This window comes from Manis pentadactyla, chromosome 4, assembly GCF_030020395.1.
Source record: "Manis pentadactyla isolate mManPen7 chromosome 4, mManPen7.hap1, whole genome shotgun sequence".
NCBI classification, from domain to species: domain Eukaryota; kingdom Metazoa; phylum Chordata; class Mammalia; order Pholidota; family Manidae; genus Manis; species Manis pentadactyla.
In genome coordinates this window covers 92,788,732-93,294,138 of record NC_080022.1, presented here as the reverse complement: position 1 = coordinate 93,294,138, position 505,407 = coordinate 92,788,732, and the positions used below count along the sequence as shown (strand labels likewise).

Genomic DNA, 505,407 nt, shown 5'->3' with positions numbered 1-505,407 from the left:
AATACATATAAAACTATCTGCCACCTGTGAATTCTAGTTATAGTTATTTATTCTAAAATTCCAGTATTTAGCATGATCAGTATTTACATTATACTATTCATAAGAGTTCGTTTTAGCAGAATGTCTTGGGTTGAAAGGTGAGGGTGATATCTTTTATTTCATAGAGATGTAATAAATATACTTGCACTTCCACAGTTTAACATTTCTATGAGTTTGGCTCATTTATTGTATGTATTGCCCCTACATAGGCTGACATACAGGAACTTGTCCTGCCAATATGAAATAAATTACCGTGCTTTTAGGCCAAAACTTACTGAGAGGTGGTGAAGATTTCTTTCCTTTGGTCCTTTGCAATGACTTGTTGACTTCCACTTGGTGCCCTGAGTAATTGGCTGACACCAGCGGCTGCAAGGGCAGGAGGCAAGACCTGGGAAGATGGGTCTCAACAGGAAAAGGTGAGAGAGAGGAAGTCATTTTATAATTTATCAAAATAGGAATACTCTGACTACAGGTTTTATGAAGAACTAAACATTGAATTTCAAAAAACTGAAAAGCTGAAAATCGCGTCTTATTTAGGTTGAAATAATCTAAACAATTCTTTTTGTTTTTTTTACCAAAAAAAGAAGAGTTATAGCTTATCAATTGCCTATTAATAAACTGCATTTTTTTTTTTTTGCACTCCCTTGGCTACCTATGACAAAAGATAGCACAAACACAGACAGAAGAGTGTTTGTGTCCAGGGACCTTGTTTTTGATTCCATGATGACTATAAAGCAAGTATCAAATATATACCTTCTAAAAACCTTGTAAAGCAGCTTGTATGTAAGCTCAACAAAGGACTGGATGAAGCAGCAGCATTCCGATTTGGATTCACCTTGTCTGGGCACTTGGTAAATGCTCAATAAATATTGGAAAGGTGAGAGAGAGGAAGTCACCTTTCTTCTTCATAAAACCTGTAGTCAGAGTATTCCTATTTTGATAAATTATAAAATGACTTCCTCTCTCTCACCTTTCCAATGACTTAAGTGGCCTCAAAATGGAGGTCATCTCTCTTTCTTGATGCTTGATCATAGATATTTTCAGCCTTTCAAGCTAAAACACATTTACTGGTCTTTGTCCCCTCAAACTTCATCCCCACAAGTTTCTGTTGTGAGAAAGCTAAGAACTGCCTTATTTCAAGGTTTTTTGATCAAATAATTCAAATTACTCTTTATTTAAGGAAAAAGCAGAAGCACTGCTCCAGGTATTTTTTGGTTGTATTCTATTCATCAAAAAGTAGAATCAGGTTGCAGAAGGCAGGCTATCTTGTTTTCTTGCTTTCAGTTTTCCTTTGGAAAAGGGATGGTGGTCAAACCTTGTTATTACATAAACTTTTCTGTATTCTTTTCTCCACCTCTCTTTGCCTCATCGTGCATGGATGTATACAGTACTGTGAGTCTTTGGATCTGCATTACTGTTTGGGGTGCTAAGACTAGGTTTCAGAGGCAGGTCCAAAGTTATCTTTTATGGGGGTGCTAGTGCCAACTGGTGTGCCACAAATACTCTGGGGGTAGGAGGGAGGGAATAGAGAAAGGGAGCTTATGCAAGATCATAAAAACAGTTTCAAGGACTTTTTCCTGGAGTTTTTGCAGGCCACTTTTGATAAATAAAGTACTGAAAATTCAACACTATACATTGAGCATATTTTAGGAATAACACCTAATTCATTTGTTATGGTTAAACACCCATCCAGGGAGTCTTGTTAGCAAGCACATTAATTAGGATCCTGTTTACTTTTCTACTGCCAACAATTGTTTGTGTGAGCTAACTTACTCTACCTTCATTAAAATAAAGCAACACCAGGCAGCACATGAAAATATATTTCAATTTTGTAAGAAATTTAGGACTCATACAGAGTTTCTATTTCTCTACACATCTGATTGTTCAATATTTTAAATATAAGAACAAGGCATGAGGTTTAATTTACCAAGAACTGTAAATGGAACCACAGATGATATAGTATTCCTTCTGTGGCTATTCACTTATTCATTCATCCATCCATTCATTCATGCAAGTCTGGGTATTAAGGATACCCAGAACCATAAAATGTGGCTCGTTTTTTTCATGTGACTTGCAATCTAGTAGAAATCAGGAATGTTAACACATAAAATACATATGGCTTCACTATCTTGTGGGCACAAATGAGGGCAGGATTATGTGAACACCTTAAATCACAATGTTATAAGCCAGTAGTCAGCAAACTACTACTCAGAAATCAGACCCAGCCTGCTAACTGTTTTTGCAAAGTTTTATCAGAATAGAGCCTCGCACATTTGTTTGCTTGTCTGGGGCTGTTTTTGCACTGCAATGACAGCATTGAATAGTTATAACAGAGAACATAGCTCATAAAGCCTGAAATACTTGCCACTTGGCTCTTCACAGAAAACGTTTGCTGGGCCTTTCTCCCAGGCTTCCAGGATGTTTGAGGCTCCCTTGGGTGCTTACATGGCAGCCCTGGTCATTGCTTGAGGATGTCTTTCTTTCAGGCTTGGGAGTTTGCACGTGCCCTTTGAGGTCGGACTTGGAAACTGCTGGCCTCCAAACATCCTGCAGAGGGGCCACTGCAGCTGGACATCCACTCTTGCTGGCCTTGGAGGCCCTGATGCCATACTTTCACTGCATTGGCTACTATGTTGCAAAATGTCCTAGTTGCTACCTTTGAACTGGGTACATGTCAGCATTATGGGGAGCTGCCACCAAGACAGAACAGGCTCCGGATGTGTCTCCAGGATATGCCTGATCAAGTCACTTCCCTGACTGCCCCAGTGGGTGACGATCTTGGAGAAGGAGAAGGACAATGTTCTCCATTTGCCCCTGCAGACACACCCTCCCCTCATCTGCACCTGCTCCATGTGTTGGGTAATGCTTCACGGTTCCTTCCTGGATGACATGCATAGGACCCTTTGCCTCTTAATTCCTACTAGGCTTGGCCAATGGAGGCATGGAGAGACCCAAGGGCGGAGAAAATGGAGCTGTTTCCCCAGGTCCGCTCTGGCGGAAGCAGGCTGGCAAAGGTCGGTTCCTCTGCAGAAGCTCACACCTCTCTGGGAGCTGCCAGTCTCTGCAGGTTCTGAGTTCGCTCCCTTTACCCTTCAGGCCGGGGGTGGTAGCTGCTCCCCTAAACCCAGACACTTCACCATTCCTTCTTCTCTAAGTCTTCCCACATTTTGAACACAGTCCTTTCAGTAAAATCTCAACTGCCCCCTTTGAGTGTACCATCCTTTTCCTGCTGGAACCCTCACTATACCCTGAGCCATTTCCCCAAGGTGCCCATGCAGAAGACGACTGGGCTGGAATCCAAATCTCTACTGTGTCTCAGGCTATAACACTGCATCCAAGTCATTTTCCTCTTTGGCTCTTTATGTTTTTTCTTGAAATTCGATCTTGAATGTGATCCATCCCAAGTCAGCATTATAATAAATTAGATACTCAAATAGCCATGTGGAGGTGGGGAGAGACAAAGATGGAGGACATTGCCTTCCTCCACTCCTGGCAGCATCTGAGCCCTCAGTATTCCTGGCTGAGTGAGAGAAGGTGCCTCTTAACACCATTTGTGAAGAGCGTGTGGCTCAGATCTGCTCAACCCACTGCCTTGTTTCAAAAGTGCACTTGAGTATCATGATGCTATGAGCCTGTTTTGTTTCTAATCGTAACATTCAGGAATAGCTGGGAATTACCTTCTGGGTATGGTTTCAGAGAACAGAAACATGTGGTGATCTCATTAAGGTATTTGCACGGCCATGGTATGGAAGTAGAAACATAAAACAGAAGTGGCATACTCAATAGAAAAGCCACAGTCTGTCAGCAAGAGAAGATTTGGCAAACTTATAAACACCTACCCATTCTGCTCCTAACTGTTTTCTCAGGGGAACTTCAATTCTGCCAGATTTCCCAGCCTGGCCTCTGCCCCACGGCTGGAGGTCTCAGTTAGGAGGCGCTTCTCCATTGCCATTCTGACTGATTTAATTAAAAAAATTTCTCACTCTTCACATGGCAGCAGAGGTCATGTGGCTTAGTGATTATGTTGTTCAAGAAACAGTTTATTTAATGCTGTAATTTGGTAACATTGGCTACAATTTTCCTTTTCATGTTTTTTTTTTCTCTTAGCCCTTGAGATTATAAGGTCTACCAAATAGTTTTATGGCCACATCTTAGAAAACACATTTTTTTCTCCCTCAAGGCTTTATTGGCAAAGGGGATGAGAATGTGTATAATGTACTCACATAACTGCATTTCTGTCTTCAGAGAACAATTTCCTGTCTCATAGGGACAAGAGTGGGTCAGCGAGGAATCATCTAGACACTGTGAGTTGATGTTATCTGTCAGCAGCTGTATCATGGAGAAAGAGGTCTTGATAAAAAGAGGGAAAGGCTTGGAAAGTGAAGGACCCCAGGTGCCATAGCTTATGACTTCATTGCATTTAGTATGTGGAACTCTGCCCCTAATTGGGAAAGGAAGGCAGTGTCAGAAACCCTTTGATGGTCATTTCTTTGGTTCTGTTTTCCTGATTTAATAGTACTTCCCTAATGGAAAGTGAATTCCATATTTGTAAATCTCACAGGACTCTATGGGATAGGAATTGCTATATCAGTTACCAGAGCAGAAGACTGAAGCTCAAAGAATTTGTCACTTGAGCAAAGACACACGGTTCCTTAGAGGTGCTGGCATGCCATCCTGGATGTGAAGGCTCTGGATCTTAGCTTTTCTCACTCCAGTGGGGCAGCTTATAAAGGACTTCCAGGGGGCTGATCATGCCCCTGCTCAGGCATTTGGTTTGCTACAGAATTCTGAAAGAAAATTGAAAGAGAATGTGTTTAGACATGACATGTAGTCCCATCATTCCTCCCTGATTATGCCAGTTATGTCCTACCTTAGCACCATTCTTTTTATCTTCCTACATCTGACCGAGGTGTTTCCATTCTTCTTTTTCATTAAATAGAAGTGATTGAGCAACTAATGAAATAACCCAACCCTGAGGAGCCTCCTCTAGGTGAGCACTGCTGATCCGATGTGTTGACTCTGGTCTGTCCCTTCCTGACAGTCTCCTGTTGGTCCCTGACAACCTCCCTTGCTATCTGAGACCCCTGGGGGCTCAAGGACCAAATATTCATTTTTGTGACCCTAGTGCCTGAAATGGTACTGAAACAGAGAGTGTGCTCCATAAATACCTGTTTAATGAAAGCACAGGATTTATATTTTCTAGGGACATTGAGCAGTCAGCCTTGCTAGTGGGTAGTAGAAAAAGATAAGGGATATGGAAATCTATTAAATAATAAAATGGTCATCTGTTAGGGTATAGTTTTAAAGGCAGAATTGGAATTCTGACTATATTTTATATGGACCTCCCAGGGGCAAGCAGTAGGACGCACTGGCTGGGGAAACTCGACGGTGGGCTATTGCAGTGGTCTGAGCACCAGGTAAAGAATGTCTGAAATGAAACTGGGGTGGGGGTGAGAATGCAAGACAGAGACCAATACGAAAACACCTGGTGCCATAGAATCGAGAGGACATGTCGGTTGAATTGAACAGGAAAGAGAGGGAGTCCGCAAACATGACTCCAAGTTTTGGAACCTGGGGGACTGAGAGAAACAGAAAGTTGCTTTTTGGTTACTCCCCCTGCCCAACCTCGCTTTCCCACTCCCCACATCCCCTGCCATGTCACTTCACTGTTTACTTACCTCTTGAACCTCCTGCTTTTTCTGGCTATTTAAACTTGAAAAAGAAAATGTTCTCTCCAAGTTTTGGTTCTTCAGAGGCCCCGTATGACAAACTCAGTGAATATTTTCTTGGCCACTTGAGCTCATGATTAAGTTAGGATCACCCTGCCTGACCCACTTCCACAGGGTCCAGTCAGCCAGCACTGGCTGCCAGCTCCCTTTTCGATCAGACCTGTCCTGGCAACTCTAAGGAGGGGATTAAGGAGAGAGAGAGACTGAGGCATGCCCACATAAAAGCAGGGGTTAAAATAATGCGAGTAGACACCACCACCAAGGACTTTCAATGGTGATTATCTTAGTCACCTTGGGCTGCTGTAACAAAAGAGCATAGCCAGGGCAGTTTAAACAACCCAAGGTTATTTCTCACTGCTCAGGGGACTGAAAGTCCAGGATCAAGTTGCTGGCTGATTTGGCTTCTGGTGAGAACTCTCTTCCTAGTACCTAGACGGCTGCCTTCCTGCTGTATCCTCATGTGGTGGAGAGAAATCATCTCCTTCATGTCTCTTATTATGAGGGTCTAGATCCCGTCCCTGAAGGCTCCGCCCTCATGACCTAATTATCTTGCAAGGACCCTGCCTGCTAATATGATCACAATGGAATCAGGACTTCAACATATGAATTTGGGAGGACACAAGTATTTCCCAGTAATAAAAAAGTACCAAATATCTATTACATGCCAATTATATTCTGAGCTTGATATGTGTTGGGACTCTTTCAATTCCTGTATCAACAATGTGAGGGATGATATTATTATTAAACCCATTTAGCAGAGAAGAAACTGAGGCATGCTGAGGTTAAGTCAGTGCCCAAGATCATACAGCTTATGAAGGGAGAAACTGGCTTCAAACTCAGGCATTGGGACCTCAGAGCTTCCACACCCATCACCTCTGGTAGGCAGGTGTTTGGAATCCGGGTTGCTATGGAAGGACTGTTGGCAGTGAGGAGGCTCCTATCATGCCTAACGCCCAGCATGCTCCTTCTCTGAGCTTAGCGCTCCCATGACTCAGGCATGCCCCCTGCAGTCCTGGAGGGCTGTGTTCTGCCTGCTGGGGAGGCTGGAGAAGGGAGGAGCTTGAGCTGCTGAGAGAGTGGTGAGGCTGGCTCTGGCCTGGGCATCGCAGCTGAGGGGGATGGAAAGGACACAAAATACAGAGTCCAAGACGAGCTCCTGCTGCTGGTTTGAGCCACGGTTCCTTCACTGTATGATGAACTGTGATAGGGACTGAAGGAGATGGATTATGTGCATAGCTGGGCCAGGTGCCTAGTTGGTGCTTGGTGGAAGTTTATTCATTCATTATGTCGCTCAGAGAATGAATGAATGCTTGAGGGGCAGGGGCTGACCTTCTCCTGCTCCCAGGGGATTCTCCATGTGTGTTCAAATGATAATTTTAGGGCATTTTTTACCATGACCTCAAAAGATAGGTCAGCTTTCCTCATAATGACAATGCTCATATTTTACCCCCTGTCAGAGCAGAGTCAGGATCTAGAGGAAACTCCTCGTATTTGATACATTCTAGGGGGCATGGTTTCCTTTCATTTCTCATGTAATGTGCTGATACTTTCATTGCCCAAGCTGGCATTTCTAACCAATGTAATTATATTTGTAAGCTGTTACAAGAGGCTATTACTAAAGAAGTCAAATGTTTCTCCTCTTTATGTAAAATGGGGATAATAATTTCTCTAATGTTTCTGCCATGCTTGGGGAGCCTTGACAGAAAGAAGGTTTGCGCACACAAAGTAGCATTCCCTGTCTTATTTTGTCCTTATTTAGCACCTATCATGAGAGGGCCTTTCTGGTACCAAATAGCGCAGAAAGCACAGTCTCTTGGGACCTATCAAATGATCATGCCATCTTAGTCACTGGGAGTCATCGTTAGAAGACAGGAAATGTCAAATGTAAACTAAGGCTCTTGTCATAAACTTGAACAATAATTTCCTTTACAGTTACATCAGATAAACAGGATAAAGACAGCACCATTTCTTATCTCTTGGCAATTCAGAGAGCATGGAGTGACCAGCCCCATCACTCTGGCCTGTGCCAGGTGGGGAGGCTGTGCAGAACAAGACAATCCACAGGCACTTTTCTTGGGAGCCAGCTGGGTGGTGGTCAGGAGCACCTTCTTCCTCCCGGGCCCTCAGGGGAGCCACGGGGGAGATGGGAAGGAGCATGGGTCATGGGCCACAGTGCTTGACACTTACTTGCTGTCAATGAGGTATTTTCAGAATTAAATGGGGCTAAATCATCACTGGTTAATTTTCCCATATGATGAGTCATGAAACCATCTTGTGTACTTCTGCCTCTGTATGGAGCCTGAGTTCAATGAACACCTATCAACACCTCCTAGCTAGCCTCTGGCACAGTTAGATCCTGGGAATAAAGAGTCCTTGTAAAAAACATAAAACAAAAACAAAAGCATCCCATAATTTAGTGCAGGGATGGCATATTATTATTATTTCTTGAACCAAAATATTCTTAGATTGTTAGTGGTCACTTGGGGCACTAATCAGAGGGGTCCTAAGGCCTCACCTGGGTTCTGCAGCAAAAGCATTGTGATCAGTATCTTCCAGATCATTCCATCATTTGCTCATTACTTCCACATGTTTATTTTGTGCCTTCTGTAATGCCTGGTGCTGTTCTGGGTGCATGGAAGAAAAACAAATCAGGATAAAGGAATAGAAGGTGTCAGATGTGGAAAATGGGCCTCTCTGATGAGGTGACGTTTGAGTCAAGTCCTGAATGAATGAGAAAGGAAAGGCAGGGAAGATTCTAGGCACAGGAAACAGCAAATAGAGAGGCTTGAGGCAGAGGGTGGTGGAGGGAAAGCAGACTGTGCGTGGAGTGGGGCCACTGAGGGGTGGTGTGGTAGGAAATTAGGGTGGAAGTGTAGCTGAGGGCTATTCATTCAGGCTCTGTGAGCCTCAGCAATCTCTTCGGACTTTTATCTGCAAGTGAGGACATGCCACAGGTGGTTTTGAGCAGAGAAGGGACAAGACCACATTTCCGTAAGTAAAGGGACTCTACCTGCTGGGGGAGGTGTGAAGAAGGGGTGAGGATGGATGAACGGCAACTAGCAAGGACCCCGGTTCAGGAGGCCAGCTGGGGAGGGTCATGACATCTGGGATTGACTTGAAGGTGGAGCCTGACAGGTCTGCCAACTGGATGCCTGAAGGAAAGAGAAGATCCCTGCAGCATCCCAGGATCCAGATGAAAGGTGGTGCTGTGCCCAAGATGGGGAGGCTGTGGAGGAACTGGCAAGGGTTGGAGGAGGTGAGCACAGGAAAGTCTGGTATTTTGGACATACCGTTTGAACACTCCTAATAGACATCCAAGTACCCAAGGCTGCTGGATATGTGAAGCTGGATTCCTGGAAAAGTCTAGACAGCAATGGCAGGAGAGGGACAGTGAGGTTGTCTGTGCTTTGGCAGCCCTGCTGGGCGCTTGTGGTTCTAGTTTATAAATCATAGAATGCTGTCACTTTCAAGGGACAGAGTGGACAAGGACGTGGGGGTCTCCTAAGAGGAAAGCTAATTCTCTGTGTTCTCAGAACACCTCCACCACATTTTTTTTAAACTTACATTTCTTTTCACTTTTCATGGGAACAAAAGCCATCTCTCTCCCTGGAAAGGAGATTCCCCATTCTATATTCTTGTTGAGGCAATTTTAGAAGTACCTCACTCTGTGCTGCAGGATATTGTAGTGCGTTTCCATAACACATTTAAAGCCTCACTCCTTAAAATTGTCACGTCTGGAGAGCCCTAGATAAGTCAGCAAGGACACAGACGTGATCACTCTCTCCTGTCCCTAGTATTACAGGCAGCTATCAATTCCAGCTCATTTAGACTGATCCAATCGCAGCTCCAAAAGCTATTTCCATATTATTACATCCAACTTGAAATTAGAGAGGCTGTGTATTCCTCTGCAAAGTCTCCAATTTAGGCTTATAACTTAGCACTAGGTTATTAGTGACATGCATCATTATTCTCAAGACATATTCTATCTGCAAAATTCTGTTCTCTAATCCTTTGGAAGATCTCAGCTGTGCTGCTCAGACTTTCTGCTAGGCAAGCTGCAATGTTCATGCTAATGCGCTCTGACCATGGGTTTTAAAATTAATTTTTGATCATTGATTCCTTGCATTAACAGTCCCCTCATCCCTACTTATAGGTAAAAAACATCACAGAGCAAGGCCCCAGCGTGAGTTAGTGGGCAAGCTGGAGTTAGAAGGAACTGGGCTTTAATTAAGTGGGATCTCACAGGGTCTCAGAGCACCAGTGTGAAAGCTATGACCATGAGCTGGCAAGAAAAATGAGAATCTCTCTTCTATTTTTCTTTTAGTTTGGATGTAGCTTGCTTCAGTCAAGTGGTTCAATTTAGGAAAAACCAGATATTCAAGTTGAGGAATGATACATGCAACCAGTTCAATTGTTTTGATTGCTTTATTGAATCAAGAAAGTAAACAAAGAAGATTTGACAATAACCTGGTCCAAAACATTTAACTGCTCACTCCAGAAAAATCTCTAAGGTATTTACCAACTGCAGGAGTCCACTACTTTACCATCCATCATGTTGGTGAAATTAGTTGAATTTAGAAATCACAATTTCAAATAGCTAGCTAGCATTGCTTGAGTGGGAGAATCTAGTGAAATAAATGTTTTTGCCTTATTTTATGGCTAAACTGACAATGTGTGATTTCAACTCACATTTCTTGAATGTGAACCACAGATAAAACAGTTTCATGTACATTGTCTCATTTAATTCTCACCATAACCCTGTGGGATAAGGATCACAATGCCCACTTTAATGCTAGGTAACTGAGCCTCCGGGTGGAGGAGTTGGGTTAAGTTCTGGGATCTTTTTAGTAAATTGCAGGGCAGTTTTTAATTAGCTTAAACCAATGGTTCTCAAAGGCTGATGTCTTGACCAGCAGGATGAATCTCACTTGGGAACTTTTTACAAATCAAACCCTTGGCTCCATTCCAGACCTACTGAGTCAGAAACTCTGGGGACTGACTCCAGAAAACTGCTTTACTAAAGCCCAGCAGGGGATCCTGACACATGTGCAAGTCTGAGAATTATTGGCTCTAGGGCAAAATAGGACAAATATGGAGAGATACAGATGTTTCTGTTTTAAGACAAGGAGATATATATCAAACTGTGAAATTAGAAAAAGTACATCAGGATACATTGATCACATTGTAAAGAACTGTCTACTTCGTAACAAGTATACATCACCAGCTGTAATTCAGAATACTCTCCCTAAAGTATTTAAAATGAGATCCAATCTGGAAATCATTAATGTATACAAATTTTCTCTTCAGGAATTCAGTTTATTTGGATTGTTATATACATAATTTAATACAGCAATTTACTTAAATTGCATTATTTAAATATAATAGAGGTACATATGCTCAAATTTATATTAGACTGTTGTTTCAATCATCTAGGTCAGTGCCTGGCATATAATAAGTGTTCAATAGATATTTGTGAATGAAGGGAGAGAAATTTGTTATATGCAAGGCCTTGTGTGTGTGTGTGTGTGTGTGTGTGTGTGTGCGTGCATGTATCTGTATATGTGATGTTAGTAGTATTAACACTGATAATCTACTAGGAGAGATAAGGAAATCATAGCACAAATCACATACAGCAAAAACTAAGTGATGAGCAGACCATTAAGCATGGTGTAGAAGTAGGGATGATTCGGCAAGTCTTCTTGGAGATGTGGAACTTGACCTGGGGTAGGATTTTTATGAGTGAAGAAAGTTGAAAGGCATTTCAGGTTTTTTAAAAGGCCCAACTAAAGTCAAGAAGATGGCAATATGCTGGCCATTTTCAGGCCTTGTGGGCTGTAGATGTATTCCAGAGGCAACATGAAGGTGCGTTTAGAGTCCAACGTTGTGGAGTAAGCAGTATATCTTAAAGACTGTTGAATGGAGTGATGAGATAACACAAGTGCTATCTCATGAAAATCATCCTGTAAGCAGATAAAATTAAAATTAATGAGAGGTTCAACACTTGAACTCAACTATAGAAATCTCAACACCTTTCACGTCATAATGCTACAGATCTATTACGCACATACTGTGGATTCGAATTTTGCACTTTTTTGCTGAACTGCTGCTGCTAAGCCACACTTCACCATCATCCATTCATTGTACATATACATAACTTACCAGAAGTAATTAAGTATGCAGAAAGAAAAATGTGTGTTAACAATATGCTCATAAGCTGCATTGATAGAAATGCAGTGTATTATGTAGAACAAAGATGGTTTCTGGCTCAAGACTTTCAGTAAAGATTAGCTGTATTGCTACTATTACTATTATTTTTTATCACTATTAATTTTATCCTTGTTGGCATTGTTGCTAATGTAAACTCCATGTTCAGGTCATGTGTCACATTCAAAACTTTAAAAGCCTTGCTTTCCCTGCCATGGAGCACTTTTAGAGGAAGATTTGCTTAAGACCTTCAGTTGAAAATTTCCAGAAATATCTGGAAATGTGAAACTAGAGCTTGAAAATATCATGATTTTCAACATCATGGTCGGAAGTGCTTACAGATTCTTCCTACATCTTATAATTTACCAAGTAAATTCATGTTCACTAGCTCATTTTGACTTCACGTTAACTATGAGGAATGAATACTATTTAGTTCCATTTTATAGATGGGAAAACTAGGTGTCTACTGTCCAATAGAAATATAATGTGAGCCACATATGTAATTCAAAAGTCTCTGGTAGCCACATTAGAAAAGCAAAAAAAAAGGAAAAGTTAAAATCAGTTCTAATAATGTATTTTATTTAACCCAATATATCCACAATATAATCATTCCCACGTAATAAATTTGAAAATTATTAAAGAGATAATTCACATTCTTTTCTCATTACTTTTGCACTACGAGTTTGAAATCCAGTGAATATCTTTCAGTCACAGGACATGTCAATTTGGACTGACCACAGTCAAGTGCTCAATAGCCATGGGTAGCTAGTGGCTGTTGTCTTGGATGAGCTGGTCTAAAGGATGGAGTAGGAATGTGAGTAAGTGCCCTGAACAGTCAGAATAGTGCCCACACCAAAAAGAAAACTAGAAAGCCCTTTGCTTCTGCTGTAATACATGTAGCCTACAACAACCATAAAAATGAAACAAATTAGCTAAAAAGAAAATGACTCTGTGCCATTCAATCCAAGTGTGTTAATGTGTCACACATACTTTAAATTTTAAAACGTTAGGACGTGTGGGAAGGAAACAGTTTGAATCCTTTCTAGCAAAATGTCTGCAACTGAGAAGTCAGAGTCGGCTGTGCTCACAACCCTGAGAACAGAATCAAAACCCATATTATTTCAGACTCTTTCAGAGTGTGATTATATTTCAGGTGACAGATTCTGACTAATGGGAAGGGGTTTAAATCTCTGTGGTCACATCCTCCGGTAGGCGAGTCTCAAATCCACTTAATGCTGTCTGCCTTTAATAGAGGCAGTTCTCATTCACCATCAATAATACAGGCATGTGATTGTAAGTGCAGGCATATTGTGTGCATTACAGTGGGAGTTTACATGGAAATATGTACATATTTAGACTGAATGAAAAATAATATATATCCGATTACCAGGATTTAGTTGTCATTGATTAGAATTGATTATGAGGGAGGATGAGGTTTCTATTATCAAAATATTAATGCAAATATTTAAGTTATTCAAAAGCAGAGATTCTCCCAGGAGCTTTATTTGGGACCCTTCAGTGGGACCAGTGTCCTTCAAACCCTAAAGGGAGGTTGACTCAGGGACACAGAGGAGGTGAATCTCCATTAGTCCTACATGCTGCCATGAAAAATATGGTGAAGTTGTCAAGACATTTTGATTATTGGGCACTCACACAATATCCCTGATCTGGGCTATTCTCCCTTATCTCATGTCTGACTTCCAGAACAACCAGGAACATATCAAAACATATATATCTCTGAAAGGGAATATAGATGCCCTTAGCAGCTTTGGAGAGAGAAGGTCAGTACGAAATGAGTAAAGTGCTGATTTCTGGAAAACATGTGCTTTCAAATATCTACATGTGATTTTCATCCATCCCCTGTCAGCAATTTATTACTTAAAGAGAACTTCCACAATTAGGGTCAGTCTTGCCCTTAGGTGTTAGAGCAGTCATTGTTACACTTTTAGGCCTTTTACATATTAATAGGAAATAAAGAGTATAATAGATCCTTTGCCCAAAAAGAAAAATCACATAGACACAAAAATCTTACCCATAATTTAAAAGCACTTCCCTGCTAAAACCCTCTATTTCTCTCCCCAAATCTGGCGCAAACTCTAGGTGTAGAGGTCCTGTTTTTAAGAGTCACTTGTTATAATGTGTTGTGCTGGTTCTATTTGGCAGAATGAGAACCACTGATCAGAATGCGTTTAGATTTGACTGTTTTCCCAATTATGAATTGTAATTACACAGGATGTAAACACGAGTTTAAGTGGTTGTAAAGCTGCTCCAATACTTGTCACACTATTAATTTAATAAACTAAATATTCAGCTAGGGTCTACATAATTAGGCATCAACTGACTGAAGGGTTCTTGCAAATATCATCATCCTCTATTTGGACCTATTTAATTGTTTTGTTTTGTTTTTTCTAAAGGGAGAGAAAAAGAGACGGAGAGTGATGACACTAATCTCTTTGCCTTTAGGTGTTTATCACACCATGAGAACCCAAACAATTACTCAGGGCTTCATGGGGTAGGCATGACTGGTAAATAGCGAACTGCTACTTCCTTGGAGAATGTTTTCTTGTCATGCTTCACGCTGGCAGAGGGAAAACCATTCCCCTGCAGGACTGGGCCTCCTTCAGAGTGCAAATACAAACCAACAACAATGACATTATGCTCTTGCCTGCCTGGGGCAAAAAGAATCACCTATTCTTAAAAGAACTTCAGGTATGTAATTTTCTGCCATTTTCCTGCTTTTGTTAGTTTGGAATGATGGCCCATGTGCGAGCAAAGCTGTGATGTGTTGCTGTCAGAGCTGGGCGACTGGAGGGTACACACCTTGGCACATTATGGCTTTAACGTAACTTGTCACATTCTTGCCATGCAGGAATTTCAGTCTATTCAGACAGATGTAGGAGGGGTAGTAATTATTTTTCCTCTCTTCCAGTCAGGTTTTTTTCTCATAGAATTCATAGTTCACTAATTCAATAATAGTTAAAAGTGATGCCTCTGAAGAAAAGGAGACTAGGTTAAGTAAATGGTTATTATTTTTACTTCCAATTTCTCTGCAGTTTGCTTCAGCCAGCCCAGCTAAATCTTTAGTGTTAACATAATTAGGTCTTGCAGAATAATGGCCCATTTTATCAGCTATCATTTCAGGTTAATAAAAACATCACATAATTTTAAATGTTACTATCCCATTTTAATTCGTCCATCAATTAAAAAGAGCTCTCAGGCGATGGGAGAAGGTAGACAGGGGATTCCAGTGTTTCTTAAGGGGTCAACCAGGTACATCTAAATAGCACCTCTAAAATCATTCAAGCCTTCTTGGTAGACTTGTTTCAAGACCTACTCTAAAAATGTATTAAGGGCAGGACTTTTTTTTTGTCACAGAGATTTCAAGTAACTGCATTTTCAATATTAATATAAAATTTCCACAGATGTTTTTTTCTGACTTTTGGTTAAATGCAACAATATGATTTATACAAGGGATTTGCCTGTTTTTTAGTTATTTGACTCTCAAGATGCAAACTGAGGATGGTAATATGTGAGTCACACCTTCCAGGTGTGTGAAGAGGAAAAGATCTCTATGTTCCCCAGATTGTTGGTGAAAATTAAAAATATGATAGTTGGCATTCTTTAATCTCTTTAACATCATATTACGTTTTTGTGTGGTTTATGCTGGGAGTTAGCATCAGAAACTATTTTAATGTAAAAAAGTGAAAGTAGATTTAAAAGTGAAAAATTCTCCAATGGGGAAGTGGTCAGAACTGTCAGAATATTTGTGCCAGATCAACATTTGATATTTTTGAGAAAGGAAATTGATTCGAATCTAGCCCTCATTTCCTGAGGCAAAGAAGGAACTGTTCACAAATAGACATTTGGATCAAAACCCTGGGGATGCTTCTTATCTATATGTTTTATTTCTGTGAATCATCAAGTCTGTCCAACTGGATTTTCTGAAAAAAAATCCTAGAGTTTTACCTGTTTATTCATATTGTCCTGAGACACAGCTTAGTCTCTGCTGCCATTGCCATCTTTATTGGTAAAGAATGAGAATAAAAATGACCGGTAAGAAATTCAAGGTCAGGTTTCTGAGGCTGAAGCTTTAAATCGCACCAGATCATAATTACAGAATCCCACATGTAACAAATATATGGAACATATAGTTCAAAGTGCCCACATATTCTGTGCAATCCTATGAGAGAAGGAAACTGTGAAAAAGGTATTTTATTCAGTATTTAACAACAGGTGACATATGACAACCCACTTCCCATTTGGCACAGAGCGTCCCATTTCAAAATATGGGGTCTTTACATCCCAATAATCCTGCAGTATGGATGGTGCAGAGGGAGGGTTTTGCAACAAAAGATACGATTTCAGGGTTTTGTCACAGCTTCTGCCAGTCCATCCAAAACTTCATTAATCCCAGTAATGCCACAGGTCCAAAGAAGAGGTGAGGTGGGCATTAACTACAGGAACCATTGAACTGTAGCCCATTTCCTTCCCCAGCCTGTACCTTTCTTAATGTTACCCAGGTGAGTGATTTGTGCCAACTTAGCGATTTGACTTGAGGACCTCTCGTGCAGTGCTCACCTCCAGGCAGATCCATCAGGCAGGGGCAAGGACAAAAGCACCAGTGTGAGCTCAGATTCCATTTGTCTAAATATTTAAAAGTTATACAACAGGCTAACATAGTGTCAGTATGTTTCCTCCTGCTATTTTGACACAAATACTTTCCTAACAACTGGAAACCCAGGTACAGGTTTACAATCCTTAGATGCTCAGAGTTCTATACTGGCCCCTGGTCCTGAGGCAGCCCCAGTCTATCTTCCTGTCTGTCATTCCTTAGCCCCTTCTTATCCATCCCTAAGCTATGGTTTTCACTGCACGTGGCCCCTTCCCCCTTACATGTGTACACCCCCAGGCCCAAGTCACTTATCTATCCACACATATTCACTCTTTGCCATACTTACACCCAGGGATGTGCACTATTTACTGCCTGCCTTCGGGAGTTTGGACTCCCAGAAGAGGTGCACACATACCCTTGAAGTGGGTGGAGAACAGTTAGGTAGGGAATTCTAGGCTCCTGGCTACTGAGAAAAAGTGGGAAGAGGGTCAGAATGGGTCCCCCTGAGCAAGGGCCTTTCTTTGCTGGAACTAAAGCTCTCCCTCTAGGCTGTGTACAAGGTCAGAAAGGATTCACTCCCACAGTATGCAGGCAAGTCTGGTTAGTTTCCTATAAGTAACATTTTCTATATAGATGACCCTTTAGACAAAGAGTTCATTGAAATGTTATGCTTGTCAGTGGTATTGATGGAAGGAATCTATTTTTATTCTATGGGAAAGTTGAGAGGTTAACTCATATGCAAGACTATATTAACCTACTTAAGGGTTAATCTAAGTAGAGACAGAGCAACAATTAGGACTTTAAGTATGTGAACAACTTAGTATTCATTTCACCCCAATCCTGTTCTTAAGACATAATATTGTAGATGGTACCAGCTTTGCAAGAATGCTGGAAAGCAGCAAACAAAATCCAGTGAGTTGGGGTTTCTTTGAAAGAATAGACCCTTTAGAAAAACTTGAGAATCCAGATTAAAAAGAACATTTCATTTCCATTTTTTATATACCTAAAAGTGACTTTTTATTAAAAGCAGATCACATCACTTTAGGAAATTCAGAAAACTATATCTAAATACACTGAATGCAAGATATTCCTAATCAATTTAGATTCTTATAGCCTCATAAAGATAAAATGCAGATGAATTGATTTAGATCAGGCCTTCATTAAATTTCAGAATTAGCTTTTGGAATCCCGCTTATTGAAATGTGCAGAGTCTGATTCCTGAGCATTGTGACAAAGCCATGAATGGATAATGATAAAGTGCATCATTGCTAGAAATAACAGTCTGCCTTTGGTTTGTGCTAATAAGCTATAAGACAACTTAAATTCCAATTTTAATATTGGAATTTACCTCATTATAAGTTATCTCAAGCTCTGGGTGTTACTGGCATTTTCATGGGTATTCTTTGGTAAGTCTGAAATATAATCTGCTGTTTATGCTTCTCATGTAAATCTCCAATTTCTGGTTGGCCACTCTGGTACTAAGCCAGAGCTCTAATTTATTTCCGTCTTTCCTTATTTCTTAACATCAAAAGAGACTGTTGGTTTGAATAACAAACATTCAATTGACTTAGACGTGGGGTGGCAGACAGTACAGGCATTACCCGTTTATCTTTGATTGCCTTCTTTGAATTGGTTTTTCTGGGAACAAAACCAATAAGACACACTGTTTCTTCATCTAGTTTTTTAACCAGGTTATTTATCAGAAGATATCCCTCCCCGCAATACCCCCCCAACCCTCCCCCCCGCCCCTAGCCCCTCATTTCAGCAGAGAGGCAGCAGGGTGATGAATTCAGACTGCAAGTAGGCTTCCAGCCTTACACTGTCATAGCTTATTGCTCTACCAAGTCATGTAGGACTCCATTGTCCTTAAAACTCTGGCTTGAGCTGATAATTGATTTTGATTGCAGGAAACGCTGCTGCTAACACACTTGTAACCTGTAGGACCACAGTGTGCCGGGAATGGAATACACACTGTTTCAGCCACTTTGAAACTTTGCCGGGGTTCTCCTCCCCCCTCCTCCCCTTGCTGTCTTGCACAGTAATTGGCCTAATAAAAGGCAGAAACAATTTATTACACCTTGGGCGGTACTTAAAACAAACTTTATTCTCAAGAACAGCAGTTATGTCTACTTGCTGCTGGATATTTTGATATTTACTCTAAACACTTAGTTTGAATATATTCAAGTCAAATTGCTCATCACTCAATTTCCCTGCAACTTCCCTGGTTCCCCAGGTTGCCTCTTATGATACTCCATGTAAACACTGTATTTGGAAAGATACATAGATCAGCATCCCTAGAGTCACATGATCACATCAATCTGTGAAAATAGCATGACTTAAAAATAAAAGTCTCTTAGTACTCTGCCAACAGGCTTTGGCATAATCTTGGCAATCACTTAGATTTTTTTTTTCTGTTATAATTTTTCCCAAGTGGAAATAGTCTCATATTTTGCAGAAGTTGTCCAAACTAGTGAACATCAATCCATCTTCCTGGGTACTAAATTCGTCAGCTGAACATATTCAGTCCACACAGAAATCAGTAAAGTGAGTGTGCAACTGCTGGGTGGCTGCTCCTCTCATCTTAAGAAATTGCAATACAAATTCCTGAAATCGTTTACGCAGGAATTTTTATTCTTTAAATCTTCCAGTGTTAAAGCAACAAGAAAACACTTAGGATGTCCTTTGGTGGAATCTTATTACACTTGTTATATATGTAAACTGATATTCTTTGATGCCAGCACGTTCGTTGCCCTTACAGAGAAATCTCTGCACAATGAAACAAAACAGAACGAAAGAGGATAAAACAAAGTGTCAGTCTCTGCTGATTCGAGTTAGGTACATTAACGGATTGTCTGCTAACACAAATTGGCAAGAATACAAAAAATCTACATATTACAGTATTTCAAGAAAAATAACTTCATTTGAATACAAAAGGATAGATACACTTTCTGTTTCCCCTAGAGCCACTCGTGGCCAGTGGATGTGTGCTCGCACCGGTTGACTCGGTGCGGCTAGGATATATGGGGTATGACTGGCTTGAGCTTCTGGAGGGGCTGTTACACATGTGCATTACTAACATCAGACAAAGAAACCTTTCAACCAACGGGGGTTACAGAGCAACGTTCACTAAAGCACAGGTCGGGAGGGGCTCGGGGGCTGAAGCAGGCCAATGTGGCAGCTCGGAACAGATCTCCTTATACCCACAGCGCACTGCCAGCAATGAAGATCGATGCCTCCGGGCGGCGGTCCGCGCGGCCGGGAGGCGCTGGCCTCCCCACGGAGGGCAGCGAATGTCTGTAGGTTGGCTGATTTCGTTTTCGTCGGTCTAGTCCGGGAGCTGTCCCAGCCTTTCCAATCGGCAGTCAGCTCTGCAGCTGGCAAGGTGATTTGCAGTGATAATATCAACAGCTGCCAACTCCTCGGGAGTCAGAAATTAACAGTCTTGACTCGGACGTGCCGTCCACGGCTGATAGATATGGCTTAGGTCAGTTAGGCCTTCTTAGCTTGTACACTGTGTCTGCGTGGGGTGTCTGAGTGTGTTCCTGTGTCGGGCGCGAGTGCCCGGGGCGCGCCGGCTTCCCCGCGGTACAGGCTCGGCGGGCGGCGGGCCGCGGCGCCTAGAGCGCCAGGGGCCCGGCGGTCCCCAGCAGGGCGGCCAGGAGCAGCAGCGCGGGGGCGCCGCGCGGGGGCGCCCGCTGGCCCGAGTCGGCGCCGCAGCTGCCCACCTCCTCGCACCGCAGCTTCTCGCACAGGATGCCAGTGTACGCGGCCGGGCACAGGCAGCGCACGTTGTTGTGGCACGTCCCTCCGTTCTGGCAGTGCAGGAGCTCGTTGTCGCAGACATTCGCTGCAGAACGAGGGGAGGGTGGGGGGTGGCGCGGGGAGGAGAAGCAGAATCAATTTAAGTTCATCTGGTACATCATGTTTTCAGCTTTAAAAAGAATCTCAATCAATCTTGTGCTCCCCCCGCCCCCTCCACAAACTAAGCATGTGACTCCAATTTCCAAACAAATGTAGTTTGCTGCCTTTGTTTTCACCGTATTAGTCCTTTTCATATAGATTTTTGCTGCAATCTTGGATGTTATCATTGCTTGTTTCAGGCTATCCAATACAAAGTAATGTTATACTCCTGGTTTGGCAGTATCTTCCCTTCATGGAACTGGGACCTGTTGTGACCTCCAGGGTTTTTAAAGGACAAGTGCCTGATACAAGAATGCAGAGCTTTTAAGCCAGATGAATAGTAATTAAAATGCAAAACAGTATTGCTGATGTGACCAAGAACCTCTAAGGGATGGGCCATTCCCTCTGCAGGTGATTCCAGCCTTTGAGCAGGAAGACTGGAGTATGAGGAGGGAGGGGAGGGGGCAGGGGACAGGCAGCATGCTGCAGGCAGGTGGCAGCCAGATACGGAGAGAGAAAGCTTTTACATGGGAGGAGTGCGAGGAAGAGCAGTCACATTTTCCCCTGAGGGCCAATAAATATGAGGATATTTATTGCATTGTAAGTATGAGAAGTAGAGTCCAAAGAAATCAAGTCCTTTGATTTATGAGAATAATAATAATAAATGCAATCGTGAAACCCTGATTACCAAAATTTCATTATGTCAATTAATAGAATCAGTTTGAATAAGTCAAGCAAGCAATTCCAGATACTAAAATTCATTCTGTCATGTATGTAACTTTCACCTCTAATAATTTATTTCTTCAAAATTCTGGTTGTCCTCATTAACTCCATGTCTCCTATTCTTTTAGATAATCAAGGTTTCACTGATTTAGCAGAATGTTAAATAGAACCCAGGGAAATTAAAACAACAACAAAGAGCAAAAGAGCCAAGAACACTTCTTAGCAACACACGCTGCTTAAGCACTTAATATATAGAACCACTCTGGAACTGGGGTTGGGGGCAGAGCAGAAAAAGTAGCTTTTCATAATTTAGAACATTTTTCATTTTTTAAAAATGTCATAGACTTCCCCAGGGGGTACCACATGAATTAAACATACACACACACACGCATGCACACACACACACAATATTACTATCAAGGGCAAAGTATTTTTAAAGAAAATAACCCCAGCTCCCAAGTAATAATTCAATGGAGAAGGTTGCCTTGTCCATTAATCATGTTCAATAATCATGTCTTCTCCAAAAGAAACTTCTTACACACAAAGATGCTAATGCTTTGCGTGCAAATGAACTGAGAAAAGATGGTGGTGGATGCTCACAGAGTTAATGACAAAGTGCCCTAAACAGGGCCCTGTTTTACCACCTTCCACAACAGTTCTTTGGCAAGCTCTAAAACAGTTGCACAATGTGTTGGTATAATTTTCAAATGTACCCACACTTGCTATCTGTAAATGCCAGAAGTGGCTATTAAGGCCTACAAAATCCTTCAGGTTCAAAATACTGGTCTATATAAGGTAGTGTTCCAGGGGTTCTAATGATTATATAAGCTACCTCACACTGGGTGGCTTAGAAATCATGAATATGAGACCCAAATTATAGTATTTTATGAGTTATCATTAAAAATGTCAAGATCTGTAGCTGTGAGGCAAAGTCCACAAGTGGAGAGTGGTTAAACTCACGATCAAAACTGATAAAAGTCCTCTTTCCTTTTGGTTGTTGTTAGTTTGGAAAGCATTCAGGATTTTGTTTTGCTTACACTTCAGGAAATATCTGTTTAATTGGGGCAACATGGAATAAGCAGATCCAAACAATGGTTTCCATTTAAAGTTAAAGATTCTCAGCATTTTGTTCCAGGCAGCAGATTGCTGAATGGGAGATTTCCCTTCATTTGCGCACTAGAAGTAGGGAAATATCTGTTCCGTCAATATCGATAATTGCTTGCCTTGAATAATTGAGAACAAATCAATAGTTAATTAAATATCACTCCCCTTAAAAAAAAGCACTATTTTTTCTTCTTCTTGGACCTGCATGTAAATCAGTTGTTGAAAAGAGGTTTCTTTTTTTCACGAAGCTGATGATTAAGTTAAAGTTCAATACCCTGCTGACATTTAATGAATCGACTAGGTGATGTGATGATGGTGAGCAATTTAACAAATATACAAGGAATAGATGTAACCCAGGATTAATAATCTCATTGACTGGGGGAATATGTTTTGTGTAAGAGATGAACAGGAAAAATGAAACCTAGGATATATTTCATTACCCCAGAATTCACTAGAAGACATTATGTTTGGTCTCTTGATTATGCTATTCAACAAATACAGAACTTTATCATATGCACTCTCTGTTGGAATTATGTGCTAGAAGCACATCTAAACCTCATTACACATCTTACCTGCTATTCATAAACTTATGCTCCATCTTCATGTCATTTTGAATCAAATTTGTGGTGTTTAATGAATAAACTAGGAGGTTAACAAATATCATTGCACTCTTCTTCAGCATTTGAAACCTTGTACTAAACACCATGAAGAAATGAAAGAAACATAAAGTGTGATCTCTGCTCTTACGGAGTTCAAGGCTGGTTGGGAAGATAAAATACATACAAGAAATCATCTAATATTAATTTCATTAAAATGTCTTTATCAATTCCACCTAGCTCAACCAACATCTGTTGTGTGCCAGGCGCCCTGCTGTGCTGTGTGGTTGTAAATCTACCTGCCCATAAGGAGCTCACAATTTAGTGGAAAACAAATAAACGAACATATACAGAAATAACTATGATGCTACATAAAAAGACTGTAAAGGAAGTATTTGCAAACTACTGGCTGAGCTCAGATGCTGGTGTAATTAATTCTTTTGGGGAAGATTGGAGAAAGTTACAGAAAAGAGACTGTATTTGAACAATGGTGTGTGGCAGGCAGATATTGGTGGGAAGAACATTATGTACGGGCAAACTATGAGTAAAGACAAGGGGACATGACTGTGCATTATTAAGCAATTGTCTCTCAACTTTAAATCCTCCCTTTCTTCTGATGTTGAGGCGGCAACTCTGCAAGTTGTCTCCTGGCTTCCACTAACTGGGAGCACTAGAGGGAGCAGGGGACGTAGAAGGAAGGAAGAAGCAATTTCCTTTTTCGTGCTTGATGGCTCTTCCTAACAGCACTGCCCCAGCAAAGGCTCTTCATCCCAACAGCAGCATTTGGCTCCAGTGCACAGCTTACTAGAACAGCTTCATCTGATCCTTGGAGGTTCCTTCACCAACCTACTGGCTTCCCTTCCCTAGATGTTTCAGCCAAGCCCCAAGGGGCCCCTGCCACCAAAAGCCAGGCATTACGCCTCCTCAGAGGAGCAGATTCTACCTCTGTGGGGTCTCTCCTTCAAACTTTAAGTTTCTAATAAACCCTTCCTCTTTCTTGTAATCCCTCAGCTCAAGAGTCAGAGATGCTCCCTGCTTACAGTTACTATCTGCCTTACTTTGGTGTCGTCTTCTCATCTTAACATTCTAAAACACCTGCTTAACCATTTCCTTTAATAAATTTTCTGTGTTGGAATACCTAGTGTGATTTCTGTTTTCTGACTGGAGCCTGAGTGAGTGATGTGGGGAACACGCTGGTGAGTGGTGACTGTACTGGTGTGGCTGGTACATTGCTGTTTGCAGGGAAATGGAGAAGAGAAAAGCAGGCTGTGGCTTGGTGGTGTAGGGGCTATGTAACATGCTACACAGTTTAGATAACAGGCAACTAGGAGCTGTCAAAGACCTATGAGCAGGGTAGTGTAATAAAGCGGTGAGAAAAGGTGGGCTAACCCACAGAAAGGACAGCGTGGATGCACAGAGACCAGATGCTGCGATAGAATGGGCGTGGTCTGTGTTAGAGCCCTGGGGACAGAGAAAGGACAGCTTTGAAGACAGGTTACTTGAAGTGAGTTGGACAGATTTGGAGGTCCCTGCATTTGGGTGCCTCATAATGTAGTTTATTAACAAGAGAAGATTGGAGGATGACTTCAGTCAGGAACAAAATGAACATTTTTTGGACCTATTGATTTTGAGGGTTCTGCAGGCTCTTCTGCAGGGCTCTTGCTATTAGTTGGAAAAACTGGTTAAAAGCTCAGGAGATAGGTCACCCTGGGGATACAGATTTGGAGCAAGGGTGGTAGTGATCATTGTTACAAAGAATGAAGCACAAGGAATGGAAGACCTTATCCTGGTAGAATTTAGATCGAGTAGAAATGAAGACTACAGACAGAACACAGAGGAATATCAGGAAGAGAAAGAACACAAAGGATGCTGAGAAGAAAGATATCAACAAAGTGCAGTGATTCTATGAGGGTATAAATTAATCACGGAAGTGTTCCTACGTGGTTGACTGGAACCTAGGAATAAACAGGCAGACTGGAAGAATATGAGAGGAAGGGCACTTGAGCTGGGTAAAGGAAATATGCAAAATAAGCATTACATGTTCTTGATTGAATCTGACTAAAGGGATTTTGGAATAATTAGAAAAAGGTTTGGAGAAATTTGAGGAATTAACATTTAATAGAGGTCTTCAGTTGTCAGTCTAAAGTAGTGGTTTTCAACAATGGATGATTTTGTCTCCAGGAGACATTTGACAATGTCTGGAGATGCATTCAATTGTCACATGTTGGGGAGCACATGCTACTAGCCTCCAGTGGATAGAGGCCAGAGATGCTGCTAAATACCCTATAGTGCACAGGACAGCCACCCCCCAACAAAACAACTATTCCTCAACTGCTGCTGGTGGTGAAGTGAGGGCGACCTGGATCAGAGTATCAGCATAGCAGTGAAGATGAGCAGCTTGTCCTTATGTGTACTGGGAAAAGGGGAATGAAAACTTCTCGGGGATTCTAGACCAGAGAGAGGCAGTGAGTTTTCAGGTGCCGAGCCATGGGAATTAGGGGTGACTATAAGTACTCGAAGTTGAAATATAACACTGGATTATCTTCCCAGGGGAGTAAATACAGAAGTCTGGGATCTACGACAAACCATTTAGTACTGTTCACAGGTGGAGAATGAGAGAGGAACCAAACCCACCCTTGTCATGTGCTTTGTTCTGCCTCACTCTGACAGAAACAGTAAAATCTCAGAAACTGTGTAGACAGACAAGCTCTAGATGAGGAAACCGAGAGCAGTTTAGGGGAGAACTAGAACCCAGGCCTCTCATTTTACAGACTCCTGCCCTTCACACAGAAAAGGTCAGGAGAAATGCAGCAAATGCCCGCAGGGCTGCAGAAAGGCAGTGTTACCCAGTGCCCGTTCTATGCTCCTCCAAACAATGTAAATTACGCCTTCACACCACACTGTGACTAGGCAGAGGTCTTTGTTGATAGCCTAAATACCACATCTTCCAGAGTTATACCACATCCTTGTCAATCTCTAAATACAAATCAGATCATACATCAAATATAACCAAAAGCATCAGAGGTCTAGGTGGGAATGGCAATAATGTTGTATAGGTTTTCATTTTCTTTCCTCCTACAGGGAATGTGTGGCTATTCAGCCATGGCACTCTCTTGCACTGAACTTCAGATTTCCTCTCCACAAAAGGTTTCAGGCATCCACCACCTGTGGACAGAATTGGCAAGAGGATAAACAACTTTTATAATCCTAGCGTTATCTCTATTTGATCTTGCATTTCATTGCCTATTAAAAATGTAGGTAGGAATTTCTACCCGAAATGCACTTTGCAGTTATCACTCTTTTTACTTGATGCCCTCCTCTGTGGATTTGCCTCATACTGAAAACTCTGACCTTTTTTGTCAAGTATTTATGTTAAGCATTTCCCGATTCTTTCTTCATTGCTATTGACAACCTAAGAGTGTGTTATCTCAGTAAATAGGGGAGGTTCATTTTTAAATCCCTTATACAACACTTGATCCAGTATTGGATGAAAACTGTTATTTGCTAGACATAATTCTTTTTTATTATGATACAGGAAAAAGCTAAGACTACTTTGGTAATAGTTTGACTATGTTCTAAAGGATCATTTTACTATCGATAAAAATAATTCACTTAAGTTATGTCTATTATCACACCATGCAACCTATAACCCCTTGGCTTTTCAATAGTAGGAATGCTTGCAAATGGAGTGACCAGGTAACCTGTGGCCTGTTATAGAGAAGCTTATAGTATTAATGTTAGACCCAAACAGTTATGTGGCTAAAAGATGAACTGTGGAATCCTGGTGGAAAGGCTGAAGTCTGCAAGGCGTTATAATAACTTTGATCACAGCTTCTGTAGACAAGCCACAATACTAGATAAATAAGCTCCCCCACTTGCTACAAGGATATAGAAACACTCAGAATTTTCATAGCGAAATAGTAGGAACAAGTGCACTTCTTCCTCCCTCTTTCACTTGTTATTTTTCCTTTTGCTTAGATAATGAAAGGCACAGGGATGTAGTTACAGTATTCAATTCTTGAACTTGTTTTTTGTAGGTTTCTTTATTGTCATGCACATTTCCTCTTCCCAAACTGCAATCTATTGTCAAAATGTGACCCATGAGGCCTTGATTCCTTTTCCTTCTATTAGTACTTTCTGGAAGGTATGGAAAAGCAGAACTAGACCGGGATCCCATTCACTCAAAGAGAGCACCAGCCAGGAGTTAGTGCTGTGGCTTGTTCTCGTCTTCTTTTCTCTTGTGACCTAAAGGGTCATTGATTCCCATTATGGTCATATGACCCATTACATTACCAAAGGGAAGTTTTCTTTTCTCCGTTTGGTTCTTGTTCAAAGCTATACCTTCGAGTTCACCCTGTCGGTAAGCCGCTATGCTTGAGCAATGCTGGGTCTGTATTTATAGACTTGAAAGTTTCTCTTTTTGGCTTTGTCTCCTGCACTTCAAGGAATTGATGCAATGCGTTACCATGACAGCCTTCCTTGATGGTTGTATTAATAAAGTGACCTCTACCTTCACCACCTGAAACAAGCCGAGGATTGCCGAGGGAGAGATGTTCCAAATTGTTCCCGTCCTTTTCAAAGAAACATCGAACAGTGAATAACCTCCACCAAACGGGCTAATAACAAAGGCATATGTGCAACATTTAGTTCTAATTTAGGCATTTGAGAGTTTGTATCAGGGAGATAAAGAGGTGTGATTATGACCCATTTGTTCAGAATTGGCAGCTGTTGTACTTTTAAGAGAAGTGAGATGTAAAACTGAACCTACAGGCTAGCCCCTGGGGTATGGAAGGAACTTTAGGGACTGTTGTTCAGTGGCCTTCTTGGGGAATTCCATGTACAGTAACTGCATTGCCCCATTCTTTCTCACTCATGTCTCCATGCTTGGTGTCACGGTGCTGTGGAAAAGCCACTGACTGCAAGCCATGCAACCTGAGTCCTAGTTCTACTAGCCATCACTTTGCCATAAAGCCTTGGCCATACGAGACTGCTAGGTGACATCATCCATCATCCCGCCAGGCCCTGCTCTAGACGCGGGCACACAGTGCGAGCCGCGGGGGAGTGCGGCTGCTTCCAGGGCGCTTACATTCTAGTGACAGCTATCTAGCTAAGGGCAGAGTTTGCAGTAGGCATTTCTTAAGTTCTCTTGAGCTTTATGATTGGCACACACATTTTTCATGGAAAGCCTATCATCTTAAATGATGAAGAGTGAGGTATTTTCTCCTCTTTTTGATCAAATACACAGTGATGGTTGGACTTTTCCAATATTATGAATCCTGGTGATGATTCAAGTGGCTGGTTTTGCTTGATCAGTTTTGCCTGTCAGTTTTATCTGGTGCCTCATCGAACTGGGATAGTTTTCTTCCCATTTGTACTAAAAGCATAAGGTGGTATGAAGAGGATTAGGTGAAGAGCTTGTGATTCAAGCCTGGTCTCTGTGATGAATGGGCTGTTGGACTTGGGGCAACTGTGTAACCTCTTTGTGTCTCTCTTGCCTCCCTTCAAAGCAAGGATATCAGCACTTGTCCTATTCACCCACCTCACAGTTGTTGGGAGCCTTGAGATGGGTTACATGGAGGCACTTTACAAGATATAAAACACGGCATAAGAATACTTTGTTCATGGTCCATATCTTTCCATTCCCCTGCAGTGCTAGAAGCCTGGGGTGGAAGAGTGAGATGCTTATTCCTGGGTCTGCCAGAAAAATGAATTCATCACTACCTGTCCAATTCAAGGGACTTGCAGTGAAAAAGGAAGCAAGCGTCCTTCCTCAAAGACAGCATCTGTGTATGTCCTTGGTGGGTAAGAATCCTGTGGTAACATGGGGTCAGACAGGCGGATCTTGAACATTTGTATGCCACAGCTGTGTACTCCACAAAGCTTTGCAAGTTCAGCCTGCACCGGCAGTGCCCGTTTGCTCAAAGGTGACGTGTATACTCTCAGGGTGCATTCTCTTTTACCAATCAGAGTGCACGAGTGTGTTTTCAGAGGGGCAGGGAGGTGACTGCCTCATAGCCTGCCTCTAGACTCTGCAATGAGGAGACAGGGGAGAGGCCCAGATGCAAACAGTATCCAGACTGAAACCTGGGGACAATCAAGTGGAGACATCCTTGCTTTCGGCTCTCTGCCTACACTTCTGTCTGTGTCTGTATTCATCTGCGGACAGTCATGCTAGGGCATGATCCCTGTGGGACAGCAGCCAGCCTACTTGGCTTCAGTGTAATGGGGCTGAGGAGCAGAGCTGAAGAGGCTGTAAGGAGCAATGTGGAAGCTGTCAGCTGGGTAATCACACATGTCTGGGTGATCAAGTACAGCAGGTTCTGACATTAGGGGGCAGCCATTCTATTCTTATTTATCTAACATCAAAGCACCAATTAAGAGAGTGACACTTGCTCTTGTCCAATCAAAGGGAGCACTGCTCAAAACATCATAAAAAAAGCAAGCCATGTTCATTATGAAAGAGCCTACATCTGCAGTATACTGTAACCCAGCTAGTGTGAAAGAGGTGACAGGTGACTTTAATGGAGAAGCGAGAGGCTTGGCCCAAAAACCCCTAAAATTTTCAGCATTTGCAACCTGAAAAAAGCCTCTGATGATGTTGAGAAAGAATTAATTCACTGAGAATCCCACAAGCGGAAGGCTGGGCACCTTTTCCCAAAGTGATCATTAGTGATGTATTGAAATCCTATTTAGGTCAACACCTTCAGACACAGATGCAGGCAAGGTGCTCATAAAAACACTGCTGAGAAATCACAGAGTTTCTCATCTGGTATCAGAAAATGCACTTGTCTAGTTTAATAAACAGTTGCAACCTCTACTCTTTGGCTGAAGGTGAAAGATGGGGCTCATTGTGAGGCACAGCCACACACAGCAGCAAGACCCAGAGGGCACACACCATCGCCTCAAAGGGTGTTCACGACAGTTCACTGTGTCGGGAGGACAAGCAGTATGGATGTTTATTCAGTGTGATTCCCATCAGTATGACATATGCCTCTTCATATACTTTACCTAATATACACTTTAGGGAAAATACTGGAACGACTTGCACCAAAATGGGACCAGTGTTTACCTCTGGTTGGTGAGAATGCACATGACCTTAGTGATTTTAATGTTCATCCTTATACTTCTCACTCTTTCCAAATTGCCTAAAATAAACATACAGTCAGTCCTCTGAAGATACTAAAAATGTTAATAAAAAGAATTGTTATTAAAATTTTTTATAAAAAAGAGAACATAAAAATTATCTACATGATACAGGTGATCCACTTAAGAAATGACTAATGTGACTAAATTCTGTCATATTTCAGTATTTGTGTTACTAATATGTGTTTCTAGTTCAACTACCAATTATCTTAGGTCTACACAAATTGTCTCAGAAAAGTCATATGAGATTGTGTGAGTCCCTACACAATCTCATAATCCTAAGAGGGGCCTAGACACTGGGATTCCTTCCCTGGCCAAAGACTGCACAGCATCAGTTATGGGTGGAACCACCTGAGCTAAGGAGGCCTGCAGCCTGCGGGCTGTCTCACTGAAGACTGGTGCAAAATGGGTGGACATTTTTACATTTGAAGATCACAGTAATGCCTGTGATTGAACTTCACACCACTGTTCTAGTACAGGGGCTCACAGCCAGATTTAATTTAAAAAAAACATATGTCATGCAACTTGTGTTTGTGGGAGACTCATACAGGCTACCCTTGTACATTTGTGCCATAGCTGTGACCTGTTCATTGTGGCTGTGTCATTAGTATTTAGCACTATCCCTGACGTCAAACAGAAGCCCAATAAATATTCATAAACATGTCAATAAAATTTGTCTCTTGTTCTGTGCCTCCTTCTGAATGGTGGATATATATCTATTATTAGTAGATAGGTTGATATTGATACAGGTGGAGATAAAGCTTACAGGTTGGAGAGCAGGAGTGGAAGGAAATAGTCCTTGCTGGCCTCACTTTAGCTTCTGGGAATTTAGAGATGAGATTATCTCCTGTGCTTGAGGAGGCAGACACAAGGTACGGTCTCAAAGGGAGGGTGCAGTATTGGGCAGGGAACAGGAGAGCATGCTAACTAGGGACACATGGAAAAAATGCCGTCAGCTTCAACTCTCCAGCTCAGCTTGTATTCCATAATTTCTCAGGGCTTCCCATATATGATTTCATGATGGCGAACAGCCACAGGAGGAGAATGGCAACTCGTGTTGGGTTTCTTCTGTCAACAATCACTGTTCGCCTGGGAGGGCGGGGAGGAAGGGGAGGAACAGAGGCAGCCCGGTGAGCTCAGAGATCAGAAGCACTCCCTTCATTTTTCACCAGGCAATATGCCTGAGCTCTTATTATAATCTTGGCATTGAGAGTAATATGAAGGTAAAAAAGACATAGCCCTGCAGGAACTTGGTGGCTTTTATTATGAAACTTTTTTAAAACTGGAAGGTGACGAGTTAAGTCAGGAAAGCCCAGATGGAGCTGTTGTATGTGGAGCTGGGATGGAAGTGACAGACCATGATGGACACACAGAAGCATGCAGGCGAGGGGATTCGGTGTCCTTTGATGTGCGCATTGTAGAAGGCAACCATACAGCCTCATTCAGTGCTAAAGACAAATCTGCACAGCATTCCACACTCCGAGTAGGAGGCAGAGCAGTACTACGGGCCTTTGATATGCGGCATTAAGAAATCCAAGTATCTGTGACTGAAAGGAGATAATTGTGTCATTAATTCACATGTGTGGGCTTTTTTTTTTTTTGAGACAGAATTTCAATGCCTTTGAGCACTTTGTAAAGCTAAAATATAATTTGAGGTTCCTGTTTGTCAAACTATAGCTAAATGTCTCCTTAGAGACTTAATTTTTCCTATATATACTTGGCAGGATTGTTCTAAATATGGTCTAAGCCCTCTTAGGATTTTTAAACAGCAGGAATATTTAAGTATGAAAAATAGCTACTGAAATCACACAGCAGTAACTTTTCTGAATGATTTTTTTTTTCCTGGGATTCACTCTAATTCACCCTTGTCTGCTATGGCCTTGCTCTCACCAGAAACACCCCCTGACAGTGTCGAACCAAGACTTGGGAGGTGATTTTATAATGTCAGGATGAAACAAAGCCATTTTCCTGTTCATGCCAATGTCAAGGCAAAATGAATTGGTGTCAATAAATTCAAGGTGAGGAAAACAACATTACAGAATCAAGAGAATGTGCAAATGATGACATGAATCATTTAGGGATGCAGAGCCCAAGTGAAAATGATGGGTAATTTTCAAACCTGTTATTTGTTACTGCACCTGGGACCAAACGCTTAAGTGTCCTAAAATACATTAGTGAGGTTAAGAAAGGACAAAGTTATAATTATAGACAAGTCTGAAGCTCACCTTTTCAAGGAAGTCAGCGCTGACCACTTCAATTCACATCGTCCTTCCCATTGGTAAATTCCTGAGACGCTCAAAACTTGAATTGTGAAGTTTAGTATTTAATTGTTTACTCTGGTGTTCCACAGGTCTGGCTTTGAATACTGACAGCACTGCTCTTGGCTCTCTGATCTGGATTTCTGAGACTCTATTTTTTTCATCTGTAACAGGGACCATTTTGCATTTTTGCAGGACTGTTCTGAGTGCGAGAAATCACTCAATTCAATGATTATTATTAAGTGCTTTGTAAGTGCCAGGCACTGCTCTCAGTCCAGCAATACTAAGAAGACAGACCTGAAGAGTCACAGAATAGTGTTTATATTTATAGGTGCATGTATTTACATCTCATTAGATAATGTAACTTCACATAAGATATGCTCTGGTGTCTTCTTGTTCACTTTCATCATTAATAATTTCTAGCTTCTTTGATGCTTAATAATACTTGTCAATTTGAAAAAATAATCTTTCACTCTTACAATTCCCCACATGAAAAAAAAAACTCCTCACCTGCTGAAATATCTACTTGTACCTTTTTCTTCAGTGAAGAGAGAAAAAGACAAAAGCCTTTATTGAAGGGAGCATCTAGGGAAAGATGGGGATGCTAGGCTAGCTCATGAGTAATGTTAATTTTATGTAACATAACTTTTACTAAAACTGTTCAAACATGAGGCAGCCGGAAGAGGTACTCAGTCCTTTCTTAAAATCCAAAGGAACCCTTCCTCAACTGGTTCAGAAATAGCATGGCAAGGAGAACAAATCCATAGAGTGGATGACCTGAAGAGGGGAACATGGTCACTGCAGATAGAGAGAAGGTTGTTTCAAAGCTTCTCCTAATAAGAGCAAAAGGCTATTGTGTTTCAGCAGAGAGGTGAGCTAGTTAGACCAAAATCAAGAGGCTGGCAAGCTGTGCTTTCTGGGGCTTTCAGAACCAATGGGAGAAAGAAGAAAAAATTATGAACTGGTTTGGATACAACTGGGAGGCTGTGAACATTATTGAAAGCACAGTGAAAAGATGTGAGCACTTCTCTTTGAAGCAGACTAAGGCACACCAAGGTTAGATTAAGCAGGGATGAATACGATTTGGGTGGGCTTGTGAAAGAAATCACACGTGCTTTGAAAATATCTTGTTCTAATTCATTTCATCTTCTTGGACATTCCTCTTATTTTTGAATATGTGTACTTTTATATTAATAAGGAGTTATTCTAGGATATGAACTCTGTGAAGATAAAGACTTTGACTATCTTGTTCCCTGCTGTAGGTGCAATGCCTAGAACAGCACCTGGTACCAGATTGCCTTCAGTGAGTGTCTGAATAATTTTGAGTGAATGAGTAACTGAATTTTATATTAAAAAAATCACACAGTCCATATCCATTACTTTCTTTCTATTTCTAAAATACCTTCCCAACTGTACCTAGTCTCTCTCCTCCAAATCAAATTGTGAAGAAATGTTATAGCCAGATTGAGTTTTTTCACAAAGCATTTTCACAATACCTCTCACTACCCACTGCTAAGTGGATAGTCCTGTAGTCAGGATCCTCCACAATGTGGCTTATTTCCACTAACCTGGCAGGAAAGGCTTCTTCTTATTACTATCATTTCCATTTTATGGGAGGCCTGTGGATCCTGCCCAGCCACACCAGTGACTGGGCAGCAGAAGCAGGGCTACGACTCAGGCCTCCCTGACCCCAGCAACCATCAGCCCAGGTTGTCCTCCTGTCCCTTGACTGCTGCACGCTAGCCCCTGAGTCGGTGCCTCTGCTCCTGGTGTGTCCTTTCCTAAATTCCCTGCCCATCCTTGAAAGTCCAGCTCATGACAACTCCCACCATGAAGATTTCTCTGTTCCAGGCTTCAGTTAGAAGTCTTACAGCAGATGATATAGATCTAAGCAGAGATATAAATGTAAATATAATTTGAATAGCCTGGATTGAAATTTTGGTCCCACCAAACATTAACTAGGTGATTTCATGCAAATTTTTCACTCTACCTTTATTTCATTCATAAGTGGAGATAATTTTATATCTGTTATCCATTTCATAGGACAGCTACATAGATTAAATGAATTAATGCATGTAAGGTAATGACACCAATGCCTGACTACAGGAAGTACTTCAGTAAATGTCAAGGTTTATTTGACTTTTCAAAACCTAACAAACTCTCCTTTTCCATCTGCATTTCCTGTCTCCTCCCCTAAGACATAGCAAGTTAAGGGTAGGGCATTGTCTTGTACCTCTTTTCGTTGTCCACACTGAGCAGCATGGTGCTCTGCACAGAGTGGACCATCTGTAAACTTCACTTCTCGAGGGTAGTGGACATCTCTTAGCTTTGTCTCCTCAGGCACTACTTTTATCTGTATAAAAAATACCCATTCTATAGCCTGGCACATTACAAGAGACTCTTCATAACATGTTCTCCAAGCATGTTCTGCACTCCTAAAATCATATTAAGAGTTAAGTAATTTCTGAGAATATAAATGAAAATAATTTGAATTTCATTACTGACTCTAAGTAATAGTTTCAGCCAAGTCCCTTAATTTAGTAATTTTTAATATCTTTTGTTTCTGTGCCTTTCATTCCTTTGGAGAAAAGGAGAACAGTAGGGAGAGGGTCACAGAGGACAGGGGAGAGGGGAAATGCAGGACTGGGGTGACTGGGAGAGAAATATCCACACGGACCCACCCACAGATGCAGTATCTTCCCTCCTCAGGGTGTCTCCCACTCTGCAGGCTTGCAGGTAGGGGTCACATGCAAAGGTTAGAGCCTTCAAGTTCTTAAATTAAAACTACATCTTGGATTTAGCTTCTGTATAGGCTATTTTATCCCAAGGACCAGGAGGATGAAGGAACCTCATGCACTCCCCAAACCAAGTACGGAAGGGTGCACAGGCTTTTGCATTCTACACATTCCCATTCAGACTCTGACCCCCGAGGTTAAAGCTAAGACCCTGACTCAAACAAACACGCTTCATGTCCTTGGATGTGCTGCTGGTGCACTGTGATCCCATGAAGACCACCTATCTGGTTGCTTCCAGAGTACTTACTGTTTGTAGCAGTCCCATATAGGTCTCTTGGTTAATCTAAAGTTCTGTGTTCCTATTTATCTCCCTTTCCTGGGTTCCAGCTACTTGTCAGATACTTCATTCATCTGTGTCCAAGTCACTCATTTCCATGTGGTGCTGGCTTTCTACACCAGGGGCTGCTAACTAGTGAAATCTTTTGACCGGCACTCCAGCCTGTTAGGACGTTTCAGGCAGGTCTCTAACCTGTTCAACTAGGCAATTCCTTTGTGCTGATGATGTTGCTGGTTATAAATCTTTATGCTCATCAAATCTACTTATGATGTTTAAACACTAGTCTAAAGGTTAGCCTATGGCTGGCCTGGCTTTAACAAGACATCACAGGTCGGTTTACTCACAGATTACATAGAAAGAAAGGATTCATAAGGGTAGAGGGGAAACAGGTTTTTTTTTACAATTTGAGAATTTTTTGATAAAAATTCTTAGACTTTCTTTCGATCTAATGCTAAAATACCTAAAAGTGTTTTGATTAACATTGCCAATTATTCGTTTGCTATTTTAAATTCACCAATTCTGTTTTTTGAGAACAGGTGTAAAAAGCAAAGAAGCAAAAGTATCATGAACTAAAATTGTGTATTATTTTTCTGCTATTATATAACTAATAAGAGGAAAGTTTATGACAAAAATTCAGTCAGTAAAGAAGAATTGTGCCCAAATTTCAAGATAAATGAATGTGTATGATCAAGCTATAAACTACTTGGTATGGATTTATTTTACAATGCTAACATCAATAGACATTAAACTATATTGCCAAGAACAACAATATGAGAATAGTAGCAAAAGATTGAATGACCACATGAAAAAATAAAGGATTTTCAATGATTTCCAACCTTCATCAATTTATTTCCTAAGAAGCACATGATAAATTAATGCTGATGATGAATATTTGCCTAATGACATCAAAATGCATGATCAATATATGTTAAGTGGGTGATGAATCTACCTCAAAAAGCATTCGTGTTTGGAAACTTCTCAAGGCACAAATGAAGACCTGAGGGGCACAGGAGGAAGGAAGGGGAGGAATCTAATTTCTTGCTTTGTTTCATGATGGATCTGAGAGACAACTGGAAGTAGCCTGGTATAGTTTGTCTCTAACCCATTCTTTAGAAGAAAGAACAAAGGGCTGTGAAATTACAAAGCTGCATAAAATCTTGACTCTCAAATCATAAATTGTGGTTTTTTAGTAGGGCAAGTGATTTCCCTCAACCTCTGGAACCTTCCACATCTGTAAAATAGGCATAACATGTTCTCCTAGAATGGTACCTTGAAGATGAATATAGATACTGAATATAAAAAGCTTACCAATAAATGGTAACTATTTCCATTACAGAGAGGCCTAAATGAGATGCAATGGTCTATGAAACACCTGTCAAGTAACAAGAGCTTCTTAACAGTTAGTTCCTCTTCTTTTAAGAGATATAATTCTCTACATAGTTCCTATTCCTATTGATATGTCATTATATGTACCGCTTGGCAGCACGTTGGGGGTTCACTAAGTCCACAGTAATAACAACAAAAGCTAATATTTATTTTTTGAGTCCTTGGTCTGTCCCAGGCATTATTCTAAGTGCTTTTCCTGTGTTAACTTATTTAATCCTCTTAACACTCTTATAAGGTAGGTATTCTCATCCTAACAGTTTTATTACAAATTAAGAAACAGAGACTCAGGGAAGGTAAATAACATGTCTAAGGTCATGGGTAGGGGGTGGCAGACCCCAGGATCCTACCCAGTTCTGTGGGCTTGATCACCTTGTTATTCTGTCCAATCGCTGTCCTCTCCATCCGTATGCTGGGACGCTGGGACTGCTGCAACTTTTTCCCTTTGTTTCCTTCTCTACCAAACAGAAACCATTATGAACCAGTAACAGAGCATGTGGTGAGGGCAAGAGAAAACAGAAAAAGCCTCTCTCTGTTGCAGACCACCTCAAAATTTAGATCTAATACTAAGTTTCTCAGCAAAAGCAGGCACGGGGTACAACAGGTCCCGACTCCATCCATTTTCCTTACTTGCTTTGCTCCCAACCCAGTTTGACCCACTAACACCTCTTCCTGGACTGCTGTAGTCTTGATGGCTCCACTCTGGCCTTTCCCTCTTTGCCCCTCTACCTTCCAGGGTCCACACAGCTGCCAGAATTATTGGTTTTTAATTGAAACCCTTACATCATGCAACTCTACTGCTTAACATCCACTGGGCACTTAGAATAAAACCCACACCTCTTGTTCTGGCCTTCAGGGCCAAAGGATCTGGTACTTTCTGTCCTACCTCCCCTCAGACCACCTCTACCTCACCCGCCATGCTCTGGCTACACTTGTTTCTTTCCATTTTCTGAACTGGCCAAGCTCCGTCCTGCTTTCCGGCTTTTGCAGGAAGTGTTTCCTCTGCCCGGGTACTCTTCCTACAGAACGTGCCACCACGGACACTTCCTCGACACTGAGGTCTCAGCCTTGGCCGACCACCAGTCTAAAACACGGCCCCACCCACTGTTACTTCCTTGACTTGTTTCCTATCTGCTGCCCAGTAGCCTGGGGGCTCCTGAGAGCAGGATCTATGTTTGCCTTTTTATCCTCAGTACCCAGAACAGCACCTGGCACCGAATTCATGCTCAATACACATTTATTGAATAAACTAAAGGCTTTTATGGCTTGCTGCACCCAGCACCCCTTCTTTCAGGGCCTAAAAATAGGGCACGGATAATGGATTTTGTTGGAAGGCCTCCTGGCTGGGATGGATGTTAATTGCTCTCTTACCCCAGGATTAGATAAACTCTTCTGACCTCTGAGCCGTAAGACCGATGATAACTGTAGAACACAATTAGCACCCCAGTGCACGGAGCTGCCAGATCCTTTAGAGTTAAATATCATGGGAAGTGTCACAGCAGTGTTGTTTTATGTAGCCTCGCTCCAGGGGAATATTATGCACTTGGCAATCCAGCAGAAAAGTCCCCTCAGAGAAAAGTTCCTCATGATGGATGAACAGTTTGCAGCAACAGTTGCCATGGCTAGGCTACTTCCTAATTTCTTGTTTGGTATAAAAGTGAAAGTTGAAGGATGTACTGCTGTCAAAAAAAGAACCTACCAAATAATTATAGCTATTATTTCAACAGGACTGCCTTTTTTTCCCAGCGGGGCAGCTAAGATCTAGGAATATAAATATTCGTAAGAAGTCAATATCAAACCACTGGCCATAGAGGAAATAATTTCATAACCCAAATAGAAACTATTGGATTTCTTCATGAGATTTAATTGCCAAAGTTATTCCAAATTGTAAAACCTGTCCTGCCCTGTAACATACGATCAGTTCCCCTGTGTCTGAGAAAAAGAGGAGTGGTGTCATGGGGGAAGAGGCAGCTAGTGACCCGAGTGTGCTCCTGGTGAGCTGTTAGCCTGGCACTGTGCAGGGGCCCGGCTCAGTCGGGTGGCACTTGGGTATGAAATGGGTGTCATGACAAGACCTGGGAGCAGCCATCTGTGACTCGGAAATGAGTCACAGTCCACACAGTCACTGTGCTGAGAACTGGGTTTTGAGGTTTTTCTCTCCTGGCAGAGCAAGTTGTTTTCCACTCTCAATGTTCTGAAGAAATGGAAAGGAACAAAGAGCGAAATCAGAAGAGACGAGCCACGATTGTACTTTAACTCATCAGTTCATTTGCACTCCCTGGGTGGCATCTGGCTCGCTGGGGAGGAGGGATACTGATTTATGATTTAAAGTCTCTCATTGGTAAATCCACAAGCAAATAATTCGCTTGGGAGGGACTTGGTTGGCTATGTCCGAAAATGCTGCTGTGAACAATTTTCTTCAACAGCCCAAAACCATGTACTGGAACAGTTCCTTTGTGCCAGGTTCTAGGTTAAAGCGCTCTATTCCAAAGGTGTTTTAACAAACTCTCCTCTGCTGGCTTCCTGCTAGAGTCACTGCATAATGGATTTTGTCAGGAGAAACTAGTGGGGACGCTAAACTCTCCCCCCATCTGTAAGGAATCATTAATCTTTACTGTGAATAATTTTGAAAGACTTGACTGAATATAAATAACCTCAAATTGAAAATATAGTTTTTCTCTCTTGGCGACTTCTTATTTTCTACTCCTGCCTTGCTCCCACCCCCACCTTCCCTTTCATTTTTCCAGGCTGACATCTATGTATACTGGCAAGGGTATTTGCAAAGACTCTAGCAGCAATGAATGCAGAGAATGAGTTCTTCAGAAAGTATGTGTTCTATTTTGAGGCTGACTGAATAGCATAACCTGAAGCTAGTGGCCTCTGTGTTAGGAAAACAAGACACAAAACAACAGAGCTTGAGTTTTACAAAGGATATAGGAAATAAAGTTATCCTAGGTGTAAAACTCAAACTAAATTAATGCAATTTCTACCGCCCTCTTCTTGAACAATATTTTACAAGTCTTTGCAAAGTTGCTAAAGAGCAAAGCAATGAACTGCTCTGTTTTCTCTTTGATACACTTCAGGTAACAATAGTGTAAAAAAAAATCTAATAATGACATTTTTCAGAGGTAAAAGAGATTAATAAAAATAAATAAAACATACACTTGCATTAAAACAGCATCCATCCACCACTTCCTACACTGTTTTGATGCCTTCTGAGATTGTAGGAAGCAGAACAAAATTAGGTAAAAATTAAATTATATTCCTTCCTAGGGAATAACACTCCCAACTTGAAAATGAGGTTTATATCCTATCAATAGGATTGCATATAGAGGAAAAATGATAGCAATTGGAATGATAATGTGGCTTTCCCATTTCTGGCATGCAAAAATGTTATGCAAGGACCAATTAGAAAGGAAAACGGCAACTGTAGTAATGGTCCCGGTTAGACATGCCATGTTTTTTTTTTTGACCCCTCAGTTGTTCAGTTTCAAAAAGGCTTTTGGGCTATTTTTCTCTGTAATTGTTTCATGAAGGTTGCTCACACATGAATTAACTGAATTTGAAATATTTAGAAAGGAAAGATACAGAGAAGATTAGCATGGCCCCCTTGCAAGGATGACATGCAAATTCGTGAAGTGTTCCATATTTTTTACTGCACCAGAGAGGGTGAGGATTTAATCATGGGGGAACTGTTGAATCGCTGTGTTGTACATTTGAAACCAATATAAGATTGTACATCAATGATACTTTAATTAAAAATAAAAAAAGGAAGCTGTGGACACTTCGCTCATTTCTGTCCATACATCAAATGATACCTATTTTTTAGTTTTAAGCCAGATGGTCAATGAAGGCAGTGGCCTAAGTAATGGTCAATGTAATTACCTATTTTATTTTCACTGAAACTGAAACTTCATTGAAAATAATTTTGTCTCTATTTATGGTGAAAAGTGCTTTTTACCTTTTGAACTTTAAGACTATTGGGCTGAATATAATGGCTAGAGATCTCCTTTAATTTTCTCTAATGACTTAAGAGTAGGCTGAGGTTAAATTTAAAATGATCTAGAATTCTTTTGCTTTCCCCAGATTGGCAGTTCCTAATTTTAGAAGATTGTCACTGGAGTAGTATAACAGTGGAACTAATGTGTCATCCCCATTAATCTGACTAATAAATTGAAAGTTAGGGGATTTTGAACTAGCTTTTTATTATATTGTGTTTTCTAATATTGACATTAGGTATATGGTGAATAACACTCCCAACATTTCAGATGAGAACGTGTCAGAATTGAATATATATGTGCACAGGCTATTAGAGCAAATGAGATCAACTTTTAAGGGGAAACTGAACTTTTTCCTTACATACTCTGGATAAAGACATACCATCCTGAGGATGGGCTCATTTTATAATATCTCTAACCAAGGAGTCTGGCACACATAAATGAATAAAAATAGTCTTCAGAAAAATTTCCTTACACTATTCATAACACAAAATGCCAATAAATTAATATTCTGCTTCTTAGGTATTATGGCAAAGTATTAGATTCATAATTTTCTAATACTTTAGGAGGCAAATACATCCTCATGCTATGAACTCATAAGTCTACTGATATAAATAATTTATTCTGGCAGCTTATGTATGATTCAAACTGTAATATTTATAAAAGAATGTTGTAATTTTCTTGTTACAAAAATCTTCATAAAAATAAATTATTGTTAGATAAACCGCAAAACAAAATATCTTTTGCCACTTAGAAGCCAACATGAATATCTGATAACCACATATATGACATAATTAAGCACAAGGTTGAACACTATTTCCCAATTCTCCATTAATTGAGTATAACACACTCCATGTAATCATGTTGGATACATGCTCCTATCTATGTGTATCTACAACACTGAGTGGAATGCTATGCACATGGGTAAACATGAAGGGTACAAACGGCATTCAAATGTATTACTTCAAGATTTTTCCATATATGTGCTGATCTTTGTAGTTAAAGCATTGGATAGGGAATTTTATACCAAAAGATTCATGAGATCACACTGAAAAGTCAGCTGAGTGATAGGTGTATGGTGCTTCCTGCCAATTTGGATACTTTTGATGGCCTTTATTTCTCTCCATGAATGCTTTTCTAATGAAGGAGAACAGACTGAACAATTCTAAGTGTTTATATCTAAAACAGCATGAAAAAGGATTGTGTTAGCCACCCAAATCTGAAGCTTGAGATTGGTGTTTTCTTCAAATAATAAGGTTTAGATGTGCTAGCAACTAGATTTATGATGGAACAAAGAGGCTATTTCTTAAATGTGTGTATGGTGCTGTATATAGAATTTCTGCAGAATAATGATTTATTCATCTGCACATTGGGTTACATGACATGCAATATTCCAACATGCAATTCCGTGGACATGAGGCCTAGCATTCTGGTGTGGTCTCACGGAGAATGGTTTCGTGGCAGGTTCTCTGATGGGTAATAGTTTACATCACAGCACAGCTGTCATCCAGCGGGGTGATAAAGCTCTTGCATTATAGCAGAGCAACAGCGTTGCAATGTATAGGCAGGCAAAGATATTTGTAGACCAGTATGAAACCAAATGGAACCTCTAACCCTGGGTGGGTTACAGAGTATCCTGGTTGGTACCAGATACTTCAATCTACTCTGGAGGTGGGGATTAGGTGAAGTGCGGTATGGCACCAGCAAACACATCAAAGACTATTCTAAAGTCCTGCTGGGAGTCCCAGTAAGCAAGCAGGCCGAGCCTCCTGATGGTCCACTTGCTCCCAGTGGGAGCTCTCAGACGCTTGGTAGATTCACTTGACTGAGAGTGATCCTATTATTCTGGGTGCCCAGGATTGAGCATGGGCTTATCACAGATCCAAAGCCAGTCTGGCTGAGAGAGAACTTGTTTGTGCCCACTAGGTCCAAATCCTGCTTTCTCTCCATTTGAAAGCGGGGATATAGACATCTGCTTGGTGACATTTTGTTAAACCCACATAGCTTCCAGCCAAGGGATCCTAAGAGTCCCTATGAGTCCATGGTGGGCATGCTTCCTGTGGCCACTCTACACTCTCCTTACTGTGTGCAGATCCATGTGCTCCACTGGAGGCCTCAGAGGACTCCAGGATGCTTTCCACTGCCTTATTTCATTTCCTTTGTCCTTCATTGCCCTCTTCACAAGATGGTTTTCAGTTTTAAAGATGGAATGACCTGTCTGCTGTCGGGATGTATCACTGTGTTATAGCCTGGGGAATAGTCACATCCCTTCTACAAATGGGTGCATTTTTCCAAGCCTCATAGGAGACTATTCCATGACTCCAAGCCATGTTTTCAAAGATCCTGTTCATAGCATTTACTTCCATTATATCAAGCCATCTTCACTCCTTCTCTTACACCCTTCCAAACAGATGACAGGCACAGGACATGAGGGCTGAGACAGTGTGTCTGCCACCAGCAGCTAATGATTTGATGATGAAGAGAATTCTTGCTATTCCTTGTCTCCAGGGCAACAGGGGGAGCCTTGCCATGTAGTTCCTGACGTGACATCATGCAAGTTGCTGCCATGATCAAGGCTTGTCCCTGTATTTCTGGGCTATGCAGGACTGTCACTCGTTTCACAGGGGTGGCTGCTGTGTGACAGCCGTTCCGTTCCGTTTCACCACGAACTGCACAGCAGAGTCACTTTGTAGTTGCCCCACCCGTCTGAGAATACTGGGCCCTCAGATGAATCAGGCACTTGTCACTTTCGCAAGCACTAACACAGCTGGCGAAGAACAAGAGAAGATGGGCACCGTCCTGCTTCCAGCACCCGACATTGTTTCTTCGATCCTGAGGAGTGCCACACTAGGCTAGTGGATGACATTGTGATTAATGACTTTTTATTGCTTCAAAACCATCATGCAGGTGTCTGATGTGCAACAGCCCTCCTTATGACACCTCACTTCTCGCCCTCCTCCCCTGCAAGGCTCACCCCCCAGTTGCTGTAGCTCAGGGCTCAGCACACAGCACCTGAACAGTGAATACATGTTGGGGTGGGTTGCAGAGGCAGAGAGTTGGCCTTGACCTCATTCTTATTTCTTCTAATTTCGTGACTTTAGACAGTTTGTTTCATCTCCCCAAGTCTTAGTTTCCTCATCTCTAAAATGCAGAAGGTGATACCTTCTCTCATAAAGAGGTGAAGATTAACGATGGTGAGGCACAGTGCTTGCCGTGATGACAATGTTGGAATGAGATGATCTCTTTTGTCATATATGACCCAGTGACTAAATATCTGACAGCTGTGTAAGTGGGCAATTTCCTTCTTTGGGGTATTAACTTGTGAGGTGACATGGCATCTGCTGATGTCCATTTATTTGAATTTTTGACTGGCTTGAGGAACTGGTCAGGAAGTATTTTCATGACCAGTTTGGGTGATTCTTTGTGTGTGAAAAGACAGAAGTTTTGGCTTGACTTGCATGATTTGCCTCTTTAGGATGGCAGCCCACTCTCCCTGCTAACACCCCAGGCCTGCGTGAAGTGCTACGCCCCAACAGTGCCTCTGCATTGCAACAGAGCCTCTCCTTGGTGCACATCTGAGCACTGACCTTGAGAGCTGGGAATCTAAAACTATAACTTGCCTGTTCTAAGTGAGCATGGGCGAACTAGCTGTTGATTCTGAGAATTCGCTGCGCATAGAGGACAGTGAATAAACATTCGCTCCTGTTAGCAGATGCTAAAGTGACAGTGAGAGAGAGCTGGTAACCTTTGTCCGTTGTGGCTTGTTTTTGTTTGGAGGTCTCTTTCCCTGTTGTGTGGCACTGTGTGTGTTCATGAACACCCCTAATAATGAGTACTGAGGCTTGTTTCCATCTCACTGAAAAAAACTGATCCTGTCGCTGGGCTGTAGTCCACGACTAGAACACGGCAAGCTCCTGTTACCCTCCTGCCTCTAAAGGAGGACTGAGAACAAAGTGAGTCTATTTTGGACTTGCAGCAATGAGTCGGTGAGGCATGGGGGACAGGGAGTAAGATCTCTAGCTTGGTTTTGTAACAGCTCTATTGCTTATTGATTGTTTGCTTTGAACACATTAAACTCTCCGAGGCTGTTTTCTCATTTATGAAATGGGTATGCTAGCACTTCCTGGTAGGGTTTGGGAAGAAGAAATGAAATAATATGTGTAAAATGTTCAAGTATTTAATGAAATATTTTTAGCACAATTTAATTCATGAAGTGTTTGTGATATGTGTACATTCATTTGTAAGACTCCAAGCATATTTCCCTACATGGTATTTGTCTTTCCTGTTTCTTAAAGGCATGGCAGCTTAAAAAGAAAGAGCAGGAAAAGCTCAAGTACATTGGACAAAAAGAACTGGACTTAGGCTGGACTGAAGAGATCTCCTCAGGGGTTTTAGTCATGATCTCTAGTTGCTTTTTCAAACACATTTTTTTTAGTGAGTGATGCATACAATTGTAGCTGGAAACCAAGTACCTGCTGAGGGAAAGAAAAGATCCCCAGTGAACTCCTGTTTTCTCTTGAAAAAGAATGTGTTCCAAGCATTCTTTTTGACTGTCAGCTTCTGGCTGACGTTTTAGACAGAGATCCGTTCTCTACAGGAGCATTATTTTCTGTACTAACATTAAATTTGGAGCTAGGAATAGGTAATGCTTTCTTGATTAAAGAGAAATAAAAGACCACCTTATCTTCAGGTTTATTAACAAACTTGAGGCTGACTGTATGGTTTCACAAAATGATAAAATTCTCATTTGAAATTGGACACAGGAGAGAACTCTTTTTTTCTACTATATGGCTAATGCTGACCATTGTTTTGAGACACTAAACTTGTATCAGGAAAGTAAATGGACACACCATTCTCTCATTCAGTGACCCAGAGGGATGTGTTCAAGAGTCCTGAGCAAGGCTGTGGGGCTCAGGCACTGCCCTGGGACCAGGGGAGCCGGCTGGTGATGTTAGGTACATTCTGAATACAGGATGGACTTTCAGCTCCTTATCTTTCCTGCAATTCCATCCTCTGCTGAGTTTCAGAACTTCAGGGAATCCATACTAAGGTCTCAGTCTACCCCCAAAGACTTCCCACTTTCTTCTGATGGTATCTTGGCACACACAATTGTCTTGTCAAATATTTCTTGAGAACCAGTATTTATGATTGGGATTTCCATTTACAGATTAGTGACTCATTCACAGTTGCAAACCCTCCTGAGTTCTTCATCAAGGCTCTCTGTTACCCACTGGAGTTTGCTTATAGTAGAGCAATACCAGTAACAGCGATCATTTATGGATCCATTTATTGTGCTCCAAGAACTGTACTCAGCAGTTTACGAGCATTTCATTTAATTCTCTAACAACCCTATGAGGTATTATCACCTCTTTTTTAGAGAAGCAATCTTAGGTCAGAGAGGTTAAACAATTTGCTCAACCAGACACACAGTAAGAGGCAGAGGCAGGATTCCAACCACTATACAAACACAGCTACTCAGTGAGAGCAGACCTAGAATAGATTCTAGTTTCCTTCTACAACCAGAGCCATTAGGAGGGCCCTCAGTTCTCTCTGGACAGAAAACTCTGTTTCACTCTATGACGTTATGTGCTTTACACCAATCTCAAGTTTGGTAACCTCCTTGACAGCCCAGACTGTATGAAACTTGCATACCTCTTACACAGAATCTATCACGGCACAGGCTTCATGGAAAAAGATCAGTATATGTTTGACTCTTTATTGATGAATTCCTCAACCTTGGGTCTGTCTTCTCACCATGCTCCTTCAGAGTGGTGCTTCTTACACTATTCCTCTCTGCCTTGATGATTCTTCATTCAACATGTAGTTGTAACGACTAGTATATTCCTATGCAAATGTAAAACAACATGCTAATATAGAGTGTAGAGGGACAGCGCATTTAAAATAAACCAAGATTGGCTGACCCTTGACAATGAGGCCCCTGGACAGCTGCTGCTAGGACGGTCACACTTCTCTCATTCTCCTTATTCTTTGGAAATTAGGGTTCCTTTTTATTTTCACATTTTGTGGTGGCATTGTTAGGGCTGCAGAATTATTAACTTAATGTCTGTTCCTCAATGCCTTTTGGTTTACTATAAAAATTCAGCCTTACTTCCTCAAGGGCAATATGACATGTGGTTTTTTAAAATTTGCAGGAATTAACACCTTATTCCCTTCAAAGTAAGAGTCCTCAATTTGAGTATCTTTTTAGTATAAGAAATCTTAACTTTGCTGAAAAATAGCATGTAACATGAACTTGCTAAGAATAGCCAAATAACCCTGTGAAAAGTCTCCTGAGAAGTTCTTTAAAAAAAAAAAATAGATGGAGCTGAATGTTCCCTGATATGTAAATCCCTAAGGGCATCAACAGTCACCAAGCTGAAAATAGTCAAGTATCCAATATGTCTGATGGTGACCGAATGGATTGTAACTGTCCAGTCATCACTCCTGAGAAGCTGGCTTATGTCCAAGCACAGGACCCAGTCTGCTTTTGGTTTGTTTAGGGGTCACCATTATTCAAGACCTGGCTAGCAGACAGGCATTTTACCATTACAGGGTAATTTCCAGGGTTTAGGATGATCCTAAAATTGATGAAGGAGTGCTGCTAAGGTCAGGGTAAATTTAATGGATAAAAGTTTATCACAAGGGCTTTATTTCCCTATTTGGAAGCAGCAAAGGCATTGATTTTAGACAAAATCTTAACTAAATTTTTGCAATTACATATGGCAATTAAAACTTAAAATAACCCTAAAAATGACACAATATTAAAGCCCATTCATTTTTCAGCCTTTTTTTCCCCCCAAAAGCAGCCATCACTATTTTATCATGTTATTTGTTTGTGGCTTGATTGATTTCTTAAATTTTTTGATCCAATTCCTATCATTTTCAATGATACTTTGAAAGTAGTTACCATCACTCAGTTTATTAACTCACTGCATGTCAGAAATCAGGTTAAGTGTCATTATAGTATTTGATTCTCACAGTGAGGTGGATCCAATTTTTATTTTCATGAGAAAATTGAGGTTAAGTAAGGGTCATGAATGCTATAGGACTGTCACTGCTGCACACAAAATTTTTGGTTGGGTCTAGAAAGATTTATGCATATTAGTCAAGGTTGCAAATTCATTTTGTCTCATTATCTTTAAATTTCTGTCATTGCCATTAATGTTCTTACTCTTTACTCCAACATTAAAAAAATTAGCAGGTATTAATGTATTTTAAAAATCCTAATTATATTAAAAAGTTTAACTGATTATAAATAGAATTTTTTGAAGAAAGAGGATCAAGCTATCAAACAGGAATGAAGCAGCCATATTTTTATCTTTATATTCTTGCTTTCTCTCTGTCTTAGAAATATTTTATCAAGAGAAGTATGTAATGAAGAATCTGATTTTAAAAAACAGTAATTGGGAACCAAGTAAAATATACTTCAGAGTAATGCTAATCATGTGTGTCAAGATAAAGGAAATTAAGGTGGCTTAAGTTTTCAGTTCTCTTCAGGAAAAATCAATTATAAAGCAGTTAAGCTGCTGACACTAAACAATAAATCCCTGGATTTAGTTAATAAAAAAAAAGCTTCCATTTTTTGAAGGTTTGTCTTTTCAGCCGACAGAAGAAATTCATAACATTGATTTCTGAGAAAGAAGGGGCTATTTACATCAAGTATCTTTAAATCCAGAGGTACTCTTGCTCTTTGCCTGTTTGGATCAGAAATCACTTGCCATCTAGAAAATACATCTTTATCTAGCTGCACATGGTTTACAATGCTCGTGGCATTAGGGGTGCATGTCCCCGTACTTCAGCTCTAACTAGGGGTAGCAAACGCAGCCCAACTTACATCTCACTTGAGGTTCAGAATATTCTGAGTCAAATTCATGACTGGACTAAATCTCTCTGATAATGTGTAATTACTGAAAAGGCAGTCCTCAATCCTGGCTGCATGTTATTACTGCCTAGGGAATTTTGTAAAATACAGATGCCTTGGCCCACCCCCAGAGAATCACACTTCAGAATGCTGGAGTGGGGCCAGCGATAACCATTTCATTTAAATCTCAATTAACCTTTGTGTAGTTACTGAGATGTTTGACAGTCTTGCGGTTTCTAGTTTTGGATGATTAGAATCTTGCTGTCATTCTTTCCTTTTTGTTCTCATAAAACCAATGACACAAAGGTTAAAGCCACTGTGAAAGAAAGTTTTTCAACAAACGCAGTTCTGCTCTTCGCTTTTCAAATGAGCAATTAATAATTCATAACAATTAACTGAGTTATGAGTTTCTCTTTCAATACGTTTCCAAACATGAATAGATTAAATGGTAATTGCCATCAGATTTTATGTTCTATTTCATGTACTCAATAAAAGTTTATCTTTTGGAACTCACTTTGTATTTCCTCTTGATATATTCATAACCAAATGCAATATACTATATTAAAATATTTATTATTAACCTATCAAATATTAACCACTTTTAAATTATATGGATGAAAGAAAACAAATAGGCTACTTGTTTAAGTTTTCATGATTCTCCTTATTTTAATATGATTTGGATTTGTAGAATATATGCTTGTAAAAACCGATGACATAAAGTATTATATGAGTTCCTACCCCATATATATATGAATTTTTCTAAGGCATATGTATGCCCTTGATTTCCCAGCATTATTTTATGAACACTAAATGATAAAAATAAACACACACACATAAAAGTTGGACTTGGAGTCAGCCTATCCTAGGTTAAAAGCCAGACTATCTCATCCTCTGAAACTGAAACTTAATGCACATGTTAATTACCTGGAGACCTTGTTAAAATGCAGATCTTTAGTCAGTCCAAGGTGGACTTACTAATATTCTGCATTTCTAACAATTCCCAAGTGATGCTGACGCTATTAGTTGGAGGATCACACTTCTAAATGGCAAGAATCTAGAGGACCATGTACAGGTTACTTAGTCTCTCTGTCCCTCAGTTCCTTTATCTGTAAAGTGGGGATAACTGCTAAAGGGATTTTATGCAGATGAAACAAGGCAGTATAAATGGCATAGTTCCTGGCATGTGGGAAACAATAGTGGCCATTATCGTCATGAAATGCAGTAAACAGACCTTATAAACTGTAAACAATTTTAAAGATTAAGCCATTTAAATCTATGACCTAAATGCGATACTAGAATATCTTTAAGACTCCAATTCAGATGTAATATTCTAAGTTTACAGGTCAGAGCAGAGATGTCTATGACCAGAGAAGTGGTACTGGAAGTCAGTGTTCTCAGATTCCAGCAGAAGTGAGACAGATTTGAGACCCCTTTCAAATTGTCAGCACTTAGAAGTCATAGATCATACTTTATTTGTATTTCGGTGCTAAAATTTAGCACAATTCCTGGCACACAGCAGGACTTTAAAGTTTAAAAATGAGTAAGAGTATGAATAAGTGAATGAGTAAATGAGTGAATGAATGATTGCATGAACAAGTGAATGATTAGGCAACCCTAAGTGAGCCCAGTTTGCCAGGGAGGAGAATTCAAACAGTTTAGCAAGGCTCTGTTAAGAAGCCCTTCTATCACCTTGGTTAAATTGAATTTAGTAACTAAAGATGAAATGAAGGGCAGAGATTTCCTATAGAGTGTGATATGATCTGACCTCATTTCTTGTATATGAAGGAACATATTGAGCACGATTGATTTAATCATGTTTTATTAGGTGGGCTTTCAATAGGTGAAGCAAAAATTCTTCCATCACAAGACTCTGCACAGTCTTTAGTAAAACTGACTTTAGAAATTTCAAGGCCTGACATAATCAGATAGAATTCATACATTGTGTCTATAGGTCTATATGTGGTTTAGCATCCTTCATACAGAATCAGCAACCTTAATTTTTATTTGATTTAGAAAGAACTGGGGTAAAATATCTCAGTAAAGACCTCATAATACATCCAAATATCTTTCATTTGGGCACTAATAAAAGCTGAGTCAGCTAACTCATCGAAAGCACTGAGATTGTCACCTCAGACATTACATCACTAATAAATTGCCATATTACCCTGGTAATAAGCCCTCCTGTAAACTCACCCAAACTTTGTCTTTTTGTACTCAAAATCCATGTGAACAATGTAGTTGTCCATATTATTGATTTTGTGATAAAGAATACAGATCAACATAAGACTAAGTCCATAGGGTCAAAATGCTAATTAAGAAGAGGTCTAAATGTGATTCTTAAAAATAATTACATCAATATTTCATTATTCTTGTAGAGTTTTGTCTCTGAAACATATGTTGATTTCCCCAAAAGAATTATAGCTTAGAAGAATAATTGCAACACATAATATGAATTTGCAGAAAATGAGAAGGAATATTGTTAAAAATATAATTTAGCAAATGTTTCTGTTTTAAAATATCCAGCAATGTTTGTATGAGTTGTGGATTGAGGTTGGCCACAGAGAAAATGAACTTTGCTTAGGCTGGACTTTGTGTGTGTGCCTGTTCTAGATGACATCCAACTTTATTGGCATTGATATCAAGATCATCAATTGCTCTGAGCTAATGCATGCTCTTCTTGCTCTTCTTCCCACCTTGCAGCAATGGAAAAGCAAAGGTTGATCACAATTTTTAAAAACAGAAAATTTGACAAAGATGGGACAAGCATATTAAATATACTTAATATGCATATAAAGCATATTGAAGCATACTTAAACAGAGCTAGGTCATGACATAATTCTATTCCTGTAGGTACAGCCACTTGATCTAGAATGTCCTGGGTTGAATAGACTGTCACACTCAAAAGAGCACTGGACAGAAAAGGCAAGGGTTCACAGCACAAACATGCACTATATTCAGAATAATTACCTCAGATATCAAAGTCAGTGGTAACACATACATTCACTACAGGTTCTGTGTGAGATTTTTTTTCTCCTGTGCCCTTGGTACGGTAGCTGACATTATTACTGTAATTCTCTCTAAGGAGAGCTTTTTACTGATATTCAAGGTGATGGGTTGTTCCTGCAGAACACAACAGAATGATTGCCCACACCAACATGAGCAGTCCTGATTGCATTAGGGCCACCCCGACTTCTCTTTCATTAGTTGCTGATTGTACTAAATTGATGCTAAATTGACTTGGCTGGTTTGTAAGTCTTTAAACAGTTGGCCCTGACTAAGCCTGTGATCATGTCTTGGAAATTATATGGTCAAAGCCTTCATGTTTCTGGAATCCTCACATTTTTCTTAAGGTTGGTTAGGGCCTGGTAAATACGAACCAGTTAGATCAACTTGTGATACCCACATCAAGATAGAGGACTCACCTTAGTGAAATGTATGGTTTTTATTTTTCAGTATTCTCTCCTGCCTCCCACTTTATACACTTTTCACTTTATTGGACAGGTCCTCTCTTTCTTCATTTCTAACTGCTCTGTGAGTTTGAAATAAATCAAACTGTGGTCTGTAGGCCAAATCAAGCTCACTTCCTGCTTACTGTAGACTATGGACTAAGAATGGTATACACACTTTAAGTGACTGAAACAAAAACAAAAAAGAATAGTATTTCATGGTAGGTGAAAATTTTATGAAATTAAATTTTAGTGTCCATAAACAAAATTTTATTGGGACACAGACACATTCACTTCAGTATGGTCTGTGGCTGACATGGGGCTACAACACTGGAGTTGAGTAGTTGCCACACAGACTGTCTAGCCCGGGAAACCCAAATAATCACTATCTGACCCTTTACAGAAAAAATTTGCTGATCCCTGGAATAAATCACAAAGCTTCCATCTCCATCTGCAAAGTAAAAATGACAAAAGCCTGTAAAATGCCACAGCAAAGTCAATCAATAAATATGCACTAATAAATGGTTTGTTACTTTGCGGTGTTTGGGTTGGGGAATTAACCCTCTTTAAGTCTCAGTTTTGCTGTCTACCAAATGAGGAAAATAATCTTACTCCCCTTGTAGAAATGAGATAATACATGCATGCTCTTGACACATGGAACATGCACAATAAATAACTTTTTGTTATTTTAAAATAATTATTATTCTTCAGAAATTGGTCCATGTGTAAACACGTCAGACCATTTGTGAGATTTCAGGGTCACAGAATTTCATACCAAGAAGTAGTCTTAGAACGTCTAAGCCCTCTCTAGAATTTCACAAGAGGACGTACACAGAGAAGGCGAAAGTGGGTGAGCAAACATTTCCAGGAGAGGTGGTAGAGCTCACACCCAGAGCCAAGGCCCTGGACTTCACACTGTGTTGCCTCCCTGAATTTAGTTATCAGGAACCCTTTCACACCGGTTTATTGGTGGTATTCTGCCACAGAATTCTGCTCTGGTGGTGGCCCTTCACTTAAATGAACGTTTTTCTCCTATGAGTTGCAAATGGAATGGACCTTTTTCTATTGGGTTGATTTTCACACTCAGAGATTATCTTTACGTATGGAATGTCTGCATATTTTGAGATTCTTCCTCTTTCTCTTTCTCTTTCACACATACATACACACACAAACTCACTCACTGGTGTGTAAAGAGTGGATGAAGGTGAAACTCCACTTATGTACTGTCTAAAGTGAGGAAAGAAGTTCATGTGTCATATTTCTGCCTGCTCTACTGAACATGTTACTATCACATAGGACCAGGCTGTTGCTTTGATTCTGGGCTACTAGTAGGTAAAATTGTGCCTGCATTTCTCCATAAGTTTTGACATTTTATATACCTTTCACTGTTAAGCTCGGATGACTCTGTGGTGTGAACTGGTAGAGTTTGGGCATGCCTGTCATTCTCAATAGTCTCTTCAAATAAAGGGGGGAAGTTAGCATGGATTGCCAAGTAAATATGGAAAGTTGCTCATACAGGTCAGAGCTGCGGGCCCCTCTCTGAGCTAAGCACAGGAGAGCTGAGGAGTGGTCTAACCTCAGACTATCAGGACTTAGTCTAGAACTGCCATTACTATGTACATGATTTGTCCTATGCTGAGCTTGAGCAATTCAAGAGCCTCAGGATCTGAATGCATTTAGGACATGATCCTGCTGTGAAGGGCATTCCAGACAATTCACTGCTTTCAAGCTGCTCCATCAGCCTTTACTCACGGTTGCTCCAAATGGAGTCATTGGTGTTGTGAAGAATTAAAGCACTTTCCATGGCATAAGCATAGGCTGACACCCCACCCCCCACTGCCCCGCTTGCAGATGGCATCAGGTCCCCGATGTGTTAGAGGTCAGTGGGCTTTTTCTATCAACTGCAAATTAAAGTTATGTGATGAATGGAGGGAAAACAGGCCTAGAACTGGAAAGCAATGGCTATTAATATTACTGAGTGGTGTGGCATCCTCCTGCTGAAATGAGAGAACTTTCACAACTGGGAGCAGCGCTGGGGTTCACTTGTCTAGCTGACAAAATGAGTCTTTCCTCCCCGGAGGACTACCCAGCATATTTTTAATGCCTACAAATTGCCACTTTCCATCTTCTGTCTTCCTAATATTTTCCTTTTTAAATTACCTCTGGGAGGTGCCTTTGGTTCTGTTTAACGAGCACTTCCTTCCCACCCTTAGGAGTTGAACAAGAGCAACATCAAGTGCCGTTCCAAGTGTTCAGTTTTCATCACTCATAAGTACATGGTGCTCAGTAAGGGAAATGAGACTGCTGTTTAAGTTGCTAGCAAGGAAATGAAAAACTTGGATTCAGTGATGCCATTCATTTTTAGCAATAGAAATATAAGAGCCAAATGAGTGAAATCTATGTGTAGGACTGCAAATGCTCAGAAGCATCTCAGACCTCCTTGTCTAAGTGACATGCCACTGTCAATGGATTCAAAATGTGAGGTCAACTGGTGAAATGTGAACTGGACGTTTTAATGTAACACAGCAAATAACAGGAGGTTGCAACTCAAGGCAATTGAAAAATTACAAGTTAGGCTCAAGGTATTTGTCCAGGGAGGTATAATCTTCATTTCAAAGAAGTAATTGGAAGCATCATCTTAATGATCACCAGTTGTCAGGCCTGTAGAAGTTAATCTCATACCACAAAAAAAAAAAGAAAAAGAAAAAGAAAGAAAATAAAAAGAAGCCTCCTCAACTGTGGTAGCAGAAAAGCTATGATGAGAACTGATTAATATCTAGAAATTCTCATCAGTGCAGGTCAACATCAACAAAGATGTGTTAGCAAAACACATCTTTTGAATTTGAATTCCCCCATTTTGGACCCCATTTGAATTTGAATTCTCCATTTGGAAGATTAGAGAGAAGTTATATAAGTCTGAAGTCTGATTCTTGGAAATCAGGAGATGATTAGTGAGATTATGAGAATCTACCTGTTGATAAAGAGAGATTAGGGTATAGAATACAGCTGAGTGGCCAAACTGTGGTTCTTGGTACAAACTGAGCCGAGTGTCTCACTATACCTTCCCTTTGCCCCACGGACTTGGTCTGAAAGAGCCAGAAAGCTGGAGAGGCCCTGGAGGTCTTTCCACTTGATTTCTCACTTAAGCAGAAACTCTCCATAAAGCATCACACATTGGAGTCCATTCAGCTTCTGCTTGAACTTTTCTAGAGTCTGGGGATTTATCATTACTGAAGGCATCCTACTGGACAGCTGGAGAGAATAATTCTTATATACTGAGCTGAAACCCTCCTCTCTTTTTACCCCCTGGTCCTCATTCTATCCTCCTGAACCAGCAAGTCCACTTGTCCCATCCTAGCCCTTCAGACACTGGTTGACATGTGTAACATGTTTCAACTCTCTTTATGAAAATCCCTTCATCAAGGATGGGATTCTCCTGTATCACTCTCTTGTGCGTTAAAGTATTGTTGCCAGCAATTAGACTGGCAATGTGAGCTCAGTGTGCATTTCAGATTTCAGGGAGGACTAAAACCTGCTCTGGCCTTTGTTCAGCCTGAAATTGTATTAGTTTCTTTGCCACTTAGGACATACTGCTGTCTAAATGGAGCTCCAATGTAAGCTAACATCTCCATATCTTTGTCACTTGAGCAACTGTTAACATAACTCCACACCATTATGCATTTTTGTTATTTTGCTTTTTTAGCCTTAATTTGCAGCAGTGTCTTGCATAAAATAGGGATTAAATAAATATTCACCAAAGCCTCATTAGAAGCCCTTGTATAGCTATGCTGATTATTTTAGAAGTCTCCCATTTTCTCTAGGTAGTCTATTGGGAACAATTTGTGTTTTTAAAATAATCAGGGTGTGTGTATGTGTATTTTAAAGAGGGTCTAAGATTTATGTTTTTTCCCCAAGAACATCCTGAATTTTTCTTAAGGTTCAGCACAATACCCTTTAACAGTTTTTAATAGTATTTGCTTTTTTATTTAATACTGTCATTTCCATACTACCAGTAAATAGTAGTTCCCAACTGCTTCTTCCGCTCTTTTGGGTGACGAAATTCTCATCAATGCAGGTCGACATCAACAAAGATGTGTTAGCAGAACACATCTTTTGAATTTGGAGTCCCCTGTTTTGGAATTCCTCATTTGAATTTGAATTCTCCATTTGGAAGATTAGAGAGAATTTATATTTTCTAATTTGGTTTTGGACAATTTCTGTGTGCTTTAAATGATTGTGTGGTCTACGATACACACTCATAACACCTTTTCTATAGGATCTTTGGTCTTGAATGAAAAATATTCCACTGTTCCTACCTTTTTCACATATATCACTCTTTTCTAATCCTATTATATACTTCTTTTAAGTAAGTTTTACCTTTGCATGTCTTTATTCCAAGTGTGAGTTATATTTTGTCTCCATGACAGCTGCATATTTATCCCTGGCATTAAAAATTGACATTCTTGATGATTATCATGATAGGCAGTATAAAATTCTGCCCAAATGTCTACCTCCTAATCCCTAGAACCTGATCCCTTACATGGCAAACAGAACTTGTCAAAGGAGATTAGGTTAAGGAAGGACCTTAAACTGGAGAGATCATCCTGGATTATCCAGGGTGTCCAATCTGATTGAATGGGTCTTTAAAAGTGGAGACCCTTTCCCAGCTGTCCTCAGAGAAAGATGTGGTAATGGAAGAAAAGCACAGAGAATGGGAGAATTCCTGGCTTTGAAGGTAGAGAAAGCAGGCCATGAGCAAAGGAATGCAAGAAAAAGGAAGGAAAAAGATTCTCCCCTGGAGCTCCAGAGGGAATGCAACCCTGCAGATACCTTGATCTTAGCCCAGTGAGACACATGTTGGACTTCTAACTACGAAACCCCCCAAAAATAAGTATATGTTGTTTTGAGCCACTAAGTTTATGGAAATTTATGCTAATTGTCTATAGAAGCAGTAGAAAATGAATACAGTTATTGTGCATTCTCTGGGAAGGGATACATCTAAGCCATGAAGTTTTTTTCCCAAACTTTCTCTCATTTTTCTGCTGAGAACACTGTAGTTTGCCATAGTGTCTGGTTTTACAGTTTTACAATGGGCTTTCCTCCTTATTTTGCTCAAATTTACTAGAAATCTTCTTGATCAAGCCACTGAGCCTCCCAGTAACACATTCTCCTCTTCTTGGTACTATCTGTATTCTGATATTATAGGCCATGGGCCAGCTGCTGAAATCTCAGCCTTCCCCCGGCCGACTGCTTAATTCTTGGTTTCCTACGTGCTCTGAATCATAACACTGAATTATGTCACCAGGTCTTTTGACTTTAACCCAAATATTCAGACTAATTCTTCTGTAAGCACCATTAGTATTCATAAAAATAAGGCAAAAATGGAGGATAACTGGTGGCTTTAGTAAACCCTGCATGCTGTTCCACTATCTCTTGTATATCATCTCATCAGCCTCACTGGGTCTCTGTGTGGCTTTTTCCATTCCATTTTCCAAACCAAAAAAAAAAAAAAAATCGCCGATCTCCCTTATGTTTAGTTTTCTTCTAGTGGGGAACAAATCTTCATTACTTACCACTACCTGCTAACCCTCCATATTCTATGGGGTGGGTGGAATGTGACTTCCTCTATCGAGGGTTCAGCTTTATCCTCTGGGATGCGGCTCATGCCTACCCTCTGATTGCAAAGGGGCGTATTAAAAAAAATCTCTCTTTAATGTCTCATTCCTCTACTGACAGCCTCAACATGAATTTTGATTCTGCCTGGCCTCCTGGAAATCTTTTTCTTTCTTTGATTCCCGGATCTTGTGTTCCATGCTGTCTAAGACCATTGTGACGGTTTTCAAGTGTTTGACCTTTTATGTCAGAGAGACTCGCTTACATGTTCAGAACACTCCCTCGGTGGCCCCCTTAAGCAGAAAGTTCACTCATGAGCGTGATGTTCTTCATTACTTGAGCTGAAGCAATGATACTGCTTTTGGGGCCAGCCTTGCTTCAATCTCTTAAATCAGCCTCTTTCTCAGATTGCAGGCTTTTTGGAAGTTCCTAGGCCAACAGTTTGATACTCCAAGGGTGGCCATCTTGCTGCATGTTCAGCACTATCATTGTCCAGTAAGTTTTAAGCACCAGTTCTTGCCTCATATTTTGACACATACCATGTGCTTGGAACTAAATAATAATGATTGAGTGCTTCTGTGTAGCATAGTGTCCACATGTACTAGTTTCCTTGAATCTCCATGATTGTCATATGTGTTAGGTCCTAATATTACTCCCCTTTTTAGAAAAATAGGCTTAGAGACTCTGAATAATTTCTTCTGAGTCTTGCAGGCAGTGACCAGTGGAGAGGAAGTTCAAACCCACGTCTGTGTGACCCTGGAGCCTGAGTGCATACTCACTCTGTTCTGCTCATTGGATGAGAGCAATAGTGTTGGAAACTGGATCCCTTTCTTTTGTTTTCTCAAGACCAAGTCCTTTTGATCTGCAGGCCTACACTTCTCCTCCTCCTACCAGGCCATTTTGGGGTCTGGATCCCTCGGACTCTGTCTTGATAGCAACTAGAGCCCATTGCTGGCAGTGTCTGCCTAAACACCTGCTTGCTCCCCACTCGCCGCTGCCAGCGTCGCTACCAGCCCTGCTCTACCACTGTTCTTCTGGGCACTGGTTTCTTGCTGCCAGGTTAACAGCACTGCCGCTGGTAATGTGAACCCACGGATGGGTTCAACTCAGAGCAAGCAGAAGCATTCATGGGGGTGGAGGAAGAGAGAAAAAGAGAGAGATTAACTTGAGGGACATTTCTGAGTGCATTCGTGTGTATATGGACACAGGAGTATTATGAAAAATATTTGCCAACCTACAGTCACCAATTATAATGGACACCTGTTGTAATACTGGTGTGGGAGGCATCCTACCATGACAGAGTTACCTCCTTAGCTGCTAGACCTTAGGGGTGGTCTAACGGATCCGAGGGGAAGGCATTTAGAGGTCTTTATGAAGTAGCCATTTGCCAACTGACCGAAGAATTTCTGTATTTTAATAGAGAATATCTGCTCTGTGTGGGTGGGTCTGAGGGAGGGGAGGATTTCATAGTTAGATAAAGCTATTGTATGCTCAAAGGTATACTGAAGTATGTTAAGTTTATATAGCAAATTCAGTCTCACCCTGTTCTGGTCCTCCTTTCACAGAACAGCTAGAATAATTTTTCTAAAACAAAATCTGATCCTTTCATTCCTCTGCTTAAAACTGTATGAGGGCTCCCGTGTCTCCTCAGGATGAGGGCTCCTGTATTTCCTCCCTGATGAGGTGAAACTCCTCAGCTTTGTGTTCAAGAAACCACATGTTCTGCTCCCTGGTTGCTTTTGAACATCTTTCCTCCCTCCTAGCATGTGGCATGCATGCACACACAGGCATGTGCACATACACGCACGCATTCCTATCCCCCAATCACATCAAAACTATTTGATATGCATGGAACATACTGTGTTAGCTCACATACTTCTGCCCAAGGTCCTTCCTAGAAAGCTCTGAGTAATGCTTCAGAACTCAAACCAGTCCCCATGGGGGCTTCACTAAGAGCATGTTCCTAGCTCTTCCTGACTTCTCATTACCTAGTGTCAAAATTGTTGGGGTGCATGATAGCCTGTTGCTCCAGACTCCATGCGCACATGTCCACAGCAGCTATCTCTTCATGGTTGCAGCATCTAGTGCCAGCTCAAAGCCTAATTTACAGTAAGTACTCAAGAGAGATACTGTGGGATAAAGCACACACTTCCATCATGTCACTGATCCCTGCCAAGGACGTGCCATGCTGGAGGCCCCAGAGGGCCTTGGACACAGCACAGTCCTTCCAGTGGGGGGCCGCCCTTCAGCTCAGTCTTCAAATTCCAGAAGGGAAGATTTGGTGACATTCAATCTTTATATAACACTCCAGAAATTAATACAGATAAATCAAGTTAGACCCTACATTTCCCCCTGAGACTAGATCAGTTTATTTTCCTCTCCAACGTCTTTCCCTGGTGACACTCCAGGAACCCCTTCCTTAGGTCCTGTTGTGTCAGGAAGTTCATATGAGACTGTCCTTTTGACAAGTGTGTCTCACTTTTAAGTCTCCTCACACCTCATGCCTTGAGTCTTGGGGCTGGTCTTGGCTCTTCCTTTGTCTATCCCTTCTTTCTCCTCCTGACCGCCTGCCTTCCCTGGGCCTCCAAATCCCTGTGTTCCAGGATTGATGCCTGTCTTCTGAGTTCTGGCTCTACAATGTCCCTGGAATCTGTCAACTCCTCAGACCCTAAGGTGCTTTCTGGGAACTGACAACATGTAGGACTTTTAAACCACAGCCTTCCCCACAGCTTGCCTGAGGGTGTGCTGCCTGACTTCTGGCTATTCACTGTCTTTTAATGTTCTTCCTCACTATCCCTGCAGATGCTCACCCTCCAGCTCCTAGATCCCATACTACCCTTGGTCCACTCAGTGCTAAAGCTCTTATCCTATCACCATAGTTCACGGCTGTGCATGGCATTAGTATGGCAACAGATTTCACCATGGCTTTATAAAATGTAGAAATGTAGCTTCCAGATAACTCTAACTTCCACAGGTAGCAGATAAAATAGTCTATACAGCTCTGGTAGAAATTAGCTTCTGCCAGTTCCTGCATGTTGACATTTTTTTCAAGTGGAAAGTAAGCAAAAAACCTCTAGCTCTGTGTTGTCCAATGTGGTAGACACATGTGGCTATTAAGCCCTGTAATGTGGGGATGTTCTGTAAGTATAATACATATCTGATTTCAAAGACAGTTTGAAAATGGTAAAATAGAACCTTAAAAATTTTGATGTTAATTATATGTTGAATAATATTTTAGATATTTGAGGGTAAATAAGTTTTTAAATACAATTTCTTTGATTCATTTTTACTTTTTTTAATGTGGATAACTAAACATGTAAAATACCATGTGCAGCTTTCATGATTTGCTATAGGAATGCGCTGCTCTAGAAGATTTGCCTGGTGGCTTTTTAATATCAGTAAGGGGACTGAGTATAGATAGAATGGCAGTTAGTGCAGAATTATAAAGCAGAAAAGGTTATGAACGACAGGAGGAAGCTTCTGCTCAGGTTTTAAAATTTCTGTTCCCTGAATATATCGACATGCCACCTGCCTGACAAGCTTTTAAGAAGGTCTGATAATCCTCAGAGAAATGAGGCTGAACCAAATGGCATCTGTCTAAGGCTCACTGCGTGGTGCCTAACCTCAGAGGCTTAAAATCAATATTGATTTTCATCATTTATTTTACTCTGGCATTTAAACATCCTTTAGATTTATTACCTTTAGGTTTTTGGTTAAGAGTCAGTGATGGGTATGATAGCAAGAGTGGTAATAAGTTATGTAGATATCATTTAATTTATGAACTCTGGAGCACCAGGGTAGGTTTCAATTCAAGAAATATATTAACCACGTACACATCACCCTTCATTCTGCGGTAAGGGTTTCCAGGCTTGGTCCCTATTGTGCCACTTAATTTATGGTCTTGCCAGGTACATGGATCTGCGTACAATATTTCAGTAAGTTGCCGCAGCCATCAGAGGGGATGAAGATGGACTTCAAAGAAGCCAACTGGACAGCTGATGGATCACTCTCTCTCCTCTACATAGGCTGGGGCTTTTAAAGCTTGCCAGCGGTTTGGGTCTTTTTCTGCTCTGTGAAGCTGCACGCGCTGGCCCGGCAAGCGGAATCAGTCATGCTGCAGCAGGCGGAGGGCAGCCCCCAGAGTTACTTACGTTGGCAGCCGTAGCGCCAGGAATTTCCTGGCAGACACTCATCACACTTAGGCCCTGTCGTTCCAGTCTTACACTCACAAAATCCTGAGCCATTACAACGATCATGGACTGAGCCCAAAGGGTTACAATAACACTCTGTAGAAACGAGACAACACACAGGCTGGAGACAAGTCTGCATGGCTTATGGGTTATCAACACAGGAGCATCACTTACTTAAAGGAAGATGCCCACTAATGAAATGCTTTGGCAAATACAGCTATTTCAGGTCCATTTATTTATTTGCTCAGTCTTCCATGATATCATTTTTATGATACGGGAGGAAATCAACTGAAAACTTTCAAGGAAATAAGACATCATGCTCTTCATTGCTAACAGATCATAATGGAGATTCCATTTGTTAGGGCATTTTTAGATGGTTTAATGAACATCATGAGAAGTTTTATATCAAGGATAAATCAATATGCCATCATTGTAAACTCTGTTCTAAATTATTCAAATGGGCTTATCTGTTACACTCAATATTTGAGAACTGCTGAACATTTTAAAAGTGCCATAAGAATGCACTTTGTTCATTCAAAAGCAGTTTTACTTTATGATTTGGTACAGCACTGTAACTTATTTATATATATATATATACTGCTTTGTGATGAGCCTTTAGATACTGTATCTGTTAGGCATGTTTTAGTATAGCTTTTATGCAGCCGAGACTAACAATCATAAAAGAAAAATAAATTTTGTAATCCCCTGTAAATTTCAACATAGGCATAATTTGACACATATTTTTCATTATAATGTCTACTGGCAGGACAATATAACTTTGTCTAACAAAAGGTACATAGAATATTGTCTTGATTCCTCACACATTCTTATACAGGATATGTGTACCTCTCAAGTTTTATTTTGCTTAAAGGCTGAACCAGAAATGGGAATTCCTCAGGCTTCTAGTAGCTTGAAAGGGAACAACAGCAGTTGGCAGTTTTTGGAATTTGTGGGCCAAAGTTTGTTTCTTTGTTACCTCACTGCATGCTCCTGGGCAAGTGATTATGCCTCTCTGTCTCTCAGTTTCCTTTACTTTAAAATGGTACAATTAAAAGGTCTTGATAAAAATCAAATCAAATACTAAACAACCAAGAGAAGCCCTGAGAACCTCCATTTAATAGCATCAAGTTTAGCATTTTACATTAGCCGTGGAGATTAAAGGTTGAATGTTACAGAGAGCTCCAGAAGTTTGGCTCGGTTTTTGTTATAGGGACTCATTAGATAATTTCTTCAGAGTGTGGAGTACCTCAGAATTGTGATTTAGTTAATGTTGATGAAGTCAGTTTTTAAGTTCAGCATTCTTCTGATACAAACATTTGTAAGACTAATAGCGATATATGTAGGTAAAGATAAAACTATATAAACTCTAAAATGCTCCCTCCTTGCCTGGTTTGGTTTGTACTTCATAACTAGAATTTTATTTTTAATTGACATTTTCTATTTTAGTGTGTGTGTGATGGGAGTTGTAAAAAATTTTTTTAATAGTAATTTTGTGTGCTTTGAAAATGTTTGTCTGTACATATGTATACTCCAGGAATCTACCTATACCCAAACTGTAATATGTTTTTTCTATTAAAAAGGTGCAAGTTGCTGATGATTCATAAACATTTTGTAAGACAGGGAATAGAGTTATATCTGGCCAACATGAATTCACATACTACTTTAGTCAGCCCATAGCAGTTAATTACTATAACGTTTTTGATGTAAAAATTAATATAATGTTTTGCAAAAAATGTAAGCAAAATTAAAAAAAATATGGACATCTCAACCACAGTACATCCCCGTGATTGTTGTAGGTAAAGGGGGTACATGTGATGTGACTCAAACAGTCATGAAAATAAGTGACAAGGAGAGGTATCGTCTACAAATAATTTAGTTAAAAAAATACATATCGTTTTGGGGACTATGGTCAATGTTGGGGTGATAAGGATGGCCCTGGCGCATTATATTTTATTCTATGAAATTAGCAAGAATATGCAGAACTGGTAGACTAAAACCCATGAAAGGCTTTTGGAGGTTTGATTAAAAATTTATACTACAATTGATTTATAGGTATTAGAAGTGTTCTGTGTTTGCTTTGCTCTATAGAAAGTACCTCTGATTACCTGACCTTGGGTTTCAAGGGGAGAAAAAATAATACATCATAACCAGATGTATTTAGTAACAACTGCTGAGTCCTGTGTTTCATTCGGATGTCCAGGTATCTGAGATTATTAGCAGTCATTACCCAAGGTCACGAACCATGCATCCTGTAGCTTCCTGCTTAATGCTCAAGCTTATATGAAACAGAAGCATGCAAGGATGTCATCTTCATGTAATTGCTACATCATACAGTGTAATTACATGCATCTTTGGAGACATCCTGTGCTTGGAATTTGTATGAAAATGTATAAATTCACCAGTAATCACAATGCAGCAAGCACTGTGGCCACATGGGCTGGCCTGCATTTTTTGTTTGCTGTAATATAAAATGATACAAATAGTTTATGACATCTATTTCAGCACAGTCTACATTTTGTTAAAGATAAAGGCTGTTCTTGCACAGCCAGGGTGGTGGATTTCATTACCAAATGTTAAAAAAATGGCAGAGTGCCTTTTTTCTCTTGAATTTAGAGAAGACTTAGATGAAATTCAAATTTTCCAAGATTACTGCCTAATGCTATGCAAGTGAATTGGGCAAAGTTCCATCCATTTTCATTATTGCTTTCTATACAAATATTAAAATTAACTCTCAATTAGTTGTGAGGGTACTTGTGCTATACCTTTTCAAATTTAATTCTCAGTCCTGCCTTAAGCCCTTTGAGGGTAATTTAAATGTGGAAAACAGTGGCTAGGTTCATGCTGCCCTGTAAGGCAAACCTTGGCAATGGAGCCACAGTTTCCAATGGCCCTCAGAGAGCGAACTCCAGCCTCAGCCTCGTGCATGGGCAGCCCTGATATTTCTCCCTTGGCCTCTCAGGTGGGAAGAGTGGAATCTATATATCTCTTTTAGGAAGTTGTTACCCATTCATTGTATGCATGCATAAGCTAAAGATGAAGAAAGATGGTAGCATATATCATCTAGCCAAATTTTGCAGTTCATTCTTTAAAACACAATTTTACCCCTTAGGAAAAGGACAGCAATTTAAGGAATTTTGGTATGTGGGGGAGATATTGTAGCTCATTTTAATGGTACCTACAAATCCTCATCTTTGTGCTTACCAATTATTTTACTTGGTTAGAAGATTATAAAAGACTGAAGAGGAACATGTTTGTCTCAATGAAAAAATTCCCCAAAGACTTATAATTTTAATTAACAAAATTCCTAGAAATGGAGAAAGCAACTTGTTTTCTTAAGTAGAAAAACATGCATATTAAACTAAGAAATGCATATTAAATTAAATATGAAATTCGTATTTCATCTGTAGTTTCCGTGATTTGAAAGACAAAACTGAACGGGCTGTCTTCTTGTCTGTTGCTAATCAAACATGGATTTACAACAGAACTATATTCTTAGAACTGGATAGGAAGTGCAGATTGTGTAGTTCGCAGAGTACTTTAGCCACACTATAATAGAATACACTGAGTAAAACATAGTGGGATATTGTCAAGTTACCTGCTATGAGAAATTTTATGGACTAAAATCTTTTTTAAGACCTTTTTATTTGGTTTATTTAAACAATGTGAAATTAGCATTTTAATCTTCTGTATTTCATAAAAATGATTAGGTTTTATTACTGTGTTCCTATTTATTTTACCGTCTCTCTTACTCCATATGTGTACTATGACATTTATGTATTTTTATGGATGACATTCACTGAAATGCAATTCTGCATTCAAATCAGACAGCTACATGTCTCTTGGTTTTTATTAATGTCTTCAAATCTTGGTAACTCAAATATTATGAAGGCAATTGAACTTTGGCTCACAAGCTCATAGTGGGATTGTTGCTGTTATCCGAAAAGTATACCTTAAGTAGAAGTCTGAGAAGTTTAGCTTTGCTAATTATGTCAGGGTAGTTGGGGGAAAGTGTTCAAGCTTTGAAGTCAGAACACTTAACACTTTGCTGAACTGTATGATTTGGGTCAGTTTGCCTTATTTTTCTCAACTAGAAAATAGAGGAAATTATCAGTGTAATACTTACCCCATGGTTTTATTAATGAGGATTAAGTAAAAAACAAATTTGTAAGTCATTTCACAGTCCTCTGCATCCCATATGACACCAAATTGACCAGGAGTTCTCAAATGACTTACCTAAGGCACACAGCTATTAAATGTCAATCTGGGACTTGAACCGAGATCTCCGGCCTCTAAGTCCAGTGATTTCTCCACTAATCCACAAATAATAAATAAGGAAGAACTTTGAAATAGAACATGCTGTAGACATAAAAAGTATTATGTAAACTTGGCTCAGTTGAATTCAAAACAACTTGTACGGCTATTTTATGTGACACTTGGTGAGTATCTGTATGGCCTTGACAATCCAGTGAGAAAACAATGATCTCAGAACAGCAGATTGACTGGGTTCCTTTTTTGACGAAAAGATCACCTGTCATTTTTCAGCATGTGTATTCTATTTAGATTAATCTCTATGTGAAAAGTTCTGCCTTTAAAACTGGTTGCCTGTATAGTCACCTACTATGCGCTAACACACGTATCCTCCATCATTTCGCATATACGTATTTCTTCAAATTGTGATGTGAAATTCCATTTACTGTTTCTTATTTTTCCATCAGCTCCCCTTCTTAAAGACAGGCTCCTCTAGTCGAAAGATGGAAGCCCCTTTTTGGTGGGAAGAACACCTGGTTCTCTCCAATTGACATGAACAGTAGCCACAGGGGTGGAAGAAGTGTTCCAGGGAACACTGTGGACCCAGTTTTCCAGGAATCATGCACCTTGGAAGCTAAGGGTATGAATCACTTAAAATAGTTTTGTGAAATTACTTCTCCTCTTGGTGGCTACAGGAAAATTCAATAAATGGAATTTCACTATTATAGGTGGAAAATTCAGGCAAACATCTACATTACCGATTGATAGTGGCTTTCAATTCCAAATGGCAGTATTTTAAATGAATCAATATTTGTTGATTAAAAAATTATGTGCAAGAGTTTATATCCTAATTTATCATACCTATAATTAAATCCCATATAATGAGTTTCCATTTTGAAGTCTGAATGTTCGACTTAGGACTCTAAGGTCAGGTTGAAATTACTAGGTTTTAAGACTTCATGCAAAAGGAAAAAAAAAAGGAAGAAAGAAAAACAGAAAATTCTTCATATTCAAAACATAAGTTTTCAGCTCATCTTTAAAGCAACAATAATATAAGGACTCAAAATGTCTCCCCCAACTATGATTTCAACCAGCACAAGTGAATTTTAAATCTATCACAAGGATGTTTTCTCCATTGAGAAAGTTCACTCTGGCTCAGACGTGGTGCAAATCAATGGCCTCTCCACCTTAAATAGCTCCCCATAGCTTGAAAGGCACAGAACAATAGCTGAAAGTATAATGGAACTGACCTATGCACACATTCTCATCGTCCAGCTGTGCAGAAGCATTTCTGAAGTAGCCCAGCCTGCATAACTCACAGTGCTGCCCTCTAGTGTTGTGTTTACAGCTCACGCAAATGACTGTATTTAGCAGATCGATATAACTGCATCGATTGGAGTGGCCGAAGCATTCACAATCTTGCAAGGAAGAACAGAGATGTATACAGAATGTATACAATAGCAGAGTAATAGCACACTACATGCGTGGATAAAATGAGAAGTGGAGAAAAGATGGCGGAATGGCATTACATACACGTGACTGATCATGATACATGGCGAACACAGTGGCTGTGACTGGCATGGAAGTTGCATCTGTTTCAAGCAGGATAGAAAGGTTGGACATTCAGAACATGACTGGAGATTGGTAATTCTTGGCGAACACTGTGAACAGAAGCATTTGCAGGTGTACACCTTTTAAAATTTGGGAAGGCTTGGTGTCCATTGATGCAAAAGTCTAATTTTTACACTGAAAAACTTTACTGTCTTTGCATCATTTCCCCCATTTTCTCTTCATATTTGCAGTCTTAAAAAAAAAGAGGGAGAGAAGTATATGAGCATCTCTGTTCTGAGTCTGCCACGCTGCATGGCTTCTTTGTTTAGAATCTCTCATTTACCTCAAGACAGTAATTCAGTCAGGGTTTCACAGAAATTATGGCAAATTTAACAGGGATGTAGACAACTACATAATGCTTTATTTTTGTTTTCTCCAAATGCTAAGAGGAAAGATGGTTTTTGTGAGCCTTTCATCAGGCCAAACCTGCATATCTGTTTTTGTGTGAGAGAAAATATAAAAAGCAGGGAGATTATTGGTATGAAAATACCATTGTTATTGCTGTGAATTTCCTTTTCTTACAAATTTCAAGTTAAGTTGGCTACAAAAGCAGGGTTAGGCAGCTACTATAACCCAGATTTCTCTTCATTTGTCTCTTCAAGATGTTGGGGAGTGGCTTGTCTGAAGCTTAGGGTTGATGGTGATAAGAACTAGACAAGGAGATGGAGAAAAGAGGATGACAGCAGGTGGGGAGGGGTGGAGAGTGACTAGATTTTCTCTGTGTTGCATCTCAAGCAAAGCAAAAAGTTGTTCATTTAATTCTATCTTTTCAAAAGAAGTGGTCAAGACAAAGCCTCTATTGGTAGCACTAATTATCAAATCAAACAGAAAAAACAAGGCATAACTAGATGGGGTATGTCATTTGTCTTCTCAAAATGTGGTGGTAGACCTAGATGAACATCTCTGAGGAAGGTCAGCCATGATACTGCAAACTTTACCTAAAAACACTCCTCTCATTAATGTCTGTTTTTTATTTTATTCTACAAAGCAGCCCAAAACAGTCACTATTTGAGCTCATTCATTCAATAAATAATTTTTTTTGGTTGGTCTGCTATGTGCCAGGCACTGTGCAAGGTGCTGAGTTAGTCCTTTGGCCTAAAATTTTGGAAGTACTGCATTTGGTGACCAGACTGAAAATAAATGAGGAAGAACAGAGTAGAGTTACTAGTCTTAAAATTTTTTTACATTATTAACATGCTAGATGTTAATGTTATTATGATCATTATCATCATCATCATCAGAAAGGTGTGGATTTATTTACTGGGGAGCCAGTTACTACAGCAGAGAGCTGAGGCCAAGGTGCTGACATCAAATCAAATTTGGATAGAAACAGAGGAGGACACTAAATGGTAAAGAGTAGAAGACATTCTGGAGCAGGGTCGGCACCTTGGGGACCCCAGATACTTAAGAGAGAGGCAAGGAGAAGGGACATTTCTGAAGGCAAGCCACTCCCTTTATTGGAAGCATCTTTACCACTAGGTTAAGTGCACTGGGGGTGGGGATCAGGAATAAGCAGAAAGAGAAGGCAAGTGCTGGGATGGGGAAGCCTTGGGAGTTTGATACAGGAAATGGTGTAAGAAGATGCCTGCATAAATTTATCGGTTAAGGCATGCCAAATTAATAATAATAATGATAACTACCAAAGTAATACAATTACAAGTCACCAAATAATTAAGTCTATTAGAAAACAAGCATTTCACCTCAATATGCTGTATCTTCCTGAGTTACACCTTTTTAAGTTAGAATTTCTGACTCCTTAGGAAATCTGAAAGTCCTCTAGAACCTTCCTTGGTTGAAAGCTTGAAACAGAGAGACTTTTTTCTGGCCTGGAGCCACCCCAGAGTAGTGGTAGCATGGAGGAGACCCAAGCCCCAAATCAGCAGCTTCCCAAAGACCTCTTCAGAGTGACCGGGAATTCCCGAGGAGTGGACTTTAAGGGCCCTGTCCTGGGGCTCTCCATCTCTGGAAGAGGCCTTTTAGTGGATGGCATTCTTCATGTTCCTCAGCTCAGGTTGGTCCTAGGTGTACCTAATGTAATTAATCAGGCTTTTTTCTAAAGCATTCTTTTATGTGCATAAATTCATCCTAGGAATTTTCCAGAACTACACAGAAGTCCTGTTGTCAAGAAGCTTGTTTAGTGGATAAGACAAACACATGCTCAGATAACTAAGGAGTAGGTGCTAAGAAAACCAAATAGTGACAAAATGTGATCTAGAGAGAAATAACTTCAGGGGGATTAGGCAAATGAACTACACTGCACTTAACGTTGAATCTTCTGTGAGGGCAGATAGGGTTTTTTTGTTTTTTTTTTAAAGGAGGAATGAACATTTCAGGTGAAAGGAATAAAATGTGTAAAGACATGAAGTTGGAAAAATGTAGAGAATGAGTAAGTGCTGGAGAAATTTCGGAACATAGTTCCTTTGTGGGTATTTGAAGGATTCTGTAGGATCTGCCCAGCAGCCAGAACTACATCTAACAAAGCTCCATCTGACAAAGCTTTATCCAAGAGAGAAAACATACCTCCAGGTTCAACACTTCCAAGAAACAGTTCATGAATCTTCACAGACATGTCAAATGTGACACTGTCATCTACTATTCTTTGAATTCTGTGAGCAGTATCATGTTGCTGGATCATGTTTCAAAATGAATTTATTAATTTTGATAGGAAAAAGTAATATAAATTATATAACTAATTACATACAAAACTATACTCAGCTAAACACTCAGTATTTAAACTTATTTTAGAAGATAGGTGGATATTTAAAATGTCTTATAATCTAGGGAATGGACTAAGAGTTACTTCATTCTTTATGAGAAAAAGATCTTTTATTAGAAAAACATGAGCACACCATATAAAAGCAAGGCATTTCAAATATTATTATAAGACTGCTGTATTATTTTGCGATATTCTGTTAATTTACCGCTCTTTAGGAACCAGTCTTTCCACATACACACAGAATACATGAGAGATCATTAATGATACAGATTGAGCTGCATTATTATAGTAAGACCCTGAAGGGATAACAGCAATAGTTCAATAATTCTTTGATCTTCCAATGCATTGACCTATCATGTCCTCCCATCCCTTCTCTCAAAGTAGGGCCCCGTGGTCCATCCTTGCAATGACTTCCTTACTTCCTTTGATTTGATGCACTCTCATTTCCCCTTGCCCCTTCGTCCCCCTGCCCCAATGATAGTTTCCTGAAAAAACCTGATCCTGGTTCAATCCAACTCTCCATCTCTCCATGCCTATCCCCAGCAGCTGAATGTGGCTGCAGTTTTCCTCCAACCATTCTGAAACAAGTCTCACTTTAGTTTACGACCATAAACTTCAACAGGACCCTCAAGGCTGCCTGGTGATCCTTCCTGAAACAGGAGGCTCCTGGTTGCCACTTTAGCTTGGTTGTCCTCCTTCCCCACCCACCATTGCCTTGTCCTCCCTTCTGCTTTTTGTCCTATCTTCTCAAATGCCTCGGTGCTTAGGCCTTGGACCTCTTTTCTCTTTAGGCTTACCATGGAGCCAGGGTTCTTTACCCAGCCTCATGACTTTATAAAACATCTATATGCTGACCTTTCTAAAATAGTTATATCCATCCTGGACCAAACCCCCCTGTTCATGATCTACTCAACAGCATTCTTAATGGCTCCACTTGGACATTTAATACATATCTCAACTTTAACATGTTCAAAACTGAGCCCTTAGGTTCCCTTCCCAAACCTGCACCTTACCCAGGCAGTCCACCTCATCCCAGTGAATAAATGACAATTCCATTCCTCCAGTTGCTTAGCTCAAAATTCCTGGAGTCGTTCTTGACACCTCTTTTTTGCATCTCTGACAACCAGTCAGCAGATCCTCTTGGCTACGCTTTTAAAATACATTCTAAATCTCACCACCTCTCACCATCTCATCCTTAGCTAAAGGCACCTGGATATTGTTGTTGTCCCCAAACTGCTCTCCTGTCCATCCTTGTGAAAGTCTCTTCTCCACACAGCAGAGCAACTCTCTCAAAACTTAAATTAGGTCATGACACCCCTTTGCTCATGATCCAAATGGCGTCTTGTCTCATTCAGAAAAAAGGCAGAGTTTGGTTCATTTCATCCCCAACTGATCTGGCCCCTGGCTGGGCTGGGGGCTCATTGCTATCACTCTTCTTCTTACAATGCCTCCATCTTGCTCTGCAGAAGTCAAACCCCTTTCCCAGGGCCTTTGCACTTGCTGTTACCTCTGTCTGGAATACTCTTCCCCCAGAAATAGCTATGACCTGCTTCCTCACTTTGTTTTTAGGTCTCTGCTCAAAGAAAATTCTATGACCAGTCTATCAGAAATAACAATTCCAATCCAAACACACTAATCCCCCAATCTTGTTTAATTAATTTTTTTGTAGAATTTACAGCATCTGGAGAACATATTTTTTAAAAAGTTTTTCCCCTTACTCTAAGTATAAATACATGAGCACAGACTATGTCTGTTTTGTTCACAGATGTAACCACACCATTCAAACATTGCCTGGCACATACTAAGCATTCAAAAAATGTCAAATGAATGAATCAATGAATCAGTGAATCAAAGATGATCCTGAGGCACGTTCTTTGGGAAACAGAGGAAGACAGAGGAAAGTTTTGTTTCAGTTAATTCCTCTACCACTAGAATTCTATAAGAGAGTATGGCTATACCTTATACATTAAAGAGGTTAGAGAAACAACAGCCACACAACAGGATATAAAAAAGTTAGTGATTATTTTAGCTGAGAGTTGACTAGATGTCTATGCAGATCAGCTGAGGCAGGAAAAAAGGTGATTTCCAAAAATTGCTGTGGTTTTATAATTTTTCAACTTCAAATCATATTATAGATTTATATGTTCTTTTTTTAGACAAGTTTTAATGACTATTGTGTAAGCAAGTTAACAGAGTCCTTTAGAACACATTTGCATGGTGTGACACAGCAGGCATTAGAAATACATATTTATTGAGAACCACGTTGTATCAGGGGACAAAGGGAACGAGGCCCCGTCCTGCAAAGTCTAGCGCAGAGTTTCTCAGCCTTGGCACTATCGACATTACTGGCCGAAGAATTCTTTGTTTTCCTGTATGTTGTAGGATATTCAGAAGATCCCTGGCCTCTACCCACTAGATATAGTAACAACCCACCAAACTGTGATAACTAAAAGTCCCCTGAGGGGAAAACTCCCCCTCATGACACATATTTCATCATGTAAGGCACTGAGCATAATATGGTGCTTAGTAACAGGCAATTCAGAGCAGTAAAAGTAGAGATGTTTTAGGAGAGCTCAAAGTCAGCTTTCTAGATCAGCAAAGACCCAAACCTCTTCTGAGGCTTAAAGACTGTTTCTGACTAAGACTGGCTGGGGAAGGTGGGGCAGGTAGGAGGTATAGAAAAGCAAAAGCTTGGAGAGAAAGAGAATGGAAGGAAAGTAAAGTCAAGAACAGAAGGGGTTAAATTGCCCCCTGGTGTCTTCCTTCTTACTGTTCCCTGTGTTGCCTCTAATTACATTATCACATTGTCTATGTAAATAGAAAGGATTCTGAGTGTGGCCTCCAAGGGGTCTCTTCCAGGGATGGAAATGAAGAAGCTGGAGCCTTTTCCTGGTCCTTACCCCTCCACCACCCCTGTCTTGAAACCTTACATAGCTTTTGAAGCTCCTCTGTACACATCATTTGATGACAATGTGGATTTTCCTGTAAGTCTACCTCATTAGGTGGTTTCTTCCTGCTTTTGGAGCTGCGTTCGGACCTCATTGGACACCAAGGAACTAACCACTCAGTGATGCAGGGTCAAATGCCAGGTCAAGTGGCCTCTTGTATATCGGTATGGTTGATAGGACATAAAGGAGATGGACTCTGTGAAAGTCCCTATTGTTTCCTTTGTCCCTCACCTCCTTGGCCTCTTCGTGCAGATTAGCATATTGTACATAAGGAAGGACATTCAAGCCTCAGTGACTGCCTCATGATATGTACACATGCCAGATAGGCTTCATGACTTGGGAAACTGTGGCTTCTCTGCTCCTGGAGAACTGAATTCTCCAAATTTCAAATCCATATGGAGTCCCCTCAAAAGGGGACCATCAATGTTAGAGATGTAAAAGCACATTGTGCTTTAAGCTATGGTTTAAATACTATTGGTTTCATTCTCCCATCTTCTGACCACTTTATTTCTTTTCCCTTATGCCACAGAAGAACCAATTCACTGTTGATTAAAGTCTGGGAAATGATTAGACTATACTCAATACAGAATAGGGGAAGCTATTATGGTTATTCTCACCAAGTGGGTCAAACTAAATTCAGATTTTGTTAATAAATAGATTTCTTTGTAAGAGGTATTTCATAAAACAACAACAGGAACAATGTGACATATACCCAACACTCAAGGGTGAAAAACAAGACACACCTGTCACAGGGGACATTTAAAGGAAGCTGGTGACATAAAAACAGGAATCCTTCATGTTTCCTGAATAATCTTAATTCTGTGAATGACAGATGTCAGCTGGAATGGGGCATTCATGAGTCAGAGATGAGATACTGCTTGCTTTCATTTAATGAAAGTAATATAACCATTATTTTTGGGTCATAACCAACATCTAGCCCCGTGCAGATCTTCACTGGTATGTATTCAAATGTATTCCAAATGTTTGGAAGTAGAAATTCCAAGATATTTCATTTGTCACAGTAAAATGGGCACCGTACATGGAACTTGTCACTCTTTTCTCGTGAAAAGCAACCTTGAAACTCACTGTAAGTGGGTTTCCTTATTTTCAATGCAAATGAGTTATAATGTTAGTACTCTAACATTCATGTTCTAAACAGAAATCTAAACTGTTATAATTCTTATTTACACATTACTCTCTTAGAAAACAAATGTTGCAGCATTTCAAATTTCCAACAGTCAAATATCTGAGTGAAGCCTTTTCTTATTCTCTTACAGATTACATTCTCACTACTATTTGATGCATTAATCAGTATCGGTCAACATGCCTCACCAATAAGCTGATGGGTACACTTCACAGATATTCCAGATTCATACAGTGCAATGTTTCACAACACATAACACCATGAAATCACTGTATGAATCCAAGAATTCCTACCTCTCTTGTGGTTTGCAACTTGAACAGAAGAAACTGTTGACAAAGCTAATTTGGGAGCAACTGGATAGGTTTAAAAGAATGAACAGCACATTAGAAACAACAGTGAAAAGTTCAAACTGTAATAACTTATCATCAACCCACTTGAAAAGTAGCCCTAAATGAAAAGATTATTTGTATTTGTTGTTCTTGGGAGTTTGTTTCAATCACAAAGGAAGTCTTGTGTTTGGCTGAAAGTGGTTTAACGTGGTCAGTAATAAGGTTCAGAAGCTTTATTTTCTGAGGCAAAAAGAATTACCATTTAAATCAAGAATCCAGTTGTGTGAAGATTATTCTAGTAATAATATGTATTTTAGGATCCCCTACTGTCCCTCTCTTAAAATAACAGTTGTGTTGTTGAATTAATTCGCTATATCATTGCTTCAATTTACCATGTCATTCTATGTAACCATAAACTCACCTACTTATAAGCCAGTTAAATGATTTTTTTGTTGCATTGATTAGACATCACAGAGCAATGATCAACCATTCATTGATATCTGGATCTTGCTTTCAGAGTCACCTTGAACTGTGTCTACCTTTCAAAAATGTAGTCTCCTCAACATGTATTACCTTTGTGATGATATCAGTTTGTTAATGGCAGGGATTTCTCTCTGTTTGCATGCCATTTCTTTTCCAATTATTCATGAAGAGTTTGTGAAAATAGCAAAACAGGATAGAGCCTGCTGTTCTTTGCAGATGTTGACAAGATAAATTATAGCTGCACAGAGTTTGCCTCTACTAGGAAGTGCACCTTTAGCTAAAATTTCAAGTTCAAGCACTTTATTCAACTGTGCTGCTTCTCAAATAAGTTCATTTGAACTCATTATCCACATTCTAAAAAATTGCAACTGGTGTTAACTAAAGATATTTCTGAAAGCTTTTAGTCCTTGTGACACTCACAGAAAACACAGCAAAATAATTAAATGTGTCTGTTTCAGGTTTTGAACAATGCATAATCTCATTCATCTCAAAACTCACTGTGGAGAAGTGGTAATTCTTAGATCCTGTCTTGTATAATTTGTTGAGCTACGAAATGCAATGGGAAATACTGAGTGACATTTCATTGAAGATGCTCTCATTGAACTTGCCAAGAAATAAAGCCACTAAACCTCCCCCGAATCCTCACAGAATTATACTAATAGGGGTGAGTTTGATCTGTATTTCTTTTTCCACAATGTATGCAGAAACTTGAAAAAATTCATTTGGAGCAGATGATTAAGATAATTCTATTTGCTAGTAATATATGTATCTAGGACAGTCTCGATTTCATCACTCTCATCAAGGACTGAAAATGCAGCCCTTCCAATTTGACTCCTCAAAAAATTGCTAATATATTTTGTTTTGCTTAGCAGCTATTTCCTGGTTCCTCCTTTTGCTCATTTCCTCCTCCATCTGTATTCATTAGAGTTTAAAAGGAACATCCTGTATATAACGAAAGAAGGAAGGTGGACGCCAAAGATGTGCCTTTTTTTAAAAAAAAAAAGAAAGGAGGCAAAATAACAGTTTTCTAGTAAAATAACTTCCTAGTTATACATATCTCTGTATATCTATAGACTTGATGTTAATGTGAATTTAACATAAATTACACTGCACCTTATGAATTTTATTGCCCAGTTTTTCAAAGTTCTATTTCTTCTTGTGCAATCACATTGCACAGTTTCTCTCTTGTATTTGTTTATTTTTTTTGATGTGGGAAGTCAGATAATAATTACTATTCTAAGGACAGGTAACAGGTTGCTTTTAATGTTGGTAGAAAGGATTGCTATTTCATAAAGAATTAAAAGAGGGAATGCCTCAACAGAGAAAATACATTGTGACATGGAAGAGAGAGAGGGAAGAGAGACTGAGATTCAAATTTCTGCAAGTCAACGTGAGCCCCAGTAAAAGAAAATAGGTCTCTGAGGCACTGCAGCATCGCTGTTAGGTATTTTTCCTGCCCAAACTGATCAGTTTCACTTAAGATAAGTGAAATAGAGACAGTGGAGGACGCCTGTGCCACTCACATGTTTTAAAGACTTACTATTTGTGCCCCATACTCTGATGGGAATAGAACTCTGGGCTCTCTTGGGACAGACTGACAGTCAGTGTAAATTTGACCAAGTGCTACGCCATCTCATTTTCCTCTACATCTTTCACCATAATATTTCTGGGGATGCTCTTCATGTTAGAAAAAAATATTCTAATTATGATTCTTTCAAAGACATGGCATTCATGATAATGTTCTTCTTTAGTGCTAAAAAATAGTGTATGGGATTTTTCTCCTCAACATGTGGGGCTTAATATCACTAGGAATTTTACATGCTCCTACCTTGTTTTGGGTTAGAAACCTCAAGGGAAGAAATATTCGGCCATATCCTATTAAACTTTGGAGGATCTGCATGCATCAGGAAAAATCAGGGTATGTTATTTTCAGCTATAATGTCATTTAGTCTAAACAGAAAATTATATGGACAAAGACACAAACCACACATCTGCTCTTTAACTTGGCTGTGATGCAGTTAACAGACCATGACTTCCGCACCAAACAAGAGCAAGCAATTGATGACTCCCAAAACATTGAATGGACATTAAATATATAGCCCCTTCCCTAACAAAGCTATATACATTTACTTTGGCAATAAAGTGGAGTGTTCTTACAAATAACCAAATAGGGACTTCAGCAATTCAAACTGTTATATAAAGCTGGTGCCTGAAACTAGAAGATAACGCGTAAGAAATAATTTCTCACTTGAGGATTTCATTCTCTGCAATTTATATATACAGATATGAACTGGTTGCATTAGTCTTTCGTGAGAGATTCTTTGGGGTAGGTTTTAAGTGTGAGCCATTATCTCTGCAAAGAAGTGATTTATTTCCTATTTTTATTTGTGCAATTTCTCAGAGAAAGAGAGGGATTGTGGGTGTTTCTAGCTTAAGGAGAATAGTCCAAAGTGCTTTTGATCATATCTGAGGTTTGCATGTATAGGTGTTTTCATGATATTTTACCACCAAATATGTTTCTAGAGTTATTGGTTCCAATACAGAAATAATTATAAGCAGTGTTAACTTAAGAATTGGTGTTATTTCTTCCTCAGATTCACCAGTGTAAAAAACAAATCAATGTGGAAAAGTAGGTGAACAGCTAGGTTAGGATTGGATAATTTAAAACTATTTTTGCTAAGGTGCAAAGGCTGTAACTATTAAAGCAGTCATTTCATGACTCAGATCCACGGTCTGCTGAGATCAGCTCAAAACCACATCTCTTGAGTGGTCCTTTGGGACCACCCAAGTCCACAAGGAGAGCTCTTGCCTGAAAACCCCTATAGCATGTTACTGTCTGCGCTCCTGATTTCTCATTAATACATGGATTGGCATGAGTTTTAATATTGCTAGTTTAAATTTTCTAAGTCTATTTCTTGTTTCCATAATTAGATTAGATCTCTTTGAGGAAGGGCAAAGCCTTGCAGAAGGCCTCAGTAAATACTAGTAATTGCATAATTGATATCAAGTGGTGAAGCTACTATAAACAGGTATTATCAGATTGTTTCCTCCATAATTACATTATGGCAAGTAACATTCTTGCAAGACATGGAATTTGTACTGTAACTGGTTTTTTAATATTTGTTAGAGGTTTTTTCTGTTGTGCTCCTTTCTCCCTCTCCCTCTCTCTCTTTCTCTGTATACACACAAAACCAAAGGAAACCTTAATATTGATACTGCTGTATTTGTGAAGATTTATGAAAAAAGAATGTAATGATTTTCCACATCTGTATCCAAGGATTACTAAATATGTAGATATTTGATAACATGTAGGCAAATGTGAAGCTTATTGACAGAATGTTGCTTTTCACTTGAGCATTTTGGTGATGGGTAGATAATGAATTAACAGAACAAGCTGACTTGAACCACGATGATCACTTCTGAAAAACCATACATTTGCATTTTGAGTGAATTAATATGATTTCTAGAAATTTTTCATTTAGGAAAAATTTCAAACCATTGTTATGGTTTTACATAGAAAATATATTTATATAATTTGCATCAAATCAAGAAAATTTTAGTTTGTTAAAATGTTTTTCTCCATCTTTTTTTCTGTAGGAGTGGCAAACATAGGTCGTAAGTGGCGTGATATTTGTTAATTTAAATTTAAGTATTCAGTGACTTGCTTGTCTTGATGAAATGAAAGCAATTTCAAAAATTTAATGTAAAGGCAAAAATTTATATGAAATCAATTTAGAAGTGAGTTTTGAAAATTAACTTTATAAATCAAGTTTTATTTCCTACTCCAATATGTTAACTATTTGTTTATGCTATACTATAGTATACTCTTGGTGGTCTTAGTAATGTAGGTCACTTTACTTCTGAATTGTTAATTCTACTTGACCTTTGTGAAATTATCAAGATAAACACCTCAGTTACAAGCTGATCCCTACCGAGAAAATAATTTTCTTCCATATTGTGTACCTAAAATAGTTTCCTGGGGAGGGGGAAAGGTAGACCTTGTATTTGGTGGGAGTACTGAACAATTTTTCCAAAGAATTTTCATTATGTAGGATGCCTAAACTTCCTGAACAATTAAAACAGAACCATCAGTAGTCACCATGTGGAAATCCTAATCTAATCTAAACATATCTCCAGTGGGACAAAATTTATGTGTTTTTTCTTGGGAGGAAAAATGTTCTGAAAATGAGATACTGAAATTTGTGGCCCCTCAACTCCTATAGCATATTACTGTCTGTGCATACATGTTTTAATACTTGACCATCATGGCATTTTAAAATTTAATATCTCATCTTACTTTTAAAAACTTAATTTTGTTTATATATAATTGTAAGGCCAAATAAGAAGAGAACTTAAAATTAGCCAGTTACTGTCTGGTTATTCTTGCTACTCTAAGATCCTGGCATATGAAAATATTCAATCAATATTACTAACAAATATCTAACTTTCAGAAGTAGATTAGGTACATCAGAGTCTCTATGAATAGTATAAATGAAACAATTTCTATGTTATCTTCTCCAGTTCTAATGAGAGTCTTGGATAACATGTGGCCCCTGAGAATTTTAACCAGTTAGCCACTTGTTTCAAGTAGTTAGAAACTGCAAATAGAAAAAAATGTATAATAGATCAGAAGTATTTGTGTTATCTCTTTGGGTGAACTGTTGCAGAATTAATAATTTAATTATTCATGAATTAACTAGGGAATATCTTCGGCTCAGTATGAAGGTCTCAGAGGGGTAGTTTGTTACAAGGCAAAGAGTACTGGGAATCAAAAGGTAAGGGGTCTGGTCCCAGATCTGCTACTGGGGAGCTGTCTGGCTATTCATTTTCTCTGGACTTCAGTTTCCCTATCTATGAAACAAAGGTGTTGGGCTAAAAGAGCTAAGGTTTCTCTCACCTGATAAGTTCCATCACTCCAGTAGTTCTTTTCTGGTCTAGGAGGGTTATACTAAAGTTCATGGAAAGATGAAACACTGGGATGAAGAATATGCTCTTTGGAGAATCTATGGGATTAATGGTTCCCTATGTGGAGGGAAAAGTATTGCTGCATGTTTTGACTGTGGACCTTCTGACTGTTGTAGTGCTGGATTTGAAAAATTATTATTGGAGAGAGCAGAGGGATACCACATGTGTGTGCAGATGGACAAGCATTCAAGAATAGCTTTTTTTCTGGAAATCCCTTCTTAAAGATCCTGGCCCCATACAGCTGGGAAAATGGACTGAACTTGTCTTGGTGATCTCCTCGACTGTATTCCAAAGACTCTCGCCCTGGGAGTATAGACAGCAAAATCCCACTTCACAACTGTCCCCTTTAAAAAGAAATAAAATATCTGAAATGCCCATTAGATGCTATTACTCCATTGTCATTGTTGCATTTTCAAATGACATCTATGGGAGGCCTAGAAAATATCTGTTTAAAGGAAATTTATTTAAGATATGGTGAATGTCAATAGCACTCAGGCTGGATTTGAATCTCAATTCTATCACTTGGACAAGTTTCATAACTTCTGGGTCTAAGCTTCTCATCTGTAAAGTAGGGATGAATGATGACACCACCTGCTGCTTGTCATCAAGACTTGAATGAGTTAATATTTGCTTGTCACTGTAGTGAGCGTTAAATAAATGTTAGTTTTATTATGCTATTTATGGTTGCTGTTTTAATAAAAATCAGACTTATACTGTAGTGTAAATAGTTCTTACTGAATTGAAGGAGAGAAAGTAATGTACTCCCTTATTTTTTGAAATTTTAATTGTCCCAGAGTATGTGACCTAATATGTAAAAAAAGCTCACTTAAGATACAGCTTACTTTAGGGAATAATCTGGTTCTAGCACCTACATTGATTAATACTATTGTTCAGAAAGCAATAGAAATCATTTTGGAATATTGTGGAAAAATTTGATTTTTAACATTTGAAATAAAGTGTTAATTTCCAAATTAATTTCAGTTTAGAAGCACATCAGTTTAGACTATGGATCAAATATTTGTTTCATCTGAATTTTTTTTCAATAGGGAGAGAATCAGAAAATTATTATGTGACAATTTGGTTGTGGCACTTGAAATTCATTTTCATGAATTAGAAAAATTGAGATTCTAGTTATGAAAATGAGGTTTTGGAAAAAGTTCTTCTCCTCTGTGCCTCGAGGAAAGTTCTTTGCAACGTAAGTTGGAGAGAACTATGTTAAAATTGCTAAACTTGACCGACTATTGTTGACACCATAGTTTGTCAAGCTGAAAAGCAAGCTTGAAGCATAAGGCTAAAATGTTTTATTTATACCAAGAAAGCTTTAGAGGTAGGGTTGTTTTACAATATTAAGTTGTCTTCTGTCATATACAGCATTCGCTTAGCATGAATCATAGGCAGTTTTCAACTCACTATATGGATGCCTTTTAAAAACAGAATAAATTATAACCATGCTTTCTGATTTTTTTCTAGAATAACTGACAATGTAGGCTTTCATAGTTTAGTTATTTAAGTGAATGAGAAGGTGAATCCTAATGTCATGACAGAATGTAGAGAGTCCTAGTTTGGAAATTGGACACTGAGCTGGAATCCCACTTTAACCACTATTTAGATGACTTAGACAATTCACTCAAGCTTTAGTTACCTTATCTGTAAGATGATGATGTTGAATGAATGCTCTTTAAGATTGGTTCTAAAATGTGGTGGGAAATGGTGCCATAGGTAAGAAAAGCACTGCTGAGAGGATGTTAGTGAGCCTTCTTTGAACATCCTTCTTCCAGGGGTGTATGAGGAAAGTATCAGGTGGAGACAAAGTCACAGGGTCCCTTTGGGTTTATACAGTTACTGCTGCTGTTCCCTAGGGAATCTGGAGACAACATTACTGATGCCTAGAAAGGAATCAACAGACGACCCTCAAGCTCTCCAGGAGAAATCCGTAGGCCCTTGGAGGGAATCTTACCATCCTCACAGCAAGCTGCCTACTCTCAGAAATGCAGCATCATTTAACTAGTGGGGAAGATACAGTTTAATGTGACAGTGGGTCTGTCCCTGAGATGGCACACAGAATTTCATTTTGCTGTAAGTGACTATCTTGATAAAGAAAAAAATTTGGATTTTTACTGTCATAGAATATGTACAAACATGTTCACAGTGTGCATAGCTAATTTGATGAACTATCTCATGTTCTAGAATATATTTGACATCTATACATTTCTCCTCTTTCTCAGCATATTGAGGATGCTTGGTAGTAGAGAAAGGACCTATTTTAATGTGGGGGAGGGTCACAGTCTCCTATCCCCTCTCCTCAGACATTATGCTTGTTAACTTCTGTTCACAACACAATGACATACCAGAAAGGGAACATCTGTTTTTCTCCAGGATGCTAAAGTTCCCTGCAGAGAAATGGGTCAATTCAGGAATCAACAGGTCTAAGATACAGTGGAGTGGATTGGAAAGAGTGTGGGGGTAGGAGTCAGAAACTGGAATTTTTCTTTCTAAACTCTTCCACTTGGTATGATGTTATGAGTGTAGCTTTTGGAGTCAGACAGGCTTTCCCAGCTGTATTACATTTGGCAAGTTGCATGGCCTCTCTGAAACTCAGATTCACCATCTGTAAAATGGAATTCTGTAGAGATGTGGGATCATTTCTCTCCAGTTCCAAGCAGAACCTCTAATTCTTCCCAGGAAGTGAAACAGTTGGTTGGCCCACTTCTTACTGATACTCCAAGAAGACATCTATGATACCCACACTTAGTGTAGGCATTCACAGCTACATGTTTGAAGGTTCATCATAGGATCTTATAAGAGATCTTGGTAAATCTTTGTTTATGCTAGGAATTTCCAGATGCCCCCACACAGAGAAAACAGCAAAGGTACAGATATCAGCTCACACTTAAAAAGTGGCTTGACATTCTAAATTCACTTGCGTAAAGGTTAATGCATGAAACAAAGTCAATTTGCTCAAGGTAGGCAATTATTGTCAATAAAGATTTCTAAACCTCTTGGATTTTTTCTTTCTTTTTTTAGGTAGGGAATACTTCCCCCACCTTAGTTGGAATATTTTATTAATTCTTCAGGATTAAAGAAACCGCTACGTCCTAATGTTCATTCAACTTTAGGATAATCACAAAAGTTTCATGAATGTGAAATGCTAGTTACACAAATATGAAATGGATCTGTGATGAGGATACTTGGTACATGATATAACAAAGTCCCAGAAGTATATCACCTGGGACCTTAGCTTTCCTTCTAGAACATCAGCAAACAGTTCAGAATTAATGTAGCACACCATGCAATTTGCCATATAGCTACACTAGCCTGATAATTCTTTTCCTCATTATATAAAACCCAATTAGTTAAAGGGCAATTCAAATGAAACTTTTATTTGGGGGATTTAGAAGTATTAAACCAAAAGGAAACAAACAAACACTGCAGCTCTCTGGATAGCATGAACACGATTACTAATAACCCTTGGGTGGGGAATGACTGACCTTGTTATTTTCCTCAGGATGCAGGCTCCTACAGTAAATCAGTACTGAACAAAAATATTTGGATGCTGTATGGAAAACAACTTTTACAAGGTCTCCAACTGACATCAAATGTTTTCAAGTATGAAAACATCTCTGGGCTTTCTCAACAGGCTGAGGGTTCCCTGCAGGTAATAGTTCCCTTGTTTAATAGTCCTGCCAATTAAATCAAATTAGTGATGATTTTTAACTCTGTGATGAAGGCAATGCTCATTATAAGAGAAAACAGGAAAGTGTAATATATCCCTTATGTGAACTATTGTTTCAAAGTGAATAAATTGGAGGGGAGGGAATAGCCATGCCTCCATCAATATTTCTATGCTTTATATACTATGATGTCAATCATTTGGAAGTAATTTAAGGAAATAACGTATATTTGGGTTCACAAAATGTTTACATCTTTCTTTTCTATTGCTGCTTTTCTAAGAAATATTTTTATTCTTAAAAACTTCCAAGTTTTTCCTGATGTGATCTTTGATTTTCAGTGGATGGCCTACTTTTAATCTCTGACTTATCTGTCTGCTTTTTTTTAAGTGATAAGCACCCACACAAAGCTATGTGCACATGAAGCCAATTCTTGTTCTATGTATGTTCTTTAAAGTATACTATTTAACATAATTAGTGAAATCACTTTCTTTTCCGGACTAAGATATTATGTTAGAAGCTAATGATTAGTTTATTACTTAAAAAAAAATCATCCACCTCAAACCTACTATTAATTTGGATCATCTGCATCAATCAGTGTTCACTTGTGTAAGACTGTGAATATTTACTTATAAATGCATGATACCTTTTATTTAAAAATACCTGAATGAATTACTACTACATCAGGTAAAACAAAAAAACAGATCATAAGCTTCATAGGGCTAAAATTTATTTGGGGATTCATTAATTGCTGACAATATCACCAATACTTTTTTCAGCCACAGCCAAAGCACAGCACAATGACTGAGTTTAAACCAAGTACCTCTGGGATGACTGGGAAACCTATTTCCTAATAGATAGACAGCAGCAGGTACAAATGACCTTCATGGGAAATTTGTTTTAAAAACATTTTTAGGAGATGATCGGAAAGGATGACTCTCCTGTCCATGCATTTGAGCCTTAATACAGGCATTGATAGTTTGAGATCTATACTAAAACCTATTAGGCCTCCAAAATCTTTAGTCATTGAGTATAGGTATGTGAACTTATGGTTACACACATCAATAATTTACGATGATAACATACATGATTCATTTTCCTTGAGGTACGCTTCGGTGATGGGAGTCTCATGGGTGTTACATCTGTTATAATGGCATCTCTCTATATACTTAGTGGAATCACGCTCATTGATTCCTTCTTTGGGATAAAGGGAAAAGCTCTGGCAAACACCCAAACTTAGTTAAAAATCAAAGCAGCTTCCTCGTCTCTGGCTTGTACCTTGGCAACCCCATTCCTATGCCCTCCAGAGCAGGCTGTGTCATCTATCGTCATCTATCTGTGTGTGAATTTTTGCATTTTTGGAGAGGAAAAGAACCCACCAGTGCATACAACAGGCACTTTATGAGCTCACAAATGGGGAACGTGCGAATGCCAGTGGAGCAGCCCAGAAGATACACCCATGTTTCCTGATTTTTATCATAAATCTCTTGAGCTTACAGCCAGCAAGAGGCAAGCCAGTCATGTGTGCTGTAGGGTGACCCCTGGAAGAGCTTACGTCCTGGTTGCTGGAGAAATCTGAGGAAATACCTCTTGTACTCCAAGCAGAACAGTCAGAGGCACCCCAAAGGCAGGGTACAAACTATCACTTTATCTGTTAGAGGGTTTTGGTTACGTTTTAAGGAGTTAAATTTTCCTAGGTTCCTGTAATAACAGTTAATATATTTTCCAAAAGCACAACAATGCATCCTTTCAGGTCACCACACTGAGTTCAAAATAAAACAAAGCAGAACAAAACTGGAATTTCCCGATTCAGTGTGTAAAAGGTCAACATCTGCTGATGCTCAGATATGGGGCATGTGGTGGAGGTGGCCGAATGAGATGGTGAGTGAGCTGTACAGTCAAAGATTCCATGCAACACACGACTGACACTCTGAACAGAAACACACCCCAGCACCAAAGAACTACTTTCCACCCATCCATTTCTGAAACTTTTGACAGGCCAGACCACGGCAGCAGTACTCAGTAACCTGTGTCAGCGTGCTTGCACTTGACTCCCTTTTGTTCTAAAATCCATGTGCAAATGCAATTGCCAAGGCCTGAAAGGAGCACATTGTGGGCTATAGCTACAGTGAAGGCAAATGCCCAGGAAGATCTGAAAGCAGAACACAGACCATTAGAGCTGAAGGTTTTCATTTACGTGTTTGTAGCACTCATGCTGTTTCAACAAAATTCCAAAGAGGATGTTGCAACATTAGGCTGGAATCTAAATGGATGTGACCCGACTTTTATTTACAAAGCAGCTGGTTTTCATGGCAGTTAACATGTCTGGTGCTTAACAAATCTGTGTCCCAGCCTATTCACAAGATTAAGTAAACTGGGTTGATTTGTAAGTTGGAAGATCCGACTGTGAATTTATAAGAAGTGGGAAGTTGTGCTCCCAAAATTATCAGATGGATATTGGGTGTTACAATGCTTCACCCACTGCTGTCTATGCTGCTGCAGTCATCCTGTTGGGCACAACTCCTGTAACGGAGCCTGTGAGGTGTGAGGCCACAGTGAAAATTCTTCACTTACAGTGCATAATCTCAGTTTCCTCAGTACTTTATTTTGAATCAGTTATTCAGCAGCTGCTCAAAGGCTGCAGCCATCAGAGAGAAAGGGTGCAATATATAAAAACATGAGAATCTGCTCTGAAGATATATGGGGCATTTCCTTACTGAGCATGTCAGGCGTGGTGTTGGGGGTGTCATTGTTTTATATGGAAGACAGGGTTACAATCTGGTTCTCCCATTATAGCTGGGAGAATGCTCTTTGCAACAGTATTGAAGTGTTTCCACAGACAGGTGAAGAGGGATTTCTCCTTCCATTGCTTGTATTTCTACTACAAGATTTCTTGCAGGAATTCCTAGTAGCCTGGCTCCTAAATAGTGCATGCATTTTTATACCTCTTCTCTATCAAACTTAACCTAAGTAGACAGGAAAGCATGGGTCACTCTATTTTAGGAGGGAAAAATGGACATTCTGATTATTTTCTTCCTTCCTTTCTCCAGAAAGACTAATGATCACAAACCTGCCCCTTTCAGGCCTTCACAAAGACTAAACCTTGATGAATTAATAAAATTCCCTCCTCCTGGTTTCATGCATTTTCCTTGGGTTCTAATGAATATGCCTAAAGCATCCATTGACATCATTTTCTGCTTTTCCAAATTGTGAAAGAACTCCATACCCAGTCCTAGGAAGAGAGTTCAGTGTTTGTTGGTTACTGAGCGTATAAACAGGACTTTATAATTTCGCTAAATGAGCTGCCTAAGTTAATTGCACCTTGTAAGGTAATCTTCATTGATCAAAAGTGGTCAGGGAAGCTGGGGCACTGCCATGTCTGCAAAGGAGTTGTACACAGATGACCACTGTATTTGTACTCTCACCGTATCTGTGCAGAGAGCGAACTGATTCAATTCACAAAGAAAATACTCCCTTACATCAGAAATGGACACTGGGAAAATAGGTCTGAGGAGCTAAACAACAAAGCAGAGCTAGCTTAGACTTGGTTTGGTTATTTTTTTACTTACTACCAATACTGGAAATACTGGGGATACCTGGAGAGAAAGAAAACAATAAAGAAAAGCTGTTAGACATACATGAGTACATGACAATCTTTAACTTAATGTAAAATCTCAGAAACTTCACACTTGATAACATTCAGATCATTAGGAAATCAGCATAAAAAAAGCAAAATTCATCCTTTGAAACCATTTTGCTTTCATTATCAAACTTCTGAACTCATCAGAGTTGGGAAATTAATGTGCAGCTTTAATAGTTGGTTCAAGACAGCTTCATGACATCAAACATTTTGTGCTTGCCTATAAGGTTAATGAACATTTATTTGTATGTAGGTCAAACAGATACTAAGCTAAGCTTAAATTCTGAGTGCAGAGTAACAAATATACACTACGGGGGCCCAGCAAATATATCCACATATGCAATAGATCACTTTAAATGTGTTGTGAAATGCATGTGCTAGCTTTAGAAATTCACTTGGTGCTTTGATTAATTCCACATAAGCATCATTTTTATTCCTCTTCTACTTGTCAGATACATGGATTAAACTCTTTATAGAAGCTTAATTGAGCAGAATAATTCAAGAATACATTAGGTTGTTCATATTGATCATGGAATTCATTGATTTTCCAGCTTCCACTTTAATTTACAAGTTAGTGCTGAGATGGTGGAACTATTTCAGAATGTGCCTGGACTTGGTATAAATATGGACATGAATTCAGTCAGTATCCTAAACACTCCTAGCCAAGAGCAGGGGCATGGAAGCCTAGCCTTTTGGCTTTGAAGCTTTGTTCTTACACCTACTGGCTGTGTGACCTTTGGGCAAGTTGCTTATGTTCTTAGTGGCTTGTTTTTCTACCTCTTCAGGTTGTTGCAAGGATTACATAAATTGATATGTATAAAGTACTCAAAGCATTGCTTGGTAGGTACTCTGTGCTATATCCAGTTCTGCTATGATTACTATTATTGATATTGTTGGTTCATGAAACAAGCCACACCATCACAGACATTGCTAATTAAAAGTCAGAGATATGTATCTTCTCCATTAAATTCAGGTAGTGGTGCATGTAAGCATGAGATGAGAATCAGACAAAACTAAGTAAGAGTTCTGCTTTGCAACTGACTAGCTGGGTGATTTCAGGCAAGTTCCCAGCCTCTCTATGTATGTTTCCTCATCTGAAAGGGGCTAATAATATCTACTGCATGGAGCTGCTGTGAGGATTGAATGAGATAATCCATAACAATGTCTGACACATGGTATAGTCAATAAATGATAGCTGTTAATGAGCTGTTCAGACTTGTTCTCCACAGTTCTGAAGTGTACTAACAGGTGGTAATCATAGGAATCATTAAGCTTCTATTTTAGTATTCATCTTTGAACAACTGCCCTCTGCTTATTTTAACTAATCATTGTGCCTTATGCAGAGATTTCTAGCTTTGTGTTCTGTAAAACTAAGAGTTATATTCCTCTTTCTTGGGAAAGGAGAAGGAGGAATTAAAGCTTACCATGATTTTTTAAAAACCCTAGAAGCATTAAAATCTTATTTTCAGCTGTTACATACATCAAAATATTTGATGTTAAATGCACAGAGTTTTATGGAGCATCTGCTTAATTACTGATTAACGATAAACCCAAACTGGAAACCTAAATTTCCATGTCCATGTTTTAACTCTGCCCCGTGAACTGAATTTCAAGCCAAGTGTGATTTCTGCAAAGGACTGTTGAGTTCCTGACCTGACACTTTAGTAGCCTATCTTTGCTGCAGGGTGACAGTGACTTGGCTCCGAAACTTTTCTTTTTTTTTATTCCTTTGCAAATCCACTGAGTGAAGTATGATGGCAGCATCATAATTTTACTATCAACTGCAGAAACTCCAAATTTCCCCATGATTGAAATCCTGCTCTGTTGCAAGGACCTGCTTGCCTTTGGTAATTCGTCAAAGAGAATGGAAGGTAGAATGGCAGAAAGAGACTTTTCATGTGTTTTCTAACTTACATGGAGCTCGAGGGCCATGCATAATGCAAGGCGAAGTTCTCGGGGTGTTTGTCCAGACACAATGGAGAACAAATCCACAAGACTGTTTGATGCAGTATTTGCTGTAGTTGAATACTTTAGAAAGATGCAGAAATGTTTCCATTCCTTTGGGGAGGCCAGGGCAGGGAAAAATGTTCACTGCAGCTATACAAACCTCGCTAAGCAAGGCCGTTACATGATCCTATTTTCTTCATGAAGATGTTTTCTATTACCTAACATTTGGATGTTTAAAATTCAGGCTCTTCCTCACTGGGTGGCTCATAATTTTTTGAGGGGCTGCCAGATGAGTCACTTTCTATTCCACTGCTGTAAAATGGGAATTGCTTAGAAAATATTTTTAAACTGCTCATTGGAATAAAGATTTTTGAAGTTGAAAATATATGAACACCAAAGGATTTCCATTAGTGTATTTTCAAATGTTGTTTTTTCCCTAATGTTTCTTATCATAACATCCAAACGGGTCACTCTTGTTTCTCTACAGACACCTAAAGCATTTAATAAACCCATTACATCCATTACAAAAACTACAAGCAAGCCATGAGAAATCTTTCACCTATTTAAGGACATAGGCAGGAAGGCTACTATTCATTTCATGAAAGGTGGGTTTCTTGGGGTCTGGAAGGAACAAATCAATGAATGGGATTCTATCTTACCACTGTGACAGTGCTCATAAACAGTGGGAATAAGAGTCAGATTATGTTCAGGAAAACCGTCTAGACATGTGTTGGCAGTTTTTCTAACATTACTTGTGAAGTGACAACTCTTATGTAAGGAATATTTTTACTTTTAAAATTGAGCTTAGAAATTCTTCCTTTCCTGACTTCTCCATCTCCCTGATGTGAATTAGCCGCTCTCCTTTGTGTTCACATACCTCTTTGTCCAGGTCTCCATGAGCAACCTAGCAACTTATTTTTATGATTGTCTGCATGTTTGCCTGAGAGCTTTGAGGGGACAAGTGCCATGTCTTGTTCCTGCTTAGATCTCTAATATCTGTCTGGGACAATGCCTGGTACAGAAGAGCTCAATGGTATTTGAGAAAAACTCTATTGCTTCTTTCGAAGAAGGTTTCTACTATAGTAAGAATACAACTTTTGGTCCTAGTATGATCTTCTCTTCTACAAAATCTTCCACTGAGACATTTCTCAGTACTGACAACTGTTTTTGTTCTCTGAGCATTTCCTCCATTCTAATAGTGACAGTCCCATTGGGTACAGATGCCTCCTTACCACTTGCCCTCCGAGAACTGCAGAGGCTCAGAGCTCAACTTGATGCTCAACTGGGTAAACTCATTTAATATCTGGCTTGTTTTCTTTCTATTTTTTTCTCACATTTTCCTTTTGAATTCCTATTTGGGTATTCTTCTCTGTATTTGTCTTTTTTCCTAAGTCATCCTGGGGCAAATACAGATTTCGTGGGGCCTGAAGCATATACAAAAATGGGAGTTCTCCTTTGAGAAAGAGATATTAACTTTAAAATACAAAATTAGATATAAAATTTTATTATTTGAATTTAGAAGGGGTGTAGGGAAGGACCCTGAAATTTAAGCTTCATCAGCTTAAATCCATCTCTAGAAAACCCTCAGAAATGCTTGGGAAAGATAAATAGATGATTAAGTATATAGAAAGGAAGGAAGAGAAGAAAGGAAGATACAAGATAAACTGATTCAGAAAGAGTGACTTAAAAAATGGAGAGCTGAAAGGGAATTAAGAAATAATCTATTTCAGCCATTTCATTTTACAGAAGAGGAAACTAAAGGCCCAAAGATAAGCAAGGGCTTTGGACAAGTCGAGCGCTTTATGTTCAGCACTGGAGCATGTAATTCCTAATTACCGAGACGTTGCTGAACTTGCATGGAGCAAATGAAGCACGGGTGCCCATGGGCTTTAAGGGAAGGTTCTGCAATACAAGGTATTGCTTCTTCCAGAACCGAGATGCTCCTTCAGTCAGAGACACACATGCATGTTGAGTAAGCCAAAGGGCACTGTGTGCTGAAAGAATGAAAAGGTGCTCAGTGTATAGGCACTTGTATTTATTCCCTCCTCCACCAGCCCTCCCACACCTATATTTATAATCATGTTTGTTTTAAAAGAATTCGGCCGAAGTCAGGTGAATAAGAACCTAGAACCTAGTTGAATTATAAAGTGCGTTTTCTTCTTCTTTTTTCTTTTCTTTTTTTATCCTTTCAATTTTACTAATCCTCCCACCAAGCAAATGACTAATGGGGGTACAGTTAGGCTTGAGGAAGTTGATATGATGAGGATCTCAAAAATAAACACCCTGATCTTCCAAAGCAGGTTAATATAGTGCTAAAAGCCATAACTCCTTTTAAGAATCAACGGAAAGTTCAGCAGCTCTTCATCAAGAGGGAAGCCAAGGGGAGAAGGATCTGCTATGCTTCGCACTGAGAGGAAGCGTTACCGCCATTGTGATGGATGGTTTGAAAGAAGCCCAAGCGGGTGGGCAGATCTTCTCGCCAGGCTGCTGTCACTGGGGCACTGACTGAGAAGCCCAGCTGAAGAAGAGGTAGGTGGTGATAGAAAACCATTCTGCGACCTCATTTGTATTCTGGAGGAATGACTTCCAGCGTCCTTCCAGCCCTGGTCCCTGGTTGGGACCACTCTTGATAGGAGGAGGTACAGTGAGTTATCTCCCGGGAACTTGAAAGTGAAGGAAATAAGATTGCCTTCATGGAATCTGATTTCTGTGAGATCATCATATAAATGATCCAAACAGAGATAGTGGAAGTCATTTTTATAACAGAAGGTTTCTGGGACCTGCGTGGGTGTGACAGACTTGACAGAGGTGACAGTAACCTGACCTAGTGTATTAACATTCCTGAAGAATGGGAAAACGGCGAATCGAGGAAGGTGGGAGCCAGCAAAGTGGAGCATCCTGAGGCGAATGGCGGCAGTGCCAGCATAGCATTTTTTCAGGAAGAGGGAGGGGTAAGCAGCGAACTTTCAGACCTTCGGTGTTCTGCTGGCTTTCGGGAGGATGACCCGATGGTCGGATGGATGTGTCAGGATATTTCAGCCTAATGCTACCAACACTGGAGTCATTTAAATTTCCTGATCCCATGCTCACCAAGCAACCTTCTGATAATCATCTGCCTCTGCAAGGAGACTTAATTACAGGGGAGAGAATACACTGGTCATAAGGACTTAAATATTCTGAACACTGTAATAGTTATTTCATATTGTGGATGAATAAACTGGCATTTGGACACAAGCTATCTCCCCACACAGCTGCTACCGCCAAAGGGAGAATTTGCTCATCAGGCTGGGAAGGATCCACGTGCTAGATCTCAGTGAAATTATACTGTCAGTAGTGGCTAACTTCACTGTGCTTACTATGTGCCTGCTACTGTTCTCAATACCTTATACGTATAATTTGATTTTTATGACAGCCCTATGAGGTCAATATTCAGGCTTATTTTACAAACGGGGCAAAATCAAACACAAAGAACTTGCCCAAGGCCATCTCAGTCAGTGGGGAAGGAAACTGAGATTTGAATCCAGGTCCCAGAGCTTTCACTTATAACAACTACTCTACATTATCTCTCAATTTATTGAAGGCCCTCTTACCTCCAACCCTCAAATAAAAAATATCCAAAAACTGAATTTTTTTCCTCCAGTACTTACCTAGAGTACAACCTAATGTGATCTGAACTAACTTGGTGGCAAACCTGACTGGAAGGGATATGAGGTCTTTCCTTATCAAACTTGGTGAGAATAATCACAGGTTTGCTGTGGAAATATCAAAATGAGTAAGGGGCACTACCCAATATTCTGCTGTGGGCATTGTCATAATATAACATATGTTCACTGTATTTCCTTTTAAAATCCTAAAAATTGTGAATTTCAAGTCATATCTTGTCCCATGAACTTCAGATAAGAGACTGGAGACTGGTGGTTGTACAAGAATAACTTGGTTTCTGATTTGATATATGGGGCCTACAGCTTGGATCATATATATAATGCTCTGAGAGGAAGGTCCTTTCTTACTGTACTAGCAGAATTATTAGGGTTCTGAGCCTGAAAAGCTGGAGGTCAGAGCCTGACAGAAGTCAAGTCACTGAGGCCATGAATGCCACATGGGGAGGCCTGTGACCACCAGCCAGCCAATGTGCCACCTCTAGATGCCTGGATGGGTCATGAGCACCCATGAAAATAAAGTGAGTCTTTCTCCTATCATATTCCTCCAAGATCTCAGATGGTATATTTTTGCAGGAGACTGAAGGTGCCTGTGCTACAGCTGCTGAGCTGTGAAGGTCAAATATTCCAGGAGACATGGGAAGACTGATGGTCAATGCACCTATATGCACATTACAGGGTTATTGAGGTTTTACTTACTCATTTACCAAATAATTTATTCCACACACATTTATAAAGGCTAAGAATAAAGCATGGCCCCATTCTTAAATTGCCAACATTTTAGTTCCTGAAGTCAGATAGACCTGAGTTTCAGTCTTGTTCTGTCATTCATTCCGTGTGGGACCATGGGGCAACTTAAACTTATTAACCTCTATGTGCCTGTATTTCCTTATCTGTAAAGTGGGAATAAATATGATACATACCCTATGGGGAGGTTATAAGGATTTAATGCAAAAAAGCACATAGAACACTTCACAAAATATAAAGGCTATCATAAGCTTAATAACTAGTAGCTACCATTATTATCATAATTTTGGCTATAGAGTCAACCAATTGTAAGTGTATGGACATCATCAAGAATGTAGAGAGAAAAGAAGCTGTTGATTTTGCATGGGAGATCTAGGTAGGCTGCACTGAGGAGTTGGCGTTGAGGAGTGATCTTGAAAAATGAGCAAAATTTCAATAGAGAGGGAAGAGAAAGGTGATTTGGGGAAGAGAAATGAATTCAATACTTAACATGTTGACTTTGAGATCTTCATAGACAGTAAAATTGTTTTGGATTCATTTAAAAAATTCAGGACATAATTGGTTGATTAATATTAAACCAATAATGTTAAGAACTAAAGCTACAGGAATAGATTGGAATGCCATGGAAGCATTATAGACAGAGAAGAGGCAACCATGAAGAGAATGAACATTTAAAGCAAGGGCAGAAAGGAGTTCTTTGAAGGCAAAGAAATAGTAAGATTTCTAGAAAGAGAGCAGGTTTAGAGAAGACTGACTTTTTCAAATAGGTATCAAAGTGGAGTCCATATCCCAGTGGAAGACAGAGCAAGTCAGTGAACTTTAACCTGAGAAACAAAAGAGTACAAAGTATAGCCCTGGTTCTTATTCTCCTTCTCATCCTGACTAGCTATGTGAATCTTAAATAAAATTCTTCCCCTCAATAGTCATCAGATTCCATATCTGTAAAATGAAAATAGTAGCATCTACCTACGAGATTATTGGTAGTTAAGACTGAACTAATGCATGTAAAGCCCTTAGGAAATTGGGTAAATGACACACACATGTATGTATAAACCTGGGAAACTATAAATTGTCAGTGCAAATTTAATACTGGAGAAAATAATAAACAATCATCAAATTACTTTCAATCACTCAAGGAACCCTGGATGTTGTATAATTCAAGTTAGATTTCTGAACAAACAAATAATGTCAATATCAGACCAATTTAATTTTCTTTCTTTGAACAATATTAGACCAAGTAGGTGAGAGGAAAGTAGAAAAATGAATACAGCTGAACTAGCTGGGCTTTCTCTATCTCCATGACATTTCTATCACTAGGCTGAAGAAATAGTTTAGAGCATCAAACCCCAAAAGAGTGTTGTATAGAAAGTTATTAAGTGTTGCATGAGCAATTAAGTTTGGGAAACACAGGGTAAAATAGGTAACTTACCTATAGGATTCTCAAATGTTTTTAATAAGGTGATGTGAATGTCTAAGAATCAGTATAGTGCACAGCATTTTCCAAACCTATTTGGCTGTGGAATCCTTTTAAGGGTCATAGAACACAGTTTGGGAAACAGAGGTGAGGTGATATTATCTTTACTGAAGTTTTAGTTCCTAGAAGTTCATTATTAAGTTTTCAGCAAGTGTATACAGAAAAATGTGTGTTATTCTACAGGGATCAGATTTTAAGGAGGTGTTATTTAATCCTTTAATTTATAAGCTGGAAAATGGGAATCAAGAGAATCATGCTTAAGCTTGAAGTTGGAAAAGTTGCTATCTACTTGGAAGACAAATGAAATTCAAAGGAGTAGAATTCTATCAAAAACAGAGTGAAGATCAATAGGGTGAAAAGAAAAATATCTTAGAGATAAAATGCTAGCTTTGTAGAGAAATAAGGAAAAGATTTTGATACATATATAATGGCTTTAAAAGACCAAAAAAAAAAAAAAAAGAAAAGAAAAAAAACCACACTGGGTCTTGAATAAAAAGCACAATGAATAAAAATATCACAAGAGTTAGTGCTTCTGTCTCTGCCAAGTCTGTATTAATGAGAAGCACGGGGCAACATGATGGGTCTCACAGACTGGGGTGGCGATGCCTTAGAGTTCTGGGGTCTTCTGCTATTCACTTCTGGCTCAAGATGTGGCTGTGGAGCTGCTCCAGCATTCAGGACTTCCAAAGTCTTATGATCCCCAGTAAGGTCCCAGTGAAGGGTACCTTTGAGCAATGGACTGAGTGTTTTCAAGGGAGATCTTACAATTTCCTGGTTTAATGAAGGCCTCTCGGTTCTTTTTGTAAGAGTGGGTAGGAACTGACTTTCATTTTCAAAAATTATCCTGGCTGCTTGAGATTCCGTTAAATCCAGAAACTATCTGGTGTGGGTGGCATTTCTAGGCCACTGAGGAGTTGATGTTGAGGGATTGCAGCCACTCCTTTTCATTTCTTAAGTTTTGAATTCTTGTATTTGGATATGGCATATCTTAAGTGTCCCTCTTAAATAACTGACTTACAGTGTACCAATGAGAGTTGTGTGTGTGTGTGCACAGGTGTGTTTGTGCATGTGTGTGTGTGCATGTATATGTGTGTGTGTAAGAAAAAGCCAGTATGAAATGAGAGTCACAAAAGTACTAGAAGTTCTGTGCTTGGTTTAAATTTCCACACTGAAAAATTAGAGGACTTCCAGGGCAAACAACCAGGTAAGAGATGTGTCCATCTTATCACATGAAAAATGGAGTTGATGTTAACTGGGAGAAGAAAAGAAACAGGGGTCAATATAGTTCTTTCACTACTTATAAAGAAAAAAATGGTTGGGAATTAGGAGACACTCAATATTGGTGTGAAGAAATAAATTTTTTAACAAAACTTCAATAATGAACAAATCCACCTTACGAAAAAAATACTAAAAATAAAATTATTTTTGAATAATTGATTATCTGAATAACTTACTTTGCAGCAGTTGTTATGCTAAACACATTACATGCATTAGCTTATTCAATTCTTTCAAAATCCCTTTGAGGTAAGAACTGTTATTATTCTCCTATTACAGATGGGAAACTGAATGCTGGAGAGATTTATTTTTTTTCAAAGTCACACAGCTAGTGAATGGATACACAGGTATTTGATACTGGAATCTGTGTATTAAACCACTAAGTTGCTTACTTTCATCCATGGACATTTTAAAGCACAGTCAGATGATTTAGTTTAAGGGGTTCTTTTCATTGAAAGAATGAACCATTATTTTAAAAAATCTCTAAAATCTTTAATTTCTGCCATATCGAGGACTGAAACATTGCATTGAATCTCCTCGGCCATTGTGTCCACCTGTCATCTTCCTATTTTAACAGAGATGGGGAAAAGTCTAAAAATCTAGAGAAGGCTGCTAAAAACTAAAGGGTATTGGACAATGACATCGACAAGGAAAACCAAAAGAGGTTACATGCCTTTAGCCAGGGAGTGAGCTGGTGATCTTCAATGATTATATACCCCTAATAAAAGACTAGGGGCATATAAGTCATTTCCATGGACATTAGAACAAGAAATCCATTTCAGTGAAAAAGCTTGGCTGGCACAAGCAGGTTTTTCCAATGAAAATGTCTGGAAACAAACAAGACTTTGAAGCATGGTTATGGGTCATGTTAGAAATGAACCAGTGCCTTCAACACCAGCCCCTCCAGCTAGCTGCCTTGCTGACAGCCTTGAAAAGTTGGCTTGTCTGGAGAAGGAACCAGAATGTTGTAAGTGTTTGTGAATGTCACTCTCTTCCTCCCAGTCCTACTAAAGAAGCAGCAGACAAAGGAAATGAAATCTAAGCCATTTTCATCTTGGGAAACCTTTAAACTAAATTTGATGACTGTAGTGATAAGGTCCCAAAGGTAGTCAGCCACAGTGCACCACAACATATAACTTCACGAGATTCCTTCTAAATTCATGAGTCCATGGCCCTCACCAACCAAGGAAAGCCCACAGAGCCTCCGTTAATGAAACTGCCTAGAAAAATCCCCATTTCTGCTCAACAGCTTCTTTAATTAATTTTAGGAGCTAAACTGTCTGTTTTTTCTTTTTGCTGACCGAATATCTTTACAAAAAGGAATTTTTTTTTCAACCTTTGGAAGGATTTCCTTTTCTTACCTCACAGAAATTTATCATCATTTCATGCCCCCACAATTCATGGCTTGTTACTTGGTCCATTACTCTTACATTCAACTTGATAAGGTCCCGGTTCCTGTCATATTAGTTTTTAAGTTTTGGTTTCTCACAGCTGTGGCTGTGAAGTGCCTGATAACATCCTGAGCATTGTGCACAGCCAGCGGATGTTCACGTTCTCATTCTCCCACTGCTCACTGTTCTATTTCTGGCCCTCACTTGAATGGATATATCATCAACTTCACCCTTTCTCTGCTTTTGAAAGAGGGCACACCTTGGGCTTTTGTAAGTGGCTAATGGGTCCATCCATAGCATTGGGTAATTTATTCGGGAAGTAATCACTTCTCTGAGCATGTCAGAGCATGGTTTCCTATGGATGTTCAGGGACTTCAGTGGGGCACACACATGAGTGGTGAACGACTGTACTATTTCATGTGCACACAAACATTCATTTTCTTAACGTGGTACCCACAGGCCTACAGTCATGTCTCTGCTAATAGGATCCATGCCAGGCATGGCTTCAACTGCTGGCATTCAGAAAAAGCCAGTTATTTCAATGGGCAAAGTTAGGCCACAGCTAAAATTGGAGAGGAAAACTGCTTCTGGACAAAACATCTCTCAGGTGACCCAGTATGGGAAGGGGGATTGTAAACATTTAGTGGATTTCTAGAAGTTGTTTATGGTTAAAATGAAGTTAGAGTTGAGAGTTTTGAATGCCTTCATTATTTTAATTGGGAGTTAAATAGGAAGTTAAATAGGGAGGAAAAACAGCACCTCCTGTTTCATCTACTTAGAATCAATTTCCATCATTTCCCAACACATTTGCTGTGACTGTTGGAAGACTGAATTTAACAGATGAACCAAGTTGTACAATGTGCGTATGAGTGGTAAAATAGAGACTGAAGCTTTAGCTGCCTTTTGAAGAGAACCAGTGGGAGGAGTAAAAGCACAAAGGCAAGTGAAATTAGGAGGAACTCTCAGTTCACCGTGCACAACATAAGGTGTGACCGAGCAAAGTTACTCACAGGTATTCGCAGTGCCTTTGGGGATGGGGAGATACGAGCCTGGACTCCAAGGTCGGCCCTGATAATTCTTCTTGCATTTCCCACAGTCTGGACCTGTAGTGTTGTGCTCACATTCACAGGTCAGTTTGCTGTTGTCAAACACACACACAGTGGCGTGGAGATTACATTTGCACCTAGGCAGAGGAGAGACAAGAGTTCATTGTAAGTCAGAGTGGTCTTAGTATCAGGGAGGCTCCAGCCAGCTGTCTCCCAGGCTGGGGGCATTCACCCTGCAGGGCTTGAGGGCTCCGTGGAGGCTCTTGGTAAGATGTAGATTTGCTGGCTTCACCCCTGGGATCTTTTCCTTCAAGCACCCTTGGGGGTGGGGGTGGGATTGTGCTGCATCCTGCCCTCACACTATCCTTAGGAATTCTAATACCAGTCAGTTAGCTTAGTGTGGACCTGAGTTCCCCTAAGGGGCCTGTGCTCCAAAATCAAGGATTTCCCTACAGGTGTCCAAACTGTTGCCACTAGTGAGAGGTTTTTGTGGGATATCAACAAATCTACGACAATGTCATCTGGGTCCAAAGAGTAATGTCATCTTCTGTTTTCCCTTAAACCAGAAGGACAGGACAGTTTTTATTTGTTTAGAAAGAAAGATAAACATTTAGACAATTTGTTCTTGAGACTTATTTTATAGGCTCTAAATGGTGGTAATCAGGTCTTTTCATTCTGGGCTCTAAAATGGCACCTCAGGTCAGAAGAGCTTTTCCACCAAGCTGAGTAGTCCTCAGATTTCCCCCTCACAGCAAATAAGCTAATTACAAAGGTCTCTCAGAAATGGATCAAATGACTCTGACAAAAGGTGCTTAGAATCTTAGAAAATAAAAACCTACTTGAGGCAGGGATTTCAAGTGATCAGCAAAGGCCCTGCCTCTGGTACCCCTGAATAAAGCCACGACACAGGAGGGCAACAATGGATACACAGTTTCCACAAAACCACATTACCACATCCAAAGTCTTTGACTGCAAAATTGCAAAGCCCAACTTGATATTGGTTGAGGTAGCAGGTTATAAATTGTAACACACTAAGCATGAGTTACATCCTCTGGAGGAGGAAAATCTGCATGGACAGAATGACCATAACCAGGTATCAGAACAATGTGTGCTGGAAGAGGTGGGCCCACACAGGGGGAACCGGATGCTCAGGGCACCTGTCCCAGGCAGAGCCTGAAAATGGTGTGTGTGTGTGTGTGTGTGTGTGTGTGTATTTTAAAACTAGTCAGGCCTTTTCCAGGAACTAGGACAAAAATATAGAAAGCCAAGTTTCATGAAGACAAAGAAATATTGTAGTGTTTTACATTTGTTTTCTTTTATGGCAGGTGTCATGAATTGGGAAAAGCAATACAAATTTTTCTTAAATAGGAACACGAAGAAAATGTTTGTTTCTACAATGTTGGTACAGCAACACTTAAGTTTCTCCCCTGTGCACTGATAATCTGTCTGGAACACTGAGCCAGACTATGGCACAGAAGCAAAGGGATGGCTGAGACTATTACGGAGAACTGCCGGGCTCTCTTCTAACTAAAGCTGCACCCCAAAATCAATGGCCTCCCACTCAAAACCCCCTGGGTAAGACTAAGCCTCAGATTCACAGGAATCTACTGCTATTTGTAATCCTTGTAGCTACACTCTGCCCTCTGTAGAATTACAAGTTACAATAAGATGAAAGGCTACTATTTGAGCAATACTTACTCAATTTAGACACAGAAAAAGAACCTTTAAAAATTAACATTTGTAGAATCTTTTTAAAAGACAAGAGAAAAAGCAATTCAGTTAAGTAAAATGATAGTGCTTAGTTATGAGCTTGGTCTTGTGACAATCTCCTACATGCAGGAACTTCCTTGTGCTAAGCTGCTTATTAAAGATCTTTCTCCTTCCACATTAGCACCTTTATTTATGGGTGTGTTTATATATATCAAAGATGTTAGAAACCTAAGTGATAGAAGCACCAGCTTATACTGATTTAGCACCCTACCTGGTGTTAAAAATTCTAACTGAAGAAATAAACAATGTGACCCCAAAGAAGATGCTGGTTTCATGTCTGAAAACCAATAATGCAAATAGTTGTAATTATATTCTTGTTAACTGTTTATACTTGTAGTCTTACAGGCGATTTCCATTTGAAAGACTTTGTATTTGCTGAGAAAATATTCCTTGAATAACAAAGGAGGTGAAAGAAGAATAGATGAATGTTGAATGTTATTTATTTTTTTTAGATTTCTTCCAATTTATGATTCCTCTTCTGCTGTCCATAAACTTATTAATTATTCAAGACTCAATTCATAATTGTTCCCTGATCCCCTTCCTGCCCACTGTAGATGTCCTTCTCTCTGCTCTCTTAATTTCCTTACATTCTTCTCTGTTTTATGTTTCACTGGTTGTTACTTAAGGATCTTCATGCTTTTAAAATGTTTACTCACTGCATACATATCTCCCACCCTACAGGAGGTAAATATTTACCTTACGCCCTGATCTTCTTTTCCAGCTACCTCCTTAACACCCTCTTCTCCCTTTTTGAGTTTCCTGCACTTACCATCTCTGTTTTCTCAGCTCCCACTCACTCTCTCTTTCTAACTAACCACAGCCTCTCTTGCCAAGATCACCCATGACCTCCTTGCTGAAAATCCAATGGATCCTCTTCCTTGCTTTATTTGATCTCTCAGGGGCATCTGATTCTATGGGCTGCTCCCTTTCCTCTGATAATCTGTCCCTGCTGATTCCCAGACTCATTTTTAGAACCTCTTCTGTGTGTTGTTCTCATGCGCTGTCCCTGGGTTTCTGGCTCAGCACAAACTCCAGTCAGCCTCAGTGACTGTCCTTGGACATTCTTATCTAGGCATCCCTTCAATTTCCTCTGTGGTCCTTAACTGCCTTTGAGTTGTAGTCATTTTAAAACAAACCCGAATCATTTTTTTCCCTGGAAATAAATAAACATCTGGGAAATAAGCTCAAACATGTTAAAAGATTTTAGGAGACCGAGAGGTTCTCTGTTACCCTTGGGAGCCATGGAACGCCATCCCTGTTTCCTCACCAGTTGAAGGTCATCTGATCAACATGTTGCTAAGTCTCGGATCTACATCCCCACCGTGGATCTCTCTCCTGGGCATGTCAAACTCAACATAACCAAAACTAAACTGTTTGGCTGCTCTTACCCACCTACTCATCCTGTGCTTTCTGCCTTATTACATTGCATCACCTTCCTGTCAGTTGCTTAAGAAAGACTCTCCCCACTTCCTGTCACATACAGTTAGTCATTACTCAGTCCCTCACCAAGTTCTGAGATTCCTCTTCCTTGCTCTCAATACACACACTTCCAGCCACTGCCACTTCTTCAGTTGAGATCATCATCATCTCTGATCTGGTTTATTACCCTGGCTTCTAAACAGATCTTCCTAACTCCAGTCATGTTCCTCCCTTGCCGGATCTCAACACAATAGTCAAAACAGTTATTTATGCAAAAATATTTGGGTCGCCCTGGCTTAGAACTATTGAAAAATTTCTCATTATTCCTGGAATAGAGTCCAAGATCTATAACACGGCCTACAAGTCCCTTTGAAATCTCTCTCTTCTCCCTTCTCCAGTCTCATCTGCACCAGTGCCAACTCTATACTTAGTTTTTTAAGCTTTGCCTTCAAGTAATTTTATAAACTGTTCCTGTTGCCTAGAACATTCTACTCTCTTACCTCTACTTATTTATCTGCATAATTCTTACCATTCACTTATCAACTGGAAATATCAGTATCTGGCTCCTAGCTGACTTTCAAAAAACATCTCTGATCAACTATCTGAATATGTCTCTGACCCACCATAACCTGCCTTTCCTGTGTGCTCCTTGGACACTGGGCAGGGCCAGTCACATGATAAGCCCATACTCTCGCTGCTATAGATGCTGGTTGCATTATAACTGGATATTCTTCCATCACTTCACTGGAGTATAAGTTCCTGGGAGCAGCAGTCATGTCTGCCTTTTTTAATGTAACATCCCTAGCATACGTCAAGGTGCTTGGCACATAATAAGTACTTGAAAAAATATTTGATGAATAAACAAACAACTAATAAACAAGCAACTCTCTGAAAGCAGGAATGTCATGTGCTTATTCTGCTCTGTCTAGCATAGCAATGGACTAAACATAGAGACTTAATAGGCATTGTACTAAAACAAACACTCCATGATGTGTGCTAAAAACTGTCACATGCCCTCATCATTGTTTTCCATAACTAACCTTAAAATGGGCAGAGGGAACTCTAGAAAATTGGTGAGGTTTTCAAAGCAACTTAATTTAATTTAAATTCTAGAGGATTTGCCAAATGCCTGAAACCAAATACAAGAGCTATCCTAAAATAATGCCTGAAAGACTTAGGAGAAGAACACAGCTTAGAGCACAGGAAAACCATGCCACTTGAGTTGTATAATTATTCTGGAATGTACATCTCTTAGCTTCCACTTCTCATGCAAGGATGAGCACCCTGGTTCAGTTGAAGTTAGGCAGAGTGTTGCTTGGCCTGGCTAACACTCTGACTTCTCCAGCAGTGAATCTGCTGACCCAGTCCAGCTTCTGGGCTTTCTTCCTCCTTCAGTCACTTTGACAATTGCTGTGCCAGGGCTGAGAATGTGAAAGTGGTTGCTGAGGCACCAGGACATTGGCTGGTGTTTGGAAATGGCTTCTTTTCCTTTTCCTTTTCATAGCTCTGTTCATTCTCATCACCCCATCCCAATCAGATGCTAAAATCCTTTATTTAGAGCCCCTGCCAGAATGGCTTTTCCTCCAATGGAAAAAAAATGGATTTCACAATGCTGGGAGATTGCCCTTAATTCCTGGTACTATGACCTCCAGCCTTGTGCTGGGGTGGAGGGCAGATTTGTGACATTCTCTTGTTTCTGGCAGATTATCCATTTCCATGGCCACCCAGCCCCCACGTCCACCATCACACCAGGCATGGGAGGAGCTGTGCAAGTGGAGGCCTAACAGGCTCTGCCAGCAGTGACGTGCCTGATGTTCTGGAAAGCTCAGCCTATTTACTGGTTCTGCTTACACATGTAGAACTCACACCAAGACACTGCATAGAACTAATTGACTGGCTTGTACCTCGAAGATCCACTTGCGTGGAAATAACAAATGGCCCACACTGCCAAATAAAGGTCCTCCAAAGACAGACTTTAAAAAAGGGCAGCCCTCTTCATGATGCACGCAATGAAGACCACTGTGTTCTTGCTTTCAGCCAGATCTGTGCTTCCTGTATTTCAGTGACCAGCTGTCACGAGTCAATTTAATCTTGCTTATAAAAAGGCTCCAGCATTTAGATCTGTGCCACCTGCCAGTAGGTATGAAAAACCCATACAGTCTGCCTGTTTTTAAAAAATATATGTAATTTAATATATTTATTCTGGGAAACATGTTACCCACCAGAATTTCCTGTGAGTTAGAGGTCTGGATATATAGTCTGTTTCTAGTGTTTCAGATAGAGGTACTGAGATAAAGAAGTTTGAAACTGGCCCTTTCTGAAGCAAAACAGGAAGGAAAGCCAGGCTTGCTGCTCTGCAGAGTAGGATTTCGGCTACTTTTGGGCTGGAGGAGGAGTCAGCATGAGGTGGATGAAGCCAGAGCATCAGGGCCCTTCCAAGACCTGGAGGACACCCCCAGCCAAACCAGGCACTCACATGCTCATATGCTTTTACATCACTTCACAAATAAGATATTATTCTACTTTGTCAATTAATGAAGGCTTTTCCTGAATGAGCTCTCCCCCAGGCTTCCCACATGGAGGGTAAATAGGTCTATGTTTCAGGCACCACAAAGGCTGGGTCAGCCTCTGGGTGCACTCTCTGCCTTGGATGGTCACTAGCTGCATCCATGCTTTAGAAAATGAGTTAGTGCAAACACTGGACTTGGTACATGTCTTCTTCAAAAAGTAGTAAGTTATAAAATGCCCCTCACATGCTTTTTCTGCCTCTGCAGTCTCCGACCTTTCTCTCCATTTTGACACATGGACTTTGGGTTTCCACCTTAGCACATTATTTGAATGGGAGGCTTGTAGCACTGTAATTTAGAGATTATGAGTTATGATGCTGAAATCAGAGAGCCTGAGTTCAATTCCATCTTTCCACATACTTGCTGCAAGGCCATGGATGAGTGACAATAAACAAATTAATGGAACTAAAGTTGACTGAATATTTCCAAGCACCTGGCATTGTGCTGAGTCTTTTTTGTATATTTCACACATTATTTCATACAAACCTCATAATAATCTCATGAGATTGGCACTATCATTCAGTTCAATGATGTACCTAATGTTGAGCGGTTAGGAAACCTGTGTGCCCCAGCTAGTATGAGATGGAGCAGGGATTCAGGCCGTGGGTAGCCAGCCTACAGGACTCCATTCATACCACTACAGAGAGCATGCTGTCTTCCTAAATATGGCTAGGCCTCAACCGCCTCATCTGTAAACAGGGATATGTTTCAAAGAAAGGTTTCGGGGATCAAATGAGATCATGCATGCTTTCAGGATAGGATCTGACACAAAGTTCTTAATAAATGTTAGTCCCAATTATTATTTTTATTGCTACTACTGGTACTATCATTACTGAAATGGGCTATCTGATTTATTCTGAAAGCTGTCATTAATAACACATTCTGTGAATAACACCTTGACAAGTCTCATGGGATTCAAAAAAAAGATAAAACAGAGTCCTAAATCTTTAGGAACATGCAATCTTTTGAATAAATAAGATGAAAAAATGGGTAAAGGATCTCAATAGCTGTTTCTCCAAAGAAGATATGTACAAATGGCCAATAAGCACATGAAAAAATGTTCAACATCATTAGCCATTAGGGAAATGCAAATTAAAACTATGATTTGATACCATTTCACATCCACCAGGATGGTTATAATTAAAAGAGATAGGCAATAGCAAATGTTGGCAATGATGTGGAGAAATTGAATCACTCATGTATTGCTGGTAGGAATGTAAAATTATGCAACCACCTTGGAAAATAGTCTGACAGTCCCTCAAAAAGATAAACATAAAGTTACCATATGATCTGGCAGTTTCACTTCAAGGTATTTTCCCAGAAGAATTGAAAATATGTCCATAGAAACTTGTATACAAATGCTCATAGCAGCATTGTTCATAATAGTGAAAAAGTGGAGACAATCCAAATGTCCATCCACTGATGAATGGATAAGCAGATGTAATATATCCATACAATGAGGTATTATTTGAAAAATAAAAGTAAGGACTTACTGGTATATGTTACAACATGAACGAAACTTGACATTATATTAGATCAAAAATCCAGACACGAAAGGCCACATAATATGTCTTTTCCTTTATATGAAATACCCAGAATGAGCACATCCATACAGGCAGAAAGAGATAAGTGATTGCCAGAAACAGGGGAGAAGAGCGAGTGGGAAGTGACTGTTCGTGGATGGGAGCTTTGTTTTAGAATGATGATAATGTTCAGGAATTCAACAGTGGTGATGACTGCCCAACTTCTTGAATCTACTAAAACCACTTAATTATACATTAAATATATAAAAAATGAACTGAAAAACATGGTATTTGTCCAAAAGAGATGACAGGAAATAGTTGGCAAGCATTTGGGCTCTGCACTTATGCAGTCTGGCTTTAGCAGAAACCTTAGGCAATTTCCTTAAACTCAATTTATTCCTTTGTAAAAGGAAGATAATAAAATACCTACTTTAGGTGTTCTTGGGAGTATTAAATAGCACAATACAAAGAGACAGAGACAAGTAATTAATGGAGACTTTCTTTTTTCCACACTAGCAGATGGTCACCTGTATGAAGACCATGCTTCCCAACACCTACAGTAGCCAGGTGTGGCCATGTGACTAATTTCTAGCCAATGGGATATTTGTGGAAGTGATGTCTGCAGCACTCCTGTTGGGTCTGCACTCTTCCTCCATTTCTTATTTACTTCCTGGAACATGACTAAGGTGGTATTGAGGTACCTTGGACCATATGGACTATGGCAGTAATGAGGATGGTGGAACTTGGTCTCTCAGACAGCCTTCCTGCAGTCAGGGAAAGGTGGGTCAAGGTGGGTGTGCAGAGCAGAGCCACCAGCCCAGCTCTGGAACATCTAACTCCCAACAGCAAAGAGAGAGAAATAAACTTCTACTTTGTTTAAGACACTGTTAATGTGAATCTCTCTTACACATAGCTGAACTTATATCTGAATATAGCATCTGGTAGATAGTAATCACTTAATAAATATAAGCTATTACTATTATCACCTTGTACTATTAAGCACAATCTTACAGCAAAAGGTCAGTCTTCCAGTATCAAATGGGCCTGTTCTAATCCTAATCCTATGAGAAAAGAGGGGACTCTCATCTTTCCAGCATTCTACTTCTTGCTCCATTAACAAAACCTGGAGTCTGATGGATGTGATCACTGGTAAGCAAACATTTTTTCAGAAGACGTATTTTTATAAACTATTCAATGGCCAAAGCTCAGTGTGAACTAGATATGTGCTTATAACAATTTTGTGAAAGCAGCCCATAACCTAAAAGACCAACAGAGAGGCTGGACATCCAGCTTGTGCTTGGATCCCTGGGTTACAGGGGAAGCGGACACTACGGCAGGCACACCAGGGCTCCAGGAAGGCCATCCTACAGGTCCACAGGGCGGGATTCCATGTGGCTCTTGTGCTCATTCTTTCACAAAATACATTGAGTTCTGAATACAGCCCTCGGTTGATGGGTGCTTTCCTTTCCTGAGCTTTGTTCTTGGAAGAATTATTTTTGAAAACTGATTGGTATAGACCTATTTTTTCTTAAAGAAGAGAAATGTATCATTGCACAATTTTTTCTATAGTATAAAATAAAACCAGATCTTAATCATTTCCTCATGGACACTGGGGGTCTGTGATCTTTTTTTTAAATGTGTAAAGCAATTGGTTTGCTCCAAAAACTGATGGAATAAAGACTAGAAAGCCTTATTGTACATTTAAGCAATAAATGAATTGGACATCCTTATGGCGTTTTACAAAACCCTCTAAAGTTCAATGTAAATCTTATTTAAAACCTAAACTTACTCATAGTGAGGCATCAGATTACATGATTCAATAAACTGCTGGTTCTTTTAGATAATATTAAAAATAGCCCTTTTCACTTTCTAAAGCTTGCCAGGGAGACTAGAGTACCAGGAGTATCATAAGTATAAAATAAGAATAGGAGGTTATAAATTTGAGATAATGTATTGCCCAAATTTGCAGCAGGTGTACGATGGGGCACCATGACCCATTTACTACACTCATGAGGAATCTGATTTGATAAGAGTGTTAAAGGACAAAAGATGAAACAAGATAATTATTGCAATCCAAACTGCCACTGTTCTCTGCACAACCTATCAATCTGAAGACTGGGAAGTAAAGAGCTTGTTAAACTAAAACTAAACTAATCCAAGGCCATTTAGCAATTAATAGATGACTCTAGCTGCTTAATATATGCATGGTGAACTTTTATATTCTAATTTCCTTTGAGAAAACAGACAATTTAGGGGGCTCCAGTCCCAGAAATACAAATGATCATTGTTCAAGGAACCATAATATATAAGACAGACAGGGCATCATGCTGTTAAGAGCTTGGACTGTGGGGACAAAGGACCTGTGGAGTTCAAGTCCTTGATCTAACATTAACCTGCTAGCTGTCTCCATCTGAGTCTCAGTTTCCTCACCTATAATATGAGCTACTATATAATATAATAAAGGCTATGAAGATTAAATGAAATAGTCCATATATGGTATATATTACAAATTCTGGTAGATAGTAGGTATTCAATGAATGTTAGCCATGCTTATAGGGAGGTATGGCAAATTCATGGTTTGTCTATCTAAAAGTTCTTCACATTCCCTTCACTCTCACTTTCCTTTATACAGGATTTTCCCAGTCTCCCTGCCTCTAGGGTTGGCCATGGTATGTAGTTCTGACCAATGAGATGTGATTAGAAGTCACTAGATGGGTGCAGTTTTCAGGAAAGCTTTTTAAAAAGGACAGCTTAAATGGGATCATTCCTTTTTTGGGATTTTGCCCTTTCCTCCTTTTTTCTTGTCTGGGATCCAACCGAAATGTGGGAGGAACATCACACTTTGTAGCCCTAAGAGAGGAAACTCAGCTTAATGATGGGTAACCAGGAGGCCAGAAGGAAGCCAAGGCCTGATGATGTCCTTACACACTGAACGCACTGAGCCCCCAGCCTGCCGACCTCCCCTTGGGCCCTCGCTTGACAACAAGTCTCATCCTGTTTAAGATAGTCAACTTTCCTATTTTCAGAAACTGAGTTATTCTTGATACAAGAAACAATGAAAAGATTGTTGATATACTCAAGTTATTTTCTCACACTCATCCATTCTGAGGTTTATGGTAACCGACTGCTAAGTTAGATTTCATTTTTTCTCTTTATTGAACCACGTAAGTGAAACATTTTTTCACCTGTTTTTTATTTCCAATTTGATGTGAATTATACTATAATTTCTTATATGTTTTCTTAGATTAAAAATATATAATTCTCCTTTTTTCTCAGAGAAACTGAACCAAAAGAGAAACAGGGCAGGAATAAATCTAAAGTTCTCTTGTGCTCTGCAAAGCCAGAGTCCAGCAAGTCTGGCTATGGGGCTGAGAGCCACTTGATGCTATGGGATGCCTTTATCTGGTTAGATTGTCAGGTAAGTTTTGTGATCTCTCAGGCAGGTATACTTGTCCACTGTAAAAAAAAGTCTTATTTCTTCAAATGGTTATATAAGAGTCTGATTAAGAATGGATCTGGCTGAATAAATAACTTTGACTAAGAATAAAAAAAAAAGTCAATTCTGTGTATAAGACTACAGCAACCTTATTCCGTACTTTCACTTTTCACTACAAAATTTGAAAAGAAATTGAATTTGATTCCCATAGGTGGTAAGGAAAATTGGGGGAAATAGCTTTCCTTTAATTCCCCTTTTACTGAGAAAAAAAATAATATCCAATAGAGAAGAGTGCAGCTAGCAAGGCCTTTGTTTTGTTTCTCCTTATTTGGTGTCCTACTTTTGTTAACAAACCCTGGAAAAGCTGAAGTTTAATGACAGAGAGAGAAAGAGGGAAGAAGGAAGGAAGGAAGGAAGGAAAGAAGGAAGGAAGGACAAACCCATCCACTAAAGGAGTTGATCTTACTTGCTGGGGCCAATGACCTGAACTGTGTCACTTAAGATTAGAAACAAAGGCTTTAATGTGAAGAAACAAAAGATCCTGAAAACAGAAATGAAGAACAGTAATGAATTCTGAGAAGATCCAATAGATAGGACATGATGAGGGTAAAAATAACTAGATAGTAGCTACCAGATTTATCGATACTGTCATAATCATTGTCAGTCTTTCCATCTGTATGGTTTAATAGTCAGAGGTGGGGTCTGAACCAAATGTGTGAAAATATTTTAATGAGAAGTAAAATCTAAAGTGATTTAACATAGATCATGGTTGTATCTTAGAGTCAAATGTACGTAAGCAGGAGACCAGGATTCAATACTAACAGATTCACCTTGGGTGGGTTACACTAGCTTTTTCGGGCTAATTTCTTTGAAATGTGAAGGGTTTTGTGTTTATTTGAGAAAATGCCTTCCTCTAGCTGCCTGACTGACCCCACCTTCTGGCAATATCTAAACCATAGTGGATATGCATGCTGTAGTTTTTGCATACCCCAAATCCCTTCTTCTTCCTTTGGTAACAACCCCTTGGGGCTACTCTTTCTCATTGTCAGGCTAAGCAGTTTAGGTGGGAGATTCGAACTTGCAGCTCCAGGGCTAATAAGGGAAACCAGGCTCAGCCTATCAATCCATTTTATCTTCTTGGACACATTGATTTGTTCAAGGATAGGAACAGGACCCACTCCCTGTGAAATGGGCTCTGGGTCTTTACTGAAGTTATAGGTAAGAAGTGCTTTTCCTTATAGTATTGCTCAGTTGGTAGGAGGTAGCCTGGGACTGCCCAGAGCCATTTTGGCCACAACATAAGAATCTTATCTTAGAATAAAGCCAAGACAATGGAGAGCAAAACCAAAAGATAGGGACAATATGCCATGACTTTGTGCACCCCGTGCTACCAGCCTGTCTGAATCTAGTTGTATCCTGAATTCCTAGTTACATGAGCCAAAATAGTCTATTGTTTTTAAACTAGCTTGATTGTTTTTCTGTCACTAGCAACCAAAGATCCTAACTTAATATACCATGTTACGTATCCAAGACTCCACCACCTGCCAAGTTGATTGAACTAGACTGGCTGTATGACCCAAAAGTAGTCATTACATAAATTGACCAATGGCGCACATTTTATGGTTTGGCTTGACAAGATGAGCTGGGCCAACAGATTTTTCTGCCAATGATTTACAATTGGAAAATGGAGAAATGCTATCTCTAGGAGGTGGGCATGCTAGATAATTTCAAAGGCTATTCCAGTTCTAATGTGACACAATTTGTATAAAAAGCTTAGTTGTTTTTGTAAGGTGAAAGGACTTTTTAAAGTTAAGGGGAAAAGTGCTGTATTTTGGAGTTAGGAAAGAACTGGATTTGAATGCCCCTTGATCACTTTTAAACTGTTTGACTTTTGCTTCTCTAACTTTAGTTCCTTATCTTTAAGACAGATGACTAAGGGGGACTTCATTTGGTTTTGTTTTGATTTTTGAATGAGATAGCATGTCAAGTGCCACTGTGAACAGCTCACAAGTAGGTGAACTTGGTAAGTTTTCTTTCCCACCTGTCATCATTGTTTTAAATTGGCATTCACGTGAGAGCATTTTCCTAATGGGTATTTTATTTCTTCTATACAGCATCTTTGTGAAAGACAGATAGGCAGGTATCACTTTCCCCATTTTTCAGACAAAGATAAAAGTCAGACCTACAGAGTTTACATGTAGTAGGATATAAAACCAAACGTGTTTTAATCTGGAGATGTAATGGTTTTGTTTTTCTCTGTACACCTCCTTTTTCCCTGAATCCCATTAGAAGTAGTTTAAGCAAAGTAAAGCCAATGCTTTTTTTCCTCAAGTGTTTAGAAACTGAACTCTTTCTACCCAGCTTTTATTGCCAAAGATTTCAGCTCTGGTTTTAAAGACTGTCAGAGGCTCTTGATAGGATGAAAATGAGAAGGGGAGAAGACTTTGAGTATGAAAAGATAAAAAGTATGCAGTGGAAGGACCATTGCCCCTGTGGAGAGTCCCCCACAGCCGGCTTCTGGGTCTTCTCCTCGGTGCATTGGTGCTTGGCCAGCAAGCTGAATAAGCCAGTGGTGACTTACTTCCCAGGAGCAGCCCCCAACCAATGAGGGATGAATGTTCAAGGATAAATACTCTCATTTCCTTGCCTCTCAGGGAGACAGCCCGACGGCTTTCCTTCCTGCTATATTTACTCCCCAACCCTTCACAGTGCTTTCTGGAATTATTTCCAGGATATACCATTTACATCCAGATCCTCAGGGGAAACTAGGAGGACAGAAGGAAGGAACCAGAGAGGTGCGCTGTGTGACAGGCCACAGACAGGGACACTTAGATTGGTAAGTCCAAGACCTCAGTCACCAATCATCACCTTCCCAGTAGGAATGTTCAAACACCCACTGTCCATGTCTGTTGGTCCTTCAGTCAGGACACGGGAATGAGTTTTGTTTTTTATGTAACAGGACTTCAGTGATTAACTGCCTTCCTCTGGGGTTCCTGGATCCCTCCTGGGATATTTGGGAAGGAACCCTATACCTCCAGAGGCTAACTGACCAAGCCTTAGAATTGTCTAGAAATAGGACAATAGTCATTATGTACACAACTTGTCTAAATGCACGAGGATCCAAATGTGTACCTGGGTTCCTATCTCTCATGTCTAAATGCCTCAATTTGGATTCTGTCTCCACTACTTGCTTCCAGTGTGGTCTTGGGCAGATTTCTTAACTGTCATATGCCTCAATTTCCTCATTTGTAACATTGGATAATAATAGTACCTAACTCATAAGTTTATTATGAAAAATAATGAATTATTATCTTCAAAGCATTAAAAAACAGTGCCTGCCACATAGTAAATGTTTGCTATCTTCATCATCTCCCTTTCGTGATCATCACCTTCAATCATCTTGTCGCCATTCTGGTTGTGGGAAGGACGGCTAGTGGGGCACCAGAGGAAGCCATGGCTGCCAAATTCCTGACTTGTAGAGCTCCATGTAACACGGGTGCTAAATCATCACACAGAAGGTTTCTGGGTGCACCTGGCTGACAGAGAGCTTAAGCTCTTACCAATAACACTAAATTTTTTTCTCCCTTACAAACTGTAGTTTGGACATGATTTTAAAATTTCAGGTGCTTGACCCAAATCTGAAGAATGTTGCAGATCCTTAAACAACACCGCTGGAGGCAGGGAGTGAGGATATGTCACCTGAAACTAGGGTGGAAATCCAAAAGGCCCACAGTCTCAGATTCCATAAAGACAGCTATAGAAAAGAAGTGACCTGTGCTTTTTCTAATAAAAGCCACATGACGGTGGCAATAATGGCCACAGTGCAGTCTTGGACTTGAGGCTTCCCTTCATTTGAGGGCCTGCCAGAAGAGCAGGGCTGCAACAAAAGCAAATCAAAATTGCCTCTCCTGCAGGACTGGAAATATCAAATGCAGAGTGTGGTGTAGCCTTTCAATCCACAGGGTGGCAAAGTAAAGGTCAATTATCTCACTTAGAGGAATGAAAGGCATGTAGTAAAAGTCAAATAGATATGCCATTAGATAATATATTTCAAGCATTAAAATGAAGATTTTCTATTGCAGGGTTATATTTAATGCACTGGTAAACACAAGAGCTTTATGACAAAGAGTAAGATACAAGGCTGACAGTGAATCTGCCCGACAGAGTGCCCTCTGTTCGATGGCGGTGTCTGTGTGGGACCGTGCGGTCACCATTGATTGGTGTCAGGACCCTGTCAGGAAGCAAGCAGGCTGGCCCCACAACCTGCCAGACAGAGGCAGGAGGAACAGGTGCTTCTGGGGGTGGCTCTAGGGATTTAAGGCTGTCAAAGCACTCTGAGCTGTGCCAGACTTGCCTCTCCATCTCCGGTCTGTCCTGAGTGGTGAACCTATATTTTGGGCTTTTCTCCTTCCCCAACTTTCTCTTTGTGGTCCCAACATTGACTGGGCAGTCAGCTCTGCTGTCCTGCATTGGTGCATTTCCTTAATATCCTGGGGCTGTGACTTTTTACTCCAAGGCTGTTCTGCTCTATGTACCTCAGATCCTAAGCTCCATTTTTAACCAAGATTAATATGCATTCACCCTGGTTTCTGCATTTGTTGTTTATTTGATTTGGAATGTCTGACCCTGATGTTTTCGTTCAGATCACTTCCAATATACTGGTTCTTTAGGAAGAGTCTTTCTCCAAAAGCAATCACTTGGTTGTGTCTCTGGATTTATCTTCTCTCCTAGCCATGCCCTTTGTTTTCCACCTCATCAGAAACATCTGTAAGGGTCACAGCTATGTGATAAGACTGGGAGGGAGATGTGCTTCCCTTGCTGAGACAGGTGCTCCCTATGAACCTGGCATTATTTCACCTAGGGAAGCACCGCCTTTACCGGCCACCACTTAAGAAGTTGTGTGACTTTAAGGCTTAATACTTACTGAGCTACAAAACCATCACTTGGGGCTCTGCCAGACACACCTGCAATGGACTATATCTGTGCGGCAAAATCTTCCTGAGTTCTGGAAAGCATACTTTGTGAGCTTTTCGTTCATGCAACATAATGCAAATACCCACGAACTCTTACTGAGAAAGCACTGATCCTGTGAAATTAACCCAAATGCAGATGCTTTAGTTTGAGATGATAAGCTTTCTGTTAGTGTTGTAAATGTGGTGACTCATTTACAGTACCAAGACTCTAGGGAGACTTCTCCCCAGATCATAATTTATGGTGCCCTATGCCAGAAAAAACTCACTTGCGCCTGGGAGACACGTGCAACTTTTTGCCCAAGCATTTGCTCATTGGAAGTTAGGGGAGTCATGTATGACACAAACAGGAATGTGATGCTCTGATCTCTTCACCTCTTTTTGGAGAAAACGCTGTGAAGAGGAACCTGACTGAGCTTGGCAGACACAACATGGACTGGATTTTGGTGGTTCAAAGATGATATTACAGAGGATTAGACAGACTTGGAGACGTGTACTGATGAATAGCACAGTTGTTTTCTTATGAACCAGAAGGTCTGGTCATATTCTGTGGTAAGGATGGGACTTTCCCTCATAGGAATAGAATGTTCCCAGACAATCTTCCTGAGGCAGGATGTTAGGTGGCTTTGAAGAGAAAGGAAGTTTTTCTCCTCTTTCTGGAGCCAGGGAGTGGGGAACCAGGATTATGAGGCATGGTGGTGACTTGAGATTTCAACTGGTGGTGACAGAGCTGCTCCTCCCTGCCCTGGCTGCCACATCCCCATGGTGTGTCACCTTGTGGGAGTTGGAAGCCACTCAAGATTGAACTTAAGACCCTAAAACTAGTTATTAACTCTCAACATAGTACTTCAATCTCCCCAAACCTTCCATAAAGGGTTGTTCAATTTCATAAACTTGTTTTAAGGAAGTAGGTGTCCACAACTGGGGAAAACAGGCATGTGGCAAGCACATGATTAGCCCCTTGTGAGCAAGTGAGAGGGGCTGGAGGCACCCCGGAGCCCCACAGCAGTTTCAGGGCACCATAAGCCCCACCAGCAGAGGGGCATCTCCTCGCTCCTCCTGCCTCACTGTTATTCTGAATGAGGCTCTGCTGTGAAACCAATGAATACGTGGGCAAAGGATGTAATAATTAAAGAAGAGGTAGTATTCAAATACTTCTGAATGAACAGAGTGGTAAATATGAAGTGTAGGAAAAGAATATCAAAAGCAGGCACTTCCATGTGCCTGGACTGGGGACGGGGGATCAACTGGAGAAGACTACAGGTGGGGAGCATGGAAGCCAAGAAATCATCCAATGATGTCCACTCCAGGTGATAAGTCAGAAACCAGATTAGAGATCATCACATCATACAAACTGGTAGTCAGAGTAAAGCACGTCAGAAACTCAGGGAAAAAATGCCCAGAATTCTGGGCAGATGTAAATTCCAAAGTTGAGAGAACCCGGGCAGAGAATAGTAATATGGCAGAGTGGGTAGGATCTTGGGTAATGGGGTGGTCTTTTCTGGTTGGAATCCTGGCCTTTGCCCTTTTAACTAGTTAAGTGACCTTGGACAATTTTTCTATCTTCTCAATGCTTCTGCTTTCCCACTTATTAAATGGGAATAATAATCAAAGTCTTATTATATGGGTGTTGTGATGATTAAATGAGTCACTAAGAGTAATTGCTTAGAAGAGTTGCTAGCAGAATATAAATAATACTTGTTAACTAGTGCTGTCACTATTATTATTTTCCAGGCAGAGATGAGCTAGAAGCAACTGAATAATGGTAAAATGTGCTGACTAGTCAGCTACTCTGTGTTGTCCCCTATTCACAAATTGGAAGAGGTGAGTAGAAAGGAAGGAGGTAGGGTACAAGAGCTTAGAGGGCAAGGGTAACAGTCAACAGAACGAAGGCATGAGTATCAAGGAGACTGTGGTTTAGAGCTAGTCTGATGTCTAACATTTACTTCCTTTTGGCATACCTAAAAATCCTACTCCTTATCAATTACCAGTCAGATGATCAATCTATAACCTGATGATTGAGGCACTAAAATGGGTTTAGTTATGGAGAATGATTCTTCTTAGGCTTAGAATTAAATATGTCAACACCTTGGACTAAAAGATAGTAAAAAAATTTTTTTTAATCTCTTATATCCACTAATGGCATTTTAGTCAATGAATCTGCCATATACAAATGCCTGGTCAACAATCCCTGTAGATCAGGCCAGAAATCAGTAGAAATCATATTAATTAAACACACGAAGTCTAGAAGGACTTCCACTTCCTACCAAGATGGAGTAATAGGGTCTGTATTTACTCTCCCACCTGAAACAACCCCTAAAAAAGACAAAATAGATAAAATATTTTTAAGACACCAGACATCAGACTAAGAAGGACAATGACCCCCAACAGAAAGGAAACAAATGAGGTGAATCCAAGGAATGCCATAGCTTGCTGCCTTGAGAGTTCTGTGGCCATGGTGTAGAAGGATCACCCAGGCTGAGCACACTGAACTCCCTGGTGAGAAGAGATGGAGGTGAGAGCGCTGGAGCCTAGGGCAGCTAGAGTCAAGGCAAAGTACTGGGGAGGAGAGACCTGCATACAGTAAGAGCACTAGACATCTGCACTCGGCTCCTCGACTCCTCAGCACAGTACTGACCAGCAAATGTGGATGAAGAAACTACAGGAGGCAGGGGGAAAACCTACAAAATTAAAGAAGGGTTGCTGGCACTCACACAGAACTAGGAATAATGTCTGCTTTCAGTAGTCAGACTAGAAAACTTTTAATTCATGGGGCACTGGATAAAACAGTCAGGAAAGTCTTGCTTCAGTAATGGGGAATAATTAATCCTAGACTAAGGACTGTTCCAGACCAGCCTAATAAATCATAAAAGACCCCAAAGGATCAACATGTTTCCAAATAACTTCATTAAATCCCAGGAAAACCTAAGGAATATTCACAAGAATAAAAAAATAATATGCAATCAAGAAGTTATAATTCACAATATCTGTGATGTAATCAATGATTAACTACCACACAAAGGAGCATAAAAATTATGCAAATAATCAGTAGAAACCAGCTTAAAACTGACACACATATTATAATTAATTGGACATTAAAATAGATATAACTATTATAATTGCATTCCATATGTCCAAAAGTTACCTAGAAGAATGAAAGACATAAAAAAGATCCAAATCAACTTCTTAAAAAATATGTATAATTTTGGTAGTGAAAAATATACTGGATTGGGAACAATAAATTAGACATCACAGAACAGATAAATGAATTTAAGACAGCCAAAGAAGCTGTCTAAAGAAACACACAGAGAAAAAAGAGTTTTAAAAAATGGAAAGAACAGGGGGCGGAGCCAAGATGGCGGCATGTGTAGAGCAGCGGAAATCTCCTCCCAAAACCACATATATCTATGAAAATATAACAAAGACAACTCTTCCTAGAATAAAGACCAGAGGACACAGGACAATATCCAGACCACATCCACACCTGCAAGAACCCAGCGCCTCGCGAAGGGGCAGCCCGAGCCAGGCCACGCCCACAGCAACAGTGGAGATAAACTCCATAGCAGCCGGGCAGGAAGCAGAAGCACTGTCTGCACACAGTTACCCAGCATAAGCCACTAGACGTCGCTGTTCTCCCAGGATAGGAGGGCCACAAACCAACAAGAAGGGAAGTTCTTCCAGCCGTCACTCGTCCCAGCTGTGCAAACTATTCCTATCACCATGAAAAGACAAAACTACAGGCAAACCAAGATCACAGAGACAGCAGAGAAGGAGACAGACCTAACCAGTCTTCCTGACAAAGAATTCAAAATAAAAATCATAAACATGCTGACAGAGATGCAGAGAAATATGCAAGACAAATGGGATGAAGTCCAGAGGGAGATCACAGATGCCAGAAAGGAGATTACATAAATGAAACAAACTCTGGAAGGATTTATAAGCAGAATGGATAAGACGCGAGAGGCCATTGATGGAATTGAAACCAGAGAACAGGAACGCATAGAAGCTGACATAGAGAGAGATAAAAGGATCTCCAGGAATGAAACAATATTAAGAGAACTGTGTGACCAATCCAAAAGGAACAATATCCGTATTATAAGGGTACAAAAAGAAGAAGAGAGAGGAAAAGGGATGGAAAATATCTTGGAAGAAATAATTGCTGAAAACTTCCCCAAACTGGGGGAGGAAATAATCAAACAGACCACGGAAATACACAGAACCCCCAACAGAAAGGATCCAAGGAGGACAACACCAAGACACATAATAATTAAAATGGCAAAGATCAAGGACAAGGAAAGAGTTTCAAAGGCAGCTAGAGAAAAAAAGGTCACTTATAAAGGAAAACCCATCAGGCTAACATCAGACTTCTCAACGGAAACCCTACAGGCCAGAAAAGAATGGCATGATATATTTCATGCAATGAAACAGAAGGGCCTTGAACCAAGGATACTGTATCCAGCATGACTATCATTCAAATATGATGGTGGGATTAAACAATTCCCAGACAAGCAAAAACTGAGGGAATTTGCTTTGAACAAACCATCTCTACAGGACATCTTACAGGGACTGCTCTAGATGGGAGCACTCCTAGAAAGAGAACAGAACAAAACACCCAACATATGAAGAACGGAGGAGGAGGAATAAGAAGGGAGAGAAGAAAAGAATCTCCACACAGTGTATATAACAGCTCAATAAGCGAGCTAAGTTAGGCAGTAAGATACTACAGAAGCTAACCTTGAACCTTTGGTAACCATGAATCTAAAGCCTGCAATGGCAATAAGTACATATCTTTCAATAGTCACCCTAAATGTAAACGGACTGAATGCACCAATCAAAAGACACAGAGTAATAGAATGGATAAAAAAGCAAGACCCATCTATATGCTGCTTACAAGAAACTCACCTCAAACCCAAAGACATGTACAGAATATAAGTCAAGGGATGGAAAAACATATTTCAGGCAAACAACAGCGAGAAGAAAGCAGGGGTTGCAGTACTAATATCAGACAAAATAGACTTCAAAACAAAGAAAGTAACAAGAGATAAAGAAGGACACTACATAATGATAAAGGGCTCAATCCAACAAGAGGATATAACTATTCTAAATATATATGCACCCAACACAGGAGCACCAGCATATGTGAAACAAATACTAACAGAACTAAAGGGGGAAATAGACTGCAATGCATTCATTCTAGGAGACTTCAACACACCACTCACCCCAAAGGATAGATCCACCAGACAGAAAATTAGTAAGGACACGGAAGCACTGAACAACACAGTAGAGCAGATGGACCTAATAGACATCTGTAGAACTCTACATCCAAAAGCAACAGGATATACATTCTTCTCAAGTGCACATGGAACATTCTCCAGAATAGACCACATACTAGCCCACAAAAAGAGCCTCAGCAAAACCCAAAATATTGAAATTCTACCAACCAATTTTTCAGACCACAAAGGTATAAAACTAGAAATAAATTCTACAAAGAAAATAAAAAGGCTCACAAACACATGGAGGCTTAACAACATGCTCCTAAATAATCAATGGATCAACGAACAAATTAAAATAGAGATCAAGGAATATATGGAAACAAATGACAACAACAACACAAAGCCCCAACTTCTGTGGGACGCAGCAAAAGCAGTCTTAAGAGGAAAGTATATAGCGATCCAGGCACTCTTGAAGAAGCAAGAACAATCCCAAATGAATAGTCTAACATCACAATTATCGAAATTGGAAAAAGAAGAACAGATGAGGCCTAAGGTGAGCAGAAGGAGGGACATAATAAAGATCAGAGAAGAAATAAACAAAATTGAGAAGAATAAAACAATAGCAAAAATCAATGAAACCAAGAGCTGGTTCTTTGAGAAAATAAACAAAATAGATAAGCCTCTAGCCAAACTTATTTAGAGAAAAAGAGAATCAACCCAAATCAACAGAATCAGAAATGAGAACGGAAAAATCACGACAGATTCCACAGAAATACAAAGAATTATTAAAGACTACTATGAAAACCTATATGCCAACAAGCTGGAAAACGTAGAAGAAATGGACAACTTCCCAGAAAAATACAACCTTCCAAGACTGAACAAGGAAGAAACACAAAAGTTAAACAAACCAATTACGAGCAAAGAAATTGAAATGGTAATCAAAAAACTACCCAAGAACCAAACACCTGGGTCGGATGGATTTACCTCGGAATTTTATCAGACACACAAAGAAAACATAATACTCATTCTCCTTAAAGTTTTCCAAAAAATAGAAGAGGAGGGAATACTCCCAAACTCATTCTATGAAGCCAACATCACCCTAATACAAAAACAAGGCAAAGACTCCTCCAAAAAAAAAAAAAAAAAAAAAGAAAATTACAGACCAATATCCCTGATGAACATAGATGCAAAAATACTTAATAAAATATTAGCAAACTGAATTCAAAAGTATATCAAAAGGATCATACACCATGACCAGTGGGATTCATCCCAGGGATGCAAGGATGGTACAACATTCGAAAATCCATCAACATCATCCACCACATCAACAAAAAGAAAGACAAAAACCACATGATCATCTCCATAGATGCTGAAAAAGCATTTGACAAAATTCAACATCCATTCATGATAAAAACTCTCAGCAAAATGGGAATAGAGGGCAAGTACCTCAACATAACAAAGGCCATATATCATAAACCCACAGCCAACATTATACTGAACAGTGAGAAGCTGAAAGCTTTTCCTCTGAGATCGGGAACTAGACAGGGATGCCCACTCTCCCCACTGTTATTTAACATAGTACTGGAGGTCCTAGCCACGGCAATCAGACAAAACAAAGAAATACAAGGAATCCAGATTGGTAAAGAAGAAGTTAAACTGTCACTATTTGCAGATGACATGATATTGTACATAGAAAACCCTAAAGACTCCACCCTAAAACTACTAGAACTGATATCGGAATACAGCAAAGTTGCAGGATACAAAATTAACACACAGAAATCTGTAGCTTTCCTATACACTAACAATGAACCAATAGAAAGAGCAATCAGGAAAACAATTCCATTCACAATTGCATCAAAAAGAATAAAATACCTAGGAATAAATCTAACCAAAGAAGTAAATGACCTGTACTCTGAAAACTACAAGTCACTCTTAAGAGAAATTAAAGGGGACACTAACAAATGGAAACTCATCCCATGTTCATGGCTAGGAAGAATTAATATCGTCAAAATAGCCATCCTGCCCAAAGCAATATACAGATTTGATGCAATCCCTATGAAACTACCAGCAACATTCTTCAAGGAACTGGAACAAATAATTCAAAAATTCATATGGAAACACCAAAGACCCCGAATAGCCAAAGCAATCCTGAGAAAGAAGAATAAAGTAGGGGGGATCTCACTCCCCAATTTCAAGCTCTACTATAAAGCCATAGTAATCAAGACAATTTGGTACTTGCACAAGAACAGAGCCACAGACCAGTGGAACAGATTAGAGTCTCCAGACATTAACCCAAACATATATGGTCAATTAATATTTGATAAAGGAGCCATGGACATACAATGGTGAAATGACAGTCTCTTCAACAGATGGTGCTGGCAAAACTGGACAGCTACATGTAAGAGAATGAAACTGGATCACTCTCTAACCCCATACACAAAAGTAAATTCGAAATGGATCAAAGACCTGAATGTAAGTCATGAAACCATAAAACTCTTAGAAAAAAACATAGGCAAAAATCTCATGGACATAAACATGAGTGACCGCTTCTTGAACATGTCTCCTCGGGCAAGGAAAACAACAGCAAAAATGAACAAGTGGGACTTTATTAAGCTGAAAAGCTTCTGTACAGCAAAAGACACCATCAATAGAACAAAAAGGAACCCTACAGTATGGGAGAATATATTTGTAAATGATAGATCCGATAAAGGCTTGATGTCCAAAATATATAAAGAGCTCACACGCCTCAACAAACAAAAATCAAATAATCCAATTAAAAAATGGGCAGAGGAACTGAACAGACAGTTCTCCAAAAAAGAAATACAAATGGCCAACAGACACATGAAAAGATGCTCCACATCGCTAATTATCAGAGAAATGCAAATTAAAACTACAATGAGGTATCACCTCACACCAGTAAGAATGGCTGCCATCCAAAAGACAAACAACAACAAATGTTGGCAAGGCTCTGGAGAAAGGGGAACCCTCCTACACTGCTGGTGGGAATGTAAACTAGTTCAACCATTGTGGAAAGCAGTATGGAGGTCCATCAAAATGCTCAAAACAGACTTACCATTTGACCCAGGAATTCCACTCCTAGGAATTTACCCTAAGAATGCAACAATCAAGTTTGAGAAAGACAGATGCACCCCTATGTTTATCACAGCACTATTTATAAGAGCCAAGAATTGGAAACAACCTAAATGTCCATTGGTAGATGAATGGATAAAGAAGTTGTGGTACATATATACAATGGAATACTACTCAGCCATAAGAAGAGGGCAAATCCTACCATTTGCAGCAACATGGATGCAGCTGGAGGGTATTATGCTCAGTGAAATAAGCCAAGTGGAGAAAGAGAAATACCAAATGATTTCACTCATCTGTGGAATATAAGAACAAAGGAAAACCTGAAGGAACAGAACAGCAGCGGAATCACAGAACCCAAGAATGGACTAACAGGTACCAAAGAGAAAGGGACTGGGGAGGATGGGTGGGTAGGGAGGGATAAGGGGGGGGAGGAAGAAGAGGTTTATTAAGATCAGCATGCATGGGGGGGGTGGGAGAAAGGGGAGGGCTGTACAACACAGAGAAGACAAGTAGTGATTCTACAACATTTAGCTATGCTGATGGACAGTGACTGTAAAGGGGTGTATAGCGGGGACCTGGTATAGGGGAGAGCCTAGTAAACATAATATTCTTCATGTAAGTGTAGATTAAAGATAACAAAAAAAAAAAAGAAAGAAAAGGGGGATTACTACATGATAAGGTAAAACTAACTGTAAATGAACGATTTCATGCATGCTTTAAATATCCTTAATTTTGATCACTTAAAGGGTGTCAGATGATCGGCTATAGAGGTACACTTTTCTGATAATATTCCTTTCTCTTAAGAAAAAAAAAAAGCAGTTCCTGTGTGGTGACCTCTAATGAGTGCTACACAATGGTATAAAGGGCAGATCAAAGTGTGGGCAAAGGGTCTGCTTGTGTTTATACAGAGGATCAAAGCCTAATTTGGCTACCGAGAAAATGAACTAAGATACGATATGAAGAAGAACTTCCAACATCAGCACTCTCTGGAAGAGTCATACCAGAAGATGATCATCAAAAAACCTCAACAAAGATCCAGGTGATGCTGCAGTTGTAGCTGCATTCATCCCACTGGTTCCTGGACTTGCCATTGGAATGAAGAAGGAGATATCTAAGCTGGCCTGTGCATACAGTAAAACAACAAATTTGACTGGATCTACACTGTTGGAACTCAACCAAGAATTAGGAGAAGTGCAAGTTCTAGCGCTCCAAAATCTTACAACTACAGACTATCTACTGTTAAAAGAACATATGGGATGTGAACAGTTCCCAGGAATGGGCTGTTTTAATTTGTCTGATTTCTCTCAGATTGTTCAAGTACAGTTGGACAATATCCATCATATCAGACAAATTTTCACAAATGCCTAGGGTGCCTAACTTGTTTTCTTGGCCTCACTGGAGATGACTGGTAATTATAGATCTGCATTGGTTCCGTAACTGTATTCCTATTATGTTAATGTGTGTGCGCAATTTAATTAGTAGTTTAAAACCTATACATGCTTAAGTTACTCTACAAGAAGATATGTCAAAGAAATAATCAATCTTCCCATGTTTTCTTCCGTCTGCTACCTCTATAGCCTTTCTTCTTCCTTCCTAATTACAACCCTTAAATAGAATTCGTGCCTCATATCGAATTTACCGAGTATCATAATTCCTCCAAGTGCTAAAGATACCTCAAGACAAATGCTGGGCATAGAAGCCACAGGGCATAAATCTGCAAAGAAGTAAAAAGCTAACCTTTTCAAACAATATGGCTTCTCTCTCACTTACCAATTTTACATTTTCCTGTATGGCCCCGGAAGATGACTGGTTAGCCAGAGACGGGTGAGATTCCTCAAGGGAGGAACAACCTAAGACAGGCACAGTCGCAGGGGGGCCATCAGGTGAGAAATTGGGGATGAACAGAGGTGAGGCTTAGAACCTCACCCCCCCTGTTTTGAGAGAAATCTTCTGTATCCATGGAGGTTTTATTGCCCTTGTCTAGCTTGGATTAACACATAGTCTACAGGCACACACCTTATCATCTACATTTTCTCTCTTACAACACCAAACTAAGTTTTCTACCTTTATCTTACATCTACCTACCACTTCAGCATTTTATTAAAAAATAATAATAATAATAATAAAGGGAGAAATGTGTGATCCACATATAAATCAAGTATAAAAACCAAACAAATATTCATATTTGACCTGATTTTCTATAGTTCATAATGCATGATCAAAACCGAAAGTTTCTGTGATGACTGCCCTTGTACTGTTCACCATGTAAGAACTTATTCACTATGTAAGAATTTGTTCACCGTGTAAGAACTTGTTCATTATGCTTCAGAAGATTGGAGACTGATGAGAATTAGGCTTGGGGTGGATTAATGATTGTGCATTGAGCATTGACTCCCCTATACAGAATTCTATTGTTGTTAACAACCATTTGATCAATAAATATGAGAGATGCCCTCTCAAAAAAAAAAAAAATGGAAAGAACATCAGTGAATTGTATGACAATGTCGAATGACCTATCTCATGTGTAATTAAAATCCTCAAAGAAGAGAAAGAGAGGTGGACAGAAAATATATGTGAGGAAATAATTACTGAAAAATTAAAAATTTTTTAACAAATCCAAGAAGCACAATGAATTATGAGCATAAGAAACAGGAAGAAACCCACCCCAAAGCATGTCATCAACAAAATGCATGAAGTCAGTGATAGAGACGATCTTAAAAGGAAAAGGAAAGGTGATAAAAGGAAAGACATGTTACATACAGATTTTGATCTGGAAACAATGCAAGTGAGAAGGCTGCAGCAAAATCTTTGAAGTAATCAAAGAAAAAAAATAACCTGTCAATCTGGAATTCTACACCCAGCAAAATATCTTTCAAAAATGGAGCAAAATAAAGACATTTCAGGCATACAAACGTTGAAAGAATTCATCACCAGCAGACATGAACTACAAGAAATGTTAAAAGAAGTTCTTCCAGCATAAGAAAAATAATAGATAGGAATCTGGATGTTCACAAAGGAATGAAGATAACTGGAAATGATAGATATAAGAATAAATATATAAGACTGTTTTTGTATTATTTAAAAGACAACTGACTGTTAAAACCAAAATGATAACAACATATTGTGGGTTTATAACATATGTAGAAGTAAAATGTATAAAAACAAAAGCATAAAGCCTGGAAGGGGATAAATGTAAGTGTGATATTATAAAGTTCTTATACTGTATCTGAGGTGGTATAATATCACCTGAACTTAGACTGTGATAACTTGTAATTACATATTACAAATTCTAAAACAATTCTAAAATAACAAGGAGGTCAACTAATATGCCAAAAAAGGAGACATAAAGAAATCATGCCAAATTACATTAATCCAAACAAAAGAAGAAAAGGGAACAAGAATAGGACAAGTGGAAAATAAAGAGCAAGATGTTAGACTTAAATCTAACCATATCAATCATTATATTAAATCTGAGTTTAAACACCCAATGAAGAGAGAAATTTTAAAAAGGCAAGAGCAACTATATGCTGCCTACAAAGGATGGAAAAAGGTATATCATGCTAACATTAATCAAAAGGAAGCCAGAATGACATGTTAGTATCAGACAAAATAATACATGCGAAGGGCTCCAAAGGCTGTTCCTTGCAGAGTGCTCATTGTTAGTAGGTTACTCCTATGGTAGCTCTAGTGGAAGAGGCAGTGCATCACAGTAGACTTAGAAGTCAATGCAAGAGAAGACCAGGAGTCTTAAATTCAACTCCTCACATTTTATTTCATTGAAACTTTAGGGACATAACTTGTCTCAGCCCCAGTTTTCCCTATCTATAAAATGGCAATCGTATTTACCACACAGCATTGTTAGGAAGGGAGGTGAAATGAGCAACTTGTACTAAAGAACTGTACCATCAACTTTTTTTTAGAAAATAAAAAATGTATTTTGCATACCTGAGAGTATGGCCCAAGATTCATCCCTGTTGTACACACTGTGTGCATGTGATGGAGAGGGAAGGGAACAGCAGCAAGAATGGAGAGACAGAATAAAGACAGCAGAAGTAGGAAGATGGAGCAAAAAGTGATGAAGAGAGAGAAAAAATCCTCCAAGAACCCTGAAAATAATGGGGAGATGAGGAGAGAAGAAAGGGTTTCCTACTATACAACTGGATGCTTCAGCCATTTTTATTTAACAATCTTTGTGCAGGTAATTCCAGTAGGCTAGGGATTGGGGAATCTAGATAGCTCATATATTGCTATATGTATTTTTAAAAATTTTGTGGCAAAATTCTCTGTTTTGCAAATGAGAAAAATTGTCATTCTAAAAGAATGCCATTGATGTTCCAGGCTTCATCATGAGTAAACAGAGATGTATATGCAAGATACCCTAGGGTTGAAGAATCACACAGGAAAATGTTTTCCTGAGTGTAAATCTGATCACAGTTGCAAAAGAAGTTTGTTAGGTCACAGTGATAATCATTCACTCAACAATTATTTACTGGGTATCTGATATGAACCTAGTGCCTTATGTTAGAAGAGAAAGTGCGTTTCTTTAAGGAGTTTCAAATCTGTGTGCTTCTACTTCCTATCTACATTTCTTAGGGTCTAGTATGAAAAGAAAATCAGTTTTTGGGAAATACTAAGGTCTACACCTCCTGTTTTTGGCAGGCACAGGTTTCGAATGCCCAAGTTTCCATTCAGAATGCAGCCTCTTTTCCAATTATATCTGTAGGACAGTAGTGATTTATCATATGGCCTAATGTCATTAAACATTTATTAAGTGCCCATAGTGTGCTAGACACACAGAAAACAGATAAAAGACATTGTTTCTGCTTAGCAGCCCTTTGTAAAAGAAGACTAATGAATGTATGCTTATTCAATAGATCAGGCAAACAATATACATTTTAAGAAATCTATAAATATTTAATCAAGATGTTGTACAGTAACTCTGACATAAAAACCTAGGCTTCTTGGATTTCTAAAAAAGGATTCTAAATGGCTAAAAATGTAAAGGTCTATAGCTTTTGTGGACAAAAATCAATCGAAAACATGTTGAATGAGTATTTCAAAGTTATTCCATATAATTTCTCCTAAATTTCCCAGAAAAATAGAACACCAGAGTACATCTTAAATCCCCAATAGACAAGATGAATTAATTCCACATCATCTCAATCTAGATATAAAATGTGGAAGATTTCATATTATCCCAGTAGCTTATATGTTAATAACTTGGAAAGGATTTGAAGTCTGACTTTACCCTTTCATTTTGAGTACCTTTATATATAAACACACGCACATGCACACAGGTTTATAGAAATAGATTTTGTTTTCAGCTCTGTAACTCCGTCATGTTGGCATTTTGTGGCCCTTTGGGACCTCATCCTTGACTCTAAACCCTTTTGTTCTAAAGTTAATTTTAGCTATGAGTTTCCAGATCTCTGGAGAGAATGTGTCACAACAAACTTAACTTTGAGACAGATTTTTTTGAGTCTATATTTAATTAAAAGTGCCCTTACATCTGCTCAGTAGCTATCCTAAAAAGTCCTGAGATATGAGTGATCCCCACAACTTCCGATCTCTATTTGTAGGTGGTATTCCACCGTGCAACTGCTGGCTGGTATCCTGCACTTTTCTCCCTTCTGTGCCATTGAAAGGGAACAATTTATTGTGTGGGAGGTCTAAAATTGTGGAGATTAAATTACCATCTGAGTGGACATGGTTACAATACCATTCAAAACTAGGACTTAACTCTCTGCTATGTGTTTTTTACCTCACACTAACAGAGCTACCCAGGTGAGTTGTTACAGATCTATGTCAACTGCTATTGTTGCAGGGAACAGACATGGGTAGTAGAGTCTTTATCTGTCATCAGCTTACTGGGGAGGCAAAGTAGAGAAGGTATTTTGACACAGTGGGGAATACAGTACATTTATGAACTGAAAGAAAATTGAGTTTCTGTTGAATTGTTTACTGCTGCTGGAGAAACAAGAAAGGTTAATTTCATACTGTTTAATATAGCTTTGAAAGAATGTAGGATAAAATAATGCTTGAGCATAACAGTGGTATGCTTACAGTTTGCCCTCCCCCAAGCAAAACAAAGTCAATGTGGTTTTAGACCTTTAAAAAACAAACATTTTAAATTCTTACGAATTCAGATCCTGAGGGATTATGTTAAGTAGTTCTTACAAATCATATCTTGTGCCAAGTGGCATATAGAAAAAATATGCAAAAATATGATTATGTTTCATTGAAGATTTGATCTATTCAGTATTATGACTGAATTTGAATTTTTTATTTATAGACATCATTACATCACATATGGTAAATGACTATAAAATATGCATATATAAAATTATATTGGTTTACCTATATGCAAATGAATAAACATATTCATTCATGTGTGTAACTTTTTGTTGTTACTTCTCAGAAATGGGGCTGGAATCCAGTTGTTTCTTATGGGCCCTGGAACGCTAAGATAGATTAATGTGTATTATCAATAAATCATTCCCTACACTTTGGCTGTCTTCTATTGGTAGGCATCATCATTTTCCCTTTTTTTTTTGACAATTGAATTATACGGGGGAGTTATGGAATTTACTGTGAATGAAGACAAGATCCTAGGGTTGACTTTGACCAATATGTATGAAGTCTTTCAGGAGAAAGATTATGCTCCATAGCCCCAGACAATATACTGGATTTCAATTAACTTTGTAGGTCAGCAAATGTAATGTGAGCCACAGACACAAACCACATATGTAATTTAAAAATCAAAAAAGTAAAAAGTAACAAGTGAAATTAATTTTTAAAATATAGTTAACCCAATATATTCAAAACATTGTTTCAATATTTTTTCTAATACTCATTGGAATGAATGTATAACTATGCTTGTGTAAAACTATTTTGTTTCCCATCAGTGCTATAGGTACCAAATTTTGGAAAATACCTTTTTTTCAAATAATGAGGGATGTGGGTACCAAGAAGTAGAGAGATAATTAGGTGAGTTTCAGACAGATCTGGATTGGGACTCCCGGTTCTGTGTTTGACTATGCAGTTGACTATGCAGATTGACTACACAGGTAATTTAGCATTCTGAAACACTCTTATTTCTAAAGGGAGAATAGTAACACCTGACTCAGATTAGGTAAGTATTCAGAGTGCTTCAAACATTGTGTGGCACAGAGCAATCACTCAATAAATGCTTTAGGAAGAGGACGATGATGGTGACTATGCCTCAAGTGTGAGTCTTTACTTTGTGGACATGTTGGAAACGGTTGTAGAAGCCCCTTGTGAAGTGGTATATGAAACAGTAAGAATACTAAATGTGTCTTTTAACCAAGTCAGTTCATTCCTAGAAAGTATCTGAATGAAATGATTCAAGTGAAACAACAGCAAAAACTTTATTATGAAGGTCTTCACTTTAGTGTTCTTTATGAAAGAAATAAATGGAAAAAGGTCAAAAGTTCAATAATGAGTGAATAGCTTAATTCACTTAATAATGAGTGAAAAGAGAATCCACATTGTAGAACGGGGAAAGTGTATAAAAGCAGGGAGTGAATGGAATAGCTTAATAAAACTATGGTTCACTCTTACAAGGGAATAATACGAAGTATATTATTATGCAGTTAACATGATGATCATGAAGATTCTGTAAAATTACTGAAATGATTATGGCAAATACAAAGGAAAATTCAGAACAGGAATGGTAAGTGTACTCTGGTAATGATTATATAAAATATATATGGGATGTGGGAAAGACTTGGAGGGTAATTTGCAAAAGTAGGAGTAATTGTGTTAGAGTAAAGTGAAAAATTATTATTTAATATCATTACATCATATTTGCAATAAAATAAGTGTGAGCAGCTTATTACAGAAGTACTTACATATTCTTATTATTCATCTAAGCACAAATACTTATTTAGCATCTGTTCTGTGTTCTTCCCTTCACTGGTTACAGTAGGGCAATTCAAAAGAAAAAGAAAAATGGGACAGTGTTCTGTCCCCAAAAAAGGCTACCTAGACCAGTGACACAAAATAATACTATCAAAGGGAAAATGAAAAATGTAATACAATAGGTATGTAATTAGGTCGTATTTAATAGTAAAAGCATTGCAATATAATATATCAGGAAATATATACATACATATGAAAGCATTAAATGCGCAAGTGAATTGAGCCCAAGTAAGAAGGAAGACAATGATCAATGTAGGGTGGTGTCTGTTGATGGAGATTAGTCTTGAGCTGAAGGTCAAAGGATAGGCATTCTCTGTATAAATGCCAAGAGAGAATCCACATTCTAGAAGGGGGAAAGTGTATAAAAGCAGGAAGTGAGTGGAATTAATCAGAAAAGAGACTGATAATATTAACAAGTTTCTTTTTTTTGAAGGGGAAAGGATACTGGGACAATTATTCATTTTACTTAACCAGCACTTATTAGGTGCAAACAATGGTTCAGATAAGTAGTGATCAAATTAGACGTGGTGTTGAAAGTAGGTCACATTAAATCACGTGTCTTGTCTATTCTGAATGATGACCAAGTTGGACTGTATGACCTTCTGGCACAAAGACTATATAACGCTACACTCCTCTCATAGGATTCTATCAGGTGCTGTTCTACTATATTTGTACTTCAAATAGGGCTTTTTCCCATTGTGTTCCAGAAAAGAATCCAAAATATAAGCCCTGCCTTCACCCTATCATACATTCATGAATTTCAGATGAGAATATGCTTTATTTTATAAAGTATAATTAGACTAATTCTAATTTTATAATATTTACAAAATAAATAAAAAAACTAACTCTAATTCTTTGGCTAATTTAAAAAAAAGAAGGAACAAAATGATGGGACCATGACAGTTAGTTTGACAAGACACATAGGGCCCCTCAGGAGTACCTGCAGCCAACCTCAGGTGGGACACAGGGAGCCTGGGAAAAGCCGAGAGACACAGGGAGGAGAGGCGGAGGCAGGAAGATGAAACTCATGGGGAGGCTCAGAACGGTCTCCTGAGGGCACCCTCAAGCAATCAGCCATGATGCAAACCGACAGCTGGGAAAGGTAGAGAAGCTTAAAAAAATCTAAAAGATCTTGAAATCTTCATCTGCCCTGATTCTATTTTTGCTTACAATGAAAATAGCATCATTTGCCTTGTGCTTTACAGTTTACAAAGTGTTTCAACACATATTCTGTGTTTAAGTGTCATAAAAATTGCTGTGGGATTTCAGGTGACGTAAGAGTCTCCGAGGCAGAGGGACCCACCGCACAGCTTTCGCCCCACAAGCAGTGGGGACGGGCCCACCCAGGCCTTCGAACTCCAGCGCTCCCCCCACCCCATCGCGTGCCTGCCGGCTTTGGTACCACGTGTACTGGGCTCAGGACACCCAGAGAGTTCAGCTTCCTACTTAGCCACACTATAATGGTGGCTAAAATGGGGGATGAATAATGAATATCTGACCTTCCAGTAATGAAATCAGTAGAAATGCTTGGCAGTCACCATATTCAGCCAGGGTTTTAGGCAGTAGCCTGTGCCCAACAACCCCGCCTGCCTGGCCTGCTCACGTCAGACATTAAACGGTGGTACTCCAAGGACAACAGGAGGCCTCTTTTCTGGGGGGCTCCCATGCTGCCTGCTAATGCTTCTAGAATTCCTACTATTCAAGTTAGTCCTTTTGGGAAGATACAAGCACCCATTTTAACAAGAATTATGTTACTGAGATGGAAATACCATGGCACACAGCCTTGGGAGGCTTTATCAGGGAGAGGGCCCTAAGGAAGGTGGATAGAGGCCAGACTAATTCTAAGGGGTGGGTTCAGGGTGGGTATTTTGTGGAGTGCCCAGAGAGTTGCTGATGATTATACAAGAGCACAGCATGAGTGAGGGATGGGCGTGAAATAATCCTGTCCCTGCCTCTGTCATATGTAAACTAGCCTGTTCTTGCTGAGTATTCCTTAGGCCTTGTTAGTAACACCCTAAAATACTGCAAAATAGGATACCAGAAGCCAGGATGCTAATTTGACATGACTCCACAATTATGAAGTGATCCTCAGAACTGAAATGGCAAACACTGGCTTTCCCTGGGCTGCTGTGGTGGCGTGCAGACTGGTTTATCATTTCTTCCATATAGAAATAATTTCCTAAGTGTCAAAAATGACATCAGCTTTCAGCAAGATGATAAGATTCTGGCAGGGATTAAAAGGTTTGTTTTCTGAAACCCATCTCAAAGATCTCTTGCCTTTTTTTCCCCTGGAGTTCTGAGCTTCCATATTATAATATGCTTTTCTTTAAAGCAATGTAATTAATAAAAGAATTGAAGGAGTGACACAAGAGTTCCCTTAGAAGATTTATTTGCTATATATATATGGATGAATAGCTGAACTAAGGTTTTTAAGGCCACTTTTTAAATAATAATACAAAGAAAGATGTAACAAGTGTATTTTGGAGGCAAAGCAGAAAACACCTAGTGACTGGTGAATGGATGTTAGAGCATATGTCTAACTTTGAGTCAGATACCATGAATTAAGTGATCTACATACTGTAAAGAGAGTTTAACGTAGGACTTTGCACATAGTAGATGCTCAGTAAATGTTTTCGAACATTTGATTAGCTGAGCAGATTAAGAACACAGATAAAATTTCAGGAGCATTATTTAATTTTGCAAATATTTTAAGAATTTAAAGTAAATTAAAATATTTATGTACTACGTATGAATTAGAAATTACCTGTTCATTACCATACAAATTAAATTAAAATTATAAAATTCATTGTTTTGCTCCTATCATACTCATTATCTAGCATATAATAAGTAGCCACCCAGTAAATATTCCCCTCAATGAACTGATGTCTCCAAATCAACCTATTGGATGGTGTAGACCAAGTGGTCACAACTCAACTGACTTGAGTTGTCAGGCAGGGAAGCAGATCCTGTATCAGACAACATGGTGTGGTAGAGAGCTTGAACTACTTGGAGGTTTAGCTCCATAAAAAATGTATTTAAATTTAAAAAATTAAAACATGGTATTGACCAAATAAAATACAACTGAGGACCAGATTGGACTTAATATAATGTATACATTCGTAGTTAGCAATAGTAGACAACAAACATATTGTTTCCAATGAATGTTTATTCCCATCTATCACGCTCTCTTTGACCTTCTCTTCCTTACCATTTTTCTTTAAGATCTGAATTAGCACAGTTTATATGTTCAATTCTTGACTGTTCAGCAACCAAATGCTATGAGCAGTGACTGTAAATGAAACCATCTCTAGGTTTTCTCATCATAGAAACTGATCATAGAAAGCTCCAAACTCAAGAACATAGAGTCAGTTATGAAAATGAGAAGGGAAGGGGCTTGTAAAAAAAACAGGCAGAATGCAGAAAATGCTACCCCTAACTTCTGGTACCTACTCGCAAGTCTGCAGGTAAGGGTAATTCACAGATTGCCATCTTACAAGTGTCTAAGGCTCAGGGGCTGCAGAGCTTTATTTGATGACTGGACCTCCCCATTCCTCCTCTGTGGTTTCCTTCTGGGAAGCTAAGATTGGTCTTAGGTGATTTTCTGATGTCTTAACTGGTCTGTGATAGGGTTCAGATTGAGTCAATCTGTTATCATCTGCTATTCATATTTCTCTGCAATCAATATCCTTGCCACATTGCTTGAGGCTGTGATTTGCAACCATAAACTGTGGTTTATATTTATAAATTTCAGTTATGAGAAGAATTGGGCAGGCAGGATGTATTGTCATGAGCTACTAGAAGATAAACACAGAATCTCACAACAGCGACCAAAGAAGTTAGGCACATTCTCCCCAGTAGCTCTGTTTGTATGTCTACATCTCTATGTCCCCACCAGCACTGAGGGAGTTACAATCTCCTGTGTTTTTAACTGCCTTGTTCCAATTGCTTCTACCAAATTGGAATAGCATTTTGTGATAGAGATGTCAGCATTTTCAATAGTACTTTATGATTTTTTTGCAAGACAATGATCAGCCTTGTAGGAGTTTGTCATCATTTAGGTTAATTTATAATGGAGCTGTCAAGCCTAGAATTAACAGAGAAAACCTAGCAAAAACTAATCTGTCAGTTGAAGACACAGACAATCCTTTAATCACAACTAAGCTCTTTTACTTCTGGGGCACCAAAGCTGTCCTCACAGCAGGGTGTTATGGCAAGTTTATAATGTCTAAAGGGTAGAAATATGCTCAAATTCCAGTTCAAATTGTGTGCTTTCAAGCAACATCAGCTTGTGAATATTGTTTAATTCTCCACCTTTTTTTTCCTGAAATGATGTTGTTATCATCTAAGGTGCTCTTTAGAATCATTGTTTTCAATATAGATATTCTAATGTTGACTTTTTTTCACAGGATATTATGTTGGGAAAAGGTAATCAAATTTTGTGTCCTAGATGTACACTAGGAATGCAGCAGATGAATGGAGATAAATAAAACTGTTACTGCAGACAGACTCATCTAGAACGAAAGAACAGAAAACTCCCATTTTGTGACCAAACCTATGTACAAGTAGCCATTTGTTGTTGATTAATTCTAGCTTCTTCAAATATGGAATCACAGATGTCAAAACCAAAAAAATTACACACTATCTCTTCACACCCACCTATTTTCCAATGCTCACCCTTAGAGTAGCATCTATATTAAGAAGGCCGGATGAACTAAACCTTAAAAATAACTCAAATTGAGGCACTGTCCTAATCAAGAGAGACATATTCTCCTCCAATTGCTTTTGTCTCTGCAAAGATAAAAAGGCCATATCTTTGGTATTTACTTTCAGATTTTGCATATTGTTGGATCAAAAATCTGTTTCATTTTTAGGACATGTAAACATTTTTTCATAGTGCTTAAAATAGATTCACAATAATAGTTCATTTTAAATTCAATGTATTTCAAAATCTTAATCATATATTTGAGCAGCATAATCCATTATTTAAGAGTTGTCAGAAATTTAAAATAAGTAATTTGACTTACATAGTCGAGTAGGATGTAATGTTATAAATTCTACTGTTAAGAGTTTCTAAATGTTCCGTAGATATATGAAACAAAGTGCAACTTCAATATTCTATCTAACTAAATGACTTCATCTATATTTCAAATGTTTCCAATCAATAATTTCCCTCATTTTGTATCAACTCACCGTTATAACCACATATAATTGAAAAGCTAAGGACCAGATAGCCTGTTATAAATAATTTACAGTGTCACTGTAAAGAAGAAATTGTTAAATACTGCTGACCAAAACATTATGTTTATATTTTTATGTTAAAAAAATACATTTTTTTCCAGTTTCTCTCCTTTTCTCTTAGTTTTTAAAACCAGCCCATCCTCTTTATTTCAGTGCTATGTGATCCAGAGTTTCAGCCATTTCTCAATGATTTCAATTAGACCAATCAAATAAATAATGAAATCAGTTCAAGTTTTTAAGGAACTATGAAATGTCTGTGAAAGAATGGAAGTAGTCAAAATTGAACCTGGATTAGTGTATAAACCTCTCTGAAGGAGATTCTGGGTACAACTTCAACAAATAGATATAAGGCTAAAGTATCCAGAAAAAAAATGTTATCTTGAATTATTTCTTTAGCCTCTTTTCCTTCTTGTATTCATTGCATGCTTGCTTACCTCACTTGACCCACTTACGCGTATATTTAGGGATTTGTTTTTACTGAGATCATAGCTTAGTGAGGTCGACCTACTATCATGGACCTGGCCAGCAGAAAAGAATGTCCTTCAAGTAGCACTCAGATACTACAGGTGATGCTCTGTACCCGGGGAAAAGGGTCCAGGCACACAGTTGTCAGGTCCAATTCTGACTGGGGTGGGGCCTGCCAGAGAACATATTTACAAATCATAATTTTTGATTTGGGAGGTGATGTTTGGTTAGAAATTGTTGATATAGGTGCAGTGGAGAAAGGCTAGGTAAAATCCTCCCCAGGATTAGTCTTTTCTGCTGGTCCAAAGGACTCAATACATTTCTTTCAATGACTTGATAACAGCACAACAACTCTTCCCTGGGGGGGTTTCTTAATTCATTAAGTCATTTAATACATATTTGTTGAGTATATACTCTCTACCGGGTATATTCTAGATCAATGTACCCCAATCCTGCCTGCTCACTTAAATTTACTAAAGGGCTTTTAAAATATGCCCATGTCAGGCCCCACGCCAAATGCATAGTCATTGGGTACAATGCTAAGTGTAACAATTTTGGGAAACATTTTCTAGGAACTAAGGTTACAAAGGTGAACAGAACACACCAGATCCCTGATCTCATGGTACTTGTATTTAGTGAAGGAAACAACCCAAAATATTTATAAGGGCCTTTGTTTCTGCTGTTAGGGCAGTCTAGAGTGCACTTAAACCTTCTTGCAACACACGATTTAAAAATACTTGATAAAATACTTTTAAGACTGAAAAAGAGTATTAAAAACTCACTGAAGTCAGAAATAAGCCATAAAACCATGGAAACTGGTGAATATGGAAGCCACTAGATTATCAGATTTCTGTGGCCTGAAGCTTGAGGGTAGTGGTGGTGGTGGAGTTACACTGGTTTTGGGACAAGACCTTGATGCCAGTGGATCAAAGCTCACCTTAAATAAAAATGGAACCCAGGAAGGACTAAAATCCTGTGGGAAAGGGTAAATTAATGTGTGTGTACACATATATACACATTCATACACACACCCACACTCCATATAAGTGCTCCAGGAAGTCAGTGAGGAAAGCTCTTTTTCTTGGCTTGGCTCTAAGTAGTGGATGAAGCTAGCAAACATATCTGATTGTCTGACGTCACTGCCCAGGCCACAGGAGACCTGGAATTTGAATATATATTATTTGCATGGTCCTTAAAAGAGCAAGCTGTGAATTATAACATTGAATAGACTTGGGTTGCCCCTAGGTGCCTGAAAGAAGAAAACGTAAATACATTTTATTATTTAAAGAATTGCTATAGATAGAGTACTATCAATTTATAAGCTAAGAATACAAAAAAAAAAAATCATAAAGCTCACAGGAAACCACCATATGTGAGAGTCAGTGAAAGAAGTAAAAAAAAACCAGACCTGAAAAGACTTCAGAAATTAGAATAATCAGAAGATATTGATGAAAGAAATTTAAGACACAAATAAATGGAAAGATATTCTGTGTTCATGGGTTGGAAGAATTAACACTGTTAAAATGCCCATACTACCCAAAGCAATCTACAGATTCAATGCAATCCCTATCAAAATTCCACTGGCACTTTTCACGGAAGTAGAGCAAAACAATCCTAAAATTTGTATGGAACACAAAAAGACCCCAAATAGCTAAAGCAATCTTGAGAGAGAAAAAAGCTGGAGGCATCACACACCCTAATTTCAAACTATATTACAAGCTATAGTGATTAAAACAGTTTAATGTTAGCATATAAACAGACATATAGATTAATGGAACAGAGTAGAAAGCCCAGAAATAAACCCTCACGTATATGCTCAGTTAATTTACAACAAAGGAGCTAAACATATACAATGGAGAAAGAACAGTCTTTAATAAATGGTAAAACTGGGTAGCCACATACAGAAGAATAAAACTGGACTACTAACTTATACCACACACAGAAATTAACCCAAAATGCCTTAAAGACTTGAATATAAGACCTGAAACATATTTCTCCTAGAAGAAAATATAGGTGGTAAGCCCCTTGATATTGGTCAATGGGTTTTTGGATCTGACTTCAAAAGCAAAAGCAACAGAACAAAAATAAATAAGTGGGACTACATCAAACTAAGAAGATTTGGCCAGCAAAGGAAATTATCAGCAACATGAAAAGGCAACCTACTGAACAGGAGAAAATATTTATAAGTCACATATCTGACAAGCAGTTAATATCCAAAGTATATAAAGAACTTATACAACTCAATAGCAAAAATGAAACAATCTGATTTAAAAATGGACAGAGTATCTAAATAGATATTTTCCCACAGAAGACATACAGGTGGCCAACAGGCACCTGAAAAGATATTCAACATAGCTAATCATGAGGAAAATGCATCAAAACCACAGAGAGATATTCCCTCATACCTGCTAAAATGGCTATGATAAAAAAGACAAGAAATAACAAGTGTTGGTGAGAATGTGGTCAAAAGAATCCTGTACATTGTTGGTGTGACTGTAGATTGGTATGTTTGCTTATAGAAAACATCATGGAGGTTTTCCAAAACATTAAAAATAGAACTACCATAAGATCCAGCAGTCTCACTTCTGAGTATTTACCCAAAGATGAAAACACTAACTCAAAAAGATATATGAACCCTGATGTTCCATGTTCATCGCATTATTTACAACAGCCAAGATATGGAAGCAACCTAAATGTCCATTGGTGGATAAATCAATAAAGAAAATGTGGTATATATACAATGCAATTGTATTCAGCCAAATGAAAGGAAATCTTGCCATTTCTAACAGAATGGATGGACCTTGAGGGCACTATAACAACTTAGACAAAGAAAGATAAAAACGTTATAACCCCACTTATGTGTGAAATGTAAAAACAAACAAACAAACTGAAAATCAAGCAGAAAACAGGTTGGTGGTTTCCAGAGGTGGAGGAAGGGAGGTTAGTGAAATGAGTAAAGGGGTTAAAAGGTACAGACTTTTAGTTATAAAATAAATATTATGAAGATGCAATGCACAGCATGACTGTAGTTAATAATACATTAACTAATATATTACTAATAGAGCACTAATACTATAGTGCATATTTGAAAGTTGCTGAGCATAGGTCTTAAAAGTTTCCGTCCCAAGAAAAAATTATTTTTGTAACTATGTATGGTGACAGACATTAACTAGATTTACTGTGGTGATCATTTTGCAATATATGCAAATAACTTACCATTATACTACATACCTGAAACTCGTAATGTTGTATGTCAATTACACCTCAACAACAACAACAAAATGTTTTAAAAGTAAAAATAAATCCATAAAAAAAGAAATTGGAAACTGATTCTGAGCCAAACTGAACAACTTTTGAAGGGAATTCTTACAAATACTGATGGGAAATGGAGTGAGTCTATTTCTAGCAAGGCTAATATGCCTGTTGTAGGGAACTCTGGTAGTTTCTGGTGTGCTGTGCCATAGTTTGTGGAACAAGTAATATTGCCTACTGATGTGAGAATAAATATATTTAATTATATTGAGAATATAGTATTTCTTTACCTAATTCACACTTTAACTTTTTTAAGAATAATGGATCATGTCAGCTTGTTTTATATTATTTCTAATTTAAAAAGGAAATTAATGTTAATAAACGTTACTTATCTATATGATACCATATTATTTATTTTATAATTTATTTCACATTATATTTCTATCATATAATTTATTAATTATAGTAATAGGTTTATTAACTTCCTACTAATGAAAGATCTGACACATCAAAAAATCAATTCTCTTAGTGTGACCAAGTCACCTTCTATCAGCCTTGAGAAGAGCAACATAATAATATGGCCTGGGAGACATTGGAATGTCCACCCTTTCCTATCACTCCAGCCCATTTTCTGCTGCTCATAAACTGCTAAGCAAGATTTTACTATACTGGGTATTTTAACATAAATTCGTTTGAGTAGATATGGTTTGATTCTCTAAATAAAACTCCTATTTCACTTGAGCACCCACATATAGAAAACATGTCCTCTTAAAAAAATAAGAAAGTTAAGTTTTAAATAACATGATATATTACAACCTACATCTAGAACATAGGACACAGCCTGACATTGAACATAACCTACTTCTTGCTTGATTTAATATTCATTTAATTGTGGCTGTCCAAATGATATTAATTATTGCAAAGGTTGCCTGGTCCATAATAATTTGTAAATAGTGTAATAGCTGAACCCCTGTGCACTGAAATGGGAACTATTTTCATGTGTTTACTACAGTGCCATAGAGGCTAATATGCACATTACAGCCAAAACATGGATGTTTAAAAGAATTTAATGTTTAAACAGTTATCACTGATGCTTTCACACTATTTATTAATAACATCATATATTGTCTAAAAAAACCTCCCATTTAAGTAGAAAAAGAAGAAAAAAGATAATGGAATAATCAGATCAAATACAAAACATATATTAAATATCTCTTGACAGCCTTAATAAATAAAGAGAAAATTGAAAACACAAGGGGAGAACAAGAGACTATCAAAAATGGTCAAGTAGGTTTGCAAAAAAACCCTACACACTTAAGAAATAAAATACTTACTGAAATAAAAAAAATTAAAGTTTTATGCAGAGAGAATATTGACAGATGTAATACTGCATATCAAAAAGAAAGTATGGATGTTAAACACTAATTCTTCCAAGAACCTGATGAGGCCAGTTATTATTCATACTTTACTGATGTAGAAAATAATAGCTCAGAGAAGCAAAGCATTTGCCCAGGTTACAGAGATAGTAAATGATGGAGCAATGGATTTGAACCATGTCTGTCATCTTAAAGATGACCATTAAGTAATGCAAAGCCCTGGGGTGACCATTCTGTTCACTCTAGAAGTTGCTCTTCCTGCTTGCTCTGTCTTGTTCTGTTTTCTTTTCCTCTCCCTTTTATCCCTAACAGATGCTGCAGCTGTTTCTGCTACACTATTTCCCACAGTCAGTGCACATCCTAAAGAAAGGAAACTTTTTTTTCCAGGACAGGAGAGGTATAATGGCAGAGATGGGAGTTGGAGGCTAAAGGAGAACTGCTGTGTTTGAATTCCTACTATGTGCAGGTTCTTGACAAATGCAAATACATGATAAGAAAGCCCTGGCTTAGTTAGGAGGGCGAGATTAAAGACATAGTTAGGCAATTTTGAAAGAATGTGTTAAATAAAGATTGCCTTGCAATAACTTCCAAATGCTATTCCAGTCCCCTAAGCCTGATCAAAGCTTCTTTTTAAACCAGGCACTGAACATTTTATCTTGGATATAAATTTTTCACTTGTTTTGACATCTCTGAAGATTTTTTTAAAACTTGCCAAAAAAAAATCTAAATATATAATGTATTTGTGAGTGCACCTTGAGAGAAATGTATTCTGGATCCTGACCAACCATCCCAGCCCATGCAGTCAAGCTGTCATCCAAGGAAGGGACCACAGGTCCTGTGTGTGCTGCCGCCTGGCACATACCTCACCTGGCATCTTGCTTGCTCTCAAAAGAGTGTTCTTTTTCTTCAGCTTGCAACCCCCCAAGGTCTGTCAAAATGGCTTACTCATGCCCCATTTTGCCCTGGCCAGGCAACTATGTACTAAATTCATACTCAGAGCTGAGGAAATGCAGTTTCCTCCTAGCTGGTGCCCAGGGAGCTGTCTTCTCCCAGAGCTGTATTACTGATGGAGAAAACCATCAGCCACTCCAGGTTGGCTGAAGTTCAGCATTTTTTACTCTCATACATTTCTCTTTTTTGAAACCTATGGAAATTGCATTGCCTGAGCAAGTCAGACTGTAACATACGAGCCACACAGGGAGGGAGATGCCAGGCCCCAGCCCCAATCTAGGCCCGTCCAGCACGCTTCTTTTGTTTGTTCTGATTGGTACAACTATACTTTCTCTGATATCTTGGGGCCTGACCATCCTCAGGAAGCCCCCCTCTCAAGAAACAGATCAGTGCATTACACAATCTATGCCAAGTGAACTAACGGACATTCTCAAATCTGAGACCCACTATATCCTCAGTCTGGAATGAGAAGAGAGTATTGCTCACTATGTCAGATACATCATCTTGGAATGAAAAGTTTTCAATTCAGAAAGTTTTTAAAAAAGCAAAAGAAAGAATTGCACCTATGTAGGGCAGCCAGCACACTTTTTATAAGGGGATTAGTTGGGGGGAAAGATACTTGAAGATACTTAAAAGGCTGCATTCAGACTGCTGGTGGGAGGCAAGGACAGTTATCAGTCGGCAGGTGGGTTTTCTAGAACAATGGCTCTGGGCTGAGGGGTTGCCATCATGAATAATATGAAATGCCGCCCTGACATTCCCATTCCAGAAAAATGCCATTTCAAAGGAGAAAACCAAAGTCACTTGCTTCCCCTTGCTGCTGTGCTGTGACTTCTGTGACACAGCAGTTCACACCTGTCTGGAGACCTGCTGAGCCCCTGCCTTCCAGCAGGATCTACAGAACTTTGAAAAAATCATCCTCTAGGCTCTTTAGGTTGACACAAAGAACAGTAAGGGTTGGTTATTCTGAACATTACAGAACAAGTAGCAGTTGCTGTTTATAACATGTTTTAAAACATTAGCTCCCCTCTGTTTTGACAACTAATTCTGGCATCCAGCTATGGGGAGATAAGATATCTGATATTACCCAAACTTTCCAGATAGCTTTTGAACACTGGGTTTTAATTCCTAGATAAATAAATGAGACAAACTGAAACATTTGGAGAGATTTTCATGATCATTTCTACAACACAATGTGATCCTTATTCTCTCCTGAAATGGTTAACTTTTATTCTTCTTATAAAGACAAAAATATTATAAGTGTCATTTTGGAACTATTCCATGAATAGTTTGTTTGAATGGTGTTTGAATGGTATGGGACTGCTTTCCCTGATAGTAAAATAAAACACATTGTTTTGATGTGTTTTAAAGAAAACTAGATGTTTTATTCACAAATGAACTTTTTCTGCAGTTTTATAGTAGATATCACATTGCAGAGGAGAAGGCAAGGTTTCAAAAATTATCCTTATCATTGAGAATAAATACATGCCTGCCTCTACCTAACTTGAGAGCTTGAACATGACCCAGGGGGTTTTTTAGAACAGAAGTGAGGTAAGGATTTTGGAACTGAGAACATGGGCAGTATAAAAAAGTATTAAGGGATGACAACAAAATTCTGCTTTGCATCTCTGATATATATTTGGGCCCAAGAAGAGGGCCAAACCTCAAGAACATGACAGAGTGGCAAGTTTGCTGACAAATACCTCATCAAGTGGATTTGAAAAAAAATTAAACCACCTCCAGATGGAATGTGTCTGAGTACCCTCCCTGATGGTGTATGTGTCACTGAATAGCAGTGGAGTGCACTGGGGAGGTCCCTTAGGATCCTGCCAAGGAGGAAGGCAGCAATGACCCAAATTCACTTCCCTATATGGAAGACTCAAGGTTGATGAATGTCACGGCTCTTCTTGGTTCTTCTTATTTCTCTGGTTGCCCTTTACTCTCCTAAAAAAAAACCCCAAAATTCAGACCATAATTTTGGATCAAAGAAACTTTCCATTTATAGTTCCACAAAAAATTTTCATAAATATCATCTATAGGCTTAAAGAATCAATCCTCCTGTTCCCTGTAATTAAGTGGGAAAAGGAATTAGTGAATGTTTCCAAACATAAGCATTAAAAACAATAAATATGCCTCTATGGTGAAGTTTTCCTTTTGGAGGGGAAGAAGTAACAAAATCTAAATTAAATTAAAGTGGTGTTCTGGGAACCAAAGTGGTATTATAGCTTGATAAACTAAAGTAATCAGACAACCGAAGAATTTTTTTTTTCCTCGCCTCCAAATCCAAAGCATGGACTTTGTAAAGGTTCAGGATCACTGTTACAATCCAGTTCAATATTCGAGCTTCTCAAATCCACAGCCAGCATGCTCGGCCTTTAAGGTATTGCCAGTCTGATTATCCTGCCAGGCTCTCCATCGCCTCATGGTTCTGTGTAACTTTCAAGTACAGCAGCCCGGTTTGGGAACTGATAAGTGTTCATTTTGAAACGGAGTCATCAAATGCGTGCCGCCTTCAGGAGGCTCCTCTTTTCATGAGAACAAACAAAGGGAAATGTTTTTAGTACAAAATCTCCTTTTAACAAATAAAAAGGCTGTATTGCTCTGCAGGGCCGCCCACCTCCACAAAGCCCTGGCTCTTTTTGGTGGCCCTCAGAAGCAAGCTTTTCATTGTGTAATTCATCCAGGGATAGAGCATCTGCTGGGCTAATGAGCTCTCCTGCAGCCTCATCTCCAGCAAGCAAATCCCCAAAAGCACAGACTTAAATCAGATACTGTAAAAGCCAAAAGGGAGAGGGGTGGGGGAAAGGAGAGAGAAAAAAAAGGAGGGTCGAGAAAGCCAAGTTAGCAGTAGGCCAATAATCATACCTTGCATCTGGCTTTAGTGAAGTTGTGTGCTTGAAGATTTTCATCCACAGAATTAATTTCTAAGCTTGTTCTTTCATGGCTGAGGTTCTATTTTGAGTATTGCATCATTTAAGGACACCTCCAATGGATATTAATGTAATAGATCATCATGGCAGCTGGCTCTTAAATATATTGATAGCAACCTTGACCAGGAACTGATTAGAAAGGGCAAGAGTAAGCAGCATTCCCTTTTTGCCAGAAAGTGGAGCATGACATTGGAAACCTGAAGGCTTTGATTCTTGCCCTATTACTAATTTTCCCATGTTTTACACTGTCACTGGTGAGTCCAGCAGACATTATTAGCAAGCCCTATGACAGCACCTAATAAAGTATGTTGGGAGAGAAATCATGGCTCTTCTTTGCACTGATGATCTTTTGGAGACATGCAATATTGAGGATTATGGGAGGTGGAGGTTACAAACACTGATAATCCCCATGGCAATTCATCATCAGCCTGCAACTTGCCAATGATCTAGAACTATAAACGAATAGCTTCCAGGAGAGACAGTGTTACTCATGTTAGCAAAGATATTCTAGAGAGCATTGTCTGGTTGTTTATTGGTTATTCTAAACCCCTGAGCACAAGTTTAGGGCACTGCAGGTGAAGTATCTGTAAGGATGTTCTGCCTTTCAAGGTGTCCAAGAGGGTTGCATTGAAACAGCACAGACTATGTTACAAGTGGTTGAGTGATGAATCTGTAGAATTCAAAAGGCCAGGGCAATATTAGTAATCTTGGAGTTAACAGAGGCAGCTCATTTTAGAAATTTGGTATTTGAGTTTTTCGACATCATCCAAAGTAGGTTCACCACATTCTTTTTAACAAACTCTCCAGCATGAAGCAGATGGTTCCTCTATTAACAACCATTTGCATTTAACATATTGCAATGCTTTATGTACCACATGCCACTGAGCAAAGCAAAAACATTCAGTAGTGACTAATTAGTTGAGTGTAAAGACACATATCTCAATGTACAGAGCCCTCCTCTAACTATGTTTCATTTTTTTATAGTTTACTGTGTTATTTGTGTAAGGCACTCAAATCTGAACTATGACCCTCATCTTACAATTATGGTAATGCTGTCATTATGGTTCTATTAATGCTTCAGTCATGTATGTTTTTAGGAGGTTATTATTTCTATGTCAGAATTTCCTGGGCACTGATAGGTCAGTCATCTTTTATTTTTAAATGTTAAAATGCTTCTAAGTTACTCCCAGGCCCACCTAAATGCTGACTATAAGGCATCTACTTTGCCTTTAAAATAGAATACTCAACATGTAATAGAGATGAAATAAGGCCACTAATCACAAAAGATGATTTACACAGGGTGACTAATTTTAATTGAGCTTTGAGCATCATTTATTAATACATAATTTCTTTTGTATTTTATCTTTATCACTAAATTGTCCAGTCTAGTGAGCTCACATATTTGTTTCTTCACCTGCTAAAATTCTGCTCCAATTACCTCACAGCTCATGGATTTGTCTCTAAACTGGATGTGATTCTTAAGTTGGTGACCCTTGAACTTCCCCAGCACACAGGGGTTTTGCTGTCTTTCAGAAGCAGATTCCCTGAAGCCAGTGGAAAAACAGAACTAAAAATTGCATTAGTTACTGAATTCTATGGAAAGCAAGTCCCAAACTCTTTTTCTTAGATGATCCTGAGACATTTTCTTCTCCTTTTTGCTGACCAACAGAACAGGGTCAATGAATATTACAATACTGTCACTGTATGTCAAGGTGACAATGTTAGGACTGTAGCGTGAGCCAATGAATCTTTTATAACTACGGTTTTCATTCTCAAGAGTCATCCATGCAAAATGTCAAAGTAGGGCATCCATCACTGGTGAGGATAAATGCATGTCTGTGACCCAGAGGAAATGGGGTAGAACATAACTGCATTTACCCAGGACTCAAGGAACTAACCTTAGAAAACCTGAACTTTTTAATTTTCATGGTGATCTCTATCTACGGAGAATGCTAGACATATGGTAACAATAAATTTAACCTACTGACATCTTTAAAGGGAAAGGAAACAATTAAGACATAACATTAAGTGCATGAATGTAGGTATAATAGAGTATGAATTATATATTAGTATAAATACAAGTTCAGCCCAGTAGTATAGGAAAGTGGAAAGAGTTAGTAGAAGAAACAACATTAATGGTTAACATTTATAGGGCTAAAATATGGCAGTGAGACTAATAAGAAATAACTGAAAACAAAGCAAAACTGCTTTCAAAGTCATAACATTCAACTGAAGCTGCTGTTCCTGGGCCTATGATGATAATAACCACCATTTATTTAACATGAACTTGTATTTTACATACACTAGTAATCTTTAAAATAACAATGCAAGTAGCATTTTGTCCATTTTATAGATGAGGGGACTGAGACTCTGATATATTTTTAAGTTTTGCAATTTTTCTGAAGTCTATCAAGTGGAGGAGGTGGAAATTGAATGCAGGTCTGCCTCGCATCAAGCCACCCTCTGCTGCCTGTCCATGCAAACCAAAGTTGGTTAACATGCATATGCCTCAACTTGGTATTTTAATTTGTGTCGAAAACTCAACTGTGGTATGTAATTTCCTCTGCATCTTCTTTTGGTAGTAAAATAATACTAGAATCTTTACATATGCTGTTGTTAGTAGCAAAATCTAATAGAACGATCAATATCAAGGAAAGGACAAATAATCAAATTGCAAAGATGCCTCTTGGTTTAAACTCATCAATGCTAAGCAAATATAAAACTTGTAACCCTGAGAGATATCCTTCTGCTTCTGCGGGACTCTTGTTTTCCATAAATAACATTTATATTTAATGAAAACGGGATTAACTTTGTATTGAAAATTGAGCCTGTCCTTCAGTCTGATTAAACAACATGCAGTCTTGCAAATCCACAATTTACTCAATATTTCTGTATGTCTGGAACCAAGTCTACTGCGAATAAATTTTCCGGATATGCCTATGTTAGGGAAAGGACTGTGTAGTGGCACTTAAAGAGGGCATTAGATATTTTCAATCATTTGATAACATCCAATCATTTTTAGCTGATTAATAACAATAATTTCATATGGCTCAACCTAACATAAGGATGTAATGGTTTAGAAATAACCTTGATGAAGAAGAGAATATCAAAAGGTCCTCCAGAAAACTTCCCTCATCCCACCCTCCTCCTCTGCCTCCCCGCTGTTGCTACAGCAACCTTATGTGCATCCCAATCACTGCACAGACCACATTGCTTTGTGATTTTCCTTGTGAAATGTCTATCAACCTGTCCAGATGGTAGGAACTTGAGGACAGGGACTGTGGCTTTTCATCTTTGCGCTTCCAGCAACTGGCCCACTGCCAGGACCTAGTTAGCACTAAACATTTAAGTGCTTGTATTTACTTGTAGTGTATTTCACATTTCCAAAATTGCTTAAAAGTTAAGGTAGGTATTATTATTTCCCATGTTATAGTCTGGGGATTAGAATTCATGTGATTTGTTCTCAGATAAATGATGGTTTACTCCTTTTTATTCTTAACAGCTTGTCACGCCCTCATCAAGTTTATAACATCATTTCTATTTAACTCTTAAAATTGCAAAATATCTGAAATTCATCAACAAGTTTATTAAAATGGTTACAGCTATTTCCAGAATGGACTTGACTTTCTTATACTATATTTCTGATATTTCCTGGCTTATTTGAAGATTCTGTAATACATTATTGGATTTTGTACATTTTATAATCTATGTAGTGCTGAGGTTAAGAAGGTGGTTGTCATGCCTCCTTTGATATTAACATTATACACTTCTCAGCATGTTTTTGCTCTTCCTGTAATGGGTCACTCTGGAAGAGAGAAAAAGCCCCAGTTCTAGATTGTGATCTGCTGACTTCCCAAACTCACAATAGCTAGAGAAGTAGGCAGAGCTGTAGGAACCAAAGAGTAGTTGAGTGGCTCTAGTGAGTTGGTGATGTACATCTCAACCAAGAAGGACACATGCTCCATCTGCCCTTATAGTCTCTCAGATCTGTGGTCAGCTGTGAGGTTGGGCAATAAAAATGCTTCTGAAGTGAATGTGGATGAGATTTCTCAATTGATTTGCTCATCCTCAGTTGGAGTGCAGAAAAATGCAATGGCTATTAAAGACTTCTCTTGCAACTTCAAGGTTTCCCGAGAAACACCATTGCCTATTCTCCCCTTAAATTTTTTCCTAAGGGAAATAAAACATTCCCAAGATACTTTTGTATTACACTTCCCATCCAAAACCCTATTCTTTATTATTCTATTACTGGTATATTTTCTGGGAAACTCAATGAAGAGTCAAACTATTGTCCTAAATATTGGTAATTAGCGGTCTGAATGCATTCAGGGTTATATATAAGGTAAGAATGTCTTATAGGTTTTGTGATGTCATTCAGAAATATCATGGCTGAAATCTGCTTATTTCTAAAGAAATATTTGTATGTAGATGGAAATTTTAAGATGTGTAGTAGCAATTTACTCTATTTATAGGTCAACAGACAAATCTACTCATACATCACTAAACAAATACTTATCACATCTAAGTATCTCTCATTCTCTTACCAGTCTCATAATTCCAATTTCCAATATACCACCATCACTTTTAAGTGAAGTTAAACTATGAGTTTATTGTAGTCTCAAATACATACCCACTCCAATTTCCTACATATTACCCAGGGTGCCATTACCCTTCTGGCTCCCTAGGGTGAAAAGTGTGGTCATACATTGTAGATCTCTCTATTTCTGTCCTCTGCTCTATTACTGCTGCCCCTAGGCCACTGCAAAGGGGTCACTATCCTGCACTCTGAATTTAGAGTGTCCCATACATCACAAATATAGAAAGAATTTTTTTCTTTTTGTTCTCTTTTGTAAGCCTGGCAACAGATTAAGCAGAAAGGAGTTATAGAGGGGGACTTGAGGGCTAAACCGAACCTCACCATTATTCTTTCAGAGAGTGGTGGCTGACAGAACTCGAGTGGTTGGGGATGGGCATGGTGAGGTGGTTAGAGATATGAGAACTGCTGCTTATATTCTTTTTTTTCATTGTTTAAAAATATTTGGCACCCCACATCATTCAAAGTGGATGTCTAGGCAGACAGGCTTCTAAGATAACTGTGTTTCCTCCCTTCCCTGATCTTGGGTGACATAGTTTTGGCTAGACTATGCATTTGATAAGATTTCCATTTCAATTTACCTACTGGCTTTAAGACACAAGTCATTGAATTGTTATTGTTATTTATGATTCCTCTAGGGATATATATATATATATATATATATATATATATATCCTTAATTTTTCACATCTACTTAGCACTAGCATGGTACTACTTTATGTTAAATGTAAGAACTTGTAAACATATAGATCCATTTATCTGCTCCTCCCATGCTTTATGCTATAGTTGTAAATTTTCACTGCATATAGAATTCTGGATTGACAAGGTTCATTTTTTTTTTCTTTCAGTAATCTAAAGGTGTTGTTCCACTGTCTTCTGGTCTCAAATTTTTCTGATGGGAATTTCTATGGTAATTTGAGTTACTGTTTGCTTATATTTGAAGTATCTTTTTTCTCCTTCTGCTTTTAAGATTTTTTCTTTATCATTGAATTTCAGTTGTTTCCATGTGATATGGCTAGGGACTGTTTTCTTGATTTTCGTTTTGCTTGAGGCTCACTATAACTTTATGTCTGAGCAAATTTCAGACATCACATCCTCAAATATTTTTGCTGTCCTATTTCCTCTCTTTTCTCTCTCTGGGGCTCCTATTAAATGTCTATTAGACCTTTAGATACTGTCCTAAAGATCCCTGAGACTTGGTTTTTGCTTCTCACTGTTCTCCATATTGGATAATTTCTACAGATCTATCATCAAGCTCACTGACTCTTCTGTCAGCTTCAATCTAAAGTACATCCAATGAAATTTTGTAGAAGTTATATTTTTCAGTATTTGAATTTCCATTTGGTTGCTTGTTATAGAGTGAATACTGCTGATATCTCATATGATCATTTATTAACATCAGTTTCTTATATTCTTCAGCAGGTTATAATAGCTGCTTTAAAATCCTTGTGTGCTAATTCCAACATCTTGTTCACATTGAGTTTAATCTCAAGTTGTCTTTTCTTTAGAATGTGGGTCATCTTTTTCTGTTTTCTTCATATATTAAGTAATTTTTATTGTATCTGGATATTATGAATGATACTTTGTAGAGGCTCTGGATTTTATCATGTTCTGAGGAGTATTGATTTTGTTTATTTTAGTGGTCAGTGAATGTGGCTAAATTCAAACTATACATTCTGCTTACTTTGTAATAGCAGCTGAAATCTCAGTTCAGTTCTTTTAGCTTTAGCTAGGCTGCCTGGATACTGTCCCACACATTAATAATTCAGGGTTAACCAGAGATTTAGGCAGTGTTTATATACAGTATTTAGGGTTTCTCCCTCTCTGTTTTTTCCTTCTCATATTTCTTTCTTGACATTTCAGTTGCCATGATTGCTTCAACCTATCCTCTGGTTGTCCAGGTCAATAAAAGAAGAGGATTTTCCACCTGAGTTTTAACTGTACCACTCCTTCCCCATCATGCATGGCATAGACTAAGGCCTGCCTCAGGGAAAAAGCAGAGAAAAAGGAAACCATCCAACTTTCCTTTCTTCCAAGTACCAACCACTCTTTGCATGCTTCTTGTCACTCTCTAGGGCTTTCAAATAATTGCTTTTATTTTTAGTCCAGAGTTTGTAGGTGATCTGTGCAGGAGAGCTAGCATGGTAGGAAATGCTGGGCCATTACCAGAAGGTGAGCCTATTCTATCATTTTGAGAGGTGATTGGAACAACCTGGCAATCCCAAAATGAAGAATGGGAGATGAGTACCTTCCTGCCTTGGTCTCTTTAGTACTTGCCGGTGAAAGTTTCCATCCAAAATTCAGGCAAATCCAGTCAGCACTTGTGAGTCTTGGGCTCAGGATACAGTGCCTACCTTCCTCCAGCAATACCATGTCACTATCAGGCTTCACACAGCAGAACTGGCTGGGGTGAGAGGATGGCTCCTTTGGCCATACATTCTGGGGTATGCTATGGGGCCCTGTCTGGAAAAATGGGCCAGTCAGAGATGTACTTCGATTTTTGACTTATAAATATTTAGGCTATAGTATGCAGGCTTTCATTTGTATTCTTTCCACAGCGTTGCAAATATTAGGGATATACTTACTCTCTGAATTATTAAAATCTGTTTTTCAGATTTATACCTTCCTATCTATATTGCTAGCCATCACTTTTCATGAAGGTTATGAAACAGCCAATAACATTCTTCTTGTAATCCATTTTATACACAGATAGTAATGTAATCTTCCAAGTCTTCTCTTTAAAAATTGTCATCTGCCCAACATACAACCCTTTATAGGGACCTATAGTGGTTCCCCATGGCTTATCTCTAGTAGGAAAACTGAAAACTCAGTCTGATATTAAAGATCCTCCACTACTAGTACAACGACTGTCCTTTAGGCCTATTTCTTTCTAATTGCTCTTCACTTCTCTGGACAGAGAACCCCTCTGCCCAAGTTGATTTCTTACTGAATTCTCTCAACAGAAGTTATTATCTGCTGTCTACTGGGCCCTCAACATGCTCTTTCCTCCAGTTAGCATCTCTCTCTCTCCTCATGAAGCTTCTTAAGAAACTCAGATGTCTTCCTAACATTTTCCTGCATCTCAAAACCAAGAATAATACTAAAAATAGGAAAGAACTAAGAACGATGTTAAAGCAGGATAGAGAGGAAAGGCACAATAGCTGCCCCTTAAAATACACTTTCTATATTTTACTTCGTTGAGGCAAGAGGTATTTTGTTTATGCTGTTACTTAACTTTATTTACTTTGTATTGTGGTAAAATACATACAACACAAAATCTACCACTTTAATCATTTTCAAGTATATAGTTTGTGACATTGTTTGCATTATTGTGCAACCATCACAACTGTCCATCTTCAAAATTTTTTCATCTTCCCCAAATGAAACCCATTAAATTTTTTTTAATACTGTTTTTGTTGTTGATGTTGAGTTGTAAAGTTCTTTACATATTCTGGATGACAGTCCCTTATCAGATATATGATTTGCAAATATTTTGTCCCATTTTGTGGTTTGTCTTTCATTCATAGTGTCCTTTGATGTACAAAATGTTTCAATTTTGATGAAGTTCAACCTATCCTTTTTTTCTTTATTTCCTGTGCTTTTGGTGTCACATTTCCAGAAATCATTGTTGAATCCAATGTCATTAAGTTTTCCCCTTACATTTTTTTCTAAAAGTTTCACAGCTTTAGCTCTTACATTTAGGTCTTTGCTCCATTTTGAGTTAATGTTTGTGTAAAGTCTGAAGCCAACTTCATTTTTACACATATGGATATCCAGCTTTCCCGACATTATTTGTTGAAAAGACTATCATTTCTCCTTTGAAACAGATTGGCATCCTTGCCAAGAATCATCTGATTCTACATGTGAGGTTTTATTTCTTGACTTTTTATTCTGTTCTTGCTCTATATGTTTATTTTTACACCAGTACCACACTGTTTTGTTTATTGCAGCTTTGTAGTAAGTTTTAAAATAAAGAAGTGTAAGATATAGACCTTTATTCTTCTTTTTTCAGGATTGTTTTGGCTATTCAGAGTCACTTGAGTTGCCATATGAATTTTAGGATGGATTTTTCTATTTCTGCACAAATTGTCTTTGGGATTTCAACAGAGGTTGTATTGACTTTATAAATCACTTTGGGTGCTACTAACATTTTAACATCTTCCAAACCATAAACATGACATTTGTTGTCATTTATATGTGGTTTTTTCATTCTTTCAGCAATGCTTTGTAGTTTTTGGTGTACAAGTCTTTTGCCATCTTGGTTAAATTTTTCCATAAGTATTTTATTCTTTTTGATGCTATTGTAAATGGAATTCTTTTCTTAATTTCCTTTTTGGATTGTTGATTACTAGTGCATAGGAACAACTGATTTTCCTGTGTTGATTTTGTTTTGTGTAACATCACTTAATTTTAAGTTTATTTTTAGAACTAATTTTATTCTGATGTGTTCAATGAATACAATGTGAACAATACAGAAAAGCACATGTAAATAAAAAATTACCCACAATTATACCACTGTGAGCCAGGCATACATTATTTTCTTTCATTTTATCTCTCCCTTTTCCTCATAATCTGCCTTATATTATTAATATTTTTAATCCTACTTTGCTACTTAGAGTATATAATAAACTTGAGTTATTTTACTAAATACATATGTTAATAAAAGGTCACTAGCCTATTTCCACATCTCCTCAGCTCAAACTCTTTGCAACCCCAACCCTGACTCTAACAGTACTTATAGGTCTCATTTACAAATTATAAAATGGCTTTTCTAGATCTTTTAACTCCTTAGTTGCTGAACCCAAGAGACTAACATCATTTGAAGACAGCTTTGGGACATATGTGATATTGAATTTTATTAAATATTTCTTGAGGGTGGAGAACAGTCCACTTCTTTTCATGGACTTGTCCTCACCCAGGAAAAAAAAATATGAGTCACAATTTCTGGTCTTAAAAGCACCAGTCAGACAAATGATAAAAGAAACAGTGTGTGCATGGGTAGGGTGATATTCATTTATCCTGAATACATGCATTACTCTGATATTTGAGTCAGATAAATTCTTTATTCTCACTTTGGACAACTGGTTGAAGCCCAAAGCTTTGCAATTCTAGTAAAGTAGACAAGGTGGCATTATCAAAAACATGGGGCTTTTCCAATTCCCTTGTGGACCTGTATAAGGAATACAAAAGGTGGCCACAGGATGCTAAACGGAAGACTGCAGATACTTAGAATGGTTGGTTTACATGATGCTCAAGAGGGTATTTCACATCCATTCTCTCGCTCCTTCAACAAATATTTATTAAACCTCTACTGTGTGCCAGGCTCAGCAGTAGGCACTGGGGACAGATCAGTGAGTAAAACATATCCCTTTTGGGTCTAGTTCCTTGTTATGCAGCAGTATTATCCTTGGCTAATTCATTTAACTATTCTGTATCACAGCTGAAAAAGGAGTTAGATTAAATTATTTCATGTTCTATTTCAATTCTAAAAAAGAATGATTTTGCAATGTTATGACTCTCTCCTTGGCATACACACTGCCTATATAATTCCAGTACAGGAGTTCATGATGCTTTCTACTCCCAACTTGCCAAATCACTGACCTCTTAGAATCCCTCCTTCCATCATCATTTGGCCCACTCTTCCCCCATCTGTTCCCTGTGCTCAGCAGCACTGGAAGGTCTATAATTACACATGGATGTCACCAATATGTTGTAACAGCTTTTCTTCCCTGATATCTGGAAGACCAAATGAGTAAAAGCAACCAGGTCAACAACACAATTGCTAGATAAGATGATATCCTTTAGCTGTGCACTATGTTTAGCTCTACTGGACTCTCATTTGTTATTCATTAATATACTCATAAGGGGTAAAAGAAAGGAAGTTTGTATTTAACTAAAATCAGCCTGTGGTTTCAAAAATTTCCAAAGCAAATGAAAAATATAAAGATATAAAACATATATGTATATATATATATATGCATATATAATATAGTTAATCTTATTTTCTTTTAAGTATATGATTTTAGTTTATTGCTATAATTAGAGTTTGGGGAGCTTACATTAGAGAGGCATAGAAATGCTCCAGCATCTCTATTTGTCTCTAAAACACACCAGATTGTACCACTTGGCATTTCATTTTTTACATCTTCACTGACTCTTCCATCACAATTTCTCTAGCTTAAAAACAAAACAAAAATATCCCTCTCTATTCCAATACAGTACTTAATTTCTTATAATTCTCAAAGATAGGCAATACTTCGCAAGTTTTAAATAATAAGAGTAACAATTAAATAAAGAAAGATACTCCCTATCAAAGCTAGCCTTCTCCTAAAATAGTCTCACTTGCAAACCAATTTTGCAACAATATAGGGAGGATGACAGCTAAAATTAGACCTTGCTGTGAAATATCAATCTGTTCTTAGCCTTTCAAATAGTTCAAACACACAAACAGACACACACAATGTTCTCATTTATTTCCTGGTATCATATGAAAAGCCCAATGATACTGGAGATGGAAGGGGCCCTGGTGCTCCACATGAGTTTTGGTAGCACTAGTTCTTTGGTGTACAAATAAATGTTTTTTGGCTAAATAAGTATGTGATACTCTCATTGAATAAAACAAAAATGTGTTTTTACTGTAGGACATCTTGTGGACTTTAATATATTAATAGGCATTGTGATTCTTCTAGAAGAAAATATTGCAAACAAGAATTCCCAAATGTGTTTGAGCACTATGGCCTTCATTAAAAGAGTAAATCTGACAAACACTAATTCAATATAACATTCTCATTTTGTGGTAAGGAGATTCTGTTTATAGACAATGAATGGAAATGATTCTCTACTGAACCACGGATCCATAGATCCACAAAAACTCTTACACTATATGTCAAGCAGTGGTCATGACCTCCTAACGTGTCAGAAGTACCTCTGATCCTAGGGACAAAAAGTGAGCAAGACCTTTCAAAAATGTCAACCAATGAGTAAGGATCAAAATCAAGGCTTCAGAAGTCAAAAGAGCTGAGTGTATCCCTATTTCCCATTGTTTGGGCATGCGGATGTATGCCCAAACATACATGCAGAGTGTAGCCTCCTATACAAATGCTAGACTGAGAGAGGAAATTATCTCTTTTTCATTATGTGGTAGTTTGTCTAAATATCCTTATGTTTTTTAAAAAGGAGACATCTTTCCTTTAATGACTCACTTGCTTAAAAAAAAATCTATGGCACTGGGGAATTTAGGATAAAGAGACAAACTCTTAAACTGGGTTGTTTTTCTGCACACTAATGAAGTTCATAATTTAATTGGAGGAATTATTAGATACATTCTCTCCTTCTAATGGTGCAAACCTCAGAGGAAAATGAGCTGTTTATGCATATGTTCTCCTTATAATTCAAGAAATCCTCAAGGATTTACAAAACATGCTCCAAATCAGAATGGCACTCAGTTGTCTACTTAAAATGGGTTCATACCATAAATCTTTATTCTAAGCATTTCCACTGGAGAGTCGAGTAGCAATGTTTTCTGTTGTTTTCTTATTTTTAATTATGTTATTAAGTTTTTCATTTGAATGCTCTTATTTATGGAATTTCATTCTCCCTTTAAAAGAAGAGGAAATACAGTTTAAAATTTGGGGATGGTGTAAAGGTTACATATAACTTGACAAAATGACTTGGGGGATAGGATCCTTGACAGCAAATTTACGAAATTTTAGTAAATGAAAGAGGTAGTACACTTAGTCACTATAGTTCCAGAAGAGAGAATATGGACTAATAAATGTAAGTTAAAAGGGAAAGCAAATTGCCCTCAATTGAGGAATAAACTTTCTTAAAGTAAGCTAAGGCAGTTGGCCATTTTCAAGCTTATCCATGAGTATTTGTGGCTTGTTTTAGCGCTTGATGATGCCCATTAAGCAGAAGTAGTTGCAAATACTAAGGGCTTATGTAAAAATATGGAAGAAAAATTAATATTGAGAAGATTCAGTTCATTTATTTTTTTCTCCCCTATAGAAAATAAAAGACTATGATTATAATTTTATTTTAGCAGTAAAACTGCTAGAACTAACACAATATGACACATTAGCCCAATCGCACATAATAAAATTGATAAAAATGAGGTAAGAAGTTAAAGCAAACTCAGATGGTTAAATAGTGAACCAAAAGTCATGGAAAAGGTGACTCCCAGAACTTTCTCAGAAAGGCAAAGCCAGCAGACCTACTGGTTCATTGTTGCCATTTAAAGATTGCTCTGTTGGAAATATTTTGGGACTCCTATCTGTACTGAGCCCACTTCAGGCTAGTATGGCTGCAGAAGCCTAATGGAAAGAAAGCATAAGGCTTGTAACTAGCAACCTGACTTTGTTACTTTTATTACGTGTGGGATGTTCAACAACAACAAAAAATCATGAAACTTTTCTTGTCCTCAATTTTCCCATCTGTAAAATTGGGTTGAACAACAGTTGGCTCATGAGTTTATGAGGATTAAAGGAAGCAAGATACCACACAGGAGCCGTGTAGCCTGGGTGCTGTGCAGATGTCAAGGGCCATTAGGTAACTACTAATGGGGCGATTAGAATTCCCTCATTCCCTGCTTTTCTGCTTTCCTCCTGTTGCTCAGATTATTTCTTAGTTTCCTTCAGAAATCACCGTTAAATGACAGTATTCCACAAAGTTCTGTAAATGTTCTATAAATGGCCATAGTTTATAATTATAAGGGAAAACACCCTATTTTATCAATGTCATTCATTCCCTAATATTCAATCATTAGATATAAGGGGATAATTTTCAAACCTTAATGTCTAACTCAAACCTCTTACTGAAACACCAGATATGTATTTTCAAATCCTTAACTTGATGCTTCACTTGGGTTCCTACTGAAGTCTTTCTTTCAGCCCTTTCTTCCTCAAAAATCTGATTGGTTACCAAAGTCCTATAGACTTGGTAAGCAAATCTCAAGCCTTTATGTTATGATGGCTTTTGTGGATTTTGGAGAGCTTTTCCACACCCTCCTTTAAGCCTCAGGGCATAGGGTTATAGCTGCTCTACAGTCAAGCAGTGTTACAGCTCTCCTTGTCTCTGCATTTCTTTGCTGAACACAGCCGCACTGGAACTTCCTCTAACAGTACTGCCTTAGAATGGTTCTCACCTGCAATTAGTCAACATAGGAGAACCCAGGTAATTTTAGGTCTACTGTAGCATGGGAGACCGAAGAGGTCAAGATGCAAGAATCATTCAGTGCTTCTTGTAGATGCCGAAGGTCCCCAAGGAGAAGATGGAAGGGCATCTCAGTTCATTTGTCCCATCCCAGCATTTGTCCACTCTACCAGTTCCCAGCTATTTGGAGTTCCTTAATATGTTGTCCTGTTTTTAAACATGATTGCCACATAGCATATCCATTCTGCCCTGGCTGCTTGGCATTCTAAAGCACATGTTTCAAGACACCATGCAGTGTCATATCCTCATTAAAGCTTTTGCTGGGCTGCCCCGGTTAAATTAGTGTCTCCTTCTCTGTTACCAGTACACTTTACACATTCACTCAGTGAATGCACTTAATGAAAGTTGTCTTAATTTTTCATTTACATGCCTGTGCCCTTCTGGATATCAGATCCTTGAGAGCACTGAATACCCTGTGCATCTCCATATACCCACTGGCTAGCCCAGCATCTGTCCCAGGGTAGAGGATATCTAATTTTTGGTGACAGAAAAAAGGAAGATGTTATAAAAGCAGAATTGGTTAAGCAGGAGTAAAACCCAGCCTCATAATTAGGACTAACTGGGAGGAATGAACAAATTTACCTCTCACAGAAGAGGCAAATAGTAAATATTTTGGTAGATTTATTTGAACTGTGGTTAGGGAAAAGACAGAGAACTTGCAGGATGACTGGCAAGCTTTTTGTAATTAGCAGGTTGCTTCAGTACTACATAATCTTCCAAATTAATTGAGAAAATTTAAAGAACACCCTACTGCTTTTATCTTTTTAAATTTTCCCGTGTGTTCTTGCTTACCTAGTATCACATGTCCTTGCAATTACCATTTGAAAGTGAATTTCAACCTCCTATTCATAGCAAATACCAAGGTGGTGACATTCAAAGAGTGTGGGTTTACAAATATATCTGATCCCTCCAGAGGGGGAGCGGGTGGGGACCTTCCTCACTCCTGACACCCCGTTAGAGTGGTGCTGTCCCTGGACCTTCCCAGGCCCTTAGATTAGGCAGGGAGGGTATGGTTCCGAGCTGGGGCAGTAATGAAGAGAGGATGGTACCAAAAGGGTGCAGAAGTGGAGCCTCTGTTAGCACTCCCCGGCTTCTTTCTTGGAGGCATGGAAGGCATGTAAACAGACTAAATTTAAAAAATATTAAATTAAATAAATAGTATAAAAAAATTCTGGCAACCAACTTCCTATAAGGAGCTTGGGTAGGCAACACAAAGGGTAAGAAATGAGTAAACACCACTGAGAAAAATTATTGATAATATGTTTAGGAATATTGTGTAACATGGCAAGTAATAGAAATTTAGTTTGGAATTTCCTAAACCACTGGGAAAAGTTCTTACAATCCTGTCCTAAAGTTTTTGAGGTTGAAAAAGAATTTTCCTTTGTTTGAAACCAATACCTTGACACATTGCTGATAGCATATCTTACAAATAGATGAGCATGTTGTCAAGTGTTCATATCTTTCAAATTTAACAATTATTACAATAAATCATACCACCTCCTTGAAATGGTTCGCTTCAAAGGAACAATAAATAATGTAGTGTTTATGTTCTATGAAAGCTATGCATCTGACAAATATGACGTTCAACTTTTTAAAATTTAATTATGGAAAACTTAGAAGGAAATAAAACATGTAAAAATCAAAATTTCCAATTGTATAGCTAGGAAAACATTTGGACATTATCTATATTTAACAGTCTGTGAATTTAACTCCCTGTCTGTATAAGAAGATATTCAGAGCAAACATCGACTCTTCATTTCTCCTCTCACCCCTCATCTGGGTAGATTTTATTTATGCATTAGACGACCTTTTTGGCCATTAGAACCATCTTGCTTCAGCAGTTAATTAACACAAGTACCATAATTTAATACAGTTAATGCTACTTGATGCCCTTTAATGTATCTTCCATTAGTGATATTATTGTAGTATTACCCCGTAAATTAAAATGAGATCAAGGCTAAGAGAGCCACTCTTTAATTAAGGTACTGGCACACTGCACTCGCCTATTATTCACTAGAGAAAATCACCCTGATTTACTGAACTAGGGCATCCATAAGTCAGAATTAGTCCATGAAGATTATTAGGTTTATTGAACAATATAAGTACTATGGAGTCACGGAGATTGCCAAGAGCTATGTTTCCTCTTTTTCCTCTGTTATCTTAATAAATACACAATGAGGTGGAGTAAAGGGAAGCAAAATAAGTATATAGCAGAAGAGGAATACAATTTTTAGGATGGGATTATAGCTTTTGTCACAGTGAGATAGGTATCAGATGTGTCACATGCCAAAAAGAACACAAATGTTACATCAGTAACTATCAAAACATCATTGTTACCAAACAATACTAGCCTTTATCAAACATAAAGGCACGTACACATGCCTACAAGAAGCAGAGAATTGAAGCTCATAGTCAATTCAAGCAAAGACTGCAAAGTTTTTGTCTCATAGCTTTAACATTTCAAGGTGAAAAATCTTGTATTGTCTGTGCACTTTCTACGGATATTGACACACTTCCTTCAAATGAGTCCTGCAAATTCCCACTTTACGGTGGATGTGGTGGTAGGGTGACAAGTGGAACAATAGCGTTATAATGAAGAGACACTGACATGTATAGGCGTGCTGACTATTGTGATCGTTTCATGGATGGTGGAAGGTGGAGGCAGAGAGGCTGTTGAGAGAAACAAATATCTCATTTATATTTTGGAAAGTTTATATTTATGATATCCTTGAACAGGAACCTTTAGAACTTTCCTTTAGAGAATCATCTAAATTCAATAAATTCAACCTGCCTATAGATGATTTGCTATATAAAAGAAAGACAACCTAGACTGTTAACCCTACGGAAGTTTTCAAGAGTAAAATATACAACGGCTTTTATGCTGAAAGGCCCTGAACCAGCAGCAGTTCCCTTCAGTAACTCCTCCTTCCTTACATAACTTAAAAAGCTGGAGACATGCCCAAGCCGTCAGGCCTTGCCTCTTTAGACCCTCCCCTAACACTAAAAATACCCTGGCCATCTGGTGCCTACCATGGCACATGCCAGCATCGGTTTTGCCCTGAGGAATTTGGACAGAGTTTAGAGGTGACAGAGAGGGACCTTATGGAAGGTGCTCACCTCTATTGGACCTTTCTCTCCTGCCCAGCTGCTTCCTCACCAGCTTACAGGGGACTGGCAAACAGGAAATGACAGTGGAGGTGAGTCCCAGAGAAGGGAGGAGCGCTCCTCCGAAGTCTGCAGAGCCATGAAATACAGCTAGAGGATACTACTAGGATGATGGGATAAGTGAAAAGTGGAAAATCTGGTGGGAGTCTACATTTCCAACTTGCTACCTTTAAGACAGAGTATGTCTGGCCCCAGTAAAAAAAAAAAATGCATAAAAATGCCTGTGGCTTTATATATATTTTCACTCTCTTTGAAATAATCAGAGGAAACAAAAATAAATATGCAATAACAGAAATAAGCCCAACAAGGGTTATTTCCCATCCAAAAGCCTCACAAGATTGCCTCCTTTGCAAGTGGAAAATCAGCATATTTGAAGAAGTTGGGCTATAAGGATTATGGCTTAGATTAAGGATTTCTTGAACTGCAAGGAAACTGATTTAGATGATTTGACCTAACAGCATAGATCACACTAGGATTCAAATTCAGCTTATTAATTTTGACATTTCTTCTTGTAGGTGAACAGAATACTTGTTACTTTGTTATGGAATGCTATTGTTCAGAATTATCAACCCCAATTTTTATATACTATGGTCCTCATGAATTAGATACTGGAACCCAATCATCTATTGCTAAAATATTCATGAGTATAATGGCTATATTTTATTATAAATAGGAAACTAATGTTTAAGGCAACAGCTCCATGTTGCCCTCTCATGGTGCCCTATGAACTGTCCTTTTATACCTTGGAGCCCACAAGCTCAATATTGTGCCAGTGCATATCTCTCTCAGAAACATTATTTTGCTTTAAAGATACGTTCATCACATATCACCAAGACCTTGGTTAAAAATTCTTAAAGAGATTCCATTGCTAAAGTTTATTGGTGCCTACAGGAGGAACATGAAGCTAGAACAAAGCTGAGTAGTGGTCCCCAGTTCCTAGCACCTTCCACAGTTAAGATTCTGAAACCTCTATCCCCAAACTGAGGTCACACTTAACACGCCATTCTGTGTGCCCACTATGGCCCTAACCTTAACAGCTGTGACCCCTTCTCCCTTCCTGTGCGCAAATATGATATTACTATTATCAAAGATAAGTTGAGCCAACTTTGAAAGGCCAGGAAGTCTCAACACTTCTCCAGTTTCTAAAGTCTAGGCTGCCCTAAGGGAGATGCTGGAAGCCAGTAAACTTAATGAATCCTACCTTACTTGTCTACATTTTATGATTACTTAATTAAAATTACATGATTTATGTTCTGACAGTGTTCCTATCCTCAAGTATTCTGATTTAAATCTATCTTGGCATTTTCAGAATGATTATTGCTATGCTTTCCTTTCCCATTTTTCTGTATACCCCCCAACCCTTTAGTTTTCCCAACTCATTCTTGCATGCTTCAACTCCCATCAGTTGGTTATGTTAATAACACACCACGCTTAAAAGCTGGTTGAAAAAAATCTCTACATTGTGGTCCTTGTTCTCACTATTTAAGTTTGCATTTACACATCTTCAAAATTCTTGGAAACTTACTTGTGGTTCTGTATATTATCAAAATAAAAGATGTGCTTAAACTGTGATAAGGCATGTGTTTAAACTCTGGTTCATCTGTAACTGACCCACAAAAGGGAGAGAGCCTGACTCAGGTCCATGTTTTAAATGGTAGTATATTTTTTTAAGACAATGACCTCCCAAAACCTGAAAAGTAGAGCTTGTCCATTTATACCAAATGTACTGTATTTCCTAAATGCTTTGGTTTGGATTTAAAGATAAGAAACACAATCTTCATTTCCAGAACTTCACGCAATATAATATACAAAACATAAACAAAGATAGTCCTATATGCTGAAACCCCTCTCTTGCATCTAAAAACAAGGGAAAGGTATATTTCTTGTTTCTCAGTCCCTCCTATAGAGCAGCCAGCTTTGTTCCTCCTGGCTTCATTGCCTGAAAGACTTAAACCGCCTCGTGACCTAGGGAGTTCTTTGGTCTCAAGTAAGATGCTTTCTTTCCCCCCTTTCGTTTAAATTTTAAGAAATCCTGGCAGGTTCAGGGTCAGTAACAGAAAGTCTGGGATTACAAATGATTGCCGAGTAAGAGGAGTCTCAGGTGCCTCAGAACCTACCTCTAAGCAGGTGTTCAGGAGACAGTGTTGCAGTGGCAAGTGACAAATGTCTCTACAGCTGCAAGACACACTCTGGCATTTTTTTTTTGTTTAACACACCCATTCTCATTCAAGTCAGACAGATGTTCTCTTACCTTCCATGCACCTTTATGTCTGAGATTGCGTAAAAGTAGCGTGCCAAATGTAGCTCATCTACAAATATTTCCCCGACTGCTGGTCTCAAGAGCCTTATCCTCAGGTCTGTGACTGTAAAGAAATCTCTGAGTTTCTTGGTTGTATCCAGCTGTCCGTAGAGGGAAGCCATGTTGCGTAGCCATGGTCCAGCAAAAAACGCAAACCTGTCTTTGATTTCAAAGTGGATTATTTTGCTATTTGTCATATACCCCGTGGAGTACTCTTCGGTGCAAATTATTTCTAAGACCGTATGCTGTGATAAATCCTTCACGGATTTAGGATCCATGTGAAAAGCATCTAAGCAGTCTGTGGCATAATACTGATAGGGCTGCCATGTTCGTCCATAATCGAGGGATTTCTCCAGGATCATTTGATCAGGACGCCCTGATTCAAAGGTAATAACTATGTTGTCTGTGAGCTCAATAGTTTTGCTCCAAGACAGAGTGATGTTAACCTGGAGAGGCTTGGGGTACTCCTTCCAAGTAGCAGACTGCCAAAATGTGGAGGGATGTCTTCCTTCAAAGTCAAACATCAGCTCAGGGGGGTGCGCCAGCTCAGGGGTGCTCGCATCGCACTCATTATTGCACATGTAGGGGTTGCCCTATGGAAGAAGAACAGAAGAGGTGCATCACAATACCGGTTTGACATAAGTCTTGCCATATTGCTGCTGCGGTAAAAGAGGCTAGAAAAGAAAGAAAAGAAACCTGTTCGTGGTAACCGTTTTTATTTGCCCTAACTGGATTCTCCTTTTTAATAGCTTTAGAAAAAAGAAGGCAATATGGTAATTTTTGTGCCTTGTTTCCTTCCATGGGCTTTAAGAAATGAAAACAGTTTATTTATCCCATATGTGTTAGACCCATAATGTGGTCCCAGAAGCACAAAGACACTGAGCAACTGTCTAATGGCTCAGTATCTCCATGTCCTCTTATAAAAGTGCCATAGAAAAGCAAGGAAATTCCTCCTGCCTCAAGGACATTCCTTAAGAGCACAGTTCTTTAAAAAGTCATTTTTCAAGCAAAGCTTTAGAACTAGCAGTGAACCATAGATACCTGTATCCTGTTTGGGAAATAATACCCCCACACAACATTCAGTTTCTTTCTGCTTTGCCTCAAATCCATCATACTTAACTAGCTCCCTGCTTCATAAAGCCTGCTTTTAAACATTTACTTTGTTCACCACAAATCATTAAAATGTGGTATACTACAGGCCCTGGGGCTTGGTCCAAACATCTGCCATTCCATTAGCTGGAGGCAAGGGGCTTGCTCAGGGAAGACTTGGGATGGGGGTGTGTTCCAATTTATCAGGGCAGGAAAATCCAGTACTTAATGAGAGGTTGTTGCAAAGCTCCACAGCCACTTGATGGGTGACCCTGTGCGGGCCCACAGCCAGCTCGCCATGGAAGTCAGCCATTACTATTAGTCTCCCTCTCACAAGGACTCCTTTCTTCACAGTCCACTCAAACGAGAAGCTGGAAAGAAGCCTCCTTGTCATAGTCCGAGTTATTAACATCACTTCATGCTGCCCTGAATGGCTGCTTCCAGCTTTCATCAGTAGATGTTATGGTAAACTGGCCCCCCAATTTTGGTTTATTTTGTGTTTAAGGAAACAAATGGTATCATTTGGAATCACTCTTCAGGCATTTCTAATTTTGTACTGGGTAATTGTAAGCATGGAAGGCTGAAAGAATCCACTTTCCAACATTGTCCTTAGGCTCTCTCTTGTAATTACAATTAGATTTTTTTTTTCCTTTTCCATGTACTGATAGCTTTTCATTGTATCTGCAGCAGGCATGAACTGGGTCTCAAATAATGCATTTACACTTTAGATACTGACAGTCAGTTCCTGGCTGACTGTGTGAAATGTAAGATGAACACTGGGGAACTGCTTTGGCTTCCCTAGAGGCAACTTCCTTCTACTTAGCTAATACTTTCACCCTCTCTTTCCCATTAATGCAATAGAATACTAAAGCTGGCAACAGGTTTGGGAGATTCAAGTATAATTGAGATGGGGCAGAAGAAAGGAGAGAAGGTACATTATTTGAGGAACAGGATGGTTTTAAAAATAGATTCAAGGCATCAGTGATAATGGAAATGTTTCTGTACTTCTCCCTTAAATTTCAATTCCCTATTCCTGATCCCAGCGTCTGTGGCACTATTTATAGTATCCCCTTCAAAACGAGCCAAGGGGGGAAAATAAGTTTCTGTTCCAGGTGGAATAAATCACCAAATTTATTATTATTTAAGCTCTCTTAGGCATACCAGAGAGCCAAATGCAAAGCTCTGCAAACTGGCAAATGCTTTTTATGGAGGGCTATAAATATTGTGGAATCTGTCAGGATTTATAAATTCTAAATATATGTAAATGCACATATTACTGAAAGGGGTCAGATTTACACAAACCACACCTCACTGAAAAAATATGGTCACTTCAAAATCTGTCTGCATGTGGCATCTGCACAATCATTAACTTGGATGCTACCACCTTCCTCCTGACAAAAGCATCTTCATCTGTGGTCAAGGGCACAGACACACAGGAAATCAGCTCTCTGGGGGATACAACGAAGTGAGTTATCAGACGTTTGTATTAAGTGGTGTTAAAAGATAGCATTTCTTTGACTTCAGCATAAATGCACAGAGCTTCTCAGGCGGGGATATTGTGCTGAGACAAGGCAGGCACAGCACACTGATGCTGGGGATGGTCCGTACCACCAAGCCTGTCTTAGAAAATGTATTTGAAGATGCTTACATAAAAAAGCATTCATTCCTACACTGGATAAAATGTGTCGACAATTGCTGCCATTTATTTAGCCCTATAGGTCAGATGCATATTCACTCTCCTGGGTGATTGTTTTCATCCCTACCTTGTGAGAGGAAACTGAGGCACAGAGAAGTGTTAGGAAGCTTGCCCAACATCATATACCAGTGTGAGTTTAGGGGCAGAGCCTGCTTCTCCTGTCCCTGTCTGACCTGTTCAACTCCCAAATCAAGAGTTGCCTCTGACTCAACCCAATCTTTGAAACAGGTTAGCTGGTAGAAAGGAAGGACTTAAGATCAAATAACTTTGGGACACACAGCCCAAGATTTTCTTATCTTAGAGAGCCCCAGTGATCATTGTCATACATCTAAGATACCTTAAGTAACAACCTTCCTTAGTTTCATGAACACCCAGTTTCAGAAACGTATTTCACCCTGGAGCCCCTTTTTGTTTTAATCACCCCTGTTTATAGCCCACGCAAGTAGTGTCCCAGAGAGCCTCCTTTGAGATTCTCTGCTTTCTATTACTTTTAAAATTGTAAATGTGATGCCAGACACCACAACCCTTAGTTGTAATCCTTTAAATGAAGACAAGTCCATATAAGGCATCCAGTCTCTGCTTTTCTGCTTTTGTTTCACAGGGACACTCTTTGACTGGGGCTCAACAGGATGGTCAGCTCAGGGTAAAGGCTGGCAGCCATCAAAATGCATGCCAGGCCAAGGAGATATTTCATTGCTCTGCATTGATCTGGTGCTTTAGGCCCCTGAAAAATGAGAGAAAAGCTTCATGCATTCAATAAGTATTAATTGAATGTCTACTCTATTACTGTATTTAAGGCATATGCTCTGGCTCCCAGATACACCAGTAAACAAATACAAGTCCTTCCTTTCAGCAGAGCTTCCATCTTAGCTGGGAGACATGCACCAAACAAGCAAATATATAATGTTTTAAAATGCTACATGGTGAAAACTGCTTTGGAGAAAAAGAAAAACAATTAAAGGGAAGAATGGTGTTGGAGGAGGAATACTGATTGTTAACAGTACATTGGGAGGTCAGAGAAAGTCTGTGCTCAATAATGTGGCATTTAAGCAGGTTAAGGACAATTCTTAATTTACACTGGAGACGATCAGAGGTTGACCAGAATATGACAGTCTCGTCCTTCATCTGACTCCACTCTTTGTGATAATTTCAAGCAGCATAACAATTTATTGAAATGGATGAGTAAACAAATCATTTCCAGTGAGAATCTATGCCAAATGACTGTAAGATAGGAAAAAAAGAAATATCAACCTAACCATTCTACATAGCACTCTTGCTCTTTTAGGAGATTAATGCTTTGATGGCCATTAAGATAACTCACTGAGAGACCAGGGACATTGAAAGAAAACATTCAGGGGGAAAAAAAAAATCATTTTGATTCCCTACAAAGAAACCCTGCACCTTAGGTGAGAGAGAAAGGAAAAGGACAAAGTAGCCGAAAATCTAGAAAGAGAAATGGAGGAGAGATTACATGTCAAAATATTTCTCGTGACTGTTTCACATGGATGTGACCTGTGATACTGTTATGGATCATTATCAATATAAAAACAATTGCTGTTAAAGGGATAAGGTTCATTAATTTTTCGACTACTTCAACCCCACCCTAATCCTCTCTAAAACCATCAACAATGAAATTTATATAAGAAAAATAACTTACCCCTACTTGTGAAAGCAAAGAATACTTCTTGCTTCTAAGTCTAACAGACTCAGGCATTAGCAAGAGTAAGTAATTATTTTGTGGCCAGCAGGCAGTCTCAAATAGATCTTAATTTAAGTCCTACAAGCAACAGATCTTTAACTGATTGTCTATGGACAAAGCAGAAAATATTTATGACTATACTGATAATATTTACACCATTAAGAGATGCCTAAATAATTAAACAGATATTGCTGCTAAGTATTTTTTTTAATAATTAGAAGAAGATTGTGATGCTTAATTTCATTTAAAAAATGTTAATATTTTGCCTCCGGGAGAACTGCAGTTAGTTATTAATTAGCACTTTGTAGCCAAAGTGGGAAGTTGTTGTTCTTCTTTAATGTGCTTTCAGAATTTACAGGGATAAATAAAATTTGAGACATGTTTTTATTGTTACTATTGACAGAAGTGCCTTCCTTCTGGCAAGCCACACTTGAAAAGAACATCCTTTCCACCTGCAATCTGCTAGAGCCTTCTGAGTTAAAAAAGAAAATCCTACATAAGCCATATTAATATAGTGTTTGTGGTTCCTACCATTTTGGATATGCCCTTCCAAGCTTTACCTATTGGCAAACTACTGGGAAGGACAGTTGGAAATGTAGGGAATTCTCTTGGGAAATTTGCTACCGAACCGGAAGTTACATGCCAGAAAGGCATGTACTTACAAGTGGTTGTGAGAAGCATTTGGGTTATCATGTAGAAACAGTGAGACAGAGCTGCCTGGCACCCATTTGCATCTGGCTGGTCCATGCTTGTTTTATTAGTAAGTGACAGTAAAAAAAAAAATGACACAAAGGCAAGGGGAGCAGGAACCATGCTCTGGGATAGCACTCCTGAATCATTCCCCTTGGAACTTTGAAACAGATGTCATTGTAGCTTTTGATGTCACGAGGCTTGAAAGGAGTGAAGACACTGTTACCACAGCCTACTGCTCCTCTCAGAGATGAGCCATGGGCACCACGTTTTAGCTGCTAGGCTGGGCTATCGTCTGGAGGAGATGGCTTCCTTTTCTCTCCTTTCACTGCAGCTCACTGGGAGTCAACAACTTATGGGAGGCTGATGACTGGCCTCTATATCAGAGGGATAGCTTTTGGTGGGGGCGATCCCTACTCGCAGTTCCTGCTTGGAACTTCTTGGTCACTTTCCCCAAGTCCGTCTGCTCTGGATTCCTGCTTGGCTATGACATGGGAAGGCCCCTCCTTTAGACTCCCCTGAAGATAATCAGACTACTCAGAGCCTGGAAGCTGATGTTCACCAACCATGCTTGTTCCTCAGTGATCACGATGTTCATCACAAAGCCGCCTTCAGGTCTTAAAGTCCTGTGAGCGGCATTAGAGAGAACAGGCAGAATCTAGAACCAGAGGTAAGTATAATCCAAGATGGCAGACATCTTTTCTGGAAATCTGAAAGATAAGGGTCATCACCACCAATACTGACAGGCCTTGAAGGCCACAGCTATGGGGATAAACTCTGTATGTCCTCAGACAGGGGCCCAGAAGACAGCATGTTTCCAGTTACCTTTTGTCCCTTCATACAGAAAAGGCAGCAATCTCTACAAACCACAGTGCAATCTCACTGACCACCTGCCCTGTTAACTAGTATGCCGGGTCACAGTGCAGGGTGGACACATGGTAACACTAGAGCCTGAATATTATGGGACTGTCCCAAGTTTAGATCCTCTGAAACTGCTGTGACAAAAGTACCTCTGTATTTGTCAGAGCATGAGTCTCACATTTTAGTTTGGCAAATATGGACACTCTAAGAATAGCAGAAGATAAAGAGTTTTGTTTTTGCAACTCTGGCATTAAAAAAATGGCTGCTCCATTTCCTAATGGAGCCTCTTGCTCATCACAAAGATTCCTCCCTGGCATAGACACAGGCTTAAGGCCTGACTGAAGCTGTTGCTTGTTTCAATCTGCTCCCTGACACTTCTTTTACTCAGGAATAAAGATGGGAGGGCTTAACCTTTCTGTAATGAGAATACTGGAAGCCACAGCACAGATCATGGACCATAAAAGGCACCTATATAAATCCCCACAGAGGATTATGGTTAGGATTTTCAAGCTAGTGACGGCTGCAGAGGTCAAGAAGACCAAGTTTCTAAGAAGGAGCCAAATACATTCACAAGCCACAAGCCACAAACATGGGTTTGTATATAGCATCCTAAATCATTATTTTGCATGTACTGGAGAAGAAACAAATATGAATGGAATCAAGTAGGTTTGAAAGTGAATATCTATAGAAAAACACTGTGGTAAGGTGACACTATTGTAATTGGTAGGGACATTGCTTTCTAGAATTTATTTTCTTAGAAAGCATCACTTAAAAATATTTCATACAGAGTGCCTTATAGAATATAGTCTCAGGATAGATCAGAACACAGACTCTTAAATGTTACTAACACAGTGCAGAAGTGGACTGTTAGTATTTTAAGTTAAAGTAACTTGGGAGTTAAAATATCATGAAAGTGGGAATGTTCAGAGCCCTGATACCATAATGTACTATGAGAGTTAGTTTGAACATTTTGAATCCTGAGAGTTCTGACTTGATTCTCAAAAACTGGTTCCTCCTTCTCTCACAAGAGAAAGCCAGTCTAAGACCTGCTTGAAGTCCATTTTCTAAAAGCCACCAGCTTTAAGAGAGTATAGGAAGACCAAAGAGTACTTCGCTAAAGTAATCACTTAATCCTAAGAGGCATGATGAGAACTTCCTAACGTGGCATTTGCCAGTGCTCGTTTCTGGTGAGTCTATTCTGATTTCTCATACTCTTTATGTCTTTCAAACTCCTTTCTTCCAGATTCATTAGCTGTTCACTAGGGATCTACTATGTTAAAAATATGGTGAGGAACACAGAAATAACACAACAAAATGTTTGCAAGCAGTGGAGATGAGACCTATACGAAAACAATGGTATGTTGAGTTGGTGACTCGTGCTCCTAGACGGACCATTGGTGGTCCTTGAGGGTAAATGAGAGGCACCAGCAAGACTGTGCAACTTCCCGGAGTGTCTATTTCACCCCTTGGTACATAATTAAACACATTTTTATATTAAAAACAGACATGTTATGAAGTAAAATGTAAAGGGAATTCATAAGCATTTTTTAGGAAAAAATATGAAGACATTTCATGCTTGGAGCAAACTTGGAGGTACGTGTCAAATCCTACTGCACAACAGTATGTACGAAGAGGAGTCTAGGGCTTCAGCTCGGTGATAATTGATTACATTCCACCACACTTCTCCTGCAGATGATCCTTCACTCAAGCGACCCCAGTGTGGCTGCAGCAACATTATGCTTACCACAAATGAGAATTAGGAGTTAAATCATCCCAGCGTCAAATTCCAGCCTGAAAATATTTGCTTCATTCTGCCCCTACAGCAATCTGAGTGGCATTTTCCATATACTAAATCTCCATATTAAAAAAAAAAAGTGAATTTGCCGTCCTTTCTCTAGCAAGTTGTAATATGTACTCTGTATTGTAGTGGTGTGTAAACTTTAAGGTGTCCAAGAAATACTTGGTCAGTCCAGTCCCCACCCATCAGGAATCTGCTTCAAAAGACTGGCTTAGATCCAGGAGCCTAAGTTAACAAGTACCTGTGATGGTTCTGATGCAGACACCCTCTAGACCACACTTTGATAGATGGTGGGGCATTGCTGACTAAGAACCAAGGCTCTGGGTTACATACGTCTAGGTTTGAATTCCAGCTCTGCCACTCAGCAGTTACATAGTTTTGAACAAGCTACTTGCCTTTTTTGAGCCTTGATCTCTTCTTTAAAATTCAGTATAACAATATGTACTTTATGGTGTGAATTTGAGATACAACTATATAATACATGTTAAGTGTTTAGCATTTCCTTGGCATACAGCCAGTTGCCAGTCAATAAAGGGTAGTTAGCATTAAAAATGGTCCTCCTCCTGTATTCCTTGACTGAAAATGACACCCAATACTCCTCAAGCAGAAAACCTGGGAATCACATACTCCTTTTTCCTTCCATAGCTTTGGTCACACTATCAGTGCTTTAATTTTTAATATTTAAAAACTTAAAAACATTTTTTTCTCCTGAATTACTGTAATTGTCTCTCATATGTTCTCCATATTATATTGTCCTCTTAAAATATTTTCTCTACAGAGCTTTTATAGTGAACTTTCTAAAATCCAAATCAAACTGCATCATGCCCCTTCTTAAAGCTCTTTAATGGAAAATCCATTACCTCCAGGAGTACAATTCAAATTCCTTAGCATAGTTTGTAAGATCCTTCAAACCTGGCCTCCATATTTTTTACTTTTTAATCACTCATGTTCATACCTCATGAGCCAAACATACCAACCCATGAATGTGTATATGTGTGTATGTCTGTGTGTGTATATATATATATATATATATATATATACTACATAGAGGAATATATACATTATCATGCAACCTATCATATTAAATTCTAATTGTTTACTTTTATGTTTCTTCCACAAAAGTTATATGGGGAGATTTAACACATAGTATGTTTTGTAACAAAAACATATGGATATAAAAAAGTAAGGAAAGCAGAAAGACAGGAAGGCAGGGAGGGAATAGGATAAATAAAGTAGGTTTGAAAGTAGGAATAAGATAGAAAGAATTTGCTCATAGGTTGGTCACTGGGGGGCCAACAGATAACCACACTTAAAGAACTACCCAGCATTCTAAGTTGTAGGTGGAATTTGTATGATGTAATGTATTTGGTAAAACAAAATAAAACCAAACAAAAAGCAAACATCTAACTCCATGTGCCTGTGTGTGTGATTGATAAGAGTTACTGGGACTTCGGTAAGGTTGGAAGACAAAGACAAATGGCATGAGTTGCAGTGATGTCCCAGTCTTTTCCTGGTGTTCATTTTATCTTCATTTTTCTCCATCAGTCTCAGCACTATTTCTCCCAGTGGCTGTAGAGCTGGAGATCTCTTTTTCTCATCCTATCTTGCCTTATTTATCCAACCCATAGCATATTTCTGAGCTTACACGAGTAGTTGAACACCAAGATTTTGATTTTTCATGGGCAATTGTGGACAAGTAAATAAAAATGGAGGGAAGAAGCAGCAAATGGGGTGGTTATAATTTTACAATGTCTAGGCAGGGGAAGTGGTGGCTTAGTGGTGCAAATCCTTAAAAATACAGATGTGTTAAGTAGAAAGGAGTGGAGAACAAGGAAGCAAGCATATTCTGTTGGAAAAGAGGGACGTTGTTTTCCATTTATTGTGCTGCAGCCTAAAGAGCTCTCCTAATTACAGAGATCCTGAAATTTTACCTGGGTCTAGAGATTGATTCATTGGGAAGCTAATGAAGCTTACACCTTAGAGCCACTCAATGACACTAGCTGCTTCTCAGGCTTTGCTCCTGATTTGTGTCTTTAGTTTTGCATTTCTCTTCTAAAAGTGGGCCCACATAACTGTATGGGTTCTAGGATCATAAGACCTGGTCTTGCCATAGTCTGGGACACAGGTTGTGTATTTCAGAGCCCAGTGAACTAAAACAACTCTTCTTTCTTCTTTTCAATTGATTTCATTCCCCTTTTTCCCCTAAGCAGCTTTATTCTCAGCAGTTCTAACTTTGAAATATATTTTCTCTAAATTTTCTTTCTCAAGTTCATACCATATATATATATGTATGTGTATGTGTAATTTATAATATTGATAATATACTGATATTTATTATATTTATAGCATACCAATATTTCATGCAAATGTGGATTTATTTTGTTCAGATAACAGATATATAATTCTCTTGGTGTATTACCAACTATAAATATAATCCTTTATTTGTAAGGCTGAAGTGGCTGTTAGTCTTTCAGAGCCACCATCATGCACCAAAGTAATTTAAAATAAAATTTAAAAAAGCTAAACAGCTATCATATACCAAGCATGTTCAGTGTTATAGATTAGTTTAAATAAGGTTCATTTTCCCTTATTGGTTATAATGTAGTAGCAAGACAAAATTGAGAAAGATGTATCAGTTTCAAATAAGACCGTGTATTATAAAGGGCCATCTTGGGTAGGTTACATAGAAATGAATTAACAATATTCTAATTTAAAGAATTAACATATTCTAATATGCAGATAATACATGCAACAAATTATGGTTAAAGAGAGGTACAGAAGTTAGAAACTCATTACAAAAGAAAGCAGACAGAGTCTTGGCTTTCAAAGATGTCTCAGGTTTGCATATGTGAGGAAGGTATTCTGTTTTTGGAATAGAGAAGGAAATCAATGGTCACTGAACACCTTTTATGGGTAGGAAGTGTGAGAGGAGCTTCATATTTGTCATCTCATTCTCTGAGGCAAGTATTGTTCAAATTCCCCATGAGGCAGATATTATTCATATTTTTACAAATGAAGAAATTCAGAAATGTCATGGAGCCTATTCAAGACAAATGGTGTTGGAACTCTGTCTGGAAAGATGAAGATGAACCTAATGTTTGGGAAGCTGGGAGGCAGTGGGAGATAAGTTGAAATATACAATGTGAAGTTCATTGAACACTGAGTAGAAGTGTTTGTGTTTACTTGGAGGGAAGAATGCTGTTAGTAGTTTTATAGCAGATGTCTTGTACACAGTTAGCTTTCTTCAATAGTTTTCCAGAATCCTTTCTAGAGAAAACAAAAGATTCAAACCGAGTCCAACATTAGGAGCCATCTTGATCAGGTCATGGAGAAGCATCAAAAAGCAAGATTCAGTCAGAATTCTAGGAATGAGCATGTAAATAAGCCTGGACATACCTTGTTCACCTTTGTATCCAGCCCAATTCCTGGCACACAATATAGAGTCAGTAAATAATGAGCATACAAGTGAATATAAAACAAGCAATTTCCATAATTGTGTTTTTTGTTTAACAAAGTATGAAAATTCTCAAAAATTGAAGAAGTAATTATATGTCTTCTGATTGAATTGCTTCTGAAACATCAGGCAAAGAAGAAGCATGGTCTTTTATTTTTCTCTTTATTTAGAGAGAAATTGCCCAAATTTCAAACATCAGCTCATACTTCTCTTAGAAATCAAGAGATTTCATTGTGTTGTCAAGAAGGGTCCAGAACTGACTTAGATCCTGGTGACTCTATTTCCACTGAAGTCTAGGACAGGGACTGAGACATCCTTAGAAACAGTGGAATGTCATGGTAACTGCAGTATGGGAATAATAAGAGAGGGATAGACTGGATGTAGGGAAGCAAGCTAGGATGAGATAGCTTTAATAATCTAGATGTGAGAACTAGGCATTAGACTAAATGAAGAGAAAGGTAAAGGAGTAGTCAGCAGGACTTAGATTCATTGTAAGTGGAGAAAAAAGGGAAAAAAAGAGTCAATGCTGACACCAAGGTTTAATGACTGGAAGACAGTGAAAATGGTGGTGTAAGATTTCTGTCTGAAACAAGTATAAAATTGAAACTCTTTCATTGCCCAACCCCAGCAGAGTTCCATTCACAAAACATGAGTTTGACATCCAGTGTAACTGAAAATCAAGAAAATGCCACAGAGGCTTAATTCTTAATGCACAACAAAACATTTCCAAGTCCTCCATCCTCATTTCTCCCTAAATATCTCACATGCATAATTACTGATCCTCCAAATTTTCCTACCTCACTTCAAGTCCCCATTAACTCAGTACCAAAAGTGGCCTGCAAAGACTTTCCTATCTCCCTTGGTTTCTCTTCCCTCCTCTGTATCATCTTTTAGCCTTTGTGCATCTCACTACAAACCCTGCTGGTGTCTTATACATTATTCTCATTTATAAAATGAAGGCCCAAGAGCCTAGAGGGCAAAAAAGAACCCTCTGGAGCCAGTGCAAGAAGCTGTGACTACTTTTAAGAAGCCAAGGGGACCCAACCATATTTTGAACAAGAGGCTTGAGCTCAGCATTGCAGCCAGAGGAATGAACAGTGTATGTCACCCTCCCCTAAGTAGGCACGAGAGTGTAGGAGGCCACGTACAGACCCAGGCAGAAAGAACCGGAGGGGAAGAGTGAAGACGGCTAACTGCCAAAGGTCACTAGAAACCAGTGAAGAAGCAGGTCAGGAATAAGTTAAAGATAAGCCTTGTTAGCTGCAAACCAGTTATGCATGGGGGGATTAGTGCCGGACAAAGATGGAATCATCATTTTTAAGCCCAATTGGAACAAATAGTTATTCTAGAAAGAAGTATCAGAATCTCCTCTAGTACACAGCACACAACTGCTTCTCTCGGGATTTGCACCCCAACTCCACAAGAGCTCCTATGCCTCAGATTTCTCATCTATGTAATAGGAATAATAATGGTATATTTTCATAGTGCTTTTGTGAGGACTAAATGAGTCTATATGCAAAAAGAGCTTAGAACAGTGCCCAGCACATAGGAAGACCTCAACAGATGAATTTTAGCAATTGCAGGTATCATCATTGTTATCATTATCACTGCAATTCTCATCTATGACCTTCCCAATTTGTCATCTCATAAAAGCCTCCTTTTCAGTGTCCAGTTTGCCACCAAATAGTTCAGTGCTCATCTCTTCAAAGTTGGCTGATGAAATGCAGGTGTGGAAGTTGGTTTCCTCACAGAATCCAAAGAATCAGTCAATCTCTTGGGGATATAAGTGCAAAAACACCATTCTTATTAACTGTATGAGGTCCCAAGGAGCCCTGTGGACAAATATAAAAACATCCCCAGACGGATCTTACTGAATAACATACTTATATCTCAGTGGCAAACCTGTTGTAGCAGCTATGGTTAATCTAGGAAAAAACCCACAATCTTCCCACCCTGCCAGCTAACTCAGAGTTCAGTGTAATTAAAATCCAGATAGGAGGAGACCAAACTTGGGACTGAATCTGAATCCTTGAATTTATGAGCAGAATCCACTTAGGGAAATTATCCAATTCTTCTGAGACTGTTTGCTCAAGTGCACAAGAGAGACTACATCTCATTCTCAGGTAAAGATTAAAGTATCTACTACATTAAACACACACACACAACATACAAACTAAAATATATTTGACAATACAGATCCATTTTCTTCCACTTCTATTCTCTTTCCTTTTTAACAGTTCGTACTTATGTTTTCCAACATGGTAGCCGTGAGCCATGTGTGGTTATTAAGCACATGAAATGCAGCTGGTCCAAAATGAGGTATAACTTAAGTATAAATGACACACTAGATTCCAAAGACTTAGTACAAAAAGAAAATAATATAAAATACCTTACCAACAACTTTATACTGATACACATAAAAATGGTAGTATTTTGGACATACTAAGTTAGATAAAACACATTTTAAAAATTATTTCTACCTGTTTCTTTTTTACCTGTGTTAAATTTAAACTCACTTATATGGATACTTATTCTCTATTGGACACACTCCCAGTTTAACAGTCAACCAGATGTGATTAAGATAACAACTGTTTGGCAAGTGAATCCTCACCGGGGTCCTTTCTACTTCTTGTAGCCTAGACTGAAATGACATTTGCCATTGACGCCAGTAGGCACTTGAGGTCCTTGATGTGTTCACTTTGAGTAGGAGTCTAGGAAAGGAGATAAGCACCCCCCACACACAAAATCATAACAACAATGATAAAAAGCAATATAAGTGTGGAAGACATGAAAAACATAGCCTGATCAGCTGGTGAAAAAAAAGCCTAAGGTGAGAAACAGTGATAAGGAGCCTTGGAAGAACTGTCTGCATCCTGTGTTGCTCATGATTGGGAAGGCCAGAGATCAGCCACAAGGACCAAAAAATTCTTCAAAAATTACACAAAAAAGGATATGAGCTGGCCAGCCAAAAATCAAACGGCAGCAAGGATGTATGTATGTGCTTCCAAAAAGGTAATTAGAAATTCCTCAAACCAATACTGGTAAGTTGTTCTAGAATGTAGGGATAGAGGTAGAATTGCTCTTTCTGGAGGAACCTCTTCTGGATCCACCATGAGGTGCATTGTTCAACTTCCCTAAAAGAAAGAAGAGTCCACGTATTTGGTCACAAATGTGAAAACCTCATTTAGTTAGAGCTGGTTTTACTGGCGGCTTACAACCCATATTTGAGTTACTATATATAATTTAGGGTTCCCTAGATATTTGAATATGTGTACAAGGAAAGCAATAAAAATTTAATCTGATCTCAGAGAAAATGAAAAGTCAGTTCATATCTTAGAAAATAAAATTATTTTTTCTTCTAAAATGCCAGAAAGGAAAAAAAGAGAGTGATCAATAGTGCCCAGATACCGGAGAGAAGATAAGGAGTAAGAAAAATCTTTTGATTTGTCCTGAAAGTGGTTGTCAGCGACCTTGGAATACTTATGAGAGTGTTGAAGCAGAAGCCATTTTCTTAGAGAATGGTGTAATGATAAAAACAAGAAGGGAGGCTGGGGTTTAAAATACTCATTGAGAAGTCTGAAAATCAAAGCAAAGAAAAAAGAACAGTAGTTTAAATGGGGAAGAGGATCAAGTGATGCATTTTAAAGTGGTCAGTGTTTGAGGGCAGAGGGCAAAGAAGTGCAGAGAAAAAGGAAAGGGCAATCATACTCATGAAAGAAGGGTGGGACCAACTTGCTGGTACTCACATTGTAATTTTGGAAACACAGGATCTTTTCCCAATGCAAAAACTCTTATTTATTAGCTGAATCTTTTTAGCTAGTAGCCAGGATGCTCTACAACTACATGATTGGGTAAATGTCTCCTTTGCTCCCTACCTTCTAATTTCATTAATCAGCTGTGGTTAACTCTCACTAACAGGACCAATATAAGGATTGATTTTAGGCAGTTTCAGATCTGCCTCAGTGTTAGTTCAGGACCATATCAGTGAAAAATCTCCTTGTCTTGAATGATTGCACTGATCCACTCAAGTGATTTCAGAACTGGGATGTCAGAAGATATTGAATTTTAAATATTAGATTATCTTATATTGGACTTTGGTCTAATATTAGATATTAAAGTGTAAAATCACATTGTCCTTATTGCTAGCCTTCTTTTTTATTCTGTTGCAGCATCGATATTATTTTAGTATAGTATTTGATGGCTCATGAGCCTACAGGGTGAGGGGAAATATCTACACTACTTACTGAATGGTGGACAGCCCAAGCTTTTAAATAAATGTTGCCAAACTTCACATGCACTAATGAATGTATGGATGTCTGATGGCCAAATAATATTTTACTATTATGGCAAAAGAAATATCAAACAAAATGGAATAAACACCAAGCTCACATAAAGAAGTGGTGAATATGGTTGTGAGTCATTTGAGGTGTTGCCTTCGAAAAAGAAACATTCACCCAGAGAGATGACCTCTGTACAGTCTGGTATGTCGACATCATTAAAAAAAAAGGTAGTAAATGAAAACAAATGGAGAGGATAATTATGAGGAACCAAATTTTAAGTCCAAAGTGGATCAACACTGCTTTTTAACTGTTCTGTTTTGATGTATATTAGGAATAATCAGTGTTGAGTGATACTTAAAACAATACTGAAACCAGAAATAAATGTGCAATTTTGCACCCTCAAATGAAAATCAAATATTTGATTTTTTTATTGAACTACAAAAAAAGCCCAAGTTTCTTCAGAAAAAATAGCTAATGCATTTGCTTAAAACAACACCAACACTAAAAGTTAATATTTCTAACAGAAATATTCTGTGCCAAGACTGTTCTAAATGCTCTATTCCAAGTACTTTACTGATATTACAGCATTGGATTCTTAAAACAAATGAAGCAATCCTACGGGAAATATACTGTTAATTATTCTAATTTTGCAAATACGGAAACTGGGACTTAAGTGACTTGCCAAGATTGTATGGCTAGTAGTGGCAGAAAGTGGATAGAACTGAATCTAAGTTTTTTTTTATGACCAAAATGTTGGTATACTACAGCAGTTTCTGAACAGAATCTAACTGATATTCTACTTTGAGTTCCTGATAAGCATGTTCTCTGTATGGTAAGAGTTTAACATATTTTTCTTGAAATGGTCAGGTGCCAGGCAAGTTAGCAATCATCTGGTTTTTCGCAATGAAGTACAAAGTGGGGACTAAGTTCTAGGAATAAGGTCATTAGAATAAGTGTTCCTATACCTGATCAAGACTAAGGAGGAAGAGCAAATCTGTGGTGAGTCCCAAATTATGGAGTAGATCTATTTTAAATGCCTTTTACCTAAGACCAGGATTCATCCTAGAAACTGGAGTGAAGTTAGGCTGGCAAGTTTTGTCTAAAGCCAAGCCAGACCAGTTACTTGAATAAGAAAAGAGCTGAGGCTGAGACCCAAACAGGGCTTATGCAAAAAACAAATTCTGTGCAAAGAGGATATGGCCCCAGGAAAGAAGGGAAGAATCAGTGAGATAAAGTGTTTGTAATACAAATTTGCTCGGCACTGGTGACCAGGATCTTTCTGGGAGTATATGGGGATCCTATGGAAAGAGCTGGCAAGCAGCAAGCAAAGATGGTCTTCGGGAAACTTGAACACAGCAGGATTTCCCAGAAGGGTTTTGGAGGAAGATGAGCCCTGTGAGTGCTCTCCTCCTATGACTCCTAGTGGGATTCTGTGACAAAAGAGAAGTCATATGATAAGGAAACCTGCCTAATTTTAACTTTGCACTTCCCAAGCTTACATGACAATTAAGCCCTTTCACATTCTTATAAAAATGACATTGAGTTGGTGCTGCATAGAATAGACTTTGGAAGACAATGGAAGGGACACAATTAAGATGAAGGCCCCAAATAGCCCATTAAAGGAGTTGAAGAAAATATTGGAACCTGTATTTCTACTTGCATTATTTCATCCTTTTAAATTTCTTATTTCAATATGTTTTATAATGTACAAAATGTGTGTTATCGCAGTAGAACATACATTCCGTTTTTACCCAAGTGAGCATACACACAGTACTGAGGATTCGTGCTCCCTACTTCTTACTGAAGAGGTGCACATCAAATAGTTGTGGAGACAACCAGGAAAGGAAGGACATGGCTTTTCAGGTGGATGTTCTCGGCCAGAGGCGACCCTAATCCCTCAGAATTGGGAGGCTGTTCCTCATTTCTCCTCTACCTTCGTTTCTTTTGGTGTTTGTCCAGAATGAGTTCCAGCCTCCCACAGTACCTCTCTCAGCCACTGAGAGCTGTAGTGCTTACGTAGCAATATCAGCTTAAAACATGGCATATGAAGACTTTCAAAGATCATACACACTTTTGTCCCTTCAGAGTAAATATGAAAATAAGCTTAAACATTATATGTATTTTTATTGTTATTTCTCTTGTTCAAAGAAATAACTACATCAATAGGTAGTTCATATATAGGTCCTTTTAGTAGAAATCAACAATATTTCTTTTCTTTCTAATATTGATATCTACTTAGGTTCTAATATAGGATTTTTGTGAGCAAAAGAAGTTAAAAAAAAAAGTACTTATCTTAAAAAAGCCCCCAGCTTTTAGGTAGAAAAAAATGAAATAGAAAAGAAAATCCATCAGTTACCACAGTTGGATTTATAAAAATCCCTTTCTCCCAAAGCCTTTAAAATGCTGTTTGTTGACACACGTTTTAAAAACCCAACCTGAATTGGCAAGAATATTATTAACTTTTAAATACCTAACTGTAATTAGTTACTAAATCTTAACATTTTAACATCTGACTGCAGGGTATTTAACAGAACAGGAAAACAGAATGTAAAGCTTGTTACTTTTTGAGACACAAATATAACTCCCAAATCTAAAAAGGGTTGGGGCACTTGCCTGATGTTGATCCCCTTTGAAAGGACTACCAATATAATTCTAAAATCACTAAACAGATCTAACTGCTGCTTCTAACTTAAAATATCTTAGGATTTTCTATAACTGTCATAGTTTATGCTTTCAAGTAATGAGTTGTCTGAATTATAACATCATTTAGATTCCAGGCCACAGACTCAAAGCCCAGAGCGGCCAGGAGGGGAATCAACCTGTGAAGTGCTCTCTGGTCGTGAAAAGATTCAAGCGTTGGGCAGGGGAAAAGTGGGGAGCCCGGGCACTGGATCAGGGCAATGGCCAGTCAGCTCCAGCTGAGTTGCCGTGTAAGAATTCAGATCCAGTCCTGCTAAATTCTCTCACGTTTCAAGAGAAGCTACCAAAACCTAGATTTGGGGTGAGCTCTGAGCATTTAAAGTTGAGGCAAATTTTAAAGAAAACATTGCACATGGCAAATGAACCATATCTGTAGGCAAAATCGAAATGCAAGCGGCTGGTGTGTGATCTCTGCGGCAGCACCAAGATGCCTTTCCACGGTGAGTGCTTGTACTTAATTAGCTTCGGAAAATTAAAGACCATGGGCTTTGTAGGCAGGTATGTCTAAATTTGCATCCTTATTTTACCATATAACAACAGTTCTGGAACATGGCACAAGTTACCTATTCTCTCCAAGACTTCATTTCTTCATCTGTTCCACAGGGGAAAATGGTAACTTGAAGTGCTGCTGCAATGATTAAAAAACGTAAACAGGCTGACTCTCCTTTAACATTTCCTGCTTTTCCTTTCCTCTCATTTTGCTGCCAGTGGTGGCAATGATGGGAAGTGTGCATGTGAGTGCATGTGCAGGGTTTGAATATGCCCAGTGGTTTTTTGTTGTTATTGAGGCATATAAGGTAGAAAGAACGTACAGTAAGATCCAGTGCTGCTGACTTACTGCATGCTTCTCGTCAAGCTCCTTCAGTCCTCTGGGCCTCAATTCCTTAACTGTACATCTGTCAAGTGAGCAGCAGCTGCTCGTCATCCTAAAGTCATTCAGATGCAGTGATACAATGCTTATGGGCTTGACCACTGGAGTCAGACTGCCTGGATTTGAGTCTTGGTTCTGCCACTTACTAGTTGTGGGGTATTGGATGACATAACTCCCCATAATTCAGTTTCCCCTTCTGCAAAGTGGGGATAATGATACTTTACTTCTAAGAATTAAATAAGATAGGTAATGCCCTTAAAACAGTGCCAGAACATAGCAAACGCTCAACGGATAATAGTTATTTCTATAGTTCATAGAGTCTAATTCACTACTGATTTTAAAGTGACATTGTACTAAGGAAGAAAAAAAATCAGTTCAAATTAAATATTGACACAATGCTTTCTTATTAGAATTTTCATTTTGTATGTTATAAAAAAGGTCTCTAGACCTAAATGTAGATTTGCATCACACACTACTCTTGTTCATATATATAAAGAAAAATATAAATTTAATTGATTAGATTGGCTTTGCTGAATCACTTTGAAACTCTGAGTTACCCATATTGGTGCTTTTTTATCCAATATCATCTTCTGAGCAATCAGAAGCATTGGAGATTCATTTTCTCTCCCCACACCCGCTTCTTGCTCCTTTTCTCCTTATTTTTAAAGACTTAATTTCAAAATTTTTGCAAGATGCATATTAGTAGAGAGAATAGTACAATGAATGCCTTGTGCCCATAACCCAAAGCAACACGCTTCAAGAAGTGCTTTTACCATCTGCAGGATTTTTCTCCCAAGTTGTTAACACCCATTTTGCAAGTTTTGATGCTTACATTAAAAAAAAAAAAATTTTACTAGAAGATGCCAACAGAAGCTTTTCAGGCAAGAACTGGGACTCATTTCTTCCTCCTATCACCCTGAAGTGGTTTGTTTTCTGAAACATCAAGGAGCTGCCCTTGTTCAGCTGTGTAAACAGGAACCCCAGCCAGGTTTGTGCGGGTGCAGCAACAGCTGCGTCACAACTGCCACCTGCCAAACAGCAATTACTGGACATTGTTGACTGGAAGATGCACCCTGACTTCAGCAGTTAAAATGAGGGGTTGGGGGGAATATTCTATTGTGACTTAGGATTGATGCAGAAGAATATTATCACAAAATATGACCCAGAGGATATAAGACCCATTTCTTGATTTTTCTTCAATGACTTTAACTACTTGTCAACACATTTGGCAAAATTGTTTCCAGAAAGACATATTCTACACTGTCTTACACATCTGAGGATGCCTCCTCATATGAACCTCATGATTTCTCCCCAGGGATACTAGGCCTATGAAATGCAGGTAAGAACTAGGAAGAAGGTAACATTAACTCCTTCTGAAGGAACCCAGCTCTGATGCTCTGAAACATATGGAATTCATCATTACCATCTTCTAAAATTCAAAAGTTGCAGCAAGAAAGAGTTGGTGTCATTACCTGGATTGCTAGGTTACCTGGACCATAATAAACTCTTTCAATTGCTATTTTTGGGTCTTTTTCTCCCTGGACTTTGAAAATACATGTTATTATATTTTTAATGATTAATTTTGATCCATTTGTTGAGTCTATAGGTTTTATCTTCATGGCTGACCTCTACGCCCATTATATTCTGTCTCATTTTTTAAACCCATGATTTCATTTTCTCAGTATTCTGGGTATGGCTGATTTGATTATCTGCAATGTCAGGTCCGCTTTTTACTACTTTCAAATAAGATTTTTATTTCAGTTATTGTCATTTTCATTATGTGGCATGCTCTTCTTACCCAGGCCTGCTTTTGCTCAATAGAGACAATGTCCTCTTTTATTTCATTAGGAATAAAAAGTAGCTAATTTCTAAAACCATGTCTTCTATTTCATGGAATAGATCAGATTTATTTCTGAACCCTTATAACCTGGTTCTGTCTGTGTGGCGGAATTGCTGCGATTGTTATTCATCTTTGAGATTGATGTGTTGATATTTTCATCCTTGAAGTTAAGATTTTGAGTGGACATCTTGAGCAGCAACAACTGTTGTTTCGGGGAGAGACAAATAGGATCCTGCCATCTTAAATATCAACCAGCAGTTCTCAATGTTTAGAGCACATAAGAACCACCTAGGTAGTTTTCTAAGAATTCAGATTCTAGGGCTCCACTTCCTGTGATCTTTATTTAGTCCAACTGGAGTGGGGTGACCGGTACCATCACTGGTTAAATGTTTAATGTAAGATTTTCAAACATACACTAAAGTAGAATAGCATTGTGAACCACTCTATATTCATCATCCAACGTCAACAATTATTAATAGTTTTCTCAGATCTGTCTCTCCCTCTGTCATCAGCACCCCTGTTTTATCATTTTAAAAAAATTTTTCATTATTTTTACTAGACTATATTAGAACATATCACAGACATTAGGTCATTTCACTCTTAAATCTGCAGGCTGCTTCCCTAATTGGTAATTTTTTTTAAAACATAACTGCAAAGACATTATCACACCTGAGAAAAATGAACAATTCCTTAATATTTCCCCTTGTGACTAAAATATGTCTTTCACAGCTAATTTGTTGCACCAGGCCCCAAACAATGTGCATAGATTGCATTTGGCTGTTACATCACTTATGTTAAATCAGCTATTCTTAAAACTTGTTCTTTAGGGCCTGGATAAGATGTTGGCACAGGATCCCTTCCAGAAGTGAAATGTTCTGATTCCCAACACAAGAAAATCAGAAAGACCATTCTTGTCTTCTAGCAGTGATGGAGATGGACATAGAGAGATCAGCTAAAGATGTGAGTCAAGAACAAAGCCCAGGGTTAGTTGGACAAGGTACCTTTAGTTCAGGGTGGGTCTGCACCATAAAGGTCTTACACTATTAAATGATAAAGTATATGAAACGTGAGTAGATGACCTGACATGTAGTAAGCTCTGCATAAATGCTAGCTGTTGTTACAATTACTCAGTGGGACACAGAGAATGCAGTTGGAGGTCTGGTAAGTGACTGAAAGCAAAAGGAAAAACTAATTAGCATTTATATGTCTTTTGTGATTTAATTCAGTGTTTCATGGCAGGTGACAGAGGGCAAATGCAGGAGAGAAAGCTAAATGGAGCAGTGGGAATCCAAATGAACAGCAAAAAACAAGGTGAAGCCAGGGGGGGACAGCATAGGCAATCAAGACAGTTCTTGGTGTCAAGCACGACAGAGATCCAACTTAATTCTCATTAATTTTACCTTTGTGCTTTGGTTAGTGCTTCATAGGTAGCTTTCATCTTACTTTGGTTAGTGCTTCATAGGTAGTTTAAGAGAAATGAGGAAGGTGGAATGCCATAATTAGTATAAAACACTGTGTTTTCCAGTCACCGTGCTAGGAATGAATGACATAAAAACAAATGAGATGAAATCCATGCTGTCAAGGAGTTCATGGTCCAGTGAACGAGATATAAGTGAGAATTTATAAAATAATGAGATTTTATGAAACAATGGAATAAATCTAATGCAGAAGGCAGTGCAGAAGGCTGTGGAAACAGAAAAGAGAGGAAGCTTAGCTTGTCCTGGGAACAAGCGGAGTTTAGGTAGGGTGACTATATAATGAATCATCCAACTGATAGTGAAAGGTTGTGCTATTAATAATTACAGCGAGACAGTTAGAAACTAAGGCTGTCCTTGACAAACCAGAATGGATGGTCATTCAGAACAGGCCAAAGAAAATCTTCATGAGTCAGGTGATATGTGAGTTTTGAAGAGAGAGAATGTAGTCACCAGGGCAGAGAGTGTCTTCTAAACACAAGAAAAGTGTAGGGAAGGACAGAGATGTGTGAGAGAACTGAGGTGTATATGGATCCAGGAAATTGCTTAGAAATAGAAGTGAAGGGTATATAAAAAAAATAGCTTAGTCTAGAGTGAAGGGCATAAGATGTACAATGCTGAAAGAAGAACCTAGAGTTAGGACCAGGCCATGAGAGAACTGGTCAGCTGAGCAGAGACTGAATTTTATCTTAAAAGTTATTGGGCATCATTAAATGGAAAGTGACATAGTCATGTTGAATAGAAATATAATAACACTAGATAACTCATATTAAGGTTCCTTTTTTCTAATTAAATGTTTCCAAAAACCTGATGATATTGATATTGTCATCATACTTTACAGCCATATTAAATGAGTTAAATAATTTGCCCAGAAGAGATGGAACTGGAACTTAGATACAGGTATATCTAACTCAAAATGTAAGCTACACTCAACTTTGACAGCAGGTTTGAGGGCAATTTGGTGAGGAGCCAGAGTAGTGAGTCAGGATGTCCACTGAAGTGATTACTGGAATTATAACAGGCACCAAATATTCAAGAGGCAGGGGGATGGTTAAGGAAGAGAGAAGCATGCCATATAAAAAGAAATAAAGTCATAAGACTTGGTTTATTGAGTGAGTGGTAGAGGCAGTAAGTAGATTTGAAGATTCTAGGTTTTTGTTTTGTGTGTCTGAAAAATCGTGATATCATTTACTAAGGTCATTAGTTGCAGGCAGATGTTTCATGAAACCCAGTGAGTGGTTTTCTTTTAGAATGTTGGTATAGAATTAGTGGGTTATACTTAGTAAGTAATTGGATATATGAATCTCGTGTTCACCACTGAATCAGTAGTCAAAGCCATGGAATATTATATAAAATGGAAATATCAGAAGGTTGAAAATGAAACCTGGGCAATACCACCACTGAGAAGATGAAATGAGGCAGGTAAGAACATAAAGGAGACAGAGATAGAAGAGCTAAGAGGTAAGAAGAAAACAAGGAGAATGGGTCAAGAGAGTAGGAAGTTCAGGAGGGTGAAAGTGGTTGACTGGCACAAATATTGCAGTAAAGTATAGCAAAACAAAGACGTTGAAATATCTTCTGAATTAGGCAACTAGTAGCCCATTTTTGGAACCTAAATTGAATACTGTATATTTATATTTATTAATTATAATACTTTCTGAAACAATTTTGAATCTTGGTTTTGCCATCTTATATTATCTAGCTTTTCCTGCTTTGTGTCATTATATACTTCATACATTTATATCTATTTTACATACACTCATAATAATAGATACAGTTTATTTAAAAAGCCTATTATAGGTCTGGTTCCTTACAAACATCATTGTTAGTTTACCAAGAAACTGCAAGATCAATATTCCCACCTCCATTTTACAGATGAAAAAACAGAGTGTTCCCTTAACTGTAATTCGAAGAAGAAGGAACTGAAACTGAGTCAGGCAGATCTCAAGGACTGTTATCTTCCCATTGCTCCCTTCAGGTTTCAATTGCATAAGCCAAATGCTATCAGATGCATTTTCATCATGGCACAGGAACAGCAGGCACAAACAGCGGGGTTATTTGATGCTTCTGATCCATGGAAGAAGCTGGATTATTTAATCCACTGTAGAAGCAACAGGATCTGCTAATATGAAGCAAAGTGAAGATGGCTGTATCTGTAACGAATGAGCAAAAAGAAAGGACCAAAGGTAGAGGTAACGAGGCTTAAAATAATCACATCTAAAGGGAACCAGAAAAAAGAAACAGGTTGAGTGAGACCTACAGGAAAATCAAAGTGACATAACTCGCTCCACTGGGCTCCATTTTAAAAAGGCAAGAGCAAAAAATTCTTGCTGCACATCCCAACCCACCCTGATGTAATTACACAACTGCTTTCTGACACTGGAAACTGAATAGTGCAAAATCCACAGGATGATTTTAATTAAAAGTTATTTTCAAAAGCAAATAGGAATGGATTTTGCAAAAGGACAAGTAAAAAGTAGATGTCTCTGTTGCAAAGATTTCACTTATTTGGTGCACTTAGGTTGATGCTATTTTGGATGAAAAAATTCCTGACTCCCCATCGGGTCAGCTCATTTTATACGCTGGAACACTCTGAACTTCAGATGAACTCAGACCCATAGCACATTATGTTTTAAGGTAATGCTACAAAATGGAGAAGAAATAAATGATACTAACCAAAACATGAGGAAAAGGCTGAGGGAATCCCAATCAACACTGAATAACTGTGAACTTTCACTAATCTCTGTGACTCTAGTGGAAAAGCAAAAGTACCCTTTCCTCTTAAACATGAACCCATTAAATTGATTTCTTTTTCAGATCACTTGCTCTCTCTGATTTTCATCTACTACCATATATAGCGGTCAAGGTCTAATTAAAATAAAACATGTCCTCTTACTCTCTGTCAATGGTGTTATCACTGGTTCACCAATAATAGAACATAAGTTTAGGTGGTTTGCTTAATAGTGTGTGGGAGAGGTGGAGTGAAGAGAGGGGAGATCATTTACTCTTTCCTTCGTGCTCTGACCTGGCCTAGCCTTGGTTAGACGTCCAGCGATGAATGGGCGTGCAGCCTGCAGGTGCACGAGCAGCTAGCCACGGCGGTCCCTTGGGGATGCCGTCGGAACTCTGGCCTCATTAGGACCATGCTCTAGCCCATAGGTTCTCAAATTTTGGTGTAAGTTAGAATCACAGGTGGGGTAGTTATAAAAAAATTCAAGCCTTTGAATCCCATCTCAGTCCTAACAACTTAAAATGCTGGTGGAGTGGCCCTGGCATCTTTGCAGTCCTCAGGACCCAGAGTTGACTCACATACACGTCACAACTGCAGAACCACTGCTCTGGCCACTGGGCTACACCTGGTTGGCCAGGGCTCCGGAAACTTCCTGCAAGGCAGATGGTGCGGGCTGACAGTGCCTCTGCCCTGTGGCCCAAGTCCTGGTTGCTACTGCTGCCTGTCTGTTCTGCTTTCTTGGCAGAACCCTTTGTCTGCTTTTTACGATTTGTAAACAACAAAACAAAAAACAAAAACAATGTACTTTAAAAATTATGGAAGTAGAAAAATATGGAAAATACACAGATAAAAAAAAATCACTTATGATCACACCATTCCAAGATAACCACTATTAATGCTGCAGTAAATTATTTTCATTGTGTATTCACACAGTTATAACCATCCCACCATGTGCCCCACAATAGTTTTTATTGAATGGTATGTGTCTTGTGCTAAATACTTTATATTCATTATTTTGTTTAATCCACACAGCATCCCTGTAAGGCATGCACAAATATTCTGGTTTACAGATTTAAAAAACTGAAGTTTAGAGAAGTCACTGTGGAAGAGTAGCTGGTTTGAACTGAGCAACACGGTCTTCTCACTTTTACATTTGATATATGCATATTTCCAAGATATTGAAAACATTTCATAAATAACATATATAATGGCCAAATACTGTCCTATTTTAGGACTACCATTTGCTTACCCAGTGCTCATAATCCAGCAGTGGATTATAAATTGCTATAATGTTGCAATGAATATCTTCATGAATTTAGCATTATCTGGGTTTTCAATTATTTCCTTAGGAGAAATTCCTAGAAAATTAATCAGTATGTCCAAGACTATAAATATTTTAAAAATATAATTCTTGATGCAAATGGCTAAATTGCTTTTAACAAAAGATTATAGAAATTTCTGTACACTGTTTTCATCTATTCTGGCCAAAATGCCCATGCCGCCATCTCTCATTTTTCCTAATTATAAATAAATCTGAGGTGACCATATTTATATATTTATCTTTGCCTCTTTAAGTTACATTTATAAAGGTAGAATTGCTGGATCAATGGGCGCATGCACTTAAAAGTTGTTAATACTTAAGACATTTCTAAATTGTCCTCCAGAAAGATCACCATACACTCCCACCAACAGGGAATGTAAATGACTATTTCTTCACACTCTTGTCAAGACAAGACATTTTGTTTCTATCTGAGTTTTTAAGAACTAATGAAGTAGAACAGCTTTTCACATGTTTATTGACCCACTGCTTGCTTGCTTGCTTTCTTATAAATTTTTGAATTTATGCCTTCGCCTTTACTTAAAAAAAATCTTTAGGTTGCAAGCCTCTTTCTTATTAATTATTTATTTGAAAGAGTTCTTTATATTAAGACTATTAGTTCTGTCAAATCCATTGTAAAATACCCTCAGTTTGTCATTTGTATGTTTTATAAAAGTTTTTGATGCAGTAGAGTTTAAATTTTAATATAGTCATATTTATACTGATACAATTTTCCTTTATGGCTTCTATTTGTGGTTTTAGATAGAGTTTAGAAAATGTATTTTCACTCCACTAAATATAAATATCTACATATATTTTCTTTTATTTATGGCATCATTTAATCTTTAAATCATTGGAATATATTTTGGTGTAGGGTATAATACAGAAATACTATTATATTTCAAGTAGTTAATAAATTAAGTCAGCAATATTTCTTGAAAAATTTGTTTTCTCCCTATGTGAGGCTACCTTTGCATTTATAAAAAAGACCTATGCACACAGAATCACACAGATATATTTTATGAGTGCACATCCACACAGACACATATATACACACATATGGAACACTTAAAAATCCCTGTAGATAAAATCTTAATATCTTGAACATTCTAGTTCATTGATTCATTCATGTCATCTTTTGTTCATTGATTCAATGTATATTCATGAGTACATTCTACATGCAAATCCATAATTAGGTGCTTTATACTCAATCTTATTATTATTGTATTGACAGGGAAGAGTTCTTAAAATTTAATGAGAGGTTCTACTTTACTCTCTATAGTAAGGATGGTCTCTTCTGTTCATTAGGCACTCATTCATCTCAAGTACAACAGTGTGTTTTCATTTAATTTTAGACTGTTTTGGTTTGGGTCACATGAAGAAGATAAGCTATTGTGGATAAGGACTGTACCTGTCTTCTAAGTACCCCTCACACTGCTTAGGAAATGTATCCTTATATGCACAATAAACTTTTGAGATCAGTTTACTCTTAATTAAAAGTTAAGCATAAATCATTTACACTAATTTTGCAAATGAAGCAGATTCAAGGAGATCAAACGACTTACCCAAGACTGTAGAGCTAATCCATGGCCATGTGAGAACCAGGCCCAGGTCTTTCAGCCCTCACTTCAGGAAACTTTCTATCACCACACTCTTTTGGTCTAACATTTTTCTTCTACTTGGGCTACTCTGCTAAAAATCTTGGCATGCATGCCAGGGTTAGTGAGGCCCTCAAGTCATAAATGAGTGTGTTATCAAATCATGAGGAAACTCCTATGGATTGTGAAATGATTCTGATCTATATTTCAATACAAGTATATATAAGCATTATTTATTGCTTAATTAATAATACACATTATTAATGGTATAGGAAAATTAAATAGATACACTGAAAAATTAAATACATATGGTAAAGAAATAATGCTTGTTGAAGGAAATATAGAAATGTTAATAATGGTTATATCATGTGTGGAGGTCAACATTCTTCCTGTGGAAACATATTTGAAACCATAATTGTGCTTAGTGGGAAATTATTTCATATGAAAATATTCCTTGCTTTATTCCTGAAGTCAATGTATAAACATCAATTGATATAAAAATCGATTAAATCTAAATCTGTTCTTTTGATAAGCTACATTATAATATGTGTACTAGGGAATCATCTATTAAGAATCTGGAATGAATATTCAACAAAAAACTTCTTAATGCTTACTCTGTGCAGGCTGTATGCAGTGTCATTGTATAAGAATGAACAGGACATTCTCTTTCCCTTGTGGAATTTACAATCTTTGAGGCAAGAATGACAAGAAGTTACTGGAAGTGGAGTAGGTATAATAAAGACAAGTTCCTAGGCTAGGGTTGAGAGAAGACTACTCCAGAGAGGTGGTATTTAAGGTGAGGCTGCAAAGACAGGTATAAAGAAGACTGGGGAAAGGTCAAGGAGTTGGGAGGCAAGAAAGAACATTCCAAGAAGAGAAACTTCAAAGGCAGAAGGCAAGGAGTGGTGTTATATGTCAAAAGTTGGCCAAACTTTATGTAGCTATGGAATTTACATCAACCTCTTTATAAAAGGAGCTGGATGGGGAGGGGTTGGGGAGGCAGGTGGGGAGGGAGGGAGAAGGGGATTGTGGGGTATCGTGATTGGTGCACATGGTATGTGTGGGGTCATGGGGAAGACAGTGTGGGTCAGAGAAGACAAACAGGGACTCTGTGGCTTCTTACTACACTGATGGATAGTAACTGCAATGGGGTATGGGGGGACTTGATAATAAGGGTGAATGTAATAACCACATTGTTTTTCTTGTGAAACCTTCATAAAAGTGTATATCAATGATACCTTGATGAAAAAACAGATTACTTCAGGCCTCTTTGGCACCTAAACTTTTCTAGTACAACTTTGTACAAGACAAATCAACAAGAATATAAATAAAAGGTCCCATACTCTGTCCCTTTAAGCATATTTAATATTTGAACTCTCATTTTCTATTTTTCCAGACCCCAGAAAACAGAAAGTTTTTAGATGACCAATATTTTGTTCCAGAAACATACAGCCTTATAACCTAATTCATAGAAGAGCTATTTTACAAAGGTACATCTGGATAATTAGAACAATGAAGTCTTTTAGGCATTTCAAAATGTGATCAGTAAAAATACATGATTATTAATAAAATTTTTTTAAAGATAAAAAAAAAACGAGCTGGATGGAGATCAAGAGAAAAAGCTAGGCTTTAAAAAGATTTGGTGAGACCTGAGCCTGTTTCATAGCTGACATGAAGAAGCCCGTGTGAAGCTGCCTATGTGGGGCTGAGGAGGTGATTCACTGCACAGCTTCTGCTCCACTGTGAAAGGAGGAAGGACAACTGGGAGATTCATAGGCACAAAAGGTTTTAGATGAGTGATGGGCCACAGAGAGAATCAGCATCTCTGATGGCTTATGTCTCTCAGTGAAGTATATACAGTCTGACAAGAATGCAGAGAAGGAAGAGGAGGCTAGAGGAATGCAAAGATTCTGAAACAATCACCGGATCAATTGTAAAGCCAATGTGAAGCGCTTGAGTGTATACTGTGTTACACAAAACTGATCTTGACTTTTGTCTATGAAGTCATCAGAGACATCAGGGAGAAAGGAAATGAAGACAAAGAAAATCACTGAGCCCTGATTCAAGAAAGACCTCAAACAATCCAGTGGGACTGAAGGTATAAGCTTCCAATAAAATAAATGAATCAAATCTCTGCTGAATATAAACATTTTTTTACTTCAGTCACTATCAAACTTCTTGAAACAATATATTATACTTGTTTCCTCCTTCACCCCCTACTCATTCCTCAGGCCCTTGCAGTAGCAGTTGAAGTTTTCAGGGATACAGTTGATTTAACTGCCAGTCTCTGGCTTCATCCTACATCACTTTTCCTTGGAATGCGACCTCCTTGAAACTCCCTTCTCTCCTGCTATTATGAAATGCCTTTATTGACATATTTTTAAAATGACATTTTATTTTTTAGAGAAGTCTTAGGTTTACAACTTAGAGAGGGAGGTACAGAGATGTTTCATAAACCCCCCCTGCCTCTGCACATTCATAGCCTCCCCCATTAGCAACATTACTTACCAGAGTGGCATGTTTTTTTATCAAGGATCACCAGTGATCCTCCTAAATTACAGGTGTAGTCATGTGACAGACCCAAAACCCTAGAGATTGAGAGATCTCTGAACTCAAAGAGTGTATTGAGCTGTTGCAGAAGCTAGCCAAATAGGACTGAGCCCTGGGACAGAAGATTCTGCTTCACCAGCAGCAAGGCCAGTTGGTTAACAGAAGCAACATGTTTGCCAGACTTAAGAAACATGGAACATTTATAAGGGGTCTCAAGGAGAGAAAGCTGTTTAAATTTATACTGGCTACAGATAGGGAAGGTGGCCTAATGAGAAGCAGGGAAAGTCTGGGGGAGAGGTGGTTAGCCCCTGAGAAGGCTGGTGGCTGGGTTGGTGGATGATGGTCAGGGATTGTTAATGTGTAAGAGGGATGCTGGGGTTCTGGGGACCTTCTAGATGATTGTTGAAATGACTTCATTCAGGAATGTGGAGTCTCCGTTTGGTTAGCTGCCTGGAGGCTGGAACAAAATACCAGCCTGCATGTAGGACTATGAAGTCTTTGGTTAGCTAAGGGCCTGGTTCAAAGCTTTTGAGTGATTAACTTATTTTTTCTCTCTCCACCATTCTCCGGCCCTGTGTCACTGAATTTTGGGACATTTCAAATTTTTTTTCCTTATCATATGTTACTCCCATGCTCAGAATCTTCCCATGGCTTCTCATTAGTGACAGTTGTCATTTATTAAGCTCTTCATAAGTTCTAGGCAATTTATGAAGCTTGTGTCTTAGTACCTTATATTATTTATCCTGTTTCTCACCATGACCCAGGAGAGGGGTGCTGCCCCATTTTCCTGCTGAGAGGAGTGCTTGTCGCAGAGCTCAACTGGTGGTGAAGCCAGAATTCAAACACAGCATCTGCGTAACTCTAAAACTCTGTGCCTAACCATTATCTTTCTACTTAGAGAACAAAGTAAAGGTTATATTCCCTGGCCTCACACTCAAGGTCTTCAAGTTGTATCTTAAATAAGTATCTTCAACCTTTTGTCCTACTGTGGATAAAGTGAAGGTTCCTGTGGCTAGGATTCTCACTGCCCCTGGTCTGCTAGCTCACTACACAGGTGTGGGTAGTGCATCGTCATTGATTCTGTATGAAGAGCTCCTCCCAATGCTCTGAGTGACACAGTGGTACTGCTGCAAGGCTGCAGGAGAGCAGAGACGGGACTGGAGTGGTGGCAGCACCAAGGACAGAGATTGAGACGGCTGCAGGGGTAGAGAGGCCCAGAGACGGAGACTCACTCTGAGTGAATGCGAGCCTAGTGATTGACCTGCCACCGTGGGAATAAAGTTGGGTATAACCCTTTCACCCCAAGAACATTCCACTCTCGTTTCTTAGGTCTCATTGAATCCATAGTGAACTTGTCTGGGGTTGAAACCCATTGGCAAGACACCTACCATCACTCCTCCCAATTTAAATGAGTTGAACTACACTTCTGGCAGCTATGCTAAGCAGGGTAAAATCTTTGAGGTGCTAATTCTCCAAGGAATATGCAGTAATTAACCAAAGGCCATGAAACATAAGTATTCTATGCTGTATCTGATTAAGGAAGTAATGATCAACTGGTTACACTTTAGACCAAAGTTTTTAATAGTATATTATTTCTATACTTCTTTATTGGGGGTGAAGATATTTTTAAAAGACGGTAAATAATTATTGTGATACTTTATGTAAAGTTATACACACACTGTGCACTTTTTGTTGGGCTTTAGCCAGTACAACTAGTAGAACTTACTCTTCCTTTTATAAATGAACACACCTACGATTTCCTTGTGTTAATGAAAACTCTACATGGGCCAAAGCAAGAAGTCTCCAAAATGCCTCAGCACAATAAATGCAGCTGTGAGTGGCTGTACATCTTTGCAGACATTTAACAAGTTTTTACAAATGCAGAAACATCATTGTACATGTGTGTGAAGGATGTAGTATTTAGTATCACTTGAATGCCCCAAATCTTTGTTGGCCTGAAGAGTGCATTAATATTTTGCATTAATTTGGATGATAAGATTTACATTTTCTTGGCAAACTCTTTGGAATTGGAAGAAGAGAGATCATAGATGTCACACTGAATCACATCAATAATCAGAAATCAATATTTATCTGTAAGTCCTTGTAGGCAAACAACCCTACTACCAGCTGACAAAAGACAGCTTATTTACAAAGGTGCTTACTCTATTAAAATCTTCACCCCAAAGAAGTGACTTAACAATTCATTTCTCTCTTCTTTCTTCCACCCATTTATTAGAAAATCCCATTTGCTTCTCAAAATGTAGCTACAGCAAATATTCATACAACACTTCTGCAGAAGCTGTAGGAAATCAGATATAAATTACAGAAAGACCACGAACTGGAAGCACACAGTCCTCCATGATCTTCATGAATGGGTGCTCATGACAAGACACTGCCTGCTGTAGTTTACTAATTTTTCCTTGGATTGTTCCTATTTCCTCAGCAGAAGGCTTAGGCATTACTAAGATGGCTCACCATTGGTGGCAGGAGAAAATGACTTTCTTCTCAGACATGCTACAAAGCACAGGCTTGTGACTGGGAAACATGAATGAGGGCCTCAGGTCTTACTCACTTAGTGGGAAGAAGAAGAAAATTGCCACAGCAGATTAGATGATGCCCCGCTCACCTTCAGCCGCTTCTGCGCCACTGAGTATTCTTTATGCTCTCACAAGCACCTGGCTTATTAAAGAATTAGGGTTGGAGGGTGGCCCCTAGATGAACCTAGATATAAAAGCTAAAACATAAATAGCTACCATGGCCTTATGTACCTGCTTAAGGGATTTGCAGCAAACACTTCCACAAATGACAAAATGACTGCAGGTCTCCTAACATCAGAGTCTCTTTGAGGTGTGTCCTTCTTTTAGGAGGATAAACTGACATTTATTCTTTATTGTTAAATCTGTTGCTAATTCTACTGGGTGGGGGTGAGGAACTCCACACATGCAGATGAAAAAGAGAACAAAGGCAAAAACAACAAATGAAGGCTCTTTTCCCCCCACTTGGGATCTTTGAAATGTCCTGCTGGGCCTGTCTGCAATTGTGAGCATTGTTCGTGGGCTATTGACTCTATACCTGTGGATTGCATGCAGAAGCCAGGTTTCTAAAATAACCACTATTTCATGGCTGATCATAAAGCTCTCATTGTTTTCAACAATTTCTGACCTGCTTCTATGCTGCCAATATGTCTGCTGCCATTTTTAATAAGCTTCGGAACTGGTGGATTAACCCTGAATGTCAAGCACCACAATTAGAATTGCTGATCATATGCAGAAACACTATTTTCATATATTAAAAAACTGCCTTATTCTTGCCATAAAACTCAACACTCACTCCACTGCATTTGATCATTCTTACATATACTTTTTAACTCTCAGTAACCCTTGTGTGAACACAAGCCTTTGAAAGGGAAAGAGAAAGATGACGTAAATAAAAGTGACAAAGTTAAATGGAACCTAATTTGATTTCAGTTTCTAAAAAAGGTGCATTGACTCTTTAGCTGTTCATTTTTCCTATGATTCATCATTAACAACCATGTTCAAAATCTATGAAAGAGCAAATTTGAAAGCTGGACCACAATAGAATAAAGTATACCTCCTCGGCATGGGTTAGAGTTAGGCTTCTAAAATTCTCAAATTATAGAGCATAATTGCCTAGAAAGGAGTGATGGTACTTTTCTGCTCAACTTCAAATTATTCTGGACAGTTATGAAAACTGTTCTGATTTCAATCCATATTTTTTTCCGCAGCATCAATAGCATAAACTCAATTTGGGGGAGATGTCAGTGTTCCCCAACTGTCCCACAAAAATTTTACATAAGGCAAAATGTTTTAAATATATGTGAGTGGCAATCAATGTGACACAAATTACTTATTGAGATGTATCCATAACTGATTTAATGAAAACTGGATTTACAGCAGAATAGAATCCTTCCCCTGGAGGGACACCCCTCTCTGTTCCCATTCCAAGTGAAGGGACTCATCAACCTGACAAGAGCTATCACTGAGTTAGCCTTCAGTCAATCAGATATTTCTCCTTCCTTTTTTAATCTGTCATTTTTTAATATTGTAAAGTCTAATCTATTCACTAAAGAAAACTAGAAATATAACAGAAAAAGAGCCCCCATACTTATGCCACCACATTTAATCACTAAGATTTTGGAAGTGTTTCTTTCCCTCAAGTTTTTCTTATGTATATTTAAAAAAGAGGTCACACTTATACAATACATACAACTTTTATTCCACTTTTTTTCAATTGCATTGTGTTAGTATTTTCCACATGTTTGCAAATTATGATTTATAATTCTTAATGGTTATAAAATTGCCCACTGAGGTGAGTAAATTATTATGCTATTATGCCAGTTGTCTTAAGCATAGATTTGATAAAGATTCACAGATAAAACAAAGGTTTCTGAAAGGTATGTATACATAAATGCTTTATTGTGAGGGGGAATGTCTAAGCCTGCAGTTCCATATCATAAGAATTAGGTTCTGTTCAAGAGTGGTACCATTTCTCCTTATCTTGGTTCAAACTTTCACAAGCCTGCTTCACTAAGTGACCATCATAATAGTTACTTTCATGGATCTTCCTTAGTACATAGCAACCAATAAATGATTCACTCACTATCTATTTATTGAGTGTCTTCCATTTGAAAGAGATTGAGTTAGCCACTATGTGTGAACACTAATGCAGGAAGGAGCAGTGCAAGCTCTCAAAGAGCTAACACCAAAAAAGAGAGCAAATAAGCATGTTCATAAATGAAAGGAAATGACAGTAAATAAAATAGGATCTCAAAAGAGGAGATCACATTTGGCTGTTGTAGTGAGGAAGATGGTCCTCAAGAGATAGCATGTCGACTGAGCTTTAGAGGATGCATAAAAACTGAATCAGTAGAAAGGGAGAAGAAAGATATAACAGTATGAACAAAATTGGATGCAATAATGAAGGGCATGTGACTAAATAAAAGACAGCCTAGAGTGTAGGATTCAGTGGCTGAGCTAATGATGTGGCTTAATCATCAGGCAGTGGTTCTTGGGCTCCATCTGCTACACCATAGGGAACCACTCTAGGTTCTTCAGCTGATATGAGGATCCAGGCAGCAAATTAAGAAAGTTAATATGGCAATAGTATATAAATTGGATTGAACAGAGAAACAGTAAAAAGGTATTTGCATCAGATCTATTGCAATGGCCTAGGCCTGACAAGGCGGACTCCTTGGAAAAGACAATACAGCAATAGATCTGACTTGTTCATTCCAAGGCAATCGTTAGACATAAAGAAAAATGTTACCACATGCATGTGGAAATGTGAAAGTGAATAAGTGACAAACAAAAGGTTATATGCACGAAAGTAACCTGTGTGTGTTTGGCCCTTGTTATCTCAGGGACTGGGCAAGGTGGGGCTTGTAGGTTGAAGGTTAGCAGGGCTGGGACAGGCTCTGTGAAGAGCTGCCTCAAGGAGTGCCTTCCAACATCAACATCCTGGCAAAGAACAGCAGGCAGGTATCAAGAGGGAACAGCTGTGGTGTCTGAGTAAGGCCACAGAGACTCCACCCAAGTCAGGCTAGGGTGTAGCCTATTCGGTCTTGTGTTCAATGGGTGGCAGAAGTCAAAGGGAAGATGGTTTCCACAGAGGACAGTGTGCTATTCTGGGAGTGGACTGCAAAGATGGCAGGAGCCCCATTTAGAAACTAGGCCATTCCAGGATGGTCTGGCATGAAACTAAAGGGCCATAACATGACCTTTGGAATCTGGAGCTAGCTAGAACCAGTGGTGGACTGGCACCAGACAGTGAGTGAGCTAGGATTTGGGCTTTCTCTTCAGGCAAGAGTGTTTAGGAAAAGAATAAAAACACTCTGAGTGCTTACAGGGGACTGACCCTGCTGGGTTATGCCACAGCACACATTCAGGTGGCAGTACCTGCCCAATAGCATGGCAGGTATGTGTTGCCATTTGCCACTGGACAGAGATGGAGATCATTTTCCAGACTCCGGGGGGACTTATGATGGAAGACAGATGTTGTTATATTATCTCACTACCCATCTCACTAGCAAAGTACACACAAAGGTTTGCAGATTCCAGGGTATTAATTAGCATCAGCTGGCATGAAACCGCAGGATGTGGGCTCTCAGGAAGAGCTAGGACAGACAGGCAGGCTGGCAACAAGCAGAGCTCTGCCACGCTTTTGGCTATTGTCTCATTGGCAACTTAAATGATTATTTTCTATTGCATAAACCAATGGGGTTTCTGAGACTTTGCCAAACTGAAGAATAATAAAACTTCCACTGTGAGAAATTAGCAAAGTTCCCTTTATTATTTTATTAAAGAGATAAACAACTAAGCATCCTTTCTGTGAACCATCATATTAATTGATCATTCATTTAGAGTGAATTACTCCAAATTTCATTCCAAGGAAAACATGTGTCAGACTCAACTAACATTTATTCAGTGCCTTCTCTGCCAGGCACTGTTCTAAGTGATTTCTACTAGTCTTCTCAAAGTGTGGTTCAAGGACTGGTGCTGATTTGCAAACTGTCACCTGTTTGTGGTAGGAGAAGAAACTTTTGCCAAAACGTTAAGCAGTGTACTACTTCTTTCATTGGCAAGCCTTGCTAGGAAAAATGCCAGCATGAGTAATTTAGTTGATTTACATTCTGGTGCAGGTTCCCATCTTGTAGTGGGCTGGAAACAAACAACTTATGGACATGAGTAGTCTGCAAACCACATTAGGTGGGCTTGACTTATATACTCTATCCCATATTTAACCAAGTAAAGGAGGCAGACCTAAATGAGAAAAATGTTGGGCAAAGCAGACATTAATTTTATGATTGGTCCATTTCTTTAGTCTTATGCCAGCAACATGAAAATTCCACAACTCCTAAAATATTTGTGAAATGGTTCAAATTCCTCAATTATTTTGAATCTCTTGAATATAACCGTCAAGTCTCACCAAGGATACACAATAGCAAACAGATACATTTTTCTTTTTGTTTAGGATGACTGGTCAATTTTTGTTTTCTAGAAAACTCCCCTGTTCCATACAAATTCCAAAAGCATGTTAAGGGCACTGTGGGACAAGGCCTGGCAGACTGAGCACAGGTATATCAGTCTCTGAATTCCACTGGGGGCCCTGAAGAAATAGCATTTTATATGTATATAATTGTACAAAAGTCCAAAAGGAGGAGACACATGACAACACAGATAAAAGATTTTAGCACATTTATCGAAGAAAACAAACGGAAATGTTGATAGATATAACCTAGATAGAAATGAAGAAAGAGACATACATGCATATTAGTTACGGAGGTAACTACTATCAAAGTAAAAACAGGAATAATGAAAAGAAGTTGTCCTAGGGTGGGTAGGGAGATTGAAGGAAGAGAAAACACTCAATCTTGGGTTTTCTTATCATAAATTCCATTTATGATGTTAAAAAGGTGTCAAAACAAGCCCCCACACAAAATGGATTTGTTGATAATCTACTGCATGCATCCAGGAACAAAAGGGAAATCCATTTTCCTGAAGACTTCCTCATCTCGTGTGAGACAAGACACAAGACAACACAGGGAGAAGGCGGCCTGTAAGGGGGGCCTGGAGTACAACTTACTCGTCTAGGAGCTGAAGGAGCACAAATGCTTGAGGAGAGTATTTCCTCTTATTTTCAGAGCTTCTGAGAGAAAAGTGAGAGAAGAGTTCTTTAGGAAAGTCACATCTTGGAAAAGGGTAGTCTTTACCAGCTCAAGGTGTTCTCAAGAGAGTAATGGATTCTTATGAGTGGGAAGGAAATGAACAGGCGTTTTTCAATAATATGAAGCCCATGAGAAAATATCCAGAAAGAAGAAAAAGTAGTAAACATGTGATTGAGTTTAGGGGATGGTAAGTAAGTGGGTATTGAACAAAGAAACCATATCATGTAGTTTTAATACCACTGCTTTCTGTAAGTTCTACCACTTGTTATCTTGACTCATTTCTTTCTGGCATGAAAAATGTTATATGAAATGATGGTTTAGTTTTATTTTTTTATTAGGCTTGAGGTTGCTTCTAAGAGAGACTAGTTTATTTATAAGAATGCAAATTTAAAAAGCCTCCTGGAATTCTGGAAAGGTTTGTCATTTAAAACCTTTATAAATTAGATATGCTCTATTCTATACAACAGACTTTTACATGTTCTTTCTCACCAGATATGCAGCACCAACAGTTTGTTAAGTGTGAGTCTTTTGATGAAGACTTGAAATTTAACTTCTAAGATCCAGAAAACTAAGACCTTAGTCAAACATCTATCTACTCAATAGTAACTGCATGTAAAAAATCTCCTTTGATTTTTCTCTGAAACATATTTGTGCTCAAAATTTCCTGTTAAATTTATTCAGTTGAATATTTCATTTTTCTCTAGAATGTCAGAATTAGCTAACAGCTAAAGATTACCTAAAACTAAGTAACTTCATGGATTTAAGATTCCCAGTGCACTCTCTATTATTCTTTTATGTAAAGCACATTTCACGTATTCAAAATATGTTTAGGTGCAAATCTGTAGAGGTGATAAAGGTCCATACCTACTGCTTCAAGTGTGGTGGTCACCATGAAAATGTGGCCCTTCATTACTTCAATTGCAGGGATCATAACTGACCAAGGGCCTCAGCTGCTGGGCTTTGAAATCTATCTTTGAGTTTGACCAGGGAGTCCACACTTTCAAAGAGCTGCTCCAGCCAACAAGAGAGGGACAATAAGACAACCAGTTCCTCAGATTGATGACTACTGGCTCAGAGACATCCCACTGAATTCGCTGAAACCGGCTTAGAATTGCACCATGGTCAAAAACTTTTCACAGCCAGTCTTCATTCCTTCTCTCTCTCTCCCCCACGGGGCATCTGCATGGTGATCTGAAAACCTTCCCAGCTTCCCCTGGCTTCCTCTCCTTTTCCCCTCATTTTCCCCCATAAATCTCCTATATCTAACCCTGTTGCAATAGCTGATTCTTAGAGGACCTGAACTAATACACCACTAAAAATCACATCTTAAGAATAACTGATCTTCTATTTTTCCCATCTCTTCAACAAGATAGCAAAGGAAATTTAAATGACCTAGGGAGAGTCAGGGAATATTAGGTAATAAGCATCATTATTAATAACTTTATTATTCATTCAATAATTGGGTGGTTTCTCACTATTTGTCAGGGACAGGTATAGATGGATGGTTGGGCTACAGTGCTGAACATGATCTAGTCTTTGCCCCCTACACTTTCACTCCATGAATAAACTCCAATGGAAGTAGATACCCAGTGGTATGGGAACTCACTAGAAGGTGACTGATTCTCCTACCAGAGAAAAGTTGAGGGTAGAGATTCAATAATGTGAGCCTGGAAATTTGAGTAGGTGTTCACCAAGTGAAGAAGGCAAGAGGAAAGTTTCCAATCAGGGGGTATAGCATAAGTCAAGGCAGGAAGCCCGTCAAATATGTGGGTTATGTGAGAAGTGGTGAATAGTAGGTGTGGTTGGAATTTAGAGTGATTTTTAGGAGGGTGGTAGAATTGAGAAATGAGAAACTGTTGGCAAGATAAGACAGTGATTGACTACTATGCTGAAGTCTAGTAAATAAACGTCTGTATATACTGTTTTCCTCCTCACACAAGGGAGGATGTAATCGAAAAGTACTCAGAGTCTCCTCAATATGGAATTAGATTTACAGCAGAAGCTGTGATCAGACACAAAGGGAATGGCCTGATCCCTATCCCTGATGTGCATGAGACTACATAGGGATGTACAAAATATATACATTCAGGATAGTTGAAGAATGACACAAAATTTGTTAATATCTCTTTATATCTTATTTTGTCCAGAGAATATTTCAGGTGGCTAACACAGTTAGCACCTTCTGCATTCCAAGCTCTGTACTGAGTGCTGGGAGATTCACAGGAAATTAAGAGAAGCCCTCCTTCTCTGTCATGATTGTTCATCCCTTGTGGGCAGAATGATGCAAGGAAATACAACAATGTGGTAGGAGCTGTGAGAAAGGACTTCTGAGTCCTCAGGGAACAGGGACACCTATCCCTTACATGGGGGTGAGGAATGGAGAGGAGGTCAGGAAGCTTCTCATTGGAAGGGTCTAAACTGAGCCTCAGTGCAGCAACTTTTATATATAATCAAATGCCAAACAATAAATGCTTAAAATACTTTTAATGGCAGTCTAATACCCACATAGAATTGAGTGCAAATTCCTCGGCCAATGTATCCAACACTCTATAATCTGTATGTACTGGGAGATAACCTGTTTCAAGTGCCTTCCTATTCATTGCTCCCCAGGAAGCCCCCTCATATGGCAGGGTATGTTTGATTCATTATAAATATTATAGATATGGCTTCATCTGGCTGGGAGACCAGGAGCAAGTTATTTAACTACCTGTGCTTCAGTTTTCTCATCTATAAAATGGGCATGTTATGTGCCTAGACTTGTTGTGAGGCAGAAATGCATAATCAAAAATGGTCTTTGGCACACTTGTAAGTGCTATGTAAGTGTCTCAAGTTCTTACTATTGCTCTTCTTAGTATTCAAACTCAAGTTCTACCTATTCCACAACATCTATCCAAATAGCATGTTCACAGGAGCATTTCATTTTCTTCAAATTTGATGGCACTTCTAAATTCCCTGAGGACACTTAGCACATAATACCTTGTAATATTATTTATTGTTTTCCCTGACGGGCCCCAGAAGACAGCCAGCCTGGGTTAGAATCCCAGCACCACCTCCTGTGGCCTTGGGAAAGTCATTGCTCAAGCCTCAATTCTCTCATTTGTAAATTGTGAATAATAATGATACCTGTTCCTTGATTTCTTGCACAAACTGAGTGGCAAAATATACATGAAGTCTAACAGGGTGACTGACATATAAGAGCTTACTGAAGGTTTGATATTAATAAATTGCAAGTTCTGAGTGCACAAAGCCGTGCCTCAATTCTCAAGTTCCCAGCACATGGTCCAGTTACTGCATGACAATGATACAAGTATTTGAATGATGAAATTCAGAAGAGAGGGAGAAAGCATTGTCAGGTAAAAAGCCATTGAAAAGTGAGAGGACAGACTTTGGTGGGTTTATTCCTCATGTGTCCAGTTCATTTAATACACATTCTGACAGCACCACGGGCTGCATGGTTATGGGTGACATACAGCTGCCAAGTGCCTCACAAACTAACAGAGATGACTTGTATAAACAGAAAACCATTATAAGGAAGGATGCAATTCATATTCCAAGGTGAAAAAAGATTAAGAATTGTGAAGAAAAAACTTCCCTCATTCCTCAAATATTCATTTAACACCCATGAGGTGTAAGTTACAGTATGAGCACTCCCATGGGAGACTGCATGGACAGAAGCAAGGGAATGAGGCCAGGAATGGCTGCTCTTTGGGTTCCCTCTTCCTTGTATTTAAAAAGACAAAAAAAAAGCAAAGCAAACCAATCCCCTCTGCCACCAATACACAAACACACAAAAAATAAACAAAAACACCAGCAACAAAAATAACTATGTTGCTTCACATTTTGCATTTTCAAAGGCATATCTCATGCAGTTCTCTTAAAAATTCTTAGAGGTGGGGGCGGAGCCAAGATGGCGACATGAGTAGGACAGTGGGAATCTCCTCCCAAAAACATATATATATATATTTGAAAATACAACAAATACAACTAACCCTAAAAGAGAGACCAGAAGACACAGGACAACAGCCAGACTACATCCACACCTGCGAGAACCCAGCGCCTGGTGAAAGGGGTAAGATACAAGCCCTGGCCCGGCGGGACCCAAGTGCCCCTCACCCCAGCTCCCGGCGGGAGGAGAGGAGTCGGAGCGGGGAGGGAGAGGGAGCCCAGGATGGCTAAACACCCAGTCCTAGCCATCCGCACCAGGACGCAGACACAGTGCATGCGTGGGGTGCTGGAAACTTGGGAAACAGGGCAGCAAGATCTTTGAGCGGGTCCCGAAGCTGATGCCCCTGGGACAAAGAAAAGCGAGTGCTTTTTGAAAGTCTTAAAGGGACAGGGACACCACAGCTGGAAGGAGGCATCCCAGGTCACAGTCGAGCAGCTGGAAATTCCAGGGAACTCCGGGTGCGCTAACCCCCTGGGCAACAGTCTGAGACCCCTCACGGAGGTAAACAGCCAAACAGCCCTCTGTCCATTACCCCTCTGGGGCCCCGCCACAGCAGAGCAGCGGCCTGAGGCTGGCCACGCACACAGCAAGGGAGCTTCCTCTATACCGGCCGGGCAAGATACAGAGACCCAGTCTACACGCAATTGCCCAACACAAGCCACTAGGGGTCGCAGTTGTCCCAGTAAAGAAAGGCCAGGAGCAAGTGGAAAGCCTTGGCTCTCCCAGCTGACAGAAAGTCAACAGCTCACCGTTGCACCTATCAATATGAAAAGGCAAAAAAATTTGATCCAGACAAGACTAACCCAGACGGCTTCGACATCTTCTACATCTTAACCTGAGAAGGAACCTGGGGAGATAGATTTAACCAGCCTTCCTGAAAAAGAATTTAAAACAAAAGTCATAACCATGCTGATGGACTTGCAGAGAAATATGCAAGAACTAAGGAAGGAGAATACAGAAATAAAACAAGCTCTGGAAGGACTTCAAAACAGAATGGATGAGATGCAAGAGACCATTAATGGACTAGAAAACAGAGAACAGGAACGCAGAGAAGCTGACGCAGAGAGAGATAAAAGGATCTCCAGGAATGAAAGAATTTTAAGAGAGCTGAGTGACCAATCGAAATGGAACAATATCCGCATTATAGGGGTACCATAAAAAGAAGAAAGAGAAAAAGGGATAGAAAGTGTCTTTGAAGAAATAATTGCTGAAAATTTCCCCAAACTAAGGGAGGAAATGGCCTCTCAGACCACAGAGATACACAGAACTCCCATGACAAGCGATCCAAGGAGGGCAACACCAAGACACATAATAATTAAAATGGCAAAGATCAAAGACAAGGACAAAGTATTAAAGGCAGCCAGAGAGAAAAAAAGGTCACCTACAAAGGAAAACCCATCACGCTATCATCATCAGACTTCTCAACAAAAACCCTACAGGCCAGAAGAGAATGACATGATATACTTAATGCAATGAAACAGAAGGGACTCGAACCAAGATGACTGTATCCAGCACGATTATCATTTAAATATGAAGGAGGGATCAAACAATTCCCAGACAAGCAAAAGTTGAGGGAATTTGCCTCCCACAAACCACCTCTACAGGGCATCTTACAGGGACTGCTCTAGATGGGAGCACTTCTAAAAAGAGCACAGAACAAAACACCCAACATATGAAGAAGGGAGGAGGAGGAATAAGAAGGGAGAGAAATAAAGAATCATCAGATCGTGTTTATAATAGCTCAATAAGTGAGTTAAGTTAGACAGTAAGATAGTAAAGAAGCTAACCATGAACCTTTGGTAAACATGAATCTAAAACCTGCAACGGCAATAAGTACATATATTTCAATGGTCACCCTAAATGTTAATGGACTGAATGCAACAATCAAAAGACACAGAGTAATAGAATGGATAAAAAAGCAAGACCCGTCTATATGCTGCTTACAAGAGACTCACCTCAAACCCAAAGACATGCACAGACTTAAAGTCAAGGGATGGAAAAAGATATTTCATGCAAACAACAGAGAGAAAAAAGCAGGTGTTGCAATACTAGTATCAGACAAAATAGACTTCAAAATAAAGAAAGTAACAAAAGATAAAGAAGGACATTCCATAATGATAAAGGGCTCAGTCCAACAAGAGGATATAACCATTATAAATATATATGCACCCAATACAGGAGCACCAACATATCTGAAACAAATACTAACAGAATTAAAGGAGGAAATAGAATGCAATGCATTCATTCTGGGAGACTTCAACACACCACTCACTCCAAAGGACAGATCCACCAGACAGAAAATAAGTAAGGACACAGAGGCACTGAACAACACACTAGAACAGATGGACCTAATAGACATCTACAGAACTCTACATCCAAAAGCAACAGGATACACATTCTTCTCAAGTGCACATGGAACATTCTCCAGAATAGACCACATACTAGGACACAAAAAGAGCCTCAGTAAATTCCAAAAGATTGAAATCCTACCAACCAACTTTTCAGACCACAAAGGCATTAAACTAGAAATAAACTGTTCAAAGAAAGCAAAAAGGCTCACAAACACATGGAGGCTAAACAACACGCTCCTAAGTAATCAATGGATCAATGACCAAATCAAAATGGAGATCCAGCAATATATGGAAATAAATGACAACAACAACACTAAGCCCCAACTTCTGTGGGACACAGCAAAAGCAGTCTTAAGAGAAAAGTATATAGCAATCCAAGCATATTTAAAAAAGGAAGAACATCCCAAATGAATGGTCCAATGTCACAATTACGAAATTGGAAAAAGAAGAACAAATGAGGCCTAAGGTCAGCAGAAGGAGGGACATAATAAAGATCAGAGAAGAAATAAATAAAATTGAGAAGAATAAAACAATAGCAAAAATCAATGAAACCAAGAGCTGGTTCTTCGAGAAAATAAACAAAATAGATAAGCCTCTAGCCAGACTTATTAAGAGGAAAAGAGAGTCAACATAAATCAACAATATCAGAAACGAGAAAGGAAAAATCATGACGGACCCCACAGAAATACAAAGAATTATTAGAGAATACTATGAAAACCTACATGCTAACAAGCTGGGAAAGGTAGGTGAAATGGACAACTTCCTAGAAAAGTACAACTTTCCAAGACTGACCCAGAAAGAAACAGAAAATCTAAACAGACCAATTACCAGCAACGAAATTGAAGCGGTAATCAAAAAACTACCGAAGAACAAAACCCCCGGGCCAGATGGATTTACCTCGGAATTTTATCAGACAAAAGGGAAGACATAATACCCATTCTCCTTAAAGTTTTCCAAAAAATAGAGGAGGAGGGGATACTCCCAAGCTCATTCTATGAAGCTAACATCACCCTAATACCAAAACCAGGCAAAGACCCCACCAAAAAAGAAAACAACAGACCAGTATCCCCGATGAACGTAGATGCAAAAATACTCAAGAAAATATTAGCAAACCGAATTCAAAAATACATCAAAAGTATCATACACCATGACCAAGTGGGATTCATCCCAGGGATGCAAGGATGGTACAACATTCGAAAATCCATCAACATCATCCACCACATCAACAAAAAGAAAGACAAAAACCACATGATCATCTCCATTGATGCTAAAAAGGCTTCGATAAAATTCGACATCCATTCATGATAAAAACTCTCAACAAAATGGGTATAGAGGGCAAGTACCTCAACATAATAAAGGCCATCTATGATAAACCCACAGCCAACATCATACTGAACAGTGAGAAGCTGAAAGCTTTTCCTCTGCGATTGGGAACAGGACAGGGATGCCCACTATACTCACTGTTATTCAACATAGTACTGGAGGTCCTAGCCATGGCAATTAGACAAAACAAAGAAATACAAGGAATCCAGACTGGTAAAGAAGAGGTCAAACTGTCACTATGTGCAGATGACATGATATTGTACATAAAAAACCCTAAAGACTCCACTCCGAAACTATTAGAGCTAATATCGGTATTCAGCAAAGTTGCAGGATACAAAATTAACACACAGAAATCTGTGGCTTTCCTATACACTAACAATAAACTAATAGAAAGAGAAATCAGAAGACAATTCCATACACAGTAGCATCAAAAAGAATAAAATACCTAGGAATAAACCTAACCAAGGAAGTGAAAGACCTATACCCTGAAAACTATAAGACACTCTTAAGACAAATGAAAGAGGTCACTAATAAATGGAAACTCATCCCATGCTCCTGGCTAGGAAGAATTAATATCGTCAAAATGGCCATCCTGCCCAAAGCAATATACAGATTCGATGCAATCCCTATCAAACTACCAACAGTATTCTTCAATGAACTGGAACAAATAGTTCAAAAATTCATATGGAAACACCAAAGACCCCGAATAGCTAAAGCAATCCTGAGAAGGAAGAATAAAGTGGGGGGGATCTCACTCCCCAACATCAAGCTCTACTACAAAGTCACAGTAATCAAGACAATTTGGTACTAGCATAAGAACAGAGCCACAGACCAGTGGAACAGAATAGAGACTCCAGACATTAACCCAAACATATATGGTCAATTAATATATGATAAAGGAGCCATGGACATACAATGGGGAAATGACAGTCTCTTCAACAGATGGTGCTGGCAAAACTGGACAGCTACATGTAAGAGAATGAAACTGGATCACTGTCTAACCCCATACACAAAAGTAAATTCGAAATGGATCAAAGACCTGAATGTAAGTCATGAAACCATAAAACTCTTAGAAAAAAACATAGGCAAAAATCTCATGGACATAAACATGAGTGACCTCTTCATGAACATATCTTCCCGGGCAAGGGAAACAAAGGCAAAAATGAACAAGTGGGACTATATCAAGCTAAAAAGCTTCTGTACAGCAAAGGACACCATCAATAGAACAAAAAGGTATCCTACAGTATGGGAGAATATATTCATAAATGACAGATCTGATAAAGGGTTTACATCCAAACTATATAAAGAGCTCACACACCTCAACAAACAAAAAGCAAATAATCCAATTAAAAAATGGGCAGAGGAGCTGAATAGACAGTTCTCTAAAGAAGAAATCCAGATGGCCAACAGACACATGAAAAGATGCACCACATCGGTAGTCATCAGAGAAATGCAAATTAAAACCACAATGAGATATCACCTCACACCAGTAAGGATGGCTACCATCCAAAATACAAACAACAACAAATGTTGGCGAGGTTGTGGAGAAAGGGGAACCCTCCTACACTGCTGGTGGGAATGTAAATTAGTTCAACTATTGTGGAAAGCAGTATGGAGGTTCCTCAAAATGCTCGAAATAGAAATACCATTTGACCCAGGAATTCCTCTTCTAGGAATTTACCCCAAGAATGCAGCACTCCAGTTTGAAAAAGACAGATACACCCCTATGTTTATCGCTGCACTATTTACAATAGCCAAAATATGGAAGCAACCTAAATGTCCAACAGTAGATGAATGGATAAAGAAGATGTGGTACATATACACAATGGACTATTACACAGCCATAAGAAAAAAACAGATCCTACCATTCACAACAACATGGATGGAGCTAGAGGGTATTATGCTCAGTGAAATAAGCCAAGTGGAGAAAGACAAGTATCAAGTGATTTCACTCATATGTGGAGTATAAGAACAAAAGAAAACTGAAGGAACAAAACAGCAGCAGAAGCACAGAACCCAAGAATGGACTAATAGTTACCAAAGGGAAAGGGACTGGGGAGGATGGGTGGGAAGGGAGGGATAAGGGTGGAAAAAAAAGAAAGGGGGCATTACGATTAGCATGTTTAGTGTAGGGGGGGCACGGGGAGGGCTGTGCAACACAGAGAAGACAAGTAGTGATTCTACAGCATCTTACTATGTTGAAGGACAGTGACTGTGTACTTGGTGACAAGTAGTGATTTACAGCATCTTACTATGTTGATGGACAGTGACTGTGAATGGGGATGTGGGGGGTCTTGGTGAAGGGGGAAGCCTAGTAAATATAATGTCCTTCATGTAATTGTAGATTAATGATACCAAAATAAAAATTAAAAAAAAAATTCTTAGAGGTGGATGTGAGTTTTTAGTAACAGTAGAGAATTTATAACTTGCCCTAATTAACAAGTTAATAAATCTTTCCACCAGTTTTCAAATATCCTAATGTCTTCATCCAAGTTCTTATTCCTAGTTCTACACATTTTCTACGTCACTCAGCGGCTCTCTTCCCCCATTTTTCTCACACCTTGCCACCCTTTTCAGGGCGTCCCTGTCTTGACACCTGTCAATTTTTGGGTGATCCATGCTATTTAGCAAGACTTCATACTGTTCAAAAACAGAGAATAAAAAGCAATAACCTTTATAGAAAGGGAAAATTAGGTACAGATTTCATTCCTTTACTATGAAATGGGAAACTATTGATTTCTGCTTCTTACCATCATGCAAAAAGTAAGCTGCTTGAAATAAAATGACAGTAAGGAGTATATGAAGCAATGTTTTAAGTATTTATGATGCTTTAGGATTACATCTGTAGTATAGACAATTTTACTAGAGCTTTTGCATGCTTCTGATTTCAGTGCTTTAAACCACTTAAGCATTTATACTTATTAGTTATATGATGAAAATGACTACTCTCTTAATACAACAGCAATGAAAGCCAAATTTATACATTACATATCATGTTTAAAGATTGGTATCCTAGCGTACACTTTCAAACCTCAACATTGCCCCTTGATTTTTCCTAAAATACATAGTAACTTTCACTTGCTTAACTGTGTCCATACGGGGGGAAAATAGTTCCTTCTGGGGGTTCATGGCTGCCTCTGAGGGTTTTCAGGTATTCCAGAGAACCAAACTGAAGCACATAAATAGCCTTCCCAGGGGTGAACTTCCTCATCATATTGTTCCAGTTACCTAGAGGAATTCACTGCAACAAAATGCCCTGGAGGGCTGATTTGAATACCATTTCCTAGTGGAATTCTTTGTAAAATGTTCATTTATTAGCCACCAAGGACTCTGATGATTAGATCAGCCCAGCAGAGAACTAAGAAGTTTGGAGCAAGTGCACAGAGTCATTAGTTCATAATATAAACTCCTCAGGGTAGAAACAATGCCTATTATTCTAGGCTCTAAAAGGAGCTACAAAAAAGGAAACAATTTGGCACGTGAAAAAAAATACTAGAAAAAGACACTGAGTAACCTCTTTTGTTTCCTTTAAGAATATTGCTATTAACAATATTATTATTCAAAAAGCTAGACAATATTATTATTGACAGTAATAACTAACTAGGTCACTTGTGAAGGCATGATATTGACTGACATGAGGGGGTGCTCAATAAATATCTGTTGGAGAGTCAATCAAAAACACCAAGGATATTTTACTGAAGCTGATTTCCATTCCACTTTTGAAAGTTATCTGTATCACTGTTGGTCAGGAGGGAATTTTAACTGGAAGAGATGGTTTTGGCTTAAAACTCTGAATCATTGTTTTTAGAACAGGTACTAAGAACAGGTACTAAACTTGACAGAACAAGGTCTCAGCTCTCCATAGTTCCTTCTTTTTTCATTAATGTGCTTTTTTTCCCAATGCATTTAGAAGACAGTACATGCCCTAGATTCTGAAGTCACTAATATATATTCATGAAGCAAACATGACTGGAGTGTTACCCTGCAAGGCTGTATACCTTATCTCATTCTTGTCTCCAAATAGTAGCACTTTTTTTTAACCCAAAGATGGGGAAAGTCTATTTAACCAGACTCAGGAGCTTCAACAACACTTCTCTGTATGTATCTTTATACATGTAACTTTATCTCTATTACCTACTTTTAATTAAATATCAACCTATACCAAAATTACAATGGAATATAAAGCTTGATACTATAATTAAGTTATTTAGGACTCATTCATCTGCAGGTTGGGTTTATTGAGGTTTTGGTGTCTGCCCAGTTACCAACATGTTTTTATTGTTTTAAATACAACCTCTGTGTAAATACTGTTATTTATTCATAAGCTTAATTTGTAATAAAATGTAAAAGCCAACTTGGAGTTTATAAACAGTAGTAATATGTATCTGAAGAGGACAGACTTGTTTAGAACAGTCTCATTGATTTCCAACTGATTGTATCTAGTAATAATTCTTACAACCTCAAATGAAATATATTTCAAATTGACTTATATTACCTGGAGACCAAATTATAATCTGTTTCTTAATAAACAAGGTTGTTATAACTATTAAAATTTTCTTCATTTTACATTTATGTCTAAATATGATTACCTACTTTTTGTAGCATGTATTTTCCTTTCAAATCCTTTGGTTGAATACGCAGAACACCTTGTGTTGCTTAATAAGTTCTTTAGTATTTGATATGAGCTCACATGATATATAGTCAATTTCCTCATTATTAGAATCACCCTGTAAGTTGTATATTATGGATAAAAGGTGCTTTAGTTATATGATGTTCTTCTCTTAAAATAAATCACATTACGCAAATAAAGAAAACACAGAATCACTCTAACTTGCCTTCTTTCCAGAACATACACTATCACCGAAAAACTTACTTTCTAACTTCAGAGAAATGGGTCAGACCTTGATACAAAGAAAGGAGTAAACACTGTATTTTAGAAAATCCAATCAATGCCTTCAGACTAGTACACTTCATTTAGGAAATGAATAAAAAGTTTTATATTTTGAGGATGAATGTAGCTCCAAACTATGAGCTTTGGGTAAAGATTCCTTCTGATAGTATAATTAATAACAACAGAAATACTAGTAAATACATGTTGAATGCTATATATGATTTATTTTAATCATCCATAACAAACTTACTGTTCCCATTTCATAAGTGAGGAAACTGAGTCTTGAAGATCTTATGTAGTTTTATGAATTTGCTGATATGACAATTCAAAGAGCTTGATTTCAAACTGAGATGTGCTTGATTACAAAACCTGAGCTTTGAAGTCCCAATAGTAAATCAGCAAATAAGCCAACCATAGCCATTTATAATGATATTTTCATATCTTGTAAAACTATTTGCAGAAATGATAAAACAATTTTGATTAAAACATGAAAAACAAATAAGAGAAAATTAAAAATAATAATACAATGATATATGGCTCTAATTGGCTTAACAGATTAAGTTTGTTTTCTGTTTTAAAAAGTTATTCACTGTTTTACATCTGTCTTTTTGCTTAAGGTGACTTGGATTTGGTTTGCACCAAATTTGGAACAGTTTGCTGTACAGCTTGAAATAAAATGGCAGTTGATGGTATTTTTCATATTGGCATACTTTGGGTAATATTCAGTGGCTTTTCAGTGGCATTTGGAAAAAGAATAGAAATTACAGAGCCAGCTATCCTAAAAGGAAAACAATCAGTTAGACCAGAATTGTGAGAGCCTCAATACAAAACTGCTTTAAAGCTGCTGATGTCTACATGTTTTGTTAAATGTATGATATTTCAAGGGAGAAATCTAACAAGGAAAGAAGAAAAATATCTGAAAAGAACTCAGAGAAACTGCTAAGTATTTTAAAGACATGAAATGTAACAAGCATAGGGGTATTACTCCATGTTAGCTCATATGTGCTGCAGAGTGACAAGGAATGACTGGTGTCCCATGGTCATCTAAGGGTCTCATTCCTTCACTTGTGCATTTCAACAACTACTTTTCTTTTTAACACATTCCATGTACCAGATATTCTAAGTGTTGGGCTTCAAGATGAATGGAGGGAGGGGGAAGCCTCTAAAGACTCCAGGGTCATGGAGTTGTCTTCATGTGGGTAAAGATAGCTAATAAGCTGATAAATATATAACATACCATGTCATCTAAGGGTCTCATTCCTTCACTTGTGCATTTCAACAACTACTTTTCTTTTTAACACATTCCATGTACCAGATATTCTAAGTGTTGGGCTTCAAGATGAATGGAGGGAGGGGGAAGCCTCTAAAGACTCCAGGGTCATGGAGTTGTCTTCATGTGGGTAAAGATGGCTAATAAGCTGATAAATATATAACATACCATAAAGCAGCAAAAGCTGTTAAGAAATGACAAAGCAGAGCAAACAGAATTGGATATGCTGAGGGTAAGGAGGGGATACTATTTTTATTTAGGTGATCAAGTGAGGTTTCACTGAAAAGGTGACAGGTGGGCAGAGAATTGAGGAAAATGAGAGTAAGCCATGCAGATTTATGGGGTAAAACATTCCAGGCAGAAAGAACAGCAGGCACAAAGTCCCTAAGATGGAGACATGCTGGAGGATGCAGCAGACATCAAAAAGAAGCCTCTGGGATCGCAAATCAAGGAAGGGAGAGGCTATCAGGAGATAAAGTCAGAAAGGTAGTAGGGCCAACGGAGACAAGAAAAAACTGTAAAATGATTTAATAAAGGAGTGGAATAATATACCTTACTTTTATTTTAAAAGAATTGCTCTGGATGCCATCTTGATTAAAATAAATAAATAATAAAGAATCTTTTATTTTAAAATAATAAAGAATCTTTTATTTTAAAAGAATTGCTCTGGATGCCATCTTGATTAAAAGAGTCTAGGGAGCATAGGTCAAAAAAGTGAGATCACCTGGGAGGTTACTATGATTGTCCATGTGAAAGATGATAGTGGCTTGGATGGCGGATTCTAGATGTATTTGTTGATAAACTGGATGCAATAAAGAGAAGATGCCAAGGCTTGGGATATAATGAACAGAGGCGATAAAAAGAGAATTCCAAAAAATTTTTGACCTGGGCAACTGGCAGAATGGAATTTCAATGAATTGGGGTTGTCTGTAAGTAGAGTGTTTTGGGAGAGGAAGTGGGAATTAGCAGCTTTGTCTAAGATAGGCTTGAAATGCTTAATAGAATCTCAGCAACATGAAGTAGGCAGTAAGTGTGGCATTCAGGGGTAAGGTCTAGTTTTGTGCTATTTGGGGCTTATCAGCATACAACTGACATTTACAGCCATGGGGCTTGTTGGCCAGGAGATACAAGAAGAGACAAAGAAGAAACAGCTTATATGTCCAGCGGTCAGGGGACGAGGCGAAGCCAGTAAAACAGAGAGAGGAACAGCAGTGAGAGAGAACCAAGACGGAGGGGTCCAAAAAGCCAAGCAAGAGGTTCAAGGGGGACTGATCCAACTGAGTCCAATGCATCAACAAGTCAAGGAGGATGAAGTCTAAGATCTCACCACGGAATCTGCCAATGTGGAGATCAGAATGATGTGGCCGAAAGCATGCTTAGAGTGGTTGGAAAGAGAATGGAATAAAAGGAAGTAGAGAAAGCCAGTCCAGACAACTTTTCAAGGAGCTTTGTTGTAAACAGGTATAGAAAAACTGCAATGGCTGGAAGGAGATGTGAAGTTGAGGTAGTTTTATTTTTTTCTTTTAAAGTTGGACCTATTTTAGCATATTTGCATACATGATGTTAGAGAGGGAAAATGATGATGTAGGAGAAAAAGGGTAAAATATCTGCAGCAACGGCCTTCCTCTGGTGAGAAGGGATGAGATCCATACATGCAGGAAAAGTTGGTCTTAGAAATGGGGGCAATTCATCCATAGTAATGGGAAGAAGGGAAAAGTCTGTGGGTAGATGCACAAATATTGTTATACAGGGAACTGGGAACTTGTGGAAATTGGGCTCTTTGATGGTTAGCAGAGTGACTTTTGTGTTTACATTCTCAGGACGGAAAGAAATAAACAGGCAGTCAATGTTATGATAAGGACTCACTGGAGGAAGAGTCCAGGCTTTATCAGTGACTGTGCCTGGTGTGTGTGTGCTCACTGTGGGGACAGAAAGGTGGTGGGGACTGAGAGCTCTGTGCTAAAAGCAGCATGGTCAAAGCCCTCAGAACAAGAGAGTGGAGAACACTCTGGGGACTGACAGTGGCTGGAAGGATCATGGCTGGAGAGAGGTCCTGGGAAAGGAAGAGGTGCAGTGAAAATTGAGAGGATTTCATAAATTTGAGAAATTGATAAAACTTAGTAGCGAATTGAATATTAGGGAATAATATGAGAAGAAGGGAAGAGCTACAGCAGACACCAAGGTTTCTAGTTCGAGCCTTGGGTTTATGTTGATGCTGGTATTAATTCAGTTACCTCTGAACTTTCATTCAATGCAAATTTGACTTCTGCTTTCCCATCTAATGCATACACATCCTATCTCCCTTATGAAATTCAGCTGTTATTCTTCCATTCTAATCTTTCTCTTCCTTGAATAATGATCAAAATTGCTACAATTAGCTGAACATCTTCTGTATATCAGGCATTGCACTTGGCATTTAATATGCATTATCTCATTAATCTCTACTACAGTCCTATGAGGTAGGTCTTGTTATCTCCCTTTTTACAGATGAAAAAAAATGGAGGCTCTGTGTGGACATTTTAGCAAAGATGTGCAAGTCTCCCAAGTCCACGCTGACTTGGTTAAGTAAAAGTAACCAAGGAGCAGTTTCTGGACCTCGTCCCTCTGTTTTTTGTACATTGTACCACAATGTGCCGTGACTATGATGAGACTGTAGTTATGACGGTGCCATCAGTGCCCTTTTAACTCATCATAGTGCTTCTAACACAGCAGGAATTCGGTGAATGTCAACATGAAGTGATGGAAATCTGTGGATGAGACCCAAAATCTTGAAACTTAAGGCAAATTGATAGTTTTCCCTGAAACATGTTTAGGGAGGATGGAGGAACCCGAAGTACATTCCCATTGGCTGAAATGCTAATATGATTACGATCTTAATGAATAACACTTAAAAGATCTGAAAGTGGTCCACACATTGTCTTTTGATTCTTCTTTGTAACTGTTCCCCTCATCTATGAATGAGGAGATGAGCTCAGAAGGTTAAAAGGCTTGGTCCTGTGATGATAGGACTAACCTTGGAAAAACTGCACATCCAGGATACTTCCTTGATTTGCCATTTTACCTCCCATTTCACTATAAACTGACTTCTCCATGGTACCAAAGTCAGATAGTACATACGGGATATTTACAGGGGGAAAAAAAATAGTTGAATGAGATGCTGAACCGCAGGTCTTAGTGAAAGGAAAAAGATAAGCAGTTAAAAAAGTCATCCTAAAATGTGGCAAATGTAATTAGAATTACGTATGAAATACTAAGGAAGCAAAGAGAATGGAAAGAGTAACGTTGCTTGGGGCAGTGGGTAGGTTTGAATTTGTCCATTAATTCCAAGATGCATTCTCAAATATATTGATCATTCCTGGGTATTGAATTAAAGAGAAGCCCCCACTGATAGCAGGTCAATCAGAACACCAAAGAGGATGCCCCATATTTTTGCTATGCTTTCATAATTCTGCTTTATTTTCTTATATATTTCTTAAACAAGTAATTCCTTATACTTCTAAAAAAAAAAAAGAAGCATGATTAAAAATCTCAAAAGAAGACACATTTGGGGCTCTTATTTCTGACTCCTAATATTGAAAGTTTAACAGAAAGCCATCTGGTTTAGAATAAGTTGTAAGCAAACTTTCAAAATAACTAAGGGTCAGTATAATCAAATCACCCAACAGGAAGAGCTCATTGCTTTTCAGAAATTTCCATGTGACATCTATTTTGCTATCTAGGCTTGCAGCCATGTAAGCTTTATGATGTTGAGACAAACAATTTTCAGTGCTATAATTATTCTATTAATCAGTTTATTCTGTTAAGAGGTGACTATCAGTCGACTCCCTTTCAGGAAGTCCTCCCACTTCCAGACTTTCACCATTCCAATCCATGACAAATTTATAAAATCAAGGAAGGAGAAGTGCTGTACTGAATTTCCATTAATGAAAACTCTCTAATTCCTGGAAAGTAATTTATAGAGCCTGGAGGGGTGAATTTATAACAGTGTACCAACGTCCAGGGGTAGGGACTTCTAGGTTCCTTCCCTTACCCCACTACTTATTTATTATACATTTTGATCAGCTTCCACTCTTCTGTAATTCTTCATGGAACCCAAGGAGGCAGCCTCCCGAGAGTGGACAGTGTAACAGAACACTGGAACAATGAGAACACAAGATACAATTACCATACTAGCATCAGTCTTTCATGCAACATTTATTCATTTGCACATTCATTCATTCAGCAAACATTTACTGATGCCTGCTGTGCATGATGGCAGAAGAGAGAGGTGAGTAAAGACACAGGCAAGGTGTCCATAATCTGGGGAAAGAGACAAATAGACAAAATCTCACCACACCCCAGACACAAAAAATGTCCTGCCTGTGTGCCTGATCAAAACATTGATTTCAGTGGAGACAAGCCACATGTTACAGGCAGAAATACTCAAGGGAATTTCACAGGTGCACAAAGAGACTGCAAGCTTCAGCTTCAGCTCTCCCATTTTACAAATGGGGTCAAACAGAGAGACCAAACAGAATAAAAAGTAAAGGAAATGGCCCAAAGATGCCTTAAACTAATATAAATTGAGAAAATGTTAAGATCAGCTGGATAGATGCAAAATGATTTTTATTTTTAAAACTGCCAATGTATAAAGAAGAACAAAGAACTGTAACCAGGCATTCTCCTCAGAGAATACAGCATGATAGGATACAAAAGTCCAAGAAGCACTTATAAAAAATGAAAGGAAAATCCATATGTAGTCTTTTAACTTCATAAGAAAAGGATGGGGGCATCGATTGTCATAGGATTGCAAAGGGTTTTACTCTGTAGCTTAATGGCGTTTCATCCACAAGAACTTTAGGGTTGCATTTTTTAATGAAGTCATCTTTATAATGAATGGGCCCTTCAACCTTCACAAAGAAAAAACTGGCAGGGAGTTAGTTAACCTCCAATAAATTGTGCGGGAGGCAAGATAATCAATAAGAAGTCTCTCACTGTCACCTAGAGGAGCAACTGGCTACAGAAATGTGCAAAAGGATGGCAAAATGGTGGTGTCAAGTGGGGTGTGGTAAAGAATTCTGAAAAACAAGTGTGTGTGAGTGAGTGTCTGTGTGTATTCTACAGGCAAAGGGGAAAGTGGCATGGATTTGTTCAATCAAGCAACAAGAAAGAGCTAGGATTCTAGATTAATCTCCTGTCATCTGCTGACATCAATCAAACAAGATAGCTTAGTATCTGTAATTCCTTGGGATATTTTGATAAATTATGATAACACTCCTAAAAGAAATAGTATAATGCATTTTAAAAAAAAGATGTGGTGTTTCAGAATATTTAATTAAAAAATCCCAACAATACTGAAATCTAAGCCCCCAAATTTTTGAATACTCAGACACTGAAATAAATGTTGAGATGGATTTTTTTAATCACAAAATTAATAAAGGCAAATGCCTTAAGCATAACTCTCAAATACATCTTTCCCACAGGGAATATCTGGGATTGCCTCAGGTTATAAGGTTTGTAAGGAGACAAGAAATGCTAAGTGGGAAGTTACACTGTACAAGATTTGGGAAGAATTTTTTTTAACTTGCCTTGTTAAGGATAATTACCATAGATGAAAAGAGCTAGATAAGAGTATTCATTAGCTCTCTCGCTCCACTAGGCAGCCATCCCCAAAGTGCTAATATCTCTGCTACTACACTCTTAAAATGTTTCATATTCACTATTCATGACTCACACGTCAAACCAACTTCCTGATTAATACCTAAATGGAAATAGTATAAAATGTGCCTCACAAACTAGTACAGGCCTCAAAGATATAAAGGCTCCTTATCTTAAGGGTTTTTGGAAAACTTGAAAGAGAAGAAAACAAGCAAGCCTAGAAGTGTTATCAGATTTCCCCACACTCCCCCCTACATCCTTACTCACTCTCATATCCATGCATCCATCCTCCTAGGAACTGTGGTGAGGCAGCCATGAACTTGGGGCACACGTACTGGTTTTTGCACAGTTCAAAGCTTCAGGTTCCATGCACTCCCATTCCCTTTTGCAATAAAGACAACGCTGATTCCATGGTCATTTCCCCAATTTGATCAGAATTGCTTGCCATAGTAATTCACACATAAGTAAATGGCCATCTTTGGATTATTTGTGCTAAGTTATGGTTTCTTGTCCTTTGTCACCAGATCTTTTAATGGGCTGATCCTCATCCAGTCGTCACTACAGTGGTTCCCCTAATTAGAATACTCAAATCTATGAATAAAGTTGTGTACCTGAGCAAAAGTGTTTCAACTGTTTACTACCAAACCAACTTACAAATAATCCTTTACTTTGTTTTTTACCTCCTCTTTTCTTGGGTGAAGGGAGAGTTTTTGTTTTTAAGCAGAAGGCTAATATGATTCTGGAAATTGTGCGTACCATATGCTCTAGTTTAACGTGTGATTTTTAAGATATTCTAATGCATGTCTTTATGTCTCAACTCAGAGTTACTACCTTCAGCATGAAAATGTACTATGTCACCCTCATTACATGTATTTCGTCCAGATTGACTTTTTCACTTTGATCATAATACTTTTCTGCCAAAAACCCTCAATGGCATAAACTATCTCATAAAATCTAAACTCCTTAGTTGGGCATTCAAAGTTCACCAGAGTCAGATCCCAATCTACCTTTATCGTCCTTTCTTTAACAGTGAAATAAATCTCATGCTAGCCACCTGGCCTCTGCTTGTCTCCAGGCACACCTTGAATTTTTATGGTAACAGACCTCCCATTGCTCCTCTTCCCTGAGCTGCCCTCATTACCTGTCCGTCATACAAATGCTCCCTCTGGCTGCCCAAATCAATCTAGTCTCCCTCCCGCCTACACTTTTGTGCCCCTAAGTTTCTGGAATCATTCAGATTTTATCTGATTTACTACTTGTAGTACTATTTGCACAATAGCTTTAACACAATACTTAAACAAACCTTTTTATGTCAATACATACATCAGGGCAAAAGTCTTTTATCAGCCCATGCATTACAGTTTTTCACCTCAAAATACATAAATAGCACTTATTTATATATTAACTCCCATGGGCCTTATCTCATAGTCTGTATGTTGTGGTCATTTCACTGTGTATCTTATTTTTCCTCCATGCGTATCTTATTTTTCCTCCATAGATTCTTAGAACATAGTTTTTCTATAGTTCATAGTAGGCTCAGCCAGAGTACCTTATACAAATCTCGTGTTTTGCTTATGTAATAAATGTTAGGCCAAAAAAGTGATGTTATAATACAGTTTATCTTCTTAAATAACACATTTGTCACTTATAACCAACAGCAGACTTGGAAATGAAATATTAAATATAATACTTACTTGAATTTTTATGAAGATGTCTTTAAAAAACCCTGCTAAATATGCAAAGAAAAAATTTTAACTGCTAGTAGTTCTTATATGATGTTAATGATTCAACTTATTATCAGATTGGCTACTGTAAGTTGTCTGGCATTTTAAGAAAATTATAGATGCTTACATGGCATTTATCACATTAGTGATTAAACAATCCTTTGTGTATTTATTTGTCTAATGTCTTTCATCTCCTACTAGGCTGTCTATTCCATGAGGGGGGACTATGTGTACTTTATTTCCATTTCTCCAGTTCTTAGAACAGTGCCTGGTGCATGCATGACAAGAGCTCAGGAAACATTTGTTGAGTCAATGAATTAAGGAACGAGTAATAGAAGGAAACGGAATGAATTAAAGAATATTAATCCCACCAGCATCTACTTCTCTGGGCTCTGACCCGTCATAACTTCAGCTCTTCAGATGTCCTTACCTGGGCTGAAGCTCTAGCCCCTCAGGGCTCTCTGGATCCCTTGCCATGTTTTCCCCCTCCCCATGAACTAAACTTGGTAAGTAGTGCCATGGGGATCTCCTCTCTGTGTAAAATACTGGCTTTGAATCAATGGTTTCCACTTTTTAGGCTTGTCAGGAAGCAGAAGCAGCAGAAATGCCAACAGAGGAAACCAGAGACGTGTATGGTTTGAAAGGAGAATATTCACTTGGTTGATTTCTGGGGCTCTCTACACATCAGCATCTTGACAGTAGTATTGCCTGGTGACATTGGCGGAGATGCTGTTATTTCAGAGCTTGGAGAAGTTAGACAGGAGGGTGTCAAAAAAGGGGTGAGTCAGTCCCGACATTCTGAGGAGTAATGTGTTCTGGAAAAAGCAACAGTGATAGTAGTGACTGCTGCAGAAGACCCTGGTCAAAAGCCAGATGGTCCTAAGGGTCTGTTTCCAGCTGTAGTAACTTTTATCTTGTTGCCGATGCTACAATTGAATTTCTTTTATGAAGGTGGTTGTTATTACAGCTGTTGGAGACAGGGTAGACTCTCACCTCACTGAAGAACATCAGAGTGAAAGGGGGATACTGTTGTGCCTAAAGCTTCTAAATTGAGTGTGAAAAGAGGTCCCAAAGCAGCCCCAGAAAGTATCCAGATAGAAAAGGATCATCTTCTCCCTATCCTGCAAAGGCTCTTTATAGTCTGTACTACCAGAAATCACTCTTCTCGGGGGCCAATTCAGATAAGATATCTGGAAAGTTGGGAAAATAAAAAACTTCCTCATTTTTATATGATGTTATCAGAAAACTACTATTGTGAGATCGTCCAATGAGTGTTTTTATTTTTCAATCATTGTTTACCATCATGGAGACATAGCCAAAATTTAAATTTTCAGTTTGTGTCTTCTTGTGAATTCCAGAGCCATTTTTAGATAAACTATAATTTGCATTCAAAAGGAGAGAAAGTACTGTTCACACAACCCTAATTCTGTGGTGTCCCTCTCACCTACCACAGTATTTACAACAAGTTGCTGACTCTGGTAACAAATTTCTGTTATTCTGGAGTTTGAATCAACAGGACTATAATTAAAATAGAATTTCAAATAGTATTTCTGACTCAAGATAATAAAAACTATAAAGATTTTAATCATCATTTAAAGAAGAAAAATGGAGACCTCATAAAAAGAAATCAATCTACAAAAAATCTCTGACAGCTATGACATACCCATCTCACACACTAGAGAATAGTTGATTGATGTCTGAATGAAGCAAATAGGAAGGCTGAAGTTTTTATCTTATCGGGATGAACAGATAATGAGGGTAAAACAGAAGTAGCAGATGTAAATTATTCATGACCATCAGAATAATATTTTAGGGAGGGTAAATAAAGAGCAGAACTTGAGGGAAAAGACCTAGAAATGAGCTCTACTAGGCTCTGGATTTATATTTACGAAAATCATCCAAAACAAGTTCAGTTAAATTGAATGACTTTAAAAGTCTTTCCTAATTTTGATGATTGTATGGGGTAGTAAATCAAAGCTATCTTACATAGTATGCCTTTTACAATATGATTCCTAATGTTTACTGACGATTCTTTTAAGGATCCTTGTTAGTTTATGCCTATTATGCATAATACTGAGTTTTTCCCAGGGAACATATTTGTAACCTTGACCTAGTGAGGATTTGAGTGTGAAAGGACCAATAATGCAGATGGAAACAACTGGAAGTCTTTAAATTGCAGACAACTTTGGACATAAAAATATATAAGGAAAACATGGTGGGGAAAGAAAAAAGAAAAAAATGGAACAAGAAGACTAGTATAAAAATTATTTGTATCCTTAGGAACTAGTGCTTACAATGTTAATGACTTTCTGGCTTTCAAAGCCCAACCATTTTTAGAGTGAAATGTTTTAGACCAGCATTTCTTAAATGGTTTTTATTTTCTGTCCCTAATTCTAATCAAAATTTGGTCACACTTATTACAGAGCTGATTAATTTTTAGGACTCCTTTGAAGTATTCCTTTACTTACTGTACTTTCCATTTTCTCTTTGGGCTTTTCAGATGAAACATTTTAACTTCTCTGAATCTTATTTTTTTTTCCTTCTTCCAGTCCAAGGATTAAAACAGATAAACAATTATAGCAACAATAATAGCAGCAGCGAGAAGCAGTAAAATGTCTTACTCTCTTTGCATAAAGATGACCACTGGGTGGAAAGTCTCTCCGCCTTCGGTGGGGCTGCCAGCGCATGCTCGCTTTGTGGGACCTGAGTGCCCCCTCTGGCCAAAGGGACTCGGTGAAGCGCAGCTGGGTCCCGGCGCCCCAGGCCCTCTCTGCCACTTGCTTGTTTATGAACTCAAGTGAGTTATTTAATTTCTGTGCCTCAGTTTCCTCATTTGAAAAATAAGCATATAAAAGTATCCATTTTAAATAGATGTTTTTTGAGGAAATGAAGGCTTGGAAGCGTGCTTGGCTCATTAAAATCGGCACGGAGTGCTCTTATTATGTACTGTATGTATTTATCCATGCCCCTGTCAAAAACCTAAGTTGATACTCTAATTGTTTTTCTTTTTTTCAGTAAATACAATACAGAGAGGCCATTATGGGGTTTTTACTTTTCAATCTTTTTAATCATTTAATCTACAAAGCGGGTGAAATAACAAGCTTTAATTCAGAAAGCCGAACCTGCATTATTTTCATATAGTGACAGTGACAATTTCTCCAGCAACATCAAGTGGATTTTTTTCCTCAGCTATTATTAAGGTGAAAAAAAACTTCTTAGAGCCATTAAGACACTTACTTTGAGTAGCCCCGGGCAAAACACTAAATAAAAGAGCATTTAATCCCAGTAAAAGCATTCAATTTAATGAAATTCATCCTATAAACCCAAATGTAGATGATCCTATCTGTGCAGGACAGAATAGACAATGCCCGACTATTCTGAGTTAGGGATTAACCTGACAATGTCTTTCAAACAATGCTTTAATCCCACTTGCCCAAAATTGGAAAGTGGGAATGGAGGTCCTATTGTCACTGACAATGTCTAAATAATAAGATGCCCTTGTGGGAAGGAAAGGTTCTTGGGGTTGCCATAGGCGTGAGGCTGCTGGAACCAAGAGGCAGGTTGGGAAGGGATGCTGGGTCATGTGTGGGGAAACGGGGGTATTTTCTCATTGCTGAGGTCATAGGGAGAATAAAATGTTTTGGTTGAGGATAATTCCAGCAAGCTGCAGCTTCTGCAGGACATTTACTCAGACCTTTGCTACTATCCCCCTTCCTCTGAGCCACCACGACTAACAGTTGGGAAGGGTTCTTTCAGCTGAGCCCACGCAAACAGGGCTCTGATCCTTCCCCACCCGAAATTCTACACCATCCTTGGAGCACATCCACGTGCAGGGATCGAATTGGCTGTGTAGAGTCAAGTTGGTGTTTTTGTATATATTCACAATCAATTCCAATTCAAGTGACTAGAACAGCTGTGTAAGCAATTCGATTTATTCATTAAGATGTCCAAAATGACTCTATTGATGGGTTTTGATCCTTTTACTGTCTTAAGTAAAATGGAGCAAATTCTCTATTTCTGAAGATCTGATTGGGACATTAGACAAAATATTAATGAGATGAGAAGCATCCCTTAAATGCAGATTCTTATTTCCCTATCTACACTTAAACCACAAAATAGATATTTGAAATACACATACTTCACCAGGCAGACTCTTCTTAAATATTTCTCTAGACCTAGGAGTTCTCTAGTCTTAGGAAATTTTTAACAAAAATGGCTTTCAGTGATATTCTCACTGTTAGCAACTAAAATATTTGTTTCTAGTTTGATGAATTATGTATGACCTAAACTGGTTTCTAAACTGGTTCATTTAATCCAAATAATTATGAAGGCAGGCAGTTAATATCAAGTAAATAGCAAAACATCTTTTTTAAAAAGAATCCTAGATGATTATATTTTGAAGCAGATTTACCTTTCTAATATAGCAGGGGAGAAGATTTCAAGCAGGTAGCTGAGGAAGGAAGACAGAAGTTGGACTTTGAGACCAGAAAGAAAATCTTGCTAATTTTCACATAAGCAAAAAACACTTGAAAGTCAAATCTGAAGGAAATGGAAGCCAGCTCTGTTTGGACAACAAAAAATGAAAAGACAAAACCAATCTGGACATTTTGACAGGTAAAGAAAAGGTATAAAAAGCATGGCTGATTGATTCAGAATATTACACTCATTGGATGGAAATCATTTTCTTGATTAACTCCTTCATTTGCTCTCCAGCTTCTGCAGAGTGAAAGCCCAGTGCCTGCCTTACAAAGACCTTCCCTACTTTCCTCCCCTGCTTCCCACCCCGGTCTCCTCCTCCTCCTCAGGTTTAAGGAACATGTTGAGCAGGGTTCTCTCTGCAGCTCCAGCAAGTGCAGCTCCCTCTACCTGGACCCCCCTTCCTCAGCTCTTCCTTTCTAAGAGCGCTTCCTAAGTCCTCCCCTGGGATGTTTTTGGTAGCTTCTTTGGGCTCTGTGAGGCCCGTTTCAAACATGCGTTATATTGATTGCTGGCTCCTTTGCAGGTCCTTTCACAAAATCCTGAGTTTTTTGAAGAAAAAGATTATGACTTTCATTCATACAGAAAATAAAAGCATGGGGTCTGGAGTCTAGTAAAGTACTCAATACATGTATTCATTAACTGACTGACCAAAAGAATGAATGAACAAATGATGCTCCAGAAAATGCTCAGTACTCCTCACTCTGTTTAATGTCACCTGAGAGATATGTTTGGTTACATGAGAAAATTGATGAAAGGCCAGTGGAAGTTCATTCTCCATAAAGGGGACAGGCAGCTAAAGTAAATTGTGGGTCAGAAGTAGCAATAGATCAATAATATCATTTTTGTTTTTAAAGGACAGCTACTTTTAGCCATCAAATAATTATAGGAACCTTTAAATGTCTGAAGTATGACCATGAAGTAATGTTTAACGACTTCAACAAACAATACATGAAAAACAGTTTCATTAACTTAAATTCACACTCTTACAGATACATTTAACTTGCTGCTTTTACAATTAAGACAACAGATATAAACAATCCGGTGAGGATCTAAATACACATTTTCAGTTTTCTCGAAGAGTTTTAAGAGTTCAAAAATATAAGCAACTTATTTATTAGAATAGGTCTTAGTTGTAAAAGATATAATAATGTGTGAAAAGGACAATAAAGAAAGGTATCAGGGATGCTGTGCAAAACAGGGCTCATTTCTCAGGATTCCAGGCTATTTCTAAATATACTAAAGTTAGACTTTTCATACCACAGAAAACTTATTTTAAAGGCAATTTTATTCCCACAGTAGTCTCAGTCCTACTTCCCAAGACAGCAGTCTGTCAGAACTGAGGGATTCTAGGGTACTGCTAAAAAATTGAATTACTAAAATTTCCTACTGGACTTAAACAGGTGCCCACAAAAAAGCAACAGGGCAGTCGATGAGAAAGGAAAATGTTTAAAGAATTAATTCCCGTCTAGTTCCAGTTTTCAAGTCACACAGGAAAAGAACAATTTAATCAAAAAGTCCTAAGTATGTTTCCAGCTGAGCTAATGCATTTCCTCTTATTTCTAGTCTTTGCACCACTGTCGAAAACCAACCAGCTCAGAACCACTGCCCATCTCTCATCATCTTCTCGTTTATCAATGTCCTTATGCCTATGCTCTAGGCTTTTTCCCCTTTGGCAATTACTGTACTTTTATGGAAGAAAACTATCTTTTCCATAAGGACATAATGGTTGTGATGTTCAGTCATCTTAAATTCACAATGATTTTAAAGGCTAAAAAACACTTCACGTTTGAAAATGGTTTACCTTCTGAAATCTCAAGCCATAATGGGAAGACTGTGACTAAAATATGAAGCAAGTTTTATTGCATTTTCATTATTTTACTTCCTTGGTTATTGTCTTCTAATTTACTGAGATATATGTTAGTTAAAATGCTTGCTTAGTTTTAATCCCTAATATTAGAAGTCCTGTGCCTATTTCTATTTGCAATTTTTAGGACTATGGTTAAGAGGCCTAAATAATAAGATCAAAAGAGGAGGAAAAATAGAAATATCCTTTATGGTCTTTCTCATCTAAGGAAAGGCATGGTATATTTGGCAAGGATATATGAAGTCTCTTTGAGTCCTAAACCTGTTTGTCTAACACAGCCATAAGCATTCAGAGTCACAGATAGGTATAATATATAATCATGTTTAAGCAATGTATTTCTTGGTCCCCAAACAGAGAGATTAGTCCAGCCTCTCACTAAGCAAAATCTATTCTATTTTTAATCCTTAATTTATTTGTTTCAGAAGACTTTTCTATTTAAATTTTTTACGATCCCCCATTGCAACAAAATCCTATTACCATAAATCCTTTCCTAGTGCTGGCAGTCACCCCTTGAACACAGCAGACAATATGTGTTCTTATGCATCACCCATGTGGTTTCCTATAGCCAGACAAGCACCTCAAAAGACTTGGGTGTGGGTTCTTCAGAAGGAACCAGAGGGCTTCCGAGCCCCTCGCGCGGGCAGACTCAGACAGCAGGGGACGCCGCAGCCCCCATGCGGCTGCTGCAGGGAAGTGAGGTGTATGACAGTTAAGAGCTAAAATGGCAACAAAGTCACAGGTTTGTTATTTTGGTTTACTGGAGACCACGAAAATCTTGGGAAGTGCTTATTCACCTCAATTTTACAATCCCAGTGGTGTGCTGGGTTTTCAGACTGTGTAGTTCGTATTAACTCAATTTTAACATTGATTGTGTCCCCTGATGTTAAACAGATCTGATGGCTACTCTAGCCACCACTGTAGGTGTTTGTTTAAAGAACACATTTTCCGCAGCTTCTTCTCCATTTCACAGCTTTACTGGAGCATCCTCATGTCAACCAAGCCCCCTGGGCTTTTTAGAAGTGATGAATCCTAAAAGATGTTTTCCCCACAGAAGCCACAAGGTAAATGTAACAAGTAATCAATCTTCTGAGCGGCAATCAGGCAACCACTTAACGAACGTACTACACAAACAAAATAATTAATCTAAGCACTGTCCCGAATAGTAATTAATCTAATCGGCTTCGAGTGATGTGTTGGTTCACTGTACACGACTTTGTTTCATAGCTGTCATAGTTGAAGGTGTCAGAGACACTACAAATGTGTTAACCCGTTTAGAAGAATACTAATTCCAGGAGGAAAATGTGACACAAATGTTTATGTAGTGTGGGCTGTTTGCTCCTTTGTTTGCAGAGAGGAACCACACATATCACTGTCAGACTAAAACAAAAAGCACAAATGCTTTAAAATGAAAGAGGAAACCAGAAAGACACTCCCAAACATCAGGCAAGCCATCAAGGACCTGAGACAATTATAATGTGATCTAGACCAGTAATTGCCTCCTGGGTAAGGGCAGGTAAATTTAATTATAAACATCCTGATGAGTGAAAATGAAATGAAATGGAATGAAAAATGCAGAGAGCCTCAAAAGTACCTTTCCCTAAGATCTATGACACACAAATTGAGAAGAGTTGGTTGATCTTCTGGGGGAAACATATTGCAAGGGAGCTAATTCTGGTAATTTAGAATAAAAGACTAAACATGAATCCCTTATCAGCTGTTTCCTTTTTTGGATGCTGAATTCAATACTTTCAAATGTTATCAGCTACCTCTTATCATTGAACTTCACTTTGCATATTGCAGGGTGGCTGCTGCAAGAGTAAAAAGGAGTCATCAGATCGTATTTATAGCTGACATTTGTCCCAGGAATATAACATACAGTAGTATTCGGCTTCACTCTAGGTCAGATCCTACTGAGTAACGGGATTTTTCTCAAAACTGTATCTTTAACCCATGGAAGCTGAGTGAAGCCATCTTTGGATTTTTAGTCTTTTTTGAGAAATCTCCATGAAATTAAGATTGTGGGTTTCAAATACTTGGTTATAAAACATTTTCCCTGGCATCATTTAGTTCCTCTTGGTAGGAAAAGGAGTGAATAAAGCAGGAATTCTAGAGCAAAACACAAAGACATATCTGCCTATAGCAGAGACGTTGACAGGATATGGACATTTTGTGGTGCTTGCACCAATGATGGACATCTCTGCTACTGGGGATGCCCCCATCACCCCTACAGGAGGGCTTTTCTAAGTCTGTACCAGATAAATAACAGCTTTGACTATAACTAACTGAAGCAGGAGTGGACACTTGAGTCAAGGACCAAACCATAGTCTGGTCCAAGCCAATGAGATGCTCTTTCCTAGGAATTTGGAATTTAGACACTGAGAGATTGAGTTTGTTAGTTGTAGGAGTCCTGATGCAAAGCCAAGTAATGTCCTGGCAGAAATCAATTCCTGGGCAAGCTGAACCCACTCACGTGCAAGAAAAAAGATGGGGAAAAGCAAAACTGAGAAACAGAGAAAATTGGTCTGCTAAGAGAACTAGGGTAAGGGCTCAGGAGCAGACCAAACCAGGGTAAAAGGCCCCAAGACTGGCAGAAGTCTCATCTCAGTCTAACCCCATTGGCCTCGCTGTTTGTAATTTCCTGTTTTTAGATGCTGATGTGATGGCCTGTTGGATCTATTCAGTAAACATTGTGTTTACATGCATTGGTTTCTGTGACTTTCAATATAACATTTCTTGATTTGGAACAGAAAAGAATCAGCAAAGAGAAAAATCGGAGACCAGGCATACAATTAGCCAGGAGCAAATAGTTACTTGGTTTAAAAAGAGCAATGTATTATGGAGCTTCAAAAAGGTTCCACACAAAAAGGGATGTCAGTGAAGATTTTACATTGGCCTGAAAAAAAGCCATAATAATAGCCAACATTCATAGAATGCTTACTGTAAGTCAGGCACTCTTCTAAGCATTTACACAGATGATCCTTTTAGGCCTCATACTAGCCTCTGACACAGATACTGTCTGTCATCCCCATTTTACAGGTAAAGAACATATGCAGAGAGAAGTTTAGAAATGTGCTCAAAATCACACAACTAGTAAGTAGGCACACAAGTGAACCATGAAGGCATATAAGCCCAAGGTACCTGTTGTTGCAAGTTGGTAATGAAAAGAAACACCACATAGAAACATATATTATGGCAAGATTTCCCAAAGTGAATCTCTTAATACACTGCAGTTATCAAGTGTGACTATTAATTCCAGTGGATGCTTATAGTGGTTATTTTATAGGAAAAGTCTTGGTAATCAGATAAATTTGGAAAGCTTTGGAGCAATGTAAAATAAATTCGTACATATAATATATATATATATATATATATATATATATATATATATATATATAGACTAATAGTATATATAAGGTAATATATACTGTAGGTTTTCAAGACAGAGATATTTTATGTAGGGTTTTCCAAACTTATTTGACCACCAAATTCTTGTAGGATGGTCTCATCAAAATAACACATTTTGGGAATTTCTATCTTAGAGAATAATTAAAGCAGTAATTTCATGGGTAAAGTCCAAATACATGCATTGCTCCCCAAACTAACTTTCTATTTTCAATCAATATAATACTTAAACTTCTGAAAAATTAAATTGGGAGTATTCTTAAAATTTTATAAGAAGGTAGATATATGCACAGCCACCCCTGTTCTCATTTATGAAAGGAAAATGTGAAACTCAGCACTTCGGATATGAAGAAACACTTTCTTCCGTTTTTAACACTCTCCTGGACTTGGGATGTGACCCGAATAAGAAAACTGAATAATAATTGACAGGTTAATAAAGTTGCTTATATTGTGATCATCATTATAGAGTCATTGAACTCTATTTGATAGCCACATGCAGTGAAAAATGCTTGTTTTAAATCACAGAAGACTTAAAGAAAGGGAATAGTGAATATACGTATATAATCTTAGTTCCTTGTTAAGAATAACTCCTTATTACCTCATATGTGGCTGTAGTACCAAATTTCTAATGGCAGGTACCAGTCCCATGTTTTCCCAAACCAAAAACTAGCTTCACTACCTGCTACTCCCCTCCTAGCAATTGAAGAACTCATCGTATTTTCCACCTGAATACCTCGGAGTATGTGATGCTGCCACTGACCACCACCAATGTGATCATGAATGAATCCTCACCATTTTTATTCTGGACCCCAAATCTCAGGCAGAAGCACCTCATTGGCCAAGTCAAAGTCACATGAGTGAGCCCCAGCCACCAAGAGGCCTTGAAAAGGTTTATTACCCTTGACTTCTGCACTCAAGAGATAGGATACTATATTCTAATAATTCTACACACTGCAGGATTTCTCCTTTAAATAAAAAGGCATTTAGCAATTGGATAGCTAAAAATTGACAAAAGTCCACTACAGTGACCAGGGACCAATTTGAGTTTCAACTCAAAGTTCAGCAGGAGTCTATACAACCGATCTAAATACAGAACTAGGTATGCCTGGTGAGATCAGGCCTCAGCCTTACCTGTGGAGCTCTGGCCTCTGACTTTCTTGGGTTGGCTGCATTGTAAAGGTAGGTGTCAGTCACATACTGACTGAGCAGAGGAAAGTAGAGCTTTTCAAGGTCTGGATGGCTGAAGGAGCCCATGGCTGAGACCCTCACTTCACTTGATATTGTTCTTCTTACTAGAGGCATCATTGGATAGGAGTAATGAAGATCCTCTTTTTTAAGTGGCAGATTATTGGCATTGCAACTTTGATGTTGAGGAAACCAAGAAATAAAAACTGACCACATGATCTGGAGGGAAGGGAAAAGATGAAGTACTAAGGCTGGAACCTAATCCTATGGCCTCCAGACAGAAAGTAGAAGAGACAGTTCATGCTTCCAAGTAAATATCTATCTACAAGTCACCAACACACACTGAAAGGCACCGTGCTTGTAACTATGTGTACCATCTCGGTCAGTCCTCCTAACAGTCAGGTGGCACAGGTAGTATTATGAACTGACTTTTAAGAAAAAGAAACTTGAGTCTTAAGTGCAAGGCATCACAAGTGCCCAGAGTCACGTGCCCCTGAGTGGTGAGGACACCTTGTCCGTCCGATGCCAAGCACTGTGCTGGCAATTGCTGACCCCTTAGCTTGTTTCTCTCCCATTCCTGGCTCTGTGACCTCATTTTTTTAAACATGACTGAAAGAGAAAGAGAGAAAGACAAAGACCAGCTGATTAAGTAATGATTGTTTCTGGTGGGACTGAGAGTGCTACTCTGGTGTGACCAATGGCTCAACACTTCCCATTGAGTGTTCAAGAACCGGGTGTGTGTGGACAGAAAGCCTCAGAGGTTTAAGATTATTCTTATGGAGAATTACCCTGTCCCTTCTTCCACCGGAGCCTCACAGTGGTCTCCTAATACCTACCTCAGTGGAAAATCAAGCAGAAAGTCAGCCTTATCTCTGAATTCACTGGGCTTCCAGGGTGACAGCCACATCAATAACGACATGGGGAGGTGGCAGAAAATGTGACATGCCTTTCTAGGAATAACCCAATGCCTGGCTGAAAGCTGTAATTCTCGCTGAGATTTTACAATTTATGTGTGGGTGTCGCGTATTTAGAAAAATTAAACTTACCACATCAATACAATTTCCCTCTATCATAAAACAGTTTTTGTTTTTTGTAAGATTTGCTGTAAAGCTCCTTGAAGTAGCCAGTTTCTCTATTATAGTTAAACGTGTTTTTTATAACTTATTATACAGGAGCCCTGAGATGACAAAATTTAAGATTTCAGCATTAACAGCTACTGCAATAACATTTTTAAAAATAATGCAGAATATTACAGGAGATAGGAGTAAATGAGAAAAATCAAATTTAAACTCAGGTTCTCAAGATTATGCCTAATATATGAATTGAGGTTTAGATGCATTTCTCTGTTGTAAAGCAGGGATTAATAAATTTATAATAGTATTCCTTTATGAATAATTTCATTTATTGAAGCTTCCATTTCCCACAAGATCCTTTTTGGCTTAAACAGAAAGAATAAAACTCTAATACAGACATTATGACATAAGCCGGATGAACAAACGTAACACGCCCTTAGGTTATTGGCCTACCCATAAATTTACATAAGTTTGCCATAAAGCCATAATTAGACAATTAACCATTAAGTAACCAGTATTCCTAAATATTTCATAGCCTACTATTAAGAATTAAATTATTATATAGAAAAGAAAGTTTTAAAATATTAATTTAGAGATTTAATATTTACTGTTAGGTGTATCAAATAAATTTTGTTTTAATAACAAAAATACAAATCATTTATTGAACACCTAGCACATGCCTAGCTCTCTAAATTAGGCTCTTTGCATTCATTATAACATTTAATGCAACTACTTGTGGATTAGGTATTAATATTCCTATTTTATAGACTAGAAAACAATAACTTAGTATTAATGGCTGCTGTACCCAAAAGCACGTGGGTAATAACATGAGACAAGCCAATCCAACCCTGATGTGTTTCCATGACTATTATTCCCTACTAATTTTCTCCCTGCCCTTGTCTACCTAAAATGAATGCAGAGAAAGTATTTTCTTAGATTAACATGTTTAAATCATTCAAATATAGTAGCATCAAACTAGAAGAAGAAAATAGTATTGATTATAAACATGGGAAAAGATCAACACAATAAATGTGAACATAAAGAAATAAATATAAATGGTGAAAAGCAAATTAAACTTGAAAGTCATTTCAATTTAAAAACAAGCAGTGGCAGCAAGAGCAGAGATTTTTTTCTCTTATAACAGCCAAATATCCTAATGGTTCATTTCATTGTGCAGCAATATTCTGATTTTTCTCTCAAAGCTGGAAATGCCTATTTACCGGAATGAGAAAAATACTTACACTTATGTAAACTGCAGTGGTAAATTATGCATGCTCAATTAATTCGCAAGTACAGCCCTGGGTTTGCTCAAGATGCAGGTGCTATGATGATAATTTATCAAACCCTGGATTTTTAGTCATCTATTCAGATTAGGCTGATTGTGTAAGAAATGTTCACTGTTTAAAACAAATTGAATAGATAAATTCCTGCCGCCACCCCTCCCCCACCACACAATTCATTATTGAGCTCCATGGATATGAAAGATGAACACTTCTGGGTCTTTTTTGATACAGTTCTGAGAAAACACTGTTAGCTAACAAATCCAGCCCATAATAAATCTTCTTTATTTACTGCCCACCTGGCTATGGCTCTATCAGAACCAGCAGGAGAAAAGATAAAATCTTATCAGTAAACTGTGCTGACACCAGATGCAGTTCCCCTTTAGTACTTGGGGTGTGTGAATTGAATACTAGCGCCAGCAGGTTCCAAAGTGACAGCTAAATTCTCCAGCACAAGGTGCACTGACCAGGATGTGCCACATTAAGGGTCCTGCTGCCCACTCACACGCTTTACCTTATTCAGAAGATATAGGAACAGCATGTGAGACAGTAAGAAAGACTGACAGAGACAGAGACAGGAGGAAGCCAGCAAGCAGGACAGGGAAGAAGAAGGGGAGAGAGAGTTACAAGAAAATAGGGGAGGAAGGAAGGGGGAGAGAGGAGAAAGGAACCTCAAAAGTTTAACAATATACAAAATTCCTGGCATAATGGATCATTTATTCCATAGAGAAGCTGAAAACAAAAATATAGAGTGGAAAATTTAAAGCTCTAATACAATCACACATAATAGCCGTGTCTGTATTAGAGAATAAAAGGGGGTCTATTATTTCTAAGACAGCAGCACTGGTTTATATGGAGCAGCAGATGTGGGGACATAATACAAGATACTTCACGTGGCACATTTCAGAACAAGTTAAAATGATGGGGATGTGGGAAGAAAACCAAATAGTCGACACTTTTTTAATTCTTCAGAATGGTGAGTTTCTAGAGTGACAGGCAACATAAAGGAAAAAGAAATAGTTCAAAATTCTCAAGTTTTATTTACTGAACTAGTACTTGTGCCTCCACAGAGTAATTAAACGTAGATAACACTAATACTTTTATTTATAGATTTTTATCTACGTAAAACATATATTTACATATAAATAATAGATGGCCTCATACATGAAGTTATTAACCTACACATTAACTGCAATAACTGGTGTATCTTTCAAGTTTATTTAATATGCCAACATGTTTTTCTTCTGGTTATTATTACCATGGAGTGAAAAAGACATTATTGCTGAATGGCTAAATTACCTCTAAGATATTTCCAAAATGGAAGTTAGTAATTTAACTTTTCATTTCAAAAATAAAATAAAACCTTCTTATTATTTATCTACACTTCCACTTTACTGGAATTTCTGATGATATTTGGAATATAAATATATTTAAAGAGTGAAGGCATAAGGAATTGGATATTTCTTTCATTCTGTCTAGTCATCCTTATAGTAAGATGACTCAAGTACAAAGGGTCATAAGATGAGAAACAAATCTCTTGATCTTTTCTACCCTAGCATCTTTCCTTTGCTCAAAAGCAGTATTACCATTTTATTATGCAATTATTTAAAATAGAGTCTAAGATAAGGAGTGAAGAAATAAATGTACTACTTAACAGTAGGGGCACTTTGTTGTTGTTTCAATTCAATATGTCTTGGAGACTATTCTGATCTTTTAAACTGGTAAGTAAAGTTCCATTTTAAGGATGCACCCTATTTATTTAAATAGTCCCAATTCATATTCATGTAGATTATTCTCAGTCTTTTTTGAGCTTAAACATTTTTAGAGTTAACTTTTGGGGTCACTTTTCCATTGCCAAAACTTACTACTTTTTCTAGAAGTGCGCAAATTCAACTCTGATGTTACAACAAACATAAAACCTGCACAAGAAAAGCTGCAAAGCTACAAAGAGAAACATACCACATGGAATAGAAATGTGAGCAAAAAAATATTTTGTATAATATTTCAAAGAAATAAAAGTCAAGTTCAAACTTATGAGGATTTTCAACAACCCCCTTGATGCTCTGATCAAGCCTTAGAAATTTAAATCAGAAACCCTCTGGCAACCTTAGTTCTAGGTAATCAAAAGCTCACTTTCCCCATATATGACATATTGACATATGCTAACCTCTTACTCCAAAGAGTTATTTCTTCTCAAACAAGGCTTTTCATTATTTCGTTCCCTGGTTGCATCTAATCCTCCAGTATAAAATTCTTTCCCTTTAATTTGGAAATCCAACAAAACAAAGGTATTTTTAAAGCACAAATGTTCACCTTAGCAGTTCAGGGAGATCCAGCTACAGCATTAAATAGACAAAGTGGTCAAGTGATGGCAGGAAGAGATCTTTAGTTTGTTGTAGCAAGGAAGTCCTACTTTTATTCATTTTCACCCCCAAAAACAGTAACTACCTTCTCAGTATAGAGCAAGGCTAAAATCAGAGTTAATCCAAAGCCTGAGGTATGTTCATACAGTAGACCATAAACAGGAAACATGCACTAGTTTGCTGTCTCAGTTAAAATACCTTACACAATGTTATTTGGCAAAGCTCAGAATCTCATTCCATTTGTTGTTACACTATTTATTACAATTGTGTTGTAGGTAGGAAGACTTTCTCTTTTTCTATATCCATAAATTTCTAAAGTCTTTGAAATAGGGGGTTTGGATATTCTTCACAGTATTTTTCTTTACACCATGTATGAACACATATGATACATCCATGGGCATTGTAATCAGGTGGTCAAAGTTTAAGTTACGTCAGACTTTTAAAACAATTATGTGAACCCCTCCCTTTTTTCCCCCTAAACATGTTTGTACAATTAAATGATCCCCCAAATTGAATCAAGCAATCTGTCATGTGTATTAAGATGTGGTATAGAAGTGATGCCCTTGAGTTAATGACCACAATTTCTTGAGGAAAGGGAGTTGTGTCCTCCAGGGAGGCTGGGGAACATGACCAACATCTTGTTGGTCCACGCACTTTATGCGGTTTAAGCTGCTCTAGTTACAGAATGCAGGGTGTAGTGTGAGGCTCTGCAGAAGACTTGCAGCAGGGCTCGAAGAACCTGGTTTACAGTTTGCTTGTTGCCTCTTTACTGAGGTCTTAACACAATGTGAGCTTCAATTACATTTGGATGTTCTTTGTGTACAACACTCACTCAGTGCAATTTTCTTGGCACAATAAACATCACTGCTTCAGCCTTTCCATTTATGAGCAGGCTTGGCTGTTCCAGGAGGTCTCCTGTCCAAGAATGCATTAATTTATCAAAAGAGCAAATGTCATTATGCTGGAAGGCAAGGACACTATTTTGCATTTGATTTCTGGTTCTGATAGCATTACTATCGATGACTATTCTCCAGTATGACATGGGTTAGCTACAACAGATAAATGTATTTTTGAACTGTTAATCACAAATGATGCAAGGCGTTCTGAAATATTTGAGCCTTAAGAGTCAAAGGTCCAGACCCCAGATTCTAGATGGTGGTATGAGAGGTGAGACAGAGTACTCCTCCCCAAATCGCATATAATACAAAAATATAGTTAATACAACTAATCTTAAAGAGCAACAGAAAAGAAGTCTGCACCAGACTGCATATGCCTGGAGAATAGAGCAGACCTCACAAAACAGGGTAACGTACCAAAGCCTTGATCCGGTAGGACCCAAGCCCTTCCCCCACCCCAGCTCACCAGCAGGAGGAAGAGAAATGGAGCGGGGAGGGGGTGGAGGCCTAGGATTGCTGAACACCCAGCCCTGGATATCTGCTTTGGGAGCACAAACCTGCATTGCATGGTTCTCTGGATAGATATTAGTGGGGTTGGAAAGCTAATACAGGCAGAATACTTAGAGAGACTGAGTTTCCAGCCATTTGTGGAGGACAGAGATCCACATCCTGCCACCCTGGGACAAAGGAAAGGTGTGTGGTCTGAGAGGCTTCCTAGGAGCAAGAGGGCTGCTGAAGGGGTGGGGTTTGCACAGAGCTTGCTGCATGGGAAAAGGAATAGGTGGACACAGTTGTCTGGGCCCGCACCATCCAGCAAGTTGGGAACTTCCAGGAGCTTCAGGGACTCTAATTCCTGGCTGGCAACTCAGCTCTGAAGCAGCCCACTGTGACATGCAGCCTACTGCACCTTCCTCCAGGCCTGCTGGCATTGGCTTGCAAACCAGCAGTCTCTGCCCTGGTGTCAGGCCAGCCAGAGGGAGGTCCAACCTAGGGAGGCCATAGATGCAAAGCACAGAGGCTTACAGCTGTGTGCTCAGCCAACTGGTCCAAACAGTGAAGAAAGGCACTGCAGCTGGGAAGCAGGAAACAGCTCTTTCCTGCCCCCAAGCACCAGTGCCACTCCCCTGCAACCTGCAACATCACTCCAGGCGCTGAGCAGCTCCAGAGACTAGACTTTTTGGGCACTAGAGGGTGCCACATGCAAATATGAAATGTCAAAGGAAACTGGTTCAAACAAAAATCTCAGAAACAGCAGAAAAAGGGCCAAATGAAATTGAACTCACCAATATTCCTGAAAGAGAATTCAAAATAAAAATCATAAACATGCTTATGGAGGTACAGAAAAATATTCAAGAACTGAGAGATGAATTTAGGACAGAGATTCGATCATTAAGAAATTCCATATATGAAATGAAACATACAATGGAGGGATTTAAAAGCAGATTAGATGTAGTAGAAGAGATGGTAAATGGAATAGAAATTAGAGAAGAGGAATACAAAGAAGCTGAGGCACAGAAAAAAGGATCTCTAAGAATGAAAGAATATTGGGAGAATTGTGTGACCAATCCAAACAGAACAATATTTGCATTACAGGGGTACCAGAAGAAAAAGAGAGAGGAAAAGGCATAGAAAGTGTCTTTGAGGAAGTAACTGCTGAAAACTTCCCCAATCTGGGTAAGGAGATAGTCTCTCAGGCCATGGAGGTGCACAGATCTCCCAACACAAAGGGACCTAAGGAGGACAACACCAAGACATATAATAATTAAAATGGCAAAGATCAAGGATAAGGACAGACTATTAAAAGCAGCCAGAGAGAGAAAAAAGATCACATACAAAGGAAAATGCATCAGGCTATCATCAGACTTCTCAACAGAAACCTTACAGGCCAGAAGGGAGTGCCATGATATATTTAATGCAATGAAACAGAAGGACCTTGAACCAAGAATACTCTACCCAGCAAGATTATCATTTAAATTTGAAGGAGGGATTAAACAATTTTCAGATAAGCAAAAGCTGACAGAATTTACCTCCTAAAAACCACCCCTACAGTGCATTTTGGAGAGACTGCTATAGATGGAAGTATTCCTAAGGCTAAACAGCTGTCACCAAGGGAAATAAAGCCACAGCAAAGATAGGAGAACAATTAATTACTAAGCAGATGCAAAATCAAATCACCTACCCCCAAAGTCAATCAAGGGATAGACAAAGAGTATAGAATATGATATTAATATATAAAGAATGGAGGGGGAAGAAGAGGAGGGAAAAAAAAGAACCTTTAGATTGTGTTTGTAATAACATACTAAGTGAGATAAGTTAGACTCTTCGATAGTAAGGAAGTTACCCTTGAACCTTTGGTAACCACAAAGCTAAAGCCTGAAATGATAAGTAGATACCTACTGATAATTACCATAAATATAAATGGTCTGAATGCACCAATGAAAAGACATAGAGTCACTTAATGGATAAAAAAACAAGACTCAACTATATACTGCCTACAAGAGACTGACTTCAAACCCAAAGACATACACAGACTAAAAGTGAAGGGATGGAAAAAGTTATTTCATGTGACTAATAGGGAGAAAAGAGCAGGTGTTGTAGTACTTATATCAGACAAAATAGACTTTATAAAAAAGAAAGTCACAAGAGACAAAGAAGGATATTACATAATGTTAAAAGGCTCAATCCAACAAGAGGATATAACCATTATAAATATTTATGCACCTAACACAGGAGCACCTACATATGTGAAACAAATACTAACAGAATTAAAGGGGAAATAGAATGCAATGCATTCATTCTAGGAAACTTCAGTACTCCACTAACTCCAAAGGACAGATCAACCAGGCAGAAAATAAGTAAGGAGACAGAGGCATTGAATAACACATTAGGACACATGGACCTAACAGACATCTACAGAACTCTCCATCCAAAAGCAACAGGATACACATCCTTCTCAAGTGCACATGGAACATTTTCAAGAATAGATCATATACTACGCCACAAAAAGGGCCTCAGTACATTCAAAAAGACTGAAATTTTACCAACCAGCTTCTCAGACCACAAGGGTATGAAACTAGAAATAAATTACATAAAGAAAATGAAAAAGCCCACAAACACATGGAGGTTTAATAACATGTTCCTAAATAATCAATGGATCAATGATGAAATAAAAACTGAGATCAAGCAATATATAGAGACAAATGACAACAGTAATTCAACACTGCAAAATCTATGGGGCACAGTGAAGGCTGTTCTAAGAGGGAAGTATATTGCAATACAGGCCTACCTCATGAAAGAAGAACAATCCCATATAAACAGTCTAAACTCACAATTAACAAAACTGGAAAAAGAAAAATAAATGAGGCCCAAAGTCAGTAGAAGGAGGGACAAATAAAGATGAGAGCAGAAATAAATAAAATCAAGCAGAATAAAACAATAGAAAGAATCAATGAAAGCAGGAGCTGGTTCTTTCAGAAAATAAACAAAATAGATAAACCCCTAGCCAGACTTATCAAGAGAAAAACAGTCTACACACATAAACAGAATCAGAAATGAGAAAGGAAAAATCACTACAGACACCACAGAAATACAAAGAAATATGACAGAATGCTATGAAAAATGATATGCTAACAAACTGGATAACTTAGAAGAAATGGACAACTTTCTAGAAAAATACAACCTTCCAAGGCTGACCCAGGAAGAAACAGAAAATCTGAATAGACCAATTAACAGCAACAAATTGAACTGGTATTCAAAAAACTACCTAAGAACAAAACGCCTGGACCAGATGGTTTCAATGCTGAATTTTATCAAACATTTAGTGAAGACCTAATGCCCATTCTCCTTAAACTTTTCCAAAAAGTAGAAGAGGAGGGAATACTCCCAAACTCATTCTATGAAGACAGCATCACTCTAACACCAAAATCAGGCAAGGACATCACAAAAAATGAAAATTACATACAAATATCCCTGCAAAAATACTCAACAAAATATTAGCAAACTGAAATAAAAAATACATCAAAAAGATCATCCATTATGATCAAACAGGATTTATTCCAGGAATGCAAGGATGGTACAACATTTGAAAATCCATCAACATCATCTACCACATCAACAAAAAGAAGGACAAAAACCACATGATCATCTCCATAGATGCTGAGAAAGCATTCGACAAAATTAAATATTTATTCATGATAAAAACTCTCAACAAAATGGGTATAGAGGACAAGTACCTCAACATAATAAAGGCCACATATGACAAGCCCACAGTCAACATTATACTTAACAGTGAGAAGCTGAAAGCTTTTCCCCTAAGATCAGGAACAAGACAAGGATGCTCACTCTCCCCGCTTTTATTCAACATAGTACCGGAGGTCCTAGCTACAGCAATCAGACAACACAAAGAAATAAAAGGCATCCAGATTCATAAGGAAGAAGTCAAACTGTCCCTCTTTGCAGATGACATGATATTGCACATAACAAACCCTAAAGAATCCACTTCAAAACTACTAAATATAATATCTGAATTCAGGAAAGTTGCAGGATACAAAATTAATACACAGAAATCTGTTGCATTCGTATACACTAATGATGAACTAGTAGAAAGAGAAATCAGGAAAACAATTCTATTCACAATTGCATCAAAAAGAATAAAATACCTAGGAATAAATCTAACCAAGGAAGTGAAAGACCTATACTCTGAAAACTACAGGATACTCTTAAGAGAAATTAAAGAGGACACTAATAAATGGAAATTCATCCCATGCTCTTGGGTAGGAAGAATTAATATTGTCAAAATGGCCATTCTGCCTAAAGCAATCTACAGATTCAATGCAATCCCTATCAAAATACCAACAGCATTCTTCAATGAACTAAAGCAAATAGTTCTAAAATTCATGTGGAACTACAAAAGACTACAAATAGTCAAAGCAATCCTGAGAAGGATGAATAAAACAGGGAATGGGGCTGGGGATTTCATTCCCCATCTTCAAGCTCTACTACAAAGCCACAGTAATCAAGACAATTTGGTACTGGCACAAGAGCAGAGCCATAGACCAATAGAACAGACTTCAGAGCCCAGATATAAACCCAAGTATATATGGTCAATTAATATATGATAAAGGAGCCATGGATATACAATGGGGAAATGACAGCCTCTTCAACAACTGGTGTTGACAAAACTGGACAGCTATATGCAAGAGAGTGAAACTGGATTACTGTCTAACCCCATACACTAAAAAGTAAACTTGAAATGGATCAAAGACCTGAATGTAAGTCATAAAACCATTAAACTCTTAGAAGAAAACAGGCAAAAATCTCTTGAATATATACATGAGCAACTTTTTCCTGAACACATCTCCTCGGGAAAGGGAAACAAAATAAAAAATGAACAAATGGGACTACATCATGCTAAAAAGAATCTGTATGGCAAAGGACACCATCAGCAGAACAAAAAGGCATCCTACAGTATTGGAGAATATATTTGTAAATGACATATCTGACAAGGGGTTAACATCCAAAATATATAAAGAACTCACACACCTCAATACCCAAAAAGCAAGTAACTCTATTAAAAAATGGGCAGAGGATATGAACAGAAACTTCTCCAAAGAAGAAATTCAGGTGGCTAACAGGCACATGAAATGGGTATTATGCCTAGTGAAATAAGCCAGGTGGAGAAAGACCAGTACCAAATGATTTCACTCATCTGTGGAGCATAAAAACAAAGCAAAAACTGAAGGAACAAAACAGTAGCAGACTCAGAAAACCCAAGAATGGACTAAAGTTACCAAAGGGAAAGAGACTGGGGAGGGTGAATGGGAAGGTGGGGAGAAGGGGAAGAAGGGACATTACAATTTGCACACATAACATAGGGGGTGGGGCATGGGGAAGACAGTATAGCACAGAGAAGACTAGTAATAATCAGGGGAACCTAGTAACCACAATGTTGCTCATGTGATTTTATATTAATGAAAGCAAAATAAAAACAAACAAACAAACAAACAAACAAAAGAAAAGAGTCAAAGCTCCATCTCACAGACTAATGCTGTCAAGTTTAACCTAAATTTTGCAGCCCCAAAGTATTTAGTAAGGAGTTGCTTTTTTCTTTTTTAAAAAAGAAATTTTGAATGAAGACATCTCAGTAGTTATTTCCAAATATCTGTGAAGTAAATGAAGAGCAAAGTAAGAAAAATTTGAAAGAAAAATAATGCAATGTAATTAGCTCTTTTTAAAAAAATCAAAACCCAACGTGATATTAATGATATTTATTTTAAACCTCTAATAACCCCAAAGAAGAAACTAAAAACACAGAGGACAGGTGAAATGAAGGCACTTCACAGAGTTCTATTTGAGAAACTGAAGCATATTTCTAGTATATGATGTGAATTTATTTTTTAAATCTTTTAATCGATCAAACATACATCAGTTTCAGTTACTGAAAAAAAAAGAGTATTTATATTGTATATAAAGAGCTTTTTCACCTTTTTTTCACTTACTGAACAATGAAAAGCAAATTGGAACCAGGAAAACCAAATTTCATGGGTATCTGAAATAACCTTGGGTTAGCTGGGTATTAATGAAAAGCATTAAATGAATATAACTTTTTGCAAAGATCAAGACAGTGTACATGAATGTACACATCTTTTGGTAAAAGTGTTATTACAAAAAAATTAACAACTGCTGCTGTCCAGGCAGAGTGGACACATTCCGTATGAAGCTCAGACACTGGCTGTAGAAAAGCCAGAGATGCCCAGTACCACGGCCCTGGTGGCCATTCAGTCTGGGGTATGGCCTTCTGGGCTGTCTGGGAGTGCAAAGGTCAAGTAACAGGCTTTGGACTTAAGCAGCCTGACTTCAGCTCCTGACTCTGCCATTTACTACTAGTATGCAGTGACTTGGCTTGGCTGAAATTAAATTTCCTAATTTCTAAATGTTTGAGATTTACTCTCCCCTACTAATGTTTGTTGGCAAAGCTGGATAATTATACTACAAGAGCTTTACTACCTTCACTGCCAAAATACAAATTTTTTAAAAGCTGCCTTGTGCTTTTTTCTGGGAGATGTTAAACTGCATTTCTCTATTGTATCATTACATCCCAGACACTTTAGAACACTACTGTCTAACAGAGCTTTCTGCATTGGCAGAAATGTTTGATTTCTGTGCTGTCCAACACAGTAGCCACTAGACACATGTGACCACTGAGCACCTGAAACGTGACTACTGCAACTGGATAAAGAGTGTTAAGTTGGTTCTGTCTCAGGTTCTATGCCCTCCTTCTAGTCCTCTCATGGGGCTTTGCTTCACAATCCTAAACATGACTGTTTGCTCCCCTACCTGTGATTTTACACCACCTTCTACACTTCTCCATTTCAGCAATTATTGCATTGCCTGGTCTAGAGTAGGTGCTCAAGAAATATGTGTTGAACAAATGGATGAACTAAGATGATAGCTAATTACTGCTTGATTGTAGCTTCCTAAATGTGTGGACCACATTTATTCATTTATTATTCCTAATGTGAAGCAGTACCTGGGACATAGTGAGCATTATAAATCACCTTTGACCTAAATGACATGCAGGGACTTTCAGAAATCTGTTCTGTTCTGACTACAATCTGAGTAGATTCATCAGGCCCCAAATGTCTGGGTTATCATATGCATGCTTTAGTTCATTTTTCTGTTCTTTCAGTCCTTCTAGAAGTTAACATTAAATAAGGCATTGCACTACATTGGGTCTAGCACACATAAAGGGCTCAATAAAAGTTAGCCTCTATTCCCAAAGTAGCTTTCATTTGAGCTTCTCCATGATCCTCTGCTGGAGGCCTTGCCCACCTCTGTGCATCCTGCCTCCTGGTCCCACACATGAGACTTAATGCTGACTGAGCAGCTCCAATGCTGATAAATTTGGAAGCTGTGGGTTCAGTAGAAAGCCTCCTCATTGTAGTCATTCACCTTTATCTAATGGAAGATAGTAATGCCTATCAGTGTTTTGTCTACGGGGACCAGTTGACTTTGGGCTTCCCTGAGAATTAGTGTTGTTTAAGAGCGGGTAGAAAAGAGATACAAAAATTGACTCTGTCATTTTTCAGCTGTGTCACATGAGGCATGTTACTTAACCTTCTGTGTACCAGTTTTCTTATCTGTACAATAGGGAGAAATAGTGCTTACTTCTTGGAATAGCAGTGCAGACCAAAAGAGGTAACACATACTCATTTAGAACAGTGCTTGGCAAAGAGTAAGAACTCAGTAAGCACAAAATATGATTTTCATTGACCATATATGTCTGAGAAGAAAAAGTGAAAAAGCCTTCTGAGCATCTCAACATCCCTAGACTATTATTTCATTATATCATCAAATGTATGTTACTCCTTCTCTATTACAAATTTTTTGTCCCACTAAAGGAAGTGATAGCCTCTCTCTCTACAGAGTGACAGAAAAGCACAGGCCAGATTAGCACAGGTAGTTCTTTGCCCTTTAATCTAATGCTCCTCTTGTCCTGAAACAAAAAATCCTGTAGTGCTTTAGAACAGATGCCAGTGAAGCCAGGAACATGAGATGGAAAGGTGGTTCTCATTACATGACTTTCAGTGAGAAGAGCTTAATATAAAAGAGAGCAGAAGAGAGGGGGAAATTTTTCAAAAAAACAGATCTCATATCCATTAACTATCCTAAACAGGGAATAGACAATTAAGTAATTAATCCATAATCAAAATCTACAAATGAGGTTTCTATTCTAAGTGTACTCTCTAATCACTGTATTTGAAAGCTGTCTGGGGAGGATTTCTTGCTTCCAGGTGTGGGGAATAGTAAAAGACCATGATTGTTGGTGAACTTACTAAAATAACTTGACTAGCATGCTGAATGGTTTCCAAGTGCCGTAAGCACATTTCCTTTCCTATAGAGGATGTAATTTTTCAATTGTTAAAATTGATTTTCTCAGTACAGCTCCTTTTTGGATGAGCTTTGAAATTGTACATATCACATTTCTTTTTTTAAAACCATAATCAAGGATGCTTGCTTAAGGACCTAAAATCCTGAATACCATTGAATGATCCAAAAGCTACTCCCAGTGGGATGCCAGAGTTTAATAGACTTCACGTAAAACAACAATCATTTTAGAAATATATAAGCTCAATGAAATTATTTTCTAAGATCCATGAAGCACAATAAATTAGAGAAGTACAAATGCTTAAAAGTAGTTGACTAAGTCTCTACCCAAAAATATTTATCTTTTATCGCCAGGGTTTTGCTGATTATTTAAACCTGAAATTCCAAATTGGTATTCTCAGCACAGGTCTATAAGCTTTAATGTTTCCATAATCCTGTATCGATAGATTTTAAGCAAATGCATCAGACATATCAGAGACCATCATGAAACAAAGGTAAAACAGTGTTTGTGGTCTCTGAAAGGAAAGGCAATTAAAATGATAAAAGTTAATAAAAATTATATTTTTATCCATAAGACAGTGAAAGCACATATTTTGATGAGATTTGTGCATAAAACACATATTTTGATGAGATTTGTGCATAAACTTTATCCTAAATAAGATGAAGTTCAATATTTGAGCTTCTAACTTTGATTTGTTCCTCTGTAATGTGAGCTATACACACTGTCATTATCAGATAATGTCTATGCAGCTGAATGCTATTAGTACCCTCCATTTTAACTGGACTATTATATTATAAAACATGAGATTGGACAATTTTACGTCTACTCCTTTTATTGATTCTGACTAGTAAGTAGGCAATCAATGGTGATTATAAGATGCAAAGCATTCCAGAGTAGAAAGAAAATTAAATTTGGCTCATCACTTCTGTTAACTATACAAATATAATATCTTCAAGATGAACAGCAGGAAGACTTTAATATAAATAAATACACCATTTAAGATCCCAAATCAGCGATGAAATTTATAAGACCACTTCAAAATGATGAGACATTTAAAAGGAGATTATATTTTCAAAGGAACGTCTCTCCTTAAACTGTTAGCAATAGAGGCACATGGTGACATTAACTAGTGGGTGAGAGAACACAAGGAGTATTTCTTAAAGAAGAAAGGAGAAACCAGGGAAGGCACGAGATCCCAAGCTTCTGGTTTCCATGGAAGTAGGGAAAGAGATGCCGAGCAGAATTGGCTTACATAGAATCATTTGAAGGTTTCTCTAAGCATAGGGTACAACCAACGTTTTGTTGAATTTTTTACCTATAAAGAACTCCATTCTTCATTAAGTGTCCTTTATATGTTGTTTTTCTGTATCTGTACTTGCCTTCACTTGAAAAGATATTATTTTAGTAAAAAATATCTGGCCTTGAAATGTTTTAGTGGCTAGGAAAAGCAGAGATTACATATGGTAGTCCTATATTCCATTCATCTTGACTTAACAAAAAAGACCAGATGAGACTAACCCTGAAATTTTATCTGTTGAATGCCCACACAATGCTAGGCTGCTATCCAGAGTTTCTGAATCAAAATCAAAATAGGAAACTGTTTCCTCTCATAAGAAAACTGTGCAAAGTAGAAATGACCCACAGATATATGAGTATATATTACCCACAGAAATTCCTGATAAGTCTCTAGACTGAGTTCATCTTAGACTTCCTAATGGAGGGGTCAGTCAAAGGATTAATGTGTTTCTTCTACAGTAACCATATATTAATTTCATTTCATCCTCTTTGGAAACAGTATGCTTCCTACAGCCTATCAGGATTCAAGACGGTGAAGGAGGAAGAGGTGACACTGAGGACCAACTAACAGGTACTGGGAATTTGCCCTCTGCAATCGGCACACCTCACTGTCGGACAGGCCAGGTGTCACCCAGGGGTTAATCTGTTTACTCATCTGCCCCTCTGTGCAAGGCACTGTAATTTAATAGGAGATGAAGTTCTCAGAATTGTAATTGATTTGGTAATATATGATAACTTAATGAACTAATATTATAAGGAGCAAATGATTAGCCATGTGAGGTGAATTAGCCCCATGATAAAATGAATAGTCCTAGAAAAAAAGTAGTTAGTCTGTTGGAAAAACACAGGAATCTATGCAATCTAATTAACTTCTCTAAATTAACCACCATTTACCAGTAGTAAATGTCAATCAGGAGTTGAAATCAGACTGCTTAACTCCAAAGCTTGTTCACTTGAACTTTTGTACTCTCACATGTCCCAGAAGGTCATAGCCAGGACCGAGAGGCCACCAGTGTGCACACCAGCATCTGGGCTTCTAACTAGAGTGAATTTTATGGCCATCTGTGATCACAGCTATCACAGGCACTGTTTTCATCTTTTATTGTACAGGTAGTTCAGGTGTGTCATCTCTTTAAAAAATCTAGAAGATAGGAATATTTACCTTTGTTCTACAGGTGAGAAAACTAAGGGTTAAAGAGTCAAGTCCATTTTCATACATTTGATAATTATTAGAATCTGACTTCAAATCTATCTTTATCTGATGCCAAAGCCTAAATCTCGTTCCCATACTAACTAACACAACACTTCTTTCATCCACTGGAAGCCAAAAGCACATTGAAAGTTACCCATTCTAGAAGCGTATGTGGTATGCTTACAAGGAAAGCAAAGCCACTCTCCTTTGAAGTTGAGAGTTGAGTAGCAGTTGTACCATGGTGCTGTATTAGTTACCAAAGCCAATTAGTGAGTCAAATGCCATCTACATTTCTAGGCTCTGAGCATTAAACTAATATGTGTTCAATTTTGGCAGACAGACCTAGAAATAATAACTCATTTTTTATATATTTTAAAAACAAACTGAGCAGGTAACCCCCCACCCTTGGAAAAGCCCCTCAGACTTCTCACGAACAAAGAGAAGCCTGGGTCCTCCAATTATGACCCAGAGTATGGGAACACAACAAGTTAGATGGAGATTAAAGTAAATGGAAGTTTGAAAACAAAGCTAAAGCAAACTAAACAGATGGGACTCTTCATTCCCCCTCAAGGCCATGGGTAAAATGGGCACATGTATCCTTGCAATGTTTTACAGGAACTCAGACCCCCACTAGAAAAGCTACCTGATGACCGCAAGCACATAGACCCCACACTGGCTGCAACCAGAAGACTACTTAAGATTCCTGAAATAACCCCTTGTTACCTTACCACTGACCTGGAGAATGTGCGCGAACTGGTCCCATTACCATTAATTTTGACTTTAAAAACCGTTGCTTGCAAGCCGACAGGCAGATTGGAACCTTGAGTATTAGCTACCCATTCTCCTTGCTTGAGGCCTTGTAATAAACACCTGTCCCTTTCACCACACCGCAGGGTCAGTGTTTGGATTGCTGCCTTGTGGGTGAATGAACCCAGGTTCAGTAACAAAACAATGATTTGAAACTCACAAAATTTGATCAAGGATATTATTATTAATATTTCCACTTTAAAAAGGAAATGTATCTAAGGTCAAATATAAAAAGGAATAAAGGTGAAACAGAATTTTACAACATTTGTTTAGCTAGTATGTACAGTCAGTACTCAAATTTTACTCTATTGACTCAGTCTTTCCAGAACCTTGAAAATGTCCAGCCTCCAGCTGCCCTATTCCCACAATCTACTTATTCTCTGCATAGGACAAATCCTGCAGGACTGCACACTTTCTAGGAGTCTGTCTGATGTATACAATCCATCAGTGCACTGACTGGAACCTGAAGTAAAGGAGACCCATAGTTATCTTTTCTTTCTGAAGTAAGACTGGCACCTTTTATCATTGTTAGGTGTAGGGATGTCCAGAAGCAAAAATGTTTGGTGATGTCATTATTTCTCAGGGATTTGACCTTTCATAATTATTTCATATGAGCTCATAAAACTAGTACAGTAAACAGGTACAATAATGCAGCAAATAATAATAAAAAAAACTATACATTTTAGGATTAGTACTAGTATTATCACATATATTTCATAGTCAGTTTCCTCAATTTGTATTCTGTATTTTGCCTTAGTGAAGAATTCCAGGGCCAGCCTTTGCCATCTTTACTAATAAACCAAATTCCTAGAGACGACAGAACAGTGCTTCTTTAGAAACGAATTCACTTTTTAGGATTATTAACATATTCCCGTGGGTCTACAGAGCAGCTCTGAGGGAAAATGCATTTCCTTCTAGTAGGAGAGAAACCACCACGTTATTTTCCAGCCCCTCTCAGAGGATCATCATCATTTCCAACAGAATTCACAGTAAATGCAGAAATACACGACAATGTGACTTAAGTGAAGGAATCACTTGGGACTCAAAAAGGAATATTTTTAAGCCAAAAAAAAAAAATCTTAGAAAGTTTCTGCAAACTGTCACGGCATTGCAAACTTTTTAGAAATGGGAATAGAAGACAAGATATTACAGGGATCAACTTCCTCACTCACCACACAGCAGACTAACACACTAGTACCTTCACCTTTAAGCTTTTTTCCAATTGTTTCTTCTTTCAGAGCAGAATCTATTTCAGAAGTCCTCATTTAAAAATAAACGAAAATCACTTTGAAATGTACTAAACACATCATAAATTCTTGCAGTATAAATTAAGTCGCTCTGGACAGATAGGATTAAGAGCTGAGAGGGCAGCAGAGGCATCCTCTCCTTCCAGCTTTTGTACTCTTTCCTGTCTTTTATTTTCAGAGAAGGCATACTTGAGAAAATGGCATCAAGCACATACAGGTGTGGTTGAAAGGCCAACACTAGATCAACCGAGGATACGCACAGAATTGAGCAGGGAATTGACTGTCCCTCTGTTAATTACTAGTGGGGCAACTAATCTAAAAGGGGGCTGCCTTCCAAAGAGCACTTCTCCGTGCGTAACACTTCCATTCTCCCAGACTTGGAGCCAGCCCAAAGGCTTAGCTCTCTAGGACCACCCCTATCTGCCCAGCACCTTGCTTGGCTGCCTGTGCAGTCTCCGTCCTTTCACCCAGCATGTAGTCAGGCCAAGGCTTTGTTTCACTGCCTCCTCAAGGCACTTTTAGCCGTTTCTTGCTTAGAAGGAGGTCCTTGCTTTGCTAAGAGCAGGTACTTGGATGATGTGAGCCGTGATCAGCCCAAGAGAGATGCGGGGGCGGGGAGCAATGCTTCCATGCCCAGTGAGCTGACCACTGCACACAACCTCACTCATTATGGTCTAGTCTGGCCACTGTGTTCACCTACCCATGACACCAGCAGAGACTCCTCACTGGCTGACAGGGCTATCTTGGTTGATCCAGGCCTTACAGTCTACTCAGAATTAGAAAACATTATAAACATGTGGACATACAGCTATGCCAGTGCCATAGTGAACTTCCCTAAGCCTCAGTTTCCTTTTTCATAAAACTGGACTAATAACAGTACCTTTCTCATTGGTTTACTGTGAAGGTTATTGTAAAGTACTTAGCCCAGGGGTGGCATGTAGTAGATACTCACTCAATAATACTTATTATTGTTGTTTCTCAGCTTCTTGGAAGATGTGCTGACTCCGAATATCTGGGAAAACCTAACATGGAAATTATAGCCATGCTTTCATAGGAGTGAGCGTCTGATCCTATAAACATGCAAGCTTACTATAACCAAGAGGGGAATGTTCAGTGAGGTGTGAGGTCAAAAGCAACTGTTTAAATGGATTTTGTAGTTCACAAAATAACAATGGAGTCTGAGCTCATAGATTTAAATTTTCCTAGCATGTAAAAAGCAAGCACTGAACAGTTTTTCAATATTAAGAAAGATTAAGAAACTGAAAAAGAGGAAAGAGAAACAGATTAAGGAATCATTGGCGAAAAGGGTCAATGTGTTTTTGTCTTGAAGGTGGTGTTTCAACTTTGTCTTTAGAAAAGAAACCATGTGATCATGTCTTTTCTAGCAATAACATTAAAGTGTTTTAAAGCTGATGCAAGAATAGCTTATGTAGTAAGAACAAAAGAAGCAGAGATGATCTGCTAACTAGAAGTCATAAAAACAGGTGTCATTTCATAAACTACTAAAGTAAATGCTTTCATTATTAGTCTTGAATCCCAGCTTCAGGGAATTCAAAAAGAACCAATCACTGAAAGACTCTTTGGGAAGTTTCATGCAGGAAACTGTCATCTCACAAGGGGGTTTTCTTGAAAATACAGTGACAAAGAATCTTTGAAAGTGAGTTAAGAAGGAGTCAAAAATACAAAGTCAGTTTTATGAGCAAATTATAATAGAAGGTTTCTGATACTGAAAAAACATAAGTCTTTGCTCATATGGGGGTAGACAGTTTATTTCCAACTTGAGCCAAAAGTAATTTTAGCCAAGAATTAAAAAATACAGACATATCTTGGTCTGTCTGGATGCCTGCTTTAAGTCCCAACAGGACTGATTTGCTCAAGGGACTGGGAAGCTAGCTAGGCAAAAGGGAATCCTAAGGAAGGAATAATAAGACACACAAATACCATTTAAAGTCAATACCACAGAGTTGGAGAGCAGGGTGTTTTTGAATAAAGCTAAGTGCTTACTACTCTCATCTTCCAGCTCATGGCTGAGTCCTAGGAAGAGGGACTACAAGTACAGACCGAAGAACAGTTTAAAATCTCTGCACTATCCTGGGAGCCTGAGCCAGTTGGAATATAATAGGAACAGTGGCCAACAGTTACTGAGCCTTGGTCTGGATTAGTGCAACCCAGTGAGGGAGTACTATTGTTAGCCCCCCGTACAGATGAAGAAACCCAGGCAAAGAGAGATGAAGTAATTGCCTATGGTCACACTGCCACCTGAACCTCATTCCTACTCTGATCTACTATAGTTTAACCTGCAGCAACATCTTCAAGTGGAGAACTGGGTTTTCCCCCATTACCTGAAACACACAGATGGAGTTTTGAGACTTCAGGAATCCCAGAGAACACAGACAACATCAGTTTCTCAGCTGCTGGGCCAAGCAGTATCTTAAGACTCCATATGGGTGCTTGGAGGCATCAAGAACAGAAGCAGCTTCAGAGACATCACAGGCTTCCATAGCACCGTCGCTTCAGAAGGTTAGACCATACAAGGAGGGAACCAGCTACAGTCTTTGGTCTCATCAAAGCAGGCTGAGCAGATCTCTTTGGAACAATTAAGGAAATCTCCACATAGAGATGGAGGACGTACAAGAATCAATGAGCAGAGAGTCAAAGAAATACTGTTTGTTGTTAGTTTCCCAACATTATTTCTCCCCCCAGGCTGACAGGGCCTGGAGAAACCACGTTAGGGGATAAGGCAAGTAAGGTTACTAGAAATATAGTTGGGGAGGAAACTTGACATTTGTGCACCTGCTGGGTGTTGAAGTTCACATCTACATGCACTTTATTCCTAAGACATAAAACTTTTGTCACATCAATAACAAAATTATTCTCTGACACAATGAGAGAGGGGGTAAAAAGGAACATGAACATGGCATTTATCTCAGATGCAGCACTTTACTTCCTGACTGTGTTAATGATTGTATTTGAATAGCAGGGGGGAAAAAGACCTAAAACAGGGAATCACATTTAACATTTAACATCTGGGAACAATTCAGGCAAATTGCGACTCCCAGAGTTCACCGGGACACCATGAGGGTTCTGTTATTGTTCTACAATATAGTCATAATATATTACATCTGTATATCCTACACAATTGACCCTGGCTAGGAAGCGGTTTTAAAGGCAACGGATTCCAGTTCAAATCCTGCCTCCGCTCATGAGCTGCATAACTTTGGGCAAGAGACTTAATGTCTCTGAGACTCATTTTATTTGTCTATGAAATGCAGATGATATTTGCCTTTCTCACAGCGTTAATGCGAGGTTTGCATCAGATATAATTTGGCAGGTGCTTAGAACAGTACTGGGCCCACAAAGTGTACTCTCCAGAGCCCTTCTGCATGTTCTTCTTTAGTCTGTGATTGTCCCTAGGGGTTATTTGAGTAATTAAACTGTTAATTATTTGGAAGGAGTGCTAAAAAAAAAAAAAACCTCTGGATTATTCAACTGTCTATAGCAATAGAGTAATGCAGAATTTAAAAACAAATGCCCTATTTTATCTTGAAAACGTGAATTTTCTTGAGATAGATTTTTGTCTACCTCAATACACACTATTCTACAATCATATTTTCATGTAGAAAAAAATATAACTAATGTGTATTGGTGGCCTACCTGATGCCATGCTTCCTGCTAATTTGCTTTTGGCATCTAAATTAATCCCCACAAAAAGAAGGAAGATCTGGTTTACTTAGGTTATATAATCTTGCTCAAGGGCTCACAGCTAGTGAAGTGACGTGGCTGGGATTCAAACCCAGATCTGTTTAATTACAAAGCCGTGCTGGAACCCTTAATCCATGTTGTCTTAACACCCCAAAAGGCATGTACAGGCATATTTACATATTTTCACACAGAAACTAACATGCAACACAGGCAATTTTTTAAAACATTTGCACTCCACTTTCCTTTGTCCTATGAACAGGGGCTTCTCACCACCTTTGACATACCGATGGATGGGGAGATCTTTGACTATGAAATCTGCTGATCCCAAAAATGCCCTGGAGAGTCCCTTTCAAAAGTCAGACTCTTATCCAGAATCTTGGACCACTAAAGGGAAATTGATAATTCTTCCAATTCCATCCCATCTCAATCTTATGTTCTGGCTAACTGGCAAATTGGTACCTTCTCCTGGGACAGTTTTCTAGTTTTTTAGACATATTCTCTGGATGTATAGACTAAGAGTTATAGTGGTAGAACAGTAATCATTCGTATTTGTGTTAGGCAGAAAGACAGAAGTGAGCAGGATGAAAAGGAATTAGAGCCCCCCAAAAATGACTCAGGGAGTGGATCAGATAGAACCAGAGAGCCAGAAATGACTCAGAAAGTTAATCGGATGAAGCCACAGGGGCCAAGAGTGACTCAGGGAATGTCCAGGGTCCCCCCCAGATAAGAAACATCAGAAGCACAGGCATGGCACAGCCCAAAAAGCCTAGAGAGTTGACAGCTGTCAATCAAGGACCTCTCTGCCCTGCCAAAATCACATAAAAGGAGCCTCAGAATGAGCACCCAGTCCTGTCTCACCTTAGGCAGGCCCGCCTTGTTCCTCTCTGCAGAGTGCATTAAAACTTACTTTGCCTTCTTGACTTTTGTCTCTCGTCTCACTATATCTGACTTCCCTGTGACACTGAGCTGAGTTCCTTCCTTCCTAACATTTGTAAAACATTTACTATATGCTAGATACTATACTAATTGCTAAGTATGCATTACCTCATTTACTACTCACTGTAACTTTATAAAGGAAGTGACTATTACATAACAAATTAGAACCTGAGCCATAGTCTCAGAGCTAATGGTTTGCAGAGATGGGTCTCAAAATGGATTCTATCAGACAGAAACATCCATATTTTTAAGTGCTAGAGAGTCTGCCTCAGTTGTAAAATGTGAACTAGGATGCTATTTAATTTCTCATTATTCCTGCATAATTAAATGAGCACAGTGAAATCCTGCAGCTTCTGTTAAATACTATCTAATACCTCAGATGAAAAAGCAGACAGTAAGCCAGTAGGGAACACTTAAAACCGAACCATTCCAGGAAGGAAAACTGAATCAAACCCCATTTAGTAAAATCTTTAGGGACCAACAAATGTCTGACCCAAAAGCTCCCCAAACAACTGCTTCTCAGGAGTCTGTGCTCCACAATCCTCTTGATGAGCTTTCTGTGCAGTGAGGGTATAGAGAGGGTGAGACAGTTTGAGTATCCGGGAAACTGAGATTCATTACATTGGAGATGATGTCCTAAATCGCCAGTCCTGGAAATCACTGACCAATGCATGAGGGTTTAGATAAACATCGATTTTCTAGAAAATGTGTTTCTTAGGTCTCCATGGGCAAACATTTGATGGCAGTCCTTTTTAGGAAGAGCAACTCCTAGAATGTGAGCCTTGCCTTAAGGTTTTATATCTTCAAACTCAGCTCATCAGACTTCAGGTAAGGTTAAGTGCTATGTCAGACTGGAGTACCTTAGTTGTGGATAGACATGAGCTTGCAAGATGTCAATAAATTTGCAATGATTCATTCATCCTCTTTTGTGTGGCATCTCTTTGTGACCTTTGCCATCATTTTACAAAACAAGTGGCTGATATTAGGGTAAAAATTTAACTTATAGGATGAGGAGAAACTAATTGGCCCATTAGGGGATCAAATCCATAACTGTTCTCTAAAAAAAGCATCTTAAAGCAACTGAAGTAACGCTTTCAAAATTCCTATGTAAATAATGCCTTTATTCTGCAAACTGTCATTATTTTCAATTCCCTGCCCATTCCTTCACAAAATGACTCGCTTCTCCAAACCAAGGCTCGAAGGCTCACTACTTAATCTGACACAATTCCAAATTGATTCTTTCAGGATTTTATCCCCACCTCACTCTGCCTTTACCTTGTCCAACAAGCAAGAAGTAATGTTCTCTAATCTTAAAAAAAATAATAATAAAAAAGCCCTTCTTTCAGTCCCATTACCCCCAGAGATACCAATCTTTCTGCCTTACTCCATTCACACTATTTAAGAACAATTTTTATTATTTTAGCTTTATTATAAAACCAGTATGTTAACTACAGACAAGTTAGCAAAAACAGTTTAGCAAAAGGATGACGTTTTCACCATAACGCAACTAGAAATAACCTACATATCATTTTAGAATATATTGCTCTATGTTTTATCTGTATGTGCACAAATGTTTTTCAATTAAAAAAATAGGGTCATGCTTATTTCTACTAATTTTACTTAAAAAAATATAATTAATACTTTTCCACGTCATTAAGTATTTTTATATTCTGGAAACAGTAAGGGACACTTGCCCTCCTCCCAAACCCCCTCACTACCTAGTATTGTAGCCACAGAAACAATATCCTGGTCCATGACTTGCACTTGTCAAACACAGCAGCCTTTTCTCATCTTTCCTTCCTTTACCAACTGGTGATGCCTACTGGGAAACCATGTGATGACCATACTTTCTTCCAAAACCTCTTTACTTCCTTAGTTTACATAACCTCGACATGTACACACACACACCCCATTTCCAGCCAAGTGACAGCCTACTTATAAACCACTCACATCACAGGCTGCTGGCCTTGCAGTTTCTCTTCTCACTTCTACCATGTAAAAGGTAGATTTTTTTCCCCCATTTAATACAGGCAGAAACTGAAACTCAGAATAGATTATTTGTCCAAAGTCCCAGTGGACTCATTTAAGCTATTTGTTCAAAATGCATATTCCTTGGCTACCCCCAGACTTACTCTGCTGATCAGAATCTGTACAGATAAGACCCAGGAGCCTGACTTTTAACACCATTCCCAGGTTACTCTGATGCATATTAACGTTAAAAAGGCACTGACTCAAAAGAGTCCCTCCTTTTAAAATGAATTGCAAGCCTATCTCCAATCTTTCATTTCTTTCTGAGTCCCAGCACTAAATTTTGAGCTTTTGACTAGACCTGTGACTTGAATGCCCCCAGATGAATTCTGACAATCATCTTTTTCACCCACCACTTCTGCTCCTATTCCAAAAAGCACTACTGGTCTTACCATTCCCCAGACTCAGGCCCTAGGTGGAGGCCGCCCCATCTCTTACCCCTCTCCTCTAAATGAGGTAAGTGACTGAGTTCTGTTGGCTCTTATTGCTACAACACTCTGCACACTCACGTCTTCTTCATTTCTGCAGGCATTGTTTCAGTCACTGGACAATAGCCAGCACACCTGTCCTGTGCCTGGGAGTATACCGTTGTGGGGGACTCTCAGGGTGACTGTGACAGCTGACAGCAAAGTTTTAGTGAGTTTATGATGTTTCCAATACATTCCAGGCCATATACTAAGGACTTTGCCTAGGCCATCCCATTTAATTCTCACACCAATCTTAGAAATTAGGCTCTGTTAGTATCCCCCTTATAGAGATGAGGTTGCTGAGAGTTAGCCAGGTGAAGTGACTCATCCAAAGTTACTCAGGCACTAAATGGCAGAATCAGGATTCAAAGCAGGTTTATATGTATCTCTCAACTCCTGTCTTTAGCCACTAAGTTACACAGTCCTTACTCTGCCAGAGCTTTCATCCTGGAGTGGCTGAGAGGCAAGTACAGAGAAAGAGTTAAAATGGAGCACTGGCATGTTAGCACATGGGAAGGGTGGGATGGTGGGAGTCTCCGGGACAGACATGATCCAGACTTGGTGGGCAGAAGAGGGCCATTTGCAAAGCGTCCTGCAAGAAGTGATGCACCAGCTAAGATGAAGCATGCCCAGCAGTGAGACAAATGATGAGGAGAAAGGGATTTCAGCCTTATGCAGCATGTATGGAGGTTTGAGATATAAGAAAAAGCTCAGCAAGGTGAAGAGACTGAAATACGTTTAGCAGAATTAGACCTTAGTGTGGGTGGAGTAGAGGGCCTTGGGGAAGAGGAGAAGGAAAGGGTAGAGATGAGGCAGGAGAGCTTAGCAGGAGCCTGACAAAGACTATGCACAAGTTCAAGTGCACCTGGGCTCAGGTGAGTGCCGGGTGCTGCGTGCTGAGACACGCACTCCACACTGTGCCTTCCGTCTCCAGTCCTCCTGCATACTATGTTCTAACCAAATGAATTACACACTCCGTACATTCCTATCACTCTTTCTTTGCTCTGAATGTTCTCTCTACCTAAAAAGTCCTTTCCTTGCATTTTGGTAGGAAGAGTCCAGGTGTACCTCAGAGCCCAGCTCAGACATCACCTTCACCACATAGCCATCCTGGGTCCTTCCAGCAGTGGTGGTCTATGTCTGCTAGAATCATCCATCACTTGGGTTCCTTTGTTAGGACATGTATCAGTTTTGTCTTATGGGTATTTTGTTTGTTGTTTCTAAACAAACATTTTCTCTTGCCTACACGACTGTAGCCTCCCTGTGTGCTGGGGCCCCAGGGTAATTGGGTGTCATTGCTGTAGCTGTAATCACAGCCCTGCACAGCCTTACCATAAAAACTAATATATATCGAGCCCTTCTAATTAGGTTGCATTGTACAACACTGTGTTTTTCATAAGTCAAAAATGGTGAATATTGGCAATTTCATATGGTTTAATCTAAATATAGGCCAAGTACCAAGCTAAGCAATTTACATGTGGTATCTCAATTAATCCTCACAATAGACCTATAAAGTAGGTGCTATAAGCATTTCCATTTTACAGACAAGGTAACCATGGTTTAGAGAAGTTAAATGATTTGCTCAAGGTTACAGTGCTAAAAAGTGGCAGAATTTAATTAAGTTTAAAACTGATTAGAACAAAACATTAAAATGGTAACATAAATTGCTTCTTAGTGGTGGGACCAAGAGAAATATATGTAATTTTTACTCATTTTCTATTTTTTCTCTTTTCTACAATAGGAATATAAGTCCTGATTGTGAATAAGAATGCTTTTAAAGTAATTAAAAACCTCAGAGTTACATTAAAATTTATTAAGCACTTACTTTGTGTCAAAGAGTGTTCTAAATCCTTTATATCATTTAATGTTCACAATAATCCTTGAGATACAGTTTGACAAATGAGGAAACCGAGGCTAAGGAGGTTAAGAACTTTGCCCAGGGTCACTCAGCAACTAAGTGGTGGAGCAGGAGTCAGCAGACAGTCTGTCTGGCTGCAAAGACCATTCTCTCTACCTTTATGCCATGCATATGCACAAAAGCTGACACCAAGTATAAAGGATATATTTTAAATGGCAAGAAATAACATATGTTAATCTAAATCAAGGTTTTAAAATGCATGCAAAAATGTGAATGAATCTGGTACCTTCACTCTGGCTTGCATAAAATCACAGGCAGGCTCTTTTTAAAACTCTGCCACTTTCAAAGGCAGAATTATTTGTTTACTAGCTTCTTCAAAGAATAATGACTAAAAAAGCTCAAAGTCATAGTCATACTGGGGCAGACATGACGGTTGAGAACCCTGAATACAGAAGTTATTTCTGACTGCCACAGGAATTTGTCAGCTAGTTCTAATCAGGCACAAAATGTCACTGAGGATCTAGTCATAGCTAATTTAATAACTGGCCTGGAAGGATAAACCAGGAGGGAGGGGTTGGGGTGGGGGAGTGAAAGGGGAGTGGGCTTCCTAGAAAAAGATTCTGTTTGGGGAAAGAGCAGTTCCCAAGTAGGGCTGGGAGAGAGCATGGCTGGAGTTTTATTGCTGATAGTTAGCCAAGTCTTAATAATATGTCCTTTAACAGGATTTCTTGTGGCAGTCTCTTTATTGTGCTTCTCATAGCTTCCAGATGTTAGGGCTGTGATGCAAAAAATTGAGACAAGTGTAATGGGCTTGATTGGGCAAAATCAAATCGATTCAAATTAATAAACTCACTAAACATTAACAGTCAATGAATTTATAAGAGATTAAAACTGAAAACAGTACTATGGTATTTTATCACAGGATAAGAATTTTAACAGATAAAATGAAAATATTTCACTTCAATTTTGTCTAGCAGCAATTTTTGAACCCTCCCAGAATATGTGCAGCTCTGAAGCTTGGCATTCGCCACCGGGTCTTTCAAAAGTAGGATCCAAGGTGAGAGAGAGCATTGCCCTAGGGTGTTCGCAGTAGGCATGGCCTCTGAGCGGTCAGCTCCATCCTCCTCATTACTCGGCCCCAAGTGAGTTAATACGTGCAAAATGCTGAGTGCAACGTGGGCAAACAGTAGTGTTTAATATGCACTAATGTCTTTCCTTTTTCCCTTATAGGAACTGGCCGTTTTATGTTGGCTATAGGGACAGCAGAACACAAACAAGTGTATTTCAGGTTAAATGGAATCATACGCAGCTGGAGTTTTCTTCTGCAAATTTTTGGGAAGGCAGATTGTTCAGGCTAAACCCAAAAGCGTCAATGAAAATTCACCACTCAAAGCTCAATAATGTCAAGATTCTTTAAAGAGAAAAAGAAATGTCTATGGACTTTTCATAAGTCCAGTGGTGCTGAATTAACAAGGAGAAAAATGGCTTGACAGTGCTGTTCATATAATAAAATTAAACGAGCACAGACTTGGGAGCCAAAAAGACGTAGGATTGAATCTCAGTTTGAACACATACTAGCTCTGTGACCTTGAGTAAATCCTTTAATCCCTTTGGGAGTCATTTTGAAAGGGATAATCGTCTCCTTGGGGTGTTGTTACAAAGATTCAAGATTAGAGATGGAAACTCCTGGTCCAAGTCTTTGGCAAATAGCACTCATTAAGCAATATTATTATAATGGATCTTCAAGCATACTTAGTACTATTAAGTGTGCAATTGATAAAACAGCGATACCATAGATTTAAAGATCTTTAACAAAAATGTGTGGGTCATACTACTGCAGTAGAAAGTAAATGGGGTTACTTGCTCTAAGGGTTTAACCAACCCCTAAGGCTTCTAGTTCTTATCTAATGCTATCCCCCAGGAAAACAATAATAACTAGTGCTGATTTTCTCCTTAGAGATTTAAGAGTATTAAATATATTTTAATATATATATAAAGAGATTTAAGCTCTTTTTTTGGAAATACAGCTGAGGGAGTCATTGATCAGAATCTGACGTGGAAATAATTTCACTGCAGGGCTGCATTTTTCCAAATACATTTTTTCCCCATCAACTGATGGGAAATTCAGTATTTCATTTTCCGAATATTGCCCAAATGAATTGTGGAAGTCCAGCAGAAGTGCCTGATTGTACTTCCATTAGTCTTCCTTTCCTTTAGGCCATACAGGTGCAATGAAAGAAGAAAGAAAATTAATTAAATTTATGGGCATGTTTATACCCTCCAGGTGTCATAAAATGTACTGGCTCAGACATTTTTCAAGTAATTAAGCAGACATCTCTGTGTTTCCTAATGAGTTGCTGCCCTTCCCTTTTTAATCTGGTGAGAGATCTCATCACCTGCCTTCTGTCAGCTCATGGGCTTATTCCCAGCATGAGGTCAACCCTCTCCTCATGCTGAATGTGCTAACGGGACTCCGTGGGTGTGAATAGGAGGTCGTCTTGTCTGCAAAACTCTTTCCAAGGGTCAAGCAAGTAGTAATGGTACTGATTGTGATAGTTTAAAGATATCAAAATGAACCTGTTTGCCTTTTAATGTATTATTGGGGGTGCTGGTTTAATTATTTGAGAAATACTATGACTGAGATACGTTCAAATATTCAAATGTATAGACATACACATGCTCGAGTACACATTATATTTTATATATATTACATGTTTTATATATTTGAAGGGAGAGTGACTACTTCAGTCTGGGGTTAGATGAGACAAAATTTGAACTGCATCTTAAAGGATGTATGAATAGAATCTGGACAAAATGGGAGTGGAACAGGATGTCAGAAGGTTGAAGACCACATGAACTGGCCTGTAAGATGCTTCTGAAATTCATCCAGCACTGTTCCAGATACCAAAGACCCTTAAGGAGTACTACGTTCAATTGACAAAGCAAACCAACATATGTAAAATAATTAGGACTCTAAAAAATAAAGAAGATAGATAGATAGATGATAGAGAGATAAAACTGCATTACACAGTAAGAGCTGAGTACCAGTGGATGTTCAGAGACCAGGGCTACAGTGCAGATAGTACGGAGAAGGAGGGCATCCCAAAGGAAGGGAGGATGAACCCGACTACACCCCTGGAGGAATAAAGAAATGGAGAGGGGTTCCAGGTTAGGGGTCGTCACGACCTCAGCATGCACAGGGGCGTGGAAGGCACGGCTCTCCCTGGAGTGGAGTGCTGCATGGCAAAACAAAACTTGCCATGAGCAAGTTTAGGAGGCAATGGAGCCAGGAGGGCCAAACTAAAGCGGTAGGCTTAACGGCCAGGAAGTGATGTCAGAATTTGAACCTTTTGGGCAGATTCCTTGGCAGTGGCACATAATCAATTCTTTTTTTAAAAAATCACTTGAAGAAATCTATCTGAAAGATCAACTAATCTAAACCTGTCCTCCTGGAGACAACTTTTCCACAGATGGAGAAATATACTGAACAGATTATTTTATTAAGAATCATCCGGCAGTGACCTAAGGACAGCGTGAGCTCCCAGGCCCTCCGAAAGAAGCCTCTTCTTTCCCCTGCCCTTCTCGCCTGTATTCTCCAGCTCAGCAGGATGGCCCTCCATCCATGGGGTGGCCCTGGGCCTCCCTTTCCCCTCCCCGCCCACCGCCACTCAGGAACCCAACCCTGGCAGTTTTATCTCCTCATTCTCTCTCAAAGCCACCCCCTTCCTTTGCCCCCAGGACCACTACCTTAATTCTGCTCTTCATCACTTCTGACTGAAGTGCTACTGGAGATGTTTAACAGCTCTCCTTGCCTTTGGTCTTGTCCCACTCCAGGTCATTCTCCAAATGACCTTGCGCAGAACAAGATTGGGGCCCTAAGCAATATTTCTTTTTTTTAAAATACATATTTTAATAAAAATTGTATATGTTTAAGGTGTATGAAATGATTTGATATACATATAGGGACATGATTACTACAGTCAAGCTAATTAACATATCCTCAGCTCACATAGTTCCCATTTTTGGGTGTGATAAGTACATTGAATCCCACTCTCAGACTGTTTCTAGTGTTGAGTACAGGACTACTAAGCATGGTCATCAAACCATCTTTCTAAAGTGCATTCTTTTATTATTGTTTCAGAGTGAAACTCCCAACTCCTGTGCTTGAGCTGCCTCCTACTGCTTCTCCACCACCTTCTCTCTCAGCAGTTTCCCCTCCCCCACCGTGGATGTCCCTACTCTGCACATTTACCTCTCAGAGCAGCCTTTGCTCTGCTTCCCCTTTCTGCAGTGCTCCTCCCCTCCTCCCTCAACACACAACTCTGGCATCATCTTCTTTAGGACACATTTAAATCACACTCTTTCAGTTGCAACTGACTTAAATACTGACCTATCCAACTTAAACAAAACCTGGATCAACTTAAAACAAAATAAGAGGGGTGTATGGACAGAGCCGACTGGGCTCAGACACTGCCTGACCTAATGACCCATCTGTTGTCTGCTCTCTCTCTGGACCCTGCTCCTGCCCCTTTCCCCAAAATAATGGCTTCATTTCTTCCTCCTTTTTTCATGTGATGGCAATATGGCTACAGGCAACTGCCTCTAGACCAGACAGGAAAGAGAATTCTTAGGAAAATTCTAGGGGCCAACTTAGGTCCTATGTCTCTTCGTGGACCTATTATTGTGAGAAGCAGGATGGGGCACACTAATTGGCTCAACCAAGTTTGTGTGTCAGAGACTGTTACCAGGAGAAGGTGATAAATGAATGAGTGAGGGCAGAGGAAAAACAGAACCAGCCAAGAAATGTTTTCTTACCTGTCCAGGCTGAGTCACCTGCGTAGAAGCTCCTTTCACATCTTTTCTGTATTGCCCTTTAAGTCACTATTACATCAGGATGGGCTTCCTTTTCCTCCTCCCTCAAGGTTTCACCCTGAGGCATGTCCATCATGACTGTAGTACTTAGCAAACAGTACTGTCTTGATAAACATTCATTGAAAAAAAAGGCAAGTGGGAGGATTTAAAATGGAACAAGAGTTTGGAATCTTAGAAATCAAGCAAAAAAGCCTGCAAACATAAAATGTAAAACTTTAGTTTTATTTGTTTAGACCCTGGGTGAGTGGGAATGCTGTTTTCCCTGAGTGTTTGCACTTACTGGCTCAGATAGGAATCTCACAGATAATGCTGTGGTCTGCGGGCAGGGGCAGCAGTGGTGGTGGGGTTGGGGGAAGAGCCTGCAGAGGCTGCGAGCATTGTTGAGAGCAGGCATATCTGCCAGATGAACAGGATGGTAAACCACCTGCCGGAAAGACTACAGCACTTTCTAGAAGGGATTCTGCCTAAGTGAAGGGACAGGAACACAGACAATCTAGGAAGAAAGCCTTGGTCACTGGGAAGGGGAGATGAATCTCAGGACAGCATGGTACTCGTCACTGCATGTCTCCTAGCCAGCCGTCTGCAGACAGAGGGCAGGGTAACAGATGGAAAATGAAGGAGGTCCCTCACTGTGTTGCTGTGGGACATACTTTATAAAGGTTAACACTGAATTGAGCAAGAAGCACTCTCACGGCTTCTCTGTAAGTCAGAGCATGACCTTAACTGTTGGAGGTCTCTGGGACACACAGCCCTTTGCCATCTCCAGGACTGAGCATCAACCCTGTCCCCACAGTTACGGCAAGGAGGTGGGGTGACAGAATGCCCTGCAAAGACTATTTTCCTGTGATGCCAGACACGGTGGCAGCAGGGTCACTGGAACCTGAATTACAGTAACTGACCATATGCATGCTGCCTCATCTTCACTAGTTTTGAGCCATCTACACAAAGTTTTGAGTCATTTTGAATATTTTTAAAAAAGCCAACATTTATACCCCAGGCACTAAACATATGTACAGTTTCTCCATGGAAGAGCCCATTTTTCTCCTTAGTTTCTGTCAGCAGAAGTTGACAATGCAGAATGTAGAAATTCTTCAAAAGAAATAAAGAGGAACACAGTGAGACCTCCTCTAAGCACCATGAAAAATTGGGCTCTGTGCCATCTCCTTCACATGGTATTCTTCCTTTGGGAAGTGTCTCTCCACAACCTGAAAAGCATTTTTTCAGCCTGTATACCTATTGCATAAAGAATGTGATACCATAGAGGAGTTTTCCCAGATATGGGAGGAAAATGGGAAAGTGTCTGAAGCAAAATGAAATCTCTAGGTAGCACAGTTACTGCTAAGAAAAGGGCCTCTTCAGCGTGGAGGCAGCAGTACTGCTATTATAGAAGATGATAAAGCTGTGTCAGAAAGAGGATTTCTGTAATAAAACCCACACTGACACTTGTGACCAGCCAGGATACCTGAGAAATTAGGAATCAAATAATTGGATGTTTTCATCTCCAAAACATGCTTCATACCACTTTTGAAAAAATGTAAAAAGTCTTTTTTTTTCCTTCCAGAAAATTACTAGGCAGAAATCTCTCAACACCAAATTTCAAAGTGGCCTCCACGTTCATATGCTGAAAGTGCTATATATCAGCTTCTGTCCATCCAGTTGCACCAGAAAGGTGGGAGAACAGAGCCAAGAACTTAAATTAAAGGAGCACTCATTGGAAACCAGCACTTACTCTAGGCTGGCACATAGTCTAAAAGCTCCCTGAGTAAAGGAATTATCTCTGATTCACTCATATACTCTCCCCCAACACAGCTTTACCCAGAACCCAGTACATACTAGGCACTGAACAAATACTCGTTAAAATCTTTAAAAAATGCTTAAAGTCTAAAACTTACATACTTGATTTTGCAGGAATATTCCTTGATGGGGTAGCAGGTACAGCTTTGGGTATAGAAGTTGAAAGCCCCATACATTAATTGAGGTAAGCAGGCAGGCATCTCTGTAACACTGCATGGAAGACACTATGTAGATTTTCAAAGATGCAAAAGTAAATGATATGATCCCTGCCTAGAAAGAACTCCCAGTCTAACTGGGAAGACAGGCTTGATTAAAATTTCATCATAATAAATGGCACCTTCAAATGGCCAGAAAACATAAAATGCTCCACTTTGTTACCTACCAGGGAAAAGAAAATTAAAGCCACAGTGAAATGTCACTATATGCTTTGGCATAGAAAAAGTGAAAAAAATATGAGATATGGAATGTTGGAGAGGATGTGGAGCTTCCAGAACTTTCACACACTGCTGGGTGGTGTCAGTGGGCAGAGGAATGAGGTGTGGCCACTTCAGAAAACTGCTTGTCAGTGTCTAGGAAAGCTGGAAGGAGAGCCAGTTATGACTTGAAAACTACACTCCAAGGCAGACACTCAAGAGAAGCACATATATGTGTTCACTATACAATGTGTATTAGAAAGTCCCAACAGCCCCGGAAACTACCTAAATCTTCATCCTCAAGGACAGACAGAGAAATTGTCACATGGTTACGCAATGAGTAATGAGAATGAACAATTTACCACTACACATAATAAGGCAGATAAATCTAAAAAACATAATGTTAAACGAAACAAGTCAGATGTGAAAGAGTGCATATTGTATGTTTTCATTTATAGGAAGTTCTAAAACAAGCCAAAATAGTTCATGCTGTGAGAAGTTAAGCCAGTGGTTATCTTTTGGGGTTCAGGAGTAATTAGTAAAGTGTAAAGGGTTGTTGACCGGGGCGTGGGAGACGTTTCTTGGTGTGGTGGTAATGATGTGTTTCTTCATCTGGGTGCTAGTCATACAGATGACTTTCAGTGTGTGAAAAGTCACTGTTCTGTATGTACACTTAGGATCTGTGAACATTTCTGTATATATATATATATATTCCAGAAGACAGTCGCATCCAGAAAGACATAGTTTAGTTCTACATGCCTGGAGCAGAAACCTCTGAAGCCTGAAGCTGATAGGCTGATAGGAACTAAAAGGGATTGTTGATGAATTGCTGGAGGTTGAGTGTGGACTAGCATGAAAGTGAGACTTCTGGGCCCAAAATCTCAGTGGGGACCCCACATTTCCATGGCCTTTATATCTGGAAACCCCACTAGGTTCTCACTCCAAAGATTCCCATATAACTCTGGTAGAGGAAAGGGAAGATAATGTTTGTGCAATGGGCCCAGAGCCTTCTCCATAAAAGACTTAATGTTCAGGAAAAAACTGTCAGGAAGTTATCCTGGCCAGAGGAAGGGCATTCTTCCCACTTCAGCGCCCTCTACACTTCCTAGTTCAACTAACAGGGGAACACACACAGTCAACAGGGGTGGGGGCTTTGAGGAAACAGACTAGGAACACAGCTGCCAGGAAATGGAGCAAGAGGCAGGGAGAAAAAAGCTATGCTAATGGGAAAAACACTGCTGAAGGTCACAGCTCCAAAAGACATGTCCACTAAAGGACAGAGATTGAATCAGTGGATGATAGAATGCTACCTTTCTCTGACACCTTTCCATCATTACCAGTATTGCTCTGCTATGAATGCAGTGAATCATAGTTAAAGAGCTCCAAGATACAGTTTCTCTCTGAGGAGATGTAGTTAAGGAAGCCAAAGACAAGAGGGGGACAAAAATTAGGATACTAAAGATATTTGAAGCCTCTGGTATCTGTTGCTACAGCAGACATTAAAGATGCCCAAGTCCTAGCCACATTAATATAAATACACTAAAGATCTAATTAGCTCAGTCCTTATTACCCAATGCATTAAATCTGGCTTTCCACAAAAATATCACAAGGCAAAACAAAACCAAAGGTGTGGCAAAACACAGTCTAAAGGGACAAAGGAAGCATCAGAATAGGATCTGACAGGGAATTTAAATAGCTACGATTAGTATGTGAAGGGCTGTGGATAAAATGAAAGTTCCTGTGGCCAGGATTCTCACCTGGCCCTGCTTGGCTAGCTCACTGCATACCTGTGGGCAATACGTTGCTATTAACTCTATAGAAAAGAGCTCTGCCCAGTGCTCTAGGCAACATGGTAGCACAGCTGCAAGGCTGCAAGAGAGCAGAGCAGAGGCTGGAGTGGTGGCAGCACCGAGGACAGAGGCCCAGAGGCAGAGATCAGTTTGCTGCATGCAGACTCACTCTGAGTGAATGGGATTTTAGTGACCTGCCACCGTGGAAATAAAGTTGGGTATAACACTTTCACCCCAAGAACATTTTACTATCATTTCTTTGGTCACATTGAATCCATAGTGAACTTGCCCAGGGCTGGAACCCATTGGAAAGACAAGGGCTATCATAGAAAAAGTAGATAACCTACAAAAGCAGATACTGTAAGCAGAGAGAGTAAAGTCTAAGAAGGTAAGAGAAATGCTAGATATTCTGAAACCATTCTACAGGTATACTGGAATTCAAAAGCTAAAAGGGTATACAGCAGACAGTGGGAGTCAGGTTTCTCACTGTCCTAGTGGGAGATTAAAAACAAGCAATGGGAGAATGCTGGACTGGTAAGTGTAGTACTAGGTTAGAATTGGAGACATTAGTGTGGACTCATGTTTAACTTAATATAGATATAGATGGTTTTCTATAGAACTAATTATAAATACGTGTGTCAACAGGGGTTAATATACACCCAATTTCATTGCCTGTCCTCTGAGAAGACCTTCAGCAGCAACAAGCATTGCTTAGCCCCAGATCTGGGTTTCTAATATTGCTCTCTGATGCTTGGAGGAAGTGGTTGGTTCTAGGCCTGGGGCAGGAAATACACAAGATGAGCCTAGAGCATCTTGTCATGGAAGAAAGTGAAGAAATTGTAAAACACACACAAGAGAATGCACATGTGCACTCTCACACACACACGAGGGTTTGCACATGTACACTCACACCACACACACACACACACACACACACACAGTGATTGGGTATATGTCAAAGGGATCCAGGAGCCAACTGAAAGAGCTCCCAAACGTCAAAGTTGGAAAATTTATGTAAACACTTCATCCTTAGGAAAGTGAAATGTAACTCCTTAAGTATGGGCCATGCATAATAACTTTCCTCCAGAGCATGGTGTAAAAGGAGGGATCAAGGCATAACACTGCAGTAGAGAAATCTAACAAACAAGACTTCAGCCAGGTGAACAAATCTAGATCAACAATGATAGTGTGAGTCATGTTGGTTATATGTACTCTTGATAGGATGTAATGAGAATGATACTTTATCTCTGTGATTTTCTTCTCAAAAACACATAACCCCAGTCTAATAATGAGAAGAACATCAACCAAATCCTAAATGCAGGGACATTCTACAAAACACACCACCAGTGTTCCTCCAACTGTCAAGGTCATTGAAAACAAGGGAAGTCTGAAAAAGTGTCACAGCCAAGAGGAGTTTACAGAGGCATAACAACTGAATAAATGTAGTGGTGTCCTAGAGATGGGATGGGATTCTGGAACTGAGAAAGGATATTAGGTAAGAGCAAAGGAAATCTGAATCAAGTATGAACTTCATTAATAATTATATCTTAATATTGCTAAATTAATTGTGAAGAATTTATCTTAGTAACTTAAGATGTTAATAGTGGAACTAGATATGAATATATGGAAACTACCATCTTCGTGATTTTTCTTAAATCTAAAAGTGTTCTAAAACAAAAAATTTACATTTAAAACATGAAAAAAAAATCATTGTAATGGAAAAAAAAGGAATGAAAGAGAGACCCGGCTAAGCTACCCAAGAAGATAAGTATCTTTATGGATCAGAAAAGGAATAAGCATCGCAGTAAACGGCGCTGAATTTGAAAGTCTCCTGGGCTTCAAGTGTGGAAACCAGCAAACGGAACTGGGTAGTGAGCTCTTCTGCAGTAGCTGGGACTAAAACTGCCCGTGTAGAATGAGAAACTACAGTCAAGCATGGCTCCCTCCAGAGCCATGGCTCCAGAACAAAAGTTTGTGCTTACATGAAGCTGGAGAGCCTAAGGAGTCAGGAGGAAGCAAGCACAGCGTGGAGGCAGGGACTTGGGCTGAGCTGCTTTGGCTGGGTGACTCTGTCTGCAATATTTCCAGTACTGCCTGCAGACTGGAGGCCTAACGCCCAGTTTTGGACTGGAGGAACAGGGAAATTCAGCGGAACATCTCAAACCCAGTAGTCAGGTGAATGTGCACAGAGATTATGAGATTGTGGGTAGGAGACAGGAAAACAAATGTAAGATAAGACTGTGTTTCCATTATCTTTTCGCTGTTTAACAAAGTACTCTAAAACTCTGGCTTAAACCAATTACTATTTTACCATATCTCATAATTTTGTAGGTCAGGAATATGAGCAGGGCTCAGCTGGGTGAGTCTTCTGCTCCACCTGGTGTCAAATATGGTCACTTGATGGTATTCAGATGGTTTTCGAAGTGGCTGGAGGGTCACAGACAGCTTTGCGCACACGCCTGCCTTGTTAGCAGGGACAGCTGAAAGGCTGGGATCAGCTAGGCTGCTCTCCCTCTCCATGCAGTCTTAGCACCTTTCCACATGGTCTTTTTATTAGTTGGACTTTTTACATGGTGGCTCAGGGATTGTTCCAAGAGAAAGGAGTACCCAGAAAATGACTGTGTCTTGGTAAAAATAGGTACAGATCCTACCAAACTACAGAAGAGACAGAGATCCACCATTCAATGGAAATAGTATCAAGTGACTGTGACCTTTTTAATCCTCCATGCACTCAAGCCGAAATAAAAACAGATGATGACAATTATTGCTAACAATTTCAATCAAAGAAATCAACAAATGGGAAATAAATGAAAACAAGAACATCTAACAACTTCAACATAAAAATATTTAGAATTATCAGAGATACATAGGAGCAAAAACACCAATGAAAAAAAAAAACTACATCACAAAATACAAACAAGTAGTTAAGAAGAGTAAGTAGATTAGAACTTTTGAAGATCAAAATAAGATATTAACCATTTTAAAAAATAAAACTTACTAGTGGAATAAGCGTTAGATAATGAAACACAAGAATTAGTGAACTGAAATGTGGTATTGAGAAATCGATCCAAAATGCAATGTAGAAAGATAAAAATATTTTAAAATACATTTAAAAAGTAGTTAAGAGGCATAGACGATCAGTTGAGACTCTCAAGTATGCTTCAAAAAATAATTCAAAGTAGAATCTCCAAAAGTGAAAAAAATATTCTTATATTGAGAGTATATAAGAAAGCACAAGAGAAAAACTAAAAACTGTATTTAGAGCATACTGAAGTTGCACAAAGAATAACAAATATATATCATACATATGTCTTCCACAGAAAAAAATCATCTACCCAAAAAACCCCAAGAATGATAAAATTTACAATAAAATTTCATTAGCAACAATAGGTGTCAGGAAAAAGAAAACAATAGAAAAGGAAGGGATTAAATATGCCGGTGTGAGAGGTGAGACAGAGAACTCTTCCTAAAACCACATATAATATGAAAATATAATTAATACAACTAATCCTGAAAGAGCAACAGGACAGAAGGCTGTGCCAGACTTCATACAACTGGAGGAAAGAACAAACCTCACAGAACAGGGTAATGAACCAAAGCCATGAACCAGTGGAACGCAACCCCTTTCCCTATCCCAGCTCACCAGCAGGAGTAAGAGAAACAGAGTGGAGAGGGAGTGGAGGGCTGGGACTGCTGAACACCTAGCCCTGGAGATCTGTTCTGGGAGCAAAAAACCTACATTGCTTGTGCTTTGGTGATTAGTGGGGTTGGAAAGCTAAGACAGGCAAAATACCTGGAGAGACTGAGATCCCAGCTGCTTGTGGAAAACAGATATCCATATCCGGCTGACCTGGGCAGTCAGTCTGAGAGACTTCCTAAAAGCAAAAGGGCTGCTAAAGGGGCAAGGATTGCACAGAGCTCAATGCTCAGGAAAAATGACAGGTAAATAAAATTGTCCAGGTGCACTCCGCCCAGCAAGTTGGGAACTTTCACAATCTTCAGGCACTCCATCTCCCTGGCTGGCTACATAGCTGCAAGGCCCCCCACCATGATGCACAGCCTGGTGCACCTTCCTCCTGACTCACAAACTGGCAAACCCTGCCTTGGTGTCAGGCCAGCAGAGGGAAGCCCTGCCTACAGCAGCTACAAACTCAAAGTATAGAGGCTTACACTTGTGTGTTCAGCCCACTGATTCTAGCAGCAGAGACAGGCATAGCAGCCAGGATCAGGAAAAAGCTCTTTCCTCCTCCGAGGCACCAGCACAACTCCCCTGAGACCTACCACATCACTCCTGGGGCTGAATAGCTCCAGAGAGTAGAGCTTCTGGGAACTATAGAGGGCCCACATACTAATATGAAAAGTCAAAGGAACCTGGCTCAAAGAAAAATCTCAACAACACCAGAAAACAGTCGAGTGAGACTGAACTAAAAAATCTTCCTGAAAGAGATTTAAAAATAAAAATCATAAGCATGCTCATAGAGGTACAGAAAAAAATATTCAAGAACTCAGGAACAAATTTAGGATGGACATCCAATCTTTGAGGAACACAATGGAGGGTATTAAGGGCAGATTAGATATGGTGGAGGAGACAATAAATGAAATAGAAGTTAGAGAAGAGGACTACAAAGAAGCTGAGGCACAGAGACAAAAAAGGATCTCTAGGAATGAAAGAATACTGAAAGAACTGTGTGACCAATCCAAAAGGAACAATATTCATATTATAGGGGTACCAGAAGAAGAAGAGAGACAAAAAGGGATAGAAAGTGTCTTTGAAAAAGTAATTGCTAGAAACTTCCCCAATCTGGGTAAGGCGACAGTCTCTCAGGCCATGGAGGTGCACAGATCTCCCAACACAAGGGATCCAAGGAGGACAAGACCAAGACATAAAATAATTAAAATGGCAAAGATCAAGGATAAGGACAGACTATTAAAAGCAGCCAGAGAGAGAGAAAAGATCACATATGAAGGAAAGCCCATCAGGCTGTCATCAGAATTCTCAGCAGAAAGCTTACAAGCCAGAAGGGAGTGGCATGATATATTCATGGCAATGAAGCAGAAGGGCCTCAAACCAAGAATACTTTATACAGCAAGATTATCATTTAAATTTGAAGGAGGGATTAAACAATTTCCAGATAAGCAAAAGCTGACAGAATTTACCTCCCAAAAACCATCTCTATAGTGTATTTTGGAGGGACTGCTATAGATGGAAGTATTCCTAAGGATAAATAGCTATCACCAGAGGTAATAAAAAGGGATAAAGTGTACAGAATATGATACCTAATATATAAAGAATGGAGGAGGAAGAAGAAGAGGGAAAAAAAAAAGAACCCTTAGATTGTGTTCATAATAGCATACTAAGTGAGTTAAGTTAGACTGTTAGCTAGTAAGGAAGTGACCCTTGAACCTTTGGTACCACAAATCTAAAACCTGCAATTGGCAGTAAGTACATACCTATCAATAATCACCATAAATTTAAATGGTCTGAATGCAACAATCAGAAGACACAGAGTCACTTAATGGATAAAAAACAAGACCCAACTATATGCTGCTTACAAGAGACTCACTTCAAACCCAAAGACATATACAGACTAAAAGTGAAAAGATGGAAAAGATATTTCATGCAACTAGTAGGAAGAAAAGAGCAGGTCTTGCAGTACTTGTATTAGACAAATTAGACATTAAAACAAAGTCACAAGAGACAAAGAAGGATATTACATAATGTTAAAAGGGTCAATCCAACAAGAGGATATAACCATTATAAATATTTATGCAACTAACACAGGAGCACCTACATATGTGAAACAAATACTAACAGAATTAAAGGGGAAATAGAATGGAATGCATTCATTCTAGGAGACTTCAACACTCCACTCACTCCAAAGGACAGATCAACCAGACAGAAAATAAGGACACAGAGGCACTGAACAACACACTAGAACACATGGACATAACAGACATCTACAGAACTCTACACCCAAAAGCAGCAGAATACACATTCTTCTCAAGTGCACATGGAACATTTTCAAGAATAGATCATATACTAGGCCACAAAAAGAGCCTCAGTAAATTCAAAAAATGGAAATTGTTATAAACAAGCTTCTCAGACCACAAAGGCATGAAACTAGAAATAAATAACACAAAGAAAACAAAAAAAAGCCCACAAACACATGGAGGCTTAACAACATGCTCCTAATTTACCAAAGGATCAATGACCAAATAAAAACAGAGGTCAAGCAATATATGTAGACAAATGACAACAATAATTCAACACTGCAAAATCTGTGGGACACATCAAAGGCCACGCTAAGAGGGAAGTATACTGCAATACAGGCCTACCTCAGGAAAGAAGAACAATCCCAAATGAATAGTTTAAACTTACAGTGAGTGAAACTAGAAAAACATGAACAAATGAGGCCCAAGGTCAGCAGAAGGAGGGACATAATAAAGATTAGAGCAGAAATAAATAATTGCGAGATGAATAAAACAATAGAAAGAATCAATGAAAGCAAGAATCAATTTTTCTTCGAGAAAATAAGCATAATAGATAAACTCTTAGCCAGACTTATCAAGAAAAAAAGAGAGATCTACACACATAAACATAATAAAAAATAAGAAAGGAAAAATCACTACAGACACCACAGAATACAAAGAATTATTAGAAAATACTATGAAAAATTAGATGCTAACAAACTGGATAACCTAGAAGAAATGGACAATTTTCTAGAAAAATACAACCTTCCAAGGCTGACCCAGAAAGAAACAGAAAACCTGAACAGACCAATTACTAGCAATGGAATTGAACTGGTAATCAAAAAACTACCTAAGAACAAAACCTCTGGACCAGATGGCTTCACCACTGAATTTTATCAAACATTTAGTGAAGAACTAATACCCATTCTCCTTAAATTTTTCCAAAAAGTAGAAGAGGAGGGAATACTTCCAAATTCATTCTATGAGGCCAGCATCACTCTAATACCAAAATCAGGTGAAAACACCACACACAAAAAAAGAAAATTACAGACCAATATCCCTGATGAACGTAGTTGCAAAAATACTCAATAAAATATTAGCAAACCGAATTCAAACATACACAAAAAAGACCATCCATCATGATCAAGTAGGATTCATTACAGGGATGCAAGGATGGTACAATATTAGAAAATATTATCCACCACATCAACAAAAAGACAAAAACCATATGATCATCTCCATAGATGCTGAAAAAGCATTCAACAAAATTAAACATTCATTCATGATAAAAAGTCTCAACAAAATGGATATAGAGGGCAAGTACATCAACATAATAAATGCCATATATGACAAACCCACAGCCAACATCAAATTAACAGCGAAAATCTGAAAGTTTTTCCTTTAAGGTAGGGAACAAGACAGGGATGCCCACTCTCCCCACTTTTATTCAACATAGTTCTGGAGGTGCTCACCATGGTAATCAGACAACACAAAGAAAAAAAAGGCATCCAGACTCATAAGGAAGAAGGTAAACTATCACTGTTTGCAGATGACATGATATTGTACATAAAAAACCCTAAAGAATCCACTCCAGAACTACTAGATCTAATATCTGAATTCAGCAAAGTTGCAGGATACAAAATAAATACACAGAAATCTGTTGCATTCCTATACACAAATGATGAACTAGCAGAAAGAGAAATCAGGAAAACAATTCCATTCACAATTTCATCAGAAAAATAAAATATGTAGGAATAAACCTAACCAAGGAACTGAAAGACCTGCACTCTGAAAACTACAAGACAGTCATGAGATAAATTAAAGAAGATACCAATAAATGGAAACACATCTCGTGCTCATGGATAGGAAGAATTAATATTGTCGAAATGGCCATACTGCTTTAAGCAATCTACAGATTCAGTGCAATCCCTATCAAAATACCAATAGCATTCTTCGAACAAAGTAGAGAAAATAGTTCTAAAATTCACATGGAACCACAAAAGACCCCAAATAGCCAAAGCAATCCTGAGAAGGAAGAATAAAGCTGGGGTGATTATGCTCCCCAACTTCAAGCTTTACTACAAAGACACAGTAATCAAGACAATTTGGTACTGGCACAAGGACAGACCCATAGACCAATGGAACAGACCAGAGAACCCAGATATAAACCCAAGCATGTATGGTCAATTAGTATACAATAAAGGAGCCAAGGACATACAATGGGGAAAAGACAGCCTCCTCAGCAACTGGTGTTGGTGAAACTGGACAGCTACAGAATGAAACTGGATTATTGTCTATCCCCATACACTAAAGTAAACTTGAAATGGATCAAAGACCTGAATGTAAGTCATGAAAGCATAAAACTCTTAGAAGACAACATAGGCAAAAATCTCCTGAATATAAACATGAGCAACTTTTTTATGAATACATCTCCTTGAGCAAGGAAAACAAAAGCAAAAATGAACACATGGGACTACATCAAACTAAAACGTTTCTGTACAGCAAAGGATACCATCAACAGAACAAAAATGCATCCTAAGGAATGGGAGAATATATTTGTAAACGACATATCCAACGAGGAGTTAACATCCAAAATATATAAAGAACTCACATGCCTCAACAGCCAAAAAACAAATAACCCAATTAAAAAATGGGTGAAGCATATGAACAGACACTTCTCCAAAGAAGAAATTCAGATGTCCAACAGGCACATGAAAAGATGTTCAACATCACTAATTATCAGGAAATGGCCAGTATTGAAAAGACTAAGAAAAACAAATACTGGTGAGGATGTGGAGAAAGTGGAACCCCTCTACACTGCTGGTGGGAAGGTAAGCTAGTTCCACGATTGTGGAAAGCAGTATGGAGGTTCCTCAAAAAACTAAAAATAGAAGTACCTTTTGACCTGGGAATTCCACTCTTAGGAATTTACCCAAAGAATATAATTTCTCATATTCAAAAGACATATGCACCCCTATGTTTATTGCAGCACTATTTACAATAGCCAAGAGATGGAAGCAACCTAAGTGTCCATCTGTAGATGAATGGATAAAGAAGAGGTGGTACATATACACAATGGAATACTATTTAGCCATAAGAAAGAAACAAATCCTACCATTTGCAACCACATGGATGGAGCTAGAGGGTGTTATGCTCAGTGAAATAAGTCAGGCAGAGAGAGACAAGTAGCAAATGATTTCTGTCATTTGTGGAGTATAACAATGATGCAAAACTGAAGGGACAAAACAGCAGCAGACTCAGAGATGCTAAGAAGGGACTAGTGGTTACCAAAGGGGAGGGTTGGGGGAGGGCGGGTGGGGAGGGAGTGTGATGGGGACTGAGGGGTATTATGATGTGGGGGGGATCATGGGGAAGACAGTGTAGCACAGAGAAGGCAAATAGTGTCTCTGTGGCATCTTACTACACTGTTGGACAGTGACTGCAATGGGGTTTGGGGGGACATGATAACATGGGTGAATGTAGTACCACATTGTTTTTCAGGTGAAACCTTCATAAGAGTGTATAGAAATAATACCTTAGTTAAAAAAAATAAATTAAAGGAAAACAATAGAAAATATCCTAGTAGCAGATGGCAAATAACTATCTATCTGGAATGTTATATCTGGGTATAGTACTCTCCTAAAGATATGGGGGAAGAAGACACATTCAGACACAGACTAAACAAAATTAGTCCTTACACACCCTTATTGAAAAAATTATTAAGGAATGCCCTTCAGTTAAAAGATATACAATAAATACAGAAGGATATAAAGATGCAAAAAAATCTATGAGCTATCAAAGGTATTGGCAAGACTGCCAAATTTAATTACCTGTAAAAACAAAGAAATATTCTGTTTTAAAATGCAGAATTAAAATTATAGTCAACAGGAGCAGAAAATGAGAGGATTAGAGGGTCAGGGTGTAGCAATCTAGAATCTTTTTCACTTAAAAATAGTGTAGACATAGTGAATGATTTTAAATTTGAATTGAAATTTTTATAATTAAAGGTATATTAGATGTATGTTCACTTGAATGGATCTCAAAAGGCATTATTCTAAGTGAAATAAGTGATCTCAAAATATTACATACTGTATGATTCTATTTATACGAATAAGGAAAAACTTTTCAGACAGAAGGCAGATCTGTCACTTTCAGAGGGTGACACGAAAGGCTCATGGCACAAAGGCAATTGAATTTTGAAATGAAAAATCAAGCCACCTCTCATACCAACAAATTATGCGAAGAAGCAGACAACTATTCGAACAAGGGGCAACCCACAGCCCTAATTTCTTTTTAAAAAAGGCTTTGAAAAATTTCATCATCAAATAGTATTAAAAAGACAATGAAACAAAAGAAGCTTCAAGTGGTTGGACAAGAAGAGAGAATGATTCTGTCAAAACTCTCCCCTGGACACATCTTTCCCTCTAGAACTGATGTGCTAGTGAAAATATACTTACTGAAAGTATCTTCAGAAAGAAACCAGAGACACAATGAGTAAGACAAGGCAGACTGTTCTAACTCAACCACACAGCATATGGTCAGCTGATAGGCTACCAAGGACACCAGACTTCAAAACATGTTACTTTGAAAATAGGGGCTGCTAAGGTTACTTTTTCAGTATTGTATTTACCTAGCACACAGTGAATTCTCAAAAAAAAAGGTTTATTGAATGAAGAATGAATGAATAAATGAATGACTTAGTAACAAAGGAGCCCATACTAATATATCAGTTAAAGACAAGAAAGAGAATGCAAGAAAGGAATGGTTACAGACAGTGTCTGAGAACCTGCCCGGTTACTAGAATACACATCTGACTAAAGAAGAGTGGATCATATCCCTTGTCATGTCAAGTACTTCTAACAGGTTGATGGAAGGCCTCATGACTCCATCAAGATCAAACAGCAAGTAGCCCAGAAAGACTCTGGAGAAAAGTACCATCATTTCACAGGTGCCAAACAAATCCTGGTCCAGAAGGATTATCACAGAGTAAGTAAAGAGGGTTTGTTTTAAAAAGTGATAATGGATTTCATAAGGATATTCCATTATGGTTTCCACGAAATAAGTCACTTCACTTTAGGAGGACCAGAGTCGGGACTCTGAATTAGTTATGGTAATTAAGTATCTGTGCAAGAGGAGGACTGTGTGTATGAGTAAATAAGTGTCTCTTACTAACATTTTCTGATGACTAAATCAGCTTAAAATTGGAAATCTGTGTCCTCTGGTAATTTGTTCTAAGCCTTCTTTACTGTGAGATGCCTTTTCAAAATTAACACACCTAGAAGACATTCATTAAATATTTGTTGAATGGATGAATTTTGATGTGATATTGAGATAATACTTTTAGCATTTCTGTAAAGTTATACCCAATGCATATTTTTCATAAGCAGATGTTTTGCAATAATTATAGGACTGCAACAAAATTGAACAGAAGTTACAAGTAGGTCTGCAGTGAGGGTTGCCCTTCATAAATTCAAAAGTCTCACCTTTGTTTGAAAAAAATGGCATGAATACAACATGAATAATGCACACCAAACTATGGAACTAGGGACGATACAAAAAAGAGACAATAAAATTGGTGAAGAGCACAAGGTCCTGTTATAAGAGAATATATGAAGGATTTCACCGAGAAGACTGGGGACATAACAGGATATAATAAAATCATAAAGTGATATAAAGAGAGTAAATACTAAGAAAATCTGCAAATCCTAAAATGAGGGTGCACTTTTTGAATCTTGAGTTTATTTAGCACCACACCAAGAACATTGTTCAACTTTTCAGTGTTAAATGATTTCTGTACATCATTGACTAGGTAATTTTGCTAAGAAATAACTAATATCAGAAGGACTTAAATAACAAATTCATGTACAGGAGACCCATAGGAAGCGTATAATATTTCAGTGTCATGTTCTTAATATCATTAAGTTAAAATCAGTTGTTCCCAGAATATAGTCCATTGCTCCATTAATAGGGACAGAATAAAGGTTAAGTACACCATGAGCCAGCTTAATGGTGGATTTGGAAAGCCTATGTGTGATATCATCAAGTCAAACAATTTTAGAGCTGAACACCCTATGTGACCACATACAACATTCTCATTTTACATAATGAGAAAACTGACACCCAAAGAGATTAAGTATCTTGCCTGAGGTCAAACAACTAACAAAAGGCCAAGGCTGCTGGAATTAGATTCTGAGTCTCCTGTTCTAAATTCTTTGTATTATATGTGACTCTCCCAAATGAGTAGAGAGGATGAAAAGAAGAGGCACACAAGTATTGGACTTTAAGGCAAATGTTGTTTCCGTTTTTTAAATATGAGCATTAAAATCTTTAATTTCCTGTAATAGAATTTTATTGAAGCTCTGGGTAATCAGACTAGCATTTGGGAATCAGGAATATAGTTTCAGCTTTTTATTATGGAAAGTTTCACACATATATAGAAGCAGACAGAATAGTATAGTGAAACCTCCATGCATCCATCCTCTACCTTCAATTATCTTTTGGCCAATCATGGTTTATATACTCCGTACTTAATCCTGCCTCCTCTCACAGCATAATTTTGAAGCAAATCCAAAAGCATATTCATAAATATATCAGCATGTATCTCTAAATGTAACTGCCATACTGTTATCACATCTAAAGAATTACTAATAATTTGGTTTAACACCACTGTAAAGCCAATGTTGAAATTTCCCGTTGTTCTATGAATGTCATTTTCAGATTGATTTTTGAACCAAGAATAATCTAAATTTTACTAAGTTATTGAAAAGAAGGAAGAACCAAATAAGCTGCAGTGATGAAAGTCAAACTAAAGTCTCCCTTTTAACAGCAGTATATCATTGCACCTTGAAGAAAGGGAAGAATGCGTATTATTATAAGGGTCTGGGAATAAGATCATTATTTTTGTATAATCACAGTAAGTGACCCAATTTAATGCATAGAAAAATATTGTAATAGAGATGAGTTTATGATGTAAAATGCAGTGGCCAAATTGATGGCAATGTTTACACACTATAGTGCACCAAATTATCAATTACATCCATATATCCAAATAGTCCTGGGTAGGATGCCACACAGAGAAAATGAAACAGATTCTATCCTGTCACTGCATACAAGTGTATTCTAATAAGTCATGCAGGGATTAGATAGGGAACACTGCAGGAGAAACTGTAGGAGAAAATCCAGCTGAAGTTGAAGTCAGGGGACCAAATTCCAGCCTGGGCTCAGCCAGAATATAGTTGTGGAGTTGATTGAACTCTTTGACAGTCGGGCTTTGTTCTAAAAAGGAGTAGCCAAGATGGCCTCTTAAGTCCCTTTCAGATCTGATAGTCGATTTTAAATATTCTGTCAGCGTATTATTAACTTGAATGTTGAAAAATTACTTCGTCTATCACGCAGTTTCTGAAAAACGAAATCCCGAATTGGTGACTATCATGATTTCTCATTAGATTGTTTAATGGTGGGACTCTGTGACTATGTAAACTGCTGAGGCCAAAGGTAGCAGTGAGCAAGCAGAGACCGACTTAGTTTCAGCTTAGCTGACCACTGTAGCTAAGGGCTGCAGGAGCACCACCTTATTTCCTGTATCACACTCATCTATGGGTATTACACGGATATATACTAGTGCCCCCTGGAGGTGTGTCAGATTTAGCAAATGAAAATAAATAAATAAATACTCGGTTAAACTGAGTTTGATAAACAATGAATAATTTATTACTAAAATCTTATATACTAAAAAAAATGTATACAAAATATATTCATTGTTTACACAGGATTCATATTTAGTTTAATGTTCTGTATTTATCTGGCAGCTGTAACCCCTTGACATGTATGGGGGAGGATTTATCTTCATCTTACAGGTGAGAAAATTGAGGCTTAAGTAAACTACCCATCAATACAGAAAAAATAAGTGGGGGCAGTGGAATTCACATTCAGGTCTGCAAAACTCTAAAACACATGCATTTTCATGACATTTTCATTGTTTCTTAGGCACATATGGAGAGCAATTAAAATTTTATTTCAATATGCAGAGGAAATACAAAAAATTCAAATAAAAGAGAACTATAGCCTGCCTAAGGGCTATGTCTCAGGTCTGTAAGGGGGTTATTTAGAATTTGGAAGGCATCTTTCCCACAGAAAGTCTAACAATTGGTTGTTAGTTTCTGGGTCAACCCAATAAAAGTCTGTGAAACCCATATTCTAACTGAATCATCATAAATATTTTTAATTAAAAATATAGTAGAAACCAAGCATGTTGCCCTATTAATTAATAAATGTGAATTAATAGGAAACATTTTATTTATTTATTTAATAGTGATCTAGGAGTAAAGCAAATCATATGGAGACAGAGAAGAAGGTAATGGAAATATTGTGGAGACTTGACCAGGTCTTCAGGAAATTAGAGATGGATGCTATTACATCACTTTTAAACATTTTAGATTTTCTTTGCTTGGATACAGGTGTTGGCTTGCATGTAAAGACTGTAACCGGGGCATTCTCTTGACTCACAGATGAAAAGATGCAAGGGAAAAGAGAGAAAGAAAGCACAGGAAAGCAGACAAGTATTTACCTATGGGCCTGAGTTGACTGGAACAAGTTTTAGGAGAAAAGGAGAGATTGATGCATATTTGTGTTTCTGTAAGGAGATTCTGGTTTAAGATGTGATTAACTAATGAATGATAAAGAAAAAGCCAGAACAGTGCTGTAAATGTCACAGGGGAAGAGATTTCAAATCACAGAATTTCTTGCACCAGTTGCCACCTGGTATACCCATCCAAGAATATGTACTACTGTCTCGAGCAGGCTTCAGAGGGTGTATGAAAGGGTGAGGGGACTACCTACCATCCTCAGGGAGTGACTGTCAGCCTGAGTTCTGAAGAATGATCGGAGTTGGTCAGGAAGAGGGGATACCCGGGCAGAGGAAGGAGTATGTGCAAGATACAAAGACCAGAATATGTGACCCACTGAGAGCTTTAAGCAGTCTGGTATCGCTGGAGTGCTGTATATGGAAATAAATGGCAAGACAAAATCCTGGGCAGGAATTCAGGGACCTGATCATTAAGGGATAAGAAGTTTAAATTTGATTGGGAAGCCAAGGTGGAGACTGAAAATTTTAAGCAGAAGAGAGCCAATCACTCTCTTCTTTTTTAATCACTCACTAAAAAAAAAAAAGGAAGGAAGGAATGTCTAGTAGCAGCAAAAAGAATGAATTTGATGGTGAAACTAAAGGCAAATTAAGAATTGGAGTATTCCAGGTGAAATTATGACAACTTGAGCTAAATAGTAGAAGGAAGACAAATTCAAGAGACAGTAAGAGGTCACAGGAATTAGTGACTCGCTGGTGAAGCACAGCATGGATGATATGAGGCCTACAGTCTCAATGCCAATCTTCACTTGGAGCTCCTAGGAAAGCTATGTAACCTTACTCAGACTGTATTTCCTCATCTGTAAACCAAAGAGATGATTAGATGCATTTCCAAGGGCTGTTTTGTATGAAAGTGCCTGATACATCATAGGTGCTCAGTAACACGAGTTACCACTTGCTATTTTCTCATTGTTCTCCTTTTTCATAATCTTCCTGACATGGTTTCAAGGTCCGCCTAGTTGCTCCCATTTCTTCGGCTTCAGTCTTCCTGTGGTTTCCAAGCTTTCACTGCTAGGACAGTGAGGAGGGGCTTCTGGCTGGAGAAAAATAGGCAATAAAAGAGAAGTGGGCAGCGAGGAAGAAGTTAAAGGTATCTAAAATTTCAATTTATTCTGAGACATGGAAATGTTCAGTTGGCAGCTGGGAACCCCAAGCTTGGAAACCACAGGAAGACTGAAGCCGAAGAAATGGGAGCAACTAGGCGGACCTTGAAACCATGTCAGGAAGATTATGAAAAAGGAGAACAATGAGAAAAACATATAATATTGAGAGGCAATAGCGATGAGGAAATAGTGAAGGAATTCTCAGAGAAGCACAAAGACTACCAGGAGGGAAGTTGTACTGCTATCCAAGGGAAGAGGCAATTGGGCCACCGATCGAGGTACTTGTAATTGTTGCTGGATCTAACAATTAAATAATTAGTATATTTTAAGGGTATTTGTTATACACTATCTCATTTTACCTACTAGTCTCTGTTTACTTGTTTATGATACCCACGGAATTTAAAAGGAAGAAAATTTAATTCTTTTAAAAAATAGTCAATGGTTCTCATTTTCCAAGAAACCACCATGGTCTAACTTCCATTATTCCCAATTAGTCAGATTTTATTGTCTAATGTGAGTCAATTGCATTAAAGCGAACATTAGAATCAAATCCCATGGCATCACTGGTAATTTCCGAGCGCATGCACAATGTGCTCACACATATGGAATAGCAACTGTTAACAAAGACCGTCTCCCCCATCCAGGACTAGCAACTGTACCTTAAATTTTAAAACTAAATACACATTTTGGAAATAAAAGAAAAACAAGATAAAGGGAAAATGTGCTAGCAAAATAGCAAATGCAAGAAAAGAGAGGGGGATTCCAGGCTAATACAAGTGTTTCTAGGGCCCCCGTGAGTTGGAAAGTGGAAGTCAGGGGTTAACCTCCAGACTGGCATTTTTTAGCTAACTGCTGGAATCTGGGGCCTAGAGGTTAGGAGAGGACTCCTGGGGAACAAAACAAAACAAAACAGAACACAGTGAATGAAACACGCTGGAATTGAAGTCTCCCTTGGGATTAGGTTTGTGAACAATGCCCGTCCACTTTCGTCTTGGAAAACACTAAGTGAGCTCACGCACCCAGGGCAGGTGCGCAGAGAGGAGGAGGCCCGGAGCACGGAGCAGGCAGCAGCCACGCAGGGAGGAAGTACAGGGAGATGCTCATGGGCTTCAGGCTTCTTCTAAGGTATCTTGTCTTTTGTTATTACTGTTGCTGTTTTTAATTGTGGCAAAATACACACAATATGAAATTTACCATTTCAACCATTTTTCAAGCATTAAGTTCAGTGGATTTAAGCTGTTAATCATATTGGTGTGCAACCATCACCACTATCCATCTCCAAAACTTTTTAATCTTCCCAAATTGAAACTCTGTCTCTACTAAACAGTAAGTTCCTGTTCCCCCTTCTCCCCTCCCCTGACAGCCACTGTTTTACTTTCTTTCTCTATGAATTCGACCATTCTAGATTCCTTACGTAAGTAAATTATATAGTATTTGTCCTTTGGTGTCTGGCTTATTTTAACCTAATATCATGTCTTCTAGGTTCATCAAAGTTATTAGCATGGATCAGAATTCATTCCTTTTTAAGGCTGAGTAATACTGCGCTGTATGTATTTACCACGTTTTGATTACCCGTCTCTCTGTCCGCGGTTGTTTGGGTTGTTTTTGGCTATTGTGAATAATGCTGTTATAAACATTGGTATATAAATACCTATTCAAGTAAGGCACTTGGGTTTTTAACTTTTGATTTGCACTTACCTGCTAGGCCACAGTTGTTTGCCCCAATTATCTTAGGCCATTAAGAACTTTCCATTCTCAGATGTGTTCAAACTAGATTTATCTGTCCAAGGTGATGTATAGGGAATTCTTACACTAGATATGATGCTGGACAACTGTGGAATTATATACCTATGAAGGCCTTTTTAAAAGTGTAGAATATTGAAATATTTCATGAATCAACATATACCATTAGAGTACTATGATCAAATGGTAAGGAAAAAACTAAGTCAAAGATTTTGGAGCAGCAGAGTAATTTAAAAGGGCTGGGAATTTTGACATTCAATTTTATCTTTAGAGACTAGTAGTTGTTATTTTCTTTAAAAAAAAAAACCTAAGAGTTATTTACAGTTTTGTCCCCGAGCTCCATTTTCACTTCTAAATTAACCCAAATTCTCAAAGACCCTAAAATATGACCAATATCAATATCAATATCAATATCAATGCCTATTCTGTCGTAGAAGTCCCTCAAATGGATGGAATTAATACTCTGAAAATTTTCATTGATTTGAATGTCTCTAACCAAAATGAGTTTACCAAGAAGGAACATTTGAAATTTAAATGAATGCTTCCTTAGATGAAATAACTTACTCTTGATCCTCACATTTGTTATCAATAGGGAACTCTTTGGCTGCATCTGATGTTTCTCATTTTTCAGCTAAGTCAGGAATCCTAATGCAAAATTCTGCTCTGTTATGTGGATTTTTGAACTGTCTAGAGAGTTCTGGGTCCATTAACCAATGAATGGATTACCATGAGACACAGATAAAATGTTTTTGTCTCTAACTGAGATAGTCTTGCTCTGATATTATTCATGTGATTTCAAGAAAAGTGGTTGCTGTTTTCTTTAGACTCACACCTGGAAACTAATAAAGAGCAAGGCATTTCTCTTGGTATTAATTCAAAATTCTAAAGCAAAATTAATTACACATGCACTTTAAGAACTCTGGATTCTGGAGCTGGCAAGGAGAGCATTTTAGAATGCATTCATTCAAAACCCCAGAGTGAGTGCGCATAATAGGAGATGTTACTTATGCAAAGCGTGAAGGGACTGCAGCATATGGGGCAAAGGTATAGACCTGTCAGTTAAATAAGAGACACATTACACCGTGGCCTTGACTAAGATAAGAAATGTAAGCATCACTCCTTGTCTTACCACTCTGGGTGCCACCACCCAATGTAGTATATCAGGACTTTCATACCCAATGGGATAAATAAAACCCCACCAAATGCTACAAATTCATTCAGATATATTGCCAGAGTCACACCAGTATGGGACTGCTGATCAAAGGAATTAAAAAATCAGTGGATATTTTTGTAATTAAGAACTGTCAATTAGATGTCAGTAATGCTGAGAGGCATATAATGATTTAAAAAATAATGCCAATGTCATTCCATATTACATATGGGGTAAATAATTGAACTAATCATAAAGCAGTCTTTTGTATGATCATTCAGCATAAAAGTCTACCAAATATTCTCAAGGAAATTTCTCTTCCTGTAAGTGAGCACTTTTATACCTAATGTGGAATATTAATGGCTTTTTCCCTTTCTCCTTTCTTTTTATTCCTTTGTGCTCCAATCCCAGACACCCTTTCCCTATAAAGGATAAAACAAAGTCATCCAGACCTTGCTTCTGAATCATGTGTGTCCTCGCCAACACCTGAGGCAGTGAAAAAACATGAAGAAGTGACAGTTTCTGGTCTCAGTGTTTCTCACTACATTGTCGTAGAGATATTTAGTATCTCAGATACAGTGTTAACTCTTCATTGTCCTTTCACAGCTTTGATAACAACTGTGCTTTCTGAACTCTCACCAATGTGCACAATCTGTTTGTAGCTAAAACCACAAGGACTTATGGAGAGAAGGAAACCCCCACCCCTAGAAAACCAGTTATTGTGAGTGAGTTACCCTGTTCTCAGCAACAGTCATTCATTCATTCATTCACACTGTTTGCCCATTGCAATCAACCCAGTGGTGACAGTATGGAAATTCAAAAAGCTACAAATCAGCTCCCACCTTGACCCAAAACTGGTGGTTAAACATTTGCCAAATACATCACTACACTTACTCATCAAGCACTTAAGTATCCATTATGTTGGATGCTAAGATACACCTATGAACAACAAAAATTCTTCAATACTAGGGAAAGATAGGCAACAAGCAAGTAAATACATACTAGAAAACACACACACACTCACACACACAGAGTGATTGGCAAGATGAAGGAAGAAATGGGTGCTATGACTGAGAATAAAATAGACGGTGAGTCTTTGTGGAGGGATGGGAGAGTGTCGGGGTTGAGAGTGCAGTCTCTGGAGTTAGACAGTCTGGGCTATAATCTGAACTTTATAGTATGAGGTATATGTTATAGATCATAGGTGGTATGATTTGGGGAACTTTATTTAAAATTTCTAAGCCTTAGTTTTCTTATTTGTAAAATACAAATGATAATAGAACCTCTTTCATACGGTGTTAAAAGGATTGAAAGAGATGCTAGGCAGAATAACCTAGTGCCAAGGCCTAGCAAATGTTTTGAGCTAACTTGAAAGAATGTTAGCTATAATTATTGTTATCATTATATGTGAAAAGGTAATATTTAATACAAAACTTAGAGTACGCAAATGCAAGCCTAATGAAGAACCAAAGAGAGTTTTTCAGACAGAAGAAAGAATAAGGGCACACCCTTTGAGGTCTAGATTCAGTTGGGGTCGGTCCAAGAACTGTTGGAAGCCTTGATGGCTGGAGATGAGTACATAAAGACTGGGCCATATGTTTTCAGTGAGGCAGCAGGAAAGACAGGTGAGGGGAATATTATGTAGGGCCTCCTAGGCCATTTGGAGACACCCGGATTTTATTGTATATGCAATTGGAAGGCGCCAAAGAGATTTAAACAGAGTGACATGGGTCAATTTATAGTTTTAATACCTCTTTTCTTGCAGCTTGGTGGTGGATGGCTTAGGAGAGGCACAAGTGTGTGCAAAAAGATCAGATGAGAGGCTAATGCAATAAGTCAGATTAGAGACTATGCAGCTTAGCATGAGTGGGGAGCAAGGGAGGAAAGTTAAAAGATTTGGGACATATTTTGGAGGTAGAATCAATAGAATTTGGTCATGGACTGGATAAGAGTGTGGCAGATTGTGTTTTCAAAGATGAACAGAAGAACACCTCACATCCCATATTCTTTCAACGTTACCCCGAAAGTCCCCTTCATTAGGTGCAGTCTAACTCATCTCCCCTTAAACCTGAGTGAGCTTGATTGCGACTGCTCTAAGCCACTGGAGAAGATACAAAAGATGCTATGTAGCTTTCAAGACTAAACTGGAGACACAGTACAACTTCCAACATGTACTGGGTTGAATAGTGCCCCACAAAAATTCATGTCCACTCAGAATGTGACCTTATTTAGAAATAGAGTCTTTGCAGGTATCATTAGTGAAGATGCAGACATAGTGGATTAATGTGGACCCAACTCCAACGTGGCTGGTTTCCTTAAAAGAAGAGGAGACACAGACATAGACGCACCGGAGGGAAGAAGGGTGTGTGAGCAGGAAGGGAGAGGTTGCAGTGATACAGCTAAGAGCCAAGCAGCGCCAAGGACTGCTGGCACCGCCGGAAGCTAGAGGAGGCAAGGGAGGATTCTTCCCTAGAGCCTTCAGGAGTATAGCCTTTACGGCACTTTGATTTCAGACCTCCAGCCTCTAGGGCAGAGAGAATAAATGTCTGTCTTAAGCCACCCTGTTTGTGGTATTCTATTACAGTAGCTTTAGGAGACTAGCTTTGTTAGGCTACAACACTCACTTTTGAAGCTCTGAGCTTCCATGTAGTAAGTTCAACAACTGTTGAGTCCACCATGCAGTGAGAAAATACTGGCCACGTGAAGAGGCCACATGAACGTGCTTCAGTGAACAGCCCAAGCTGAGGTCCCTACTGACAGTCAGGACCAGCTGCCAGACATGTGAGTGGAGACACCTCAAGATGATTCCAGGCCCAGATGTCAAATGGCCCCCAGCTGTTGAGTTCTCCCAGCTAAGATCCTAGAATTTGTGGAACAGAAATAAGCCATCTTCGTTGTACCCTGCCTAAATTTCTGATCCACATAATCTTTAAGCACAATAAAAGGATAATCTGTGCCACCAAATTGTGTGGTGGCTTCTTATGCATTAAAAATGAATGGAGCAGAAGTTTAGTACCAGGATGGAGTTTTGCCATATCAAAAGCTTAAAACATGTGACATTGGCTTTGGGATTACAAAGTGGTCAGAAACTGGAAGGACCTTAAGGAGACAGCTGATGAAAGTAAGTGAAAGCTGATCAATCTAGTGAAAGCTGGAAAGGTCTTAAGGACCGTTCACCTTTGGTGAAAGCTGGGACGACAGGGGTAAAACTCTTATTGGAGGCTATGAAAAAATTGACCTTTGCTATATAGTGGCAAAATGTTGGCAACCCCACTGGCTGCATTTGCATGGAAAATAAAGAATGTACCTAATAAACTGGCTGATTTGGCTAAGGACATTTCTCAAGCAGAATGCTGAACATGCCAGTCTGTTTCTTCTAGCCATGTGTAAGACACAGATAAAGAGATACAGGAAAAAAAGGAATTGATCATTTTCCAGCAAGCTCTAAAGGAAATATGAAAGGTCTTGCTGGATCAAAAAATATTGCTCATTCAGTGTCTCCCAGTAGAAGATTCTCAAAGTGAGGAAGGGCTGTAGCACAACGATCAAATCCAGGCCTGTTAGGATAATGCTTCAATGTTAGGAGGAGGATAAGAGTGTGATTGTAAAATTTTTCATTAAAACTTCAGATAGGATTTAAGATGGTGCCTCATAAACCTTTCAAATACATACAAAGCCTTCTGGATTTGAAACCATGCTTTTTTAAACAATGGGTGCCTAGCCTCTCAGGGGTTCTGCCTCACAGCAGCGTCCCAGGGAATCCTGATAGACAAGGGCATATGCGGAAGAGATTTCTGGGCATTCCATTCATCTAATATAGTGGATTTGTAAACTGATACACAGGAAACCCCAAAAGTTTAAAGGAACTCTATCAGCTTGGACTGAAAGGTGTACATGCACCATAAAACAAAGGGGATGCGGTCTTTGGACCATGGACTACTTTGGGCAGGAAGCAGGATGAGAAAACAACTCAGCTGCAAATATGGGCTACTTTTTATGGAAAAGGCAAAATAATGGAGGAAAAACAAATGATGGGGAAGGTGAATCCAACAGTGGGTATAAAACAACTGCTAGAGAGTAGATTTGAGCTCGTATAAAGGAACCAGCAAGATGTGCCCAACTGAATTTCAGAACTACTGTTGGACAGTGATTCTGTGTGGTTCTGGTTCCCAGTCCATTTTATTAAACAGGAATGTTTTTAGGGGTTTCCCTGTGCCTCACCCCTACTACATGCTGGGTATGTGGGAGGAAGATAATTGGAAACTTCTATTCACAGCTCTTTGGAGATGAAGAAGAACCTTGCTAGAAGTGTTTCACTGGCACCTGGATCTGACTTGGGTGACAACATCCAGGACTTCAAGTAGTAAGATGACACTTCAGGAATTTTGAGGGTGGGATCAGGAGTATTTCTCATGTGGAGAGGATGTGAATAGCTATGAACAGAGAGGGTGGATGATGGCTGATAGAATTTACCAAAGATGGCTACAATAGTATCTATCATCCCATACACTCTTCTTTACTATTGCTACTGAGTTTTGAGGTATTGTGTTTACAGCAATAGGAATCAGATTGTAAGGATGAGAGAAAGAGGGCTCAAGAATGACTGCTATGTATTTGGCTTAGGCAAATGGGGGAGTGGTGATACCCCTGCTGAGATGATCAGTCATACTTTTTGGAGAGGGGAGATGAGGTAGACAGGATGGAAAATCACAGTTTTCTTTTGGCCATGTTGCTTTTGAAATATGTATGAGATATATGAGACATTCAAATGTCATCTCTTTAGTCCATTCAGGATTCTGAAATCAAAACTAGACTTCTATAGTGGAAATAGCTCACCAGTGACATTTTTAAGGAGCTTGGCACCACAAGCCCAATATGACATTGAAAACACAAAAGATTGATGTCCTCCGAATGGCATAATCATCCAACACTAACACAACTAAGCATAAGCTGCCCCCAGTTCTTAATATTAATGTTTGTTACTTTGAAAGGTCACCATTTGGCCCTAATTAAATAAGTGAAAAGAAACTGTATTATTTGAAAACATACAAATGCTTGAATTGGAAAGATATCTTTAAACAATCACTCTTGCAAGAGAAACATAATTTGAAGTTGACCTAACTGGTCACTGGCCAAAAATCACATCTTGGACAGGATTCCAGTTTCAGTCCAATGCAATGAGGGCTATTTCAAAAATGGTGTTTCTTAAGGCAAGGCCAAAAACCTGAAACATTGCAGTGTGCCAGACATGGCCAGAAAGAACAGAAGTAGCTGCTTTACATCACAGCACTCATTAGGAGCCAGGCAAGAATCAACAGCAGTGGAGTGACGGGATGTCCCACAAACAAGCATAATATATGTTTGTGATGATCTCTTCCACCAGTGAATTAAAGGCTTTCGGAGGCATAAAAAAGTAGAGCAAAAGAATTCCATCTTTTGTTACCCATGTGGATGATGCACTGTGCAATTTTTATGAAACCTCTACTCAAAACAAACCATCCTCAGCCAGCCAGCCATCACGTCTCTGGTTACAATGGCACCTTAACACCATAGGAATTCCCCTTCACTTTTGGATGTTGGGATTGATCCATGACACTAGATTCATGGCAACCTTCAATAAAATGCTATCATTTATTGAGGGGGCAACTGAACAGCAACATATCATCAGGCAGAAGAAAGAGTCCCTGACTCCCCTTCTCTCCTGAGAAGGATAAAGAAGGCTGCCATCTACATAACATCCTGCTTCTCCTCTGTCAATGCACTGGTGGTTTCAACTGCCCACAGGATTGCAGGCCAGAGCCTCTTGTGTAGTTCATACCTCAGAATCCTGCAGAGTCACTACAACACATAAATAAAGCCCTGCAGGGCCTGTGCCAAGGAAATGTTGAGTGTTGGAAGTTTACTATGACAATGGAGAACTGAGATAGAAGCCAAGGCAAGGAGGATATTTTATTACTTTTCTTGTCCCTATCACAGGGACTGTAGAGGCTAACACAGAGCTCTACCCCTAGCCAGACATCAACAAATGTTTTTTTGGATCATGATGGGCTAAAGCTTAAAAGAAAATATAATCTTCATTGGTCATTACTTCTGAGAGAAAATGTAAGCAAAATTTCATCACTTGAGTTTGACCAACAGGAAGGGATGAATTTATTAACCAGCAGTATGTTCTATTCTTTAGGATGTTCTGTGCTAGGAAATTCCTCTAACATGAGATTCAGGGAGACTTAAATGCTACATATGCCTATACTTTTTTTTCTACCCCCTCCTCTTTCCAATTCCTAATGTTAGATATGGATCATAAATAAATGTCTTGTTTTGCATTTCAATAAAATATATTTATGTATTCAGATCTTTCATCAAATGTTAAAGCTTTAAGTATTTTAAACACAAAGAGGAAAAAGCACATTGGTTGTGGAGCTTGGGGTGTTTTGGGTGGTTTTTTTTCAAGAGAAATTGCAAATGGTGCAGGACAAGATCTAAGAGATCATTCAAGCCTAATTCACCTAATAATTATTAATATGAAAAACTGAGAAAATAAGGAGAGCTCTCCAGTATTTTTTACCTAAAGGAAGACAACCAGAATGAGATGCAAATCAGTGCTCTTATCTAATGAATAATGCAAATAAGCGTTCTGCATATAGCAAGTCAGTCTGCAGGAATTCTCTCTGCCTCACCTCACATTTCTTGTGGATTTAAGCACCGTGTGTCACAAGAAATTAGAGAAAGGAATTGCCAAATAATGACAGAGCCTTGGAGCCCCAAGTCAGTGTAGACAGCAAGGACATTAAGATGCATGGTACAGCAAGGGAGGGAGCTGACAGCTCATTAAAATGAAAATGTTGCTATTTTTCCTTCACCTACTTAATGGAGTTGTATGACACTGTAATCTGTGATTATTTGTATGGCTATTACTTAAAGGAATCCTCAACATTCTTCTTTGGAAGGGTTCTGGAAAAACTTTAAAAAGCCACCTTGCTTCCAACCCCCAGTACGGAGAATAAAACCTGTATTTTACTTCCTCTTTCACACAAGTTAACCAATACTTAACATTGTTTGGTAGCATGACAGAATCCACTGTGCACTTCATGCAACTTTCTTGCTACTTGAAAGGTATTCAATTCTCCAAATTACAATTGAAAACAAACCCTCATTTACTCAACACATACTCAGTTGACGTTAACCATGGGTGTGCTCAGTTACTTCTCAGTAGTGGGTTATTTCACCAAAATGTATTTTTTATTTAGAATTCACTGCCATTGTCTCTCATTTTCTAAGAAAGAAGTCATGAATACAAAATTATTTTCCTTATGTAACATAACTGCACATGCCTCACGGTGTTTTTGAATCCCTTCCTCTGCTAGTCCCAGATTTTAATCAATCTAAAAGTGCCTGACCAATTTCATGCAAGTTTGATATCCTTTTTTCACCAAAATCAGGGGCACTTTAGGCATGAGCAACCACTGGCCGGGGGTGCATTTGCAGCACAGGACTTGGGCTGTTTGATTCCAGCCATCCTTAGGGGGACCTCAAATTACAGAAGTGGACCAAAATCAAGCAATGATGCCTAAATCTTTTTGATAAGAATCGTTTGAAATATGTTGTAAATTCCCTGCCATAAAAAGGCAATGCTGACCACCCAAAATCATAATTCAGACAATGACCACAAACACCCATTATTATATGAGGCAATCGCTGGGCCACTTTTGCATTCTAGTTTCAAAGCTTTCCTCTAAGTTAGAATTTTAGGGAAAACAGGAAGATAGCATAGCTTGCTAAGAATTGTTACATTAAATACACATAACAAGACTCTGACATTTAAAATAATGTTAAAAAATAAAGGAAATAGCTTTAGAGTAGGGATTTTCTGACATGTATTTGAAAACCCAGAGAACATTTTTATTTACTTCTTAGAACTTCTAGAGTACTGTTTTATGTATTGTAAAATTATTTTGATCACAATTTTAAAATCCAAAATACATTAAAAAAATTCTTTGTATATAGTATGTATGGCACTTTATGAAACATCTATTTTATAGTTAGATGAGTTTTTGTGTTTTGTATGTGTTTACTGAGTGTTGATATAAAATGCATTAGCGTTAATTTTAGATTTAAAAATTTTTTAAGCTTGAGCTCTAGGACCCTTCATCAAATCATCTAACAGGCACAATGACATTGGGAAAGAGGACAGAGAAGCCAGACCAGCTTAAGTATTATGTTTACTAGATAAAAGGGTTGGCTAAGTCTTCTCCACTAGTATAAAATACAAGCCTTGTGAAGTTCACAGCTTGTGAAGTTCACAGTCTGATAGAAATGCAAATACCTTTTCATTTCTTAATGGGCTCTTCAAAGAGAAGCATACACTTTATTACAATTCCTATCTTGTTGCCAAGGGTGGCTATCAATCCATGTTCATGTCCTTAGGCAGAAAAATGTAAGGCAGTCTCTGGAGTGTAGGTGATAAGAGCTAGAAAGGGCCTGGAGTTAACTGGGCAAAGGTAAGACTCCCATGTGGATACTGGCATCTCAAAGTGGAGCTTTGGCATCATTACATGTCAGACAATCATCACCAGACATGCTACTTCCTAAAGCTAAACTAGATCCTTTCCCTCCCAGTGCTGCTAGTCAGAAACTCCTGAAAGAAGAATCAAGATAAACGAGCAGACCAGCGCACACTGGAGACAATGGAGGTAATTAGGAACCACACAAGAACATTAAATAATTTGATTCATCTACTCAGAGATTCAAGAATATTTTATATTCATAAAACAAAAACAAAGTATTTTGAGAAAAAAAATGAAGGTAATTTGTTATTGTCAGTTTAAAAAAATTGAAAATAAATGCCTTGAAAAAGGTCAAAGAGCAAAAGGACAAAAAAATGGAAACAGTAGAAAAGATAAGAAGATACATATAAAAGCAATTTAGATGGTTCAGCTTCTAAGAAGAATGAGTGAAGAACAGGAAGGAGTTATTAAAGAGATAATTTAGGAATCTTTCCACAAGAAGGATATGAGTCTTTTGGATTGGAAGGATCCATGAGGATCAATGGATGAATAAAATAACCATCTGGATACATCATTGTAAGGTTGGAGGCATTGCGGGGAGGAGTGAGCACGACGGACACTGATGACGTGCCAAAGTCCCCGGCTGCTGCCCCCTCCCAACCTGAAAAGGTGCCTTAGGCTAGCCAATCCTTGCACCACTGTAAACCTATGCTCTCCCTCCCCATACCTTCTTTAAAAGCTCACTGCCTGCCCTGCTGGGTGTGACTTCCCCGGCCTGTGATAGCCAGACAGGGGAATATCACCCGGGAATTGTGCTCAAATAAACTGCCTGGCCCTTTGTTGCCTCTCATCACCTGCTTTTTTCAGTTAGAACTTATCTTACAATCATCATAAAATTTTAGAACACCAATAACACACAGAAAGTCCTAAAATCCTTCCAGACTATGGTATATAGTATGATGATTCCTACCTATTTATTGTCCTTCTTTTAGGGTCCATCCCTCAGGGCCCTCCCCTACGGCACCTCCCTTGCAGGAGGTAGGTGGCTGAAGCCTAGGAGGAGGCTTGGAGGGTATGTTTTTTGTTCCACTGGTGTCAGGCTTGGACATATGACTGGCTTAGAATGTGAGTGGAAATAACATGACCAGAAGCTTTAAGTGTCAACATCTGGTACTAGCCTAGTCGAGAGGCAAGCATTCCGTGATAGAGACTACTCCTTCAGTCTACATCCAATACTTAAGAAGACATCAGGTCATGCTAGAGCTACACACACTAATGTGTGGCAAGCCACTGAGATTTTGGTGTTGTATGTTACCGTCGCTTAACTCAGTGATGCCAAATACAAGAAAGCAAAAATACGTAAAAAAAAAAAAGTACACCTTTCAGCAGCACTGGGTCTAAACTATAGCTTTACAATGGTGAACAAAAATGTTTTTAACTGAGAATTCTATGTCCAACCTATATATCAATCAAAGCAAGGGTAGACTAGAGAAATTTTTCATCACACAAGGAACCATGTAAAGTTTACTTACCATACACTTTTTGTTTGTAAGTTACTCAAACTTGTACCCTAGCAAAATGAAGAACAAAACAAAAAGTAGAAACACATGGGATCCAGGGTCAACCTAGAAGAATAATGAAGAGAACCCCTAAGCATGGGGTTGGGCATGTGGGGAAAGAGATCAACATGATAAATGTAAAGACAAGATGAAGAAAAATAGACAAATGTTGTGAGAAACAAAGCAAATAAAAACTCCCAAGATGTATAACGCACAGCACGGTGATGTAGTGACTGCAGTTAGTAACACTGTATTGTATATTTGAAAGTTGCCAAGAGAGTAGATCTTAAAAGTTCGTATCATAAGAAAAAATTTTAATAATGTGTGGTGATAGATGTTAACTAGACTAAAAAAAGAACCCACAAGAAAATATGACCTTACTTATGAATGATTGTAAAATATGGCATGATTTTTCATAGTGGATTAGAGTTGAAGAAAGAATTTATCTGACACTAACCCTGATCATTCTCCTTCAAGTGATGCAAGGACCCTAACCTTGGACCTATGGGGAAGAAAATAAAATCACAGCTCTGTACTTGACCTGGCATCAAAAAATGTTCACACAGTTAAGATAATGTAAATTTTGTGTACTGGCTTTCCAATGTAAAGAGCCAACCTAAGAATACAGCACAGAAGACTTGGTTGTATTTGCAAGACAGAATGAAAATGTCAACACTGTAAATGGTAATGAAAATAAAAGCATAGCTGACAGAAGGTGGAATATGGGAGAGGGGAAGAAAAGGTAAAAGCAGCAAAGATCCTGTCTTACCAAGTAGGAGGGCTGAGATATGTTATTGACTGGGTCTCTAGTCCCACCCAGCTTCAGGGGGTGCAATATTATTTTTTAAAGGTTACTATGTATGACTACCAATAATCATCTACATGTCAAAAAATGGAAAGAAGGGGTGAAAAAAGGCAAAAAAAAAAAAAAGAAGTAATATAATTGAGCAATAGCCCCATCTTTAAAACAGAGAGCCAATAGATACTGCCTAAAATTGACAAGTCAAATAAACAGAAGTAGAGTTGTATTTAGAGCTATGGAAAAAACTGCCAGAAGTAAATAAAAAACAGTGTTTTTAAAGTTGCCTCTTGGACACAAGAGGAGGGAGAATAGCGCAGGAGGCTGGCTTCTAATGGCTCTTCCATGCTCTTCTATTTGTTAATAGGCACAGGTAGTATTTCACTAATAATGAAACTTAAAAAAGATGGGGGTGACTCTGCAGATGAATGAGGAAGCCTGGCAGGAGATGTGAAATGACCCGGGCTTCCCACTTCACGGCCGCTGCCATCTTCTCAGGGAACTTGCCTGTACATTTGGAGGATTTAAAAGCTAATTAATAAAAGCTTACTAAATACAGTGCTGAACAGTAAGCAAGAAAACAAGGTGTCTTCTAGATCAACATTTAATAGCATTTCAGGGGACAACATTCAATGAGTATCTCTGCCATTCTTAGGACATAGTGGAATCATGTCCCTCCATTTTTCCTGAAGAGTAACAGTTGAGGCTAGATGGCTGGTACTGATCCCTAGTGTACGTGATCCACTGGAGGAGGAGGGAGGAAGGGAAGGAAAAGGGACGGAGGAGAACTGAGGCCTGAAACAACTTTTATGATTTAATTCCATATATTAAAACTTCTCAATGAAGAGTTCATAAAGTGCGTCATCTTTCTGAACCAATTGTTTAGATAAAAATCAATGGAAGAACAAAAAAAGATGGCATGTGGGTGATACAGGCCTGAATACTAGAGTAAAATGTTACTGAAAAGTGGCATGTTGAGAGCAAAGCTTAGAACCATTAAAATGGCAGCTATCACGAACAGAGGTGAGACTGGAAAGAATACGTAGGATATTGCCTCAGACAAAAGGTTCTCAGCTCAGGCAATTTTGCCCCCCAGAGGATACTCAGGCAATTTTGCCCCCAGAGGATATTTGGCAATGTCTGGAGATATTTTTGTCACAACTGGGTGTGTGTGCTACTGGCACCTGGTGGGTAGAGGCCAAGGGTGCAGTTTGACACCCCACAATATACAGGCCAGTCACCTTCAACAAGGGATTACCCACCCCCAAATGTCAATTGTGCCAAGGCTGAGAAACTCTGCTGTAGACTATATGCATTTGTTCAAATGAAGATAAAAAGATACCAAACTAGACAAGTGACAAGAAGGACTGAATGAAAGAACCAGTTAGGAAGAAATGGCAGCACTTCGGGCAGCCTGGTGTGGAAATCAGACACTTTTGCAAATATAGATTGTGAACAATTATATTCTGCTTATCCATTTTAGTGAATTCCCTAATGAAAAACAGCATCATACTTAACCTGCAAATTTTCAATGGACTCCAGTTCAGATAAGCACCATAGAATACTTAAGCCTTTGTGTAAGTGAAATTCATCCCTGTCAGCTAATGTGCTTAATGGTGATGTTAAGATTTGTACTTTGCTAATGAACAAATGAATATAGGCAATCCTTGAATTCCTTAGCTGAGGATCAATACAACTGAATTACCTATAAGGTTTAATTCAGTGAATTTCTTTCTCCAAAGCATCTTGACTTCAGATCCTTAGAGTAAAAGTATGCTATTCATGTCTATGGAAATGCATGTGATTTTTATGTTAATTTCAGAAACAAATAATGTGCACAGTAGATCCCCCAATCCTTGGTCTCACTTGCCTTGTTTCAGTCACCTGAGGTCAATGGCAGTCTGGAAGCAGATGATCACCTTCTGATGTATTGTCAGAAGGCCAATAGTAGCCTAACCTAGTACCATATTCCTACACTGTTCACCTCACTTCATCTCATGTAGGCATTTTATTTTCTCACATCTTCACAAGAAGAAGGGTGAGTACAGTACAATATACTTAGAGACAACACATGTCTATAACTTTCATTACAGTATATTGTTATAATTGTTCTATTTTATTGTTATTGTTGTTCTTGTTAGTCTTCTATTGTGCCTGATCTAGAATGAAACTTTATCACACATATGTATTTACAGGAAAAAACAGTATGTATAGGGTTCTATTTGCATGTTTATATATCTATAGGTATGATCTATAGTTTCAGGCATCCACTGGGATCTTGGAACATATCTCCCTCAGACAACAGGGGACTACTCTGTATCTGTTTATTTCAATATCATTCCTTGTCAAATGAGTTGCTGATTGCAGCTGAATGGGGAGAAAAGGTATCCATAGGGAATGGGCAACCACTTAACTTTGCCCATGTCAGTCTCCCCTCTCATTGCTGTACTCTATAAACCATCTGTTTCTTTGCAACACGACTATTTAATAGTCAAAAGCTGCAGTTTCCTTACCTGACAGAAAGTTCTTTGAGGGTAGGACTCTTGTCTTACTCAACTCCCTTTCCCTCTGAGTGCCCAGCCTGGACTACAGTGGGCCCCAATAAGTAGGTATTGATTTGTACTGAATTGCTGAATTTGATTTCAAACTGCTCCCAGCAAGAATCTGTACTTGTAAACACTAAAATTACCTATGATCCTATGCAGAGACATAATCAACAGACAAAGGTATGAATCTTTACAAAACTGGCCTTAGAACTACTTGCAGTTCTCACCATGCATGCTGTAAATAAGTTGGCATTTCCATGATGAGTTGAAATATGGCAGAATTTTTATGATTGATCTTATTCAAGCAAATTTAGTCACTGTCCCCCAAGATCCGACTATTATTAGAGGCTGGCCTTTTGTTTCAAATTATGTAATAGTTTTCATAGATGATATCTTGTAACTTGCTTAACTTTCTTAACAACAACAACAACAAAAAAAAAAAACCCCACAAAACAAAAGGGAAAACAATACTTCACCGACATTAATTATACCAGCATGTTTTCCAGTGCTTTGAAAGAAGGACTATGAGCATTTATAGTCATTGAAATGAGACCTGAAGGATATATTACAGTCCTGGAAACCCCACTTAATGTATTTCTGGCTCCAAGAAATCTAGTAATATGCTGATGGAGCTACCTAGGGTAACAATCAATTTCTCCTGTTAAGTTGCCTAAGGCAGTAGCCTGCTGTGTGCTGCTGCAGGATTCCTTTGCAGGTTGTTGAATTCTAAAATGCCTCTTGCTTTTTGACACAAAGTGAGCAGGACAACATACCAGCAGGTGAAAGCCCTTCCAATCCCAGGATAGAGTTGCAATGAAATCTCCCATTCTGATTGCACTATTGTTAGTTCTTCATTCACTCCAATAAACTGCTTTTTCTGGAGTTAGGAGTTCTTATGAAGCATCCTAGAAGACCCACTGTGCTAAGACCTGCTAGGGAAGTACAGCTTAGTTGTCAAAATCAGAAAGCATAGCTGAATTTGAAGCTAGTATTATAATTGCTCTTGAATACTTAATGATACTCATGCATTCATCAACCATACAGTAATCAAATAAATAAAATATTTACATTGCAAAATACATGGTAAGTCAGCATTTTAAACTTCATTCATTTACTCATTCATTTCAGCCAACCACTATTTATTTAGTATCTGCTATGTGTCAGGGATGACACTAAATTCTGGGAATATGGGTGAATTATCTTTGCCCTTGAAGAATTTATAGGCTAATATTTGGTTCTCATCTCTGAACTTGCATTAAAATTAACTTGGCATTAAAAAAATTATCTATAACTTCACCTCCAAAGGTAGGTCCCAAATACTGGCATTTTTTCAAAAAATCCTAGGAAGTTCTAATGTAGAGCAGAAAATGAGATTCTTGCTCTAATAGGTGAACTACACAAAGAGGAAATACTAGTACATTGTAGGAAATGCTATCACAGGCATAGACAGAAAGTTATGGGAGCATTTTGGAAGGTCATAAAAATCATCTTTGCAGGGATGGGGGGATAGACAAAGTTTTATCAATAAAAATAGATGTATAGCTTCTACAGAAGAATAAAAGACTATCTAAAAAGATTCAGAAAAGGAGGAGGGAGACAAGAAAGCAAAGAATTAAGAAAATAAGCAAGAAGACCTGCATATTTTAGCATAATAAACTAATGAGTAAACATCCAGCCAGAATGCTGGATTCCATAGTAGAAATTCGGGGAATTCATCTCAAACATCAGCAGTGTGTCTCTGGACAAAGTATTGGACTTTTTTAAACCTTTTTTCCATCTATAAATTGAGAATAATAATAGATCACTGGGTTGTTGTGAACAGAGGTAAAAGGTATCATGAAACACTCAATGAATGCCATCAGTAAGTAGATATAGATGATACAAACCCAGATACTGTTCAATAGTGTTATAATGATTGGATTAAAAGTATAGTTTCTGTTTGTTTAGAAGACTGAAATCTTAAGATTAAATAAAAGCAATTTTGACATATCTCTCTCTGCAGTGGGATATGGCACACATTACTTTTTATGCTACATTAATCTCGAACAAGACTCAAAGTTTCTATATTAGTATTGACTAGTGTAATGCATTGGTTAATCACAAGAGAAACTTCTGAAGGAATTAGAATGGGATTGAAATTCTATTCCTACAGAAATGGAATTCTATAACTCAAATCTCTCTTACATAACTAAGAATAAATTCTCAATGTGGCACAGAACTTTTGATGCTTCAGATTTACTCATCTCTCATAGAATGATAGGCAAGAATAAAGAGCTACATTTTTTTCATTGTATTTCACTGTTCTAAATAAGAACTTCTTAAACATCTCACACTGCTCTCACCAGATGGGGATGGTTTTCCTTAAGATCCAGAGAGCTGTAAACCTTCACTTTCAAGGTATCATGTATGTTAGGGCACTATTGAAGGATGCTGTGTTTGGAATACACTTTTTCAGGCAAGACAAGGTGTTGTGGGTCATACTTTGTTGTCAAAGAAACTTTGGCCCAATTCTTTGCTCTTTCCCTGTCCTAAGGCAAAAAAAAATAATAAATGTGCCAAGTTATTCAATTTATCTACTGATCTCTTTTCACTGGGGCTGTGAAATTGGTACTTCTAAAGAATCACAAGTCTTTTGGTATCCTAGACTGGACTGTATCCAGACCTTGGAAAAAAATAAAGAACATAAAGGGAAAAAGTAACAAAGCATAAAATGGGAAAGACTTCTTGAGTAATGAATTGTGAGGAGATTTTAAGGTGCACTGAACAACAACAAAAAAATGCATCCTGGCTGGGTATATCTCAAAAAATACTTGAAGCACTGCTACTTGAGTCTTTGACAAATGTCGCATAATGGCTTGGAAGTGAGGTATAAGCTCAATTCCTACTACAGAGCCATCTGATGCTCTTGTGGACTACTTAATTTATTATGGAGCACTCCTGCAGTAATCTCATACCAGTCTAGAAACAGAAAAGTCCCCTGTTCTGAATGAGGTGATTTCTCTAGAAACACAGCTCTTCTCAAGGGTCAAATTCGCAGCACACAGATTGCAGAAGGTCATTATGAAAACTTTGGAGTTTACCAAGAGAAATTATTTTCATACACCAAAAACATTCTATCAAATTCTTATTGATTTAAATATTGATAGTTTTATTTGCATTTTGCAAGTATAAATTAGTAAATTTATGTTTGTGAGAATCCCTAGTGAGAGAATGTTGGACACAGAGTTTATAATTTAAGATAAACTCTTAATCAGGCTGATTCCATAAAAATTCTATTTACTTTTAAGACAACTTTTAAAAGCAAAGCCAATGGTCACCACATTCCAACCAAATGACCGGTCACTTTTCTTTCCTAGTGCTAGTATAGTTAAGGTGATTTTAAGTCTTGGGTAGTAGAACTCTTGACTTCAAACATTATAGCATACAAGTCAAATATAAGAAGTTTAAGCCAGATTGCCAAGATTTTTGCTAGTTGTGTGACTTTGGGCAATTACTTACCTTTTCTATGTTCCACCCTCCACATTTGAAAAATGGGGTAAGAACACTATGTAATTATTGGAATAATTATTGAGTTAGCATATTTAAAAGTTCTTATAAAGGTTCCTGACACATAGTAGGTGTTCATTGGAAATTACCTGTTACTATGCAATTATAGGATCTCCAAAAATTCCCTTGGCAGTGTACAGATTTTGAAATTAGGGATAAATCCCACCTCAGTCCTTTATGTAGCTTTGTGATGACAGACAAAACTATTTGACCCTTCAGAATTTAGGTGATCTCACATGTAAAACAAGGACAGTAATGCCTACCTCATATAATTGATGATTAAACAAGCAATGAGCAAAATACTTGCTGTTCAGTCAAGTGGTTATCTGAATAGAATATAACAACTAAAGCAAATAAGTAGCATATATACCAGATTGTCAAGTTGGTAAAGGAAGGGAAATAAGAGACTGAAGAGTAAATTAACATTTAGTTCTAAAGACCCCTGAATCTCTCACCCACCATTGCCCCCCCTATACACCCCATCCCCCAAAAAACAGGCTGTTGGTGAAAGTATTTCTATGTCCCAGTGAGAATGTGAGACTAGAAAACCAGTGGTGGCTACTGTCGGCCTTCAGCAACCATATTGACTGGACAAGGTTAATCATTGTTCCTGCAGAGGCTTCTGAAACACTGTGGGTCTTGGGGTGGATGGGTAGTTATGTCTATGAAGGACAGAGAAATGGATTTGGAGCAATAAATGCAGCAGGTGTGGAACGACTAATGCTGGGGACTGCAGGGTTCACTGAGTCCCACAGAGACTTGGCACAGAACAGCCAGGAAGCCTCTGTGCCCACTGAAATACACAATGGCAGACTGAGCAAGCGACTGAGAGTCAAGAAGAACCCAGTGTCTTTAAGACAGCCAGACACTTACGGGTGGAAAAACCTTAATACCAAGTCTACAACTTCCTGGATTGCCTTTGCCAATGGTTTTGCAAAGGTGACAGGCCGGGGGAAGAGAAAAAACTGATGAGCTATGGAAGGAATCTAAGTCCAAAAACTCAGTGCTGGAACAGAATTGGTCAAAAAAATTAGGAAGTGGTGTAGTTAAACATATACACAATAAGAAAAAATAATATATGTATATATATTTACTGAGCATTTTTAAACAACAATAAATCAGATACTAGTATTTTCAAATATTGAAAAGGGCACACAGTGTGGTATTGATTTGAAATACAGAAAATGCCACACTGAAAATATATCTGGTTTTGAATTGACAAAATAAGACCAGTCGACCTGATTGTATCACCTAGTAAGGGCTAGATTTCAAGACGGTGAAATTTTGTTTTAGTAAAACGTGGGTTGGGACATAAATATTTGTATGGTGCTACACTTAATGATGGCCCCTTTATTAATCTGCTATTTTTATTAAAGAATTCAGAAAAAAAAGGAAATTGTGAGCCTAAATATATCTTTAATGTGAAAAATGGCTGCCAATATTTGATTTGAGGATCAGCAGTGGTAACTTGATAAATTATATGTTTTCTAAATCTGACCTATAATATTTGCTTGTAAAATAAAACCTAAATGACACCAAATGGTACATCCAATTAATTCATTTCTAACTGATTTTCTTCATCAGCATCAATAATTATGTCCAATTGTATCTGGTTATTAACCTCAGTGACACTATATCTGCCATTTAAATAATAATTTTTTAACCGTGCCATCAGTGACAATGTTTTTGCTTATAATTAGTTGATTGGTCATTCATTAAGACTGCTAATTATAATTATCTTATTAAACCATCATCCACAAAATGATCATAAAGATAAATAAAATATTGCCTGGGTACTGAAATTTGTGACCCACTTGAATTTTCAAACATGACTAGACATGACACAAGAAAAAAAGAAATTATTGATTTATCTTCCTTAGGCTCTAATACCCTTTCAGTCTCACTACCTTTAGGTCTTATATCTTTTATGTAAGAAACCTAAATAGCTAAACACTTCGAAAATGGTTTTCACTGTATTCCTAAAATGGGATGTGATGATCTTTTTAAAGTGTCAATACACTAGTCTACAGCCGCTAGTTATTCAAATGCTAGCTTAGGTGTTGCTGTGACCATATTTTGTAGATGGATTAAAGTCCATAATCAGTTATTTTGAGGTAAGGGAAATTATCCTAGATAATCTGGGTGGGCCTGAGTCAGTCCATTGAAAGGCCATAGGAGCATAGCCAATGCCTTCCTGAAAAAGAAGAAATTCTGCCTGCAGACAGCATCTTCAGAACATGCCTTAAAGTTCCAGCCTGCCTTCCTGAATGCCTGCCTTACAATTTTTAACTTGCCTAGCCAGCCTCCATAGTCCCAAACACCAATTCCATGCAATGCGTTTCTAAATACATATCTCCCACTAGTTACGCTTCTCTGGCTGAACTCTGATATGGCAGGTACTGCAAGCTAGCTTGGGTATCAGAGAAGAGAAAGTAGAAAGGACTCCTTGCCTTAAAATTGATACCTCACAACTTAAATTTCATTATTAGGTGGTCATTGACTACTTTATGAGATCCTATAAAAATACAGATATTTCTGGAGGAGGTAACAATATAAAGTATTCTTACTAAGGTTTTTGCCATTAGAGGTCCCCTTCTCCAGCCTGAGGCAGTAAGGGGGTGGAATTCACAAAGGGAAGCTGTAAAGCCCAAGGGTGAGAGTAGGCAGCAAATGGAAGTGTTGCCCCTCATAGCTTGGCCAAGGGCCAGTGCTGTCAGAACTAGTACTGCTCCAGATTTCCGTGGATTTCCACTCAACATAAGCTTTGCCTTCTGCCAGGTGGCCATGACCTTACAGGAACGTACTTCTCCCACAAGGATTTCATTATCCAAAGGGCATGCACACCTTGTGTCAAGAAGGTCTAAAATACTCTTGCAACTCTATCAAATCTACAGGTGTACTGAAGACAGAGTTTGATACCTAGACAGACTCAAATAACACCTGTGTAGATTAAACAGAAATGGCTAGTTTTTTCATCAGTATACCAATAAATGTGGTGTAGGTTTGGAAGGAAAAGAAAGCTAACCTGCATCTATGGAGGGGGACTTCATGATGCCTTTAGTAAATTTCAGTGTGTCAAAAATATGCTGCATATTTGAAATTGATAAATTTAATCAATTTTTAAGACTGTCAGAAAAGCACCAAAACCTATCCAGGAATTTCAAGTTCTTTCTATAGATTTTGTCACTGGTGGTTTCTGGGACTCAGCCTGCTAAGGTTGGGAGACTGACAGACCAGTCCTGAGTTTGGAGGACTCAGCCAAACTGTGGAGATATCAAAGATATTGCTACAGATCTGAAAAAAATAAACTATGTGCTTATTTCTTATGTTCATCCAGGACGCAATTTAAAAGAGGATTATTTTAAAATAGATTTACCACTGGGTTTATTTTGTTGACCTTGACAAATGTCACCTCAAAGGCATTCAACTTTTATTTCCTTGAGAGAGCAGAGATGCTCATGAACAGTTCAAGACAGAAGCAGACTGTCAAGTTAAAGATATTGCAAATTTCTGCTAAGAGAAATGTTTAATTTTCCAGAATATTAAAAAGAAATAAAATTTGCATATCAGAAAAATACTCTCCTGGACACTGTGCCTTATTGCATAGATTAGTCACTATTTAATTATAAACATGAGTTTAGAGCTTCCTGAAATTATATACATTAGAATCTAGTCCTGAGGTCTCTTTTTCCTTGACATTATTCTAATATGGAAATGAGAACTTTACCAATGATTTCCTAAGATAATTTGGATTTTCACTAAAGAAAGGAAAGAAAAGCCAGTAGAAGCAACATTTGAGAATTGCTTTGCTCATTTCAGACTACAACTACATGAATAATCTTCTAGTTTCACAGTAATGCTCCCATTAGTTATACTGCGAAACTGTAGGCTACTTCTCCAGAGATCTCAAAGTTCTTTTCTGGTATCAATTTGTCAATAGCCCAATGCTTCTGGTCTATGGGTACCAAAGGAATATGTTCTAGCATTATTTCTGTGGAAGCCTTTCATAAGTCTTATGACAACCCACACTCAGGAGCATCGATAATGACTGAGTGTTATTTTGCCAAGTGCTTATTTAACTAACAAAAGACATATACATGAAAAAAATATGGCTTTGAGAAAAGTTGGAAACCCAAGGGCACTATATTTACATGCTTCTTAAATCTACACAAGCTTTCTTTCAAAGATTAAATTAATACATGTTATGCACTTAGTGCCTCATACAATATACTCAATAACAGTTCATTATTATAATTTTACAAATATGTGATAATTCAACATCTACAATTTATTACTGTGACTCAGAGCATGTCATTTAACCTTTCCAAATCTCAGCTTCCTCCTTTATAAAATGGGGCTTTTCTACTTATATGCTAAGATTAGCATGACTCAAGATGCATGAAACCATTTTTAAGTTATTTTATATGAATTATTAGTATAGTAAATCTGAGACTTACTTGAATTTTAGATGTTCTAGGAATTTTAACACTACAGTGAATTATATATGATACTTTTAATAAACTGGGAAAAATGTAACACCAATGTTCTGCCATTTGCCAATAAATTCTTTCAGAGTAAAGTCCTTCTTAGTGATCATGCATAAATTCATGCCACTCTAAGGATGGCTACAGGCAGACTCATGGAGTTATGAAGACGTTTTGGAACACTGCAGAGCAAATAAAGTAAAATGGCATTTAAATAGTTTTATAAATGTTTCTTACTGGAAAACAATGGTTAAAAAAACAATAGTCCAGTGTGTCAGTGAAATTATCTTATAGTGTTGAATCAGCATTTTGGAAAAAGAGGGAAAACTGAGATTTGGGCTAGGACTGTGGAAGGCCCTCTGAATATTAGAGCTCATGGACATAGTCCAGGTAAAGTTGCCTGTGTTTGAATTCTTTATTCTCTGTAATCTTTCTGACTACTCCCATCTCTGAACAGAGACACAAACCCATGATACTTAATGACAGTACCAGTGATTTGGATATTTACTCATTTTGCTGTATATTGTTTTATATCTCAATTATGAATGCCTTATATCTCTAGTAAAGCTTTCAGTGGGCAACAGCCTTGTTCAAAACCCAAAGATTTGTTATGTATTAAGAGGGTCTTTAGTCACAGAATACAAAGTCAATAAATATACAGAAATCTGTTTCATTCCTATATGCTAATAACAAACTAGCCGGAAGAGAAATCAAGAGAACAATTCCATCTATAATTGCATCAAAAAGAATAAAATACCTAGAACTAAACCTAATGAAGGAAGTGAAAGACCTGCACTCTGAAAACTATATGACACTGATAAACTGAAAAAGACACAAATAAATGGAAATCCATTCCGTGCTCATAGATAAGAAGAATTAATATTGTCAAAATGGCCATCCTGTAGAAAACAATTCATAGATTCAATGCAATCCCTATCAAAATACCCATGTATCAAAATACATGGCAACTTTCAACGAACTAGAGCAAATAATCCTAAAATTTATATGGAACCACAAAATACTCCAAACACCCAAAGCAATCTTGTGAAAGAAAAAAGTTAGGGCTATCACCCTCCCTGATTTCAAGCTATACTACAAAGCTAAAGTGATTAAAACAGTTATGGTACTGGCAAAAGAGCAGACCCATAGATCAATGGAACAGAATAGAGAGCCCAGAAATAAACCCATACATATATAGTCAACTGATATATGACAAAGGAGGCAAGACTATACAATGGAAAAAAATAATCTCTTCAATAAATGGTGTTGGGAAAATTGGACAGCTACATGCAAGAAAATGACACTGGATTATTCCTTAAAACAAAAGTGAAATTCAAATGGATTAAAAACCTAAATATAAGACATGAAACCATAAAACTCTTTGAAGAAAACATAGGTAAAAATCTCTTGAACATATGCAAGAGTAGTTTTTTTCTGGAAAAATCTCGCTGGGCAAGGGAAACAAAAGCAAAAATAAACAAGTGGGACTACAACAAACTAAAAAGCTTCTGTATAGAAATGGACAACATCAGCAGGACAAAAAGGCAATCTAGTGTGTAGGAGAATATATTTGCAAATGATATACTGAATAAGAGGCTGACATCCAAAATACAGAAAGAACTCATATTACTCAACACCAAAAAAACATATAACCTGATTAAAAAATGGACAGAGAACCTGAATAGACAGTTTTGCAAAGAAGACATACAGATGGCCAACAAACCCATGGAAAGATGCTCCACATAACTACTCATCAGGGAACTGAAAATCAAACCACAATGAGCTATCACCTCAAGCCAATCAGAATGGCCACCATTCAAATGACAAGAAATAACAAGTGTTGGTGAGGATGTGGAGAAAGGAGAACCCCCCGTACACTGCTGATGGGGATGTAAATTGGTACAGCCATTATGGAAAGCAGTATGGATGCTCCTCAAAAAACAAAAAATAGAAATACCACATGACCCAGTAATCCCACTTCTAGGAATTTACCTGAAGAAAACAAAATCTCTGATTCAAAAAGATATATGCACCCCTATGTTTACTGACATATTATTTACAATAGCCAAGATATGGAAGCAACCGAAGTGTCTGTCAATAGATGAATGGATAAAGATGTGGTACATATACATAATGGAGTATTATTCAGCCATCAAAAAGAAAGGAATCCTGACATTTATGATGACATGGATGGACCTAGAGTGTAATATGCTAAGTGGAATAAGCCAGGCAGAGAAAGATGAATATGTGATCTCACTTATATGTGGAATCTAAAAACAAAACAAAACAAGCAAAAAAGCAACAGACTCATAGATGCTGAGAAGTGACAGGTGGTTACCATAGGGGAGGGGCTGGGATGGGAGAAACAGGTGAAGGGGATAAAAACAGAACAATTTCTTCTTGTACTGTATTTTATAAGTTTCAAAATGTCAGTTAATCTTCAGTTAATCTTCAGAAAAACTATGCAAAAGAAACTGGAACTTTGGAAATTTAAATAATTTCTCCAACATTATTTGGTTAAACTTCAAAAAATATTTCTTAAATTGAATCTCAATATCATCTGTTAAGCACCTATGATTTGTGATAACTGATTTTGTAAATAAACACATAATAAGAATTATAATTGGTATAGGACTTTCCCCTATTTTATATAATATTTGGCATTTTATAAAGTACCTTCATTTACACAATTTTGTTTGGTGTTTGATATATTAAAGAGTGAGAGAATATGCCAAATAAAAGAAATGATGTTATAGTATTATGTAGTGGGAAACATTAGGCAGCTGAGAGGGATTTAGATTAATACATGGATGGCACAGTCATAACATTTGTTACTATTGAGATAAACCCACAAAGGAAAATTATTTTAAAAGGAAAGTTAAGACAACACTTTGCTTGTCTCCTTAAGCTGTAATGTCCTTCCCTTTCTTCTTCCATCACAGAACAGCTTACTCTTCCCTCAAAGCTCAGCTCAAAGACCATCTCCTTTATGAAGCTAGAATTAATCCTTCTGAGTTGGCAATGAAATGCTTCCCTCTGTGTTCCCATAGCTCCTTATACATAGCTCTAGCATAGCATTTGTTTTCTTCTTCTTTGTAAGTAGCTGTTTACGTTATAAAGCTTCTGAGGCAGAGGCTAGTTTATAGTCGTTATCTCCCACTATGCCCAAATGCCCAGCACAAGGCTCTGCAGAGCAAATAATTCCATAAACACTCACTGTATTGAACTGAAGGGAATACCACTATGTGAAAGAACTAAATACTCCCACAAAAGAATCCCCAAGGGTCACCTTCTGCCAGCTTCTTCAGGAGTCTATTTTGATGTCATAAATGAAGGCAAAAACAGTAGAAGAATCGAAGTGGCAGAAAAGATCATCGAGGGACGATAATAATAAAAAAGTAAAAGCAGATAGAGGCGATTAAGGAAATCAGGCTACTAGAGGAACTCTTCAGTTCATGGTTGTATATTAAAGATCCACTCTATATATCAGGCACTAAACGAATTAGGGGGAACACAGCAAAGAGCAAGGCTCTGTTCCTGTCTTCAAGGAGTTTCCAGTCCCATGTGGGAAGCAGCCAAGGAGCCGGTGATCACAAAATGAAGAGTTACATGTATCGGTAAGGAAAACTACTTGCTACAACACAGGAGTTGCCAATCTATGCAACCTTATTTTTAAATCTCCTCAAAAAATAATCTCAATGAGGAAAAAGGGTTAGCAATCAGATAGTCTAGGCTGTGGTAACAAAGTTATTTTACTGCAGGAATTTCAATAGTAATTTTAATAATAGTATGTTTAATAGCTCCAAGGATATATGTGCAAAACCATAATACTATGGAGCAAATCTAACCTTTGACAACAAACATCTAGACTTTTCACAAAAAGAAATATCTTTCCTTTCTTTTTACCCCCAGACTTGTAGTTACACATGCTCATAGGGACTTCCATTTCTTCTTTGAAACATTTATCACAGTAGTCTTTATTGGTATACTTGTTTAACATGCTTTTCCCTACTTTGATCATTAGCTCCACAAAATTAGGAAAGTGTCTGTTTTGCTCATCTTTACATCTCCAGCTCTGGACCTTGCACATAGCAGGTGCCCAATAAGTATTTGCTAAATCAGTTAAACTACTAACACTTGTTACTTTTGTCATCCAATTCCATGAAAATAAACTATGGCCTGCCACAGATTTTCCCCCTGTGTGGTGCTCATTTCAATGCAGTGTGAGTCCAGCATAAGATCCAGTCATAACTGGGGTCTGAGTAATGCACAGAACCAGCAAGCACAGTCAGGCAAGTTGTGCCCATCACAAAGAAGCCAAGTCACATAGTAGATGGGGGCTGAGATCCCACCTGCTCCCTTCTTTCCAAGCCATGATGCAAAACTACGTTTTCTGGGAACAAAACCTCTCCTAAACCAGAGTCAGTAGCCTTGATAATGCAATTTGTTGGTTACCCTAACTGAACACTCTGTATCCAAACATCACTGTGAACTAAAAAGTGCAACAGAGCAAGTAAGAATTACAGATCTAAAGTTTCACCTAACAATTTCTTAACTAAGGTATAATTGATATACAACATTCTATTAGTTTTAGGTGTACAATGCAAGATGATCACAATAAGTCTACTTAACACGTGTGACCACACATTGTTACAGAATTCTTCTTGTGGTGAGAACTTTTTAGATCTATACTCCTGGCAATTATCATATGTGCAAAACGGTATTATCAATGATAGTCACCACACTATACTGTACGTCCCCATGACTTATTTTATAACTGGGAGTTTGTACTTATTAACTTCTGTCACCCATTTCACCCCCAGGATTTGATAACCATCAATCTGTTCTCTGCATCTATAAGCTTGTTTTTTCTTTATTTTACATTCCACATATAAGTGAGATCAGATGGTATCCGTCTTTCTCTGCCTGATTTATTTCACTTAGAATAATGCCCTCAAGGTCCATCTATGTTGCTACAAATAGCAAGATTTGATTCTTTTTTATGGCTGAATAATATTCCATTGCACATATATACCACCTTTTCTTTATCCATTCATCCCTCAATGAACATTAAGATTGTTTCCATATCGAGGCTGCTGTAAATGCTGCAAACAATATCTTATTTTGTTGACCAGGCATGTGGTGGAAATCCACTGGATGCTTTTGAAGAGGGGAATAATATAGATAATATAGCAGCCAGAAAAACTGATTTAGGACCCAGCATTTCCATTTCCCATATTGGAATTTGTCTTTTTCACTTCCGAGCCTCCATGAGAGAACCAACACATCGAGCCCATTCCAATATTTTATTAATAAGATGAGCTTTTGTTTAATTTATTTTCAGTTATTTATTTTGCTAACATTTTCTTTTCATTTTTATAGGAAATCATCATGCTGTTGTGTTCAGTATGCCTAGTGCAGTTGTTAAAACACTGATCCATTATAATCTCAGTGCAAATGCCATTGCATCTATGAATGATTATTTTAATACTGTGTTATTTAAAATACATTTCATTTACTTTAAAACTGCAGTTGTGAAATTATTTTCATTTTAAATACCTGGCTTGGAGCCAAAACCTCATAAGCAGTTAGTTATTAGATGCCATAAAACATCAGAAAAGGCCAGACAGAAAGGGGAACTAAAGGGAAAACATTCAGAAGATCCTTTCAAAGCAGAAAATGAGAAGCAGAACGATTTCAATTTTTTATCATCAGAAATGATAATCACGACAAACATTATTAATATTTATTGAGACTTCCTATGTGCCAAGTACTAAGCTATCTACATTGTTATCTTTCTGTTACTCAGAACAAAGAAGTTAAATAAATTAAATTGGAACTTGGACCTCGAGACCTGTTTGAATCCAAATAAAATATTCCTAAAGCCATGCACTTTTCCAAGTTAGACAACCTAACTTCTAAACACCTGTTTCTAAATGTCCAAGACCCACCTATCCTAGAAACCTCCTCTCTAGAAGGGGCAAATGGAACTTTTGTAGAAGGGCATGAAGGGGTGTAAAACACTTCTTTACTATTGCTACTCCTAAAACAATCCGAATTTACTCCAAACACACAAGGCAATGTACAAAGTATATACTGATCTACCTACACTGTCAGTCTAAATGGAAACTTCCTGGCTGTGGTTTTAATTGGAAATGGAACCCTTCCCTTGCTGTCCAGATTTATTACAATTACACATCACCCTCAGGTTTTCATCTAAGAGAAGTCATTCAGTGATGGATGAGGCAATATTTATATATCATCTTGCAAAGTAGGCAAGCAGACTTCCAGTTTAAAAGCACTTTAAGGCTATTGCTAGAGTCCCGTAATGAAGACAGTAATTTGGGGGAAAAAATTACATACAGCAAAAAATTAGAAATTATTTTTAAAACTGTGATGTTTGTCTAAGTTGTACAGGTCTGAGTATACCTTTCAATTCAGGTGGCCAGATGGAAGATGTCACTCTTAAAATCTGTTGCCCTCTATAGAGAGACCAGATTATCATTTCTTTATAGTTTAGCATGGTAGTTTTTATTTCTCCAAATTTCATGATTCTTCCTGTTGATTCACCAGTATGAATATTTATTACTGATGTTCATACAACTTCCAAGTGATTTACTATTTAACAATTAAAACAAAGAAGGGATATTAAGAGCCATGATATATATACAGTTTTATAAAAAATCCTGAGTTAATTATGATTGCTATGATAGGTCATAAAATCTGAATGCCCTGACAGCTAAGGCAATAAGAGAAACACGATTTCTTAAATATTTTTCATTACATAATAAGAGGAAGCATATCAATAAACAAGACAAAACAGGACTTAGGGTGACTGCTTATAATCTGTTGTAGGATCCCAGGCACAACTTGGCCAGAACAAACTGAAACAAAATACAAAACTCTTGCTCATATGCACCTATTTCTTGAAATAGGTACAAAGATGTTTCTTGTAGATTAGCTTGTAATTGTGAAGAGCTAAAAATTAAAAATTCTTGAATTCCTACAAATGAAGAATATATTTAATCAATGGAATATATATATTATATATAGCATTTTAATTTGAATGAAGTAGATCATATGGATCAAATGAATAATTTAATTTACAAAAACAATGTTGAATAAAAAGGCAAGTTACAGAACAGTTTTTCAGGATGGTAACATATAAAAAAACCCAAAATCAAAGCTATATATTGTTTATGAACATAAAAGCTTGGTATAAAAAATATAAAAACGTGGGCTAGAAGGAAATACACCAAAAATATGACCTCTGTTCCCTGAGAAAGAGGAGCAAGAAATGCCTCAGGGGATAGAGATAAAGATGATTTCAGATCAGTCAATGATTTTTGTCTTACTCCTAACAAAAACAATATAATAATATCACTGTTAATTCCAAGTGGTGTTTGTATATATATTTGCTATATTGTTTAATGTTCCATTTAATATTTTTAAAAAACAAGAAAAAAAAGTTTAAATCTTCAAGATTAAGGATTTCCAATGCAGCCTATGTATCTCACAAACAATGTATGTATTAGAGCTATTATCTTGGATATGAATGTATGTTCAAGTGAACATATCTCTGTTTCAGCAGTTCATTCATTCATTCATTCAACAAATATTTATTGAGCCTTACTATGGGCAGACCCAGACAAAGTTTCTGCCCTTTGGAGCTTGTACTGTACAGGAGAAAAGAAATATAAATGACTATATCTCTTGTTAGCAGTGTTATCAGTGAAGAGGGTGAAAAGTGGTATGATTTGGGATATATTTGGAAGACTTAGCTAACAGGGCTTGTTGATGTGTGTTGTGAGGGACACAAAGGAGTTAAAGCGATTCCTAGAATTTTTCGTTTCAATAACTAAATAAATGTAAGTTTATAGGTATGGGAAAGACTAGAGGCAGAATCAATTTGGGAAGAAATCAAGAGTTCTATAATAAATATGTTAAGTTTAAAATGCGTATTAGACATGCAAGTGGAGACAGCATGGAGGCAGTTGGCTATATGATAGCAGTTGTTATTGATACATTTAAAAAAATCAAAAGCATCATGTTAACTACATTTCTCAATACCTCACCCACAAGAATATGATTCTGTTAACTAGCCAACAGTAGCTGACTTATTATTCTGGTTTTAGATGGTGAATACAATATGTACTCTGCTCTCTATGATTTCTAACAGCTTATTTCCATTTATATGAATACGTTAATGAAAAAGAAAGCAGGAATGGAAACAAACACTGTTGATTGGTTCTCTTATCCCTGAATGAAGACACTCATCACATAATGTGTATTTCCAACATTCCATACACTCTGTTTACAGAATCCAATTTTCTGAGGTTATTTCAGATAAAAACTTTTTAAATAACAAAATCATAGTATTGTGGCTCATAGTCCAGATCATAAATGTACTTTTTAAAAAGGTTTCTTGCAATGGCTTTATTCTATATTATACAAACAAAATTAGGGGGGAATTTACAGGATAGTTTAACAGTGTCAGGGACATGTGTGTCAGACTGCCTGTGTTCATATCCTGTTCCTGTCACTTAGTTGGAAAGTTGCTTTAACCTCATGCCTCATTACTTCACCAATTAAATAAGGATAATGATAGGGTAGAGGACTACATGAACCAACAAAGGCCAAGCGTTTAGTATAGGGCATGGCACCATGTAAGTTCTTGATAAATATCAACTACAAACATTACATAGCACAAATTTAATTCAGCAAGTATGCATTAAGTACTACTATACATTCACACTGTGCTAGGCACCATTAAAGCACCAACCCCAGGGATGACTAAACAGAACACTATTCTGAACCAGAGAGTAGACACTGCTAATACATTGATAATGAGACAATGCTGCTAATACACAAGATCAGTTGTTCTAAACTTTGAAATCAAAGTCACATGGAGTGGTCTAGGCATCAAAACCAACCTCAGCTGGCTACCAATTCATTTCATTTATTACACACATGTCCTCTTCTGTAACTTGTGCTGACCAAATACATTGGTTTTCACTCTCCCTGGAAAGAGAGTTGCTTTGAAGTGTATTTGGTTTCTTCATTGTGTGATTTCCAAGAAGGAAAGAAAAAGTCACATGTGACGGTGAAAAATCAGTGTTTAGACATGACCTGCTGATAATGCCAGCTGCTGGACCTTCCAATAGACATCAACACTCTGGAACAAACAGGCTATTTCTTTGTGCTGAAGAATTCAACTCAATTCTTCATTTAATACTTTAGAAGTTAGTTTCAAAGTAGGCCAAAGAACAAAAACCAATTCTGGTTTCTTCCTCTGCTCACATCTTTAATTTTCATGGAACTCATACTATATGAATCTATTCCCAGAAAGATGAGAAAAAATGCACAACCTGCCAATCTCAGGAAGTTCTTTTCCAATATTATGCTTGTGAAACAACTTTCATCATTTCCCCCTTTTGTAAGAAAAGAAATTCTGAAATCCAAAAATTGCACATGAAAAACAAGTCTTCCCATTGGTCTGAGAAATTAAAAGCAAAGCAGGTTTCCCACCAGCCACTTTATACAGGGACTATGTTTCAGCATGCAGCTGTTCCCAAAAGGACTAATTCTAAGTAAAAAGGGACATTTTACTTAGGGTAAATGACAACTTCTTGAAGTTCTTACATTAGCAACAAAAGACATTAAGGGCCATTCAAATGAATCTTTCCTAGCCCTGAGATGATGACTCCCTGCCACCAAAATACAGTGCAAGAATATGTAAAATTTCCACAAAATGAAGGGTGTGGAAAAACATCTCTGAAATGAAACTTCTAGAAGAAACGATATTCAAGTTTTTTAACTTGATCAATGGACAAAAATGGTATCTGTTTAAAAGGCCCAATTTTTCAAATTGCTGACTTCAACAGAAAAGTTGAGAAAGGGGAAAAAGAAGTACAAAGGAGTAAAGCTACTACAGTTAGGAATAAAAACATTTAAGTGGTCAAGAAATAAAAGTCAATCTTTTTAATAAGTAAATCAATACATATTTAAAAGTAAAATGGCATTTTCACCTTCCAATGTCTATATATCAATCCCAAACTTAAAAAATTATTTTTTTAGCAGAAAAGGTAATGTCAATAAGGGTAATTTCATCATTATCGTTTATTTTCATATCAGCTAAGGCCCTATAGTAGAAGAAAATTTAAGAATATAATGTCCAGAATTGATGTAGATCTAGTGACTAGCAAATTTTCACAAATTGCTGGAAGGATTACAAATTAATTATATTTTTGGAGGACAACATGACACCAGTCAAGAGCCTTAAAGTATAAAAATCAAACAACCTAAATGTTTATAAATAGAAAATTGATTAAGGAGATATCCATATGCTAGAATAGTACATAGCAGTATATCTCAAAAACATAATGTTGAATTAAAAAAAGGAAGTTACATTATGATCTGTACAATTTTTCCCATTTACGTAAGTTTTAAAAACAATGCTACTTATACTTTGTTGATCACAATAATGTGTAATTTTCAGTTACTTGTTAAAGAAGAAAAAAGAATATAAAGGAAGCAACATGTCTCAGAGGGCATAGACAAAGAAAGGGTAAATTCTGTTTTGTGCAGCTTTTGTTGATTAAGTGTATAAATATGTGTTTATTGAGTTACAATATAAAATGTATTTCTCAATGTGGATCAATTTAAAGCAAGTTCTAAAGCCATAGGTATGGCTTACAAAGTGTAATTTGCTCATCTTCAGCTTGTTGCTCTCAAAGAGGTCTCCTGACTTTGCTCTCTGCCACATGTCAGAAGCTGTCTTCTTTCTCCCTCCAGACGCTCTCTCAAGTCCAGACGAAAGAGAGTAAGGTGCAGAGAGAGGCACCTGCCTAAGTCCCGCGTTCTGACTTCAGCCCTGTGCCTCCTTCCCTGTGACTGACTACAGGCTACCCATTCTATTCAGTGTTCTCCCTTGAGAACCCAGGAGCACAGCCCTACCCTTTAGGCTCAACTAAGTACAACAAAATTGTATTATATTCTGTATAATATATTCAACATTCCAAAAACATGTGTGCATTTAATATGGGAGAAGGATATGTTTAATAAATAAGACTACACTAATACATGTTCATCACAGCACTATAACCAAAAGAAAAAAATGAAAATAACACCAAGTCATCAGAGGATAATTAAATATTGTCTATTCACATAATATTTATAGCTATGAAATTATATTTTCTAATCATACAATCATATAAGTAAATGTTAAAAACTATAGTAGTAAATGAAAAAAAGATGAAAAACTCTGTGTGATATGATCCCAATTTTATAAAACAAATTACCTATTACATTTAGGGAGAGAGACTTGTAAGAAATATGGCAAAATGATTTCAACTCTGTGTGTTAGTTTTTTCTATCTTTCCCAAATTTTCTTTTTGGAAAAATATTTTTTCAAAGACTCAATTAAAGGTGGGGAAAAAAATCCCTTATCTATTATTAGAATTCAAGAGTAGATTTTGCCTCTTCCATCTCTCACATCATCAGAAACTGCCCAAGTGCAGTAGCTAAGTTTTTCTAGTTGTCTATTAATTTACAGAGGAAAAAACAGATTCATGATAAAAGTTCTCAAGAAATAGAAAACACTAATCAAATACCAATTAATTGATCAATTAATCAATAAAACCATGTTATTATTTATTTGTTGCCCAGGAATATGGCAAATGCTGTGAGGTAGAAAGGCAATATGTAAGTCTCTGTTGAGTTCCTACTCTGCATTAGAGAGTATGGTAGACATACACATATTACCTCATTTTAAGAGTCATGATCTAGATAAAGAGTCAGGGTACAATAAACACAGGATACAAATGTACATGGGTATGTAAATCAATAGGATATAATAAAGTGCTAAATGGTGCACTATAATACATTATGCCAGGCTAATTACTCTGCATGTGTGTGTATGTAATATAAATAACAGGTTAAGAGAATGACATGAGCTGAAATTAGCAGGAAGTGTATAAAGAAACCCACTTGACATACACATTGAAGGATGAGTGGATTTGGGATAAGTAGGAGAGGAGCACAGACTATTTTCCAAGCACAAGGAATGTCTTCTGTTTGTCCTAGTAGAGAAAATACAGGATATGAGATTTCTAGTGTGAGACACTCGTCCTCAAAATCAGAGGAATCAGATGCCACATACATAAAAAAAACTCACGTACAGTTCAAAGCTAAGCAGAGGAAGTGTCCCATCCCCAAAGTCTGGAGAATATACCTGAGAGACCCCAAAACAATCTGGACATACTGTGGTATTTTAGGACAGTGCTTCTTCTCTCATTTTTCATTAGTTCAAGGAATTTTCATAGATTGAGAGATTAAGTTACCTCTTGGGGGTTTAAAGAAGGGAACTCAAAGTGTCCCCTAGAAGGCCATTATTATTCTGAAGTCTCATGTTTCACCTTTAAAAATCTTGCATTTATGTATACAATTAAATGCTTCCTTTAATCTTTGTATAAAACTGGACCTCCAGGTAGATGAGTCATGTTTATTTTATTCAGCACACTACAGTATCTCCTAAATTAAGATTACACACACACACATACACACACACACACACACACACACACACACACACACACACACGTCAAACTCATCAAGTTCTATGATGTTTATGCTCCTTTGCCATCCTGCCTGATACAAGAAGTCATTCTACCATTAACCAGGCCACTAAGCGTCATTTAAATGCTGTACGTCCATCTGCTCCACCAAGCCTTTTTCTTGTCTTTTTCAGACACTGTTTAACATTAGTCACGTTGCTACCAGACATTATTCTCCAATCTTGGAGAATTATTCTCCAAATCTTGCCCTTTGATATGGAGCAAAATAAAGTTTTACCTTTAAATTCTGAGTGTTGGCCTTAGTTCTGTGTGCCCCCATTTTCTGGGGCCACACTACTTTGTATTAATTTTGCTTAGGACCCTTTTTTCTGTTTTTGGAGGCAGGGACCGTGTGTTACTTGACTTTGATTCTCACCACCACGGGGTTTTGCATGTGCAGTATGCTCTGTTCACTTAACTCTGCATTCGGTAATCTGGAATATTATTTGTGAAGCATTAGTCCAACAGAGACAAGGGCACTTATGCACATAGAGGACACTGTCTGGGAACAATGAATGACATGAAGTGTTTTTGAGTTTTGTTAGCCCCACCACAAACTATCAGCTCCCTCCCAAGGCCTCCCCCATAAACCATGCATGTATGCCAGTGCAGCTTCAACCCAAACCCAGGAGTCCCCTTCAAATCAGACTACCAGCCCTAAGTCCCCATAGGGTCCTGGTGGGTGGTAAGGGAAAGAAGTTGGTAAACACCCAGTTTTAAAAATCAGGTAGAGTACTTAATGCAGGACTTAATGCAATAGATAATAAGGAGTTATTATAGGCCCCTTAACAATTAAATACTTGATACAGTGATGTATCAGAAAGATTAATCTCTGTAGAACTTAATTCACTGCAATCAGGGATTAAAATTTTTCAAGAAATGAGACTAAATAATGAGCCAAATAACAATGAAGTGTAAATAGCAAAGGAACTGAGGGTTTTTAAAAATTTCATTCCAGAATAATCAAGGGATAAATCAGTTCAAATGAAAGATGTCACTGTTATCAAAACTTCATTTATTGAACTATGTTTCATGTGAACAGAGTGTATTTTTTAAATTATTTGATTATTATATGAGTCAATGTCATTTCCAGTTTTTGGAAAATTAATATTAATGCCTTGTCATTGAAATGTAACTGAGTTTATCAAATTAATTTCTCAAAGGCCACCTGATAGCCACCAGATGGCAACCTGAGCCAATGTCAAATTAGAAATTTAAGTTATGGAGAGCCCTGAGACTGCATTACAGCTCACTCATCCCACTGGGTTCCTTTAAAATCAAAGCACAAAGGCTTCCTACTATTTGCCTGAGTCCCATTTGAACATAATGAAATATGTTCTATCCACAATGTCCACAATAATTAAAGTTTTTTCTTCATCGTAGGAGTCCATCTAGAAATAGCAGAATATGGAATGATCATTAACAGACCTGTTAAAGTACTTGAATAAATGCCTATCAAGAGCACAGGCACACAGTAAATTTCCTAAAGAAAATCCATTTTCATTTCAAAGTCTGACATTTTATTTAGAAAAATTACACCCTTTCTTTTAATTATTTCAGTAAACATAATGAGGGTACTGCTAACTACACCTCAGAGTACTTTATTTTCTCCATTTTTTAGTAATATGAGTCTACTTGTAATTAAAGGCATACTGCATTAATGATGTTCAAAGTCTCCAAGGGAAACCTTTAATGTCCACCTCATAATATTATGCCAAAATTACATGCACAGAAGACTTTTTAATAATCTTTGTTTCCTAATTTAGTTTTGACTGGCTCCAAAATCCATAGCAGCATGCAAAGGCTCACATTTCTACAGTCATCAGCACTTCCGTATCATAAATTGCAGAAACGCATATGACTTCTTCTGTCTGTAGGCTTCTTTTCAAAGCTTCTGTTTAACTTATCCAGAAAATTAGCTGCAGGCTGCAGATAATTGCAGATAATTTTGCCATTTTTAAGCCACTGGGGTGTTGCGTGGAGATATGACAGCTAAGTTTGTCTAAACACAAAGAACAAGACATAGCTTTGTATTGTCACTTTGGCTTTACATGAATGTTCAGATCACCCTATTTGCTCCTTATGCAAATTGAAACAAATTGTAGTCACTAGTGATCTGTGTTACCTGACAAAGCTGTGCTACGTGAAGCTTTTATGTGGCTGAAGAAGGAGATGATCCATACTAACATTTTATCACAGCCTAAAAAATATGGTTAACCCTCTTCTACCCTTCAGATTCTTCCCCCTTAACAAAAACAAAGATTTTTCTTAGCTATCAACTTAAAAAGAATGTATTAAATTTAAAAGAAAACATATGGTCTCAACAAACACAATTCAGATACATTGTTTTCTCCTATTCCACTATCGTAAGTAGAAATAGCAGGCTTCTCCCATAAAACTTAATGTTTATAAATGCTGGTACTATTAATATGCAACAAATAGATATTAAAGAGGTATTAAATAAACCATCCAGGTGAATAAGCAGAGACCTATTGTTAAATAGAATCACGTGGTCCTGTTCTTCTAAAGTTTCACTCTGAAGTAGATGCAGCCTTCATGGATGAACACCGTCACAGAATGAGGGAGCAAATGCCAAAAGCAGCAACACAGACCCTTAACGCCCTGCAAATGAACTTCAACTTCATGTGAAATAAATCAGCTGTGGGAATTATAGGTTATTTCTCTGACTGAATGTCCCCTCAGTGCTCAGAACTGCTCTAGTCACAGCTAATAAGGGTGTCACTAGCTGAGCAGGTGGTTATTGAAACCATTTTGCAGCCAACATTTACATATAAGGGCTAAGTAGCGAGCGTGCTTCTGTGGCAGCCACTCTGATGTAATGGGTCTTAATGACTCTGAGGGTGCAGGAGGTATGCATGTGTGTGTCAAGGATGGGAGAACATGGAAGTCATAACACAAATGGCTTTATGGATTCCCATTAGACCCTGGGCTAAGGAGCACCTCAACAGCTCTGATATGACAGCATCCTGAGAATGCTTTATGGCCTAGTGTCAGAAACCCTTACACTGAAGGATTTCATGGAAAATCCAAAACAGCAAAGGAAGAGTTGCTCTATTAGGCCACTATCAGTATATACATACAAATAGTCCCTAAGTATGCATTTAAAGGATGATTAAATTTGTTATGCCAGTCATGTGCATAATAAGGAGTCCAATTTGAGCATTGATAGGTAATGTCCCACAAACCTTATGCTCTCCCTTGGAAAACAGTTCTGCCCAACAAGCTTAAGTACACTAAGGCTTCCTAATATCTGCATCGTACTAAGATGTAGCTTTAAAAAGACCATCTTTTGGAGTTTCATGTAAATAACTAAAGAATACACAGTACTCTCTTGAGAAAACTGAGGGGTGTCATTTTAATTCTTTTTCCTCTTTGGGTCTTGAACACCACTTAGCCAGTGGACTGGTAGGAATTGGCTTGTTTAGGACCTCAGACCACGTCCCTGTGACAGGCTGGCATGAGAACTTCTATAGGCCTGTCCCACTCATTGGGGGGAGACAGAGGCACACTGATGACACCTTCAACATGATGGACAGGAGCAGTGCTGAGCCAGCATTCTCTTGGTGACGGCTGAGATCAGGGAAGTTGTACGTTCAAATCACACACTAAACACATCATACAGGAACTATGCAAGTGGAAACAGCACTCTGAAAAAGGGTATTCGCTATTTTACTTAGATTTGTAAATTATTAAACAATTTCAGAAGAGGTATATTGCTACAACTGTCCTGTAAACCAATACACAGAGCTGGAGTGTAATATAAATGGTTGACCCAGAACTTATCCTCTGCTGTAGGGAGTGGAAGACACCACCACCTAGCACCTGAACAGCAATTTCACCCTACATTTGCAATGAGATCTTATATTTGACCTTTTATGAGAGATTATTTAAGACCTTAGATAAAGCCAACAAATGAACCTGCTTTTTTACAGATTTATTACAGTTTTGCTAATGTGTTTGAATAAACTCCTCTTCTGAAAGTCCTTGGTTTCTAAAATGCAGCTTCTTTGCAAAGTACATACCTGTTCCCAGAGAGACAGCTCCTCTCTTTGAAATATTTAGTCTTTTCAAGGTACTTTAGTCAGAGCGACACCTAATAGCCAAGCTCTTCTCCTCACTCTCCGCAAAATCAGGGCTGGCCTATAATTCAAACCAGTCCCCAAAGGCACTTCTGAGAAATGGCGAGCCCTTAGCTTTTAGGTAAAAACACTCTTTATTGCTCAAAATTGTTTCCCATTACAAAACCCTTTCTATGGTGCTGGGTCTAAGATGATCTTATGCTAATTTAACTCACTGGGGACTGTGAACAGATGCTACTCTGATTAATAGTTTCACTCTCCTGAAAATGCCAGGCCAGGTTCAATATAATAAAGTCAGGAAAGAAAACTATTAAAATCTGCCATACGATTATGTCTGTTATGCAGAGAAAAATGGGATCATAGTTCTGGTACCAAATAGAGTCCACCTATCATAAAAAAACAATGACATCAACCAAATAAACACACTATCTGAATTTTTTAGCACATTGATTTATATGGCTTTGATCACCAAACTCTTTACTAATATTTCAGAAGTGTATTTTCAAAGAAAATTTTCAGTGAAATTTCAGTGTGTTGCTCCAATGATGTCTTTTCACATAGCATTAACTTTCCACCCAGACAAAAGACCCATAAACACAATGAAAAGGGTGAACTCTGCAACTTTGCCCATCAAAAGGATCGTCCCTGAGTTTGTATGTCCCAGGTCATTACTTTTCAACAATGTTTTCATCATTCTATCTTTGATATTTAAAAAACCCAAAGAAAACCATGACCCTTGATAGTAAGGGGCTGCAGGAGTTGATAAACAAGACTTTTCTGGAAAAGCTTTTCACAAGGCTTTATTAGCCCCTCTCTCCTCTGCTTCTCTTCTCATGAGTCTCCTAGCCAAAGATCTCCTGTCTCCCAGCCAAAGATTTCCAGATCACAGCAGTTCCCTGATGAGGAAAACCATGCGACCTCATATAACCTCGAACTGTGAAACTTGGCTGGGACTAGATGGATATATATATAAAGAAACTTTTGTGCATTTAATGTAAGTTCACCGATGGAGGTTACCCTTACCATAACACATACGGCCTAATCATATTCCCAAACTCCAATATGAAATTTATCCTTCAGTTGGACTTTTTCTTTTACAATTTGTATACAGTACAACACCTGTCTCAGTGAACCTTTGTTTGCAGGAAAGCAGAAGGCAGGTTCCAGTGCATCAATCACACTGTGCTAATTGTACTTCCGGGTCATGCAAGCCTCCACTAAGAAAGAAGCTCACCTGTTAGGACCAATTTGCCACCTGCAGATTCAACTCATTTTATGAGTTGAGTTTTTACATTCACCACATTTGTGTGCATATATGACATGTCCCCACTTAATAAGAAATATTATATTCCAAAGGGTGGCCTCACCATTGCACAGAATGTCTCAGGAGGGTCTCCGCAGGTAATGTCTGGAGGATCCAGTTTCACTTTCAGGTACTTGGTCATGTCCGTGGATTCTGGCTGACAGGCCATGTAATCCCAAACTTTCCCTTCTTCTGTGTAAATCTGTGTCTTACACACATCATAATGTCCCCACACCAAAGGGTAGGGCTGCATCACTGAGGACACCGTAACCCAAAGGGCATGAATTGACAGGAATTGTGACAAATACATCTCTATGTTCTTGGCAGTCTTCGTGGTAATAAAGCAGGGTTTGCTTATCTGTGATTTATGTCTATTTCACATATAAATATGTCTATATATAGGTATGTCTGTATATATATATTAATATATATGTGTGTGTGTATATATATATATATATATATATAATATATATATATTGTGCATATATATATATAATATTATATATATAAAGAGGATGAGACCGCAAAGTAGATTCCAAAACTAAAAGTGGAGGGTGAAGAGATTGTGCACATTCAGGTATATTGAGAACTTTGGTGGAAGCCTAACATACTTGTGCATTAGACGTTAACAACTTGCAACTTTTTCGTTGTCCTAGAATATATCTATAAGACTCAAATCTAGTTTGGATTTTGTAAAAGATGCCCAGTAGCAGATAATGATTTAGCAAAGTGATGTCTCTCCAGTTGTATATCCGATAACCCTGGGTGGTCCTCGGTGTTCACGGCACGGCTCACAAGGAATGCTTTGATGCACTGAGGTATCAGTGTCTGAAGCAAAAGGATGAATGTCCACAGCCCTGTGTCTGTTTCTCATCAGACATTCTTTTCTTCTGGCACCAACACCCTTTAAGAAACAATAAGAGGAAGAGTTATGGTCCCAGAATCAATGCAGTACAAAATGTATGATATGTTGACATTTAAGAGTTTGATGCAATATAAGGCAAATTGGTGTAATATGTATAACCTTTACTCAGCTGCTTTGCTAGAATGAGCAAACCACAGAAATCATTCACACTGGGGAGAATTTCTAGATGGAGGATTTAACTCTTCCATAACAAAGACAGATGTGTTTGTTCCAGGTGAGTTACAGGTTTTCACTTCAAAGATTGTATTTCCATCTCGACAAACCTGAGAGCAGGCAGCTAGATTTAAGCATTTCTCACATATTGCAATGCTAGGAAATCTTCCAGGAGAACAATAGGGAAATGAGCGCTTTTGTAACAATGACAAAGAAGTGACAACTACTTGTATGCCTTTTGTCTAATGGCAAAGAGACCTTAAAAATCTCCAAATTCCTTGTATGTTTCTTAGCTTTTGTTAGCTGGAGTGAAAACCAGCACTGATGCACGAGCCTGTCCCTTTGGATTTGTTCATTATATTAGAAGATTTAGCATCTTTTGTTTAGTTGCATTTAGGGATTAAGATAACTTGGCTCTCTAAAAAAATACTCAAAAATAAAACCAAAGGAGTGAATTTTCCTTTCATAAGAATTTCCTATTTTCTTACATCTTTTTATAGCCCTTGCATCTGCATTTCCAGTTACTTTCTGTAACAGAAGAAGAGAATTTGTCCCAAAGGTGAATATTATATGCTGCTTTAAAACTAAAAGCTCTGTAGTAAAATGCACATTTTAAAATGCACATATAAAAATAGCTAAGGGAGGGTGAGTTAACAGGCCATGAAGCAGAGGAATATGTCACTAATTCTAAGAGATAATAAAAAATCACTATTACTTTTGGTTAACTGATAATGCAGTCTACAGAATGATGGGTACGAGTCACTGGTGAGTTTAACTGTCAAGTCTTCCTTTTAGAGAGACCACTGCCAAATCTAAACAAATGATAACATTTGGAATCCAGGTGTAAAGAAGTGTATCTGCTTAATTAGTTGTCATGATTGTCATAGTGCCAATAGTTAACTATTTATTGAACAATTGAAAAAAGACAAAAAAGCCTACACTATCAGAAGATACCCTTATAGACCCTTCAATTCACATTAAGAAGTTCACTATCTTCAAACAATCTTACAAAAGGAATTCACTATATTTAAATAATGTACCATCTTAAAATGAACCAAGCCATAGAGACTATGAAATGGCAACAAATGGTTGCATAGTGTTTCCATAGCAAAGTAATTTATAATAATTGCTGTATGGATGCAAGTGCAATTTTCATTATATTCAATTCAGAAAATGTTATCATACAACTGCAATTTGTGATATTTGCTATTGGGAAAAGTGTTGAATATTTGAGTTCTTATGAAGCAATAATTAGCAGTTTGTCTAAACATGTATATACTACAGATTTGAATCTGCCTCTTCTTGTAACGTGAAGACTACCATCCTACAATTTGACAATTAATAAACTGAAAAGATGTTAAAAATACAAATATACATTTTCTAGATGCATTTCTCAACTGTGTTTACTACTTTATCATAATAAGAAGAAACACTTTCATGGATTGGGGGGAGCTGGGTATTACAAATGAAGCAGTGTAAAAAATACTCTGCTATAAATTATTAGCTTCAATTCTTAGTTTCAAATACATAGCAACTTATTTACCACGAACAATATAATCTTGAAGACCTCGGATGGACTGCTTTGATTCTGAACTGAGTATCATGAGTTAATTTTTAATATTATTTTTTAAATGTGAACTTAAGCATATATTTGAATGCTCTCTGAGATTAATCTTCACAGTTTTTAATTAGCAAATGTTATCCCTAGTCCATTTATTCTTCGTACCGCTGTCTTCAATCCCATTTTGCCTTATTAGAACCATAAAACAGGGTGACCAGATAAACGTGCATGAGAAATTTGGACGCTGAGGAAATGTATGTGAATCTGTTACCATTTCATGACACAACAGTGATCCCAATATAACGGACTCTCATTAGAGTATAACAGAATTATAATAAAGGTCATTACACAGAATTATGGACTACACCATTGATCGAAGTTTGAGAACTGACAAGGAAAAAATGCAGAGGAGAGCAAGATACTTGAATATTAGGCAGTTGCAGGACTGTGCAACAGACATTCTTGACAAGAAGCAGCCAATTATAGCTTAAATTTCTGGCACATAACCAGTTGTGATTAATAGTTTTCCATTACGTTACAGACATATTATTAATGTATTAAAAATGTCAAGCTTTGGCAAGCACTAATATGGCATGGCTCAGTTAGTGTGCAGAACTTACATTTAATAAGCTCCCATTGACACAGAAAAGATATTGACCACAGCATATCACAGATCAGGAGCGGAGGGCCCATTAAGTCTTTCAGTAACATAATTATTTAATTTCATTCTAATTTTTATGTCTGTAGCATCACCTATATATCCTTCATATCAGTTCTCCTGACTTTTCAGTGCCACATACACTTCAAAGAAAATCCTTTTAATTTAAAATGAGTACGAAATTAAATCTATGATCTTGCATGACACACAACAGAAAAGAAGCCTCTGTCAAAATCAGGAATTTGCTATTAAAGTATAATCATGGGGTTTTCAAAGAAAATAAAATGTTATTAAAAATAGAATATTATTTACCCCTTAACTTCTATTATCTAATGGCACCAGTTCCCATCTGGCTATGGTTTTAACCAGGTTGAAATCATCAATAGCTTCTTAAAAGCTAGGTCACACAGCAAATAGCTAGGCAAACAGATTATGAGAAGGACGGTCAGTGACATGTTTGGGGATTTAATATACTAAACCAATCCCTTCTGGCCCATAACTGGACTAACTGCCAAGTGATGCAGGCTTTGAATTTGTCTCAGGTGTCCATATCATCTGTACGTGAGCAGTTTCCGAAGAGCTTTGGGAAGCCCCAGCTCTAATTCTTTATTTTGCAAATGTTGGGACTCACTGTAATCAAATAATTCCATCATCTCTACCTGTGCACTGAAGTTCTGAGAAGTCCTCTTGGATAAAAATACCCACTAGTATGCTATGAGTACTCCACAGACCTCTCACTGGTGTATAAATTTACAGACCCAATGTAAAAATATAAAATTATGTCATGTCCTCAACTTGACAGATGTTATTGATCTGGACTATGAGTTATAATGTGCTTTACATATATGGAACACCCTTTTATCTAGGGTTCTGTAGCGAATTCCCTTCCACCTTGGTTTGGCTTTGCAGAAGGTATGTCACAGGCCCTTTCTCTCATCAGAAAAGAAACTTCCCAAAATATTACATAGAAGTAATCATGATCAAAATTATAGACAATTTATTACAAAAACAATTACCAATTTCATCAAATGAGAGGAAAGCATTAACAGTAAATCCCTAACTCTAGCAGGCTTCCAGCATTCATTTTATTATATAATCTCACTAGGAGGTGGGAGTGGTGGTAGTAGGCTATTTATTCCATAAATACTTAGCTCTTCAGGGGCACCTGAAATAGACAGCTATTGACTCATTAGAATTTTATAAATATGCATGTTTCTGAATGGGTAGGAACAAAAAGAACATTGAGTATAATCATATTCCATTGAGTGAAAAATATATAAAGATATGTCCAAATTCTATGAGCTTTCAAAACTAGCAGCTTCCAACACTGTTATATAATAAGATTGATTAGATGATGTATTTAACATATACTGAATGCTCTTTGCATTTATTTATTTGCTTTGAAGAAAGCATTTTCTGATCATCTTAATGGGAAACATTTGCTTCTATCCTTTTGTTAACTGTCTCTCAAAATATAAGGAGTTCAACATATACTGCAACATTACTGGCATATTTTACTCATACTTCATTGGGTATTATGAGCAACTGCCTATCATGAGATTCTTAATAAAACCAAACAGCACACCTTAGTATTTGAAAGATCTGTTTTTAGTGAGAGAAGAATGATTAAAGAATTTGAATAGCATATATTTTGCAGGATATCTGGGGACAGGATAATACATAAGATTGTTTCAGAATCAGTTAAGCCTAGAAAAATATCTGGTGTTTCATTACCATGGAATAACAAATTTTTCCTGTTCATGTAGGAAAGCTCAGAGGTCCAAGGTTTCAAACACATATTTGAGAAAATCTACACCCATCTAAAGTTTTGAACCCTGGATTCTAAAGATAAAATTATTTTTTAAAGCATGCTATATCTCTTACTGATCTATAATATACACATACATATTTTTATTAACATAATATATATTTTGTGAGTTGTATGAAATTTGATTTCTTTCCAAGCAACTTTGGGCGTTTATAACTCAAACTCTCTCTCCAAGTTTTTACAACATGTAGAAAACATATCAACTGAATGTATATAACAATTTAATTCTTTTTAAACCTATTACCTGATTTTTTTTTCAGATTAATAATGGAAACAAAGGCAGTTGTTTGCACCAATTACAAATACACAAAAGAAAATTGGAAAATACATTAGCCTCCTCCAAGAAGGCTAATCATTTTAACATATATGCCCAAAGAAAGCTGACAAAACAAAAATGTCAGTAGGAAACAAAGCTTTATGTGCAAATAGAATAATCTGTTCTCTTACAAAATTTTAAGATTACCCCTCTTAAATTTCACCATAGGAAATATCACCAATAGCTAAATATATGGAATTCTGAATGCCCTCATGTTGGTCTTTAATGATGAAACAGATCTCATTTCATGGCATTCAGAAGAGAAAGGGCAATACATCCCTTTATATGTGGGCTGGAACATTATATGTGAAACACTTGATGCACTTTTTGTTTTCATCCTGACCCACGTGCAAAGACCCAAATTTTGTCTTAATGAAAAACGGAGTTGCTTATCTCCCTAAAGAATCTTGGACAGTTGTTGAGCTGCCTTTCCTTTGCCAAAGAGAAAGGCGGGAGGGTAGGAGATTCAAAGTGACACAGTTCAAAATACATAATGAAATCTGGGGTTGCTAATTCCCCACAGACTAGATATGGTCTAAAGGGCGAGACAAATCAGAAAAACCTTATCCCTCTTCCGGAAAAAAAGAATTTTTGGAAAACTTCTAACAAGCTTAACCATTAGATATATTTGAATACATGATTTTGTTGCAAGTCTTTCTGGCTAATTTTTTTTCCATTTCTGTAACAGAAGAAAACTTTTAGTATTTTCAGCCATAAAATAGGGCCTTATTTCTAGAGCAAATCTATTGCCAGATACACCATATGTTTAGTTGAATTCTGAATCTCAGAATTTTCCATTCCAAAGATTGACAAACTGTTACGATAATGAGTGGCTCCATTACCATTCCCTGAGTAAAGAGAAGGGGGTAAGAGGTAGGAAACAAAAGCCACTACTCTCTGGAAATATATACTTGATGCTATGATGGTAACGCAACCTCTGACTTTTCCAAATAAGTTGCTTTAAAATCCCCGCTAGGAATTTTCCTCCCTTGCCCTGTAAGATGACAACCTCATTCTAAGTGGATTTCTGGGGCGGAGTGGGGTGGGGTGGGGTGGGGTGGGGGGAAGGTCCTCGGGTGAGGTTACTGAAATAAACAGCAGAGGGCGCAGTTTCTTTTTATATCTAAGTTTTCCGCTGTATGAATCACTTAATTGGTTATTTTGGGCCCAATAATATTCAGGATTATTTGTATTATATATAGGTATCTACAGATCCATACAGGAGAGCAATTCACTGCCCCTGGCCGAATCCATCAACCGATTAACGTAATGCCAGTAAATGATCTGAGAAAATATTACAAACCGCATTTCTACACCAAGTCTTTCCCTCCTCCAATTTTCGCTTCTCCCCAGCTGCACGAAATGGGATAGTAATGCTTTAATCTCGCATCAATAAAGCACATTAAAAGAAGGGAACTTCAAAAGCTGTCAGGGTGCCACCGGTTCCACGGGGCGGGCAAGAGGGCGAGTTTGTTCTATTTGGCAAAGAAAAGAAAAAGAATGAACGAACGAACGAACGAAAGAAAGAATCCTCCAGTGCGTTGTGTGTGGTCGGTCAGGCGTGAGAGAGGGAGAGCGCGCTGCGTGCCCGCCAGTCCGCGGACGGAGGCACGGACCCCGCGCCACGCTCGCGTACACGCACAGACAGCACCCCGCTCGGGGCGCACCCCCAGGAGGACTCGCTTGTGTGTGGGTGTGAGAGTGTGCGGGCTGTGCGCGCGCCCAGGCTCCGCGCGCCGCCTCCTCCGGGCGCTTCGCAAAGTTCCTCGCCCACCCAGAGCCTTGCCTCCCGCCTGTGGATTGCGCTGGCGGTGGGGGGCCGGAGGGAGCGAGGAGGCCGGGGGAAGAGGGGCAAAGACACGCGCACCGGTCGCCGAAGGAGGCGGCCGCCGGCGGCGCTTACCCGGGTGGCCCGTTCGCCCGAGAGCCGGGCTGGAGCCGAGTCGACGGCGCGGGGCGTCGGCCCTGCCCAGCCTGGTGCGCCCCGGGCGGCGGCCGCTGCAGCGGAGCCCGCGGGCGGCGCACAGGCGGGCGGCGGTGGCGGTTCCCTCCGAACCTGCTCCGGGGCCCCCGGGGGAGCAGCGGGAGGGGTGGGTGTGGACGCGAGTCGCGACCGCCGCCGCCGCAGCCCCGGGTCCCGGTGGCGCCCGGCCCGCCGAGGGAGAGGACTCAGCATCCCGAGAGCCCGCGCCCGCCCGCCACTCCCCGCCGCTCACTTACCTGCGTCTCCGGACCCTGTGGGGGCGCCTCCCGCGCGTCGCCCCCTCTCGGAGCTCTCACCCAGAGGGGAATTCCTTCCCGTTGACGTCCTCTTCCGAAATGCAAAAGATCAGTGACTTTGACAGGTAGACAAGGGGGAGGGAACAGGGGTGGGCGGAGAGGAAGGGAGGATGAGAAAGGTGCTTCTCCCTCCAAAAATATAGTGATGTTAATAATGAAATCGCAGCCTTCGCGAGGTCTTGCCGGACCAGTCCCCCGCTTGCCGGCTCTCCTCCTCGCCTCCTCGCGCCACTGCCTCTGCCACTTCTCGCCGTAAACTTTTACTGAGGGATTTTTTTTTTCTATTTCTATTTCTCTCGCTCGCTCGCTCTTTCTTTTTTTCCTTTAATTTTTTTTTTTAGGCTGCAGGACGATTTCCTGATTGCCGGGGATCAGAACCAGCGGCCGGGAGGTTCTACGCCGCTTGGCACAGCTTTCATTTTATTTCAGATGAAGACGTTGAGCTTAGTCAGAAGGGACATAAATCAGGACAATTAGCATTGGCGCCAAGAAGATCCTCGAGTACCAGTTTCGCCCGGGCTTCCTTCGCGCATTCCTCCACTCAAGTCAGAAATGTCACTGCACATACCGTTGACTGCTGCGAGACGCGACGCACCCAAAGTCCATTTGATGAAATATACATGGCCCACGACGCTCCTGGACTGCGGCTCCCGGGCTCCCCGCCCCCACCCGCGGCGCCCAGCCGGACCGCGCCGAGCGGGCAGCGAGCTCCCGGCAAACTTAGGGGCGCGTGCGAATGACAGAGTGAGCGCTGGGGCCGGAGAAGGGACAGAGGGCCCAGCAAGCCCGGGAAGCCGCAGCCCTCCGAGGGGTAGCTTGTACGTTTCACTTAAAAGCAGATCTTCTGCAACAGCAAGTGGAGGGATTGCAAACCTTATACTACCTCGAGACCTGGGCGCTCCGAGCGGTCCTAACTCCTTCCTGCTCGCTTCTGCTGCTGTTCTGGCCGCTGCAGCTCCACGACCTGTGAGCTGAAGCTCTGAGACCACCCTTTACCTCCCCCACCCCCAGATCGCCCACGGAGGCGCGGTTTCTAGTAGCGCTTTTGCGTACCTTCAGCTGCTATGCCCCGCCCGTCCCATCCCTCACTCCTCGTTCTCCTCCCCCAAACCTTTCGTAAGCACTGCCTCGCCCCCAGTAGTGATCGCAACAATGTTTTCAACCAACAGTTACCATGCCCAGCCAGTGGCCCCTACCGCGCAAGCCTCGAACCTCCTTGTTTAGAAATTCATTCCCCTTTGGAAAGTTGAAGATAGCTGTGCTTTTCAGGCTTCCTTGCCTTTCCCAAGAGAAACACAAATGCTCTGGCCCGTCAGCATTTCATTCCCCACCAGTGGGGGCTCAGACTTACCTGGAATCACTCTTAGCTACATACTAAAGTACAGTTAAAAAAAAAAAATATATATATATATATATATATATATATATATATATATATATATATATATATATATTCAGGCTTAGATTGGGTGAGACTTTAATTAGAAAGACTATTGCAGAGGGAGAAAGCTCTGATCTCAGAAATCTGTAAGCCTCTCAACACCAAACAGAAACAATCTTTTGTATGGTAAGGGGGGTAAGCAGTAAAGGAAAGTTACAGATGACAGGGTCTAAACCCAAGGCAACACCCGTGGTTTGACAAAGAATGTGCCTCTGTGGTCCATGGATTTTGGCAATAAGCTGACAAGGAAGTATGTTCTGCATTTTAGTGCGTGCTCAAACTTGTGGTCTAGTTAATGTTTACGGTCCGGTGGGGAGGAGAGGAACCTGACTCAGGTTTGGTCAAGGCAAAGCAAAGCGTAAGAGGAAGTGAGCAGCTGTGAAGACTTGGTCACTAACTGCAAGTCCTGTAGTGCAGGCATAGAGCTAAGAGCAGAGGAGTCATTTTTCTGTGATAATTGGGTAGCAAGGAGAAGGTTGTTAAACTGAGCCTGTGACCAGATCTTCCTTGGCCCTGAGCATCCAGGCAGGAGGCAGAGGCTCCTGGCACCCCAACCCTAAACACTCCAATGCCTGAGAGGTCACAAATGCATCCTCCCTCTTTTGACTCCCTCCAAAGCAGGCATCTATGATTTCTGTGCTTTCCACCTCCCCAGCTCTGTACTCAATCACGGACATTGCAAAAAAAGAGCCACCTACACAAATGAAACTCCTCCAAGGCCTTCTTACAATGGCCATTCCTGGCTCTGTCCCTGCTCATGCTCCTCCAGGTTTGAAATATATTGATTATATGGGGATGCCATTCACTACCTAACCTACCCTCACAGGCCCCCAGAGCCTAGTCCCTTCTGGGGAGCCAGTGGGACTTAGAAACAACTAGGCAGAGTGGACTTCTCACTGGTCACAGTCGGCTTGGCCTGACCACTGAAATACATACAGCTCAGCCTTACTGCTCCCTCTTGCCCTTTTCTCTCAAGCCAAGGAAACCCCTTCTGAGTTCCCATTCTGATCATTTTAGGTCCTTCTCCAACAAAAAAATAAATAAAGGAAAGCAATCTATGTGGAAATTAGAAAATTCCCTTCTGGAATATACCAAGATCTTTGTGATACTGGCTCTCAACTTGGAAGAATGATCTTTTTCAGCTGTCAAAATCTCAGAACTAACCTCCTTCCCCCTCTTCTTCCTATACTATATCCTCCCTTATTCCCACAGTTCCCTGGACTAGAAGGCAAACACCAGTCCCCAAGAAGTCTGATATGTGAATGGGGACCCTCTCCAATTAAGTAGCATCTCCCACTCTGGAGTGGAAAGCCTTCCCAGAGATGAATTTTTCTTTGAAACATCTGTTCTGATCTTTGCACAGATTCAGTAAGTCACCAACAAGGCATGTAGATTTAAACTCTGGGTGGGAAATCAGAATCCCCAGAGGGGATTTTTCAACATTAAAACCCCTTCCTCTTCACATCATGGTTTCTCCTCGTGGATGGGGTTGGGGGTGGATTTTTTTCCCCAAAAAGCACTTTGGGTGGATCTGACATACTCCCTCAAACTGAGAACCCATGAATTTATATATTAAACGAGCTTTCCTGAATATACCTTTGCTTATTTGTTTATGTAATACACATCAGAAATTTACTTTAGGTATTTTCTTCGCATCAGGAAAAATAATTTAGGACATGCTTACTTTTCCTATTATCCTTTCTTTCTTCACCTGTATATATTTAACTTTGTTTGGAAAGAGTTGCTTTTCTGTTTTTATTTAACCTTACAACTCTACTTTTTCTCCCCTCTCCTTTTAGAGAATTGTTTGATCTCTCAGTTCTCTGACTTCACTTCTATCACTGGTTTCTGTACATTCCTCAGTCATCCTCAACTTAGATTTTCATTTATTTGTACTCCTATTAGGTCTCTAACTATTGTTCATTTTTCTAGGTTATTAGCTATTTATAAACCTTCTTTTAAGAGATTTGGCAGGGCCATTTAAATACTTTTAACGTCAGCATGCCAAACTGGTAACGGTAGCATATTTGTAATATATCTGGCCTGAAAAGATACGCCTTCTTATAAATACTATAAAGTACTTGACATAAAGTAGGCATAAGATAAATGTTCATTGCAATGTGAATAATTTTTATCCATTCGCAGGATTCAGTTATAGCCTCCTTGGTAACAGGAACTAACTCACACTATATTAAATTAAGACTCAGATGTCGGAAATATCCAAATAAGGGACAAGTTCTATTTGGCCAATTGTATAGTATGTGATAGATGCTTTTTATAACTGCTGCTTGTGTCCCAGTAGAAACATCCTTCCTAGCAGTTGTAAAACCTTTAGCTCTTTCTAGCCTCCACTCTGTGCTTGGGGACATGTTTTATTACAGAGCCATTAGCAGTTTAGTTTTGACAGGTTTTGAAGTTCCTTACCTAACAGGATTTTTTAATGCTTAAATATTTTGACATTTAAACCTCTCACAAGTCCTAAGCATCTGGTATGGGCTCTATTGCTAGACTATATTGGCATTTCCCTGCTGTTGTAGGCATACCAAGTACCCTTATCTTGAAACTTTAAATTTACAAGCCCAAACTGTCCAACTATCAAGCGGGCCCACCATAAGTCTATCAACAACTTCATTTAGTTCTTCTTAGGACTGATAGGAGACTAAGGAAGGTATGCATTTTCTGTGTTACTGATTCTAGAACACAAAAAATAGCAGATGGTATAAACCACTGATAGTTAATGACTGATGGCAGGGGACGTGACCTTCAGCACCCATGTGCTTTCTAATATATGGTGCTGTGTAAAATAGTTTGGAAATAATAAACTTAGCTGCTTCATTAAAACAATAATCAAAATTAACAAAGTTTGGGGGGTTTTATTAGGAGGAAGCATGCAAACATAAAAGATGACCTTTTTTAGGCAAAAGATGACCTATTTTATGTCTCTTTTCTATTCCAACTTTATGACCCTAGAATTATTTGAGGGGGGATAGTTCTCTTATTTTTGTTTATCCTCTTTGACCTGTAAGAAATTAATGGAAATAATTTCTTAATTTTTATGCTTTCAGAGCACATGACAATAGTCATTTTTATCCAACAGTAAAATTTGTCAAAATGTGTCAAAATAACACCCTGAGCTTTTTTTTTTAAGTCTGTCTCAGTTTTTTTGAGACTCTGAACACATAGTCAATATTTGTTTAATGGTTTATATTTTCCTGAGGCTACAAAAAGAGGCACCCCACCAACCAGGATTGGATAATTCTATGGTCTGAACACACTCAGGAAGCTTCTACGAACCTATATCTTGTTGTATTTAGTTTATCTAAGATCATTCACTTATTTCTTGAGAAAAGGAACTCTCACAATCTAGTTTGTTGGCTGGAAAATTTCATCTCAACAGCTGTGTAGATTTCCTCAAATGTAATTTTCGTACTTTCATTTTTTATCCAGCAACAAATTGAGAAGGAGAATTTATGGAGGAAGACTGGGTAACACCCCTTGCCTAATTTAGAGATCTTTCCATCAATTCTATCCCAATGGTTCTTCTCTTCAATTCAATAAGTATTGATGGAACCCACAGTGCCTGCCAGGAACTGTATTAGGTGCCAGAAGCAATGCAAAGCTCTCAAGTCAGAGTACACACTACCATGTCAGAAAAAGAGAGCTGGACTAACTGTAATGTGCATTTTTAATGTTGTGCTAACAATTGCTTAAGAGAACTGTCATTGCAATGATCAAGTATTGAGTACCCAAGACAGGGCAAAAACACACACAACTGTGTGTGATGGTACAGGGCTTCAAAGACCTCCCAGGCCATTGGCCCAAACTACAACAGAGCGCAGCCTCTGTGGTTTAGCTGCTTCTGCAAGAAGTTCTTGCACTGTCATAAATGTGGGGCCCAGTGCAATAATGACTGACCTAAAATTTGGTGAACCACTTCAATGAGAATATCCATGATGAAAGATAGTCCAAGAATGGAAAAAAGCAGACACAGAAGAGGACTCACAGATCACACGGTGCCTTGGTTTAAGCTCTACTCTACCCAGATGTTTCTCCCTGTCTTTCTTGAGTTCCTGCTTCTGGATTTCATTTGGGGTTTATAGTTCTGAAATGAATACCTCGGCTGCTGTTTGTGTCAGCTGTATGGCTCCCATTCCTTTAGCTTCTATGCTGAATGGAGGCAGTGAATATAAGCTGGTGTTGGCTTCTAATGAGTAGGATGGATTTGTGTCAGGTGGTCTTTACTTCCCAGTGGGCTGCATCGCTTTTGGCACAAAGGCTCTATCTCCTACTGAAAGTGACTAATCCTCCCAAATTTTGCCTTGATTTGTAATGGTAAATAATGAAGTCAAAAGCATTACAAATTCTCTTCTTACCTCAATAAGCTAGGAAGAAACTAAATTGTCATAGTCAGTTCTCCAAACTTTAAAATCCCATGGAAAATAACACAACTGTAAGATTCCTATGATATCATAGAAGTTATTTCTTATTCCCCTCTTCCTTTCTCAAACATGAATATAATACCTCCTATGTGCTACTGACTTGCCATCCAAATAGCGAGGTGAATAAGGCAGACCCTCCCACAGTTTACAATCTATTAGAGAAGACAGACCTGCAAACAACCAATGGAAATTGCCGTAGGAGTTGAGATCAAAACCCACAGGGAACAAGTAAACCCCAAAGGAAACAAAGGACCACTCTCCTAGGAGGATCCTGGAAAACACTGAGTAGATGAAGTGGTATATGACCTACATCTCAAAAGATTAGTAAGTGTCCATCCAGCAGACAAAGGAACAAAAGGCCTTCTGACCAGGCAGAAGGCAGAACAAAGTCAGAGGGCTTACTGCAGTAGGGCAGGTGTACTGTGGCACTTCCAAGTATTCTGGTACTAACTGTAGCACCATAGAGATGGCCTTTGGTGAATGCTTACAAACTTTTGACACTGAAGATCTGCATCAAGAATTGAGAGCAATAGAAGAGAAAATCAAGGGAAAGGAAGTATCTTGTTATTTAGAGTAGGTTCATAGGAGACATATGAACACACCAATAATTTAGCATTATTGACTTACAAAAATGGCAAGTTTTATGTCTCAGCAAAATAGAATCCAAGGACTGCCCATTCAGTTCTGAGTAATCTGTGTTAAAAGAAAAGAGTAATTAACACAGAAAATAATTTTTTTTAAAGTTTTCTATTTGCTTTGAGTACATCATATGTCTTATTTTTTGCAGGAGATATACCTTCCTAATGAGGTTTTGTGCTTAGACTGGTATTCAGATCAGTAGGATTTCCCTGAGTAAGCAGTGACAGCAGGAGAACAGGGCTGCAGAGTAGACTGGTGACCAGGGCAACCCAAGGTTCAAACATTTAACCAGGGATAAGCCACATATGAATAATGGAGAGTTGAGTAATTAGTAATTATAGACACTAATTAAGCCTTAAATACAAAACCAGTCCCCAGTCATTCCACCATTGCTGTCTTAAAACAGTGTGCCTCAAACTCCTTTTGGAAAATATTTGTCAAAAGGAAGGGGTAAGAAAAGAAAACAAGACAGAAAAAGATGCTGAATTCAATAAATTTAGAAATCATTATGTATAATGGAGAGAACTTCTCTTAAGCAACAAATCGATATTTATACTAACCAGTACGTCTCTAATCAAAGCAGAATTCAGATTTTTTTTCATTGAATGAAGATGGGACAATTAAGCTCTTTAGCTGTTTATGATCAAAAAGTCAGGAGACGTACTGGTGATGAGAAAAAAATGAATAATCTGTTTTTGTTCTTTTTTCTTACCTGCCCTCCCCACATCTGCCTTCTGCATTTAAAAACCTTAGATTTCTTGATATCTATGTAAAATGAAAATTAGGAAACTATCTCTCTCCATAGCCACTTCCCTGAAACTATATCTGCCCCCACTTGTCTGAAGGTTGAGTTTGCAATCAAAGCAGAGAGTTACACTATCTGGTACTGTACATCATGGTGTGTATATATATATATATATATATATATATATATATATATATAATCACTGTTAATATATGCAGTTATCCTCATATTAAGAATGGATTGATAGTTGAATTAGATGAATGGAAGGTAGTAACTCTCTGATGGAGTTCATGGACTTCCTGCCTTGGACTAGTCTTGGAGCCTTGCTAAAAGGCAGGGTCCTGCATCAGTACCTCCATGGGTGATTCTTATCTAAACATATTACAGTTTGGGAATCACTTGCTTAAAGTTTCTTCCTGCTTTTGCATTTGGAGTCTTGCTTTGTGGCTGGGTCATTAATTTATATGAAAAAAAAGATGAAAATAAATATATCCTTCATATTCTTGGATAATAGAATCAGATCTCTGATTTCTAAAAGTTGTATATAAATTTCTATATATTAGAATTAAGTGGGATATATGTTTGATTCCCTGAAAGATTAGGTAGGACTTTGAAATCATATTTTTAAGAAAGAAAGAAATCAAGCATTTGCAACATAATACAGTTAATTTGTAACCACACTCACTGAGGCCCAATTTCTGGAACATATGTATTAGATAAAAGCTGCCATAAATCTCTCCTAGAAGTATATCACTCAACTTGTAAACACCAGTTCTCTGAAACCTACCATAAGATCTAGTCATAAGGTATTAAAAGCTTTTGGACATTTTATTCCAGTTGAATTTCTTCAAAATCCATCAGTGATTACTGGACTTTCTTTACCAGCACTAGCTAATATATCTATGCAAAATGCCCTTGTGAATTGTTAAAATCAGACTTCTTTCCATAAATGTCAGAACTTCCAAAACATTTTAGATTAAAAACTTATCAAACTCTGTATTAAGTGTATGTATATATTATATATATGCATCTATTTTCTGTGTATTCAAAGTCATTATGAATGTAGTATGATGTATTGGCAATTCCTCGAAGACCAGAGTTCAAGTCCTTAATACATTGCTTAACAGTTGCATGGCCTGAGGTAACTGGCTTAATCTTTCTGAGCCTCTTTTTCCTCAGCTGTAAAATAGGAATAATGGTAATACTGCTGACTATCTTATCAGATTTCTGTGAAGAATAAATATGGCATTTGGTTAAAAAAAATACTTTGCAAATATTAACTATTTTTTGCTTCCCATATTGAACCTCCCATTACTAATATGCCATATAAATACTTCATTGATTTTATTTGATAAACAAGATTTCTTGACCATCTATCATGCTTCTAAAACTGTACCAAATACTCTGGACAATAAATATAGAAATATAAGATGTAATTTCTATGCTTACGGCACTGAAATTTTACTTGAGGCACTGCATATTACAAGTATAAGGTTAAAAACTGAAATATAAATTTTAAAAACTGGCAAAAATGAATACCATTGGTCCTCAAAAATCAGGGAGTGTTTTGTTGAAGGAGGTAGAAGGAGGAAAGAAGACATGTTAGGGTTTGGATGGGTAAATGATGGGGGCATTTCAGTAAAAGAGTGAGCAAGAACAAAGGCAGCAGAGCCCAGAAGGCCAAGCCACTTTCAGGAGATGGTGGGGAAGCACAGTGGTTGGAATTAAGGTACCATGTTAGGGAATTATGGGTACACATTTGAAAAATTAGATGATCAATGATCCTCAAATTCCCTAAAGAAGAATTTGAAATTTATCCAGGAAGGAACATGGAGCAATTAGAGTACTGAGCAGGGAAGACCCATGAGTAATATGGTGGGTTTTTTATAAATGATGTCCATAATGAATGTGAGTAGGGAGATGCTACAACCTGGGAGAACTATTGTATGAAGCCAGGCAGAGAAGGACTTATATTAAAATGGTAGTTGTTGAAATACAAAAGAGGAATATGGATAATGTGAGACAATGGTGAGATTTAGTTATTTATAAAATTATAATTTTATGCTAAACAATTCTTTGAATAATATGACAATGAAAACAGTTATATAAAGCTCTCTTATTTTCATTTTTCTACAAATGTGCAAAATGCACACACTTTTTCTTCATTCAACCAAATGTTTATTGAATGCATAATATAGGCATTGTTCTAGAAGATTTGGATTCAGTGGTGAACAAAACAAAGATTGGATTTGTGAACATTACATCCTTATTGAGGGACATGGGATATAAACAAAAAACATAGTAAATAAATTATGTACTATGTTAGAAAGAGAAAAATATTTGGAAATAAGAAAAAGTAAAAAAGGATATGAGAGATTGAGAGTGATAGGTTGAGGGTGAGTCGCAGTGTAAAATAGAGTGGTCAATACAGACCTCACAGAAACAGTGCAATCAAGCAAAGCAGTAAGAAACAGAGCTAGTCTCACAAATATTTGGAGGAAGAAAGTTTCAGGAAGAGGATATAAGTAGTGCAAAATTCCTGAGCCTTCATGGCATGTTGGAAGAGGCCAGTCTGGCTAGAGATTTAGAATTTTGTTTTTAAAGTCTGACAGAAATATACTGCAAATAAGGTTACTTCATGTTAAAGCAATTCTTTGAGGCTTAACCATCTTGGCACTGTTTTTATGTGTCACATAACCCTCTATAAAGCAATTTTGAGCTTTGGGGAAAGGCTCAAACACACACACACACACGCGCACACACACACACACACACACACACACACACAAAGTACATATCATAAGAAACAATCCTTTTCACAAGTTCACATTTGATGTCACCTAGCATTTTCAAAATTAATATCATTGATTTTTGTATGGGGATTTCATTTATGTAGTTTTCTGGGAAGTTTTTTTTCAAACTCCTTTGCCTGTTTTTTAATTCATGCTGCCACCATATTTCAGAAACGACTTTAGACTACTTTTAAGAATATGTAAAATAAGACTCCAAAACAGGAGCAGAAAGAAAGTATAATAAGGAATTAGACTTAAAATTCACATCATAATATTGATGTACTATGAAATTTTCCTGAGACTGGCTTAAAGATGGTGGCATGAGAGATGAGACAGAAATCTCCTCCCAAAACCATATATAATATTAAAATATAGCATATACAACTAATCCTGAAAGAGTAACAGGAAAGAAGGATGTGACAGACTGCCTATATCTGGGGAAAAGAGCAGACCTCACTGAAAAAGGTAAAGTACCAAAGTTGTAATCCAGCAGGACCCAAGCCCTTCCCCCACCCCAGCTCACCAGTGGGAGGAAGAGAAATGGAATGGGGAGGGGGTGGAGGCCTAGGACTGCTGAACACCCAGCCCTGGAGATCTGCTGTAGGAGTATGAACCTATATTACATGGTGCTCTGGACATTAGTAGGGTTGGAAAGCTAAGACAGGCAGAATACTTGGAGAGATTGAGATTCCAGGTGCTTGAGGAGAACAGGTACCCACAACCGGCTGCTCTCAGGCAAAAAGAAAGGTGGGCACCCTGAGAGACTTCCAACAGCAAGAGGGCTGCTAAAGGGATAAGGATTGCATAGAGCCTGATGCTCAGGAGAAAGGACCGGTGAACAAAATCATCCTGGGACATTCAGTCCAGTAGGTTGGGAACTTTCAGCAGCTTTAGGTGCTCCATCACCCTGACTGGCAAGACAGCTCCGAGGCCCCCCCACCATGATACGCAGCCTGCCACTCCTTCCTCCCAGCCAGCACTGACTCACAAACCTTCTGTCCTCACCACTGTGCCAGACCAGCCAGAGGGCGGCCCCACCTATGGCAGCTACAAGGGCATAGCATGAAGGCTCCTCCCTGAACCCTCAACCCACTGGCCCTGGCAGTGGAGGCAGGTACTGCAGCTGGGAAGCAGGAAAGAACTCTTTCCTCCCAGCAGGCACTGGCCAGGTTCACCTTCAACCCCCGCCGTTGCTCCAGGCCAGCCAGAGGACAGCCCCCACTACAGTGGCTATGAGGATGTATCCGAGAGGCCACTGTCTGCATGTATGCAACTCACTGGCCCTGAAAGTGGAGGCAGGCACTAAAACCAGGAAGCAAGAAAGAGCTCTCTCCTCCTGGCAGTCACCAGCATGGCTTGCCTGCAACCCTTGCCATTGATCCAGGGACTGAGCAGCTCCAGAGAGTAGAGCTTCTGAGCACTAGAGGGTGCCACCTATGCCAATTTATTACTACAAATATGAAATGCCAAGAGAACCTGGTGCAAACCAAAATCCCACAAACACTAGAAAGAGGGCCAAATGAAACTGAAATCACCAATATTTCTGAAAAATATTTCAAAATAAAAATCATAAATATGCTTACAGAGCTACAGAAACATATTAAAGACCTCACAGAGGAATTCAGGAAGAGAGAGAAAATTTGAAAAATACAGTATCTGAAATGAACCATACAATGAAGGGATTTAAAAGCAGATTAGATGAGGTAGAGGAGACTAAATGAAAGAGAAATTAGAGAATAGAAATAGAAAGGTGAGGCACAGAGTGAGAAAAAGATCTCTAGGAAAGAAAGAATATTGAAAGAACTGTGTGACCAATCCAAACAGAGCAATATTTGCATTATAGGGGTACCAGAAGAAGAAGAGAGAAAAAGGGATAGAAAATGTCTTTGAGGAGGTAACTGCAGAAAACTTCTCTACTCTGGTGAAGAGGATAGTCTCTCAGGCCATAGAGGTGCACAGATCTCCCAACACAAGGGACCCCAGGAAGACAACACCAAGACATATGATAATTAAAATGGCAAAGATCAAGGATGAGAACAGAGTATTAAAAGCAGCCAGAGAGAGAAAAAAGATCACCTACAAAGGAAAACCCATCAAGCTATCATCAGATTTCTCAGCAGAATCCTTACAGGCCTGAAGGGGGTGGGATGATATAATCAATGCAATGAAACAGAAAAGCCTTGAACCAACAATAATCTACCAGCAAGATTGTCATTTAAATTTGAAGGGGGGATAAACAATATCCAGATAAGCAAAAGTTGAGAGGATTTACTTCCCACAAACCATTTCTACAGTGTATTTCAGAGGACTGCTGTAGAGGGAAATGTTCCTAAGGCTAAATAGTTGTCACCAAGAAAATAAACCCACTGTAAAGGAAGTAGACCAATTAATTACTAAGCAAATGCAAATTAGACCAACTACCCAAAAAGTCAGTCAAGGGATACATAGAGTATAGAATATGACACCTAATATATAAAGAAAGGAGGAGGAAGAAAAAGTAGAGAGGAAAAAAAAAGAACCTTTAAATTGTGTTTGTAATAGCCCAAGTGAGTTAAGTTAGACTTTTAGATAGTAAAGAAGCTATCCTTGAATCTTTGGTAATGATGAATCTAAACCCTGTGATGGCAATAAGTCCAAGCTAAGAGGGAAGTATATTGCAATACAGGCTTACCTCAGGAATAAAGCACAATCACATAAGAGCAGTGTAAACTCACAATTAATGAAACTAGAAAAACAAGACCAAATGAGGCCCAAAGTCAGTAGAAGGAGGGACATAATAAAGATCAGAGCAGAAATAAATAAAATCAAGAAGAATAAAACAATAGAATCAATGAAAGCAAGAGCTGGTTCATCAAGAAAATTTACAAAATAGATAAATCCATAGCCAGACTTATCAAGAAAAAAACAGAATCTACACACATAAACAGAATCAGAAGTGAGAAAGGAAAAATCACTATGCACACTGCAGAAATACAAAGAATTATTAGAGAACACTGTGAAAAATTTTTATGCTAACATTGGATAACATAGAAGAAACGGACAACTTTCTAGAAAATACAACCATTTAAAGCTGACCCAGGAAGAAGCAGAAAATCTGAACAGACCAATTATTAGCAATAAAATTGAAATGGTAATCAATAAATTACCTAAGAACAAAACCCCTGAACCAGGTGGCTTCACTGCTGAATATTACCAAACATTAGTGAGACCTTATACCCATTCTCCTTAAAGTTTTTCAAAAAGTGAGGGAAGAAGGAATACTTCCAAACTCATTCAATGAGGCCAGCACCACTCTAATACCAAAACCAGGCAAAGATACCACAAAAAAGAAAATTACAGACCAATATCCCTGATGAACATAGATGCAAAAATACACAAAATAATATTAACAAACCAAATTCAAAAATACATCAAGATCATCCATCATGATTAAGTAGGATTTATTCCAGGGATGCAAGGATGGCACAATACTCAAAAATTCATCAACATCATACACCATATCAAAAAAAAAGGACAAAAGTCATATGATCATCTCCATAGATGCTGACAAAGCATTTGACAAAATTCAACATCCATTCATGATAAAAACTCTCAACAAAATAGGTAGAGAGGGCAAGTACCTCAATATAATAAAGGCCATATATGACAAACCCACAGCCTACATCATACTTAACAGTGAGAAGCTGAAAGCTTTTCCTTCAAGATTGGGAAAAAGACAAGGATGCCCACTCTCCCCACTTTTATTCAATATAGTTCTGGAGGTCCTCACCATGGCAATCAGATGAAACAAAGAAATAAAAGGCATCCAGATTGGTAAGGAAGAAGTTAAACTGTCACTACAGATGACATAATATTGTACATAAAAACCCTAAAGAATCCACCTCAAAACTACTAGAACTAATAACTGAATTCAGCAAAGTTGCAGGATACAAAATCAATACACAGAAATCTGTTGCATTCCTATATACTAATGATGAACTAGCAGAAAGAGAAATCAGGAAAACAATTCCATTCACAATTGCATCAAAAAAGAATAAAATACCTAGGAATAAACCTAACCAAGGAATAAACCTAACCTATAGCCTGAAAACTACAAGATACTCCTGAGAGAAATTAAAGAAGATACCAATAAATGGAAATATATCCCATGTTCTCATGGATAGGAAGAACTAATATTGTCAAAATGGCCATTCTGCCTAAAGCAATCTACAGATTCTATTCAATCCCTACTAAAATAGCAATGACATTCTTCAACGAACTAGAGCAAATAGTTCTAAAATTCATATGGAACTACAAAAGACCAAGAATAGTCAAAGCAATCCTGGAAAGGAAAAGTAAAGCTGGGGAGATTATGCTCCCTGACATCAAGCTCTACTACAAAGCCACAGTAATCAAGACAATTTGGTACTGGCATAATAACAGACCCATAGATCAATGGAATAGAATAGAGAGCCCAGATATAAATCCAAGCATACATGGTCAATTAATATACAATAAAGGAGCCATGGACATACAATGGGGAAAAGACAACCTCCTCAACAACTGGTGTTGGCAAAACTGGACAGCTACTTGCAAGAGAATGAAAGTGTATTATTGTCTAACTCCACATACAAAAGTAAACTAAAAATGAATTAAAGACCTGAATATAAGTCATGAAACCATTAAACTCTTAGAAGAAAATATAGGCAAAAATCTCTTGAATATAAACATGAGCAACTTTTTCCTGAACACATTTACTTGGGCAAGGGAAACAAAATAAAAAATGAACACATGGGACTACATCAATCCAAAAAGCTTCTGTACAGCAAAGGACACCATCAGTAGAACAAAAAGCCACCTTACAGTATGGGAGAATATATCCTATTCATAAATGACATATCCAACATGGTGTTAACATCCAAAATATTAAAAGATCCCATAGGCCTCAACACCCAAAAAATTTCTATTAAAAAATGGGCTAAGGATATGAACAGACACTTCTCCAAAGAAGAAATTCAGATGGCCAACAGGCACATGAAAAGATGTTCCACATGGCTAATTATCAGGGAAATGCAAATTAAAACCACAATGAGGTATCACCTCATACCAGTTAGGATGGCCAGCATCCAAAAGACAAGCAACAACAAATGCTGGAGAGGATGTGGAGAAAGGAGATCCCTCCTACACTGCTGGTGGGAATGTAAATTAGTCCAACCATTGTGGAAAGTAATATGGAGGTTCCTCAAACCCTCAAAATAGAAATACCATTTGATGCAGGAATTCCACTCCTAAGAATTCACCCAAAGAAAACAAGTTCTCAGATTCAAAAAGACATATGCATCCCTATGTTTATCACAGTACTATTTACAATAGCCAAGATATGGAAGCAACCTAAGTGTGTGTCAGGAGATGAATGGATAAAGAAAAGGTGGTACATATACACAATGGAATATTATTCAGCCATAAGAAAGAAACAAATTCTACCATTTGCAGGGTATGTGGTGGGGACTTGACTACAGGGAGAATGTAGTAACCACAATGTTGCTCATGTGAGACCTGAGCATAAGATTGTGTATCAATGGTACCTTAATAAAAAAAAAAAAAAGATAACAACAACAACAAAATTCTACCATTTGCAACAACATGGATAGAGCTAGAGAGTATTATATTCAGTGAAATAAGCCAGGCAGAGAAAGACAAGTACCAAATGATTTTCCTCGCTTGTGGAGTATAACAATGAAGCAAAACTGAAGGAACAAAACAGCAGCAGACTCACAGACTCCAAGAAGGGACTAACGGTTACCAAAGGGAAGGGATTGGGGAGGGTGGGTGGTAAGAGAGGGAAAAGGGGATTGAGGGGTATTATGATTGCCAAACATGGGGGTGTGTGGGGGTGGGGGATCATGGGGAAGACAGTGTAGTACAGAGAAGACAAATAATGGTTCTGTGGCATCTTATTACACTGATGGATGGTGACTGCAATGGGGTGTGGGGAGGACTTAATAATATGGGTGACTGTAGTAACCACAACGTTTTTCATGTGAACCTTTTATAAGAATGTATATCAATGATACCTTAATAAAAAAATTTTTTTCCTTAAGCTTATTAGTGGACAATGAAAAAAGAAGAATTATAACTTAATTGATAATATCAATGGGATTTTTTAAAAATTAGGTATACTATAGAAAAAGTATATCTGTTCTTTGTAATAAGACCAGGAATGTATTTTTTCTGGGAGTCCTCAGAAAAGAATATGATGTGATAAAAAAAACATGTTTTTACAATTTCCTTACCAAAGATATGAACAGAGAGGAAAAATTGTTTTATAGGAAAGGCAGTTCAATTCAAGACTTCAATTGATTATCTTGAGCACCTCTGGGAAAGGCATGGAAGACACATGAAATAATATTTGTTTTAGCAAAAAAGTTTTATAATCTCTGCAAATTACATGTCTGTCCCTTGTCCCATATTAAGATACTAAATTCAAATCAGGGAAACATGGATAGGATACCCAGTTTTGTTGCACATCTTTATGAAAATGCTAACAAATGAGAGACTGGAATGTTTTGTCTGGTCTTGGCAAGCCTCTGAGCATGAGCACCACAGACCTTAGAAAACATGACATCACGGTCAAGGTCAGATCTGAAGGCTTAATTGTCCCATAGCCCAGTTTAAACAAACTTGTTAGGTTTGGGGTTGTGGGAAAAATTAAGTATTATTCATGAATGTGGCCAGGTAGGAACACACATTAACATTTCAGAATAACCAGAAAATTGTATCAATAGCTATACAGCTGCTGCATAGCAACACCACAATTTAAAAAAACCCACAAATTAAGACCCCCACCCCACCTACTAATAATACTCTTGTTTTGAGATAATGGAAGATTTTTCCAGTGGTTTTATGGTATGCCTGTGATGTGGCACCCATTACATATTCATCATGATTTATAAGGTCTACCTCATTCTCATCTCTTAATTATATTTCACGTATTAGATTTATTTGAAAATCTCACCTCGCTGATCACAGTGAACACACAGATGACCATTTGGGTATGGCAGGTAATTTTGAAAGAACAAATGGGAAATTCTAATGACCCTGATTTCAAGTGGAGAAATGTCAATGTAATAAGTAGTAACAGCTTCTGTGAAGAATGGGGTGAGGAAGAGTTATCTCACATGGCTCCTGAGCTGATCTTCCCAAATGCGCGTTATTTGGAATAATGCATAGCATGTGGAAATCTTCACACCTTTGACAGCTGACCACAAGTTGTGATTTGCAGTAAAGCAAACCAGTGAAAGGCAGCAGCAGCTAACAGTTTTGCAACATTAACTGAAAAATGCTAATTGCTATTTCAAGTTGTAATAAAAATGACTGACTTTGTTGTATATATATATATTTACTGCATATTAGTTATATTATTCTGATAGTTCTGTGGGGTGAATTTAAACAGTATAATCTTAACAAAAACAAAATTTATAATTTGCTTGGCTATTTGTCATTTCAGAATCAGTTGGTTTTTACAGAACGTTAGAGAGAGAGAGGCAGAAATTAAAGATTTTTCTGTAGCTATTCTGGGAACATCTAACAAATGAAATCTTTTCTCACCCTCTAGCCTGCCATCCAAAAATATATTATTGAAAAGCATAAGCACTCCAAAGACTTTATTGATCTGAGATTAAAAAATAAAACGATAATCACATTCAATGGAACATCAGCTGATAAACTTCTCAATTTGATAAATTTGTTTTCAGCTATCGGTTCACTTCATGACTTGAACTCACATTCTTTTGCCATAGCTTAATAATATGAACAAGAAAAGGGGGGAAATCCTTGTAACACATTTTACACTTTGCCACAGCTTTCTGATTAAATTAATTTATCAGCACAATATAGTAAAAAGTGGCATGAAGGGAAGTATTTATCCTAAGTGATTAAAATGAGTCAGGAGAGAGAAAGGAGGAGGAGGCAACAGCCCCATACTTTGAGCCACATCTCACTTTCATTTTCTTTCACTGGTTATAAGCATGATGGGAGGATTTATAATGGCTTCAAAATATCCCAGGATAATCATTAGTGAATATGTCTAGATTTTGGACTTTCTTATAGGGGAAAACATAGTCTTTGTAGGCAAATGATTTTGATATGTATTTTCTGCTGAAGACCTGTGTAATCTTGACAAATGACCTCATCATCTCTGAAACTGTTTTTTATGGAAAAAATGGAGATAATACAGAACTCATGTAATTACCAAAACTATTAAGTTAAATGCCTATGCTGATAACAAGGTTGTTTTTTATTATATATATGAAGCCAATCAGTTAGGCAATTTATGTAAATTTTATTGCTTTGGATTGTTTAAAAAAGTATGGGATATTTAAGTGTAATATTTACACTTATAATGGAACATTTATATGGTGTAATAAGACACTATATAAACCTTAAATATTTACTAATGCAAAATAGTTATTGCATGTAATTATAAATTCACAAATCAAAAATTTGTGATGACTACTTGTTTCCTTCTTATAAAGTATCATGTGATAATTTTTAAAAATAGATAAAATTCTTATGTATTGAGAAACCCATGTTGATCCTTATAACTTTATTGGTTGTAACAAGTTCCAGTGAGACAAAGCGAAAGGCTAATGTCACAGCCCATTTACAAGGACCTGCCAGACTCATCCCTTTGCTCGCAGGCTGCCTAGCTTTGTCACATTTCTCTTTCAGTGTGCACATCTGGAGTAGGTCCTGCTCAGTAGCAAATGAGTATGTCCTACGAAATTTGCAGAATTTTTACAATTTGAAAGAGCTTCTGACAGAGTAATTTTCAAATTGCCCCATTAAGATCTACACCATGGATACTAGATTGAGCCTCTGTGGCAATTGTCTCATTACCTGGTCTTCCTTTCTATCCTAGTAATAGAATTATGGCTGAAGACATTTCTTGGCCTCACTTAAATGTTTTGTAAAACTAGGAAATAACCTCATAAGGAAAGAGTGATAACACTTTGGCCTTTTTCCCCTTCCTTTTGGAATGCAGGTGTGAAGGTCAAAACTACAGTAACCCCCTTGAACCATGACATTGAAGCCATGTGTTGAGGGCTGCGCAGTGAAATATAAATGGTCCTGATATAACACCTCATCATAGGAGCCCTGCACTATTATGCTGGAATAGTTATATGAAATTATTTGGGGTCTTATTGCAATGGCCAAACTGTACCTTAATGAATACAGCTTCTATAACATCATCACAGAACCTGCATCATTCACAGCCAAGCAGAGCAATTACCACTCACTGAACTGTAACATAGTATTTCAAAATTTGTAGTGAAATTATCTCCTTAAATAAAATAAGTCACAATTTATTTAAAATTTTAGATTGTTTCTATTGTTGAGATATTCTAATATACATGGTAATTTAATTTGTGCTTTTTCATTCCAAATACTTAAAAAAAATTTTTCTGTCCTGAGCTTCTCACTCTTTAAAAAGTTACATACTTATTTTCATATGATGATGAATTAAGGGTAAACTAATGTTGTACTTTCCCTAGTGAACAGACTCTAGACTCTCTGATCAGTGGGTTTTTAAAAGCTGATTTTTAAATATGTTTTCCTATAACATACAATTACTAAGTGCTTCCCCTCATAGTCTTACTCATCGACCTTCCACAGTTAAAGATACCTCCAGTTAGAACGGCACCTGCATGACGGGTATGGAGTACAGTCTGAATAGCACATCTTTAAACACAGTGGCCAGTCTCACTGATCTATGGTCAGATTACTGTAATCCCAGCTACTCATAATCAAAGCTTCATTTGAGCAGGTTGAGTCAACATGTGTTAAAGTGAACAGTTCTGAGTGCAGCAGAACCGTCTTGAGCTTTGAAGTCAGATATGCTCAGCTGTAAATGCTGACCTTGACATTTACTACCCTATTTTCCCTGGGTTATTTCCTTGATTTCTCTGAGCCCCATGTCTGTAAATGGGAGCTTAAAAGATTCATTTGGCAGTCCAGCTGAAAACAGTGCTTCATTCCTGGTAGACACTCAGAAAATGTTAACCCCTTCCTCCTACTAGTGTTCCTCTTAATGACCCTATGTGAGAATGAACATTCTGACCCTGTTGCTTAGGACTCATTCACTGTATTTACCTATTGCTGATGCTGAGGGATGTTAATGGCCTTGCTCAGCAGCTTCTTCAGTAGTTGGGGCACTCATCCCCTTTTGCCTTTAGTTGGAGCTGAAATAGATGGAAATCCATGTGGAATGGAGAAAAAGCAACTTTGCACACCCAAGTGGGCTACAGGTGTGCTCTGTTCCTCTCACCCTCCCCCACCACCCACCCTATCTTGTTATCTCTTGGTGGATTTCAGACAAATTTTCCAGGCTGCAGGTGCTTCTGCAACAGGGTGTCTTTAAGTTAATCAACCACAGCTCAGCTCAGCTCAGTGGAGATGGTACATTGTATAAGTGGGTGTCCCGAGATGCATATCATCATTTCCATCCGGACACTGACCAAGGGTGTGACCCAAGGCGAGGGGAAAGGAGCAAAGAATGTTCATCGAGTGTTTGTCATGTACCTTGTCATATGCTAGACACTTGATGCCACCACTTAATATCATCCTTAAAAGAGGCCTGTCATGTAGGCATTCTCATACCCTTTCCAGGTAAAGAAAGAACTCTTTCCTGCCCTAAGGAATGTATTCATAATTATGGAGTCATTAACTGAGTCTAGCACGGCCTGTCTCCAAAGCCCTGACCCCTTTGCTGTAATATTGCCTCTGACCTGAGTCTTTCTTTCCTCTGTCAAATGCTGGGGGATTGGACGCTCTCTAACATTTCTTCCACTCTCAAATCCTATAATTCTACCCTTTTTATTTAAATGCAGGAATATGAAACTTACTAAGCTTCCCAAAGACTTAATAAGTCTTCCTCTAATAAATGCTCACACTGTTTGCCTCAGTGCAGTAGGCACTTTTAAATGCGGGACATAGAAAGAGTAAGTACATATAATTGGGGTAAGGAGTAAAGAATTAGGTGCTTATCACTTTTGTAAGCATCATTTTTCAGTAGACTGCTATTTAAAATCTAAATACTCTTATCATTTTAGTTCTTAAAATTCTAATTGTACAACAGAACACAAATAAAACAATTCAGACTCCATGCTGTGTTGAAAGAAGAAAGGGTTTCAGCAAATACAATTGAACCCCACAGGAGACACAGTTATAGACATGTTACAGCTGAAGGAGCCAGGGGCACAAAAGATCATGTTGAAAAGCCCCACATTGTTCGCTTGACTCCTTTTAGTTTTCCTGGGCTGCCTAGGCAGTCAACACAGCAATATCTAACACTTAGCTTCTTCATTTGTCACACACATTTTAAGTTTGAAGATTATAGTCTCACACTGATTAACCAAAAAAGAAAAAAGAGATTTCCTTACCTTTCTTTGATATCATAATGCTTTATTTTCTTTTCTCTCTTTCTATAACAGCAGGGCCAGTTCTAGGGATATTTTTCAGGGCTGTGCCGAAGCTCCCCTATAACACCCTTCAGTGGCAATTTCAGTGTTATGTTTAAGGGATACATCTGCCTTAGTCATAATCGGTAAGCTTTCTTCTGGGTCGCCAAGAATTATGCAGCTTTTGGTTGGGATTTATTATTTCTGTTTATTGCTCTTTGTGTATCTATTTGAACAATAGGAGGAAGTGATTCTTTTATTTCCTTTAATCATCTTCAAGGCTTTTGTGAACCAAATTAGAATTTGCATTTTGCTTTAGTTCATGATATAGTAATATTGCCAGCTTCTGGGAATTAAAGGTATCTAAAAGAGAGGCAAAGCACATTTTCTCAATTATTCAATAAGCTGCAGAAGCAGATTCATGATGGGATAGGCATTTAGGTACAGTGACAGAGGAGCAAAGGTTATAGTTTCAGAGGTAGATGCTCTGTGAAAATACAACCCGGTCCGTTTCCTTGAAGTTTCTTTACTGGTATTGTTTACAATATACTCTAGCTGACTCACTTTATAGACCAGTTTTTGCAAATGTAAAATTCACCGTTTTGATTCCACATGCCAGGTTTTATTGTCACCTGCACCTCCATGGCACCATGCATGATTTTCATGCACACGAGGTTTCCACTGGTGTCATGTGCATTGTGAACTTCGGGCAGAGACAAATGACTCAACTTCCCCTGGAAATGGAATTGCAGGACCCCACACACCCCTTCCAAATGTTGCAATTAATTAGCTCCACAAATATGTTTTGGGTGTGTGCTGTGTGCCCAGGCATAAATACTGCAGAATGGCTTCTGTGGTTACTTGATTTACCGTAGTTACTTCAATTCCTTCTAGCCTACCCCCAAGTTTTGACCTAATTAAACACTCCTTAACACCTGGTGCTTAAAAAAGGAAGGTTCTTTTAAGGAGTGTGTGAACAAAAAGGAAAGGATAGAAAAGGCACCAACTGCTCCTCCCGGAATGTGCCATTCCTGCTTCCAACAAAGAAGGCTCTCTGAGTCCGGGCATCTGGATGTCTCCTGGTGGATGTTGAGAGCACACCCTGTGATGTCAATGATCTCTTTGGGCTCTAACATTGGTGCTTGGTGTCCAAATTCATTTGCTTTGTTTATTTTTTTAATGGTAAAATCAAAGGAGGTACACTTGGGTCCCAAAGCATGGTCTGAACCAGATAAATGTGCCCCACAACAGCCTCAACACTGGCTAGGGCTAGGTTCTCAGTGCATAAAAGCTGCTATATTTAGGCTAACCCCTTAATAAGAATATTGTGAGTGAACATTTTGGGGACTGTATTTCCTTTTCAGTGAAAGAATCAAGATGGAGGTTTCTTATAGAAGGGCGGATCGCAGTCAGGAAGAGAACTGCTGTCGTCCACATCTTGTTTGTTCAGATAAGGGCTTTGAGTCCCAGTTTCATCCTTTTTGACATCTCCTGTCAAAACCACCATAGCAACTGGCAAGGGGAAACACACACAATATTACCCAGAGGAAAATCCCTCCCCTACAGGCTGCTGCTTCTTTGCCCTTTCTCTTTAAACCCATGGTCAAATAATTGCAAACTGAACTTTAAAACTATCATTTTCTGAGTGTGACTGACATGCAGGCATATGACTTGTTTGATGGATCACATTATAACTTGGTCAGCATGGTGCTTTAAAATTTACAGAGGACTTTTTATTTAACAATGACAACAATAGGCAACATTTCATGGGACCTTACACTAAGCCAAGTGTGGCTCTCTGCATTTCATAAGCATCTTCTCATTTAATTCTTACAGCGGCCCACACAGAGAGAAGCTGTAAGGGTCACATAGTTTGAGGTTCATCTTGGCACCGTAGCTTTCTAGCTGTGGGGTCCTGTTGCCTCTCTGTGTTGTTTCCTTTAATGTTCACAGCTACTGAGCGTGGTAACTGTGATTTCCCCACTTACAAATGTGGAAATAAAGTCAAATATGTGAGTACAATGATCTACCTTTGAATTTGATTCTTTGCAAGAAAATCTCATGTTCTATCTGCTCTCCATCTCCACTACAAACACAGCTGGTTCAGATGGCTGTTTTCACCAGCCCACCACAATAACCATCATGGGGTCTCCTGGCATCCACATTTGCCCCAACTCCTGACTTTCCACCAAGCCATTCTCTACGTGGCAGCCAGAACATTAGAAGCAGATCTGACTATGTATGTACTAAATACATATAATCTAATTTCTAATCGAATATGTGATAAACATATCTAATCACATGTCATGTTTTGCTTTATACCCTTGGTGGCTTTCCATTGCTCTTGGGATAAAAACAAAATCCTTCACATGACCTGTAAGGAAAGCTGTTCCTAGCACTTGCCTGTCTGATCTCACAACACTTTGCCTCATGTTCTCCTTATTAAGTTAAGAAAAGTGGCCATGTTGTCCTCTGAACTGCTTCCCAAGGATAAAGCCCAGTATAAAAAATATTAAACATTATCAGCCTTCCTTGGACACTTATTACCCATCGACTGATTAAGACTGTCCCCATCTAAAATGTGCACATGTGCCTCAACTTTGGATGGAGAATGCATTTTCCCACAGTCAGTATTGTGAAAATTAGGTATGTTTCAAGGCCAAAATGCCTATTTTCCCTATAAGTTGGCAAAGCTATTCTACTGAAAGTACTGTAGCTTCCCATTTGAAAAAAATAACAGTATTTGACAAAATAGGAACAGCTAATATTTATTTAGTCCTTACAGCCTACCAGGTGGTATTACCTACATTTGGTACATTATAGCTCCCCTCAAAGTAATGGGTAGTTACTATTATAATCCCCATTGTACAGATAAAGAAAATGAGGCACATAGCAGATTCCAACTAGGAAAAAGTTCAAGCTGAAGTAAGCTACACCATAGTTTTTATAAGAAAAATTATATTCATATGCCTCCTATTTGTACTTCTAACATTAGTCAGATAGCAGCACAAGTTTTGGCAACCAACTATAGTTTTGAAGATTTTTTGCTCCCTATTTCATACTTTGAAAAGCAAAAAAATGGAACTGCAATCATTAAAATTCAGTGCTTGTTTCTCAGCCTTTGAAAATTCTCCCATAACTATGACAATAAGCAGTCCTTGCTTTTTGTTGACTTACACTTCATTTCTGGCTATTCAAACCCATGGTTAGAGGTCCACCATCTTCAGCCACACATTCAACAGTTTTTCTGTGAAGTCTGACTAAGTGATAACACAGAGTGCACACACAGTCCAGGTCTGCAGCCCATAGAGTCAATTTCCTTACAGTTACTCCGCCTGGGACACAGTCTCTAGGAATGCACAGAAATAACCCTGTTCAAATGTCCTGCAGTTGTCTCATTCTTTCTTCTACCAAATTGGGTTTGCTTCCTGCAGGATGGGGCTAAGTTTCTGTTCAGCTTTTTATTTTTTAAAGGCTTAAACAGATTCTGCAGGGTTAGCAAGATCAAATCTCAAATTATTAATATTTGAGGAACTGTAAAAAATCAAGCTAAATTCTAGACAGCATCAGATTCATTTTCATCTGTTGCCTCTGTTGTTCACACTCTGGGGAATATTTGGCTGGGGTCTGTTTCTCTTGGGAGAATTGTTAAAAAGTGTCTTTATTACTTACAATGATTTTCAATAATAGGTCAGCAAAGGAAGGGATTTAAATACATGGTTTATTGAAAGCTTAAAAATGTCTTAGATTTAAAGGGATGCTTTAGTATAAAACTGTAAGGTTTTGCAAAAGCAGAATGGCTTCTTAGTTAGTAATTAATGTAAATAAGGTGCAACATTTTTAAACATTAAAATTATTTAAACACAATTAAACATTGCTTATATATTTGATATTCTCAGCAGAGATTGTAACCAGGGAGCATGTCATGTATTTTTCCTATTCCATTCTCTGCCCCACTTTTCCCATAACACATGGTCCTCATACCATTCTGGTGTACTTTCCTTCAAATAAATATTATAAATGTAGTATAATGCAAAAAAAGATGTTATGCAATTTTTAAAATAGTGTTGACATATAGAACATACATAATATATGTGATAAAAGAAATACTGAAGCATTTTCTTCAAATCCTTATAATGGGCTTAGGAGGCTGAGACCCTTCAAAAGATAAAAATGCTGAACAACTAGTATGAACCAGGTCCCTACCAAATGGAGCCAACAGGAGCTTCTGTTTAATGTTGTGCCAAAAATGAAATGTTCAGTCATGGGGAGATGGCACATTGGTAGTGGGGAGTTGCAGATTGTTCACTACAAAGGTGGTTTGCCCACTAGTGCATAGTATTTTAATATTTTACCCAACTGGATGTCTGTAGTGGTATATACTGGCTTATGAAAGCCATGATCTCAGGGTGAGAGCAGGTAGTAATGTGCAGCCCAAGAAACCCACCACTTTGCATTTACCATTTTAAGATCCTATTTCTGCATTGCTATCTGAGAGCCCATTTCTGTAACAACATCTCCAGCCCTGGCTTATAAAGAAGAGCTCCCACAGAACTTGTCATGAAGCCAATGGCTCTCCACCAGTGCATTCTTTATTGCTTTGGTAAATGGACTATCTCGAAACATAGGTGGTGGGTGGGTTTTAGACTTTATGTCTGTATGCTCACTTCTCTGAGTCCTTATTTCCTTCTTCTACCAACTGCCATGGCAATTCTCTCCTTTCTGTTTTACTTAATGTGGGCCAGCACTTCTTCCAAGCATGTTAGCATTTTCCCTGAGGGTCCTTGTTAGGATGCTAAACCTATAACCTGGGAGAATGATCCCACTTCAACACCTTCCTTATTTAACTTTACATTTTTAGGGGTTTTTTTGATCCAACACCCTTATCATCTATTTCTAAACATACTGTCCTCATTCCTTCTACAAGATGTTGACCAAGTACTATACCTCCTTTGATGATGTTCTTTTCCTCTTTTAGCACTTAGATCTAGCACTTGCCTAGGTAGGTTATGTTTGATTATATGTGATTTTAACCCTAATTATTGTTCTGGAGGCCACGATAGATCTGGAGAGAGCATGTGTTGTCACATAATGCATGGGTTTCTGTGTTACCACCAAATAGTGGGGGACATGCTGTCCCCAAGGAGGGAAGAGGGGGCAATTTCTATGGATCTAGAGGGTTCACTGGAAACTGGGGATTTAAGATTTTCAAGTGAATTTTATATCTCAGCACCCCTTTCATTCCCAAAGGTTTAACTATGGCAAACCAGACTTACTTAGGTTGAGAATTCAGCCTTCTTTGGAGCTCTACTACTTTCAAAATTCAATCTGGGGCCTAGTTCTCAGCCTTTTTTTTTTCTTTTGCCATCCAGTTTTAAAAGACAAGAGACTGTTTATATGCTGTCAAAGAGAACTCCAGGCTCTCATAGCTACTCCTTAATCATTCAGCCTTTTATTACTGTCTCCAAAGCACCAGTAACCAAATAATTCCATTATCCTTATAACTAAAGTAATAATAGTGAATGTTTCTCAAACACCTGGTACATTGCTGCTAGAGTTTCTGGTTAGTCTGGGATGTGACCTGAGAATTTGCATATCTAACAAGTTACTTAACGATATTGATACTGCTGTCCTCAGGATCATACTTTGAGAATCACTGGTGTTCATTTCCTGGAAGGGCTTGTCAGCTGGCAGCACTCCCAGAGAGCTGGGAGAGTAAGTCCTTCAGTCCTGAAAGCAGAGCTGGGAAGCGTATCCCGGTGTCTATTAGCAGCATGCACTCAGGAGTGAGAGGTATAATCCTACACAATCTACCACTTACTAGATTTGTGACTTGGGTATTTATCTAACCTCTCTGGGCTTCATTGCTAAAACGGGTATAACAAAACCTAATGCAAGGGATGCTGCTCTTGTTCTCTAATTTAGTGATTGGCACCACAATCTAACCGGTTGCCCAAGTAAGAATGTTGAGACCATCTTGGATTGTTCCTCTTCTTTTCATCTACCCAGCACCTTAAAGAGCTGACAATTCTACCATTTCAATGTCTCCTGATCTTTCTACTTCTTTTAAAGGCCATGGTCATATTTACCTTTTACCTGAACTGGTTCATCTACTCCCAGTTTTTTCTTTCATTTCATTCTATTAAGGCATTCAGAGTAATTTTCCTAAGTAATAACTTGGTGAGGCCTTACCATATTAGGTAGTTTTTAGCAGTTCCTTCATGTTCTTGGGATGGAGTATAACTGTTCCAGAGTGGTTCTGCCCTGTGGAAGCACTCACTTACTTTTGCATCTCACATATCTCCACTCATACCTTCACAATCCACACTCTAGGCCAGATTAATTATTTGTAGCTTCTTGTGAAGTTCTTTTTATTTTTCACATTCAGGCTTGATACGATTTTCTCTCTATGAAATGCCCTTCTCTTATTTCTACTATACCTTTACTTGGATTCCAAAATATCCTTCAGGTCTCATTTCCTCTGAAGACCTTTTCTAACTCACCAACACTAGTTAAGTGTCTCTACTCTGTATTTCCTTAGTTCCCGCTGTTTTTCCTGATTTTACTGCAGTTAACTACCTCTTTGGTTTTTCTATTCTCCACCTTCCACAATGTAGAAATAGTGCTTGAAAACACTGTTATACTAAAGCAATTGGTACATAGTAGAACTCTTTGCTTTCAACTTTTAGAAGGTTAAATCAATAAGCCATGTGCTCGCCACATAAAAAATTATTCAGTGAATGGTAGCTGTTATTTCAGGTGAAGTTGGAGAGAAAAAAAGTTCAGGATGAGTGAGGGGAAAGAAAATGCAACAGGCAACTGGCAATTTTTAAGTGGGAAGTTCATAACTGGGACAGTGTTTATCATTGTTATTGTCTCTACCAAAGATGCAAGTGATTTAGAAAATTCAATCTTTTTAAACAACTTATTTATCCTCAATGTTATTAGCATTAGATAATAATAGTATAAAATTATTTCAATTTTATAGCCTACCATGGAAATGAAAACTATAAATAATACTGTAGGAACATAATAATCTTACCATAATTATTGTTAATTTTGTTTTCAATTATTATTTAGTTATACATAGTGATTAATTCAGATTTTAAGTGTTGATACTCAAACACTTTGCAACCATATGTGCTTAATAAACTCAACAATTCATGATATATACATAAGCCTATGATTGTTTTTGCAAGTGAAGAAATAGTTATGCAGGAACATCTTAAAGGAGTGAAAGAAGCAGAAGTCAAAGTCTGAATTTTTGGCCACAGGAATCACATATCCCACCTATGTCTACTTTCTGTAAGTAAAGAATTCTCTACCAGAATATCCATGGGCAATAAATAAATAACATTGTTATGAGTAAGATACAAATAGAAGAAATCAGAAGCCAATACAGTATAATAAGGTAGATAAATTCCTATTATGGTACACAGGAGCCTCTTATGCTAGAAAATATAAGGCCATTTTCTCTTTACTATTATATCCTCTTAGTTACTCAGCACTGCTTTTATATCCTTTACTTTCAACTGTCAAAAATCTCTTCAGGAAATTTCTGATGGCACACTTCTCAGGATGTATAGTGGCTTTACAATGTCTCAAATTGGTTAGGCTGAGCTACATTTCCCAGAATTCTCTTCCCTATATGTTACCAGTCACAATGGGCCCAAGAGTGATTCTTTTGCAAGATTTAGAGGCCATATACAAAAGAGCAGCCATTTTGTAGGGCACACACATCACTGATCTGCTGATGCACCTTATTGGCATGAGGCAGAGGCTGGTCCCCAACTGCTCCAAAAATTCCAGGATCTTCCCTCTGCTTCTCTGACTTCTGGAGCAAGTGTGTGTGTGTCAAGCTTTGCAGTGAAATGTTCTGGCTTCTGCAGGACACCCACACTACTAGTCAGAGGCAATAAAAGCCAAACATGAAACATTCTTGTGAATTTAACTTGTTCTTATGGGTTCCAGCTTATTCTTGTTTTCCCCCCTTTATATTCCTTTCCTGACTCTACTTGGCCTGTGGACTTATGTTTCCACCATCAAGTGTGAAAAATTAAGCTTCATAGACATTGCTTAATCAATTCCAGCTTCCATAATTGCATAAGAGTAATTCTCCCTAACAAATTATCTATCTATCACCACCTATCATCTACCTATTATATACCTATCTATTTGTATTCCCTAGTGGTTTTATTTCTCTGATAATATCCTGAATGATACATAATTTGGTGCTGGAAGTGTGGTGATTCCAGAGACACAAAATCTTAAAGATGAGTTCTTTATATAAGTTCTGGGCTTTCTCAAATTGATCTCTGATAGGATTAAATTTAAAGATACTCATTATCCTGCATCCCATGATAAAGGGGGCACTGCTGGTAATCTGTGACATGCACAGACAATACAAGCAGCACAGTGACTCAGTTTATGACCCTTAGGGACCTGTAATCAAAAGCCTTCAGAAGGAAAAGTTCTGACCAAATACTTGCAGTCTTAAAATATTACAGCAAAATACAAAGTATAATGGGCTTGGTTATTGACTCCTAACTATGCTGGAGAACTTGAAGCAAGAAGTTAATGAATTCACAGTGCTTTAAATTCCCATTTCAAGGTTCACGTACAGGTACAAACACTTACATGACTACCCAAAGGAAAACTCTTTATCTTCTGTAACAATGGAACCAAGAGTTTTGAAAAGCAAACCCCAAGTCTAATCCTGTAGGTGGTTGAACTATAAGTAAATTAAATTCCCGACCTTGAAGAGTTTCTTTTCTTAGAGTTATGGCATGATTTGGGAAGGAATGAGATCCTGAAAATTGGGATTGGACATATGGGCAGATTTTGATGACCCAATTTCCTAAAATCCTTTGGGCTTTATTTGCCAGTGGAAGCAGCCCCTTCACTTCTGCTTGGGTAGGTAGGTTAGTCTGCCTTTTCCCGAAGAAGTGTAATGGTCTCTCCTGAAAGAGCTGCCTTGCAAAGCACTGCTTCTCATCCTCTGGGCCTGCCCGCAGCACTCTGCAGAAATATAACCGGACTCCAGTACCAGTAAGTCCCAAAGGGTAAGGTAAAAATCATGACCTGTGATAAGAGATACTATTCACCAAGAGAATTGTATGATTTGCTAATTTAGTTTTGACAGAAACCTGGAGAATATGTGTAGGAATAGATCTTACAAATATAGGATCAAGGTAGAAGGAATATAAAGTTATATCAGGCCTAATATATTGCTAGAGGCTCACTAAAGAGAGATTCAAGATTTAATGTTTTAAGCAGAGGCACTAGAAATGGCCCTAACTTATTTTTTGGTAAGTTGGTTGAAATAGCATATACCAAATTAGTTAAAATTCTATAATTTTCTTGGAATAATATAAAAGAAGGCATCCAAAAGTTTGGAATGATTGGAATAATAAAGGAGTTTTCACATCTAAGACTTGTTCATCTAGTGGAGGAGGGTCCAGAAGATGTCCTTCTCATGAAATTATGAGAAATAAGTCTGTGAGGGGACCCCTATCTTCCTTGAAGAGATTCATGGGGGCTCTTCTCCAGAGCTCAGAATTTAGTCAGAACTTCTCCCATAAAACTGAGACTGTGAGATGCAGTGAGGATAAAGGGATCACTGGGACCAAATGGCAGAACTTAACCTCCCAAAACAAGAAGAGGGCATGGTTACTGCAAGGAACATTGTTGCTGATGCAGTCGTCAGAACAGACTGACTCAGCCATCTCTGGTGCTGGCTAGGTTATCATAGTTCTCTAGAAAAAGGCATGCAGTCTACTAAATGTCTTACTTGATCTTTATAGGTGGGAAAAATCTAGGTCTAGTGAACAGAGATCTGACTTGAATTACCAACATAGAGTCATAACCCCTCCACCAATTCCCAAACCTGAGCCAGTTCACACAACATTCCCCTTGAATGAGAGAGAACCTGGCTTCCTTGGAGAATATACCATTACTCTTTTCCCCAGAATTGCCAGAGGAATCTATGGCCATTTTTCAGTGCTTCTGTAAATTGTGAAGGAAAAATAATCAGATTTTTCTGGATATTATTAGAAACTGGTTCAGAACTAAAACTAATACCTATAGACTTAAAACATCACTGTAGCCCACCAGTTACTGTTGGGTTCTTACAGAGGTCAACTAATCAGTGATCTGGCTCAGGACCCTCTCATAATGGGCCTTGTGGGTCTCCAAAGCAACTCTGCTATTATTATCCTTGTTCTAGTATGCATAGTGGGAATACATACCTACTGATGGGAATAATCCCCATAAAGGTTTCTTGACCCAGGGAGTTAGAGCTATTATAGGAAAGGTCAAATGGAAGCCATTATAACTGCTTCTATTTATAAAAATGGTAAACCAAAGCTAAGGCTGCATTTCTGGGGACATTGTGAAGATTAGTGCCACAGTCAAGTGCTCAAAAGGTCCAGGGATAGTGATTCCCACTCAACTTGCCTATCTGGCCTGTGCAGAAAACAGATGGATTTGGGAACCTGACAGTCGACTATTGTAAACTTAATTAGATGGTGACTCCAATGCAGCTGCTGTTGCAGATTTTTTCTTTTTCCTGAGCAAACCTACACATTTCCTGGCATTTGGTATGCAGCTATTGATCTGGTGACTATTCTTTTTTCTCCATACCTGTTTGTAAAGACCAGTAAAGAAGTAGCTTTCTTGCAACGGACAAGGCCAGCAATATACCTTCACTACCCTCTTGGAGTTTCAAACTAATATTCAAGCCCTATGTCATAACTTAGTCTGCAGAAATCTTGGTAACCTTTTCTTTCCACAGGACATTGATAATATCATTTTTGTTGGACCAGGTAAGCAGTAAGTTGGTAAGACATTTGCATGTGAGGGGTCTTTATGTGAAATTCATAAAAATTCAGGGGACTGTCATCTTGGTGAAATTTCTAAAGGTGCAACAGCTTAAGGCAAGACAAATTATCCCTTGCAAGGTGGAGGAAAAATTGCTACACCCAGCCACTAAGAAAGTAGCATATCACCTAGTGAGCTGCTTTAGACTTTGGAGTAACATGTTCCTCATTTGGGCATGCCACTCTGATCCCTTTGCTGAGTGATCCAAAAAGCTACCAGTATTGAGTGAAGCACAGAGAAAGAGAAGGCTCTGCATGGGGTCCAGACCACCATGGAAGCTGCTCTGCTATCTAGGCCATTAGAGCCCAGCAGATCCAGTGGTGGCGGAAGAGTCAGTGGTGAACAGGGATGCTTTAAAGCCTTTGGCAGAACTTTATCACAGTACATACCTTTGAATTTTGGAACAGAGCCTTGCTATCCTCTGGGGATAGCTTCTCTTTTAATAGACAGATTTCGGATTACTACAGGTCTTTAGAAGAGACTGGCCATATGACCATGAGCCATCAACTTACTATGGGACCTTCCCTGCCCATCTGAACTACATGTGGTGCCTGGTTCACCAAACCATGGAGCCGGGTGCACAACTGCTACACTGCATCACCAAATGGAAACAATACATACAAGATCTTATCCCAGAGGGCCCTGAAGACACAAGTTCCATGAACCCAAATGCCCATTGTCCCTACTCCTGCTACTTCACCTCCTCTTTCTCAACAGGCACCTGTGGTCTCCTAGGGAGTTCTGCATGGCCAGGTGACAGGAACAAAAAACTGGGCTTTGTTTCATAGAGGGATTTGCATGATATGCTGACATGAACCAAAAGAAAATAGCTGCAGCACTACAATACACTGTGGGATGGCCTTGAAGTACAGTAGTGGAGAAGTCCTTCCAGTGAGTAGGGATTCAAGCAGCCCCTCTGGTTGCTAACGTGTCCCAGGAGAAGGGATGGCATGATGAATACACCTATTGTGATTTATGAACTATTTATGATTTATGCCAATGGTTTGACAGGGTGGTCAGGGACTTCAAAGGAACAAGATGGGGAAATTGATTGTTAGGAGGTCTGAGAAAAGGGTGTGTGGTAGACCCTTCTAAACAGGCTGAGGGGCTGAAGATTTGCGTCTCTTGTGAATGTTCATCAAAGAGTGACTCTAACAGAGAATGACTTTTATAATCAGGTAGATAGGATGATCCATTCAGAGGGCAAAATAAGGCTACTTCTCCAGCCACTCTTATCATTGCCTCATGGGCTCATGAATAAATAGCCATGACAGCAAAAACAGAGGTTATCCATGGGCTCAGCATCATGGACTTCCACTCAGCAAGGCTGATCTGGCTATACTCACTGCCAAGTGCTCAATTTCAGCAGAGAACTGCTGCAGACAAACATGAGCCCTGATATGACACTGTTCCCTGGGGGCATCAGCCAGCTATGGCGGGATATTTACATTGGAACTCTTCCATCATGTAAAGGGTGGCACTTATTTCTTATTTAAACAGATACTTAGTCTGGAGGGGGATTTGCTTTCCCTAATGCTTCTGCCAAAACTGTCAGCTGTGGACTTCAGGATGCCTCATCTACCCTAATGGCATTCTACACACATCACTCTGACCAAGGAATTCATTTCACAGAAAACAAAGTGTGGCGATGGGTCCATGCTCATTGAATTCATGGCTCTTTCCTTGTTCCCCATCATCTCGAAGCAGTTGGTTTTGCTGGAGTAAAAGCTATCTGAAAATTTGGGTGAGAAGAGATGGAAATTCCTTGCAGGATTAGTGAAATGTCATCTTGGCTATGGTACATGCTCCAAACAGCCATCCAGTGACATAGTTCTCCTATACCAGGATTCATTGGTCCAGGAATCAAAGGGTAGAAATGAAAGTGATTTCTTTCACTAGTACCCAAATAATCTACTAACATTTTTTTTTCCTATCTCCATACTTTAGGCTCTTCTGGGGACACAAAAATGGATCCATTCAACTAGTAGTTGAACCTGCTGCCTGGACACTCTGGTTTCCTTATGTCTCTGAATCAAAAGGCAAAAAAGAGGGTTATTCTACTGGCTGGTGTGTCTAATCCTGCCTTGTCAGGGGAAACAGACCACTAGCACACAAAGTTTTAGCACCAGATGCAAAGTCAAAAGCCTTACAGAGACTACTTAACTGGCTTGAGCCTTCAAATTGTGTAAGGTCAAATCCTTACAACAAAACTATATGTCTGTTTATCTATTGATCTCCATCATCTATAGTTTCCTAATGTTTCTGCTTTTTTATTGGACTCTGACTGATACAAAGTGTAAATGTAAATGCACAGAAATTAAAGAGTTACTTTCTACCAAGGATCAAATCCTTAAGCCACCGGAGAAGATAAATGCTTTTGGGGAAGGGCTTTAGGACTAATTACCACTAAGGTCAGAAAAGATGTTTTCTCAGTAGGATCTAGTACGTGATTTTCAATGAAACAAGGTACGTTAACCTAAATAGGCCTGCTACTTTATTTGCTAAATAGGCTCTGCAGCTTGGCTGAATCTAATTAGTCTAACAGCACCGAGTCTTAGGAAAATGTTTTCTGTATCTCAAACAAATGGCTGCAATAGGACTTCTAGGAGAATCTACCTTATATTGGGGATTGCCTGTGTGAGGCAGTCTATGGAAGGAACCAGAAAAAGTCATCATCCCATAAAAGGGGAAAAAAAATCAAAGTGGAATTTGAGTTGGGGTGAATGTTTCTGATAACATAGTTTGTACTATCCATCAGCTGACGACTGGATTGGCCTTGGAGAAGTTGTTTAAGAGACAGTTTTTTCAGACTTGTTTAAGACCAAATTTTTGGACTTGTAAATGATAACAAGGATGTGACCTACTTTGTGATATGTAATTACTGTGATGAAGTAGATAGCACTTCTTAAAATCTCACAAATGTAATGAATATTCACCGACATTTTTCAGTGTCAATAAATCTGAGACCTATAGAGATAGCCCAGCATAGGCCATGTGACTGCACCACAAACAAAGGATGAAATATGTTTTTAACAGGCTTGGTGTGTTTCAGGACTTTTTCTGTGATTATGGTAAATAAATGAGGCCACTGAACATTATCTCAGCTTTACAGTCACTTCACAAATACCCTAATTTTATCTCAGAATTCATGAAAACAACTTATTTTTGTCATTTAACACTTTAGTGTTCAATTTAGACACCCAGTTTATAGGTTTCTAGAGCTTTCTGTTCCCAAATCAGGAGTTGATATATTCCATGTTCTGCCTTTCCTTCAGTAACAGGCTCTTTTAACCATTTCAATAGATCATAGTCTAACTATGATTAAAATCATATAATGAATTCTGGATTGTATGCTAGACTAGACTCCAAGAAACATGTAGCTCAAGAAACATATACACATAAGATCATAAAATAAAATATTAAGTCTCATCCTCTTTCTCTCTTCTTGAATCAACCACATTGTCAAAGCACAATAGCATCATTCAAGGATTCATTGTCCGACGATGCCAGGCCTCCATCCTAAAGGAATGCCAAACTCTAGAACTCTATTTCCAACTAGGCTTACAGCATTATTTTTGAAAGCCTCCTTACTACATTTCTTTGAATATAATATCCCCAGGTATCTTCCTCCCACTTCCATTTTGAGGAACAAATATGTTTTTTTTATTTCGGTTGGTTGATTTTTACTCCAAGTTATTTTCACAGCGGTGAGCTTCTTTGGCTGTTGACCAAAGTCTTTGCTGCTCCGAAAGAGACATGAAAGACCCTATTTGCTGGAAGAGAAAGCAAGAGTGTATATAGACTTAGTAACAATGCTTGAGTGATTTGCAATGGGCGAAATGTAGCTGTAAATCACAGTGGCTGTAGTCCCCGGGGCAATCATAATCTATTCATCCAACTTTTATCTGCTACTGACCACCTTTTCTGCCTAGTCCTATTTTAAGGATAAAACGTTCATTTATGAAGCTGCAGAAATTAAGGCCCCATATAAACACAAAGCATGGGAGGGGCTGGGGTCATAAAGCAATTTCTGTTCTGAAGATTTTTCTCATTTTAAGAGATTTCAGAAATGATTACAGGAGAAGTCTAAGCATTCAGTTCATCTCAGCAGTTTAAGAATTCCGAGTGTAACTTCCCTAGCGTGAAAAATCTGAAGCATATTTTGAAATAAAATCATTGGAAACACTATTTCTAATTCATTTCACAGGTTAGCCATGCTGAGCCATGTAAAAAGGGAGAGAAAATACAACAAAATGGCATTTTGTCCCTGACCACATTGGTAATTAGAATTGACTAGTAAACAACTTGAGAGTGAGTTGCAAGCTCTAATATGGTCTAGCACATGATTATCAGCCCATTGTCATTCCACGTATTTAAGCCACTAATTAGAATTGTAACCATCACCAATTATAATACATATAGCTAGGCGGCTTAATAGTTGAAGTCATTATGTATAAGGAGTGTGAGAGAAATAGTTTGTGTTGTCGTTTCTAATCAGTGGAGTATGCATTCAATATAGCATAAAAATGAGTAAAGGAAAGATGATATTGGTATAAGAGGGCAAAAAAATATATATCTGCCTCATTAAAATTCACTTGTTTATGATCTCAATATTCATCTGGGAATTTACCAAAATCCTAAGGTATTTCTGAGTGACAAAAAATTCCTTTCTGTTCTACACTGTAAATTAAAAGAATGCTTGGCTCTGAATCTACAATTCACTTATTTGATAAATGAATTATGGTAAGATTCCTCTTTAGTATCCATTAATTATAAAGGCTGTTCAGTGTGGCCCTTCAGAACAAGCTTTGATGACAAATACAACTGACCTGACCGTGAACTTCAACTCTGCTATTTACTAAATGTGTGATCTTGGACAAATTTCTTAGCTTCTCAGAAACTTTGTTTCTTTATCTAAAATGAGGCTAAAACAATAGTTCCTTTTCATAAAGTTATGTGGAAATGAAGTAATCTATAGGAAATGCTTACACTGTGTCTGGCACATAATAAAAGCTCAATATGTGTTTGCTATTTTTAAAGTTGCAAGCTTATATAACCTTGCAATATTCATAGTATGCTAATAGAACTTAGGTCCATAATAGGTTGGTCTTTGAATGGATCAAGGGCCCACAATTTTAGATCACAATCTGATGATGTAAAGAAATTTCAGATTGGATCAAATGAGTTCATTGTTCCTTGGGGGTCCAAATGCAATGAACAGGGACATTCAGAATTAAGCACAAAGACCATCAGCTGATAATCAATCTGAAGCCAGGCAAGAGTACAGAAGATCTCTGTAGGGAGGAATTCCTCTTATAAGCAATCAAGGGGCTGGAAAAGTTGGGATGGGCACAGGTAAAAGATAGATATAGAATCTTCAAGGGCGTGTTACAAGGAAGTATGCAACATCAGGCCACAATTTAATCAGGATCAAAATTCTGGAAGGAGAATCATTAAGTTGAGGAATGCAAGCAAACACTGAAAATGGACCAAAGGCCTAGCTGTCTGGCTACATCAGCTGAGCCTTAACGAAGGAAGGAATAAGAGACAGATTGATGGTAAGCCCATTTATTCATTCACCTACTGTGTGCCAGGTGCCAGATGAGTCTGGTGAATTAAAACAGTATATTCAGAGAGAAAGTGAGTGTTAGAACTTTGAAGCATTTCTTAGTTTCTATTTTATTTATTCATGCATTCAAAAATATTTATTGACCTCTAGTTTTATTTTGTGCTGGACTTTGTTCTAGATACTAAATTGACAGTATTATACAAAGACAAAAATCCCTACCCCCATGGAACTTACATTCTAGTGGGGAAAAGACACAGATTAAATAAAAACTAAGGACAATAAAATGAACCTGAGATGACAAGTGTCCAGCAGGAAGGGGCTAGGAAATCTTGTGGGGGATGTTATTTTATATGGGCCAAATGAAAAAGTACCATCTGAGTTAAACCTTGAAGGAGATAAGGGAGAACACCACGTGGACAGATGAAAGGTGGCATTCCTGTGTGGTATGAATGTCGAGTTGAGAGCCAGCTGGCTTGCCATGAGACTTGCCATGGCAGGAGCAGATAAACCTCCAGCAGAGTCAGGGGCTGCAGAAAAATCACCAGTCCAGGCTAGATGAAGGGTCTGGTGGACACTAAAGTGTCTTCAGTTGGTGGATTAGATATAGCTAAGAAGGACCACCAGGCCCTAACCAAGCCAGAGACCAAATCATGAACAGTACAGTCAGAAATGCATCCAAAAATATCAGTAAGGCTGGCATATTACTGGTCAGCGGGTCCCAAGTTGGACCTGGGTGCAGGCACTAAGCCTTCTATCCCAAGTCCACAAGGGTGAGAAGCAAGGAGAGAAGGTGGAATCACTGTATATTTTTATCCAAGAGAAGCTGGGCCCTACCTGAAAGTTAGAGTATACTAGATTATGTAATAGATAACATATAAATTATAAATGAGAAAAAAAATTCTATAATTGGACAACGGTTTAAACTAAAGGGAACCTTTGATTTCTTCTTCTCCATCCCTCCCCTTCCCACACCAGTGGGTGTGGCCCCAGAGGAAAACATCTGAATTGTACTGTGAGTAATGTACAATTCTAATCCATTTAAATTATCAAAGGAAAAATACATGGATTCATGTTTCTTCGACTGCTACAGTATAAAAGACTTAGGTGTTTTCTTTTAAGTTACCTGTAAGTTTATTCTCATTGCCCTTGTTTTTCTTTCCTACTTTAGACAAATGTTTAGTCCTTTAATTTTGTTATTTAGCTGTTTTTTCTATTCTTGTTCCAAAGTGATTTTCAGAGTAAGATGTTCTAGCAGCAGCATAAATGACAAATATTCTTTGGCTTGTCCAATACTTTCTATTTTTCTGCACAGCACATCTTTCCCTTTCCCAGCGATGTAATTCTAATGGGAGTTTCTATGATGATGATGATGATGATAATTTTAAAATATTTTCTATTTTATGGAGTATTTAATATGTACCAGATACTGTGTTAATCACTTTATGTACATTAATTCATTTAATACAAGCATGCTGTAGGCTGGGAACTAGTATTTTTTCCATGTTACAGATGAGGAAATATTTACTTAGGGAAGTTAAGTAACTTTTCCAACATCACACAGTAAATGGTGGGTCCAGACATGCTGGAGTATCACCTTCTCTCCCTGGTGACAGGGCTTGTTTTGTGGTGGTTATAGGCACTTAAATGGCCCAATGATATTACCTTTCCCTAAAACCTCTGCTGATTGTTTTAATGGGGAGCACATGACCCAGTGCGGTAATTTGCCTTTTCCAAACAGGATTGAGGAAGAAGAATTAGTGGTACTAGCTGTAGAAGGAGAAAGAGGAGGCGGAGAAGTTAAATTGAAAGTTATAGGTGCTACTGGAAGCATGTTTTCCATAAAATGGAAGAAGGCAGACTAAGAGAATGGAGCCAAGATTAACATTTAGGGAACACAGAAAGATTCATTTGTTCTAGTCCTGGGCTTCCATTGCCCTGAGGTCTAGCAGCATCCCTGCTATTACGTCATATAGTTCAAGTTGGGTTTCTATCACCTGCTACCCAAAGTCCTCACCAAATGCAAATGAGAAAATGGGATATAAGTGCTAAATAACCTCATCTTTGACTATATTTGTGGTGATCTAGTGATTTCAGACTTTCAGTTTTATAACTTTAATCATTGAGCTACATATTAAGATTTTCACTATTTCTAGTAATAGTAGTATTGTGTTGTTCAATACTTGGTGGCAAAGATCTCAACAATTTTCTTGGATAATAGTATTTGAAGGGTCTTGGAGGGCATGATAGTCCACCCCAATCTGCAAAAAATAACATCCTTCAAGGTCTAACTCAACACTTTCACTGCGATTATTTTTCTCTACATCCCACAAATAATTAATGAATTTTTCCTCTTATCTTTAAAATATTTTTTCTATGCTGCTAATATAGCATCTGTTATAGTATAGGGCCATTTGGGCAGGTGTATAAAATGCTATAGGTTTTTGACCTTGTATTTCAATATTTAGCATATATCTAGCATTCTCTAGATACTCAAGATACAATTATTACATAAATGAAAAATCATTATATAAAAATTAGGGTAAGGAAACAGATAAAAATGAGAGGAACAAAAAACCTTATAAATCATCTAACATAAGCTTCTTAGTTTATAAATTTGCAAACTGAAGCCTACAGAGCTGAAATGTTTTATTCCAAATTCACATAACAGTATTAAAATTAAAACACAACTTTCCCCTTTAGCTACACCAGGTTGTAACTGCAATAAGTTGTTTTCTCAGATAAACCTTATGTGATGTACCCCTGCTTTGAGAGAAGAGAGAGCTCATATACCCAAGAAGGATGGCTCTTCTTATCGTCCACAGAGATATTCAGAATGGAGAATCATTCTCCCCCTTGATGTCTCATTTGGTGAAAACTGCTTGGCTTTGTGACTTTGATGAGTGACATTTTTTGAGCATGTGCTATTTAATGCCATACTCTCTTATTTGTGTTTGAAATATTTAAACAGGCATTCAAACATTTCCTCTATGTTAGAGATGTTTAAAAATAAGTTATTTGAATGTTAGTTATGAGTCTGTTTGGGATGTTTCAAACCTGCTTCGCAGGTTTGATCAACCTTCTGGGTAAGATTCTGCATTTTCTTTTATTTTAGAGCATTATATTATTTCCATTGTGATTAGGGAATAGCCATAGCTGGGAATCTGTTTTATTGCCATGTGCACTTGCAGGACCTATGTAATCTTGGTGTTCAGCTTCGGTAATGATGATGGATACTGTGGAGGGTACTACTGGCACTAGTAGGAATCTGGATAATAAAAGGTTGATGGCATCTTGACCCAGGCCGGGATTGCTAATTGCTGATTGCTTGAAAGTCTTTGTCCCTAACCTACCAAGAACTTTTTTTTTTTTTTATCTTTTCAAAGATGACCTTGTTTACTATTTTTTTTTTAATTGAAAGGTAGTTGACACACAGTATTACATTAGTTTCAGGTGTACAACACAGTGATTCAACATTTATATACATGATAATTCTAGCTACCAGCTATCACCATACAAAGTTGTTACAATATTTTGACTATATTCCTTATGCTAAACATTACATACTGCTTACTTATTTATTTTACGATTGGAAGTGTGTACTTTTTTTTTTTTTTGAGAGGGCATCTCTCATATTTATTGATCAAATGGTTGTTAACAACAATAAAATTCTGTATAGGGGAGTTAATTCTCAATGCACAATCATTAATCCACCCCAAGCCTAATTTTCGTCAGTCTCCAATCTTCTGATGCATAATGAACAAGTTCTTACATGGAGAACAAATTCTTACATAGTGAATAAGTTACATGGTGAACAGTACAAGGGCAGTCATCACAGAAACTTTCGGTTTTGCTCTACCAAGAACTTTTAAGGGAGAAATAAATGTATTCATGAGGATCAACACCTCTGAATTGGAAGTAATATCTCTCTTGACAACAGACTTAAATAATGTGGTTGGTGGATGCAGGTCACAGAGATGAGGTGAAAAAGCTAATTTGAGAATGGATTATAAATGAGATTATGACCTAAAGATTCCCAAATGAACTTTGATGAAAGTTTACTCTTTTGAAGTGAGGTTGAGGCATGCATCATCTATTTCCAAGTTGCTAGTGCAAAACACAAGGCTCTTTTCTTAAATTTTGTAAACTAGGTAGTGCTCATGGAAACCTCATGGAGATCACAGATTGTACAAGCACGTGGTGTAGGTTCTGGTACCGGTCACACTGCACTGCAGTTGGTTTAGCTACCAAGAATGTAAGAAAGAGACAGACAGACCCACGTGTCCTGTGTTGCCTGTGATTTCCAAGACATTCAGTAGATAACTGAATCCCTGTATTTGTATCAGAGCCAGTCATCAAACCTAATTTTAATTACAGGATTTCTTTTCTCTTTTTTTATATTTTTTACTCCATTATACCAACAAATTAAGATATTATTTTGCTCATGTGTCAGTAATATATGTCAAGTACAGCTCTTATTCAATATTTATTAAAAAACAAACATTTTATTTTTCTATACATAGTTACTGGATATTTTTTCTTGGTATACATTTAAATGATACATTTTAAAAAAAATTATGAGAGTACTGACTTAAACTTATACTAATGCTCTTGAAGGAGAGAGATTAAAACTCATATTCCAACTATGCTTGAGAAGACTGACATATTTTATGTTTCTTAATTATCTTTAAAGTTCCCAATTGCATTACTGTTGAAAAGACTCAATTTACTATGTGCCAGTGAAAGAACAAAGAACCTCCCAGACAACTGCTATTATAGATGAGAAAGTATTTCATTCTTTTGTGCTGTCAGAATATAAAACTTTCATGTGAAGGGCGTTTTTAACCTTCTTTTGTTCTACTCAAAGTCATAACATCGTTTGGGTCAAGACTGACATTCAACACAAGTGTAAAATATTAATTTTGTAAAATTTTCCAGTATATATTGATTTTCTGTATGTATTAATTGGCAGTGCCTTTAGGTCTCTGTCTCTCAAAAATATTTTATGATATATGAAAGCAATCTCAAAACTAGCTTGACAAATTTGATCAATCTCTTGAGGTTTTTACTAGCCTACTGAAATTTTTTTACCCCTTCTGCCACATTTCCTGTTCTTCCTGTTCTTTTACCAAAGGGTCACTTCATTCAAAGTCTTTTGTACCCTCTAGGACCCTTTTCACTATGTGCCATTTGGAACTGCTAGGGAGTGTTTGATGAATTGATAGTAGCCTGGAGGAATGGATGCTGCAGTTTTTCTTCATCTGGAATGACTCAGTGGGAGAAACCCTACCCCCTTCTAAATTTGCATTTGGGTAGTTTTCAATCTTCTGAAAATCACATTAACCATAGACCTACTAACATACTCATTATACAATTTTTTACATGCGTTTTGGTTATACTGTGTTTCGTCCTTTTCGGGTGGTAGTACAGAGACTTGTTTTAATCACAAGGTCTAGGTGCATGGCACACCACCAGTCATCAGTCCTCATTTTATCTTATTTTAATTAATTATTCTTTTCTATAGTGTTAGTTCCATTCTTCTTCTGCTACTTCCTCTCCCCAAAGACACTTACTCTATTTTGTTTAAGATATGCCCATTTGTGTATCCTATGCTTGTGAAATATTGTTTTAAATCTTCTTTAAAAATGTTATGTAAACGATATTGTATTATGGATTACAGTTCTTTTTCTATTTCTCACACAGTTTAAAACTCGGGTATTCATTAACATAAGTGACATTTCTTGTGTGTCTACCATGTTTAATTATCCTTTCTTCCAGCAACCAGCAATGGACAACCAGATTGCCTATGTGTGTACCAACCCCACCATGACCCCTCTTGTATTGAGGGTTGGAGGTAGAAGAGAACTGTGAGTAGAGGAGATGTGCAGGAGCTAAACAGTCTGTATAAACAGCTAACCAGAGCCTGCATCTGTTGTCACATCCTCCAAAGCACATATGACCTCAAATGCCCCTCTGTTTTGCCTCTGCCATCCCTGTTGTTTCACTGTGAAGAAGGCACCAACAATGATCTACCTAGGGATTCTTTTTGTTGTTAATTTTTCAGTAAGAAATCTTATCTCACTTCCAGGGCATATCACGCATTAGATTTCAACAAGGGGAGCAAGCCAGCTTGTGTTCTTAATGTCTTCAGGAACCAGGAATCCATAATTACTTTTTAAGACAAATTCTTGTTTATAATGTGAAGATGAATTTAGACATTTGAGAGATACAGACTTGAAAATACTTTCATTGGGCACATTTAACATGAATAGTGTTGAACTGATATATACACTAAATAAACAGAGCTATTAACCACATTAAGAACCACAACCCTCACAGGGTAGAATTAATGGCTGTACAAATGTACAAATGACCACAGATTTATTTGAAGTAATGAGAAAAAAAAAAAGACTCTGAGAAAGATTTCCCAAAACTATTGCAGCAGTCAATATATTTTCTGGTCATGTTCTCACCCTCCAAGCAAATTTTGATCTTTCTGATCTCTTTGATCTCTTTGATCTCATATATTGAAATGACCCCTTTTTCTTGGTGGACAGAACAGGACTTGACATAACACTGCTTACCTTTGCCTGCTTGGTGAACTCTGATGAAAACAGTTAAACACTGCTAAAGTCTTCCCCTGGAAAGACAAAATAAAACAAAACAGGGGAAAAAAAGAAAAGAAAAGCAAACAATAAGCAATAAATACATTCCTTGACCCCTCTATCTTACACTAGTTACCTTCTTATGTTTTTCACAGCCAGATTTCTTCAGAGACATCTTCCCTTCCCACTTTGACCCACCCTAACACTCCCTTGAAACCAGTGCCATCCTAGGGAGCCAAATTCAGCACTTTCCATTCTTTGCTGTGCATTTTTTCATATCAGAAAAATAACATTATGAACCACTTCCTCCACCTCAAAACTCTCTCTGTAATGCTGTCTTGTTCAGTTTTGATTGCTATTTCTCTAAGAAATTCTTCGTTCTTTGTCTCATAACACATCCTCAGAAATGTTCATCAGCCCTCTGTCCAAGATGCCCTTCTCTTCTTGCTGTACTCCCCCTCGCTAAGCAATTTTATAACTTCATCTGTCATACACCTATTTTCCAGGAACTTCCAGATCTATTATTTCTGTCCAGACATCATTCCTACTCCATGTATCCAACTCTATATACCTCTCCCCTTAGCTAGTTTGACAGGCACGTCAAACTAGGGCTGTCCAAACTGAACTCATGATCTCTCCAATCCCCTACTCCCACCCTCCCAGCCCTCTCCCTCACCCCTGAAAAGTGCTCTTCCAGTTTTCAGAAATGTTCTGTGTTTGATACAACCATCTATCCAGTCGTACAATCTATAAATTGATAAGCTGTCCTTTAAATTGCCCTTTCCTTTTTCAATTGTGATATGTAATCAATCATCACATCTTATCAGCTATATTTCCAAAACATATTTAAAATAGATCTACTTTTCCCCATTGTGTCCCCATACTTCCTGCCTCCTTTCAACACGTTCTGCAACCAGTAACCATAATGAATCTAATAAATCCTAAATCATATTTTAAAACTCCTCCAGATGGTATCATACTCCATAAGACACTACAGAGCTCTTCATTGATTAAACCCTGCCTGTGACACTTGTAAGCCTGCTCACTGCTCTGCTGTCATCACTCCATGTGACTCAGGTCCCTGGGAGCAACCTGCTCTGTCTGCTCTTGTGACTTTCCTTCTGCCTGGACAACTCTTCCTAAATCACGTTCTTGCACTTCACCTGAATAACTCCTCCTTGCCCTTTAAATGTTACCTCCCCAGATTAGGTGAGGATTCCTCTAAGGTGAGGGGCTTATACAGGACCTTGGACTTCTCCTTCATAACATTCCTCAAGCTTGTGATTATCTGTTTATTAGCTGTACATGATACAACCTGAGCTTCAAGTAGGAAAATTAATTCTCTTACTCTCCTGGCAGGGTGCCTGGCACCATAGGCACTCAAAAATATTTGATGAGTGAATGAATGAATGCCTGAAGGAAGAAATTCACTCATGTACAATCTCCTCAATAAAGTCTTTCCCTAACTTTCTGTTTTGGCTAAGTGCCCTTCTCTTTATAGTCCTAGGTCTCTATCCATGACTCTATTAACCTCTACTAAATTAGGGTGAAAATATCTGCTTTAGGATCTGCTGCCACTGAACTCTATCTCAGAACTTGTAGCATCAGTCAGAACTGAACTGCCTTGGCCTGAATTCCAGCTCTGCTACCAAATTGTTGTGTAACCTTGGAGAAGCTCTGCCTCGGTTTCCTCTTCTATAAAAAGGAGATAATAATCCTTACATTGTACTTTGGTATTTTTATTAAAGGACAGCACACATAATAACTGTTCAATAAATGTTAGTTATAATTGTTACTAGTTTTTTGTCTTCTTTTGTATGTTCTGTATTGCGCTGTGACTGATAAAGCAAATTTCCTAAAGCAGTAGAAAAAGAGAGAAACAAAATTACAATTTTAATTAATCCATGTACTCTTCATATAAGATATGTATTTGAGTACCTATTTCTAAATTCAATCCAATTCATCCTCTACACTGCAACCAGACTTATATGGTAAAAGTGTAAGCTTTCTTTTGCGATTTCCCTGATCAAAATTTCTCCAGTGGTTCCTTATCACTTAGAGGAAAAAAAAATACAAAAGCTTTAGCATGGGATGAAATGATTCATACCAGCCTTTCCTCTACTTGCCTCCTCAAATTTTGTATTCCATTCTGCTAGTTTCTCTTGCTTCAGCCATATTTACCTGCCAGAAAGAGAGAAAGAGGGGAGAAAGAAAAAGAAAAATGAAGGCCACTGCCCTTTTCTAACCCAAACACCTGATCTTTCCATGATGAAATTCTACTTCCTTTTCAAAATCCTTCCGAGTCTTTTCTTTCCTCCTCCATCTCCTTCCCACTCTAAAAAGAATTATATTCTCTCTCTTTTAAATTCTCATGGCATCCTGTGAAGTCCATATTATGATATATATCACATTTTATTATAATTATTTCTGAGTCTATTTTTCCACTGGGTCCTGAGCTTCTTGGGGGCAGGGACTTTGTAGAACATAGCAGTTCAGAAGACAGAGGCAGACCTTGTATTTTAATCCTGGCTTCATCTCTTCCAGGCTCTGTGATCTTTAGCCAGTTTATTTTGGCCTCTCTGGTAAATGGAGATAATGTTAGTACTTACTTGAAGATTAAATAAGTACCTTAAGACATAAGAACTCAATAAACACTTTTGGTAGCTTTTGTGAGAATTACTAATTTGTGCATAGTAACCCTAAAGCAGAGTGGCTTACACCAACAACCATTTAATTTTGCTACAACTTTGTAGGTCAGAAATCCAAGCAGGGTTTGTCTGGACAATTTCCTACTCCTTGTAGGAGTCACTAAGACCAGGTGGTCTGAAGGGTCACAGACAGCTTCATTCAACACCTGATGTTTTGGTGAGAATGGCAGGAAGACTGAGCTCAGCAAAACACTTGGCTGGAGTGTTTATACCTGGTCTCCCCACCAGGCAGTCTCAGGGTAGCCAGACTTCTTACATGTTGGCTGGCTTCCCCAAGTACTAGAGTTTCAAGAGAACCAGCAGAAGATGCAAGACCTTCTGTAAACTGGCCTCCACATTCATGCACTTTCATTTCTACTATTGGTTATGAACAAGTTCTAAGGCCAGGAATAAGACTTTACCTCCTCATCGAGCAGAGGCCAGGTCAATCTACAGAAGAGCGTGTGGGATTGGAGACAGTGCTGCTGTCATCTTTAGAAAATACAGTCCACACAGTATGATCAGTGTCTAGCAGAGTGCCAGGCGCTCAATCAGTATTTGAAGAATTGGTGAGTGAGAGATCCTGGGAAAAGAAAGGTAGAACACAGTATTTCTCTTTAGGATATTTTAATTCTGTCCTTGCTAGATGCTGAGAATCAGAGATAATCACAGTCTGGGTCTGTGTGAAACTGAAGAAATGCCTCCCTTCTTTTTCTCTTTCTCTTGTAAAATGTATCTCAGAGCATAGTGTTTTGAAACTGGAAATGAAATAGAGTTTGTTTTCATGGACTGACATCCATTGTCAACTTCCCCTTCTACCCCCATACCTACCATGTTTTAAAATTTAATTAAATTTTGTATCAGTTGTCTTACTAGTTCAACACATAGAGATAGTCTTTATCTTTTCTAGAGAAAACTATAGGGAGTTTTATGATAAATCATCTATTTATCTCTAAGAACATGAGTTACAATTTTAAGATAATTAAACTTGTAAGTATCAAAAATGTTTCAAAAGACAAAAATTACTTTTTATTGAGTGACAACTAAAAATCAATTGATCTGAAAATCTTGGACAAAATTGTTTATAAAAAAAATAACAATAAAACAAAAAAGTCTTGTGTCCATGAGAGTTTTAGGCTCTACTTTCTGATGGAGATTCAGCTTATAGTTACACTACTAGAGAGCATATTATATTTTCTATGTAAATTCTAACTATGTAAATTCAGTTACACAAATCTGGAATTAAATGTTTTAAAAAATCACAACAGCAACAATAGGAAATACTTATCCAAACATACATAGCACTTGATAAAAGGCATGTCCAAGGAACAGCACAACAACCTGAAATGTAACAAGACAGAAAATAATTATTTTCCAAATTGAATGTAGAGTCCATGCCCAGTGTAAACAAGCTCCAGTTTCATTCTTTAGATGCATTGGTTAGTTGCATCTCCTTTAAAATTTGAAATGTCTTGTTGAGCAGTGGATAAGCCAAGACTTTAAATTCCAGATTTACCTTTCTCCTGGACCATAGCCCAACACACTGAAGTAGAGAGTGGCATTTATTACAATTTAACAGCACCTAAGGGACTTAGAGGAAGAATATGCGTTGATTTACTGTGACTATTGGTTGCTATGATTTGGCAGAAACCAAGGGGTGCAGAAAATTATACTTCTTTAACATATGCTCAAGAAAATGCAGGGAAAAGTGAATCAGTTCAGCTGTGTGAAATTTAGTGATGTATTTTGGTTAGTAATGTGTTTTGCTGTTTAATCTCTGCATTTATTATTTAAACTAAGTATTGATGAAAATATATATGTTTGACCTTTCTATTGATTGTATTAATTGTGTTTAAATCTAAATGATTATAAACAATTTCTGAATGAAATGTATTCAAACACTGAAAATGGATATGACTAGCCCCTGAAAGAGATGTAGTCAAACATTACTGAGTCCTTGAGATTTAAGCAAGTAGACCTAACTCTTCAGGAGAGTTAAGGCAGCTGAACCAAAAGATCTGTTTAGTGCAAGTTGTGGCTATGCAATAAATTTTGGAGAAATACCCATTTCAACTCATTTGTCATTGACTGTTCTCCTAGGGTTAACTTATGCATGGAATCCCTGTCCCCCCTCATGCCTTGGAACAAATGTTTGGGATACCATGCCCCCCATCTGTGTAAGACAGTGAAAATAATTTCATATTTTTCATTATTAAATCTGAAGAGCAATGGGCATTGGTTTGACCTCAAAAAAATCATCTCCATCCCTTTTTCTTTTTGTTAGTTTGGACAACTTTTCCAAAGTCTTGAGTTTATCTTTAAGATATAAAGAACCATTCATTAACTCATGAATGTATTAATTTGACCATGAATTCAAGTGAACATTACTGAACTCCTATTATGTGCCAGGCACTCTAGAAGGTATAACCTTTACTCTAAGTGTCAAATAGTAAAAAAAGAAAGTCATTAAACTTTAGTTACTCATGTAGGGGAGACAAGTAATTACAGGAAAATGTATTTTTCTGTATATGATACATACTTAGTGTATACACTGAAGCACATACTTTATACCACAGGAGCCCCCAGGAGAAAGACATTCACTCTTTCCCTGGAGAGTTATAGACGTCTTCTTGGAGAAGGTGATAATAAGTGGGAAGGAAGTCTTATGACATACAAGGAAGGATCAGAATATGTTTTGTTGTTATTTCTGTTTTACTTTTAATCGGGTAGTATATACTATTGAAAGGAAATGGTCTTTATTTTCTCCATTATACTCACCTAAATGCTTAACACTAGGCTGCAAACTTCCCACCTCCTCATCTTCACCATTGGAAGAAAAATGTGAGAAAATTTATGTACAGGCATAGCTCATTTCATTGCATTTTGCTGTGTTGCACCGCACAGATATTGTATTTTTTGCAAATTGAAAGCTTGTGTAAAGTCTACATTGAGCAACCATTTTTCTAACATTTGCTCACTTCATGGCTCCATGTCACATTTTGGTGATTCTCACAATACTTCAAGCCTTTTCATTATTGTACTTGTTATAGTGATCTCTGATCAGCGTTCTTTTTGATGTTGCTCTTGTAATTGTTTTGGGGTGCCATGCCCCCCATCTGTGTAAGACAGTGAACATAAACAATAAAGGTGTGTGTTCTGTCTGCTCCCCTGACTAGCCATTCCCTGTCTCTCTCCCTGTCCTCGGGCCTTTCTAGTCCCTATGACACAACAATATTGAAATTAGGCCAATTAATAATCATATAACAGCCTCTATTCAAGTGAAAGGAAAGTCACAGGTCTCTCACTTTAAATTGAAAGCTAGAAATGATTAAGCTTAGTGAGGGAGGCATGTGGAAAGCTGAAGCAGAACAAAAGCTAGGCTTCTTATACCAAAGTCATCCAAGCAGTGAATGGGAAGGAAAAGTTCTTGAAGGAAGTTAAGAATGCTATTCCAACTGAATGTGTGAATGATAAGAAAGTGAAAGTATTATTGCCACTATGGAGAAAGTTCAAGTGGTCTGGGTAGAAGAACAAACCAGCTGCAGTACTCCCTTAAGTCAAAACCTAATCCAAACCAGGGCCCTAATTCTCTTCAATTCAGTGAAGGCTGAGAGGGGTGAGGAAGCTGGAGAAGACAGTTTGGAAGCTAGCAGAGCTTGGTTCATGTGGTTTAAGGGAAGAAGCAGTTTCCATAACATAAAAGCACAAGGTGAAGCGACAACTGCTGATGTAGGAGCTGCAGCAAGTTATCGAGAAGACCCAGCTGAGATCATTACTGAAGGGGGCAACACTAAAGAACTGATTTTCAATGTCAAGTTATCGAGAAGGCCCAGCTGAGATCATTAATGAAGGGGGCAACACTAAAGAACTGATTTTCAATGTAAACAAAACAGCCTTGTATTGCAAGATGATGCCATCTACTAATTTCATAGCTGGAGAAAAGTCAGTGCCTGGCTTCAAAGCTTCAAAGGACTAGCAGACTCTTTTGTTAGGGGCTAATGCAGTGCTGATTTAAGCTGAAGCCAATGTTCATTTACCATTATGAAAATCCTAGGGCCCTTAAGAATTACGTTAAAATTACTCTGCCTGTGCTCTATACATGGAACAACAAAGTCTGGATGATAGCATGTCTTGCCAATGAGTTTCAGCCCTGGGCAAGTTCACTATGGATTCAGTGTGACCAAAGAAATTGACAGCAAAACGTTCTTTGGGGTGAAAGAGTTTATTACCCGGCTTGTTCCCCAGCGGTAGGTTGAGCACTAGCATCTCTGCCTCTGCCCAGATCCCTGGGCCAAGGCTCTATATACTGCAATAAAACCTATTGCTTAAAGGTGTGGAAGCGGCAGCACAGCAACAGGACAGTTACATCATCAGGTGGTTTAAGTTCAGTGAGGATCCTGGCCATAGAAACCCCAACTTCCCCACACTCCACCCCTCCAGGATTCTCACCTTTCAATCTACATGCTTTCAATCTTCCACAATGGTCCCTGTGTGAGAAAGCTGGAGCACTTTAACCAGATACAACAACAGCAACAGAGGATAACAAATAGAGACAATAATAAAAATTAAGATAAAACAAGATTTTGACACAGGTAACAAAAATAATAATAATCCTCAAGCCAGAGGAAGTTCCCAATCTACAAAGACCTTAGCAGCAATAAGACACATGTTTTAAAGACACCAACATAGGCAAATCTTGTCCCTCAGGTAGGATGCATGCAAGAGAGTGGTCCTGTGATAGGACTGTAGCAGGAAGGGGGTCCCTCCCAGGTCTAGTATACCATACTTTTACTCCTTTCCCCATGTGGGTTACTGAAGGATCTATATATAGTGCTGCTGGAGGTGCATGCACTGGCCATAATGATAAAACAAAACTCCCTGGTAAGATGCTCCTGCCTTCTGGCCATTCAGGATATACTACTGTGACCTTTGGGGGCCACTCTGCAGTTATTCCAGGAATACAGAGGAGGCCAACTTCCAGGCCTTGTCCCTAAGGTGCCAGGAGAGCCAGCCATTGGTCCATGTGTTGAAAAGTCCAAGGTCACATCCACTCAATGGAGTCTCCGGGGCTCAGTGCAGTTGGTGTTGGCAGCAAGATGTTATTCTGGTGGCTGAACCTTGGCTTCAGTGATTCTTCCTTGCTTTGTACTTGCAGTTGTATAGAGGAGGCAGCCATATGTGTTCACATGTCTATGGGGCTCAGGGCTCCCTTTCGGGGTCTCTCATTCAAACACTGCAGCATGGTCCATAAGCGGACTATCCCCGCAGACTATTGGTAACTGACTTTAGTCCAGATTTTAAGAAGCCATTGTGCCTCTCTATCACGTCTGCTGTGGTAGGATTGTATGGCACATGAAACTTCCACTTGGTTCCCAGCTGTTGCACCCATTCTTGCATTGTATGTGCAGCAAAATGGGTGCCCTGATCACTCTCAGTCACCTGTGGTCAGCCATAGGTGGCAAAGAGAGGCTCCAGGCCCCTTTGGATCATTTGCTGCTCTGCACAATGGGTAGGAAAAGCAACCCGAAGTCCAGAAGCTGTGTCCACGCAAGTGAGGGCATACTGGTATCCTTCTGACACAGGTAGAGGCCAATATAGTCTATCTGCCACCTGATGAGGGATATAGGCCCCTTAGCTATTCTCCCATGTCGCTGTGGAACTTGGTGTAAGTGCCTCTTGGAGCACACAACACACTCCTGCTGGGCTCTACTAACATCTTCAAAGGTCAAAGGCAAGCCCCACTGATGGGCTAGAGCCCACACTGTCTTTTGCCCCACATGCAACAAACGGTGATGTAACCATTGGGCTACATCAGAGGCAGGCTTTCCTTCTAACCAATGTATCTGGGCCAATTTATCTGCCTCATCATTTCCTGGGGATGCCAGTGGCAAATGACTTGTCACATGGTATACTGTAATTATTTTAGTCTGACCACAGGCCCAGAAGACTTGCCACAATTCTTGAGTTCAAAGGAGTCTGTGACCAACCAGCCAGTTGGCATGGCACCAGGTTAGTAACCACAGGGTTAGGCCCTGACAGACAGCCCGGCTGTCAGTGCAGGCAACTATAGGGGAGGGCTCCTGGCTGATCACAAGCCATACAGCCCACAACGCAGCCCATCGGCTGCTCTTCCCCTCACCATCTTTCATCCATATTATCTCAGTCTTAGGAGGGAAAGCTATGGCCCTTCATTTTGGGGGCTGCCCATGGCTGGAGCCATCTGTGTACCATGCATCTTTGGGTACAGGGGCTCTTTCCTCCTAATAGGGACTCTCTGCTACTAATGGTTCAAAAGAAAGTTCTTCCTGGTTTTCACTAGTATATGTCACCAGCCCCAATAAGTGCTGGAGTTCTTCAGTCAAGAGAGGACACTATGCTGCTGTAGGTAAGCACCCCACTTGGCCAGTGTGGGTGTTTGTGTCACACCACTCCTTGGCTTTTGGGTCCAGTCTCAGACCCACCCCAAGATGGCACAGGTGGTCATTGCCTTTATTGAGACCATTCCAGTGATGGGTTCTGTAGCCAGCAAGGCATGATACACAGCAGCCAGTTGTTTTTCTATCAAAGTACATCATACCTCTGCCTCTTTCCAGAGTTGTGACCAGAATCCAACAGGTTGGTGAGTTCATTCAAGCTGCTGCCAGAGACCCCAGCCATAACCGTCTTCAGTGATGCAAACATCCAGCTCACAGGGCCTTGATGGGTCTATCACACTCAAGGCCTGCACGGCCTTGATTGCCTGTTTTGCTGTAGTAAAGGCAGATGCACATGTCTCATCCCAGTCTCACCTGACACCCTTTCATACCAACCTGTATAAGGGCTTCAGAATTTGTGCCAAGTGCAGGATAAACACTCTCCAGTAACCTAGAAGAACCAGAAATTCCTGTAGCAATGCTACAGTTGTAGGGGTAGGAAAGGCCTGGACTTTATCTATAACTGCTTCTGGTATAACTTTGGTCTTACCCAACCAGATGACATCCAAGAATTTGACAGACAAACCAGGTCCCTGAATCTTTGTACTGTTCACAGCCCATCCTTTCTCCTGCAGATGTTTCAGAAGTCTAGGTGCTGAACCTTCTAGATCCGAAAGAGAATCGGATGTGAGCATGACATCATCAATATAATGGTAAAGCCACACCATTGGTGGTTTCTCCCATGTAGCCAAGTCCTTGGCTACAAGTCCGTGACAGATGGTGGGGCTGTGGAGGTATCCCTGTGGAAGGATGGTGAAAGTCTATTGCTGTCCTTCTCACATGAAGGCAAACTTCTCCTGACTTTTCTGCTCAATGTCAATGGAAAAGAAGGCATTAGCAAGATCTACCACATAATGGTATGTTCCTAGTTCATGGCTGAGGGTATCCATCAGGCCTGCAATGGAGGGGACAGCAGCGTGCATGGGGGTATGACTTTTTTCAATTATCTGTAACCCACAGTCATACACCAGGAGCCATCTAGCTTTTTTACTGGCCATGCTGGGGAACTGAAAGGACTATGGGTGGGATTTATAATACCCACCTTTTCCAGCTCCTGGAGAGTTTCTCCAATCTCTTTATGCCCTCCAGGCAGTTTGTATTGTTTGGTATTAGTCACCTGCTGAGGCACAGGCAAAGCTATGGGTGGGTGCCTAGCATGTCCCCTCAGAGCTGCCTTTACCACACGTACTCTCAGTCTGAACTCACCTGCAGTGGTCTGCACCCATAGACCCTGCAGGATATCAATCCCCAAAATATACTCAGGAATAGGAGATATATACACGGTATACTCTTTTGGGGGTAGTTGCCCTATTCCCAAAGGGATTTGGGCTTGTTTCACTCTGACAGCCCTACCCCCATATCCATCTATGATAGTGGGGGTCCCAGGGAAATTCTCAGGGTTACCATGAATCAGTGAACATTCAGCCCCTGTGTCCACCAGAGCCAGTACACGTTGTGTGCTCACTGGAGACCAATGAATAGATATTTCAGCATGTGGCCTCCAGTACCCCCTTGGTGCCTCAGGGCAGATGCCTCAACCTTCCCCTCAGTCAAACCGTGTTCCCCAATCATCTTCTTGTGTGGACTCAAGTGAGGTTGGCTCGCTCCCCAGCAGGAAGTCTCGCAAACACACAGGCTGAACTTATGGCTCTGCCTCTGACCTCTGCCTCTTTAGTCTTAATGGCTGGAACTGCTGCTCTGGTTTTGGTTGTTGCCATAGCTCTAGTAAGATCCTATTTGACTTCCCATTTAATTTCCTTCCATCTGCTCCTGCCTGTATTAAATCAATCCACATTTGGGTCCTTGTAACCTTCATGGGGCCTTTTAAATTCTTGTGAGTAGCAGACCTTATTTCTTTCTGTTTTCTCATTGCTTCAGCCTCTCCTAAGTTTGCTACTGTACATGTCACCTCACTTATGGGATGCTCTAAGTGAGGGGAAAGAATGATCACTAGAGACCCAAAGAGGGATGTGGGAGCAGTTTGAAGCACAATATTTCTCATCCCAGTAGTGAAAATCTCTTCATCTCGGCCATAATTTTCTGGACTGTAGATGGCATTTCTTATGCCTAGCTCTCATAACACCTATTGGATTTCAGCATACGTCTGCCATGTAACAGGAGAGGATGGTAGATCACCCTGATTGGGCCACACAGCACAAAGTGTAGCCATAGGCAATTGAAGAGGGAGTGACTCCCTGGGGTCTGATGTGCATTTTGCAATCGCTGCCTGAAGGTGGGCTGCACTGTCAGGGAAGCCAGCTTTCCCATCTCTGATCCCAACAGAACAATTCCATCCACCCCTAAGTCCCACAGATGCAGGAACCAAGCTAATATTGATTCCAAGGGCTTCTACCTAAACAGGGGCCCAAATCCACCAGCTCAGCCTGAGTATAGGGGCAGAGCATAGAGTGCTCCACGACCTGGGGAGGGGGCTGCTCCTCTCCTTGGGGAACTTTCAGCTGCTGGGTCTTTATTTTCTTTATAACCACTGGGTGTGCTTTCAATACAGGAGGGGTCAGTGCCTCCGGGACCACCCCTTCATCCTTCCCCAGCTCCTCCATTTCTGGGGTTGATGGCACCTTTCTCTCCCCTCCCCTGGGTGCCTCCTCTGCTACAACCTTTGCCTTTTCTACAGTGCCTCCAGCACTGCTAGCTCAGTTTTCAGCAGCTCTCTTACCTTCACCTCAATGCTTCACATCTGGCTTTCTTGTGCCACCTCTGCCCGTTCCTCGCTCAGGAGTTCGTCTTTTTCCTTGAAGGCCTTTTTCTCCTTCAGAGCACCTGGAAGTGCTGCTGTCTCATTCTGTAAGGAATCTTTTACCTCTTCAATGGCACCTTGCTGCCAGCATTCTCGTGCTGCCTCCTCTCGCATCAATGCCATTCCCTCTTCAGGGAATCTACAGAAGTCTGCAGCACACGTTCTTGTGCCACCATTTCTTGGGTCTTTTTCAGGAGCATGTCCTTCTCTTCTGCAGAATTTTTTAATACTGTGAGAAGCAGCCCACCCACAGTCTCCCCTGCCTCATGGGCATTCTGTCTCTCAAAAGACCTACTTACTATACCAAGGGCCACCCCTACTGCCTCAGGTGTCACCTCCACTTGCCTCCAGTCCTGGGGTGGGGCCCAGTCCTCTAGGAGGCAATCCACCTCTGACCACATATCCACTGGGGGACAATCCACCATCTCCACATTCACAGGGGTAGCCCACTGAAGCACCCCTCCCATAAGGGCAGCCTGTCTTTTTGCTTGGTCAACAATGAACCCTGCTGACTTTGCCAATTATCTTGCCAATGGGTTTCAGCCCCACGCAAGTTGGCTATGGATTCAATGTGAAAAAGAAATTGACAGCAAAACGTTCTTTGGGGTAAAAGGGTTTATTACCCAGCTTGTTCTCCTGGTGGTAAGTCGAACACTAGTATCACTGCCTCTGCCCAGAGCACTAGGCCGAGCTCTCTATGTAGTACAATAATAGCTATTGCCTAAAGGTGTGGAAGCAGTAGCCTATCAGCAGGCCAGTTATATCATCAGGTGGTTTATGTTCAGTGAGGATCCTGGCCATAGGAACCCCAACTTCCCCACACAGCACATCTGTTTACAACATGGCTTACTGAATATTTTAAGCCCACTGTTGAGAACTCCTGCTCCGAAAAAAAAAGTATTCTCTTAAAATATTACTGCTCATTGGAAATGCAGCTGGTCACCTAAGAGCTCTGATAGATATGAACAACCAGATCAGCATTGTTTTTATGCCTGCTAATACAACATCCATTCTGTGGCTCATGGATCAAAGACTAATTTCAAATTTTACATCTTATTATTTAAGAAATACATTTTTTGATGCTATAACTGTGATAGTGAGTCCCCTGATGGGTCCAGGTGAAGTAAATTGAAAACCTTTTGGAAAGGATTCATTATTCAAGATGTTATTAAGAACACTTGTGATTCATGGGAAGAGGTCAAAATATCAGCAGTAACAGGAGTTTGGGAGAAGTTGACTCCAACCCTCATGGATGACTTTAAGAGTTTCAAGATTTCAGTGGAGACAGTAACTGCAGTGTGGAGGAAATAGCAAGAGAATTAGAATTAGAAATGGAGCCTCAAGATGTTACTGAATTGCTGTAATCTCATGGTAAAACTTTCCTGGATGAGGAGTGGCTTCATATGCATGAGCAAAGAAAGTAGTTTTTTGAAATGGAATCTATCCTTGCAAAGATGTTGTAAAGATTGTGGAAATGACAACAAAGAAATTTACTGTAGAACATTACATAAACTTAGGTAATAAAACAGTGGCAGATCTGAGAAGACTGACTCCAGTTATGAAAGTTCTACTGTGGGTAACATGCTACCAACAGCACTGCATGTTTCACAGAAATCATCTGTGAAAGGAGAAGTCAATATGCAGCAAATTCCATTGTTGTCATATTTCAAGAAATCGCCACAGCCACCCCATGCTTCAGCAACCACTGCCCTGATCTGTCAGCAGCCCTCACCCCAGAGGCAAGACTCTCTACCAGCAAAAAGATGTCAACTTGCTCAGATGATGGTTAAGATTTTTGAACAATAGTATGTATACACTGAGAAACCAAAATATTCATTTGAGTGGCTTTATTGTGATGCCCACTTTATTGTGGTAGTCTGGAACTGAACCCACAATATCTCCAATGTATGCCTGTATGGGTTTGTCTGCTCTACAAAATAATTTGATTTTTGACATTTTAGAAGTTAGTTACTTGCAGCTGAGACAAAGGGGGAAGATATTAAGGAAATCTCACAATGACATCAAAAAGAATAAAATACCTAGGAATAAACCTAACCAAGGAAGTGAAAGACCTATACCCTGAAAACTACAGGACACTCTTAAGAGAAATTAAAGAGGACACTAACAAATGGAAACTTATCCCATGCTCTCAGTTAGGAAGAATTAATATAGTCAAAATGGCCATCCTTCCCAAAGCAATATACAGATTCAATGTAATCCCTATCAAATTACCAACAGCATTCTTCAACGAACTGGAACAAATAGTTCAAAAATTCATATGGAAACACCAAAGACACCGAATAGCCAAAGCAATCCTGAGAAGGAAGAATAAAGTAGGGGGGATCTCGCTCCCCAACTTCAAGCTCTACTACAAAGTCACAGTAATCAAGACAATTTGGTACTAGCATAAGAACAGAGCCACAGACCAGTGGAACAGAATAGAGACTCCAGACATTAACCCAAACATATATGGTCAATTAATATATGATAAAGGAGCCATGGACATACAATGGGGAAATGACAGCCTCTTCAACAGTTGGTGCTGGCAAAACTAGATAATGATTTTTAAAATCATAATTTAACTCACTGGTTCTATGATGACAGAACAGGAAATGAGGTCAATCTAAATAATTTATTTTATTGGCAAAATCTTCCTTAAAGGCAATTCCTTAGATGGCTCTTCTTTCAACAAAGCAACTCCCAATACACTTTCTATTAACATGTATTTCCTGATGGTGATATTAGTTGCTGTTATAAAATGGACTATATTCATTTTTCCATTTGTTCCTTTGATAAATATTAAGAGCCATGAGGTCAGGCACTGTCCTACGTGCTTGGGATACCTGTAGGAGGGTGCTAGGCAATTAATACTGGCTAAGGCAGGGGTAGGGTTGATTCCTAGCACTTGGTATATTCTCTTTTGCAAATACTCCTGTGATGGCTGATTTCAAGTAATCAACAGGATGTCACTGGATGAAGCATCAAGAGTAGATGTACAGAATTGATTCCTGTGAGCTTGTATGACCTGAGTTAAGCATGCCACTGAATATACCAATGAATAAAATATATGAAAATCACACCATATCACAGTTAACATTGTATATTATATTATGTAATTGTGGACCTTGCCCCATTCCTCTAGAATATTAACTGTTAGGCTGGAGGAAGGAAAAACAAGGACATGCAAACAGAACAGAGAGATACCATAAAAGAAGAACAGACCAGACTCCAAGGTCCTTGCCTTATATGGAAAGGGGACAGCTCTTCATGAATTCCATCCCTCTGATGTGTCAACCAAGACCTGGATGTCAGCCTCCTCCCTCTTGGAAGGAAAAAAAGTTTCTAGTTGTCTATTATGTCACCTTTAGCCAATCATACCTCTCCACGCCCCCTAGGATAGCTTGTCCATGCCTCCCCTTCCTAATCCTTTATAAGCCCCCACCTCCCTGACTGAGTGTGACTTCCCTGGCCTGTAATACCCAGACAAGAGAACATCACCCAGGAATTGCACTCAAATAAACTGCCTGGCCCTTTGTTGCCTCTCATCGCCTGCTTATTTTGGTTTGAATTTATCTTACATTCTAGAATTTATTTTACATTAACCTCTGCAAATTACATAACAGGAAACACAATAAGAGATATTAAGTAACTTGAACTGACTCACACAGCAAAGAAGATATTAGAAACAGGACTCATATCCAGAGTTTCTGATTGTGATGACTGTGCTTGCCACACTGTGACCAATTGCTTATGATAGCTCATTCAGTGTTTTGAAAACTATGGGTTGTGATTCAGCCAGCGTTAAAAAAAAAAGAAGAAGAAATAGAATTTAAAAAATCACAGTGTGTCATTCAATATAAGGGATAAGTATTGTTTGTGAAACTTTGGTTTCAGTTACGAGTGCACATTCAATCACAAATTAAAATCTACCTTTTCCTCTGGATTATAGTCTAAATAAGTTTGTAAAGCAACCTTATTGACCTAAGCTTCCTAGAGTTGCCCTTTAATTGGTGTGGTACAGAGGAAATGCCCAAAGGCTGTAATTACTGAGCACCCCACTGAATTGGATTTTATCTCCTGGGAAATCCTCAGAAACACAATTGCCCACTTGAGGTCAAAGGAGTAGCTTTTGTTCTACCTTGAATCCATATTTAGGCTTTAATTTTATCTACAGTTACTATCTGTACTCCTCTCAGAAATAGCAAGGGAATGCTTTTAGTTACAGAAAATGAGTCAAAACATCTGTGGTAAGAACATTGTAGGCTTAAAAATTTACCTTTTGTTTTTGTTGTTGATATTATTGAAATTGCCTATTTTTCTTCAGTGGTTAGCAGTAAATGTATTAAAGAAAAAAACTGAATCAGTATGAATAAAATTGCAATATTTCCAGAATCTCTCACCTGGCTTTAGTGCATCTCCATATCAACAGGTGTTTCCAAGGAGTGGACAGTGGAAGTCGATCTCCATATCAATGGGTAATACCTGGGCCCACAAGGGCTTATCTGGACCTGAGAGGCTGGGGGCAGGATTCGCTCGCTTCTGCCTCATCAGGATCAAGAGAGACTCTGGACAGTTGTTCGTAAGCAATAAATGGGTTTTAAATTTTATTTCTCCCTTTGACTGATTTCGGTTTCCGCTAGGTATTTTGCCCCGGGATTTTCCCTCCCAGGATTTACAATCAGGCAGGAAGAGGAGAGGCTGACAAGACTAAATCCACTGCATGGCTAGTTTTGAGGAAGAGGGAAGAGACTGGACAATAATTCTGGGAAAGAGATAACAGGAGCGTGATTGAGCTCTGTAGTCAAAAACAAAGAAGTATAACAGAGGCTCTGGGACTGAACCTGACTCTACAGCATCTCATCTTTTGATCCAGAGTTGACTTTACTGTGAACTGCTTTTGTAGCTCTGTTCTACTAGGCCAATTTGCATATAAAGTGAATACCCAATGAATAGAATTTTGAGACTTTTCAAATCATAAATCTATGAAGGACAGAAGCTTTGTCTCTTTTGCTTCTATCTTCTCAACACCCAGTTGAGAAGATAAATAGGTGCTCTATAAATAATTACTTAATAATTATATACCTGAATAAATATGAAAAAAGAAAAACTTTGGAAACTTTGTTTCTGTGTTTCTTAATATAGCCTTTGGCTGATAATTTCTTAAAGATAATGAAATGCTAACTTCTTTTATTTTTTTTCTCGTTTATTATTTGCTAATTGTAGTTAGAATATTTTAAAAGCATCAAACTGATATAGACACTTGTAACTCCAGGGGGAAAATCTTTCTCCCAGACCAGGGAAAATTATCTTTGAAACTGAAATCAGTCAAATACCTATTGATATGGAGATGCACTAAGGCCAGGTGAGAGATTCAGGAAATATTGTAATTTTACCCACAGCTCACCCCTCCAGAAATCTCACCTCACAATCTACTCACTCCCCATCTTCCACAATGGCCCCTGGGTGAGAAGACTGAAGCACTGTGAACAGACTAATGACATGCAATAACAATGGTAATAAAATCATGACAATCCTCATAACAGAGGATTCAGCTAGGTTCAAATTCCCATGCAGATTAATTCCATAGCTTGCCCATTCCACAGGTGCCAGTAGCTAAATGGGTAGGAAAGGTAGGTCAGAGCAATCATCATGTGGCAGCTGCATCCAGGCCACAGGGACTGCAGAAGAAAATAATCTTAGGGCAATAAGATACATATTTTAATGACACCAGCATAGGCAAATCTTGTCCATCAGGTAGGATGCATGCAAGAGAATGGTCCTGTGATAGGACAGTGGCAGGAATGGGATCTCGTGTCCAGGGCCACATCCACTCAACAGAGTCTCCAGGGTTTACCACAGGTGGGGCAGGCAGCAGGATGTTGCTCTGCTGTCCAGATCCTGGCTTCAAGAATTCCTCTTTGGTTTGTACATACAGTTGTATAGGAGAGGCAGCAAAGTATGTTAGCATATCCATAGGGCTCAAGGCTTCTTTCTCAGGCTTCTCATTCAAATGACATAGCACTGTCCATAAGCAAACTGACCAGCCCCATAGACTATTGGTGTTCGACTTCAGGCTGGATTTCAACAAACCATTGTACCTATACATCATGCCTGCCCCAGTAGGGTTATATGATACATGAAAATTCCACTTTATTCCTAATTGCTGCACCCATTCTTGTAATGCATGTCCAGTAAAGTGGGTACCTTGATCGCTCTCAATCACCTGTGGCCAGCCATAGGATGCAAAGAGACACTGCAGGCCCCTTTTGGTCATTTGCTGATCTGCACGACATGCAGGAAGAGCAACCAACAGTCCAGTGGCGGTGTCCACACAAGTCATGGCATACTGATATCCTTATGATATGGGCAGAGGTCCAGTATAATCTACCTGCCACCTGACAATGGGTATCAACCTCCTCACTATTGTCCCATGTTGCTGCAGGACTTGATGTAAGTACCTCTTAGAGCACACAAGGCACTCCTTCCAGGCTCTGCTGACTTCTTCAAAGGTCAGTAGCAAGCCCCACCTACGGGCTACAGTCCACATTGTCTTTTGCCCCATGTACAACAAACGCTGATGTAACCATTGGGCTTCATCAGAGGCAGGCTTTCCTTCTAGTCTACACACCTATGCCAATGTGTCTGCTTCATCATTCCCTGGGGATGCCTAAGGCAAATGGCCAGTCACATGATGTATGGTAACTGTTTTAGTCTGACCAGAGGCCCAAGGTCTTGACACAACACTTGCCTCCAAAGGCACCGGTGACCAAGCATCCAGTTGGCATGATACCAAGTTGGTAGCCACAGGGTCAAGCCCCGACAGATGGCCCAGCTGTCAGTGCAGACAACTATGGGGGAAGGCTCCTGGGTGATCATGAGCCATACTGCCCACAACTCAGCCCATTGACTGCTTTTCCCCTCTTCATCCTCCATACATAATATCTCAGTCTTAGGTCGGAAGGCGACAGCCCTCCACTTCAGGGGCTGCCCATGACTAGAGCCATCTGTATACCAAGTATCTTCAAGTATAGGGGCTTTTCCCTCCTGATAAGGAGTCTTGGGTACCAATGGCTCAAAAGCAAGTTCTTCCTGCTTTCCACTGGTATATGTCACTGGCCCCAGTATGCATTGGGGTTTTCCACTTAAGGGGTTAGTGGAGAGCATGCTATGCTGCTATGCACTCCATTTGGGCAGTATAGCCATCTTTGCCATGCCACTCCATGGCCTTTGGGTCCAGGCTCGCATTCACTCTGTGACGGGATAGGTGGTTATTACCTTGGTTGGAGCTGTTCCAGTGATGGGTTCCATAGCCAGCAAGGCATGGTACACAGCAGCCAGTTGCTTCTCTATCAAGGTGTACTGGACATCTGCTCCTTTCCATAATTGTGACCAGAATCCAGTAAGTTGTTGTGTCTGTTCAAACTGCTGCTAAAGGCCACGTCCATAACCATCTTCCCTTATATGAGCATCTAGCTCACAGGCCTTGATGAGTCCATTACACTCAAGGCCTGTACAGCCCTGACTGCTTGCTTAGCAGCAGTAAAAGCAGCTGCACATGTTTCATCCCAGTCCCACCTGATGCCCATTTTTACCAATTGGTATAAGGGCTTCAGAATTTGTGCCAAGTGTAAGATTAACACTCTCTAGTAGCTCAAAAGACCCTAAAACTCTTATAATACTGCCACAGTGGTAGGAGTAGGGAAAGCCTGTATCTTATCTATGACTGCTTCAGGAATAACTTTAGTTTTACCCAACCAGACAACCCCCAGGAATTTTATTGACAAACCAGGTTCCTGAACCTTGGTGCTGTTCACAGCCCATCTTTTCTCCTCCAGATGTTACAGCAGTCTAGGAACTGCCCCTTCTAAATCAAGTTGTACCAGACCTCTGCTCTTTTAAATAGCTAGGACCAGAATCCAATAGGTTGGCATGTCCATTCAAGCTGCTGCCAATGGCCCCACCCATAAGCATCTTCCATTATATGGACATCTAGCTCACAGGGCCTTGACTGCTCTCCTAGCAGCACTAAAAGCATGTGCACATGTTTCATCCTAGTCCCACCTGATGCCCTTTGGTACCAACCAGTATAAAGGTTTCAGAATTTGTGCCAAATATGGAATAAATACTCTCCAGTAGCCCCAAAGACCCTAAAACTCCTGTAATACTTCCATAGTGGTAGGGGTAGGGAAAGCCTGGGGACCTTGTCTATGACCGCTTATGGGATAACTTTAGTTTTACCCAACCAGACAACCCCCAGGAATTTTGCAGACAAACCAGGTCCCTGAACCTTGGTGCTGTTCACAGCCCATCCTTTTTCCTGTAGATGTTGCAGGAATCTAGGAACTGCCACTTCTGAATCTGCAAGAGAATCAAACGTGAGCATAATATCATCAATGTAGTGATACAGCTGCACCATTTGTGGTTTCTTCCATGTGGCCAAATTCTGGGCTACAAGTCCATGACAAATGGTGGGACTGTGGAGGTATCTTTGTGGAAGGACAGTGAATGTCCACTGCCAACCTTCCCACATGAAGGCAAGCTGTTCCTGACTTTCCTGTGCTGTGTCAGTAGAGAAGAAAGCATTAGCATTGTCTACAACATAATGATTATGCCCCTAGCTCATGACTGAGGGTATCCATAAAGGCTGCTATAGAGGGGACAACAGCATGAAAAGAGGGTGTGAATTTATTCAGTTTCCTGTAATCCACAGACATATGCCAGTAGCCATCTAGCTTTTTCACTGTCCACACTGAGGAATTAAAAAAGACTATGAGTGGGTTTATTATGCCCACCTTCTCCAACTAATGTAGAGTTTCTCCAGTTCCCTGTGTTCCCCAGGCAATTTAAACTGCTTAGTATTTGTTACCCACCAAAGTACAGGCAGAGCTACAGGCAGGTGCTTAGAATGTCCACTCAGAACTGCCTTCACTACATATACCCTCAATCTGAACTCACCTGCAGTGGTCTGTAACCACAGGACCTGCAGAGTATCTACCCCCCAGATATATTCAGGGATGGGATAAATGTGCACAGTATAGTCTTTGGGGGTAAACGCTCTATCCCCAATGGGATTTGGACTTTCTTCACTCGAATTGCCTTACCCCCATAGTCATCTATCACAGCAGGAGTTCCAGGAAAATGCTCAGAATTGCCATAAATCATAGAACATTCAGCTCCTGTGTCCACCAGTGCCAGGAGATGTTGTACATTCACTGGGGACCAATGAATTGCTAATTCTACATGTGGCCTCCGGTTCCCAGCATGTCCCCCAAGGTGGGGGCCTTGACCCTAGCCTCAAACTGCGACACCCAATCATCCTCCTGTGGGGATGAGGGCCCAGGTGGAGCCTGCGTACTGGCCCCCAGGAAGTCTTGCAGGGACACAGGCCAGACATGGGGCTTTGTCTTCAGCTTCCATGTCCTGGACCTCAGTGGCTGGGGTCTGGCTTTAATTGGTGCCACAGTTCTAACAATATCCTATTGGGCTGCCCATCAAGTTTTTCTTTCACTACCCCGGCCTTTATCAAATTAACCCACATCTCGGTCTTCCAGACCTTCATGGGGCCCTTTGCACCTCTTCTTTCAGTTGTAACCCATATTTCCTTCTGTGCTCTTATTGTTTCAACCTCCCCCAGATTTGCTGAAGTACAAGTAGCCTTACTTATGGGTTGCCCTATGTGGGGGGCAAGAATAGTCACTAGGGACCTAAAGAGAGATGGGAGAGCTGTATGGAGCATCAGATTTCTCATTCCTATGGTGAGAAACTCCTCATTGGGACCCTGGGGGTCCATATTATAGATGATATTTTCATGCCCAGCTCCCACAACACCTGCTGGAACTCTGCATACATTTTCTAGCTAGTGGGTAAGTGTGGTAAATCACCCTGATTAGGCATAACTGACATGATGGCTGCTGTCAGCCAATCCAGAAGCACTTGATTCCCTGAGGTGTGATGGGCACTTTGCAGCCACCTCCGGAGAGAAGGGTGAGTAATCAGGGAAGCTAGTCTACTCACTTCAGAACCTGGCAAAACAATGTTTTTACCCCTATATCCCAGAGACGCAAAAGCCATGTAGGCAGAGGTTCCGATGGCTTCTGCTGATACCGATGCTCATGTCCACCAGCTTGTCCTGGGTATAGGGGTGGAGCACAGAGTGCTTCACTGCCTGGGAAGGGGGCTGCTCCTACCCCTAAAGAGCCCACTGTTGCTGAATTTTCACTTTTTAAATTACAACTGGCAGACCTTTAATATGGGAGAGGCTGGTGCCTCAGGCAGTGGCCTCAGCAACAGTTCTGCCATTGGCTCCACCCACTCATTCCCCCCAACCATCTTTTCTATTATCTCTGGGGCTAAAGGCACTGCTCTTTCCTCCCCCCCCACCCCATGGCTTCCTGCAATGAAGATTCTCCTGTTGTCTCCTCACTCACTGCTGATGTATCTTTCAGGAGCATGACTTGTCTTCTTGATAACTGCCTCTTTTTCTTAAGAGCATCCCATAGGTCATCACCCAGCTCTAACAGGTGGTGCTGAAGTGTGTTTCTCTCCTTCCGAAGTGTATCTCTTTCCTCAATAACACTTTCTACTATCTTGACAGACAAACATCCCACAGTTCTGGCTGCTAAGCAGCCACTCAAGGCCTCTAAGCAGTTTTCTATCTCACAGGGGGGTAATTCCACAGCTTCCAGTGTCTCCACCCTTCTCCAATTCTAGGGAAGTGGCCGTCCTTCTAGGAGGTGCTTTACTCTAGACCAATTTCCTACTAGGGGATCCCCAAGAGGAACCCCATGGATAGGGGGCTCCCAGGTGAAGCTGAATCCACTGGGGCCTCTCCACCATCCACAGGGGTGGCCCACCAAAGCATTGCACCCATGAAGACAGATTTTGGGTTCAGAGGTCCTGCTGACTACTTCCAGGTGTATCTCTGGGGGGAATACTGTAACAGTTTCTATGGTAGCTGTAACAAATTACCACAGACTAGTGGTTGAGAATAACACAAATGTATCGTCTTACAGTTCTGGAGTTTAGAAGTATAGAATATGTTTCACTGGATAAAAATAAAATGTCATCAGAGCTGCACTCCTTTCTGGAAACTCTAGGGAAGCTTCTGTTTTCTTGCCTTCTCTAGCTTCTAAAGGCTCCCAGAACTCCAGGGTATTTAGCTCCTTTCCTTCTTCACAGCCGGGGATAGGGGCGGGGGTAAATTGAAGTTTTCACCCAGAATTTCTGGAATTTCCCTCCTGGTACCTGGCCTTAGCCTATTTGCATATCGGTGGAGGTTTATCACTGGAATGCCTGTGGAGATGGGGCAAGGGGTGAAGTGAAAACGGCATCCCCTCCTCCCCTCCACCCCTGTTAAGTATTGGTCTGGTGCCTGCTTGTCACCAGGGGCCCGCCCATGGAGTTCCTCCTGGAAGGGGCAGGTGGAAGAGCGTGTGTGCGGCTGGATGGGGAGCTGGCTAGTGAACTCCAGTCTACTGTGAGCAATAAAAATGCCTTCTCCCAACCTCTCCTACCCTTGTCCTCCTTCTGTTTTAACAGATTCATAGTTAACTTGCCCTGGGCAGGGAACCGTCTTCATCCCTGAGCTACAGGTGGATTAAGTCTTTCTCATATCATGTCACTTGGACACTCAGTCTTCTGCCACATTTAAGGATTCTTGTAATTTCAGTGTGTCTACCTGGGTATTCCAAGAAAATCTCTCCATCTCAAGGTCAGCTGATTAGAAACCTTAATTCCATCTGCAACCTTAATTCCATTTTGCCCTGTCACCTATCATATTGATAGGTTCCAGGAATTAGGATGTAGGCATCTTTGTGGGGCTGTTATTCAACTCACCATAGACACCAAAAACCGGGATTGATATTTTTGTTCTGTAGTCATCAAAGGTTAAATTCAGCATTAGCACTTTGTCCTTCATTGACTCATCCATCCAATCTGAAACTTTGACAGAATTTGAAAGACTTTTGTCAGAGTTGGGTTTCAGTCCCAGCTCTGCCTCTCCCAGTTCTGTGACCTTGGGTATGGTACTTAGACTTTCTCAGTGTCATTCTGAGTCTGAAATGGCAATGTGTGTTGCAAGAGTTTTATAAGGGATAAAGAAATATGGGTACAGGTAATTATATAATTTATAGGCCTATTAAAATACTGATTTATTCTTAGGAGAGAATAGAAAAAATGGAAAGGGAGCTAAACCTCTTGGTTCTTGCACCTGTTGCCCCAGTGGTAATTAACAGCTACTTTAAGTCTGAAGCCATCTTGAAATTTTTGTTAGCGAAGAAGACAGGGCTGCTCAGCAAGAGGTAGAAATGGAAGTGAACATCTGAGAGGATGATGGAGGTAGCCAGACTCAGCCTAGGAGGACATAGGTATTGCTGGACCAGAAAAGGAGTTTTGTTTTCCATTTGTACAAGCACACTATGGCAGGTACAACCTCAAATGGTGATGGCTGCACTTGTGCCAAGGGAGATTGAAATACTTGACACAGATTTCCATGGTCACAAATGGCGCAGAAGTGAAGCATGTTCATGCCCAGAAAAGAACCCGAAAGATCTGGGCAAGTAGGAGTGACAGAGTGGTTTCCACAGACTCTAGGATTCATGAATTTTGGGAGGAGGGGAGATGGATCAAAAAATGTTAATTTTAGCTAATAATTGTATTGGATATTTATTCCAGTAAAAAGTCTCTGAATATATTATTAACTCTACTAAATTAATTTTTGATCTAATTTGATTCTTTCCAAATATTATGCATGCTAAATGTAAAGTAATAAAAAAATTTCTGATTCTCCTGTATATTTTTTGCTTCACTGTCCTTAATAAATAAGGCCCCTTAAAAACCAAATGGTAACAGGTTCTGGATTTTCACTCTTCATGAATATAGTAAAGTAATTCTCTCTCTCTCTCTTTTTTAAAAAATCTTTAATTCTATTCCTGGAATTTATTAATTCTAATGTACTTTTTACTAATTGTTATAAAATGCAAAAGCAACAATACTGAAATGCTCACTCAATATGATGAATGTATTTGAATGACTCAAAAAACACTCTAACCAAAGCATGTGTGTATTTTTTCCCTTTTTTAAAAATTAAAGTACCATTGATATACAATTAAAAAAATTTTTTTAGTAAGGTATGATTGATATACACTCTTATGAAGGTTTCACATGAAAAAACAATTTGGTTACTACATTCCCTCCTATAGTCAAGTCCCAACTACATACTCCATTAAAGTCACTGTCCATCAGCATAGTAAGATGCTATAGAGTCACTACTTGTCTTCTCTGTGCTATACTGCCTTCCCTATACCCCCCCATTATGTGCACTAAACATAATACCCCTTACTCCCCTTACCACTACCTTCCCACCCACCCTCCCCAGCCCCTTTTCCTTTGGTAACCATTTGTTCATTTTTGGGTTCTGTGAGTCTGCTGCTGTTTTGTTCCTTCAGTTTTTGCTTGTTATACCCCACAGATGAGTGAAATCATTTGTACTTGTCTTTCTATGCCTGGCTTATTTCACTGAGTATAATACTCTCTAGCTCCTCCATGTTGTTGCAAATGGTAGGATTTGTTTTCTTCTAATGGCTGAATAATATTCCATTGTGTATATGTACCACCTTTTCTTTATCCATTCATCTACTGATGGACACTTAAGTTGCTTCCATTTCTTGGCTATTGTAAATAGTGCTGAGATAAAAACAATGGTGTATATGTCTTTTTGAATCTGGGATCCTGTTTTCCTAGGATAAATTCCTAGGAGTGGAATTCCTTGGTCAAATGGTATTTTTATTTTGAGTTTTTTGAGGAATCTCCATATTACTTTCCACAATGGTTGAACTAATTTACATTCCCACCAGCAGTGTAGGAGGTTTTCCCTTTCTCCGCATCCTTGTCGGCATTTGTTGTTGATTGTCTTTTTGATGCTGGCCATCCTAACTAGTGTGATGTGATATCTCATTGTGGTTTTGATTTGCATTTCCCTGATAATTAGTGATGTGGAACATCTTTTCATATGCCTGTTGGCCATCTGAATTTCTTCTTTGGAGAAGTGTCTGTTCAGACCATCTGCACAATTTTTAACTGGGTTATTTGCTTTTTGGGTGTTGAGGCACATAAGCTCTTTATATATTTTGGATGTCAACCTCTTATTGGATACGTCATTTATGAATATATTTTCCTACACTGTAGGGTGCTGTTTGTTTTACTGATGGTGTCCTTTGCTGTACAGAAGATTTTTAGTTTGATGCAGTCCCATTTGTTCATTTTTTCTTTTGTTTCCCTTGCTCAAGGAGATACGTTCATGAAAAAGTTGCTCATGATTATAATCAAGAGAGTTTTGCCTATGTTGTCCTCTAAGAGTTTTATGGTTTCATGACTTGCATTCAGGTCTTTGATCCACTTCGAGTTTACTTTTGTGTATGGGGTTAAACAATGATCCAGTTTTGTTCTCTTACATGGAGCTGTCCAGTATTGTCAACACCAGCTGTTGAAGAGGCTGTCATTCCCCATTGTATGTCCATGGCTCCTTTATTATATATTAATTGGCCATATATGTGTGGGTTTAAATCTGGGCTCTCTATTCCATTCCATTGATCTATGGGTCCTTTCTTGTGCCATTACCAAATTGTCTTGATTGCTGTAGCTTTGTAGTAGAGCTTGAAGCTGGAGAGCATAATCCCCCCTACTTTATTCATCCCTCTAAGGATTGTTTTGGCTGTTTGGGGGCTTTTGTTGTTCCATATCAGTTTTAGAACTATTTGTTCTAGTTCATTGAAGAATGTTATTGGTATTTTGATAGGGATTGCATTAAATCTGTAGATTGCTTTAGACTGGATGGCCATTTGACAATATTAATTCTTCCTATCCATGAGCACGGGATGTGTTTCCATTTATTGGTATCGTCTTTAATTTCTCTCATGAGTATCTTGTAGTTTTCAGAGTACAGGTCTTTCACTTCCTTGGGTAGGTTTATTCCTAGGTATTTTATTCTTTTTGATGTCATTGTGAATGGAATTGTTTTACTGATTTCTCTTTCTGGTAGTTCATCATTAGTGTACAGGAATGCAATAGATTTCTGTGTATTAATTTTGTATCCTGCAACTTTGCTGAATTCAGATATTAGATCTAGTAGTTTTGTAGTGGATTCTTTAGGGTTTTTATGTGCAATATCATGTCATCTGCAAACAGGGACAGTTTGACTTCTTCCTTGCCAATCTGGATGCCTTTTATTTCTTGGTTGTCTGATTGCCGTGGCTAGCACCTCCAGAACTATGTTGAATAAAAGTGGTGTGAGTGGAAATCCTTGTCTTCTTCCCGATCTCTGTTAAGCATGATGTTGGCTGTGGGTTTGTCATATATGGCCTTTATTATATTGAGGTATTTGCCCTCTATACCCATTTTGCTGAGAGTTTTTATCATGCATGGATGTTGCATTTTGTCAAATGCTTTATTCAGCATCTATAGAGTTGATCATGTGATTTTTGTCCTTTTTATTGATGTAGTGGATGATGTTGATGGATTTTCAAATATTGTGCCATCCTTGCATCCCTGGAATGAATCCCACTTAATCATGATATATGATCTTTTTGATGTATTTTTGAATTTGGTTTTCTGATATTTTGTTGAGTATTTTTGCATCTATGTTCATCAGGGATTTTGGTCTGCAGTTTTCTTTTTTGTGGTGTCTTTGCCTGGTTTTGGTATTAGACTGATGCTGGTTTAAAGAATGAGTTTGGAAGTATTACCTCTTCTGCTCCTTTAAGGAGGATGGGTAATAGTTCTTCTCTAAATGTCTGATAAAATTCAGTGGTGAAGCCATCTTGTCCTGGGTTTTGTTCTTGGGTAATGTTTTGATTATAGATTAAATTTCATTGCTGGTTATTGGTCTGTTCAGATTCTCTTTTTCTTTCTGGGTGATTCTTGGAAGGTTGTATTTTTTAGAGAGTTGTTCATGTCTTCTAGGTTATCCAATTTCTTAGTGTATAATTTTTCATAGTATTCTCTAATAATTCTTTATATTTTGGTGTTGTCCATAGTGATTTTTCCTTTCTCATTTCTGATTCTGTTTATGTGTGTAGACTGTTTTTCTCTTGATTAGTCTGACAAGGGATTTATGTAGTTTATTTATTTTCTGAAAGAACAAGCTCTTTGTTTCACTAATTTTTTCTGTAGTTTTATACTTCTCTATTTATTTCCTCTCTGATCTTTATTATGTCCCTCCTACTACTGACTTTGGGCCTCATTTGCTCTTCTTTGTCCAGTTTCAATAATTGTGAATTTAGACTTTTCATTTGGGATTGTTCCTCCTTGTTTAAATAGGTGTGAATTGCTATATACTTTCCTCTTAGTACTGCCTTTGCTTTGTCCAACAGAAGTTGGGACATTGTGTGCTGTTGTATTCATTTGTCTCCATATATTGCTTGATCTCTGTTTTAATTTGGTCATTGATCCATTGATTATTTAGGAGCATGCTGTTAAGCCTCCATGTGTTTATGAGCCTTTTTGTTTTCTTTGTACAATTTATTTCCAGTTTTATATCTTTGGTATCTGAGAAGTTGGTTGGTAGAATTTCAATCTTTTGGAATTTACTGAGGCTCTTTTTGTGGCCTAGTATGTGGTCTATTCTGGAAAATGTTCCATGTGCACTTGAGAAGAATGTGTATTCTGTTGCTTTTGGGTGTAGAATTCTGTTGATGTCTGTTAGGTTGATCTGTTCTAATGTGTTGTTCAGTGCCTCTGTTTCCTTACTTATTTTCTGTCTGGTTGATTTGTCCTTAGGAGTGAGTGGTGTGTTGAAGTCTCCTAAAATGAATGCATTTGCATTCTATTTCCCCCTCTAAATCTGTTAGTATTTGTTGTACATATTTGGGTGCTGCTATTTTGGGTGCATAGCTATTTATAATGATTATATCCTCTTGTTGGACTGACCCCTTTTTCACTATATAATGTCCTTCTTTGTCTCTTGTTACTTTCTTTGTTTTGAAGTTTTTTCTGATACAAGTATTTGCAACTCCTGCTTTTTTCTCCCTTTTGTTTGCATGAAATATCTTTTTCTATCCTTTCTCTTTTAACCTGTGTATGTGTTTGGGTTTGAAATGAATCTCTCATAGGCAGCATATAGATGGGTCTTGCTTTTTTATCCATTCTGTAACTCTATGTGTTTTGATTGGTACATTCAGACCTTAGGGTGATTATCGATAGATATGTACTTATTTCCATTACAGGCTTTGTATTTGTGTTACCAAAGGTTCGAGGGCAGCTTCTTTACTAAGAGCAGTCCCTTTAAAATACACTGTAGAGGTGGTTTGTGGGAGGTAAATTTCCTCAACTTTTGTTTATCTGGGAATTGTTTAATTTCTACTTCAAATTTAAATGATAATCTTGCTGGGTAGAGTATTCTTGGTTCGAGGCGTTTCTGTTTCATTGCATTGAATATATCATGCCACTCCCTTCTGGCCTATAAGATTTCTGCTGAGAAACCTGATGATAGCCTTTCCTTTATGATCTTTTTTCTCTCTCTGGCTGCTTTTAATACTCTGTCCTTGTCCTTGATCTCTGCCATTTTAATTATTATATGTGTTGGTGTTGTCTTCCCTGGGTCCCTTGTGTTGGGAGATCTGTGTACTTCCATGGCTTGAGAGATTACTTCCTTCCCCACATTGGGGAAGTTTTCAGCAATTATTTCTTCAAAGACAAATTTGTATCCCTTTTTCTCTCTTTTTCTTCTTCTGGTACCTCTATTATGCAAATATTATTCCATTTGGATTGGTCACACAGTTCTCTTAATATTCTTTCATTCCTAGAGATCCTTTTTTCTCTCTTTGCCTCAGCTTCCTTGTATTCCTGTTCTCTAATTTCTATGTCATTTATCATCTCCTCTACCTCATCTGGTCTGCTTTTAAATCCCTCTGTTGTATGTTTCATTTCAGCTACTTTACTTTTTAAAGTGTCTATCTCCCTCCTCAATTTGCCCCTTAGCTCTTGAATATTTTTCTGTAACTCTATTTGCATGCCTCTGACTCAGTGAGGCCTTTGTCTTGTGTTTGAGGGATTTTGCACTGAACAATGTTCTTCTGTCTTTTCATAATCCTATTGGATAGTAAGGAAAATTAGGTTTGTGTAGGCAACAACCTCTAGTGCCCAGAAGTTCTGCTCTTTGTAGCTGCCCAGTACCTGGAGTGATAGCAGTAGCCACAGGCGTGCTGTGCCAGTTCCTACCCTAAAGAGTCAGCTCTTTCCTGCTTCCCAGACACAGTGTCTGCTTCTGCTGCCAGTGTCAGTGAGCTGCACACAGGGATCTGCCTCTGGGTTAAGGCCCTAAGCTTCCTTGGGTGGGGCTTCCCTCCTGCTGGCCTGGAGTGATGGCGGGGTTCGAGTGGCACCTGTGCCTACCATGAGAACAAAGCCCTTTCATGCTTCCCAGCTGCAGTGGTCGGCTGTCATGCCCAGTGGGCTGTGCACAGGGTGCAACCTCTTAGTTAAGTCCCTAAATTGCAGTGAGCAGGGCTGCTCTCGGGATAGCCTAGGGCGATGGCGGCAGTTGCAGTTGAGCAGCACAGTTTTTCTGCTGGGAGGACAAAGCCCTTTACTGCTTCCTGGCTGCAGTGCCTGCCTCTGCCACCAGGGCCAGTTAGCCACGTGAAGGGAGAAGCCTTGTGTTAAGCCATGTAGTTGCTGTAGGTGGGGCTACCCTCCAGCTGGTCTGGAGCAATGGCAGGAACAGTAGGTTTGTGCACAAGTGCTGGCTGGGAGGAAGACGCTGCAGGCTGCTTATCATGATGAGGGACCTCAGAGCTGTGTTGCCAGCCAGGGGGATGGAGTGTCTGAAGCTCCTGAAAGTTCCCAACCTGTTGAGCTGAGTAAGCCAGGAAGATTTTGTCCACCTGCTCCTTCTCCTAAACGCTTGCTCCTTTAGCAGCCCTCTCACTGTTGGGAAGTCTTTCAAAGTGCCCACCTTTCTTTTGTCCCAGTGCAACTGGTTGTGGAACCTGTTCACAGTCTCAGTCCCTGATTTTGGTTTTCACCCCCTCTAATCTCCAGAGCACCATGCAGTGTGGGTTTGTGCTCCCAGAGTAGATTTCTAGGGCTGGGTATTTAGCTCTCCTAGGCCTCCACTCCCTTCCCATTCTGATTCTCTTCCTTCCTCCGGTGAGCTGGGGTGGGGAGAGTGCTCAGGTCCCGCCGAGTTGCAACTTTTTTACTTTATCCTTTTCCATGAGATGCTCTCTTCTCCTGGATGTAGACTGGCTGGTGCACTCATACTTCTGGTCACTCTTTTTGGATTAATTGTACTTGCTGTATTTTCAACTTATATGTGGTTTTGGGAGGAGATTTCAGCCTCACTTCTCATGCCATCATCTTTTTTCCTCTATGTATTTTGGTATTATTTTATTTAAATTTTTAAAATGTACATTACTTATCCAACTAATTGAAATAATTCAATTTTGTATTTATTTATGAATGCTTTTAAAATCCAAGTGGTTCATAATAGCATATTTGAAGCTATTAGAGTTGATGCTGTAAGTGAATATTAAGACTCATAACCCAAATGAAAAGCTGTTATTACAGAACATTCAAGTCATTTTCTAGAGCATAATATCTTAGCAATTTTAAAGTTATTTATTAAAAATACCAAGAAAAATAAGACATGATAACAATCCCTTTATAAACTTCAACTCTTAAAATCATTCTTGAACTGTCCTACTGGAAAAGATCAACCAAACTCACAAACATTTTATTAGCATTACAATAAATAAACATTGACTATGGCAATAAAAATGCCATAAGAATTTTAATAGCCAAGAAAAACAATCTTCCATATAAAAAAAACCACTCCAGATATATAGCTAGATTATTCTATAAAAGGGGAGAATGTATAAATCTCTTCTTAGAACTCAAGAAAGACAGACATATGGTTAATATAGTTCATGTGTTTTACCACTATACAGTTTTTGGAGCATCATATCCTTTACTGGTTTTGTTCTCCATAGTAAATATCTCATTCATTAATATGTATATTCTATGAACCATCTTATCCTATTTTTACTATGTTGCACTATTTTCTGGCTGGACTGTATTTACCTAGTAATTCTTAGCTATACATTTTAGAAAAATTTGTATAAAGTCTTTTCCCTTTGAATTATTTTTAGTGAGCTAAAAAGTGCCAAGTAGTAGCTCTAAATCAATGATTTCCAAACTGGTGGAATTTTCTCCTCAGGGACATTTATCAATATCTGGAGACAGTTTTGGTTGTCATAACTGGTACTACTGGTATCTAGTCAGTAGAAATAAGAAATATTGTTAACCATATTACAATTCACGGTCCCAAAAAATTCTTTGTTTTGGGACAGTCCCAAAACAAAGAATTATCCAACCAAAGGCATATGAATAGTGCCGAAGATGTAGCTCTTGAGGGTGGAAGGGTGTTCCTGGCCCAGAGTGAGTCCCTGTGAAACCAAAATAAGGGAAAATGGCAGGTTGGGAGAAAGGCTTTTATTTCTAACAGATGCTTGAGTTCACTAGCCAGGCCCAGCCCATCCATCTCCTCTGGCCACCGCTTACTCTTGGCAGCCACTACACACTCTGTACTTCCCACCCACCCCTTCCAGGAGGTACTCCATTGGTGGGTCATTGGTGAGTAGCATATGCCAGACCAGTTATGTACCAGGAACAGAGTGGAGGAGAGAATGGCTGTTTCCTCTCCACCCCTTGCCCCAGAGGCTGCAGTGGTAAACACCTATTGATATGTAAATGGACTAAGGCTATGCTGGAGATTTTGGAAATTCTGCCATTTACCCCACAATCTACCCCTTCAGAATTCTTGCCTCACAATCTATGTGCCTCCCAGTCTTCCACAATGGCCCCTGTGAGAGAATACTGGAGTACTGTAATCAGACTAATAACATACAATAACAGTAGAAATTATGATACAGATAGCAATAAAATCATGATAATCCTCAAGCTTGAGGATCCAGTTGGGTTCAAAATCCTACTCAGAGTAAGTCCATAGCTCACCCATTACACAGGAGGCTGGCAGCTGAACTGATAGGGAGCTCCATGCACACTCAGCAAACAGCAGGTGTGGCTAGGAGACAGGCCCAATCTGCAAGGACTGTAGAAGAGAATAAGCCTAAGGGCAATAAGATACATGTTTTAATGACACCAGTATAGGCAAATCCTGTCAATCGGTAGGATTTATGCAAGAGAGTGGTCCTCTGATAGGACAGTGGCAGGAATGGGTTCTTGCTCTGGTTTAGCATACCAGACCTTCACTCCTCTCCCTGTAGGAGTTATGGATAGGTTAATATGTAGAGATGGGAGGTACATGCACTGGCCATAAAGCTAAAACAAAACTTCCCTGTAAGATGTTCTTACCTCCAGGACGTTTGGGGTACACTACTGTGATCTTTGGGGGCACTCTTCTGTTACTCCAAGAACACACATAAGGCCAGCTTCCAGGCACTTTCCCTAAGGTTCCAGAAGGGCCAGCCATCACTGGTCCATGCATGTGTTTAAATGTCCAGGGCCACATCCACTCAACAGAGTCTCCAGGTTTAACGCAGTTGGGGCTGGCAGCAGGATGTTGCTCTGCTGGCCAAATCCGGGCTCCAATAATTTCTCCTTGGTTTGCATGTGTAGTTGTATAGGAGAGGCAGCAACGTGTGTTAGCATGTCCACAGGGCTCAATGTCTCCTTCCAGGACTTCTATTTCAAACACTGTAGCACTGTCCACAAGTGGACTGACTAGCCCCATAGACTATTGGTGTCTGACTTCAGGCCAGATTTCAACAAACCATTATACCTTTATATCACAATGCTCTGGTAAGATTATATGGTACATGAATGGCATTATCCCTCATTGTTGCACCCATTTTTGTAACACATGTCCAGTAAAGTGGGTGCCTTGATTTCTCTCATTTGCCTGCAGTTGACCATAGGCTGCAAAGACATGCTCTAGGCCTCTCTTGGTGGTTTGCTGATCTGCATGATGTGCAAGAAAAGCAACCACCAGTCCAGTAGCTGTATCCACACAAATCATGGCACACTGATATCCTTCTGATATGGGCAGAGGCCCAGTATTGTCTATATACCACCTGACAAGGAGTATAGGGCCCTTTATTATTGTCTCATGTTGCTGCAGGATTCGGTGTAAGTCCCTCTTAGAGCACACAAGGCACTCCCTCTAGACTCTGCTGACTTTTCAAAGGTCAACAGCAAACCCCACTGACAGGCTACAGCCCACATTGTCTTTTGCTCCATGTGCAACAGATGCTGATGTAACCATTGGGTCACATCAAGGATAGGCTTTCCTTCTAGCCAATGCACCTGGGTTAATGTGTCTGTTTCATCATTCTCTGGGGGTGCCAAAGGCAAATGGCCAATCATATGATACATGTTAACTGTCTTAGTCTGACCAGAGGCCCAAGGTCTTGCCACAACTCTTACTCCCAAAGGGGCCAGCGACCAACCATTTATTTAGCATGGTACCATGTCGGTAGTCACAGACTCAAGCCCCAATAGTCGGCCCAGCTGTCAGTGCAGACAATTATTGGGAAGTATCCTGGGTGATCATGAGCCATACTTTCCACAATTCTGCCCATTGAATTCTCCTTGCCTCCCCTTCCTCCATCCATATTGTCTCAGTCTTAGGATGGAAAGCCACAGCCCTCCACTTCAGGGGCTGCCCATGACTGGAGCCATTTGCATACCAAGCATCTTCAGGTACAGGGGCTCTTCCATCCTGATAAGGGCTTTCTGTACCAATGGCTCCAAATCAAGTTCTTCCTTCTTTCCACTGGTATTTGTCACTGACCCCAGGAATGTTGGAGTTCTCCACTTAAGGGGCTAGTGAAGAGGGTTCTATGCTGCTATAAATATGCCCCTAACTTGGCCAGTGTAGGCATCAGAGCCATGCCTCTCTGTAGCCTTTGGATCCAAATACATACCTACCCTGTGAAGGGATAGATACTATTACCTTGGTCTGAGTGGTTCCTATGATGCGTTCCACAGCAAGCAAGGCAAGGTACACAGCAGAAGCCAGTTGTTTCTCTAACCCAGGTGTACTGGATCTCTGCTCCTTTCAGAGTTGTGACCAGAATTCAAAAGTTGTCATGTTCATTCAAGCCATTGCCAGAGGCCCCATCTTCAGTTACATGAGCATCTTGCCCGCAGGGCCTTGATGTGTCCATTATGCTCAAGGCCTGCATGTCCCTTGACTGCTTGCTTAACAGTTGTAAAGGCAGATGCACATGTTTATACCAGTCCCACTTGATTCCCTTTTGTACCAACCAGTATAAGGGCTCCAGAATTTGTGCCAAGTGCAGGATAAACACTCTCTGGTAGCCCAAAAGACCCAAAAGCTCTTGTAATACTGCCATAGTTTTAGGGGTATGGAAGGTCTGGATCTTATCTGTGATTGCTTCCAGGATAACTTTAGTCTTACCCGACCAGACAACCCCCAAGAACTTTACTGACAAACCAGGTCCATGAACCTTGGTGCTGTTCACACACCATCCTTTCTCCTGTAGATGTTGCAGTAATATAGAAACTGCTCCTTCTAAATTTTCAAGAGAATCAGACATGAGCATGATATCATCAGTGTAGTGACATAGCCGCACTGTTTGTGGTTTCTTTCATGTGGCCAAGTCCTTGCCTACAAATTTGTGAGAAATTATGGGACTGCGGAGGTATCCCTGTGGAAGCACAGTGAATGTCCACTACTGGCCTTCCCACATGAAAGCAAACAGTTTCTGCCTTCCCTGTGCTATGTCTATAGAGAAGAAAGCATTAGTAAGGTCCACAACATAATGATACATTCTTAGTTCATGACTGAAGGTGTCCATAAAGGATGCTATAGAGGGACAGCAACAGGTGAAGGGGTTGTGACTTTATTCAGTTCCCTGTAATCCATGGTCATATGCCAGGAGCCATCTGGCTTTTTCATTGGTCACACTGGGGAATTAAAAGAATTATGAGTGAGCTTTATGATGTCTGTCTTCTCCAGCTCCTGTAGAGTTTCTTCCATTTCTTTATATCCCCAGGCAATTTATATTGCTTAGCATTTGTTACTTGTCGAGGTACAGGCAGAGCTACAGGCAGGTGATTAACATGTCCACTCAGAACTGCTTTTATCACACACACCCTCAATCTGAACTCACCTGCAGTGGTCTGTAACCACAGGCCCTACAGGATACAGGATATCCACCCCCAAAATATATTCAGGGATTGGAGACATATGCACAATATTCTCCTTTGTGGTTAAATGCCCTATTTCCAATGGAGTTTGTGCTTCTTTTCCCCATAGCCATCTCCCACAGCAGGGTTCACAGGAAAATGCTCAGGGTTGTCATAAATCAGAGAACATTCAGCTCCTGTGTCCACCCATGCAAAGACACCTTGTACATTTGTGGGGTACAAGGAATTGCTAATTCTACATGTGACCTCCAGTTCCCAACATGTCCTCCAAGGTTGGGGCCTTTCCCCCTGAGTCAAACTACAATGTTCAATTGCACTCCTGTGGGGGGGGAGGAGGCCCTGGTGGGTCTGAGTACTCTCCCTAAGGATGTCCTGCTTTTTCCTCTGACTTCCATGTCTTAGACCTCAGTGGCTGAAATCACTGCTCCAGTTTAATTCATGCCACAGTTCTAACAAGATCCTGTTGGGCTGCCCATCAAGTTTTTCCTTCACTGCACCTGCCTTTATCAAATCAACCCACATCTGGGCCCTTGAGACCTTCATGAGGCCCTTTGAACCTCTTCTTTCATCCAGAGACTGTATTTCCTTCGGTGCTCTTACTCCTTCAAGCTCTCCCAGATCTGCTATAGTTTGAGTAATCTCACTTATGGGTTGCCACAAATAGAGGTCAAGAATTGTTAATTAGGGACTCCAAGAGAGATGGGAAAGCTGTATGGGTCACCAGGTTTGTCACCCCCTGGTGAACCACTCCTCATCGGGGCCCTGATGGTCCATATTATAGATTCAGGCCCAACTACCACAGAACCTGCTGAAGCTCTGCATATGTTTGCCAGATAGCAGGGAAGTATGGTAAATCACCCTGATTAGGCCAAACTGTCTGGAGGGGCACTGCTAGCCAATCCAAAAGCGCATGATTCACTGGGGTTTGATGGGCATTTTGTAACCTCTGCTGGAGAGAGGGGTGAGTCATCAGGAAAGCCAGTTTACCCATTTCTGACCCAGACAGAAAAATTCCCTCTATTACTAAATACTACAGACACAAAAGCCATCTGACCAGAGGCTTCAGAGGCTTCTGCCAAAACCAGGCGCTCAAATTAACCAACTCAGCTTGGGTATAGTGAAGCATGGAATGCACCACAACCTGAGGAGGGGGCTGCTCCTCTCTATGAGGAGCCCACAGTCATTGCATCTTTTTTTTCTTAACTACAATTGAGCAGGCTCTCAATATGGGAGGGGCTGGTGACTCAGCAGGTGACTTTGGCAACTACTCCATCCTCGGCCCCACCCCTGTATCATCCCCCAGCTCCTCCTCTCCTGACATCTCCTCTGCCAACTCCAGGGCTGAAGGCACCACCACTTCCTTCACCTCCCCAAGAGCCTCTTGTAGCTCTCATTTTTCTGCTTCCCCTTTCTTCTCTGCTAGTATGTCTCTCAGCAGTGTGATCTCAGTTCTCAGTAGCTTTCATTCCTTTTTCAGAGCATCCCATAACTCATCTCCCTGTTCTTCTAATCAATGCTGAAGTGCATCTCTCTCCTTGAGAACCCTTTCCAATACTGTGAGAAACAACCACCCCACATTTCCTGCTGCGCCATGGCCTCTCAGTTCTCTTAAGGAGTACCCTATTATGTGGTGAGCCAACTCTACTGCCTCTGGTGTCCCCACCCTCCCCTAATTCTGGGGAGGGCCCACTCCTCTAGAAGACACTTTACCTAAGACCAAATCCCCACTGGGGAATCTCCAGGTAAATCCCCACCACCAATAGGCAGGTCCCCAGGTGTCTCCCCACCACCCAGGGAGGGGTCCAAGTGTATTTCCCCACCGTCTACAGGGGCAGCCCGCCCAAACATCACACCCATGAGGACAGATTTCAGGTTACCAGATCCTGCCATGTCATGCCAGATGTAGCTCCATGGGGGAAGGATGTGCCAGGCCTGGCAGGAGTCCCCTGTGAAACTAGCGGAACCAAAATAAGTCAAGGGAAAACAGCAGGTTGGGAGAAAGGTGTTTATTTCTTAACAGTCCCTTGAGTTCTCTAGCCAGGCCCCGCCCGTCCTCCATCTCCTCCAGCCAGGGCTTACTGTCTGCAGCCGCAGCATGCTCTTTACTTCCTACCTTCCCTTTCTGGGAGGAATTCCATTGGCGGGTTCTTGTTGACTGGCAGACACCAGACCAATTATGTACCAGGAACAGAAGGGAGGACCGAATGGCCGATTTCTCTCTACCATTTGCCCCAGAGGCTATGGGAGGCTGCTGCAGTGAGCAGCTATTGATATGTAAATGGACCAAGGCCAGGCAGGAGATTCTGGAAATTCTGCCATTTATCCCACACAAGGGTGTTTGAATAGTGCCAAAGTTGAGAACCCTGCTCTAAATCAATCAGCAGTAATAAAACCCATATATAGTCAGTTTGTTAGTAAAAATAGTTGATTGGCTAGTGAACATTCTTTATAGAATGAAGAGGAGTTGTTGAAATACAAATGACCTCTTTTCTTGAAGCTTTTAAAGTTTTAATAAAATAAAAGGTCTAACATTGTGTGCTTACTCTGTCTAGAATTTCACTTCTAAATGTAAGTGAAATACATAAATACCAAAAGTAAAAAGTACAGATATATACAATTTTGTACATAGTAGATTCTCATTGTTACCTAGTAAAGATTTATTCAGTGCCAACTGCGTTCTTGGTAGAATCACAGTCAGTTAGTGACGGTCCCTGAAACTAAGGTCTGTATATTTTGTAGGAGGACTCAGACAAACAAACACAAATAGAGGAGAGAAAAGGCTGGAGAGCAAGGCAGGTGGGAGCCAGAGGCAAATACCGCTGTGTGACATAGAAGTTTACACTCTATTTTATAGGCAACAGTATTTAGGATTGGAGTAGGGAGAATGGCCTGGAATGGTGGAATACTAGGAGGATTTTAACCGCCGGGGGAGAGAGTGCAAAGACCTGAATTAAGAAAATACCATGGGGTGGAGGAGAGAGGGCCAGTGTAAGAGATATGAATGAGATTGAACCAAATGAACTTGGTGACCGATTAACTGGGACTGGGACTGGAGAATGGGATCAGGAAGACTAGGCATCTAGGATAACTCCAGGCCTCAGGATGCTTGAATAGGTTGTTATTCATTAAAATAGAAGGTTAAAGGGGCAGTTGAGTTATGGGGGAAGTTCACTCCTGGTAGTCTGAGTTTGAAGTGCTTTTTTGATAGCTTGGTGGTGGTGTCCAGTAGGAAGTTGTATATGTGGGTCTGGAATTCAGGCAAGAGATGTGGGCTGTGTTGAGACCATTCTCCCAGAGAGTGCACATTTCTGCACATCTTTCAGGCAGAGACGCTGACAGCTTTTGGTTTCCTAATATCTTTTCAAGGATGTTTGTATAGGGAACAGACTTAAAGATGGAGTATCTCACTTTGGAGTACAGGTCAGGCTGCTTTTTACTTCAGTGTATTACAGTGTCTCCCAGTGGGGCAAAGTTAGAACAGGATTGCCTATAGCCCATTTAAAACGTCTGCGGTTTCTAAGCTTGGGGCTTCTCAGAAGCTGTGATGCAAACCCACTGCATGCACAACATCTACCTGGGCCTCTCCACTCTACCCTCATGGGACTTGGGTGGTGCGGAGAGAATGAAAGTTCCTACATCTAGGATTCTCACCTGACCCTGGTCTGCTTGCTCACTACACACATGTGGACAATATACCCTGTTATCGACTCTATATAAAGAGTTCTGCTTAGTGCTCTGGGCCACAAGGCTGCAGGAGAGCAGAGGCAGCGCTGAGGACCTAGACTGAGATGGCCGTGCAGGCAGAGAGGCCCAGAGGCAGAGACTGGCTTGCTGCATGCAGACTTGCTCTGAGTGGATGGGATTCTTGTTCTTGACCTGCCACCATGGGAATAAAGTTGGGTGAAAACCCTTTCAACCCAAGAACATTCCACTGTCATTTTTGGTCTCACTGAATCAAGAGTGAACTTGCCCTGGGCTCAAACCCATTGGCAAGACTGGTGGGAAAAGGAAACTGGCATGAAGATGAGTAATAAAGTCCTTTATTTATGATCCAAGTGTCTTGTCGTCTGCCAGCATCCATGAAACTATTGCAGGCTAACTCATTAGCTTGCAGTCAGGGTAAAATTTCACACTCTTGACAGTCCTTAACACAATGTTAACGGGGATTTGGGAACGATCAGTGTGGTAGCAGTGGTTGAGGTCCTAGGACTGCATGGATCTCCCAGTGCAATCTGAAAAGAAAGAGATTCTTTGTCCCACGATATATATGACATCTGTTTTCTTTCCTGATTTCACTTCATTTCTTTTCTTCTTTTATTTCTTTCCTCTCTCCCTTCTTTACCCCTCCTCCTTCATTCCTTCCACCTTTTCTCTCTCTTTCTGTCCCTTTCCTTCCTCCCTACCCTTCCTCTATCTCTCTTTCTTTCATAATGGGAGATAAATCCAGTAGGAATTGAGAGCAGACTGCATCGCTCTTCTTCAGCACTGTAGGCAGAGATGTCATCCTTCTCCCCAGGCTCAAGCAGTCTTCTCATAGAAACAGTCCCATCCAGAGCCAAAATAGACAACCCTGCCAGAATCTCACAGCCTGGCCACATAGTAGATGGAGGTAGGAAGATAAATTGCTTCTGCTAGAGAGGACACAGAAGGAGCCTGTAATAGCAAAGTACTTCAGAGAGCATTCTGAGGAACCATTTGAGAAGAAAGGTTTGCCTAGGAGGGCTCCAGAGAAAATGCCACATATTAAATGTCTTCATTTCCCCGCATAGACGTTGTAGCAGAATAAGAACATCCAATCTGTTTTAACACAGGAAGCTAACTTTTGTTTTTCTTCCTTTTCTTTGCTATCCTAGAACTGTTTCAGAGAAGCCTATTTTTCTATTTCTAATGCCTTCAGGTCTTGCTTTAATGGACCATCAATGTCTGTTTTAAAGGAGAAGATTAATTTGTTTGAGCAACAATCCTGGTGGTGAGAGTAGAATACAGGGGGCACAGTCCATAGGGTGGCCTTGGGAGAAACACAGACTTGTTTCTGGAGATGCAGTGGTCAACAGATGAGTTTCCCAAAGTTTAGGAACTAATTCCAGTAAAGTGTTCAAGAAACAAGAAGAGAAAGAACTTGGTGGGTAGACATAATGAAGGACCACCAGGTAAGGTGTTGAAGGACCTCCCACGGGATTGGGCTTGGTTCACTGGCTACTCATCCTTCAGTCAAGCTGACACCCAGCGATGCCGTGTTAGTTGAATCTCCTGAAGTCCTAAAGAAAATCTGCTTTTTATGACACATACACCTTCTCTCTGAATGGCCAACCGGAGTAACAGTCATTTAAGACAGAAATCTTTATGTGGTCCTGCCACCTTCTGTGCACACCATTACACACATATGTGATGTCACAGAACAAATGAAAGCCCAAAGAAAGAGGTCCTGAGCTGGATCCATTGGAGGCAGAGTCACTTCAAGAACTGATTTTGAAAGAGGGATATTTTAAATCAGGGCTATAAAGAGGGATGAGCAGTTTTCCAGGACAAAAAATGGCATGAACACAAATATGGATTTTTTTTACAATTGATGGTTATTTTGCAAAATATGGTGAATAAACCTGAACCAGTAGTGAATCTATTGGTAGAAAAAATTATTTCAGTTGACTAGGGGATAATTACATTACGTAGAAGGGAAATTAATGATTTAACTTCTGCAGTGCCAAGTTTTGGTATGGAAATCCCCTGAGGGCAGATTGATTAAATAAATTTAGAATATTTCAAGGCATTGCTGCAAAGTACAGAATGTTCTGTGGTTAGCAAATATTCTATATCTGTGGAGTTGCTCCCCAATCTGAAAACAAAACATAAAAAAATAATAATAAAGGCAGGAATATATAACAGTTAAATATGTCTACGAGAAAAAAATAATTATTTTCCTCTATTCCTTTTGGGAAAAAGTTACATAAAGTAAGCATTTCAACAAATAACCTTATAGTACCCCAAGCAAATGCTTTCCAAAAGAGTATGCTTTTTCCTTTGTGTATTTGTATCAAAATATGGATCTAATTTTCCAGATACTGTCTGTGAACACTTTTTGTGAGCAACATTTGCATATTCAGTTCATGTTTTTTCTGAATCTGGACTATAGCACACTATGGCCTATGCAGGCTGATGATGAAAATGCCTACTGCAAAAATATGGACTCACTGTTTTAGCAAGTGCACATCTAAATAAAAGCTGTCAATAACTATTCGTCAGTAAGTTTTACTGACCAGTTTTTTTCCAGAATATGCAGTTCCTGTAATTTACTGTGATAATGCTGGTTTAAAATATTTGATTCCAGTCAGTTCACATTAATAGTAAACAAACAGATGGCTCACCAAAGGATGGATTGTTTTTTCCTATAGCCCAAATATGTCACATACCTACTTTCATAAATACAAACACCCATAACAATTATCTTCAGCAATGGTTGATTTTATGTGTGAATTTGGCTGGGCCACAGTAACCAGATGTTTGGTTAAACATTATTCTGTATGTTTTCTGTGAAGGTGTTTTTTGGGTGAGATTAACATTTAAATTGGTGGATTCTGAGTAAAGTAGATTACTTTCCATAATGTGGGTGGGCTTCATCCAATCAGTTGAAGGTCTTAAAAGAACAAAAGTGACCTCCCCCCAGGCAGCAAGGACTCAAATTGGACTCAAATTGCAACTCTTCCCTGAATCTCCAGCGTGCTGGCTGACCTCATCAGATTTTGGACTCATCAAGCCTCCACATTGCATGAGCCAACTTCTTAAAATACCACTCCCCTAGATAGATAGGTAGATAGATACATAATAGATAAATGATAGATAGATAGATATAGATAGATAGACAGACAGGTAGATAGATAGATTATAGATAAATAGATAGATAGATAGATAGATAGATAGATAGATAGATAGATAGATAGATAGATAGATAAGATAGATAGATAGATAGATAGATAGATAGATAGATAGATAGATAGATAGATAGATAGATAGATAGATAGATAGATAGATAGATAGAGATGGCAATAGATACATAAATACATATTCTGTTAGTTCTGTTTCTCTGGATACCTGTGACAAAGACACCTAACAATTACCTTAGAAAAGTCACTGTACCTATTTACAAAAAAAATTTTTTAAGTGGGAGGTCTTAGAATGTTCAGAGTAAATACAAGATATAAAGTATCTTGTTTGTTAACCTGTAGACAAGGAAGAAGGAAAGAAACAACATAACTATGTCAAATGACCATGAATATCAGTTAAGCATTCATTCTTGCAACTTCATCAATAAATTGTTGATAAGTCCCCCTTTTGTAAATAGTTTTATCAAATGCTTATAGGTGGCATATATCCTATCGTTGAAAAGGGAATATCTGAAGGAAATAAAGCAAGCCCTCTTACTATAAAGTTATATTATGATGTTTTCTGAACCACATACTCTGTAACATGCACATCAAACAGTAAGTGAAGACATTTCCAGGAAAGATGTAGGAATAAGAGGAGGTTTATGGCCCACCCCATGCTGAAATGCAACCAAAATGAACAAAATAGGCAGAAAACTTGAAACTAGGGATTACTTTCAAACTTCATGGATTGTCTTTCAGGAACAGTATAAATTGAACAAAATTTAAAGTAGACACTATAAGTTGACATTAAATAATCGTTCCAAAGAGAATGAGTCAGTGTTTTAGAAAGTAAGTGAAGTCTGGAAAATTCCCAATAGCATTTCCCATTTTGGAAAGAAGCCTGGAGATAGGGACTAGATTTGAGAATGATAAAGAAATCTTTTCATTGTGAGTAGAGTGTCATAGGATTTAGTGCTCAACATTTATGCTCCCCAAAGAGAAAATTACTCAAAGTATTCAGGGAAGACAAGAAGGTTACTTGCAAAAGAGTAAAAAAATAGTTGTCCTGATTTTTCCTTAGCAGTAGTGGGTATCAGAACAGCAATTTCTATGAATGAAGAAATGTCAGTAAACAGTTTGATATATGATATACTAGCTTACTAAGAAGTCTAGCCTAGAGATAGAAATGCCTGCTACTCAGCTTCCCCTCACTATTTTGGAAAGGGATATGAGGTCAGCATTGCAAGATCATCTAAGTCAAAATTCCAGATTTTTAAGTAAAATCTCCTGATCTTACTTATTTGAATTTAAAAAGATAACACTTGGGGGCTGACACATGACTAATCAAATGAAGTACAGACCATTTATTTGAGAACTCTGGAATCTAGAAAGAAGAAGAAAGGTCCTAAATTGAGCCTCAGGGAATTTTAAAAACCATCAGATTTGTTAAAACATACACACCCACCTTGATCTATAGAGTTAATGCAATTCCAATAAAAATTCCAGCTGGTTACTTTGTGGATATGAACGAACTGATTCTAAAGTGCATATGGAGAGACAGAAGACACACAGTAGTCAATGCTATATTGAAGTGAATCTAAGTTAGAGAACTGACTCTACCCATCTTTAAGTCTTCCTATGAAGCTACAGTAATCAAAATAGTATAGATGTTGGCCAAAGTACAGACAAGTAAATCAATAGAACAAAATAGAGAGCCTAGAAATAGACCCACATAAGTGTAGTCAACTGATCTTTGATAAAGGGGCAAAGGCAATGTAATGGAGGAAAGATGCACTTTTCAACAAATGGTGCTGGACCAGCTGGACATCAACATGCAAAAAAAAATGAATCTGGATCTTACAACTTTCACAAAATTGACCTAAATGGATTACATGACTTATATGTAATTTATAAAATTATAGAACTCCTAGAAGATAACATAGAAGAAAATCTAAATGACCTTGGGTAGGGTGATAACTTCTAGACACAATGCTAAAGGCACAATTCATAAAATAAATAATTGATAAACCAGACTTCACTAAAAATAAAAATTTCTGCTTTACAAAAGATACTTATCAGAGAATAAGTTGATAAGTCACAGACTGGGAGAAAATATTTGTAAAAGATACATCTGAAAAGGACTCTTATCCAAAATATACAGAGAACTCTTACAATTCCACAATGAGAAACTAAAAAAGCTGAAAAAAATATGGGCCACCACCTTTAAAGATGTCTCACCAAAGAAGATATACAGATGGCAAATAAGCATATGAAAAAATGCTCAACATCATATGTTATTACGGAAGTGCAAATTAAAACAACAGTGAGATACCACTACACTCCTATTAGAAAGGCCAAAATCTGGAACACTGACAATAGCAAATGCTGATGTGGAGCCATAGGAACTCTTCATACCCTGCTGGTGGGAATATAAAATGCTCAGTCACTTTGGAAAACATTTTGTGGTTTCTTAAAAAACTAAATATACTCTTATATAATCCAATAATTTTGTTCTTAGGTATTTCCATAAAATTCAACATTTATGTCTATAAAAACCTGCACACAGATGTTTTTGTTTTTTAATTTTTTAATTTTGATATCATTAATGTTCAATTACTTGAACAACATTATGGTTACTAGACTCCCCCCATTATCAAGTTCCTCCCACATACCCCATTACAGTCATGGTCCATCAGCAAAGTAAGATGCTGTAGAATCATTATTTGTCTTCTCTGTGCTATACTGCCTTCCCTATGACCCTGCCCTACATTATGTGTGCTAATCATAATGCCCCATTTTTCCCCTTATCTCTCCCTTCCCACCCACCCTCCCCAGTCCCTTTCCCCTTGGTAACTGTTAGTCCATTCTTGGGTTCTGTGAGTCTGCTGCTGTTCTGTTCCTTCAGTTTTTTCTTTGTTCTTATATTCCACAGATAAGTGAAATCATTTGATACTTGTCTTTCTCTGCCTGGCTTATTTCACTGAGCATAATACCCTCTAGCTCCATCCATGTTGTTGCAAATGATAGGATCTGTTTTCTTCTTATGGCTGAATAATATTCCATTGTGTATATGTACCACATCTTCTTTATCCATTCATCTAATGATGGACACTTAGGTTGCTTCCATTTTTTGGCTATTGTAAATAGTGCTGCAATAAACAAAGGAGTGCATATGTCTTTTTCAAACTGGGTTGCTGTATTCTTAGGGTAAATTCCTAGGAGTGGAATTCCTAGGTCAAATGGTATTTCTATTTTTAGTTTTTTGAGGAACCTCCGTATTGTTTTCCACAATAGTTGAACTAATTTACATTTCCACGAGCAGTGTAGGAGGGTTCCCCTTTCTCCACATCCTCACCAACATTTATTGTTGTTTGTCTTTTGGATGTTGGCCATCCTAACTGGTGTGAGGTGATATCTCATTGTTGTTTTAATTTGCATTTCTCTGATGATTAGCGATGTGGAGCATCTTTTCATGTGTCTGTTGGCCATCTGAATTTCTTCTTTGGAGAACTGTCTGTTCAGCTCCTATGCCCATTTTTTAACTGGATTATTTGCTTTTTGTTTGTTGGGATGTGTGAGCTCTTTATATAATTTGGATATCAACCCCTTATCAGATATGTCATTTATGAATATATTCTCCCATACCGTAGGATGTCTTTTTGTTCTACTAATGGTATCCTTTGCTGTAGAGAAGCTTTTTAGTTTGATATAGTCCCACTTGTTCATTTTTGCTTTTGTTTCCCTTGCCCAGGGAGATATGTTCATAAAGAAGTTGCTCATGTTTATGTCCAAGAGATTTTCGCCTATATTTTTTTCTAAGAGTTTTGTCATTTCATGACTTACATTCAGGTCTTTGATCCATTTTGTGCACACAGATGTTTATAGCAGTTTTGTTCATAACTGCTAAAAGTTGGAAGCAATCAGTATATCCTTCAGTATGTGAATGGATTTATAAACTTTAGTACATACAGAAAATAGAATATTAGTCAGTGCTAAATAGAAATGAGCTATCAAGACATGAAAAGATGTAGAGGAATCTTAAGTATATATTACTGAGCAGCACATGGCAATCTGAAAAGTCTACATACTGTATGGTTCTAATTATATGATATTCTGGAAAAGGCAAAATTATTAAGACAGTAAAAAGATCATTTTTTTGGAAGAGAGTGGGTGTGGGGGAGAGGATGAAAAGGTAGAATACAGAGGATTTTTGAAATAGAAAAAAATACTCTCTATATTGTAATGATGGATACATGTCATTATCCTATAGAGTAAACCACACCAAGAGTGAACTGTAATATAGACTATGGACTTCGGGTGAGTATGATTTGTCAGTGTTGTGTTGGTCCATCAGTTATAATAAATGTACCACTTTGGTGAGTGATGTTGATAACGGGGGAGTCTATGCATGTGTGGGAGCAAAGCGTTTAAGGAAAATCTCTGCACCTTCTCTCATTTAGTTATAAATCTAAAACTGCTCTAAAAATAAAGTTCTTTAAAAATATATACATAAAGCTATATTTATGAAAAGTGTAATACCAGACCAGGACAAACAAATAAAACACTAGAACATTTAAAGAGTTACCAAAAAAATCCAAATTTGGGGAATTTGGGGAATGGTGGCATTAAAATGAGTGTGGTAAATATAAGTGATTCAATATACAATTTGAGGACAACCATATAGCTTATTGCAAAATACTGTTATGTTGAAATCTTGTCTTACATAAAAAATGACTTGCACTTGAAAATAAAAATTGGAAAAATAACTATCTGAGCATAACCTAAAGCCATTGTATCAGTTATTTATTGCTGTGTAACAAACTACCCTAAAGCTTACTGTTTTTAAATAATTTATTATTTCTTATGATTCTGTGGATTGGCTGGATAGTTCTTAAGTGCTATTCTTGACTGGACTGATACAGGTAGCATGATCAGATCATGGCTCAAAAGGTGGCTGAGTTCAGCTAGGGAAAATGAGGCTTGCTTTTCATCTTCAAAATGGCTAGATTAGGGTAATTCAGGGCATAATGGTCTCAAGGATTTCAAAGAGGCAAAAGTAGACACTGCAGATACTTTGAGGTCTTGCTCAGTAGTTTGCACAAAGTCACCTCTGCCTTATTCTATTAAGTCATACCAATTCACAAGATCTGCCAGTTTTTGGGGTGGGAGGAAAACACTACCTCTTGATAAACTATTTTGGCAATATTTAATCAACCACAGGTACAAAACCATAAAGGACAATTCTGATTTTTTGCATGACATAAAAATGAAAATTTAACTGCCAAATTCCCATAATAAAGAAGGTTGAACCATAAATGACAAGGTGGTTAAAAATATTTTACAATATATGTGAAAAAGGGTAAATATTTTTCATATATAAAGAGCTCTTACAAAACAAATCAATGAAAAATGGGAAAAAAGGATTAGTGTAATGAGATAAGCCAACTGTAATAAACAACTCCCAAAAGAAGAAATATCAAGAATATTATGAAAATAGCCCAACCAAACCATCTACTAATCAAATAGATTCAAAATTTTAAAAAGCACTGTAATATTTTGCCACCTGTAAAATTTCCACCCATGAAATTCAAGTTAATGAAATCAACAACATCTTTTTTTGTGGAAAGATGAAAGAGGATTGTCCCATACTGAAGGAATGTAAATTTGAGTTTCGTTTCAGATAACAACGTGGCATTCTATCAAGTCTTTTAAAATATGCACACCCAACTATTCTGCTTCTCGGAATTTATCTTAAGAAAATTAAACAAGTAGATGAAAATAAATTAAAAGAATGTTCTTTCCAAAGTTAATTACAATAGCCAGAAATGCAAACAAGTTCATTTTTTTATTTATTCATGCATTCATCCAACAAATACTTACTGAGATTGCTGTGTGTAGGCATTGTAGTCCTGATGGCAAAGTGGTAAACGAAACGACATCCCTGCCACCTTGGTGTCTATGCTCTGGTGAGGGTGCATGCAATAAACTAGTAGCTACTCTGTACAATATACTGCCAGGCAAAGAGATGAGGTGCTGTTTTAATAGAGTGGTCTGAGAAGATCTCTCTAATGCAGTGACATTTGAACACAGACTTTATGGGACACCCAAAGATGTGCTTCCCAGATCCTTTTTCAAAGAAGGATTTGTTTCCCAGCAAGACAGAGACTTTGTCTGTCTTGTTCATAGTTTTATCCTTAGTCTTAGCTCTATGCTTAGCACATAGTAGGAACTCAAAACAATAAAAATATTTCCATTAAAAGTTATTAGTTGATATTATATAGATTCTGAAAACTTGAGCAGCTTCAGTGTAAAAAACCTATACTTTGATGCTGTTATCTTCTTGTTGGGCTGCATTTGCTTCTGGGCTGTCCTAGATTTTTCCTGGGACCTGCCTGAATGCACTGAATTATCGAAGTGACCAGAAGAGTGCTGCTCTGGTCTGTCGCCCTTGGACTGTCATCTTTTTAATGCTACTAGCTTCACCTTTATGGTTACTCAGCCGGTGACCTTGATATTTTGGACTTCCAGAAAGCATCACTTTGCACAGTAAATGTTTCCTTGTAAGCCTGCTTTCCACCAAAGGCACAAGCCTCTCTGATATTCCAAGGGGCCTTGTAATACAATTATTTTCTCTTCATGTGACCAATTTCTTTCCTTTACTTTTTTTCTTCGACTGCCTTCATCAGAAAACCACTTCTAAATCTCCTTTGAGTTCTTAAATGACTAATTGCCTATTCAATCCTCCAGGCTCTTCCTTCTTTCTATATCATTTCTATACTTCAGAAATGTTAGAATTAAATAATTTAAATTTAATCAATATTTATTGAGCACCTAGTACATCAAGAAACTTAAGTAATTAGACACATAGCAAAATAATGTAAGAATATGCATCAGTCTTCAATTAACACGACGAACCTGCACATACTCACACAGAACGAGTTGTATCAACAAGTACAGGAAGGAGGAAGGGAAGGTCCCCCACCGGAAGGTAGTGACTGATGAGTGCCCAATTTAGAGCCGAATATGAAACATGTAGTTTAGGTTTTTTTCTGGAATGGGATAAGAACTTTGAACAATTTTGTCTGTTGTCCTGAAAGTCAGTGAATTAGAAATTCTCTTTATCACTAGCAAAAATAATGATGACAGCAAACAAAACTGTAAAATCTGAGCATCAACATAGGTAGCAATCTGTCATTTTTAATTTTAAATCCAACGACCTATGGAATGAACCAACTGCTTTGGGCCCAGGTCTCTGTTTCAAATAATCATTAACTGATATTATTGCCTTCTTACAAACTTCCAAATGCCTTAACATAGATCTTCAATCCATGCTTATTGACCTGAATTGAGTCTTGCTGTCAGTCATTCGTAAGACAAAGCAGCTGGAGTTGGAATCTTCTTCCAATGATCTCTTAAGTGATCCATTTAGTTTATATTTTTATGCCTACCCATATAAATTTTGTGGCATAAGAATTAATGTAAGTCAAAGAAACCTTATAGATTTGGGAGAGTACTTTTTGATGTCTGTGATTTACTTTTTTTTTCCAAAAATGAGAATAATAAATTTTGTCTCTTCTAAACAAAAGGTTTTAAGAATACATTTTTTAAAATTCATAAGAGTTTTGCATTATTCAGAGGTAAAATATTAATACTGTAACTTGTGGTGCAAAGGCAACCCCAGTAGAGCACATTCAGAAATTTGAGATACAATTAGGTGCAAACTTATTAAAACAAAATTGTCAAAAAATAAACATGTAGTTAATCTTAACGACTTCTAGAAATAATTCTGTCTCTCAGGATAGTTTGCTTATATTCTTGAGTCAAGTTATTGCCTGGATCAAATCAAGAACCCATATTTCTGTGATTCTAATCAAAGTAACCAAAATGTTTCTTGGAAAAATGCAACCTAATTGATGATATTTACAAGCAATCCTATTATGCTTTCCCATTGAAGTCATTTTTTTCTAAGATAACTATTTCCTGTCATTCTTTCCAAAGATAATAGATTGAGATACATATTCCTTCTATGATAAAATTGTATTTCTGCATTGAAACATACTCCCAAAGGTTTATGCCCCTTAAAACAGAATTCAAGCACACCAATTCTTCATTGCTGGAACTAACAATTCTAAGTCCTTACTCTCAAGATAGGGGTGGAGCTACATATTTTTGCCCTTCTTATGATTGCATGAGAAGAATTTGAATCTAGGCCTTCTTATGATTGCATGAGAACAATTTGAATCTAGGTAATCTTGAACTTTCAGCCATTGGATGGCTACTCATGACTTAGGAGGGGATGGGCAAAGCACTATACTGTCTGGAAATCAAGACTGTTGAAATGACTGCTCCATTTTAACTGTATAAAGCAGCTACTTTTATGGGACTCTGGGATATTAGCTGATGTCAGTATTTAGTGACAAATGCTTATCTAGGGCTATAGACTGTCCTTTTTACATACTTTTAAGTTTAATTCTTAACAACTCATTAAAAGATGTTGAACATAAAATCCTTACTGCACAATGAATTTTAAGCAGCTAACACAATTCCTATTACATCACCACAAAAGAAACATTCTCTTCTCATCAATTAGTTTACTATATTTGACCATAATTTAATTATCACTCCAAAATAATGTGTTCATAGATAAGGGACTTAAGAAACTGGCTTCCCAAGTCCTTTGCATCACAAGGGGGAGGCTCCCTCCCACCCCACCTCCGCTTTTTGCTGGGGGAAAATTGGCCCTTTGAAAGGAATTTTATGGTATATCTCTTGGTGGATATACCCTCCCTTACCAAATAACTATCCAACACCACTTGCAATTCTCATAGCTAAGAAAACAGTGCTATCAAAGGAGATATGTCCCATGATAGCTTCATAGACTGGCCTGCCATCCTCCATTTGTACCCATCCTTCCTGCCTTCTGTTCTTTATGCCCAGACAAGTGCTCTGCTTCCATGAGAATCTCCCTCTTTTGCTGTGGAACCTGTTTGTTTTCTTGCCAAGGATTTCCCACCTTCTGTTACTTCTTCTTTATCCTTCATTATCAATCTTTCCCTCTCTAATAAATCATTTCTGTCAACGAACAATCATATTCTCTTACCTTGTCTCTTGAGAAAAGGAAAACTGCTCTTCTTTGACTCAGATCACCCTACAGCCTTCACATGTATCCACTGCTCTTCACTGCAAAGCTTTGAAATGCATGGTCTTCCTTGACTGGATCTATCTCATGCTTCAACCTATTTCAGTTAGGTTGGAACTGGTCTGGTAAAAATCCCGAACTATGATGCTAAATGTAATGACTATATTTTCTCCTGCTTGACCTCTCAGCCACATTTAACACAGCTCTTCCCGCTACATGAATGGGCTGCTCTCTTGGCTTTCTGGATGTGGTACTTGCCTAGCTTTCTGAATTCTTCACTTGTAAATCCCTTAGGAGGCTCATCCCCTAAATCTGGAATTCCTCAGACTCAGTCATTACTTGGCTCTAAGTCACATCTGCATGCTGATGACTCCCAAATGTAGTCTGTCAGTTCTTTATTCTGACCTCTGCACTCGTATCTAAATATCCATGACATCTCCACTATCTCACAGGCACTGCAAACATATTAGGCCTTGAGGTGGCCTGGATAATGGCTTTCCCATGATGTCTATGGCCTAATCCTCAGAACTGTGACTATGTTACCTTACATGGCAAAGAGAGTTTGCAGGTGTTACTGAATTAGGAATGAGATGGGAACTTATCCTGGTAGGCCCAATATAATCAAAAGGGTGCTTACAAGAGGGAGGCACGAAGGTCAAAGCCAAGGAAGGTGGTGTGACCATGGGAGCAGAAGGAGAAAAGATGTGATAAGAAGTCACAAGCCAAGGCATGAGTTTAGCCTCCAGAAGCTGGAAACGGAAAGGGAACAGGTTGTCCCCTGAGCCTCAAGAAGGAACCATGCCTCCTGACATGGTGATTTTAGCTTAGAAACACTGATTTGGGACTTCTGTCCTTCACAACCGTAAGGTAATAAATATGTGCTGTTTTAAGCCTAAGTATATGGTCATTTTTAACAGCATCAAGAGCAAACTAATACAGGTCTCAGTATCTGAAACTGGGTTTTTAATCCATCCCCAAACCTGTTCTTCTACATCTAAACTAATTCAGTAAATGGCATCATTTTCTACCCAGTTGCTCAAATCAAAAATCAAGGAATCACTATAGATTCCTCTTTTTTCTTTCACCTTGTCCTTCAATTCATTAACAAGTCCTATTTGTATATTTCTCTCCCTCTCCACTTTGACCACCTTTGCTAAGTCATTACAACTTCTTTTCTATAGAGTTAGATTTCTTAGGGAAAATTTCAAATATACACAAAATAAAGAAAGTAGTGTAATGGGTCCCAAGTACTCATACATAATATAATAGTTATAAAATATATGTTGATCATCTTTCTTTCAGCTCTTTTTTTTTCTGGAATATTTTAAAGCAAATATTATATATCGTCACTTCACCCACATACATATTTCATCATGTAACTCTGAGAAGAACAACCTCATTGCTATTTTCATGCATAAAAATTAACAATAATTTCTTAATATTTTGATACAGTACATATATGAATTTCCCTTATTGTCTCAAGTACGGTTTTTACAAATGGGTTGCTTGAATCCAATTGGGTATGCATATTGCACTCAGTTGTTATGTCTCTTAAAACTCTTTATTCTATAACAACCTCCCTACCACCCCAAAATCAGCAGCAGCTTTTATATGTCTTTAATTTGTTAGAGAAATTCAGACATTGGTTTTCTGTAGAATTCTCGCATTTTATACTTGTCTGATTGCTTCTTCATGGCCTTATTTAACTTATTCCTCCATACCTTCTATTTCCTGTAAATGTAGAGGCTTAACTAGATTCAGGTTCAATATTTTAGGCAACTATGCTTCCTGTTGCATTCATCATGTATTAAGACACATAGTAATTGGTTTTCCCACTTTCACTAATCAGTGCAATTGGTAGATTCTGAGCATGTCAGCCTGATTCCCTCATAAAATTGTCTATTAACCACTCCCCTCCTGGTTTAAACAACCATGTATGTATGAGCATTGCAGAGACCCATTCTTTCATTATGGGTTACAAAATGGTGATTTGTTTTAATGCTATCATTTCTACTGCTTTATTTGCTGGAATACCATAAATAAGAACTTTCCTTCACCAACTATCGGTTATCCTAAAGTGCAATTTAGGAGGCTCCTGTGATTGGCTTGGCCAGAGGTATGGTAGTGATACCAATTAAGGTGATGGTAGTGTTGATTCATGAATAAATGGTTTCTTAACATATTTTGGTAGTAAAAACCCTCAATATTTGCAACCAATCAGATGTGATGAAGAGTAAATGCAAGTTAAGATTGACTAATTTTTAGCTAACTGGTGGATGGAAGTGCAGTATGTTGAGCTGTGAAAGCTTTGTGGAAACCAGCCGTGGGAGAACATGAGCTGACTGAGCAGATACTGTAGAAAGGAAATAAGAGGGAGCCTTCATACTTGCTCAATATAGTCACGTTTGAGAGACAAGGAGTTCCCAAAACAAGAAATGAGCTTTCTAAAATTTTAGAAACATATGAAAACATTTTGGCAAGCATCCAACTAGTTTTATATTTGAAATACTGCATCTAGTCCTTTAGTCATGTTGCTATAGGGACTGAGGCAGCATCGGCAAATGTTATTACGGAAGCACACTCGTTCTTCCAAAAGGTAAGTTTCTGTCAGTATTTCCATTATAAACTCCAATTTTCAGGGGTTTATAACTTGGCTATTTTAAAATTACATCAGGCTGAAGCTTGCAAGTAATAAAACATTTTAAAAAATAGATTTAATACATTTTTGTCAAGATCCAGTTAAAATATTGCCTATGTTTTGCCTATTTTTTCTGAGATAAAGTGATTTACAGTTAATATATTGTGAGACCAGTGTTTAATTAAAAACACTTTTTCTTTTAAAGTTTCTGGAAATGATTACACTTTATAATAAGATCACATTTCATATGTATAGATTAGATATGGATGGACCACAAACATTCTGAAGCAATTTTAACTATAATTATTTAATTATAGTTTATTTTAGTTATAGCAGAACTTGCCATATGCATTGAAGTTTTGAATGAATTTCTTCCCAGTGAAATTTGTTGTCAATTTGTTAAGGTTTTTTTGAGGAACAATAACATGTTCAATTTTTATTTTATTATTTTGCTAGACAGAACTTAGTCTCAAAGTTACTGTTCGATTAAAAATATACCATCTTCCATTTGGGATTTGTATTTCTGTTTGTATTTTTTATTTCCTCTTAGTAATGGAATTTTCTAACATACAGATGCCAGTTCATCCAAGGTCTTTTGTAAAATCAGTTAAGCCAGGAATTCTACCTTAAAGACAAAAACACTGTCTTCCCTTATGAGAAACAGGAAGAAACACAAAGACTGCTATTGAAGAAAAAAAATCAAATACTATATGCTAAGTAAAATAGAGCATGTAAAGCTGAGTAAGAAATGTGCCCTGCCCTTAAAGGGCAATAAAACAAAACTAAGGTAGACCCAGATAAGGCCGCAGAAAGCTAAGTAGCAAGTATAACATGAGACTGTGAAGAGAATTCTTCCATCAGGGGAGATGAGGAAATACTTAGTATGGGAGGTGGAATTTATGCAGGATCTCAGAGGCTGAACCTGTGACAGGAAAGGAAGAAGATGGGCATTCTAGAGAGGCAACAGTGACAACAGGCAGAGAGGGAATTGCATGTTTTTCAGGAATTGAATCATATTTGCCCAATAGATATTGTCCTCTGAGTCTGTTTCAAGCACTTCCAAAAAGTGTGGAAGTGTGTGTGTGTGTGTGTGTGTGTGTGTGTGTGTTTATACACATCTTTGACAAACAGCATACTTTAGTTAAATGCAAAATGGACTCCACAGGGTAAATTCCTTCTTTGCAAATTTAATCATGAGAAAAAACTTTCACTTTGACGGCTTTGCTCATGGATTCTTTCTTGTAGTGACAAAAATACTCGTCTAATACAGAGAAAGCTAATGCCGTAAGAGTGTGATTTTTCCACATAATTTTTAAAATGCCACTGTAAATATAACCAAATTAATCAGTATATGTAAAATACTTGCCCCATTTTGTTTGGGGAATTTCATTCTTGGTTACCTTTATGTGTGGAGAAATAAGTGGATGGAATGCATTTACCCATACCATGTAATCATAAATTTAGGTTTACTTTAAAATTTTGTCTCTGGCAATTAATATTGCATATTATTTGGATCAATTACTTAAAATCTTTATTCTTCTAGGGCTATCTCAAAATTTGAAGAATTTGTAGCTGATGTAGAAGTTAAAAATGGTATTAGTAACTTAAAAAAATAAAATTTTAAAATAAAATTTTAAATGTCTTAAAATTTATGAATTTCAAAATAAAGTAAATATTGATATTTATAATAAAGAATAATAAATATAAGCATTAAGAAAAGCAATCCTTTAATTACAGAGAATACCAACTGTCAGCTATCTTAAAAATAATTATTATCCATCATTAAAAAGACTGCATCAAAGTTGGCTTAGACAAGAAAAAACAGATATAAAACATTTTTTTGAGTCAAAAGTATTAATGACAATTAATTTTTTTGCATTGTGGTCATATTGTTAGATTATTTTCTTTCACAGACATTTCATGTCCAATATCTATCTTCTGGACATTTTTTGAGTTCCAAACTCCAAACACTTTGTAATAAATAAGAAGGCACTTGTTATTTATACCAGTAGACTATTGTGATCCTCCCAATATTTTACTCACTCCTTTTGTGTTCTCTTCTAATTTTGGACTTCTAGTTTCTCTCTGTCCTGAAATCTGTTGCCGTTCCCCATGTCTTGTCTAATACTAGGGAACCTTCCCCCTTACTCCCATCTTGTCTGTTATTAAATTTATACTTTCTCATATATCTGAAATGCTTGTTTTTTTTAAGAACATTGATCCAATTTACGTTACAAGTGAAATCTGGTAGTATTAATTAAGTGGATTTGATGTTTTTACAATTGAAAACCAAAGAATCCTTACTTCAAGGTGTAAAAAACAAAACAAGATACAAATTATATAGGAATTAAAATGTAATTTAAAAATTAAATAATGAAAATGAAAGATAAGTTGGGAGTATTTTCCCAACTTTTAATTAGGGAAAGACTTCATAATCAGAAAAGAAACTCAGGAGCAATTACAAAGTTACTAGATTTGGATTCATTAAAAAGATAGTGTTCTGAACAACCCAAAATTAATACAGTAAAAAAAAATAAATGAATGTAGTATAATACATGATAGACTTCTCCTAGTTAACAAAGAACTTCCCCTCCTAATAGCCATAAAATCCAAAAGAAAAATGGATAAAGTAAACAGTAAATTCACAGAAAATGAAGTGCGAAGGGTCAATGAATATAAGGAGAGATGCTCAAACACTGGGATCAAACACTGGGCTTTGGGTAATGAAATTTAAAATAAGAAGATAGCATTCTTTACCCTTAAGGCTGAAAAATAAGATTAATAAAATCTAGGTAAAGTCGTTAAGAAACAAATTTTCTCTTATATCTTTGGTGGGAATATGTATCATGATACCTTTTCAGAAAGCATTCTACCAGAATTTATTAAAATTGAAAATAAGCCAAGTACTTAGGGAAATCTAAAAGTACCAGTACTAAGATGATATTATAATGATATTAATTTAAAATTTCTTCATTAATTGACTACTTTCTTGACTGCATAAAAAAGTGGATTCTTCTCTTTATAAAATGTAGATTTTATTTGCAGAAAGTCAATAGAGAAATAAGGAAATGAACAAAATAACTTCAGGTAGTAATAAGTGCTCTTTGAAAAATAAAACACAGTGGTGTGGTAATTAAGTAAATGAACAGTTGTAGAAGACAACATGATGTAATTCTGTAAAGTTCAAAAATAAGCATATGTAAAGAGTTGGAATAGAAAATATGAAAATGTGAAACTATGGATGATATATTATTTTTTCTGCTGTTTCTATAGTTTGAAATTTGCTGTAATGAGTACACATTACTTTTTTGATGGAAAAAACTATTTAAATAAATGAATCACTTTTCAAAATAGTTTCTAATGAAATTCTGTCAGAAATATGTTGGCCTGAGCTTCTCTGTAGTTGCTGACCTTTAATGTAGTCTATCCTAAAGCATGCCTTTGATGAGCTTTAACCATTCAGAGCACTAATAAAAGATCCTGTTGCTTCCTACCTCAACGGAAGAATTGCAGAATCATGCTAACCCAAATGGATCAGGCAGAGACTGGGCAGCATGGATGCTGACAATGAATGAAGGGCACACTGGTGTTAATTCCTTCAGTGGCTTTTTGGCAATTTTGTGGGATCTTCTACACTAAGACCTGGCAGGGAAGAGAATACTGGCAGATACTTGTTAAATAATAGTTGAGGAGAAATCTGCATAAACTAATTGTCAAAATATAGTTTTGAAAATAGTTTTCATCAACTTTCCTTAATAAATCATGTTTTGGTTTCATTTTCATCCTTTGTCATAATGTTTAGTCTTTCTCTTCATGGAAATTCTGAAAAATAAGTCAATTGTCTTTAAAGTCTTATCAATGCTTATATTTGTCTTACGCCTTGCAAAATTTCATTTCTAGAGATCCAACCAAGTTCTCTTTGACAAACTTTATTCTGTGCTCAGGGAAAACTGGCAGAGTCGTGAAGACTAACTATAAACTAACTAGGGATTATTATAATAGCCACAAGCCCAGTCATTTGCACTGTCCATCAGTGATATTATTAGTACCCCAGATATTCCTGAAATTTGCATGTAGAGAGAAGAAAGTCGTCTACAGACCATGATTGAGAAGAACTCTATAAGTAGTACTTGTTTTCCAAGCTGTTGTCCTTGTCTCTAATGGTTACTCTGTCCCCCATATATAAGCTCCTTCAGGTTTACAAGACCCATTTAATCAACAAATATTTATTGAATAGCACTTTGTGGCAGACAGTATTTTAGGCAATGGTAGACTATGGTGAACAAGAGAGACACTGTTCCAGCTGTCACAAATCCTGTATTGTGAGAAAGACAATAAGCAAGTAAACGACTGAATTTCAGTTAACAAAGGGAAAATGGAATCTGTGTTGGGGAAGAGGACTGTTTTCATCATGGTAGTCAAGGAGAGCCACTCAGAGGTTACATCTGAGCAGAGAACTGAAAGGAGAGAGTGTGTGTGAAACATGGAGTATACGGAAAGAATGTTCCAGATGGCGTACTTAAGGTAGGATGCTGACAGGATTGAGAATCAGAAAGATACAGTTCCGTTCCTCCATTTTCAAATAAAGCTCTGATTCTCCCATCTTCCAGTAACCACTCTTATAACAGTACTTGTCTGTAAGATTCATTTGACATTGAACATATGTTGCATTATATTCTAGCTATCCTTGAAAAGTTGAGATGCTTGCTCTCCACTTAAGACTCAGCTCCTTCAGGCCAAAAATCTTGTCCTGGCATCTTGATATATCAAAACCAAAAATAGTGATCTCCTGTAGCAAGCATTCAATAAAAACTCACTGATGATCATGGTCTGATACAATGATTGGTGCTGTTGTCATACCTTCAAGGAGCAGATCAACTCTTGACTAAAGATAGAGTTGGGCAGGGGCTAAGGAGAGGTTTGGGCTATTTAAAAATACATCCAATGAATATATATTTGTTTTGTAAAAAAAAAAAAACAAGCAAAACTTAAGACTATGCTGTTTATAGATAGACACATACATGGTAAAATTATATATATAGTTGGATATATGATAATGTATACATAAAGTAGTTTGGTTGTTAGGTTTGAGATACCTATTATGTCCAAGTGGACAGGACAATTAAACAGTCATATAAATGAGTATGAAACTCAGTAGAAATGTCAGAACTCCCCCAAATTTGGGATTCACCAGCATATAGATGGTACACTATTTAAAGTGATGGGACCAGGTAAGATCACCTAGGGAGAGAACAGAAAGAAGGGAAGGATAAGTATGATTTGCAGTGGAAAAAATTGCAAACAATTAGCTATCAATGGAAAACTGAATAAATTATGGATTATGTACACCATACATTTTCATATTGCTCTTAATAAGTTATATATACAAGTATTGCCTTCATGGATATTTAGTATATGAATTTTAATCTGGAAAAATAATTTTCAGAGTAACACAAATAATATGTCTGTTTTTTTTCAAAATTACATAAATATGAGTATATAAGTTTATATAATAGAAAGATACATTTTAAACTGTAGGGAACAGGCAATTATTAACTTTTCCTTCTAAACATTTGTTACATTTGTACTTTATTCATGAAGCTAGAAGTCTAATAAAAGAGAGATATAAACAAAACAATTGTGTCTGTAACTGTTGACTATTTAGAATGAAAAGTGATCTTAGATGGATATTTATAACAGTAGCAATATCCCCATCAGGGCTCCACTTACTCCACTTAGGTCCCTTGTATCCTTTATCTTTTTTGTTTTTTCGTTTTGTTTGCTGCCTCAGTGCTTTCAGTGTTCTGCACTGGCAGACCTCAGCTGGAAGAAAATCTTTAGGCTGTGGAAATTGCTATGTCCGCCCACAGGAGAGCTGGGAAGTGCCTAGAAATTTGTTTCCACAGGGATATCATTAAGTATTAGCTAATGTCCAATGGGTAAGAAGGTATGAATATGAATGTTCCAGCTCCCTTGTTCCTTAACTGGGGACATTCTGAGGTGTGATCTATGCCATCTCCAGAGCATTTCTGCAGGACTGAGCCAAAGTTCACTTTCTTGGGATTTGGCTTAATGTCACACTCTAACCTGGTCTCCTCTTCCTAGTCCGGCTTCCCAACTGGTTTTCTAGCATTTTCTGGGAACACTTCCTGATAAACAGCTTTGTGTGTATCCTTGTCTCAAGGTCTGCTTTTAGGGATTTCCCCTTTAAATAATGACCAGTCTATTTTAATTGTCTATAAATGTCACCTGAGAGCCCAGGCATCATAGATAGGATATATAGTCTAGAAAGTTAGGTGCTCAGACTTTAGATGAGTCCCAAGTTTTGTCTTTCTCTTCCTGTGGCCTTGGGCAATTAACCCAATTCCATGACTTTGTTTCTCATTTGTAAGATGGGATTGATAATAGTACTACACAGAACTCTTTCAAGGAGTAAATATGATAATATACTTAAAGTGCATGTAGCACATGTTAGGCACTCAATAATGATTTTAAAACTAATAAAGATGCTTATGTAAGTCTCATGACTGGCTCTGTGTATGGCTATGTATGTGTATGTTATGGCATGTCTGACTAAAGGAGGAGTTTCCTTTAAATGAAAATACATGGAGCTTTTCTTAGGATGAAAGTCACTTTTTACAGAACATTATTTTATTATGTATAACTCATGTGAAGTAAAGAAAGTTAATACATCATTGATTTTAATGTGACTGCACAGTTTGATTAATATACCATTATTGCATAAAAACATTCTACATGCTGAGAAGTAGTAGCTGGTGCATTTGAATATCATTTAGTATAAAGCCTCAGCATATGCTATTTTCACTATATCTTCCTATGAATGTATTATCATCTGGTATAAAATAAATCTGATACTGAATCAAAAAATGAAAAATTGTTATCTCCCTAACAACCATATCACATATTTTAGCACTGAATAATATATCATTTTAGTGTCTTAAATAACATCACTATTTTTGGTAATGGTGCAATGACCATCTTTTATTGGTCTAGTTTTACTTTTAAGAACTTTGATTGCTTACAGTAATTCAACTCTTCTATCTCCTATGTAAGAATTTGCCTTCCCAAACCCAGTTTTTATTGGATTGAATACCATGGAATTAATTTATATGTAAAACTATTTTATAATAATGTCTGGGCTCTATAAAATTCCCCTGATTGGGATTCAAACAAAGCTAGCTAACATTCTATTTATTACAAACAATACATTTCCTGGTAGTTTCTAATTTCATTTCATATTAAAATCCCCTTGTTGTAATTGCTGTTATTCTCTTTATATTTTCTCCTAATTATTCTGAACTAGAATAAATTCTCAATTATTCAGGGACATGTATTTAATCTGCAGATTTTCCAAATCCTCTCTTTTTAATTCTTTTCCTGTACTTTCTTAACCATTTAAATGTTTCCTATTTTTATAATTCACCAGATGATAAATGATGGTAGAGAGAGAAGTTCACATTAAAATAAGCAGCTTGTTATTTTTATAGGAATTGCTGGTAAAAAGTCTGATTCCAGTGAATGCATAAAATGAAAATTTTAACCATTTGTAGATCTTAATCTTTTCTCCATTATGGAATATAAAGTTAGAACACTTGCTTCTTAAGTGTAATAATTTTGCCAAGAGCAAAGCTGTGCTTCCAAAAATAAAAAAAGAAAGACCTAATGTCCCACTCCATGGCACCTGTTATTAAATTGCATGTATTTTAAAATAAGAGTTTAGAAGGTTTTGTTCACAAATCTGATAGGATTAGGAAGTTCTTATATAAAAGAATCCTTGAATAGGTTTAGAAATTAAGCTGAAATGAGAGGTTAAGGACAAATATCAAATTAAGAAATAGTTTGTAATTAACCAAAATACTTTGTTATGTTCTCATCCCATGACTTCAGAAAAAGAATATTGTGATGTTGGCAAAATGTATGCATAGGTATCTTAATCTTCAGATATGTGCATTTCTCACTAACTTCAGATCTCTTAGCCCTTTTTTTTTTTTTTTAATGCTGTCCTGACTCTGGAAAAACATCTATTATTCTCAATTCCACTATCTCACCACCATCTGAATGCTCAACTATTTTCCTTCCACTCTACATAGGCCAGAACTTCTCTTTTCTCTTTCTGTTGATCTTTCCTGGTGACAAAATACTACATAGATTCATACTAAAGGGTGGTTATGGCCACGTATATGCCTCCCTACCTCCATTCCATTTTCTTTTAAGAAAATTGGCATAGAAAAGAAATGAAAAAAAACCCAATGGAGTTTTGAATTACTTTAATTTCTTGAAACTGAACAAAGGACAGAACGTTCTGCTACAATGTGTGTTTCTGTAAAATGAATGAACTCAAATGATATTGCTAAGTAGAGGAACAGTATCAGAACATTATGTGAAAGTTGGTTGACTCATATGTGATCATTCCCATCATTAATACTTACCACCACCAGGTAGCAAACACCAAACACAAAGTTGACACAGCTGAATGCCGATAGGCTGATAGTCAACCAGAAATGTGCCACACCCTGCATTCTTCCTCTTGGCTGTTTGGCCACATGCTCTACATCTTAAGACATGTTAAGCCTTCTTCCCAACTTCGTGCATTTTGCTGTCTCCGTAACTCTTCCTTTTGCTCTTCCATCAATCTATCTTATTCACTGCAGTATTTATTTATTAGGATTGACATCTTTTTAAACTATTTTTTATTATTATAATGAGTATTCTTACTGCTTTTGGTTAGTTACATAGGTTTTTGTTTGTCCACCCAAACTAATTTTCCCTTAAGTTTGCTACTCTTAGTGTATATCACAAAATGTGAAGGTTTTCACAAATTCACACAGCATGTGATTGCTGGCATGCCTGTAAAGCATTTAAAACAGCGTGGAGAGGATTTCTTCCATGCCACCTTAGTTTTCTTGCAGGGGGCAGCCTAGAGAGAGGGGGAATTTTTCCTTCCCACACAGCTTTCTGTATGCTAATGTCTATTACAAGAGATTGTTTCTAGAACTAAAAAGGCACCCAATCAATGGAAATCTTCACCAGTCTTCCTCCAAAGTTGTTATCAGTAATAATGAATTTAAAAAATCAAAGCTCACGAAAGAGCACAATTCCAGTGTTACGAGACATGTCATAATTTTTATTAAAATTCTCTTTGTGTTTAGGTTAAGTCCAGATTCTTCATTTTAAAGGTCTTTCCTGCAAGCATGTACTGTATTTTGAGAAAGACCCATTATATCATCTTCCTCTTTATCAACCCTTTACACTATTTTGACACATATTTGGAAGAGGTTAGGCAATCCACAACTCTCCTGTCATGTAACATTCAACCAGGGCCTGTTCTAGGCTTAAAAGAGCTGCAGACCATTGAAGGTTCCCTCAAGATGGTCTATGTCTGTTTTTCACACATTCAGAAATCCTGATTCTACAAAATATAAGATGCTGTAGGTTAGCTAAAGTGATGAAATCGAATCAGCTATCTATCCATATGAACAATTTGGGACACCAAATTTTATAGAAAATAAATGGGGTATATCTCAAAGTCCTCTCGCCCTTTCTCTAACCTCCTCACTCTTAGAACTTTTGCAGCTATTTCAGAAAATAGGAAAATATTTTAATGCCAAAAGTATTAGAAGAGAATAAAGATACATAAATTCCAACAAATCATGTAGTATTTAGTGTAAAAGGATAAATCAAGAAAAAAAAATGGTGGTGTGGAAATGCAAATGGAGCCAGATATTAAAATAAAAGAAACACAAATGAGTATTAAACTTGGGTTCAGCTTTTTAGTAACCGATGTGAGAACAGTCATCTACCCAACTGTGTCCATTAGCTGAAATAAACCAGTGATATAGAAAACATCTATTTTTGGAACTTACACCATAAAGGAACTTTTCTCTTAGGATCTCATAATCAATGTAATATATTTACACTTGGGAGAAATATTAAGGACGGAATTGAGAATAGGGCTGGCTTCTCATTCTTGCTTCAGTAGAAGTAAGATTTAGTAGGACTGAAGTCTTTCCATGCTAAAGAATGTATGCAAAGTATTGATATCCCAGTTCTTTGAGGATATAATTTGCTTATTTATAATAATTCTTAGATTGTGTTTATTAAATCATTAAATAAATGACTGCCTCATAGGAGGCCTCCCTGCTCTCTAGCACCAAGTACTGACAGTCAAAATGGCAGAGTTCATCTACATCAGCTACTGGGTTGAGGATGCAGTTTCCTGGGGGCCTCAGAAAGAGCACCCCATTTGTTTAGCTCTGTTGGGAAACGGGCACAGGAGTGCCCAGTATTTGTCAACCTTGAGATCCTATAAACCAGATGGCTCTTTGAGTCCTATGGGATAGCTCTCCAGTTAGGAATTAAAACCACTTGTGTTCAACTGTTAGGAATTAGCTATGTAACTCTAGGCAGATCCTTCAGTATCTTTATAACTCTTTCCTAGTAAAGTGAAGTGAAGATAATTATTACCTGCCTTTCCCCTCACAGGTACACCATCCCAGCCTTCAGCCCATTATCATTTATTTCTAGTTTTTCCTATGAATGTATATTTGGAGGCAGAAAATATGCTTTATTGGTTTGTATCCCAAGTGCTTATCACAATGACTGTTAACACTGTACACTCAATAAAATGTCCACTGGTCCACTGAATTAATGGAAATATTCAGAAAGTTCACAGTGCATAATAAATGTAAACTGTTGGGAGGAAAGCAGGTAGAATTTCACCATGATTTCCTCTCCTTTGGGCTGTTTTTTTCTTGTGGCCCAAATGGTCCTGAGCAGTCAGTACCAGTCCATAGGGATTAGACAGTGCCCAGATGTTCTTGCCTCACATGCTCATCCTTTTTCAAGTGTCCTCACTCCAAACTGCTTGTTTCTTCTGGATTATCGGGTGTCCAGTGTCATACATCACTCATCATATACAGCCATGCTGATACTGTCAAATACCTGTAAAAAAAATCAAAATGTTGAATATTTACTCTAGAAGTTACTGAACTCTAACTAGGTACCAGGCAATATGTACTTCCTTGTGTTAATTTATTTTATGCTCACATTCCCAGAGAGCAGGTAGGATTGTTACCCCCAGCTTATGCGAGCACCGGAGTAAAAACAGAAGTTAAGCATTTTGCTCAAGGTTGCGTAGCTCCGGAGTGGAGAAGCCCAGGCTCTGGCCCGGGCCATTTGGCTCCAGAGCCCAAGTTTTTAACCACTATGTTATGCTGCCTCTTGACTAATTGGTTTAGTAGCTGTATTTTTATAATTGTTTTCTTTTGGGAAATGGTAACAAGAATTTTAAAGCTTATTTTGAAATAATTACCTTTTTATAAAATACCCTTTACTTCTATAGATACCATTTTCACTAGTGTTTCCTTTGTGTGCTTATACTGGTAATGAGAATTCTATATAGTACTTGTATGTTTATACAACATCTATATATAAAAAATGGGATTTGGAAGAATGCTTTGTGCATAAAGCAAAGGGATTGTTAGAGGAAGTTAAAAACAAACAAAACAAAAACACCAAAAATCTACTCACAACAGTACACTACAATTCTAAATAAATAAGTGTTCTACTTATAGTTGACCCTAAAATAAGGAGCTATTTTATATAAGGACCTATTTTATCTCTAGCTTAAACCAGGTTTAGCTTGCTATGACTTTTGTTTAAATAGGCTGCTATCTTGACAGCAGACTATTAAAATGGTAACAACTGTACTGCTTGTTATTCAAGGAACTTGTAAAGTTGATGATTTGGTACATTTTCTTCCCTTTAAAACGGATGTCATGTATTAACATTGAAATTTAGCAAAATTGTTGTTAAGTACTTTAATACATGATGAATAAAGGAGAAAACTGTTACAGTAAAACTGCAAGAGTACTTCAGAAGACTCCTTGTCACACCTGTTTTATCAGCACACAAAAGCTATCAGTATGAAAAAAGCCATACAGGAAGCAGAGCTGAATTACCCTGAAGCTATATTCTGAAGGGGTTGTAACACTTAAAAACTGACAATATTAAAGAGGCAAAAGCATCGTAATTCACATAGTACACAAGACTTCTTACTTTATAAAAACAGAGAAAATGCCAATCTTTTATTGGCCACAGGGATAAGGAGGGAAACATTGGTGAAAGAAATCTGGTAAGATAACTCACACTTCATTACACATGATTTTCCAAAATTCACAACTTACACATTTGGCTAAGATAAAAACAAAACAAAACACTGAAAAAGGAAATTTAATTTGCTGTAAGTTGGCCAAATCACACGATCCCTCAAATAAGGGAGTTTAAATGAGAATGAATGTATTTTTCTAGTTGGGGAAATTATTTTCTTTAATTTATTGAGCTTAAATAGCTTACCCAAGGCAATAAACCTTTGGGTCAGCTTCAGAAACCTTTTGTATCACCCTGTTTCATAAGACACAAGAGTGTCTCATGAAATGAACAGACAGGAAACATTTTCTTGGTTAAGTCGTAATGGCAAAGACAAGAATAAAAAACCCATACTACTTCCCTATCTTTCAAGTCTTTTTCTCCTAAAAGTACCCTCTAGATTTCTTAGGTATGCTGTACAATTATCTATAAAGTTGATTTTATTCAATGGAGAAATGTGTTCATCAACTTCAGCACCCTATGGAAGTACTTAAGTGTAGAGAGAACTGGGTTATTTAAACTGCTTCCTCATTCTCCTCATTTTCAGTAGTATAGTTTATTTAAATAAACAATTTAGTACTGTGGCCTAGAGGCACCTAAAAAGGCAGGGAATTCAGAAAATGAAGAGCAGATGGCTCTAGAGAGATTAGAAGTCACACTGGAGATTTGTGGAATCTAAAATCCTTTTTACTCTTCTCTCTGGCATCAGACTTAAATGTGAGGTGTCACGAAACATTTTCTCATGTGTTTTCTTTTTTTGTGCGTGTGTGATACAAAAGAAATAGAAATACAAGTGCTTGGTACCACATGCTTTTGAGGTTTAAAAGCCATTAATAAACTAGCTGCTTCCGTCACTGGGGGGCAGGGGCGTCACTTTTAAAACAAAGATCTCCAGAACAATCTCCAGGGAGAATGAAGTCACTCTCCCTTCTCCAGAAACGCTAAGGGAAAAAGGAAGACTGAGAACATTGCCCCCCTACTTGCACGTGGGATCTCCTTTTCTTCTCCGTACCCTCCTCCGCCTCTACCACGCAGGTCTGGCCGCCTCGGAAGGTAGCTGGGAGAAAAGGCTCAGTCCTCCATGACAGAGTCTTTGGTCTTCTCCTCGTGGTCGCCCACTTTATAGCGCAGCAGCACACACAGGAGACGGAGGTCGCCCGGGGAGGGCAGAAGCGTGATCTCTCCGGAAATGTCTGTATCTTGCTCTATTTGCACAGGCTCGTTCAGGTAGGAGTGACTGCCTCCAGTGCGTGGCTGGGTGAAAAGGCGAAGTGGACAGCACCAGGGGTTCCCCCGAGTGCCCTCCGGGGAAGGTCACCTGGAACCTGACAGCAGAGCCGTGCAGGGCAGCCGAGCCGTAGCAGCTGAAGCGGAAGCGCCCGCCCACCCTGGCCTCCGGCTCCCGCTCCAGGCCCGCGCGGGCTCAGCTCCAGCTGAGCGAAGCACTGCGGCCGAGCCAGCACATCCTCTCCGGACAGGCCCTGCACCACGATTTACGAGTGGCGCATGAGGCAGCGCGTGGCGAAGCTCTCCCGGCAGCTCATGTCCACACCGTAGACCTGCTTCACTTGGCTCCAGAAGCCGAGGCGCAACTCAAGCATTTGGTCTTTGATAGGCGCCAAGAAAAGCTCGGCGAAAGCCGTCAGTAGAACACCGCCCTCCTTCAGCCACTTGGTCCGCGCGTGGGGCACAGAGCTCAGCAAAGACTAGTGCAGGAGTCCATGGCCCATCCACTCGCTCACGATGGCATCCACTTGCTCCGGCAACTCCACCGTCTCCACCGGCCCCGGCAGGACGTGCACCCGGTCCTGCAGCCCGTTGAGCGGCACCACCTCCCGGGCCTGTTGCCAGATGGCACTGGCCTCCACCGCGTACACTCGCCGAGCCCCGGCCTGGGCACAGATGCTAAGAATGCCGGTGCCCGGGCCCACGTCCAGCGCCGTCTTGCCCCGCAGCGCTGCCCAGTCCCGCAGGATGCCCCGGCGGTAGGCATCTGTGCGGACGCGGTCCGCAATCATCTCCTCGTGGATGCATACGTCCGAGTAGCACTCGTAATACAGCTGGTCCCGCTCTCGCCTAGTTATCCGGGGTCGCGTAAGGGCCGCCTCCCGCTCTTCGCCATCTTCTTCTTCAGTTCCCTCCCCTCCTTCGCCGCCGCCCTCCGACTCAAGCTTTCTTTTCCTGGGCTGCGACATCTTGGCGGTTAGGGCCGGCTCCCGGCGGACGCTGCGCAGCTCAGCGCGGGCTCTGGGAGGCGAGGGCTTCTGGGACTTGTAGTGCGCACTCTCGATCCCGGCTGCCCGCGGGGTTGCCTGAGCCCTCCAAGGTTAGGAGCTCTTGGAGCTGCTCCTCTGCCACCTTGGGACCCGTTTCGCACGCACCACACGCAAATGCTGTTCTTCTTTAGGGTCTCTCACCGTCCCTTAGGCCCTCAGTTCTCTTGATTTCTCTACCTTCCTGAAGGGAAGGCACCCATTTTAGACTCCAAGTTTCATCTTGTCTGCTCAACTCCCAGATTTTCCTCCATCGAAGTATCTGCGCACACCACCCCTTCACACACCACCTCACTGGACCGTTGCAACTCTTAGCGCTCTCCACATGTGAGATTTAGAAGTTGCACTGCACGTTTTTCTCTTCTGTTTCGAGTGGAGTTAGGGTGCAAAGAAGGCATTAATAGAATAAAGTAAACAGCTGACAGTGCAAAACTTTGGTTCTGATTCCAATGAGACCACAGATTAATTGCATGATCAGGGCAACTGATGTAACTACTCCTGCTTTCAGTTATCCATTCACCCCAGCAACAAGGACGCTTCACGACAGTTGAAGAATGACGTTTCTGGTCTCTATTCAAGGAAAGTAGTTACTTGTCTCTTACTCCTTCCTTGGTAATTCCATCCGTGCCTCATTCAAGAGTTAAATCTTGGAAGGGTTCAGACTAAGCAGCTGCAAAGCAAAGGTGATATGAAACCCATTGCAGGTGTATTTCTAGTAACCTATTAGAACTTTTTTTTCCCCTCAGAAATAACTGAATCCTTATCCCTTGTCATCACTTTCACACTGCAACTCCTTGTTATTTCCTGTGTGTCGCCTTGTCTAGAAAAGATTGGTACTCCCTCTTCCTCCTCTACTTTTCTTTTAGTCAACTATCAGCTGTTAATTCCCTCCCTCTTTGTTTTTCATAATGGAAATAAAATATATTCTAAGCTATGTGTGATGTCTGAGTATCTGTGCTCCTAACAAGGTGAGAATAACATTTCTCCCAGCTTAAAAAATTAATCACATAAATAAAGGTGACTTCTCTTGTAGTCTCAACTATGTCTGTTTAACCAATGGGTTTATATTCCTTATCTGAGGAAAAAGTTACTTCACCCCATTCTCTGTATTAGTCCCTCATTTAATGGATAGGTTTATTGACCTGATACCCTCAGCCCTACTTCTAACCTAGGGCTCTCAGTTCTGGCTACTCATTACAATCATCTGTAGAGCTTTTAAAAAGGCGATGCCTGTATCCCACCCCAAACTAATTAAAGCAGAACCACTCCAGAGGATCCTGGGCATTTAGTTTTAAAAGCTCCCCAGGGAGTTCGAATGTGCAATCAGAGTGAGAACCACTGTTTCTCACTAAAATGATTTAGCTAAACCTTGCTTCATTATTTTCATTGGTTAAATTATCTCTGTAGTGGCCTGGGCTCAACCACTTAAGGCTAAAAATTCTCAGAGCAGTTCCTTTCTCATTCTGACCAGTTTATATCTTATTTTAAGAAAATAGAGGCCCAGAACAGGATGTAGGATTCAAGTTGCAAATGTGACCATTTTAATATGTTACTTCTAGGCTGTTACTTATTGTATACTTCTCCAATTCTTTTCTTCTCAAAATCTTTTTTCATCCCCTTTTAATGCATTCACTCCTCTACCTAATTTTCAATTCACTTACTTGTGGTCTCAAGAAAATTCTGAATACAAGTTTTGTTGGTTCTACTGTTACCAAGTCTAAACTCATGCCCCTTGCCACATGCCATGCTAATAAGTAGAGAGACCAGGTGTTGGAGCAAGGAAACCGACTTTATTTGGAAAGCCAGCAGACTGTGAAAACGGCGGACTAATGTCCTAAACTCCAGGTTGATTTCAAGCTTCTTTTATGCTAGGAAAAGAGGAAGCAAGAGGAGAGGCAATGGGGACTGTCTGAAGGCTGCAGACATCTGGGCCCCAGCAAGGGTCCCAGGAGACCTGAGAAACCCATGTCCTTGGTTAGTCGGCTCTCCTTGACCTAGGTCGGGTCACTATGTTCCTATAAATATTTGACAGGGCAATCATTATTTTCATACACATTTCCCTATCTCCTCTGGGAGGTGCGCTTTGGGTAAGGAACTATTTGCAGAAAATTCATACTGTTGGCAAAATTCCTTTTGATGATTAACAAGCCTATGTGCATGGCCACAGAGTTGAGCAGAAGCCCTTTTCCTTTTGGCCCAAAGGTTAAAGCAAAAAAGGGAGACAAATACAGTTTGGAGGCAGAGATGCCAAGCTTTTTCTACCTGTTACACTACCTCCAAAATATATCTTAAGCCCTTTTCCATTGCCAGCACTAGTCTAATGTTCCCTTTGCTTGCCTGGAAATCAGTCTCCTAAGAGATCTCTCAGCTTCTAATCATACTCCTATCTGGTCCATTCTCTCTATAGCTACAAGAATTGAGCTTTTAAAAACTCAAATTAACCATATCCTTCTTCAATAATTTCTATTCTAGTTACTGAACAATCCAGTAACTTCAAGTAGTTTCCAGTCTCAACTCATACCACTCTTCCCAACTCCTCACTGGGCTCAGGATATACTGGCCTTTAATAACACACCTCTTTCCTGTCTCAGGTCTTCACTTAACTCTTTCAGAGCCTGGAGAACTGTTTTTCTGTTTATTAGTACTTCCTCATCCAGCAACTCTTTAAATATCACCTTCTGAAAAACAGTCTTCCCTGGCTACATTACTTACTATTTTCTAGCCCAAGACACCGTTTATTTCCTTCATAGCTGTTATCATTATTTGTTTTTACTTAGTTTATTTGTCTATTTGCTTTCTGTAAATATAAACGCCAAGAGACTTGGACTTCGTTTTCCCACTGTTGTAGTTCCTACCACTAGAACAGAGTCTGGCACACACAGTGTGTTCAATAAATAGTCTTCAGTGAAACTATTGTGGAAACATTGTTATTCACAAGGGAAGGAGAAGAAATGTTTTGCTCTTTGTAGTTCAGTATGACAATTTGACTCTGGCAAACCAGATATAGATTGAATTCACAAAGCTCCCAGATATGAGAGTCATTTCATTTTCAAACACTCTTAATCCTTCTAGATAGAATAACAGTAACCCCTAAATATTATGCCCAAAGAAGAGGAGAAATGTCCTATGGCACTTTCCCTTCCCGCAGGTTGGTTCGATGTAGAAAGGGATTTATTTTCTTATCTTTTCTACCACAGTGAGTTGTTTTAAGTGGGAAAGGGGCCTTAATCATAGTCCTCTAAGCATTGCAGCTCAGCAGCACACCACCTGGATGGGAGAAGACTTGGACCTGTGCTGGCAGACTGGTCTTTGTATTTTCATTTCAATGGTCTGCTTGCCACATCTACTCAGTGCTCAAATCCAGTGTTTTTCAAACAATGAATCTTGAAATTGATTTAATACATCTTCACCAGCACTTAAAAAAAAGGAAAATTTTAAATATGTAAAATGAGTGAAGGTATTATTTCATAAAACTTAAGCATTATACATATATTTATATATATCCATATGTATTACATGTATGTATTTCTTTTTCCAGGTTACAGTTAAAATGTTTGAAATCCACAGGTTAATGTTTTCAAAATGCTGTGAACTTTGATATTTCTGTACCTTTACTTCGGGTGCCCATGCTCTTGTCCTCTCACTCATCGTTTTAGATAATGCTTAAATGCTATCATTTATTTGTAGCTTTTTCAGCTAGTCTTTGGCCTGAAAATACTTACATCTAACTCTTTTTTCATTTATCCCATTCTACTAGAGCTATTTATATATCTGGCTTTTCTGCGCCAGATGGTGGACATTTGGACACCAAGATTTTATATTTTTCACTTCTATGTTAGAATCTAGTGCACTTCTATGTTAGAAACTATGGAGCCATTTCCACAGTACAGATTGTCAGTCCTGAGTACATAAAGAATTACAGGTGTGTTTGTATGAGTGGCAGAACCATGATCAATTTTCTGAAACACATAATACTTCGAGCATTTATCCAATCATTCCTGATTTATTCAACAAACATTCTGGACTTCACTCAATATTCTAGAAATAGGGAACATATTAATAAAGAAAAAGACAAAAACCTACCTCTACGGAGCTTATGTTTTTATGTTAGTATTATGTTATTCATTATTCTTATATTTCCTTAAGCAAATTATTATGCTACTTTTAATTCTCAACTTTCTTCCTTGTATTAATTTTTTTATCTTAGATTTGCTAATGTGATTTCCTCCCACAAATACTTATTTCTAATTTCTTTTCCTCTTCAATTTGAAAGTCTGTTGTTTAAAAATGTATTTTAAAGCATAGTATTAGAATTGAAGGTAGTTCCTTCAGGATTGCAATTTCATTGTAATTTTCAAAGTGTGTGTTGGGAAGGGTAAAGGAGCAATGACAGGAAAAAGTTATAAATATCTCTTTGATATGAATATTCATTAAATGATAGTTCTTACCATTTTGCAGTTACTTGGAAGCTGCCAGCATAGAAAGAAGCACTTCTGTATAAATAAATAGATAGATAGATAAATAAATAGATAGATAGATAAATAAATAAAAGTCCTTTGCAGAAAATGAAGACAAAAGGTGGAGATTTTTATATTTAAACCAATGGAACATCAAACATAAAAAACCTAGGAATATGTTATTCTCTTGATGTGTATCGTGTCCTTTAGACCCATGGGGTATTGGCCCAGCTAGTAAGCCTTATACTAAAACAGATAAGTAGCAAATTCGTAGCTCCCTGATGATATTGTTATAAGTAGTTGTAATTCATTTTTTAATGTTTGTATTGAATTGTTTGGGTAGTGACAACAGGGGTATTATTAACTTAATCTGTAATTATCTGTTCAGTTTACATTTATTGAGCCCTCTTTAAGAGTATTGAACATGGCGTTTTAACAATTCAAGTATAAATATCAGTTATGACATTTTAACAATTTCTACTATAAATTGGGCCACTATGATGAAAATAGTACAGAAGGAGAGGAATGTAAATTATAATATGGGAAAAGTTATGGATCAGGGCATCTATGGAAATAAACATTTGCTTACCTGCCCCAGGTGTAATAGGAATCAGGGGGCTTAATGAAAAGCAGGTATTAAGCTTAGTAAATATCATTTGACAAACTCTTCTTCTCTGTTCTTTTCTCTTTTGTGAAAACCTTTAATATGAAAGGAAGCCAACCATTTGTTTCAATCATATGCTTATGTTCTCATAGTATTTTGGTACTGAGGGCATTTGAAGTACATAGCAGTAAACAGTAGATAAGCGTGGTTTTTAGATCAACAATAACAGCATCATCTGGGAAAATGTTAGACTCGCTCAGTCCTGGACCCCACCACCACCCGTCTCTAGCTGATGAATCAGCATCTCTGTGGTTGGGGCTCTGGCTTCTTTGTTCTAACCTTTCCAGGTGACTCTGATGCACCCTGAACTTTAAGAACCACTGCGCAAGACAATTTGAAGAGTTCTAGGACAAGTGTGAGGCCATGTGTAGTTTATGGAATGGAAGGTCTAAAGCTCTACAAATTCAATAGCTTATAACAACACGTATTTTTTTTTATCTCCTGGTGTCTGTGGGCCAGGGGTTCAGGCACTGCTTCACTGGGTTCTCCACAAGACTGTAATCAGGGTGTCAACCTGCCTGTGTTTCTTTCTGGAGCTTAAGACTTCTCTTCCAAGCTCATGTTTTGGCAGAATTCAGTTCCTTGCAGTTGTAGGACTGAGGTTCCGCTTGTATTCCTGATGGTCAGATAGGAGGTTACTCTGAGCTCCTGGAGACTGCTGGCAGATCCTTGCCATGGGGCCCTCTCCTGGGCCCTCTCACAACATGACAGCTTTCTTCTCCAAGGCCAGCAGAAGCAACTTTCTGACATCAGGGAGGGCCCTAGTCCAAATCATTCCCATCATTTTGATGATGATTAACATTTATTTCATGCTTTCCATACACGAGAGACCACTCAATCTTCACAAAACCAATGCTGTAGATATTATCATTAACCCTATTTAGAGGTCAAAAATAGGCAAAAAGAGGCTAAGTGACTTGGCTTTGGTCTAGATTTGTTTGCCCTACATTACCTGTATTGAAATTAATCCATGTAACATGTTGCATATAACAGTAGTTCCTTTATTTACATTGTTATATAGATTTCAGTTCTCAGTTACCTGAAAAGCCACCATGGTATATACTATGCTATACCTATGAATGACTTTGCATGGAGAAGGTATCTGATTTTCTCATTTCTTCCAACTCTGATCTGCAGCTGCTCTATTTCTACACAACAAAGGGGGAAAAGCATGTTAGACATTGTGTTGTTATCTAATATCTACATGTGTTTCACTCAGAAGAGTTGTGGTATGGGAATTGTTAGTTATGCTGTAGCAGACTGATGATATTTAAAAATTGTAGTTGGTTTATCCACTTAATATTGTTTAACTCCTTCTGCCTACCTAGCACTGATCTGGGCTTTAGAAAAAGGAGAAGGAAGCAGTTTGTTTCTACTCTAAGGAGCTCACAATTGTTGGAGGAGGTCACTGAGAAGATGTGACTGCAGGTTGACACTAGAGCTGCATCCAGGCAATTGGAGGCTCCTTAACCCCTCCTATCCTTGGAATGTATGTTCCATCCACCATTCCCACAGTGTGTGCCATTTCCAGGATGCAGCCTTGAGAGAGCAAATTGTTCTTGGGACCAAGTAGACTGTATATGTGACTAAACCCAGTTAAGACCTCGATACAAGCTTTGAAGATTCCGGCCAGCGGGTGCAGAGATCTTGTCCTGTGGCCACTGAAGACAAACTTGTATGTAAGTTCCCTTACTTATCAAAGCTGCCACATACCAATCCGGAGTGGTCTGTGTCTTTCTTTGGCCTCTTCTTGCTCTGTGTACAGGGGTGAGTTTCAGATTTCACCCAGGAAGCTCTCCAGGTTTTGAATCAATAATTGGTGAACCAGCCAGGTGACCGAGAAGCAGATCTTGGAAAAAGGCATGGACTGAAGGAGAAATTCCAAGTTTTCATTGGGATTTCATCATTGACCTCTGTATGGAGAGGAACCCCATATGTTAGATGCTTGTCAACCATCACATCAGTACCGGGACTCCCCTCAAACGCTGGATAGTTTAATGCATTTGTTTGAGGAACTGTGCATAGTGCATGGTGGCAAAAACAGGAAGGGAATGAATGGCTGCCACAGTTGGCTGGCATCTACTGTGGGCAATTAGGCCACAGATGCCCAACTAAAGACTAAAGCTTGAATTAGAAAGTTGGAAGGAGAGCTGAGGTTAGAGAAGGACATAGAGGTTTTCACTACTCTGCTAGTTTCATAGCTGGCAGACAAGGTGGAAGAGCAGGACAGTAAGTTGGAGAACTTAGTGTGCAAATTTGAAAGCTAGAAGGACACAAGCTGCCACAGATTGAGGTCCAAGAACTGCAACAAAGCCTGATTGGGACAGTGAGAGGTGGAATTACTGGAGAAGTGAAGAATAAAGAGAAGGATGTTGTGGTGACATGAAAATGGACAACTTGCCCCATGTCTCTGACCCTTAATAGAAAGGAAAGCAAAAATACAGCCACAACTCCAGCCAGTAGGACAGTCCACAATTTGGGAAACATGCACAATGAGAGAATATACTCCTGTTGAGCTTACTAATATAGCTTTCAAGGTCCAGCAAAAGGCCAGGGCAACTATCCAGGCACAGTTAGTATGGCTATGGGAAATGAGGGGCAAGTGCATTTCTCTGACCTTGTAGGAGGCAGAGAAAATGAGCAATCTCACCATATACTCTGTCCTTAGGTAGTACCTGCATGGCATTTGGGGGATTCCATGTGCTCAGTCTATTTTAGATTGGATTACTCTATCTAGAAGCTTGAGCCAATGAAGGGGGTTTCCCTGGACACATGGAATCCTGGAAATCAGAGAGTATACAGCAAATTCTTAATGACCTAGGAATGAGACAGGCTATCTATGCCCCTGTCTTTAAATGTCTTGATCAAGCTACATTTACTACAGAAACAAAAGCTAAGATATTCCAGTCTGCTTCCAGCAACTGCTATGGACACCAGTGTCTGTGCTGTGCCTAGTTGTGGGATAAGACATTTATGAATTGGGCAATCCACTCCTGATCTGGGGGAAAATGACAAATCCTGGGGATGTACAGGCTTTGGAAAATAACCAAGACAGAGAGGAATTTCAGAGCCAAAAACCTATCCCAATCCCCTGAAAAGGGTCTGATAGAAGCAACCAGGAAGCAAATGTGATCTGACTTCATTGGTCCTGGGACTCCACTTGAAAAGACAGACTGGCAACCCAGGGCTGTGTTGGTTGGCCTGTGGAAAGCCTTAAACCTGAAAAACAGTTCAGATCTTCCCCACGTGCCCGTACTATCCTTGATGCCCTTCCTACCCCAGCTGAAGCTCCAGGGATATGGTCCTGTTCAGGATGTGTGCCTCTCTTGCCCAAGATACAGGATGCAGGCCATGACTGGCTCCAAATGAGGGCCACCAGGAGGTGATTGGAGGCCTCATGTTGAGCTCACTGTTCTCTGGTCCCTCAGAAATAAGCAAGAGGTGATGGTTGACACTGGAGCTAAGTGTACACTAATATGTGCTAACCCTCAGAAGTTTTCTGATGTCTTCAGCATCATTGATGGTTATGGAGGTCAAACAGCTATGGTCGGGAAGTTCCCTTTGACATTGAAAATTGGATGTTCTCCTCCACAAAATACAAAGATTTTATGTCTCTAACATTAGAGAATATCTGAGCATTAATATCCTATGAAGTCAAACTCTATAAACTTCTATCAGTGAATGCTGCCTCCAGGTTAGAGTAACCAAACTAATGCTGAGGGATAACACCAACTGGAAACCATGAGGTCTACTGCCCCTGGCAAACAGTGGTAACTCAAACAATATAAATTGCCTGGGGGGCATAAGGAAATAGAAGAAACTGTCCAAGAACTGCACCCAGTGGATATGGTACGGCCCTGCACATAGGGCTTTCAACAGCTGAGTATGACCAGTAAAAAAGCCAGACGGCTCTAGGCAGATAACTGTGGGCTACTAAGAATTGAACAATGTAGTGCCTCTAATCCATGCACATCACTATCCTCTTAGATACCTTGGCCATGGTCCTAGAAGTGTACCATGCTGTACTGGACTTAGCAATGCTTTTTTCAGTACACCCCTAGCTGATGAATCAAAAGCTCAATTTGCCTTCCTGTGGGAGGGAGATGGGACTTTTCAAGTACTCCCCTAAATCTGCCCACAAGCCCCACAATATGCCACAGGATGGTAGCCTGAGACCCTCCCTCTTCTTGCTCCCCACACCAATAAAACGGGCTCATTACATTAATGATAAAATGTTAACATGTGACAACTTGTGTCTGCTACAGGACACTCGGCAGACTTTGCTGGAACATCCTCGAAGGAGTGGATAAACAGTAGACCCACAAAGAAACCCAAGGCCCAGTCACCACTATAAAGTTTTGGGGAGTCATATAGTTGGGCAAGACATGTCTCAGAAGCTGTGATTGACATGATGCAAGCCCACCCAACCCTGAGGAGTATGAAGGAGATGCAAGCCCTTGTAGGGGGTTCAGAGCAACATGCTATCTTTGATAAGGTAAAAATGTTAATAAAACAGATTATATATCTGGGCATCTCCCAAATAGGTACAAGCCCCAGGAACTGACCATTCAGTAGATACAGCAGATTGGGTACACAGAACTAGTGGCCACCATAGTACCCAGATGAAATGGCATAGTGCCAAGGATGCTGGATTATTCCAAGGGGATGGCCACTCCAAGGAGTCGGGGGCCATTCACTGATGTTGTCAACTGGTGAGAGATTGGCAAATTGATTATATTGACTCCATTCCTCTGAGTGAGGTCCTAAATGTCTTGGGCATATGTTTGGACACCATATTTGACCTAACTCAAGCTTTCTCCTGTCACCATGCAAACCAGGCTGCCACCATTAGGGTGCTAGAGAAGCTGAGTATCATGTACAGATACCTTCATCAAACAGACCATGTTAGGGGGGTGGTCACATTTCAAAGGTCATGATATACAAGACTAGGCAAAAGACTATGACGTTGAATGGAGGTTCCATCTCTTCTATAACCCACAAGCAGCAGGTTTCATAGAAAAAAAAAAGTAACGTTAAAACAGCAGATTAAACTACTAACAGTTAAAGCCACCTTGACCAGATGGACTCAAGTACTGTCACAGGCTTTGATACACTTGAATGATCAATCAATAAAGCCTGTTGTCCTACATGGGAGACTGGAGACCCTTGCTGAGACACCCAGAACTGTAAGGGTATGGAAGTTGTGGGAGACAGCCATTACCCCAACTCTTATCATGGATCAGTGTGCTATGCTTCTGAGAACACCAAGTCCTCTCATGCCTGGTGTGGATAAAGCAAAGGTTCCTGTGGCCAGGATCCTCACTGGAACTTAAACTACTTGATGATGTAACTGGCCTGCTGCTAGGCTACTGCTTCCACACCTGTAGGTAATAAGCTATTATTACTGAGTCACTATAAAAAGAGCTCTGCCTAGTGCTCTAGATGAAGGCAGAGATGGAGGAGGATTATAGATCTGCAGACTGTTGGATACAGAAGTAATTCTAGTGCTTGACCTATTGCTAGGAGAACAAGCCAGGTAATAAACCCTTTCACCCCAAGAATGTTCCATTGTCATTGCTCGGTCTCACTAAATCCATAGTGAACTTGCCTGGGGCTGAATCCCATTGGCAAGATGCCTGGGAAAGGCATCATTTACTGGAATTTGCAATGGGCATTCACCCAGATGGGTGAATTACTTTGCTTTCCTGAGCAAGGGGTAACTACTCAATCTCCACTCACATTCCTTTGTCCTGCTGCAAGCCAGACCTGCTGAAACTCACTATACACGGAATGGAACAAGTACTATTGAAAGGGGGAAAAGTGGGGTGCATTCTGGTATACCCCTCCCACAGGCCATCTTATCCCTGACAATGCTGCCTCCCCTGGCCAACACGTATAGTAAGCACAACCAGGTCAAATTCCCAAAACTGCGGCCACCTTTCCATTTAAGGATCTATCCACAAGTGTAAGTCATATACAAGGGGAAGACCTTCCCATACAAGTCCGTACTAAATATCTGTCTTTTCAGCCTTAGACTTTTGCAGCTCCTGGGGTGTCTGGTCACAGGATGGGCACCTGATGGAAATATCTTTCTGCAGTGGGCCCACTCATATCTGAAGAAGGAATCAGTCCTTCAGCTGCCTCTCTCTAGCTCATCAGGATTACTATGGATGGATATCACCACTTTAGGGAGAGGATTGGAAGTCCCTAAAGGAGCACATTAATGAAGAAAAAACTAGGACTGGGACTCCTCATTCATCTGGTATCACCAATAGGGATCAAGAAAACTGGCCTGTAACACACACTATCAGTAACACTGACATGACTATTCTTTTTCCATCATATATACCACACAGGCAACCCATCACACCATTGACCAGAAGAATCCTGAAAATACCACCATTAAAGCCATGAATGGCTGTGCTCAGATTTGGGATGGGTTCATGCAGTTCATCCAGGTTATGGACATTAGAGCACCTGGCACCCCTATGCTGGAAACAGAAGAATCACTCTAAACAGAGCCAACTCAATTGTTCTGGGAATATTGGATGAATATCATGGGAACTATAGTCATTCTATCACATTAAAGGACAGTGACTAGTTTGACACTGATCAGCCATGTATTTACTGGGTATTAATGGGACCCAGTGGTTGTGCAGCACAGACCTTTGGCCACGGCTCCCCCTGGGTAGTTGGGCCACTGCATCCTGGGTTTCCCTGGGCACAGGGGAGAATCTTCCCCATGGTGACAGCAATTGCCAAGTGCCCTCTCCTCAGGGCCAGACTGGCACGTTCTGTTTTCCACTGGAACAATCATTTGACCACTGTCTTTCTCTCACTGGTCTAGTGGATGTCATAGTACACATAGAAGCCCTTACTGACTTCACAAAACAAGCCTTAAATGATAGGTGACAAAGCCTGTCTTGACTGGACCTTGAAATGTCTGTGTGGATAAAGTGAAAGTTCCTGTGGCCAGGATTCTCACCTGGCCCTGGTTGGCTAGCTCACTACACACATGTGGGCAATGTGTTGCTATTGACTCTACATAAAGAGCTCTGCCAAGTGCTCTGGGTGACACAGTGACACAGCTGCAAGGCTGCAGAAGCAGAGATGAGACTGGAGTGGTGACAGTGCCGAGAGGGGAGTGACAGGGGCAGACAGTGCCGAGAGGGGAGCGACAGGGACAGAGAGGCCCCGAGGCAGAGATTGGCTTGCTGCATGCAGACTTGCTCTGAGTGGATGGGATTCTAGTGACTGACCTGCCACCATAGGAATAAAGTTGGGTATAAACCCTTTCATCCCAAGAACTTTCCACCCTCATTTCTTCAGTCTCATTGAATTCATAGTGAATTTGCCCAGGCTGAAACCCATTGGCAAGACAGTCTGTAATGATAAAAACTGTCTCCAAAACAGGAGAGCCTGGGCATTATCACTGACTAATAAGGACACATCTGTGGCATTATCCAAACAGAATTTTATTGGTTCACACCTGATGAGTCTTGTATTATCTTTATTAAGTCACACAAGGACAGAAGTGAATGCCCTGAATGATCTGACCTCCAGCCTAGAGGACTTGGTAAATTAATAATTCAGATCATGAGGGTCTTGGTGGAAATAGTTGTCACTGAATTTGGGAATCATAGTCTTAAACCTGTGTTTTCTCCTGCATGTGCCTGTATTGCTATTGTGGTATCTGTCCCATGCAGACAGGTAGCCACTAAATGAGCCCACCTCCGTGCTAGTAAAACCCCTTGCTGATCACTCAGGGCACATTGTGATAGAGGGGGACAAATAGGATCGTCAGAGCTGCTGAGGAGGGATGGTATGTTGGGGGAGGCCTTTGAGGGGGCCTGACCTCTGGTCGCCCTCTGGGCAATTGGCAGCTCCTCACTCCGGCGCCGCCCTCTGAATGTATGTTCTGCCCACCATTCCCACAGCCTGAGCCGTTTTGAGAGAACTAGCGTAGAGAGAGCCCTGTGGCGTTGAGATGGTCTGGGCTGTCTACGTGACTGCAACAAGTTGAGGCTTCTGTATGACTTTGAGGCTGGCCGGTGGATGCGAGATCCGCCCGTGTTGCTGCCGGCCAAGACAGGCCTTGCATGTAAGTTCCCTTGCTCGTTAAATCTGCCTCTGCCAACCTGGAGGGGCCTGTGTCTTTCTACCGTCTCTCCTCACTCTCTGTATATGGAGGCCAGCTTCAGATTTCTGCCAGGAAGCTCCTAACGTGGAGAACCAGCTACATAAAGGGCCCATAATCCACTTGGCCTGCCAGTGGGTCTGTGGTTTGCAAATGGTGCTGATTGTCTTTCTCAAAAACTTCAGGACAGTCCTTGTGTTATCTTTTGCACATGGCTCTGCAGATACTTAATTCACATTGAATTTTGTTGCTGGTCTAAGGAACTGTTGTGTTAGTCTTCTGATGAATACTGTTATGTTCTCTACTTAGTTCATATACTTAGGATATCAGTGGGTAGTGTAATGGCCATACTTAAGCATTCAATTAATTTTCACTTTCATGTGTATTAAAGCCCTTTTTCAAGTGCTATGAGATGACATTGTTGGGTTTATGCTTCTCACCATTGTCAACATGAAGAAATAACTGGCCAATTGAATCCATTTTTTTTGTTTTTAAAATGTCCACTGAGTTGAAGACTTTCTCCAAGGACAGGAAACAAAATTTAATACATGCTTCCAGCCTTTTCTTTATATGCTCAAGTATGGTTTACAGCCGTAAGCATGGTTGTCCTTACTGATAGAATTACCTTTTTATCTCCTTTTTACAAGATAAGATTGATCTGTTTTTTAAGTTAATACACTACTGGCTTTATATTGTTGTTGTAGGCTTTGGGAATAGGTTAAAGCCTTCTTGTCTTGCATTATTTACTGTGCAGCTACATTCAAAAGTACAATGAATACACTGAAATTAATAACTCTAGAAGGGCGCCAAGTGATAGTATTCACACTCAATTGCAGAGATGATCTATTACATTAATATAATAGGGATGCTATTCAAATGCAATATGGTTAATAAAAATAAAGTGGCAGGCTAACAGAATTTCAGCTTTTGAGTTTGGAAAAAAAAAGAAGATAAATGGTTAGCAGGCATGGTTAATAGCTCAAGTGCATATGCTATAGGCCCTTATTTCCATGTCAGCTCTTAGCAAAGGACACCAGGCAAAAGAACTTGAATATCCATTTGATTACCTAACTAGCTTCTTAAAAACTGAAATAAGCTTTTATATATTTTAGAAAGAATTGCTAGCAAAAAGGATAAGAGGGTGAGTTTTAATGGAGGTAATCCTCTAAGAAATTACTGCTTAGCAATGAGAAATACTGAAAAGCAACATAAACTTGAAATAAGTTTGATAAATCCTCTCTTACCAATTGTCTTCTCTTAATAGATACTTTGGATCCTGATTAAACTGTGCTCAGTAGTCATCCTGAGAAATCCTATTCTTTTTATATGCTCCTTCCACCTGTCTTCCTCCTAAACTAATAATTACTTTCCCACGTACAAGTTATGAATGAAGTCACTGAATGCAATTACTGGGTGGAGTCCTAGTTTTTGAATTAAGATCATGGACCTCGACCTTCATGTGTTCTATAAATGGTGACTCTCAGACCTGCCTGGGTATGAGTATGACCTGTGAAGTCTGTTACAAATATGCATGCCTGCTTCTCTCTCCCATAGATTTTGGTTCTCTAGATCTGGGAGGAGCCCTGACAAGTGTATGATGCATGAACAAGATTCAGAATCCTATACCATTTTTGGTTCAAAGTACATGTCATAAAGCAGTTGAAGAGCTCTTTAAAACTTAAGTATATTGACATTGACTTGAATTTATATTATTTATACATTTTTACACATATAAAGTTTTATTATCTGTGTAATGCCTGTGTACTGTAGGCACATGAGAAAATACTGAAGCAAAAGGAAGAAAATAACTTTGAATATAACCATTGATAACATTTTAAAAACACAAATGGACATTTGGAATTTAATTCTGGTGACAGAGCATTTACCTTCACAATCGGAAGTAGAAATCCATAGGTGCTCCACAGAATTATTTTTCTCATATGTAATTATATATTATTTGTTCAAATTGTCATTCTTTACCAAAGGAAGGATCCCATCTATCCTTTCTTCCTCTACCCAAACATTTTTCTGGTTCTTTCTCTCAAGTAAATGGTGTATCTGTGTTTAGCATAAGGGTTCAGCAAAGCTGATAATGGAGTTTTTGAATTATTGTTCCTGGGACATACCACAGTCATGTGACATCCATTCATTTATCCATTCCACAAACATTTATTGAGTACCTACTAATATGCCAAACACTATGCTATATGTTGGTGATACCCAGTGCCTTCCCTGGAGAAACTTTACCCTCTAGTATGGGCGATAAACCCCAAAACAAAATCATGGTATATTGTCTATATGCTATGAACAATGTAGCAGAGCATGTGTTGAGTGCACAGATTAGGGACATCTAAGTCAGAGTAGGGAGTCAGGGAAGAGGAATATAAAGAAAGTATGTGAAAGCAGGATGTCAGTGCTAGAAGAAACTCGTATGAGGCCATTGCTGATGCTAGAAATCTTTATCAAGGGACATACTAAGTCTTCATTTATTCACTGCTAGACCAGGGATGTCTTATTCATTTCTGATGTTCCTTTTTAAAATAATGCTCTATTCTCTTTTTCATAGATGCCTTACCTTTAATTATGTTTCTGAGGGTCTTAATATTTTGAAAACCTCTCCCTGCATAGTTTTATTTCTTCTGAGAAGCCTTTTCATTTTTGTTTATTTTGGTCCCTATCTTTCAAGGTAGAAGTCAGATTTCTTCTGAGAAAACTCTTCCCATCTCCTGTATGATGAATTTTATATATAGGCTTAGATTTCAGTCTCTTAAGTGCAAGAGTCAGAAGCCTAGGTTCTCAGCATTCAGGATGTAAATGTTCACTGGGGAGAAGTGGTCACCCAGCTGGCCTGGTTTTGTAACAGTGGGATAACTGGTTCTTCAAAAGAGTTATCACCGATCTTCGTATTTTGGATTTATTTTCACCTACATCTTGCAGGGAGTGAGGGGCAGTACTGAGGAGGTGTATATATACAGATATATGGTGGAAATAGGGTGGCTTCTCATTTGCCTCATTATCTGCTTTGCATTTTGCCTTCCTGGGTCTGCTGTCAGTTACTATCAGTCAATTACTTTTTGACTTCAAAAGTTTGTTACTTTTCTCTCACTCCCTTTCTCTTTGTCCTTGGGGCTTTGTGCCTTAAAACAACGCAAATCCATTATAACATGTTTGCAGGAAGGAGAGAAAGCAAATTCATGTATTCTCTCTGCCCTTTGACCTGCATCTAGGTAATTCCTTTTTATAGGACATGTGCTAAGAATTTAATTCATAATAATTCTAGGTAACTGACATTACTATTATCACTCTTACAGATAAGGGAACTGAATTTCAGAGAAATGGCCAAATTGCTAGCAAGTGCTGGAACTATGGTTAATAATAGTTCTCAAATCTGTATAGTAGTTCATATAGGTTATAAGGTGTCTTTTGGTCTAACATTGCTGTCAAAGACAAGCTTATTCTCCTGCATGTATCAGGGCTGACCCTGATTCCAAACCCGGTTTTAGGGATTTTATCAGCTCTCTTACCAATATGGATTGGACTATATTCTGATATAAATTATTTCTTTAAGAAGTTTGACAAAGTGTGTTCTGATGATTTATTTTAGTATTTTGCTAATTATGGAATGCAAGCCACCTGCTTTCAAAAAAGGAGCTGGAATGGAGAATAATAGAGATGTAAATATGGTGACTTTTATGGGCCAATGCAGATTTTTAGCAGCGTGTTTTAAAAAATTAAAAATTTAACAGCTGTTTTGCAAAATAAGTGAAACATTTCTGTTTTGCTAAAGAATGTGCACAGGTAATTAATTTTAAAGTAACTGTGACCTCATTTGACTGTATTTAGCATCACTCAATTAATTAACTATTTTTATCTATCAAATTATCGACTAGATTCTAAATCTCTGCTAACTAAAAATATTGGCTTTTTTAATGAGAGGTAAATATAAATTAGCTAGACCAATTTTCTTATGTAGTATGTGAAATTGACCACATGGTTTTTATGTACATAACTCATATGAAAGGGAATATACATTACCTTTTCTAGAAGTGATGACTAGGATAAGAAGAGTTATAAGATGAGATTTTGGGGGCATAATATTTGTACATTAGAGAGTAAAGTTTGGAGTGGAGAAAGATAAATTTTAAGTACAGATGTTCCCCAACATACAATGGTTCAACTTAAAAATTTTCAACCTTATGAGAGTATGATAGCAATACACATTCAGTAGATACTGTACTTCAAATTTAGAATTGTGACCTCTTCCCAGGCTAGTGACATGTGGTGTGATATCACCCTCTCATGATGCTGGGCAGTGGCAGTGAGCATAGCTCTGTGTCACCTGTGTGATCATTAAGGTAAACATCTGGTACACTTACAACCATTCTGTACCCATACAGCCGATCTGTTTCTCATTTTCAGTACCGTATTCAATATACTACATGAGATCCTCACCAGTATATCAGAAAACAGGCTTTGTGTTGGATGATTTTGCCCACTGTAGGCTAATGTAAGTTCTGAGCACATGTAAGGCAGGCTAGGCTATGCTGTGAAGCTTGGTAGGCTGGGTGTATTAAATGCATTTTTAATTTAGGATATTTTCAATTTACAGTGGTTTTATTGGGAAGTGACACCATCTTAAGGCAGATCTGTACACCAAATTAAAATGCAAGAGTGGAAAGAGAACTGAAAAATCATCTCTCTTCCAACAAGGCTTCCATAACATGCAAATTTCTTACCCAGCAAGTCGTTTACCTTGGCCCCTTATGTGAACAGAATGTGTCTTCCCTGAACTTATATATCGAATCCCTAAACTGATGCAATGGTATTTGGAGATGGGCATTTGGGAGATAATTACGATTAGATTAAGTCATGAGGCTGGTGGGGGTCTCATGATGGGATTAATGGCTTTATAAGAAGGGGAAGAGAGAAAGATCTCTGTCTCTACCACGTGTAAATTCACAGAGATAAATGGTAGTCTGCAAGCCAGAAAGAGAACTCTTACCAGAATCTGACCATGCTGACACCCTGATCTAAGTTTGGGGCCCAGAATTTAAGAATATAAGTTTCTGTTGTTAAAACCACCCAGTCCATGATATTTTGAGATAGCAGCCCAGCTTACTAATATAACCCTTAACATTGTACTCTGTCTTGTTCTAACATTGTCCTCTGTTTCCAGTGTAAACTACATTCTCTGGTCTCTGAAAAACTTCCTCCTCTCATCACTTGGCAATCCTTTATGTGACCATTTTTTAAGAGAATCTGAAAATCCAGATTTTTATATGAAATTCTCTAGTATTTTAAAAATTGACTTATCATTCTATAATATAACACATTTCTATGTTCAATCTACCCTCAAGCAACGCTTTTACATACTTTGTTTTAATGTGTCTATCTTATCTCCTAAGCTCCTGGAGGGGAGTGTTTGTGTTTTATTTTTATTCTCTGATTCGAAGGTCAAAAATAGTTGGTAAATAATATGTGTTCTTGTTGATGCTGATTCTCCTTGCTCTTTCTCTGATTCCTCTCTACTTTAGGTGAAATATTCCCAGTTTTATTCATTCTTCCATTCTCCTTCAATTGTATTTCTAGCTTACTGGGTGGCACTTCTCTGATCTCTCAGATTTTGGTGAAGACTTGTTAGGAGCTGTAGTTGGAGAAGCCTACTTGCCCATTCCCACCACTTTTTAACCATATGCTTTTGGATCCAAAAATCGGAGTATTGGCGGGGAGGTCTTTTTTCAACTGAGGGCCTTGAACTGCACATGGAAAGAAATTGCAGATGGTAAGTGTAAGAAGGGTTTCCTCTGGTTCCTGTGTTTTCCTTCTGTTTCCGTCACCCACTATCTTTATTATTTATAAAACGGGAGTGCTATGTTATGGCCAGTGCTCCAATATTTCTTTTTATTTATTTATTTGTTCCTGTTATGTGGAAATTAAGTTTTAAGTGGCTATGCACCTGTTTATTCATTCCATAAGCGGCCTTGCTCACTGTTAGTGGTCGCTTTTGATGCTAATACTGCTTCTTGCCTTGTTGAATTTAGATTTCTGACATGTTTGCCAGCCTTCAGTATCTAATAAATAACCAGAATGAATTCTTCACCAGTTCCTGGTCTTTCTTCACCACAGTTTTCCTGGAGTCAAAATGAAGAAATGTTCTTTTTCTCTGGTTTCCTATTTGGTATATCCAAAGGGCTCAATCAAGGCATTTATAAAATGAAGTTAGTTGGCATTTCAGTGATGTAATACTTGTGATTTTCTTACGAGCTATTTTTCTGCAACTGTTTAGGATAGATAACACATTTTTTTAGCTCAAAAATAATATAAAAAGTGCAAAATGGTATGGTGAAAAGACTTACTTCCACCTTTTCCTGTCTGTTGTCCAGTCCCTACCTCCCAACTCCACAGGTAACTACTTTTATTAACTTTTATATATCCTTTCAGTGTTCGTTTATATACATGTAAACAAATGCAAATATAAATATTCTTATTTCTCCATGTTTAAAACACAAGGTATCATTGTTCTGTTTCTCTCAGTTTTTACTTAACATTATATCTCAAAGCTTCTGTCATATCAAAATATAGAGTGCCACATTCTTTTATACAATTGAATAGTATTTCATTTGATGAATGTACCATCATTTATTTAAACAAGGCCTACTGTTGAGCATTTGTTTTAACATGTTTTAACATTTGTTATAACATGGCCTTATAAGAATCTGAAAATCCAGATTTTTATATGAAAGGCCATGTTATAACAAACACCTTCTTACAGGCTTCATGTCACACATATGCAAATAGATTTGTATAGGATAAATTTCTGGAAGTGGTAATACTAGGTCAAAAGGCCTATGCATTTGTAATTTTGTCAGGTATTGGTAAATCCTGTCCATATGAATTTTACTAGTTTATACTATTAGCAACCATGTGTGCGAGTGCATTTAAGGGAAGTTTTTTCAAACTTTTGGATGTTATCAGTCTTGTGGGTAAATATAATATCTCAGGGCAGATTTAATTTGTATTATGAGTGTATCTGGACATCTTTTCTTATGGTTAAAAGCCATTCTTATTTCCATTTATATATTAACTGTATGTTCATAGCCTTTACCCATTTTTCTATTGGGTTGTTAGATTTTCTTTTTAATTAATTTCTAGAAGCTCTTTATATTTTACAAGGACTAACCTTTGTGATATGAGAGTTAAATTGTTTTTGTGATTTGAGGTTTTTCCTTGATGTTGTGCAAGAGGTTTTTACAAATTTTAATTCATTCAAAATTATTTATTTTTTTTGATTTAAGGTTTTGAGATACATTAGAAAGAAGACCTTTGTTAGGCAACATCCTCTGCCCCCACCCAATGCAGTTTTCTTTCAGCATTTTGTAATTTCATCTTTTTAACAATTAAAGTTTGGTTTCATTTGTTACCTATTCACTGGAAAAATATTTATTGAGAGTTTCTCATGTGCTAGGAAACATTTTTCAAGTGCTTAGGATGTTTCAGTGATCAAGCCTTTGTGGTGCTTACATCCTAGTAGAAGGAGTTAGAGTTAAAAACAACAACAGAATAATTAAATAGTCAGGAAGTGGTGAGTGCTATTAAAATTAAAATTGAAAAAGGTCAGTTAAGGACAACTGGAATGTCAAGTGTCATATATATGGTGAAATTTTAAATAAGGTGATTGGCACAGACCTTGCTGAAAACGTGATATCTGAACAAAGCCAGGAGGGAAGTCAGGAACTGTCAAGCAAATCTCTGGGAGAAGGAAATTCTAGGTTGAGCCCTAGTCAAGAGCATACCTGAGAAAGAGCAAGAAGACAGTGGGACTAAGAGCAAGAAGCCAGTGGGACTAGAGTACTATGAATGATGAAAAGAGTTGGAGAGGAAACGAGAGACACAGAGGGATAAGAACAATTAGAGCTTTCTTGACCCTTATAAAGACTTTAGCTTCTACTTTGGGTGAAATCAAGGATCATCGCTGAGATCTGAGTGGAGCAGTGACAAAAAGGACATTTTTTAAAAGGATCGCATTGGCTGCTGTGTTGAGAATATATTATAGGAAAGCAAAGGTAAAAATGAAGAGACTAGTCACAATGCTATTGCAAAATTCCAGGAAAGATATGAGGAAGTCTGAGAACAGGGTGGAAGCAGCAGAGATGGCGAGATGTGATCACACCCGGTATATTCTGTTAGATTGATCAGCAGAATTTTCTGATGGATTGGCTATGGGCAAAATAAATAGAGGATACTAGGATGCTTTGATGGCTTTCCTGAGCAATTACAAGTGTGGAATTCCCACTAACCAAAATGGGAATTCTGTGGGTGGAGACATTTTGGTGGAGAGGGGCACAGCTGTTAGAAGTTCAGTATACACTTATTTTATTTCATATTTTTAACAAGCATCTGAGTGGTAATGTAGACACAATGAGACTGGATGAGGTGGCCAAGTGAATGAGTCTAGAGAGAAGAAGACCAAGGACGCTAGGCGGGGCACTCATTATTCAGATTCTGAGAAGAGAAAGACCCAGCAAAGGAAGCTGACAAGTAGTGGCCAGTAAGGTTGGAGGAAAACAAAGACAGGCAGTGTCCTTGAAGCCCAGTTACCACAGTGTGTCAAATGTTGCCGATAGCAGTAAGCCTCAGGAAAGATTGAAGCCTGGGAACGACCATAGGATTTAGCAACATGGAATTGGTGATCTTGTTAAGAACACTTTTGGTGAAGTGGTGGGGAAGAAAACCTGATCTGAGTGGGTTTAAAAGAGATGGGAAGAGATATGTTAATGACAGTCAGTTTAGATAATTCTTTCAAGGAATTTCTTATGAGGGAGAAAAAAAATGAAATGGTAGCTGGTGGGGAAAGTGAGGCTAAGAGAAAGGGTTTTTTAAAAAGATTATTGTTTTCAGTTGGGAGAAATAATGCCATGTATGTATGCTAATAGAGATGAAAACAGGAATTTGATGATGAAGGTGTGGCAGAAGGTGCTAATGATGCCCTTGATTAGTGAGGGAGTGAGATCTGGTGTGCAAGTAGGGGGACAGGGTTTAGATTATGAAGATGAATGGTGTATCTATGCCAACAGGAGGGCAGATTCTCCCAGAGTCTAGAGGGATATAGGTACATACGTGTCATGGGGCCAGAATCCTCTGAATGCTTCCATGATCTCAGTGAAGTAAGTAGAAAGGGCTTGAAGAGTGAGGATGAGGTGTTGGAGACTAAGGAGAAAGAACGGGTATTTTGGTCATCTTGGAGCATGTGGGAGTGAATTTACAAGGAGCATAAAGTATGCTGGTAAAACTAAGGGACTCCCTGAGGTTCATGATCATGGATTTAAAATGAGGCCAGGTGGAATACTTTATTTCAGCGATGTTGGGCTTCAAGGATGCAGGCACAAATGGTAAGAGTGAGATTTAACCCAGGTTGTGACTTTTCCAAATTCATTCAATGAAGTGAGAGAAGGGGTGGATGGAAGTACCAAGTATTTAAGTAGGAAATGACAGTTAAGACATCAAAAAGCAGCAAAAAGGTGGTAGCATCTAATTTAGTAAAAAATTACTGAGACTGAGATAAATTTAGACTTAGGCTGGAAAGAGGAGTGGCCAGAAAGTAGGGAACAATAAATTGAGATTATGGAGTAGTCACAGTTATGACAAAGCCTGTGGTGTGATCTTGAGAGTCAGTGGCTCAGTGTGAATGACATCGTATTACCTGAATTTTTAAGGACTTATATTTAATGATGGGATCATTAAAAAAGGTGAAGTCAAGGAAAAGAGAAGGCAGAGTATATGATAGATCACTCACATGTGATATGACCTGAACTGTGTTCCCCACAAATTCATATGTTGAAGCTCTAACTCCAGGACCTCAGAACGTGACAGTATTTGGATACAGCAACTTTAAAGAGGTGATAATTAAAATGAGGTCATTAGGTAGCCCATAATTCAATCTAACTGGTGTCTTTATAAAAAGAGAATAGGATATACAGAGAGAGAGATACCCAAGGACTTATGTGCCAGAGAAAAGCCCTTGTAACAGAGGAAGTGAGAGGTGGCCACTGGTGAGCCAGAGAGAGGCCTCAGGGAAAAGTAACCTGCCAGCATTTTGATCTTTGACTTCCATCCTCCAGAACTGTGAAAAAGTAAATTTCTGTTTTTCAGGCTGCCCAGTCTCTAATATTTTATTATGGCAGCTCTAGCAAAGAGGATGGAGAATGACATCTATGGCACTTCATGACATGACACTAGGGTTATAGGTCAAAAGAGCCCTCACTTGAGAGAGCTGCAGGGAAAGCCACATCTACAGGGGACAGCCAAGTTTCAGGTGGTGAAGAAGGTAAAGGAAAGAGGAGTTTGCTGTTAATGGAACTTTGAATTTCAGACAGTAGAGTGTAAAAGTTTCAGCAACTGAGTGGATCTGGAGAATGAGAAAGAAAAGAGGGTGGAGCAATTCTTACTGTGGTGGGAGTGTAGATGTTCTGAGCATGGTGACAGCCCTAAGGTGGGATAAAGGGCTGAATGAAGAAAGTCTGAGTGTTTAAGGTGGAGAGCCCCTTCAGGACTTAGGAATCTAAATTGGAGAGTGGGCAGGGGGAGTTCCTGTTCAAGGGGATAGAAGTCCTAAGAGGTATGGTTTTAGGCTCTTGACCTTGAGCGGAGTGGGGGTGATCTCTTTCAGAATGTGCTGTCTTGACCCCATGTTGATAGCCTTGGGGACTTCTGGGAAAGCAAAGTGTAGTCCTGAAAGTGTTGGTTTCTTCACTTCTGATGATTTGGAAATTTATTCTGTTTTACACTGTGAAGTGCTGAACCGACTTCATTTTGTTCTAGATAGTTACTAAGTCGGCTCAAAGCCTTTTTTGGGAAGGTAGTCTTTCTTTCTCCCATGCATTTGAGATGCCACCTTTAAAAATACTAAATTCCTGTAGCTATTCTGATTTTATGCATATATGTATTGTATTTAAAACTGTTGTGATTAATAAAATAAAATTTCTTTATGATGTGTTATGTATGGTATAGAATGTCTTTTGTTAACGTAATTTTCTCAAAAGGCAGTTCATAAAAATATACAACTATTATTTGTGTGGGAGGCATTAAGTCATTAAAATTTCTTTGTTATCAAAGAATTCTTATAAGAAAATGTTGTGAGAACAAGCTTCTTATTTTCCTCACTGAACTTATAATTCTACAAATGTTGCTTACTGCTTCTGTGGTAGCGTGACCTTCATTATTGAACAGTGATGCAGCAACACAGCAAAGCTCCCAGGAATAACATGATCATAAATTGCTGTCTGCCACAAAATAAGTAAATAATGCAAAGTTGAGCAAGTCTTTCCCTAAGGTAACCAGGAGATCTTTGTGGGGTCAAGTGTCACAGTTGCATCTGGGGCATAGGCTGTTTGTTCTGTCATCAACAGAAAGAGGCCTGCCACCAATGAGTCATAGGAACAATGATAATAAACACAAAAAATACTACTACTGATAATAAATAGGTGCCAGTTTTTGAGCAACTTATTAGATGCCTGGTACTATGCCATGGATTTTGATACAGTTTATACAAAAATAAATTATTATTTTGGTTTTACAGATGAATATACTAAGGCTCAGGGAAGTTGAGTAACTTGTTTAAGTCATGTGGCAAGAGGCAGAGCCAGGAAAACGCAGTGTCTGGGTTCTACTCTTAAGTGGTAGAAACTTTTTTTTGCTCTCTTCTCACTTTATTACTAATTACAGTTTAGATTCATTATGTGATAGAGAAAATCTCATAAAAGACTAACCTTCAGAGCAAATAATATAAAACTCTGCTTTAGTTTTGCATAAATGATTATCATTCCCATTCAATGTGTTCATAAAATCAATACATGCATACTCTAATTCATCCTTCTATCTATCTATCAATCATTTCCCTGTGGTAGAATAAATTTGTATAAATGATGATAAAATTAGCAAACATTTATGTAAATTAAAATACAAATAAAAAGCAAAAAAAGTGGTTTGTTTTTATCTCATGAAATTGAGGATTATGGAAATCCCAATGGCAAAAATATGTAATTGAGTGCCTTTTACCTGGTAATTGTAAAACACACGACTCAAGAAAGAGCCACTTTATCAGTAATGCTTAAGGGAGTTTAAGAATGAAAGTCCAATTTTATAAAATTGTGAGGTCTGTATTCTGATTTCCCACAAGGAGTGGACTTTTAAGCTTTTTTCACCTTCACATTGAATATTTCTTAGATATTAATTGTTCAGAGAAATTATGATTTTCCAAAGCATCAGGGAAACATAACAAAACAGAGTACCTTGGCTTTTGTTTTATAAATCACAGTAGCTTCTTTTCTTTTCCTTAACACAAATGTGGTCCACATTTTTACCACATTATTGATTTTATTCAATATGTTTATGTATTTTGTTTAAAAGTTTTTCTCTTTTTTCATTGTTTTGAGCAGTAGTGTGTAGAAATCTACAGTGTATGTTAAACCAGTGTGTGGAAAATCTAACAGTCACTGAAAACAAGAATTCTAAGTGAAGATGGATTTTTCTATTGTGTTCTAGCCACATGTACCTCAATTCCTTCCCCTCAATATGCCGAGTAAAGCCTCTGCTACCACAGGGCATTTGCATTAGTTTCCTATCCGAGAATGCATTTATCCCAGATAGTCACGTATTTCTCCCTGTTGCTTCTGCCAGGTTTTCTTTCATCTCTTACCTTCTTGGGTCTTTCTTGACTAGACTTTCTAAAAGAGTGTCTCCTTTACTCAGTAACACTATATGTTGCTCTCCATGAACATAAGACTACCTCACACTTTATTTTATATGCGTTTATTTGTTTATTGCTCTCTCTTCCACTAGACTATGTTCCATTCTATCAAGGGTTATTTTTTGTTCACTAATGTGTTTCCAGACCTAAAACAATGTCTGACACCTAATGGAAACTCCAAAAACATTTGTCAATTGAGTGTGTTTAGCTTTTAATGTGTTACATTTGTAGGTTCTCTTCCTTTATTTTCCCAAAATAGCTGATATATGGAGAGCAGTTTTCGGTTTCTTTTTTCTTTCTTTAAGACAAAGTAATCATATTTTGTAGTTTCCTTAGATGGTACGATTTCTATCTCAAATATCTTCCATGATCTTTTCCTTCTGTAGCAACATATGGAATCAAATGATTTCCTTTATGTGCATTGTTCAGAATTCTGCCAATCTTTATACTCTACCCAATTTGTAAAGACTTAAAAAAATATTAATTAAAAAGAAACATAAAGAGATTATTTCTCCATAAAAATCTTTAAAGCATCCATGTTTCACCATTTATTGAATTATTAAAGACTAATTAGTATGAATAATTCTTATGAAAGCACTTTGAAGTACTTTTCAGTTATATTTTTATTATTATTTGGAAGTAACAATAATAGTAATTTGGAAATATCTCTTGAACCAACATTGCACATTTTATCCTTATTTTTACCAGAGCACATTTACTTATATTGCTTAAAATTTACTTCTAAAAATTTAAACTTAAAGTCTTGCAGAGTGTGTTCTTGAGATTTGAAATTTCACTGTTAATGTAATTTATTTATATAATACATTATAATATATAATATATATTTATATATCATAATTATATTAATAAAGTATATAAGTATATATATTTTATATATGCTCTATATTAATGTATATAATTGCTTGTTTTTGGTGAAAATTCAACACTAAATATTTGAACTTAAAATCATGGGAGAAAAACATTCTGAGACTAGTAGTCTTTTTATTGATACTCAGTCTATCTCTGTTGGGAGTTGGTCTTCATGGAAAGTCATTTAAACCATTTAACAAGAGAGCAAAACCATTAAAAATATGCAAGCTCTTGGAAAACAAAATCCAGTATACTAATTAGACCTATTAAGGCAATTACAGAGCACTATAAATGATGCAAAGTCATGTTGGGCTCCTCCTGGTACAAATGACAAAAAAGCCAAGGAGTCCCTATTTTTCAAAATAGAGATAAAGAGTCTGTGTGATTAATTTCAGCACCATTGAGCTAATGTGCAATGAGTCAACAGCAGAAAACATTTCCATGGGCATAGATTAATGGTAGAAGATGGTTGTTTTACCACTCAGTGGTAGTATAGCTATTTATCCGGAAATGTTTCAGCAATGAAGGAAAAAGTACAACCACCTGTTTAGAAGAAAGAAAAAATTTAGTTTCCTGAAACAGTTTGAGGTCTTCAGTTGCAGCTAAATCTGAGATTTGCCTGACTAACAGACAAATTTAAGAAGATTCTTAACTGCTGCCTTAATATCTTTTGATGGGCAGTCAAAATATTATGACTTCTGTTTCAGAAGACAAATTCAGGCTTAAGAACTAGAATAGGAATTTAAACCTGTTCTCTGAAAGGATAATTGTGTTGTGGTATGGAAAACCATCTCATTCAATAAATATAATAATGAGATAGTAGCCAATAAAACCTTAAAAAAATGTTCATACAAACTTGTGACTTTTTTTCAGTACTTAAAAACAGAAGACCTTAGTTATTGCTTATAATCACTCTGAAACAATTGAAACATATGTAACTACCTCACTCTTCTGAAGAATGATTGAGGCAGAAAAAATTAAGAAATTTCCTGAAGACCTTTCTGTAGGGCAGGAGAAATATTAGATCAGGACTGGCTTTCTTAACTCCTAGTTTGGCACAGGATGGCTACAGTGAGGTAGCCCCTGATTCTATGTGCTTATTTCCCAATCTCAGCTGCCTAAGGGAAATTTCAGTCATCTGTGCCTTGTAGCATCACACATTGCAGAACATATTATTATTTGCCAGATTACAGCAGATGTACAAAGTCAGCTAGGGCAGAATAAGCGTGAAGGAAGGGCAACCGGCAGTGTACATGCAGATGTAATACCTATAAGAGTCACCCTCCATGGATTTGCCAGGGAATGGAAGCCATCAACAGAACTGCTTGAGGCTGCAGAATCTTGTACAATGCCTACCTCCAGAGCTAATCGCAGCAGGGCAACTTAGTTGTTTTGGTTTTGCATTAGTGATTGTCATTCTCATTTAATGTGTTCATAAAAACAACATGATGCATTTTAATTTGTATATGCCCCATGACAGAACAAAGTGGTACAGGAAGATGGACCCAAACTAAACATAATTAATGGCCTGTTTTTAAACATGTAAGATCCAGGGTATGGGAATCCCAGTTGCAAAGACAATAGTTAATTGAGTTGCTTTTATCCAGTTGTCTCACACACTGTCCTTAAGAGAGGGTATTTCTTTTTTTTTCTTTATTTTTTATTTTTTTTATTTTTAAATTTTTATTGAAGGGTAGTTGACAACAGTATTGCATTACATTAGTTTCAGGTGTACAACACAGTGATTCAACATTTATATACATGATAATTCTAGGTACCAGGTATCACCATACCAAGTTGTTACAATATTTTGACTATATTCCTTATGCTATACATTACATCCCGGTTACTTATTTATTTTACAATTGGAAGTGTGTTTATATATATATATATATATATATATATATATATATATATATGTATATATATATATATATATTTTGTGTGGGCATCTCTCATATTTATTGATCAAATAGTTGTTAACCACAATAAATTTCTGTATAGGGGGGTCAATACTCAATGCACAATCATTAATCCACCCCAAGCCTAATTTTCGTCAGTCTCCAATCTTCTGATGCATAACGAACAAATTCTTACATGGAGTACAAATTCTTACATAGTGAATAAGTTACATGGTGAACAGTGCAAGGGCAGCCATCACAGAAGCTTTCGGTTTTGTTCATGCATTATGAACTATACACAGTCAGTTCAAATATGAATATTCATTTGATTTTTAAACTTGATTTATATGTGGATACCACATTTCTCTATTATTATTATTTTTAGTAAAATGCTGAAGTGGTAGGTAGATACCAGATAAAGGTAGAAAACAGAGTTTAGTGTTGTAAGAGAGCAAATGTAGATGATCAGGTGTGTGCCTGTAGACTATGTGTTAATCCGAGCTAGACGAGGGCAATAAACATCCATGTATGCAGAAGATTTCTCTCAGAACATGAGGGGGGAGGTTCTAAGCCTCACCTCTGCTGCTCCCCATTTTCTCACCAGATGGCCCCCTGCGACTGTGCCTGTCTTAGGTTGTTCCTCCCTTGAGGAATCTTACCCGTCTCTGGCTAACCAGTCATCTTCCGGGGCCATACAGGGAAATGTTAAGTTGGTAAGTGAGAGAGAAGCCTTATTGTTTGAAAAGGTTAGCTTTTTACTTCTTTGCATATTTATGCCCTGTGGCTTCTATGCCCAGCATTTGTCTTGAGGTGTCTTTACCACTTGGAAGAATTATGATACTCGATAAATTCGACATGTGGCACGAGTTCTATTTAAAGGTTGTGATTAGGTAGGAAGAAGAAAAGCTATAGAAGTAGCAGGCAGAAGAAAACCTGGGAAGATTGATTATTTCTTTGACATATCTTCTTGTAGAGTAACTTCAGCATGGATAGGTTTTAAACTACTAATTAAATTGTGCACACACATTAACATAATAGGAATATAGTTACCTAACCAAAGCATACCTGTAATTACCAGCCATCTCCAGTGAAACCAAGAAAACCAGTTAGTCACCTTAGGCATTTGTGAAAACTTATCTATGATATGGTGGATATTGTCCGACTGAACTTAAACAGTCTGAGAGAATTCAGATAAACTAGAACAACCCATTCCTGGGGACTGTTCATATCCCATATGTTCTTTTAACGATAAATAGTCTGTGGTTGTAAGATTTTGGAGCGCTACAATTTGCACTTCTCCTAATTCTTGGTTGAGTTCCAACAGTATAGATCCAGTCCAATTTTTGTTTTACTGTATGCACAGGCCAGCTTAGATATCTCCTTCTTCATTCCCATGGCAAGTCCAGGAACTGGTGGGATGAGTGCATCTACAGCTGTAGCAGTGCGTGGATCTTTGTTGGGGTTTTTTGCTGATCATCTTCTGTCATGAGTCTTCCCGAGAGTGCTGATGTTGGAAGTTCTTTTTCATATCGTATCTTAGTTCATTTTTGGGGTAGCCAAATTAGGCTTTGATCCTCTGTATAAACACAAACAGAAGAGAGGGTATTTCTTAATTGAGGTCTTATTAAACCTAACAGTTAGTTTTTTCTTCTGCCAAGGTATAAACTAATAACAGTGTAAAATAAATTCCTTGGGGAGTCCATAATCTATGGACTGATCAGTTTGTTTTTTTGGTCTGTCTTCAAATTGCCTGACCCATAGAGCTCTTAAAATGCATTGGCCATGTAAGGCTTTTTTGCCAAGGCTAAGAATTCAGTGAGAGCAGAAACTTTCTCTTTCATATTTTTATTGCTCTTGTTTAATATCACACCACAGGTGTTGAAGAAATGGTTCATGAACCAGCAGCTTTATATCTGATCAACAGTAAAAATACTGATCAAGAGAGAGCTCTTCCTAGTCCTGGAATGGCTAATTGGGAGGAAGACTATGTCTTTGGAGAAATTGTACAGGGGACCTGGTGAAAGTTCTAGAACATGATTCTGATTTTACTACTTTTAAAGGATGAATAAAAATTCTGAAAAAGACTTAGCATGTCTAAGGTTTATGCAGCCTTGGACTCTTCTTTCTCCATATAAGGTATAGACAATGGGAAAGAAAAGATAATATGTCTAATTAAGAACTTAGTTGCTGATGATACCAGTGTTTTCCTAGAGAATGGTTTAAGGTTACCAAAACTATGAGTTCATGATGGGAAAAACATAAAGTTCCAAAGAAGAAAATTCATTTACTAAGATATCTGCCTGGTTGATCAGGTGTAAATAGACCAGGGATTCTAAAACATGTAAATACATTCAATTACCCTAAGCTGATCTAGAAAGAGCACTAACAATAGAGAAAATTCCTAATAGGTCATAGTGGAAAAGGAAATAAATACTTAAGATGACAGAAGGTAGAACAACTTGGTTATATGACTTTAAAGATATTACTGAGATTTGGTATGATAGGATTGACTATAAGAATTTTGGCTATGAAAAGGTATAGATAAGTACTATATAAATACTATATACAAATCTAATGAAACTGTAACATGAGCCATGTATGTAATTTAACATTTTCTAGTAGCCATGTTACATAGTAAAGAATTTGGCCTTGCTCCAAGAGAGACCCTTGTCCTTGCTTCCAGGAGTATTCTGTGTCCTACCTGGTCGTATCTTTGTTTAGGGTGGGTGCCAGCCATACCAGATTTAAGGTGGGATCAGCCACAAACAACAGTCTTAGAGTGGGGACTGGCCATGCTATAAAGACCAACTATGTGATTTAAGGTGGAGGCTTTGGATCATATGGTATCAGTCAACATAGAGACTGAGTTCAACCATACGGGACATCAATCAATCAATGAATGGTGCCTTTGTAATGAAGCCTCAATAATAACTCTGGACACCAAAGATTGGGTAAGCTCCCCTTGTTGGCAATTGTCTGTGTATACTATTATACCCTGATGCCAGGAGGTGATAATACATCTTGATACCTACAGAAGATTCACATTCGGAACCCTCCTAGACTCTGCTCTGTTAGTCTCCCCTTAGCTGGTTTCACTTTGTCCTTTCCCTGTAGTAACCATAACTGTGAGTATAACAGCTTTCAGAGAGTTCTGTGAATTCTTCTAGTGAATTATCAAAACCAAGAGTGGTTTTGGAAACCCCTGGAACTAGTGGTTGGTACTTGAAGTGAGGGCAGATTCCCCTCTGACTTTTTAACTGGACTCTAACTCCTTGCAGTTAGTGTCAGAAGTCTTGGGCCCATTTGTCAGTCTGGACAATTGCACCCTCAATCTCATAGTTTATCTAATGCTGGGTACACATTAATAAGCTAAAAAGATATAGGCAAATTAATATCACCAATGTAATTTATTGAACTCAATATATCCAAATTGTTATCACTTTAACAGGTAATCAAATAAAAATTATTAATCAGCTGTCTTATGTTCTTTTTTTTCATACTAAGTCTATTGACTAGTGGCTAGTATGTTGGACCAATCAGTTATAAATTGTTAAAAAGTAATAGATCCCTAAGCAGAAGAGATGAAGTAATGTCATTTGTCAAGACCACATTCATGTACCATAAAAACTCATGAACCCGAAGTTGAGGCAGATTGGAGAACATTTGGGTACAGAGTGAAAGGGGAGGAGAATATCAGTAACTGAGGACCACATATCCAGGTCAGGTACATGATTACAGAACTGTCATAGAGGCAGCAAATGGCAGCAGCCCTGGGGACTTCAGCTCTCAGCTCATCTACTGACATTCTCATTTAGCTAAATGCAGTACATATTTTGCAGAAAATGCATAAACGCATTACCATTTGTAAGGAAATCCCTCTGTGTCTGTTTCTTTCCTCCTGCGTTTCCTCTCTGCCTACTCCTCTTCTCTTCCTTCCTCCTCTTCTCCTCCTTTTACTTTCTTTCAACATATATTTATTGCCGGCTTATTTCTGTGTCATCTACAATTTTTCTAACAATTTTGAACCCCAACCCCAGTGGACATTTGCTTATGTCTGAAGATTTTTTTTAGTTGTCGTAACTTGGAGCAAGAATGCTATTTGGGATAGAGTAAGTAGAAGCCAAGGATATCGCTGAATGTCCTACAATATACCAGACAGTGCTCGCCACAAAATCAATCCAACCCCAAGTGTTATTAGTGCTGATATTGAGAAACCCTGTCCTAGAAATTAGAAATGAAGGTAATCACTCTCTAGCATATTTTTGATTGAAAGGAAAAATTGGAAGTTTAAAGTCTTTAGAAAAAGAAATAATATTAGTAATAACAGTATTGATAATATGACAGCTGACACTACTGTGTTTATTATTTTATAGGAACAATGATATTTTACTTATCTTGACCTCCTTAATCCTTGCAACCTAAAAATAAATGTTACTATGAATTGCATTTTATGGATAGGGACACTGAGACCCTTGCCCACCAGCTGAAACTAGGAAGTTGTGGCATTATCATTCTAGAGTATGGGAGAAAAAACAATCTACTCATGCAAGTAAGTGAGTCATAGACACTAGATACACAGATTTCAGAAATGGAAGGAATGATGGGGGCTTCTGTGATCTGAGGCTGTAATAGAGATTGGCTTAATAGAAATTAGAATTTCTGAAAGCATTCTAACAATGATATGGGAAATGAGCTCATCAAAATAAAGAATGGCTGTTTTCTAAGGAGACATGTTAATCAGTGTATTGTCACAGATGCTGTCAGTATCCTTGTCTATATCCACTGAAAAATGCCTACAACTCTTAGCCTGAGATTTTTCTTGGAAAGGTGGAGAGTTCTCAGCCTTTAAGGGGCAGCCCAGACATGTTTTTAGAATTGATTTCTTTGGCAGAAGCCTTCACTAATCGTTGACAAGAGTGTGCAAAATCAGCTAGCTTCCTTGGCCCTCTGAGGAAGGCACTATGCACTTGCCCAAGCTCCCAGCAGCATTAAGCCTCTGTTGTCCACAATGATCCTCTTTAACATGACTCGCATTTTCCTGTCTCATTTATTCCATCTTCTTTGGGTGCTTCCTAGGATAAGCTTGTACTCATCACCTTGCTCAAGCTCTTCTGCTGGAACCCGTCCTAAGATGGGTGTTCTCAGATTGGGTCAGATTTTGAAAGAACATGGCAAAACCAGAAATGGTGGAAACCAGGTAAGGATGAATATGAATAAACCAAAAAGCTATAAAAATCTAGAATAAACTAAGGCTTAAAAAATTGCTCTAGACAACCTTGATGGCTGTCTTGGAAACTAAAGGAAGAATGGTAAACATTTGAGAAATGTATGTTTCCAGTGTTGAAGAAACACCAATATTGTGTCTGTCTTTTCTGTTAAGAAAAATTATCTTTACTCTTAATGCAGAGGGCAGAACAAGTAATCAGTAAAGAGAATTGAAATCCAAGTTCTTTGGAGAGGCAGAGACTTCTCAGCCTAGAATGGGCAGGCCAGACATGTTTGAGAATTAATCTATTTGGTATTAAGACTTTGTGCAAAATGTCCTGGCTTCCTTGCCCCTCTGAAATGTCCTCTGTGCAGTCTCTGAGGTTTTCAGCAGTCTAAACTATTTAAATACTTTGATTCAGACAAATTATATTGCAAGAAACAGGAATTTTGGAGATGATACTGCTGAACTTCTATCAGAAATCTTAGAAAAGTCATGAAACGTTTGTAAATATAGATGAAAATCCATATTTTCAATAGGTGTAAAAGTATTTTATTGATCAATTACATTTCCTCTAATGTTTCTAGACAGGATTCTAAAATGAATTATGAAAAAGAATAGTTTGTGAGCATTTATCACAGGAAATTGTAATCATTTGGAGCCTATATGGTTTCCTTGATTATTCTGGTTTTCCTAGACCTGTGAGAAGTTAAAAGACCCAGAATTCTCCCCCTCCATTGTCAGACAATCAAGTCATACCAATTATGGCCCTAACTGTTATGGTTTTTAAATGATGAGAAAATAAGAAATTTATATTAAAACACAGATCTGACTTTTATGTCACAGAAAAATGGTAGCATAAAGAGTCTTAACTAGCTGGAATAGGTAACCCCCTTTTAAAAAACGAGCCACAAAAGAAAGGAAAGAAGTGCATTTTGAAACCATTTCATTAAATTTTTTTATTGTCATTAAATGTTGATTGTCCAGAGCTTGTGGTAGCCTAAAAGATCAAAGGAAATTACACTGGCAGTAAGAGAACTACGAACAAGAACTTACAAAATAAGGTATTTGTGTTAACTCACTGTATCAATACATTTCCTATATTAACATAAAGATATGATTTAGGGAGATGATGAATGTTTCCCAGGATGACATTAAGGATTGAAATGCCTGGTGATAGAAATCATAAAGGCATTCTATTGTTACTTCTGGGCCATGCTTTATAGCTCCTTTAGTTTAAACATCTTTGCATTTCTCTTAAACTGCATGGAAGGAAGTTTCTGTGTGCATATTATGGTTTAGTATGAGCCCTCTATAAATATTAAAATATTAATCTGTTTTAAAAAGCACTGCTCTCACATCTCATCAGATATATTCCAACATAAATCAGCTACATTCCTCTCAGTACATTGTTTCCTCTATGATTTATGTCACAGTTTGCTCATGTCCAGATGTCTATGTTTGTTGCATTTTACGGTGGCAGTGGTGGTAATAGCAGGGAAGAATGAGAGATGGGTCCTGGTGCCCGCGGAGCTGGTTAGAGGTGTTAATAACATGTTGGTAATTTATAAAGTTTGGTAGAGGAAATGAACGATTTAGCCATGGAAGGTTTGACTATCTGCTTCTGATCAGCGGATCACTCAGAGCGGGGCTGTGGCCAAGTCAGTACTATCCTTTCATGTTAAATCTCTAGTGGCTGAAAATTATCATCTCATGAATGTCTGCTAATGCTTTTTAAAGCTCCATATTGCTGCTTAAGCTCCTCCGAGACAGAGCATATGTAGATATTAGAACCTGATTGTAAGCAATCCAACAATTTAACTCAGTCAGTGTTTTGTAGGATCTTCTGATGTAAAATTGTTGAGCCATCAGGAAGGTCCTACTTTGTCAACACATTTCATCTAATTAAATGTTTATGTGCCCAGTAGACATATTAAACACTGTGTGGGTCAGTTGTTTTCTGTTTCACTTTCATAACTTTTGTCAAAGCTCATTCTCTAATCAGTCTTGTAGGAGCTTCTTCACATGTACAGAGGACTGCTGGATTCTCAGAAGTGTTAGAAAATGGAAATGGGTATTTTAATTATATGAGGAGTTTCTCCAAAGAAAATTGACACAAATTGCAATTTACAAGTTAACACAAAAACACTGAGCAAGGCTTTCTTTTTTTAAGTCAATGTGGTAGCTTTAACATTCTAATCAAAATTATGTTTCAAATGTCAGCAATCAAATAATTTTAAGAAGTACATAATCAAAGAAACTCAACAAATAATATTGAATATGAAAAAAATATTGGTATTCATCTTCCTTCTCTTGTCCATTTCCCCCTTGTCAGAAAAATCACTCTCGTATCTCTTAAATATCTGTCTACTATCCTCCATCTATATATCCATCCATCCATCTAACCTCATCCACTTATCATTTATCCATCTATCTGAGTGTATGTGTGTGTGTATGTGGCATTTACCTCCTGTTTCTAAATAACATGCTTATATTGTTACTCTCTGGGCATTACCTACTAACATCCTGCAATGGAAAGCAAGGGTTTAGCTGTCTTCCTCTGGGTCTTATCACACACCCTGCCCCCCTCCCCCCCTCCCTTCCTGCTCAAATCTGATCCTCGCAGTATAACTATGTTATAATTGTGGTTGGAGCAGATTTCAGTGTTTATATTATTAAGACTAGGGAATTTTATCAAGAGCTGTGTTGTGTAATAAATCATGTTACTGGAATGCTGCTGTTGAGAATCCAAGGCTACTCCGATACTTGTTTCTTCATTTATGAACTGTTTCTTTTTTCCCCCCTCTCTGGAGGCTTTTAGGATTTGTCTTTGTCCTTGGTGTTTAGAAATTTCATGGTGATGTTCTGTGATATGGCTGTATTTTTACCTTTTTTTTTTTCTGGAACTTGGTGAGCTTCTCAATCAGTTCTAGGAAATTTTCTTTTCTTATTTCCTGGATGATTTTTCTCTCTGTATTCTCTGTTCTTTCTATCATTTGGAGTTTGGATTATCTAAATTGATCTTCTCATTTTCCATCTCTGTTTCTCCTGGTTTCCTAATTATTTGTTTTGTTTCCATTTGTAGCATATGTACTTTATGTTATTTGCTGAGTTTTGCATATCAGCTGTCATATATTTTTCACTTCCAAGGACTCCCTTTTTGCTCTACTCAATTGTCTCATATTCAAAAGTGGGGCCTTAAAACTCTAAGACTATGAAAGGAATTTACCATCTATGAACTTTGCTATAGGATTATCTGGCTGGGCTGTTGCAAAGACCTTAAAACCTCCACTTTTAGGATTTTTGTCTTAGGTTGGTCAGATGCTGTAGAGAATGGTTTCTATTCACCTGTGTGGAGATGAAGGATGGCTGTTAGCATTCTGGGATTTGGAGCTTTCTATTCCTAAATTCTTCACAGACTGAGAGATTAATGGGATTGGCTTTCAGTTTTGCCCAGTTCCCATTAAGGATTTAGTTGTATACCTCTCTTCCATCTCTTTCTAGCTTCCAAATCTTATTGTTGTTGTCCTTTGTCCTGCACTCCTAGTTACTGTAGAATAATGTGGAAAAAAATTCCACTTACTCGACTTTGATGGAATTTTTGGAGGAATAATATATACATGTGGGTTCATCATACATACTCACTACTATTGTATCTATTTGAAATTTCTCATAATAAAAAGTCTTAAGAAGGCTATTTTACAGTCATTAGTGTTTCTAAATCCAAAAATTGAGTAATTTTTTCTTAAATTTTGCATAGCATTCTGTCATATCTGTTATATATTCAAAAGAATTTAAATTACATGCCTGTAGGAAAGCTGTGGACTTCAGTCAAAACATCACAAGTCTTTTAAAATTAAATTCAAATTAACTTCCTAAAAATCTAGTGTGCTATTGCTATTAGGCTTACATTGCCATTTAATTGCTTACCATCTATCTTTTTAACAACCATACCTCAGTTTCTTTTTCTCTTACTCTTCTGCTCATAACTTTAGTTTAAGATGGTCCCCTCCGAAATTCTGCCCAATATACCTCTACTACCTAAATTTAGGTACTCAGATTTCCTTTAGGCTTTCACTGCTTCCTCACAGGTCAGCTGAGATATAAAAAAGATGAGTTTGAAAAGGATTTTATAATATCCTAATAAAATAAATTCAAGATCACTATATATATATGTGATTACAATTTGTCTAAGAAAAATCTATCCTCCTCATGGAATGAAAATTTATTTTAATATGTATAAAATGTGAATTTTTGAAATACAGAATTTGTTTCAGATGCAGTATTCTATTCGGAATAGTGCAGAAATTTAGTTATATCTTATAGCAGTATTGCCAAAAGTAAGTCTGGACAATAATGATCTGACCAAATGTATGAAAATATGCCAAGAAGATTAGGAAATTTTGGTTATTTATAGCAACTACTTTAGAACTTGGAAATTAGAGGCAATCATGCAGAAATTCAAGATAGTAACAGTAGAGAGAAATGTCAAATTTATGAAAATGCTTCTACCAGTCACACTAAATCAACATTTATTTATAAACCTTCAGTTCCACTGGCTGCTCTTAGGGCTCTACTTTATTATCTATTGTTTTGTCTCTCTTGAATTTACTTTGGTTTAATTTACCAAAACCCAAGTATAGCTATAAAATGACATTTGTTTCAACAAGGGAAATTGGGGAACCTTGATGTCTCTGGGGAAAATATCTTACTGAACTGAAAGCATCAGGAGAGTCTTTTTGTTGACTTATGGGAGATCAAAGAATCACAAGATTGGAAGAAACCATCAGAAACCACCTAGTCAAGTGGTTCTTAGCCAGGGCGGGTTATAGACCCTCTAAGGAGTATTTGGAAATGTATCTTGGCAATTTTTTATTGTTACCTGAATGGGAGGGGCCCTACTAGTATTTAATGGGTGGACAGCAGAGATGATAGAGATTCTGCAATATTCAGGATGGTTGTGGATAATGAGGAATTGTCTTTCTTAGTTTCTGTTCATGGAAGTCACCATCTGATGCTTGAAAAATTTTCACACTGTGGTCTTGCTCTAAGAATGATGAATAGAAAATTCAGTTTTAGAATTACAGCAATGCAATTCTGAGTAGTTGGGGATCAGCTGTAACAGTAGAGAACAATGCAATTCATTGAAATTGGAAGGTCACGTAGTAGAAATCTACCATCTCTCTATCTAGCAATTACATTTCTGAATAAAGTGTCTCCAGATTTAAATTTATTCATATTAATTCAAACATGCCAAAGTAATTGCTTTTATTTCCAAATGGAATCACCCTTTACCCTGATTAACACAAACCAAATCAAACACATACCTTCTGTAAATAATCCAGAATATAGAAAAGCACAAAGAAGAAATAACAATAACTATTAATTCTATTACCCAGAGAAACTATTATTGATGTATAGATTAGGATTTCTCAACAGCAGCACTATCAAAATCTTGAAATGGGTAACTGTTTGTTATAGGGGTCTGACCTGTGCACTGTAGGATGTTAGCAGCACTCCTGGTCTCCACTTACTAGATTCCAGGAGCATCCATACAGTTTTGACAATCAAAAATTCCTCCAGATAGTCCAGATGTCTCCTGGGAAGAAAACCACCCCAGTTGAGAACCATGAATTTAAATGTACAGCCTGTCATCTGTGTGTGTGAGTGTGTTCCTGTGTGTGTATGTGTGTTTAATCAGGTTGTCCTCTTGGGCTCAGCAAGAATTCCAGTGCTTAACCAAACTAACTAGCTAGATGCCATAGTGCCCTTTGGAACATCTTTCAGGGTTGTGACTTCGTGGAATTCCTAGCACCCAATAGAGTATATGCGTTCTTTTACATATGTAGCAGGAGGGTGTTACTTTGGTTTATTCTTTATCAATATGCTCCTTTTACATTTGAACTGAGTCTCTGCGGATGATGATTTGCACAATTAAGCCACCTGGTCTAACCTTCTTGGGGACCATTATGGTCTCTCACTGTAATCATTTAGTTGTTGGTATTTGCTGTTGTTTTTATTTTGCTCTCTGTATTCTCTCCATTCTGGGCTCACATCTATTTTAAAGCAGGCTGAATATCATCCATTGGTGGTTCCGTGTGCTGCTTGCATGATGTGTAGACATTTTTAATACGGTTGCACACATTTCCTCCTGTAGTGTATTGGCAATTTCATATCCATTTCTGCTTACGTTGGTTGCTAGGTTGGCTGATGAGAATTTGTTCTCTGAAAGAGCATGAAAACTATTTTCTGCTTTTTCCAAATGAGTCACTGTGAATGCTATTTTGTGATTTATTAAAACAGGAAAAATATATGTTGGCAAGTAATAACATGCAGTAGATTCACAGTGGTGCGTTCTACATGGATATATCAGGACTTTGGATTTTTAGCTTTCCTGCACCCATAGAAGTAGACCCATGTGGAAAACTCTTTCGATAAATTAAAATAGCCCCTCTATGCCTGATCCTCACATCTCATTTTCTTGTCCATAAAAAAAGAGAAAGCCAGGTTTCTATTGATAATCTAGTAATCTCCTACTCCCCCATCTTCAGTCTAACCCAATTATCCTGAATGAGTCAATATTTACTAAAAACTGTGTTACTGAGACACTGGGAAATTTGATGTACTCCAAGGGCAAGAGATGACACACACACACACACACATGCTCTTTCATGTTGAGCAAAACTGTAGCATTAGAAAATCTCAGATAAAGACAAAAAGCATGAACATAGTTCACTGTTGTATCAGAAATGATCAGTATTCACCCACTACCACATCCTCCTCTGCACCCCCCAGCCTCCTTTGCCTATGATGGTTCTGAACGATAGCCAATGAAATGTGAGTGTTCCCCTTGCAGAGTGAAGAAGAGCCGTAAGCTGCCTCATCCCTGTATTTTCCTGCAGTGACAACATTAAAGCCTGCATGTTCTGGACTACATGGCTATAAAATTTAAACAATGTAGATCTCTGAGTTATCACATGAATTAGAACTGTGTGAGTCTAGACCTGTGACCCAAATAAGAAACTCTTTGTTACTGTAGCATGGCCTCTCTCAGCCTAGGACATTAGTCAGCCTTCAAGGGCTGGAAAATGAAATGGAGGGAGTGTGACTCAGACACAGCCAAACAAGTAAAGTGGAGAAGAAAGACAATGAGCTCAATGTGAGAACTTCAGAAACATTTTAAATAAATATTTTATTTGGAAACAGAAAAAAGGCTTTTGTCTGAACCTTTGGTTTGTGAATGGAAATAAAATCTCCTGGCAGATTTCTGGGAGGAGAACCTCATTGTGTTGATAACTGAATTCTTTCATTTCAATTTTTTAAAACTAAATAAAGTTATTTTGGTTGTTTGACATACCTGCCTGAAACAGTGACCAATCAGAATCACAATCTCATAATCAATGCTGATTTTTGTATCTACTTTGTTGTAATGCTGTTCCTGTGTGTTAGGTACAACCTAAAGAATTATTATTTTTTTACTCTTTTTAAATTCAAGTCAATCTTCACTCTTACTGCATGCAAATCATTCAGTTTAGGAGGGAAAAAAATCAGTTTTGAAAATTTTTTAGTTTATACTTGGGGCTTTTTCAACTTTATTGTTACATTTTAAATGTAAAATGAAACCTCAAGAATTAGCTAAGTTGTTAGTTTTTATTTTAAGTTTTGTCAGAGGATTCACTGCTGTTATAGCACTTGATTCCAACAAATAATAGGGACAATCAGAAGACTCACAGAAAAATTTAGAGATTCAAGATAGCTTCACTTTAATCTTATTAAAACACCAAACAATATTTTGCAACATTTCCAAAGTCATGAGAAGGCAGGATTCCCCTATTTTGTCCCTCTCAAAAGAAGACACAAAGAATTGGCAAGTGGATTAAGTCTGGGAAGAAGGCCACCTGGCTTTTGTACATTAGGCGAGAAGGAATAAGTCAGCCAAACGGTTTTCCCCATAAAGAGAGAGTGATTAGGAGGAGGATTCTTGAGGATGGGTAGAAACAGGGAGCAGAAAAGCCTGGAGTCAAGCCTAGATCCCCACACAATCTGGAGAGCTTGATTTCACACCAAAACTGAGCCAAGGCTTCATGGAAGCTTTACACTTTAGCAAATGTCAGTAGAGTTTCAGATTTCAGGAAAGAGACTAAAAGAAGAAACCGAGCCTTGGCAGTGAGGGCGACTGGCTGGTAATGGCTGCTGCTAGCGAAGGCCACACAGATCGTACCATCCTGTCCTCATAGCTGACTCAGGTTTAATCTGTGACAATGTGGAGAAGGAGCGAGCATTCTGTGTTCTTCGCTCTTTGGAGGTTCTTCATGTAGAAAAGCAAAGAACACTTAAACAATTTAAGAGATATAGGTGAAATAGAGGGCTTTTAAAAAGCATCTATTTAGTTACCTGTTTATTTTATTCAATATTTTGCAGTCCACAATTTCACAAATAATTTTAAAAAAAAGATGCAGTCAGCTCTTGGTCATCAGCTATCATAATCTTTCCCTACAATGGCTTTATTATAATAGGGTAAATTGGCCAATTAAGGACTTGTTTCTGGGCAATGAGCAGAGGGGTTGAATCCAAGAACTGTGGAGTCAAAAGAGTAGGGGTAGGCAGAAAGAGCTCCGAGTGCAAGCTGGCTTGCAGATCTGCTGCGAGAGCGGGACCAAAGTTTTTACGAAGGGGGCAAAGCTTTCAGATTTAATTCCTGTGTCTTGGTAGAGCCTTTACAAGTACATTGGAACACAGAGACAGCTTTCTGCTTATTGCCTGTAAAATATTTGATGTTTATAATTTATGAAGCACCCCCCCCCCCCAGAATGAGTAGGACAACGGAGAAAACAATAAATAGTTGGAGAATTACATTTCAATGGACTTTATCCTGTTTTTCATGTTGCTACCCTTATGTGTAATAAAACATTTATCATCACATTTTGGGTTTTAGTTCCAGTGTTTTTTGGGTTCTCATGTTTAATCATGATGGGCCATCTGTTTAGCAGACACATAAATACTGGCTATTTCTCTAATACAGCTTTAATGTGGTTATCTTAGGGACCCTTCCTCATGGGGGAGCTTTTCCTCCTTGTGCCCTAACACGAGAAAAGTTATCTCCAGGTGTTATGTCTCTCCCTTCAGGTAGTTCATCTTACAAAGATGTTTTTCTATCTGGTTACTTTGCCCCTCTTGGGCCTCTTGGGTGAGAGAGGTTTGTTTGAAAATAGCATAAGTCTGGCTCTCTGCAGATCTACGAGGCCAAGTGACGGCTGGCTGCAGCACAGCCCTCTCTAAGGGCCCTGCTGTCAGCGGGATCCAGGCGGCACCTATGTTCAAACTTCTCCAGGAGCGAGGCAGGTGGCACCACATTTGAGATCCCTGAACACTGAGTAGTACAAGTTAGTTTTCCAAGTATTTTTCTGAGCATTCCCAATTCCCTCTCACTTGGCTTGTGGAGGTGGGGCAGAGAGAAGGTGAGCAGCAAAGACAGCTTCCAATGAACTTCCCGATTCTAATCTACCTCCAGTGACGCCTTAGCTTTCTTTCGTATGGCCTGGAGGTACCCTATGAGGTAGCAAATCATGTGTTTGGTCAACAACTTTGCAAATTCTTCATAAATGGTCTAACATATTTTGTATTGATTGTGGTTGTTTCCTGTAAAAATTGGTTGTGGTCTTGGGATTTTAGCTGAAACTCCAGGAGAGAGTCCCATTTTAATGGTTACATATGTCAAACAATTAAAGGAGATTGTAAACACTAAAATAATAAAATGGATGGAAAAAATTCCCATTCAAGTAAGGGGGAGATGGAATAATAATATTGTAATAAAAATAAAATTGATGAATCCAAATGAAGGCAGGAAATAAAAAATATCAAAGTATAGAAATAAGGCAGATAGAACAAAGTAAGGCAAACATCCAAATATATCTACAGTCACAATAAATGTGAATGGATTAACCTGCCCGATGAAAAAGAAATTCATAGACTTGAATTTTAAAAAATCTAGATATATGTTATTAATAGATGTTTAGACAAGAAAACTTCAAAGTGAAACAATAAAAATTTATAACAGACAAATATTAAACAAAACAAATCTGGTATATTGCAATCAAATAAAATAGATTTTAAGGTACAAAATTATCAGGCTATTCAGACATTTTTGTGTCATGCTGCAATAGACAAATAGACAGACTGGACGTCTCAGAATCAGGGTCAGAAACTTGACCTATGACAGATATGGTATTTCCTATCAGTAGGGAAAGGTTGGTCTAGTTAGAAAAAAGTGATGCTCAAACAATGATTCACCCACAAGGAACAAAATATACATTGGATTCCTACCTTCCACCATACCCACAAATTAGTATCAGATGATTAATAAAACCTGTACAAATTAAATCTTTAGATCTTTCAGAAGTTATAGAAAACTTCTCTCTTAGGAAATATTTAATGCTTCTAGGAGAAGAGTATAATAAATAGATCCCCAGGAGAGCAAACATAAAGACAAATTTAAGTTTGACTACATAAAAATTAAAAGTTTAAAAATTATATCATGAAGAGATGCCATGAAAACAACCCTCATGATGGAATTAGAGTCTTTGTAAGAAGAGGAAGAGATACAAGAGCCCTGCCATGAGAGGTCACAGCAACAAGAAGGTGACCATCTACAAACCGGGAAGAGGGCTCTCACCAGGAACCAAATAGGAACCAAATTTGACCTCCTAGCCTCCGGAAACATGAGAAATAATTTTCTGTTGTTTAAACCATCCAATCAGTTGTATTTTGTTTTGGAAACCTGGGTTGACTAAGAGACCTATTTTATAACGTGTGGTCAAGTTTAAGATGCATGGATACTATATGATAGGTACAAGGAAGGTTTCCCAGCATTCACCCCCATCCTGGTCTACTGGGCCATAGGGTTCTGAAGCTTGAGAGCTAAGAGCAATGCTTCTTAGACTCTCATCAGGTTAGAGCCCCAGAAGTACATGAGGTTCTGTCAAACAGATACAGTTGGGCAATATATGGAGAGTAGGAGTGATACGGGGGCTCTTCCTGAAATTCCGTTTTGGTCAGCAGGCAAAGTCATGCAGGCATTGTTTTTGTTTTTGTTTTCCTTGTAGCAGCAGGGAATATCAAATCACTAGTTTCATTAGAATGGAGAGATAGCTGTAGATCAGGGGCTGTGTTTTCCTGATCTTGGAATCACAGTGACAGTAATTTGTTCTTCAACTTAGCAGTTCCAGGAGTAGCCTCCTGACTTCCTTGATTCCTGATTGTAGGCAAGGTGGAATTCTGCTGTTGGGTTAATTTGGTGGCATGGTTCTGAGTCATTCCTAGAGGTCTGGAGCCCCCTCCTTTAGCTTTCAGTAATTTTGCAAGTACTTAATACTCTGTATCATATACTTCTCTCTTAAAACCATTGGGGTTGTTTCTGTTTCCTACAACTGAGCACTGACCAATATACCTTTGACCTACAAATTCTGTAACTAGGCTGGTAAAGAGGGTGATACATCTACTGAATGCCTTTTAAGAGCCCAATATTACAGATTCTGAGAATTGAACTGAGTGCATTTCACTTCTTCTCTAAATATTCTCATATAATGTATTTCAATCCTTGAAATCCCTGTTTTAATTTATATTGGGCCATATTAATTATTTTTGACCAGAAGGTTACATGGAGTCTCATTTTGTCAAGCTAATTGTAGGTGTTAAAGATTTAATTTAAATAAATTTGTTACTTGTTGGGTTAGAGTGTCCATGCCCACCCTAGGGTATTTTAGGGTAATGAGTACTATAGCTATAGAGAAGTTAGGCATGGCAATAGTTCTGATGGCTAAAGTGAATCTTTCCTGTGTGTCCTTCATTTTATGTCTGGTGACTACTATAAATGTTTAAGGTATACATTATTGAAATTTAGTGGCATCCTAAGTATTACTGTGATTTGAACCCCAAAATAGATTAAGGTATGAAGATTTGTCAGCTTGTGAATTTTATCACATATTAAAGTTAATTCAGAACTTATGTTATAGAGATACAAAAGTCAATCAGCATGCTTTTATATTTAGCAGGGGAGGATTTTTTAAATAAACTTTATTTTTTAAAGCAATTTAAGGTTCATAGCAAAACTGACCGTAAGGTATGAACTTCCCATGTGTTCCCTCCTGTGGTACATGCATATTTTTCCCTGTTAGCAACATTCTCTACTAAGGTGGTGCATTTGTTAATGATGAGCCTATCGTGTTACATCTTTATCAACCAAAGTCCATAGTTTACATTTCAATGTACTCTTGATGTACATTCTATGCACAGTGCCAAATACAGGATATATGTATGCTATTATAGTATCATATAGACCAGTTTTACTACCCCAAAAATCCTCTGTCCTCTGCCTGTTCATCTCTCCCCACCACCTAGTTCCTAACAACTACTGACCTTTTAACTGTCTCCATATTTTTGCCTTTCCTAGAATGTCATATATTTCTATTGTATGGCTTTACCACAATTTATCTGTCCTCTTACCTACTGAAGAACAGCTTAGTTGCTCCCAATTTTGGGCAATTATGAATAAAACTACTATAAACATCCAATGTTACTAAAAACATCTATTTTTGTGGATGTTTTCAACTTCTCTAGGTAAATACCAAGGAGTGCAATTGCTGGATAGTAAGTTCAGAGAGATGTTTAATTTTGTAGGAAACTGCCAAACAGCCTTCCAAAGTGGCTGTACCATTTTCCATCTCTACAACAGTCAATGAGAGCTCCTGTTGCTTCACATCTTCAACAGCATTGGTGTTACAAGTGTTTTTTATTTTGGCCATTGTATTAGGTGTATTGTGGTATGTCATTATTTTATTTTTTATGTTTTTTATTAAGGTATCATTGATATACACTCTTATGGAGGTTTCACAAGAAAAACAATGTGGTTGCTACATTCACCCTCATTATCGAGTCCCCCACCTATACCCCATTGCAGTCACTGTCCATCAGTGTGGTATGGTATATGCCACAGAGACCCTACTTGTCTTCTCTGTGCTAAACTGTCTTCCTCGTGACCCCACCACACCATGTGCATTAATCATGATGCCCCTCAATCCCTTTCTCCTTCCCTCTCCACCCATCCTCCTCCATCCCTCCCCTTTGGTAACTGCTAGTTCCTTCTCGGAATCTGTGAGTCTGCTGTTATTTTATTCCTTCAGTTTTGCTTCCTTGTTATACTCCACAAATGAGGGAAATCATTTGGTATTTGTCTTTCTCTGCCCAGCTTATTTCACTGAGCATAATATCCTCTAGCTCCATACATGTGTTGCAAATAGTAGGATTTGTTTCTTTCTTATGGCTGAATAGTATTCCATTGTGTATATGTACCACCTCTTCTTTATCCATTCATCTACTTATGGACACTTAGGTTGCTTCCATATCTTGGCTATTGTAAATAGTGCTGCAATAAACATAGGGGTGCATATGTCTCTTTGAATCTGAAATCTTGTTTCCTTTGGGAAAATTCCTAGGAGTAGAATTCCTGGATCAAATGATATTTCTATTTTTAGTTTTTTGAGAAACATCTATATTGCTTTCAACAATGGTTAAACTAATTTACATTTTCACCAGCAGGGTAGGCTGGTTTCCCTTAAAACTCATCCTTGCCCACATTTGTTGTTCCTAGTCTTTTTGGTGTTGGCTATCCTAACTGGTGTGAGGTGATATCTCATTGTGGTTTTAATTTGCATTTCCCTGATAATTAGTGATGTGGGGCATCTTTTCATGTGCCTGTTGGCCATCTGAATTTCTTCTTTGGAGAATTGTCTGTTCATATCCTCTGCCCATCCCATTTTTTAATCGGGTTATTTGCTTTTTGGGTGCTGAGGCATGTGAGTTCTTTATATATTTTGGATGTTAACCCCTTGTTGGATATGTCATTTACAAATAAGGTATACTGTAGGATGCGTTTTTGTTCTGCTGATGGTGTCCTTTGCTATTATGTCATTTTTTAAATTTGCAAATCCCTAAAGACATATTATGTAGAGCATATTTTTGTTATATGTCTTCTTTTGTGGTGAGATGTCTATTAAGATCTTTTGCTCATTTTTAAGTTGGTTGGTTTGTTTTCTTATTGTTGAGTTTTAAGAGTTATTTGTATATTTTAGATGACAGTTCTTTATCAGATATGTTTTTAGCAAATATTTTCTCCCAGTCTGTAGCTTGTATTTTCATTCTTTTGACAGTGTCTTTTGTATAGCAGAACTTTTTAATATTAACGAAATCTAGCTTATTAACTTTTTATTTCATGCATCTAAGAGTTTTTCTATCATGTACCTAAAAGTCATTGCCATAACCAGGCCATTTTGATTTTCTCCATTATCCTTTTGGAATATTATAGTTTTGTATTTTATATTTATGTGTATGAACCAATTTGAGTTAACTTTTGCAAAGAGTGTAGGGTCTGTATCTAGATTAATTTTTTCCTTTTGAATGTGGATGTCCAGTTCGGGCATCATTTGATGAAAGTACTGTCTTTGTTCCATTACTTTGCCTTGGCACTTTGTCACAGTTGACAAACATGACAATATTTGTATAGATCTATTTCTGGGCTCTCTAATATGTTCCATTTATCTATTTTGTCTATTCTTTTGCCAGTAACATCCTATCTCGATTACTATAGTTTTATGGTAAGTCTTAAAGTCAGGTAGTATCAGTCCTCCAACTTTGATCCTCTTTAAAATTGTGTTGGCTATTCTGAATCTTTGGCTCCTCTATATAAACTTTGGAATCAGTTTTTTTATATCCACAAAAAACTTGCTGTTATTCTGATTTGGATTGCATTGAATTTATAGGTTATGTTGGGAAAAACTGACATTTTGACAATATTGAGTCTTCCTATCCATGAATGTGGAATCTCCTCATTTATTTAGTTCTTTGATTAATTTTTTCAGTTTTGTAAGTTTTCTTATATAAATTTTGCATGTATTTTGTTAGATTTATGTTAAAATATTTTTTATATTTTAGATCTAAGGTAAATGGTATTGTTTCTACATTGATGATCATGTTACTTGTTAATAAAAACAGTTTTACTTCTCTGTTTCCTAGCTGGAAGCCATTTATTTATTTTTCTTGTCTGATTACAGTGTATAGAATGCCTAATACAAGCTTAAATAGAAATGTATGTGAATGAACATTCTTGCCTCTCAGTATTTCACCATTAAGCATCATATTATCTGTAGGTGTTTTGTAGATGCCATTTATCAGGTTGAGAACCTAGAATCAGGTTCTATTCTCAATTTGCTGAGATTTTAAAAATCAGAAATAGATGTTGGATTTTTGTCAAATGCTTTGACTGTATCTATTGACATGACAAAATCTATTGCTATCTAACAATATAAATTACAATTATAAACAATTATGTTTGCTCTCTAGCACACATACCAACAAAACAACACATATTTATATCTCACAGTTTTGGTGAATCAAGTATGGACAGTGCTTACTTAGCTTAGTGTTCCATTTCAGGATCTCACAAGACTACAGTCAAAATATTGGCCTAAGCTGCAGCCTGATGTGAGGTTTGAATCATGAAGGATCTGTTCAAATTCAGATCAAACTCAGATGTCTGCTGGAAGCATTCAGTGTCTTCCAGGTTGGAGGACTAAGGGCCTCAGTTTCTTCCTGGCTAATGTTTGGTTTCCCTTAGCACTTTTATGCATGGAATTCCCCAAATGGCACCGTACAACATGGTAATTTGTTTTTTAAAGCCTGGGGGAAGTGTCTTTTAGCAATATTGATATCACAACTTTATGTGATATAATTACAAATACACAATGACATACAATCTCTCACCCTTTTTTGTATTCTATTCATTAGAAGTAAGTCAGAGGTCCTGATCACACTCAGAGGTAAGGAATTACACATAGGTGTGAAATGTCTTGAGGTCAGGATCATGGGGACCATACTAGAGTCTGTTCCCCAAAGATGATCATGTGGATGATTTTTTTTTAAATCAGTTACTGTGGGAGGATCACGGGAAGATGGCAGCATGAGTAGTTCAGAGGAAATCTCCTCCCCAAAACATATATATTTATGAAAATACAACAAATACAACTATTCCTAAAAGAGACACCAGTGGATGCAGTACAACAGCCGGGATACATCTACATCTGTGGGAACTCAACATCACATGAAGGGGGTAAGATACAAGCCACGGCCAAGTGGGACCCGAATGCTCCCCCATCCCAGAACCCGGCGGGAAGAAAGGAGTCGGAACGGGGAGGAAGGGAAAGCCGAGGACTGCTAAACAACCAGTTCTAGAAACCCGCACCTGAAGCGCAGACACAAGGTGCACGGGGTGCTGGATATTAGAGAAATGGAAAAGCAAAACCTGTGGGCAGGTCCCTGCAAACAGAGCCCCTGAGACAAAAGAAAAGCGAGTGCTTTCTGCAAGTCTTAAAGAGACAGGGACCCCATTGCTGGACAAAGTTGTCCCGGCACACTTAGCTAGCAGCTGGGAATCCCAGGGAACCTTAGGCGCCCTAAACAACAGGGAGGCAGCGCAGCTCTGAAGCCCCTCACGGCACTAAGCAGCCTGCCAGTCATTCCTCCAACTGGTGCGGACCCCGTCACACTGGCCCATTGGCGGGAGAGGGGCAGCGTGTGCCGGGGGCGGTGGTGCCGGAAGGGACCGGGAGCAGATCGTGTGTGCCAAAGGCGCCAGAGAGGACTAGGAGAGGCTTGTGCAAGCCCGCAGCAGTGACAACTGAACAGCCCGGGTGCGGCTCACATGCACTGGTGGCAGTGGAGCCAGAGGAGCCCAGTAGAGGCCCGCGTGGGAGAGCCCCGCGCGGAACTGCAGCAGAGCCAGAGGGAGCAGGCCCGCTCCCAGCAGCCGACCGGAATCCCAGCCCAATGCACAGTCGCCCAGGCCAGACACAAATGCCACTGCTGGTACACAGCTGCCCGGCAGGGGCGCCACTATCATGAAGGAGCGCACCTGGCATGCCTGCCACTCCCCGCAGGGCTCCGCGCTGCTCTGACGGAGACCCCGACCACAGCAGCTTAGGGGACTAACCCAGTGGCTGCTCCAGGACTGCGGGTAACCCACACAGGCAGTGGAGAAGGGCAAGGCATCCAGTAAGCAGGAAAGGACTTTCTTCTCCCAGCTGACATACCCGCAACCTGCCTACAGTCACCGCTATCACCATGAAAAGGCAAAAAAATTTAGTCCAGTCCAAGATAGTTCAGACAACATCTGAGAGACAATCTGCAGAGACAGACCTAACCAGTCTCCCTGAAAAATAGTTGAAAATAAAAATCATAAACATGCTGACAGGGCTGCAGAGAAATATTCAAGAGCTAAGGGATGAAGTCCGGAGGGAGATTACAGAAGTGAAACAAACTCTGGAAGGATTTATAAGCAGAATGGACAAGATGCAAGAGGCCATTGATGGAATAGAAACCAGAGAACAGGAACGCATAGAAGCTGATGCAGAGAGAGATAAAAGGATCTCCAGGAATGAAGCAATATTACGAGAACTGTGTGACCAATCCAAAAGGAACAATATCCGCATTACGGGATGCCAGAGAAGAAGAGAGAGAAAAAGATATAGAAAGTGTCTTTGAAGAAATAATTGCTGAGAACTTCCCCAAACTTGGGGGAGGAAATAGTTGCTCAGAATACAGAAGCACACAGAACTCCCGAGAGACAGGATCCAAAGAGGACAACACCAAGACACATAATAATTAAAATGGCAAAGATCAAGGACAAGGACAGAGTATTAAAGGCAGCGCAAGAGAGAAAAAAGGTTACCTACAAATGAAAACCTATTAGGCTATCATCAGACTTCTCAACAGAAACCTTACAGTCCAGAAGAGAATGGCATGATATATTTAATGCAATGAAACAGAAGGGCCTTGAACCAAGGATACTGTATCCAGCATGATTATTGTTTAAATATGAAGGAGGGATTAAACAATTCCCAGACAAGCAAAAGTTGAGAGAATTTGCCTCCCTCAAACCACCACTACAGGGTATCTTAGAGGGACTGCTCTAGATGGAAGCACTCCTAAAAAGAGCACAGAACAGAACACCCAACATATGAAGAATGGAGGAGGAGGAATAAGAAAGGAGAGAAATAATAATCAGACTGTGTTTATAATAGCTCAATAAGTGAGTTAAGTTAGACAGTAAGGTAGTAAATAAGCTAACCTTGAACCTTTGTTACCACGAATCTAAAGCCTGCAATGGCAATAAGTACATATTTTTCAATAATCACCCTAAATGTAAATGGACTGAATGCACCAATCAAAAGACACAGAGTAATAGAATGGATAAAAAAGCAAGACCCATCTATATGCTGCTTACAAGAGACTCACCTCAAACCCAAAGACATGCACAGATTAGAAGTCAAAGGATGGAGAAAGATATTTCATGCAAACAACAGAGAGAAAAAAGCAGGTGTTGCAAAACTAGTATGAGACAAAATAGACTTCAAAATAAAGAAAGTAACAAAAGATAAAGAAGGACATTACATAATGATAAAGGGCTCAATCCAACAAGAGGATATAACCATTATAAACATATATGCACCCAATACAGGAACACCAGTATATGTGAAACAAATACTGACAGAATTAAAGGAGGAAATAGAATGCAATGCATTCATTTTGGGAGACTTTAACACACCACTCACCCCAAAGGACAGATCCACCAGACAGAAAATAAGTAAGGACACAGAGGCACTGAACAACACAGTAGAACAGATGGACCTAATAGACATCTATAGAACTCTACATCCAAAAGCAACAGGATACACATTCTTCTCAAGTGCACATGGAACATTCTCCAGAATAGATCACATACTAGGCCATAAAAAGAACCTCTGTAAATTCCAAAAGATTGAAATCCTACTGACCAACTTTTCAGACCACAAAGGTATAAAACTAGAAATAAATTGTACAAAGAAAGCAAAAAGGCTCACAAACACATGGAGGCTTAACAACATGCTCCTAAATAATAAATGGATCAATGATCAAATTAAAATGGAGATCGAGCAATATATGGAAACAAATGACAACAATAACACAAAGCCCCAACTTCTGTGCGATGCAGCAAAAGCAGTCTTAAGAGGAAAGTATATAGCAATCCAGGCATATTTAAGGAAGGAAGAACAATCCCAAATGAATAGTCTAATGTCACAATTATCGAAACTGGAAAAAGAAGAACAAATGAGGCCTAAAGTCAGCAGAAGGAGGGACATAATAAAGATCAGAGAAGAAATAAATAAAATTGAGAAGAATAAAACAATAGAAAAAAATCAATGAAACCAAGAGCTGGTTCTTCGAGAAAGTAAACAAAATAGATAAGCCTCTAGCCAGACTTATTAAGAGAAAAAGAGAGTCAACACACATCAACAGAATCAGAAACGAGAAATCACGACGGACCCCACAGAAATACAAAGAATTATTAGAGAATACTATGACAACCTATATGCTAAAAAGCTGGGAAACTTAGGAGAAATGGACAACTTCCTAGAAAAATACAACCTTCCAAGACTGACCCAGAAAGAAACAGAAAATTTAACAGACCAATTACCAGTAACGAAATTGAATCGGTAATCAAAAAACTACCAAAGAACAAAACCCCCGGGCCAGATGGATTTACCTCGGAATTTTATCAGACATACAGAGAAGACATAACACGCATTCTCCTTAAAGTTTTCCAAAAAATAGAAGAGGAGGGAATACTCCCAAACTCATTCTATGAAACCAACATCACCCTAATACCAAAACCAGGCAAAGACCCCACCAAAAAAGAAAACTATAGACCAATATCCCTGATGAACATAGGTGCAAAAATACTCAACAAAATATTAGCAAACCGAACTCAAAACTACATCAATTGGATCATACACCATGACCAAGTGGGATTCATCCCAGGGATGCAAGGATGGTACAACATTCGAAAATTCATCAACATCATCCACCACATCAACAAAAAGAAGGACAAAACCCACATGATCATCTCCATAGATGCTGAAAAAGCATTCGACAAAATTCAACATCCATTCAT

General features: G+C 38.7%; 2 protein-coding genes, 1 non-coding gene and 1 pseudogene across 7 annotated transcripts; 2 read left to right on the top strand and 2 right to left on the bottom strand.

Moving 5' to 3' along the window:
- Nucleotides 1–19,194: 19,194 nt before the first annotated feature.
- On the bottom strand, nt 19,195–338,975 carry NTNG1 (netrin G1). 5 transcript variants are annotated; one of them, XM_036895327.2, is made up of 8 exons: nt 337,602–338,975; nt 330,005–330,844; nt 164,524–165,164; nt 99,127–99,299; nt 87,553–87,579; nt 67,370–67,537; nt 61,833–61,967; nt 19,195–20,431 (listed from the first exon to the last, which is right to left on the bottom strand). In XM_036895327.2, the coding sequence occupies exons 2-8, from the start codon at nt 330,248–330,250 to the stop codon at nt 20,202–20,204; spliced, it is 1,620 nt and encodes a 539-aa protein (XP_036751222.2). In that variant the 5' UTR covers nt 330,251–330,844; nt 337,602–338,975; the 3' UTR covers nt 19,195–20,201. The 5 variants fall into 5 exon arrangements, with proteins under 5 accessions (XP_036751222.2, XP_036751224.1, XP_036751225.1 ...); XM_036895329.2 differs by lacking the exons at nt 61,833–61,967; nt 67,370–67,537 and adding exons at nt 74,832–74,891; nt 77,179–77,244 and having other exon boundaries at nt 337,602–338,971; XM_036895330.2 differs by lacking the exons at nt 61,833–61,967; nt 67,370–67,537 and adding an exon at nt 77,179–77,244 and having other exon boundaries at nt 337,602–338,971.
- LOC118917466 (U6 spliceosomal RNA) lies at nt 40,312–40,416 on the top strand. Its single transcript, XR_005026810.2, has one exon. It is a non-coding gene; the product is annotated as a U6 spliceosomal RNA (small nuclear RNA).
- A 39,847-nt stretch (nt 338,976–378,822) lies between the features above and the next one.
- Nucleotides 378,823–395,928, top strand: LOC118917452 (tigger transposable element-derived protein 1-like; annotated as a pseudogene).
- Nucleotides 395,929–442,636: 46,708 nt separating this feature from the next.
- PRMT6 (protein arginine methyltransferase 6) lies at nt 442,637–452,314 on the bottom strand. Its single transcript, XM_057500480.1, is given in 4 exon segments — nt 442,637–447,910; nt 450,097–450,347; nt 450,349–450,536; nt 450,538–452,314. Coding segments are annotated over 3 exon segments (1,122 nt in total). The 5' UTR covers nt 451,312–452,314; the 3' UTR covers nt 442,637–447,910; nt 450,097–450,187.
- Between the last annotated feature and the right edge of the window lie 53,093 nt (nt 452,315–505,407).

What these genes read in the sequence shown, in the direction of transcription:
- NTNG1 (XM_036895327.2), bottom strand. Translation starts at nt 330,250, where the DNA reads ATGTATTTGTCACAATTCCTGTCAATTCATGCCCTTTGGGTTACGGTG. An exon ending in CTGAGACATTCTGTGCAATG is followed by an intron (nt 165,165 to 330,004) that starts GTGAGGCCACCC and finishes CTTCTTCCATAG; the next exon opens with GGCAACCCCTACATGTGCAA. An exon ending in GACATAAAGGTGCATGGAAG is followed by an intron (nt 99,300 to 164,523) that starts GTAAGAGAACAT and finishes TCCTCTGCCTAG; the next exon opens with GTGCAAATGTAATCTCCACG.